General features: G+C 41.2%; 10 protein-coding genes, 1 long non-coding RNA gene, 1 other non-coding gene and 2 pseudogenes across 52 annotated transcripts in view; 8 read left to right on the top strand and 6 right to left on the bottom strand.

Annotated features, from left to right (window-relative positions):
* The window catches only part of CRB2 (crumbs cell polarity complex component 2), a 23020-nt gene extending 19920 nt beyond the window's left edge, over positions 1-3100 (bottom strand). For 2 of the 3 annotated variants that reach the window (XM_024252303.3, XM_054520571.2), the window contains exon 1: positions 2590-2779. In XM_024252303.3, the coding sequence (XP_024108071.3) occupies positions 2590-2689 (100 nt within the window). In that variant the 5' untranslated portion in view covers positions 2690-2779. Of the gene's footprint in view, positions 1-2589; positions 2780-2979 lie in introns of those variants that run through there. The other variant, XM_054520570.2, reaches the window with a different exon arrangement.
* An 89903-nt stretch (positions 3101-93003) lies between these two features.
* On the top strand, positions 93004-257039 carry STRBP (spermatid perinuclear RNA binding protein). Of its 14 annotated transcripts, XR_008509455.2 has the most exons (20): positions 93004-93160; positions 176839-177007; positions 181907-182127; positions 187262-187427; positions 191375-191519; positions 200342-200433; positions 200954-201049; positions 202238-202349; positions 203018-203115; positions 203324-203435; positions 213575-213667; positions 214409-214608; positions 221768-221926; positions 224923-225057; positions 225257-225397; positions 228399-228522; positions 233103-233147; positions 239037-239170; positions 245222-245391; positions 245503-257039. XR_008509455.2 is itself a non-coding variant. In XM_054519466.2 (19 exons), the coding sequence occupies exons 3-19, from the start codon at positions 177005-177007 to the stop codon at positions 235777-235779; spliced, it is 2019 nt and encodes a 672-aa protein (XP_054375441.1). In that variant the 5' UTR covers positions 93009-93160; positions 124524-124660; positions 176839-177004; the 3' UTR covers positions 235780-236146.
* Positions 256376-429326, bottom strand: RABGAP1 (RAB GTPase activating protein 1). 12 transcript variants are annotated; one of them, XM_054519400.2, is made up of 27 exons: positions 419845-419937; positions 415546-415642; positions 403740-403938; positions 375835-376069; positions 374164-374368; positions 371097-371271; positions 370288-370445; positions 364381-364491; positions 363927-363993; positions 363163-363265; positions 361769-361938; positions 349980-350154; positions 344839-344932; positions 340018-340168; positions 296693-296806; positions 291765-291839; positions 288494-288619; positions 287744-287887; positions 285886-285927; positions 285420-285548; positions 272417-272509; positions 271876-271986; positions 263400-263504; positions 262368-262451; positions 261612-261683; positions 259428-259625; positions 256376-258102 (listed from the first exon to the last, which is right to left on the bottom strand). In XM_054519400.2, the coding sequence occupies exons 3-27, from the start codon at positions 403887-403889 to the stop codon at positions 257980-257982; spliced, it is 3210 nt and encodes a 1069-aa protein (XP_054375375.1). In that variant the 5' UTR covers positions 403890-403938; positions 415546-415642; positions 419845-419937; the 3' UTR covers positions 256376-257979.
* On the bottom strand, positions 309195-326820 carry GPR21 (G protein-coupled receptor 21). Of its 2 annotated transcripts, none has more exons than XM_002820187.6 (2): positions 326732-326820; positions 309195-326303 (listed from the first exon to the last, which is right to left on the bottom strand). In XM_002820187.6, exon 2 carries the CDS (start codon positions 325905-325907, stop codon positions 324858-324860), a length of 1050 nt encoding a protein of 349 aa, XP_002820233.2. In that variant the 5' UTR covers positions 325908-326303; positions 326732-326820; the 3' UTR covers positions 309195-324857. The 2 variants fall into 2 exon arrangements, with proteins under 2 accessions (XP_002820233.2, XP_054377087.1); XM_054521112.2 differs by having other exon boundaries at positions 309195-326209.
* Positions 330710-331117, top strand: LOC129048090 (small ribosomal subunit protein eS25-like; annotated as a pseudogene).
* On the top strand, positions 419655-420361 carry LOC129048092 (uncharacterized). The gene is made up of 2 exons (XR_008510131.1): positions 419655-419799; positions 420002-420361. It is a non-coding gene; the product is annotated as an uncharacterized LOC129048092 (long non-coding RNA).
* A 29-nt stretch (positions 429327-429355) lies between the features above and the next one.
* On the top strand, positions 429356-445345 carry ZBTB26 (zinc finger and BTB domain containing 26). Of its 4 annotated transcripts, none has more exons than XM_002820184.6 (2): positions 429356-429458; positions 440956-445345. In XM_002820184.6, the coding sequence occupies exon 2, from the start codon at positions 440966-440968 to the stop codon at positions 442289-442291; it is 1326 nt and encodes a 441-aa protein (XP_002820230.1). In that variant the 5' UTR covers positions 429356-429458; positions 440956-440965; the 3' UTR covers positions 442292-445345. The 4 variants fall into 4 exon arrangements, with proteins under 4 accessions (XP_002820230.1, XP_009243122.1, XP_054377084.1 ...); XM_009244847.4 differs by having other exon boundaries at positions 429369-429454; XM_054521109.2 differs by lacking the exon at positions 429356-429458 and adding an exon at positions 429548-431565.
* Positions 445346-447463: 2118 nt separating this feature from the next.
* Positions 447464-452872, top strand: ZBTB6 (zinc finger and BTB domain containing 6). 2 transcript variants are annotated; one of them, XM_002820186.6, is made up of 2 exons: positions 447464-447671; positions 448851-452872. In XM_002820186.6, the coding sequence occupies exon 2, from the start codon at positions 448860-448862 to the stop codon at positions 450132-450134; it is 1275 nt and encodes a 424-aa protein (XP_002820232.1). In that variant the 5' UTR covers positions 447464-447671; positions 448851-448859; the 3' UTR covers positions 450135-452872. The 2 variants fall into 2 exon arrangements, with proteins under 2 accessions (XP_002820232.1, XP_054377086.1); XM_054521111.2 differs by having other exon boundaries at positions 447657-448071.
* Positions 452873-455515: 2643 nt separating this feature from the next.
* On the top strand, positions 455516-511785 carry RC3H2 (ring finger and CCCH-type domains 2). 9 transcript variants are annotated; one of them, XM_054521103.2, is made up of 21 exons: positions 455516-455786; positions 463279-463576; positions 467884-468001; positions 470372-470605; positions 477520-477695; positions 480119-480319; positions 480793-480925; positions 481045-481163; positions 483333-483445; positions 492827-493135; positions 498294-498508; positions 499314-499747; positions 500318-500488; positions 502530-502676; positions 503016-503229; positions 503800-503884; positions 504146-504227; positions 504327-504461; positions 505023-505130; positions 505228-505376; positions 506518-511785. In XM_054521103.2, exons 2-21 carry the CDS (start codon positions 463346-463348, stop codon positions 506711-506713), a joined length of 3570 nt encoding a protein of 1189 aa, XP_054377078.1. In that variant the 5' UTR covers positions 455516-455786; positions 463279-463345; the 3' UTR covers positions 506714-511785. The 9 variants fall into 9 exon arrangements, with proteins under 9 accessions (XP_054377078.1, XP_024108205.3, XP_024108203.1 ...); XM_024252437.3 differs by having other exon boundaries at positions 505017-505130; positions 505228-505357; XM_024252435.3 differs by having other exon boundaries at positions 505017-505130.
* LOC112135044 (small nucleolar RNA SNORD90) lies at positions 480595-480705 on the top strand. The gene has a single exon (XR_002916358.1). It is a non-coding gene; the product is annotated as a small nucleolar RNA SNORD90 (small nucleolar RNA).
* A 5719-nt stretch (positions 511786-517504) lies between the features above and the next one.
* Positions 517505-528265, bottom strand: LOC129047768 (keratin, type I cytoskeletal 18-like; annotated as a pseudogene).
* On the top strand, positions 527785-538026 carry PDCL (phosducin like). 2 transcript variants are annotated; one of them, NM_001132397.1, is given in 4 exon segments: positions 527785-527921; positions 529606-529782; positions 533185-533366; positions 535749-538017. In NM_001132397.1, coding segments are annotated over 3 exon segments (906 nt in total). In that variant the 5' UTR covers positions 527785-527921; positions 529606-529610; the 3' UTR covers positions 536301-538017.
* Positions 538027-555246: 17220 nt separating this feature from the next.
* LOC100443410 (olfactory receptor 1K1) lies at positions 555247-556197 on the bottom strand. The gene is given in 1 exon segment (XM_009244845.3): positions 555247-556197. A coding segment is annotated over 1 exon segment (951 nt).
* Positions 556198-566408: 10211 nt separating this feature from the next.
* LOC100446610 (olfactory receptor 5C1) lies at positions 566409-567368 on the bottom strand. The gene has a single exon (XM_009244844.4). The coding sequence runs from the start codon at positions 567366-567368 to the stop codon at positions 566409-566411; it is 960 nt and encodes a 319-aa protein (XP_009243119.4).
* Positions 567369-576716: the final 9348 nt, after the last annotated feature.

Here is a 576716-nt window from a genome sequence, read left to right as displayed (position 1 = left end):
TACTATTAACTATTCATGGGCTTCCATCTAAAATTTCCCTTGAAATTGGGGGTTCCATGCCAAAACCTGGGGTGGGGAACCGCTCACTGCATTCTCTTCGAACACTTGTACCAGCGCTCGGAGTGAGCCAGTCTGTCCTCGTTTTGTAGAGACAGAGAAGAGACATGACTTTGCCTAGGCTAGTAGCATAGTGTACTGTGAAATCCCAGCACTGGCTCTGGGGCTGCCTGGCTCTGGGACTGGCCGTCTCTGGGCCTATTTACCTCCTCTGTAAACTGGGGGTATCAGAGCCGACTTCATAGGCTGTTGGGAGAATTAAATTAGACCTTGTTAATAATAGCACAGTGCCTGCCATGGAGTGGCTGATGTTATTCATTAACAACTCTTTACTTGAGGCAGACACCCACTGTCCGAAGGATCCTGACATTGGTTTGAATGTGTGTGGCTTTCTGCTCCATCTCTGCTTCAGTCCCGCAGGCCCCCACCCCCTTCTGGCCGGAGGAGGGGCCGGACTTGGGGCCTGGACTCACTGCCCCTTTGTCTGCCCGGCTCCCTGGGTGTTCAGGGAAGGGAGGGTGGATATGAGAGCCCAACGTGCCCCATTGTACTCCAAGATGCTTGGTCCTCTCCATGGCAACCAGCCGGGCCTTTGTGGCAAATTGGGCCCAGGATGGAGGGGCCCAGCTCAGGGCCTGGCAGGGGTGGGGAGCAAAGCCAGGGGCCCATGGCCTCCAGAAGCCCCCATCCCCTCCAGGATGGAAATTGGTTTTCAAGTGACAAAATTCCCAGTCCCTCCCCTCCCGGCAGGCAGGCTAGGTTATCAGCGTGCAGAAATGGTCATGCCTGCAGTGTCCCCCACCAACTTTTAGGGATCCCCAAGGATGGGGCTCCCAGCACAGAAATGACAGAGGAAAGGCTGCCCCTGGGCACCCCAGCAGGCCTGATGGGGTGAGTGTACACACCAGTGTCCAGACCCCCCACAGCCTCCATTCACTCTGTGCCTCCAGGTCCCCTGAGTGCACACTGAGTGTGAATGCACACATGTCTACACATGCGTGTTGGGGTGTGCACATTGGTGTGCAGGCACATGCCATGTGTGTAGGTTCATGTGCTGGTAGATCCACATGTATCTGTGGCACCTGTCCCTGTGGCACTGTGTGCCCTTGGGCGTGCCACACAGGTGTGCGGAGTGTGGGTGTGTGAGCATCACAGGGCAGGGGACAGAGCCCCGATCCACAGACCGGGATCTCACGTGCTTTGTATGCAGAGAACAGAGAGGAGCAGCCACCCCGCCCCCCGCCACCATGCCCCGCCCCTCTACGGAGCCCAAGTCACCTGCCAGCAGAGCCCAGCTCATAAGTCCCCGTCCCTCTCTGAGCCTTGGTTTCTTTCACTGCAAAATGGGGTCCTCATCCTCCCTAGGGCCCCATAGACAGGATAGGAAATGAAAGCTTTGTGAGTGCGGGAAACATGAGGGTCCCCAGGTGGGACTGGGAGACGCTTGGCCCCCACACCCTGCAGCCTGTGGAGCTCTGGGGCAGGGAGGGCTCCCCCAGCCTCGGGAGAGCCCAGGCCCTCCTTGGCTCTCTCCCCAGCCTGTGGTGGAGGGGGCAGGGGACTTCCCAGGCCCGGCCCCTGTAACTATAGTGACTAACACCAAGCGTTCCCTTGGAACCCCCAGGAGGAATTCCAGGCTCCGAGAGCTTGGACAAAAGCAAAAAGGGCTTGGCGAACGGGGTCTGGCTTCAAGGAGCCCTTTCAGATTGGCCTTGGAATGCTGGGGAGGGAGCAGCAGGGGACACACACATGTTCCCAAATCCCCAGCCACCCCACAGGGACCCAGAGCATCCCCAGCAGCTCCCAGCACAGGCAGGGCTACCGCACAAATGGAGGGGTGCTGGCAGGCACCCAGCTCCCTGGGTCTCCCTCCCACTTCTCCACTCAGTCCCCTGAGTTGGGGTCTGCTGTGCACATCCCACACCCCTCATGTTGAGAGCAAAGACCCGGTTTAACCCTGGACAACCTACACCCCACAGCGTGTGCTGGGACACAGCTCACACACCCAAATCCTCAGACACAACTCACAGCTCACCCCAGACAGCTCATCCACCTCCCAACTCTAACACACCCACAACCTGTGCCCCACAACCCAGCATGCAACTCAGAACAGGCTCTGGGGTGAGGCTCATGCCACCTGCAACTCCCCAAACTCAGCCCCTAGAAACCCAGAAGTCCCCCAGCCCCAACCCCCAGCCCTTTACAGGATGCAACACAGCACCTCCCAAAACACGCACCCCATACGTCACCCGCATCAGCTCCCTCAAATCACGCCCAGCCCCTGATCCCCCAACCCTGAAACTTACAACCCCCCTCAACATGAAACAGCCCCCCAAGTCTCAGAACACACTCACCGTCGTGGAGCCCCACAGAGTCTGGGGGCCCACAGCCGCGCACTCCTGTGCACCCCACAGCTCAGGCCTGCACCCACGCGGACCAGCCCACTCGCCGCCCCAGCAGCCAAGGCTTGAGGTGTCTGCCTTGGAGGACAGACCCTCTCCCAGGCCCCCCCAGACATGGGCCCCAACTCACCAGCCAGGAGGGAAAGGGCAGGGGCCCAGAGCAGTGGCAGCAGCAGCAGGACAGAGGCCAGGGCCTGGGGGTCCGGGGTCCCAGGCCTGGCCCGCGCCATGGCAGCCCGCTCTGCTCGGCTGCTGTGGGAACGGGAGGGCGGCCTGGCTGGCTCCGCACCCCCCTCGTCCCTCCAACCAGCACTAATGCTGTGGACAGAGGCCCAGCCCCTCCCTCCCCTCCCCGCCGCCGCCGCAGCCTCCCCCGACCCAGGCCTCCTGGGCTGCTCCACCTCGTGGACGTCCCTAGACATCCGCCCCAAGTCTTCAAGCCCCCCAGCCTGTGGGGCCGACCTGGTCTTGGCACCCACCGGTTTCTCCCTCCTGACCCCCTGCCCCACTCTCCTCCCACCTCTCGGGTCAGCCTCCTTGGAGAAATTTCTGTTCTGAGGGGCTGTTCAGGACTCTCTTCTCACCAGGTGACACCAGCTACTCCCAAGTCCTTAGTTATCCCCTCTCCTGGATCCCCCCTCCCCACCTCTCCAGCCCGGGCCTCTCTCCCAAGCCCACGCCTTCACCAGTCCAGTCACCTCCCAGACCCTGTCTCTGCTGGGAAGCTGCAGCCCCTCCCATCCAGCTCGTCCCCCCACCTGCTGCTCCCCAGTGCTCTCACTGGAGCCGAGGCACCTCCCATCCTGCAGCCCAATGCCGCCTCCCCACTCCCCTCTCCGCACTCCCCCCTCCCTACTCCCCCCACTCCCCCCTCCCTACTCCCCCCTCCCCACTCCCCCCCACTCCCCCCTCCCTACTCCCCCCTCCCCACTCCCCCCCAATCCCCCCTCCCTACTCCCCCCTCCCCACTCCCCCCCAATCCCCCCTCCCTACTCCCCCCTCCCCACTCCCCCAATTCCTCACTCCCCACTCCCCCCATTCCCCCCTCCCCACTCCCCCCTCCCCCTCCCCACACTCAGTCAGCCTCCAGCTCCTGGCCATGCCACCTTCTCAGTGTCTCCTGCTGTCCCCACCCCATCCCACCCTGCCACACACAGCTCCTCCCACCATCGGCCTCAGGATCAGCTCCCTGCAGGGCACCTCAGCCCTGCACCACGGTGGCCCCTGCCTCCCTCCACCCTCTCCACCTTTCACCAGCCAAACTGAACCTTTCCCAGCTTTCTTCCACTTGACCTTGATCTCTGGCTCTGCTGTTTGCAACTCCAGCGACCTCACTGCAATCCAAAGCAGCCCATTCTACTGAACGGCAGCTCTAACCAAGCAAGCATTGCTCTCCCCTGCCAGGAAGTCCTTCTTGTTGTCTAACCTTATAGTCTCCTGCTGCACTCGATGTTTGCTTGCTCTCCAGCTGGCCTCTTGTTGGGGTGGACAGGAGGAGCTCTTCAGGGGGACCTGGTTCAGGAAGCCAGGTCATCTCAGAGACACTACAACGTAAAACAACATTCCTTTCTTCTACTGCCGTCAGTCCCAGTGGGGAGAGAATCCTCTTGCTGAAGGGACTTTCCTGAAATGAGCCACCGGCCCCTGCCAATACATGCCTGTTTGTCCCTATTCAGTAACCGTGGATACAGCCCACGCAGGCCCTGGGCTCTGGGATGTGTCCCTGACACGGGAGGACACAGCCTGGAAAGACAGCAGGAGCCATTGAGGGAGGTCCAGACGAGCTAGAGGGATGGGCAAGGGTCCCCCGCAGTGCAGGGGAGGGAGCAGTGGACACCACACAGGGCCTGGCCGACCCTCTAGCCCGGGGCAAGTGCCACAGGCCTGGGTCCCCAGGGACCAAAGGAGGGAACCCAAGAAGCCCTGGGTAGACCCCTTATCCACTGCCCCTGCCCCATCCCCGCCCTTGAGGCCTGTTGTCTCCAGGGCAGGGATTGCCCCTTGGTTTCTGGGACCCTAACCTCTCTCAGTCCATCTTTAATCCCCTGCCTCTCCAATACAACAGGATCCCCCTCCCCAGGTGGGAGAAGCCCCTCTCCATGCCACAGGAAAAGCAGAGGCCTCACAGCTCAAGAGATCTGGGTTCGAGCCCAGCTCAGCCACTGATTAGTCGGTGACCTCAGCACGTGACTTCCTTCTCTGGGCCTGTCTCCTCACCTGTAAAACGGCGAGGCATTAGTGAGCCGAGGCGACAGTGCCAGCTCCCTTTATCCAGCTTCTCAGTGATCCCCCAGAGACCCAGGCAATCCCAATGGCGGGCTGGGGGGAGCACGGCAAGTCAACCACAGCCCTCTGGTTCTCTGGATGCACAGACACAAACTCCCACACTTTCACAGAGTGGGGAGGTCACCGGCGCAAGTCCAGTCTCCTCTGCAGCCCGGCCCCCAGCACTGTCCTGTAGCCACCATGCTCCACCTTGTGGCCAGACCTGGAAGTGTCTTGCGAGGTCTGGAGGGTATGGACGGGGGCTCCCCCGACAGCACCGGGTACAGGAGTCCTACGTGACCGGGAGGAAGACAGGGAGTCGCTGGACAGCAGGCAGGATGGAGGTCAGACAAGGGCACACCATCTTGACCGCTCCCTGGTCCAGATCTGGAGAAGGCAGTAAGAGTGGGCCAGCTCCTCTGAGATGGTCCCCCCACTTCCCCTGTCCTCCCCACCTGGGAAGGGAATCAACATAACCTCAGTTTACCCGCCCCCAAGCAGCACTGCAAAGTCAGCATTGGCCCCATTCTATGGATGAGGAAACCGAGGCACGGAGAGGTGAACGGCCCAGCACCGGTGCCTGGCAGGATTCGAGTTGGGTCTGCCCGACTCCAGCCTTTCCACTGGTCCTCCGACTGCAGGTTACTAACTGCCCCTCCACTAGCCTGAGTATGACTTGCTGCCACCTCCCTGGCTGAGGGGACGCTGTCCTGGGCTGGGATCCCCACCAACTCTCAAGCTGATGGGCAGATGCAACAGCAAAGCTCAGTGGTTGGGAGTCCCAGCTTTGGCATCAGGCAGACCTGGGTTTGAATCCGGTTCCTGCTCTCTGTCCTTAGGTGAGCTTTTATTGGTCTGTTCCTTTTCTGCGTCTTAGTTCTCCCATCTGTAAATGGGATCATCACAGCATCTGCCTGAGAACATTGCAAGGACTGGGTGGCTGCTGCCAGAGCCTCGTCATGGGAGGACAGTGACCCTCCAGAAGGGACCCCTTCAGACCCTTCCAGGTGAGTCCTGCTCTGGATCATCCCCCAGGGTCCCACGTCTCCCTTCTTAGGGTCTCACTGGTTGTTCTGTTTGTCTCTACTCCCCACCCAGAGCTGCCCTTGCCCTGCTGGCACCTGTGGGCTGTGTCATGCTGGCTTCCTTCCATCTGCTTCCTGGAAAGATGGGCCAGTGGGAGGCACAGGCCAGAGATGCCAGGGAGAGAGGAGATGGAGGTTGGGGTGTTTCTTCCCCTCCTTCTCCCTGCATTGGGTATTGGGGTGAGAGTGACTGCAGCTCCAGCTGAGGCCCCTTCAGCTCTCACGGCCCAGGTCCCCCTGCTCCCTCTGTGGCTGAGTCTGGGGCCACCATCAGCCCTGACCTCACTGGGTCTAAGGCCTTCTCCATTGTCACCCATGCCCTCCTTCTTGGAACTCTGTCCCTGTGGCCTCCCCAAGCCCCGCTACCCTCGTCCGTCTACGTTGTTAACCGTTCCTCACTCCTCCTCCCAGAATGTTGGGACCCGTCTGGGTCTGTCCCCAGCCCCCTGCCCTCCTCACTCCACATTCCTCCCTGGGCAAGCGTGTCCATGCCCAGCTTCAGTGACGAGACCTCCACTCCCTCCTAGCCCAGCTCTCACGAGCTCTCCACCAGTGGCATTTAACCTTGTCTCAACATATGTATGCTTGTAACTTCCAAAAGAAAACCAACCCAATGCCCTAACTGAAACATCAGAGGCAGACACTATAGGTCAGTGGTGAGGTGCACAGATGCTGATTCAAATCCTGGCTTCTCCACTTCCCAGCAGCACTGCAAGGTCAGCATTGGCCCCATTCTATGGGTGAGGAAGCCGAGGCACAGAGAGGTGAGGCTGGCCCAGCACCAGTGCCTGGCAGGATGCGAGTTGGGTCTGTCCGACTCCAGCCTTGGGTAAGTCACCTCTCTGTGCCTCAGTTAGCTCCCTGGCAAAAAAGAGATAGCAACTGCACCTTACTGCATAGACTTGTCTTGAGGATTAAATAATTACTCATCAAGCATTTAGAAAAGTGTCTGGCAGTGTCAAGAGTTAAATGAGTGTTGGTTAAATTAATACATAAAGGGCCGGGTGCAGTGTCTCATGCCTGTAATCCCAGCAGTTTGGGAGCCGAATTGGGCAGATCACTGAGGTCAGGAGTTCGAGACCAGCCTGGCCAACATGGCAAAACCCCCTCTCTACTAAAAATACAAAAATTATCCAGGCATGGTGGTGGGCACCTATAATCCCAGCTCCTCAGGAGGCTGAAGCAGGAGAATGGCTTGAACCCGGGAGGCGGAAGTTGCAGTGAGCTGAGATCGCGCCACTGCACTCCAGCCTGGGAGACAGAGTGAGACTCTGTCTCAAAAAAAAAAATAAAGAAAACATAACGAAGGTAATTTAAGGTGATCCATTATTTCAAATTGTAAATACTCCTGTTGAGTACGCTATGCTAGCAGACACAATAAAGCAATGAGAAGTGTGCGCCTACACAGAACTCCACTGAAGGTGACAGCCACAGATGCAGACCAATGTGGGGAAGGTCCCATTGGCTGCTCAAATCCCATGAGAAGATCTGCCATGAAGTATGTAGCTTTTCAAAATGGTGGCAAATCTGGGTAAGGCTCCAAACAAGATAAGGCACAATCTTCCTACAATGTGCATGGAAGGTATAGTTCTGGCAAATCCAGTCTTTGCTAAAAACCACGCAAAGATGCTCTCCGTTTCTATGCAAGCCAGACACGTGCTCTAATCTTGGACAATTACAGACAGGTGTTTTCCCTCTGCACGCGTGCCTGGCGGGAAATGCAAAAGTCAAATGGCACGTGGGCCAACCCTTCATGATGTGGACTGTTCCCAACATCACAGGGTGTTTGGCATCCCAGGCCCCATCCACTAACTCATAGTAGTGCCCCCCAGTCATCGTGATAACTGAAAGCACCCCCAACAAATGCCCAAAACAATGCCCAGGAGGCCCCTGGGTTCTACACCAATTGCCAGAGGGATTTTTTTTCAAACCTCAAATGGTGTATCTTGCTTGGTGACCCCCAGTTGCACGAAGACCAAGTCTAAATTCCTGAGGCTCATGCCCAGAGCCCTTCATAACTCAGTCCCTGGCACAAACACAGATCAATATTCTCAGCCCCCAGCTCCTCTGCCCACATCTCTACCGTTCAGCGTCTGTCCCTCTGCCCCTACACTAAAATCTCTCTCTCTCTCTCTCTCTCACACACACACACACACACACACGCACACACACCCCCGGGCCAGTGGCCGGGTTTTGCCGACAAGTCTTTGATGCCAGGGTCTGCTCCCTGGAATGCCCGCCCCGCCCCCACCTGACTGAATGCCTCTTGACACCGCACTGATCCTTTAAGACTCCAGCTCTGGCATCATCTCCTCAGAGAAGACTTCTCTGCTCCTCACCCCACCCCCAGGCTTGGTCGGGGCCTCTTCTAGGCTCCCACAGACCCCTGGGCTTCCCTTAAGGCCCCCAGCACTGATCCTGCCCTGTTCTAGTCACCAGTGTAGACATCTGTACCCATCCTAAGGCAGGCATTTGGTAGGTGATGAATACACAGATGAGAATCACTCAGCCCTCACCACTGGGGAGCTCATGTCTAGAGGAACAGACTCAAGGACAAGGCAAAGAGGGGCTGGCTCAGAGCCCAGTGGGACGCCCAAGAGAAGGCCAGCTGCAAAAGGGCAATTCCCCAGGGGAGGTACCACCGTGGAATAAGAACAGGAGTTTCCAAGTGGAGAAGAGGCAGAAGGCATACCTGGCTGAAAACCAAGGACCGTCCAAGGTCAGGTGTGAGAGAGGGCATTGTACCTTCAGGAACTGCAGACAGGTCATTATTACCCGGGGTCAGGATGCAAAACGGCAATGATTAGAAGTGAGGCTGGTGGGTCGGCAGAGGACAGATGGCACAGTCTTTGTAAGGTGCTAAGGATTTGGATTGTGTCCTGAGGGCACTGGAGAACCATAGAAAAGGTGAAAGAAGGGGAATGACGTGGCCAGGTTTCCATGTGGCAGAGTTCCCTCTGGGAAGAGTGAAAGCTGCACTGAAGGAGTGCATGCGTTGAAATCCCCCAGGGAAAGGCCACGAAGCCTGAATCAGGACGGGATTGGGTGGAGTCACAGAGAGCAGGATCGGGCATTTGGGCATCAGGAACAATAGAATTTGGTGTCCGCTGGGGTTGAAACAAGGGAAATAGCCCTAGTGTTCCCCCAAGATCTCAGCTTGGTGAACCCCCAGGAGTGAGGGTAGAGACTGGGGGCTGGCAAGACGGCTTGGGGAGGGTGGCCAGGACAAACCCAGTCCTCCCCTGTTTGAAGGTTAGGCTGCAGGCCCCTTTTCAGACACTAGAGGGAGCTCCAGGATAGGCCCAGGCTCCCCTATCCGACCAGCTTAGCCTCCACCCGCTCTGGGACGGGGATAGAACCTAGCTCACCGTTCAGATGTAGGTCCTGGGGGTCCTATCGGAGCCTCGCCCAAGTCCAGTGACCTCACTGTCTCTGGGCCACCTCCTCCTCTGGCCACCGAGATGGCAGTGGAGAGGGGTCTTTTTTGAGGTGAGAGCAGGCGGGGGCAGACTTTAGGAACTGCAGACAAGAAGTACAGACAACCTGTGCCCTTCTAACCCTGTTCCTGCCCCCTGCCCCTACAGGAGAAGGGGAGTGACTCACCCAAGGTCGCATGGACACAGCACCCCAGGTGGGATGGAATGGACTCGAGCTGAAAGAGTACAAGCAGCCCTTCCAAACCCCTTCCTGAGTCTTCCTACAAAAACCGAGGTAAGGGGGGATTCCCGTGAGCCACCCCCCCCAGAATCCTGGGACACCTTTCCCCCGCAGGAATGTTCTGGGGTTGGGATTAACAGCAGCTTCGTGGGTGGGGCCCGAGCATGAATGGCTGCCACATTTTTTTAAATTTATTTTTCTTTTATTTAGAAACAGGGTCTCTGCTGCCACCCAAGCTGGAGTGCAGTGGCACGATCTTGGCTCACTGCAGGTTCAACCTCCCAGGCTCAAGGGATCCTCCTGCCTCAGCCTCCCAGGTAAGTGGGACTACAGGTGTGTGCCACCATGCCCAGCTAATTTTGTTATTTTTTTTGTAGAGATGGGGTCTTGCTATGTTGTCCAGGTCAGTCTCAAACCCCTGGATTCAAGTGATCTTCCTACCTTGGCCTCCCGAAGTGTTGGGATTAGAGGAACGAGCCACCACGCTCACAATGGCTGCCATATTTCAATGCTGTTCTGTACTTTCTGGAGATGCACCTATTTTGCTGTGAGGCTGAGGTCCAGGGGAATAGGACCTTCTGGGGTCACCCAGAGAATTGTGGCAGAGCTAAGACTCAAACTAAGACCTCTCACTCCCAGACCAGAACTCTCCCCAGCAAGGATTTCAAGGAAGGGGTTAAACTCAGTCTGTCTGGAGTCAAAGCTAAATGTCTCAGGTCAGGACTCAGTCTGGGGCTGAAGTCAGGGCTTAGTCTGAGTCCAGGATCAGGGCTCAGTCAGCCCAGGGTCAGGGCTCAGGACAGTTTGAAGCTGGAGGCAGTTGCTTCTGATGGAGATGCCATCTGAGTCCTCACCCTGGGTTCGGGTCTTCTGGCCACAGGAGCTAAAGCTAGACAGGACATCATCCATCCATCCATCCATCCATCCATCCATTCATTCATTCATTCGCTCACCAAGTGTTTATTAAATACCTCCTGTGTGCTGGGCAACATGGTAGGTGCTGAGATTACTAGGGAGAACCAGATTCCCCATCCTTGGGGAGCTCACCGTCAGACTTGATCCTCCTCAGAGCATCCAGAGGGGGAAGGATGGAGAGGAGTTAGCCAGAGGAAATGAGGGGAGAGATGGGAGTCGGGGGAGCAGCATTCCAGGACAAGGGAACATCCCTGAGCAGAGGCCTGGAGGCAGGGGAGGCTGGCAGGGACACGGATGGAAGGGGACAGAGGGCGGCGTGGCTGCGGTGCAGAGAGCAGGGAGGCAGCTGGAGAGGAGGGGGCCACTGGGAGTCCACGACCACCAGAGAGGAGGGGATCCTGAGAATCTCCACAGAGCGGTGTCATGGCAGCTTGGCATTTGGGAAGGATCACCCCAGCTGCAGAGCAGGGAGTGGCAGGATGACAATTTTAGGGAAAGTGACTGGCATCTCTACTTGTCCAAATGGCACAGTCTTTTAACATTTTACGAAAACAAGAAATGAATAACAAACGGAGACACCGAAACAGGAAACCCTTTTCCTATTAAATCTGATGGAAAGAGCAAGCCCAAGCCCAAAACCTGCCAAAAGGATTTTACAACCTGCAAGGAGACATGCCGTGACATGGCAGAGCTCCCTGGAAGCTGCCTTCTCCGTGCAGCTGAGCACCCCGAAATGCAGGCCCCCTTGAACAACATGGCTCTCGTTGCCCAGACAGGGAAACTGAGGCTTGACAGGGGCAGAGGCTGACCCACGTCACATGCCAAAGTTGGAACAAAGACTCCTGATCTTCATGGTTGACCTCTCTGTACGTCATGCCTGTCTACACCCCCACACATCACACACATACATCACAACGCGCACACACTACATGCATACAACCCCACACATCACACACCACACACACAACACAAACACACATACCTGCACATATCACACACACCCATGCACGCATCACACACCACATACCCACATACATCACAACACACACTACACATATACAACCTCAACACATCACACACCACAAACACACAACACACACACCTGCACATGTCACATACACCCACGCACACATCACACACCACACACCCGCATACATCACAACACACACTACACATATACAACCCCCACACATCACACACCAAACACACAACATGTATAACACACACCTGCACATATCACAACACACACCCACACACCACACACATGCAACCCCTGCACATCACATACACCACCACCCACATACATCACAACACACACACACAACACACATACAACCCCACACGTCACACACGCCACACACACAACACACATAACACACACCTGCACATATCACACCCACACATGCATCACACACCACACACCCACATACATCACAACACACACTACACATATACAAGCCCCACACTTCACACACCACACACACAACACACACCTGCACATATGACACCCACACATGCATCACACACCACACACCCACATACATAACACACACTACACATATACAAGCCCCACACATCACACACCACACACACATCACACCTGCACATATGACAACACACACCCACACATTACACACCCACATACATCACACCACACACATACAACCCCCACACATACAACCCCCACACATATACACACACCAACACATACAACATACACTACACACATACCCACACGACACACTACATACATACAAACTCCACACATCACACACCACACACACCACACACATAACACACACCTGCACATAACACACACATTTCACACCCACATACATCACAACACATACAACCCCCACACTTCACACACACCAACATACACGTAACACACAACACACACCTGCAGACATCACACACCATACACCTGTACACAACATGCACACACATCACACAACACACACATCATATACACATACCCACACACACCACACACTCATACACCAACACATACATAATATGCAACACACACTCCCACACATATCACACAACACATCATACACAACACACATTACATACATCACAACATACATAACATACACAACATACACAACATACAACCCACACACACCACACACAACACACACAACACACCCTCCACACACATCACACCACACACACAACATACACATAACATACTACACACATGCAACCCACACACATCACACACAATATACACCCGCACACATAACACACCCACACAGGCGTGTCATATACCACACACCTGCACACATCACAACACACATACCACACACCCTCATACACACACCAACACACACAACACACTACATACAACCCACACACATCACACCACACACACCATACACACACACCTAACACACAACATACACTACACACCTGCACACATCACAACCCCCACACATCACAGTGTACACATACATCACAACACATACATCACACACAATACCCACACATCACACACCACATATACACACCACACAACCCCCACACATCACACACCATACATATATCGCATAAGCACACACATCACACGCCACACACATCACAGCATGCACAAAAACACATATCATAACCTCTACACATCACACACCACATACATACCATACACACAGCACTCCACACCATACAAACCACACATATCACACATACACCCCCACAGACATCCTACATCACACACACATCACGTAGCGCATACACACACACACTCCCCACATGCCGGAAATGCTCTCCAAATTCAGATATGCAAATATCTGTATACATACAAGATTCTACAAACACACACAGACTGGCTCACACAGACATGCACTAGTCTGGATAGACGTGTGTGTACATCCACACAATGCCCCCCAGAGCACCCAAGTACACACAAACATATTCACATTCACACACACACACACACGCACACACCTATCCCAACACTCGAAATCGAAATACCCATATACAGAACCCTCACAGAACACACCCCCTACACAAATGCAAATATGTGCAGAGATACACAACACACCTGCAAGATTCAAAAATATCCTCAGTACACATCTACAAACACACCAGTCCCACATCCACAGACACACAGACCCCTATGCGATCATAAAAGCCCAAACACCTGCGTACCCAGCGCACCGCACAGCCCGGGAGGCCCACCAGCAGCCGGTGGACAGGGCAGAGCTGCCATGTCCCTATGCTCACATCCAGGGACAGGCCTGGAGACCCCACCACCCTCTGCAAGGGTCTGGCAAAGTGCCACCTCCTGTGGGAGGCCAAGGACACCTGGCCCCTCAGAAGCGCCTGGGTTGATTCACAGCCAAGTGCCAGGCAGCCTGGCTCAGGGGCCACACTGACCTCACCCTGGACAGGAGTGTGTGAGCATGTGTTCCAGTGTGTGTTTTACTGGGGGGGTGTGGGGAGCTATGGCAGGAGCAGCATAAAGATGGAAAGAGACAGTTTACCTGCTATATCAGCCTGCCTGCCTCCCTCCCTTGCTCCCTCCTTCCCTCCCTGCCTCTCTCCCTCTCTTCCTTCCTTCCTCTGCTATTTAATAAGGACCTTTAGTGAATCCAGCAAGACCAAGACACAGCCTCTGCCTTCCAGGAGTGCAGTCTTGGCGTGAGCAGACACGCCTGGGGCTGAGCTGTTATAAGACACATTGTGATCATTGCTAGGAGGCCTCAGGGAGGACTGGCTTTCATCTGGGGCTGTGGGACATTGAACGATTCACGTCCTTCTCTGAGCCTCAGCTTCCTCAGCTGAGAGAGACCACACGCTCCCTGACCACCTGTCGGGTTTGTTAATAGAATCAAATGTCATGATGAAAGTGGCAACGCTTTGCGGGGAAAGGGACATTTTTCTTAAAATAAGAGCCAGGTGTGTGTTAGGCTGTGCATCAGATCTGTGATGGGAATGTGGTTAACTGCATGGGCCCTGGAGTCAGGGAGTCTTGGCTGGGTTCAGATCCCTGCTTTGCCAGGACTAGCTGTCTGAGCTCCAGCTTGAGCTATTTTCTCATCTCTAATATAGATGCAATAATAACAATATCCAATTTACATGAGTGCTATGAGATAACGCATGTTAAGCTCTTAGAACAGGGCCTGCCGGCCAGGCGCCGTGGCTCACGCCTGTAATCCCAGCACTTTAGGAGCCCGAGGCTGGCGGATCACGAGGTCAGGAGATCGAGATCATCCTGGCTAACACGGTCTCTACTAAAAATACAAAAAATTAGCCAGGCGTGGTGGCGGGTGCCTGTAGTCCCAGCTACTCGGAAGGCTGAGGCAATAGCGTGAACTCTGGAGGCAGAGTTTGCAGTGAGCCGAGATTGCACCACTGCACTCCAGCCTTGGCATCAGAGCGAGACTCCGTCTCAAAAAAAAAAAAAGAACTGGGCCTGTCACAAAGTACATGCTCAGTTAAGCTCCTATTCTATATAAGCTCTCGTGTATTCATACAACAAACACTTACTGAGCACTTACTATGAACCAGGCATGATTCTAAGTGCTCTCCAAATTCTAACTCATTCAATCCTTTTAACAACTCTATTATTATCTCCTTTTTGCAACAAAGAAAACTGAGGCACAGAGAGGTCCAGTCACTTATTCAAGGTCACACAGCTGGTAGAAGGCAGAACTGGACAGAAACCCAGGTCTGTGGGACTCTCTGAATCTATCTACAAGGTATGCACTTCCCTTTTATAGTTCAAAATCCTCCTCCCCTCTCCCCAGCAGCAGCCCCTGTTAAATAAATCATCCAGTAACGGTTTCTAATTCCCAGACTTGGTTGCAAATGAATTATTCACATGGTAAGGCCTGCAAACCGCCGGCTGGGCCTCATTACCCAAGAAAGGCTGCCCACCCGCAAGATGCCGCTCCCTCCCCTGGGCATGGGTCCTGGCGGGCTGGCCAGAGGCAGCCAGAGTTGATGGGCCCCGCTCCAGGGCCCTGCTCCGGGAACTGGGAGGAGCGGCTCTCTTTCCTTTCCCCCGGCCCTTGCTTTCTAATAAGCTCACAGTCTGATGTTGCTGAGAGACCATAAGCTCTGGACTCAGCCAGTCCTGGGTTCCAATCCTGGCTCTGCCCTGAGCAGCTGTGTGACCTTAGGCAGGTGGCTAGCGCTCTCTGAACCTCTGGGGGAGGCTGAGCGGCTGGCCCACACAACGCGGCACAGGGCACCACTTCACACTTCCTCTTCTTCCTCCATTTGCAGGCTGAGGCTTGTGCTGCCCCTCCAGGCCCTGTGCTAGATGCTGGGAACAAAGATCCTGTCCTGTGGGGACATCCAGCATCTGACTGAAACACTGGTGTGAGTCTGAGCCTTGGGGTGGGTTGTAGGGACTACTCTGTGCTCCAGAGCCCTTCTTCAGGGCCAAGCTGCTGGGACCGCTGTTACCTCACTGGGTTATACCCCATGCCAGGGACAGCCCATGGCCAGTGCCTGACCCATGTGTGGCTGCAGAGGCACGGCTCCTTCTCAACTAGGAAACTCTAGGGGATCATCAGCTCCAGGGGTCCTCATAGGGACCTCAGTTGCAACCTCACGGATGGTCAGTCTCCTGCCCAGTCAGCCTTACTCCTTCCTTCCAGGTGGATCTCCCAAGGACATGCCCCAGGAAACACACGTGCAGTCCAGAATCTGTTTCCAGGAACCCAGGCTGAAATACTTGTCACAGGCAATCCTGGCATTGAATGAGACCCAACCCAGGTCATCCGCAGACTCGTCATTCCCAGGCAGGCTGAACCTCAATACTGCTTACAGACGGAGCCTAGTTTCCGCCCCAGTCTAAGGTCAGATCCTAGTCCCAGACTGAGCCCAGGCCTCCTGTGGAAAGCAGAGGGCCATTTGAGACAGAACGAAGAGAGGCTGCGTGGGAGGTAGAAGACTGGGGTGTGGCTCACACTGAGAACTGAGCCAGACTCACCCGGTCAGCCAGGAAGTCAGAGTCACGGAATCTCAATTCACAAAGAGGTATTTCTAGAAAACACCTAAATGAGTTCCTCTTTATGGAAGAACCAAAATCTACCATGACTGACCAGAAAAATCCTAATAGCTGTGGGCACCAAGCCACGGGATCTACTTCCAGGTCCCTCTGCTTCCTCGGGACAACCCCATAGAGTTCTATTATCACCCATTTCATTTTATTTCAGTGCTTTATTATTGTGTTGTGTTATATTGTATTTATTTTGAGACAGGGTCTTGCTCTGTCATCCAGGCTGGAGTGCAGTGGTGCAATCACAGCTCACTGCAACTTCTAACTCCCAGGCTCAAGCGACCCTCCCGCCTCAGCCTCCCAAGTATCTGGGACCACAGGCACGTGCCACCACACATCATCAGTTTTATTATTTTTTTGTCGAGACACAGTCTCCCTATGTGGCCCAGGCTGTTCTCAAACTCCTGGGCTCAAGCGATCCTCCTGCCTTGGCCTCCCAAAGTGCTAGGATTACAGGCATGAGCCACCACACTTATCCTATATTATCTCGCATCTTATAGACGAGGTGGCCAAGGCTCAGAGGCATGCATGACTTGGCCTCTGGCCCACACTGTATTTCTATAGGATCTAGGCTCAATCAGAGGCTCACCTCCCAAAGGGAGACCCATAAGGAGTATCCAGGCCCCTCTGTCACCTGAACTAGCTCGTCACCAAGTTCCTAAGTCTTGCCCAGGGCAGCAGGGGTGTCAGGGGGGTAGTGAGTAGCGCATGAATCTGTGCAACTGATCCAGGCCCAACCTCTGGCAGACCATCATTCCCTTCTGGGTGTCCCAGTTCCTACAGTTCCTATCATTGGATGCTCACAGTCATCTCCACAAGGTAGGCACTATTATGTAGAGATGCGCAGGTGAGGAAACTGAGCCCCCTAAAAGGGGATCCCACTTGTCTGGGCTCACAGAGCTGAAACTCACCTCTGGAATTTCTGATCCTTGGTCTTCCAGCCTCTGCCGTTCTATAAGGAAGAACAAAGGCCACTTCCCCATGTGCTCCACACCACGGATTCTTCATGCATCCGTCCATCCACCCACACAGCAGCTGTGTAGCAAGCATCTCCTATGCACCAGGTCTGGGCTGGGTGCTGGGGACTGAGTGGGGAACCAGAGGCAGAGCCTGACCTTGTGGAGTGTTCAGGCTGGCAAGGGAGCCACACAGTCAATAAACATGCTCACAAAAAATGAATGCATCTCCATGTGCTAAGCACTGGGGAGAAGCAGCCTGGGAGATCGTGAGTGGTGTGACAAGGACTGTCTCTCTTGGGAGTGTTCTCTGGGCTCCAGGGAACTCGTGGGCAGAAAATCTGCAGAGATGGACCATGTAGGCTTGGCCTCGGGGAACAGAGGCTACGAGAAAGGGTGAATTATGCCCCCAATGGAGTCAGCTCGCTTGCAGAGGCTGCAGCCACCCCACTTGGCTCCTCCAAGGAGATGGGGTCCTGGGGGCTTGGCTGCAGCGGGAGATAAGTGAGGAGTTTATTGAAAATCTACCCCAGATTCACTTTGTGAGACGTCCCAGCTGGGGCCTGAAGCCTCCAAGAACTATATTAGAGCTTTAGGAGAAATAACGAGAAAGATTATTTCAGGAAGAGGGAACGGCATGAGCATACGGCTGGAGGTGGAAAACAGTAGGCAGACCCAGGAAGGTGGAGCAAAGAGAGAAAAAGGAGGAGAAACTGGGTCCCAGCCCTCAGGGATTTCACGGCACCCCGGGGAGGCTCGGTTCCCACCGTGCACCAGTAACAATAATTGCTGTTGCAAGCTGACCCAGTGCCCAGAAAGGGTCACGCATGATCTCATTGCATCTTCTCTAGATCCAGGAAGATGTTTACTGCCAGGTCCCAGTTTGCAGACGGAAAACCAAGGTCAGAGGGGTTAAATCTGTCACCCAAGAGTGCAGCATTAGTAAGTAAAGGGTCAGTCTACAATTCCATGGTGCAGGGCTCCACAGCCCCTGCCCTTAACACTCCCCTATGTGCCCACAAAACAATCGGAGGAAATCTGGAGGTGATGGGCAAGGCCCATGCCAGCTCCACCTGTGGTCTTGTCTGTCTCTCCCACTAAGCTGAGAGCTCATTTACCTCCGTCACCACAGAGCCCCGCATGACACTAGGCACAGAACTGGTGCTTAGGAAGTATTGTGAATAACTCATCACCATAAGAACAAACATTTATAATGTGCTCACCATGGGCGGTGTAAACACAACCCTATGAAATCTATACAGTCATTATTCCCATTTCACAGATGGGGTAACAGAGTCGCAGCAGGTAGTGAAGCCGTGATTCACCAGACAGCAAGTAAATAAATTAACAAGCTAATTAACGAGTGAGTGTAATGATGAATTAATGAATGAGAGTAGAGGTGAGTAAATAAGTGAGGGGTTGAGGCCGGGCAAAGTGGCTCACGCCTGTAATCCCAGCACTTTGGGAGGCCAAGGCGGGTGGATCACCTGAGGTCAGGAGTTCAAGACCAGCCTGACCAACATGGTGAAACCCTGTCTCTACCACATACAAAAAAATTAGCCAGGCGTGGTGCCTGTAATCTCAGCTACTTGGGAGGCTGAGGCAGGAGAATTGCTTGAACCTAGGAGGCGGAGGTTGCAGTGAGCGGAGATTGCACCACTGCACTCCAGCCTGGGCAACAAGAATGAAACTCCATCTCAAAAAATAATAAGTGAGAGGTTGAAGTGGGGATGGAGAGGGTGAAGATGAGGTATAGGTCTTGGCAGCATGGAGAAGAGGTGGAGGCCCTTCTTCTTTCCATCCCCACCTTGTTCCCCTCCAGACCCCAAGGAAAGGCCCCTTTTCATTTCCTCTCAGGGCGCCTGATACCCTTTGCCAGACTGTTGCCTAGCAACAGTGCCCTCTACGGCCAGCTCCACCCACTTCAGACGCCAAGGCTAGGGGTACACAGCCAGCTCTGAGGGCCCGGCCCTTGGCAGGCAGGGAGTGGGGGGCCCTGGGCTCCCAAGTTGGGAGAAGGAGGTCAGAGAGGAGCCTGGGTGGGCTCTGAGACTGGAGGCAGTGACCCGCGAGGAAAGGGAGTGTGTCCTGGGCACCAAGCCATAGCATCTAGTTCAGGGCCCCTCTGCTTCCTCAGAACACCCCGTGGGGTTGCATGATCACCCACGTGACAGGTTCTGAAGGCAACTCTGCCTTGTGTAGGGGAGGGAGGCCATGTCAAGCTGCGCGTAGCAATAACCACGGGGCCTTGAGTCTGAAGTCTGAGTTTGAGTAGAGCTGGGATGAGTCACGTCCCTTCCCGAATCCACTTCCACACCTGTAGAATGGAGACATGGTACCCACTTCCCGGGGAACTGTGTGAGGATAGTGCAGAAACACGGCAAGGCTTGGTACTGGGAGGGTACGGATTATTTTTATAAGCAAGGAGTGTGAAATCTATTTTTAGAGGAGAAAGAATTTCGTTACAAAGAGCTCTTCTAGTCCCCTCCCAGAGTGGATGGGCTGAGGTGCGGGGGAGCAGTAGGCCTGGAGGACTCCCTGAAGAGGTGGCCTGGGGATTCCTGGCAGAGGGAACGGCCTGTGCAAAGGCCTGGAGACACGCGACTGAAGCGCGCCTAACAATAGCTACCATGGATTCACGGGCAGGCGCCTGTACACTGAATCCTCACAGCAGCTCCAGGACACTGGAGTTAGTGCTCCAGTCTCACAGGAAAGGAAACGTTGGCTCAGAAAGGTAAAGAAACTTGCTTGAGGTCACGCAGCTGGTGAGTAGCAGAGCTACGTCCAGTTCGCTTTCCCCTGGTTACGCACTCGGGGAAGAAAGTGGCGCAGATGCGGGGAGTGAAGAGAGCCAGTGGTGAGAAACGCAGCTATGGTGCGCAGTATCATTCCTACATGTAATCCTTCTCGGGAGGGCCTGGACCCATGGCGAAAGAGCCCGGGCTGTGGGCAGAGGGTAATAGGGAAACATTGATGGCTTCTGAGCTGAGACAGAAGTGACCTCTGTGCTGTCCTGGGCCATCTGGCTCCACCTCCTACACTCTCCACTCTCTGCATCCATCCACCCCACCCTCCACCCCCGCTGCTTCTCAACCACACTGAGAAACCATGTGTGACGGTGGAAAATGTAAAAATATATATGCAACCGAAAAACAACATCGGGCTGACAGCACACAGCTATAAATACTCTGACGGGTGCAGAAACGCTCCTCCGATCCTGCTTCCTGCCGCCTGAGGAGCGGGGGCATGGTGTTTGACAGGTGGGGTGGGGGGACTCAGGAAGGGAAAAGGAAAAGGGACAACTATTCGTGGACCTACTCTGTGCCAAGCACTTCGCAAGCGTTACGTCACCAAGTCTTCGCAGAACCCTCGAGTGAACCACCACCGTTATTCCTGTTTTACAGATAAGGAAACCGAAGCACAGAGAGGCAGGTCATCTGGCTGAGGTCACACAGCCACACGGCAAGAGAGCAGTGAAGCTGGAGTTCCAGCAAGCTCCACCTGGTGAGAATTCAAGCCCTGCCATGGGCCACCTCTCTGGAGGAAGAGAAAGCCAGCTTCAGACTCTGCCTCTCTCAATCCTTATACAAGGCCAGAGAGCGCTTGAGGCTTCCAGGCACTCTTATGCTTACACACTTTCCATGGCTCCCAGCTGCCCTCCAGATAAAGAACAAACTCCTCGGCGTGGCCCTTGAGGTCCTGTGATCTGGCCTCTGTCTACCACCAGGGACCCCCTCCTGCCAGATCTCTGAGCCTCGGCCACGCTGACCTGCTTCTCTTAGGGCCGATCTCCACCCCTGCTGTTCCCCTCTAGTTGCTTCTCCTTACCCTGGGGGCCTCCACTCAAATGCCACCTCCTCCACTGGCCAGATGCTGCCATTAACCTGCTCGAGTGCTCTCCCTGCAAAACTCAGCACAGGCCAGTCACAGTGGCTCATGCCTGTAATCCCAGTACTTTGGGAGGCCAAGGTAGGACGACTGTTCGAGCCCAGGAGTTCGAGACCAGCCTGGGCAACAAAGTGAGATCCTGTCTCTATTTTTTAAAAAATTAGCCGGGCATAGTGGAGCACATCTGTAGTCCCAGCTACTCAGGAGCTTAAGGCGAGGGGATAGCTTGAGTCCAGGAGTTAAAGGCTGCAGTGAGCTGTGATCATACCACCATACTCCCGCCTGGGTGACAGAGCAAGACCCTGTCTCAAAAAAAAGACCCATAGCACAATTGTAATCATGTGGGTCATTGTGGGGTGGTGGGTCACAGCTGGTGAGTGGCAGAATCAAGACCAGGTCCAGGTGGTGCAGCCACAGAGCTGATGCTCCCAAGTATTCGGCTGCTCACACGAGCCCCAAGAGGCCTCCTCACTGGCAAGAGGAAGAAGCCACCTCCTCTCGGAGGAATGAGCAGGGCTAGAGTACAGTGGCAATCACTGCTCACTGCAGTCTCAAAATCCCCAGCTCAAGCGATCCTCCCACCTCAGCCTCCTGAGTAGCTGGGACTACAGTCGTGTGCCACCACGCCTAGCTAATATTTTCTATTTCTTGTAGAGATGGAGTCTTCCTATATAGCTCAGGCTGGTCTCAAACTCCTGGACTCAAGCACTCCTCCTGCCTTAGCCTTCCAAAGTGCTGGGATTACAGACATGAACCACCGTCCCCTGTAACCACTGTTTAAGAAAGTAAAAAGATGCAGAGGAAGTTAATCTAATGTTTTGTTTAACCCAATATACTCCAAATATCATTTCTACATGTAATCAAGATAAAAAATTATTAATGGATGGGTACCATGGCTCATGCCTGTAATCCCAGCATTTTGAGAGGCCAAGGCAGGCAGATCACCAGCCTGACCAACATGGTGAAACCCTGTCTCTACTAAAAATACAAAAATTAGCCAGGCTTGGTGGCATGTGCCTGTAGTCCCAGCTACTCAGAAGGCTGAGACAGGGATCTGGGATTGCTTGATCTTGGGAGGCAGAGTCTGCAGTGAGCCAAGATTGCACTGCTGCACTCTAGCCTGGGCAACAGAGCAAGACTCTGTCTTAAAAAAAAAAAAAATTATCATTGAAATATCTTACTTTTTTCTTCCATACTAAGTCTTCAAAATCCACTGTGTATTTCACACTCGTAACACATCTCAGTTTGGAACAGCTGCATTTCAACTGCTCAACAGCCACATGTGGCCAGAGGCTACTGCATTGGGCAGCACAGTGCTAGACTATAAACTCCATGAGGGCAGGGACCAAGTCACACCCACAATTATTAGATCTAGCATCTGACACAGAGTGGACACTCAAGAAATGTTTGTTGATTGACTAGCTGAATGAAAGAATGAGTGAACAAATGAATGAAGGAATGAACAAATGATCTAAGGCCTTCTCAGATCTGAAGCCACACTCCCAGCACAGGCCATGGGAAGGGCATGGAGATGAATTCCGGCCCCACCTCTGCATCCACTTCTCTGAGTGACTGTGAGTACCTCCACTTTTGGGGCCTCAGTTTCTCCATCTGGTCAATGGCTGGGGGGCCGGATTCTTGTGATTTTTCTGGGCTCTCACTAGAGGACTTTACCCAGAAGATGGGAGTTGGGCCCTCGGTGAAGTTCCCTGCTCCATGCCACCCCATCACTCTACTCTCCCTCCAGCTGTGTGTAAGACAGGAGGTCTCAGGAAAGGCCTCCAGGTGGCCTTCTGTACAGAGTGGAGCCACACCCCAAAGGGGAAAGCCGAGGCAAGGCTTGGTACCTTGGCACAGGCAGCAAGGCCACGGTGGAGGTGCTGAGGCTTGGCCTCCTCCCGCCACCATCATCACCCCCACACCTCACGTTTGTTCAGAGTTGAGAAGAGAGCAGGGCAGGGCTTATCCTTTCAGTTCTGCATAGAAGGAAAGAAAGAGACCAAGAGACATGCCAAGACCAGTCTGAGGTCACACGGGGGCAGGACAGAGCTGGCTACTGCCCTAGGCCTCTGTTTTTCTCATCTGAAAAATGGATACAAAATGTGCTGTCATCCTATCAAACATCAATCCCTCAAATCCAAGCTGTACTACTCAACAGCCCTGTGATCTTGGGCAAGGTTTACCTGGCTGTGCCTCAACCTCCTTATTTGTAAATGGGTATCATAATAGTGGCAACCTTGCAGGGTTGTTGAACCATTAATGTGTGAACGTATGTAAAGCGCTCATATCTAGGACGCTGTGAGCGCCATATGAGTGATAGATATTATTATCAGCCTTTATCACAGAGCTGTACTGCAGTTCAAATAAAGGAAGAGGTGTGACCAGGGTTTGCAAACTCTGAAGTCCCCTCTGGAGAGGTAAGCACCTTTTGGCTGCAAAGAATGTTGCAAACTATAAAATGCCCTGTGACTTGCAAAGCACTTTGTAAATGTTGCCGCAGTGAGGAGGCTATTGTAGGTTAGCCTTTCATAATCCAAAAAGCACTTCAAAATCATAAATCACTTTGGGGACCGAAGAGCTCTTTGTAGGGGCTTTCTAGACTGTTGAGTGCTGTGCAAGTCAGAGACAAGTGGCCTTTCAAAGACATGAGCAAGAAGTCGGGTGGGAGTGGGGAGAGAAAGAAACCAGCCCCAGAGAATAAAAACAGCAGTCGTTTTCCTCTGCTCTCGTCACCTCCTGTGCCAGCCAATGCAGAGAAATTCCAGCAGATCTGCAGATTCCTGCGATTCTGTGCTGAGGCCGGGGAGGCCTCCCTGCATCGCTGACTCAGCCAAATGAGAGGGTGTGAGTTAAGCAGGAATCAGCTCCATCTTCCTTGCTTCTGTACCTCTTCTTTTTTATTTCCTTCTGCCACAAAGGCAATGAACCTGACACCATTAAAAGATTCCCTCTTTGGCCTCCCGATGGCCTTGCCCTGAGGCCGGGACTTGGGCCTGCTCTGGAGAGCCAGCCTGGGATGTCTGCCACCCCCATTATGGAAGGAGCAGTAGGGTTGTGAGGGCAGAGGGCAGGTGGGGCCAGGCAAAGACCCTGGGCTCCAATCCCAGTTCTGCTATTTCTCATCTATGACCTTGGGCAAGTTCATTTACTTCTCTGAGCCTGAGTCCCTCAGCCATAACGTGGGGTTGACAATGCTCATCTTGCATGTCATCGTTAGGTGGCCTGGTGTGCATGCAAGTTCTGTCCCTTCCTCTAACTGCAGGCAAGAGGGCCTTCTAATAAGGGAGAAACAGATACCAAGGCAGCTTCTACAGTGTAGGGGCTTTGAGCATGAGTTTTCAAATCATAAAAACTTGGGTTCAAATCCTGGCTCTGGCCAGGCATGTTGGTTCACGCCTGTAATCTCAGCATTTGGGGAGGTTGAGGTGGGCAGATCAGATCACTTAAGCCCAGGAGTTCCAGACTAGCCTGGACAACATGGCAAAACCCAGTCTCTATAAAAAATGTAAAAATTAGTTGGGCATGGTGGCACACTCCTATAGTCCCAGCTACTCTGGAGGTTAAGGATTAATGCCTACAATCCCAGAGTAGCAGGTAGGATCGCCTGAGCGCAGGAGATGAAGGTTGCCGTGAGCCAAGATCACACCACTGCACTCCAGCCTGAGTGACAGAGTGAGACTCTGTCTCAAAACAAAAAACAAAACAAACAAAACTTCTGGCTGTGCAACATACCAGCTGCGTGTCTTTAGGCAGGTCATATTACCCTCTGAGCCTCTATTTCCTCGACCCATAGGATGAGCATAATAGTCTCTATCTTGTAAAATGTTTACAAGGACTTGAGACATGATGCATATGGCATGTGTGGCACAAAACCTGGCACACAATCACAGCTCAGTGAATGGTCACGATGATTCCCCCCACCTCCCCAGGCTAGTTTGACAGTCTCATTGTATTCCATTACATCACACACATCCCCTTCGGGTGTTTACTCACACTTGCAAGTAATAGATTAAAAGCTTCTGGACCCAGCCAGAGCCTGCCACCCCTGCTATTTCTGCAAACCCCCCGAGACCCCTTTTCCACAGCCCCCTCTCCTCTACTCATATCTCTATCTGTAAGATGTCGATCTCAATGTGAAACTCAACTCCTTGAGCCTGTCACAAGCCAGGCATGAACAATACACCTTCTGCTATAGATTTCATTAATGGGGGAGGGTCTACACTGCAGCCTCTCTTCCCAGGAATTGTGGTGAACATAGTCATCTTCGTCCAGTTACAACCATGGGTCTGTATACCCCTTGAGGGACACGGCTATGTGCCTTGTTCACTGTTGCTTCCCCAACACCCAGTGCAATATCTGGCCCCCAAGAGGCAGATCTGAAACATGCGGTGAGTAAATTAATACATGACAGGGAAAGACGCTCTTGAGCTGGGGGAGAATCATGTGGTTGTTCAGTGCCCTCAGCTCTCGGGTCAGTTCTGTGGCAAGGGGACTGATTTGGTCCTCGCTGTAGTCAGGAAGAGGCTGATACTGATGTGTGTCCATTTCAGACCTCAGAAATAACCACCTGCCCAATACAGTCTTGGCCTTTTCAAGGGTCATGTGCCTATTAACACTTGGGGATCCTTCTTCACCCTCAGGTCTGATGCTTTCCCATCAGCAATTGTCACCAAGGGTGACTAAGACACAGGACAGTGGTTCCCCAAACGAGCTGCACATCAGAAGCCCCTGGGAAGCTTTGGAACACCAGAGCCACTTGGAGGTCAGGTTCCCCTGAGATCCTGATTCAAATGGTCTGGTGTGGGGCCTGATAATTGATTTGTTAAAAATCGTAGCTGATTCAAAGTTATATCACTGAGGGCCAGGTGTGGTGGCTCATGCCTATAATCCCAACACTTTGGGAGGCTGAGGCAGGCGGATCACCTGAGGTCAGGAGTTTGAGACCAGCCTGGCCAACATGGTGAAACCCTGTCTCTACTAAAAACACAAAAATTAGCTGGGAGTGGTGGCACGTACCTGTTATTATCCCAGCTACACAGGAGGCTGAGGCAGGAAAATTGCTTGAACCCAGGAGGCGGAGGTTGCAGTGAGCCAAGATTGTGCCATTGCACTCCAGCCTGGATGACAAAGCAAGATTCCATCTCAAAAAAAAAGAGAGAGAGAGAAAAAAAATCACTGAGGCAGAGAAAGGTACTATTTTTTTTGTTTTGTTTTGTTTTTTAACAAATGGGTCTATGAATGCCTGCGGGCTTTCCATCTGAAGCCCTCCATGAGTCAGGCAGTCTGTGGGCTGGATGAGGGCCTGGCTGAATGCTGGAGAGGAAAGCATGTGGGCTTTGGAGTGACTGTGGACGTGGGTTTGAATTTTACAACGTCCTAGCTCTGTGGCCTTGGGAAAGTCACTTCACCAATCTGAGCCTGGGCTTCCTCCTCCATCAATTAGCAATCAGAATTCCTGCCTCACAGGTCGGCTGGGAATAATCAATGAGAGAATGTCATATGTAATTATCTGGCACAGGGCCCAGCCTAGGGTTGGCACTTTGTAAAGTGAGGTTCTGTTGCCTTCCTGAGCAAGCTTGGCTACCCCACATTGGCCTGAGCCCTTGATGGGAAGAACACTGGACTGGGAGAAAGGAGGTGTGGCCCTGTCCTAGTTCTAGACCATCATGAGGTGTGACCTTGGCCAAGTCACTGCCATCTCTGAGCCTCAGCGACCCCATTTGACTCAACCCTAGGAGGTAGTTAAGAGGTGAGCTTTAGGGGCAGATCGACCTGGTTCAGCCAATTATCTGGGGCAAGGCACTCAACCTACCTCTTTGGACCTCAGTTTCCTCCTCTGTAAGACAGAGATCCATTGGAGCAGATTCTTCCCAATTCTGTGTTCAGTGATATCATATTGGTAGCTTGAAATCAACTATAGTGGGAGTATTTACACCAAGGAAATTGGCAAACATTACAAATCAGGAATCCCCCCTCACCTTCCCCCAGCAGTTTACCAGCACACCACTGGAACTCAGATAATGATACCTTCCGCCATGCATGTTGGGAGTTTCAGAAAGCTATTGCCTGTTTTTTTAAGCACTTAGCACAACACCTGGGACATAGTGGGCACTCACACATGCTAATTAAACACACTTAACATTTGTCAGCCATCACTTTGCTTAGGATAAAGTGTTCACACATCTGTCATCTTATATAACTTGATCAGCCCCAGGAAGTTTCCAGAGGAGGAAATCCAGGCTCAGACAGGCTTGCTGACTTCAAATGCAATTACATTTTGCAGGCCCACTCTATACTGAGTTATTCTTACATATCCATCCCATTTCAGCCTCACAACTCCCTTTCATTACAGATGAGGGATCAACGGCCCAGAAAAGGCAAGTGACCTGCCCAAGGTCACAACACACTGAGTCTGAGGCCTTGGTATCCATCTTGAACCTGCTTCTGCCAGTGCCCATCTCTGCCAGGCACCCTCCCCACCCCATCTAGCTGTCTCGTCTCCAGTGAGGGCAAGCTCTGCCGATATGATCTCTCTGGCCCTTTCCAGCTCTGACATCCTCGGTATTTAAATCAGCACATGAATATTTCACAAGCATCCCGGGCGAAAATAACCCCCTGCCTGGTTATGTCAGGCTGCGGCCCCAGTCGCTAGGCCACGGCTCTCCTGCTATTTGCGAGACATGCAATTCTGCGAGGCCTCCCAGCAGAAGCCCAAGGAATCGATAGTCTTTAAATAAGTAATTAGAGGAGCTGAAGACGTCGGCACAGCTAGAAGGGAGCAGGGGAATATAAACTCATAACTCTCCCAAGTTCACTGTTAAGAGCTTGGTTCTGTTTTTTGGTCAAGAAATGTGGGAGGGCCTGGGGCAGGGTGAGAGATGGGGACGGTCAGGGGAGAATCAGAGGAAAGCAGTCATTGTTGTTATTTATTGGGTGCTTCCTATGTATCAGACTTTGTCTCATGATTGCCTTACCCAATGTTCTCCTAAAGTCATTGAGGCTCAGAGAGGGGAAGTCAGTTGCCCAGGGTCACACAGCTGGAGAGTGGCAGAGGCTGCAGCCTGTCTGACCTCTGAGCAGGGTTTCTCAACCTTGGGTTATTGACATTTGGGGCTGGAGCATTCTTTGTGTTGGGGGCTGTTCTGTGCAGTGTAGGGTGTTGAGCAGCATCCCTGGCCTCTATGTGCCAGATGCCAGTAGCACCTCATCCCCACTTGTGACAACCAAACATGTGTCAAGATGTCGTCCAATGTCACCTGTGGGGCAGAATCACAGACCACAGTATACAGTCTGTGTTCACTTTGCTGCTCTCTTCCTCTGCTTTTAAGATATGGATTAAAACCCTTCTCTTAGGCCAGGCATGGTGGCTCACACCTATAATCCCAACACTTTGGGAGGCTGAGGTGGGCAGATCACCTGATGTCCGGAGTCTGCCCAACGTGGAGAAACCCCATCTCTACTAAAAATATTTTAAAAATTAGCTGGGCGTGGTGCCATGTGCCTGTAATCCTAGCTACTTAGGAGACGGAGACATGAGAATCACTTGAACCCAGGAGACAGAGGTTGCGTTCTCTGCAATAGAGATTGCACCACTGCACTCCAGCCTGGGTGACAGAGTGAGACTTCATCTCAAAAAAATAAAACAAAACAAAAAAAAACAACCCTTCTCTTAGCCTAGAGAGGCAGATCTGGAGACAAAGCTGGCTGCGTGAGAATACCAACTTGTCTACTCACTGGCTGTGTGACCTTGGCCAAGTTCTCAACCTCCCTATGCCTCAGTTTCCCTCTCTGTAAAATGAGGGCCTACACAAAGGTTATCATGAAGTTTAGACAAGTTAGTCAATATACCCATGTAACAAACCTGCACATGTACCTCCTGTATCTAAAAGCTGAAGTTTTTTTTTTTAACGTTAGTATTATATATCCAAAGCATTTAGAACAGTGCCTGGCACGTGTGTGTGAACCCCCGTCATGATCCCAGAGCCTACCTGACCAAGCCCCAGCCCATCTCTGCAGCAACCCTGGTACCTCTCTCCCCATGAGAATAAAAAGAGAAACTGTCCTAGAAGCCAGGGAAGAAGCATCTTTGACAACTTCTGCTGTTCCTACCTTCCCTGATGCACTCTGCTTCCCACCATTCCTAGAGGAGCTGGGAAAACAGCAACAAGGATGGCCTTTGGTCCCAAAGGTTCCCAAGGTAATAACAAAAGCTGCCACTTCCCGTCTCCTTGCAGAGCTCTCTGTGCATGAAGAGGAGGGTAGAGGTGCTGCACACTGATTTAACAAAAGCATCCGATTAGAACGCGGTTCCTTTTATTATCCGGAAAGCTATAAAAATACATAGAAACGAACATATTTTATCACTGGAGTTGGTCTTCACATTTTATGGGTCTGTAGCGGGTGTTTTTGTTTTACTGACATTTGTTAGAAACAAGGTTCCGGAATGTTGTCCTTGTTTGGGTGCTCGTGAGAAATTGTATCCAGAAAGGCATTTCAGGATCTGTCCCTATGGAAACAGCCCCACTGCAGGAGTGTGCGTGACAGTGCGAGTGTGTGTGTGTGTGTGTGTGTGTGTGTGTGTGTGTGTGTGTGTGTGTGTGTGTGTGTGTGTGTGTGTGTGTAGCTAAAGTCCTCCTCTTTCCCAGGAGCAAGGGTGCCTAGGGATTACCTGGTCCAGACTTCTCATATAGTTGAGGAAATTGAGGCCCGGACAGGGCAGTGCTTTATCCAGGATCACAGAACAACTCGGTTCGGCAACTATTTTCTGAGCGTATTAGTATCACCTTAGCTGCTCTGATAAACACCCCCACCCCAGTAACACAATAGACTTTTCTTGCTCACAGGACAGAGTCCCTGGTTGGTCAATGAGTCTTCCACTAGGTGATTCAGGGACCCAGCCTCCCTCCTTATTGTAGTGACACCTTTTCCTAGAACTCAGAATCATCTGCTTTCTTCTGGATGAGGGGAGACTTTGGAGGATTGCACATTGAAGGTTTTTGTGGGCCAGGCTAGAAGTGGCCCACGTCACTTCCATCCATGTCCCACTAGTCAAGCCTCAGTCACATGTCATGCCTAACCACAGGAAAGCTGGGAGGTGTCACCTGGCTCTGTGTGCAGGAGGAAGAGAAAGGCTGGTGAACAGCTGGCCAGGTCTTGGTGCCTGGGCTGGAAGATGCATGAGCAGAGATGAATGAGACAACAGACTGCCCTCCCAGAGCTCACAGTCCAGTGTTGTGAGATGGGGATGGGGGAGCAAAAGCAAACACAGGTCACTCATGTCCCCAGCTTGAGGTTCAGAATAAGGACCCTCTTTTTGCACCCTCATCCCATTGATCACCAGAAGTCCGTTTACTTCTCACAAGAGAGAACTCCCATGCCAGGGTAAGTTCAAGACTCCCAGTGTCCTTCCTAAGTCAGTCCAAAAGAAGTCAGCAGTCCTGTTTTTTTTTTTTTTTTTAATTTCAGACAGTCTTGCACTGTCACCCAGGCTAGAGTGCAGTGGCACAATCTCTGCTCACTGCAACCTCTGCCTCCTGGGTTCAAGCTATTCTCTTGCCTCGGCCCCCCGAGTAGCTGGGATTACAGTCTCCCGCCACCACGCCCAGCTAATTTTGTATTTTTAGTAGAGACAGGGTTTCACCATGTTGGCCAGGCTGGTCTTGAACTCCTGACCTCGTGATCTGTCCACCTCGGCCTCGCAAAGTGTTGGGATTACAGGCATGAGCCACCACGCCCAGCCAGCAGTCCTGGTTTCTAAAAGATTGCAGAGAAGAAGCTGGAAGGTCCGGTTTATTTCCTGAAAGGTCCTATTCATCCTATTCTCTGTCTCAAGCCCAGCAGTATTTCCTTTTTCAGGGGAAAGGTGGGAGCCTCTTTCCTGAGTTTCATGTCATTAGATAATGCCACAGGCCTGAGATCCCAACAAAACAGCACTTAAGAGAGGACATAGCTTAGTTCACATACACTTTTTTTTTTTTTTTTTTAAGACAGTCTCACTCTGTCCCCCAGGCTGGCTGGAGTGCAGTGGCACAATCTTGGCTCACTGCAACCTCCACCTCCCAGGTTCAAGCAATTCTCATGCCTCAGCCACCCAAGCAGCTGGGATTACAAGCATGTACCACCACACCTAATTTTTGTATTTTTAGTAGAAATGGGATTTTGCCATATTGCCCAGGCTGGTCTTGAACTCCTGGCTTGGATTATAGGCGTGAGCCATGACACCTGGCCCGATGTACACATACACACACATTCTCCGTGTATACATACACACACACCTCAGAACCAGCCATCAGATATTCAGCCCTTTGGTTGACCAGCATCTATTAGGAGAATCCCAAGATAGTGGAAGGACCCCCCCCACCTCTCCCCACAGAAGCTGCCTGGGACAGATCTTCTGTGCTTCCAGTGACTAGAATATGGACGTGCAGCCTAGAGTGTGGCCAGCTGGACATGCCCTCCCAGGACTCTGTAGAGTGACATTGAGGCACAGGGTCAGTCTGCCATTTAAAGGCTGCCGCCATAGAAGGACATCTCGTGCTGTATGGGCATCATCTCCATGGCTGGAGGTGTCAGATGGGGCCACAGTGACCAGCTGGCCGGCAGTCAGCTCCCAGGTGGCACCTTGGTGGATCTTAACTCTCTGGGTTCTCGTCAAGCCTGTTTCTCTAGTTTCTCTGTCAATTGCATGAGCTACCCGATACTTTTACAAACCACTCCTTCAGGTTAGCTGGAGTCCGTGCTTGCAACCAGCAGTCAAGCTCCCTGACTGGTGTCACCTTTCTCTTAGCAGTCAACCCACTTCCATTTCCCTTCACTACCACCTTCCCCAGGGCCACCCCAGACCCAGACGGGTCCACCAACTTCCACCCTCAAGGGAAAGGCCACGGCTCCCACCACCTTCCTCCAGGAGATGTCTGAGCAAATCTCTAATTAACCTGTCTTTTCACACTCCTTCAATACTCAGAGTCCTCAAGAGGGCTGTGGACAGAAACAACGTAATTGGTTTACTCTGTGATGCTAGATATTTTATTTGATGCATTTAAAAATATGATCTTGAGAGGCTTGGTGTGGTGGCTCATGCCTATAATCCCAGCACTTTGGGAGGCCAAGGCGGATGGATCACCTGAGGTCAGAACTCAAGACCAGCCTGGCCAACAAGGCGAAACCCAGTCCCTATTAAAAACACAAAAATTAGCCGGGTGTGGTGGTGCTTGCCTGTAATCCCAGCTACTCAGGAGGCTGAGGCAGGAGAATTGCTTGAATCTGGGAGACAGAGATTGCAGTGAGCCAAGATCGCGCTACTGCACTCCAGCCTGGGCAGCAAGAGCAAAACTCTGTCTCAAAAAAAAAAAAAAAAAAAATCTTGAGAAAGGGTCCACAGGCTTCACTCAATGCCAAAGGGGTCGAGGGCACCAAAAAGGTAAGGATCACTTGGGACTGCAGCCTCCCAAAGGCTCCACAACAAGTGCCCCGCTGGCCTTGTGAGACCCCTACCGGTTTGAGGGCCAACCCACCCTCCCCACACCATTCCTTCTCAAAAGCACTTCCTCCTTTTTGAGACCAGCTCCTCTCCCCCATGCTGTCTAGGCAGGTGGGCCCTGCGGTTGTCACATGACCTCATGTTGCCGTATGACCTCGTGTTACAGGAGCTGGCACATGACGTCACCCTCCAGCCATAGCTGCTGGCCCAAGCCAGGCCAACCAGGTCCTTTCCCGCAGTTGTTTTTGGTTTCGTTTTAAACTGGAACTTGGGGGGAAACAGTTATACTCTCTCTGGTGAGGCCTTTGGAGCTGAGAGCTCTCTTGTTTTCCACAAAGTAGGGGAAGCCAACTGAGTAGCAGAAGGACGCTGATGGGGAGAGGAGAGGTGGGGAGAAGAGAGGAGAGTGGGGAGGGGAGGGAGCTGGCTGCATTCATGGTCCGTCCATCCGTCCAGGGTCTGGCCGTGGCCCTGCCCTCCTGGCAGTATGGTTATTTATTGCCTCCTTAAGTTCCCCCCTTCTTGCCCCAGTTAGTTAGAGATGGAGTTTGCCACTGCCTGTCTTGTTCTGCTGAATCCCAGAGTCTGCACAGAGCCAGACACACAGTAGGTGTACAGCTAACATCTGTGAACAAGTGACTGTACAAACACAGGCATTGGAAAAAGTGTACAAGGTCCAGAGGAGAGAGGAATTAAGTCTCCATGGGGGGATGTCAGGAACTGCTGGGGTGGGAGGTAACATTCAAAGGTGGAGAGGTTTCTAGATGGCTACGGTGGGGGAAGATGGGGAGGGACGGTAGTTGAAGCTAAAGAAAACAGCTGGGACTAGATTGAAAAAAGGCTTAACTATCAGACTGGAAATGAGGACTTTACAACTTGTTGCTGAGCTAGGTCTAAAGCCCAGGTGTTCCTAAAAATGGCCAGAGCTCGGGTTGGGCATGGTGGCTCATGCCTGTAATCCCAGCACTTTGGGAGGCGGGCAGATCATCTGAGGTCAGGAGTTTGAGACCAGCCTGACCAACATGGTGAAACTCCGTCGCTACTTAAAAAAAAAAAAAAGCCAGGTGTGGTGGCAGGTGCCTGTAATCTGAGCTACTCGGGAGGCTGAGGTAGAATTGCTTGAACCTGGGAGGCGGACGTTGCAGTGAGCTGAGATCACGCCACTGCACTCCAGCCTGGGCAACAGAGTAAGACTCAGTTTCAAACAAAAAAACCCACAAAAAATGGCCAGAGCTCCATACAGAGTGTCATCTATGGAAGTGAAGACGTGGGTGCCTGTGTGCTTCCCGTGTCTCCTCACCCCTAGAAATCCTGCTATTGAGAAAACCCGGTTCTCCTCCCACAGTCCCAACAACTCTCCTGAAATTGCCCTCACAGAGTGCACTGCGAAGCCTCCCTGTGGCTGGGTCCAGCCAACCCTTTTCAGTCCTGATTCTTCCTTTCTGCTGCCTTCCACATTCTGACTTAACCCACACTGTTCCTTCCCAGTGGCTCCTCTGTCCCTCTGTGTGTCTCCCCTTCCTGGGGCCACAACCGTACCTTAGAAGTTGGTGGCCTCCCAGTGTCTGTGCTGGGTCCTCTCCTGGCTCTATGTCCACACTGTACAACTTCATCCATTCTTGTGGCTGCAGAGACCACTTAGAGATGGGACTTCTAACCTTCTGCTTCCCGCCAGCTCCAGGCCCAGTTATCCAGTGGCTGGACCTTCACCTCCAGGCTTCCCCATGTGCCCTTAGACTCAGACACATCCCAAACCAGATTTATCCTCTTCCCCTCATTACGATGCACACAGCTCTTTCCCATTCGGTCTCCCCGTGAGGACCGGATTCCTAGCCACATCCAAGACAGAAGGAGACAGGCTCGGAGAAGGGCAGCTCGGAGTCACACAGGTAAGTCCACCTAACTCCAACTCCACACCGTTTGATTAGGACTCAGGATGGTGCAATACTTTTCACCTCTGACCCCCAGGCCTCCCGGGGCCAGGGCAGTAAATGTTGACCAGATCGATTTCCGCCACGCCTGGAAGTCAGCGGTCAGCTGCTGACCACACTGTCAATTATTCAGGCTCCCTGGGATTTCACCAAGAGCCACGGTTTAACTAAAACGCAGCTCCATTGTCCTCACACCCCCAACTTGTCCTCAGAGGCCTGGGTGCGGGTGGACAGCCAGGGCACCTCCCCGGGTAGCCAAGCACACATCTGCCACAGCCCCTCACTCCCCTTCCCAGCTCACAGATTAGACTGGAGCTTCCTGGTCCTCAAATCCCTTGGAGGAGGTCCGGGGCTGAAAGGGCTGAAGCCCTGAGGGCAGAATTGGGACCAGCCACCAGAAATTACCTGAGGCAGGTTTCGGTTCCGTTCTGCTGCTCTGCAAGACCCAGACTTTTCTTTCCTTTTTTTTTTTTTTTTGCCCAGGCTGCGATGCAGTGTTACGACCTCCCAGGTTCAAGCGATTCTCCTGCGTTAGCCTCATGAGCAGTTGAGACCCAGACTTTTCTTATCACCAGACAAAAACAGACACTCTGGGAGGCAGGGAGCTAGTCATCCACACAGGTGTGTGACACTCCGGGTGGACTGTCATTAGGAAGACTATCCATGGGGAGAGTCAAGAGCTGTTGATGGTAACAACTAGATTTTTGAATGTGCTTTACAATTCACAGTGCTAGTGGGGCATTGTGGCTCACGCCTGTAATCCCAACAATTTGGGAGGCTGAGGTAGGTGGATGGCTTGAGCCCAAGAGTTCAAGACCAGCCTCGGCAACATAGCGGGACCCCATCTCTATAAAAATATTTTAAAACTAGCTGGATGTGGTGGCGCATGGCTGTGGTCCCGGCTACCTAGGAGGCTGAGGTGGGAGGATCACTTGAACCCAGGAGGTTGAGGCTGAAGTGAGATATGATCATGCCACTGTACTCCAGCCTGGGTGACAGAGCAAGACCCTGTCTAAAAAAAAAAAAAAAAAAAAATCACCATGCTCTCAATGACATATGTCATCTTGCAGCCTCAAGTCTTTTTTGGAACAAGGTGGTGCATAAATAAAGACACATTCATTCGACAGTCATTACTGAGCTTGCCAGTCACTTTGCTAGGTGCTGCAAAGTGAGGTAAGAATACAGATTTGACCCTGGCCTCGGGTGATAACAGTACTGAACGCCACTAGTAAAGGGGCCTGCCACGTGTCAGGGATGGCAGGTTCTAAATACCCCATGTGCTTCAACACACATTATCCTTACAACAACACTGACAAGCAGCTGCTGGCATTGTCTCCATTTTTTATTTTATTTTATTTTTTTTGAGACTAGGTCTCACTCTAATGCCTAGGCTAGAGTGCAGTGATGCAATCATGGCTTACTGCAGTGCCGACCTCCCAGGCTCAAGTGATCCTCCAGCCTCAGCCTCCTGAGTAGCTGGGACCACAGGTATGTGCCATCATGTCTGGCTAATTTTTGTATATTTAGTAGACATGGGGTTTCACCAGGTTTCCCAGGCTGGTCTTGAACTCCTGGGCTCAAGTGATCTGTCCACCTCGGCCTCCCAAAGTGCTGGGATTACAGGTGTGAGCCACCGTGCCCAGAGTGTTATCTCCATTTTAGACAAGGAAAGATTTTACAGATGAGGCACACAGAGGTACAAAGAGATGCCCAAGGTCACACAGCCTGTGTAAACGGAGCAGAATTTGAGCCCAGGCATCAGATTTCAAGCCCCTGCTCTCAGCCTCTGCTCAAAGTTGTGTGAAGGAGGTCGGTAGACGTTAGGTAGATGATCACGTAAGTAAGATCTAATGACAGAACCATGGAGGAAAGATCGCGGGGAGTATAACAGGGAGGACTGATCTACCCAGGATGTGGGTTGTGGGAGGGGGTGAGAGTCGGAGAATGATTAGAAGCGTCCTTAAAGCTGAAGTCTTCAGGAAGAGGAGTTTGCTGGGGGAAGGGCTCAGGAAAGGCGCATTCCAAGCAGTGAGAACTGCATATGTAGAGACCATGAGGCTTCAGCCCTGTCACCAGGACCCCCTCAGGGCCTGGCCACAGGGAGCCGGCAGCCAGTGGCACAGGGCTGCGCCTCGGCTGGGCCCACTTCCTCTCTGTCTGCCAGCTTTATTTTTAGATCTCTTACTTTCCGATGCCATGAGTGAGCCAGCAAGGTCTGGGCCTTCCTCATCAGATTGTTTATGTTCTACCCCATCGGTGTCTCTATCACGGCCCCTCCCCTCCCAGGCGTGATCTGCAGGCCTGATTGGAAGCCCTGGTTTCTTCTCTGATGTTGTTATTGACTGTTCCACTCCTCTGACTGGGGCCACTGGGTCTCCCCACCTCACCCTTCTGCCTGCTTTCTCTCCTTCTTCCCATCAGCTCAATTCCACTCCACTCCAACGATCCTATCTGTGCCAGACACTGGGCTGAGTGTTGACAAGACAGACCTAAATGACACAAGGGTCTTTGGCATCACATGTGCTAGAATCCAGGTAAGCATGGATGATTCATAGTGCAAACTGAGACAGGTGTGAAAGTGAAAGGGGTGCTATTAATAATGATTGGTTATTAATAATGCCAGCACCACAGTGCAAGCCCAGGCAGCTGAGAAACATGGTCACCCAAGTTCATTAGGACAGAAAAATGAGGAGAGATTTGTCAAATAGAGGACAAGTGGAAGGAGTCTTGGCAGGGGGGAACAGCATGTGTAAATATTTGGCAAGTTTCGGGGAGAATGGTGAGTATGTGATGGCAATAATCTGAGACATGGGCCTTCGTACCCCAATCCTGAGCCCTGGAGAAAGGAAGGAAGGAGAGTCCAGCTGGATTCCAGGTGGGAAAATGTGGACAGTTTAATATGACTAGCACAGGGTGGCAAAAAACCTTGCAGTTCTGCCACCCCTGCGTCCATGGCAGGCATCACTAATTGATCACTGCATTCTCCTTCCCACTGAACCCTGATTCAACCTCACAGCCCTCAACACAGTGCTCTGGGGCCAGTCATTACCAACTGTCACACTGTGTGTACCTAGCTGGAGATGAGGGTGGAGATCCCATCAAGAGAAGCCTAGCATTTGAGAGTAAGAGTTGAAACATGATTCTCTGGGTAGTAGGGAGCCATCAGATGTGAAAGGAAGTGATGAAACTAAGACTAAGGCTTAGGAAGGACACTGCCAGTGGAGGGGAGGAACTTGGGCAGGGAAACTAGTGAGACCCATGCCGACATCCAGGCCATGAACCTGAACCTGAACCAGGAGCAGAGAAGTAGGTCTGGTGACCGAGGAGATGTTGTGGGGCAGGAAAAAGGAGAGGGCAGTTAGGATGACTCCCTGACTTCCGGATGTCTAGCCCTGTGTCTGGGAAGATGCTGTGGGCAAGGCTGGTGTAAAGGCACCATGGGAGGTCCTGATAGGAATCTTCTGTTCCAGAGGTCACCAGTGAGAGCCACCCTGAGACTCTGTCCCCCGGGGAGAGAAAGGCCAAATTGGTCTGGTTGAGCTTTACCCTGAGAGATACCAGAATTTGCACACATACACCTTTTCAGACATAAAAATGTCTTCTCTACCCCTCAGAACTCTGCAGAGGAGGGGAGACTTGATCTGCTGATGAAGTCTGGAGGTGACTGTAAGAAGCGGGGGAACTCACATGTCATTCCCTGGCTGGACATCTGCTCAGCCCCAGGGCCATCAGATGGGGTTGTGGAGAGCAGTGCCAGGGAAAGGCCCCTGGGCTTCCAGTTCCTGGGAGACACGGGAGTCTGGGAGCAGAGGCTATGGAAGGTAAGATTTGGGAGCTGCAGATTCTTGAACCCATGCTTGGACCCTCTCAGCATGGGTCCAAGAATCTCAACATAAGGGAGGGGTGTGGCACAGGGGCTGGCCAAGGATTAATTGGAAGGTGTCACTTGTCTGGGGAGAAACCACCAGTGCCTGAGGAAGGCGCCTGGAATTGAGTCCCTGATCAGTGGGGCCTATAGGGGCCTTCATCTACAACCGCCAGGTGCCAGGCTTTGAGCTCACCCCACCACAGCTATGGCTCACAGAAGGGGAACCACACAATCTTCTAGCCAAGGGTCACTCCAGAGACAGCTGTGTCCTTCTTTCTTCTCCTCAAGCCCCAACCCTAGGGGTGAGCCCAGAGAAGGGGTGTGTGTGTGTGTGACCTCTGAACTCCCCAAAACACACACACACTCACACTTCAAGCCCTTAGAGCTCCCAGCCCAGCTTGCCTTGCAGAGGAAGAAGAAAATTTTGAGACAGATCTGAGCCTGAAGGTTTTTCGTTGTTGTTGTTTGTTTTGTTTCGTTTATTTGTTTTTGAGGCAGAGCTTCACTCTTGTTGCCCAGGCTGGAGTGCAATGGCGTGATCTTGGCTCACTGCAACCTCTGCCTCCTGGGTCTGCAATTTTCTCGCCTCAGCTATTTTCTCCCCTCAGCCTCCCGAGTAGCTGGGATTACAGGCGTCTGCCGCCACCACGCCCAGCTAATTTTTGTATTTTTAGTAGAGACAGGGTTTCGCCATGTTGACCAGGCTGGTCTTGAACTCCTGACCTCAGGTGATTTGCCCACTTCGGCCTCCGAAAGTGCTGAGATTGCAGGTGTGAGCCACCGTGCCCGGCCTGAGCCTGAAGTTTTAAAATTACCAGGTCTTAACTAGAATAAGACTGTTCCTATAGCCAAAACCATCTGAAAGAAATGGAACCTAGGTGTGGTCAAAGACACGTAACTCCCAGCCAGGCAGAGGGCTTCATGGAGTCCTGATGGTGGCAGTTACTAGAAAAATAAAATTGTGTCATAATTGGAAACCTAAGAGCTGAAGGTCCTCAGCTGTTTATAAAGTAAATACAAAAGCAAGAGTGGATTTGAAGGGGGAAAGATTGTTGGAGATAAGGGTGGAATGAGGTTTTATTGAGAGGTTTTAGACAGAGGGACCCAGGAAGGTCTGACACCGTCTTTCCCTTCACTCTTCTCTATGCAGTCCCCAAAGAGCCATCTCTGCAGGGAACAGAGTATTGAAGGAAACAGGTCCCTGTGCTGTCGGTTGGGTTTCTATCCTCAGCCCCATGCCCTCCCTAGGTTGACTTAAAGCTCAGGGTGGCCTCTCCCTCCAAGGCCAAACCAAATCTCAGGATCCCCTCACCTTGCGTTTTCCCGGGGAGTGGGGGCCATGGCTTCCACAGCATGGTGCGAAGGCAGCCGAGAGGGAGAGCCCAGATTGGATGGAAAGGAAGGAGAGCACCAGCATGAGGCAGGGAGGCGCGAGGCCAAGGGTGGGGTCGGATTCCTGGGAAGCTGGCTCAGGCAGGGGGCTTGAGGTCTGGCGCATAGCTCTCCCCTTTGCGGGTGGGGGTTGGGGGACGAAGAAAAGAGCACTTGGCACCTTTTGCTCCCTATCCCCAGGGAGGCAGAATAATTCAATTTGGGACCCCCTGAATTTGAGGGTCTATGGCACAGCACGAGGTGAAGGATGCCAGATCAGGGGCTCTCAGGAGAGAACTCAGGGAAGAAGCTGGAACTCTGGGAGTCGTCAGGATGCAGGTGACACTGCAAGCCTCGGAGGGAGAGCATAGAGGGAGAGAAGCGGCAGCAAGAAGAACAAACGGAGCCTGGGAGAAGCCGACACCGAGGGAAGGGAGGAAAGCTAGGAACTCACCTAAGAGCCCCGCAGCTGCCAGATCTGGCTCCTGGCTCTCTTCCTGGCCAGACCTCCCCTCTGGCAGCAGACAAGATGCATCTCTCACCAAGCCTGCTGCTCTGGGAAACCTAATGGCTTTTGAGTCTGCCCAGGTGGGCAGCGGGACAAGTTTACCTCCCTGCTTCCTGCCATCTCCCCTTGCCGGCTCTGGCTGCTGCTCCGGCCGCCTCTGAGGCAGCCCCTCCAGGCCCATGCTGTCCTCCCATTCCAGGCCCAGCGTTCCAGACTTTCTCCTCATCAGAGTTTACCAGCCTGGTCTCATTCCCTCCTCCCTGTCCCTTGCCAAGTTCTGCCTGGCTCCCTGCCCCTCTCTTCCCTTCTCCTTAGAACAGGAGCCAATTGAGGCCTGTCTTCAGAGTCAGCTCCACGCCAAGCCCTGGGACCCTTCCATTAATGGCAGTAAAGTCAGCAGTCAGCCCAGGATCTGGGAGCCAGCATCAAGGACCCTCCCCTTAGAAGTTCATTTGACTGTCCTTATGCCCCAGTACCGATAAGAAGGTTTTTGCCTCCAGAAACTGAGACCCAAGGACTCCAAGCCGCTCTCTGGCCTTTTCCTTGCATATATCATCAGCCCACCCCATGCCAAACATACCCTAGAGTCTTCATCCTCCAACTCCAGCGCAAGGGGAGGCATGGGGGCGTAGAGGTAGCTGATGTTCCCAGGGTTTGGGGCATCAGTTTACCATCTTTGTATAATCCATTTGTCAGCTGGGACCTCCCTTCCTCTTGACTATTTCAAAAATATCCGTTCAAATGCATATTTCACACCCTATGGAAGTGCAATGCTGTCCCCAATATTTCGGAGAGTTCTGGAATGACTTGCCTTTTCACACTCCCCTCTGCATCAGAGCTGCAGCTTCTGCTAAATTCGTTTAGTGTCTGGCTTGGGCCGCTGACCCAGGCCTGCTGTTTCATTTTGACACAGCTCTGACTGAGACATGGAACTCAGCCAGCACCTTCCACTATTTCACCAGGAACCCATCTCAGAAGGTATTTGTGTACAAAGCAGGCAGAGGGAGATTTAGGGAGGTCAGAAGGATGGTTTTAAGAAGTGCTGCAATTCATATACCTTCCAACGAACACTGGACAATCCTGTTCTTAAAAGTTCTTTTGTGGCCGGGCGTGGTGGCTCACGCCTGTAATCCCAACACTTTGGGAGGCCAAGGTGGGCAGATCACCTGAGGTCAGGAGTTCGAGACCACCCAGGCCAACATGGCGAAACCCCATCTCCACTAAAAATACAAAAATTAGCTGAGCGTGGTGTCAAGTGCCTGTAATCCCAGCTACTCAGGAGGTCGAGGCAGGAGAATCACTTAAACCCAGGAGGCAGAGGTTGCAGTGATCTGAGATCGCGCCACTGCACCCCAGCCTGGGCAACAGAGCGAGACTCCATCTCAAAAAAGTAAAAAATAAAAAATAAAAAATAAATAAAAGTTCTTTTGTTAACTCCCCCTTCAGGAAGTTTTCCCTGGCACCTTTACCTCCCATGGCACCGCAACTCCCAGCCTCCTCAGGCTTTTTCCTCCATCCTTTGTGCATCTCTCTCCCTTGAGAGGCAAGACAGTGCCGTGGTTAAATGCAAGCGTTCTGCTCCCACATGGCCTGACTGTGAACTGGCTCTGCTTTTTTTTTTCTTTTTTTTTTTTGAGACACAGTCTCACTGTCGCCCAGGCTGGAGTGCAGTGACGCAATCTCCACTCCCTGCAACCCCCCTCCTCCTAGTTTCAAGTGATTCTCCTGCCTCAGCCTCCTGAGTAGCTGGCATTACAGTCACCCGCCACCACGCCCGGCTAATTTTTTGTATTTTTAGTAGAGATGGGATTTCACTATGTTGGCCAGACTGGTCTTGAACTCCTGACCTCGTGATCCGCCCGTCTCAGCCTCCCAAAGTGTTGGGATTACAGGCGTGAGCCATCGCGCCCGGCCTGGCTCTGCATTTTATCAGTTGTGTGATCATAGGAAAGTTACCTAACCTCTCTGAACCTTAATTGCATCTGCAAGTGAGGATAATAAAAGTTGAAGATAGTAGGTTGGTGGTGAGGATTTCGTAAAACAGCTATGGGAAACACTTAGCAGAGCGCCAGCTCCATCATGTTAGCCGTTGCTGCTGCTGTTGTTGTTCACCCCTTCAAATTCTTCCCATACCCTTTCCCAAATCCTGCCCGTCTTTGCCTATTCGAACCCATGAAGGGGCATGGTGTGGTGGCTCACACTTGTAATCCCAGCACTTTGGGAGGCCAAGGCAAGAGGATCATTTAAGGCCAGAAGTTCAAGACCAGCCTAAGCAACATTGCGAGACCTGCCTCTCTCTCTCTCTCTCAAATTATATATGTAATATATAATTATTATAATATTTATATTATTATAATTATATATTTATATTATAATTATATTTTATATAATATTTATAATTTCTATAATATTTATATAATTATTTATAATACATAATATATATTATATATTAATATAATAAAATTATACTAAATATGTTATATATTATATATTATGTTATATTAAATATGTTATCTATATAAAACATATTTAATATAATTTTATAATATATAAATATCATTTTAAAATACAAGCCCATGAAGAGCTCAGAAACAGGAGGTTTCATTGCACAGGACTAGCCCTTCTTGTTGAGGTTGTAAATGGGCTCTGTCACTGTCACATGTAAATGGGCTTGACAGGGACTTCACATTGGTGGACACTAAAAACATGTCACGCCCTCCCTTCCTCTTTCTCTGTACCTTCCAACCCCCGTCCCCACAGCGTTGAAAGCAAACAGCCATGACCAATAGCAGGGGAGTCGGCCTGGACTTTGCCAAACTATTAGGAAAGAGGTGCTGTCTTTCAGGGGTTTTTATGTAAGCCTGGAGTTACTGGGGGCCATCTTTTCTACCTCATGGGAAAAACCTAACAAATAATGAAGCCAATACAAAGAAAAAAAGTGTCTTTTTTTTTTTTTTTGAGATGGGGTCTCATTCTGTCACTCACACTGGAGTGCAGTGGCAAGATCATAGCTCTTTGCAGCCTCAAACTCCTGGGCTCAAGTGACCCTCCTGCCTCAGCCTCCCAAGTACCTGGAACTACAGTCATGAGTCACCACCACATTCAGCTAAAAGACAATATCTTGGTGATATCATTTGAAGCCCTAGATCCAGCCATACCTGAATTCATACCTTGAGTTTTCCAATTATATGAACCAATACATTCCCATTTTCTTGTTTAAACTAATTTAATCTGAGTTCCAGTAGTGTAAAAATTGAATGAATCTTGACTAATAGAGAATTTCAACTAAAAATGGAGGTTATTATAAAGCAAAGGGGAAAGTCACATGGACTCCTACTATAGGAAGAATAACCAGAAGTCACAGGAATGAGAAGGTTGCTTCTGCCTCCATTTCTCTCTCTCTCTCTCTCTCGTTCTTCCTCCACACAATATCCCATTTCTGCTTTTCTCTGCATATCTGGTCCTTTTTCTTGCCTCTGCAGACCAGGGTTTCTGCTGACCCATTGGCTCATCTGGAAAAGGTCCCAAGGCTGACTGTCATTGGCCCAGACTGGGTCACATGACCTCCTTGACCTATTGCAATCCATGTACTTACCTCTGTATCTGAGGATTGGGGTCAGGCCCACCTAAGCCAAACAGACTAAGATAGGGTGAAGAATCCTTTAAAAAAAGAAATCACAGGGCCTGTTTTCAGAATGATGGGGAAAGAATCCAAATAGGCAAAAGCAACAGGTGATCACTCCCAGGAGTTCAGTGAATTTCTGTTTTATGACCAACCAAGCCCTGACTAAGCACAGGCCCAGCACCTGGAACCAGGGGAGTGGCTCCTGTGGCAACAGGTCCTGGGAGCTGGTTTTGCTTAGGCTTTCTTTAATATCATCTTCAATCGGCCGGGCGTGGTGGTTCACGCCTGTAATCCCAGCACTTTGGGAGGCCGAGGCAGGTGGATCACGAGGTCAACAGATCGAGACCAATATGGTGAAACCCCATCTCTACTAAAAATACAAAAAATAGCCAGGTGTGGTGGTGCACGCCTGTAGTCCCAGCTACTGGGGAGGCTGAGGCAGGAGAATCGCTTGAACCAGGAGGCGGAGGTTGCAGTGAGCCAAGATTGTGCCACTACACTCCAGGAGGTGGAGATTGCGGTGAGCCGAGATTGTGCCACTGCACTCCAGCCTGGCGACAGAGCGAGACTCTGTCTCAAAAAAATATAAATAAATAAAATAAAAATAAAAAATAATCTTCACCAATCACACCACATTGCCAGAGGGAAACCAGTTTTGACTTTGACCATAACATGCAACCCTTCTGTGGCATCATTTGAGTTGTAAATGCCACATTACATGAATTTTTTTGTGGGGAATTCCATTACACGGAGTATTGTCTCCTAGGTCCTGCTGTGAGCTGTGAGCTCCACAGTAGAGAAAACCCAAGGCGCTAGGAGAGATCTAGTGGCAGCATGTTACTGCGACAGGCTCCAAGCCCTCTGATGTACGCCAGCTTCCCTGGTGTAAAGGACCTCATCAGGGGTATCTGCTTGGCCTTGAACAACTCCCTCAACCATTGCCCACTCCCTGTCTCAGAGGTGGGCTCCTGGCAGCTATGTTTGTACAACATGGCCCTTGGTTGTAGCTGATTATCCAGTGTGGACCTCTGACTCAAGCTCAATCAGCCATTGTCACTTCTCTGGAATTTAAGACTTCGATAGAGGAAGAGTCCTTCTCTCCATGGGGCTGGAGTATGTGGACTAGGAGTTATGGGCAGCCATGACCCCCTTGCACATCCCCTGGGCAGGGCTGAGAAGAAGAGCAAGCTGGTCCCAGCCCTTTGGAAGGTTGTGGGTCCTTGGTGGAAGTAGCTCTGAAATGAAAGCACCTGGGAAACTTTGGGGCCTGAAGATCTGTGTACTTTGGTATGGGGGGAGCCCTGAGCCGCCAGAGGAGCAACAGTGAGACAGGGAGGCAGGTTGAGAGGATTCTAGATGAAGCAGCTTTAATGCAGGGTGGCAGAGGGAGGCTGGGTGTCCCAGCAACTTTCCTGGCGAGAGTTTGGGAATCAAAGACCATGGCCATTGGTAACCACTGCCCTTGGTCCACAAGTTCCAGGGAAGAAAAACTTTCATTAGTAGCCACAATAATGGCTACATTAATTATCAATAATTATCAACAATTAATATTATTTTATACCAATGCAGCCTGTTATACCTTCCAAAGCATATCCACCTCCACAATCTCATTTGCTCCTTTGACCTCTATATTGGGAAAAGATGTATTTTTTTTAATTTTTAAATTTTGTTTAGAGACAGAGTCTCTCTCTGTCACCCAGGCTGGAATGCAGTGGTGCGATCACAGCTCATTGCAGCCTCCACCTCTCAGGCTCAAGTGATCTTCCTGCCTATGCCTCCCAAGTAGCTGGGACCACAGACACACACCACCACACCTAGCTAATTTTGTATTTTCTGTGGAGATGGGGTCTCCCTATGTTGCCCAGTCTGGGCTCGAACTTCTGGGCTCAAGCTATCCTCCCACCTTGGCCTCCTGAAGTGCTGGGATTGCAGGCATGAGCCACAGCAGCTGGCTGTGAGAAAGATGTATTATGTTCTAAGAGTTGCCATGGGGGCCAGGTGCGGTGGCTCAGGTCTGTAATCCCAGCACTTTGGGAGGCTGAGGCGGGCGGATCACCTGAGGTCGGGAGTTCGAGACCAGCCTGATGAACATGGAGAAACCCTGTCTTTACTAAAAATACAAAATTAGCCAGGCGTGTTGGCGCATGCCTGTAATTCCAGCTACTCGGGAGGCTGAGGCAGGAGAATTGCTTGAACCTGGGAGGCAGAGGTTGCGGTGAGCCGAGATCACGCCATTGCACTCCAACCTGGGAAACAAGAACGGAACTCCATCTCAAAAAAAAAAAAAAAGGAATTGCCATGCCCACAGCCCCTTCTAGAAAAAAGCTACGCATGTACCCACCCCTTGCACACTGGATTAAGGTAGGGGCTTGTTGCAAAGGCAGCCACCCCGCGAACAGGGTAGTGACTTCTGAGGCAGCACTGCAGGTGTATGGGTGACCAGCTGAGCCCACACAGCCTCTGTGGCAGAGTTTGAGAGCGAGCCTCTGGAGAGAGGCAGGACTCTGGTTTCCCAAAGGCAGAAGCCAAATGACACATACAGAAGGTAGTAAGAGGAAGCTAAGAATAAATGAGAAGTAGAGGCAGAAGTCAGGAGGTGGGATGAAGGTAGGAGAGAGACATTAGTGGACAGGGGAAGGACCCATGGCCCCATCTGGGCCATGGAGGTGGAGGAGCTGATGGAGGGGCCCTAGAGCAGAGAATGCCTCTGGCAGGTGGCACCCCAAAGCCTGGAGGACACTAGAACAGCATGGCCCCTGAAGGATGTTCCTGGTCCTGAACACCACTCTGAGCTCCAGAGAGAGTAGCCAGGTGGCTTAGCTTCCTGTCCTCCGATGACCTTGGCCATCCTCAACAGCAGCCACCAGAGTGGTCTCTTTTCCTTAATGCAGCCACACATACCCCATACAATGTCTGACTCAGCAGAGCGAGGCCACTCCTGGCCAGTGTCAGCACAACTCAGCAAGGTCCTTCCTCTCGTCTGTCCCTGGACCCTGTCTTCCCCAGAGGGGGCACTGTCAGGGACTGACTGCAGGAAGGACCCTTCTGCAATGCAATGGCATCAGTCGAGACATCACCTGCCTTCAGCCTGTACAGTTCAGGGATATGTCCCAGGAGAGATGAGCAACACCTTGATTAGTAGCTGAGCAAATTAAAGCAAAGCATGGTGAAAAAATCCTCCCTCCCTCTCCCCTCCCTCCCTCCCTCCCTCACTTCCTCCCTCCCTTCCTTCTTTCCTTCCTTCCTTCCTTCTCACCCAAGGGAGTATGCTGAAATCAGGGGAGAGCAGCCCTGAGAGGTGAGAGCTCCTGGAAAAATGTCAAATGCCCTAAGCCAGAGATGGGGGTCAAAAAGTGTTTTCATCTGGAACCTCCTGATGTCAGGTAGCCAAGAATGGGGAGCCCAGGCCCCTTTCAGCATGCAACCTCTAGGTCCCACAGGCCAGGGGACACCCTGAAGACTTTTAGCAGGGAAATGACAAGCCTGGTTTCAGGAAAATGGATTGGAAAGAGGTCAAAGGAGCCAGGGAGGTGAATTAAGAAATTGGAACCAACATCTGGAAGTGAGATGAGTAAGAAGAAACAGGTTTCTGTCCTAGAACTTTTAGTTCCTGCCTGGGAGATAAACAATAAGCAAGTCAACAATACACTTATACGATGTGTCCAGGGAACAATAAGCCTGTATGAAATACTACTGTAAGAAAAAATAAAGCAGAGCTGGGGGCTAGAGAACAGTGGGGACAGAGTGACTGGTGCAGAGACTGTCAAAAATAAAGATATGTTCAACGAATGGCTGAGTCTCGCACTTTGATAAACACTGCTTTTCTCTTTACATCCTGAATTATGTTGTCTCAGTTTAGGTTTTAACTCTAGAGGCTTCTCTTGTTCCCTGCGACTAAGGTATTTTCTACTTTTTCCTTTTTTAAGAATCAGCAGCTTGAAAGATAGCATGTTTCCATATTCTTCAGGAATGTCACATTTGATATGGCCACTGGATGCTCTTGACTTCTTTATTTATGATTTCTGGCACCTTTCCTTTGAGGACGCTCAGAATAGCTTCTGATCCAGCTCACTCACAGAAACGGTGAAATTGAATCTTCCTGTACTAACCCTGAGAGTAAGCAACTTTCCTGATGTAAGCTGCCCCCGCTCTCCGTGAGTAAATAACTGGGTGGTCACAGCCTTCCATGAGCAGGGCCATGTCCTGATTTCCAGTGCGGCTCTCTCCACAGCAACATCTTTGACTTGCATACTATTTTTCTGGTAAAGTGCGTTCACTTCCAGAAATCTCATCGCAATCAATAGGAGTGGTGTGCATGCTCCTAAGGCCAAATTCGGGCCATTCGCTCTTCACTGACCTCTTTATAATCCGTTAAATGTTTCTGGTCTATCCCTTGGTAATATTCAAATCAGTGTTCTGACTTATTTATTCTTTGGAAGCCTCATTTATCTCTCTCAGCATCGTGCCACTTCTGTTTGCCTCTCTTGAACTTTTGCACTCTGGACAAAGCAAAGGGCTCAAAGGAGCATTTGTTGGCTGGTGCTGGCGTGTGTATGTGTGAATGAATTTACATGCATGTGAGTGCATGTGTGTGTGTGTGTGTGTGATATAGTTGAAAGAGCTCTGAGTTGGAAATCAAACACGTTTAGGTTAGAGGGACAGTTCGTTTGAGTTCTAGCTGGTAACTTTGAGTAAGTGACCTCTTGGGGCCTCAGTTTCCACACCCATAAAGCAAAAATATAGGTATATATCCAAGAGACATGTAAACAGATGTACATACAGCAAAAACTTGTACATGGGCCAAGTGCAGTGGCTCTCACCTATAATCCCAGCACTTCAGGGGACTGAGGCTGAGGCAGGGGGATCACTTGAGCGCAGGAGTTTGAGACCAGCCTGGGCAACATAGCAAGACCCTGTCTCTAATAATAATTTAATAACACTTGTACATGAATACTTGTGGCAGTTTTTTTTTTTTTTCAGGAGTGGGGTCTCTCTCTGTCACCCAGGCTGGAGTGCAGTGATGTAATAATAGCTCACTGCAGCCTTGAACTCCCGGGCTTAAGTGATCCTCCTGCCTCGGCCTCCCAAAGTGTTGGGATTACAGGCATGAGCCACCATGCGCAACCGGCTTTTAAAATTATAAACCAAAGCTGGAACCAATTAAATGTTCATTGACTGATGAATGGATAAATAAAAAGTGTTACATCCATACCATGGAATGTTATTAATTCATAAAAAGGGATGAAGTACTAATATAGGCTACAACATTATACTAAGTGGAAAAAAGCCTTGTAAACATTAGCTAGCTGGGCACGGTGCTCGCGCCTGTAATCCCAGTGCTTTGGGAGGCTGAGGTGGACGGATCACCTGAGGTCAGGAGTTCGAGACCAGCCTGGCCAACATGGCAAAACCCCATCTCTACTAAAAATACAAGGATTCGCCAGGCACGCTGGTGCACGCCTGTAGTCCCAGCTACTCAGGAGGCTGAGGCAGGAGAATCGCTTGAACCCAGGAGGTGGAGGTTGCAGTAAGCAGAGATCACGCCACTGCACTCCAGCCTGGGCCACGGAGCAAGACTCCATCTCAAAAAAAAAAAAAGAAAAAAAAAAGAAAAGTAAAGAAAAAAAAACCATTACGCTAAGTGAAAAAAGCCAGACACAAAAGACCATTATGTATTGGTTTCCCAGGGCTGCCATAACAAAGTAGCACAAACTGGCTGGCTTAAGCAACAGAAATTTATTGTCTCACAGTCCCGGAGGCTGGAAGTCTAAGATCAAGGTATCCAGAGTTGCTTCCCCCTGAGGCCTGTGAAGGAGACATGTTCTATGACTCATGCCTAGTTTCTGGTGTTTGCTGGCAATGTTTGGTGTTCCTTGGCGTAGAGAAGCATCACCTCAATCTCTGCTTTCATCTTCACGTGATGTTCTCCCTGTGTGTATCTTCATATGTAAATTTCCCCTTTTTATAAGGACACCAGACATACTGGATTAAGGCCCGTTCTAATGACCCTCTCTTAAACTAATTGCATCTGCAATGACCCTGTTTTCAAATAAGGCCACATTCCGAGATACTGGTGTTAAGACTTCAATTTATGAATTTGGTAGGGGTTGGGGAGACACGATTCAACCCATAATACCACATGTTATAAGATTCCATTTGTATAAAATGTCCAGAATAGGTAAATCCAGAGAGAAAGAAGATTAGTGCTTGCCAGTGGCTGGGAAAAAGAGGAAATTGGGAATGACTGCTAATGGATACAGAGTTTTTTAAAATGTTCTGAAATTAGAACAACTATGTGAATACAGTCTGGCAAGTAAACAATACACTCATAAAATATGTTCAGGGAGGCTGGGCGTGGGGCTCACATCTGTAATCTCAGCACTTTGGGAGGCTGAGGTGGGAGGATCACTTGAGCCCAGGAGTTTGAGACCAGCCTGGGCAACAAAGTGATACCCTGTCTCTATTTAAAACATTTAAATATTAGCCGAGTGTGGTGGTGCACACCTGTAGTCCTAGCTACTCAGGAGGCTGAGGTGGGAGGAACACTTGACCCTGGGAGGTTGACGCTGCAGTAAGTCGTGATTGCACCACTGCACTCCAGCCTGGGTGAAAGAGGGAGATCCTGTCTCAAAAAAAAACAACTCAGGGAGCAGTAAGAGTGCAAGAAATAAGAGTGTAAGCAAACACAAAACAGGGCAAGTGGCTTTATTTTCTGTGGTTTCAGTTATCCATAGTCTACTGTGTTCCAAAAATATTAAATAGAAAATTCCAGGTCAGGCATGGTGGCTCACACCTGTAATTCCAGCACTTTGGGAGACTGAGGCGGGCAGATCACCTGAGGTGAGGAGTTCAAGACCAGCCTGGCCAACATGGTGAAAGCCCATCTCTACTAATAATACAAAAATTAGCCAGGCATGGTGACGGGTGCTTGTAGTCCCAGCTATTCGGGAGACTGAGGCAGGAGAATCCCTTGAACCCAGGAGGTGGAGGTTGCAGTGAGCCGAGATCGTGCCACTGCACTCCAGCCTGGGTGACAGAGAGAGACTCCATCTGAAAAAAAAAAAAAAAATTCCAGAAAGAAACAATTCATAAGTTTTACATTGTATTCCATTCTGAGTGGCGTGATGAAATCCTGTGTCGTCTCAGCCCATCCCACTTGGCATGCAAATCATTCCTTTGTCCAGCATCTCCATGCTGTATGAACACCCACCTGTAAGTCACTTAATAGCCGCCTTGGTTATCAGTGCCAGTATTGATACTGCAGTGCTTGTGTTTAATAACCCCTTATTTTACTCAATAATGCCCGTAGAATGCAAGAGTAGTGATGCTGGCTTATTGTTAAAATTGTTCTATTTTATTATTAGTTACTGTCGTTAATCTCTTGCCCTCCCTAATTTATAAATTAAACTTTTTCTAGGTATGTACAAAGAGGAAAAAACAGAACAAGCAAGTCTAGTGGTATCTACAGTTTCAGTCATCCACTGAGGGTCTTGGAACATATTCTCTACAGATAAGGGGGACTACGATACTAAAATTCAATGAATTACACCCTGTTTTTGTTTTTGTTTTGAGATAGAGTCTTGCTCTGTTGCCCAAACTGGCGTGCAGTGGCCCAATCTCAACTCACTGCAATTTCCACCTCTTGGACTCAAGCCGTTCTCCTGTCTCAGCCTCCAGAGTAGCTGGGATTACAGGCACCCACCGCCACACCTGACTAATTTTTGTATTTTTAGTAGAGACAGGGTTTCACCATGTTGGCCAGGCTGGTCTCAAACTCCTAACCTCAAGAGATCCTCCTGCCTCAGCCTCCCAAAGTACTGGGATTACAGGTGTGAGCCACTGCACCCGGCAAATTACACACTTTAAATGATTGAACTGTATGGTCTGTGAATTACATCTCATTGAAGCTGCTTTTTTTTTTTTTTTTAAAGGGTGCAATGTTTACTATTCTTTTGCCATAATAAGGTCATGCAGATCACATGATATCAGGGAAATGAATGTGTTTGGAAAACTCTGCAAAGACAAAAACAATTGTAGCCTTTGGTTTTTAATTTTTAAATACTTTTGGTATTTCCTCTGTGCCTTCCACCCTAACTGCATGGAGGATTCTCTATTCATTCCAAATCTTCCTAATGTGATAAGGAAAATTCCACCTCTCCTTAAAAGCTAACTTCAACAGTCCCTGCAAGCTTAGTCTCATATTACTTACAAAAACATCTTTCCTAAACCTGCCCTGTGATTCCTGCAAAATTTTTATCCGTTCTGAACGGATGTCTCTTTTACCATTGAATTATCTCACTGCAATCTTCAGAAAGCACCTTCAAGCTTTTGCATTTTAAGAGACAAGTTTTTTTCCCCCCAGCATCTGTGCTTTTGCCCTTGTTGGATCACAGCTAGTTTTTCCCCAGAGGCCAAATCAAATTTCATAAAACAATCGGGATCTAGATAGAGGCTAACAAAATCCTTGCTCGCCCTCTGAGGCACCGCCGTGCACCTCTGTCCATCCCTGGGCCTCAGAGGAAGCAGACAGAGGCCCCGTATCTCCTGAGGTATAACCCTTAGTGACCACTGTGTTTGTGGCTAGTCTACTCAGTTGCCTGTGGCCACAGAAGCAATGGGTACCCGCCTCTTACTTGTGACCTTGGCTGGGTGTCTCATGCCTGCTCCTGGGTGAACTGTGAGTTGCGGGTCTCTCAGGGAGTCTGTCTCCTGTTCTGCAGGGTGAGGGATCTCTGGGTATAAACTCCATCAAGGTGAGAAGATTGTAGGTAAACTGTGCAGTTGCCAAATCCAGCTGGAAAAATCCTAATTTATGAATCCTTCCAATGCCCTCTTCTCCCATCTGCCTGTTAGACCCTATGCTCTGGGGCCTGTTCAAACTGGGTCCCCATCCTAGCCCTCTAATCGCCTGCTGTGTCTTTGGCTGAGTTGCTGAACCTCTCTGGGCCTCAGGTTCTCCAACTGTGAAAAGGAGATAATGATCCTTTTCTCATAAGGTGTGATAAGGATGGAATTAACTTTTTTTTTTTTGAGACAGAGTCTCACTCTGTTGCCCAGGCTGGAGTGCAGTGGCATCATCTTAGCTCACTGCAACCTCCACCTCCCAGGTTCAAGAGATTCTCCTGCCTCAGCCTCCCAAGTAGCTGGGATTGCAGGCGTGCACCACCATGCCCAGCTAGTTTTTGTATTTTTAGTAGAGACGGGGTTTCACTATTTTGGCCAGGTTGGTCTTCAACTCCTGGCCTCAAGTGATCCACCCACGTTGGCCTCCCAAAGTGCTGGGATTAGGCATGAGCCACCGCTCCTGGCGAGGATGGAATGAAATTTGCCTGGTATGCACTAATGTTGGCTCTCTCTCCCCATGATCCCAAATGTCCTTCCAGGAAAGCAAGATCTGACCCACAAGGTCCATCCTGGCTGGACTGAGAGCTACGAGGCAGTGGAAAGAATACTGCACTTGGGGTCAGACCAAGTGACCTAATTTGAAGTCCCAGCTCTGGCTCGTGATCTTGTGCAGACTCATCTAACCCACACCTTCCCATGCCACTGGGCTGGGGTGAAGTGAGGAGCAGATGGGATTATGGGTGAGAAACTGCTTAGAAATCTGGAAGGCAGCCAGGTGCAGTGGCTCACACCTGTAATCCCAGCACTTTGGGAGGCCGAGGTGGGTGGATCACCTGAGGTCAGGAGTTCGAGACCAGCCTGGCCAACATGGTGAAACCCTGTCTCTACTAAAAATACAAAAATTAGCCAGGCATGGTGGTGGGTGCCTGTAATCCCAGCTACTCAGGAGGCTGAGGCAGGAGCATCACTTGAACCTGGGAGGCAGAGTTTGTTACAACAACAGAGTGAGTGAGACTCTGCCTCAAAAAAAAAAAATTCATTCTATCCTTATCACACCTTATAAGAAAAGGATAATTATCTCCTTTTCTCGGTTGCAGTGAGCCAAGATCACGCCATTGCACTCCAGCCTGGGCGACAGAGTGGAACTCCATCTCAAAACACAAAGGAAAGGAAAGGAAAGGAAAGGAAGGGTAGGGGAAGGAGAAAGGGAAAGGAAAAGGAAGGAAAGGAAGAAAGAAATCTGGAAGGGGCTGTGTGGCTGGGAGTGTCTACTGTTACGCCTGCCCTCCCAGTGACCGTGTGGCCCAACAACCCTCATCCAGCACTTCACCCCCTGGCTGCTCCTACAGGACCCCCCACCCAGCTCCTCAAACTCACTGCTCACAGGTGGGCAGGCTCCAGGACCCTCCCTCTCTGCTGCCCCTTTTATCTTCCTTTCTCTACATCCTCCCAGCAGATTCAGCAGATCCTTTCCTAGCCCAAAGCAGCTTTGAAGAGCCATCGTGAGCCAATGGGCGGAGCTAATAGTCTCCTATCCTCAACTTGCAGGTGGTGAGTACAGTGCTCCCAAGGGACTCGGAGGGGCCTCTCCATCATTCCTCACTCAGCTGCTTGTTTTTTTGGCGTGGTAGGGGTCCTGGGGCAAGTTCCTTTTGCCTTCTGTGCTTCTGCCGCCTCATCTGTAAGTCAACAGTGACAGTAGCACCTAGCTTGTAAGTGTCTGGGTAGATTAAACAAGTGTCACGTGTAAGGAATTTAGCTCAGAGTCCAGCACATAGTTGGTTATTATTGTTGCTTATTCATTCAGCTGTTCTCATGCAGTCACTCACAGAACATCTTCTCTCTGCTGCTGCTAGGAGCACAATGAATCAGATGGAGACCTCACCCTTGCGGAGTTCGCAGTCCGGGAGGCAGGCAGACAAGACCACAGTTGCAAAGTGATAACAGCGGGTGGCTGTTGTGGGAGCCACTGCACAAAGTGATAAGAGAAGAAGGGTGAAGTGGGAGGATCGCTTGAGCCCAGGAAGTCAAGGCTGCAGTGAGCCAAGATCGTGCCCCTGCACTCCAGCCCGACAACAGAACGAGACCCTGTCTCAAAAATAATAATAATGATGATAAAATAAAATTTAAAAAGAGAGAGGAAGGGTGCTGATGGGAGTCCACAGGAGAGAGACGCTAACTCTTCTGGGGTGGTCAGGCGAAGCCTCCCAGAGGGAGAAAGTTTAGCTGGGCCCCGAAGGAGGTGTAGGAGCTCACTGCTAGTGGAGAAGAGACCTGGAAGAGGGCAGTTCGGGGATGGAATAGCACAGCAAAGGTACAGAGGCTGGGAGAGTGGGGGCCTGTCTGATCCCCTCCCACTCATCTGGAGCCTGCCTATGGGGTCCTGCTGCAAGCATCTGTGACTCTCACGCCATAGGTGTCCTTCAGCCTGAGCCAGGAGCAGGCCACAGGTGTAAACACCCCAGGAACTGTCCTGAGCCAGATGAGTGGAAGATGGGAGGTAAATACTTCAGCATCCTTTACTCTCCAGGTGGGACAACTAGAAGTTGTGCTTTTTCCCATTTCCCAGAGGACCCCAGCAGGTTGGAGCCCGAGGTGCTCAGAAAGGTGGCTACCCTCGAACGTACTCTGTGTTAGTGTCCACCTCCCAGATATGCTGTGTAGACCCCACCCTTTCCCCAGGGTCTGTTTCCTGGCAAACCTGTGAACCTGGCCTAACACATCAAGCTCTATAAGCATGGACTAGGCAGGTCAGTTGCCCAGGATCCTTCTGTGTTCCATCCTTCTGGCTACTGGATTCATTTTTCTGGTAGTTGCTGAGCACGCGTCCATGGCCAGCCCCAGATTAGACATTGAGGGAGATTCAAAGAAGTGGAGAAAATAGTCCCACAAGGGGCTATTGGAGGAGATGAGACATATCTGGGAAAAAGAGAAAATACGGAAAAAGCAGGAAAGGCGGAGTTCACCTGGGGAAGAATAAGAAGGTTGGTGCATGAGATCCTAGGGGATTGCCACAGAGAGACGTGGGGAAGAGAAGCTGAAAGGACAAAGGGAGGGTCTCGCTCTATCACCCCGGCTGGAGTGCAATGGCATGATCTCAGCCCACTGCAACCTCTGCCTCCGGGGTTCAAGTGATTCTCGTGCCTCAGCCTCCTGAGTAGCTGGGATTATAGGCGTGTGCCACCACACCAGGCTAATTTTTGTATTTTTAGTAGAGATGGGGTTTCACCATGTTGGCCAGGCTGGTCTCAAACTCCTGGACTCAAGTAATTCTCCTGCCTTGGCCTCCCAAAGTGCTGGGATTACAGGCATGAGCCACCGCGCCTGGCCCGCGACTTCATTTGGACTCTGAAGCCTGGAGTGCCTCGTCTGAATGCTTCTCAGTGGGGAGCCGTGGAAGGGTTTTGGGACAGGAACAATCTGTGTGTTGAAAGAACGCTTTGGGTTCAAATGGAGGATGACAGGGCAGGGCGAGGCCCAAGTCAGGGAGGCCCGGGAGCAGACTGTTGGAGGAGTCTCGGCCCGGCCAACTGTGACTCCAGCTCAGCCAGCCCAGGTTCCTCCAAGACCTCCCCCTCAGACTCTGGAGGGCCGTCTTCTCATAAGTGCTCGGGACGCTTCCTGCCTTCCCACCCTTCCTTTCAGACCTGCTTCCTGCTTGGCCTCCAAGCCTATTCTTCCTCTTACCTTCTCCCATTATCTCTGACTTCAGAATGTTTGCTTTGGCTCCCACTGTCTCCCCTCTGCTGTCTCCTGCGGTTAGTGTTGGATACTCAGCAAAATCTCTCCTTGCTACAAGCCAGCGCAGACCCATCGGGGCAGGGATTGTCTTCTTTCTACTTTAAGTAAACGGAATTGGAGCAACCTTGGCCTTGGAAGACAGATTTTGTCTTCTAACGACTTTCCTTCAAAACCACAAATGCATTTTGTCTCGATTTAAGGTGGTTCTTGCCTCTCATCTCAGCAACCTCAGGGTGAGTGTGAAGCAGCCTCTGGCAGCCTGAAGATTTCACAGCGGATGCTGTGCTTTTGTGAAAAGTCGATTTCTCTGCAAACCAGTCGAGAGGGCAAAGATAGCGCAGTGCTCCTTCCATTCAACAGACGTCTATGAGCCAGGCCTTGAGCTGTGTTGTGGGGAGTCACTGAATAAGGTGTCTGCTCTCCAGGCCCGCATGGGCTGACAGGGAAGATGAACAAGGAGACTGTCCACATGAAAAGCTTGTACAAAGTACCCTGTGGTCTCAGTGGAGGTGCAATGCCGTCCACACTGACCTTGCATTTGCATGTAGCACCAGAGCTGTGCCACCTTGGGGAAGCTATTGAACCTCCCCCTGCCTCAGTTTCCTCACCTATGAAATAAGCATAATGAGGGTTCTTCTCTTCTAGGCTTGATGCCGGGATTGCACAAGGCACATGGGAAGTGCTTAGCACGGAATCTGGAGAAGGAAATGCTCGCTATTCTGTCTCTTAAAAACATTTTCCCAGCACTTTGGAGGCCGAGGCGAGCAGATCGCTTGAGGTCAGGAGTTCAAGATCAGCCTGGCCAACATGGTGAAACCCTGTCTCTACTAAAATACAAAAATTAGCCGAGCGTGGTGGTGGGTGCCTGTAGTCCCAGCTACGCAGGCGACTAAGGCAGGAGAATCGCTTGAACCCGGGAGGCGGAAGTTGCAGTGAGCTGAGATCACGCCACTGCACGGCAGCCCGGGTGACAGAGCAAGACTTTGTCTCAAAAACAAAAACAAACCATTCTCCTATCATTTAAATTCTTCCTTAAAGTGTACTAAATTCTTCCTTAAAGTGTACAATTCAATGGTTTTTATTCTATTCGTAAGGTTGTGCACCCATCATCACTATTTCCAGAACATTTTCAATACCCCAAAAGAAACCTTGTACCCATTAGCTGTCCCTCCCCCCAAATTCCCCTGCTCCTACTTTCTGTCTCTATGGATTGGCCTATTCTGGACAGTTTATGAAAATGGAATCATACAGTATGTGACCTTTCGTGCCTAGCTTCTGTTTTCAAGATTCTTCCATGTCATAACACTCATCAGTACTTCATTCTTTTTTATGGCTGAATAATATTCTATTATATGGAAATACTGCATTTTGTGTATCCATTCATCAGTTGGTGGCTTTGGGTTATTTCCACTTTTTGACTACTGTGAATAACGCTGCTATGAACAGTTGTGTAAAAGTTTTTGTGTGAACATATGTTTTCATTTCTGTTGGGTGTATACCTAGGAGTGCAACCGCTGGGCCATACGGGGATGCTATGTTTAACTTTTAGATGAACTGCCAGACCGTTTTCCAAAGTCATACACCTGCTTTTTTTTTTTTTTTTTGACAGGGTCTCACTCTGTTACCCAGGCTGGAGTGTGCAGTGGCACAATCACAGCTCACTGCAGCCTCAACTTCTTGGGTTCAAGCAATCCTCCAGCCTCAGTCTCCAGAGTAGCTGGGACTATAGGCACACACCAACACGCCTGGCTAATTTTTGGTACTTTCTGTAGAGACAGGGTTTTGCCATGTTGTTCCAGCTGGTCTTGAATTTCTGGGTTCAAGAGATTCACCTGCCTTGGCCTCCCAAAGTGCTGGGATCGCAGCTACCGTAGCAGCTGACACCAGCTACTCTTGACTCTACTTCTCACAACACTTTCCCACACACTGCTGTTCCACAGCCCCAACAGGGGCTATTACAGTGCCAAGACAGAAAGTGATGTACCTGAAGTCTCAGGCAAGTCAGTGGTAGACCAGGACCTGAGCCGAGAACTTTGGGGCCCAGATTCACCTTGCTGCCTTAGGCACCTGGATCTTTTTATTACACTCCGGATAGAAGAGATGTGGTATGAGCCATTGCCCCTGAGCATAGCAGCCCAGTGTCCAGCAGGTGAACAGAGAACACCCTGGCCTATCTGAGCCTCCCAGACACCAGAGGCCCTGAGTACCCCTCCTCCACCTCTGTCCGCACACACAACCCCACATGGTCCCTGAGCCCCAGGACAAAGGACAATGGCAGATATGGTCGAGAAATGGCTATGCTGTCCCAGATAGGTGGGTAGTGTTTCCGGGGTGGAGGGGAGCCCTGGGAAGCTGCCTTCCCAGCCTGCACTTCTCCTGCCAGGATTAGAGCCCAGCCTTGGATCCCTGCCTCCCTGGTGGAAGACCTAGCCCCATTCCTCACCAACACCAGACTCTCACCTTCTGTGACCTTCCTATTCACCCAGTTCCTTACCCAGACCAGCATCTTCTCACTGCAAGCTCTCAGGCCCCTCTGACGCTGTGTTAAAATGACCCTGAACTGAGACTTAACCTTGCTGAAACCCAGTTTTCTCATCTTCCCTGCCTGTCCCACAGGGTGGTTATAAGAGCAGCACAGGGTAGGGATTAGGGGCATGAGGCTGGCAGTCAGACAAGGGTTGGTTTGAAACGAGGCACCGCCACTTCCTTACTAGCTCTGTAACCTTGGACAACTCACTTTACTCCTCTGAGCCTCTCTTTCATACTCTGGGAAATGCAGATGCCTATAAAGAGTACAGTAGCTGGCACAGAAAAAGGACTCAATGATAGCTACGGTTATTATTTTTACAGAGTAAAGGAGATAGGCATGTAAAGTGCCTAGCATATAGCAGGTGCTTAGCACACGACAACTGTGGTTTTTATCATCCCCTGTCTTTGTGTGGGTGAGTGGCGCAGGGCTTGAGGGCCTGGGGGAGATGGCTTTGATTATTATCTGGAGCATCAATGCAACCAGAAGGTGAACTCCAAAGCACATGTAGACCAGTGGTTGGGGCAAGGGGAGCTACAGGGTGTGGGAAGCATTGAGACAGAGCCAAGGCTTCTGTAAGCTGAGCATGAAGAACAGAGTGAAACCAGTTGAGTGGGAAAGTCTCCAGCGAATGCCAGAGGCAGGGTCTTCTGAAGGCCGCTGGGCTTTTAGGCACTCCAATACCTGCTTTGTAAGCAGCCAGATCTATTTAAAGAAACAGGGACTAAGCAGCCGCTTTGGGGATGCCTTAAGCTTCCTGGGCTGATAAGCCATATCCCAGCAGGCTTTGGCAGTAAGTGTCACACGACCATGCAAGCAGACAGAAAGCTGAATGTGAGCTAGGAAGCCCAGAAGCCAGCAGAGATCATGGCAGACTTTCTGGAGGAGCTGGCTTTATAGAATGCCTGGGTAGCTATGGACAGGTCGTTGATCTAGGAGGGAAGGAGGCACACAGGCAAGACAACAAAACTTGCTTCGGGGGAGGAATAAGAAGATGCATCTTCTTGAAAACAAATCGATACAATTTTTGTCTTATTCAAAGGGATGCATTTTCATTGTAAGAAATTTAGCTGGAGGGAGTTGTGAAAATACAGCTAAGAAAACGAGAAAATGAAAAAAAAATCTCCTATATTCTCAGTCGCTAGGGGTAATTAGTATGAACACTTTGGTGAGCTTTTCTTCTATTTTTTAAAAAAGCATATTACATATGTTTTTCTTTTTGTTTTTGAGACAGGATCTCTCTGTCACCCAGGCTAGAGTGCAGTGGTGCGATCTCGGCTCACTGCAACCCCTGCCTCCTGGGTTCAAGCGATTCTCCTGCCTCAGCCTCCCGAGTAGATGGGACTACAGGCATGTGTCACGACGCCTGGCTAATTTTTGTGTTTTTAGTAGAGACGGAGTTTCACCATGTTGGCCAGGCTGGTCTTGAACTCCCAACCTCAAGTGATGTGCCCACCTTGGCCTCCCAAAGTGCTGGGATTGCAGGCGTGAGCCACTGCACCCGGCCTAAATATGTTCAAAAACAAAAACAAAAACAAAAATGGACTCATGTAATATGGACTGTTTGTGACCTACTTTTTTTTTTTTTCCCAGAGACAGAGTTTTACTCTGTCACCCAGGCCAGAGTGCAGTGCCATAATAATAGCTCACTGCAGCCTCAAATGCCTGGGCTCAATTGATCCTCCTGCCTCGGCCTCCCAAAGTACTGGGATTATAGGCATGTGCCACTGCACCAGGACTGTTTGTGACCTACTTTTAAAAATGTATCATGAACTGTGTTCCCTGCCATTAAATATGCCTTTTCACTGCTGCTTAATGACTTTATAGTATTCTCTTGTATGAATGGAACATAATTTATGTAAGTAATTTTCTATTCTTGGATATTTAAGTGGTTTCCAATTTTTCAGTATCGTAAGCATCTTCTTAAATGAATATCCTTGTAGCTGAAACTCTGTGCACATCCTTAATTATGTCCTTGGGATAAATTTCTAGAAAAGGAATTGCTAGGATAAAGAATATGCAGATTTTAAAGAATGTTGGTATGTTATTGTCAAATTGCTCCCTAGAAGGCTTGTATGGATTTATTCTCTCACTAGCAGAATATAGGGTGCTATTTTCTTAGCATTTGTACTACCATTGGCTATGGTCTTTTTTCATTGTGGATTTGATGCGTTAAAGACCAGAATTCATGAATTCAAGTTTCGTGATGTGTAAAATGGAAATGATAATAATGATATGTACCATGGGTCTGTTGTGACAATCAAACCACATAATAGGATATGCTTGAAAAGAAAACACGATTCGGAAGCCATGTGAGTCAGTATTGAAAAGATAGTTGGGAACCAGCTTTATAAAGTGCTTTATTTTCTCTTTAACTTCAAAATTAATAAATGCTTGTAAAAATTGAAACGATACATATTTGTGAGAATAAACAATGAAAGTATTCCATTCGATTCTTCCATAATGTGCTCCCTAGAAGTTAGATGTGTATCCTACTAGATCTTTCTTTATAGCTTGGCAAACTCTGTGTGTACGTGTATGTGTGTGTGTGTGTTCATGTACAAAGTTTTGTTGTTGTTTTGCAAAATGGAATCCTGTATCGGCTGTCACTTTCATCTCAGAACATACGAATCTACCTTATTCTTTTTAACATTTCCGTGGATTCTGTAGTTGGAAAAGCTTAGATTGCTTATTCTTTTTTTCTTTTTCTTTTCTTTCTTTTTTTTTTTTTTTTTTTGAGACGGAGTCTCGCTCTGTTGCTCAGGCTGGAGTGCAGTGGCGTGATCTCGGCTCACTGCGAGCTCTGCCTCCCGGGTTCATGCCATTCTCCTGCCTCAGCCTCCCGAGTAGCTGGGACTACAGGCGCCCGCCACCACGCCCGGCTAAATTTTTTGTATTTTTAGTAGAGACGGGGTTTCACCATGTTAGCCAGGATGGTCTTGATCTCCTGACCTCGTGATCCACCCACCTCAGCCTCCCAAAGTGCTGGGATTACAGGCGTGAGCCACCGTGCCCAGCCTTAGATTGCTTATTCTTATCCCAAGCAATGAAATAACAACACATCATCATACCCATTTCCTTTCATATTTGAGCTGTTATTTCTGTAGCTTGGATTCCTAGCAGTAGAATGCTAGGTCAAAGTGGGTACACATTGTCATACTATCACATTGCTCTTCAAAGAGATTGCACTAATTTATTCTCCCAGCATCAGGGTAAGAGTGTGTGGCGGACTGGGAACTGCAGACTCAGGGGAATTAGGGCAACCCTTCAGTAGCTTGGCCTGGGTCAAAAACAGCTGCTCTCTCCCCTTTACTCTTCTATCCCTAAAATTTCTGAAAGAAACCTGAAGTGAAACCCAGACCTGTCTCCAGCATAAGCTTCTTGCTGTCCTCTGCCGTGAAGCAAACCACAAAGGAATCTTTTTCTTGTTAATTAACTGGGGTTTTATTAAACACCTTAGCAGCTAGCCAACTGCTCTGACCCAGCCATTCCTGGGAGACATTTTGATGAGGAATTTTGTGTTTTAATTTATATGTCTTCAATGACAGCTTTTGTGTCAGAGTGTGAGCTTTATAATCAAATATTAAATTATCTGAGAGACACAGTTCTCCAACAACAAACATTTCCAAGGCCCTTACTCTCTGCCAGGTGCTAGTCTATGCACCGGGGAGGTAAATGTGAGTGCTAAGTTCCTGCCCTTAAGGACTCAGTGTAGTGGAGGAGCTGGGAACACGCACAAATAATGACGAGATGTGAACATTGTGTTATGAGACACAGGGACAGGACCAAAGTGCTCTCTCTTCGGGGAAGCAGGAAAGCAGACATTGAGCTAAATCTCAAAGGCTCAGAAAGCCTTTGCCAGGTGAAAAAGAGAGAAGGTATTTCAGGCAAGGGGAACAGTGTGAACAAAGGCCTTACATCTGAAATAAAAACAGCAAGTAGGAGTAATGTGGTTAACACATTAGTCATGGCATCAGGAAGGGGAGGTCTGGTGCATCTATAGGAGATGAGGCTGGAAAGGAAGGTTGAGGTAAAACCGTGAAGGCCTCAAATGTCAGGACAAGGAGCTTGAACTCTATCCTGTAGGTAATAGTGAGCCACTGAAGGTTGTAGGCAGAGGGGGTGAAACAATCAGGGTCTGTGTTTTGGAAAGACCACTCTGATGATATGTGGAGAGTGACTTATAAGAGGATGAGGCTGAAGGCAGAAAAGAATGGTAGGTTTTTAGTGAAAGCTATTAACATTACTAAAACTATTTTAAAATTCTAATTAACTAACAAACATGGTTTGAAAACATTTTGCCCAACTCTGTAACAAGTGGTGGAGGAAAAAGCCAAGCATAGAAAACCCACTTTCTCCACTCCCCGCTGTGGCCCATTAGATTGGAAACAGAAGATGCGTGGTCAGTCTCATTGTAAGCAAAGAAACAAACATGAAAATAACAATGAGGTGCCAAATTTCACCTAACATTTTAATACCCAGCTTGGCAAGAGTGCCACAAAACAGATACTTTTCCACTCGGTGGTGACTGTGTAAGCTGGAATAGGGTTTGACGATATATGTCAAAAGCCTCAAAAAAAAAAAACTCTTCATGACTTTTTATATAGAAATGTTGCCTCCAGGAATTTATCCTGAGGATAATAGTAAAAGATGGAAAAACTTGAGGATAAAGATGTTTATTACTCTGTTATTTATGAAAGCAAAACTTGGAAGAAACCTACGTGTCCAAGTTAGGACGATTATCAAGTAAATTAAGATATAAATACATTTGTGCATATATTAAAATCATGTTTTAAAAACAATACCTAATAACATAGGAAAATAACTGTTCTATAATCTAAAAGCAGTCTATAAAGCTACAAAGTGCATAATATTACTTGGTATATGTGATAAGTATGTGATTTCTGTTTCTAAATCTCTCTAAAAAAATCTACAATATGGCCAAGTATCTGACTAAATTTTGTTTTATTTCTTATATTGTTATTTTCTAAATTTTCTGCAATGAACATGCAGTGCTTAAAAAGCTAAACAAAGCAATGAGATTATATTTTAAGTTTAAAAAAGCAAAGGAAATCCATGAATGTAGAAATGATACAAATGGGTATTAAACATAAAAAAGTACAACCTTGTTAATTATTACAATGTAAATTAAATCAAATTGTGATGATATGTTTTAGTCCGTGAACTTTAGAATAATAAAACCTGCTAGTACGCAATATGTACTAGCAAAAATATGGTAAGAGAAACAAACATTTGTATACTGCAAATGTGAGTACAATTCTGTTAAGACTTTCTGAAGAGCATTTTGGCGATATATATCAAAATGCTTTAAAATGTGTAATTTCTCAATGAAGTTTATTTTAAAGATATATAATTCTATTCTTCAGATATTTTAAGGAAAATACTAAAGAATTGTGTACAGGTATATGAGCAAGAAAGCCTATCATTGCATTTTCTTAACACACTGGAAAAAAGTTGTTTGATATTATGGAATTACATTTGTGGATGTATAAACATGTGTTTAATATATTACTAAATTTTAAAATATAGATAACAACTTGCATTTGGTAATCCCTTTAAAATTTATTCATTTTTTATATATACCAAATGCAGGTACATATATAAATATATGTGAATAGAGGCAGAGAGAGAGAGAATAATTAGCTATACAAAACAGATTTCCAAGATACATCTAAGTGCTAATATTGGTCATATCTGATTAGATGGGATTATTGCTATTTTAAAATACCTTCAAAATAATCATCTCAAAACCAATTTAAGGCCAGACAAGGTGATTCACACCTGTAATCTCAGCACTTTGGGAGGCTGAGGTGGGAAGATTGCTTGAGCCCAGGAGTTTGAGACCAGCCTGGGCAACACAGGGAGCCCCTATTGCTACAAAAAAATTTTAAAATTAGCCGGACGTAGTGGTACCCATCTGTGGTTCCAGCTACTCGGGAGGCTAAGGTGGGGAGGATCTCTTGAGCCCTGGAAGTTGAGGCTGCAGTGAGCTGTGATCATGCCACTGTACTTCAGCCTACATGACAGAGTGAGACCCTGTCTCAAAAAAAAAAAAAAAAAAAAAAAGGCAATAAAAAAATTTAAATAGAGGGGCTTTTTTTTTGTTTTTTTTTTTTGTTTTTTTTGAGGCAGAATCTCACTCTGTCACCCAGGCTGGAGTGCAGTGGAGCCATCTCGGCTCACTGCAGCCTCCGCCTCCTGGGTTCAAGCAATTCTCCTGCCTCAGCCTGCTGAGCAGCTGGGACTGCAGGCAGGCATGAAGAGGTTTCACCATGTTGACCAGGATGGTCTCCATCTCCTGACCTTATGATCTGCCCACCTTGGCCTCCCAAAGTGCTGGGATTACAGGCATGAGCCACCGTGCCCAGCCGAGATTTTTTTTAAAAAGCCACCCACCAGTTAACAGGCTGACTGAGTGCTCAGACCCAAGAGTGAGTGCTATTACAGGTTTTGCAGGATTGGCCTCCAGGAATGGGTTACAAGAGCTTCCCTAGATGACTGAGAGCCCTTCTCTCTTGGTCCATGGGAAAAACACTTCATTTGCCTGCATCCTGGGTACCAGCCCAACCAGACCAGCTGTTCTATAGCAGGAGGAGGAGGCTGGAAGAGGCCTAGACCACAAGGGCTGGCCTGAGGCTAGGGGCTGGGCCCAGTGCAGACTGCCATAAAAGGACCCCTTGAAATCACTCAGCCCCCTTCTCCCTCTCTCCACCCCTGCCCCAACACTGCATTCTAGAATTCAGAGCTTCTGTCAGTTTCTCAGTTGAAATTTGCATTTTCTTGCCCCAGAGCCTTAGCTAAAGGGTCCCTTCTCCTTAAAATATTCTTCCCTTTCTGCTCCCTCTTCACCTGCCCACTTCTGCTTCATGTTTCATCTTAAAGGTCACTTCCTACTTTTGGAGATGGTGGTTACACTTATTTACTTGATTGTGGTGATGGTTTTATGGGCGTATACATATGTCAAAATATATCACACTGTACACATTCAATAAATGTGCAGTTTATTGCATATTAATTTTACTTCAACGAAGCTGTAAAAAGAAATCACTTGCCCAGTGAGACAGGTCTTGAGCTCCCCTATCCCTGTTCCCAAACCCTCAAAACCTTGTTAGCTTTCTCTAATATAAACTATGAGAACGAGTAAATGATTGATCTCTGGCATGGTGATGAATGAATAAGTGAGGGCGGAGGATGTTCGGTCTATGGACAGCGAACAATGACCCCTGGTTACAGACCAAGTAAAGAGCCACAGAAACTCCAGGAGTGAGAAGGGGACCAGTCTGTAGGGAATCTGGAGATGGCATCTGAACAAGTTTAGGGAAGGAGTCAAAAGTTGGAACTCAAGCTTGAATCTGGGTGTCTCATCTTTTGGAGAGGCCAGGTACCCTGACTCAGTTTCCCCAGTCTAAAAATTGAAAGAAAAAAACTACCTTATTATTGTTGAGGATTAAATAAGTTAATACGTGTAAAGGGCTTCAAACAGTGCTTGACCTATCAGAGGTGCTACGTGTTCATAATTGAGCCCTATTTGGCTGTGACTAGTATGGTGATCAATTGGTTGGGGGCCTCTGGCATAAATCTTTGGTTAATTTGGATTCAGGTTGATAGTGAATGCCTTGGGTTATCCCCTCCCCCTAATAGACCCACCTTATCCTCTGTACCCTTTCATCCAGCTATTGCTATTGGACACCCTCCACCTCTTAACTTTTCCTGAAATGAATGGAATCCCTGTCAATTTCTCTACATTCTTTTGCAAAGCTATCTTTCTAAAACCTCCTCTCTCTCAATGACAGAGAGGCACAAATGTTGCACCTTATGCTTCTATTTAGAGTTGGGGATTTGAAAAGGGAGTGTGCACACATGTGGACAAGCATTTATGCATGCCTGTGTGGACTAGTGGTTGTGAACATGTGTGTTTGTATATGTGCTTGCATGAACACACAAGATTGTGCATTTACACATGTTCATGAGCACATGAGCTTCTGAACAACTGCCTGAACATGTAGATAAATTTGTGTTCAGAGTGCATACACACACTTGTGAGCATGCATATGTGTGTTTGTGTGTGTTGTGGTGGGGTTTATTTTCATGTGCATTTAGGTTCATGTGTATGTTTGTCCCTGTGTACTTTTGTGTATCTGTGTGCATATGATGTGAGCTTGTCTTTCCTCACACCCCAGGAGGCACCAAAGCAAGTGCAAACTACAAGGAATAAAGGAATAATCTGCATAATTTAGCCTTTGATCTCTGTCACCCCTGAATCCTCCCTTGCTCTCACTCCAGCTGCCAAACTGTTTCCTAGCCTGGTGGACTCCATCTTTGAGCTTTGTCTTCCAGAAGCCTCCACCTCTCCTTGCCACCCCGCAAGGGGAACAGGGCTATAAAAGGGTAATGAGCATTTATTGAGCACCCACATTGCATCAGGTACCTGAACCAGATACTTTCCATACACTCTCACATCTTCGCAGCAATCCTGCGAAGTATAACAATTGTCCTCAGTTGACATTTGAGGAAGCTCGTGATCAGGGGGATTAGCTATTTGCCTGAGTGATGGAGTCAGAATTTGAACTGAAAGTCTCTGCTCTCTCCATTCCACCAGTGTCTTCCTGGAGTATGGCCAGCTGCTAGGTACTGAAAGTTGAAGCTGCAGCCAGAGCTCCTGGGAGATGCAGGAGTTCTGTACTGGGAGATGCAGACAGTCTGATGTGGAGGGAAAGGGGATGTGAGCAGGGAATCAGTAGAGACCCCAGAGGATTGTACTCGCGCGATTTTCATAAGAGTAGGGTAGAGAAATCCCAGGTGTTTTGTGTTGTCCACAAATGGAATGGGCAGAACAAGGGATGAACCAGGAGCAGAAACAGCAGAGATGAAAAAGCATCATCATCGTCACCTCTGTCTTCAGGACCATGGACAGATCATATCAACCGCCAAGCCTCAGTTTTCTCATCTGTATAATGTGCAGGGAGGTAGTACTTTTTAAAAGCTTATTGTTAAAAGTAGTATTTGTGGATTTCTTATGGTGCTGACTCATGTAGCCTTATGATAACTCTATAAGATAGTTAATATTGTTGTCCCCACATGAGGACAGTGAGACTCAGAGAGGTTACATTCCTTGCCCAAGTGGCAGAGCAGGACATAAACCTGGAGGCTGTATAACTCCAAAGCCCCCCGAGCCTTCCCTGTTTTCAGGTTTAGAGTGTGTAAAATACTAGGCACATAGCAGACATCCAACAAATAATAGCTAATAATAATAAGGTAATAAAAATTAAAACGTTTTAATTTTAATTAAGTTGTTTTACTGAGGGTTATGGTAGCATTCATTTTTCAGGTGTCAAAATTGCTGGTAAATCCCACACTGTTAGTGACTGTTTTTAGAACAAGTGTTGCTTTCCTCAGGGAGGATGGTGTTGTCTGTTTTTGATCTCCTGAGACAGCCAACCAGACTCAAAGCCCAGCAACCACTTTTTTCTTCTTTCTTTTTTTTTTTTTGAGACGGATTCTCACTCTGTCACCCAGGCTGGAATGCAGTGGCGTGATCTCGGCTCACTGCAAGCTCCACCTCCCGGGTTCACGCCATTCTCCGGCCTCAGCCTCCCGAGTAGCTGGGACTACAGGTGCCCACCACCATGCCCAGCTAATTTTTTGTATTTTTAGTAGAGACGGGGTTTCACTGTGTTAGCCAGGATGGTCTTGATCTCCTGACCTCGTGATCCACCCGCCTTGGCCTCCCAAAGTGCTGGGATTACGGGCATGAGCCACTGCGCCCGGCCAGCAACCACTTTTTAGTTGTATGGCTCTGGGCAACCTAACTTCTCAGGGCCTCATTTCTTTATGTATAACATGAGGATAAAAATGGTTCTACCCAGTTCCTGAAAAGGTTAAACACGGAGTTACCACATGACCTGGCAATCCTACTTCTAGTTACAGTCTCAAGAAAATTGAAAACACAGGCCCCCACAAAAACTTCCCCTCAAATGCATCATTCATAATAGCAGCATCATTCATAACAGCCAAAAAGTGGGAACAGCCCAAATCTCTACCAACTGATGAATGAATAAGAAAATGTGGCATGTCCATACAATGATATATTATCCAGCCATTAAAAGGAATGAAGTCTGTCAAACCCACGATGAGATACCACCTTATACCTATTGATATGGCTATCACTTTTTTTTAAAAAATGGAAAAATAATGGTGAGCATGTAGAGAAATCAGAGCCCTCATGCGGGCTGGGTACATTGGCTCATACCTGAAATCCCAGCACTTTGGGAGTCTGAGGTGGGCAGATCGCTTGAGGTCAAGAGTTTGAGATCAGCCTGGCCAACATAGTAAAACCCCATCTCTACCAAAAAATACAAGAATTAGCCAGGAGTGGTGGTACATGTCTGTGGTCTCAGTTACTCAGAGGGCTGAGGCACAAGAATCGCTGGCTGGGGGCAGTGGCTCATGCCTGTAATCCTAGCTCTTTGGGAGGCTGAGGTAGGTGGGTCACCTGAGGTCAGGAGTTCGAGACCAGCCTGGCCATCATGGTGAAACCCTGTCTCTACTAAAAATACAAAAAATTAGCTGGGCGTGGTGGCGGGTACCTGTAATCCCAGCTACTCAGCAGGCTGAGGCAGGAGAATTGCTTGAACCCAGGAGGCGGAGGTTGAAGTGAGCCAAGATCGCACCACTGCACTCCAGCCTGGGTGACAGAGCGAGATTCAGTCTTGAAAAAACAAAACAGAACCTCCATGTGTTGCTAGTCGGAATGTAATCTGGTGCAGCCACTGTGGAAGACAGTGTGGCAGCTCCTCCAGAAGTTAAGGATAGAACTACCATATGACCCAGCAATTCCACTCCTAGATGTACATCCAGAAGAATTAAAATCAGGGACTTGAACAGGTAAGTGTCACCGATGTTCACAGCAGCATTACTCACAGGAGCCAAAATGTGGAAATGACCAAAGCATCCATCAGCAGGTGAGTGGATAAAACAAAATGACATTTTGACACTTGCTACAATGTGGATAGGCCTTGAAAACATTATATGAAGTGAAATAAACCAAACCCAAAGAACATACAAGTGTGGTATGATTTCACTTGTATGAAGTACTTAGAATAGGCAACTTCCGGCCAGGCACGGTGGCTCATGCCTGTAATCCCAGCACTTTGGGAGGCTGAGGCAGGTGGATCACCTGAGATCAAGAGTTTGAGACCAGCCTAACCAACATGGTGAAACCCTGTCTCTACTAAAAATACAAAATTAGCCGGGCATGGTGGTGCGTGCCTGTAATCCCAGCTACTTGGGAGGCTGAGGCAGGAGAATCATTTGAACCTGGGAGGTGGAGGTTACAGTGAGCCGAGATTGTGCCATTGCACTCCAGCCTGGGCAACAAGAGCAAAACTCCATCTGGGAAAAAAAAAAAAAAAAAAAAAAGAATAGGTAACTTCCTAGAGACAGAAAATAGTACAGATGTTACCAGGGGCAGTGGGGAGAGAGGGATGGGGAGTTATTTGTTTAATTGTTACCGAGTTTATGTTAGAGATTCTGAAAAAGTTTTGGGTATGAATAGTGGTGATGGTTACATAACATTGTAAATGTGTTTAATGCTGCTGAATTGTATATTTACAAATGATTACAATGATGAATACTTTGTATAATTTACCACAATTAAAAAAAAACGGACTGGGCGTGGTGGCTCACGCCTGTAATCACAACATTTTGGGAGGCCGAGGCGGGTGAGTTGCCTGAGGTCAGGAGTTCAAGACCAGTCTGGCCAACATGGTGAAACCCTGTCCCTACTAAAAATACAAAAAAAAATTAGCCAGGTGTGGTGGTGTGCACCTGTAATCCCAGCTACTCAGGAGGCTGAGTCAGGGGAATTGCTTGAACCAGGTAGGTGGAGGTTGCAGTAAGCCGAGATCATGCCACTGCACTCCAGCCTGGGCGACAGAGTGAGACTCCGTCTCCAAAAAAAAAAAACGACATATTACAACATGGATGAACCTTGAAAACATTATTCTGAGCGAAAAAAGGACAGTCATAAAAGACCACATATTTTATAATTCCATTTATATAAAATGTCTGGAATAGGCAAATCCATAGAAACAGAAAGTAGATTCATGGTTGCCAAGGGGTTGGGGGTAGGGTAGAATGGAGAATGAAGAGTAATTTTTTTTTTTTTTTTGAGATGGAGGAGTCTCGTTCTGTCGCCCAGCTGGAGTGCAGTGGCACAATATCGGCTCACTGCAAGCTCCACCTCCCGGGTTCACGCCATTCTCCTGCCTCAGCCTCCCGAGTAGCTGGGACTACAGGTGCCCGCCACCATGCCCAGCTAATTTTTTTATTTTTAAATTTTTTTTTTAGTAGAGACGGGCTTTCACCATGTTAGCCAGGATGGTCTCAATCTCCTGACCTCGTGATCCGCCCGCCTCGGCCTCCCAAAGTGCTGGGATTACAGGTGTGAGCCACCGTGCCCGGCTGATTGAAGGCTAATTAACGGGCACAGGATTTCCATATGGGGTGATGAAAATATTCTGGAATTAAATAGTGGTGATAGTTGCTCAATCCTGTGAATATTCTAAAATCCACTGAAGTGTACACTTTCACCGAGTGAATTTTGTGGTGAGTGAATTATATCTCAATTTAAAAAATTTTACCTTTTAGGGTTATTGGGAAGTTTAAGTGAGATAATTTGTGTAAATTCCCTAGCATAGAGCCTGCCTTGTAGTAAGTACTCATTAAATGCTAAGTAACTCAAATAAATGTTATCTGTTACTATCATTATTACCATTGCTATTATTATTATTACTATTAGTAGCTGGTGATTTTCATCTGTTCACCTCTCCAGAGCATCAGACCTCTTACCTGCAAGCAGGCATAACAAGACTTTTATTATTTAGGGTTTCATAGTCACCAGCAACAGAAACCTACTCAGCCTCATGAGTCAAAAGGGGGATTAATAGCAAGCCTGCGGTGTAGATGACTGAATTAAAGGGACAGACTAAGAACTAGACTCAGAAAGAAAAGGCCCAAGGGACAGAATCTACAGAAAAGACCAGCTGAGAAGCCATGGAGTGACTGCAGAAGCAAGAGGTTCTGCATCAGGCTGTCTTATGTTCAAATCTAGCTCTGCCCATAAACCTGCACGACCTTGTTTTGTTGCCTTGATTTGTCCATCTGTTAGATAGGGAAGACAGGGAGTATATCAGGGACTCCTTGAAAGAACTGTTTGCAGGATGAAATGAATTAATATATGTACAACTCTTATTGTGCTCACACTTGTAAATTCCCAATAAATACTATTATTACCATCAACAGGACTTTGTCCCTGGGATAATTCAACTCTACCCATTTTTTTTTTCTGATGATGTGTAGCTCTGTTCAAGGTTCAAATCCCTAAAGAGTGTGATGAACACCTCTTGCACAGAGAAGGGTGAGGCATCTTGATTGACAGCCCTGCCAAGACCGAAAATATGGGGGCCTGTAGGATGATACCCAGAAGAGAATCCAGAAGAAAGGGGAGGGGTGCCTAACAGCAAAACCGACCCAGGCCCCCTGCAAATCCCCTCACACAATGTTGTTAGGAGGATTAGAGATAATATGTGCAAAGTGCCTGGCATGCAGTTGCCCTTAATTACTGGAATCCTTATTCTCAGCTTTCTTTATTAGGGGCTTGTGGAATTTTTTTTTTTTTTTTTTTTTTTTGAGTTGGAATCTCACTCTGTCACCCAGGCTAGAGTTTAATGATGTGATCTCAGCTCACTGCAACCTCTGCCTCCCAGGTTCAAGTGATTCTCATGCCTCAGCCTCCCTAGTAGCTGGGACTACAGGCACGTGCCACCACGCCCAGCTAATTTTTTGTATTTTTAGTAGAGACAAGTTTCACCATGTTAACCAGGATGGTCTCAATCTCCTGACCTCGTGATCCAACTGCCTTGGCCTCTCAAAGTGCTGGGATTCAGGTGTGAGCCACCGTGCCCAGCTGGATTTTTTATTACCATTGCAATAAACATTTGGGAAGAATTGCAAAAGGCTTCAAATGCCATATTAAGACATCTGCACTTTATTCTGAGAAACAAGCAGAAGGACCATCTGCTGAAAACCCCATGGCATGCTCAGAGTCCCTGAGGACTATAGTATCCTTTCCTCATGGTCACACAGCCCTGTCCTCTCTCAGCTGTGTGATCATGACCCTAGGCAACTGACCTAACATCTCTGCCTCAGCTTCCCGGTGTATAAAATATGGTCACATTTCTGGTTGCTGTAGGGCTTAAATGAGATAGTATTTGCAAAGTACTTAGAACAGTGGTAAGTGCTCAATAAGTTGTAGCAGTTATGGCACATAAAATGAAGTTAAAAAGCTCCACCTCACCAGGTTGATGGAAAGATCAATTGGGATCAAAGAAGTTACAGCACTTTGCACATGGAGAAATGCCATGTCCCAGAAAGATGTTTCTTTGATTGTGATCACTGTTGGCAATAAGAAACACCTTTAGTGAAATTACTAGTTTTCCATAAAATAAAGAAGCATTAAAAGCATACATTCAATAATAAGGTGGAATTTGATCAGAAACATTAGACTATGAAAAGGGTGAGTCTAACACTGAGGAAATAAAATATTGATAAATTGATGTTTCAAATAATTAAAGAATGTTCTCATAGCATCTATTACCAATTTCCCAAAACTTAGAACACAATATCGCTTACTTAATGCTAAAAGGGCACACAGCATAATTTAGTCTTTCCTTGAAGCTTTTGAATTTCCTTGAAGGCAAGATCAGCAATTTTAAAATACACTTTTGGATCCTCTAGCTGAATGGTTCTCAACCCTGGCTATATATTAGCATCCACTGGGGAGCTTTTAAAAAATACTGTTGCCCGGGTCCCATTTCAGACTAATTAAATCTGAGTGTCTGGCGGTGGAGCCCGAGCACTGGAATTTTTCAAAGCTCCACAGGTAAACTGTTCCTCCTAGTAGTGGCCTAACTCATACCTCCTAGAGTGCCATGGTACTTGGAGATGAGACCGAAGAGGTCTGCAGAGGCTAGGCCGCAGAAGGCTCCATACACTACAATTCGGAGGCTCAGTGTTATCACATAAAAATGTGGAGCCACTTCCTGTAATCCCAGTGACTCAGGAGGCTGAGGTGGGAGAATCACTTGAGGGCCAAGAGTTCGAGATCAGCTTGGGCAACATAGTGAGACATCCATTTCAACAAAAAAGATTTCTTGAGTCCAGTTGATCCAGCCACTGCACTCTAGCCTGGGGGACAGAGTGAAACCCTGTCTCTAAACAAAAGGAAGAAAAAAGGAGAGCCACTGAAGACTTTTTTTTCTTTTCTTTTTTTTTTTTTTTGAGATGGAGTCTCGCTCTGTCACCCAGGCTGGAGTGCAGTGGCACGATCTCAGCTTACTGCAACCTCCCAGGTTCAAGCCTCCTGGGTTCAAGCGATTCTCCTGCCGCAGCCTCCCCCCAGTAGCTGGGATTACAGGCGTGAGCCACCATGCCCAGCTAATTTTTGTATTTTTAGTGGAGACAGGGTTTTACCATGTTGGCCAGGCTGGTCTCAAACTCCTGACCTCAAGTGATGCACCCGCCTTGGCCTCCCAAAGTGCTGGGATTACAGGCATGAGCCACCGTACCCGGCCTCTTACTTATTTTTGAGACAGGGTCTTGCTCTGTTGCCCAGGCTGGAGTGCAGTGGTGTGATCACGGCTCACTGCAGCCTTGAACTCCTGGGCTCAAGCGATCTCAAGTACCTGGGACCACAGATGCATGACGTGGCACCTGGCTAATTTTTAAATATTTTTTGTAGGGTTGAGGTCTCCCTATGTTGCCCATGCTGGTCTCAAACTCCTGCGTTCAAGCAATCCTTCCTCCTCGGACTCCCAAAGTACTGGGATTACAGGCGTGAGCCATTAGGCCTGGCCCAAGGATTCTTAAGGCTTTCCTTGTGAGTCATAGAATGACCACTTCTGCCTCATTCTATTGGCCAGAGCAGGTCACAAGATCAGCCCAGACCCAGTGGGTAGGGAAATAAGCTCTACTTCTTTTTTTTTTTTTTTTTTTTTTTTGAGATGGAGTCTTGCTCTGCAGCCCAGGCTGGAGTGCAGTGGCTCACTGCAACCTCTGCCTCCAGGGTTCAAGCAATTCTCCTGCCTCAGCCTCCTGTGTAGCTGGGATTACAGGCACGTGCCACCACGCCTGTCTAATTTTTGTATTTTTAAAATAGACACAGGGTTTCGCCATGTTGGCCAGGCTGGTGTCGGACTCCTGGCCTCAAGCGATCCACCTGCCTCGGCCTTCCAAAATACTGGGACTACAAGATAGGAGATAAGGCAACGTCACATTGCAGAGAGGTGTGCATTTGGTAGGAGAAATTTGTGGCCATCTTTTGAGATCTACTACACAGATGGAAGATGCTGAAGCCTGACTTAGGGCAGGGGCAGAAGAAAGACATGGACTCATACAGTCAGATACTCAGGTAGTCATTCATTCAATAAATATTTATTGACTCATATAATAGGCATTTTTCTAGGCATTGGGGAGAAAGCTATAAAGGACAATGCTCTTGTGGTGCTAACAATCTAGGAGGTGGATGAGACAGCCATTAAAAGCAAATCAAGGCCAGGTACTGTGGCTCATGCCTATAATCCCAGCACTTTGGGAGGCTGAGGCGGGCAGATCACCTAAGGCCAGGAGTTGGAGACCAGCCTGGTCAACACGGCAAAACCCCATCTCTACTAAAAAAAAAAATTAGCCGGGCATGGTAGCGCGTGCATGGCATCCCAGCTACTCAGGAGGCTGAGGCAGGAGAATCGCTTGAACCCGGGAGGCAGAGGTTGCAGTGAGCTGACATCGCGCCACTGCACTCTAGCCTGGGCAATAGAGCAAGACTCTGTCTCAAAAAATAAATAAAAAATAAAATAAAATAAAATAAAGCAAATTAATATACCATACAATGTGAAATTCATAAGTGCTTATGAAGAAACAGGAATCAGAGGCCGGGTTTGGTGGCTCATGCCTATAATCCCAGCACTTTGGGAGGCCGAGGTAGGCGAATCACCTGAGGTCGGGAGTTCGAGACCAACATGACCAACATGGAGAAACCCTGTCTCTACTAAAAATACAAAATTAGCCAGGCGTGGTGGCACATGCCATAGTCCCAGCTACTTGGGAGGCTGAGACAGGAGAATCGCTTGAACCCGGGAGGCGGAGGTTGTGGTGAGCCGAGATCGCGCCATTGCACTCCAGCCTGGGCAACAAGAGTGAAACTCTGTCTCAAAAAAAAAAAAGAGAGAAACATGAAGCAGGGTAAGGGATTAGAGAGTGCTATTTTAGATGGGGTGTTTCTACTGGAAGGCCCCTTTGAGGAAGTAGAATCTGAGCGGAAACCTGAATGAAGTGAAGGAGTGAAGACCTGAACATTCTTTCCTAACCTCCAAAGACCTGCATAGGAAAGAATGTCCAGGGCAAAGAGAACAGCAAGTGCAAAGGCCCTGAGGCAGGAGTATGCTACATTTGTTTGAGAAACAGCAAGGAGTCCATTGTGGTTGGGGCACACTCAGAAAGGGAGAAGTAAAAAATGATGAGGTGGGAGAGGCAGGAAACAGAGTATGGGATCTTGACCATGACAAGGATTTTGTACTTTATTTCATTTTAAAAGGAGAAGCCACTGGTGCATTGTTTGTGGGATTGCTCCTGATCCTTTCTTTCAAAAGGCTCATCTTAGTGACTGGGTTGAAAAAGATTGAAAGCAGGGAGACCAATTAAGTGGTTATTGTTTGAGGCTGAGTACAGTGGCTCACGCCTGTAATCCCAGCACTTCGGGAGGCTGAGGCGGGTGGATCATGTAGGTCAGGAGTTTGAGACCAGCCTAGGCAACATGGTAAAACCCTGTCTCTACAAAAAAATACAAAAATCAGCTGGGTGTGGTAAAATGTGCCTGTAGTCCTAGCTACTAAGGAGGCTGAGGTGGGGAGATTGCTTGAGCCCAGGAGGTCGAGACTGCTGTCAGCTGTGATCGTACTACTATACTCCAGCCTAAGCAACAACAGAGTGAGAGCCTGTCTAAAAGAAAATAAAATAAAAAAAGAAGAAAATGAAAAGAGGTTATTGTTTGACAACAGTTGTAGCAGGGGAATGTGGTGGATGAAGATTAGATTCTGGGTATATTTTGAAGGCAAAGCCAGTACAATTTCCTGAAATACTGAATGTAGAGTGTGGAGAAGAAAAGATTAAAGAGGCCAGGTGTGGTGGCTCATGCCTGTAATCCCAGCACTTTGGGAGGCCGAGGCGGGCGGATAGCTTGAGGTCAGGAGTTCGAGTCCAGCCTGGCCAACATAGTGAAACCCTGTCGCTACTAAAAGTATAAAAATTAGCCGGGTGTGATGGCGTACACCTGTAATTCCAGCTACCAGGGAGGCTGAGGCAGGAGAATAGCTTGAACCCAGGAGGCAGAGCTCTCAGTGAGCCGAGATCGCGCCACTGCACTCCAGCCTGGGCGATGGAGTGAGACTCTATTTCAAAAAAAAAAAAAAAAGATTAAAGAGAATTTCAAAGCTTTTGGCTTGAGCAACCGGGTGAACTGTGGTGCCCTTTATGGAGATATTGGGGACCCTCGTGAAGAAGTAGTGAATCACAAGTTTGGTTTTGAATATGTTAAGTTTGAGATGCCTTTTTGATCTCCAAGTCCAGATGCTGAGTAGGCACTTAGCCACTGAGCCTGGAGTTCAGAGTGGGGCAGCAGATAGAAATTTGAGTATTGTTGATGGTTATATCAAATCATGAGACTGGATGGATCACAGAGAGTTTGATAGTGGGGCTGTAGGGAGACTGAGCCTTGGGGTACTCCAACATTAGAGGTAGGGATGACAGGGAGGATCATCCAACTCCTTCACAGCCACAGAGACTGAGAAGCAGTGGCCGGTGAGGCGGAGAGATGAGAAGGGGCTGTAGAGTCCTGGTTACCCAGGAAGAAAGTGTTTCCAGCAAAGAGTGGGATTCATGGTGCTGAATGCTACTGAGTCAGGTAAGCTGAGGCCAAAACCGAATTGACCATTTTGATGTGGCAACATAGAAATTACTGGTGACCTTGACAAGATTAAATGAGTGGGCAGAGTAGAGTGGGTTGAGCAGAGAATAGAATAAATGCAGAGAAATGGGGCTGTGTGTGTGTATGCATGTGTGTGTGTTTGTCCTTAATTGGGAGAAGCACAGAGTATTTGTACATTGGTGGAAATAGAAAGGGTAAATTATCAATGACGCAGGAGAAAGGAGGATAATTGCAGTAATAAAGGGCATGGGATCTGGTGGACACAGGGAGCAGCTGGCCTTAGGTAGCGTGAGGACAGTTCTTCCATTGTAAAGGAGTGAAGGCAGAGCATATGAGTTCAGAGGCAGGTAGACTGAAAGATTTGGCAGTAGAAGGGTGTGGAGAGAGTCAGGAACCTTTTGCAAAGTAGAATGAGGGATGAAAGCAGTCATCTCAGGATTTAAGGCATCTCCCGCTGAGCCTGGAGACCATCTCTTATCAACAACCTTTGCCAACACTCTCCCTGTGCCAGGCCCAATGCCAGGCGGAGGGGTTCACAGATGACTCACCCAGTGTCCCTGCTGCTGAGAAGCTCACAGCCTAGGAAGAGAGACAGACCTGTAAACTGACAACTTCAATACGATGTGCTAATAATAAAGACATGTACAAAGTGTTTTGAGAACAAAGAGGGAGTGAGAAACTCTGCCTGGAGGGGTCAGAGAAGGCTCCACAGAGGTGACATTTAAATTAGGCTTCAAGAAAGGCAAGAACATTATCAAACTCGCTAGAGGAGGAAGGTCATTCAAGGTGGAAAGAATAGCGTGTGAAAGCCACAGAGATGAGAGAGAGCCTCCCTGCTTTCTCTCTGCTCCACCTGCCTCTTTTCTTCTTTCTGCTCCCCCACCTCCCATTTCCCAAGCTGTCATCTCTCAAGCTCCCATGGTTCAACAGAAGAATTTTCTTTTTGGGAAGTTTAATAAACTTCCGTTCAGCCTGTACTGAGTCATAACAAAGGTGTGTTTCACACTTAAACAAACATCTCAGATGTTATTTTTTGCACTTGAAGAACAAGCTATTTTTAAAGAAATTCAAACTCACTGGGACCTAGCAAGGACGATTTCTGTGACCTGGTTTTAAGAAGTGAGCTTTGCAAAGGAACATAGTGACCAGCGGCGGCAGAATCAGAGGACCTGGCAATTCTTTCCTTTCAATGTTCAGTGAGCCTGTGAGCAGTTTCACCTTACTAGGTTGCTTGTTTTATCTGGGCTATTTGGCCTTCTGGAAAACTCTCAGGGAGTTTGCAAAAATTAGCCAATAACAGAATGAGGGGATATGAGGACATCACTCTCCCAGAGTTGGACTAAGATAATGATGAGAGGGATGACGACAAGAGAATAGATTTGAGAGAGGTTTAAAAGGTGGAATGAACAAAGGGGGAAAAGCATCTCCCCATGCTTCAGAATTGTCACTGCATGTCTGTGGAGCTTGTCTCCTCTCTGGAAGGACCACTGATTCCTTCCTTTTCTGTACATGCATAGAACTCCCCCACTGAGTCTGTTTCTCTACCCCCTTGAATCTGGGCTGAGTCTGTGACTACTTTGACCAACTGAACTTAGGAAAAGTGACACTGCGCTAGTCCTAAGTATTAGTCTAAGCAGCTTGTCAGCTATTGCTCTAAGAAGCTCAAGACATATGAAGAAGCTGCATGTGGGTGGTCCAGTGGGGATGTTTTAACTATATTACCTTGAAATACAGTTTATGATGGAAGGCAGGATAAATCCTTAACTTTTTTTTCTTTTAGAAAACCCTCCAGGTTTTATTAAATTTCCAGGAGACAATTAAATGCCCTTTCCTAAGGTAATTCCTTGCTTCCTTTTTTTTTTTTTTTTTTTTTTTCTGACACAGAGTTTTGCTCTTTTTGCCCAGGCTGGAGTGCAATGGCCTGATCTCAGCTCACTGTCACCTCTGCCTCGCAGGTTCAAGTGATTCTTCTGCCTCAGCCTCCCAAGAAGCTGGGATTACAGGCATCCACCACCACACCTGGCTAGTTTTTTGAATTTTTAGTAGAGATGGAGTTTCGCCATGTTGGCCAGGCTGGTTCTCGAACTCCTAACCTCAGGTGATCCACCTGCCTCGGCCTCCCAAAGTGCTGGGATTACAGGCTTGAGCCATCACGCCTGGCCACTTCCCCATTTCTTTAGTGAACCTCAAAGTAGAAGCAGTTTCCTTGCTCTTGCTGGTCTGAAGAGGCTTCTGTATTTCTCAGAGATGCTGAGAACATCCAGATACAAGCTGTGGTGGACTTCAGTGAAAAAAGGTACAGGAAAACACTCTGTAAACTTCAGAGCACTGATTAAATGTCCACTATTAGTATTAGGATTCTTCTTCCTGATAAATGCTTAACTCTTTAATGACCAATTTTTAGATAACAAGTTGTTGCCTTAGAAACACCCAGTGGTGGCCAGGCACGGTGGCTCACGCCTGTAATCCCAGCACTTTGGGAGGCCGAGGTGGGTGGATCATGAGGTCAAGAGATTGAGACCATCCTGGCCAACATGGTGAAACCCCATCTCTACTAAAAATAAAAAAAATTAGCTGGGCGTGGTGGCGTGTGGCTGTAGTCCCAGCTACTCGGGAGGCTGAGGCAGGAGGATCACTTGAACCCAGGAGGCGGAGGTTGCAGTGAGCCGAGATCTCGCCACTGCACTCCAGCCTGGTGACAGAGTGAGACTCTGTCTCAAAAAACAACAACAACAGAAAAGAAACATCCCGTGGTAAATTATTTTGTTTCTTCTTGCCATTAAAAAAAATATGGAGAATCAGCATGACCTCATGGCTTTGTCTATATTCAAAGTCTTTTCATTGTTTTTTATAATTATTCCTCCTGAAGGCCTTGTTGTCCAATCTTTACTGGCTTAGGGCCCCCTTAAGCTGGCTCTGATAGCCTTTTGGTGTGACCTCCTTGGCCTTTGAGAACTTCCATGCTTTCTCACATGACAAGACGTCCCAGACTCATCTTATACATTTTCTGTATAAGAGAATGTGGAAAGCCCCGGCCCATTTTTGTGTGGAATGGCATTTAGAGATTTCACTCTGTGCCTGCTGCGGGTACATGTTGCTACTGGGTTGCTATTGCTTCCAGGCCTTTAAAGTATAAAGAGCTAGAGATATGTATTTTTTTAACTAAGGGGAAAATTACTAAGTGGTGCTGATATTTCCAACTCAAATTTAAGATGATACATTTTTTGCTTAACTGCTTTGATGTCACATTTGTATCTCTTTTGTCCTGACACTCTTGGATCCTAGCAACATTAATATAATTACTAATTTATTTTTTCCCACAATAGACATACCTCAGAATAGTAGTATCAATATTATTACTAGCTGTCTTAGTCCATTTTCTATTGCTATCACTGAATACCTGAGACTGAGTAACTTATAAAGAAAATAAATTTATTTCTTACAGTTCTGGAGGCTGGGAAGTCTGAGGTCAGAGAGCTGCATCTGGTGAAGTCCTTCTTGCTAGTGGGGACTCTGAAGATTCCCAAGGTGGTGAAGGGCATCACGTGGCCAGGGGACTCACGAGGGACAGCAAAACTGGCTTTTATAACAGAGCCACTTTTGTGATAATTAACTCACTTCGTCAATAAGATTCCTCAGCAAGAATCAATTTCTTGCTGACCCTTGAAAATTTGGCCTCCCATCTAAGATATTTGCATCTGTTAAACTCTGTCACTTTAGGCGATCACTTTGCACAAACATCATCACTAAATTTTGGGGTGCCAGGGATTGTTTACAAGATGGTTGTCTTAGTGATTCCTACTCATATTATTAATTCATTAATCTATGAATGGGTTAATCCATTTGTATTAGTCCCTTTTCATGCTGCTGATAAAGATATACCCAAGACTGGGTAATTAATACAGGAAAAAAGGGTTTAATGGACTTCAGTTCCGTGTAGCTGAGGAAGACTCACAATCATGGCGGAAAGCAAGGAGGAGCAAGTCTTGTCTTACATGGATGGCAGCAAGGAGAGAGAACTTGTGCAGAGAAACTCCCCCTTATAGAACCATCAGATCTTGTGAGATTTATTCACTCTCATCAGAACAGCACGGGAAAGACCTGCCCCCATGATTCAATTACCTCCCACCGGGTCCCTCCCACAACACATGGGAATTCAAGATGAGATTTAGGTGGGGACACAGCCAAACCATATCACCATTCACGAAGGCAGAGCCACCATGACCCAATCACCTCCCAAAGGTTCCACCACTCAACACTGTTGCATTGAGGACCAAGTTTCTAACACATGAACTTTTGGCGGGGCACATTTAAACCACAGCACTAGCAATAAGACTATTGAAAGTAGTTTAAGATTTCTTTGTTGTTTTTTTCCCTTTATCTTTAGAACATACCCCACTGAAGATCTATGACCCAAAATACTTTGTTTAAAAGTCACCTAAAGTAATTCGTTGTTTCTGTATGGTCATGTTATCAACCTGATATAAATATATGTCTGTGTTTTGGCTTGTTTTTCATTTTAGGGATTATTTAAAAATTTATATGACTTAATGATTTAAACATTTTCATGAATCATTTACACAATTTCAAAGTGAAAGCTATCTAACAAGGTTCATTCAGAGAAGCCTTATTTTCAGTCCTTTCCTCTGCACTCTGTTCTTTTTCTCCTCACAGACACGCTTTTAAAGTTTGGGTTTTTCAACTTCACCTACAGTGTCGACATTTCAGGCCGGATGATTCTTTGTTGTGGGGAGCTGTCCTGTGTATTGTAGGATGATTAGAAGCATCTCTGGCCCCTACCCCCAGCTGCCAGTTGTTACAACTAAAAATGTCTGGAGATTGCCAAATGTGCTGGGGAGAGGAGGTCAAAATCACACCTTGTGGAGAATCAGTGTTTTAAAGGAATCAACTTCTTGCTGACCCTTGAAAGTTTGGCCTCCAATCTAAGATATCTGCCTCTGTTAAACTCTGTGACTTTAGGCAATCACTTTGCACAAACATCATCACTAAATTTTGGGGTGCCAGGGATTGTTTACAAGATGGTTGTCTTAGTGATTCCTACTCATATTATTATTATTTGTAGATTATAATTGAAACCAAGACACCCATTTAGAAACTTATCTTAGCACTTGTGGACCCCTGAAAATATGTCCACCAAGAAATCCACAGACACCTCAGCACTTTGCCTGGTCTGTGAAATACTGGTGCTGGATGATTTCTTAGGGCTTTCCTGCTGCCTTAAGCCCGTCTTGTTCTAGAAGTCTAGGACCTTGCTGTTCAAACTGGAATGGGCAGCACAGTAATTGAGAACACTGAGCTGAATCCCACGTCTTCCACTTATTGGCTCAGTGATATAGTGCAAATTACTTACCTTCTTGGAGCCTTAGTCTCCTCATCTACAAATTAAGATAAAAATTGTGCCTACTTCATAGGACTGTTGCAAGGTTTAAAGACATAATGCATGTTAAGTGCTTAATATATTGCCTGGCACATAATAAGTGCTTAATAAATGTTGGCTGTTAGTCTAATTATCACCAGAGCTAGGTAGTGATATGCCAGGAATTACTCAGAGTCACAGCATGAACAAGAAATGTCTTCCTGGAGTGTGAATTTCTACTTGAAGAGTTGGGAAAACAGGCTTTGAATTTTTCTCCTAAAGGGTGGTAATTAAAAACATTATTTTAATGTTTAAACAAACATGGGAATAAAACATAAAATGTGCATGAATTTTAAAGATAAAATGTGCGACTTCAAAGAATTTTTTTTTTTTTTTTTTTTTTTGAGACAAAGACTCGCTCTGTCACCCAGGCTGGAATGCAGTGGCGCAAGCTTGGCTCACTGCAACCTCTGCCTCCTGGGTTCAAGCAATTCTCCCTGCTTCAGCCTCCCATGTAGCTGGGATTACAGGTGCCCGCCACCATGCCCAGCTAATTTTTGTATTTTTAGTAGAGACGGTGTTTCGCTATGTTGGCCAGGCTGGTCTTGAACTCCTGGACTCAAGTGATCTGCTTGCCTCAGCCTCCCAAAGTGCTGGGATTACAGGCATGAGCCACCCCGCCTGGCCAGACTTCAAAGAAATTTTATGCTTGAGGTTGGTGAATCTGGGCCTCTTTTCCAGACCTCCAGTGGGGCTGACTCAGTCTTCCCAGCCAGGCGCAAGTACTTTAGTGGGAAAGTTTAAGCAGTAGTTCTGGGCTTTTTTGCATCTTGGGCCAATAGAATTATCAAGGATATTAGAAGAGATTCTGTAGGAAGCAGGGGCTTCTGACCAAGAGTCTGTGCTCTCTTCTTGCAGATTTCTCTCCTTCCAAATTGTTTTGGGGTTTGTTACTCAAGGTAGGGGAATGGGAAATTTTGCTGGGTATTCATTCAACAAATATTTAATAGTTGACTACTATATGCCCAGCACTATTCTAAGGGATACAAAAAGAACAAATCAAAAAAAAATTCTACACACACAGATCCTATAATATCAGTAGCTATAATAGTCTCAATAAGGGAATTGAAAATGGAGAACAGTAGGAGAGATGGTTTTGGAGTTTAGGAGAAAGATTAGGTAATTATGGACAGTTGAGTAGCATGTGACATCCAAGCAGATCCTGAGTTGGCTGTTGAATGAGATTCTAGAGCCATGGTTTTCACTGGGAGCTTTTAGACATTTGTGGTGGAGTTGGGTAATCATAATGGTATTGATTGAGGGGGAGAAGCCTGAGATGCTAGATGTCATATAATGCATGGATAGCATTGCATGATATTTTTTTTGAGATGGAGTCTCACTCTGTCACCCAGGCTGGAGCGCAGTGGCGCGATCTCGGCTCACTGCAACCTCCGCCTACCGGGTTCAAGTGATTCTCCTGCCTCAGCCTCCCAAGTAGCCACACCTGGCTAACTTTTGTATTTTTGGTAGAGACAAGGTTTCATCATGTTGGCCAGGCTGGTCTCAAACTCCTGACCTCAAGTGATCCACCCGCCTTTGCCTCCCAAAGTACTGGGATTACAGGCGTGAGCCACCATGCCCAGCCTCATATCACATGACTTTTGAATGTCCCACTGGACACTTACATGGGTGAAAGTCCCATATATAATTATGTGAGCTTAACAACTAACTTCCATTTTTAATATAAACACAAAGTACATTATAGCATGATTTTAATACTCCAGGGAGGCAAATACTATGCAAAGTGAATGAAGATTATATCTTGTTTTGCTTAGACCCTACCAAGAGTTATTCACCATTTCAGAACATCATATCAGCAACAGCAATTCTGCTATGGCATTTGAGGCTCTGATTGGCATCTGTACCTGCTGAAATTGGGTCTGTGCTTCTCGAATGTTAAGGTGCAGGTGAATCACCTGGAGATCTTGTTTCTTTCTTTTTTCTTTTTAAACAATGGAAGAGACTGCTTGGATAATAATGGAAATAATCCAGTAGAGAGGGAGAGGCTGGCCATAGCAGAGAGGAACAAACTAGGAAGTGTAGTTCCTTAGAGGGCAGGAAAGGAGGGCGTCCAGGCACTGGGGAAGGGATCTGGCCTTTGTTGAGAGGAGCTGGTTTTGGTAAAAGGAGGGAAGGAGGACAGAATGACTGGAGATGAAAGTTGATTTAGAAATGATGGCAGGAAGTTGAGGAATGTCACATCCCCCATGACCTTACCCCTCACCCACAGCACAACCAGCCAGCATTTTGTCTTCAGCTTCTTTCTATAGAACTGGCATACAGTTGGGGGAGGTGTGGAAAATAAAGAGTAGAGGAGGCCAGACCAACTTCTCTACCTCCCAGGGCAGGTGCTTCGGAAAAAAATACACAGGGAAGATATTCTTCTTGTGACTGCTGCTATATAATTATTTTTCCTCTAGGTCAGTGCTGACCAATAGGCCTTCCTGCAATGATGAAAATGTTTTATATCAGTGCTCCAGTACAGTAGCCACTAGACACATGTGGCTATGGAGCACATAAAATGTGCCTTGCACAGCTGAATTTCAAATTTTATTGAAATTTTGACTCATTTAAATTTAAATAGCCACATTCGGTTAGTGTCTGTTGGGTGGATAGCACAGTTCTAGATGTTTATCGCTTCTGTTTCAGTGTGGTTTTTTGTGTTTTTTTTTTCTTTTTTCTTTTTTTTTTTTTTGAGATGGAGTTTCACTCTTGTTGCCCAGACTGGAGTGCAATGGCGCGATCTCGGCTCACGGCAACCTCCGCCTCCCGGGTTTAAGCGATTCTCCTGCCTCAGCCTCCCAAGCAGCTGGGATTATAGGCGCCTGCCACCACGCCTGGCTAATTTTTTGTATTTTTAATAGAGACGGGGTTTCACCATGTTGGCCAGGCTGGTCTCAAACTCCTGACCTCAGGTGATCCACCTGCCTCGGTCTCCCAAAGTGTGAGGATTACAGGCATGAGCCACCACGCCCGGCCTTCAGTGTGGTTCTTTAAAGGTGAGCACCTTCTTGGGGTATATACCCAGTAGTGGGAATATAAATCATGCTGCTATAAAGACACATGCACACATATGTTTATTGCGGCACTATTCACAATAGCAAAGACTTGGAACCAACCCAAATGTCCAACAATGATAGACTGGATTAAGAAAATGTGGCACATATACACCATGGAATACTATGCAGCCATAAAAAATGATGAGTTCATGTCCTTTGTAGGGACATGGATGAAGCTGGAAACCATCATTCTCAGCAAACTATGGCAAGGACAAAAAAACCAAACACCACGTGTTCTCACTCATAGGTGGGAATTGAACAATGAGAACACTTGGACACAGGAAGGGGAACATCACATACCGGGGCCTGTTGTGGGGTGGGGGGAGGGGGGAGGGATAGCATTAGGAAATATACCTAATGTAAATGATGAGTTAATGGGTGCAGCACACCAACATGGCACATGCATACATATGTAACAAACCTGCATGTTATGCACATGTATCCTAGAACTTAAAGTGTAATAATATATATATAAAAAATATATATATTATTATATATATTATATAATATAAAATATATAATATATAATATAATTATATATTATATATTATATATATTATTATATTATATTATAATTATATTAATATATATTATAATAATATATATATTTTATGTATATATATATTATATATATATAAAAGGTGAGCACCTTCTATAGATGGCAGTGTAGCTTGGGACCAACAGCCCAGGACTGGGAGTTAGACCAGAGCCCACCTTCAGCTGGGGCAGTGTAGCTGTTTGCTTGCTTTTGTATTCCTAGGAGCTAGCATGTAATAGGTTTTCAGTAAATATTTGAGCAACAAATGGATAAAACAGGGGGTGCTGGTACTTGAACTTAGGTGTGATTTCAAAGTGCACTGAGCTCAAGAGCTTTACAACATCTATTACCTTCCCCTATTTATAATAGTGAAAATACTGGAAAGCACCCAAATACCCAACATAGGTACTTGGTTTAATTAAATGTTTCTTAAAATATGACATTATGCAGAAGAATATTTAGTTACACAAAAGGAAGTGTATTCATTTTATATTAAGTGAAAACAATCAAAACAGAAGGCATACAATAATCTCACTTTGTAAAAGAGATATATTTATATGCATAAAAAAGGTTGGAACAATATATATACATAGGAAAAGGGGTTATTATTACTGGGTGAGATTAGGTGACACTTTTATTCTTTTTTTTCTTTTCTTTTTTTTTTTGAGACAGAGTTTTCTTCTTGTCACCCAGGCTGGAGTGCAATGGCGTGAACTTGGCTCACTGCAACCTCCGCCTCCTGGGTTCAAGCAATTCTCTTGCCTCAGCCTCCCGAGTATCTGGGATTACAGGTGCCTGCCAACACGCCTGGCTGATTTTTTGTATTTTTAGTAGAGACAGGGTTTCACCATGTTGGCCAGGCTGGTCTCGAACTCCTGACCTCAGGTGATCCACCCACCCCAGCCTCCCAAAGTGCTGGGGTTACAGGCATGAGCCACAGCACCTGGCCTTTATTCTTTTTTCCCAAAAGGTCTATTTGATTTTTGTTCTTTCTTTCTTTTTCTTTTTCTTTTTTTTTTTTTTTCCCAAGAGGTTCTGTCACCCAGGCTGGAGTACAGTGGTATGATCTTGGCTCCCTGCAAACTCTGTCTCCCAGGTTCAAGTGATTCTCCCACCTCAGCCTCCCAAGTAGTTGGAACTACAGGCATGTGCCACCACACGTGGCTAATTTGTCTGTTTTTTGGTAGAGACAAGGTTTCACTATGTTGGCCAGGCTGGTTTCAAATTTCTGGCCTCAAGAGATCCATCCGTCTCGGCATCCAAAAGTGCTGGGATTACAGGTGTGAGCCACTGTGCCAGGCCAAAAAGGTCTATTTTATTTATTTATTTATTTATTTATTTGTTTGTTTGTTTGAGACGGAGTCTTGCTGTGTCGCCCAGGCTGGAGTGCAGTGGCACCATCTCGGCTGACTGCAACCTCCGCCTCCTGGGTTCAAGTGATCCTCCTGCCTCAGCCTCCTGAGTAGCTGGGACTACAGGCACGTGCCACTGCACCCGGCTAATTTTTGTATTTTTAGTAGAGACGGGGTTTCACCATGTTAGCCAGACTGGTCCCTAACTCCTGACCTCAGGCGATCTGCTCACCTCGGCCTCCCAAAGTGCTGATATTACAGGCGTGAGCCCCCGGCGCCCGGCAAGTCTATTTGATTTTTTTACAAAAATGTACCAGGCCCTGTGCAGAGGCTCACACCTGTAGTTGCAGCACTTTGGGAGGCTGAGGAGAGAGTATCCCTTGAGCCCAGAGTTTGAGACCAGCCTGGGCAACATGATGAAACCCAGTCTCTACTAAAAAAAAATACAAAAAGTTAACCTGGCACAATGGCATGCCTGTAGTCCCAGCTGCTCAGGAGGCTGAGGTGGGAGGATCGCTTGAACCTGGGAGATGGAGGTTTCAGTGAGCTGAGATTGTGCTACTGCACTCCAGCCTGGGTGACAGAACAAAACTCTGTCTAAAAAAAAAGAAGTATCAAATATACCAGAAAAAGCAAAAAATAGAGACAGAAAGTAGACTGGTGTTTGCTTGTGGCTGGGTTTGGAAATGGGATTAACACTTAATGAGCATGAGAGTCTTACGGGGGATCCATAAGGTATGCTAAATGTTCTTTTTTTTTTTTTTTTTTTAGACAGAGTTTTCCTCTGTCACCAGGCTGGAGTGCAGTGGCATGATCTTGGCTCACTGTAACCTCTGCCTCCTGGGTTCAAGCCATTCTCCTGGCTCAGCCTCCCGAGTAGCTGGGATTACAGGCGCCCACCACCATGCCCAGCTAATTTTTGTATTTTTAGTAGAGACAGGGTTTCACCATGTTGGTCAGATGGTCTCGATCTCCTGACCTCGTGATCTGCCCACCTCGGCCTCCCAAAGTGCTGAGCCACCGTGCCCGGCAAGGTATGCTAAATGTTCTAAAACTGACTTATGTTAATGTTGCACCACTCAGTAAAGTTACTGAAAATCATTGGATTGTACGTTTTTGAAATGCATAATTTTATGGGTAAACTATACCTCAAGTAAATTGCTAAAAATCTATGTGTGATTACATGCCTGTAATCACAGCACTTTGGGAGGCCAAGGCGGGAGAATCACTTGAGACCAGGAGTTCAAGACCAGCCTGGCCTGTCTCTACTAAAAATACAAAAAAATTAGACGGGTGTGGAGGCACAAGCCTGTAATCCCAGCTACTTGGGAGGCTGAGGCAGGAGAATGGCTTGAACCCGGGAGACTGAGGTTGCAGTGAGGCAAGATTGTGCCACTGCACTCCAGACTGGGTGACAGAGTGAGACTCTGTCTCAAAACAAAACAAGCTGGGCACGGTGGCTCACGCCTGTAATCCCACCGCTTTGGGAGGCCGAGGCGGGCAGATCATTTGAAGTCAGGAGTTCAAGACTAGCCTGACCAACATGGTGAAACCTCGTCTCTACTAAAATACAAAAATTAGCCAGGCATGGTGGCAGTCTCCTGTAATCTCAGCTACTCAGGAAGCTGAGGCAAGAGAATCACTTGAACCCAGGAGGCGGAGTTTACAGTGAGCCAAGATTGCGCCACCGCACTACAGCCTGGGCGACAGAGTAAGACTCCCTCTCAAAAACAAAGCAAAACAAAAATCTGCATATGTATCCTTAAAAAATTAAAACAATGCAGAAATTTTTAAGTCCTCCATCCCCACACCCAGTTCTATCTTCCAGGCATAACCAATAGTGGTTGGTGTTTAATCCTTTCTGACGTTTTTCTCTGGAGAATCCAACATACACATTACAGATAAATAATTTTCTGCAACATTCTTTTTTCTTTGGACATGTAATGCGGGACATGAATAATTAACAGTAGCTACTCTGGAGTTGGGATTGGGGTAGTGGGAGTGGAGTCAAGGGCAGGAAGGGAGACAGACATTAACTTTTTTTTGAGACGGAGTTTCGCTCTTGTTGTCCAGGAGAGTGCAATAGCGAGATCTCGGCTCATTGCAACCTCCGCCCCCCGGGTTCAAGCGATTCTCCTGCCTCAGCCTCCTGAGTAGCTAGGATTACAGGCACACACCAACACGTCCGACTAATTTTCATATTTTTAGTAGAGATGGGGTTTTGCCCCATTGGCCAGGCTGGTCTTGAACTCCTGACCTCAGGTGATCCACATGCCTTGGCCTCCCAAAAGTGCTAGGATTACCAGCGTGAGCCACTACGTCTGGCCTAACTTTTTACTTTCTTTCCTTTTATATAATTTGCATGCTTTTGTCATCAGTGTTTGGAGTTACAAACCCAATAAAGATATTGAAACAAGAAATACTATTGAATCCTTAATGCCATGCTGTTCTTCTATTTAAAAAAAATTAAAAATTTAACCAAGTGCTGGATACCATGCTGAGTGCCTTAGATATACGGTTGCACTGAATCCTTCTAACAACCCTACAATACGCAATACTATTAGTCTCACTTGGCAGATGAGTAAACTTAGACCTAGAGAGATTGATTTTTCCAAGATCACACAGCTAGTGTGCAGTGAACCTGGATCTTTACAGTGTGGTGCCTCTTCTCCCTCTGATAGTTATGGGCATCCTACAAAACCCAGCTTTAATGATCTCATGTCATGTGCACGTGTAGTCTTCCCTAACACACTTAGGCAGGAAGATGACCCTGTCCTCAAGGGACTGAGAGACCAGGGAGGAGACAGACAGCTAAACAATTACAATCTAGTGCCATGAGAATACATATAGCTTAACAGGACTATGTTCAAGCCGAGGGAGCTTAGACCATGTGTCTGAGGCAGCCAAGGATCTCCAGAGAATATACTCTGAGCTGATTGATAAGGATACCCAGGATTTTTTCAGGAGGGTCAAAGAAGGTGTGAGTGGTCATAGGTGGGGAGAGGGTTTAGAAAGGGATTTGCGGCCTGGCATCTGTCTCAGGAGACTCAGGCTCCTACACACCTGGGCATACTCTGGAAACAACAGTACTGTAGTTCTGTGTGGCTGGAGGGTCAAATTGGCCTGAAGGAGGGGCAAAGGGAAGGGCGAGCACCTTGAAGCTTAAGACCAGATCACCAAGGCCTTTTCAGTTGAAATTGGGTTTTTACACTTTATTCTGTGAATGAAACAGAGCTGTTAAAATATTTGAGCCTGGTGTGTTAGAAAGACGAAAAGGGGCCCTAAGGGGGCTGTTGTGGGAGGTCCCTCCTCAACCCCTGGGCTGTTCAAGGCCCTCTGTCTTGGCACTGAGTGGTCAGGTCGTTTCTGCTCCAGGCTGGGAATTGTGTTAGGGCAAAGACATTGTCTCATTTGCCAGTGCATCCCTGCAGCCTGCAAACCCCCCGGTATACAGCAGGGACTGTACACTGGGGAGCAGAATGCTGGGCACCAAGAACTTGAGGCCAGGGACTGTAGAATAGAAAGCGAACCTTTATTTCTTCCCCAGCGCTGCCCCTGGCACAGAGCTGGTAGGTGTTCAGCCAAAGTCTGACCCAACCATAAGGAGGTCAGAGAGGTCCTGGGCCCAAACTCAATCCCAGGGAGGTTCATTATAGGCAGGTGAAGGAGAGGTGATTGTAGCAGCTTCTGTTCAGCGACTGCTGTGTGCCAGAATTCACACCTATTGTCTTACGCCATCTCCCCAACAGCTCCTAAATTGGAATTATTGTCCCAGTTTTCCTGATGCGGAAACTGAGGCTCAGAACGGTTCTGTAACTTGGCCAAGGTCACACAGCCAGCAAGTAGGTGGGCGAAGGCACAAGTCAAAGCCTACTGGCCTGCCCCTCCACCTCGGGAGGCAGTGCGACGCCTGCTCCATTTGTGTGGCTGCTGGGGTTGGGGGGCATCCCGCACTGGGGTGCGGGACCCGGGAAAGGCGGCTAGCCGCCGCGGGTTGGCGCAGCTCCCAGGTTCGGAAGTTACGAAGGTTCCGTGCATTTCGCTAGCCTCCCAGCGCAGCTCGTCTCCGCACCGCCGCAGTTACGCCGCTAGCGCAGCGGGGCTCAGGTGCTGCAGCGGGCGGGGGCCTGGGGCAGGGAGGAAGGCGGGGACGCAGTTTACGTAATCGTCCGCTCGCAGGTGCATGAGGCCGCCGGCCGCGAGTGCTCCCTGCGCGCTCCCAGGTGCGCACTTGGCGCAGGCGGCGGCGCAGCACGGCGGCGGCGGGCGCTGGCCGGCGCTCTCAGGTGCGGCAGAGCGCGCGTGGAGGGGGCGCGCGGCGAACGAGGGGGCGGGCTTTCCGTTCCCCAGCAGCCGCGGGGCCCGCCCCCTGGCCTGGCCAATGGGCGCGCTCGGCGGTGTCACGTGCTCGCCGCCGCCGCTGCCGCCGCCGAAGCGGAGACCGGAGCCGCGAGCGCCACCAGGGCAGCAGCCGCCGCAGCCGCCGCCGCTGGGCAGAGGAGCCGGAGACGCGAGCGGGCGAGGTGGCGGCGGCGGCGGAGCGGGAGCGGGTACCGGGCGCGGGCAGAGCGCGGCGGCGCGGGTAGGCTCCGGCGGCGGGGCGGGCGCCTGCGCGGCGGGCCGTCCCGGGCGGGCGGCGGTTAAGGCGGCGGTTGAGGCGGTTGGCGGAGCCGGCCCGGGCCCCGCATTGTTTGTTGTGCGTCCTTAGCAGCGGCGGCGGCGGTGGCGGCCGAGGCGGAGAGCAGGGAGCAATCCCGGCCCCGCGGCTCCGGCATTGTGGCCGCCGCCGCCGCCGCCGCCGCTGCGGTGCCCCGGCCGCTTCGGGCAAGGGCAGCGGGCAGCCTTCCTCACCTTCGCGGGGACGGGGTCCCGGCCGATCAGGGGAGGGCGTGGGCAGGGTGGGGGGACGCGGTGCCGGGAGGTCTTCCGGGACGGAGGGCTCGGGGCTTGGGGCAGGTGTTGGAGGACATTGGGGGCAGGAGCTGGGGAGAGGCTTCGGGGGGCAGGCGGAGGGTGTGGGCAGATTTGGGGGTAAATAGGGGTGCAGAGGGATCCGGCCCAATGGAGGAGGAGAGCCTTCAGGCAGGTTTGGGGGGCCCCCTGGGCCAGGCGAGTGCGAGATGGAGGACATTCCGGCCGGTGGGGAGGGCACTATATTCTGGGGTTTAAGGAGGAGTGAGGGGGCCTTTGGGGAGGGCAGGGACGAGTGGGGTGGGAATGGAGGGAGAAGACTGGAGACTCGAGCAGGACTGGAAGGAGCGCTGCGTGCCGGGGGCAGGGAGTGGGGCGGGTATTAGGAAGGCCACCGGGACGCCCGTGAAGGGGAACGATGGAGGAGGGGGTCGGGGCAGGGGGAAGTGAGGGCAGGCAGGGAGCGCCTGAAAGGGAGGGAGGGGAGCAGGGTGCCTAGGCGTCTGGGGCGATAGGGAAATGAAGGGTAGGCCCAGGGGCTCCAGGAGACCTGCGAGGGGTGTGAGGGAGTGTGTGGCCAGGTGTATAGGGGAGACTGCAGGGAGGCGGGAGGGGGTTGACATGTGAGGATAAAAAGGCAGGTATCTGGTGCTCAGGGAAGAGGAGTATGGGGTGGAAGGGGGAAGTTGATTGGGGCAGAGACTTAGTTTGAGGGCTTGCAGAGAGAGGTGGGGACAGTAGAAGGGTGATGGGGATGGAGAGCAGGAGGTGTGTGGGGCATTTAAAGGATAGCGGGAGAAGTGCGTGAAATGGAGGGTGTTTATGCAGGAAGTATGGAAGAAGGTGGGAGCAGTAAGAGAGGGAACTTTGAGGTAGGACGGAGGGTGAGGGGTTCTTGGCAAGTGTTGGAGGACGTTAGGGGCAGGAGCTGGGGGAGAGGGACAGGTGTGTGGGGTGGCATGGAGTATGTGAGGTGGAGGGCAGAAGGAGGTGGGGAAAGGGAAGTGTTCTTGGAGTGGCAGGTAAAGTGTGGGGACAAATGGAAGGAAAGATTTCTGAGGCAGGAAGTGTGGAGAGGTTGGGGAGGAGGGAGGTGGAGGGGAGGGTGAGAAGGAAATCAGTAGAGGGGGACAACGGGATAGACTGGAGGGGAAGGTGGACAGGTCTGGAGTACAGTAGGTGGAGGGAGGGAAGCACACGTTTGGGGCACTGAATTTTGTGCTGTAGGGAGAAGGGACGTAGGGAGAAAGAAGGAAGGTAGACAGGCTATTTTGGGGTAGAGGATGTAGAAGAATGCTTAATATCTATAGTGGAGTAAGAGAAGGGCAAGGCAGAGGTGTATGTGGACATGTCTGTAACTAGAAAGGCATAGGTGATGGATTGTGGTGGTGGTGGTGGTGGTGTTGGGGGAAATAGGATGCCCAGATTTAGGGCAGGAAATGACTGTTTAAGTTGGAGAGAGCTAGGAACACAGGTTGCTTAAGAGAGTACGGAAGATCCAAGGAGTGGAAGTATGGGGAGAGATTGGAACACTTTGAGTTTTGAGAGATGAAAGGGGCCAAGATTTTTAGGTCACTGAGAGTATAAGGAAGGTCAGGCAGAGTGCAGAAGTTGGAAAAATAACTAAATGGAGAGGATTAAATTCCATACTGAGAGAAACTGGAGATTGAGGGGTGGGGGGACCTGGACCTGGATCCTGGAATGATGTTAATGGAAAATGGAGGACATTAAACTCAGTGTCATATCTGAAAGTTCATACTCCTAGGGTCAGAGAGATCACTGAGCCTGCTTTTAATTCCAGAACCCAGTAAATGAGGAAGGGGTAAGGGGTAAGGGAGAGCTGAGTGCGCATCCCCAAATTTGGAAGAGGTGTGTAGTGGGTATCATCCTAGCATATTGGTTTGACGAGTGGACAGAAGGGCCACACAGGGTCATGAGGAGCTCACCAAGAGTGAATGGAAATGGGATTGCAGCAGGTGCAGGGCAGATGTCTTTGTGAAACTGCAAGAGACCAGGCCCAGTGGCCAGTAGCATTCAAGGGCTATGTATAAGAGGGGAAGAAAGGGATACCTTGGTGCAGTGTCTCAGATACCTGGTGCTTTCTGGGTAATGAGTCAGTATTCAGGCAGCATGGGGTGATGTAATATCTTGAGTCCCATGCTATAGGCAGACAGAAGTAATGTACACCTAGCTCCTAAAACTGGCGGAATTGGAGCTTTCTGACTCTTTACACTCTTTCAAGGCGTGAATAACTGATCTGGATTGTTGACTTTTGCTCCCAAATAGTTCAGGTAAAATTTAGTTGGAGGCTTTTGGATTCTCTGGTATTTTGATTTGAGTTGGGAAGTGTAATGTTAGCTTTATTGGGGTTGGGCGGACATATGGCCTTCAGCTTGCCAAACACATGGGAAGTAACCTTTAGGGGTTTGAACACAGACATTTATTTCAGTGCAAGTCTCATTCACTGTTCTGTGGCTTGTGTTAGATTCTTAGGGGTTTGAAAGGATTAAGCAAACTACTTTGAGACTGCTTCAGTAAGCAAGGTTTCCTAGAATCTTGGAAAACGATTTCCCTTTTGACAGTTGAAAATTAAGTCTTGTCAGATTTTGCTAAAAAATAAATTTCATCATGTTGCAGAAATAACTTCAATTATCACTCTGTGGGCTTCACGTAATGTGTAGTGTGGTACCTAGTATGATTTCAAATAAAAGGTTCGCTTTGGTAGCTTGGGAGCTTTCTGGGTTGATTAGTTTTCTTCTTTTGTCGATTTAGGAAGTATCTTAATGCAGCCATTGTATGTTTGAATAATAAGTTTGAGTGGAAGTGGGAATCTTGCCTAAACATAATGAGGGCGGAGCAGAACACCAAATTTTAAGTAATCGGAATCTGTTAATATAAATATTAAAAAAATAAACTGGAAGCGAATGATTTGTAAAATCCAAATTTGAAGTGTGTCATGGCAGCAAAAGAATGCTCTGAAGGCATTGCTGTAAGATTTTATTTTTGGAGGGAAAGATTTTCAGAGTATAATGTCCCTTCGATTGAAACTCTTGAGTATTTTGAGATTTGATATATGTATACAATATAATTATAGGGAGCATATCTGACCTCATTTGCTTTTTGGCAGAGAATTTGAGCAGTAGGATATAAGATGAATAGAGTGAGCTTTGAAAATTCCCTCCAACATAGCCATTGTTTTCTCTTTATATTTTTTAAGTCCATTGTGTTCATTTTATTGACTTGGGGTGCGCACTACTTTCTTGCTCAGAATACTCAATTCTGGTATAGTGTTCGGATTATATGTATTGTTCAGTGAAGTTCTATGAATTGGGGCAATTTGTAGGCACTTTAGATATCCTAAGTTTATGAACCAAGGAAAGCAGGTTATTTAGGCTTTGTAGGCTGAATAATTGGGTTCTGGTTTTATTTTCGCTGGTGACTTGCTGGACAAGATATTTAATCCCTTTGTGCTGGTTTCTTCTCTAGAAACCTGACTCTGTCCATCTCCCATGAGAATCAAGGTGGTTTATATAAAACAAGTTTAAGTCTTTTGGGAAGACTAGAACTATGTAAATACGGGGATAGATGTTATTTAGTTTCTTTTTTCTCCCCTGTGGTTTTTAGACTGGTCAAATATTAGTACTTCATAATTTGCCATTAGGTGGGTTAATTTGTTGTGTGAAAGTTGGATAGAGATGAAACTTATGTGAATATCAGAGGTGTCTGCAAATTGAAGTTTGTTCATTCTCTGCTGTCTGCTTACCTTTCCAATTTCTCAGCTAAGTGTTAGTGCTGGTTTGAGTTCTTCAGTCTGAGCAGAAGCTTGTGAGAGACATTGCGTTCTAGCTATAGCCCAAGATTGTTTCTAAGCAGGAATTTCCAGAGACAGAGTCCTTCTTTGGCTCAGTGAATTCAATTCTTTTTTTTTTTTGGAGGGGGCATGGAGTCTCTCTCTGTCGCCAGGCTGGAGTGCAGTGGCACAATCTCGGCTCACTGCAAGCTCCGCCTCACGGGTTCAAGTGATTCTCCTGCCCCAGCCTCCTGAGTAGCTGGGACTACAGGCGCCCGCCACCATGCCCGGCTAATTTTTTGTATTTTTAGTAGAGGCAGCATTTCACCATGTTGGCCAGGACAGTCTCGATCTCTTGACCTCGTGATCCACCCGCCTCAGCCTCCCAAAGTGCTGGGATTATAGGCATGAGCCATCACACCCGGCCAAATTCAATTCTTATATCAGAAATAATAAACATAATACATTTTCTTATGTATTTTGCAGAAAATTGATTACTGACTGAGTGACTGGAACAGAAAAATAGAGCTATCCCTTCTGCTAGTGACATCAAGCTTCCTTGTTCTGATTTACTGAATACTCCTTCCTTTTTCAAGTTTTAGTTATCAAATAATTACCCATCATTTGGTATTTCCATATGCATTGATAGGTTATGCTCTATTTGAGGGGGAATGATTTTTAAATGCTTTCTTAATGTTGTGTTTGGTTTACAAGTTGTAAAGAGCCTTCCAGGTGCTGGTCATGATTTTTTTTTTTTTTTTTTTTTTTTGGAGACAGGTTCTTGTTCTGTGGCCCAGGCTGGAGTGCGGTGGTGTGATCATAGCTCATTGTAACCTTGAACTCCAGAGCTCAGGTGATCCTCCCACCTTAGCATCTCAAGTAGCTGGGACTACAGGCATGTGCCACCACATCTGGCTATTTTTTTTACTTTTAGTAGAGACCAGGTCTCAAGGTCTTGCTGTGTTGCCCAGGCTGATCTTGGACTCCTGGGCTCAAGCGATCCTCCTGTCTCAGCATAGGTTGCTTTATTACACATTAATTTGCCTTGAGCTTGATAATACCCAGCTCCGATAGTGATCTTTCTTTGCTACGTGATCTACTCTAATAGTTTACTGTCTTAGGTAACATGTGTGGACACTGTTACCCATTTTACTGCTTTTCTGTTTTCATTTGTTTTGCATAGGTCCTTTTATTGGAAGATTGGTTGTTTTTCAAAATTCGTTTAGCTACAGAAACTGTTTCTGACTAGTAATTCTAAGAGGCTAGTGAATCGAGTCTAATTTTAGAAAACTTTATTGAGAGATGTAAGTTTAATGTATGTGTCAGTTAAAATAGAAATAAAGTAAATAAGGCCAGATTAATGGTGATACAGATAATTAGGTGATTTGAGCCTGAAAGTTGTGTTAATCTTTAATATAGCTTTTAGTTCTTGCATTGACTAGTGAGGTGACCAAATGACCTGATTTGTAACTTTCATGTCTAATTTGAATTATTTCTTGTCCTAAGGGTCCATTAAGTGCATCCTGTTTGAGAAGTATAGTGCCTTCCTCACAACAGACTCTCCACATGTGCGTGTGGCTGAATGAAGCAGTCCTAAATTTTATTTGGTATTCAGATTCTCTTAACTTCTGACATAACTAGCGCTGTGTAAAACATCTGCTTTCTTTAGTTAACTTTAGCATAACTTGAAAGGGTACAGTTGATTACATCAATAATAAAATCACAGCCTTGCATTGTGTGACTTCATGGTTCATTTCCACTTGAAAAGTGAGAATTCTGCAGCAGGTTGTGTAATAAATTCTGAGGCATTTCTGGGTCATGGATAAGATGTTTCTTACTGCACCTGCAGAATTTCCTGTTCTTTGCAGTTTTCCAGGTGCCAGGATTTTTGACAATATCCTATTGGGCAGATCAGCATTTTGTTTATGATTTTAATTTAACCAATGTAGTACTGTTGACATATAGTGACTAGTAATTGTCCTAAAGGGCTCTGTCTAGATTTTTTTCTTACCATGCTTGTTTTAGTATGCCATTATTAAGCCCGTTTTGCCAGTTAATTCAGCAAGCATAAATTGACATTTAGGCTCAAAAGTGTGTTTTGTACCAGACCTAAGATTTCTTAGTATGCTTCAATAATACTGGTTTGAGTAAAGAATAGATCCTTCTCTAGATATATTGGCTCTTAATATGAAAATGGAGTTTGTAACTGGTTACTTATGTTTAGTCAGCCTAAATGGAAATCAGTACAATTTAAGGCAGCTAGGTAGTGATCTAATAAATAAGCAGTTGGTTTGTAAAAGTTAAGATGGAGGCAGTTCATTTTTAAGATGTTTATAGTTCAAGTAAATCTGAAACTCATTAAACATTGCATCTAATCATAGGCTTCTGTACAGCTTAGGCAACCTAAATTTTAACCTAATGAAGTTTTGGGTACTGAGTAACTCTTGAGTTAAATAATTCTGAATAACTCACAAAGCTAGTGAACTAGAGGAGAAAAGTGTTGCAGTTTTGATGATTAAAAGCTGGAGAGAATAAAATCTCAAGACTTTGGTGTGAATATTTTCGGTTGTTTTTGAAGTAAGCTGTGAATGAGCTTATAATGCCAGGGTTAGCATAGAAGAACAGATATCAAACATCGTGATGAGGCTTTTAAAAATACGGTATCTTAAAAATAAGTACTAACTGTGATTTTTTTGTTCTGCCAGTTTTGTGGTAAATGTTTTAGAACTATACAAAATTGACTTTTGAAGTTGGTCAGTATTATCGTTCCTTTATTTCTAGAGCTCAGAGTTCATATACCTGAACTTTCGTCCCTGTGATGGCTGTATAGTGTAGGTGAACAATGGAATATTACATTTAGGGAAATGGAGGCACAAGGAGTTCACTTTAGAGCAGAGATTGGCAGACAGTCAAATCACTGAGAAGTTGTATATCAAATTCATGTTAGTTTCTGAATTTGGCAAGGAAGATTGATGGCTGAGCAAATTTGAAGTCTGCCTCTTTTAATCAAGCTGTTGAGTACAAGTCTTTTCATGGACTGAATGGGATAATGCTTAGTCCTCCCAGGAAGCTCAGAGTCCCAGGATTATGGGATAGTAATGAATCTGAGAAAAAGTACTGGCACTGGGTGGAGTATGGGTATGCACACAGTGCCTGGTGTGCAACCTTAATTGCTGTATTAGAAGAATGTTTTTGGTACTATGAGACTTAGCTATGAGATTTGATCCTATTTACTAGTTGTAGATCTCTCTCCTTAAGTCTGAAATAGGAATAATACTCCTAATTTACAGAGTTATATTGAAGATTAAAGAAAATAAGAAAATTGTTTGGAAGCTATAAAGCATATTTTTTTTTTTTTTTGAAAGTGTTGAGCAGAAATTAAGGGCAGGCTTTGAAGTGATGGACTCAAAAGGACCTGGATTTTTATTTTTCATTTTTCATCGTGGACTTTTCAGATGTATATGAGTGGAAACAGTACAGTAAATTTCCATATAGCCATCAATCAGCTTCACCAATTATCAGCATTTTGCTGCTCAGCCCTCACTCACAATTGCATTTTACTTGTTTTTTTTTGTAGGGAATTTACAGCCAATCTTAGACATCATATACTTTGATCCATAAATTCTTCAGTGTGTATTTCTGAGCGATAAGAACCAAAAAACCATGTAACCACAACATTATTTTAACCCCCTAAATTAACAATAATTCCTTATCTTCTGCACAGAAGGACGTGGATTTAAAACATACCTCTTAGAAACCACTTACCAGCTTTGTGAGTTAAGCATATTATTTACTCTCTCTGAGCTTCCGGTTCCTTATCTGTAACACAAAGATAATGCCTCATGAAGTTATTTTGTGCTTAAATGAAATAACATATAAAATGTCTAACACAAAGATTCTTGGCAAGTGGTCCAGCCTCTCTTCTGAGCCTCCTGTGACATGTGAATTAGACTTAGGAGCTGCTCTCCTCCCTTCTTTAGTATCACAAAGAGTAACAGTACTCTGGAATTATTGCCCACTAGCCTAGTGAAATTTCTCTTCATTGGGCTATTTGACTCTTCTCGTGAAATTCTACTAACAGCTGAAATGATGTCTCCCTGTCTCTCCTGCAACATCATTATTCCTGTCTACTGGCTCATTCCAGTTGGCACACACATACTATATTTCATCTATTTTTTTAAACAACCATTTCTTGACCACATTGCCTTTTTTAGCTGCTACCCAATTTCTCTGCTCCCCTTTACAGCAAAACTTCTTGAAAAAGTTGTTTCTTCTGTTCATCTTTGGTTCTCATGTTCTCTCCAGAAACCACTCTAGTGATATTTTTAACCCCACCACTCTACTATGAAGAGTGGTGTCAAGACTACGAAGTTTAAGTCTTATTTGACCTATTAGCTGTGTTTGGCACAAATAGGTGCTTCCCTTTGTGAAACACTTTCTGCTTCGGTTTCTAGGATACCAGACTGCTGGTTTTTCTACCTACTTGGCTTCTTAGTCTCTTTTTTGTTCTTCTTTATTACACCTACCTCTTAATATTGGACTGCCCCATGGGATCTCTGTTGTTGTTGTTTTTTTCTTTCTGAGACAGAGTTTCACCCTTGTTGCCCAGTCTGGAGTGCAATGGCGCGATCTCAGCTTACGGCAACCTCCGCTGCCCGGGTTCAAACAATTCTCCTGCCTCAGCCTCCTGAGTATCTGAGACTACAGGCATGCGCCACCACGCCCAGCTAATTTTTTGTATTTTTTTTAGTAGAGATGGGGTTTCTCCATGTTAGTCAGGCTGGTCTCGAACTCCGGACCTCAGGTGATCCACCCGCCTCGGCCTCCCAAAGTGCCGGGATTACAGGCATGAGCCATTGCGCCTGGCCAACTCTCAAATTTTTATCTTTATCCTGGAACTCCAGGCTTGTATATGCTGCTGCCTACCTGACATCTCCTCTTATATCTTTTATCCTTATTTCAAATTGAACTTACCCTGTCTCCTCTTCCCCGTGTCCCTTTTATAATCTTCCATATCTCAGTAAATAGCAGCTTCATCTTTCCATTTTCTCAGGTCAAAACCTGGAGACATTCTTGACTCTTCTCACAGATCACATCTGATCCCTTAGGAAATCTTAGCAGCTCTGTTCAAAATATATCCAGAATCTGACCACTTCTCATCACTTGCACTGGCATAAACCTACATTACCTTCTCCAAATTATTGCAGTAATCCCCCCCCCCTTTTTTTTTTGCTCTTTCCTCCTTATAGTCTGTTCTTCATACAGTAACAAGAATGATCCTTTAAAAAAGATAACTCAGATTTTGTCTTCTCTGGTCAAAACCCTCTAGTGATTGCCCATCTTGCTCAGAGTAAAACACAAAGTCCTATCAAGTCCTTCTGTGATCGAATGCCTTCTTTGCTGTCTGACCTCATCATCTCTTACTCTTCTTTTTGCTTACTCCATTCTGACCACAATGGTCTTCTTGTGGATTCTTTATTTTTTGAGACGGAGTCTCGCTCTGTCACCCAGGCTGGAGTGCAGTCGCCCGATCTCGGCTCACTGCAAGCTCTGCCTCCCGGGTTCACGCCATTCTCCTGCCTCAGCTTCCCGAGTAGCTGGGACTACAGGCACCCGCCACCAGGCCTGGCTAATTTTTTTGTATTTTTAGTAGAGACGGGGTTTCGCGGTGTTAGCCAGGATGGCCTCGATCTCCTGACCTCGTGATCCACCCGCCTTGGCCTCCCAAAGTGCTGGGATTACAGGTGTGAGCCACCGCGCCCAGCCTTCTTGCAGATTCTTTAACATACCAGGCATATTTCTCTCTCAGGTCCTTTGCACTTGTTGTTTACCCTGTCCAGAATGCAGTTTTTCAGACATTTGCTTGGCTCCATCTTGTCTCTCATTTTCAGTGAGGCCTCCTCTTACCACCCTGTTAAAATGGCAGCTCCTCCATTTCTGGTTCTCCCTACCCAACCTTTCCCATCCTCTTTTTCTCCATACCACTTTAAACCATTTCGCTTATGATATATTTTGCTTATATTGTTTATTGTCTTTTTTTCTCCACCTGACATAAGCTCCATGAAAGCAAGGATTTTAGTTGGTTTTGTTTTCTGTAGATTTCAAGCACCTAGTAGAACAGTGCCTGGCATTTAGTAGGAACCTGAGTATTTCAATGAATTATTTTATTAATTGTAGTCTATACTTGGAAAAGGTTTAATTTTTTAAAGTTTTAATTTCAGTTTTTCTTTGGAATATTATGCACCTTGAAGTCGTCTTTTTGCTGTATTTCTGTTTTTCTTCATGAGTATCCTTACTAATTTATTCATCTTGAGTCCCTATTGAGCACTGTGCTGGTTGCATGGGGATATACAAAGATATAGATATAATAATTCTATACAATTTTATAAATAAATATATACATAAAACTGCATAAATAAATATATATCTTTTATATAAATTATATATATAATTATTATTTTTTTTTGAGACAGGGTCTTGTTCTGTTGCCCAGGCTGGAGTGCAGTGGTGTGATCACGGCTCACTGCAGCCTCAACCTCCTAGGCTCAACCAATCCTCCCACCTCAGTCTGCTGAGTAGCTAGGACTACAGACATGTGCCACCATGCCTGGCTAATTAAAAAAAAATTATTCTGTAGAGACAAGTCTTGCTATGTTGCCCAGGTTGGTCTTGAACTGCTAGGCTCAAGCCATCCTCCTGCCTGGGTATCCCAAAGCCCTGGAATTACAGGCATGAGCCACTGTGCCCAGCCAGAGATAAAGTATTCGTAGATTGACTTTTATACTTTTATGAGCTTACAGTCTGTTAGGGGAGTTGATAGTGTGGGGGGTGTGTGTGTGTGTGTGTTTGTGTGTTTGTGTGTTTTAAAAAGGTAAGTACCTAAGAGAGAGTGATCCAGAATTCAGAAGAACAAGAAATTATTTCTAGTGGAGGGGAATAATAGAGCGATTTCAGCGAGGGTGTGTGTAGTGTGTAGTATGAACCATGGAAAACAAATAGAACTGGATTATGAGAAAAATGGAAAAGAGAATTCCATATGGAGGGAATAGCATTAGCAAAATAAGAATGCTCAAGATTTGTATGGAAAATAAGTGGTTCATTTTGTTGAAGATACGATATATGAAAGGAATTAGCAGAGAGTAAGTTTGGAGAGGAATGTTGGAGCTACTGATAGAAGGATTTGAATGCAGGAATAAGGAATCCAAGCCTTACTCTTGTTTGAAAGCCCCAGTGATAAAGGACATTATCAGGACTATCTTCATGAGTTTGACAGTGTTACGTAGAAAGACAGACTGAAATAAGTACCGCTGGTCCCCGAATAATGTTTCATTCAATGTTGTTTCATTATAATGTTGACAAAAAAAAAAAAAAAAGATTCCTGGCCGGAGCCACTGTCTACGTGGAGTTTTCACGTTCTCCCCATGTCTGTGTGGGTTTTCTCTGGGTGCTCTGGTTTCCTCCATATCTGAAGGATGTGCAGTTTAGGTTAATTGGTCTGTCTAAATGGTCCCAGGATGAGTGAGTGAGGGTGTGTGTGTGAGTGTGCACTGTGACGGAATGGTGTTCTGTCTAGGATTGGTGCCCACTTTGTGCCCTGAGCTGATGAGATAGGCTCTGGCCACCTGCATTCTTGAACTGGAATAATTAAGTGGTCATCTTGTTTTTTATTAACCTTTCTTACTTATATATATAGCTCACATTTATTTCAGTGTTTAATATTACAAGCGTTTTGGTTTTTATTTAGAAGTTTGGTGATGTTTTTGTGACAAGAAGAACTTAACTGTTGTATATATCAATTAGCCTATGATAAATTGGTTTTATTATATGTTATTTCCCATAACGTCGCAGTTTCCAAGAACCTATCAAGTACATTAAATGACAACTTACTGTACACTGATTAAAATGCTATTGTAATAATTTGGGGGGAAAAGCAATAAAGGTAGTGGAAATAGGTATAGGTAGTAGAAGTAGGTATATATATAATCTCAGCATTTTGGGACACCAAGGCAGGAGGATCAGTTGAGCTCAGGAGTTCGAGACCAACCTGGACAACATAATGAGACCATATCCTTATAGAAAAAAAGTAGCTGGGTGTGGTGGTGCTTGCCTGTAGTCTCAGTTACTTGGGAGCCTGAGGTTGGAGGACTGCTTGAACCCAAGAGGTTAAAGCCGTAGTGAGCTATGATCATGCCATTGCATTCCACTCTAGGCAACAGAGCAAGACTAGCAGAAAACAAAAGAAGAAAGAAAGAAAGGATGTCTTGGAACTGTTGCAACTTGGTAACTACTGGATGTGAGGGCTGAGCAACAAGCCTGACAACTACAGGGTTTCAAGCCTACTTGATTGGCAGCCTGGGGTTCCCTCAGTATAAGCAGGGAGCCCAAGAGAAGTGAGATCAGGAGGAAAATTTGTTTAGTTTTGGTATAATGTTTGCAGGTGTGGTGGTTATATACAGGTGATGATGATTCTGATAAAAAGAAAATTAGTATTCTCTTTAGAAAGGATGTGCATCTGTTGCTTTCGTGCCTTCATTTTGATATAGCTAACTCCTAGAAAGAGAAGTAAGACTCAGTTGCTGGATCTATTGCTGGCATCAGAATCTAGATAATTGATTTGGAAAACTTTGACACAGTACCTGAATTTTTCTTTTCGTCTGTAAGTAGCTCAGCCCTTTTCACTAAGTTTGTAAGTTGCTCTGGTTGTAAAAACACTATGTATTCTCAGTAGCTTGATACAACTTACAGGTTATCCTTTGAAATCTCCTTTACTGCTGCTTCATTGGCTGTGGATATCTAAGTAGTGCTTTTCTTACGTCTTTGAAGAAAACAGATGAGCAGATGAGTGTTCCCAACCTTGATCACCTTGAGATGAAGGCAGTGTTTATTTGAATTAAAAGGTTTGCATGATCTTGCCATACCATACTCCTGTTTTTCCCCTTAGGACATAGAGCCACATTGGAAGAGGACAAGCCTTTTAACCTAATTAATGGTAGTTAAGATGTTAGTTGCCAAAACATTTCTTTAACAGCCTACATTTAACAAAATACCGGAAGATATCAGAGGATGTAGCTTTCTATGCCAGGCAGATTCAAGAACAGTGTAAGGTTCTTTTAGATTTATAGCATTTTCAGAGCCTTGTAGCAGGAGGTGTTTTTAACCCAAAGATGATAGGCAAAAAAATTATTTGCAAAATGATATTGATAATTGTGTACACTTTTTATTTATAGGCTGATGTATGATGTTTATATTTTTATATTTAATGCATTTTTTAATAGTTGAAAAAAGACATGATGAGTTTGTTAAAAACTTGCAATTCACCAGCTACGTTTAGAAGGGTGACCTTGAGCTTACCACATTAGTCATCTCTTTATTAAGTCTTTTTTCTTTGCCCTTAGATAATATTGTCAGTGAACATTATTTTGGCACTGTCATTATAGAGCCTTTTGTTTTCCATTAAATAGGAGTCAGTAGGACCCAACTGTCATGAAATGAGAAAATTTTCCTATTTAGGATAATTTATATTTTTCACCTCACCAGAGGTGTGATGGCTTTTAGTTTTTCAGATTTGGAGTATATCGTAAATTTTTTTTAAATCTGGGCAATTTTATTTCACATGATTGGTTTGCTAAGAATATAAAGTATAAAGCTTTACCCTTGTGAGAAACCTGCGAGATCCTTTTAGTTCTGCTTTGTTCCAGAGAGGTTAAGGCACTAGTCGAAAATCACACACCCAACTAGTGGCAGAGTTGGGGCAAGAGGTAGATTTCTTTTTTTTTCTTTTTGAGACGGAGTCTCACTCTGTCACCCAGGCTGGAGTGCAGTGGCGCGATCTGGGTTCACTGCAAGCTCCGCCTCCCAGGTTCATGCCATTCTCCTGCCTCAGCCTCCTGAGTAGCTGTGACTACAGGCGTCCGCCACCACGCCTGGCTAAGTTTTTGTGTTTTAGTAGAGATGGGGTTTCACTGTGTTAGCCAGGATGGTCTCGATCTCCTGACTGGCAAGAGGTAGATTTCTTGACCTTCAGTCTTGGGCTCCTTTCACCATGTCAGGCTGCTGTTTAGAAATATGTACCAGGAAGTCTTAAATAAACGTAGCTGAGTTGGTCGCTAACCAGCTTAGTTGGTTGGTCATTATTGGGTGTTATTACTAACACCTAATAATGTTCAACTGGAATAATTAAGATTTTTTTTCCCCCACATTCCTTCTGAAAATGTTTTTTTAAAAGGCTGACCATTTTAAACTGAATGATGCAGTGGCATTTCATTCACGGTGTTGAGCAACCACCACTTTATGTAGTTCCAAAACATTTTCATCACTTCAAAATAAAACTCCTTACCCATTATGCAGTTTGAAAAGTTTTTAAGCAATTAGAATAAAAATCTTTGCTGTGACAAGTAAGGTCGACTAGGGCAAGTTTGTATTACAGGTCACTCCTAGTGCTTTGTTGCCTGCTTCTGATTTGCCAGTGAGAAACAGAGTATCCTTCTTATGCTATTTAATAATGATATATTACAAACAGCAGCAACATCAAAAAAGAATGTGTCAGGCACATAATGAATAATAATGCTGATAGCAGGCATGCGTTATGCATATTATTGTTAATCTTCACACTAGCCTTTCAAAGTGGTTACTGTATTTCTGATGAGAAAATGAAGGCTTGTTCAGTAACTCTAGAATCACTTAGCTGATAAGTGGTCAATCTGGGATTCAAATCCGTATCTATTTGGCTTGAAAAGTTGGGTGTTCTTGTCACTAAATTTGGGAATGAGCAGGCAAAAAGAAACACATGGAAGGAATCATCTCGTTTGAGGGATTCAGTACTCTCTTAGCAGTACAGTGTGTAAGGAAAGGGGATTTGAGTTTGTTAGTCCTGTTGGTGTTTGTTAGTTGCCACTTTATCCTGCCCCACTATGATTTGTATGCACAGGAGGAAAAACAAAATAGGAAATAATCTTTGGAACTCTCTATGGACATTATCATGAACAATTAGAAGAAATTGCAATGTAGCTTCTGACGTTTGTTCTTAGAAATTATCTATTTCTTTTTTTCTTCTCTTTTAATGAGTCTTTATATGATTTTAAATTCATAAATTGATTTGCTTGAGTAAAGGTTTAGTCTGAGCAGTATTGGAACTTGATTGATTTCTCATTTTAAGATCCTTTTAAAAAGTGGTGATTCAATTCCAGTGAAGCATAACTCAAATTGTGTGTATTGAAGACTTTTGTAATTACATTTTTGCCCCTATTAAAAAACTTTATTTTAGCTTTTTTAAAGTTTGAAAGAACTTTTGGTAGGCCAGTTGTCAGTCATTCCTTCGAAAGCGCCTAGTAAGTCACCTCATAAACCTTGTCACTTTTCTACTGTTTTGGCCCGAATCATGTTACTTCCCTTCAGTAATAGGCCCTGGGGTAATATGTTCAAATATGCTGGCTTTGGGTAAAAAGGATGGTATCATGTAAAATACAGCTCTCTGGCTACTTTGGACAAAGAGATTTTTTTAAGGTTATGTGAGCATAACAAGTATATAAGGTATAGCAATAGCAGCCATCTACAAATGTCTTGAGTGTGTGTATTGATAGTTATCCAAAGAAGTATAGATTTTTGACAGTGACCTTGTGACTTTTGCTAATATCTAAATACTAGGTACTTCCATAAATGGATTTTAAGCTTTTAAACACTTTTATTTAAAAGTTTTAAGATGCCCTTGTAACTTGGCTCAAATATTACACATTGCTTTTCTGTTTTGACCTAGTGGTGACATTTCATTCTCTCTGAAACCAGCAGAAATGTACTGTGAAGAGTACAGGCTCTGGAGTTGGTCAGATTTGTTTTCAAGTCTTTGTCACTTACTAACTGTAAGACCTTTCCTCTTTTAAAATGAATATCTTATGTCACAGCTCTGTAGAGTTAGAGGTGATGTCTCTAAAGGGCTCAGCACAGTATCTGGCACATAGTGAATTGTGTTCAAATGGTCGGTGTTATAGGAAGAAGTCTAAATTTGACAGCCTAGCCAACATCATGGTGCAAATACAGGAAAACCTCATCTGTATACTGTCCTGCAGTCAGCACATTTCTTCTTGGATTTGTGTTTTGTTTGTGTGTTGAAGTGCCGTGTGTCAGTTTTCACCACTTCCTGCAACTTTTCCTTTTTCTCAGAAATGCCTGGCAAATACCTTCACTGGGTATTGTATAATTGAGCTAAAAAAAAAAAAAAAAAAGATGGTGCTATGCAAGCTAATGATGAGGCATTTGCTCCCTTATAGCAATCCCTTTCAGTTAGGTATTCATGTGTAGCATGTTAACAGGTGCTTACCACCCTTAGAGATGTCAGCTGGCCAAATGCCCAAGCTTATGCCAAAGAAGAGAGATTTTGTTGTCTGGAATGAAAAGTCTACAATGCCTACTAAATGCTTATAGTGTATTTCATGATGATTGTTAATGTTAAAGCATGAAAAGCTATATCTTAGCCTAATGATTTTACTCATTACTTCCCCCATTATTTGCATTGTTTCTCTTATTCTGTTTAGAAAGACATACAAAGGCCTTTTACACTGTAACTGTAAGGTTGAGGTTGTGATGAATTGCAATCTAAGAATATTAGCTATGGAGGGGACTTTGGAGATCAGCTATACTAACCCTCTTATCTTGTACATGAAAAAGCTGGCTGAGAGAAGTTGTGACTCACTCAAGGACATAGAAAGTAAGTGACGGGTTTGATTTCCAATCCAGTGTTATGAAGGTTACCTGGTAAAGTGGAGAGAGCACTGGACTTTGGAGCCACACAGGCCTGATTTTGAGTCCTGATTCCACCATTTATTAACTGTATGACCTTTGGCAAGTAAATCTGAGTTAGTTTCCTGCTTTGTGTTACTTTGTGGGGTCTTGAGGATTATGGGATAATGTAAGTATAGCACAGAGCCTGACATTTGCGATGGGCTCAGTAAGTGCCGTCCGTTCTCTTGTACTATTTTTCTTCTCCTTCTCCTTCTTCTTTGAGAGAGGGAGAGAGGAAAAGAAAGAAAAGAAAAGAAGGAAAGAAAGAAAGAAAAAAGGAAAAAGAAAAGAAAGAAACAGAGACAGACAGAGAGGTTCTCTCTCTCCACTGCCCAGGCTGGAGTGCAGTGGTACGATCATGGCTTACTGCAGCCTCGAACTGCTAGAGTTCAAGTGGTCTGCCTGCCTCAGCCTCACAAGTAGTTAGGATTACAGGATTACCAGACCTGGCTAATTAAAATTTTTTTTTTTTTTTTTTTTGTAGAAATGGGGTCTCGTTTTGTCACCCTGGTCTTGAACTCCTGGCCACAAGCCATCCTCCTGCTTCAGCCTCCCTAAGTGTTGGGATTATAGGTGTGAGCCACTGTAGCCAGCCCTGCTTTCCTTTAAAACAGATCATATAGCTAAGTGATTAAGCGTTACGAAATGGGAATCAAAGAATGGTTGATGTTTTTGCCAAAGCCTTTCGCTGAAAATCTGTTGTTCATTGGAGGAGGATTGCTGACTGCAAAATGAGTGCAAAACATTTGTCAAGAGCTTAGTGACCACTGCTCCAAGTTGTACAGTGTTGACATGGTTCATTCCTGAGAAATGGCTGCAGTTACCTAGTGAAATGGATAGAAAACCTAGCATTGGGAACACCAAATCAACCTACGTATAGTTAGGCCAGCAGTTCTCAAAAAAACCTTTTTTTTTTAACTATAGACCCTTTTACAATCTTAAACATTATTGAGGACCTCAATGATCTCTTGTTTATGTGAATTGTGTGTTGATATTTATCAGAAATTATATCTGATAAAAATTTAAATATTTATTTAAAAATGCTAATAAACTATTATATGTTAACACAAGACAAAAGAAAATTAGTGAGAAGACTAGCATTGTTTTACATTTTTGTAATTCTCACTAATGCCTAGCTTACTAGAAGACAACTGGGTTCGGATAGCTGCTTCTGCATTGTCTGTTTTAATATTCTTGATGAAGTATATGAAGAAGAAAATCTGCCTTCACGCAGATATGTAGCTGGAAAAGGGGGAAATATTTTAATAGCTTTTTCAGATAATCTTGGATATTCTTCTTTGATACTACACCAAAACTTGACAAATGGTAGTATCTTGATAGAATCTGAAACCAGATCAGTGAACATTTTGTGTTCTGTTACATTAAAATCCATTGGTCTTTGCATTTTGATTGGATCTTTTATCTGCACATGGTTTAATAACATTATGCATTGGCCATTGGAAAATATTGATTCATTGAATTATCTTGATCTTCCAAATGTGACCTATTTCATGTTCCATCTTCAACGTTATGTAGCCTCTGGGAAACTCCATACTCTGGAAAGAATGAGAGTGGAAAAGAAACATAATGCCTTCATACTACTTGGAAAATAGTTTTGACATGCAGACCCCTGAAAAGGTCTTGAGGACCTCCAGGGGTTCCTAAACCACACTTGGAGAACTGCAAAGTTAGAAAAATTGGTAAACTAAAAGGAGTGACTTGGTTGCTTTATATTTTTTTAATTAAAAATAATTTTAAAACAGATTTAAAAAATAATTTTTATTTTGAGACAGGGTCTTACTGTGCCACCCAGGCTGAAGTGCAGTGGTGCAATGATACCTCACTATAGCCTTGAACTCCTGGGCTCAAGTGATCCTCCCATTCCAGCCTCCTTGGTGTCTGGGACTACAGGCATGCACCATCATGCCCAGCTAGTTTTTTAATTTTTTTGTACAGATGGAGTCTTGCTATGTTGCCCTGGCTGGTCTCAAGCTCCTGGCTTCAAGTGATCCTCTTGCCTCAGCCTTCCAAAGCGTATTTTTATTTTTTTGAGACAGGGTCTCACTCTGTTGCCCAGGCTGGAGTGTGGTGGCATGATCACAGCTCACTGCAGCCTTGACCTCCTGGGCTCAAGTGGTCCTCCCACCTCAGCCTCCCGAGTAGCTGGGACTGCAGATGCACACCACCATGCCTGGCTAATTAAAAAAATTCTTGTGTGTGTGGAGATGGGGTCTCACTGTGACTGCGGTTTCCAACTCCTGAGCTTAAGTGATCCTCCTGTCTCAGCCTCCCAAGGTGTTGGGATTACAGGTGAGAGCCATGTGGCTTCGCCTACAGCCTTAATAAGAGATCATCTGGAAATTACTATGAAATGGATTGCTACATAAGCCTTAGTCTTAAAAACCATCTTATTCCTTGAAGTAAAGAGCTGCCTAATTTTGAAATGCAGTGAATTGGTCATTAAATATTTGAGTGCTTTTTATAGACAGAGCAGTGTATTAGGTACTGCTAAAGATATGAATTATGAAAAAAGGTTCCTTCTCTTTAGTAGTTTATAGTCTAGCTGAAGGGGTAAGACATATAACCTTGTAAAAAGATGACTAATGCAAGTTCTCTATAACAAGGTGACATACAAGGAGAGAGGAATCCATTCTTTATTATGGGAAAGTACAGACAGTGCTCATTCAGGTAATCATTACATCAGGTTATACTGGAGAATTAATATCGAATAATTATGTTAGACTTACAAAATTATGTTGCAATTTATATTTTTATTCTCACATTGTTACCCTATTTTTATAGGTTTGTATAGTTTCCAGTATTTTTACAGGTTTTTATTTGCCTTAAAAAAATAATTTGGCTGGGCGCGGTGGCTCATGCCTGTAATCCCAGCACTTTGGGAGGCCGAGGCGGGTGGAACACGAGGTCAGGAGTTCGAGACCAGCCTGGCCAACATGGTAAAACACCGTCTCTACTAAAAATAATAATAAAAAAAATCTGGGCATGGTGGCGTGTGCCTGTAATCCCAGCTACTCAGGAGCCTGAGGCAGGAGAATTGTTTGAACCCGGGAGGCAGAAGTTGCAGTGAGCCGAGATCGCGCCATTGCACTCTAGCCTGGGCAACAGGGTGAGACTCCATCTCAAAAAAAAAAAAAAAACAACACGATAGGGGTGGCAGAAGTATGTTATTGCTATTTGATAGATGAGAAAAGACTAAGTTAAATATGCCAAGATCACATAGATTTGAGTATTATGTTATTTGCATTTATGTATCTTATTAGAATAGAACAGAAATACTCAGATACCTTGCTTTGGAGGAAAAATATATACATACACAGAGTAAAGATCTCCACTCAAGACTTCATAGAAATGTTTTAATGCTTCCTGAAGCACCTTGTGTATACCTTGTGCTTAGTTGTTCCTTTACTGAATTATTATAACGATTTAAAAAAAATTACAAAGTGCCTAGCAATAGAAGGCACTCATGGCAACTATTATTATTGTTGTTTTTTTCAACTTTTTCAACTCAGCTCTGATGTTACTTAAGACATCCAAATTCTCAATCCATGTATGTTAAGATATATTTTAGTTACATGCGACGTCTAAATTCTCCATCCGTGTGGAGGTTCTGATTTCTCCGTTTATTGAATGCAGTAATTCTGGCCTGTATTTATGGGGCGCTTATTACTTTGTTCAGTTACTGTGATATGCATTTTACACACATTGCATCTTTAGATCCTTACAGCAGTTTCACTATGAGGTGAGTGATGGTGTTTCCATTTTATAAATGAGAAAACTGAGGCCTGGACTAATCAGTTGCCTAGGGTGCTTACTAGTTAAAAGTACAGCTGGGAGGCTGGGCGCGGTGGCTCATGCCTGTAATCCCAGCACTTTGGGAGGCTGAGGTGGGTGGATCACCTGAGGTCTGGAGTTCGAGACCGGCCTGGCCAACATGATAAAACCTCATCTCTACTAAAAATGCAACAAATTAGCCAGATGTGGTGGCAGGAGCCTGTAATCCCAGCTACTCAGGAGGCTGAGGCAGGAGAATCTTTTGATCGCGGGAGGTGGAGGTTGCAGTCAGCCAAGATTGTGACACTGCATTCCAGCCTGGGTGACAAGAGCAAAACTCCGTCCCAAAAAAAAAAAAGTACAGCTGGGATTTGAATCCACCTCTCTCTCTTCTGTTACCTTTCCATTTGGGCAGTAAGTTGAAAAAAATATTTTTGGATTGTAGAGGAGTTTTTGCTGTTTTTCAAAGGATAGCTTTTTGAGGGGGGCGTTGGGTAGTGGCTATTCTCCCCTTTTATAATAAATTCATTGATTGGTAATTTTTCAATCTGGTTTTTTCAAAACTTTTTTTTAAAATTATTGTTGTTATTTAATTAATTGCCTGATGACATTTTGGTAAAATAGTAATGGATTAACATTTTCCAGATCTTGATTTCTAAGTTCAAGGTGATATTTTACTATATTGGTGAGAAATAGTTTGTTAGTAGGTTTTTACAGGTTGTTTTAGGCCAAGAATTGACTTACCTTTACTGTTTAATAACATTACTACTTGATTGAATAAGATGGTTATAGTCACTTTTGAAACAGTATTTTGGCTTACAAAGCTTTTTTGAGGGGAAAAAATTTATTTGTATTGGCAGTCAGCCAATATTTTATAAGCTACAATTTTCCTTTGAATAACTGGTGGTTTGTAGCTCCATAATTTGTGGTTCTTCTGAACTTGAAAAAAGATTACACATATTTAAAAATGGCCTTATCACTTTAATGTTTTAAGCAATACACAGCTGTCAAATTCTGTTATGTTATAGTATTGTTGTTTTACTTAATTTTCCTGGGCCGAGAATCTAACTTAATAATTTATGCAGTATAATTGGAATCTCATCCCCCTAAACCCCAATGAAACTCCAAACAAACCTAAAAACCAAAAACTACATTAGTAATGTAACAGACACTGTTAAAGGCAAAGGAAATGTGAGCGACTCTACATCGGTCTGCCAAAATCCTTGTAGTATTCATGCTAGTCCATTATTTAGCCATTGCTGCCTGGATGTGTTGAATTATGTGGTATGTGGGTTTGTTTGGGTGTATATGGTGTTCTTATATGACATTTAGTTTTAAATTAAGGTTTTTGTGATGCTGTCAATGTTGCCTTTTCACATGCAGTTGGAAAAGAATACTTCATTCGAAATGTTTCATGTCCTGTACCTTGTTCTCATGGTTTGTCTGTGGGTAGTTAAATTTGTGAAAGTCACGAGGTTATTTTAAATCTTTCCTTTTGATTTTAGGTTAAGTCTAAAATGGAATATGGTAACCTTTTTGCTTGAGAGATTTTGGAAAGCCAGATTAATATATCCATTTTTGTACTTACAGAAGTTTCACAGATAAAAGTGAACCTACCATTCAATTTCAGACTCAAACCCCATTGCCGAGTAGGAACATTATATAAAAATAAACCGTAATGAACTATTGTCTTTCTTGGGCTAAATCCTTTTGTTTCTGGAAGCCGAGTGAGGTTTGGGTTAAAGTTTCCATTTATCAGTGGGATAATTTTTGTGGCTAAGATTTTAGTGAATTGTTAACAGCCAGATCCTTAACAACTGTTAATAATCTTATTAACATGTTAGTAAAGGTTGCTTTTAAAAAGACTCTCTAGCTCTGGAGGATACTGATTCTCATTCTTGATTGAACATTAGAATTACCTGAGAGTTAAAAGAAATACAGATGCTTGAGGCTGGACGCGGTGGCTCACACCTGTAATCCCAGCACTTTGGGAGGCCGAGGAGGGCGGATCACGAGTTCAGGAGATCGAGACCATCCTGGCTATCACAGTGAATCCCCATCTCTACTAAAAATACAAAAAAATTAGCTGGGCATGATGGCAGCTCCCAGCTACTCAGGAGGCTGAGACAGGAGAATGGTGCGAACCGGGGAGGCGGAGCTTGCAGTGAGCTGAGATCGTGCCACTGCACTCCAACCTGGGCGACAGAGCGAGACAACGTCTCAAACAAACAAACAACAACAACAAAAAAAGAAATACAGATGCTTGGATTTCACCTTGAGGATTCTAATTTAATTGGTTTGAGATGCTACCTAAGCATCTGTATTTTTAGAGGTAATTCCAGTGTGCATATGAGGCTTAGAACTCCCGCTCTGGGAAATTTTTTAGCCCACTCAAGGGGAAAAATTTGGTTTTAGAGAATATATCTTTACCTTTGGAGTTTATAAAACTTTTTTTTTGAGGTAGTTGTGGATTCACATGCTGTTGTAGGAAATAATGTACTGAGTGATCCATCTCTGTAATTTTATCATTTCAAGAATTTTATGTAAATGAAATAATATAATATGTAAACTTTTCAGCTTGGCTTTTTCACTCAGGCTAATTGCTTTGAGATCCATCCAAGTTGTTGCATGTGTCAGTAGTTTGTTCCTTTTTATAGTTAAGTAGTGTTCCATGGTAGGTAGGGAAGTATCACAGTTTAGTCATTCACCTGTTGAAGGACATTTGGATTGTTTCCATATTGGCTATTAGTAATAAAGCTGCTGTGAACATTTGTGGATGGGCTTTTGAATGGTCATAATTTTCCATTTCTTTGGGATAAATGCCCAAGAGTACAGTTGCTGGGTTATGTGATAAATACGTTTTTAGTTTTCTCAGATAGTGCTGTACTTTTTCTGAGTGGCTGTATCATTTTACATTCCCACCAGCAGTGTATGTGTGATCCAGTTTCTCTACATCTTTGCCAGCGTTTGACATCAATACTATTTTTTGAGAAAGATTAGTAGACTTCATTGGAGCAGTTTTAGGTTTACAGAAAGTTGGGCAGATAATTCAGAGAGTTCCCATATACCTTCTTCCCTCATGACTTTCTCCTTTTATTGACATCTGTTACCATGGTAAATTTGTGAAAATTGTTGAACAATAATGCAGTATTAATGCATTATTATTAACTAGTCTATGGCTTATATTAGGACTCTGTGACCTGTACAGGTCTGTGGGTTTTGACAACAAATGTAAAATAACATGTGTCCACCGTTACAGTATCATACAGAATAGTTTTACTGCCCTAAAAATCTGTTCTCTACCTGTTCAGCCCTCCTGTACCCCTAGTTCATGGCAACCATTGGTCCTTTTACTGTTAACATAGTTTTGCCTTTTCCAGAATGTCATGTAGTTGAAAGCATATAGTATCTGACCTTTTCACACTGGCTTCTTTTGCTAGGCTATATGCATTTAAGGTTTCTCCATGTCTTTACATGGCTTGGTAACTCTTGCTCTCCCCCCATCTCTCTTTATTGCTGAATAATATCCTATAGTGGATGAACCACAGTATTCAACTGTGATTAAATCACAATTTGTTTATCTGTTCACCTATTGAAAAACATCTTGGTTGTTCCCAGTTTTTGGAAATTATGAACAGAACTGTTATAAACATTTGTATGTGGACTTTTGTGTGGATGTAAGTTTTCAGATCATTTAGATAAATATCTAGGAGCACAATTACTATTGTATTGTATTGTAAGACTACATTTAGCCTTGTAAGAAACTTCTAAACTTTTCCAAAGTACCATTTTACATTTCCCTCAGCAATGAATTATTTTTTATTTTAACCATTCCGATACATATGTAGTAATACTTCGTTATGATTGGATTTGCATGTCTCTGGATAATAATGATTTTGAATATGTTTTCATATGCTTATTTGCCATCTGTGCTTTTCAGTGAAATGTTTGTTCATGTTTTTTGCCCATTTTCTAATTGGATTCTTGTTTTTTAATTTTTATTTGTTTTAACTGTTGAGTTTTGAGGGTTCTTTATATATTCTAGTTAGAAGTCCTTTATCGGGTATGTGGTTTGCAATTATTTTCTCCTAGGCTGTAGCTTGTCTTTATATCCTCTTGTGTCTTTCATAGAACAAAAATTAATTTTGACCAAGTCTGGTTTATCAGGTTTTCCTTTTATGAATCTTGCTTTTGCAAGAACTCTTCAACTAGCCCTGTGCCCCAAAGATTTTTTCCTAAAAGTGTGTTTATTTCTGAAAGTTTTATAGTTTTAAGTCTGTGATTCATTTCAAATTAGGTTTTGTGTAAGGTGTGAAGTTTAGATGAAAGCTCTTTTTTTTTTTTTTTTTGTCTTATTGATGTCTAATTCCTCTAGCTGCATTTGTTGAAATGGCTATCCTTCTTCCATTTAATTGCTTAGCATTTTTCTAAGAAATTAGTTGGACATGTTTGTGTGGATCTATTTTTGGCTTCTCTATTATTCTACTCTATTGATCTCTGTGTCTGTCCGTCTACCAATACCACGCAATCTTGATTACTGTGGCTATATAATAAGTCTTTAAATTTGGTAGAATTTCTCCAATTTTATTCTTTTAAAAATTGTTTTAGCTATTCTTGGTCTTGTGTCTTTCCATATAAGTTTTAGAATAAGTTTGGTTATGTCTATAAAAAACCTTGGTAAAAATTTTATTACATCTATAGATAAATTTGGGAAGAATTGACATTTTCACGGTGGAGTGTCTCTACCATTGGATTTTAATAGATTGGAATGAGACCAGAAAGAAGTAGTTCTGTGGAGAAAATGCTCAAATTACTTAAATTGTATGGAGAGAATTCTTTGTAATTAGTAAAATGTTAAACTTTTTAGCCCTCCCTCCCTTTTTGGTGTTAAAAACTATAATTAGTAGAGCTGTGGAAGTGGAAGCAATTGTTGATCCATTTCATTTCATTTCAATTCTGTTTATTTATTTATTTGAGACAGGGTCTCACTCTGTCACCCAGGCGGGAGTGCAGTGGTGTGATCTCTACTTATGCAACCTTTTCCTCCCGGGTTCAAGCGATTCTCCTGCCTCAGCCTCCTGAGTAGCTGTGACTACAGGTACATGCCACCATGCCCAGCTAATTTTTTGTATTTTTAGTAGAGACGGGGTTTTGCCATGTTGACCAGGCTGGTCTCAAACTCCTGGCCTCAAGTGATCTGCCCACCTTGACCTCTCAAAGTGCTAGGGTTACAGGCATGAGCCACCGTGCCTGGCTATTCATTTATTCATAAAATTTTCACTCAACATCTTTATGACCTTCTGTTATGGGCCAGGCACTGTTTTAGGCACCAGAATACAGTGGTAAAGGTCCCTAATCATTGACCTTACATTCTAATGAAGAGATTAGAATGTATATTAGAGTATATGAGTAATAACGATATACCTCAATTAAGTGCTATGCAGATAATCGAAACAGGTTGACCTTGAAATAGTGGGGTGGCTGATTGATTAGATCAGGGAAGGCCTCTGAAGAAATCTCATTTGTTTGTGGTGGTGAGATCTGAATGTCAAGAAAGAGCCAGTCTTTTGAAGAAAAGGGAGAAGACTATTCCAGGCAGAGGAAACAGCTAGTGGAACAGCTAGGAACACAGTGGGTATGTGGAAGGAACTAAAAAGGAGGACAGGGTGTCTGGAGTGTAATGAACAAGAGGGAGAGTAGTACAAGTGAGGTTGGTGAGGTAGGCAGGGACCAGATCACCTGGGACTTTGTAAGCCAAGGTAAGGAGTATGATTTTTATTCTGAGGGTGATGAGAAGCTACTGGAATGTTTCGATTAAGGGAGTGAAAAGGTTGCTGTATGGAGAGAGACCAGAACAAAAGCAGGAGGATGAATTAGGGAGCTATTTCAGACCAGGTGAAAGGTGATTATTCTAGGAAGGGAATCAGGATATATTTTCAAGATAGAGTCAACAGGATGTGTTCTGTATTTCATGGCCACAGGAAAAGGGAATCAAAGATAATGCCTAGATTTTTTTTTTTTCTTTTAAAACTTGGTTGGATGATTATTGTTATCCAGTGAGATTGGTAAGACTTGGGAGGGGAACAAGGTATGTTTTGGAGGAAAAAAATTGATTTTTTTTCTTTTTTTTTGTGCGGGGTGACAAGGTCTTGCTCTGTTACCCAGGCTGGAGTGCAGTGGCACGATCACGGCTTTCTGCAGCCTTGAGCACCTGGGCTCAAGTGACCCTCCCACCTCAGCCTCTTGAGTAGCTGGGATCATAGGTGTGCGCACCACCACAACCAGCTGATTGAAAAAAATTCTTTTTTGTAGAGACAAATTCTCCATTTGTTGCCCAGGCTAGTCTTGAACTCCTAGACTCTAGGGATTCTCCTGCCTCATCCTCCCAAAGTGCTGAGATTATAGGTGTGCATCACTGTGCCCAGTTGATAGTCCTTTTTAAATCACTTTGTTTTGTTTTGTTTTTGAGATGGAGTTTTGCTCTTGTTGCCCAGGCTGGAGTGCAATGGCGTGATCGCTGCTCACCACAACCTCCGCCTCCTGGGTTCAAGTGATTCTCCTGCCTCAGCCTCCCGAGTAGCTGGGATTACAGGCATGTGCCACCATGCCCAGCTAATTTTGTATTTTTAGTAGAGATCGAGTTTCTCCATGTTGGTCAGGCTGGTCACGAACTCCCAACCTCAGATGATCCGCCCGCCTCACCTCCCAAAGTGCTGAGATTACAGGTGTGAGCCACCATGCCCGGCCAATCACTTTATGTTTTAACTGATGTCTGCCATCAATTGGATATACAAGTTTGGAGTCCAGGTGGAGGTCAGGATTGTTGATATAGTGTGGTGATTTGTATATAGACATTATACAGAGTTATAAAACTGGGAGAGGCCGCTTAGAAGACAATGTGATACCAGAGAAGGGGGCCTGGGACAGAGCCTTGGAGCACTGGCACATTATGAGGTCTGGAGGAGGGGAAGGCAGAGCCAACAAAGCCTAGGAAGGTTTAGCCATTGATGCTCTTATATGTTTGCGACTAAAGTTATAGAAAGATAAGGATATAGAAAAATGAATTCTATCAATGCCTTCTCTGAAACCTGAATTTTGTGATATCCATTGATTCTATCAATCCTGTTGAAAGATAAGAGGAGACAAATAATAGAAACTACTTTTTATGAGAAAATTAGCTGGTGATATTTGCTTTTAGTGAAATGCTAGTAAAATACGTCTCTGTTTCTCTCTTTTTGGCTTGCCTCCTTGAATTCAAAGACTTGATAACATTAAAGAAAATGTAGGATCTCTAGATTTCGGTGTGGTGGGCAGACAATAAAATTTTTATACATAATAATGTAATAATGGTTTCATGAAGAAAGCATCATATACAGTATATTAAGTGGTTGAGTAACTACTCTGGGTCTAGCATAATGCTAAATTGAAGGAGAAAAAAGGAATGTTAAATATAGACCTTGCTTTCATTGAATTTTGATGAAAAGAGACGTAAAAAAGAATAAGCTATGGTAGTTGAAAAGGATTTCTTGGAGGAGTTGGAACTTGAAGAATAAGTAGGACTTAGGTGGGTAGAGGAGAAGAGCAAATCCCATAATACAGTAAGATATGGTGGAAAGAAAATGGGCTTTTTTTTTGGTCAGAAGACCTGGTTTGAGTGAGGACTCACTTAATAGTTTGTGACATTGGATGAATCACTTGACTTCTCTGAGCCTGTATTCCCTTAGGGGCATACCTGTACTTGCCTCATAGGTCTGCTGTGAAGATAAGACTGTTTATAGCTTCAACAATAATAGTAATGTAGTAGTTCTCATGTCAGGTGGCTAGTTTGCAGATACTCATTTTAGGAACATTTCATAAATTCAGATGCTACACTGAATAATTTGTATTTATCAACTATTTTATAACTGTCCTTTAAAACTTAATGTGTATAGTTCCTAGCTCAGTGCCAGACATTTAGTAAATTGTAGGTGATATTGTTACTCTGCTCCTGTTATAAGAATAGCATAGGAAAAAGAGATGACTGTCCTTGTCCTTCAGGAGTTCTTGCTTTCAGTAATAAGTCATATTCATAAGAAGCTGGGGGAAAATGCAAGACATTCTGTGCCCTGGTCCTAAGTTTGTGATGTCAGGTACAAATGAGGTCAGAGTAGGCTTGTCATTGGGACAGGCCTTTGTTTTGGCAGTGAATCTAAATGTGGCCCAGGAAAAAAGGTATGATTTGGATAGACAAGAGGAAAGCCCGATAGGCATTCCATATTTTTTTTTGTTTGTTTGAGACAGAGTCTTGCTCTGTCACCCAGGCTGGAGTGCAATGGCGCAATCTCGGCTCACTGCAAGCTCCGCCTCCCTGTTTCACGCCATTCTCCCACCTCAGCCTCCCGAGTAGCTGGGACTACAGGCACCCGCCACCATGCTTGGCTGATGTTTTGTATTTTTAGTAGAGACGGGGTTTCACCATGTTAACCAGGATGGTCTCAATCTCCTGACCTCGTGAACCGCCCGCCTCGGCCTCCCAGAGTGCTGGGATTACAGGCGTGAGCCACTGCGCCCAGCCTAGGCATTCCATATTAAGAAGATGTTTATTTTATGTATTTTTATTTTTAGGGGCAGGAAAGCATAAATGTTACTGCCACCGCTAACGAAATCTTTAGTAATACTGAAAGATTCTCATTCTGAAACTTTTGTAATGTTATAATCAAATTTACCTTCCTGCCTCTACAATTCATTGAACTTTTGCCTGCTCCCAGATGGCATTCTAATGTAGAATTTATTGTGGGGAGTGTCTCTTTTTTAAAAATATGGAAATGTTTTTATTATATACTTAAGTGTAATTCTGTTATAGCTTTTCTCTTTCGTGTGTAAAAATAATAAAGCTCTGTTTCATGCTGTGAGATTTATTGTTAGAAAGACAGGGCAAATTTCTGAAATTTCCTTGGGTAGTCTCCCTTCTCATCTTTAGCTTATTTGAATCCTAACTATTTATCAATTCATTTGCGTATGTGGGATGTTAGGATGACTCTTTGTTTTGAAAAACAGTGCTATCAGAGTTCCTGTACAGTCCGTGCTGAAATTAGGGTGCCCTAGTACAATGTACTGTTCTCTCTTAGTCACTGTAATGGTTTTGTAAGTAGCTAAACACTAGGTTATGCTGCTTTTGTGCAGCTGTCTTCCTTGGTTACTGAAAGTTGGATGGCGCTTAGTTTGCCTTTAAGGGAATCTAGGTTTAATTGTATATCTCCTAGAACACTTTGCACCACCAAGTAGGTCGTAGAGAATCTTTGTTAGCATTCTGGTAGCCTTATTGATACGTGATCACCTCACTGGAATTGTGCAGTATCATGTATTCTTTTATTGTATTTTTTAGAAATGGGAGTCTTGCTATGTTGCCTAGGCTGGTCTTGAATTCCTGGCGTCAAGCGATCCTCCGGTCTTGGTCTCCCAAAGTGCTGGGATTACTGGCGTGAGCTACCTCATTTGGCCAGATTTTAAATAAGAAAAGCTAATGTTTACTGTTACTGCTGTGTGCTATGCACTTTGCTAAGCAGCTTTAAACTGGAGTTTTCTTTTCATTTAAACATCACAGCAATTAAGTGAGGTGAGTCCTGCTTTTATTCTCATTTTACAGAGACAGAAAGGTTAAGTTCCGATCCCAAGGTTACACAGGTAGCAAGTGGTGGAGAAGGGATTTGAACCCAGGCAATCTGACTTTAGGGCCTATTCTCTTATCTACTATGCTTTACACTCCCCTGAGGTAACACCTTTCTGGGAAACTGTCCTATTGAGAACTTTACTTTTTATGTGTTACCTTGTGTGAAGGCATTAAAAGCTTGTTCCTGTTTGGGATTTTATAGTTGCACCCTTCTCCCTCTGTAAGGGGTTTGCCATTGTATTAGTTAAGTAACCCAGTTGCTGAAATAGAGCCCTGAAATACAATGGCTGAAACCCCAGAATTCAGTGCACAATAGTTGAGGGCAGGTGTTCTACATCAGCATGTGGCTGTCCTTTATGCAGGCATTTGGGGACGTAGGTGAATGGGGACTGTGTCATCTCGAATGCACAGCTTGCAAGGTTGTTCTTGTTGGAAGCACAGGGTAAGAAATTTTGTCTTAAGCAAGTGAGGTGAAAGTTGTACAAATATAATGTCTCCTCCCATTGCTGAAGGCTTAGTCTCATTGCCTCATCTAGCTGCAGGGGATTGGGAATTGAGGTGTTCTTTCTCTTTGCTGACACTAAGAGGTAAGGTGTCATTCTGTACTATTTTGCGTATTTCATCAGTGTTGAAATGTTCTTGGGAGTGCATTTTCAGTTACAGAATGTAAAGGTGAGAGCCTTGTCCTAGCTGCAACTCCGTTATTTGGAAGAAACAGGGTGGATTTTGGTAGTTAGCAATTCTCTGCCACAGCTGTAATACTGTAGATTTCAGTAGGAATGTTAGAATAGGTCACTGCTGCAGTTTGCAAAGTATTATTACACACATTCAACTCTTGCCTTTTTTTGTTGTTGTTGTTGAGATGGAGTCTGGCTCTGTTGCCCAGGCTGGAGTGCAGAAGCTCAATCTCGGCTCCGTGCTACAACCTCTGCCTCCTGGGTTCAAGTGATTCTCCTGCCTCAGCCTCCCGAGTAGCTGGGATTACAGGTGTGCACCACCACGCCTAGCTAATTTTTGTATTTTTAGTAGAGACGGGGTTTTGCCATGTTGACCTGGCTAGTCTCGAACTCCTGAACTCAAGTGATCCGCCTGCCTCAGCCTCCCAAGGTGCTGGGATTACAGGCACGAGCCACTGTGCCTGGCCTCAACTGTTGCTTCTTATAAAGGTAAGTAGATAAAGTAAGTGATGGCATTCCCTTTGTAAAGGAGAAAATCGAGACATAGGTGGTTAAACATTGAATGAAACCAGCTAGAAAGTTGAAGAGCTGGGACTTAAATCCAGATATCATGGCTCCAGAGTCAGTGAAGTTTGTATGACACACTTTTTTTTTTTTTTTAATAGAAAATTCTATTCAACAAGTTTTATATTTACTGTGGTCACTACTCTTGTATCCTTTCTTAGGGTGTCTAATATCACCAATGTCCAATATCCTATGCTGGCAAATTACTATCATATGATGATAATTGTTGATAATTTGATCTCATTTTGAAGATTCAGAAAGTACATTAAGAACTTGTATTGCCTCACTGTCATCATAGTGTTCACAGATGACACCATGTTTTAGATATGTCAGTTTATATAATACCGGGTAGCAGAGATTTTACTCTCTTTAAAAATTATACTTTTATAGCCTTGCTTACAGTAAAGTGACATGTAAAATGAGCAAATGAAATAGAAATAAAATAGAAAATAAAAATAGAAATTAAATATTGGGGCACTTAATGTTTTTTTCTTAGTAAGTAGCATGTATTGTGAAATACAGTGTTCATATAATTTCACCAATAATTTTGCTGTACTATGTGAGAAAACCACTTTATACTATGTGCTACTCAAGAAATTGGGAACATTTTCTACTTTAGAGCAGCTGGAGGAGTCCTTTCTCCTTGCTGACACTAGAAGGTAAGGTACCATTCCTCAGTATTTTGAGTATTTTTGTATTCAAAGTGTGTTGAAATGTTCTTGCTAGTGCATGTTAAGTTGTAGAGTTTGTGGTAATCTGATTTAGAGATTGGAAGCTGTGGACTATGACACATATTAAGGATTTGTGCAGATGGATTATTAATCAGAAAGTAAGGTGGAGCCTTTTACACATTCCTATTTTAATATAACAGGTAGCAAACTCATTCTGGTATTCTTATTTTTGGTTATTTTTCTTGGAAGTTTATTTTGCTGAGCGCTCTATTCCTAAATCATTTCAGAAGTGACTTTAGTATAGCTGAGTTTTAATAGATAGAAATAACATGACTTCAATTTAATTTTCCATAGACTACCCTTTAGACATTCTTTACAGCTTCAGTTTTGCTATGAAAGGGAAGAGATCAGACAGAGAAGTGCTGTTCTTTTTGCATGTGGTTAATGACCAACCAATAGCTCTCTGGGATAACTTTTTTTTTTTTTTTTTTTGCTGAAGTTGTCTCTTCATCCAGATTCTACTTAGATTTTCAGTTGTCTTTGGGATAACTTTTTTTTTTTTTTTTTTGCTGAAGTTGGTCTTAGTTCATACAGATTTTAATTAGATTTTCAGTTGTCTGACAATCACAATAGAAATAAAAGTGGTTGTATCATAAATTCAGTGAAGTCTAATTGGGACTAGCATTCTTTCAGTGGTTTTGCAAGAATACAGTTATCTGTATCTCTGTAATCCATTATTTTAACATATACATATTGATTTATTTACAAAATGAAAAAAAAACCTGAATTAAAAAAGGCTTATCCTTCAACTTCTGTAGCTTTGTGTTACCTACTCTTTAGAAAAGTTACATGTAAAATTTTGACCTTCTACCACAGACAAGGAATGCTGGCAAGTGTGTTGTTAAAATTCTGTCACTGCCTCTTTGTTTGCCTAAATTGATGGAAAAACACTTTCAGGTCATTTTAGTGAAGTTCAGTTACAGTGAGTTATAAGGTATGTCATTTGAATACTGGTTGTAATGTGTTTCCGGTGTTCACTTGTATTTATAACCTGAATAACCAGTACCCCCCCCCCCCAAAAAAAGCCAGTTGAACAGATACAAAAAAAATTTTTTAAATTTTTATTTTTTGAGATGGAGTTTGTGTTGCCCAGGCTGGAGTGCAGTGGCACAATCTCAGCTGACTGCAACCTCTGCCTCCCAGGTTCAAGCGAGTCTCCTGCCTCGGCCTCCCAAGTAGCTGGGATAACAGGTGTGCGCCCCCATGCCTGGCTAATTTTTGTGTTTTTAGTACAGGTAGGGTTTCACCATCTTGGCCAGGCTGGTCTTGAACTCCTGACCTCAAGTGATCTGCTTCCCTCAACTTCCCAATGTGCTAGGGTTACAGGCATCAGCCACCTTGCCTGGCCTGAACAAATACAAAATGTTTATGCTGAGACTAGGCACTTTATATACTATTACTTTTGAAAACAAAACAAAACAAAACAGGATTTAAGACTACAAACTAGGTTGGGGAGAACACTAGATTTTTAGTGATAAGTCCAGGATGTGAGTCTGAGCCTTGCTACAAAGTTACTTGGTGATCTTGGGCAGGATATTTTACCTCTTTGGGTCTTAGTTTTCTTTTTGGGAAGTAAGGATCCTGTATAGTATTAGTCTTTTTGACCAGTTTTAACAGTCTGTGATTCTCAGTTTTTTCTGTCTTGTGAAGAGAAACTTAACAGTATTAAAGTTGCCAGCTCTTTTTTTTTTTTTTGTCTTATGAATAGTCTTGGTAACAGAAAACTGGTTTGAATTAGCCTATCTAATTTTAATGTTTTCCAAAACTAGTTTTAAAGGAGACATGAAATTAAAAGTATTTAATTTTACTTTTTTTTTTTTTGACACAGAGTCTCGCTCTGTCGCCCAGGCTGGAGTGCAGTGGTGTGATCTCTGCTCACTACAAGCTCCGCCTCCTGGGTTCACGCCATTCTCCTGCCTCAGCCTCCTGAGTAGCTGGGACTACAGGCGCCCGCCACCACGCCTGGCTAATTTTTTTTGTATTTTTAGTAGAGACGGGGTTTCACCGTATTAGCCAGGATGGTCTCAATCTCCTGACCTCGTGATGTGCCCGCCTTGGCCTCCCAAAGTGCTGGTATTACAGGCATGAGCCACCACGCCTGGCCTAGTTTTACATTTTAATTGTGCCTCACTGTTGTCACTTTAAAAGAAGCATGTGAACGGAAAAGACAAAACACTTTGAAAATGTACTTTGCAATGAAAGGAGAGTCACCTATTATTAAAGTTCTTTGAATTCCCATTTCATGGCAGAGGGCAGTGAAATGAGCTAACATAAGCATGTTTATTTATGTAGACTTGCCCATGTAAATCAATGCAGATGTATTGCTGTCACATTTTTCTTCAAACATTTTATTATGAAAAAGCTTAAACATGCAAAAAGTTGAAAGAATTGTGTAGTGAACCTCCATATATTCTGCAAGTAGTGCAGCCTATATTCTGCAATTAGCGCAGCCTATATTCTGCAATTAACATTATCTTTCATTAACTGTATCTTACATCTGTCCATCTATTCACTCCACTATTGAACCTTCATTACATCTTACTTTTTGCTTCATTTCAAAATAAGCTGCAGACATCCTTACAGTTTACCCCTAAACATTTTGACATGCATATAATTAGCTGGAGTTTAATACTTGTTAACGCTTCTTAAAGTTCAAATTTATATACATAAGCCTGGCATAGGGGCTCAGGCCTGTAACCCTAATGACTCTTGGGAAGCTGATGCGGGAGGATTGCTTGAGCCCAGGGGTTTGAGACTAGCCTGGGCAACATAGTGAGACCCCCCATCTCTAAAGAAATAAAGAAATTAGCCAGATGTGGTGGTATGCGCCTGTAGTCCAGCTACTTGGGAAGCTGATGTGAGAGGATCACTTGAGCCCAGGAGTACTAGGCTGCCGCGAGCTATGTTCACGCCACTGCACTCCCAGCATAGATGACAAAGCAAGACCCTGTCTTTAAAAAGGAGGAAGAAATTTACGTACATAAAAATGCATAACTGTTAGTGTGCCATGGATGACAGTCATTAATTGAGCGTCTGGCATTTTTCAGGGTCTTTGCTAGTCTTGCAGATAGAGAGATGAGTAAGACACAGTTTCTGCCTTCATGGTGCTAGTAGGATAAATAGAAGAGATGTCTAAAAAAGTAGTGTTTTATTTGGAGCGTTTAGTTGCAAATAAGAATCAGCTGTCTTCTACAGATAATCGGTCTTCCTTAGAGAACCTGAGGGCAGGAATTCAGTGGGGCCTTGGGAAGGGCTGGAACCAAGAACCAGAAGGCTCACAGGACTGTTTTTTCCTAACTCTGCCCATTTCATTCTTTTTCTTCGAAGATCTACTATTTTCTCTTTTTAGTACAAATGGTAGAACATGGCTGTCCCTAGAGCTTTTATTTTACATCTAACAATTCTCAGCCACACAGACATACCAGTTTTCTCTGTTAATTTCATTTCCAAATTCCTGGGAGGTAGAATCTGGCCCCACCCTGGTTCAGCTTGCCTGAGGGCTGAGCTGTTGGAAGCCCACTTTTGTGGATGGAATGAAGTAGGAGGGATGGAAGAGACAATTCCCAGAACAAGTATGGGGCTGTTGTAACCTGGGCTGACACTGAAAATGGTTTATAACTACAATGTGATAAATACTGGTACAGACAAGAGCAGGCTATAGAAATAGATGGAATAGGGGCAGGGTCAGCTTCCTGGAGAAATTGTCGGCTAAGGTTTTTTTGTTTCTTTTTTTTTTGAGATGGAGTCTTACTCTGTCACCCAGGCTGGAGCGCAGTGGTGTGATTTCGGCTCACTGCAACGTCCGCCTCCTGGTTCAAGCGATTCTCCTGCCTCAGTCTCCCAAGTAGCTGGAATTTCAAGCATGTACCACCAAGCCTGGCTAATTTTTGTATTTTTAGTAGAGCCGAGGTTTCACCGTGTTGGTCAGGCTGGTCTCGAATTCCCGACCTCAAGTGATCCACCTGCCTCAGCCTCCCAAAGTGCTGTGATTACAGGTGTGAGCCACTGCATCCAGCTGGCTAAGTTGAGTTTTGAAAGATGAATTCAAGTACAACAGTGGGAAGGAAGGATATTCCTTATAGAAGAACAGTAGGAGAAAGATAGGAAATGGCATAGTGTGTTTAGGTAACTGTAAGGAGACTGGTACATTCGCAGTATAAGTTTTGAAGTGGGGTAGGTTCATTAGAGACCAGAGAGAGGGAGATCCAGGCCAGTTTATGAAGAACCCTATCTTGTTAAGATATGGGGAGTCAGGGAAGGTGGGTGACAGATTTATTTCCTTAAGAGATCATTTCATGGAATGAACTGGAGGCAAGTGGGGCAGAGACAGAAAATCTTTTGAGAGCTTAGACTAAGAAAATGGCAGTAAAAAAGAGAAGGGGAGATAATTAGGTAGTAAAATCTTTAGTACTTGTGATTTATTTGATGTCAGGAGAAGGGGAGGAATCTTAAGATGATGTCCCTGCTCTCCTGACCTGAGTAACTGGATTAATTGGTATACTAGCCAAGATAAGAAATATGGGAGACTGTGGTGCTGGCAGTGTTATATTTCTTGATTTGGCTGGTAACTACAAGGGTACTGTTAAAAGGATTATTAACTTGTGCTTATATGTTTTATGCATTTTTCCATCTGTAAGTTATATTTCACAATCTAAAAGACCAGAAAGGAATAAGAGAAAATAAGTTTGGGAAAGAAGCTGCTGACTTTAGGATTGGACTTTTACATTTGGAGTCAGCCCTCCAGATGGAGATGTGTGGAAGGCAGTTGGAAGTGCAGTAGAGGAGTATAGGCTGCTGATACAGGTGAAAGGATTAGGTTAGGTCTGTAGTTCTCAAGCCTCGTTGTACATTAAAATCTCTGTAGAGTTAAAAAAAAAAAATACTGATAACCTGGATCCCACCCCAGATTAATTAAATTGACCTCTCGGGGTGTGAGGGTACCATGTCTAGCTTAAAAAGCTCCCTGTGCATTTTCTTCTAATACACAGAGTTGAAGAACCACTGGGTTACAGAAAGATCACTTACTCCCTACATTCTGTTACTGACAGAGTTCTGCAAAGAGGATTTTGTAATTGCTTTAGAACTCAATATAGGTTTAACCTTTTTGTTTTGGGTACAATTATTATACCCTGTGCTTCCCCCCTACTAATACCAGAAATTTAAAAAAGTATGTACGCTTTTCATTAAAATAATGATGCACATGTGTTCTTGAAAAAAGTATGTGGAAGACACAAGCTATTTAGTTAAAGCAATTTTAAAACAGAAACTTTCCTGTGATTAACTGAAATGGCCATGTCTTACCTAGTTGTAATTATTAATAGTGTATAGCTTTTGCAGCCAAACATAGATTGCCTCATCACCTACAGTGTCTTTGAAAAATAAATATGAAAGACAGTGATTGGTAAATGAATTGGGTGATGTAGTCTGGAAGGCAGATAGCTGTAAGTGGTGAGCAGCTGTCTGTGATGTATCTGATACGGAAAGGACAGTTGCTTACTTGTCTGTCCTCAGGGTCCTGTATCTGTATCCATCAATAAGTATTTATTAGCACTTACTGTCTTCCCAGAAGTGTATTAGGAAATGTATGTAAGTTACTAAATAAGTAACTAGATAAAATAGACAAAAATGCATGGGACTTGCACTAGGTTTGCCAGTGTTTGGGTTGGGGAAGGCTATGTAAATGACAATTCAATGTCAAGTTATGTGATAATTATAAGAATACAGTTGCTGTTCGGAGACTGGAATTATTTCTTGCACTTGAGCGTAAAGAGTGATTCTTGCAACACATTGACCTCCTATTTTCTTGAGCTCCATTCATCTAGTGATCTTACTTTCTGTGGACATCTGTCAGACCACGGACCCCAGATCCGTTGATCCTACTGCTTTTTCGTCGTCCTTTATATCCTTGATGTTCACATTCCCTTCCTCACTCAGCTTAAATTCCATAGTCATTATACTAACTCCTCTGTATAGTCTGTATAGTCCCACACTTTAATCATACTTACTTGGCAAAACTTACAACCCTGGTTAAATCTGACTCTCCTCCTAATCTGCACCTGTACCTGTGCATGTGAACATAGCTGGAAAACACATGCCTTCATACACCCTATGCTGAATGATCTTATTTATTTTTTTAAATTCATAACCTTGAACCTCAAATGGGTCCTTAATGCTCCTAGGCAATCATATGTACCTGGCCCATTCACTCTGTCACTCTGTTAGACAGTTGTTTGATTACTCCAACCCCTTCCTTTTAAAATCCATAATACCCTCTCTCCCATTCGACTGATGACCTTGCTTCTTACTTCACTAAGGAAATTGAAGCATGTACTTGTGCCTTCTGCCCTCATTCCTCTCACCATAGATAAACTACATGTGCTTCTATCAAAGACAAGCTCTTCACTCATGTATTAGATATTACCCTCTATCAACCACTCAAGGATATTGCCCTGAGAATCCCCCCCCAGATTTTCCTGCATCATCAATATTTTGTTTTCTGTTGGATCATTCATCAACATTTAAACATGTTATTTTTCCAGTGTTAAAAATACTTGATCCCACTTGGATTGCCAGCTACTGTCTCATTTCTTTGCCCTTCTTTGTAGTGAAACGTCTGGAAGTAGTGTCTATTCAACTGTTTTTAATTTCTTTCCTCATATGATCCCTCTTCTGTTTCTTTATTGAGATATAATTCACATGCCCTAAAATTCACTATTTTAAATGTACAATTCAGTGGTTTTTAGTATATTTACAGAGTCGTGCATCCATCACCACTGTCTAAATTCCAGAACATTTTCATCATTGAAAAATAAACTCTGTACCCCTTAGTGGCCACTCCCTGTTTCACCCTTCCTCCAGTTCCTGGCAGCTACTAATCTACTTTCTGTCTATGTGGATTTGCCTATTCTGGATGTTTCACGTAAGTGGAATCATACAATATGTGGTCTTTTGTGACTAGCTTCTTTCCCTTAGCATAATGTTTTCAAGGTTCATGCATATTATAACATGTATGAGTGTTTCATTCCTTTTTATGGCTAATATTCCATTTATGAATATGCCACATTTTGTTTGTGCATTCATCAGTCGATGGACATTTAGGTGGTTCCACATTTTGGCTGTTACCAAAAATGCCGCCGTGAACACTTGTGTTCAGATTTTTGTGTGGATGTATCTTTTCAATTATCTTGGGTACATACTTAGTAGGGTAGACTTTCTGGGTCATATTATAGCTCTGTGTTTAACATTTTGAGGAACTGCCAAATTGTTTTTCAAAAATGACTGTACCATTTTACATTTCCACCAGAGTTCGAGTTTCTTCATCTTGTTCTCTCTTAAGCCAACTTTAATCAGGTTTTTCCTCTATTTCCCAAACTTCTTAGCTGAACGTGCCCTTGACAAGGTCATTAGTAACATCAAAGTACCTAAATTCAACAGTCAGTTCACAGTCCTCATTTTGTTTGACCTATGCTGAGCATTTGACACAATTAATTATTCATTCCTCTGTAATACACTTTATTCACTTTTGGCTTCCAGGATACTGCATGTTGTGTGCAGCTCCCCCTGTCCCCCCACCCCACACACACATTTTATTGGTCAATCCTTGTCAGTTTCCTTTGTTATTTACTCCTTTCTCTCCTACCTTTAAAAATTGGAGTGTCCATTGGGGATCTTTATCTAGACTTACACATCTTTAAGTACTATCCTTGAACTGGCTCCCAGGTTGATATGTCTAACCTAGATCTCTTCTTTTTGTCCTTCCGAGCCATGTATCCAGCTGCCTGCCCACCAGGATGTTAGACATTTTAAATGGAACATGTCTAAAACCCAACTCCTTTTCTTTCTTTAAAAATATGTACCACTCGTAGGTCTCCCCATCTCTGATCAAGGCAATGCCATCCTCCAGTTGTTTAGGCCAAAACCGATGGAGTTAACCTACACTCCTTTTCTCACATCCCACATCCAATCTGCTAGGAAGTCTCGTTGACCTCACCTTAAAATATCTGTAGTGTCATAACACTTCTTACCATCTCTGCCTTGCCATTACCCTCGTCTGATTATCATGTCTCACCTGGATCATTGTGATGGATTCCTAATTAGATCCTCTGTTGTATCTTTACCTCCAACAGTCTAGCTCAACACGGTAGCCAGAATAATCCTTTAGAAATATGTCAGATCAGGCCGGGTACAGTGGCCTGTAATCCCAGCACTTTGGGAGGCTGAGGTGGGTGAATGACCTGAGGTTGGGAGTTTTAGACCAGCCTGGCCAACATGGTGAAACCCTGTCTCTACTAAAAATACAAAAATTAGCCAGGTGTGGGATGCATACCTGTAATCCCAGCTACTTGGGAGGCTGAGGCTCAAGAACAGCTTGAACCTGGGAGACGGAGGTTGCAGTGAGCCAAGATTGCGCCACTGCACTCCAGCCTGAGTGACAGAGCGAGACCCTGTCTCAAAAAAAAAAAAAGAAAAAAAGAAAGAGAAAAAAATAAATATGTCAGATCATAGGCATTTTCTGCTCAAAACCCTGCATTGCCTCCCTGTTTCACTCAGTAACAGCCAAACTAGGCCCTACTTCATCTGACCCTGTTACCTCTCTGACCACGTCTGTTGTTGTTATCCTTTGGCTTACTGCATTCACCTCCTTGCTGTTCTTCAAACAGGTGTGTGTTAGATTCAGGGCCTTTGCACTTGATGTTCTTTCTGTTGGAAATGTTCTTTACCATTTTCAGATCTCCTCAAAGCTCACCATATTCAGTAAGCTTACCCTAGTTACCTTTAATTATGTAACTTGCTCCTCCCACATTCTGGATTCCTCTTATTCTCCTCTTTTAAATTTTTGCATAACACTTAACATTGATAGAGTACATTATTGACTTATGTTTATGATTGCCGTGGTTTGAATGCGTCTCCCAAAAAGCATGTGTTGGAAACTTAATCCCCGCAGCAGCTTGGGGAGGTGAGACCTAGTAGGAGGTGTTTAGATCATGAGGAATTTACTCTCAGGAGTGGATTAATGCTGATTATAAAAGAACTTGAGGCTGTGAATTAGATCTCTTACTCTCTCTCGCCCATGTGATGCCTTCTGCCATGTTATGACGCAGCAAGAAAGCACTCACCAGATGTGGCCCCTTAGTCTTGGATTTCCAAGACTCTAGAACCATGAGCCAAATATATTTTTATTCATTATAAATTACCCAATCTGTGGTATTCTGTTATAATAGCATAAAACGGACTAAGACAGTGATACATTGCTCTTCCTCCCCACCCCGCCACCCCCTCACCCCCTCGCCCACTCACCCCCCAGCCCCACTAAGCTGAAGCTCCATGAGGGCAGGGATTTCTGTTTTGTTCACAGATGTAACCTAAAGTGTCACAGTGCATGGCACGTAGTAACCTTTCAAGATATATTTGTGGAATAAGTAAATGGATGGCTGTATGGCAGAGGTGGAGGTCTGAGGCAGGCCTTGAAAAATTTTGATTAGGTTTTGGGGAGAAAAGGACAACTTAGTTTCCCTTATCTTTCCCAATCTTCTCTTTTCTGTGCCTTTAGCAAGATCTCTTTAACCTTCAAGGCATGGCATCTGAATTAGAACCTGAGTTTGAATCTGCTTAGTATATATGTGACCTTGAGGAAGATTTCTGGCCATTCTTGAGTCCCTTTTAATAATAAAAAAGTCATTTTTATTGACATCTACTTTGAATATAGTAAAATACATTCTTTTTGAGTATACAGTTCTATGAATTTTGACAGACTTAGTCATGTAACCACCATCAAGATATATTTCCATTACTACAAAACGTTCCTTTCAGTGCCATGTAGTCAGTTCCCTCCCTTCACCCCCTGCTCCTGGAAACCATTGATCTGATTTCTTAAGTGTGACTCATTTTTAGTCAAACCTCTTTCATTTAGCCTCTGTGCTTTTGAGATGCATCTATGTAATTACATGTATCAGGAGTGCATTTCTTTTTATTGCCCAGAAGTATTCCAGTGTATGGATTTACCACGGTTTATTCATTTACCAGTTGATGGATTTTGGGGTTATTTCTAGTTTTTGGCCATTATGAGTAAATTTGCTATAAACATTTTCATTTCTCTTGGGCAAATACCTTGGGTGTGGGAATGCTGGATTGTATGATAAGTGAATTTAACTTTATAAAAAAACACCAAACTGTTTTTCAAAGTTACTAGTTTTTTTTTCACATTTATCAAATGGGGTAATAGTCAAGACTTTTAGTTGTGAGCAACAGAAATTGAGTCTGGGAAAGGAACTTATGAATAGGATGTTAGGTGGCTCACAGAATCTCTTGGAGGGCTGGAGAAATAGGCTGAGAAGTTAGCATCCGGGAACAAGATTCTAGGCACAGACGAGGTTGAATCGCCAATACCATCAGGGGGTGCTAGACACTGTAGGTAGAATTACTGTCTCTGGAAACTGGATGAAGCTGCTGTGCTTGCTGCTTTCACTTGCCAGAATAGATTTTCTGAGGACTGAGCTTCTTTGAGTCATTTGCTTTTGAATCACCATCTGGAGGTAGGCTCTGCCTCATGAGGTGGGGGATTCCCCAAACATAGGAAAGAGAATTCAGATGTGAGGCTGAAAAAGGAAATAACACGTGTTTACCACAACCTCCAGAGGTGGCTGTGATTAGATAGAATAATTTCCATGGTGTCTAGGAACTTAGTAGAATATAAATGCTAGTTTACTTTTCTGTTTTCCTTTTTCCCCATCTGTCTTTTGTAAGTAAAATTTTTGTTAAAGTGTAAAACAAACTACATAAATCATAAGTGTGTATAGCTTGATGAATTTTCATGAAGTGAATTCATCCTTATAACTGGTACCCAGAAGAAATAGAACATTGCCAGCACCCAGAAACTTCTCCCGTGTCCTCATCTTCATCACTGCACACTCCCCACTCCACCACTGAATCACTGGTTTTGACTAGTTTTGCCTGTTTTCAAACTTTATGTAATCAAAATTGTGTGTGTATGGTTTCTTTCTTCCAGCATTTCTTTCAATATTTGTGGACTTCATTTTTTGTTGATTTCATATTGTTTCATTGTGTGAGTATAACACTATCCATTGTACTGTTGATGGACACATAGGCTATTTCCAGTTTTTGACTAATACAAGTAAGTACTGCTATGAACATATTTGCACGTCCTCTGGTTTAAATATATATGTTTCTGTAAGTATGTAACATGGAGTGAAACTAATGAGTCATGGGTTCTGTGTATGTTCAGCTTTAGGAGAGACTGCTGAAAAGTTTTCTTAAGTATCTTTTTTTCACTTTCCACTACTACCAGCAGTACATGTAAGTTCCAATTGGTCACTTCTTTTTGACATCTTCCTCTGTTTTCAATAGGACTTTGTACCCCAGTATAGTACTTGTTTGAGTCTGCCTAATCAGTTACAAGTATCTCTTCCCTATAATGTTATTAACTCTTTGAGGTGGGATTTCTTGTTTTATCTTTCTCCTCTTAGTACTGAGTACAGAGCTAGAACACGTAGTAAATGCTCTGTGAAAGTTGCGTGAAAAGATGAATCAAGAGTATGTCTGTGGGTGGGAATTATCTTGGCATTTTTTAGAACAGAGAACTCACTGGTCTGACTGGAATTAGAAGTGATGGGAACAATGGGTGGTAAGGTTGAGTTAAGTCAGGTGGAATCTGATTCAGGAGGTAATAGGTAGCCCTGTTTAGTTCCTGAACTGCGAGAGAGTTAATGAAAGCTGTTTTGTTTTGTGAGTGAAGAATTGTGTTTTTGTTACAGGTGTGTCCAGCTGTTAGGAAATAGTTACAAAAAAGATTTGGGCTCATGATTGGAGACAAGATGAGACAAGGCATGAGTGGGTGTGAATTTGGTTAGCTTAATCTCTTAGCTTTTAGTTTCTTTATAAAATGGGGCTCCACCTTGTAAAGATTAGAACTAATATATAAATATGAGTAGATGTTTTCTTTTTTATTCACTGTGTATTTTGTTTTGTGGCATTTGAATTTTGTGGAACTTAGAATTTTGAAACATGTTGTGAAGTGTAATTCTGCCAGTGTAAATCCATGTGGAATTTTTCTAACTATAGCATCTCTGGAGCACCTTGCATACTCTTCTTTGCTTCTACTTTGTTGTTGTTCTACTCTAGCACCTTTGGTTCTGCTCTACTGTAGCACCTTTGGTTCTGCCTGTGTCAGAAGTAAAAAAGATACCATTAATAAAGTGGCTTCTTGCCTCTAAGAGCTTATCCCACAAAGAAATGTTGAACTGTTCCCTGTAATTTCTGTTAATTATAAAGCACATATATGAATATACATAAATACTAAGAATCAAGGTTTTTAGTGGAAGAGGAAAAAAATCCAAGAGGTTCATAAAAAAAAATTGTAATGTTGAATTGGAATTATCCATATGAACTCATGCTTTTGTGTTTCTTTTTTCCAATTTTGCTTCACATTTAATAATAATGTTTTGAGCTAATGTCTAGATATTACCTGATTGTTAACATTAGCATGAAGAGATCTCCCTGAAACAGTGGTACTATATTATTATTTTAAAAACTAATGTATTTCTTTAACTAGAGAGTTTTAGATTGACATAAAAATTGAGCATGTAATACAAAAAGTTTTCATATCCTTCTATCCCTTCACTCCCACCTCATAATTCCACCTATTATTAACATCTTACATTACTGTTGGCACATTTGCTAAAATTAGTGAGCAAATATTGATACGTTATTATTTAAAGTATAATTTGCATAATGTTCATTCTGTTATACAGTTATGTGAATTTTGAAATATTTATAATGTTATGGTTACCATTATGGTCTGATAAAGAATACTTTCATGCTCTAAAAATCCTGTTTCCACTTATTAACCTCTGTCCTCTTTCTCCAGAAATCTTGGCAACTATTGATATTTTTATTGTCTTTAGTTTTGCCCTTTCCGGAATGTCATATAGTTGATAGTTGGAATAATATATTACATAGCTTTTTTTAGATGAGCTTATTTCATCTATCTATCTATCTATCTATCTATCTATCTATCTATCTATTTAAGCTTCCTTCATGTCTTTTTTATGCTTTGATGGTGAACTCCATTAAATCACTGAATAATATTGCTATCATTTGCTTTTTTTTTTTTTTTTTGGTATTCACCTCGAAAGACATCTTTTTTGCTTCCAGTTCTGGTGATTATAAATAAAGCTGTCATAAATGTTCCTGTGCAGGTTTTGTGTGGACATAACTTTTTATCTCAACTGGGTAAATACTTAAGCACAATTTTTGGATCATATTGTAAAAGTAGGTTGTGATTCCTAAAATTTGGTAGATTTCATAAGAGAAACCATCTGGGTTTGGTGCCTTCTCTTTTTGGAATATTATTAATGTTAATTCAGCTTCTTTAAGAGGCATAGGCTTATTCCGATGATCTGTGTTTCTCCTGTGACCTTCGGAAGATTTTGCCTTTCCAAGGAATTGATACATTTTACTGAGGTTATCAAACAGTGGCCATAGAATTGTTCGTAGTACTCCTTGATTATCTTTTTAATTCCCAACAGTTTAGTATAGATGGCTCCTCTTTTATTTCTGATATTAGTAATTTGTTGAACTCATGGTTTTAAAAATATTTACTTGCTGTATTGACTGAAAGGGCCTAGAAGCAATGACAGCCAGCAGAGATGAGCATATCTAGTGCCCATATATTGTTTTTTTAATACCATTTGCCACTAAAAGGAACCTTGGAGAAGTGGCTAATTCCAGGTGTGGGACCAGAAGAGTGCTGTCTAAGTCTGGAACATCTTGTGTCAAAAAGCAAGGGAGCTGTGAAAGACTCGGGGCGCATGTCTAAAGAACACAGGAACTCACTTGTAAAGGCTACCACAGGCCGAATTTGAGACAACTTGAACATTACAAAATGGTAATAGACATTGAGTGGAAAAAAAAAAAAAAGAAAACACTGCCATGATTTCATAGTGAGAAAGAGAAGGAAAGAGGGAGGAGAGGGGTAGGAAGGGAGGTGAAGAGAAAGAGAGAAAAGCGAAATCTTCTTTGCAGAAGATTGCCAGGTGATAAATGTAAAAGGAATTATGTAATTAGAAAATCACCTTTTTGTATACCCCACATAATAATCTGGTTCAGGTAAGGACGATCACTGGATGCCATAACTATTAGGTGAAAGACTGTTGGGAGAAGAAAATATTTACACAGTCTCAAAGTATCACTTTACAGATAACTTTCTACTTAATAAAGGGAAAATAATTTTACAATATAGAGATCTGTCATTCACCACCTTAATGAAGTGACTAAAACTTAAGATCAAGGAGCTGGTATCAAGTACCCCCTGACTTGATGCAGTAAGAACTATACAACATCACCTTTGTTTAAATCATTGCCGGAAATGAAGAAACAATCAGAGAAATCAGAATGTGGAGCATTCTATAAAACCCTTGGCCTGGATTCTTAAAAAAGACACTGAAGTATTTATTTAGGGGTGAAGTCAAGATGTCTGCAACTTACTTTCAAATGGTTTCACAAAACGCAGAGATACAGCAAATGTAGCAAAACGTTAACTATTGATGAACCTAAATGAAGAGTACACAGGTGTTAATTGTAATAGTCTTTTAATTTTCCTATTTTCAAAGTGTAGATTTTTAAAAGTTAATTGATAATAAGATATGACTCTGAAGGGTCTTAAGAGATCTTCTAATCCAACCCCTCATTTTTACAAATGGGGAAAGTGCGACCCAGGGAGACTTGTCTGAGGACACATCAGCTGGTTACTGATAGAGCGTGAAGAGCATGCCTATTCTGTCTTTTGCCACCACCCGTGGAGGATGTGAGTGGCAGGATGTGGGAGGGATGGCAAAGGGACAGAGAGGGTCTTTGGGAGGAAGGGCTCTCCGGAGTCATGGTAGGAAAGGGGCACCCCTTAGTAGGAGCATGTTGTGGGTCACAGCCACAGCCAAGATGAAGGAGATTATGACCTGAAACACAGGCAGGCCCGAGAGACCCAACGCTTCACCCAGCTTAGCTCCTCCTTTTCTCTTTTTAAAAATTCTTTGTTGTTTTCTTTCTCTAATTATTCTTTCCACTGCCTTAAAAAAAAATCTCTATAAACAAAAAACAAACGTCTCTATTTTATTGTCAGTTGGTCATTTTGCTTTTTCCACCAAGAATTAACATGATGTCATGGAAATAATATAAATTTTGGAGCTAGACAGACCTGATTTCAAATTCCAATCCTGCGTACTAGCTCTACAACTTGGAAGTCACTTAACCCTGCTAAGTCTTGGTTTCTTCATTTTTGAAAAGTTATTTCTTCCTACTTTGAAAGGAAGTGGCATTGTACTGGGGTATTTTAAAAAATAAATCATGTTTTCTCCTCAGTTATTTGGAAGTTAGTTATACAGTCCTGTTAGTGGTTTTCTTAGAAAATACAATGATACATTGTTGACTTGTTGGAGTCTATTGTTAATTGGTAACTGGTAGTACTGACAATGTCTGCATCTTAGAATACTTTAACTTCCTTTACCCTTTTCTCCACCTACATGCCATTTTAGTTGTTTACATTATTGTATACATTTAAGCCCACAAGTTTAGTCATTCACTGCACAATGAAGTTTCAATGACAGACTGCTTGTACAATGTACAGTGGTCCCATGAGATTATAATATCATTTTTACTGTACTTTTTCTGTGTGTGGGTACATTTAGATTGTGTTACGGTTGCCTACAACCGTATTCGGTAGAATAACTTGCTGTACAGGTTTGTAGCCTAGAAGCAATAGGCTATAATAACCTAGGTGTATAGAAGGCTATAACATCTAGATTTGTGTAAGTACACTTTATGATGTCACACAATGATGAAATTGCCTCGTGACACATTTCTCAGGTTGTATCACTTTTGTTAAGAGATGCATCACTGTATTAAATAATATTTGTCATTTAAAAAATAATGTTATAACTGTTCATGTTCACTTAGATTTACCCATATGCTTACCACTTTATTTGCTCTTTTTCCATCTGAATCTCTAATTTTTTATCTGTAATAATTTTCTTTCTGCCTGAAGAATACCCTTTAGAATTTCTTTTAATACAGGTTTACCTGTGGCATACTCTGTTTTTGCTTATCAGAAAGTTCATTTGTTTGCATTCATTCCTGAAGGCTATGTATTTACTAGATATAGAATTGTGTATTGGCAGTTATTTTCTTTAAGCACAGGGAAGCTCCCATTCCTCTGTTTTCTGGATCCATTGTTAATATTGAGAGCTGGCAGTGTGTCCCTCCTTTGAAGGTAATTGTCTTTTTTCTCTCATTTAAATTTTGTAGCAACTCTGTGAAATACAGATTTTATTTTTGTTAGTACGGATGAGAATAAAAACTCTGGATAACTTGTCCCTTTCACACAGCTAGAAAATAGTGGATTTAAATCCAAGTCTGTGAGACATCAAAGCCTATACTTTCCCCACTTTGCCTTACTGCGTCTCACTAAATAAAAGTACACATTCATAAATTTAACAGTATTTATTGAGCTTCTCTTATATGTATAACTTTGCTATGAACTGAGGTGGATACTGGATTTTGGGACATAATTCTGGCCTTCAATTTATAGTTTGGAGAAAAGCATGTTGAAAACATTCAATTTGTAATATGAAGCAGTATGTGATTAATAGCTAAAATGGTGATAGCCTGTGGTAATTACTAAAAGAGTTTAATGCAAAGAGGATTTTACAATTGGCTGGTTATGTCAGAGAATATCCTGTGAAGGAGGTGGGACTTGGTCTGAACCCCAGGCAGAGTTTGTGGGGAGCTGAAATCGTAGAGACTCTTTGGGTCGGGGGAAGTTATGTGAATAAAGGCATGGGGACTGAATGATGGATTTGGGGAATGGCAGCAAGGTTGATTTGGTTCTAGCTGAAGTTTATAAATATAGTTGAAGATAAGGTTGTATGTGAGGTGGTGTGTCATTATGGAGATTGTAAACTCCTGTTCTCTGTCTTTTAGGGCATAGGGAGCCCTTGTAGAATGGTTTAGGGGCAGGGGTGATACAGTGATTATTTACAGGGCAAGAGCTTGGCTTGATTTTATTTTCCAACCTAAATCTCAATTATGACTTTGTCACTTCCTCATTTATATTGTGGGTTAGTTAAATTTTTCAGGCCTCTATTTCCTCATCCGTGAATTGGAAATAATAGTACTTATTTTATAGGGTTGTTGCAAGGATAAATGAAATGATATATGCAATGTACTTAGAACAGTAAGCACTATGTAAATGTGAGGCGTCATTTTATTATTATTGTTAGTGTTGTTAAATTAGATTATGTATATTAGTATTCACCCTAATGCCTGGCACATGGTTAATCATATAATTCCAGTCACTAATAGAATATATATGGGATAATTAACCAAATTATATTTTCCTACCCCTGCACCTTATATAGGAAATTTATGTCCTTTAAAAGTCATATTTAATGTATAAATAAACTGTATAATTCATTTAGGTTATTTCCTCATTGCATTGTTTTTGATTACATGTTACATGTCATTCCCAGTCCACTCCTCAGCTAACTTATTATAGTTATAAAAATAATGGTGAAGAACAGTGAAGAAAACATTCTATGCTAAGAATGTGTAGTAAGAAGGGAGAGAAGGAGGTAATACTAGTTAAATCTGTGATAAGACAGTATATCATAGACAGAAGCTGTGAAGATGCCATAGGAAAGATGTAGGAATTGTGCTGGGTGCTGAATTTAGAAACATTATCTATGGGCATTGTTTAATTTGATTTCTTTAGGAATTGTTTGTAGTGTGAGGATGCTAACTAAGCTTCCACCTAAGTATAAAGAATAAAAAACTGCCTTGTCTGTTAAAATTTTATTCGAAGAGAAATTGTATAAAGCCATTGAAGCATCTGGACTGACAAGCTAGAAATGGATTTAAGTGAAGGCTCATTAATCTTTAAGAAGTTGAAAAGCAAACGTATGTGGCAGAGAAGCCAGTGTGGATTTGCAATACTGAATGCCAGCATCTTCAAATATTGTCAGTAAAGGACAGTAGGAAATAAGAATGGACACCACTTATATGTTTAAGTTTAAAATAGTTCAGCATTATATCAAATGCCTTTATTGAAAATAACCTAACTAGTAGCTAATTATAGTTTTAAGGGAGGTTTAACTTTATCTGGTGACTGTTTGCATTGATTAGAATGATTTCACAAGAGAATATGCCTTTAAGTGGGCATGCTTTTAATTTCGGAGGAAGTAAACACATGGTGCTGTTCTTAGGTTGTATTTCAGATCTTCTGTGGTCTAATTGCCAATGATTTGTACCTTGTTTTAATTGACAACTTAGAAAAGACATTCTTTAAATACTGTCTCATTATTTTTCCCATTTCTTTTTCACATTCTTTGTGTTTCTTATAAATTGGCAAGGGAGTATCTTTGCATATGGTTTGTTATTCTTGGAATAAGATGCTTTTTTTTCTTTCTGGTCTTGTTTTCCTAACCTTTAACCACCCTGTTAACAGATGGTCAGATTATCCTTCTACTCTATCATTTTGAGTAACTTTGTTTTGAAAAAGCCCAACTTCTAACAGTGACTTAAATTTTTACAAGGTAGTATCAGTAACTCATTCATTATAGCGGCTTTGATTCTTGAGGTTCCTTTTATCTTTTGGGTTGAGTTTGTATTTATATGTAATACTAAATGGGAAGCCTGACTTTAAGTTATTGGGTGATTATTTCTTCCTGACACCGGAGCTCAATGTTTAGTTGATTCATAGCATCTTGAGAAGCAGATAAGGCAGGTATCTTTTACTTGAGGGCACTTAAAATTGTAAAGAACCATAGGTTTTGGCACCTAACAGACTTGGATTTAAATTGTAGATTTTCCCTTGTGTACCTTTGGACAAGTGACTTAACTGAGTTTCAGTTTGTAAACCTTAAAATGGAGACTGATCGTATCACATTTACCTTGTAGAGTTGATGTAAATATTAACTGAGGTAATTAATGTGAAGTGTCCTGTATACTCTATGGAACATGGGAGATAAAAAATGAAGGCTCACTTGCCAAGGTAATCAGTTTTACAAGATGGGACATGTAATTGTACATGATGTCATAGCAGTGTTTGCTATTTATATGGGTAGTTCCTTTATCTGAGAATAAACCATCTTTAGAATGAATCGTGGTCAGGACCTCAGTTCAGGTACACTCTGATAAGCTTGGATTTGCTCCTCAGTGACTAAAGGGTAGTAAGCACAGCAGCTGTGGTCACGACATATATTTGCATGGAGCATGATAGACGTCTCTATGGCAAGACTGTCTGTTGTAAATTATGAGCCTAGCTGTGCTCCAACTATAAAGAATGATGAGGAGTTGCACATATTCCCACCCTGAAGTACCAGGAATTATAATTGAGTCATCAATCGTTTATTCATTTGATTATTCTCTTGACAACTATTTGAGAGCTTACTATCTAGGCATTGTGATATATACTAGGAGTATACAGCCAAGAGCAAAACACAGTATCTGCCTTCTAGGAACATGTACAGAGCTGGTAAGTGGTAAAACGTAAGGCAAAACTAGTGCAGTGGGAGATATGGGAGGTCTTCTTAATTCAGTCCATGCCAGGCAAACGATTGGGAAGGGGGTAGCGGTACAGGTCAAGATGAGAGACGCTTCCTGTGGGAGAAGGCACTGTCTTAAGTTGAATGCAGGATAAGGGTGGAGGGTTTAAGATGTTAAGGATGGTATTTTGAAAAATTTCATTCCGAGAGTTAAGCATCTTATTTCTGTGAGTAGGTTACGGAGTAAGCATGGTTGAGTCTAATTTTCAGCAGAGGAGTGGGAAATGAGATGTCCGAAATCTTTCTTTCACTGTTATCAGACATTAGGAGTAGACCTAACTTTGTGCTTTGGAAATATAAGAATCCAGAATCGAACTTGGAAGCTGAGGGCCTTCTTGTCCATAGGATTTTAGAATGTTACCAACACTGTATTTATTGAATTTATTTATTTTATTTTTTTGAGATGGAGTTTCGCTCTTGTCTCCCAGGCTGGAGTGCAATGGCATGATCTCGGCTCACTGCAGCTCCGCCTCCTGGGGTTCAAATGATTCTCCTGCCTCCGCCTCCCCAGTATCTAGGATTATAGGCACGCATCACCACACCTGGCTAATTTTTATATTTTTAGTAAGAGACGGGGTTTCACCATGTTGGCCAGGCTGGTCTCGAACTCCTGACCTCAGGTAATTTGGCCTCCCAAATTGTTGGGATTACAGGCATGAGCCACCACGCCTGGCCTTACTGAATTTTTATAATTTGTATACAATAAATATTTGTTAACTGAATAGTAAATGAGATTGGCATGTTTCTGGTTCTTACCCTAACCCCAGCTTTAAGAATTAAGATCAGAGTGGCTGTAATGATTGGGTGAGCTATGTAAGTAATGGGCTTCAGGCTGGGCACAGTGGCTCATGCCTATAATCCCAGAGCTTTGGGAGGCTGAGGCTGGAGAATCGCTTGAGCCCAGGAGTTGGAAACCAGCCTGGGCAACATAGCAAGAACCTGTCTCTACAATAAAACAATTAGCCAGTCATGGTGGTGCATGCCTGTAGTCTTAGCTACTTGGGAGGCTGAGGTGGGAGGATCACTTGAGCCCAGGAGTTCGAGGTTGCAGTGAGCTGTAATTGTGCCACTGCACTCCAACCTGGGTGACAGAGTGAGAGCCCATCTCTTTAAGAAAAAAAAAAGAAAGAAAGAAATTGGGCTTTGGCATCAGGCAACTCCACTGACTTAGTTACATGCTTGCCTAAGACCACTAACCCAGGAACAGTGGAATCACTATCCATACCAAGTGATTATTAACAAGAGGAGCAAAAATGTGGACACCAGAAACTATAATGCGAAGCAATCTATATGCCCAGAGAATAAAGTAAAATTTTGTTTTAAAAAATCAGCCAGGATTTGGTACATATATATACACCCACACACATATAAACACATGTGCATAAATGTCAAGATTCATAATACTACTAAGATTTTCATATTTGTTCATTCATATCTGTATGAATATAGTATAGGTAGGTACAGTTGTCTGAGAGGAAATAAAACTTTTTTTGAGAACAAAGAGGAGGGAGAATTAATGTTACACTTGGGATGGGATGAGGGAAGGCTTTCTGGAGAGGTAGCATTTGACCTGACTCTTTCAAGAGAGGGGTGGTCTGTTTTGCAGAACCTTTATTAGCATAATGAGTCATGAAGAGTCCCAGCTCTGTAGCGAGGTGGTCTGATTCTTTCTTTTATTTTCTTAATTTTTAATAAAAAAAATTTTATTTCCGTAGGTTTTTGGGGAACAGGTGGTATTTGGATATATGAGTAAATTCTTTAGCTGTGATTTGTGAGATTTTGGTGCACCCATCACCCAAGCAGTGCCCACTGAACCTGATTTATAGTCTTTTATCCCTCACCACCCATCGTTCTTATGCCTTTGCATCCTCATAGCTTAGCTCTCACTTATTAGTGAGAACATGTGATGTTTGGTTTTCCATTCCTGAGTTACTTCACTTAGAATAATGGTCTCCAGTACCATCCAGGTTGTTGAGAATGTCATTCATTCCTTTTTGGGGCTGAGTAGTGTTCCATTTTGTGTGTGTGTGTGTGTGTGTGTGTGTGTTCATATATATATACTGCACTTTATCCATTCATTGATTGATGGGCATTTGGGCTGGTCCACATTTTTGCAATTTTGTGAATTGTGCTGCTATAAACATGCATGTGCAAGTATCTTTTTCATATAATGACTTATTTTCCTCTGGGTTGATACCCAGTAGTGCAATTGTTGGATCAAATGGTAGTTCTACTTTTAGTGATTCTTTTTTTTTTTTTGAGATGGAGTCTCGCTTTGTCACCCAGGCTGGAGTGCAGTGGCGCAATCTCGGCTCACTGCAATCTCCGCCTCCCACGTTCAAGCAATTCTCCTGCCTTGGCCTCCTGGGTAGCTGGGACTACAGGTGCCCGACACCACCACGCCTGGCTAATTTTTGTATTTTTAGTAGAGTCGGGGTTTCACCATGTTGGCCAGGCTGGTCTCGAACTCCCGACTTCAGGTGATCCACCCACCTTGGCTCCTAAAGTGCTGGGATTACAGGTATGAGCCACTGTGACTGGCCGCAGGTGGTCTGATTCTAGTCCTGGCTCTGTCGCAGACTAGCTGCTTGATCTCAGGTAAGTCTCTTCATTCCTCTAAACTATTGTTTCCTCTGTCCAATTGGTATAATCATATTCTCCACAGATGGTTTTTGAGGATTAAATGAAGTAATTCATGTAAAAGATGTAGCTGAGTATCTGGTCATTATTACTGTTAGGGTTTTGTGGGTAGGCCTTTTGAAGCTGAATTTAGTCGATTCTGTTCTCCTGCCTTAATAAAGTTATCAAGTTTCGAAAAACTAACCTGGTGGTTGTACTTTTCCATTTATCAGTTACACATTCTGAATAACTGAGATTTTGTCAGGATTCTTTTTGAATTGGAGAATTTGCTGCATACTGAGAAAACACCAGTCATAAGTTCATGGCGTTGTATTGCTGTCCCTTGAGTTTCAGTACACTGATTAGGTTGGAAGGGTAATCTTCCCTGCTTATATAAGACTGTACTTTTCAAACTACTTCCATGACTGTTAGTAAATGAACCTTCATTGCGGCCTTGGGAGCACATAGGTGGGCGATAATTATTTTTCAGGAAACAGAATTTACAGAGCCGGAGAAAAGCCTTTATGGCTGAGTGGCCATTTCAACACTAGCCCTGGTCTCCTGACATAGTTCTATTTTTTTCTTTAATTTTCTGTGAAGTCTAGTCATCAGACCTGAATTTGCACTTAATCTCTGCCATTTACTAGTTGCATGATCTTGTGAGAGTTTGAAAATTTATGAGTCTGGCCCTTTTATCTGTGAAATATTGAGATTTTGAACCACACAGGAATGTCTGTGATGCAGAATTTACTTTGCTTAATTTTTAATAAGAATTGCTTTGTGTAACGCTGTATGGGAATGTGTATTTGTGTATTTAAGACTCAAATTTATTCACTTATTGGTGTCTTGCCTGGTAGGAAATGTCTCTATTTCTAGATTGTCTTCAGTGTTCTTTTCCTGCTTATCTGTGGATAATATTCTTGATAGTGATGTGAAGGATCTATCTTGGGAAAGCCAAGGACATCTGGGAATGTTTGACAGGTGAATAACAACTAAATAACTGAATCCACTTCTCACATCATTGCTGGCGTTGCTTGTTCTTTCCCCCTTTTCTTTCTCTTTTTTGGCTTGGGAGGGGGGTTGGGGGTGTCAGTATTATCCAAATAGTTGGATAGTTTAAAACCTTGCAGCTAATAAATATACAAATTTTAGTAGTTTGAAGTTTGTTTTCCACTGGAAATTCAGGCAAGAGATCCATTTTACATATGAAAATCATTCGACAAATGCTTATCAATTATTGATATATGCTGTTTTCCTCATGAACCCCTGTCAGAGGTAGGTGAATATAAAGTTCTGTAAGTACCATATTGGAAATGACAAAATATGGTAATTGAAATTCACTAGAACAAATTCTTTTTATAGTCTTACCTTCCCCTGAAGTGTTAAATGTATACACATGCATTTATTTATTAAGTGGCTGAGTTGTTAGGAAAATCCTAATATTGAGTTTTCTAATAACTGAGAAAAATGTGTATTAAGGAAGAAGTTTTGCGTTTTACTTTTCTTGTTCAGAGCAAAAGATTGGGAAAAATACTAAGGTTGACTTGAAAGTGTCATTCAGGAGTAAGAAGGTTCTTTTTGAGTTAGTGTCTATATTTTAGGGGTTAGGTGAGAAGTCATCTTGTAAAAAGCAAGATTATTTTCTATAGATTATGGAAGTTTTTGTTCTCTTTCTAGTATGTAGCAAACTGAGTACTCAGTTGCAGTTTTATTAATACTGTTATATTGGATATACCATGAGTCAAATTATAGTCTGTGAATTATACTCAGATGTGATAAGTTAGGAGGATACTATATTAGCAATTCAATATTTTAAAGTTATCCATATTAGGAAAATAGTATAACAACTCTTTATAGTTGAACCGATTTGGCCTAAATTTAAAAAATTATACTTCAGTCAGGAAGACCAAAACTTAATTTAGTAAAAATTTAATATAGGCTGAGAAGCTTTTTAAAGAATTGGATATAATGTGCACAGAATTAGATAATGGATTAGTCATAATCCTTGTTTATGACATAGTTTCATTGGCCTGCAATAAGCACTTGTTTATCCACCATTGGGGGAAAAAAAGGTAGGTACTTATTATAATAACCTATATGTGACTTCCAGGTTTCCCCAACCATCCTGTCCCCATGCCTTCCTCGACAGAATTCAAACCTGAATTTTGTATTCATCCTCTTTCTGTTTTTATTTGTCTTTATCACATCTTTATGGATTCTTGGAATACTTTTTTATTTTGGTTTATTTTTTATAAAAAGGTTATTCTATGATGTAATCATTTGGGACTTACTGTTTTTACTTAATGTAAAGCTAAAATTTATTCATAATGTTTCATGTCATTGTAGTTCATTCACTTTGTCGAATAATCTATTATCTTAATGTACATAGTTTAATTCATTTACCTGTGAATGGACGTTTCGTATATTTTCCAGGTTTTTGCTATTGTGAACAGTTTTGCTATGAACGTTCTAATATGTGTCTCTTGTTTGTACATGTGTGAGTTTCTCTTGGTGTATACCTAGGAGTAAAATCCCTGCATAATAGGTTATGGGACTGTTCAATTTGTGGAAGTAAGACTGAACATTTTTTCCTACCATCAATACATAAAAAGCCGCTGTGGGTCCACATTTTTTCCAGTTCTTGGCATTTTTGGACTTCTAATGTTTTTGGAGCTTGAATAGATGTAAAATGGTATTTCATTTTTATTGCATTTGGTTGATCTTTTTTTTTTCGAAATGGATTCTTGCTCTGTCGCCCAGGCTAGAGTGCAGTGGCATGATCTCGGCTCATTGCAGCCTCCGCCTCCCAGGTTCAAGTGATTCTCATACCTCAGCCTCCTGAGTAGCTGGGATTACAGGCGACTGCCACCGCGCCCAGCTAATTTTTGTGTATTTTTAGTAGGGATGGGGTTTCACCATCTTGGCCAGGCTGGTCTCGAACTCCTGACCTCGTGATCCACCCACCTCAGCCTCCCAAAGTGCTGGGATCACAGGCGTGAGCAACTGTGCCCGGCCTGCTTGATCATTTTTTATAATAATGTTTCTTCTATTTTTATTGGTTTTGTGTTTTACCTTCTGTGAAATGCTTGTTCTTGCCTTTTTTTTCTGTTTTTTTTCTTACCCTACTCCTGGATTTTTTTTTTTTTTTTGCTTTTCTTTTGGAATATAAAAAGACTTCTTTTTATATTCTTGATGTTTATCTTTTGTTGGATGTATGTATTCCAAAAATCTTGTTTGTAACTTGTCTTTTCACCATCTTTAGGGTGTTTTTTGATGACCAAAAGTTCTTGATTTTAATACTCAGATTTATTTTATAGTTATACTTTTGTGTCTTTAAGAAATAATTGACTTTTGTTTTTCTCATTTTCTGTGCCCATATCTGTTAACTCTATAGTTGACACTTACTTAAAGGCTTGAGATTGCAGTGGTAGAATAGATGAAGAAGATAGTTTAAGGAAATGAAAGAACAGGAAGCATTTTCGAATATACCAATATGTATAACTACAAATTGCTCATTCCCAACCCCTGAATAGAAAATAAGCCTCTGTTAAAAGCTAGATTCACATTTGTTTTTTGAATACAAGTATCTGAATAAGGTTCACTGGTCTGCTACCATAACTTTTCCCTAAACTCTCAGCAGCCTATATGTTTCTTGAATGATTTACCCTTTCTCTGACCCTTGTTTTTATATATATATATATAAATAAATGTGTGTGTGTGTGTGTATGGCGACCATTGATAAGAAAATGAGTATGACCATTGTAATTTATCTAGACAAACTTATTATTTATTTTGAAAATTATTTTTATTGCTGAGCTTGAAAATATTTCATTCTGCTTATCAACATTGTATGGTAAATACCTGTATCTCCTGTCACTTCCATGTATGCACTCTGTTCTCTACCAGATTTGAAATCTGGAAACCTCCCTCACCAGCACACATGTTGCACACATGCATGCACACATACACCCCATACTCTTTTAGAGCCATCCTCTTTACATGTTGTTTCTGCTGTTGGGTAAGTGTACATGGTGAACTTCTTGTGGTTTACTAGTAAGAGTATGATTGTAGGAATCACAAAAATAACATATTGTGTAGTACTTTATCAAATGCTTTTACACGTTTTCATTTAATTCTTACCACAAATCTATGTGATTAGCTGGGCAGGTTATCATCCCACTTTAGGGTGTGTTGTTAATACTGAAGCTTGAAGACATAAAGTCAAGTGCTTTCCTGGTATTTGTAGATGCTTAGTAAGTATTTGTTGATTAGATGGATGAGTAAATGGCTAGTTATGCTCACCCTGATGGTTCTTTCGATTATACCATAGCATCATATTTAACTGTGCCCCAGCTGAGGTCTTGATATGTAGTAGAAACTAGAATGTTTATTGACTAAGACTTCAAAGTATTATGGGTAACTAGTTGTAGACTAGCCTTCTTGCCGTAAACAATTATGAAACTTAACAGAATACATGTGGGAACATTTTCAGGCTTTGGGCAACAGGCTGCACAGGATTGTAATCTTGACATTTATGATGAGAGCTCAGTGATTACTCCTGTTCTCTGCCTGAGGACAGTTTGCTGAGCTGGAGTGCAAGTAGAGCATGTCACCTAACCATGTCGAGGAGGCAGGGGTTGGAGTTTGGTACACTTGAGACAGCTAAAGTGTTTAGGGAAGGGAACCAGACAAGAAGAAGCTGTACAAGAGGGGTTCCCAAATGTTTGTGTGTGAGTCTCTTGTGAATTCTTGGCAGCGTGTTGGGCTGTCCATGATGGGGAAAGACTGGAGGGTTCATCAGGTGGCTGCCACAGGGTTGGCAGTGGAACAAATACTAGAAGTGTGTGGCTAGGGGATGTTAGAACTTTGTCCCAGCCACAATTGAGAGACCTCCCAGGCATCTGGATGAAATGCTAGAAAGACCATGTGGTAAAGCTGGGATAAGCAATATTGTTAAATCATAGCCATACTTATTCATGTATATATTGTTTATGGATGCTTTTATACTACAATGGCAAAGGTCAGTAGTTGCCACAGAGACTGTGTGGCCCACCAGTCTACAATATTTACTATTTTGCGCCTTAAGAAAAAGTTTGCTGACTCCTGCACTAGAGTAAGTCCTACTCTAGGACCCTCCTAACAACAAACTGTGCACTAGCTAAGGTCTGTAAGCAAATCCTGATGAAATCTGCGGGGATGGCAGAACTTGGAGGCTGAGTTCTGCCAGGTTACAGGACTTGGGAAATATCCTGGGCTTTGCATAGATCTGTCCTAACAAAAGTATTGCTGGAGTTAAAATTAGAATGTTTTGGGGCAGTATTACCTTCTTTGGTGCTTTTTGCAACCTTCATAATAGTGACAGTGACTTTAGCCAGCACCCTCTAATACTTTGAATGTCTTGTTTACTCCCCTAGATAATTCTGTGTTGGAATATGTCTCATTCCACTTAAAAAAAAAAATTTACAGTCTTCTTTGATGGAGAACTTTCTTATATCTTCTACTCAATATCAATATTTAGTTTACATTGAATACTTATTTTGCTAGTACTGGAAGGCTAAAACCAAAGCTAAAGTAGCTTCTTGCTAAAGAGGAGCAAAGTTCCTTTTGTTTCTACGTATCTTACATGTTCACATAATTTTAAAAATGTTTTGAAATTAGAAATTGTTTAAAGCTTATAGACAAAAATAGAATATGATAAACAACTGTGTGTTCACCACAAATATCTCTCTCATATTCTAATGTTTTACCAAACTTGTTTCAGATTTTTTCCCCTAAGAAATAGTAGCTCTGATATGTATTATGTGTATATCCCTCCCTGATGTGTTCTTTTTTTGAACTTTTTATTATACTTTAAGTTCTGGGATACATGTGCAGAACGTGCAGGTTTGTTAATAGGTATACACATGCCATGGTGGTTTGCTGCACCCATCAACCCATCGTGTACATTAGGTATTTCTCCTAATGCTATCCCTCCCCTAGCCCCCCACCCCCCTTTCCTGATGTGTTCTAATCCTTCTTTTCCCAAAGGTAACCACTCTCCTGAAATTTTGTCATTACTTTGAATGTTTTTTATGCTAAAAAAGTATGTCTGTATCTCTCTCCATAAATGATACGTAACATTATCTTATGTTTTTTCAAGCTTATATTCAGGGCATCACTTTGTTCATGCTATTCTGCAACTAGCTTTTTCCTCCAACAGTGTTTTTGACTTTAGACATGATGAAATGGATCACTGTCATTCATAAACTGTGCAGTGTATATCTTTATTCTCTTGTTTATGGACATTTAGATTGCCAGTATTTTGTGATTATGCACAAAATCAGTGCTACAGTAAATGTTGGTGTTGTCTGTCTTATTGGGTTTCTGTGTTGAAGTTACTCTAGGTGCTGTAAATAGAAGCGGTATCATTGCTTATAGGGTATCCACATCTTTGACGTTATCAGTTATTATTAAATTGCTCCTCAAGCTGTTTTTTTTTAATTCTTTTACAGTTTCACCTGCTTTGGTTTTATGCAATTAGACATAATGGACTTTACAAAGCAGAAAATATGACATGAAAATCTCATTTTACCACAGAAAAATGGAAAGTTGGTTGATTAGATCCTTGATAAAATTGTTCATATTTTTAAAATCTTCTTGGCTGGGCGCGGTGGCTCACGCCTGTAATTCCAGCACTTTGGGAGGCCGAGGCAGGCGGATCACCTGAGATCAGGAGTTCGAGACCAGCCTGACCAACATGGCGAAACCCTGTCTCTACTAAAAATACAGAATTAGCTGAGCGTGGTGGTGGGCGCCTGTAATTCCAGTTACTCAGGAGGCTGAGGCAGGAGAATTGGTTGGACCCGGGAGGCGGAGGTTGTGGTGAGCCAAGATTGCACTATTGCACTCCAACTTGGGCAACTGGAGTGAAACCCATGTCAAAAATAAAAAAATAATAAAAAAAGAAAACTCTTATTATGGAAATGTTCAGACATACATAAGTAGCAAGAACCCCAGTGAACCATAAAGAACCCCCTGTCATTCATTTTCAATACCTATCAACATATGGTCAATTGTATTTTACTTCCTTGCCCCTGCAACCGGATTATTTTTTTTAAAATCCCAGATTTCCACATTCATACGTTCATCTGTAAGTAGTTTGGTATATATCTCTAAAAGGTATGACTCCCCCATTCCAAAATGAAACTCACATAATGCCATTATCACACTCCAGAAGTAATCCCCAAATGTCAAATATTCAGTGTCCAAATTTCCCCAGTTGTCTGTTTTTTAGCTTTATCTACGGTATTTAAAATATGATTACATTGCAAAAACATATACTTTTAAGGAATAGTTTTAACTGATCTCATAGGAATGTACTTGCAGATTTCTCATGTATCATAGAATCATATTTAAGTAGACTTAAAAAAGTAAAAAATAATCTATAGTTCACCCCATTTCCTTATAAACGATGGAATTGAGGCTCAGAATTGAGGTTTGTTCACAATTGGCGAACATGTTAGGAGTGGAGCCGGAACTGTAATACAGATCTTTTGACCCCAATCTATTGCTTTTACACCAATTACATTGGATGGCCTATCTTAGATTCTTCTTTTGTCCGTTACATCCAAATTATTTTTTCCAGTGGCTTTTCATAAATATCAGTAGTACTAATCTTGTGATTTACATCAGGTTTTAAAAGGAGTTTGTGAAAGGGTTGAATTATAATATCAACACTTGAGCCAAAGATATTGAATTGTTCTGAAAAGCTACTTGTCTTTTCTGACCTAGATACACAGTTTCCAACTGTGGCAGAGGATGCCAGAAAGAGAAGAATGAATAGTAGCAAGAGCCTGGAAATTAAATTACTATATTACTGAAGGATCTAATGTACTTATTAATTTTTAGCACTTTTAAGTAGTATAAGAGAATTTTCCTGTATGGACACAATATTGGTGAATCTATGTAGTTTTTTTTTTGTAGGTTAAAACCTATTTATTTTGCCAAGCTGAATATTATTATTTTTGCTTGTTTCAAAATTGATAATTTGTTAACATTACTGCTTGCTTATAACTGGATTGCAGGTTCTAAGTTCGTTTTGCAAACTTCCCTCATTAAGAGAAATAATCGTGTCCATTCTGTCTCCAGATACGGGTTTTGTTTTGTTTCGTTTTGTTTTGCCATGCTCTGTGGTACAGAATGGCAACAGAAGGTCTTTTGAGAATCAAAGACACTGTTTTAAGTTTGTTTACCAAGGTATTGGTTTACCCTTCAGTGTTAAGTGTGCTTCAGCAGACAGAGGAGGACAGAGAATATTTGGATTGTTTTTGTTTTTGAGACAGAGTTTTGCTCTTGTCGCCCAGCTGGAGTGCAGTGGTGCAAACTCGGCTCACTGCAACCTCTGCCTCCCAGGTTCAAACAGTTCTGCCTCAGCCTCTCAAGTAGCTGGGATTACAGATGCCCGCCACCGCACCCGGCTGATTTTTGTATTTTTAGTAGAGACGGGGTTTCGCCATGTTGGCCAGGCTGGTCTTGAACTCCTGACCTCAGGTGATCCACCCACCTCGGCCTCCCAAAGTGCTGGGATTACAGGCGTGTGAGCTACCATGCCTGGCTGAATATTTGAAATCTTTTTTTTCTTTTTGGTTTTTTTTTTTTTGAGATGGAGTCTCGTTCTGTTGCCCAGGCTAGAGTGCAGTGGCGCAATCTCGGCTCACTGCAACCTCTGCCTTCTGGGTTCACGTTATTTTCCTGCCTCAGCCTCGCGAGTAGCTGGGACTACAGGCACCCGCCACCATGCCTGGCTAGCTAATTTTTTTTTTTGTATTTTTAGTAGAGACGGGGTTTTACCGTGTTAGCCAGGATGGTCTCAATCTCCTGACCTTGTGATCCACCCACTGTGGCCTCCCAAAGTGCTGGGATTACAGGTGTGAGTCACTGTGCCCAGCATATTTGAATTCTTAACTGTTTCTTGGCACATTACCCCTTTTTCCTTTTGGTCAGAATTGTCACAAAATCTGTAAATTCTAAAAATAGTCTGATGACCTCTATTACTCCCTTTTAGTTAGAAGAAAATAAATAGCTACGGAGTCATGTACTATTCTGGTGCTATTTCATGTTTGATCGTGGTTTAAAGGAATAGATGCCAACTTGAGCTTTTTAAAGATCACTGTGTGAAATCAAATATCTACCTGCTCTTTGATTTGTTTGTGGAGACAGTGATGTGAATTGGAAAAGATGTTGGGGACCCCAATTCTAGGGTTAGTTCTGCAAGTACTTCACTGTGTGATCATAGACAAATCATTTAACATCTTTGTATATTTGTGCTTTCACATTTTAAAAGATTATAAAAAAAAATGATCTGTTCCTTACTACTTTTCAGGATCATGTGAGCATTGAACGTGATCCTGTATGAGAAAATATTTTGAGAAATTCGTTTGTGTTTCTCTTTTGTGCTAGACGTTGTTTTAGGTGTGTAATGCAGAGTAAACAAAGATACCATCTGCCAATGGTAAATCCTATGCAGAAAAATAAAACAGATGTGCTTCGGGAGGGGCTGCTGTGAGAGAGGTTGCTTTTTTGTTTGTTTGTTTGTTTTTTTGTTTTTTTGAGACAGAGTCTTGCTCTGTTGCCCAGGCTAGAGTGCAGTGGCGCGATCTTGGCTCACTGCAACCTCTGCCTCCTGGGTTCAAGCAGTTCTCCTGCCTCAGACTCCCGAGTAGCTAGCACTACAAGCGCCTGCCACCATGCCCAGCTAATTTTTGTAATTTTAGTAGAGACGGGGTTTCACCATATTGGTCAGGCTGGTCATGAACTCCTGACATCAGATGATGCACCTGCCTCAGCCTCCCAAAGTGCTGGGATTACAGATGTTAGCCACCGTGCCTGGCCAAGGTCGCTATTTTACATAGGGTGGTCAGAGATAGGCTCATAAGATGACATTTGAGCAGACACCTAAGAAGTGAGAGAAGGGGTGATGTGGATATTGGGGGCAAACTAGCAAGTGGAAAGGCTCTGAGGTGGGAACGTCAGCAAGGATACTAGTGTGAATAGAGCACAGTGAGTGAGGAATAGTGATAGAGGTTGAGGCCAAGAAGTTAACGGGAATCAGATTATTTGGGCCTTATAGCCTTAATTATTGTGAAGTATTTACTCAGAGACAGGAAACTATTAGAAGGTTTTGAGCAGAGGAATGCCGTTACCTAATTTAGATTCTTTTTTTTTTTTCTTTTTTAGGGATGGGATCTTGCTGTGTTACCCAGGCTGGCATGCAATGGAGTGATCATAGCTCATGGTGGCCTCAAACTCCCGGGCTCAAGTGATCCTCCTGCCTCAGCCTCCCAAGTAGTTAGGACTAAAGGCACATGCCACCATGCCTGCCTAAATTTTTTGTAGAGAGAGGGTCTTGTTATATTGCCCATGCTGTGTTGAACTCCTGGCCTCAAGCAGTCCTCCCATCTTAGCCTCCCAAAGTATTAGGATTACAGGTGTGAGTCACCGTGCCTGGATGCTAATATAGATTAGCAGGAATACTCTGGATGCTGTTGCTGAGAATAAACTCTGGGGAAGGGTTTGTTTTCAGGTGGGGAAGTAAGATGACTAGTTGGAAGGCAATGTATAATCCAAGCGAGAGATGGTGGTTGCTCTGACCAGGTTGGTTATGGTGGATGTGGTTAAAAGTCGTCAGATTTTATTTTATTTTTATTTTTTAGATTTTTAAATTTAAATTTTCAGTTTTTTAAGGGTAGATAGTAGGCGTATATATTTATGGAGTAGATGTGATGTTCTGATAGGCATACAATGGATAATAATCACATTAGGGTAAATGGGGCATCTATCACTTTAAGCATTTTTCATTTCTTTGGGTAACAGACATTCCAATTATACTCTTTTATCTATTTTTAAATGTACAGTAAATTTTTGTTAACTGATGAAGGAAAGAATTCTAAAGCCAGTAAGACAAAAGCATCAGATAACCTACAAAGGAAAACCTATCAAAGTAACAGCAGACTTCTCAGCAGAAACCTTACAAGCCAAAAGAGATTAGGGTCCTGTCTTCAACCTCCTTAAACAGAACAACTGTGAGCCAAGAATTTTTTATCCCACAAAACTAAGTTTTGTAAATGAAGGAGAAATACAGTCATTTTAAACAAATGCCAGGGGAATTTGTCCCTACCAAATCAGTGCTACAAGAAATGCTAAAAGGGGTTCTAAACCTTGAAACAAAAGCCTGACATGCACCAAAGTAGAAAGCTTAAAACCCACAGGATGTGTAAAACAATTATACAATGAAACAAACAAACAAACAAACTAGGTAAAAACATGATGAAGAGAATGATACTTCACATCTCAATATTAGCATTGAATGTCAGTGACCTAAACTAGCTCCACCTAACAGATACAGAATGGCAGAATGGATACAGAATCCAAATATCTGCTGTCTTCAAGAAACTCACCTAACAGAGAAGGAGTCCTGTAAACTCAGAAAAGTGGAATAAGGTATTCCACATAAATGGAAACCAAAAGCAAACAGGAGTAGCTATTCTTAGACAAAACAAACTTCAAAGCAACAACAGTAAAGGCAAATATAGTCCTATATAATGATAAAACAATCAATTCAACAAGATATTACAATTCTAAAGTTATATGCACCTAACACTGGAGCTCCCAGATTTGTAAAACAATTACTACTAGACCTAAGAAATGAGATAGACAGCAAAACAATAGTAGTGGTAGATTTCAGTACACTGACAGCACTAGACAGATCTTTGAGACTAAAAGTCAACTGAGAAACAATGGACTTAAATGACATGCTAGAACAAATGGACTGATATTTAAATAACATTCTACCTAAGATCTGCAGAATATACATTTTTATCAGCACATGGACCATTGTCCAAGATAGATTATATGATAGGTCACAAAGCAAGTCTCAATAAATTTTAAAAAATCGAAATTATATCCAGTATCCCTGCAGACCACAGTGGCATAAAACTAGAAGTCAACTCTAGTGAGTACTAGTCAAAGAAGTACTGTTCTGGAAGTACTAATCAAAAAGGAACTCTCAAAACTTAAATTAAATATTCTGCTCCTGAATGATATCTGGGTTAACAATGAAACCGAGATGGAAATTTTAAAATTCTTTGAAATGAATGCTAATAATGAGACAGGTTATCAAAACCCTTGGGATACAGCAAAAGCAGTGCTGAGGGAAAGCTTATAGCACTAAATGCCTACATCAAAATTTCAGAGCACAAATTGACAACCTAATGTCACACCTCAAGGAACTGGAGAAACAAGAACAAAGTAAAAGCTAGAAGAAGAAGTAACAAAGATCAGAGCAGAACTAAATGAAATTCAAACACACACAAAAAAATACAAAAGATCAGTGAAATATGCTGTCGCTTTGAAAAAATAAACAAAATTGGTAGACCATGAGCTAGATTAATCAAGAAGAGAGAAGGCCCAAATAAGCTCAATTAGAAATGAAACTGGTGACATTGCACTTGACACCACAGAAATACAAAAGATCATTCCAGACTACTATTAACACCTTTATGTGCACAAACTAGAAAAGCCAGAGGAAATGGACAGATTCCTGGAAACATACAACCTTCCTAGATTAAATCAGGAAGAAATAAAACCTTGAACAGACCAATAACAAGCAGTGAGATTAAATCAGTAATTAAAAAATTGCCGGCTGGGCCCGGTGGCTCACGCCTGTAATCCCAGCACTTTGGGAGGCCGAGGCGGGCGGCTTATGAGGTCAGGAGATCGAGACCATCCTGGCTAACATGGTGAAACTTGGTCTCTACTAAAAATACAAAAAAAAAAAAAAAAAAAAAAAAAAAATTAGCGGAGTGTGTGGCAGGCGCCTGTAGTCCCAGCTACTCGGGAGGCTGAGACAGGAGAATAGCGTGAACTCAGGAGGCGGAGCTTGCAGTGAGCCGAGTTCGCGCCACTGCACTCTAGCCTGGGCGACAGAGTGAGACTCCGTCTCAAAAAAAAAAAAAAAGAAAAAAGAAAAAAAAATTGCCAACAGAAAAAGCCCAGGATCAGATGAATTCACAGCTGAATTCTACCAGACATTCAGAGACTTGGTACCAATCCTACTGAAACTATTCCAAAAGATTGAGAGAAGGAATCCTCCCTAGATCATTCTATGAAACCAGTATCACCCTAATTAGAAAACTAGGAAAGGAGACAACAAAAGAAGAAAACTGCAGAGCAATTTTTGTGATGAACATAGATGCAAAAATCCGCAACAAAATATTAGCTAACTGAATTCAGCAACACATCAAAAAGATAATTCATCATGATCAAGTGGGTTTCATGGCAGAATGGGTACAGAATCGAAATATCTGCTGTTTTCAAGAAACTTGTCTAGTAGGAGTAGTTTAAAATATGCAAGTCAGTAAATGTGGTACAGCACATACATGGAATTAAAAACAAAAGCCACATGATCATCTCAATAGATGCAGAAAAAGCATTTGACAAAATCCAGCACACTTTATGATAAAAACTGTCAACAAACTGTTGAGAGTAGGCATGGAAGGGACCTACCTTAAAATAATAAAAGCCATCTATGACAAATGCACAGCCAACACCATACGGAATGGGGAAAAGTTGAAAGCATTCCCCCGAGAGCACGAACAAGACAAGGATGCCCACTTTCACCACTCCTATTAAACATAGTTCTGGAAGTACTAGCCAGATCAATTAGGCAAGAGAAAGAAATAAAGGGTATCCAAATTGGAAAGGAGAGAGTCAAATTATTGCCATTTGCAGATGATACGATTGTGTGGCTAGAAAGTCGTAAAGACTCTTAGATTTGATAAACAAATTCAGTAAAGTCTCAGGTTGCAATATCAGTGTACACAAATCGATAGCACTGGTATACACCAACAATGATCAAGCTTAGAATCAAATCAAGAACTCAGTCCCTTTTATAACATCTGCAAATAAAATAAAATACCTAGGAATATACCTAACCAAGGAGGTGAAAGATCTCTACAAGGAGAACTACAAAGCACTGCCGAAAGAAACTGTAGATGATACAAACAAATGGAAACACATCCTGTGCCCATGGATTGGAAGAATCAATATTGTGAAAATGACTATACTGCCCAAAGCAATCTACAGATTCAATGCACTTCCCATCAAAATACCAACATCATTTTTCACAGAATTAGAAAAGACAATCCTAAAATTCGTATGGAACCGAAAAAGAGCCTGCGTAGTCAAAGCCATTCTACACAAAAATAACAAATCTGGAGGCATCACATTACCGGACTTCAAACTGTACTACAAGGATACAGTTACCAAAACAGTATACAGTGCTGGTATAAAAGTAGGCACATAGGCTGGGTGCGGTGGCTCATGCCTGTAATCCCAGCACTTTAGGGGGCGGAGGCGGGCAGATCACAGGTCAAAAGATTGAGACCATCCTGGCCAAAATGATGAAACCCCATCTCTACTAAAAATTAGCTGGATGTGGTGGCACGTGCCTGTAGTCCCAGCTACTCAGGAGGCTGAGGCAAGAGAATCACTTGAACCCAGGAGGGAGAAGTTGCAGTGAGCCCAGATCGTGCCACTGCACTCCAGCCTGGCGACAGAGCGAGACTCCGTCTCAAAAATAAAAGTAGGGACATAGACAAATGAAACAGAATAGAGAGCCCAGAAATAAGCCAAATATGTACAGCCAACTGATCTTTGATGAAGCATACATAAACATAAATTGGGGAATGGACACTATTTAATAAATGGTCCTGGGAAAATTGGCAAGCTACATGTAGTAGATGAATGAAACTGTCTATCTCTCACTATATACAAAAATCAAGATGGAACAAGGACTTAAATGTAAAACCTGAGACCATAAAAATTCTAGAAGATAATGTTGGAAAAATTCTTCTAGACGTTGGCCTAGGCAAAGAATTTATGGCTAAGACCCCAAAAGCACATGCAACAAAAACGAAAATAAATAAATGGGACCTAATTAAACTAAAAAGCTTCTGCAAAAGAAATAACAGAGTAAACAGACAACCCACACAATAGGAGAAAATATTTTCAAACTACGCATCCAACCAAGGACTAGTATCCAGGATCTATAAGGAACTCAAATCAAGAAAAATAAAATCCCATTAAAAAGCAGTCAAAAGGCCAGGTGCCGTGGCTCACACCTGTAATCCCAGAACTTTGGAAGGCTGAGGCGGGTGGATCACCTGATGTCAGGAGTTCAAGACCAGCCTGGCCAATATAGTGAAAATGTGTCTCTACAAAAATACAAAAAAAATTAGCCTGGCATGATGGCGGGTGCCAGTTAGCTACTCGGGAGGCTGAGGTGGGAGATTTGCTTGAACCCAGGAGGTGGAGATTGCAGTGAGCTGAGATCGTGCCATTGCACTTCAGCCTGGGTGATGGAGTGAGACTCTGTCTCAAAAAAATAAAAAATAAAAAGTAGGCAAAAGACATGAATAGACATTTCTGAAAAGAAAATATATGAATGGCCAGGACACATATGAAAAAAATGCTCAACATCACTAATCATCAGGGAAATGCAGATTAAAACCACAGTGAGATACCACCCTACTCCTGAAAGAATGGTCATTATTAAAAAGACAAAGAGCCAGGCTTGGTGGCTCACACCTGTAATCCCAGCACTCTGAGAGGTCTAGGCAAACAGATAACTTGAGGTCAGGAGTTTGAGACAAGCCACCCAACAGGGTGAAACCCTGTCTCTACTAAAAATACAAAAAATTAGCGGGATGTGGTGGCGGGTACCTGTAATCCCAGCTACTCGGGAAGCTGAGGCAGGAGAATCGCTTGAACCCGGAGGTGGAGGTTGCAGTGAGCTGAGATCGCGCCACTGCATACCAGCCAAGGTGACTGAGCGAGACTCCGTGTCAAAAAAAAAAAGAAATATGTTTCACAGTAACTTGTATGGAGCTAGAGGCCATTATTCTAAGTGAAGTATCACAGGAGTGGAAAACCAAGCTATGAGTAAGTGAAAGCTAAGTTATGAGTACCCAAAGGCATACGGAGTGATATAATGAATTTTAGAGACTCAGAAGAGGCACGGCGGGAGGGGAGCCTGGGATTTTAAAAGAACTACGCATTGGGTACAGTGTACACTACTTGGGTGATGAGTGCACTAAAATTTCAGAATTTACCATTTTATATTTCGCCCATGTAACAAAACCCACTTGTACCCCAAAAGGAATTGAAATAAAAAAAATTACTGACTGTAATCACCCTGTTGTGTTATCAAATACTAGATTGTTTTCATTCTATTTAACTATGTTTTTTGTACCCATTAACCATCTCCACTTCTTCCCCACCCTCTCGGCCTCTGATAACCATCATTCTGCTCTCTATTTCTTTGAGTTTAATTGTTTAATTTTTAGCTTCCACAGATGAGTAAGAACATTCGAAGTTTGTTTTTCTGTGTCTGGCTTACTTCATTTAACCTAATGACTTCCAGTTCCATCCATGTTGTTGCAAGTAACAAGATCTCATTCTTTTTTATGGCAGAATAGTACTCCATTATGTATACGTACCACATTTACTTTATTCATTCGTCTCTTCATGGACATTTAGGTTGCTTCCAAACCTTGGCTATTGTTAATAGTGCTGCAATAAGCATGGGAGTGCAGTTACCTTTTCGATATGCTGATTTCTTTTCTTTTGGGTGTATATACCTAGCCATGAGATTGCTGAATCATATAGTAGTTCCATGTTTAGTTTTTTGAGGAACCTTCAAACTGTTCTTCAAACCGGTTGAACTAATTTACATTCCTACCAACAGTATACAAGGGTTTCCTTTTCTATATATCCTTGCCAGCATTTGTTATTGCCTGCTTTTTGGATAAAAGCCATTTTAACTGGGATAAGATTATATCTCATTATAGTTTTGATTTGCGCTTCTCTGATGGTCAGTGATGTTGAGTACCATTTCATACACCTGTTTGCCATTAGTATGCCTTCTTTTGAGAAGTACCGATTCAAATTTTTTGTCCATTTTTTAATTGGGTTATTAGATTTTTTTTTCCTATTGAGTTGTTTGAGCTCCCTATATATTTTGGTTATTAATCTGTTGTGAGATGGATAGTTTGCATCTAATGGAACTATTTTCTTCTGTTCTTTGGGTTGTCTCTTTACTTTGTTGATTGTTTCCTTTGCTTTGCAGAAGCTTTTCAACTTGATGTGATCCCATTTGTCCATTTTTGCCTTGGTTGCCTTTGCTGTGGGGCATTACTCGATACAGCATTGCCCAGTCCAATGTCCTGGATAGTTTCTCCATGTTTTCTTTTAGTAGTTTCGTAGTCTCAGGCCTTAGATTAATTCTTTAATCCACTTTGATTTGATTTTTGTATATGATGAAAGATAGGGGTCTAATTTCATTCTTTTGCATATGGATATCCAGTTTTCCCAGCACCATTTATTGAAGACCCTGTCCTTTCCATAGTGTATGTTCTTTGGACCTTTGTCACAAATGAATACACTGGAGATGTATGGATTTACTTCTGGGTTCTCTATTATGTTCCATTGGTCTTTGTGTCTGTTTTTATACTGGCATGTGTCTATTTTTATGCCAGCACCACGCTGTTTTTGTTACAACAGCTCTGTCATATAATTTGAAGTCAGATGATGTGATTCCTCCAGTTTTGTTCTTTTTACTCACGATAGTTTTGGCTAGTCTGGGTCTTTGGTGGTACTGTGTAAATTTTAGGATTTTATTTTTTTCTATTTCTGTGAAGACTGTCATTAGTATTTTAACAGAGATTGCATTGAACCTGTAGATTGCTTTGGGTGGTATGGACATTTTAACAATATTGATGCTTCCAATCCATGAATATAGAATATCTTTTCAATTTTTTTGTGTCCTCTTCAATTTCTTCCATCAGCACTTTATAGTTTTCATTGTAGAGATCTTTCACTTCTTTGGCTAAGTTTAGTCCTAGGTATTTAGTTTTATTCAAAGCCATTATAGATGGGATTATTTTCTTGATTTCTTTCAGAGTGTTTGCTGTTGGCATATAGAAATGCTACTGATTTTTGTATGTTGATTTTGTATCCTGCAACTTTACTGAATTTATCAGTTCTAATAGTTTTTTTGGTGCAGTTTTCAGGTTTTTGCAAATATGAGATCATATTATCTGCAAATAAGGATAATTTGGCTTCTTCCTTTCCAATTTGAATGCTCCTTATTTCATTCTCTTGTCTGATTATTCTAGCTAGGACTTCCCAGTAGTCAGATTTTAGATAGTGTTGTAAGGTATAGGTAACACGATTTAATGATGGATCAGATGTGAGATGTGGGAGGAAGAAAGGAGTCAGGGATGACTTTCAAGTTTTTGGCATGAACAATTAAAGGGATGAAGTAGTTGCCTTCTCTTGAGGGAGGGAAGACCAGGAGGAGCAAAGTTGTGTGGTTTTTTGTTTTGTTTTGTTTTTGTTTTTGACACATTAGGTTTAAGATGCTTATTAAACATCCAAGTGGATGTGTTGATTATTTATTTGAATGTGAATTTGGAACTCAGGTCCATAAGAATTTGGGAGATCCTCAGTATATAGATGGTATTTAAAGTCTCAAACCTAGATAACATTGCCAAGGGAATGTTGAAGGTAAGATAGAGAAGAGATGAAGTCTGAGGGCTGAGTCTTGAGGCACTTCAGCATTTAGAGGTTGTGGAGATAAAGAAGAAAAGGATACAAGGGAGTAATTTATAAAGTAGGAGGAGAACTAAGAGAGTGGTGTCTTGGATGGAAGCCAAGGGAAGTCAAGTGTAGGGAACAGTCAACTGTGTCACCTGTTGCTGAGAAGTCAACTAAGAGGAGGACTGAGAATTGTTCACAGCATTAAATACCATGGAAATCCCAGGGGACCTTGACAAGAGCCGTTTTGGTGGAGCATTGGGATGAGAGGCTGATTGGGGTGGATTTAAGAGAGAATGGAAGGAGAAGAAATAAAAACCCAAAGTGTAAACTCAGTTATGCTCTAAAATGAGAGCAGAGAATTGGGCTAGTAGCTGTAGCAAAGCAAGAGGTCAAGGATGGTTTTTAATGTTTTTTCCCTTTTTATTTTTATTGATGGGTGCTATTACAACATGTGGGAATGCTGATAGAAATGATCCAGTAGAATGGGTAAAATTGATGACACAGGAGAGGAAAGAGAGAAGAGGGGATGATTACTGAGTGACATCCCAAGTAGGCAAAAGGAGGTGGGATCCAGTAGAGTTTGAGTTCAGGAATTTGCATTAGATAGGAATGGGGACAGTTCATTTATAATAACAGGAAGGAAGAATATATGGTTAATGATGCAGCAAGGATGGCAATTTGCATGAAGTAGGAAGCAGGGTGACCTGTTGAATGTGAGGAGGTAAGAGTATAGATGTTTGAAGAGACAAGAGAAGTGTGAGAAAATCATTAGGAGAGTGAGGAAGTGAATGAACATTTAACTTTTTCATTGAGGCTCCTACTTGCATTTTAGGTGGGACAGATCTTGGACATTGCAGGATATTTCGCATTCCAGGATCCCAAATGGCAGGATTACCTACCTAGTCATTCTTTACAACTAAGAAAACTTGACTTCACATTTTCAAATCCCTTTAGAACTATTGATTATTGGGCCTTTTGAGGCTAATGATCCTGAAAAAGACTAATTAACATGATTATGTGATACTTTTTTTTTCTTAGTTATACTTAATGGTATATGGTTAATGATGTGGTGTGGCCAAGAGGGTTGGATTTAACAGGGTTAGAGTTTTGCTAGGAGAAGAAAAGAGAAGCAATTGCTGGTGTGAATGATAAATGATGGATCACGTAATTTCGGTTGGATAAGGACAGAAGTGAGGGCATGAAAAGGATGAGGGACTGTGAAAGGTGGTAGCATTAGCAATTGTAGGTCCCAGTGGGGCGTGTTTGTCTAAAATAGGAAAGAAGATGAGAACATTGGAGAAAAGGAATACAAGGACTGGAGAAGCCTGAATTTTAGAAGGGTCATCTCTGCGGTTATTAAAATTCTAATATTTATGCCAGAAGTAAAGTTGAGTGTGTCACTGAGCTAAGCACAGTACTAAAGTCCTGAAGGAATGGGATAGGGTTTGGGAGATTAATCCAAGATGGATAAGTCAAATAAGTAATGGAATTTGTGCTTATGGAGGACGAGTCAGAAATTCCCTGTTAGTCACTGTGGTGATGACTGCCATGGAAATAATGGGAAGAGATGGTGACCTTTTGGATGGAAACTCCTTAGATTCTGTGGTTATGGCACTCTAAGGAAGGATAAATTTAGGGTTGAATTCAAATTCTATTGAGCCTCTGCTGAGTGCAGGGTGATGTACTAGGTGCTGTGGAGATAATAATAAATCATATCATTAAAACTGAGTAATAGAAATATAAAGGAAGCTGAAAAAGTGCTGGATGGCTCAAAGGAGGAAGAAATTATATAAACTGAAGTGTTAGGTAAGGCTTCATGGAGGGGTAGATTTGAGATGGGCATTTGATGAATAGAACAATGACAAATCATGATGGCGTCATGGCTGCAGTCCAGGTAAGGGAATCGTTTAACTTCAAGCTTAGCGGTAGCACATTGCAAGGTGTTCTGGCATAGAGTCATTCTTCCCGTGTTGGCTGGAGCTATGGTGGTGAGAAAAATGACAAGAATTACGATAGGACCTTGGATGCCACTGAATATTTGAGTTTAGTGCCAGTTGCTTAGGTAATTAGTGGTTATCGAAGGTTTTGAAGAGGAGTCTGATGTTCTCAAGGTAAAATTTTCCTCAATGATGGGCTGAAGTGGGAATAGTACAGGAGAGGATGAATCCCCGTAAATGGTAAAACATAGTAAAACAACTTTACACAGTAGTATACAAGACTTCCAAATATGTAAGTATCCTTGAATTATTAGATATCTGTAGTAGTAAAACAAGGATTAAAACAAGATTCCTGTTCCTATGCACTATCCCCCTTTCCCTTTTTAAAAATTAAGACAGGGGTCTCTGTATGTTGGCTAGGCTGGGCATGAACTTCTGAGCTCAAATGACCCTCCCCTGAGCTCAAATGATCCTCCCACCTCAGCCTCCCGAGGGACTATAGACCTGTGTCACTGCACCCAGCCCTTTGTGTTTAATTTAGACGTCTTGCCTCCTTTGTAATTTTTCTTTTGTTGACTTTCCAAATAGCACAGTCTCATTTCCTGCCATCTCTCAGGTTGCTCCTTCTCTGAGTATAGTTGTACTTCTCCTTTTGCTTTTTTTGTATTCATTGGTACACCCACTGCCTTGGCCATTTTGTGGCTTCACATACTAAACTACTGAAAACTCCCAAATTTATATCCTAATCCAGACCTCTCTGCTGAATGCTAGGTCCATATCCAGCTGCCTTCTTAGATGTCTTAGATGTCTTAGATATCCAGCTGCCTTCTTAGATGTTTAGAATATGATCACTAAACCTCCTTAAGTGGCCTCCTTCCTTCCACTCTTATACAGTGTTTTCAACATAGTAACCATAGTGATCTTTTAAAGATATGACTTAGATGTTGTCATTCTGTGCTGAAAACCCTCTAAGGGCTCCCCATCTCAGAGTAAAAGCTACAGTCTTCAAAGTGACCAGAAGGGCCCTAAATTAGGACTTGACAAACTGACCCATGACCAAATTTGGCCCATTGCCTGTTTTTGTATGACCAGTGAGCTAAGAATGGTTTTTATACTTTTAAGTGTTTAAAAAATACCAAAAATTGATATTTTTTTGATGTGAAAATTACATGTAATTCAAATTTCAGTGTCCGTAATTAAGTTTTGTTGGAACAGAGCCACACCCATTTGTTCGCATATTATGTGTGGCTACATTTGCACCACAAAGGCAGAGTTGAGTAGTAGAGACCTTATGGCATGAAAAGCCTGATGTATTTACTGTCTGGCACTTTAAAGAAAAAGTTTGCCAGCCTCTGCCATATATGGTCTGGTCCCCTCACCCCCCCACCTTTCTGTCTTCTCTGCCCTCCTCTTTCCCCCACCCCACTGCAGCCACTTTGGACTCATTATTATTCTTCCACTTAACGCAGGCACACCCTTCCTAAGGACCACTGCTTTAACTCCCCTGCCAGAAGTGCTCAATTCATAGACATCTGCATGGCTGTTCACCCCATCAAGTCTTTGCTTAGGTGCCACCTTTGCAGTGAACCCTTGACTATCTGTTAAAATGGCACTCCCTCTCCATGTGTTATCTGTGTGTGCTTACTCTGTTGCCTCCTCAACTTGCTTCCTCTCTTTTCCAAGCATTTCACACCTTCTAACGTACTGCTTAATTTTCTTATTTTTATATTTATTGTCTTTTGATTATTTCCCTCTTCTGGACTTAAACCACAAGGGCAAGGATTTTTGTCTGTTTTGTTCACTGTTGGTAGCCAAAGTGCCTAGGACAGTGCCTGGGATATTACAGGTGTTCAGTAAATACTTGTTGAAATGCATTGAATTTTTGGTTCTTTCACCAAGTGAGTCATCTGTCTGGCTGAATGTTGTTTTGTCACATAAGGCGCCAGTGATTGGGAAGGGCTAATAACTCTTTATTTTAGTGAAGGGATGTGTTTTTCTGTTATTCACTCTTTTGATTGGTTGTTCAATAAAAGCTTTTCCATTTTGCTCATTGACAGTAAATATTCAGGAATCTTATTCTGGTTCGACTTAGCTGGCTCATTCAGTATATTTTAGGTTCGGATTATAGCCATCGCATCTTCTTTGTACATACTGTTAGTTGAGAAAAGACCTTTTGGCCTCTGCCCATTATTGCAAGCCTTCAAGTGATATGGTAGAATAGAGCTTTTCCATCATTATAGGTGTTTTTGGGTAAGGAGGAATAGCCGGAATTTGGAACTAGGTGAGGATTTTATATTAGCTATTGACAAGTAATTGATAGGTTTAACCTTCTTGCATGTGCCTTTTTTTTTTTTTTTACATAAAAAGGAAGCTTCCAGAAGAAAATATTGAAATTCAGTGTTCTTTTCACATTACTATTGCATAGAAATAATGCCACCATGTAGAGAAAGTTGAATTTATTTGAAGGGATTTGGGGAGAGTATTGGACTTATATGTATTTGCTCTTACTTTCCTTAGTGTGTTCTTTTTTTTTTTTTCTTTCTGAGATGGAGTCTCACTCCGTTGCCCAGGGTGGAGTGCAGTGGCACGATCTTGGCTCACTGCAACTTCTGCCTCCTGGGTTCAAGTGATTCTCCTGCCTCAGTCTCCTGAGTGGCTGAGATTACAAGCATGTGCCACCACGTTTGGCTGATTTTTGTATTTTTAGTAGAGACAAGATTTCACTATGTTGGCCAGGCTGGCCTTGAACTCCTGACCTCAAGTGATCCACCCACCTCTGCCTCCCAAAGTGCTGGGATTACAGGTGTGAGCCACTGCACCTGGCCCCTTAGTGTGTTCTGAGTTGATTCATCTTTGTATTCTCCATACTACCAAGCATATACATACAAATTAATAGGCAATTAATAAATATATATTTACTTGTAAATCTCACATAATTTATCTTTTTTTCTTTTTTTTAATTTTTATTTATTTATTTTTATTATACTTTAAGTTCTAGGGTACATGTGCACAACGTGCAGGTTTGATATATAGGTATACATGTGTCATGTTGGTTTGCTGCACCCATCAACTCATCATTTACATTAGGTATTTCTCCTAATGCTATCCCTCCCCCAGCCCCCCACCCCACGACAGGCCCTGGGTGTGTGATGTTCCTTGCCCTGTGTCCAAGAGTTCTCATTGTTCAGTTCCCACCTATGAGTGAGAACATGCAGTGTTTGGTTTTGTGTCCTTGTGATAGTTTGCTGAGAATGATGGTTTCCAGCTTCATCCATGTTCCTACAAAGGACATGAACTCATCCTTTTTTATGACTGCATAGTATTCCATGGTGTATATGTGCCACATTTTCTTTTTTTTTTTTTAATCATTATTATACTTTAAGTTTTAGGGTACATGTGTACAACGTGCGGGTTAGTTACATATGTATACATGTGCCATGTTGGTGTGCTGCACCCATTAACTCGTCATTTAACATTAGGTATATCTCCTAATGCTATCCCTCCCCCCTCCCCTCACCCCACAACAGGCCCTGGTGTGTGATGTTCCCCTTCCTGTGTCCATGTGTTCTCATTGTTCAGTTCCCACCTATAAGTGAGAACATGCGGTGTTTGGTTTTTTGTCCTAGCGATAGTTTGCTGAGAATGGTGGTTTCCAGCTTCATCCATGTCCCTACAAAGGACATGAACTCATCATTTTTTATGGCTGCATAGTATACCATGGTGTATATGTGCCACATTTACTTAATCCAGTCTATCATTGTTGGACATTTGGGTTGGTTCCAAGTCTTTGCTATTGAATCTCACATAGTTTATCTTAAAGTGATCTTCTTGGAGAGACAGAGAGGTGTCTTTTTCTAATTTTTTCTTGCCCATATTTAATATTATAGTTGTGTGGTGGTTCTTTCATGATAAAATAAAGCCTGTTTATTTTTACATAGCTTGTTTTAGAGAGGTGGCTTATATTAGTATTAACAAAGTTGAAGGTTTCCTAGTCAGTTACTGTTTTGAGAGTAAATTTACTGGATTCCATAACAAACTGTTTGCAAAACATTACTTGGGATTTTTAAAGAAAGTATTTTTATATTCTCTCTATTGCATTTCAGGAAAAAAAATCCCTAAATATTTAAGTTTCATAGTTTGAATATAGATAGCATAGTTGTTTGTTAGTTTTGAGATTCTTATTTTTATTTTTGAGATGGAGTCTCACTCTGTCACCCAGGCTGGAGTGTAGTTGTGCGATCTCAGCTCACTGCAAGCTTTGCCTGCTGGGTTCAGGCCATTCTCCTGCCTCAGCCTCCCGAGTAGCTGAGACTACAGGCGCCCACCACCATGCCTGGCTAATTTTTTGTATTTTTTAGTGGAGACGAGGTTTCACCATGTTAGCCAGGATGGTCTCGATCTTCTGACCTTGTGATCCTCCCACCTCGGGCTCCCAGACTGCTGGGATTAACAGACGCGAGCCACCGCACCTGGCCTAGTTTTGAGATTCCCAAAAACTTTGAAAATAAGTTTTTGTGAATTTATTCATAATTGCCAAAATTTGGAATCAATCAAGATGTCCTTCAGTAGTTAAGTGGATAAACTGTGGTATATCCATACAACAGAATATTATTCAGCAATAAAAAGAAATGAGCTATCAATCCATGAAAAGATGGAGAAACCTTAAATGCATATTGCTAAGTGAAAGAAGCTAGTCTCAAAAGGCTACATATGATATATTATTCCAACTACATGACATTCTTGAAAAGGCAAAATTATAGACTGAAAAAAATTAGTGGTTACCAAGGGCTTGGGGGTGGGGAAGGTGGGAAGGTCAAATAGGTGGAGCATAGGGGATTTTCAGGGGTGTTAAATTAAAACTATTTTGTATGATATTGTAATGGTGAATGCATGTCATTTGTAAAAATCCATAGAATGTACAATGCAAAGAGTGAACCCTAATGTAAACTATGAACTTTAGTTAATAATAATGTATCAACATTGGTTTATCAGTGGTAACAAATGTACCACACTAAGGTAATATGTCAAGAATAGGAGAAACTATGTGTGGTGGGTGGTGGGTGGTGGGTGGTGGGTGGTGGGGAGGAGAGGTATATGGGAGTTCTTTCCACTTTCCAGTCAACTTTTCTATAAACCTAAAGCTGCTCTAGAAAATAATGTCCATTAATTGAAAAAAGTGCTCAATTAAAAAGTGACACACATTCCTTTATATATAATGCCACCTTCTGCATAAGCTGTTCTAAGGAGCGCATAGTTAATATTTTTCTAGGCTCAGTTTTTCAGAGAAATTTACATATATCTGATGTATAAACAAAATGTTTCTATTTGACATTAGGAAATTTGAGGTGTGTTTTTTTCCCTGAAACCATTTATTGAGTGTATACTATTTGTAAGATATTATTAGGTATTTTTACATAACCTGTCCATTTAGTTTGGAGTAGATACTAGTCAGCCCATTTCATGGGTGAGAAAACTCTGGCTCAGATAAGGGAAGTGACAAAGCTGATACTTGACTCCAAAGCCTGTGTGTTCTATGGTCACATAGACTTTTTTTTTTTTTTTTTTTAAATAGCTGAAGTTTGTCCTCTATAGGAAATGTAAGTCCTTTAGAGCCAAAACAATATTAAAGAGGATGGTCTAGATATGAATCTTGGCTCTACTGTTTACTTTATGGTCTTATTTAGGTTGTGTTATCTGTTTATGCTTTAGTTTCCTTATGTGTTAATTGGAGACAGTAATTGAGATTGTTGGGAGGCTTGAGTTAATATATGAAAAGTCTTAGAACAATGAGTACAAAGTCTTAGAACAGTGAGTACAAAGTCTGAGCTACATACATGTTATCTACTAATTAGTAGTGGAATTATTTCTCATTTTATTAAGAAAGGAAACAGAGACCCAAGGAAATTAAGTGACTCTTTGAGTCACATAACTTCTAAGGTCATATAGCTATTAACTAGCAAAGTTAGTTTTTAAAAAAATTTTAAGACCAGAATTTTATCCACTAAGTTGACTTTTTTTTTTTTTTTAAAAGAAAAACTCTTAAAAGCTATTGTAGTTTCTCCATTTCAGTTTAGAGTAAACCAGATATATTATAAATTTGCCTTTTTTCTCAATCAGATTGATAAATATTGGGGAAAAAGCATTGGTCTGTAATTTAGGTTTCAGACCATGTCTTGTACCTTGTTTGCTGATTCTGTTTCATTTTTAAAATGAGGGTAGAGTCGATCAGATGATTTTTAAGTTTGTTTTATAGCACCAATAGAACATACACTGAATATACAGTGAATAGAGATACAGTTTTTTTTTTCATGAGTTATTGCACTATGCTATCATACTCTGAAGTTCCCAGAGGTTCTTGATGGTAGGGTAGTTACCCTTCATGCTAAATGACTGTGGAGTGCTGTACTTTTCATATTGGTGACCCATGATTTTTCCACTACATCTGAAGCTGTTTCATAGCATTGTTCTTCCTTTTCTGCCTTCAATCTATTCAATTATTTTGAGACCAGGGTCTTGCTCTGTTGCTCAGGCTGGAGGGCAGTGGCGTGTTCATGGCTCACTGCAGCCTCACCCTACTGGGCTCAAGTGATCCTTCCACCTCAGCCTCCTGAGCAGCTGGGACTACAGGCATGTGCCACTATGCCCACCTAATTTGTTGTTAATTTTTTTGGTAGAGATGGGGTCTCACTGTGTTGCCCAGGCTGGTCTTGAATTCCTAGGCTCAAGTGATCCTCCTGGCCTCAGCCTCCCAAAGTGCTGGGATTACAGGCGTGAGCCACCACGCCTGGCTGGCTCCACATTTTTTTTTTTTTTTTTTTGAGACAGAGTCTTGCTTTTTCGCCCAGGCTGGAGTGTAGTGGTGTGATCTTGGCTGACTGCAAGCTCCGCCTCCAGGGTTCACGCCATTCTTCTGCCTCAGCCTCCTGAGTAGCTGGGACTACAGGCACCCGCCATCATGCCCGGCTAATTTTTTTGCATTTTTAGTTTTTGTATTGTTAATTTGTATTGTTAGTTTCACCATGTTAGCCAGGATGGTCTAGAACTGGCTTCACTAATATAAAGAAAGTTTGTGTACTTTGTTTCAGTTGTTGACTGAACACATAGCAATCCTTTTTGGCTGCTGGATTCACAGCTCAATATTGACTAGCTGAATCCCTTAGAATGGAGTAGGGTTGGGAATGGGAGATGCTGAAGACTTTAGTTACATAGTAAGGTCTTTATAGGAAAGGTATAATTTTAGTATTGTATTTAGTATTATGTTATTTAGATGGAGCATTTTTGAGATATCTCTTACTGTGGGACCATATTTTGATCCCTGTTTTTTGGTTGTCCAAAAGGATCCCATGAATTGCAGCACTTGTGCATTCCTTCCTTAATGTGATATGAGTAATAATAAAGTAAGTCCCATTTATTAGAATCTCTTCTGTTAAATAGTATCATTATTTTTTTTAAAGAGATAGGGTATCGCTTTGTTGCCCAGTCTGGTCTCAAACTTCTGGCTTCAAGCAATCCTCCCGTCTTGGCCTCCCAAAGCACTGGGATTACAGGCATGAGTCACCTCACTTGGCCTAACATAATATTAAGAAACTGTTACTGACAATAGGGTGTTTCCTTATTAAAGGAAATTTAATTTAAAGGAAAGATATTTAAATGAAGAGAAAGTTATTTTCTTTGTGAGTTTATATGATATATGGTATGTAAATTATGTCCTCTTATAGCCACATAGTTAAAGCATGTGCTGTGTTTTGTTCTGTTTTTCTTTTTTTTTTAATTTTTTTCTCCTTTTCTTGTAGCTAGGTTTATAATATAAGTATTTCATCAGTGCTCAGAAAAGTTTATGTTTACTCTGTCTGGAATAAAATCTCATAAAGGTGGAACAAAATAGGTAACAACGATTAGGCCTCTGGATAGAAATAATACTGTGGAAATCTGGTGAGGGACATCCAGGGGTAATGAAGTCAGGATCTAGTGAATATTCAGGAGTCTGGCATAGCAGTGCATACAGGCCCAGGGATAAATAGGGTCTTTTGGGAGTTAGGAAGTAGAGCCAAAAAAGCATTCTGAATTTTAGGCTGAAAAAAATTAAAGAACAAACATTGTGCCAACATGTACTCTTTAATGGCAGTATCCAATGTAAAAGCATCATGGAATAATCATTGGTATTGTTATATTTTCAGGTGTCTTTACTGAATTTTCAGATGGGTCTGAGTAATGCAAATTTCTAATTGAAAATCTGATAGTTAACTGCAACTTGTTCCCATCAGTGGTAGTATTACTCTTTCAGGTGGTGCTTCTTGACTGAATCTCTTTGCAAATGTATTTATCTCATTGAGTGCTAGTCAGCCAGCTGCCACATTGTAGCTACAGGAGGCTTACTTTTCTGGCCATATCACCTAGGCTCCTGGGCCCAGGCCTTCAAAAGATGTGTTAGCTTTTTGTTTGAACTGAGGGAATTTTCCTCTATTGAGTTTATTTCTTTTTAATCAGGAACATGTTTGTGGGCTGCACACTCAGATTGGAGGCTAATAGTAAATAAGCATTTTTGAAGTTGTTTTCCTCTTCTCTTGCAGGTGTGTTCCAGAGAACAAGCCTTCAGACATATTTGCTATATTGACGCTGAGCTGTCAGGGGACTCAGGCTTATGAGGAGATATTGTTACACAAAACAGTGTCTAGTGAAGACGACAAGAAAGAGGGGAAAGGATCGGAAAAAGAAGCTAAAATACTATAGAAAACCATGGTAGGTTATTGTGGATATTTTCATAATTTAGTTACAGAAGACTCCAGTAATTTAAAATTGGAAATGTTAACAGTGAGGGCGAATGAAAAACAATGGTGTTAATTTTTGGCTTTAGTGTATCATATAAAGATGGCACTCTACTATTCAAAGCGAATGAATTCAGATTTATTACAAGCCCTGTAAACCACAAGGTAGGGCCCCATGAGCCTGTAGGCCATGAATTATTAAAACAAAGGAGGAAATGCTCATAAATAATATTTTCTAATAAAACTGGCATTAGCAAACTGATACAAATAGCTAGGTTTTTAACTTTAAGTTCAGTTTTTTTCTTGTGGAAATTAAAAATTCTGAACCAGTCCTTTAATTAGTGATATGAATGATGTAGAAGTTTATAATATGTGTGAATGTTTAACTGAAAAAGCCACCTCTTTTTCATACTTTTAAAGTAATAGGGTCAAGTGCTGAGTATAGTAGGGGCACTGAATTGAGAATTAAAGAAACCTTGCTTTTTGGGAAGAGTTCAGACTTGAATTGAATTTGTGATGTTAGATGAGCTCATAGTCTGTGGTGCCTAGGCTTTTAATTGGTAAAATGTGCTGATTTTTTTTTCCCTTAGTATTATGAGTTCTGGAGGGTGTTATTTGAATTTTTTTTTTCCTAAGTATAAGCGAGAAAAGGTTTCTTTTTATTTGTTTATTTATTTTTTTAAAGACGGAGTCTCACCCTGTCGCCCGGGCTGGAATGCAATGGCGCAATCTCGGCTCACTGCAACCTCCGTCTCCCAGGTTCAAGCAATTCTCCCTGCCTTAGCCTCCCGAGTAGCTGGGATTATAGGTGCCCGCCACCATGCCCAGCTAATTTTTTGTATTTTTAGTAGAAACAGGGTTTCGCCATGTTGGCCAGGTTGGTCTCAAACTGACCTCAGGTGATCCACCCACCTCAGCCTCCCAAAGTGCTGGGATTACAAGCATCAGCCACCGTGCTTGGCCAAGATTTTAAAAACACATTACCAACGAGAGAAAAAGCAGAAAATATTAATCACCAGTATGATTATTTGGAATATGTTGTTTAGCCGGTCTGTTGGTGATGATTTTTTTGATTTTTTGTTTTGTTTTGTTTTGTTTTGTTTTGAGACAGGATCTTGCTCTGTCCTGCAGGCTGGAGTGCAGTGACATGATCATAGCTCACTGCAAACTCCAACTCCTTGGGCTCAAAGGATCTTCCTGCCTCAAGCCTCCCAAGTAGCTTGGCCTTACAGGTGCATGCCACCACATCTGGCAAATTTTTAAATTTTTTGTAGAGACAGGGTTTTCTTTGTTGCCCAGGCTGGTCTGGAACGCCTTGGCTCAAGGAACCCTGCTGCTGCCTTAGCCTTCCAAAGTGCTGGGATTATAGGCATGAGGCACTGTGCCCAGCCTGGTGGTGTTTCTTTAAATGTTACTTGCTTTTAAAAATCTTTGTGCCAAGGATTATAACTTAATCAGCTGACTCCTTAGAGAAGAAATTCTGATATTTTAGATCTAGATTGTGGGAACAAATGTTAATTTGGGATTTTCCCTGTCATTTTAGTTATGTGGTGAAATGTGAAAAAAACCACACTGATTCTTTTATATCTTACCATGTGAATTATTTACCTCTCATTCCGCTCATTTCTTATAGTCTTGATATTCTTACAACTAAAAGAAATGCTTTATTATTTGTCAGAGTGGATGAAGATGTCTTCCTTAGTTTATACTTTTTAAATTCAGCTTAGATTTTCTGGTGTATAAATTTTGTGTTTTTATATAATTTAATTGATGAATATTTTCTGGTATCTCTTATTACTTGCTTTTTAGATCTCAGATTACGATGAGAATTTTCTCTTTCTGCATGGTTCTTCTGATTTAATTTTTTGTCTTTTTTTTTTTTTTTTTTTAAAGAAATGGAGTCTCACTCTGTTGCCCAGGCTGGAGTGCAATGGCACGATCTCAGCTCACTGCAACCTCTGCCTCCCGGGTTCAAGTGATTCTCCTGCCTCAGCCTCCTGAGTAGCTGGGACTGCAGGGGTGTACCACCATACCTGGCTAATTTTTGTATTTTTAGTAGAGATAGGGTTTCACCATGTTGTCCCAGGCTGGTCTTGAACTCCTTGACCTCTGATGATCCACCCTCCTCGTGAACCAAGGTGTTGGGATTACAGGCGTGACCCACTGTGCCCAGTCTGATTTATTTTTTTAATACTTAAAATCTGTTTAGAGCTTATTTGAGTAAATAAGATTTCTCTGCATTTCTTCAATTTTTCCTGTTACTGTTTTGTTTTTTTTTTTTTTTTTTTTTTTGAGACGAAGTTTTGCTCTTGTTGCCCAGGCTGGAGTGCAATGGCGTGATCTCAGCTGACTGCAACCTCCGCCTCCTGGGTTCAAGCAATTCTCCTGCCTCAGCCTCCCAAGTAGCTGGGATTACAGGCATGCACCACCATGCCTGGCTAAATTTATATTTTTAGTAGAGACGAGGTTTCTTCATGTTGGTCAGACTGGTCTTGAACTCCCGACCTCAGGTGATCTGCCTGCCTTGGCCTCCCAAAGTGCTGGGATTACAGGCATGAGCCACTGTGCCTGGCCTGTCACTGTTGTTTCATAGTGCTTATCCTGTCACATCCAGTAGAATATTAGATGTAACATTTTTAGATTTAACATTGGCAGTCTGTATTATTTGTGTGATAAATGACAAATGTTTATGTAATGTAGCAATATGCAGTTTTGCTCAGGTGTGGCCGGTGTGCAGGACTAGGTAATTTAGCAAGTACATGAGCCTAGCTAACAGCCTAGCATTTCCAACTCTATGGCTCTTTTGTTCTCTAGTACTTACTTTGGGATAGATGAATATATCTCACTAAGTGTTTAAAAAATTTGTTTCTTTGTGGCAAACTGCACCAGTTGGAAAACTGGTTGTGGATGTTGAGCAAGAAAGACATCTAGAACAGATGATTTTTATTGAGAAAAAGAAAAGCTTTGTAATCTATTTTAGCTCTGTTTTCATATAATGATAGAGGTTTTCAAATGATTACCTTTTCAACCAAAGTTTTCTTTGCTTTATAGAGGACAGTGACACTATAGTGTTAATTTACTGTTATCCAAAAATAATGTGATTTTTAAACATAGATATTCAAACAAGAACAAAAGAGGCAAGACTGTTCATAAAAAATTGAGAATGTTTTAGTTTGCGATGGACTTCAAAATATTTACCATGTACTAACACATAAATTTCATGTAAGTAAAGACAGTATAACCAGCTTTTAAATGGAATATTTTAGGCTTTATGGAAAACTCAGTAAGTTATCCTTGTTCATTTGGCTGTGTATTGGTATAAGTGTCTTCGTGATATTTGTAAATTTGGAAAAATTTAAAGGTTTTGGATGTGTGACTCATGAGTGTATAGAATCTACTCTGTTAAATTTTTATGAAATTCATTCCTTTTCTGGGTTCTGGTCTGTTCCACTGATTTGATATTTGATTTTAGTTAATGGTACCTACCACCCATCGATCTTTGTAGAGTATTTCTTGATACTCTCATTTATGTTTTTCCCCAAATGAGCTTTAAAATGATTTTTGTTGAGATTTAAGTAAATCAATCCTGAGGAGATTTTGATTGAGAATATAATATATTTGTAAATTAGCTTGTCATTTTGCAGTATGTATTTTTCCCACTCTGCATTTGGAATGTCTCCCACTAGTATATTTAAAAAATTAAAGGCCTTGCACCAAAGGTTTGAATGTCAAATAGTGAACACTATTTTAATGTTTTTTTTAAATAGTTTTCTTACAGTGTTCACAGATAACTTTTTATTTTGTATTATTCTATATTATGAAATCCTAAATTCTAAAATTTAAATAGAGACCTGGGTCTTACTCTGTTGCCCAGGTTGGAGTGCAGTGACACAGTGGTAGCTCACTTAACCTCGAACTCCTGGGCTCTAAGGATCTTCCTGCCTCAGCCTCCTGAGTGGCTAGGACTATAGGTGCCCGCTACCATGTCCAGCTAATTTTTTAAATGTTTTGGAGAGATTGGATCTTGCTACATTACCCAGGCTGGTCTCCAACTTCTGGCCTTCAAGTGATCCTCCCACCTCAGCCTCCCAAAATGGTGGGATTATAGGCATGAGCCACCATGCCCAGCCCTGAAATCTCAATTTTCTAAGGTTATAAGTCTTTGGCAGTTTGGAAAGGTTAGAAGTCTTCGGCAGTTTATGAGTCACTCACCATCCTGCATTTCTGGGACTCTCTTGAAGCTAAGAAGTATCTAATTCTTGCAGATGATGTGTGATGTGGATGACATTTGTTGAAGTAGTATTCAGAATGTGTAGGTTCAGCTAAAAGATAACTTTATTCATTTATTTATTTATTTAGAGACAGAGTTCACTCTGTTGCCCAGGCTGGAATGCAGTGGTGTGATCTCGGCTCACTGCAACCTCTGCCTCCTCAGTAGCTGGGACTATAGGTGCATGCCATGACACCCGGCTAATTTTTTTATTTTTAGTAGAGACGGGGTTTTACCATGTCGGCCAGGCTGGCCTCAAACTCCTGACCTCAAGTGATCTGCCCACCTCGGTCTCCCAAAGTGCTGAGATTACAGGCATGTGCCCCTGTGCCTGGCCAAGATAACACTATTTATAAATAATGCCAAGAGTGACTGAAGTGAACCTTACCAAAACATGAGTGGAAGATCTCTTGTTTTCTGGTGAGGAGTTCAGTAGAATGGGATTTTACTTCCCACTCTTGAGCAGTTTTTTCTTTTTTCAGTATTAACTGTTTCACAGTAGACAGTCAGTGCTATGGGTTGGCTAAAGATATAGTTGTATATCATCTTTTTCAGGTGATGTTTCTTTTGTTGAAGTAATTGTTTTCATTCTCCTTCTAACAGAGATCTATTCGATCTTTTGCTAATGATGATCGCCATGTTATGGTGAAACATTCAACAATCTATCCATCTCCGGAGGAACTTGAAGCTGTTCAGAATATGGTATCTACTGTTGAATGTGCTCTTAAACATGTCTCAGATTGGTTGGATGAAACAAATAAAGGCACAAAAACAGAGGGTGAGACAGAAGTGAAGAAAGATGAGGCCGGAGAAAACTATTCCAAGTGAGTGTGGACTGACCTCTGGGACGCTGTGCTACAGTGCACAGCAAAGCTCTAAGCTCTGTTGGATTGAGTGTGTGTTACACTGTTTTTTGGATTTTGTCTTATGCATATATGAGACTATAACCAAGGAAGTAAATGTTACATGGAGATTTTTCTGAGTTAAATTTGAAAGGAAAGCAAGTAAAGAATAAAGATTAGAGCCAGAGAAAGAAAATGGACCTGTTTAGGATCCCTTTTGAGAGAACACCAAGTTCTTTAAAATCATTATGTTTGAAAGTTACGATGTTTTTCCTGTGTTGATTCAGCCTCCTAAATTTTGAAATAAATAGTAGTGTTTTTGATCTCTGGGGAGATCATAAAATATCATTTTTGTAAGGCATTTAAAAATCCTTGTGTAGAAGAAAGAGTGGAGGAAAATATATTTTAAAGGTATTTTTGACTGTATCTATTTCACTGATTCCCAGGAATTTAGCAGTGTCTTGCATATCATAACTGCTCTTTGTATATTTGTGGATTGGATAAAGATCTAATGGGACCCACACCCTTCAACAATTATAGTAGCATATTCTAAGTGTGACAATAATAGAGTAGTGAAACTGAAATGGTACCTGGAGTTAGATCATTAATCTTTTTATGCCAGGCTAAGCTTAAAGTTACTGTTTTGAGCAGTTGTCACTATGATTGGAATAAGTGTCTAACTTTGAAAGATGGAGCTCATTTGACTATACTGTATGAATAAAAACATTGCTTTGGCTATAATTTGTAAATGAAAGAGGTTACAGATTTTTTGCAGCTTTTAACTTTAAATCAATGTGATAAGTAAATAATAGTAGGAAAGTATTGATGGATTTTCTTCACTGAAAGATAGTATAACTTTTTTTATCTTCATATCGAAGATAATCAGTGTGTCAGTTTTATTGCTGAAGAGCATAATTTTTTTTAACTATTTACAGGCAGTTTATACATTGTGTCTGGTCATAGTCTTGTCAGTTTGAAGGTTCTTGGAAATGTAGTGTAATTTTTCTTGTATATGATGTCTGTACAAATGTTACTGTTAGATTTGGAGTTCATGTTCATTAGTAATGTTATCTAATTATTTAGTTCTACATGTATCTCAGCTCTTGTGCAAGTTAGTCATGTATTCCAGATTTAAATTGTACTTTGCTACGTGTTTATGTCATGTTAAAAACTTTTTTTATTGTGGTAAAATATATAACATAAGATTTGCTATTTTTACTAATTTTAAGTATACATTTCAGTGAAGTTTATGTCTTTTTAATACATTTTCTAATTTTGTTTCTTCTCAAGCCTGGCATATTTTGGAAAGCACTCCTATAGACTTGCTTAACTGGATGAGGTCTGTGATTTAAAGACTTGTACAGGATAATATACTCCACACTTTTATTTGAAGTTTTATTTTTATTTTTATTTTTTTAGAGAGAGGGTGCTCTGTTGCCTAGGCTGGAGTGTAGTGGTGTGATCATAGCTTATTGTAGCCTTGAACTCCTGGGCTCAAGTGATCCTCCTACATCAGCCTCTTGAATAGCTAGGACTATAAGTGTGTGCCATCATGCCTGGCTAATTTAAAAAAAAGAGTTTTGTTTGGAGAGACAGAGTCTTGCTGCATTGCCCAATCTGGTCTCGAATTCCTGACCTCAAGCTATCCTCCTGCCTTGGCCTCCCAAAGTGCTGAGGATTACAGACATAAGCCACCATGCCAGGCCTGGATTTTATACTTCTGTGTGTGGATGCTCTTGGTTGTCTATGTACAGTCCCTGGGTGAGCCCTTGCCTGTGATCCTTCCCCTGTGGTGGAACTCAAGGAGTGCAGAACGATTCTGTTCTTATATCAGAGGCTGGCATGTATTCCAACGACAGAGTTGTGTTCTGGTGATAAACATATATTGTGTGCCTGGTGAGTGTTAACCACTCTGAAGGACACAGAGATGGGTGGGGGGTAGCTTGTATTTATTAAGCAATTAAGCATTTTCCGTTGCCAGGCACGGTTAGGCAGCTTTTGCCTATGCTGTCTTAATTTAACTTAATGCTTTACCTTTTTAAAAACGGATTCAAAAGTCAAATAACTTATACAAGGTCCTACAATATGTATTATTAGGAATATTAGAATTCTGTTTTTAATTTTAACAAATTTACATATAGTAAATTCAAATACATTGGGTTACTTGCTTTACAATAACTGCTATGTTCCAATTTTTAAATTCAAATTCAGAACTGTTTGAATTAGGAATTGATTTTCTGCTCAAACATGCTGTCTTCTACCTGTGGGCTGATAAGACCAAGTATATCATAATTATGGTTTAGAATTTAATAACTGAGCTAATAATAGCTACTGTTTATTGAGTGCCAACTCTTGTACCACAGTACTTTTCCTCCTGTCTTGCAACAAATCTGCCAGTCTCTAATATTATTATCCTCCTTTCTCCACTCCTGTTTTACCTGTGAAATTTCCTATGCTCCAGGCTTGCTTATAAAAAAAAAGAGTGACTCAGAATCATTAACAAACTTTAACTTGCTTAAGGCTACTTAGTAAATATGTGTGGTTGAACCAGGACTCATATTCAAGTTTCTCTGACTGCAGATCCAGTTTTCTTAGCATCTATGCTTCAGTTTCCTGTGAATAACATGTGAAAGTACAGAGCAGGGAGAGACGATGATGTGCTGGTTCTGGAAATCTGCAAAAGCTCCATGAAGGAGGTAGCACTTGAAATAGGCTCAGAGGATGGATGGGGGTAGGGTTTTGGCAGGTGGTGAAAGTGAAAGAAAAAAATAAATCTCAGCACCGATCTAGGTATGAGAAAGTATAGAACTGTTTAAGGAATAATAACTGTTGTTTATTGAGCTGTTAATATCTGTTGGGCTCTGGCCAAAGTTTGTTACATATATTCTCACTACCATTCTGTGAGAAAGGTATTATTCCTGTTTTACAAATGAGGAAGCAGGCTCAAAAGAAGTCAAGTTATTTGAAATTTGTCCAGTGTCACACAGTAAGTAGCAGAGCCAGGATTTGAACCAGGAAGCGATGCCATTTTCTAAATTGCTTTCCAATATGGTAAGTGTCCAAGTGTTCAGTGGGACACCAGTAAATTAGTAGGTAGAGTATTATCCAATCAGTGCCTTTGGAAGATTATTCTGGTTGCTGTATACAGTACTTTGGAGATGACAGAGGTCAGAAAGACCAGTAAGGAGAAGATTATTGAGGTGGTCTACGTGAGAGGTAATAAAAGCCTGAAGAAACTGGTTTGCAAGTTTGATGATGATTATAGAGGGATAATTTATAAACCATCACAATATTAGACTTGGAAGAATGAGAGGACAAGGATACAGAGGAAGAAGAAATCAAAGATGACTGACTCTCTATTGTTAATATCAGACAATTGCCTATACTTGGTCACCTGCTTTAAAATGCTTTTTATTTCTATATTTATACCACCTTTATCGTTTTTCATTGATTTAATGTTTATTGAATCTCTATAAGTGTGCCAGGCACTGAACCCATGGCTGGATTATTTATAACTTCCTTTCTAGTTTCCACTGCCACAATTTGTTTCTCTCCCTTCTCCCTTTCCATTTTATTCTCAACTCTGCTGATTCTTGCCCAACTCTGCTGATTCTTTGCTTATAGCTAGAATGACTGTTTCCCATCTAGGTAGATCAAGATTCTGCTGAAGTCAGACTTTCAGTTTGCCTTGTTTGACATCTCTAATTTTGACCTCTCCCTTTTCTGAACTTGGGAAGCAATCATATAATGTAAGGGACCTGAATGTTGTGGTCAAAACAACTGAGGTTTGAATTTAGGCTTTGCCATTTTACTTTCTTGGTGAACTTGAACAATTAACTTTTCTGAGGCTCACATTTCTTGTCTTCCAAATGGAGGCTTGTGGTGAGATTTAAATGAGAATATGTGACACCTGTTTGTGCTCAGATGTTACTTTCTCTTCCCCTTTTAAATAGGGCACTTAAACTGTTACTGCTTTTGTTGCTTAACTACAGAGTAAGCCTCAGGAGCAGGAGAGACTGTAACTTCTGTAATATGTTTGCCATACTCAAACACTTGCTTATTTGTTGAAAGACGGTTAAGCTTAGTTAATATTTTCATTTGTGATTAAGGGAAATGAACCAATAAAATCAAGGATAGATGAGCACTTTTCTTATGCACCATTTATGACTTGATGTTCTTTGAGTGTTTGCTCTTTTAGCTGCTCCTGGATTTGGAATGCATATGCTGGCAGTTTATCTTTCCTTCCTTAGCTCTATACTTTTGTCACATTTTTCTGCTTTCTCCGTAAGCTGATATAGAAAGGGAGGCAGTTTAGAATGATATAGTTGGGAGGAACTTTTTAGCTCATCTAGCCAATAGTCATTTTACTGTTGTGGATACTGAGTCAGCAGGCACTATGAGTAGAATCCAGGTCTTTTAGATTTCTGTGCTGATGTTGTTTCTCAATATACAGTGGTATTCATGTTCCTCACAAATTGCCTAATTACTACTAAAACAGAAGGAAGTTTATTTTTATTTTTTGAGACAGGGTCTCATTCTGTCACCCACTCTGTAGTGCAGTGGTGCAAACATGGTTCAGTGCAGCCTCAACTCCTGGGCTCAAACAATCCTCTCTCTATTGCTTCTTGAATAGCTGGCACTACAGGTGCATGCCACTACACCTGGCTAATTGTTTTACATTTTTTGTGGCGACAGGGTGTTACTGTGTTGCCCAGGTTGGTCTTGAACTACTGGGCTCAAATGATCCTCCTGCCTTGACCTCCCAAAGTGTTGGGATTACAGGCATGAGCCACTGCACCTGGCCAGAAGGAAATGTAAAAAGAACAATTTGAAAAAATATTTAAGAGAATACAGTATTTTTGAGTTTTCTTAAGCAGTATAAATGTAGTAAAGAATTACAAGATCTATAGTATGAAATACGTTCCCCATTGACTCCTTGAGGGAAGATAGATACTTTAGAAGCCTCAAATCTGAGACTTAATTTTGTGGATACTTGGGTGTCTGGATTTACATACTCCCTTATCAGTTCATAAGGGTATTCAGGAAGCCAAGTGATGATTAAGTTATAGTTTGGGAAATAGGTTGTGAAAGTAATCATGCAGACTTTTATTTTTAGGGATCAAGGTGGTCGGACATTGTGTGGTGTAATGAGGATTGGCCTGGTTGCAAAAGGCTTGCTGATTAAAGATGATATGGACTTGGAGCTGGTTTTAATGTGCAAAGACAAACCCACAGAGACCCTGTTAAATACAGTCAAAGATAATCTTCCTATTCAGATTCAGGTGAGTACAGTTTAACTGCACCTCTAGGCAAACTTGTAAAAAGGTGAAATAGGTAGTGACTTTGAAAAAATTATTAACCAGAATTGCTAATAGCTAATAGGATAGACACAGACAAAATGAGTACTGCTACTCTGGGTCAATGACTAATTCATCACAGTTAAAGCAAACTTCTGGTGATTTGTACTCAGGATATATTTACCAAATTAAGATGGCCATTAAGGTACCATCTTAAACTTTTCCGTTGTATCTTGCTGAGAATCTTCATTTTTTCCAGACTAGGTCTCACCATTATAAAGTTCTTGGAAGGGTTGCTATAATGCAGAAAATAATTGGAAGATTGAAAACAGCCTAGACTAGATACTTTCTAGAGACTAAGAGACTTTCTTATCAATGAGAGACTTTCTCATAGATAGTAATTTTTAAAACTGAAGACTCAGTTAATTTGCCACCTCTTTGTTCTGTTAATGGGAAATCACTGTTCATTTCTTGTCTCCAAACCTTTTTTACACTGGGATGCATTTAGAAAAATATGATGTTGGCATGTTCCCTGGAGGATGCTGCTGAAGGCTGAAGGCTCCTCAGGGATGAAGGTAACCATTCTGGGGTTCTGGTCATTCTAGGACCTGCCCTGCCAGCCTACCCCAAGGACTCATTGCATCACTGATTGGGAGTTTGTGATCATCTTCAGTTTCAGATGCATATTGTCTGTGGTCCAATTAAATTACAGCTTTTGATAATTTTATATTAGTTTGTCTTCATATCAATGTCACAGAAATAGATGTTGGTCCATAGGTCCAAACTTGTGAATTGTTGAATGCTCCCCTCCGCCACTCACTTTTTAAAATTTAGTTTATTTTGTTAGTATATCTTTTAAAAGGGGTCTTTTTTTCAAGATGTATGAATTCTAAGTTTGTTTTTATTAGCTTTATTACTAGATCATTTTCTTTCATATTCACCAGCTGACCCTCAAAACCATCTCTGATTTTTTAGTACCATTCTTGACACTCAAATTTATTTTACTGATTGGCACATTATCCTGTATTAATTTTGGGGACACTATGTTATCATTTTGTCTTAATATATGGTTTTTAAAGTGACAAAACGTACTTGGCTTTTCCACTTTCAATTTTGATGGAGAAATGTTTTCTGGTCTTTCATAGGGTTGAATCTATTTACCTTTCCCTCCCTTTTAAAAAAATCCTTTTGTGATCATTTGGAGGAAGGAGAGTGGAACATACCTTTATGTATTAAACATGGAATAAAGCTTTACAAAGTGGAAAGCTCATTAATGGGCTTTCTGGCTAACTAGTAGTTTATTAGAATATTAATAAAGTTCCCATCTCAATTTTTTATGTTGTTTTAACATTTAATCTGTATTTCTGCTGTTAGTATAGTAAACATCGTTACTCTTACATCTAGAATTATCAGAATCAGACATACTAGTGGCTTTTTCACCCACCTCACCCCCTTTCTGTTCCTTTCATGAGTCTTGTTTCTTATGAGAATGATCATATTCCTCATCCTCAGATGTTGCAGCATTGAAAAGGGGTTGAGAACCAGTGCAATAGTAAACCGGAGTTTTTATTTAGAAAATCTATCACATCTCTCCTGTTTTGAAGATACGGAAGATTGGGCCAAGCTTTAGTTGGCATTGTTAGAGCTTTCTCTGTGCAGATCACAACTTTGTGAACTCCACATTGTTTCTCTCTTGAGTGAGGGTCTTTATTTATGAGCATCGCAGTTTAAAAATGTTCTTGTCTAGTTAGCAAATATTCAAGGGGGTTACCCTGGAGGGTGTACAGGGTATACAAACCATCTCAAATTTTAGGAGACTGAAGCTTTTTAGGCTAAAGAAACTAAAAAAGATATAAATACCTTTAGGTCTTCGAAATGCTATCTGGCAGAAGGTAAAAGAGGTGTGAACTCTTAAGACTAATGGTGGAAATTAGGAGAAGTATCTTTCAATTTAACATAGCCAATAGATTTCTCCAACAATAAATCTATGTTTGGGTAAAGATACATTTTCTTGTAAAATGGGGATGATGATTGTACACTAATCTCAGATTAAAATATATACATGTACACACATGCCCACATATATACACATATGTTCACGTGTATTGTTACTAATAATATTCATGAAATTATTTTAAGTGTGACTTTTACAATTAAACTTTTTTCCCCGAGCACCCTCTGCCTCTCCTGCCCTGCCCAGTTTTCATGGTGTTTGTGTGGAAAACCAGTCTCTGATACGATATTATTTCCTTATGGACCAAAAATCTTTTTCCCGAGCACTTAACATAGCAAAACTTTCAGTTATCTAAGTACGTTAGTTAGCTGAGGTTATACCTTACCTTTTCTCTTCATATTCTTTCCTAGGATGCTTTTAGAACTTCTTTGAGCAAAGGAGGAGGAGGATGACGAAAACCAGAAATCACTTAAAATTACTGTAGCACAAAATGCATATTATGTTTATTATTTTGGGTGTGTCTTATGGTGATCGACATGCATAATTGAAAAATGAAGTTCAATTTATTCTTTGATAGACATCTTTAATGCTCTTTTAGTGACAAAATGAATGTGAGCTGTTTTTTGCAGTTCCTTTATATTCTGGTTCTTTTATCTACATACGGCCTTTCCCTTCCTTGGCTTCCTCTATTCAAAAGTAGAATAATGAGTTTTCCCTTTCCTACTTTTTTGGGATCGTTTAATGGTAAAATGCTATTTTTACGTAAGTGACTTTGAATTCTTTTAATACACACTGATGAGCAGGGACTTGGTAGTGTCCCCATTCAGCCTGGCTACTGTATGTCAGGTAATAGACACTAAATTTCACCACTAAGAAAAAAAGCCCTGTGTAACTTATTAAATCATATATTTAATGTATAATAATATATTAAGCATAACTTAATATATAATTCTGATCAGGTGATTATTTTGTGGGAGGCCCCTACCTAAATTGTATGTTTGTTTATATTTGTGTGTTAAAAGAAGCAATGTAGGTTTTCTGTAGATGTCAGATGACTTGTCCCATAGTGGTAGGTCCCATTGGAAGATCTCTGAGACCTGTTGTCAGAGAAGGGAAGAAGTTACTTGTTTATACTCATTGTTTCCTCCTGGTCAGTGACTGTGCAGAGATACTTTTTCATTCATGCTTATTTGGTGCTCTTTAAAAAGCTCCATAATCTTATATTCATTAGTTTTTGCCAAGTAGGAGTTCCTGTTCAGGCCGCTCTACAAAAAGAGCTATTGTTTTGGAGAGCAGTCCCAGCTATTTCTTATTTTATAATAGTTCTCTGTAATAATTTTAAGAACAATAATTTACCATTTATCACATTCTGATGCTATTGGCATTTTACTTTCAAATATTAGAATGGTTTTAAATATTGTTTCATAATTGTATGGATGGTTGACATTGTGGTTGCTTTTTAAAGAATGGAGAAAGAGGGTTTTCTTGTAAGTTGGGAGGAGAGAAAAATGTTATCCCCAGTAAAGAACTAGTTACAGTCTCCTTCTACTTGCAGTACTTTAGAGCTAGCAACAGTGGGGAGCTGTTAGGGTTCCTAGGCTTGGGAGGAGCAACTGCAAAAAATAATGGCAACATATATGCAAACAGACATCAATAGTTAGGTCTGTGTTCTGAAACAGACTTCAAAAGTAATTTAACAGAGTCGTTCATGTGTCCTTCAGTCTAGACACTATTATTCACATCAGCTGTGCAGGACTGAACAAAGAGAGAAATCAGAACTTCTGGCAAAATAAAGGGATAACATGTCTCATTCAAAAAAAAAAAAAAAAAAGAACTAGTTACAGGCTTTCTTTGCCCTTTGAGCACAGTAATATTAATAGTCAGTAACATTTGAGAACTTAGTACAAGCATTCTTTGTTTTTCTTTTGAGGTTTCAGTCTAATTAACTGGGTGATTTTGAAATCTTGGTGACTTTCAGAAACTCACAGAAGAGAAATATCAAGTGGAACAATGTGTAAATGAGGCATCTATTATAATTCGGAATACGAAAGAGCCCACGCTAACTTTGAAGGTGATACTTACCTCACCTCTAATTAGGGACGAATTGGAGAAGAAGGATGGAGGTACACATGTATATATATATATATATATATGTATATATTTGTTGTTGTTGTTTGTTTTCTTCATATAAAAGCTATGTTAACAATGTTTTATGGATTTAGGAAATAACAGCCTTCATTTGTTTTATGCCACTCTATTTAATAGTATTTTAAATGGCTTTGTTTCTACATAATCAGTATATTTTGCAAAAATGTATGAATTCAAAATATAAAATGTTATTTCAAAAACCTGTGCTTGTCTTGTTGGTTTTAACTGTGCTTTAATTTTTATACCATTCACTGTTCTGTTTTACTTTGTCTAGTATTGCATTAAGTTATTGGTATCAGCCAACTTATTCTATGTATTTTGGCTTAATGGTCAGATTTCAGGATTAAATGTGGTCCAAAACAGAATTGTTTTCAAATTTACTCATTGTTCCAAAATTACTTGCATCCTGGTTGGGCATGATCGCTCATGCCTGTAATCCCGGCACTTTGGGAGGCCGAGGTGGGTGGATTGCTTGAGGCCAGGAGTTCGAGACCAACCTGGCCAACTTGGCAAAACCCTGTCTTTACTGAAAATACAAAAAAATTAGCCAGGCGTGGTGGTGGGCGCCTGTAATCCCAGCTACTCGGAAGGCTGAGACACGAGAATTGCTTGAACCCAGGAAGCGGAGGTTGCAGTGAGCTGAGATCACAACACTGCACTCCAGCCTGGGTGACAGAGCAAGACTCTGCCAAAAAAAAAAAAAAAATTACTTGCATCATATTGCTCTTGACTTCTAATAGCTATATAGTCTCATAAGATTTGTACATGTCTGTGTCTGGATTTGTTTTATAGTGTAAGGGATGTAAATTGGGGGATAGAATTTTTTTAATGGATAATGTTTAGTAAATTTTTTTTTTTTGGAGGTTTGTGACCCTGTTAACATTTTGAATATGAGTTATGTGAGAATCATGCTTTAAACTAACTTTCTGCTGAAGTTAAGAAGAATTGCTGTCTGGCAGTGTCATCCTCATAAAAGTAGAGAAATCTATTCAGTTATTGTTAGTTTTGAGAAGTTCATGATGGAATTGTGGTGGGCTTCTCTTTCTGATGTTTTTGTCCTGTCAAGTTAGCTTGTTTCTGCCTCTCATTCCCTAGAAACTTGCCAGGTGGTATTTCTCCTGTGTCAAACCTTTGACCAACTGGCTACTCTGTCATGACAATTTAGAGGCATTGCAGCCTATCTGGGCCAGTGGGGACTCCCTATTGCTATTTTTCATCACCAGACTTTCAACAAGTCCCATTGCTTACTCCCTTACCTGAAATACTGCCGCAATAAATATTGGTCAGTTTCTTAGTTTATTTCAACTTGGTGATGAGGGTAGAGAAAAAGGTACCAGTAAAGTTGGAATTTTAATTTTTGAGAGACATGACTCATAGAATCACTTAAAGTAAAAGTGATAGACTCTTTTTAAAAAAATGCTTTTTGGGATAACTAAAATCATCTATATCATAACTCAAGAGATATAAACCAGACACATTTATGAGTCATATTTTAAAATCAAAGGGCATCCAATCTATAATTGAGCTTATGCCTATGCATTAAAATTTTTTTGCTGTGTGTAGTATCTATAGCACCTCTGAAGAACCAATCTTAAATGGCTTAATTTTTTTAACAGCTTTACAGTTCACCATTAACTGTAGAACTATAAAATGATTTCTGAAGTGTCAAGATAAATGTTAATTCTGGTAAGATGTGTTCTACTTGACCCTCTAGTATAAAACCAACCATTTCTAAGTAGTGTTGTAATTATAGGTATTATTAAAAATTATTTGAGTATAGAGAGATGAGAAAAAGACTGAAGTTGCCAAAGGCTAGGTTAATTACATGTTTGCTTGTATCTGTCAGCATCCCTTTCATTTCTTTTTTGAAAGTATTAAGGGAACATCAGTCATCTTTATTCCTTGGTTTTGTGTACTTATATGAGATTTTGTCATAGCTTTCAGTGATACCTTTAAACTTAGTCTGTTGCCTTTATAACTTTAACTTCGTTTAGAGAAGCTGAAAACATTCTTAGTAGATTGTACTCTTGCTAGAAACTATTATAGAATAGATTTTGTAATAAAGTAAGAGAGTCATAGTCTCTGTTCAAGGTGTTTGAGTTACTGAAGGATCCAAAGACCTCTATGAGCTGAATCTTATCAGCTGTTATATGGGATCAGGTAAGGTGAAGGAATCAGCTTTGATCTAATGTTTTACACATCTTACTTCCTTTTTTTTTTTGAATGGCAGAAATATTTGCTTTGCTGTTGTCCTTAACATCCCAGCCCTGTTGACTCACTTGATATCTTTTATAATTTGCTCGTTTTTTCTAACCTGGGCTTTGTCAAAGACAATTTTTGATCTTTGCTGCTGGTTTGCATATTCCTGGGCAACTTGGAGGATCTGGTCTATAATTACGCACTTCAGACCTGGGCTATACCATTCTGTTTTCTCACACTAGACAGCTCCTCATCCCCTTGATGCAGTTCTTTTCAGCTGCATGGGATAAAAGCACAAGATTCATTCAGGTCCCAGGAATTTGTGGGGCTGAAAGTTATCCTTTTTTCTCCTAATTTATGCTTTTTTTTTTTCTCAAAGTTAAAAAAAAATCCATTGTAACTTTTTTCTTGGAGACATTTTCCTGTAGTATCTCAACTTTCCTTCACCTACCCCCAGCCAAACAAACTGTTCACAATATATACACACCTCACATCTTTCTTTTCTCTGTCTTAACTTGCCACGTATTTGGGTAAAATCTAAAAAAGAAAAAAAAAAAAAAAGAGTGGTTGAGAGCAGACAGAACCAGAGGACTGGGGTGTGAAACTTATTTCCTCAGGATTGTGCAATGGATCTAACTACCTACTCCTTTCAGATCACGATTTACATTTTAAATTGCCATAATACAGAGTGAATCTCTTTGGTATTGTTTACTGTTTCATAGGTAAGTTTCCTCCTATGTTGTCCGTCTTCTTTCTGTATTCTAACCCTTTACTTGAAGGCCCTGTAGAATAACCATATCCCCATTTCTACGTTTCCTGCTAATGAAGGCATAGAAGCACAGATCTTGGTGTGCAGCAGTCTTTCGTTTGGCTTGTTTTTTTGTTGTTGTTGTTGGAGACAGTCTTGCTTTGTTTCCCAGGCTGAGTGCAGTGGCATGATCTCAGCTCACTGCAACCTCTGCCTCCCGGGTTCAAGCAATTCTTGTGCCTCAGCCCGCTGAGTAGCTGGGACTATAGGTGCATGCCACCATGCCCGGCTGATTTTTTGTATTTTAGTAGAGGCGAGGTTTTGCCATGTTGCCCAGGCTGGCCTCGAACTCCTGAGCTCAGGCAATTTGACCGCCTCGGCCTCCCGAACTGCTAGGTGTGAGCCAGTGCCCCTGGCCTTATTTGACTCTTAACTCCATTAGTTGCTATTGCTGTGTGACCTTGGGTAGGTTTCCTCATTTTAAATTGTGGATTATAAATACCTTAGAAAGTTGTTTCAAGTGAGAGAATTTATGTAATGTGACTTGTACAATAACTGGCACAAAGTAGTTGCTCAGTAAATAGTAGTAGTCAACTTATTGAACGCACCTACTCAAACTGCCTTAACAGTGAAAATAATGTGCACATGGTAGGTCAAAAGAAGTCAACCCAAGCACATTTAAACTCTTAAACACCCAGTGATGTGTAGTATTAGAATCAGTATACTGATTTATGCAGTGCTAATAATAAAAACCTGGTATATTTTATAGCTTATAATTCAGGTGTCTTTTTGCCTGTCCTTTATCCTTAGCACCTGTAAGGGTACCTAATATATAGTAGATGATTTTTTAAAAAGCCCTATAAATCTGTTAAGTGAATTAACATAGCATATTGTCTGATTAAATAGGACTCTCCAGTGTGTAAGAAGTATTAATGGGCATCTCATAACTCAAGTAATATATATTGAAGATTAATCTCTGTTAAGATATTTTTATAACCTACCATGTGATAAGCACTTCCTCATATATGATTTATTTTAAAAGCCCTCACATGGCCCTATGGGGTAGCTAATTGCCATTTTATAAATGAGGAAAATCTCACATTTTACCCAGCTCTCCTGACTCTGCGTTTAGTATGCAGGCCACTTCCCATTATTGTCTAGGATTACTGCATGAGTGGTTAGGCTGATCTGGTCATTCTGAGCTTCACACAGAGTCTCAATTTCTTTTGGTGCTTGTGATTTTAAATTAGAAATATATTTGCTATTGAAGGGGGTGATAAATTATCTGCTTATTTATAATGCAGTTTGAAACTAGGTAGGTGGATAAGGAAACTACAGAGACACTTGTGGCTTAGACTAAGACACACCTCTCTCCTCAGTACTGGGGTGGATTTTCAGGGACTGTTAGAGAAGTTGCCTCAGAGTCCCTTCATATTGGTGCCAGTGTGAACTCGCCCTTCTTGGCAGAAATTCACTAGCATGTGTCTTGCTAGGGTCAAGGCAGTAGGTTTTACAGTACAGCCATCACAGCTGTGATAATGATGGGCTTTATTTTCCTGCCTTCCCTAGTTTCTGGATCTACGTTATCCAGGGCAAACATTTTTTTTTTTTTTTTTTTTTTTTGAGATGGAGTCTTGCTCTGTCTCCAGGCTGGAGTGCAGTGGTGCAATCTCGGCTGACTGCAATGTCCGCCTCCCGGGTTCAAGCGATTCTCCTGCCTCAGCCTCCTGAATAGCTGGGACTACAGGCACCGGCCACCACACCCAGCTAATTTTTATGTTTTCAGTAGAGACGGGGTTTCACCATGTTGGCCAGGATGATCTCGATCCCTTGACCTTGTGATCTGCCTGCCTCGGCCTCCCAAAGTGCTGGGACTACAGGTGTGAGCCACTGTGCCCGGTCAATCTAGGGCAAACTTTTAGGCACTGTCTTTCCAGTGGTAGACTGCCACTGAAGAAAAGTCATACCGAGTGACATTAGTCACATAAATTAGGAGAACAGTGCTTTCTCTGTTCTACCTTATTGCTACATTTACCTGTTTATATTATTATGTGCCTGTGTTTTGCATGGACAGTGGTTTGGGGCATGTCTTCTCTCCAGAAAGCTTCAAGGAATTGAGAGAGAAGGGGCTGCCAGGATATTCTTAGGCTAATTAGAAAATTCTGTCAGCATAGACTTAGTAGCTCAGTTTCATCCTGATTGTCAAGGAGCCCCTCATGATACTGAGCTCAATTATTTTAACTTTGAAGAGCCTAGGTTCCAGACATATAACTCCTGTTTAATGCAATCATGTTTTGTTCTTTTGCCGGCCCCATCTCCAGGCTAGTGTTTTGTTAACGGGGACAGATAGCTGGCTTGCATGTAAGGCATTGAGAGAAACTGACCAATATTTCCTGTAGTATGGTGTGATTCTGGTCGCTGATTTAACCTCTAACCAAATGAACATGGTTAGGCATAGTAGACTTTCTAGTGCTTCTGTTGCCAGAATGTTGTATGTACCTTCATGCCATGATGCTAGGTTACTGAGTAATAGATTTTCTTAAAAGCTGTATTTCTGGCCGGGTGCGGTGGCTCACACCTGTAATTGCAGCACTTTGGGAGGCTGAGGTGGGCAGATCACCTGAGGTCAGGAATTCGAGATCAGTCTGGCCAACATGGTGAAACCCCATCTCTACTAAAAATAACAAAAATTAGCAGGGCATGGTGGCATGCACCTGTAGTCCCAGCTATTCGGGAGGCCAAGACATGGGAATTGCTTGAGCCCGGGAGGCGGAGGTTGCAGTGGGCCGAGATCATGCCACTGCACTCCATCTGGGCGACAGAGTGAGATTCTGTCTCAAAACAACAACAACAACAACAAAAAAACCCCAAAAACAAACAAACAAAAAAACGCTATATTTCTTTGCTTTTGGCATTTTTGTCACTTTCCAACTTCTGCCTCCCATGCTGTTTCTTATCTGTTTCACTGGTCATTCTAGGAGATAGTGAAATGGCTCACAGTTCTATTGTTTCTAATTAAGAACTCCAAGATGTGTTATCAGGGAAGTTTTGATCCTCCTCAAAATTTAAACGCCTACATTAAAGTTCAGAAATATTAAACTTGAGATTCTGCTACCAGGGGTAGCAGTGTTTTCCCAGCAGCAGCTTTGTGATTGCCACATTAAATGAAGTTTTTTCAAAGGAATGAAAACATACATAAAACTGTATATTATTTATTATATAAAGGAAACAGGCAATCTATGCTTATAAATAGCACTGTACTACCATATGAATTTATATTGTTTTAATATTAAGAACTTTGAAAAAGATAAAATGAGATGAATTATTATATCTCCTCTACTGTTTTCTACCTCCTGAATATTGAAGCCATTTTGGATCTTTTGATTTTCTGACTATCAGAGCATGAAGAAACATGGTCATTCTAATGATGATGGAAAAGGGAACCTGGTGCAAGTCTTCTGTTCAGTGCCTGTCCCTTTCATCTCTTTTTCATAGAATCTGTTGTCTTCAAATGTTGACTGTCTGTAGCAAGCCAGTGTCTCAGTTTTCTAAAATAAGAGTTTGTGGTTACAGTCTGACTTTGGGATGAAATAATTTATCAAAATATTTTTGCCATTGTCTCCCATTAAAAATATCTGTGTTACAATCAGAGTAAGATGCTAATTACAAGCTCTGATCCCTGGATGAAAGTATTAGAAAGTACAAGAAGAATTTTGGCTTGTGTTGCCTTTTCCTATCCTCTGCCTTACTTCCTTCTTCCATTGTCTCCCTCTTCCTGACATTCCTACTTGGTAAGATGATGGAATAAAATTTAGCTTGTCATAGTATTCATTTAAAAATTGATGTCTTAAAAAATAAGTTCCATACTATTTATTGGGATTACATTACTTAGCAGTCAGTCAACCTTTGTTATGTCTAACTTTTAAGAGAATGTAAACATTCATTTACAGTAGTTTGTTTTATTTGATATGTGAGCTTTACACAGATGCTTGTATTGATCACAGTTAAGCATTCTGACATAGAGACATTAAAGTGAGCTACTTGTATATTTTGTATCACTATAAAGACAAAATTGAGCTATATCACCTATGAAATGAATAGCCATGGTACATTTGTTTATATTTATAAATCAGAGTAATAATCCTTTTTGAGGTTTCCCATTTTATGAGTAAAAGGGAGTAATGAAACATTGTATTCTGATTTTTTTAGCAGTGGTTAATGGGAAACAATGCAAATAACTGGTGTAGAGCTCACCTGGTCAGAAAATAAGTGTGTAGCACTTCAGCCTTTACAGTGTCACGGCCAGTAAAGAGAACCACAGTTCTTCCTTTAATAAATTTGTTTTCTATTGGCATTATGCCTTTTTTAATGACATTTCATCAGTTAGAATAAACATTGGCTGGGTGTGGTGGCTCACATCTGTAGTTGCAGCATTTTGGGAGGCCAAGGCAGGCACATTGCTTGAGTCCAGGAGTTCGAGACCAGCCTGGGTAACATAGTGAGATCCCATATCTACAAAAAAATTAGCTGGGCATGGTGGCACATGCCTGTAGTCACAGCTACTCAGGAGGGTGAGGTGGGAGGATCGCTTGAGCCTGGGAGGAGGAGGTTGCAGTGAGCTGAGATCGTGCCAGTGCACTCCAGCCTGGGTGACAGAGGATGAACTTGTCTCCAAAAAAAAAAGAAAAAAAACCACAGAATAAACATTGATTGTTGTAATAGGATCCTCTGATAACTGAAGAAATCAAAAAGTATCGTTGTTATTGTCTCCCATTTAGAAATATATATACATTGTATTAGTTGGCCCACACAAATGGACTACCTCTATCTGATCTGTTACTATCATGATAATGCTGGGAAGAAGTGTTAGTGGGCTATCTTATATTTAAGAGAATTCTTAAAGAGAATGGTAAATCTGACTTAATTGTATTAAACAAAGAATTATTACTCAAGAAGCATTTGCATATTGTGTGCATTTATGGAATGTACCAATCCCAAAAGTTTAAAAGCCCACTTTTCAGTAGCTTAGAGGAGATAAATTTGGCTGTCTAAACTTGACTTTAGTATCATGTGACATCTTCTCAAATATGGGTATTTGCTGCTTTGGGCCATTTAATCCAACTTTAAATTATTAAGGCAAGCTGAGTAGCCGTAATTAAATAGTGTTCTTTGTTGCTTTTTATTTTTGAAAGGTATATAAAACTTGAAATATAGTTCACTGTATTTTATATTTGTAATTTTAATAATTTTGGTTTAGAATAGGGAATTCCAAACTGATACTTGAGTTCTCAATCATGGGGTGAAGTTTCTGTTAATGGTTATCTTGTTGAATGAGTTTATCTAGTGTAAAAAACTGTCATCCTCAGTATATTCTCAGTATATTTCATTGATATGAGACATAATTGATTTCCAGTTTTCCTTAAAAATGGTTAGAGATCAAAATTTCTTCTGTTAAAAAAGTTGTTAATGCTATTGGTCCCAGATTTCCCTTCTTTGCATCCTGCCAAAGGAAAAAGTGCTCTGTACTTATGTTGTGCCCTGTGATGTTATACATGCTTAATAAGATCCCAGATTGTAAGTAGCAGCTGTCATTGATTTGTTTACTGAATGAATTTTTCATGCTTCATTGTATTTGTGCACAGAGCTACTCTGATGACTGTTAACTTAAATAATAATCATAGTGCACATAATTTTTTTAAAAAGCAACACAGCCAAATCAGGAAATTTTCTGGGAGTCTTATTAGTTCACTCAAATGCTGTTATTCTTTTTATTTTTTTATTGTTTGATAATTTGATAGGAATCCCTTGGTCAAATTGTATCTGTCTCTCTTTATCCCATTTTACCGTTAGAAAATGTTTCGATGAAAGATCCTCCGGACTTATTGGACAGGCAGAAATGCCTGAACGCCTTGGCGTCTCTTCGACATGCCAAATGGTTTCAGGTTGGCTTTTTGTTACTATCTTATTGTTATTAAAGTTTGTCCAAGTTTCATTTGGAACACCTGCCACTTAATTGGTTTCTGTGTACTCCGTAAAATGAGGGGTGCTTTCTAGCTCATAGTGTGGTTGTTGGAGTAATTGAGTTAATTTTGATATGAGCCTAGTATAGCTTCTGTAGTTCATGATGTTTTATTATCATATAATTCTTTTTGGCTTAGTATTCTGAATTTCAAATGGTTGCTTATAAAATCAAACATGAGTGAGAAAAGCTAAAGGTTAAATTAGGTAGTTGCCTGGAGTGGGGTTGCCATGAGACTACGAAATTAATTTTAATATTATGATCCTTTTATTTTAAAAATGTATCTTTTTAAACCTTAATTTTACTACTTTTGGTTAATTGATTTTTTTTGTTTGCCTGATAACTGGTGAATAATTTGCTACTTAGTATTCACTTGAAAGAACCTGCCCAAAATGAAGAATAGATCTCAACAGGGATATCTGGAATCATTTTGTTTGTTTTAGGCAAGGGCAAATGGATTAAAATCATGTGTAATTGTCCTCCGCATTCTGCGTGATTTGTGCAACAGAGTCCCCACATGGGCACCGTTGAAAGGATGGGTAAGTACTTAAATATGGCTAAAAGCAAATTTGGAAGCTGTAGCAGAGAAAATCCTATAGAAATGAGATAGGTTATCTCCTAAGTTAGCTAAGGCATGCATTATGTATGGTTATCTCCTAAGTTAGCTAAGGCATGCATTATGTATGTTTGCCATGAAAAAAAAATAAAGCATCTTTTTAAGTGAATCCTTCTTTTGTGCATATAACTTGCCTCTTCTACCTCATTGTATTCATGTTACAGAGCTTGAAATATTATTTTCTGACAAAAAGGTTTTATACCTTTTAGAAGTGAGTGTCTTCTTACACTTGACTTTGCACTGGTGGTTAATCACTTAGTGTTCACCTGCTGCCCACAAAAGTCTCCTTAGCTGACCCACTTCTCTTTTGGTGCCCCCTTGCATTACCATGAACATTACCCAATAGGCCGGTATAAGGATCCTATACCTCTGTAGCTTTCTCTTTGAGTGGAGACATTTACAAATAAGTTCATGTTAGTAATTAAAGTCAGGCAAACAGTACACTTAACCCCATATGGATATTATTTATATATATTGTAAAATTGACTTAACTTGGAAATTATGCCTGCTCCAATCAAGACAACTTAAGAACATTATAAAACAATTTAAATAAAGCCGTGAAAGATCATTTTATAAATAAATGTAGCAATGATTACTTTGACAAAATATCATGAGTTCTTAGTTTATTGAACATGGACATTTGGTCGTTTATTTATTCTAATTGTAATACTTGAGACAGGCTGTCTGAAACGAAGTCTTAGTATTATATTGAAATATTTGTGGTTTGTGTGCTTCCTAAGTGGGAGATTAAGTGGGCTGGGTTTTGTACACTGGCTAGTTATTAGCTATTACTAACTTATATGAGGGCTTGTTAAGTCTTTGTTAAATGAATTAGAGACCATAGTTTCTTTAGTGATCCTTTCTGGGTAAATAAATATAAAGTTTTTGTTACAAAAATGTCTTCTGAAGATACGATCTTAAAATTGCTTGATTTAAAAACTCTTCCCAGGGTAAAGGTTGATAATCATGGGGGAAGTGTTAAGTGGGTCCTAAATGTTAAATTGAATTTCACTCTTTGGCCTCCCTTGTAGATAGAAATGTTAGCTCACATTTAACTGGAATCCTTTTAACACTTGGTGCATGTACTAATTTGTAATTTAATATCTTCTAGCCACTAGAACTTATATGTGAAAAGTCTATAGGTACTTGTAATAGACCTTTGGGCGCTGGGGAGGCCTTGAGACGAGTAATGGAGTGTTTGGCATCTGGAATACTACTTCCTGGTAAGGGTTTCAAACTCTGGAAGCAGAACAATCAGCAAATCTCAGTTTAGTTTATTTTTCTAAATATATGCTAAGTTTGTTCTCTACACAGGAAAATGATGCATAGGAGTTCTTTTGCTTGGAATTTTGACAACTAGAATGCGTGTTGGAAAAGTGCTATAAAACTCTTTTTCAATAATTATAATTTGTGTTTTATATGTACTAACATAAAGGGTACTAATAATATATTGTGTCTGCTTTGAATTTGCTTTACCTCGAACTCTGAATTTGAAATTGCAGATGTTTAGTTAAAATGTATGAAGTTCATTCTGTTTGTAGTCTGGTTTTAAATTTGGAAAAATTAAATTCGGTCTTATTTTCCATATGTAATCCCTTTTAAGATTTGGGCTGATTCATTGTGCTGTTTCTAAATTCTCAGAGTAAGACTCAGTTTGGGCCTTAGATATACAAGTGACTTCCAGTATAAAATGAGGACATACAAGTGCTAACATGTTGAAAATGAGAGTGTGTCCTTTTTACTCCACTTAACTGAGCAGACTTTTAACTTAGTTCCTCAGTTTTTTTTTTTTCATTTTCTCTTCATTCTCCCCAACCATCTCTCTTTTGTTTTAGTTTACCGAATTCTAAACTCAGTTCTAAATGATACCTGTGTTTTTCCTTTGCCAAAGGGGGTCCTGGTCTTCATGATCCTTGTGAGCGAGACCCAACAGATGCTCTGAGCTATATGACCATTCAGCAAAAAGAAGATATTACCCACAGTGCACAGGTAGAAGATTGAGCATGCCACTCTCACTTATTAGCGAGATAACATAACTTGATTTTCTCAATTGTGTTCAAACACTTTTTTCTGGTGTGTTGTTAGGGACTTCTGCTGTTATAATGTCAGAATTTATGAGTGTCTTTTTAGCTAGATGTTCTAAGGGCTTTATGAATGGCTATTGAAATGTGATTAAATATAATGCTTTGTTCTTTAGCATGCACTCAGACTATCAGCCTTTGGCCAGATTTACAAAGTGCTGGAGATGGACCCCCTTCCATCTAGTAAGCCTTTTCAGAAGTATTCCTGGTCAGTTACTGATAAAGAAGGTGAGCGTGGAAGTTTTTTATTAGGGTTGGGGGTTGGCACTGGTAGAGATATGGGATTCATCTCTTGTTACAACTTAGGGAACTTAATAATTGTGCATCCAAATCATGTATAAAAAGCTTTCTTCCTGACTGATATGGGTTGGCTATGTCCTCATCCAAATCTCATGTTGAATTGTAGTTCCCGTAATCCCCAGGTGTTGTGGGACGGACCGGTGGAAGGTAATTGAATCATGGAGGCAGTTACCTCCATGCTGTTGTTGTGATAGTGAGTTCTCACAGGATCTGATGGTTTTATAAGAGGCTTTTCCCCAACTTCACTCTGCACGTCTGCCACCATGTGAAGAAGGATGTGTTTGCTTCCCCTTCTGCCATGATTGTAAGTTTCCTGAGGCCTCCCCAGTTATATGGAACTGTGAGTCCATTAAACCTCTTTCCTTTATAAATTACCCAGTCACTGGTATGTCTTTATTAGTAGCATGAGAATGAACTAATACAATAAATAGAACGGACCAATACACTGACTTTCTTCTCTTCTGTTCCCATCAGGTAACGTCAGCTGATGTAACATAATCATGTTTTCTTATTAGTGACTAACTCATTTGGCTATGTTGGCCAGATGCCATTACTGCATAGACTGTACTTTCAGAACCCCTGGTCTAAGGAGAAGAAATCAACGATAAGCTAGGAGGAGATGTTATCACTATCACTAATCAGTTTGATTATCTTTCTCATGCTTGGAAATGTTATCTAACCGAGAAAGAAAGAACAAAAATACAGAGAAGAAAAGCATATTGGAAAATTCAGGACCATCTTTCATTTGTATTAGTCTGTTGAATTCAGAGTTTCAGCAGAAAAAGTGTAGGTTTTGGGCTCAGTATGACCTGGGTTCCAATCATAGCTCCACCACTTCCTAGTTTTAGGCTTTGAGCAGTTAACTCATCTCTCTCACTAGGGATATTACCCTCTTTCTTAATTTTTTTGACTCTTGTCCGGTTAAAATGCCTGACTTGTTGCCTAGAATACAGCGGATACTCAAATGTGAATCCACTTACTGCCTTCCTTAGGCCTCAAAAAAAATTTTTTTTCCCTCCCTTTCTCTCCTTTTAAACTAGAAAGTGGAATATTTAATACTGGATATTCTTCACCTGGAATGCAGCCTACCTCTAACAATGGAAATTATTCTACTTTTAGATATCACAAAAATAGTGCAGTTGCCCAGTCTGTTTATTTAGATGACAGAATTCCAGTGGGTCTGAAGACTTTCAGAGAGTCTACAAGATCAAAGCTGTTTAATAGTAATTATATTAAGGGTTTTTTTTTTTTTGGCCTTTTTTTCTCTTTCTTTCCTAAGTGTATAGTTTTCCAGAGGCTACATGTGACATGCGATGAGATCGTTGCTCTGATGGCTAATGGAATGTTTTATTTTCTTTATCCTTGTGTTTAAAATTGTTTTGTTTTATTTTTAATATGCTCAGTATTGACAGATATTACCCACAAAGCATAGCACTTTGGGTGCTTAATAATTTTTTAAGAGTGTAAAGTACTCCTGAGCTAAAAAGTTTGAGAATCAGTGCCTCACACTGTAAACGCCTCAGGAGAAAGAATCCTCCAGATTCTACCCTATGATTATTATAAACCAATGCTCAATATAACTTGAGGAATGAAGGCCATTTTCTTCCTGCAGGTGCTTGCTTAGTGGTGAAGAAATTATTGAAAGGGATTTACATACCTATGTGACATCAAGCATTGTCTGTGAATTGAACGATTGAATAAAAATGTTATATATATATCTAGATTCTTATGATTAGTATCAGAAAATTTTATTTCAATCACCAAATTCACAACCACTCTTTCGGTTTTATATTTTCCCTTTCACTAGATAGTAAAAGTATGTTTACTATTATGTGACTTAGTTTTTTTTTTTAACTTTAAAGATCTTTCTCAAAAGTTTGGGAACTGCTGGTTTGTCAGTTGATAGCATAAAATAGAACCAGACTGCCAGTGTTCCTGTTCTAGTTCTGTCAAAGTTATATGGCCTGGGCAAGTCACTTTACCATTTTGTGCTTTGGCTATACAATGACCTCTCCAATACTTGCATGCTTTTAGCACCCAGCTTCCTGACACTCACGTTTAAACTGTATTCCTGTTATTCTCGGTGATTTCCGTATGCATCTCAGGTCATTTTTTTCAACACTAATGTCTCAGTTCTGTGACTTCTTCTCTCACAAATACTTTATCCTCTGCCTTTCCTTGGTTACTTATTCTATGGACATAGCCTAGTTCTTGTCTTCATCAATAACTGTACCTGTATTATTTCCATAATTGTGTTTTCAAGAATCCCACTTTCCAATCTCTTGTCATTACTGTGTCTCCTACCCTTATTTCAGTTCTTGAATCTTGTCACTTTTTCCAATACCTTTGCATAGTCCTTCATCCTCCTCGTGTTCTCCCTTCTGTCCTTACCGTTCTTGTACTACATGATCCTTGATTATCACTCTCTAGCACGTACCTTTACTTCCTTGATTCTCTGTTTCTGGCAAAATTCTAACTGGTTGAAATCCATCTCTCTACCTTCTCTGTGTCTGTACTGGGTTGCTCAACATGGTTGGAGAACAGCCGTCTTGACTGTTTTCCCTTTAAGTCGGTGACACTAATCTAATAGGGCTATTTGTGTTGCTGGGCAATCCTGTAAGTTTGAGACTTCTCCAGTTTCCTAGATAACTGTTTCACATTTTCTCACATTTCACACCTCCTTCTGTACCTCCTTATTCATCTGATGAGCTTATTTGCTTCCATTTTCTCAGATAAATATTAAGAGATAACTTGTATATGTCTCATCACTGTCTCCAAGCCCCACTGCATCAACTCGTATCTTTGCTTTTCCCTCCCTTGCCTCTGCAGAAAATGCCTCGCCTCTTAAGACTGACCTTTCTACTTACCCACTATATCACATCCCCTCTTGCCTACCAATGGACATTATTCCAGCAATTATCTGTTCTCTCACCAGCGTCAGTTCCTCCCTGTCTACTGAATGCTTCTCATCAGCGTAAAAACCTGCTGCAGTATCTCCCATCTGAAAGACAAAGCCAAAACAAACTCTCCCTTCATTCTGTAGGTCCTGCAACAGAGTTGCATTTCTCTCCTCTTTATAAGCAGCGCTTTGGGAAAGAACAGCCCTTTTCTCTTTTCTCCATTTCCTCACTTTGAATTCTTGTTGAACCTGTTCTAATCAGGTTTTCTTCCTCACCACTTGCCTGAGGTATCCCTTGCGACCTTCATGTTGCTACATTCACTGGTTAGTTTTCAGTCCTCATCTAAGCCATTTTCAGCAACATTTGATACAGAGGAACACTTTTCTCTCCCATATTTATTTTATAATGAGATATAGCACATATATAGAAAAGTACAAAAAATACAGTTTAAAAAATAATTATTTCTTTCAAACCCATAAAACCAGTGCCATGGGTAAGAAACAGAATTCTATCAGTGCCCCAGAAGCCATCCGTTTTATCCTCATTACCTTCCTCTACCAAGAAATACCATTTCTGACTTTCTGAAAATCATTTCCTAGATTTTCTTTACCACTTTCCCACTTGTGTATGCTTTCCTAAATAATTTGAGTTTGCCTGGAACTTTCCAGAAATGGGTCCTAAGTTTAATCTTTCGTGACTGGCTTCTTTCTGTTCAGCATTCTTTGGGATTGATTTATGTTGCTGCACATAGATATAGTTCATTTTAATAGGTATATAGTATCTACTATGAATATGCTACAGTTTACTCATTCTACTTTTGAAGGACATTTAGGTTCTTTAGTTTTGACAACCACTTACTGTGTTGCCATGAGCATTCTTCTGCATACCTCCTGAGGTACACACATAAACAACCTAGTAAATGGTTGCACATACCAATTTACACTCCCACCAGCAGTATATGAAAATTCCTGTTGCCCTGTATCCTCAAAAACATTTGGTATTGCCATGTTTTCTGAAATGAAATACCACTTTTCATTTGACTTCCAGGTCATCAGCTTCCTTTGTTCTTCTAGCTCTGTTGCCATCTCCTCAGCTGTCTTTGTTCTTTCTCGTCTTCCTGACTTCTGAATGTTAAAGTGTCCTAGAGTTCAGTCCTCAGACCATTTCTCTTTACAGTGATGCTTTAGGGGACCTCATTTAGTGTCTTGTCTTCAAATACCTTTTTATACTGAAGATTGTCCCAAATTAATACTTCCATCCCAGACTACCAGCTCTTGAACTCAGACCAAAATATCAAAATGCCTCCTCAATATTGCTACACGGATGTCCAGCAGACATCTCAAACTTAAGATGTCTAAGATCTAAGCTCCTGCCCTTGCTCTCCCTTTGCTCTTCTCTTTCTATAGTTATCCCTGTCCCAGTCATTGGAAACTCTCCATTTGCTCAGGCCAGGATTCTTTGAGTTGCCCTTGAATCCCCTCTTTCATTCACCCATATCCCAAACGTCAGCAAATCCTTTTTGCTTTTAAAGTGTGTCCAGGCCGGGTAGTAGCTCACATCTGTAATCCCAGCACTCTGGGAGGCTGAGGTGGGCAGATCACTTGAGACCAGGAGTTCAAGACCAGCCTGGCCAACATGGCGAAACCCCGTCTCTACTGAAAACATAAAAATTAGCTGGGCGTGGTGGCATGCTCCTGTAATCCCAGCTACTCGGGAGGCTGAGGCAAGAGAATCGCTTGGATCCGGGAGGCAGAGGTTGCAGTGAGCCCAGATCACGCCACTGCACTCCAGCCTTGGTGACAGAGCGAGACTCTGTCTCAGAAAAAAAAAAAATGAGTGCAGAATTTAGCTTCTTCACTGCTAACATCCTTATCTAAGCTGCCATCATCTCTCACCTGGATTGTTGCAGTCACCTCCTGGTTTGGTCTTTTTGCTTCTGTTCTTGCCCCTCTATCTGTTCTCCACAAAGAAGCAATTCTCTTTGTGGAGAACACCACCCCTCTTCAACTTTTTATCTTAAAATACTTGCAGATTCATAGTTGCAAAGATGATAAGGAGAGGTCCCATTTACCCTTCACCTAGTTTCTCTTGATGGCTACATCTATGTAAATTTATAGTACAATATCAAAACCAGGAAACTGACAGTGATACAATGCGTGTGTATAAGTTTTATGCCATTTTATTACGTGTGTAGATTTCTGTAGCCACCTCCACAATCAACATACAGAACTGTTCCCACACCATTAAGATCTCCTTCATGCTGCCCCTTTATAGTCATACCCGCCTCTCTCTGCTCAGCCATCCCTAATCCCTGGAAACCACTAAGATTTATCTATCTCCATAATTTTATAATTTCAATGATTTTATATAAATGGAATTCTACAATAAGTGACCTTTTGCGATTTTTTTTTTTTTAACACTCAGCATAATGCCCTTAGGGTCTATCCAAGTTGTTGTATGTGTCAATAGTTTGTACCTTCTTGTTCAGTAGTGTTCCATGGTATGAATGAGCTAGAGTTTATTTAACTATTTACCTATTGTAGGACATTTAGTTAGTTTCCAGTTTGGCCTTTTTACAGTTGAAGCTTTTATGAACAATCACATATATATATATACACATGTGTATATTTATATATAAAATTTAGGTTTTTGTGGGCAAGTCACAAAAACACAGGTATTTGTGTGTTAGATTTGTCACCAGTTCTCCTGTGTTTCGGCTTCAATGTTATGCTGGCTTCATAAAGTAAGTTAGGACCTATTCCTTCTTTTTCTATTGTTTGGAAAAGTTTGCATAAATTTGATGTTAGTTTTTCTTTAACTGTTGGAAGAATTAATCAATGAAGCCATTGGCGTTGTGTTTTCTTTGTGGAAATATTTTAAATTACGGATCTGATTCCCTTAATAAGCGTAGGACTTCCATCTTCTTACGACAGTTTTGGTAAGCTGTGTTTTTCTAAGAATTTATCCATTTCACCTAAATTTAAAAATATTTTGGAATAAAGTAATTTATAAGATCCTCATTTTATTGTCTGTAGTATTTGTAGTAATGTCTTCTTTTATACATTTTGTACCTTCTTTTATTTTGCTAATGACTCTCACCTAGGGGATTATTATTTTTATTAATCTTTATAGGAAAATTAACTTTTGGCTTTATTCATTGTCTTCTGTTGTATGTTTGTATTCTGTTTTATTGATTGCTGCTCTTTTCTGTAGTTTTCCTTCCTTATGACTTTCTTTGGGTTCAATTTGCTGCTCTTCTTTTTAAACTTTATGAGGTGGATGAATATATCATTGATGTTTCAGCCTCTTATTGTATATACTATTAAGATGGTAAATTTCCCTTTGAGCACAGATTTATGTACATCACAGTCTTTGGACATTTGTATGTTTATAATCATTTAGTTAAAGCAATTTTTTACTTTCTTTTCTTCCTAATTTTTTGACCCATGGGGTATTTAGATGTCATTGCTTAATTTGCAGACAAATGAAGATTTTGTAGTTAACTCTTTTGTTTTTGAGTTTTTACTTGTTCTGCTGTCATTGAAGAACATGTGTTGTATGATTTCTGTCCTTGATACTTCTTGAGACCTATTTTATGCCCCAGCACATGGTCCTTTTTTACTCTGAAAATGTATATTCTGCAGTTGAGGGTCATAATATTTTTTTCGTGTTAGGTCATGTCAGGTCACTTGTTCATTGTGCTTTTCAGATGTTGTTTGTTATTAATTGCTGAGAGCTCTGACAGTTCCCATCTATTGTGGATTTGTCATTTCCCCTTGCAGGCCTGCCAGATTTGAGTTTATATTTTTCATTTATAGATTTTTGGCTCTTTTATCGTTTCAGATTTTCTGCCTGAAATTATTTTTAAGAAAGTTTGTTTTTGAAAGGTCCGTCATCTGGGTCCATTTTGGGTCTGTTGCTAGTGTGTGTGATTTCTCTTGATTTTTGATCATTATATCTTATCTTGCCTGGTTATTATGAGTGCTGGATTTTTAAAATAAGAAATTGTAGATAATTTAAAGTGTAGAGTAATGATATCTTCCTCCAGGGAGGATTTATATTTGTTTCTGGGAGGTGGCTAATGGAATTGGCAGTCTTAGATCATTTCAGTGTAGTCAGGGATTAAGATAATTTGAAGCTGGGCTTTCATCCTTGAGAGAGCCACACTATTTCCCATTCATCTTACTTCTAGTGTATAACATTTCAGAGGCCCAACCCAGAGTGTGGGGGGTTCACCAGCCCTTCTCTGCTTGGACCTTGAACTTAGTTTTGGACTCCTTGAGACCTGGGAGCCTGTTGACATTACTCTCTTCAGTTCTTAGTGACCTCTTCTGGATTAGGAAGATGACCCTAGGGTTAATATAACCCCCAATGCAGAGAATTTCTTTCACCTCCCATATCTTTTTTTGTTTATTTTTATTTATTTATTTATTTATTTTTTAAAAACACGGCTTGGCTATGTTGCCCAGGCTGGAGTCCAGTGGCTATTTGCAGGTGCAGTCATAGCCCACTTTAACCTCAAACTCCTGGACTCAATGAATCCTCCTGCCTTAGCCTCCTGAGTAGCTGGGACTACAGGCGTGTGGCACCGTGCCAGGCTCACCTTCCAGATCTTGATTTTAAAATTCTTCATTGCCCAGGAACAGATACTTATTGTTTGTTGTGTCCAGTTTTTCTAATTGCTCTAGTCGGAAAACCTTTTTTGACTTATTTACTCTGTCATACTGGAAGTGGACCCTTGATATTTTGTCAATTAATGGCACCGGGGTTTGAGAACTACTGCCTGGCTCTTCTCACCTACTGCTAGCACCCTCTCCTTGTTTGTTTCACTCCAACCACTCAGGCCTTTGCATCATTTCTTAGCATGTTTCTGCCTTAAGACTTTTGTAATTGCTGTTTATTTTTCTCTGCCTGGGACTCTTTCTCCAAATGGCTGAATAGTTCACTCTTTTACTTTCTCAGGTCTTCATCAAAAGGTCTCCTCATTAGTGATACCTCTCTGACGAGCACGACATGTAAATTGTTCTTCATTACACTCACTACCATAGTATATGTTGTAATTAGTTTTAGCCAGTATATGTAAGCTCTTTGAGAAAAGGGAGATTATTTTGTTACTTGCTATGTGTCTAGCGCCTAAAATTGTCTTGAACATAGTAAATGTCAATTAATATTTATTGTTTATTGTTGAATGAATATGTGAATGGATTTATAATGGGGACAATAAAGGGAATGGCTTCATGAGGGTGCTCATGAGGATTAAATAAGTTAACACCTGTAAGATGTTAACAGTGTCAGGCATATGGTAAATACGAAAATATTATTTTTAAAAATTGTTGCCTCAGAAATGATCACTTCTCATCACTAGATATTGTGAAGGTTGAAAACCACCTGCTTTTTGTAAAGCAAGACCATTTTTCTCCTTAGGTTGCTATTATGATTAGCCCCGCATTTTACAGCCCCTTTCCAATGGCTGGAATGATAGAATGAAGCTTAATCCATAGAACTCTATGTAGCTGGAGGATTTAGAGAAGAGATCTCTGCATTTAAGCTAGCTTGTGATTTCCAGGCAATCAAGGAGCTGCTTTTAATGTAACTTAATGAGCAGAAGAGTGATTGAATAGACATAGTTCCTTTTTAACTTTTATCTCTTAAAGACTGCATTCTGGGAGACTGGCATACTCATAGTTTTATGTAATGCAAATGAAATGTAATACTCAGCCAACGTTGCGTTCTGTTGAAGAGAACATCAAGATTGATTGACCTGATTGGTAAATATTGACCCAAGCAAATGCTGAAGTCAGTGTTTACCTCAAGGGACAATAAATCTTGATCAGAAAATACATAGTTAATCTCATTATTATTATAGGCTTTCACCAGAAGAATCTGGAAATCTTGTGGCATGAGTATCTTGAGCATAATTTTCCTTAGGAAAAACAACTAACTTTTAAAGTGAAGACATAAAGAGATCTTTAAAGTACTTGAATAGGTTGATGAACTTTTCTCTAATAATTTTTAACTTGGACAGCAAAGCTCCTGCCTTTTGCTTGACAACATTATAAATTGGTGGCTTCTTTATCCAAGAAACTGATTATTAATCAGTTCGGTTAGTTTTTGCTCAGTGCCCATTATGTTGCTTCTAAGTCTTGTGTTAAGGTAGTTTGTAAGATACAAGACAAGGAAAAAATATCTTTGACCTTCAAAGAGCACTGAAGACACACAAGAATAAATGAAATAGGCAATGATATAAGACTTTACATTTCTGATATAAAAGCTCTGATATGAGAGAACATTTTTATAGAGGAGGTGAACTGTAAATAAAATTATGAATAGGATTTGAAGAGGCAGAAGAATATTTTATAGTTTGATAATCAGATTTCCAAAAGTATAAGATTTAACATGTGGACTTATAAAGTTTATACAAGTCATAAATGTTAAATTATAGAGTGTTTGAAATGATATTAAGTAAAAATAAATCCTACCAGAGGTAACTACTTTTTAACATTTTGATATGTAGCCTTCTAGACTTTTTCTCTTCATGCATATAACGTGAATATATGCTGTCTTGTGTGGCTGCTAAAACAAAATACCTTAGACTATACCTTAGACTATACCTTAGACTGGGTAACTTATAAGCAACAGAAATTTATTGCCCTCAGGGGCTTGAAAGTCCAAAATCAAGGCTTCAGCAGATTTGCTGTCTCGTGAGGGCTCATTCCTCATAGATGGTGCCTGCTATGTATCCCCACATGGCAGAAGGGACAGTCTCTCTCAGGCATCTTTTATAATTGATAAGGGCTCATAACCCTCATAACCTAATCACCTTCCAGGTTCCCCACCTCCTAATCCCACTGCACTGGGGATTAAGTTTCAACATACGAATTTTGGGGGGACACATTCAGACCATATCATAGACATAGATATTGGTGTGTATATATGAATAAATGGGAAAAAATAAATATAAAAAGTGATAATATTGTTTCAAGATTTGCTTTAAAAAATTTTGCTTTTCTAGATTATAAATAATGGTAATTTAACTGATCAGTGAAAAAGTTGTATGGTCCTTGGTGTGATTCCTAAGATTTTCCTACCTGAACATGTTAGATACATGCGGTACGGTAAGGGGATTGTTATCTTGACTGATAATGAATCCCTCATAATTTTTTTTAGGTGCTGGGTCTTCAGCTCTAAAGAGGCCATTTGAAGATGGATTAGGGGATGATAAAGACCCCAACAAGAAGATGAAACGAAACTTAAGGAAAAGTGTGTAAAACCTTTATTCTTATAGATGCAAACTAGAGAGGACTTGTAGCTTCAGATAGAAAAATTAAAAGTGAAGGTTTTTTTTTTTGTTTGTTTGTTTTGTTTTGTTTTGTTTTTTGAGATCGCTTCTCACTCTGTCACCGAAACTGGAGTGCAGTGGCGCGATCTCGGCTCACTGCAATCTCCACCTCCTGGGCTCAAGTGATCCTTCAACCTCAGCCTTCTCAAATAGCAGGGATCACAGGTTCGTGCCACCACACCCTGCTAAGTTTTTGTATTTTTGGTAGAGACAGGATTTCACCAAGTTGTCCAGGCTAGTCTTGAACTCCTGAGTTCAAGCAGTTCACCCGCCTTGGCCTCTCCAAGTGCTGGGATTACAGATATGAGCCACTGTGCCTGGCCAAAAAGTGAAGAATTTGATTGATTTGAATTAGAGTTTTGAAACTAGATCTTAACTGAGCAATTGATAATTGGATAACTTTTTTGTTTCCAAGCTTTTTTGCTTAGGATACATTAATATTGACAAGTGAAAATTAATGTGTAGTTAAATAATGCATACCATTTTTATAGTGATATTAGCATAATAATTTTAGAATTACTTATGAGGTTAATCTCTGTGTTTTGAAATCCTCACTTAAAAAAAATTTGGTGAATTTACAGTAGTTACTAGGAACCCCAAAAACACATAAAGCAAAATTACTTTCTAGTTAATTTCTGACCTCATTCCTCTTTCTTTAACAGTTCTGGATAGTAAAGCAATAGACCTTATGAATGCACTAATGAGGCTAAATCAGATCAGGCCTGGGCTTCAGTATAAGCTCTTATCTCAGTCTGGCCCCGTTCATGCCCCAGTCTTCACAATGTCTGTAGATGTGGATGGCACAACATATGAAGCCTCAGGACCATCCAAGAAAACAGCAAAACTTCACGTAGCGGTGAAGGTACAGTATTTGTTTTACTTTGCAATACTTTCTTATTTTATGTTCCAAATAATATGCTTATTTTCCTATAATAAATTATCATTTTTTAAAACATTTTAATAGCAATAATATTATATATAGACTTTTGTTACTTCTGGATAACAAAGTTGTTTTTGTTGTTGTAAAATAATATGTGGTAGTCATACAAAATTTGGAAAATACAGAAAGAAGTAAAGAAATTAAAATATGTCAATTGAATATTTTTGAAGCAAAGACCATTAGTATTTGTATCTAGTAAGTTGGTTTATTTCCCATCATTTTCTATTTTGCTGTTTATTTTTTAAGTGAGCTCACAGTATATATGTAATTTTATCTTCTGATGTTTTTTTCCTGTAATGTTTCACTAGTGTTTTTCCTGATTATGAAAATCTTCATAAATGATTTTTAATGGCTGTACGATTAACATGCTATGGGTAAACTATTTGTTTAAACATTCTCCTATCATTGGATATTTTGCTTATTCCAGATTGTTTCTATTATAAATTTGATCAGTATCTTTGTATATGGTGCTTTGTCTGTATTTTTAGAATATTTCCATTGGGAATAATGTCCAGGATTGGACCAATTATGCATGTAGGTTTGTAGAAAATTTCCAAGTAATGGAATCTCTGTATAAGTATATTTGACCTCTTGCAGACTAGTGCAAAAATGTTAAATATCATGTAGACTGAAGATCAGATTCACTTAAAAGTTCTTTCATATAACAGTATGGCATACGATATAATTGGTCTATTTTCATGGTCATTTCATTTTGTGTGTATTATTAATGTAGATACGAACACCATCCTAGATACTGGGGATATAGTAGTTAACGAAACAAAGTTCCTGCTCTCATGGAGCTTACATTCTAGTGTATATAGGATGGGAAGATAGACAACAAAGTGTGTAAACATCAGATAGTGATCAGAACAATGCATGCAGAAAAACAATAACTAAGCTGTAAAAATGTCAAACACTATATATTACTTATGCTCTGTCTTCATTGGAAAAGGGATATCTAAAGTATGATGAAAGAGTATGAATTTAAAATGAGGCAGAAAAAGAAAACCAACAATGAGGGGAAAAGTAAATCCAGGAATAAGACTAAACATATAGTTTAATAACAACATACACTGAGAATGTGTCACAAGTTTAGAGCTAAGTTCTGTAGCAGCTGACACAAAAAGCTTGTGAAATATACAATTCACTCTCTTTGTCTTAAGGACAGAGAGTTTGGTTATGAGAGTCACAGTTGTGGCATTTGACCGGGTGGGCATTTCTCCTGGGTAGATCTTCACAAACCAAGGATATCAGTGATCTCTTTTAAATCTATGACTCAGTGATAAATTTTGTGGGTTGTTTCGTACAGTAACCTTTAACATAAGCTAGTGTCCTCATAGCAAATTCCAATTCAGTAAAATTTGGGAGAGCTAGTAGAGTGGCACATTTTGCAATGTGACAAGATTTGGATGCTGTTTTCATTTGATGCAGTGATATATTTTTATGATATAATGGAACTTGGTTGGCCTGGATTTGCTTTTTTCTTCAATTCCCAATATTATGTTTTATTCACCTGAGCTTTTGGTAAACACGGAGGGGCTGTAAGCTTGGGATTAAGTTAAGCTCCCTGACAAATTTCGGAAATGTAGATATCAGTTACGATCTGAATGACACTGGATTTGAGGAAATTGTTAATGGTTTCTTGTGACTTGTGTGGCAGGTAGATGGCCTTCATAGTTTTATTTACCTTGAGTAGCATTTTGGGTAGAATGTGCAGTAACTAGTAAATTTGAAATTTGTGAAGAGTTAAGATTTGCCCTTTTTGAAAATGGGATAAACTAAACTTTGATCCATCCAGGTAGAATGAATTAAGAATCAGAGGTAAACTAGCTTTGAAGGTTTGAAAAACTCTGCTTACTTTATTTGGTTTATCAGCTATAGGATATGAAAACCTATTACTAGCTGTCAGTCTCAAGTGGCCTGCAGTCTTATCTAGGCCTCTGACATCTCAGGTTTATGACTCTATAGCTTTATTCCATAATTTGCTATTTTGAGGTAGATTGTTCTCCCTAAGGTCTTCATAGATTTTTTATGTTATGTCTTGTTTTCTAAAAGTTACTTTTGGCTTTTTAAATCTTATTATAAATGTATAATGTATGTTTGTTATAAATGGTTTAGAAAATGAGGGGAAAAAATTCTAATATGTAGAAATAATAACCATTAACATTTTGGTATTTTTTCTTCCAAGCCTTCTTATTTTAACTTGCAATTCTAACTTCAGAAAGCATTAAAAATGAAAAAAATTTCCCTAAGTTTGATGCAAATTCACTGGGTGGCAAAACATGACCTGAATTGATACGGGGCTATTTTTAGTCTTTAGTATTCTGTTTAGTGTGATTATTTTATATGTTCCTTTGCATAAACATGGGGCAGCAACCTGAGAATCCACCGGGGATTTGGAAAATATGTGGTATATGTATTGTATTAGATGTCAGAATTGAAAAATTATGAATTCTCAAAACAACCTGGCACCAAGCGTTTCAGATAAGGAATGGTGAACCTATATAATGTCTGTAAAAATATATTTTTTAAAAATAGGATTTCTTTCTTTCTTTTTTTTGAGACAGAGTCTTGATCTGTTGCCCAGGCTGGAGGGCAGTGGTGCAATCTCAGCTTACTGCAGCCTCTGCCTCCTGGGTTCCAGTGATTCTCCTGCCTCAGCCTCCTGGGTAGCTGGGATTACAGGCGCCTGCCACCACGCCCAGCTAATTTTTATATTTTTAGTAGAGACGGGGTTTCGCCATGTTGGCCAGGCTGGTCTTGAACTCCTGACCTCAGGTGATCCTGCTGCCTCGGCCCCTCAAAGTGCTGGGATTACAGGTGTGAGCCACTGCACCCAGCCGATACTCTCTTCATCTAAAAATATATTATGAATGTTTAAATAGCTAACTCAAAGATTGCTCTTATTGTTAGTGATGGTCTAACATTTCATTATTAGCAGATGGTCTGTTACATTATCATAATGTAACTAATCATTTTAGATTTAGATACTTCCATTTTATTACTTTACATCTTTCTGAACTTGTCTGATGATCCCTTAAGATATATTCTAGAGATAGAATTATTGGGTCAAAAGGTCAATACATTTTAGTGATTCATTAATTTGTTAAAAAAATGCATTGGAATTCTTATTCTATGCCAGGCATATATTGCCAAATTGTTATCCATAAAAGTTATATCACATGTTATGCATTGTTTATAATTGAGCGAGAAAGAATTTTGCATGTAACGTGCTTATGAAAGTAGGTCCAACTGAATAAAAATCCTTTTAGTTCTTACTCAATCGCTTGGTGAGGGTTTTGTACCTATTAAGACAAATCACATCAGAGAATCAAATCAAAAGAAAAGAAGAAATCAGTAGTTTCACATGAGTCTGGCCTGGCTGCAGAGCAGCAAGCACCCTATAGTGATGGAGAATTAGTGGCCAGGCTTCCCTTCACTCTTCCACTCCTCTATCCTGGCAGACTCCCACAAAGGACACCTTTAGGGTCATAATCATCCATATTACATGAAAAGAATCTTAGTCATTGTGAGGAAAAGATCAGCTAGAAGGGGATGAAGGTGAAGAGAAGGTTCTTTGGAGAGGCTCTTAGAGACATCAGATTTCCTGAGAATCTGATGAAATCAGATCTCTATTATACAGAAGCCATGGGTGTTACTTTCTTTTGAGTAGAGAGCCATGATGTAGACAGCCATGTTTTCTTTTCATTCTTGGCCCCTAGTATTCGAGGGTATCATCTTTCTCAGTCTCAGCCTTTCCTAACCTCAGCCCTCTTCCAGGAAGAAAGGGATTTGGTTACACACAGATGATTTCCCAGTCACCTTGTTTCCATGAGTGATCTTGTTTCCATGAGTGATCTTAAGCTCAATCGATGTATTAGGTTTGAATTTGTTTGCCAGATACTTGAAATTCACTTTTCTTTGGTATACTGGTTTTTTAGCATTAACATGGATTCCAAACAAACTTGGTTCTGCCAAAGAAAACCAGAGCTGGACAGTTGTTAAAACAGTAAAAAAAAAAAAAAAAAAAAAAAAGTGTGTTATCAGAAACTATTATTGCAATAGGGAAAAGAGACCTCAGTATAGAACTGGGCTGAATTCTGAGTTCAACATGGACAAGTGAGGATTTGTAGCCAAGGAACAGGGATGGATCAGTGGATGGAAAATTACTATGAGGAAACATCAGGATGAAGGGGGATTTCTGGCTAAACGGGACCTATTAGGATTCTTGCTCAGAGCAGGCCAGGGTGATCAGATACCACCTGGGCAGTGATGGACGTATTAGTCCATTCTTGCACTGCTATAAAGAAGTACCTGAGACTGGGTAATTTATAAAGGAAATAGGTTTAATTGGCTGATGATTCTGCAGGCTGTACAGAAAACATAGTGACTTCTAGGGAGGCCTCAGGAAACTTTTAATCATGGTGGAAGGGGAAGCAGGCACATCTTATGTGGTCCGAGCAGGAGGAAGAGAGAAGGGCAAGGAAGTGCCACATACTTTTAAACAACCAGATCTCTTGAGAACTCTGTCATGAGACAGCATTAAGGGGATGGTGCTAAACCATTAGAAACTGCCCCTATGATCCAATCACCTCCCACCAGGCCCCACCTCCAACATTGGGGATTTCAATTTCACATGAGATTTGGGTGGGGACACAAACCATATCAATGGGGGATGAGGAAATTTGATCAGATACCAAGGGTGATTGAGGGTGATTAAATATTGAGGGTGAGGGATTCTGGCTAAACCAATTTAGCAGGATTCTTGCTACAACATGGCTCTTAAGGACAAGGCCCAAGGATGGGGCCTTGATGAAAACATGGCTCAGAGGATCCTGTCTAGAGTTTGGTTAAGAAGAGAATCTTTATCAGTTGCAGAGGTCTGAGAACTCCCTGCTTTTTTGACTTCTTAGCATATGCTAGTAAATACTGTTAGAATAACTGTTCATAAAAAATGATTTGATTTGAATTTTTTGGTTATACTGTGTTGGACACTTCCCTGAGATATAATCCGCCAGTTATATAAAATATTTGTAAATGTACTGAAATATGTTTCTGTAATAATAATAAGTGAATCTGATATGTGAGAAAAGGGTGGAGAGAAGTATTAAATAATTTATATTAGCCTATTTTTATTGTCTATGTTGAGTCGAGAAAAGATGAATGTCCTTAGTTTTTACTGGAATAAACAAATCAAACTTATTTGTGATGTTTGGCTTTTGACTTGCAGCCTGTGTTGGCTAGTGTTAATTTGGAATGATAGCTATTCTCGGAGATGAGATTTCTCAGGGAGAGCATATTTACAGGACTCAGACAGTGGAGAAGGTGTTTTTAAAATAAAATATTAATAAGGATATAAACAAATGATGTTAATGTACTTAGTGTAAAGTATTACCTGAGCACTTTTAGAACTTAAGATGTTAAAAAAGGGTTCTTGGCTTTACTCCCAAGCAAATACAAGACATTTATTTATGATAAGAATGCCAAGTTCTCCATATGAATTGTGTGAATTAATTTCAAGTTCTCTTGGTACAGACTTCTGTGTAGGTCCATTTTTTGGTTTAGGGTAACACTGTTTATATTGGCAAAATCCTTTATACAAGATGCAATTGTTTATAAAGGCTGGCTTCTCATTTGTGTGGCCACCATAACCATTTTTTGGAACACCTATTATGTACAGTTGTTATTATAAAGAAATATGATGTTGCTTTTAAATCTCAGCAACTTAAAACAGTTAAAAATGGAAACGAATGCAAGGGTCTTTAGGAATCTGTCCCTGTATCCTCTGATGTAAACCTCTAATTAGTGACAAAGCTGTATCAACCTCCTTTGAAAGAGGCTTACAAAAAGTGAACATATTCTCTTGTAAACATCTAAAAAGCAGTATAATCAGGAAGGTATTAAAAGGCACTCACGTGTGTGGAGGTGTGTGAGCATGCCTGTGCACAATCATGCACACACATATACACATTGTTCTGAAAGCTTTATTTCAAAAAAGTAACACAAATCCTGGGGATCGAAGGAAAGTATAAGAAGTTTGAACACTGGAGGTAGCCATAATCAGCCCTTAAGAGAGAGGGATGGAAATACAAGACTAAAATTGTTCCTGGCTTACTTAGTATAGAGAATAAACCTAGAGACTGAATCTTGTTGTTGTTGATGTTGTTGTTTTCTGAGACAGAGTCTTGCTCTGTTGCCCAGGCTGGAGTGCAGTGGCGCAATCTCGGCTCACTGCAACCTCCGCCTCCCGGGTTCAAGCAATTCTCCTGCCTTAGCATCCCAAGTAGCTGGAATTACAGACGTGCACTGCCACACCCAGCTAATTGTTGTATCTTTAGTGGAGACTGGGTTTTACCATGTTGGCCAGGCTGGTCTCGAACTCCTGACCTCAAATGATCTACCCGCCTTGGCTTCCCAAAGTGCTGGGATCACAGGCGTGAGCCACCACGTCTGGCCGAGACTGAATCTTTTAAGTTTTGATTGTGGTTTATGTTGGAAGCAAAGTAGAAAGTTTTAGATGTTATTTTGTAATTGACAGGCAAGTTGGTTCAAAGATAAAAAATGTCTTGATTGCCTTTCTGGGCCAATTTCTCCTAATGGATTGAGTCATATAACTTAGAGGTCAACCAGTATAGACTTCCTGTTTTGTAGATTGGAAAATTAAGGGCCAGAGGAGAAATACAGGATTAGACTCTCAGATTTTTTCCTTTCTAGACCAGGGTACTTTTTATAGTATGCTACTTCTGTCCTTATCCTATTGGTTTGAACCTAGCTATCCTGTTTATTTTCTCTACCTCTCACCTCCAAATTAAATGAACTAGGAGTAGCGTCAGGTTTATATTTGTCATCCTGTATTTAAACTCAATTACCCTGAGGAGGTTTTCCCCATTTTTCTATGGTGCTACCCTGGTAGGTATACCTTACTTAACCAAGGACTTACAGATTTAGTACCATCTTGCTCTTCCTGCAAGGTGTTTTATGGTTCAAATGCTATGGATTTGAAACTTTTGTTCTCAATATTTTGTCTATTCTCTGTTTTCTCATGTCTGAATTAAACTGCATTTTAATGTAATTTGCACAGGTATTGCAGGCAATGGGATATCCAACGGGCTTTGATGCAGATATTGAATGTATGAGTTCCGATGAAAAATCAGATAATGAAAGTAAAAATGAAACAGTGTCTTCAAACTCAAGCAATAATACTGGAAATTCTACAACTGAAACCTCCAGTACCTTAGAGGTATACTTATTTTTTTCTCAGAAAAAAAGTAACATATATGTGCATTGTAGGAAATTTGAGAGATGTGGAAAAGTATAAATAAAATCAAAAGCATATGCAAACCTGTACATAAATTACAGACAGACATAATTATTATTTTGGTTTATTTCCATCCTGTTTTTTTCATGAATCTCTATGAAGGCAGTCATCTTTTCATGCAGTTTTACATCTTGATTTTTTTCACTTTAAAAATATCTGTAAACTGCTCAACACTTGAATATACCCTAATTTAACTAGTATTTCCTGATTACTGGCCATGGAAGCTGCTTCCAATGTTTCAGAATATACCAAGAGTATCAGCAATAACTGATGGGCAGAAAACTACAAGATGTAGTGGAGGAAATTGGGATTATTTGAAGTTTGTGCTAAGCTGTGGGGTGCATTGGGTCATCGTTTAGTTGGTCCAGCCCTGAAGGAAGGCATAGCCTGACACAGTATGTATCCCAGACCCTAATTAAGTCCTGACTGGGAACTTTTTGTCGCAGATAATAGAATGGGATGAAATCCAAGTACTGAGTATACACAGTACATTGGGGAGTTCATGGAACCCATGTTTACTGCATTCTATGTAAAGAACATTAGCTTTAAAGTAACAGCAAGAGCTTACATTAAAAAAAAAAAACACTTACTTTGTCATTTGTATGAATAAGTATTTATTAAGGACTTAATTAATAAACTAATTTTTTCAGTCCATAAATCCCTTTTAATACCTGCTTAGTGCCAGGTGTTTCAGAAATTGTGTGCAGAGCCTGGAGATGCTCCCAGGCTAAAAGTGCAAAAAGACATGTTTATAACAAATGGTAATATAATGCGATAAGCACTGTGATGGCAAAATGGACATAATAATGTCAAATCTTGAAGGAGGAAGGGGTTGTGAGACTCTTAGGCATACACTTACACAATCATGTAAAATCAAAGGGAGTCCACTGTGAGCAAGGCTTCAGATGATGAGCTTTGCCATGTGGGGAAGAGAAAGCATTCTGGACTGAAGGATGAGGAGGTGTTATGGCTTTGAGTTGTGAAAGTAAATGTTTAAGAAGTGCCAAGTGGGCCAGTGTGGACAGGATTGATGGGACTGAAGCCTGAGAAAGCCACACTTGGCACTTCGTGTGATGCTTTGGAGGACAGATGATGTCATGGCTAGCTGCTCAGAGGGACTGGACATTCAAAGGTGGCAGTCACAGGTCAAGATGTTGTTTTGCTGACAATGTTACATATACTAAAAGAAAAAAGGGCTCATTAATTATGAGGTCCAGACCATTAAGTATAAAGGTAATTAGAAAGGGAGAGAGCAGTGTGGGCTGCACTAGCAGCAGCTACACTGACATAAAAAGTTTTGGTAGTGACTACGTTTATACTTTGTGTCTGTATTATTGTAGTAATGGTGGGAAGCAAGGAGAAAAGAAAGCCCTTATTTATTTCTTCATTTAAAATAATAGTAATTTATTAAAATTCAGATATTTTTATGTCTCGACTCATTTTTGTAGACATGATTTCAGGTTTGGAAAGCATAGAGTGATTGCTATAGACCTAGTTTCAAAAATCACTCATTATCTTTTAAAGACAGTAACTAGAAATTTGCCTTGAAATTCAAAAAATGCAGATTATAAAAACTCATTAAGAAGAGATGTTTATTGATGTTACTGATGTTTTTAAACTTGTCCTTAAAAATTGTCCTTTGATGTTTCACATCTGAAGCATCAACCACTTATCCAGCCTGCACAGAATACTTTACTAAGAGAATCTTGATTTTCATTAGGTTTATATACATAGTACTTAATACTTTGGGCCAGGCGTGGTGGCACACACCTGTAATCCCAGCACTTTGGGAGGCTGAGGCAGGCGGATCACCTGAGGTCAGGAGTTTGAGTGCACCCTGGCCAATGTGGCGAAACCCTGTCTCTACTAAAAATACAAAAATTAGCCGGGTGTGGTGGCAGGTGCCTGCAATTCCAGCTACTGGGAGGCTGAGGCAGGAGAATTACCTGAACCCAGGAGGTGGAGGTTGCAGTGAGCCGAGATTGCACCACTGCACTCCAGGCTGGGCCACAGAGCGAGACTCCATCTCAAAACAAAAAAAAAAAAACAAAATTAACAGTTTTGGGCATTTATTTTGTGTGTTCAGCATTTCTTGTGTGGTGGAATTACAGTCACGATCTCTGACCTCAAAAAGTGCCCTATCTTTGGTTTCTCCTTTCTCAAAATTATAGTTGTATTTTGTGATTTGTTAGTTTGCTTTTGATGCTAGCCTCTGTTTTCATTTGCACCTTCATGTTCTTGCATGAATTATTTCACTACTTCTATTCTTATCCTTCCTCAAATCAGTTATTTCCATAGCATATATCTGCTCTGTAACATACGTTATTTTGCAGTGATGATATCTGTCCCTCCCACTACACTCTAGCTCCTTGAGGGCAGAGAGTGACTGCCTTTATTGTTATTTTAAAATTTCAGAATCCATAGTCTATAGCCGACTGTTTTTACCTTAGGTCCCCTTAAATCTGTTTAGAGTGACTGAGAGGTGTATAGGAACATTTACCCTCTAACATCCCCAATTGAGAGTTATTTCTTCCTAACACTAAAGAAGAAAAATGATGAACCCTCAGGCATCACGTGAATCCAAACTGTTCTATTCTCGTTGTTAGTAATTTAGAGTATTATTCTTAGATCATGAACACTACAGAGCAGAGCCTGGAGTGGCCCACAGTGGTGAGGTTGCATTGGTCTTGAATACTGCTTTGAAGGAAGGCTGGCCAGATGACTGCATTGTTTACTGCTTATAGAGTTTTTACAGCTTTAATGATATTTTGCCATTTGTGTACAGAGGTGACTCATTCTAGCCTGAGTGCTTTGAAGTAGAATTTTTGAGCCTCCTTCTTAGCAGGATTGTATTAATAAGAAATGTAATATTCTAAAACCTTACTTGATTGAACCTTCAGATTTCCTTTCTCTTATAGGTAAGAACTCAGGGCCCTATCCTCACAGCAAGTGGCAAAAACCCTGTAATGGAGCTCAATGAAAAAAGAAGAGGTCTCAAGTATGAACTCATCTCAGAGACTGGTGGAAGCCATGACAAGCGCTTTGTAATGGAGGTGTGTACCCAGACACAAGCCAGCCTTATCTTTCTTCTCAAAGACATAGGATATCCTGAGCTTAATGTAAAGTTTTAGACTGAGTCAGTTCTTGTGGCACTATTTGATTTTTGGTGTTTTCTGTGTCATAATCTATTTAAATTAAAAGGACATAGAGGAATTGCGTGAGATAATTGCAAGGTGTTATTCTTGATTGTAGGTAGAAGTAGATGGACAGAAATTCAGAGGCGCAGGTCCAAATAAGAAAGTGGCAAAGGCGAGTGCAGCTTTAGCTGCCTTGGAGAAACTGTTTTCTGGACCCAATGCGGCAAATAATAAGAAAAAGAAGATTATCCCTCAGGTATGAGTAAACATTAAACCTTTGCAGAACCTGTGAAAAATGTTACAGGAATTAAATTTTCCTTGCTGTCCATGTGCCACTTTAGCTTTTTCTTGGACTTGGCGACCTTTGCTTTGGGTTAGGTCATGAATAATATAAATCTGATTAGTGGTTTCATGTTCTATGGACTTTCTAAACAAAATATATATGTACATGTATATTTATATTTATATATCTGTATGAGGCTATTAGCATTATTTGGAGGGTTGAGGTCATTCTTGATGAAGTCAAGTTTTGAGGTGATTTGGACCTTAGTGAGGTCTAAGCAGTTTAGTTTGGGGAAGCTGCCAGGAGCACCTGGGGCTTTGCTTTCATCAGCCTGCAGGTGCTCTTCCAGTTCCTTTGCAGTTTCGTCCTTTTGCATTGTTTATTTTGGGTTTCCTTTGCAGACTGCATAAAATTTGGCGCTGTATTGCGTCTGTTCATTACTGACACTGGGAATGTCAGTGCTACTGAATGTCCAGGATCTTAGCAAGGTATTTAGAAAAGATGGCCCTCTAATTACATGCTTGTGGCTATGAGATTCTTCCATCCATTCATTTACGCTTTCAAAAAACATTTTCTAGTCATACACCATATGCCTGATAGTGAGGGAAAGAGTAAGTAAATGTAAGACACATTGTGCCTCATGGAGAGTACTGGTATAATAACATAACATCTGAATATATTATATGATAGAAATTAAAAATGCATAAAGTAATAAAAATAAGATTGTTTAATTCTACATTAAACATTATATTTAGATTCCATTATGTATGCTATGTCCATTGTAGGAGGGTGGAATTGATCTTATTTTACAGGTAAGGAAACAAGGCCCAAAGAAATGGAAATACTTGCCTGTGGTAACACAGCTAATTGATGGTAGGGGTTCCTTCTAGAACCAGGTAGTTCTTCCAACGGCCATGGACATTTTACGATTGCATATTGTATCCATCTCAAAATTTGTTTTGTATTCATTTAAATTTCTTGTATTTGCTATAATAAACACTGCTTAAATTCTAGGATCCAAAAGGTAGAGAAAACTTATTTTAATGAGATGAAAAAATTTTTAAAGCCTTTAAATTACACATGTTGAAAACAAGTAGATTTTATTTTCTAAAATCTTCTGGTAAACACAGAACAAAGTATGTTCTAAATTAGTTGAAAGATGATTCTTGTTTTATGAGCTTGTTTTATGGTGTTTTTTCCCATATTACATCTTATATTTGGTCAGTTAATTTTAGTTTAAAAAGCCCGTGTGCAAATATTTATTAGGTAGTTAAGTTTGTTTCTACTAGACATAAGCTAGATTTGTGTGGAATCATTCTGCTACTGCCAGATTGTTGCTTCCTGACTACTTTTGACTAAGTCATGTTAAAAAAAGAAAGATGTCTACATGAAGTTCACTCATTTTTAGAAATTTTCCATACTAGAAGCTATAAAACTCATGTGTTCAATGTGCTTGACGGCCAAGAAGCAATCTATTTTGGATATGTGGGTTGCTTTATTTCAGAGAAAAACAAAAACGGCAGTCCCTGTGCATGACACAGTTAACCTTGAAACTGTCTGCTGCCCATTCATACTAGAGGTAGAGGTTATCCTGGAAAGAATAAAGGATGGTGCATTTTCAAAGTGAGATAAACCAATGTGTATTCTGACTCTTTCAGCTTCTTAGACACTGTTGACTTCATCATAGAGTACGCTTTGAGGCTTTGCACCACTTTCTTGCACCTTGGTTATAGTGGGGAATCTTAATTGTTTCTAGCTTGAGTTTTTGTTGCATTTCTATAATATTCAATTTGAAACTAGACACCTTTTGATTTTCTTAAAATTTAGTTTGGAAAAGAGGTTTTTCAACAGTCCTGTTTACTGTTACTCCCGGTATTATCTGTTGTACTTTTAGAATGTTTTTATATCTGTTCTCTCGTTGTTCTTTCTACTCTAAGGAAAACAAAGTATCATTATTCTCATTTTATAATTCTCGGTTACTGTTTCTACTCTAAGGAAAACAAAGTGGGTATCATTATCCACATTTTTAATTAGTGCGGAGATTTCCATAGATAATGGCATTTTAGAGCAAGGAGGGGCTTTCAAAGTGGTATTTATTTATTTAATAATGGGGCCAGGCGCGGTGGCTCACACCTGTAATCCCAGCACTTTGAAAGGAAGCTGAGGGGGGCAGATCACTTGAGGTCAGGAGTTCAAGACCAGCCTGGTCAACACGGTAAAACCCTGTCTCTACTAAAAATACGAAAATTAGCCAGGCATGGTGGCGGGTGCCTGTAATTCCAGCTACTTGGGAGGCTGAGGCAGGAGAATCACTTGAACCTGGGAAGGTGGAGGTTGCAGTGAGTCGAGATCGCACCATTGCACTCCAGCCTGGGTGACAGAGCGAGACTCCGTCTCAAAAAAAAAGATAATTAGTAGTGGGTACATACATACACAAACAGCAGAGGAATCGGGCTCCAAGAAATCATATTACCTTCCTGAGGTCACAGTTACTTAGAGCAGGAACTGGCATCCTCATCTTTGGTCCTCCTGTCTTAGCCCTTTATATTTTTCCCCCACCAGCCCCACTCAGATTCTCAGTTAATTCTATGTAGTTAGTTGCTGAGATATTTTCTGCCTGTTGGCAGATAATTTACTGGATTTGGAACCTAGGTACCAAGTGTGTATGATTACTTTAGTAAGACCTAAAATGACTTTGGATATAAATTGATTACTGAAATTTGGTGTAGAAAATGAACCCTTTCTGGATAAACCGCAAGCGAAAAGAAGTTATTTGCATATTCTCTTAACATCTCTGTAAGTTAGGTATCATTTTTGTTTTTCAGATGATAAATTGAAGGTTCAAGATCACAGGCAGCTCATGGTCTCACCCACGTGCTCACAGTTTCTCATAGTTGTTGTGCATTGAAGAGATGATAGAAGAAATAAGATGGTTCTTATTTCTTTCAGTAATGAAAATGTGTTATTTTAACAGGCAAAGGGCGTTGTGAATACAGCTGTGTCTGCAGCAGTCCAAGCTGTTCGGGGCAGAGGAAGAGGAACTCTAACAAGGGGAGCTTTTGTTGGGGCGACAGCTGCTCCTGGCTACATAGCTCCAGGTATAGTACAAACTGCAAGAGATTGGCCCCCTTTACTGGGCCAAAATTCAAAGAATAGCATCTCCTCCATTTTCTAAGGTTGTACAGGGTTTGTGGAAATATAACACAGGCATGAATGTACACAGAAATTTAAAAGTAGAGAATTGGCAGAATGTCATAGGTGTTCTCCTGGAATCTGCTGAGTGAGGAGAGGCTACCTGGAGGGAGATGACAGATGAGCAATATTGCATTTGGTTGTGGGACTGTATTTTGACAAGGAATTAAAGGATGTTCCATAGATTGAGAAGGGTGAGCAGGGTGTTTTCATTGAGGACATAGATGACAGGTTGGGTATAACAGGAGAGAAAAACTGCTAAGAGGTTACTTAATTAGGGTGAAGCCTGGCATTATTAGTGTTTGTTAAACTTAATGTTTGGGAACCATCAAAGGCTAAAGAAATACACAAAGGAAAAAAAATTTATCCAGAGCTTACTGTATATACTAGATATTTTCATGTAAATAATTTTACTTATTAAATTGTTTTTTTTAATTAAATTAATTAAATTTAATTGTTTTTAATCTTCACAGTGTTTCATCAGGTAGAAATTATTTTCCAAGGAAGGAAACTGGGATTTAGGGAGATAAGGCAGCTAGCTCAGGGTGAAGCAACCACTAAACCACAGAGCAAGGATTTGAATGTAGGTGTTTGCATTTCCAAAGTTCATATTCTTTCCATTCCACCACATAGCTTAAAGAAGATTTGGGAGAATGCCCTCTCTCTGCCTTCCCTTCTAATTCTTATGTCATTTTAACAGTAGATTATCCAGCTATCTTGTTAAAATCAAGTTCTTCACAATATTGAAAGTATAGTACTTTTAACTGGACAAGTAAACCACTTGTGGATACTGATGAAGATAAAATTGTCATGAAGATTAGGTCTTATCCAGTCATTGTTTTTTAGGTAACATCCCTAAGGGTTCACTTTGTGCTTTCCTCTAAGAAAGATTAACACTAGGCCATTTGGGAAATTTTAGGATGTGGCTTTGGAATGATTCTTCTAGAAGCTAATCCTAGTAGGTAAATTGATCAAGGAGTGTGCCTGCTTTGGCACACAGCAGACATGGATTTTGTTCTCATGCAGCTTATAGCCTGAAGGGTGAGACGTAGATTAATCAAGTAATAACAAGAAACTGAGATGAGTACGATGAAAAAGAAGGACATGCTGCTGTGAGAGCATGTAACAGAGAAACCTGGTCTAGTTTAGTGGGTCCCTGGAGGCTTCCCAGAAGAAGGGACATTTGAATTGAGCTTTGAAGAATGAATAGGAGTTAACTCGAAGACTGGGATGGGAGAGTTGCACACAGAAGGAACAGCTCGTGCAGAGACCTTGTGTTGCTGTTGGGGAATTTGGCTCAATTGAAGAAGCAGAAGTCCAGAATGTGTGGAATGTGGTGAGCACTGAGTGGCAGAAGTGGAGAGACTGGGGAATGATGTGAACTAAAGCTGGACGACTCAGTCCCAGACCTGGAGGCCGTTGTTTGGATTTTGGTCTTAGAACCCTAAGCACAGTGTTAAGTCTTGATGGGTTCTAAGGAGAACAGTGACAAGATCAGACTTTATTTGTGAAGGTTAGTCTTCCTATAGTGTGAAGAACAGGAGGTAGGGATAGGTGGGAGCGTTGACAAGATCAGTTAGAAGGCATATAGTTTACAGTAATGTATTGTACATTTCAAACTGGCTAGAAGAGAAGAATTCAAATGGTTCTAGCATAAAGAAAGGACAGATATTTAAGATGATGGGTATCCTAAGTTCACTGATTTGATCTTTATAAATTACATGGGTATATTAAATTATCACACGAACCCCGGAACTATGTACATCTATTATGCCTCAGTTAAAAAAAGGCTACTGAAGACTACTAACCCAGGCAAGAGACATTGATAGTATTGCTACTGGAGGCAGGGAGGAAGATAGGGGGAGACAAGAAGAGAACAGATGGGAGGAATATAAAGGAAGCAAAATTGATGTATTGAATATATAGAAAGAAGAGTGATGTTTCAAGGATATCTCAGCTCCTAGGGTTTTTAGCTGGAGCATTGGGGGAAAAGGAAAATGTTATGAATTTCTTATGGTGTGATATAGTTTATGAGTCTAAAATTAAGACAGTCTTCTGTGTGTCTCACTATTTCTACTGATATTTAATAATTTTAGCCTTATTCAGTGTATTATTGAAAGGGCAAAGCTTTCATTCACAATAATAGGCAGGTTAAAGATGAACTATCTTTCTTGTCTTTGATGATGTGTTCTATTGGGGCTTAATCTGGTCACGTCTCTTGTTGCCACAGACCATTTACCACCTGCTAGAGTGGTAAATGGCTATGGTCCAGTGACAGTAATCATGAAAGGAACCGTTTATGGCCGCTCGTTGCCAGGCTTTACTCTATAGTGACTCCTCTCTTGTGTCATTGCATTGACCTCCCTGAAAGGCGTGTCTCCCGAAGCTTTTAAAAATGAAGTTATTTTATGGCCGAGAGAAGATTCAGATTAGGTCCCTTTAGATTATGAATAGGTTATATACCATTTGCAGAGTATATTCTGTGCAGCAGGGACTGTTGTCAGTATATTTACATGTATTATTTAATTAAATTCCCCTGGCAACTCAGTTACTGTACATAGAACACTGAAGCTCAGAGAGGTTAAATAACAGGTGCCATTCACAGATACCTTGCTAGGAAAAGGTGAAGTTAGAATCAGGACTCCAGTGTCCTGATGAATGACCTAGTTAGTACTTATGGTCTCATTTCTTCTTAAGGAGGTTTTGGTATAATCCTTAGAACTGCAGCCTTAGCCAAACAGCTTCTGTTTTCTGGAATAAATTTGATAGCTAACCTTTTTTAAGCATTAATTTCTTTTTTGGCCTCTGATCTGTCTCCTCTTCCTACTGCTTATTTCAGCTACATGTGTCCTCTTGAATATGATTTAGTGAGCACTCAGACTGAGTTATATGACTTAACTATAGACTAAAAAGTAAAAATTATTCATCCCTCAGAACTGTTTCAGTTGGTCCCTAAAAGCAGTTTACTTCTTCAGCATACATTTGAATGCATTGTCTCAAACAGGAGATTTAGAACTGGGCATTCAAAGAAGACCTAGCCTCTGCCCCAGTGACTGCCTGGGGTAGGACCACATAATTGAATAAACACAATGCAATATGATGCAAGTATAACATGGGTTGGGCAAAAGAGAGAACAGCAAGCCTGGGAGACTTTGTAGGGGAGGTGATAATTGGTCCTGGTCTCAAGGGTGAGTTGCAGTTGGTCATCCAGAGAAGGAGGGAATGAAATCATTCTGAATAGCAGAAATTGTTACAAAAAAAAGGAGTGGTAATGTGAAAAAGCTCCATTTGTTTTGGGTACTGTGTAAAAGTGCCATGGTGATTTTGTGCCCTTGTTCTACTTTAGAAATTTTTTTCATTTATAAATGAATAATAAGTTGTTGTTATTATTATTATTATTGAGACATGATCTCTCTCTGTTGCCCAGCCTGGAGTGCAGTGGTGTGATCATGGCTCACTGCAGCCTCGACCTCCTGGGCTCAAGTGACCCTCCCACCTCAGCCTCCTGAGGAGCTGGGACTACAGGCATGCACCACCATGCCCAGCTAATTTTTTGTTTTTCTGTAGAGATGGAGTCTCACTATATTGCCCAGGCTGGTCTCTAACTCCTGGGCTCAAGCAGTCCTCCTGCCAAAGCCTCCAAAATTGCTGGGATTACAGGCATGAGCCACCACACCTGGCTCCAAGTAATTTTTATTTACGTATTACCTATATCTAAGCTGTTTTACTAAAAGAGTAAAAAGATTGCAGCTTCTGTTAATATAGATAATATTTCTAATCCCTACTAATATGGTATAAAAACTTCTTTGTACTTGCTTTTACTCAATAATGTGAGCCTTTTTCATAGGTACCAGAGGCTGATGTCAAATTCACCAGCATTTACAGAGAGACCCTGTACTTGGGCCAGAAATTGAAGTATCAGCAAGTCATAGACCTTGCCCTTGGGCTCACAACCTGACTCATATGCCTGTTTTAATGGCCATTGAGACCTCAGCCTGCTCTCTCACTACTTTCTGAAGATACTTGGAAAGTTCTGTTTGCCAACTTTGAGAAATTGGTAGTTTGAGTGGTTTTAAGTATTCTTTTGTTCAACAAATTATATTTAGTGAGTGGCTACCATATATATCATACATTCTGCTAGGTTCAGATGATGCAACGACAGATAAGTTTGACCAGGTCTATGCTACTCTAGTGGGGAACCCAGACAAGGAACTGATAGTTAAAATAGAGTGTGGGGTCAGTGAGTGCAGTGAGAAAGAGATGTAGGATAGTCTGGCACATCTAGGAGAGCCTTGTAGGCCATGGTGAGGAGCTCCCACATCTTAAGCAGGCACACAGAGAATGGCTAGACTGGGACCATTCTGGCAGTGGTTCTCATTCATCCAACATCTGGAAGAAGTCCTCCGGGCCCAGGGTGCTTGTGAATTGGGCCAGTGATGATTGCCCTGGGTCTTGGACTGATCTGCCTTCTTCTTCTTTGCACTAGGCTATGGAACACCGTATGGTTACAGCACAGCTGCCCCTGCCTATGGTATGTACACCATCTTACTGATATCTCCTCTTAGCGACTGTCACAGCAATCCAAAGCACAGTTTCTGTCTAGGGTTTTTGTAAATTAATTGGAGGATCTCAGATTTATTCATTCTAGTGACCCAACTTAAATTCCCTTTGAAAATGCCACAACCTTGTGGTTCTTGGTTTGGTTGGAGTTGCTCTTCTCTCCGCTTTGCCTGATTGAAGGACTGCTTGTTCTAATTGCCTGTTTCTGACCATATTGAAATTAAATATTTTAAGTAGTTCTTCTTACAGCCAACTGATACTCCATTCAAAGGCTACTGAAGGGCCATACCCAGTTGCTAGCTTGGCTGCCTACCAGTTATAAAGCCACACTTAAGTTTCTGGTTTGGAACCGTGTGAGTTGTGGGTAACTTAAGTCAAGAATAGGAACTGCTCACTTCAAATTTGTAGTCTTCATTCTTTTCCATAACTTTGCTTTGGGGTTGAAGTAAATGGGTATCATTGGCCCTAGAGAGGAAATGATAGTGGGTTTCACCAACAGTCTTACTTAAGTGCTCACTGCAGGAAGTCTGTAGTACATGCTAGAATATCATAGGTGTTTCTCTTCTCCCCTCTAAAATAAAAAATAAAAGCAAATGCATAAATGAACCCCAGTGGCCCTTTGGATAACTTTTGAATGAGGTTTATGTGGCAATGGAGGCAATAGGTTTGGAGTCAGTGATATGCTCTTAGACATTTTTTTTCTACTCAGGTGCTACATGTTATAGAATCAGCCATCTGAAGGGTGTTGTCATTGAGAGAAGAGAGCATGAGAGAGTGTGTGTGCAAGAGTGTGTGTGTCAGCATGCCCCAGGCTGGGCGTGCATCCACACAGAAGGGAAAGGCCCTTCCTGTGTTGCCAGTTGGGGCATTAGTCCTCTACATGAGCCTCAGACCTTCGCATTGTGCTTTTTCTCTTCACGCATCTGCTTTGCCATTTTTGTTTGGATGAAAATTGTGTTCCTAAACCACTGCTAAACTGAACCTTCATCTGATTTCGTAACTGTGGACATAAGTAGAAAGTGAATAGTTTGACCACTTTGCACATTAAAATAGTTTATATCCTAGAAAGATGTGAAGTTACAAGGGTCAAACTTTCGGAACAAATTTTCTTTTAGGCAAAGTGCCTAAAGAAAAGAGCCTGGAGCTATATCCTTTATATCCTCTGGCACACTCAGGTGTGGTCAAGGCTTCCCCATATTTTGAACTGAGCCATATGGGTAACTAGGAATTGGAGACTAATGCAATAATAAGCTTACCCAGATTTCTTTCTAAATTCAAACTCTCTAGTTCCTTTGGGTTTGGGTTTGGCCATTTGCTTTTAACTATTCAGCTGGCTTCTGGGTCTCCTGACCGCCTCATCCTCTCTGTGACTTAGGTCTGGTCTGTTTATCCAAATACATTTTGGCTCACTAGACTCACTGTACTATGTCTTGTATAACTGCCAAAGCATCTGCCGCTTGGGGCAGATATTTAAATCTGTGTCTTTCTTTTAGACATACAGTAAGTTTCAGATTCTTCAGTAAAGGTTTGCTAGAGCTTGATTTTTCCTTTGAAAATACTTTAATATCTAGCTTCTAAGTTACATTCATGTTTTTCCTTGGTCTTTTTTTCTCTCTTGTTCCTCCCTTTCCTCCTTTAACATTATACTTTCACCTTGTGCCCTCTGAGCCCCCACATCAGAAAGCTCCTCTCTTCCATGTGCCATATAACTGACTTCCAAAGCTGGTGAAATTTGATGCCCCCATTTTTCACATAAAAGATTTGGTTTTTAAATGTTACTGTGATGCAAACCTACTAAAACGATGCTTTATTTTGGCTGTAAGGTAAATATGTCTTTTGGCCTTTGTAAAGCTGTTGCATGTGGGGTAATTTCCCTCTGATCATCTGGTGCTCTTGAATACCTGCTGTTGCTGCTTTGTGATTTCTCCATAGGTTAAATATTAGCATAGGAATAGGAGCAGATTTCAAATCATGCTTGAGTATGCAGAAGTTTGTGAGGCCACAAGAACGTATTAATTACAAATTCAGAAAGTAATTAATCTTTCCAGATTTGCCATGCCAATATTGGCCATAGCCATTAAGAAGTTAAGTAAACGCCTGGCCATGGCTCCAGCTGGAGCTGAGGTCTGCATGGAAAGCTATGCTTTGAACCTTGACAACCCGTTTCTCCTGGAATATGTGATATGCCACATTGAGAACCAATATGGATTTCTACAGTCAATTTAGAACATGATTCAATAGCATTGCTTTTGATTTTCAGAATTCATGGTAGCTCGCTCAATGAAATTGCTTCCTAGATGTAGCCATCCTGATTTTGAGAGTGGAAAATATTATTTATCAAAATATTAAGAGCAATTTCAAAATAGATCTGTGAGCGATTTATGGGCCTCTTGCAAAATGGTATACATGTTGACTGACTGATCTGGAAAAGGTTAATGATAATTACTGTCAGATATTTTTTTACCTGAAATTTTTATTGGAGTATTAAAACTTATTTGGAGTCCTCTCCGTTTCTTTTCTCTGTAGGTTTACCCAAGAGAATGGTTCTGTTACCCGTTATGAAATTTCCAACATATCCTGTTCCCCACTACTCATTCTTTTAGCAAATGACAGAAGCTAATTCTTATTGAACAATACAGAATGTTAGAGAAAAAGCCTTTTTATCCTGCTTTCTTTGAACACATACTTGATCAAAATTATTTGTAAAGAACATCTTTCCTACTTTTTGATTTTAACAAATGCAAATTTAGTTCTCTAAAACTTGAAAAAAAAAAAAAAAACAGTTCTGTGAAAACGGTACCTCATTTCTGGAAAATAACTTATACCAGCCCTTCTGTTCTAGGGAAATAAAAGTCTAGCAGTTCAAAGTTTAAGTTTTAAGAGACGTATCAAATTATGTAAAATTAAATTTGTGAAGGATGTATAGAGTCTCAAACACTGATCACAAATAAACTGCTTTGTTGTAACACAGAGTACTGCCTGGTTCCTGATGCAGTCACTGATTTTTAGTTGATTGATATGTATTTGCCCCAGGGCACTTTAATTTGGGCTGTAGTTATTTTTTTTAATACAATAGAGACTTTCATTTAACTTTAACTTTGTAAATACTGAAGTGTGTAATAAAGCCAATAAAATATGGGTTTGAATATTGTTTTAGCTTATTATTTTTGATATGTTTTGGTATCAAATTACAAGGAATTGAAAACTAATAACTTAGCCCTAGAAGCCCATTCACTTGTAAGCAAACTGCTAAAACAAAGCAAAGGTTATTGTTAGGTTGAGCCAGTCTACTCACTTTGTAAGCCCTTTGTACTCTTGTTGTACAAGGGTATCCCCATGATAAAGGTTCCATTCTGTTATTTGAGCATTGCTTATTAAAATGATGGCACTACCCAGAGATGGGGAAGGAGAATGTGATTATCCTAGTTTATGAATTTCCAAGTTTTTAAAAATAATAAATTAATCAATCAATCACCCTCTCTTGTTCTTGTGGCCTTCTTCACTCTGTAAGATATTGTGTTCACTCCCTGGCTTTTTTCATGCAGATAGAAGATTAGCAATTTTGCTGGGATTCATTGAAGGGTCTCCTTTCCTCTTCAATTACATCAGAATCTAAAGCAGCAACAGGGTCCCCATAAAAACTTGCTCTTCGATTGTCCCAGTTCTTGTTGAGTGCTGCTGTGAAAAGTGACAGGTTTCAGCCATGGGTCAGCATTTCTTTTTAAGACACCTGATGATGCTGGTGGAAATGGATCAGTGGGTAACATTGTGCTGTTCTGTAAAGGGTGCCGACCTAAGTCCTCCACTTGCATTCCTCACCTTGTTTGGAAAGCCAATGATGTTACTAGAAGGTCAATGGTTTCATTAAGGTACTCACCCCCATGAAGGAGCAGCAGTATGGTCCCCTGTCAATATTTATAAGGCACCATGTCTTAAAAATGTCTGTTTTTAGTATGAATTAGCTTTCATTTTCCCTATTCAATTCTGCTTTTGGGAACTTGACAGGGCCCATCCATGAGAATGGGCTTCACAAAATATGGCAAATTTATGTACCAAATTCCTTTGGGACCACTAAATAAAGGTGAAATGGGCAATGTACAACAAATGTTAGTGTCACTTCTCAGATATATATTACACAATGATTAGTTTGTTTCTTCTCCTTGGTCTTTTGTCTTTATTAGTGGTGGGTGATACTTTAATAAAACCTCATCACTTGCTGGAAATACCTGTAACTTACCATTCTCATCCTGGGCATTAGTGGGTAGACATAAACGAGAGGGCCCATTTCAGCTGGGAGTTTTCATGTTTCGTTGATGCGTTTTGCTGACCTATGGATGAAACAGAGCCATCACTGAGAAGAAAAAGCATGGCTGATCGCGTCCAGTCTTTATTAATTAAATCTTTACAGTGGTCCTCATTGTCTTTGGAATACTATTAATTGGCAGCTGCAGCTGTATTGTTATTTGAAATTGGTCATCAAATTTGGATTCCACGTTGGAATCTCTCTAGAGATTTCTCGTTAGAAAATTCTTTTGAAGTAGCTGACTCTGCTTCATAACTCACGCCCTCTGTAATGGTGAAAAGGGAGCTGTGCTGTTTTCCAACATGATGGCAGTCATTTCAAATGGTTTCTACCAAGTCTTTTTTTTTTTTTTTTAATTTTGTTGTTTGTTGGAAGTTACTAACCATGTTGTAAACCTGCCCAGTTGCTGCAAACTTTTACATTTCTCTGCTTTACTTAAAATAATCGAGCTGTCAGTCCTTTGTTAGAAGTGGTAACCATGCAAGTTCAACTGTTTAAATTCTGTAATGAATTAAGTGTCCCCCTACCTGTTGCCCTTCCCACCCTTCCATTTTGTAATGAAAATTCCACTTACAGCTGAAAGAGCAGAGAAATATAAATGAAGCTCTTGGCTTCACCAAATTGCCTGAAATTAACATAAAGTTTTGCTTCTCTGCTCTTTTCTCCACTGTAGGTGGTTTTTTCATTGACAGCCCCTATTGCCAGCCTCTGAGCGTCGCACCATTTATTATTCACTTGGGCCCTCAAGATTTCTTCTCTGACTTCTAGAACCATCAGGTTGTCTGGCTTGAAATGGCAATTTCTATGTCTTGGTCTTAAGAGCAATGTGACACCCTGAGGCTATCCAGCTTTCAGACACACCACTCTGACACCCTCTTTTTGAAAGCAATGACTGATCATTTTAAAGAAGAGCAATACTTTGTTCAAAGCCACGGTGTCTGTTTTAAAACTTTTCCTTTGGAAACCTAGCAATATCTGTACTTAATCCCTTTTTAGCATAGTTTCTTGTCAGGGAGTTTACAGATCAGTGTAGAGCTTAAAATTAGTGTGTGAGCTGTGCTATGTTCTGACAGTTTTTACACTTTTTAGCACATAAATAGTTACATTCCTGACTGCGTCAGTTAGCGTTACTATAATTTCTCAGAGATAGGGGTCCTCCTTGAAGCCATATCCTCTGCATGGGGACTGGCCCCTAGCCAGGGATGTGGCTTGCAGCTTGTGTTTCTTCAGGCTGCAGGAGTACCCCATCTCTTGTGCAAGGTAATTGGTCCAGTAGATTTCCAACATACCTCATGCTGACTAGATGAAGTGCATGGGTGGTGAAGTAAGGAGTTGAGTTTATATAGTTCTGAAGTCGTTTGTAGTCTCTCTCAAATTGTTAGCCAGGGGAACCAACCACTGAGAGATTTTGCTGGTATTGGCCTTTTCTTTTTTTTTTTTTTTAATTTTGGGTGAATGTTTGAAAATCATGAATCAGCCACCGTTATTAATTGAAGAGCTGGGAATACCTCGTTAATGTATTTTTAAAACTGGTGTTGGACCCTCTGTGTATTTCAGGTTAATACTTTTAAGCAGTTTTCAGCACGTTTATCTCACTTTATTCTCGTTCTCCTCGGACCTTCGTAGCCATATCACTTGTATAAAATAGGCTGAGATATAGTGACTGTAAGCTGTGATCTCAGTATACAAAGGTAAGCTCTTTTATTTTCTGATTAAAGAGAAAAATAATTAAGACAACATGCATATATGACAATCATATATGATGTATTTGATCTCTTAGGTCATATGTCATCGCATTACCTTTAAAAATTGTATGGTCTAAATGTAAAATAGTTATTTTTCAACATTTGTTTTAATACCCTTGTAACTGCTTTTTATTCAAGACAGACATTTCACTTACACTAAGTGTGTGTGTGTGTGTGTGTAGAAACTTAGGATATAACATGTATGTAAATTACACACACATACCTGTTTAAATGTAAGAATTCAGTGATAGGAACAGTTCATCTAAGAAGATTTTAATGACAGGGCTCTCTTTTGGCCAAAGCAGTGGAATTTCCTAAGCAGCAAGGTTGGTAACGGTGCTGGTAGGATCCGTATGTGTAAGCTGTTACACAAGCTGAGGATCAAAGTGCCAATTTCTCAAGGAGAGAAACTTCTCCGAGAAATGAAAGTCTCTGATCTGTGTTGTATGCCCTAATACAACAACAGCAAGAAGCCATAGAAAAAAGCAATAGAAAATGAAAAAAACAAAAAACAAAATATTATGGTAACTATGGAAAAGTATATAATTGACCGAGCTAAGTTAATTATTTGCAGAACCAACTTCAGCAAGACTCGGGGTGGTGAATATCGAGTCTGCGGAGACCAAATAGACTTAAAGCAATCCATCTGTCTTTTCCAGGTTAGGCAGCTAGATTATTTATTTCCTACCTTATTCAACTATCGTGGAGTTCATGTAAAGATTTGAGGGTTAGGCAGACATTTTAATAAAGATTTGCTTCATTTAGATGTGTCCCATAAATGCGTTTAATTGTGTTAGATGTTCTGTGCTAAGGCTGTATTTGATATATGTAGATTAAAATGAATTTCATGTTTCATATTTGTTTCTAAGTAGCAGTTTCTTTTGATTACTCACTTTAAAGTTGCTGGAACAACTCTTGTTTTTTCCCATGCAGAATCTGTATGTACATTTAATGTGGCTTTGGCATCTATAAAAGGTTGTACGAGGTATAGCTGACTAGTACTGAGTGCGATCCAGTCCTCCTGAAACAGCCCAGTGCCTATTAGGTGCCGGGTCCTTTTCTGGGTACAAGTGAACAGAGGCTGTGACCAGTGGAAGCATTTTAATTCTGTCAGTCTTCTTGTTAGAATTGGGCCTATTACAAATATCCTACTTTGGGAACAAGATACTTTGTTAACTGTGGCAAAAAGAATATTAGCTCCGTTATTAGTTTAATTATAAACTATTTAATAATGTAGGCCCTCTGACATCACCCAAATAGGCATCACTTGGAAATTCACTCATTTAAAATATTTCCCTGGCAGTTCTGAGAGCCTGAAACCTACTCTGGTTTATGTTCGTGGACCTCTGTCCAATAAGTGAACGTAATGAAATGAATTCATAACAAATACTCCGGTCCTTTCCAAGTAGTTTTTATAGTAGAACAAAGGACAAAGTGGTTAATTTAAACACTGAGCACATTTTTTTTAATGACAAATGAGAAAGTTTCACCCTTATAATCAATCATTCACCATAATTTCCCTGTTTCCTAGATTTCATTAATAACTGGAGGGAAATCTTCAGTAGTGAGTTAGAGGAAAGAACTAAGGAGATCCCCCCTGCCTTCCCCGCCCCCACCCCAGCAATTAGATTTCAAGCAATCCAGAGCCCGGTACACCAGGGTCATTAAGAGCAGTTAAAGCTGAAAACAACCTGCTCTGTGGATGGTCTTCCCCTAATTCTCATTCATCTTATGCCAGTGCCTCCTGAGAGAGGGTGAGGGCTATCTCTGAATCATCCAGAATGAGAAAGGTTCTGTGTATTCAAACTAATTCTCTATACGGTCTGACGCCATGCGGTGCAGTGACCACAGGTTCCTCAGTGTTATTAGGAGTCTTGGAAAGGAGACGGGTGGTAAATGGGTAACAACAGCAGAGCCAAGAAACTACTGCTGAGGTGGGTTTCAATATTGATGTGTTTCTCTCTAGCCCTTATTTACAGAGCACAGAGCTAGTACTTATATAAGAATGAGTCCCTTCCTTAATAGCCTCTTCCCGAAAGACTGTTTTAAGTCAAGAATTCCAGTTGAGTTGGTTGTAAGAATAGATATCCTTTCCCACATTATCATTTTAGGTAGGAACTAACAGATTCCATTGATGCTTTGAAGCAGCGATCTTTGGAGGTTTTTAAAAATAGTACCATAATGCAAATTAGGTTATGTAAGCTTTACAGCACAGCTAGAAATAGAGACTAGAAACCATGCGGGAATCTGGGCCAAAGAATTTCTCTCCTTCCAGCACATTCCCATGGGGCTCAGGAATTAGATGAGTTAATACACATAATATGTTTTGAACAGTACCTGGTGCAGAGTATGTACTCAGTGAATGTTGAGTGTTCTTAACCATGGTTGGCCGAGGTGAGGATGAACGTGAGGAGGGCAAGGCTCTGCCAACGGGTGTTGGAGAGGCAGGTGCATGGCCTGCTCAGGGTGGAGCTGTGTCGGTTCCTTGGTGCTGATAGGCTTCGGCTGCTGCCAGGCTTTGGGAGAGGACTCCTGGTATCTAGGGGTTAGACAAGAAACACACCCCAAAGACGTGGTGAGAGCTAGTGTGGTGGCATTGCTGCAGATCCAAGCTGAAGGAAGTTGCTCGTGTGTCTGTTACAGTAGTTAAATTACCAGCCAATCTGCCGCCAAGGGTTTGTAAATACTTGTTTTTTTGGGGGGGGCGGGGGTTGGGGGATTTAAGGGTGCTTAGAACTTCATAAGGGCTGATCTTAGAATATCTACCTGCTGAGTCCAAGTGTCCAACCAGTGCATTAATAATTTTTTGAAAAGGTGTTTGGTTACAACTGCCTCCGGAATCTAACCTTCAGGGCTTACCAGTGTTTAGTAGGTAGAAAGCAAGTTCCTTTAAAGCACAGAAAGGAAAGGAGGAAACTGATTGGTGTGCTTAAAAGGCTGTCAACTAGGATGCTTCTCTGAAAAGCAGTCCTATAGCTTGTCTCTTCTAGTTTGCTTTGATACTTTGGGGGGAAAAATCTGCACTCGTCACCATATGAGGCCTCCCTTCTGCCTATTAGTCTTAGAGAAAACATATCTGCCCATCTATTCATCTTTCTTTTTGTCTATCCATTTACTGTCTGGACACAGTTGGAAGTTGCTTTTTTTCGATAAGAGGAAAATGGGTACATGATGAAATTGATGTTTTTGGATTAAATAGAGGGTGCACGTCTTATCTTCCATTCCTTTGTGTGTCTACAAAGACTTCAGGAGCCTCTGCAGGAAGGTGGTCAGATGCATCCTTGGCTGTTGGTAAGAGGTGAGCTAAGTGGGGAACATAGATTGGAGCCCTCAGATGCTCCAAGTTTATAAAAACTGTGTGTAGACAAGGACTGAGTGTTATCTTTAAGGAGGCATATAAGATTTGCCTTGTAGTCAGGAGGTTTTTCTTAAATCTAAGAAATACTTGTTTAGCTAATGTCCTGGCAAAAGTTAGTACATTCCCCCCAGGGGAGGCTGTTTGGTGGAGTCTTTGCCTTGTTCAGCCAGCATTGAGCGAGGACTTCTTTTTTTGCCTTGACTGATCAGTTGTTAACATTCTAATGACTTGCTCCTTCTGAGGAGGGTCTTGGTCTCTCTTGGCAGAACTTTGCCATTTCTGCAAATGAACTGTGCCATCCTGCTGGGGGCAGGGTGAAGATAGCCACCGTTTGCCCAGGCACTTTCAGCACTGGACAGAAGGTCGCTGCATTCAGGTGTCTGCTAAATGCCCCAAGTAATGAGGTGAACAGCAGCCCTCAGTTTAGGTCATTTGGGGCAGCAGTGGATCGAAGGAGTAGGAAGGGAAGGGGAAGGAGACATGCCACCATTTGCATCTTGTGTGCCAAGCACTTGGACATTCTTCTGAATTCTCCAACTACCTTCCTGGAAGTAGTAGTATCCTTAGTTTACAAAAGAAACTGATGCTCCAAGTTAAGTGCTAGAACCATTAATGGAACCTAGCTCTGTTCTAAAGCCTCTTTGTATTCCATCCTGCTATGGATTAAAAGGCTGGGGCTGACAGGATGGGCTTTGCTGGTAGCTAGGCCCTCTGACTTGAGGTGACTCCAGATCAGATAACCTGGCCTAAAATAGGGCTCTTTTCATTTAAATTGGTTGTGAAGAACGATTTAACATACTGGAAGGACAGACTGAACGGCTGCATTGCATCTGTATCAACAGAGGAAGCATTTTTATCTAAAGCTTGTTTTTCTCTGAATTTCAGTGAAATCTGAGGTGTGCGTTTTCACTTAGCTTATATTTTCCGAGTGCATGTTCTCTGCCTGGCCTGAGATAGGTCATGAGGTTGTCTTCAACAATTTAAGCCAGACTCTGAAGGCAGGCTGGTAAGGCTTTGGCTCAGTGGGTACAAGGAAGAGGAGCACAGAGGGGCAGCAGCCCAGGTCTGAGGTGTAAGTGCAAGGGGGTGTCCCTGGACAGGTACTCAGTAGAGATGGGTGGTGGCAGACTGCAGAGGTCAGTGGTCATTGCCAGGAGTTTCCCTTGGAGTGGGCCTCAGGGCAGACTGCCAGCCTGGAGTTTGCTGTCTTCCCTCCAAGTTGGACCCGTGTATGGTAAGCCCTGCTTGGATGGCTTTGGGGTCTCTAAATTGCTGCCTGTGAACCACCCTGCTGAGCGTGTTGGATTCTTCTGCTGCTGTAACCACTTTACCAGCTCCTGGGCTAATGAATGACAGCTGGGTCTCTGCTCAGGCGTGGGTGGGTGCGGGGATGGCTGCGGGATCCTTTTCAGGACAAGGTATTCCTCATCCACCCCAAGACATCCTCTTTCTTGGCACTTGGCAATGTTTCTGCGCACCCTGCTGTAATCCTGGAGGGGGCAGGGAAAAGGAACCTTTGAATCCCAGGCTGTCATGTTCTAGAGCATGACTGTGTGCGGGAGAATGAGCGCCTGGCATTTGTAGAACACAGTCCTCTCTGAGGCCCTTTCCCGTTTGTCATTTCATGACTTGCTGTACTGGTGGCCCTTGGAGAAGCAGCAGTGCATAGATTGTTGTTCCCACCCTGCAGACAGGGAGAGTAGAGCCCAGAGATCTCTCCAAGCCACACTGCTTATTTGTGGCAAAGCATTGCGGCCCCTAACAAGTTTTTAACCACCGGAAGAAATAACATTTCTTAAGACTGTTTTTAGAGGTAACAGCAGGCCTTTCTGAGGAATTAGTTTTGAATTTCACCACAACTGGAATTAGAAATTTTCTCCTTTTACAGATGAGGAAATAGATGCTTAGATAAGGTGACTTGCCCCAAATTATAGTGCGGTGAGTGGTGGCGCTCACCCAGTCTGAGGCCATGCTGTGTGCAGGTGGTTTGCGTCGCTAGTGTGGACCAATGTCTGTTCTGTCTTCCAAGCCCACTTGGCAGCAGTGGCTTCTCTCTCTGTGATGTGTTCTGCTCACCTTTCCTCTAGGCTTCTGGGCTATCCCCTGTACGCCTTGAAACCAAGCAAAAACCAACCCACATCTCCCTGATCCTTCCTCAGCCTCCTAAAATCCAGACTTTCTGGGCTCGTTCTTTTTCTGGTTCCTTTGTTAGTGTGCTACTGGGCCAGGTGACCAACTGGTCAGCCCTGGGCCAGGCAGCCTGTTTTTTTGTTTTGTTTTGTTTTTGCCAGCTACACAGTTAGGGTTAATTTCTACAGATCATCATTTTATACTGTAACTGAACCCTATAATAAAGTGCAAATTCAGTAATTGCTACTTGGAGAGCTCCTCAGGGGTGGGAAGGAGGACAGGGGATGTGCTGTTGGAAGTATGTGTTTTATGTTCAGCCTCATCCACACTTTGGTTTTTGGCCACATCCTCCGTTCCTGGCTCGGCCTTCAAACATGTGCTCTAACCCATGGGATCACCGTCACAGTAACACATTTTCCAGAGCAATCAGGTGTTGGGATCCCCTTGGATTCTTCCATCATGAGACTTCTCGGAAGTCTCAGCTTTCTAAAAATCCCTCATTCCTGCAGAGGCTACGTTAAAGGAATATGGTAGCCATCATCTGGGAGGTAAAAAACCTGTGGAAATTGGCACCTGGGGAACTCAGGAAAGCTGAAAGCACCTTGAAATGAGATGGAAGGACCAGAAGGTTAAGGCTGGTGAAGAGGAGACCTGGAGAGAACGTGGGCACTCCTGCCAGGTATTTTTAAGGGATTATATTTATTTGTTGTATGTGGTTCCAAAGGGTAAAAGACAATTATGGGAAGCCAGTGGGGCAATTTGAGCTAAAATACACCTCCTGCGATGACAGACGCAGCCTTGAGAGAGCAGCTGAGGTGCGACATGAGCTCCCTGTAACCGGCATGTTCAAGCAAGAAGCCGGTTGTGTGGACGGCAAAGAGGAAATGCTGTGGAATGTCAGTTTGGACGAACTCTGATGTGACTGGTGATGCTGCCAAGACCATGTCTCCCTTCTTGGGCATGTAGATTTATTGAGAAAAAACATTCACTGTCACCTACCGCTTCTTACCAGGCTCTGTGTTGGGGGAGCAGTTGGAGAAAATGTCAGAATTTGCAGCTTAGACAACTGAGTAGAAGGTGAAATCATTGACCCAGATGGAGAGTACAGGGAGGGGAAGAAAGAGGCACAGAGGATTTGAACAGAATGAGAGTCCTCCTCTGTGCAGGGAGAAAGGCTTCAGTGGGTCTCCCCCTCCCTGCTAGGGATCCTCCTTGCCAGCCCTGGGCTGGGGGCTGGCAGGCCCATTCCCAGGTCTCTCGCCGAGGGCAGGAGAGGAGCCAGGCCTCAGGAGAGAAGTGCTTACTGAGTAATTTACCAAAAGCTATATAGGCTTCCCACTGAGCCAGATGGGATCCCCAGGAGGGGAGTCAGAGGCGGGCCTGGCATGCATGCACAGAGAGAGTGCACCCACTTGGGGAGCGTGAAGGGCCTTGCCATGGGACCTGAGATGATTAGCAGAGTCAAGTGGCAGGTGGGACACACAGTCTGCAGTCACTTCTTGAAAGGCCCTGGGTGGTGTGTCCTTCAGTGATGACCATTGTCCACGATAGTGAGTTCCAGAGGGTCGACTGGGACAGTTGGGTAGCCAAGGACCAGAGTCAGGAGGGAGAGCTGATGAGCAAGAGGCTGTTGCCATCGGCCAGGCAAGGCGTGAGGGAGGCCGATGGAGCGCAGCAGCAGAGGGATGGAGAGGCAGGAATGGCATCTCTTCACAGGCCAGGCTCCTCTGCCGGATTGGGTAGGGACGGGAAGATGATGGCCCCCAACCCTGGGCCAAGGAACAACAGCACCCATCCGGGGGCGGGAGACCTGCTGGAGTACTTCTCCTGGACCACGGCTCAGTGGGCAGTAGAGGGAACAATGGTGTTTCTGACCAGGATGGGGGAAGGCAGGGGAATGGAGGAAGATACTGGCAGGGTACAGAGCTGGTAGAATGGAGCGAGGGCCATCTCCACCGGGCTAGGAAATGGGGCTTTGGTGGGCCACACTCCATTGTGCTGGAGCACTCTGGCATCTCCATTGGCAGTGGGGAGGGGCTTGTGACCTATCAGCATCTTCACCCTTTCCGAGTTTCCGCCGGGCTGGGCTCTCCAGCCAGGAGTCACAGGTACCAGGTGGTTGTTCATGCTGAGGCCTTTTGCTTGGCAAAACATTAATCCATTTGTGTTCATTTTTAACCTAAGCAAGGGTTGGAACTTGTTGGATTCAGCATCTGTGGAACACAGTCTGTAGCCCATGGGAAGGCGTGGACATTCTTTCCCAAGTTCTTGAAGGACGGAAAGGACCATGAACTTGTGAGGTGACCGGAGGATTGGTTTTGGGTGTCAGTTTTGTGTCTGTCCCAGTGCTGCCACTTTTGCTTCGAAGTGGACAGGGAGAGCTGAAGGCCAGCATGGGTTTCTGCACCTGTTTCCTACAGCTCTGCTGGGGACTGTGGCTCAGGTGGCAGCTGTGGACACGGATCCAGTCAGCCTTTGGGTGGCCAGAGCTCCAGGGCCAGGTGTCTCTTAGCTGCAAGCAGCCTTCACTGTTAATCAACAGGCTACACAAATCTCACCTCTAAAGAGGTGAAATGTGAAAATATATGGGAAGCACCGCCTTAGCCCTGTGTCCACAGATCCTTTCTGTAAAGGGCCAGATAGCATTTCAGGCTTTATGGACCATGTGGTCTCTGCCACAACTGCTCAGCTCTGCCACTGTAGCACAAAAGCAGCTAGAGACTGCGTAAATAGACAGCATGGCTGTGTTCTGATAAAGCTTCACTTACAAATACACAGGGCTGTAGTTTGCCAACCCCTGCAAAGTAGGGAGTATTTTGCCAAAGTTGGCTGTATTTCACCAACCCCTTAGACTGTAGAGATGACTTACCCTTTGGCTTAATCATGACTGGAAACTTCCTTCCCCTCTGCTGCCTGGACCCATCGACCTCCCCACAAAGGCTTCCTGAGCATCTCCGCCGTGTGAGCACTGGCTCAACGCACAGGACGATGTCGTTCCTGCCCATATGGAACTTAGGTTTTGAGTGGCACATGGGACATTGAAAGAGGAGAGCAGGTGGCTAAAGAGCATCATACAGAAAGAACAGGGCTCAGGGAAGTCCCAGGTGGTAGAATCTCAAAGAGAAGGGCTGAGGGTGAATCAGGAAAGCCCTGAAGGCAGGCAGCTCTGGAGTCGGGTTTAGACAAGGAGGCTGCAGTTCTCCAAGGAAGGGAAACAGGACCAGATGATGGATGAGATTGTGTCGAACAGTGAGGAGGCCTGCATAGTCACACAGGCGCATGGGGTCTGCTCGTAAAGGACCAGGAGGGCCAGGCTCAGGATTGTGGACTGGATTCTCTGGGCAGTAGGGAGCCATTGGACAGTTGTGCTCAGGAGGGTAATGTGATCACAAATGCTTATTAGAAATGTCACTGGCTATGGAGGACCATGTCTGTGGTTATAAGTTACGCCTTTCAGTTTAGTCTGGATTTTTTGGTCAAGGTACTTTTGGTATTAGAGTGGGGAAGAGAGGCCCAGAGAGTTGGACAGGTTTTCTGACCACTGGCTTATAGTCAGTGAGCGCCCCACCTTTATTTTGACATGACAGAGCTTGACAGAATCTTCCTTCTTCAGGCTTTTTCTTTCCTGCTATCCTAAAGATTCACGTACAAGGGCAGGATAAATGAAACATTCTGTCTCCAGTCTAAGTTCAGCTTGGGGCCTCACAATATGAAGGTAAAGGGGCGGGGACGGACTGCCCCTTGCTTCAGAATCAAGTCACATGGCGGGAATGCTCTATGGAGCAGATTGCTTCCTTTGTACATGCCCTAGGCCCATGTTCAGCAGGCCTCAGAGAAGCAGAGATGCTGGCCTCTCATCTCCAGAGGTTGCCAGCTACTAAGGGAGGTGGAATCGACTACCCCTGGGGGTGGACTGCTCTGGGCCGGGCCTGACATCAGGCATAGGGGACTGAGGTGAATCAGACATGGTGGCTGCATTGAGGAATGCTCAGTGTCGTTGGGGTGATAAAAAAACCCACGGCTGTTTGTAGCGCTTTCTGCTGAGCATGGTCTTTCCTGTCAGAGGGGTTTCTAGGCACGCTGAAGGGAGCTGCTATTCAGAGCATCGGAGAGGTGCCAGGGACGTGAGCTGCTGCCAGTTTGACATGAACAGAAGCTGGGAGTAGCTACTGTTGCTGTGCGTTGATAGGAGCACAGTGTCCACTGTGAAGGGGCGGGTAGGGCTGGAGAAAGATAGCCTAATACAAGCGCCTCCACAGGTGCTGATTCAGTGAAGCCCCAACAGCCCCGCGGGGTAGGTGATGATCACATGCAGCTCGGAGAAGAGAAGGCACTTGCCCCTCTGCCTGAGCTGGGAGGTGGTGGCCAGCTCCACACAGGGCTGTCCCAGGATGCTGACGAGGTGGGACCAGCCACAGGCTGGCAGCGCTGCACCGTGACCCCCCTTTCACAGGGCCCAGCCTTGTTTCTGGCCTTCTGGGACTGAGTCAGGAGGTGAGGGCATGTTGCTGCCCCAGCACAGTCGGGCCAGGTGTGGAGAAAGGCAGGAGGGAGGTGTGCTGTGCTCTGAGCAGCCTGGCAGGCCCTGGAGAGGCAGGAAGCCACTGCAAACTTCGGAAACTGGGTGCTGCTTCCTCTCAGTGAAGTTGTGTTTTGCTAACCTCTGATAATCAGGTGAGGGATACAGAAGGAAGAGTTGCCCCTGGGTGGCTGCTGTCTTTAGACTTGTCGGGCTCCCTCTGGTACAGAAGTGCCTCTCGGATTTTGCTGCCTGGTCTTCTCTCTTATGGACATGGAGTGGCTCTCAGGCTCTTATGGTACAGCTCTAAGAAGGAACACTTGTTGCATTTTCTAGTGAAGTTTCTGGGTTTATGGAAGGGAAACTGACAAACTGGAGCCGGCACAGATGGACATTGGGTAAAGAGAATGCAGCCTGTCCCTGGCTGCAGTGCCAGGTGTGGCCTTTCACGTGGCAGCAAGTCACGTGCTGTGGCTCCAGCTTCATAGGAAGGCTCTTGTCTGTCAAGCAGTGGAGTTACAGACAAGAGCCTTGCTCAGGCCAGCCCTGCCCCTGCCTACAGGCACAGGTGCTTTGCCATCTGTCCCGTTTTCCTGCTTAGGGAACCAAAATGGTCAGAAAGTTTCTTGACTCTAACCTAAATATTTCTGCCGCTTTTGCGAGTCAGACTTTTTCTTTTCATTGTTCATGGAAATGGATCAAGAATAGGAGTAGGAGTTTTAGATAGCTAGGGAGGTGGTGAGAAGTTCCTTCTCCACCTATAATTTACAAGTCGTGTTTTAGGGTTCCAGCCTCTTTCCTCTGTTCTGGGTATCTCGTGCTCTCCACCCTTTAGGGATTTTGGTGTGGTGGGTCAGTGGCAAGACACTCGATCCAGGCAAGACACACGCATTTCCGAGGCACTTTCATGTCACTTACCAAGCCTCCTTGTGTGCAGGTATCACTTCACTGGCTCCCTCAGGCTGCAGCCCTGACCCCCAAGGTAGTGATGGCAGCTGGTGCATGAGGTATGATTTGGAAGTAGCCAGGCAAGCCCTGGTTGCAAAAAATACCTCTTCTATCCCGACAGCAGGCCAGAGGCGCTGCCATTAGACGCATCCCTCTACCTACCCCCGATCACTTTTCATGGTCAGGCCGGCCTTGCACAATCAGGTTCTGTTCACTCCGCACCCCCATTTCTTAGATGGGGTACTGAGCACTGCTTTTCCCTTAGCTTACTTCATGTGGCAGCTTCTCAGGGATGGGACCTACCATGGCTGTGGGAGATGCTTCGCTACTACTTACTACCTTTCCGAGGGAGGAGGGCTCATTTTTAGAAACGTTACTGGGGAGCCAAATTGTAGGCATCCGACCAGAGGGCCTCGCTCTCTTCATCTCCCAGGAATCAAGGGTAGCTCTGGCTCTCTGAGGAGCTGTCTCCAGCCTCCAGGTGGACGTCCTTTCCAGCATACCAGGGCTTATGGAGGCAAAATGAAAGCTGGTCCACGTGGGAACTCCCTGCTGTTGTCCTTTCCTTGGGCAGACACCATATACTTTTCAGCTCCTAGCAGTGTTTACCCTGTTTTCCCCAAAGCATCCTTGGACTCAGGCCTTTCATCCTGGACCCATCTGTCTGGCCTGTTGTGCTGAGCCTTTGGTCTAAGTGGTTGGTTGGTCCCAGCCACTTCTTCAAAAGGTTTCCTGAGGTAACCATAAATTAGGGCAATTGTACTTCCAGGAACAGTGAGGCTGATGGGCCTGTTCCCAAGGGTGCTTTGGCAGGGGGTGCTGGGGAAGGGGCTGGCCTAGGGCCAGGTTCATCATACCATTAGCCCTACAGCCCCATGCCTTTGTGTCCTGGTTTACCCGCTGTGTAGTGGTCCTGCAGGAGTGGAGCCTGTAGGACTTGCTTCTCACCGGCTCCAAGCAGAACTCTGGGAAGGTGGGAGGTGCAGCCAGTCTAGACCTGAAGCCCTCACACTAAGGACTAAGGTAGGCCTGCTCAGCCTTAGCCCTTCGTCAGCCCCAAGGGTGGGGGAGGCAGGAGGAGGCTGAGCGTAGTCATGGATGGAAACCTTTCCCTACTGCACGGTTACACACATGGCATTGGACTCCTGGCTGTAGCTCACTCGGGTCTACTGAAAACCAAGTTAGTTTTTAGAAATCTATTTAAAATATCTATCATGTATCTATTTACTGTGTTTTTCTGAATACGCAAGTGTAAATAGTATAATTTGCAGTGCAAAGTCCTTGGCAATAACTTTGTGTGTTATGTTTAAAAACACTGGAAACCGCGACCACCATGGACTGCCCTTCCCCTCTGAGGCAATTATTACATGTAGGACTCTGAACTTTAAACCTTCAGCGTGACTGAAGCAGCAGCCTGCACATGTGGATGGTCATCAGTGCCTCGCCCAGAGATGCCTGGCCTTCATCCAAAGGGACCCTGCTGTCACAAGTCCTCCAGGCAGCACCCGCACTGTGGCTCCTTCGCACTGAGTTTGTTGGACTCTGCCATAGACTGACCCTCTTGTCTGGCTGCTGCAGTTTGTCTGTAATGCCCTGACATGTTGCATTTTCCCCATTTGGATAAATAAAAACAAATGCTTCTGTCACACACAGTAATGGACTGTTCTGTGCAGGACCCACTGATAAAATGAAGGATACAGCTTTGGTGAAAGGTTCAAGTGCAGGCTCCCTTTTCCTGGCCCTTAAGGCTCTAATCTAGTTCAGTACATGTTACAGGTTCTTCCCTTCATGCAAAGGGATGGAGGGGCCGAGGACATTTGAAGGGGGGTGGATGGCTCCTGATAATGGACAGTGATTTGGGTGGGGCCAGGGCCTAATTCATGATCCCGTTATGGTCCTTAAAACCCTGCCTCTCTGTGGTGTGAAGTTTCCTCAACATGAAACATGAACCTGGCAGCCTGGCACAGTGAGTGGTAAGTGATGTCATGTTGAGTGAGTGCTGACCTCTTAATCGTCACACCTGTTCCCGGGGGCAGTAATACCCAGACGATACAGATTGGAAACCGAGGCTCAGGGTTAAAGGACCCTGCCCAATGGTGTCGACCTTCTAGAGGGCGGCAGCAATTGGAACCCAAAGCTGAGGCTCTTCTTCCTGCTGCCTGGTCCTCTGCAAGGCTTCTGCAGTTGAGCTGCCCTAGTAACTGAGAGCTCAAGACCACAATGTAGTCCCAGCCCACTTGGAGGGACGAGGATGAAAAAGGTCCGGCAGCCCAGGGAAGTGTCCTGGTGGGGAATCGGGCCAGGGGCTGCTGCTGCTGCCTCCAGGTAAGTGGAGAGTTGTGTGGGCAATGGCGCTGGGCTGTTTTTGCCTCACTTTATAACTCAGGGCCCCACCTTCTCCCTATACATCATCAGGCTGGATCTACAACGATGCAAGAATTGACTGAAAGAAGAGCCGGCTGGGCCAGCTCTCTGCTGTTCTCATCCTCATTCCCAGGTTGGCCTTTCTGAGATTGAGGGACAGCTAGGCTTTCTTGTTCACAATTGCCACAGGCCTCAGCTGCACAGGAGACAGGTTGCTGAGGTGGAACTGGGAGAGAGGAAGGGAGGGAGCATTGTCTTTCTTGCTCTTGGGCCCTGGAAGAGAAGGTGAAGGTGGTGGTATGTGGTAGGAAAACTAACTCCCCAATAAATAGTGTGGTCGCAGGCAGACTTTTCACCTTCACTTTCAAATTTGGGAATAACATCACTGAACTCAGAGGTGTTCTGATGACTGGAGGGAGAAGAATACAGGAAAAGAGCCAAGGGCGTCACAGGAGAACCCAGCAGCCCTGACGAGCCAGGCACCAGGCCCACTGCACAGATCAGAACTCAGGAAGGTTAAGTGAAATGTGTGTCCAAGGGTATGGCCTGGCCTTGAACCCTGAGTTTGTGTGTGTGTTGCTTGCAGTACAGTGCTGTGACGGTTTACACCTACCTGCTTCCACACGGTCATCTTTAAGCAGCCACCCTGCTGGTTACTGACAGAAGTACGAGTCAACATCCCAGCCGTGTCTCTGAGCCCATCTCTCTTCACCTATCAAATGGGGAGGGCAGAGAACTCAGCACTCAGGCCTGTTGTTGTTCTGGGAGTGCCTCAGTACCCGTTCTGGGCGGCTCCAGTCCTCATATCTGCCTGCTCCAGCATTCCTGTTCTTTCATCAACCCCCAAATGAATCTTAGAAGAGGATTGAAATGCCAGTGTCAGAATCAGGCACGTCTCTGAGCGGTGAAGTGACTCTCCAAGGCCACAAGGGGCCCATGTCACCTGTTGCGCTCCCCTGTGCACGGGCTCTGGTTTTCACAACTGATGGGTCAGCTCAGACATGGGAGTTGTGTTCTGGGCTTATTCGGGTAGCCGGTGGCTCTTTTCTTCACCCCCCTCACTACTCAGTCCCTGCCCCTGCCCCTAGGACTTGGAATTCAGAAGAGGTGCAGACACTCTGGGGCTGACAGCTCCTGCCATTCGGTCTGAGCCGCTGCCTCCCCACTGAGAATTATCAAGGCCCTGGAAATCAGCTTGGTTTGCAGCAGGGCCTGCCAAAGAAGGTCCGCTCAGCCTGCGCTGCATGCTTGCTGACCTCGTGAGCAGGAGACAACAGGTGCCCAAGGTTGGAACCACAGTCTGAGTGGCCCAGCACAACTGCTCTTCCTGCCACAGTCCCCTCTGACCACTGGCCTTGCTTGCCCACTTCCCTCACAGCCAGGCTTCTTAAAATCTATACTTGCTTGTCTCTGCCTCCTGCCCTCCCACCTCAACTGTAGTGGCCACTGCCCTAACAACCTTCCGGCTCCCAAATCCAATGACGCTTTTCCAGTCCTGCCCTCATCCCACCCCAAGGTAGCTCTTGCTCTTCTCTGGCCGTCCGTGCTCCATTCTCCATGTCTTCTCTCCTGGCTCCTTGAATGGCGGCTCCTAGCCCTTGTTTAAGCTGTACATTATCTAGGCAGTCTCTCCAGGTTCCTAGCTTCAGCTTGCTCGAGCAATGGTTCTCAATCAAGGGTGATTTGGCCCCCTCAGGGAATATTCGGCAATACCTGAAGACATTTTTGGTTGTGCCAGTTGGCGTGGGGTAATGCACTAGCATCCAGTGGATAGAGGCCAGGGATGCCGCTGGGATTACACAGGATAGACCCCCTACAGCACAAAAGTATCAATCAGCCAAATCATCAACAATGAGGTCCAGAAACCCTGCGCTAGAGATGCCAAACCAACAACTGAGCAGCTGTAGATTGCCAGCATCTCCAACCTGCAAGTCGCGGACTGACTATTATTTCAAATCTATACCCTGATAGCTAAATTTATCTTCCTGGTGTGTCGTCACTCTCACTAAATTTCACTGACTCCATTCTCCATTCCTTATTCTATCAATCGTCTGTCACCTCTGCTCACACCCTTAATTTCTTCTCCTCCCGATTTTTCTTCCTAAAGGATCAGCAGGGAACTGCTCAAAGTGCAAGTTAGCTTAACCCATTTATGCCTAGTGTTCCATTACTGGAACGCTAAGCTTGTGGGAGTTATTTATCTCCTACTGCTTAAGGTCATCGCCAAGGTCTGATTTTTCACACAAAAAAAATTTGTAACCTCTGGCATAAATGGGTTAAAACTCTCCAGTGACTCCTCATCAGCTCCAAACTCCCTGGCATGGCCGCAACCTGATTACCCAGTTTCATCTCTCATCACCCCACCTCAAGCCGACTTTACTACTGTTCTTCCCACCTAAATGCCGCTGTCCTCTTGCTGCTCCTCTGCCTAGCTAGCAAGTCCCTTAGTTGTCTGTCACAACTGTCACTACCACTTTGTCCCTCCTGCATTTATACATAACCTTCCCACAGGATCCCATGCACCTGTATATGACTTACCATACGGTGTCACTATTATTCTTCTCAATCTCAGCCTCAACATAACCAGGGGACCGCCCCAAAAGCAGGACCCTCATCTGAGTCGTTTGAGGCCTGTGTGCCAAGACTGAATAGTACATGGACTCCTTTTCTTGGGCCAGTAGGCAGCTGCAGGGATGAGGATTCTGCTGAGTCCCTGCACTACTGAACATAGAAGCCATGGGACAGGAAAAGCATGGAGCAGCATGGAGCTGATCCAGAATGTGGATCCCAGAAACATGTCCTTCAGCCTGCAGCCTATGAGCATCAAAGGGACCTAGCTGTGCTCTGGAGCCACAGTCCTGGCTTCTGCAAGAGTACCTGCCAGGGCCTGAGCCCTGTGCTAGGAACTTTCCTAGTTTTGTTGCAGTGGAGAAAGGGCAGGGGCCCAGCTGCTCTCTGTCTAATCTGTATCTCTATCCCTATCTATCTATGTCTGTCTGTCTGTCATCTATCCATCTTATCTATTTTATCTCTCTCATCTTATCTATCTAATCTACATTTATCTATCTGTCTGTCCACCCAGCTATCCTTCTTGCAGGCATGAAGCTATGGTCTGTTCAGCCTGCATCCGTTTAAAGGCTAGGCATAGGTGGGGTCCTAGAGGGTAGGTCAAGCGGGAAGGGGGAACTGTAAGATTAAGGAAGCATCATTCTTCCTGCTATGGAGAAGGGGGTTGAGGTGGTGAAGAGGGGCAGCAGAAGGCCTGGGAGCCTCATCTGTATGGTGCAGGGATGTGGAGGACAGGCAATAGGAAGAAAGAGGCTCTGAAAAGATGATAACTCCATGTCACTGCTTTTAAAGCTTTTAGCGGACCACAGCCGGCCCCCAGGTGCTCAGCCTGCCTTTCTACTCTTCAGCTGTTTCCCCTGCACATGCACATTTTGGCCCTGGAATTCTCTCTTCCATCTCTGCCTGGTGAGATGCTTCTGCCTTTGAAGGTCTAATTTGACCCTTACCTCCTGTAAGGCTTCCTTAAGCCTCAAAAACACCAAGTGTCCCTCATCCCTGCTACTACAGCACGTTATTTCGCAGAGGGGCAATGTTCATCATAAACACAGAGGCATCACAGTCATCTTCTTGCCCCATGTGGCCTGCCACACCCCACCACTCCATATGTCTCAACAGGTGGGTGAGGGGCTGCCTCGCGCTCACACAGGCCTCTCTTACGGCACACACAGTGGTCTTCTCTGACTCTGCTTCTGTGCACAGGGGATGAGAGAAGAAGGGGAGGCGACAGGAGTACATGATGACAAAACTGGTTTTTACAAAGCAATGCTGTTTGTACCAAAATATTTAATCAATATGCTGTTAAAATAAAACCAACAAAAGAAACAGTAATACAATTTTACTGGTTTATATTTCAATTCATAAAGTTGACACACTGAAACTACCTTAGCACAATGTCCACACACCTAGCATTAGATAGGCTTACAGCTAGTTTGGTAACTGAACAAGAAAGACACAGAAAGCAGCAAAGGGGATGGTTGGTGGGGAGGGGGTTGCCACTTGTTACCTCCCTTATTACAGATAACCTCAGCAAGCGTTAGTACAGCCAATAAGAAAAAGAGCTACAAAACAACCCGAGTGTCTTTATATACAAAACCAGTGCCTCTTGTAAGCAGCCACCTCAACACTGAACGCAGAAAAGAGGACAAAACCATCTGCGTGTTAGCCTGTCAGCATATCACTATATAAATTAAAAGTCAAAGTTTTTTTTTTTTTTTTTTAAAGGTGCTAAAATCTCCATTCCATAGCTTTGAAGTGAGAACTTAAACAGCCCATCTGAACAGTGAGGTTTGCACCCAGGCATACTCTGAGGAGGGCCCAAAGGCCCAGCCCATCTGGGAGGGACAGGCCTGGAGGATGGAGACCTCGCAGCATGTGCACCCTGTGCAGACATTTACAGACACGCAACTCAGTCTTTCTCACTTGGACAACCTGTTGTGCAAAAACACTAGGAATCTTGAAGTGAGAGAGCTCTGTCCACAGCTCCCGTAATGGCAGGGAGGAGAGCAGAGCCCAATGAACCTTGAGTGAAATTAAGTGCTCAAATAACCACATAATTAAATTGTGCAGATCAGCAGTCCTAGTCTGGTATTTAAACACTGTCAAGGGGGCATATTGGGAAAGATATTTATATATATACATACACACACACACACACACAACACATTAAGCAAAATAAGATTTGTCCATGTTATAATCCAGTCTCACAGTCAAGTCACCCACCCCAGCCTTTTGAAGTCATTTGGCAGCTAATGCTAAAAAGTAACAGGAACTATGAGAGTTGCATAGAATTGATCAGAAACATGAATAATGCCAAACCCAAAACCTGCACATGATACAGTTTAACAGAACCAGGTGGCTTCAGATGCAACTATGAAACCCTCCTATTTAAAACAAAGTGCTTCTCCATGTCTACCTGGGGGACCTTCTGCTGGCATTGAAGCAGAAAAGAATTATTTGAATTTCTGATCCCTTGCCCCACCCCCACAATATATATATATTAAAAAAAAAAAGGTTTAGAAAAAAAATCAACAGACTGAAGGATCCCCTAACTCTGATCATGTAAACTCAGCCTTTAGGCTGGGTGAGGTGTTGACGTACACGGGGAAGAGGCCTGGGAGGTCACACTGAGGAGTGATTTCTAGAGTGTCCAGAGCGTCGGCTGAGCTAGCAGGCCTATTAGTATCAGTAGTCTTACCCCAGAGGTTGCCTGCTTCACGAGCTCTGGTCCAGTGACCTACCAACATGCGACTATGGATCTGACTTAGGTACATTCTGGTCCTGGGACAAGTCACAGAATCACACATCTGGCCAAAGAAGGCAACAAAAGGTGTCGTATTTTCTGAAGGTGTCGGGAGGCGGCAGCTGCTCTCAGCAAGTCTCTTTCCCTTGAACCCCGGTTGCTGTCTTTATGGAGCTCAGTGTTCGGTTAAACCACGTCTTCTTGGCTGCCTGCACCTCATTGAGGGCAAGCCCTAAATGGTGCTCCAAGTCCTGCAAGAGGAACAGTGCGCATGAGGATGCTGGGCTCAGTGTCAATGACACTGGCTCCCCAGAGGAGAACCAAGACAAGAATGCAGTCTATTTACTCTGGAGAGGCCTCAGAAATTCCCCCAGTCTCAAACTGGCATAGAAATGCCTGGAATGCCTAAAGATTTGGGAGCTTTTAGTTAAGATCTAATTTCTTCCCTGGTCTATTTATTGAAACAATCTTCTACTTTCTATGTCTCCCTCTTCTGTCCACCTAATGCACACCAGGCAGAGAGCTAATGCTCTACTTCTGATGACATCATTTCATTTTGGCAAAAATCTTTAAACTCCCTAGCATGGCATTTGAAATGCTTCGCAATCTGGATCCACACACTCTCTTCCAGCCTTAGTGCAACCTCCATCCCCTACTGCAAGGAAAGAACTCCTGAGGCTCCTTCCTGGGCAGCCACTCTCCTCCTTGTGCTGCTGAACATGCCACTCCCTCTGCTTGGAATTGCCACTGTTCTCTCTCTCCTGTAGCTACAACCCCTGGGCATTCTTTGATCACAGCACAGCTACTGCTGCCTTGGTGATGCCTTTCCTGATTATTCCGGGTGGTCACACTACCAGGCCTTAGCTTTGCAGTCCCAGACCTGTAACAGGGCCTGCCAAAGAGCAGATGCCCAATGAATGTGTGCCATGACGGAGAATCAGCCCTAAAGCTTTTATCCTGAACTTGTTCCCACCATAAACAGTGCTTAGGGTTTAGCGGTGCTGGTGGACCTAGCAATGTGTATAAAGATGACCAAAACAAGCCCTAACTTCTTTATCAGGAAAGGAGGCTCAGACAGGTAGTATATTCACAGTCACAAAGCTAGTTAAGTGGTGGGAACTGGAAGAACAAAAGCTTGCATTTATAAAGCCCCCGACATTCTGCCAAGCCATTTGTGCACACTATCTTACTTAGTCCTCAAACCAACCTATCAGATAGGGACTCTCATCATTTCCATTTGTAGATAAGGAACCTGAGATGTAGGGAGGTTACTAACCCAAGGTCAAACAGTTCAGTGGTAGAGCTGTGTTTCTAAAGCACTGTCTTCTCATCCCATCAAAAGATTCCAAGCTTTGTGTATCATTCTCAATATGACAGTGGAAATCCTCAAGACAGGCCAAATACTGATGAGACATCCACTGGCCAATAACAAGTCCTGTATTTCTTCTCATGACAACTGTGACCAAAGTTTAAAAGGTGGGGAAAAAACCCAAACCATAAAGATAATTTCTGGGGTTTCTAGTGCACATCAGGAAACCCAGCCCGCAGGCACGTGTCTGAGCTCTGCTGCTGTTACCTGTATCTTACACTCGGCCTCCACCAGCTGGAGTTTGGTCTGTGCCAGTTCTAGCTCCATCTCTCTCAGCTGGTTCTTGAGCGTCTCTTTCTCTTCATCCGTGTCCTCATCTAAAACCTCCTTGGTTGAGCTTATGCCTTTTACACGCCCTTCTTTGTTGAAAAATTCCCGGCACCGCTCACAGTCATCCACTTTTTGCTGAAATTGAATGTTAGATGTAAAGAGGCAAAGAAGAGGAACTGGCCCTTTAGGATGGTGTGAGCATCTCCTTTGGGGGACACCAAGAGACGGCTTCTCTGTTGAGCACTAGAGTTTCTGAAAACCTGTGCTCTTTGTAAACTGGCAGATAACCTACTGGAAAAGCCACTTGGTATTATACACCAAAAATAATAAAATTATCATTGTCTTGATTCAGTAATCTCACTTCTAGGAACCCAGGCTGAAAAATGAAGCTGTAACTAGATAAAAATTTATGTACAAAAATTTTCACTGTAGAACTGGAGACAGGCAAAAAAGCGGAGGATAAACTATTCAAAAACAATTAAATATTAAATACACTGTGCTATATTTATACAAGGAAGTACACAGCCTCTAAAAGGTTTTTGAGGAACTTTTTATAACATTGGAAAATGGATGCATGCTGGTTGAAATAGAACACAAAAATGTACATAAACTGTGATTACAAATAAAATGTATTCCACATTTCATCAAAATAAGATGCCATTAACTGTAAGAAATGTCATTTATGTTTCTCTAAGAAAACATTCTGCCAATTAAACCACAAAAAGCCAATTATAAAACATCCCACTTTCAGAGATGTAAATGTGAAAAAAATGCTTATCTCAGAATGAATGAAATTTTAGATGTTAAACACTGAACAAAGACTGAAAGAATATACACCACCGTATTAATAAAGATGTTATATGTGGAAAATGGATCATAAGGGCTTTTTTTCCCTTATTTACTCTTCTTTTCCAAATTTTCTGCAAGAATATTAAAGTTTTAGAATCAGAAAATAAGTTCTGTTTAAAAACCAGATCTGGTTGGCCAGGCGCAGTGGCTCACAGCTGTAATCCCAGCACTTTGGGAGGCCAAGGCGGGTGGATCACGATGTCAGGAGTTCGAGACCAGCCTGGCCAAGATGGTGAAACCTTATCTCTACTAAAAATACAAAAATTAGCTGGTGTGGTGGCACAAGCCTGTAATCCCAGCTAGCTGGGAGGCGAGACAGGAGAATAGCTTGAACCTGGGAGGCGGAGGTTGCAGTGAGCTGAGATGGCGCCACTGCACTCTAGCCTGGATGACAAAGCACGACTCTTGTCTCAAAAACACACACACACACACACACACATCTGGTTAAACATTAATTATGATGAAGGCCAGTGTCATCCTGCTCTAGGTAATGTTGCTTTGCGCAAACATGGCCATGAGCACAGAACTTTCCCAAGTTCCTGTCCTCTGAGCTGTAAATATGTTAGTGAGGCACTTTTCAGTAAATTGCTTATCTTAGTAAAATCTGACAAGTACTGTAATACAGGTAGAGATTAAAGAAAGAAAGCACCATGTTATAAAAACTCCTAAGCTGCCAACAAAACATTAAACAATTAAAATTCTAAACTGGGCACAATGGTGCCCACCTGGAGTCCAGCAGCTCAGGCTGAGATAGGCATTTTGCTCGAGCCCAGGATTTCAAGGCCAGCCTGGGCAACATAGTGAGACCCTGTCTCTAAAAATAAAAAAAATAAAAATAAACTAAGGTCCTCATTGTACTTGGATGTGTTACAGCAGAAGGCATGAACTCAGAACAACACTGGAGAGTGACAAGCCACAGCACATGATTCTGACCTCTGCACTCCCACCACCTGAAGCAAGACTTATCACTTGCGTGACTCCTTCTCCTCAGCATCACACTGCTGACATCGACTGCCTTACAGACATTTGGAAATCGTGGGGCACTTGCACTTTGAGATCTAAAGCTAGAGCTTGTTTGATTTCATGTGTACACCCTTCCAGAGAAAACAGGCGTAGTGTTAGTTGTCAACTACTGAGCCAGGACCTGTGACAGGTGCCTTATTGCTTAGATTGTCTCACTTTTGAAATCAACTGCCTCCTCCCAAAACCTGTTTATACAGCCATAAAATGAAGTAGGTGGTATAAAATCTTTTAGGTAAAGAGAAGTCTTACCCGAATTTTCTCAATTTCCACCTTATTGGCTGTCTGCTGCTTCTCCAATCTTTCACTCAACTGAGAACAAATCTAAGGAAACAAATATAAAACAACAATCTCTTGAGCAATTGTAATCATCTGCATAAATTCTGTAGTGGAAGCTGGAATATGTAAATTGGATTAACATAGTAGCAAATAGGCTGCTACCGCTCAGGAGGGGATATGAAGTTGATGGATAAGCAGGGGTTCTTCTAGCTATGCTGCCTCTGCATTCACTGGCCTAGGACTTGCAGAAACCAAGCAGCACCACACTCAATGGCCAATGGTTTCTGAACACCTGCCAGACTCATGAGCCAGCAAGAGATCCTAGTGTAGGAGGGAACAAGACCATTCCGTTATGTTCTTAAAACTCAACCAGTCAGGGAAATAACCGGTTTAAAACTACACATAAACAAAAGTTCGTAATTCTGAATCTGAAATACATACCAAAACATACTGTGGTTTTAAGTACCTACTATGTGCTGGGCACTGCCAGGCACTCTACAAACATGGTCTTTTTAAATCCTCGTAACAACCTTCCCAGGCAGGGATGATTTTCCTTCTTTTACAACTGAGAATAAGTGAAGCCACTTGTCAGTACAGGGGCAGAGCCAGGATCTGAAACCAGAGTGCTTGCATTTGGATTTGGGGGGGGTGGGCGGGGGCGGGTATACATTTTATCCAGACTACGGGCTCCCAGATTACACAGCCCAATCCCAGGGTACTGGAACCTACCTGCTTATAGTCACCAATGATAGAACTGTTTTTTTTAATCTCAGATTCTGCCTTGTCGAGTTCCCGACGGCACATTTCTTTTAACTGCACACATAAAAAAGCAAAAGGGACTATGTTAACAGAAAAATAAAGGAAGTTCTGCCACCAACCGCTCAGTGCTAGGCTTCCCAAAAACTGCTGAACCAAACCCTGTAAGTCCTCTAATTCAGCTACTTTCTTCCTTCAATCTTGGCAGCACTAATCCCCTGTTCCTGATGCAGGAGAGGGAGAGAACAGTTAAAACTTCCAAGAACGTCAGACCCCATTTCAGACTGAGGCTTCTGCTGAAGGTCTTCCCTGCCAGTACAAGCCAACCTGTGGACCTTCACTGACAGACCAGACACAAACCAAAGAGCTCATAAGAGGACTGCGGGTTTTCAGCATCTCATGGTTTCTGTAGAAAGGGCTTTGCAGTCTCTCACCCCAGCCAGTCCTGCCTCCTGGAGGATGGATAAGCAAGGGTTCTTCTAGCTATGCCGCCTCTGCATTCACTGGCCTAGGATGCGATGGGGGAGGTGCGATGGGGGTGGTGCGATGGGGGAGGGGGCTGCTTCCAGGCGCACAGCACCCAGAGCTCTTCCCATGCCTGCAGGTCTGTGTCTCCAGTGACTATGGAGCACTGGCTCAGAACAAGACTTCCCAAGCTTGCTCTATGAGGGAGACAGCAGAGGACAAGTAGGGAAACAGCCAGGTATTATATGATGTGTGCTTTCCTTCTGCAGAAATTCTACCCCGTCTTCTTTGTTATGCTCAGATGCCGATACACAGAAATTCTCCTGCCCCAACAAAGGATGGGCTTCAACCCACTGTCTCCTCCTAGACTTTAATTAGGAACCATTGGACTTTACATAGTAGGGGGAAAAAAAAAAGGTCTTTAGAAAGAAACTGAAGCCAGATGTCTCTACGTTTTCTAGTGCCAACAGGAAGCCACCAGCTGAACTCAACAGTTCTCAAGCATTTGCAAGACAGAGGAATGTGGGAGAGTTCCCTTACCTGAGCAGACTCTTCTTCCAGCCGTCTTTTCTCTTCTTCTGCATCAATCAACTTCTGTTTGGTCATCAGCAGCTCCTTATTCAGAGCATCTGCCTTTTCCTCAGCCTGGAACATTTAAGATATGCTGTCACAAAACAAGAATTGGGAACTGCAAAGGGTTTCCATTACTTAGCATGACCCCATTTTAAGATGATGGCGAAACTCTGATTCAGAGAGAGGGGAATTATACCCCCAGGGTCACAATGAGAACACACTCATGCATAAGTGCCTGTCCCAGTCTCTTGTTCAGAGGTGGTGCAGGGCAGTAGTTAGGGGCTTAGCCTTTGGCATCAGACAGCCTGGACTCATCGCCCATTGTTCACTGACCATGTGCCACTTGGACAAGTCATTGAGAACCTCTCTAAGCTTCCGGCTCTTCATCTGAGGGATAAGGCAAGAAAAGCATTCAGCACAGTGCCTGGAATACAGTAAACACCAATAAAAGGTAGCCATCATTATTATTATTAATAAACTGGTTTTCTTCCTCCAAACTGTGTTTCCTCTGCTTCATCCAACCCCGTCTGGCATTTTTCTCTTGTTATTACCTGATAAAGGAGGCTTCCCCTTTCCTGGCACTTTTTCTTATCTTTAATGGCCACTCTCCACCCCAGTCTTTTTCTAAAGCATGCAAAAGGTCTAGTGGGTGTATCTGTGAGTCCTAGTGAAAATGGTATACTTTTGCCTGACATACGAGTTCCTGGTGCTGGTCACTCCAAGGATAACTGAAGAAGGACTGACTATACAATATTGGAGAAGACTCAAGGACTAAATACAGAGGGTCTCTGCTGGGCTCCTGATATGGATAAGATTTCCCTGAAATTCTGACATCACCTAAACTGGGCCACTGAGTTTTCCACTATACTCTACTTCCTTTCCTGTATCTTCTTTGGAAGAAACAGGTTCCAGAGAGCTGGGTCCTTAAATGGGGAACTGGGTCAGGTGCGGTGGCTGACGCCTGTAATCCCAGCACTTTGGGAGGCCGAGGTGGGCAGATCACAAGGTCAGGAATTTGAGAACAGCCTGGCCAACATAATGAAACCCTGTCTCTACTAAAGATATACAAAAAATTAGCCAGGCGTGGTGGCAGGCGCCTGTAATCCCAGCTACTTGGGAGGCTAGGGCAGCAAAATCACTTGAACCCAGGAGGCTGAGGTTGCAGTGAGCCGAGATCGCACCATTGCACTCCAGCCTGGGCAACAGTGCGAGACTCAGTCTCAAAAGAGAGAGAAAAAAAAAGGGGGGAACTGAGAATGGCATGATACGCAGATTCAAAAGGCCATTAATTACTGGCAAACTGCAAATGCACGCAATTAAATGTGGCCCTGCAGTTATGTCCTTCATGGGGAGTAGCTTATCATCTCCTCTAGCTCAAACCCAAGAAGCAATCAAAAAAGGAAATGAAGAGAGTCAAACAACAGGGAAAATAGTAAGAAGAATGAAGTCCTGTTAAAGATTCTATTTTACTTTAACCAACAGAACAACCTATCCTCTCTCCCTTGGACTCGGTTAACATCTTTTGAGCATTACATTGGAGCATGTGCTACACACTTATGTTCTGTCCTTTTCTCATCATCACTACCTTGGTAGATGATGATTAATACTAAGACTGATTCTGAGGAGTATGGAGGAGCCTGCTGATGAACTGGGTCTTCTAACTCAACAATCTTCTCTGCCCACTCCAGCTCCCCAGTTTATAAAGCAGTTAGGTGGGGAAGTGATTTCCCCAAGCTGTCACTAGCATGTGGCATAGCTGGAATCTGAAACCAAGTCTTCTGACATTGAGTCCGGCATTTGTGCCACCACTCCTAGAGCTGATTCTCAAAGTCATGCCAATGGGAAGGTGCACAGAGGGTACTGGCCTGACCCAACCAGGGTCCTCTAATGGCACCACACCCACTGCACATTCTATTTACATCAGCATATGAGGAGAGGGCATCTGGTGTTAATAAATACATCCAGACTTCTAGTCACGAAGGATTAACAGGGACCAAGTTTATCCTCCTACTATAAACAGAAAACTGGATAGAATATATGAAACAGCTATTTTCAGACACTGAGAACAATAAATGCAGAACTGAGGTTTCTGGAAGGAAGACAACAAACAAGGTCCTACTTTCACCCTGACTTTCTGCTTAGATTCCAAGCAGAGCATGAAAGCCTCAAAGGGTTAAGGAGACAGGAAGTCAGGGTGGCTGGAAGGCATGGGACAGGGCTCTGTAGAAGAGGGAGCTCTAGAATAGCTTATCAGGCAACACAGGAGATAAAATGAAATCTTGAAAATACCCAATTAAGCCAAAGAATACAGAAAGAGAAAAAAAATGCAGAGGACAAATAGAAAACAAATTTATCATTTGGACAAAACAAAAACCCATTTTAAATATAAAGAGACATGTTAAAAGTAAACAGATGGAAAAAGATGTACATACCACACAATACCATGAAAACTGGACTGGCTATAGAAATGTCAGATAAAGTAGATTTCAGGACAAAGGGTATTACCAAGGACAAAGAGGGACATTTCATAATGATAAAAGAGTGACTCTTTTATCATTATGAAATGTCCCTCTTTGTCCTTGGTAATACCCTTTGAAGGTGTAACAATCCAAAATGTATGCAGAAATTCAAATTACATGAAACAAATCCCTACATAACTAAAAGGAGAAAAAGAAAAATGCACAATTAGAGTCATAGAAACTTCTACTGTGCTCTCTCAGGAAGCGACAGAACAAGCAGAGAAAATCAAGTTGACTACTATCAACCAATTTGGCCTAATTGACACAGTACACTCCACTCACAACAGAACATGCATACTTTCCAAATGTATGTGGTACATTCACCCAAACATATTATATGATAAGCCATAAAATAAGTAATGGTATATTTTAAAAGGATTAAAATCAGGCAGGATATAATCTCTAATCACAACATATTTAAATGAAAAATAACAGAAAAGTTTCTGGGAAAAACAATAGTTGGAAATTAAATTACATACTACTAATAAACTTGTACAAGTGAAAGAATAAATCACAAGAACTGAATGAAAATAAAAGCACAACACATCAGAGTATGTGGAATGCAGCTGAAAATAGTGCTTACATGGAGATTTCTGATTTTTTTTTTTCCTTCAAAGACACAGGGTCACATTCTATTGCCCAGGCTAAAATGCAGTAGTACGATCATAGCTCACCGTAACCTTGAACTCCTGGGCTCAAACAATACTCCCATCTCAGCCTCCCAAGCAGCTGGGACTACAGGCATGTGTCACTATGCTCAGCTATTTTTCAAAAATTTTTTGTAGAGACAAATTCTTGCTATATTGCCCAGGCTGGTTTTGAACTCTTGGGCTCAAGCAATCTTCCTGCTTTGGCCTCCAAAGTGCTGGGATTACAGGCATAAGCCATTGTGCCTGGCTGAGATTAATAACTTTAAATGCTTATTTTAGAAAAGAAGAAAGGTCCAGAGTTATTCAAACTTCCTCTTTAAGAAGCCAGAAAAACAGCAAATGAAACCCAAAGAAAGTAAAAGCAGAAATCAATGAAACAAGACAACAGAGAAAACTCAATAAAACCAAAAGCTGGCTTTTTTTTTTTTTTTTTTTTTGAGACAAGGTTTCACTCTGTCACCCAGGCTGGAGTACAGTGGTGTGATCTCGGTTCACTGCAGCCCCTGCCTCCCGGGTTCAAGTGATCCTCTCACCTAAGCCTCCTATGTAGCTGGGAATATAGGCATGTGACACCACAGCCAGCTAATTTTTGCCATGTTGCCCAGGCTAAAGCTGGCTTTTGAAAAGATCAACACAATTGATAAACTTCTAGCTAGGTTGGTTATGGAAAAGTGGGAAAAAGACGTACATCGGGAATGAAAATGAAACATCTCTACATATCTTATAAATATTAAAAGAATACAAACAACCTTATATCAACATATTAAGATGAAATGGATAAATTACTTGAAAGACACAAATTATAAAAACAGACACACAAAAAATTAGAAAATTTGCATAGCTCCATATCTAGAAAAGAAAAAGAATTCACAATTAATTTCCTGCAAAGAAAATTTCAGGTCTGCATGACTTCACTAGGGAACTAAAGATTTAATCAAAGAACAATCATATACAAAGTCCTCAAGAAAACAAGAGGAAACACTTCTCACTTCATTTTATGAGGCCAGCATTCCCTAATGACAAAACCAGACAAAAACATTAAATAAAACTCCAGACAAATATTCCTTATAAACATATAAATATTTAATAAGAATTAAAATCTTTAATAAAAAATAGAAACCCCAACTGGAGTTTATCTTGGAATGCAAGATTGGTTTACATTGAAAAGTGAATTTATTTCACTATATTAACAGAATTAAGGAGAAGTACCAAATGATTATCTCAACAGACACAGGAAAAGCATTTGACAAAATTCAACACCCATTCATGACAAAAACTCTCAGCAAACAGGAACAGAGGAGAATTTATTTCCTCAACCTACTCTACGAAAAACCTACAGCTGATGTCCAGAACCAGGCAATGATGTCCACTGTCACCATTCAGCATCGTTCTGAAGATGCTAGTCAGTGCAGTGAGACAAGAAAAAGAGAGGCGGATAAATATGAAAGGAAGAAAAACTGTATTCAGAGATGATATGATTGTATATGTGGAAAATCCCACAAAATATATTTAAAAAGCTGCCAGACTAACAAATGAGTTTTTACAAGGTCACAGGATACAAGGTCACAACACAAAAACCAACTGCATCTCTAGAGACTAGCAATACACAACTGGAAAATGAAATTTAAAAAACAATAACATTTTACAATAGATTAAAACATGCACGTCTTGTAAATTGAACACTAAAAAACACTGCTGCTGAGAGAAACTGAAAAAGATCTTAACAAGGGAAAATTTTAACATGTTCTGGATTGAATGCTTCAACTGTTGTTCAGATGTCAATTCTCCCCAAATTGATTTACAGATTCCATGAGCCTCACTCAAAAGCCAGAGGCTTTTATTTCTAGATATTCACAAGCTGATTCTAACACTGATACAGAAATGCAAAGAACAACAAAGTCAGAGAACTCACATGAACTGATTTTAAGATTTATTATAAAGCTACAGTAAGCAAGACAGTGTGGTATTGGCTTAAGGATAGACACAGAAATAGATGGAGCAGACAGAATCAAGAAGTGAACCTGCAAATTTAGGGTCAATTGATTTTTAATAAAGGGGCCAAGCTAACTCAATGGGGCAAGTTCAGCAATCTGCAAAATGTCACAGAACTAATAAGGGGCCGAGGCAGAGTTCACATCCTGCTGGACAGCAGGTGAGCTCACCAGCAAGTTTCCTTCACTCTCACGTCTGTCTCAACACAGAGGAATGACCCTGCTAGAGCGGACTCGGACATGGTCCTATCAGCTCTGCAGGGACCTTCCATAGCTTCCCCTCATCCTTTCAGCACCAGTGTCAGGTCTAGTCATTACTCCCATTTCATATAGAAAGCTTGATTGGGGTCACGTAGGAATTAAGTGGCTGACATGGAATTTCTCCACAGCTACTGTGTGAAGAACAGCAAAAGTGACAGGTGACGAATAACAAAAGTGATGTATAATCAACCGAAAATACAAGAGGGCTCTGGAAATTTTAAAGCCTCACACCAGAGCTTTTCTCTGAGATGCAGGAAGGAAAGAGCTCAAAGGAATGACGTTCTTTCAAAAACCTAAGTCCCTAAAGTAAAAAAATTAATGAAAGGGCCCCACGCTCCTCCCTTCAGTGAGGAAGAATCTAGCTGATTTTCAGTGACGATTCAGAAGAAACTATAGAGAGAAGTCCAACTTGGGAAGGGAAAGTGAGTGTGGGAAAGGTGTGTCTGCAGCATTTTAGATGACTGCAGGATGGGCCCTGGTGTGACGCTCCCGAGCCCTGCCGCCTGCTTAGGAGGGTGAGCTCTGGTGTCAGGCCTTCAATTTGAGGGCTTGGCCACTAGCTGGGTGATCTGTGTGGGATATTTAACCTCTTTTTGCTTCAGTTTCCTCATCAGGAAAATGGGGATCATAATTATATCCCTTCTACAACACCGGCTACTCTGAGGATTTGATAATATATAGAAAGCACTTAGAACAGTGCCTAGCACTTGGTAAGTGCTCAAGAAATGTTAGCTCTTATGTCACAATCCCTGGTCCTCATGTTTTTGATATGGTTATGACATCGATTCATAGCTCCTTGTCCCATATTTACTGTGGAAACAGGCTGGCACTGTAAAAAAAAAAAAAAAAAAAGCCTGGGCATTCCAGTTCCATGGGCCTGGCTCTGCTTCTTCCTGGGTACCTTCAACTGAATCTCAAGTTTTATAGCTGTTAAAAAAAAAATCCTCATCCATAATGGAACTTACATTACTGTTCTCTCAAGGCTGAGGTAAGGGTAAGAGAGATCAAAGTTTAGTAAAATGCTTATCATAGTGCCTAGCACCACAAATCATCAGTAAATGGGAGCTCATATTATAATTCTTATTATTTTGCACTCCTAATATCAGGAATGAAACCTAGTTCTCTCACTACTGTGTCAGGATAAGATGACTTGAAAAAGGGTTTATACTGTTTAGGGGCAGGTTTTAAGAACATAAATAGTCTACGACTCACTAGTGGGTGTCACTGTTAATACTGGGCCTGTTAGACTGGAAAATGCAACAGCTCAAACTAAAAATCCACTTGGAATTTTAGCCTAAGCTGCCTCTTAATTTCATTGTAGGACACAAAAGCTCCTGTTCAAGACCCATATTTTTTTTCTTTTCCTTTTTTTCCTCCTTTCTGCATGACCCATGGCTGCTATGAGGGCTGTGTTAGGCGCACACCTCTGGCCCTGCTTCAGTAGTCCCTGCTCCATGTACACCTGCCTCCCTCCACTCACTAGGCAGAAATACCTGAACAGGGAGAGAATGACCCATATAGTGTTTCTACAAAGAGGAACAGAGGATATGCTGGGAATCTGCACCATAAGGAAGAAACTCAATCCTGATGAGCAGACTGTGGTAAGCCAAAAAGCCGTCAAAGAGCTCAGGTTCTGGTCATTGAGGGCTAATGACCTTGAAACATTCTCCCTGCAAAAACTGCAAAGAGAAGCCTTCCCTGTTAAATTCAGTTATTTGTAGATGACAAGCAGACAAGCAGAGGGAGCTAACATTGCCTGTGCCTGATTTTTTTTAATGATGCTTTCATATACATCTAATTATGTAATTCTCTCTATACCCTGTGACATAGCTATTATTCTACCACCCCTCATTTTACAAGGTGTCCAAGGTGAGCTGAAAGTAGAGTAGCTGGCATTAGAATCCAGGTCTATCCTACATTTTCTGAACGGATAGATACTGTGGTCTCTGTCTCACCTGTTAACCACTTTGAGAATCTGATGAAACCATAGTCTTTCTACCTAGGAGAACTAAACGAAAGCATAGCCTTTCAAGGAAATGCATGAGTACACAAAATTTTTGTAAGCTTCTGGTGGATGTCAAGGACATCCAGAAATTCATGGACCCTATTTCAGTGCATATAATGTAAGACCCCCGTAAAAATCCTCAACAGCCTGAGCCCATCCCTGGAACTTTAGGAAACCAATGAGCAGAAAGGTAATCCTAGGAGCCTGGCAGGGAAACCTAAAGGGTTGGCAAACTACAGTCCCAGGGCCAAATCCAACCTGTCACCTGTTTTTGTAAATAAAGCTTTTAATTGGAACACAGCCATGCTCATTCATTTGCATATCATCTATGTCTGCTTTTGCTAAGTAGTAGCAATGGAGGCTGTAGGGCCACAAGCCTCAAACACTTATTATCCATCCCTTTACAGAAAATGTTTGCCAACTTCTGACCTAAACCATCATCGAGAGATTATACCATTTCTTCTAAGGTTAGTTTGTAGTACAGAAAATAGAAAAGGGTTTCTGCCAGGAAAGACATCATTCCAAAATTGTTAAGATTAGGAGAAGCAAAGAAAAATGAAACATCTGTCAACAGAAACTCCTGATGAAACTGCAAGTTGCTGAGGTACTGAGCTGCATTCCAACTGGCAATGCTTTTTCAACAGGCACCAAATATGTAGGATAACAAAATCTCTTCTTGTCTGAGGGGGGAGGTTAAGGTAATTATAATGATTAAATGCTCCTGCCAATTATAGTAATGTAAGAATTAACCACAAGGTCTCTTAATCAAATGATGTTTGGGAAAGAAGCTCAAGGATTATGTGCACAATGAGAAAAGAATGTGGTAAGGAGGGCTTTGTGAGACAACAGATAATTCCTGAAGGAAAGGAGGGAAGTGACACTGACAAGCAAGTTGTATCACAAGACGGAAACTTTACAGGTGGCTAGACTAACAATCACTAAAATTCCAGGATTTCTCTTAAGGGGAAAAGTCAAGTGTCTCAGTGTGATCTTTCCCTTCAGACCTGTTGGACTTACGTTATCCAGGTCCTTCCGCAGTGCAATCTTGCTGGTCACCAGCTCATGGGCTAAGTCATCATTTTCCTGTTCCAACCTCATGTTAGCTTCTTGTAGACGCCTATTCTCCCGCTGAAGGGTAGAAAGAAACCAGTTACAGACACATAAAAATCAGATGGAAATGAAAATTTCTCAGGGCCAAACCTCGAAATAAATTTCTACGTCCTATGGAAACAATAAGAGAAATGGCTGGACCTGATGTGTTTCCAAATCAACAATTTCTTATTTTCTAGCTCCATAAAGAAATACTTAACTGATTCAAGTGACTTTGTCAAGCAGCTACTATTTGTTAACTGTGACGAAAAGCCACTGAACTGTAACAAACCAGGCAGCTGGTTTGAAGCAAAAACAGATCTTGCTTGCTAATTTGCAAACTCAAACTAAAACCTGAACCTACAGAGGAACTGAATTTTAAAAAGGACTCAATAAAGCCAGTTACAGGAGCAATCATATGAAATGAAAGCCTGGGAGCTCCTCACACGTAGGCCATAAGCAAACAAACCTCAAATCGCTCGATGGGATCTTCTTGCTGGGCCTGTTGTTCTCTCATGGTGTGATATTCTTTCTCGTATTTTTTCAACTTCTTCTGACTAATCTGTAGGATAAATCATACGGTAAATTAAGAAGTATTAGAAAGTAGTGGGTGCTTCAGTGCCTGCACTGAAGACCAAGACTTCTGGTGGCCTGGGCAATCTCAGTCATTATGGACGTGGTATTTCCTATTTTTTTGGAGGGAAATCATCAGAGTAGGGTATAAGCCCAGGACCCCAAATTCTCAATGCGTTTAGAGTTCTGTTGGAGATGTTTGGTTCCTAAGGCTTTAACTGACAGTATTAGAATAAACACCCTACAGATGGCTCCTCCTACAAGTTCTGGGTCCTATTTGTCCCTAATAATAATAATGCCACCATTTTATTTAGCATATACCAGTGCTGCTGCTAAATCCTTTAAATCTGTGACCTCACAGCACCTCTACGAGGTGTGCTATTCTCAACCTCATCTTATAGGCAAGTTAACTGAGGTATAAGGAGGTTGGTTATGTAACTTGACCAAAGTCACACAATAAGGGACTGGAAGATCTGGGATTTGAGCCCTGGCAGTTGGACTCCATCCAAAGTCCTCACTATCCTAGCACCTCTCTATCCCCTCCCTTTCCTCTGTCCTACCTCCTTCTGTGCTGCTTTCAAATAGACAGTTATCTCTACCCTTAAAAACATAGCTCTGCTGACTACTCTGCTTAGATGCCCTCTACCCCATCGGATTATTGTTCTTTCTCTCAAGCCTCTTCTTACCCACCATTGCAAACCACAGGCCTATATCTTCACCTCCGTGGCTTCAAGACCTGCCCCTCCTTAATGTAAGTCAGGCCTTTGCTCTGACTACTCTGTGAAAGAACCCTCTTGAAGGTCACCAGTGGTGTCTTTTTCCTCTGTCCAGTGGTCTTACATCTCCCCAACTGAACTTCAAAACTCCCTGACTTTCGTGCTTTAACATGACCAATCTTCTCTGCTTTCTTCTAGAAAATCTTTTCTCCCTTTATTCTCTTTGCTTTCCTTCTAGGTAACAGGCTTTCCCCCTCTTTACTGGTTGGCTCTGTCTCCTTCTTCAAGCTAAACTATAACCAAGGGCAACATACCTTCAAGATGCAACTGCCTTTTTTTTTCCTCTTTGAGACAGGGTCTCTATCACCCAAGCTGGAGTGCAGTAGTGTGATCTCAGCTCACTGCAGCCTTGACATCCTGTGGCAAGTTGATCCTCCTGCCCCAGCCTCCCAAGGAGCTGGGACTACAGGCACATGACACCACACCTGGCTGATTTTTATTTTTTGTAGGGATGGAGTTTCGCTATGTTGCCCAGGCTGGGTGACTATCTTTCCTTCCTCTGAACAGCTAGCCATTCCCTATGGCATTTTTTTAAATTACATGTTCAAAAATTATGAGATATAATAGAAAAGTGATAAAAAACAGATGTGTGCAATTTAAAGACTGATTATGGCTGGGTGCAGTGGCTCACACCTGTAATCTCAGCACTTTGGGAGGCCAAGGCAGAAGGATCACTTGAGGCCAGGAGTTTGAAACCAGCCTGGGCAACACAGCAAGACTGTCTCTACAAAAAAATATAAAAATTGGCCAGGTATGGTGGCATGTGCCTGTAGTCCCAGCTACTCTGGAGGCTGAGGTGGGAGGATCCCTTGAGCCCAGGAGGTTGAGAATGTAGTGAGCCAAGCCAATACTGCACCACTGTGTCCCAATCTGGGTGACAAGAGAGAGACTCCATCTAAATAATTAAAAAAAAAAGAATATAAAGCTAATGGTAATCCCTTCCTGAAACTTCAGTAATCAGCACTAAAGTGCTGACATGGAAATCTGCCTGTTAGTCCCCAGGTCCAGGTAACTAGGATTCTCAGCTCTACTCCACTGTAACTTTCTTATTTTACAGATGAAGAAGTAAGACCTAGAAAGGGAACAAGATAGGCCCACATTTGCTGCGTGTTGGTGTCAGTGTCTCCAGATGCTCTCAGTAGGAGAGTGTGTTCCTCTCCCATTGACTGTGGACACCTCCCCTAGTCAGGCTGTTTGCAGGTCTGCCTCAATCAGAGCTCTATTCCTGGAGTCTGGCTGCTGCCCAGGAAGACAGCATTCTGCTCCAGCTGACCTCTACAGAAAAATGCTCACTCAACACCTGGGGTGAGGCCACAAACTGGAGCAGGACATCTTTAAGCTGAGATCTTCTGCAGTTTAGGGGCAATGCTAGGGTAAACTTTTATTGTGTACCTAAGTGACTCACAAAAAAAGCACCTAAGTAAAATGTCTATGCAATCAGTAAGTGTATAGACAATCCTAACAGATCAATAGTAGTGGAACAGAAAATAAATGCAGCTGCGAACAGCAAACACTTCATCCCAGTGCTTTTGCATTCTGAATAAATGAGAGGAAGGGCAGTGGTTATGAGGCTCCCATGGCACTTTATTAAAAAAAAAAACGAACTGACACCAAATCCTGTAAAACATTTTCACAAATCTTCAAGTTTCTTCAACTGTTCATTCTTTTGCTAGGGTAAGGAAGAATTAACATTTTTCCCCATAGATATATGTTTTAATAGGCTAATTACAAAACAATGTCTTCTATATTTCATTAACCCTTATTATAGCTGCCTCACCCTCATAGTAATAGGGTTGATTCTCCCTCAGTATCATATATAACAAGAGTTGGTGTGTGGTAAGTACCTGGTAAATAATAGAACCTTTACACGGACCAACATCTCATTTGCTTCTTACATTCTCATGATAGGATATGGGTGTTTCTTTTCATTTTTCCCATGTCTTCCAAGTATTCTGCATTGAGTATGAATTATTTTTATAATTAGGAAAACCAGAATGCTGTTTAAGTATCATTTTCAAAATTATACAGGGTTTCTCTAAGAGCTCTGCTTGTTTCTCTACCTGATGGTCTTCATTTACTTCCGAATCAGTCCTCAGGGGTCACCTCTCAGGAATGGGTGTACACAAAGCTCTGCTGTCTTCACAGACTTTGGTGGTCCAGAGTCCTGACTTCTTCACCAGCTCAGTCTTTTCCCAGTCTTCACCCTCACCTCTTCTCAGTCTCTCTCTTTCTCCCTCCCACCCTCCCTCTCTCCCTTAAACACTCACCACAAACACAAAATCAATAAAAACACCATAGCTTCTCATGGGTTCATGGCTGATGCTGACTTTTGCAGCATGGGTGGCTGCATACCAAACCCAACTAGTTTAGGCTGCCTCTGAGGCACCAATTCCAAGATAAAGACTGATGCCTGAAACCCGAATGGGGAACCAGAAGGTGCCAGCAGCAGCAGGGGCATTTTAAGCCTCCTTTTAAGGCCATATCTGGGAGAGGCCAGCACCTCCCAGCCTGCCTAGGACATTATGAATGTCTTCTCCAGGCCAGAACTGTCTCTCACTCATTGTTGTCCCCTGTTCATGCATAGCGAGTACCCAGAAATGCTTGCTGAATTACTGAGAAAGGACTCTCTTTTCCTTGCATTGACTTTTCTTCTGAATGGAAATGGCAACCAAAGTGGACATGCAATGCAAGCACGTTCCTTCTGCCTGGACAACCTCATACCTGGCTCACTCCTATTCACCTTTGGGATTACAGTTCCAACACTCCTTTTTAGCAAACCCTTCCCTCATACTCTCATCCTGTCAGGCCAGTTCTTTCAGTTATATAACTATTCTCATAGCATCAAGTCAATTCATCCATGGCACCAATCCAAGCTCACGATTACTTAGGTTTCTACTTAATTGTCTGTCTTCCCACCAGGAGACAGGCCATATCTGTTATGCTTACTATTGTATCTCCAGTGCTCAATGCTTGGAAAGTAATTGGGACTCATAAAAATAGGATGTTAAACAAATTAAAGCCAAAGGCTTCCTTTTTACCTTAATAAAGATGCAATAGGGACATTTATTTAACCAATAGTTAAGCACTACTATGTGCAGTGGCATTAGCAATACAAAGATACGTATAGGTGCCAACGTACAAACTCCATGAGGGCAGGAAGTCCTATTCATTGTGAAATTCCTAATGCGTTTCACACGGTAAGCATGAAAACACTTAATGAACAGAGACTTAGAAGTCCAAGACTCATTTTTTCTCTCTCTTACTTTTAACTTTTAATTGAATTCAGGAAGCAAGGGAAGCTATGGATTTAGACTCAGAGCTCTGAATCATACCCGCTGTTCACTAATTCCTATCAGAAGGCTTTGGAAATCACAGCTTCACACAGAGGTATTTTTGCCCTCAAAGAAAATTAAATTTGAAATTCAATCCTTGTTCTGTTTAAATATACTTTGTGGGGGGAAAAGAAGCCTAACAAATACTTAGGATAAGATTGGGTTTGTTGGTAAAACCAACCTTATACCCCACTGTATTAGCACAGGGGTTCTTAACACCGTTAGAAATAGCACTACTTTGAAAGTCTCCTGAGAGCCATGGTTCCTCTCCAATAAAGAATGCACAGAAGCCAACTTCCCCTCTCCCTTCACAATCAAAACATTCTACATACCATTTCGGAGGGCTCATGGGCCCCCTGAGGCCTGTCCATTGTCCCAGGTTAAGAAACCTTAAATTAGAAGGAACAGACTTGCTACATGCCAGTTTGTTATTTTGATAGAAGCACAAATTCAGTCCAAAACATCTCTCCTTTGGTCACTCATCGTTAATCTGTCACAGGAACTGGATAATGTGCTTTCTTAAAATCTATGCCACTTGCCCTGGGGAAGCCAGTCTCTGATCAGCCCCTGGAACAGACAGTGACGGCAAGGGCAACACACATGGAGAAAGAGTGAGAGTGGCTGCTCACCTGGGCAGGCATGACGTGGTACAACCTGCCCACTAAGAGCTCGGGCTGTGCAGGTGGAACGGACCAAGGCTGGAGTCCTGGCTCTGCCAATGACTTACTATGTGACCAAGGACAAGCTGCCTAATTTTAAGCCTCTATTTCCTCATCTGTAAAAATCATAACAGTCCTTATGAAGACTACTGTTATGAAGATCAAAAAACATAAAATATATATAAAGTCCTCAGAAAAGTTCCTAGCACACAGTGAAGTATTTTCAATAAATTTTAGCTACTATTTGTCGTTATTACCTGGCCTCCCGTCCTGAATCAAGAGACACAGCTACAACTCTGAACATGTGCTGCAAACAAACAGCCATTTTAAACAAAGTCAATTTAACACAGAAAAGCATGAAACAGGCTACCATTGGAAGTGGAGCTGCTTTCAAAGTTTGGCTTAAAAAAATGTTGCAAAAATGAGAATCTCTGCTGAGCTGGAGTCATAGGGAGTCCAGTAAGGTGGGAGGTTGAACATTAGTAGCTCTGCATGGCGAGAGAGAAGCATGTTGTTGGGTGAGTGGGTAGACGGTGGGGGGTAAGAAAGAGTCTGGTACATTAAGGAGATCCTGACTCCAAAGTCTTCATTGCTTCACATGGTAGGACTATCAGAAAGGTAAATAAAGAAATCTGACACAAGTCTATCTTCCTGTTTAATGCTCGAGACAGGGACTGATTTTCAGTTACTGATAAAACGAACCTGAGATTGACTCAGAACTTTCAAGATAACAAGATGCCTACATATCTACTATTTTATTTACTTCTCAAAACAACTTATTGAGATGGGTAGAGCAGAGATTATCTCCCTCATTTTACTGATGAGGAAGTAAGACCTAGACCTATCTATCTAGGTCTTACTTCCTCGTCATAGATCATATCACAGGTGATACTTATCATATCACAGATGGCTCACATCATACCATATCATAGATAGGTGACTTGTCCAAAGTTAAGGACCCAGTGTTGAGTGGCAATGCAAGCATAAGAATGCAAGTTTGGGGTGATTCCTGTTTCTTATTTATCTCTGTGGCCTGCTGAGTGCTGAACACATAAGAAAATCTATAAGCGTTTGTTGACTTGAACTGACTTAAGGAAAGTACTCTGGGTGCCTGGGCAAAGGTCAAAACAGGGCAGGCCAGAAGAACCCTCGTATCTGAAGGATGCAAACAGCAGCCACTTTAAAGGCATCATCTTATTCTGTCACAACCCTGCGATGTTAACCTACCCTGGGGTCACACAGCACAGGGGGAGCCAGGATAAAAGCCAAGGTCTGTGGGTCTCGAAGGTCTGCATTCTTCTCCAATGGAAATAAACATTCTATTTAATTTCTGGGCCTTTTTATTTAATTTGTTCAAACAGTTAATACTCAAACTCCTTCAAAGATCACTAAGTACAATTAGGTATTCTGGTTCTACCACCAGAGTGTTTTTCTAAAATGGAAGAAGCAAATTAGTAGCAGAGAACCCAAACAGATAAGGACTAAGGGAGACCAGCTTATTAAAAGAAGGCAGTGCCCACTGCTACCCTTGCAACAACTGGCAAAATTTAGGGTTCATTACAGAGAGAGCACCCATTCAGAAGTTTCCTCATAAAATCTGATTCTAAAAGGTAGGAACAAGTAAAGAAATAAAACTACAGTCTGGTCTAGTTATAAGGAAAGCTGAACTTTGTGTAGTGTATAGAGAATAAGTTTCAACTCTGACACAGAGATTGAGATTACATTACTAACATCACTAAAAAGGGATAACACACAAATGACTCCTGTCCCATTCATTCAATCCATCATTTACAGTAAAGCAGAATGCCCATAAGAATTGACTTCAGAGTCTGAAACTCTTGGGATCTAATCCCAACTCCATTAGTTACTAACTTTATATCCTTTGGGAGTTTACATCAATTCTCTATGTCTCAGTATGCACATCCGTAAAAGGCCCTCATATGGTCACTGTGAGGATTATTTCACTATATGAGAGCACTGTGTATGATTCTGCGAATCCATCAACAAACAAGACTGATGAAGTCACTGCCCTCAGAGAGCTTAAATCTAATACATACTAACTACACAAACAATTTGAACAGAGAATGAAGTTCAAACTAGTGTTGTTTTTAAGCTCTGGAATAAAAATATTCCCCAAGGGCAAATGCTGAAGAGTTTTCTGTTTCTCCAAATAGCAAATGGTTAAGAATTATATTAATTTGGAGACACTGCTATTTGGTTTTTGTACTAGTATCTTTTCTTACAAGTAGTTTGAAGTCTGGCACATTCACGTTGTGTTTAAAATGACACGTTCAAATGAAGCAATGGTTCAGCAATTCCATTTCACCTTAGGCAGGATTCTATGGCAAAATGGCCAAGTCTTCAGGTCTGATCTAGGAAACTCACTGGGCCATCTCTTAGAGCATGATTCTTGGGTCTTCTAAACTAGCCTCATATGTCTCACTTGTTCTCAAAAATGCCTATACAGACATGAAGAAAGAGCTTCCCTCGCATATTTCTTGAATCAAAAATTTAAAAGACCTTTCAATATTCCCCGCTAAAGACTATGCAAGGCGCAGTTGTATGAAAGGGCTGTGGGGCTCCCAGGTCCATAAATGATCTTCTAGAGTAATCTATTTAGAATGGAATTCCTTTTAGATCCTCTATCAGAAGTGGAACAATTTTTCTATCTCAGGTCACTGACCCATAAAGGGGGAGAAGTTCAATGGATAGCTAAATGAGTTTTGAGGTACACTGTTAAATTTTAGATTAGGAGCAAGGGATCTAAACTCCTCAAGAAATAAGTAAAACATTTCAGTTCCATAATAAGTTCACTTTAAGGAGAAAGAGGGAGAATAGGAGAAGTAAAAGGCCTGAAAAAGACAAAAGTAGAGAGAGGCAAGTAAGGACAGAGACAGAAAAAGATTTATAAAGAAAAAAAAAAAAATCCCAAGGGCACCGAGAAGAATATAGACATTTTTGAGCAACACACCCATCTTGTGGCCATTTCAGATACTGCCACACCAAATTTAATTCTTGAACCTTTGCAATGGTAACAGACAGTGGAATGGGTTGGAAAGCATTGGGAACATAGAGTCAGAGGCCTGAGTTCTACTAGGGTGCTCTGTCACTATACAGCTGGTACGACTTGGGTAAGTCACTTGATGTGCCCTATTGTATCTCAGAGGGTATTGTGAGGAAGAAATAAGATGCTTTTAAGAACTATATCAATACTACAAATTACAACAATATCATAATATTAAAACACAACAATGGTCAGCGCAGTGACGCACACCTGTAATCCCAGCACTTTGGGAGGGAGAGGTGGGTTGATCACTTGAGTCCAGGAGTTCGAGACCAGCCTGGGCAACACAAAGAGACCTTGTCTCTACACAAAATAAAAAAATAATTAGCTGGGAAATGGTGGCACATGCCTGTACTCGCAGCTACTTGGGAGGCTGACATGGGAGGATCGTTTGAGTCTGGGAGGTTGAGGCTGCAGTGAACCATGATTGTGCCGCTACATTCCAGCCAGGGTGACAGAGCAAGACCCTTCTCAAAAGACCAAATATCACAACAATGACAACAAAAGTAGCTATCTGTTTCCTAGACTGGCATGTGAGGCAAAGTATTTCCAATTCTCACCTTGATTATCAGGAAGTACAGTTAACCTTTGAACAACACGAGTTAGGGGCATTGACGCCCTGTGCACCTGAAAATCCACGTGTAACTTCTGACTCCCCCAAACTTTACTTACTAATGGCTTACTATTGACCAGAAGCCATACTGAAAACATAACGTCAATTAATATATATTTTGTACGTTATAGGTATTATATACTGAATTCCTACAATATAACGAGCTAGAGAAAATATTAAGAAAATCGTAAGGAAGAGAAAATATATTTACTATTCACTAAGTGGAAGTGGATCATCATAAAGGTCTTCATCCTGGTTGTCATCATGATGCGTAGGCTGAGGAGGAAGAGGAAGAGGGGTTGGTCTTTCTGTCTCAAAGGTAGCAGAGGCAGAAGTGGAGGAGGCAGAGGTAGAAGGGGAGACAGGAGGCATAGTTGGTGTAACTTTTATTGAAAAAAATCCACGTACAAGTGGACCCATGCAGTTCATACCATGTTATTCAAAGGTCAACTGTACAACTGAGTAAACCAAGCCACAATTTACAAACATTTAAAAAATAATGGAAAGGGGTTTCAGTGAGTTGCAGAGCAAAAGTTACCTTTGTAAATTCCACACGAAAAAGTTCAAAAGCTTGTTTCCAAACAAGCTTTTGGAACCACATATCATGACCCACCCTTTCGAGGTCTAATGGGCTTGAACCACAGATCATCATGTGCACTCACACCTCACACAAGCCACAGAATGCAGGGCTCAGGATGCACTTGCCAATGACTTTTCCTGATTTCGAACTGGCAAGTTACCACTGAATTACCACTTTGCCAATAACAGGTTCAACTATTGTGTGTATCTCTCTTAAAATTTTTTGGTATTAAGTATAGCTGCCAGAAGACAACCAATCATCACTAACTAAACTGTATATACCATATCTCACCTTCTGGCAGAAAAATCCCATTCTCTTATGTTCTGGTGAATCTGTACTCTTTTCAGGCTATGAGCCAATTTCAAGAAAAACTACTATCTCACCTGAAATCATGTGCAAATAGGGGGAAACATCCAAAGTGTACCCCAAACATGCAAAGTTCTCCAGGGCTAGAAGGAATGATATATCTAAGCATAAAATATATGTGCTGTGCAGACACACTGAAGGCAGCCTTGTCAGACTTAACTCATTGAAGGCATAGGCAAGAAAAAAAAGACAGTAGATACCTCCTATCTGGACTTTCCCCACCTTTCCATACATGGAAATAAAGGATCCATATATTATTAAAGTGTTTCAAGCTAATGGAAATCCAAAAGGTAAAACTTCTGGCTGGAAACTATTAAGCTTTGCCCAAATCCATGTTAACTCTTCTTTGTAAAACACATGGTAGACACTCAACAGTGTAATTATTCATTCACTTATTCAATCAATATTTATAAGCGAGATCCTGTTCCTGGTACTGCGGATTCAGCAGTAAACCAAAGAGATTGTCTCTTCTGCTGCACAGCCTCCATTCCAGTAGGGAAAAATAAGATAGGGTAAGGAGGTAACGGCATAAAGGTTGGGGGAGCTGCTACTTTAGATACTGCAATTTGAGAAGCTGTGGCTATATGAGCCAAAGACTGGATGAGGGGACAGTGAAGCCATGCAGACATTCAGGAGAACATTACAAGCAGAGAGACCGACCAGTGCAAAGGTCTGAGAACAGCAAGGAGGCCAGCGTGTCTGAACTGGAAGAGGAAGGGGGAAATGTAGTAGGAGAAAGAATCAGAGTTTAAGGAAAAACTCTAAAATCCAATGAATCTTTATGTATAAAACCGTTCACATCACAACAACAAAAATTTAAACAAGAGTGGCGGGCCGGGTGTGGTGGCTCACACCTGTAATCCCCGCACTCTGGGAGGCTGAGGCGGGTGGACCACTTGAGGTCAGGAATTTGAGACCAGCCTGGTCAACATGGCGAAACACTGTCTCTACTAAAAATACAAAAAAGTAGCTGGGCATGGTGGCGCACCTGTAATCTCAGTTACTTGGGCGGCTGAAACAGGAGAATTACTTGAACCCGGGAGGCGGAGGTTGCAGTGAGCTGAGATTGCACCACTGCACTCCAGCCTGGGTGACAGAGTGAGACCCTGTCTCAAAAAAAAAAAAAACAAACAGCAGCAAAAGCAAACAAATTAAAAAAACAAACAAACAGAGGGGCACAGTTAAATAAACTGTAGCACAGTGAGGCAAATTCAAGCAGAGGAATTATATAACCATTTACAACTGATTATTTACACACAATATCTCAGTGAGGAAAATCCGTGTAACTGCATGAAACAGGAAGAAAAATGATACTGACTGTATGAACTCAATTATTTAAGAACGCATAAAAAACATTTGGAAAGAAAAGGAGCAAAATTGAATGCAGGATGCCTCTGGATTGTGGAAATGTGAGTTTTCAGCAAAGGAGACATGTGATAGAGAAGAGCCAGGGAGGGAGCCACTGTGGAACCAGGAAAGGATGATGACGGTTAGATTAGGATGTTCATAATGAAGGTGGTGATGATCAGAGTCAGGATATATTCTGACGACAGGCATAGACGTGGAGTGTGAGAAAGAGAGGAGTCAAGAGGACAGCAAGGTTTTTGGCCTGAGCAACCAGGTACCCCTAATTGAGATGGGGACACTGAGAAAGGGGATTTTGGAGGCAAAGAAATCATGAATGAAAAAGAGGCAGCATCCTCTTGTGTGCTGAACCAGGCTGAGGTGGGAAGTGTGACTCAAAGAATCTCAGAACTCACTTGGCCTATCTATGCTTTGTGCAAACCTATTCTCTTTGAAAATATTACTGTAAAATGTTTGTTATCTACTTAACGATCAGGGAGGAAATAATTATAGTTGTAGCCATCATTTCTTGAACCCTTACTAACTACCAGGCACTATGTTAAACACTGTACATACGATATCGTAGCTAATCCCCACATAGAAAAGCACTTAACCATAGTACCAAGCACATGGTAAACTATCATTAACTGTTAGCCGTAATGCCTATGAAGTATGTAACATTTTAAATGGAATGTAAACTCTGATGATTATTTTAGTTACCAGAAGTTCTATTTCCTTTTTTTTTTCTAATCCACTATTCATTTTATATTATGATTTCTACTGTTTCTCAGGCTAATAGGTAGTTTTTGTATTCCTCCTTTAACAGATAGGGGAGCCATTCAGAGGTCCTAACTTTATGCAAAGGCCTCACTTTTCAGCTGCCTCCTAAAGGCCCAAAATCATATCCACTATGTCTGTGTGAGCATTAAACCCCTAATAGCTACACAGTTCCATACTCCCCTGAGATGTGTTATATGAGTTTACACACACTAGTTGAGCCACTTTGTTTTAAATACCTGTGCATTTCTATTTCAAGTTCTTCCAGGCATTTAAACATTTCTTGGTGTATATTTTATTTAGCCTCTCTATATGTTAAAAGAAGGGTAATCTGAGTTAGCTCAGTCTGACATATAACCAGAATGAGAAGTAAAATATTATTTTACAGAAGCAGAAACTGAGCCCTAAATAAGTGAGCCCAGGGAGGTTGAGGCTACAGTGAGCTGTGACTGCACCACTGCACTCCAGCCTGGGTAACAAGAGTGAGACCCTGTCTCAAAAAAAGCCCCACAGAAAATAAATACAATACAATATAATACAATACAATGTTATGATAACATAAACACAAGAAGATCCTATATCTTTTTACTTTAAAAAAATTGTGCAAATCACAAATGCCATTTGAAGTGATCAAACTGAGTTTTCTTCATGTATTATTAGCTTCGTTTTAGGGAATTTTTGACCAGAACAAATGTTGAAAGTTAAGGCCAGGCATGGTGGCTCACTCCTGTAATTCCAGCACTTTAGGAGGCCAATGTGGGAGGATCACTTGAGCCTAGGAGTTTGAGACTAGCCTGCGCAACATAGTGAGAACCCATATCTACAAAAAAAAGTTAAAAATTAGCTGGGTGTAGTGGCACATACCTGTAGTCCCAGCTACTCAGGAGGCTGAGGTGAGAGGACCACTTGAGCCTGGGAGGTCAAGGCTGCAATGAGCTATAATTGCACCACTGCACTCTAGCCTTGCCTCAAAAAAAAAAAAAAAAAAAAAAAAAAAAACCAGCACAGTAGAAGAAATCATGAAACCTGAATTCTGCCACTAACTAGGTGTATGACTAGGGAACTACAACCTCTTTTTGTTTTGATTTGTCTTCAAAACAGGGATATTAATACTCTTCCTACAGTTTGGGGGTTGGGGGGGGACAATGAGATTTCATTCATAGGATAATAATATATAGGAAAGTATTTTGGGGAAAAAAAGGTTAAGAGTTATATAATACAGAAGAAAACATCATTAATATTATTTATATATTATAAATGTTAACATTAATATTATGTATTATAAATGTTATAAATATAATACATAAATAATTATGTATTATAAATGATCAGGAATAGTGAGACACTAAGTGAAAAACAGAATGTTAACTAATGCAAAATTATTTTACCTTCATGTTGCAGGCTAATTCCATTAGTTTTTTTGCATTTTCTTCTGAGCGGTATCTCTTAGGAAGCTGAACCCTAAAGAATTTCAAGGCACCTTCAAAGTCTGTCAACAGCAGGTCATCTTTCGAAGTCTTGAAGAAAATATAAACACATGTAGAAAAAATGTGTTGCTATAAGGATGCACAAGAAGTTTTTTATATTCTCAGCACTTTTCCAATCCCCAGAAGATACTTCTTAGCTTTTGTCAGAGCCACCTGCATACATCCACTGTTAGGGGTAATGCTAGATTTCCAGCACTTTTATAATCCCCAGAAGATATTTCTTAGCTTTTGTCAGAGCCACCTGCATACATCCACTGTCATGGGTAATGCTAGTGCACAGTGACTGCTCAGAATGAGACTACAACCAATGTATTGCAAGTGCAGAGCAGGGAATGACAGATAACTCGGCTAATAAATAAATGAGTACCTTTAATAATCCAAGGGCGACATTAAAAATAACACTTATTCCCTGAAAGAGAACAGACAAAAAGAACACTGTCAGTTTTTATATCTCGACTATTATGCTATTTGTCCTCAGAATACCCCACATTTTTAAAGAAATTGTGAAAACTTTAGGAAGGAAATGAATTATCTCAGAACTACCTTGAAAAATAAAAACTAAAGGGCCATTGAAAAGCTGCTTAAAGACCTAGTTTCCCATTTTTCTGAGAGAAGAGCTTTTCTTGCCCTATTCTCATATTCAATAATAAGAAATGCTTTTCCAAAGTATTCCAAGCTTCCAAACCAAAAGATCAGTCATAAAGTTGTGATCTCTCAGGAAATAACTACTGGGGAACTTTTCCTTTATCTTGTGCTGTCCCAGTCCATGCACAGCAACCACTCTGTCAATAAGCCCTATATTCCAGAACTGAATCTGCTCATGGCTCCCTCCATTCTGCAAATCCTGGGGCTAAGAACAAAGGAGAGAAAGCACTAACATCTGTTGATCAAGTTAAACTGCTTAAGCTGCTGGGCCTCAGTTTCCATAACTAATACTCTCCTATGGGTTTTCTGAGATAATTAGCTGAAAAGTTTATGTAAATTACTTAGCATGCCACCTGGCCCTTAGTAGCTACTTAACAGATGGTTGTTTATACTAGTAAAAAGCTAGAAACAATGTAAAAGTTTGTGATTAGAAATTGGTTACATAAAGTACAGCACGTCCAAATAATGGGATACTTGGCAGCAACTAAGAAAAATGGCATATTTGGTAATATTTATTTCTTCTGTTTCTTAGAATATTTCAAGCTGAGTGGTAGATACAAATTATGAATTTTTGTATGTTTTGAATATAGCATAATTAAAAAGGATAGTACAGGTGTGTATGTTCAAGTATATGAAATTTAAAAAGAGGATACCAAAGAGTATAAATAACAATCATATTTTTAAATATACACATAGAGAACCATAATATATATAATGTTCCATCCATATGGAAAACCATACTATTCCGTATAGTAATTATATATACACATATATGAACACACAAAAAAGGCTGAAAGGATACTACTTTTAAGGAGGTAACCTACAGACAGTGGGATCTTGAGTATTTTAAATTATTTTTACTTATATTTTCTATAAACATATATTATTTTTATAAGTATGTTTTTCTTAAACAAATAAACACACCACACAAAATCCAAAATTACGTCATGGCAAAGACTGTAATTTACTCTAATATCTATTTTCTCTTTAGTAATAAATCTCTAATTTTTAGCAAATTCCTGCTCAGCTTATTTTTTAAAAAGTCTCCCTTGCAGCTAGGTGTGGTCATGTAACTAAGTTCTGACCATAAAGTGGAAATACTGGATGGAACTTCCAGGAAGTCTCTTTTGAAAATAGAGGAGGCACCCTCTCCCATCCTCTAATCCTCCTGGCTTGAATATGATATAATGGCTGGTGTGCTACTCCTCCATACGGCTAACAGCCAGAGTGAAGGGAAGGCACGCTACTGCCAACATTCTGACTTTTTTTCACAAGAGAGAAAAAAGCTATTTTTTAAAATCACTGTTACTTTGGGTTTCTTCATTCAATACAGCCAAACCTAATATGAACTAATACAAATGTCTAATTCAGTATGTCTTTTCATATCAGAGTACACCTTTAACAAATATGATCATTAGCTTTAGTCCAAGGAAGTCACTTAAACCTAGATTTCCTAGCAATAAAATAAAATAACTAAAGAGACCAATTCTGTTTTGACAGAGCTGACATTCAAAACAGAATTTGTTCTCCTCACGTACACTGCAAACAAAAGCCAAAGTGCTGTGGCCTCTGATACATACCTCACATAAAAGCAGGTCGATGATATGGAAGACCATGTAGAGAGGGAATTTTGCAGTGAAAAGAGTAAGAAACCACTGGGAGGCATACATGTGCGCTTCAAGGCTTATATCCAGGAAGTGGTTGTACAGGTCAGGAATGTATTCCTGAAATAGCAAACCAATTAGTTCTGGGCACATATGCATCTGTCCAATTCCCACTAAGGAGGCTCATAAATCTACCAGGAATAGGCCAAAAAAGTAAAATACTTGTGTTTTTCTAAAAATCTCCAAAGTGCTTAGAACACTTATCATCTGGTATTAAGCTGGCACTCAACTCTTTTTTCCAGACCACAAACTAGTTCTAAAGAAAGAGGAATCCCCAAAATGGTGACAAGTATTTGGAAAGCCTGTTTTTCTGTCCAAATTATAAAACATTTGGGAAAGTTTGTTTCACTTTTGTTATGAGTTTCCTAACCAGTCAGCTTCAGAGCCTTGGGGAGTACTTCTTGACTGAGTTAGCTGTGGAAAAGACCCATACAAAGTCATCTGATCTTTTGGGAGTTTATCAGCTCACATCTATGACGTGTGAAAGTTTAATACTTTGTTAATCTTTGCATCATAATCACATAGTGATAAAGGATAAAAATGAAACCCATCCTTAGCCACGGATCGCTAAGGCAATTACCACTGCTCCCTGGCACCATTTCCTCAATTTGGTGTTCCTTAGTCCTGTACTCTTTTTGTCAAACACAAGCTGGTTTCTCTTTTTACCTGCATGAGGCGCTCCAACTGGTAAAATTTGCAATGCAAATCTTCAAAGTTTTGCTTGAAAAGTTCCCTGAGCCCATAGTCAAACATGATCTTGACCAGAACACTGAATGCCTGTTCTTCAGGCATCTGTAACAGATAGGCAAGTTGTTGGGTAGGGAGGATGGCGGTGGGGAATCACAAAACATACAGAAGTTTTCTCAGGATATTAAATCCAGCTTTATATTATTGCCTTACCAGAAAATTTAGTGCTATGCAGAAACTCAGGCCTAAGGTTGTGTTTAAAACATTTATTCATTCAGACAAGGAATAGTTAACGATGACTACTCTTTGTCAGCATGGTTCCTGTCCTCAAGGAGTCTCTCACACAGCCAGTATTAAAATAACTGTAATAGGAATTAGACATCAGTGATAATACAAGAACAGGAAGGCCTGTATCTGCCTAAGGCAGTCAGAAACAGACTTTGTAGGAAGGACAGAATTTGAGCTGAGCAGAAATAGGCTGATATACAGTGTAGGTGTCATCTTTCCCAAATCCTGGGACCTCTGTTTAACCATTTTTCCTCCCTTAGCTGCTATTTCATTCTAGCAAAATTGTTTTTCTTCCTCGTTGTTAAAAATATAGCTTGTTTTAGAAGAACCTTACATATTCTAAGGCTTGCAGTAATGCTTAAAGTACTACAAAAGCCTCCTTCACTTCTATTTACATTTATAATAATACCTACATTTTCCATAGTTTTATGGATAATTATTTCCCTGAGAACTTGGCAAGATATTTTCAAAAGAGAAAAAAGAAGCACTGGAAATGTTATTTAAGGATTGGTATGAATATAGCAAGCCTTCAAAAAAGTCAAGAAGGTGGGCAGGCTTCTGTGGAACAAGATGATGGAGGCGGGCTGAGCACAGAAATCACTGAGAAGAAAGCAGAACTAAAGAGCAAATCAGATTAAGTAATAAGTGAGAAAAGCATAGCAGATCACTACTGGAAAGTTAAGAGTATCTGGGGCAAAAGCCCAGATCTTTGAAGTCTTTGTCATGGAAGGCAACTTCACTTTGCCACATGCAAGGAGATGTGGCCTAACCCACAGTGGTGATTCTGATGCTAAGTAGCCCATCTCCCCTCACTCTAAACAAGCACTTATAACACTCCGGCAAGCAGCAAGAGTTCAAAACAAGACATACAGGGTCTGACTGGAAAACCCATTTTCAAGGGGATAAATGTCCTTGAACTGAAGGTGAGAACGAAGATAAATCACCCAGGCTTGTGGGACTTTGAGATATAAAGTCTCATTAAAACAACAAAACAAAACAAAAACTCAACCTCTTTATTCATGTCATAGCTTTATCATATTTTTACATGACTACCAATAGCAACAAGCTGGGTTCAGTTAAGAAAAACCAAAGTGGTTTTTGTTTTACTTGTACAGGTTGGGCAACCCATATCTGAAAATACAAAATGCTCCAAAATCTGAAACTTTTTAAACACTGACATGATTGCTAAAAGGAAATGCTCACTGGAACACTTTGGATTTTTGGATTTGGGATGCTCAACCGGTATAATGCAAATATTCCAAAATCCAAAATCCACAATACTTCCGGTCCCAAGCATTTCAGATAAGGGATACTCAAACTTGTATTGCAATCTTCACAAAATGGCTTAATACCCTTGAAGAGCTTCCTGTTGCTTAGAAAAGCAACATTCAGACTCCTTACCTGGGCTCCAAAGCTCTCCCTAGCTCTCTCCTCAACTCCCAATCACTCAGGATACTCCAGTCACACTGTCCTCCTTTCAGTTCCTCCCATACATCAAGTGTTTCCCCAATTTAGGACTTCTATATACTGTACCATTCACTTGCCCATTAACACTCTATTCTCTACTTCCTTTTCAAATAGATCTATTATTTTCTTAACAACATTTTGAAAAGTTAACACAGAAAAGTACAAAAGAAAATGATATCCCTTATCATTTTCCAGGCTGCTCCTTAAAGGTCACGTCCCCTGAGAATCTTTTAATCTAAGTAAGACTCTCTTGTTACAATCTTACACCAAACTTTTTATTATACCTTAATAGCACCACTGAAAGTAATAAATGATATACTTGTGTGATTATTTGCTTAAAGCTAGTTGGATTCACAAGCTCTGTATCCATGAGGATTGAGACCATGTCTCTTATTTACCTCTGATCTTCAGCACAGTACAGATCATAACAGGTACTCAAAACTCTTTGCTGACATCACCTGTGTGGTATTCTTGCCAAGCATTTTAAACTGAATCATGAGAAAATGAGACAAATCAAGAATGTGGGACATTTTATATGACAATTTGTCTGAATTTTTCAAAACTATCAATGGCATGAAACACAAAAAAAGTCAAAGGAGTAATTTAGATTAAAAGAATAAAGAGAAATGACAATTCAATATTTGAATCTTCATTAGATCTTGATTAGAAAAAAAGCTAGACTCTATGGAGTAGACAATTGGGAGAAAATTGAATGTGTATTGTGTATCAGACATTACTGAATCAATGTGGAATTTATTGGATGTGATCATGGTATTACGTTATGATACAGAATTCTGTTGCTCCCAGAAGGCATATATATGATCAAGTATTTAGGAGTCTTGATGTTTGTTATTTACTTTCAAGAATAATTTCAAAAAAAAATTTAAGTAAAAAAGAAAATGTGTGTTTATGCAGAAAAGAGAAAAAGAGAGATGCAGAGGGAGACAAACAGAAAAAGCAGTGTGGAAAATATTAATTGGTAAACTAGATAAAGACTGTTCACCTTAACACTGTTTAGAGTTTTCTGTGGATTTGAAAGAAAATAAAAAAGGTGGAGGGCAAAGGTGTTTGCTAAGCCAATGAATGAATAAAATGGTACTAAAAGAAAACCAACTTTTCTGCCTTCCTCCTACCCCAGTACATAAATCTCAAAACAAGTATTAATGACAGTGGCTACTTTAGAGAAGATGAAACGTCCCCAAGGGTTCAACCAACATTAAAGTCTCTCCAATCATCCTATTAATAAAAAGGAAGTCTACCCCTGTACTAGTTTTCAACATTGCCGTTTATTCTCATCATATATCTCCTCCACAATGACATTAAGTTAATTTAAGGAAAAATTAACTTAATTAAGGAAAAAGTTTCCAGCTATAGGGGTTAAAATTCATGCCTTAAGAGTCTGTCCAAACCCAATATAAAACCATGCTCAAGCCTAAGGTTAGTATAAGCTGAGGCAGGCCATGTGTTAAGTCATAACAGAGACCTAATTACTCACATGGAGAAGGAGCACAGCAGCAAGAAATGACTGGCCCTGGCAATAACCAATCTCTTCATCATACACAGAATAAGCCTGGAAAATAAAACACACAGAGGAAATGTAAATGAATGTAGCCACTTGTGGGCCATGGTGGCATTATAGGACCTTGAATACAGAACCCTGGAAGATGCTACCCACACTGGGACAGCATTTTGACAGACAATAAGTGGTGTCAATACTTCTCTCCAATCTTAACTTTTTCTTTACAATGAATACAGCAATCACCACTCCATTTCCTGTGGCGAAGGAGTAGGGAAGATTAAGCAAAAACCACTTCTGCATGATGTTCTCTCTTCTTGGGATGTCCTTTCCCTTTCTGCCTGAAACATGCACTCTTCCTTCAGGCACCAAACTTATTTCAATTCCCCCAGAATGAATTCCTCTCTTCTCTGCCTCTATGGCACCTGCTATACGTGCATGGTTGTTATTATATTATTACCACACTGCATTTCATTTTATTTTTAGAGACAGGGTCTTGCTCTGTTGCTCAGGCTGGAGTGCAGTGGTACAATCATGGCTCACTGCAGCCTCAACCTCCTGGGCTCAAGGGATCCTGCCCCATCAGCCTCCTGAGTAGCTTGGACCACAGGCTTGCACCCACATGCCTGGCTAATTTTTAAAAATTTTTTATAGAGATGGGATCTCAACTATGTTGCCCAGGCTGGTCTCTAACCCCTAGGCTCAGACTATCCTCCTGCCTTGGCCTCCCAAAGTACTGGGATTACAGGTGTGAGCCAATGCGCCTGGCCCACACTGCATTTTTTTTTTTTAAATAGAGACAGGGTCTCACTATGTTGCCCAGGCTGGTCTCAAACTCCTGAGCTCAAGTGATCCTTCTGCCTCAGCCTCTCAAAGTGCCAGGATTACAGGCGTGAGCCACCAAGGCCAGCCCCACACTGCATTTTACATGTCCATCTTCTTGCCAGATGGTAGGCTTTGTGAGGGACAGGGTGATGTTCTATTCAACCTAGTCAGCACCTCATATACAGCATGCAGTCACTAAACACTGTTAATGTTATTCATTTTTCTTTCTGAGAAAAGCTCTTTTGGCAAAGACACCAAAATATAATTCTTTCCACAATACCAGTAATAACTTTTCTGATAAGCAAGATTACTCTGAAACCATTTGTGGGTTCCTCTGGAATTCTTATTTTTATTTTTCTTGGCAGCAAATGATTACTACCCTCTCCTCTGAACATTATTTTGAATAGAATATTGACATCTAACCTTCTTCATGGTTTACTCTTTGGTTTTTTAGTTCTTTTTCAGAGTTCTGTTTTTATGACTGGTATTTGCAGTTCTCACGTAAATGTGGTAGAAAGGGAAATTCCTATAGCTTCAAGATGCTATTCCTTGTTTGACAGATTTATTTCTTGTGAAACTCCCTTTGTTTTCCACTTATTTTTTTGTGCCAAGGTTCCTCTGTGTCCCAAGAAAGCAACTTAGAATTGGGTATGTTTAGAATATATAACTCTTAGCAAAATATGGTGCCAATACTTATTAGATGCTAGTCAAGTTAATATGCAACCAAGTTTTATCACTAGCTTTGGTGAAAACTATAGCTTTTAAAAATACATATATTATGATCATGCATTCATAAATTTTCATAGAATTCAATGTAATCTTATTATACCACACCCATTTCATCACAGTTTATCTGACAAGAAGGCTACAGGATGAGAAACATACATACTTTTCCAGAGATAAGACATGCAAAGAGGGCTTTAGAAATGATCAGTTTATAATACAATGAGGCACCACTTTCCTATCAAATTAATAACAATTAACAAATGTTATTACCAGTATTAATACTGTGTTAAAAATGAGTAGTAATATATGCTAACACAGCTCTCTGGAAAACAGGCAATGTCTTTGAAGATATCCATTAACAGTTTTATCAGTTACAAAAGAACAGAGGCTTTAGAGTTAGTCAGAGTTGGGCTAAAATCCCACAACTCCCAATGTCTAGATATGGATCTTTTCTTTTTTTTTTGAGATGGAGTCTCGCTCTGTCACCCGAGGTGGAATGCAGTGGCGCGATCTCAGCTCACTGCAATCTCCGCCTCTCGGGTTCAAGCAATTCTCCTGCCTCAGCCTCCCAGGTAGCTCGGATTACATATGCCCACCACCACGCCCAGCTAATTTTTGTATTTTTAGTAGAGATGGGGTTTCATCATGTTGGCCAGGCTGGTCTCAAACTCCTGACCTCAGGTGATCCACCCACCCTGGCTTCCCAAAGTCCTGGGATTGCAGGCGTAAGCCACCGTGCCCAGCCTAGATATGAATCTTGAGCATGTAACTTACTTTATTTGTAATATGAGAATAAGCCTAGTATTAATAACACAGAGTTGATGTATTCTTCTCATTTAGTCCTCTCATTTAACATGCTCAGCACAGAGCTTCACCAATTATGTATTAATAATAGGATGAAACTGTACTGAATTTCTATAGGTAGAAAATGGAGGGGAGCATATTTTTCAGGCTGATGGAAGATAAAGGAATCATATACATGTGAAATTATATGATACATTTGGAAAATGTTTGGAGTATAAGTTTCATGTTGGCTGTAATGAAATCTGGGGGAAGAAAAGACATTTCACTAATTCATCAACATTTAATGAACACCTACTATAGACCAAGCACTGTGCCAAGTGCTACAGATGCTACCATAACTAAGAAATGATCCCTGCCCTTGAAGACATCGCAGTTCAGTGGGGAAGTTAGACAAGTGAATCAACCAGAGCACAGTGAGAAGTTCAATGTAGTTAATGCATCCAATAATTGGAGAAGCAGCAATAAGGGCTAAGTCAGGATATAATACAAAGTATCTTCAACACTAAGCTAAGGAATCCAGGGAAATGAACTAGGACTTTTCATTTAATTCCATGGGTTATAAAGTAGCAGTTATAAAGGTTTCTGTGGAGGCCACTGAAATGATCTAATTCTGCGTTAGGCAAGGAACAAAGAATAAACAGGCTAGAACCCAAAGGCAGAGCAGCTTTTGTAAAACTTCCAGCAACGTAAGATACTGGCCTGTACCAGGGCAGTGAGAAGACAGCATGAAGCTAAGAAAGACATCAGTCATATCTAACTCAACCTAGACAAAGACAGGACTGAAAACCAACAGAAATTGTCTGCAGCAGGACAATGGTATGGGAGAAAAGGAGGACTATGTTTAATTTAAAAAGATACAACAACTTAATGTAATGTGGGTCTTGTTGGCTCTTGATTCTAACTAGCCGTATTAAGGATATTTGAATATGGAGACTAATTAATTGGTAAAGATGGATAAACTTAATTTTTAGAGATGTAGTATTAAAAAATTAGGATCATGATGTCTAAGATTTGTTTTAAAGTACTTCAGGAAAAAGGAAAAAAAAGATGAAGCAACTGTGCCAATACATTGATAAATAATCAATTAGTGTGGGGGATATTAACTATACTTACCAGTTAGACTAATCATTATACTAATTAATGTTTATGTTTGAAATTTTTCATAATAAACCATGTTTTAAAATGAACTGTATTTTTAAACCCATTCTGTTTGATATAATTGACAGACTTTTACATGGAGACTAATTGTCTGCTGGAAATTTAGACCTTGAGTTAATGTAGATTTGTGAACATCTGTACAGTGATGATAGCTGAAGCTTTGGGGGTGGAAGGGATCACCCAGGGAGATGGTGTAGAGCTAGCGAAACTACCCAACTGAGCATGCAGAGGAAGGCCTCTGGTTTAGGGGCAGGTAGTGTGAGATAAAATGATGAAGTCAGTGAAGGCATGAGAGTGAGCCCACACCCAAGAGAGTGACATGTCTTATGCTCAAGAGCAGAAAGCTCTGCAAGGAAGAGCACCACGAAATAGGAACTATAATATAGTGGAGTCAAAAGTATGTGATGAGGGACCAGAGGCAGTGGACACAGCGTTTCTTTCTAGGAAATTCTGTAGTAAAGTGAGAGATGGCAGGGATCACTGCTTAAGCAGGAAATAAAACTGAGAAGGGGCTAAAAAAGGATGATCAGAGAGGAAGATTACCACAGAAATCGTAGCTTTATGTATGCTATGTAAAAGTTAAATCTAAAAAATATTTCTCTAAACTCAACTGTCCTTGTAGTTTAAATCATTGAATTTTTCATTGGTGAACGTATCCTTTACTGCTAATCTGTCCTAAAACCAGTTGTCATATAGCATTAGGGACATGTCTCATGCCTTACCTGTACTTACTACAAAGGAGATGCTAAATAAGTACTTGATTACTTTTGGGAGGAAAAGACTAAAGACTAATTCTGAGGACAGATGAAGACTGAAAAACTCCGGTCACACCTCCTCCTTTTATAACCCAATAGCTCTAATGTGCCAAATCTGTTTGAAAATGGAATACGGAAATTGAACAGGCTATCACTTCCTTTAGTGTTTGGGTACAGACCTTTTGAGAGAAATCAGAATCTCCAATCATTTACTATGCTATAAGTACACCTGGATGGGCAATGACACTTCCCACTGTGAGACGGTACCGTAGGTGCCAAGTTCATCACTTATAAAGTGAATACTGAAAAGGAGTCTGCAATGTCACAGGGCTCAGAGGTTTTTAACATAAAAACAAATTTTGAAAGTCTAAATGTGGAGCCAGGGAACTGTCATCTAAAAATACTGATGAGAAGGCGAAAGGAAACCCTACCATTTTATTTCTTATTATTTTCTACTCTTTAATGAGTCTAAAATTGTGTTCTCACCTTTGACTTTGCAATGTCTTTTCTCTTTTTTGAATTCTTGAACATCAAATACAAATTACACTTTGTAGTTTTTTCTTATGTAATTTTTCTTATGTAGTGGTGGCAGAACCACCACTCAGAATCGAGTCTTTTTTTTTTTTGGACATGAAATACCTTGCATATTTTATATAAGGAATCTTGTCCATCTCCTCCTGTGTCCTTAAAGTAGTCATGGGCTGGGAATGTTCGGTTAATATCCCGGGTGATAGCACTGTCCTGGGGAGACTCCTACGGAAACATAAGGAAAGAGAGGGTTTAGTTAGGTTAATCATGTAAACTCTTATTCAGGTTTAGGCAAGGTCTTCTCATTTACACACTTTAAATGTTGCAGGGACATACATACACATATGCATGCCCATAGTTACTGCCTCTTCAGGGACCAACCACTCAAGCAAAAGCAAATGTAACGGGGGAAAAAAGATTGAAGAAAAGCAACCCATTTCACTCTATACACTTCCATATTATACTCCATCCTTACTGCAAAGAACTGCAGCTGGTGACCCTTCTATTGTAAGATGGAAAATGTGCTATTAAGAATGGATTTCCCATAGGAAAATACTCAAACTAATCGCAAGAGGAGGCAAAGTGCTCCCAGTAGAAAAACTGCTGCTTTAATTGATGCTTTGGAATGAAGCCCATATACCAGTTTTCAAATGGAAAAGAGTAGTTACTTAATTGGGGTTTGTCCTAGAGGCAAATGGCATAAGAATGCACAAAGCAATCTACTCAGTATGAACAAGACCACCAAATGCCAAGGGATTCAAACAGGCTATGGGAAAATATCCTTTGCTTTTTCCAATGGATAAAAACTGTTTCTTCTTCTATAATGAGTTAACTAAAACGGAACAAATGTCAATAATGTCAACAAACCTTTGTAAAATACACCAAGCACCCAGCTATTTCTAATATTCTCCCCTTGTTAAATTTCATTTTGCTGACACAGTGAAGAACTGGAACACAGAAACATGACCTTCTACTTTAACAATGCAGTGTCTTCATAGCTAAGACAATAGAGTTGATTCCCCTTGGTAAGAATACATTATAATCAGCATACTACCAAAGAACATGATACCTCTGTTTTAAGATGAAAAATGCAAGTGATGTTCTTCTCTTGTCCAATAATTTCTCTAGCCTTTTGGGTAATCATGTTCCGAAGGCCATGAATATTTTATAGTTGTGGGATCTGAACTAATTTTAAAGCCTATGCTCTTTCTTAAACAGTAAACTATTTATACCTTCAAGGATGTCGCCAAATTGCTTTTCAAAGAGCTTTAGTGGCATGTTACTTCTAGTTATTAACATAGTCTTAACAGTTAATGGCAGCTCAGGACTGTGGTGCTCTTCAACAAAAGGAAAAAATCCAAGGGAGATCTATGACTACAGCAGCTAATTACATGGTGGCAGCTTCCAGACTGAATTAGAGCTCTGCGTTGAAGGTATCTCCAAAAGTTGAGAAAGTGGGAGAGAGAGGGAGAGCAAGCGAGAGCGAGAGTGAGAAAGTGAGAGAGCGAAGAGTGAGCGAGACAGAGAGAGTGAGAGCAAGTGAGAGAGCACGCACACAGATTTTGGGGCGGGCAAGGTAGCTAGAATTGTAGGGTAGAGTGCTAGTGAGGAATATGCTGAACAGAGAGCTGAAGAGTTAGAAGAGGGGTCCCTATGAGACATGAATCATAAATAAATGACAAGCTGGACACTTCATCAAAATTTAAAAATCTTACTATTCAAAAAACTGTTTAAAATATGAAAAGGTAAGTCATAGGCCAGGACACAATACCTAAAAAACATATCTGATAATAAAGTTGGAGTTGTATCCAGAATATATAACTCTCTAAATTAATGAGAAAGACAATTAATTTTTTAAAAAGTGGGAGTGTGTAAATGATTGAGGTGTTTCATTAAGGAAGATATAACATATGGCAAATAAGCACTTGAAAAGATGTCAACATTACTAGTCCTCAGGGCAGTGCAAATTAAAACCACAATGAGATTCCACTACATATCTACAAAATGCTAAAATTAAGAAGTGTTGGCAAAGGATAAGAAACAACTGGAACTCCTATACAATGCAAAATCATACGAACACTTTGGAAACAGTTTGGCGGTTTCTTACGATAGTAAACACATAATTACCATACAACGCAGTGATTCCATTCCTAGGTATTTACCAAAGAGAACTGAAAATATAAATGCATGAAAAGACTTAAACTCAAATGTTTACAGCAGCTTTATTCCTAACAGCCAAAACTGGAAACAATCCAGAGAGAATCAGATGAATTTAGGAATTCTATAAAACAACAACAGAAGCTCTAAAAAATGCTAAGAACGATACACTGTGGTTTAAGACAACTATGAAGGTTAGGAAATTAAATTGAGAATGGAGAGGAATATGGAAACCTTCAAAATATTTTACATCAGTTACATCAATCATATCACACTGATGACAGAGATGACAACCTGAAAAAGGATACAGTTATTAGAGATATGAGATTTGGGCTGGGCATGGTGGCTCACGCCTGCAATCCCAGCACTTTCAGAGGCTAAGACAGGTGGATCACTTCAGGCCAGGAGTTTGAGACCAGCCTGGCAACATGGTGAAATCCTGTCTCTGACTACAAATACAAAAACTAGCCAGGCCTGGTGGCAGGTGCCTGTAATCCCAGCTACTTGGAAGGCTGAGGCGTGAGAATCACTTGAGCCCGTGAGGCAGAGGCTGTAGTGAGCCAACATCGTGGCACTGCACTCCAGCCTGGGCGACACAGCGAGACCTGTCTCAATTAAAAAAAAGAGAGAGAGAGAGGAGACGAGATTTAGAAATGCAACTGTACACAGGACGTAAAAAATAACAAAAAACTGAAAATACTCTCTATAACTGGGACAGTCCTTGTCAATTTGCCATCCCATATCCATTAATCATGGAATTATCAGAGAATGAAGGGACAAAATGCCCTTAAGAGAAAGGCAATTTGAAAATTCACACTCAATTTTTGATGCCTTCAAGAATGATAATAAATTGAGGAGTTCCATGTGAATCATTTGCTTAAAATATTTGGCCTTAGGAAATATGCTGAAGAACTTGGAATAAATTCATTTGACTTGCTGGAGGCCACATCATGCAAAAGTGATGCAGAAATTCTAATGATGAGTTTAGTAAGTTCCTATCAGAATGACATTAAATTTGAAAAGGTTCTGAAATACAACACAGCAACATTATGGATGATCCCCTAAGAGAAAAAAAGCAAAGAGCTTTTCAAAATAGTCAAAGCAAGTGCTTATAAAATTAAGCTTTATACAACAATATATATTCCTTTTCTTTCTTGTTTCGCTCTTGTTGCCCAGGCTGGAGTGCAATGGAGCAATCTTGGTTCACCACAACCTCCGTCTCCCCGATTCAAGCAATTCTCCTGCCTCAGCCTCCTGAGTAGCTGGGGTTATAGGCATGCGCCACCATGCCCGGCTAATTTTTGTATTTTTAGTAAAGATGGGTTTTCTCCACGTTGGTCAGGCTGGTTTTGAACTCCTGACCTCAGGTGATGCGCCTGCCTTGGCCTCCCAAAGTGTTGGGATTACAGGTGTGAGCCACCACACCTGGCTGCATTCCTTTTATTTCTAAGGAGTTAAACATAAATGTAACTGATGTAGAGAGCCTGCCAATGCAACACATATAACACTATTCATGGCCAAACTGATCAAGTGAACCAAATACATCCTCTCAAGGAGGCTGTAGTTAGTAAAATGGCTTAACAGACAAGTTTTTATAAATGTACTTATGGCAACAGTGCACAGATGGTGACTTTAAAAGAACACGGAATGAATGGCACAAGTATTGTCAGTAGTTACGTTCTGAAAATTACTGCTGTTATAAGAGAGGTGGGTTTTTTTTTTTTTTTTTTATTAACTGGTTTTGTGTTTTGGCTAATTCATTTATCCCAAGAAAAACACCTTTAATCTCCAGAAGAAAACAAAAATGCAATAGGATTATGCACTATTGCCATCTTGCAAACTTTTTCTATAAAGGGTCAGGTAAAAACTTTTGGCTTTGCAAGCCATTCAGTGCTGCAGTTATTCAACTCTTCCCTTGTAGAGCAGCCATAGACAATATGTGAATAAACAAGCACTGCTGTGTCCTAACAAAACTTTATTTATAAAAGCAAGAGCACGCCAGGCGCAATAGCTCATGCCTGTAATCCTAGCACTTTGGGAGGCCGAGGCGAGTAAACCACTTGAGCCCAGGAAATTGAGACCAGCCTGGGCAACATGGCAAAATCTCATCTCTACAAAAATACAAACATTAGCCAGGCGTGCTGGCATACACCTGTCTTAGCTATTCGGGAGGCTGAAGCAGGAGGATCCCTTGAGCCCAGGAGGTAGAGGTTGCAGTGAGCTGAGACTGTGCCACTGTGCTCCAGCCTGGGCAGTAAGAGAGAGAGCCTGTCTTATACAACAATAACAACAACAACAACAACAAAAATGAATAAACAAAAGTGAGAGGCAAACTGAACCTGGCCCTGAGGTGGTAATCTGTTAACCCTTGTTATAAGTATACTACAACGCAGTAATTTGTTACGGTCAGCATGACCAGAGAGAAGATTTTTGTTATGATTTTAAATATACTAACATGTTATTAATTTTATACATGCTTTGCCCTCAGAAACTCTGTCACAACCTGCTACAACTTGAAATGTGTATCTCTTTGAACACTTTTGTACTTTTTTCACATAATAACAAATGTTAAAAATGTTTGCTGCATTTTGCAAAAGTCTGTATATTCCTGTATATGCAGTGTAGTAAACGTTTAAATAAAACCCTGTAATTGTAGTGGTATACGGTCCTTGACATTTCAAGCAGCAAAATAAACAGTATATACAGCTCACAAATTATAAACACACGAGACTGGCTAAAATAAAAATACCAAATGTTGGTGAGAATATGAAATTACTGGAACTCTCAATGGTTGCTAATGGGTGTGTAAATGATATAACCACTTTGGTAAAGAACATGGCAGTTTCCCATAAAGTTAAATATATATCTAACTACCATGACCCAGCAATTCCATTCCTAATAGCCTCATGTGTAATAGCCCAACTAGAAACCTCAAATGTCCATCTACAGAAAAAGTGATACATTATGGTATGTCCATCTAATGGAATACTACCCAGCAATACAAATGAACCTCTAATACATGAAACAACACAAATAAATCTCAAAAACATTATGTTGAGCAAAAGCCCATGGTGACAGAAACCGAAATGGTTACCTGAGGGTGGGAGGGAAATCAACTGAAAAGGGGCATAAGGGAACTTTCTGAGATGATAGAAATGTTTACATTTTCTTTGATTGTTTACACAAATATAAGAAATTGTCAAAACTCATCAAAATGAACACATAAGGTGTATGTTTATTGTATGTAAATTATACTACACTCAAAAACTGTAATCTCACATTCCCCACCTCCCTCCACCAACGTTTCTCAACACTTCTCTATTCTTGTGAATGGCAGCAGGTTTTACCACCTTGTTTCTGATTCTAGCTACCATGAATGATCACTGATCTGGAGATCTCTCTGCAGAGTCTGGATTCTGTCTCTTCCTTTCCACTTCTATTGCATCACCCAAAGGCAGACCCACGCTTCATCTTACCAAAACTAATATAACAGCCTAAATGGTTGTCTTAGTCGCTTCGGGCTACTCTAACAAAATACTACAAACTGGGTGGCTTATAAACAACAGGAATTGTTTTTACAGTTCGGGAGGCAGGAAATTCCAAGATCAAGAGGCTGGAAAATTCACTGTTTGGTGAAGGCTCGCTTTGCAGCTCACAGGTGGCATGTGCTCGCTGTGTTCTCATATGGGGCAGGGCAGCTCTCTAGGTCTCTTCTTTACAAGAGCACAAATCCCATGCATAAGGACTTTGCCCTCATGACCTAATCACCTCCCAAAGGCCCCATCTCCTAACAGCAGCACATTACTGATTAGGTTTTGTTTTTGTTTTTTAATTTTTATTTATTTATTTATTTTGAGATGGAGTATCGCTCTGTCACCCAGGCTGGAGTGCAGTGGTGCAATCTTGCCTCACTGCAACCTCCGCCTCCTGGGTTCACGCCATTCTCCTGCCTCAGCCTCCCGAGTAGCTAGAACTACAGGTGCCTGCCACCACGCCTGGCTTATTTTTTAAATTATTTAGTAGAGACGGGGTTTCACTGTGTTAGCCAGGATGGTCTCGATCTCCTGACCTCGTGATCCACCTGCCTCGGCCTCCCAAAGTGCTGGGATTACAGGCGTGAGCCACCTTGCCTAGCCCTGGTTAGGTTTTAACATATGAATTTTGGGAGGACGTAAACATTCAGACCATAACACTGATCTTCCTTTATCTCTTCTACCGGCACAACCGTGTCTGATTTCTGAAATGCATGGACCAATCAGATCATTTTGCTGGTCATAAACTTTTATGAGTCATTATCACTATGTATACAGGAGGAGGTCCATGCCTCCTCCTTCATACTAACCACTTCACAAGTAGAGTGAACACTAATCTGATTTCAGAATACCACTTGAACCATGTAGTAAGTAGGGTCACTGCTGAAGAAGGCACCGAGGACATTTTGTTCTCTCTCAAATGCATGCTGCAATATCCTGAGTATCTGGGGCACGCTGGGGGAAGACTGGAGCATTAGGAAGAGAAAGGCCTTTAAACCCAGACATATATTCAAGTCCAATGTGCTGCTGGTGGCTCCCAGTTAACAAATTAAACCTTGTTTTCCACTTGTCACTCTTCCTTGTGTTTATATTTCTTTGAAAACTTCAAGAGAAAAAGAGGTGACTGGCATGGCAGAATTTGGGCATTGTTGGAAGTAATTCTATTTAAAACTATACTGTAAAATATCAGCACTTCTTAAATTTATTCACTAAACAAATACTGAGAATTAACGCCTCATGCTAAAATCCAAATCTCTTTCCCAAACATAACCTAAAATTAATGATATACCTTACTGCATTTTAAAAGGAAAAAAAAAATCTAACTTTTGGCTTTCTTAGTATAATAAAACCTTTTTGTTTTCTAATTTTAATAAAATTGTTTTGCTTTTTTGTAACAATACTGGAAGGAAAAAGAAGAATTTTACCATTCAGATATAACTATGGCTAATATTTGGTTGGCATATGCCAAACTTTTTAGGTTATAACCATTTATTTTTATAAAATGAGTTTAGATTTTAGAAAATTTGTTTTTGCTAACTACAAAATATTGTATCTTTTCATATTATTTGGCCATTATCCTACCTTAGTATTTTTAATGCACAGTAACCTGTCATATGGTTATACCATAATTTACTCTGCCCAAATCTCCAGCTTTGGGATGTGCAGCTATTCTACCCCCTTTGCTATAAACAAGGCTGTAAAGTAGAGCAGTGATTCTTAAGGGAGAAAAGACAGCTTCCACAATCACTCAATTTCCCTAAAGAAACAGCATAATCCTTGTTTTTGGATTTTGAGTGGCCTTGCCAATTTGTCCTCCAGAAAAGTTGTACCAACTTACAAACCACATTGATACCACTCTTACAGCAATTACTGTTTTTGAATAGTCATTTGTATACTTGTCCTATGCTCCTTCTAGTCTATAAGAATTGAATCTAAAGTTGCAAAAAATTGCACACAAAGTTTATTGACTCGATCGTATTCTAACTGCAATACATGATTTGCTGTCAACATTTGAAAAGGTATTACCATACATACATTTGCTTGCTCTATCAGTTGAGAGGGCCTAGAAGCAATAACATCCAGTAGCAAGGAGCACACCTAGCATCTATATTTTGGTATCTAATACCATTTACTAACAAAAGGAACCAACCCTCCTTGGAGAAATGGCTGATTCTAGGACCAGGGCAGATAGCCTGGAACATCTTGTATTGGCCAAAAATAGGAAATTGTCTCCCTTCACCCCCACCACAAAGAAAACAAACCTACATTGATAGGGGTATGCCAAAGGGACACGGGAGCCAAGTGAAAGAGTTCCCGATGGTCAAAGCTGGAGCAATTTGAGCAACAAAATAAACTGGGTTATATAAGTATAAAATAAATGGCCAGGCACGGTGGCTCACGCCTGTAATCCCAGCACTCTGGGAGGCCAAGGTGGTCGGATCACCTGAGGTCAGGAGTTCGAGACCAGCCTGGCCAACATGGCGAAACCCTGTCTCTACTAAAAATACAAAAATTAGCTAGGCGTGATGGCGGAAGCCTGTAATCCCAGCTACTCAGGAAGCTGAGGCAGGAGAATCACTTGAACCTAGGAGGCACAAGTTGCAGTGAGCCAAGATCGTACCACTGCACTCCAGCCTGGGCAACAAGAGCAAAACTCCATCTCAAAAAAAAAAAAAAAAGAAGAAGAAAAAATATCTGGCTAGGCATGATGGCTCACACCTGTAATCCCAGCACTTTAGGAGGCCAAGGCAGGAGGACTGCGTGAACCAAGGAGTTCAAGACCAGCCTGGGCAACACGGTGACATGCCGTCTCTATAAAAATAAATAAATAAATAAAACCTCAACAAAACAAGCAAACAAAAAACACAAAAAAATTAACCAGGCATGGCAGCACTTGTAGTCCCAGCTACTCAGGAGGCTGAGGTGGGAGGATTGCTTGAGCCTGGGGGGTCAAAGCTGCAGTGAGCTGTGATCGTGCCATTGCATTCCAGCCTCTGTGACAGAACAAGACCCTATTTCCAGTCAATCAATCAATAAAAGAAATATCCAGGAGTCCATACTTACATAAATAAATGATTGAATAAATAAATGGAGGAGAAGAGACAAATCCTCCATGCAAAAGAATCCCAAATAATTTATGTAGATACCTCACCTTCAAGGAAGGGGAGCAAAACTCCCCACTCCTTAAGTATGGGCTGTGCACAGTGACTTCCTTCAGAAGAGTACAGTACAGTATGACACGGTGGAGAAAAGAAAATTTATGGTGGAGAAAACTGACAAAGATCACCTTGGCCAGATGACTGAGGTCAACAGTGATGTCATGCTGACAGCATGTACCCTTAATGTCATAAAAATGGCACTTTACCTCTGTATTCTTCCTCCTCAAAATTCATGACTTCATGAAAAAAAAAATCAGACAAATTTCACTTGAGGGATATTCTACAAAATATCTGAGCAGTATTCCTTAAAACGGTCAGTCATCAAAAACAATGCAAGCCTAAGAAACTGTTACAGTCAACAGGAACCTAAGGAAACAGGAGGACTAAATGTAGTGTACTCTCCTGGAGGGAATCCTGGAGCAGAAAAAGGATATTAGATAAAAACTAAAGAAATGTAAATAAAGTTTGGGATTTAGTTAACATCTCAATACTGAGTTATTAATTATAATAAATGTACCATAATAATACAAGATAATAATAATAGAGTTAATAACAGAGTATATAGGAATTCTTTGTACTATTTTTACAGTATTTCTGTAAATCTAAAACTGTTCTTAAAAATAAGGTTTATTAAAATAAAAAAGGTTAATTACCTCCTTATTCTATAATATGGAAATTCAGACTTAGAGAAGTTAAGCCACCCAACTTCACACACCAGAACTTATTAAAGCACTCAATAAAATGCTGGACTAAATTTGTGGAATAAAATTGGTTAAATGAACATTGTGGATATATGCTCAATAGTAATCACAGGTAGGCTCTGTTCTTGTGATTTATTTGCAGGTGATTTCTTTCTTGTCCCCAATTATGATGATCTTTGAGTGTATCCAATAAAGCAGTGGTGAAGCTCTATTACTTTCTTAAATTTGAAGGCTCTCCTAAAATAGATTGTGCAGATAAAAATCTAAGGAAATAGTAACATTTGTGCTGTTTTCTTCTCCCTGTCTTGGTTTTAAAAGTCTTCCATTAGTTGAAACCACAGTGGTACCACATTCTGTAATCTTTCTGGATGACTATTTTTATACCTTACTGTGAGAACTGGCTCACTGGGTAATTTCTCAGGATTAACAAGGTACTGGGAACTGCAGGAAACCCTTTGAATACACACCCTTTTGTAAACACAAGTTGAAAAATAGAAAGCTAAGAATGGCAGGAAGAAAAGAAAGTACCCAAACAAAGAAAATGCAGTGGAAGGCTGCCATGAGAAATAACCAGCATAGGGAAATTTATTATTTCCAAAGTAGCTTGTTGCCCAAAGAAAAAGTTAGTTCTTCTTAAGATTAATCCAGAATGTTACAGATGCTTTATTAAATGCCATCATGTAATATTTAAGAAAACAGAATAAAACAAAAACACCACCAAAACCCACTCCAATACATTATACCATGTCCTATCTTTACAATATACTTCACAGGAATAAAGTAACAATTTTTGGTTACATTTTCTTTAAAAAAGTCAGCTATTGCTTATCAGAAGTCATTTTAAAGACTAAGTTTTTAAAATCCCCTAAACAGATGGGATAAAAATTCAAAAGAAGGAAAATGAAATTGAAAGTGTGCTATGCTTAATATAAAATAAATGAGGATGAAAAATCTCTCTGAGGTAAAATAAAATAATTCTCTCCTAATTACACAGCACTCATGTCATTTGTCATTTCATTTCATATGTTTGGAAGTAGAACTGAGCAAAATAAAGAATGAGAATAAGACTGTTACGCCTATGAAAACAGATGTCTTATGTTTGGGTAAAACCAAGATGGTCCTACAAAAGTCTGCAAAATCTGGAAATGTTATTTCAATTGGTCATGTCACATCTCAAGCACTTCTAATTTGATAGAGCCAAGAAAAGTGACCAAAAAAACCCAGTAACATTATGTTGTCTCTTAATAGCTTTGTCTTTTAAAATTAAATGCTGAACCCATCTAAGGAATGCCTCACAAGAATTATGACAAAATAAAAAGAAGGTGTGTATAGTATTCTTAGCCTGAGATTTAACAAACAGACTTATGGGTTTCCATAAATTCTCTGACTCTGTATGCAAAGTTTTTTGTTTCATTTTGTTTTGTTTTTGAGACACAGTCACACTCTGTTGCCCAGGCTGGAGTGCAGTGGCATGATCTTGGCTCACTGCAACCTCCACCTCCCAGGTTCAAGAGATTTTCCTGCCTCAGCCTCCCAAGTAGCTGGGATTACAGGCGCGCACCATCATGCCCAGCTAATATTTTTTTTTTTTTGGTAGAGATGGGGTTTCGTCATGTTGGCCAGGCTGGTCTTGAACTCCTAGCCTCAAGTGATCTTCTCACCTCATCCTCTCAAAGCGCTGGGATTACAGGCATGGGCCACCGCACCCAGCCTGTATGCAAAGTTTTGTGTGCATTTTTCTCAGAAGAGTGCTCAGGGTTTTAAACATATTCACTAGAATGTTAAGCTTCAGGAAGACAGAGATTTCTGTTTTGTTCACGTATATCTCTAAGCCCAGAGAAGAGTGTCTGACACAAAGTAGGCTCCCGATAAAAATTTATTGAATAAATTAATTCTCAAAAGGATGTATGACACATAATAAGGTTCAGAGCCACTTATCTAAAAGATCTAAAAGAAATTTTCTATTGCCAGCTGTACTTTCACAGACCTAAAAATAATTATTTAAGTAACAACATGTAGGTCTATCTTAATAACCTTTTGAGGTGGGTTCCATTATCTCCCCCACTTGACAAATGAGGAAAAAAGTTAAATCAGTTGGCTAGAAAGTGGGAAGCTAGGTCTGGAACCCAACTGGTCAGGCTTCCTACCTCACCTTCTTAATCCAAATGAACATATTGTAAAAGTGAAAATATTCTCTTATCAGTATTGAGCTGGAGTTATAATTTCTAATATATTTTTAAAAATGCTTTTCTTGTGGCTGGGCGTGGTGGCTCATGCCTGTAATCCCAGCACTTTGGGAAGTCGATACAGGCAGATCACAAGGTCAGGAGATCGAGACCATTCTGGCTAATACGGTGAAACTCCGTCCCTACTAATAATACAAAAAAAAAAAAATTAGCCGGGAGTGGTGGCAGGTGCCTGTAGTCCCAGCTACTCGGGAGGCTGAGGCAGGAGAATGGCATGAACCCGGGAGGCGGAGCTTGCAGTGAGCCAAGATTGCGTCACTCCACTCCATCCTGGGCAACAGCGTGAGGCTCCATCTCATAAAAAGATAATAATAAAATAAAATAAAATAAAATGCTTTCTCTTCTAGACTCTTATAACTAAAATTGGTATGACACAGACTTTGAAAATAAGCTTTTCTTTTTACTCATTTGAACACGCTTCCTTGTATGAAGGCTGCTCAGTGTTTATGAAAAACAGAAATAACTAAAGGCCCTAGTAACACGTAGACAGAGAAATATATGACACTCTTAAACACAAAACCAGGGTGAGGCCAGGCGTGGTGGCTCATGCCTGTAATCCCAGCACTTTGGGAGGCCGAGGCGGGCAGATCACCTGAGGTCAGAAGTTCGAGACCAGTCTGATCAACATGGAGAAACCCCATCTCTACTAAAAATACAAAATTAGCCAGGCGTGGTGGCATGGTGCATGCCCGTAATCCCAGCAACTCAGGAGGCTGAGGCAGGAGAAGCACTTAAACCTGGGAGGTGGAGGCTGCAGTGGGCCAAGATTGTGCCATTGCACTCCAGCCTGGGCAGTAGGAGTGAAACTCGGTCTCAAAAAAGAAAAAAAAAAAAAAACAAAAACAAGGTGAATAAAATCGCAACATGTGGCTCCTCTGTAAGTTATTCAAAGAAAAGGAACAGTCGCTGAATGCTAGAGGCATGTATCTTAACCATTTCAAATCCTAAAAAAAAAAAAAAAAAAACAGGTATTCTTTTAAATGTTCTGAGTTTTTTTCTTTAAGGCTGACCACCAGATAGACATATTTTTAGATCACAATATCTTGGCCTTTCACAGAACTGCCTTCACTAAGTTGTGGTATTAGCATGTTCTAAGACCCTGTCAAAAAAAAGAAAACAAACAAAAAAAAACCCTGCTATTGAAACGTTGTATTTCATGGTGGTGAGGACATCTCCTACCACTTTACTCAGTGTCCCCATCAAAAAACAGTTTCTCCTAAAAAGTTATGCATCTTTTTCCCCATGGAAATGATCCAATGTTCATTTTTGCTTCAGCCTTCAGGAAGCTCAGAATCAAATCTGCAGCTCAATCTTACATAATACAGGACCTCATAGCCTGTATATCAGTAATAGGAATTATACTATATTTGTAGCAAACAAATTAAAGCCTCTCAAAGTCAATTACATAGTCAAATCAGTAAGAATTATAGAAATAGGTATCAACTGGTGGGCTCACTTAACACTGACAATACAAAAACATCTTCATCTTAATTTAGCTCTGAAGAACGTAATTATACAAAACAAACACATTTTTACTTGTCCCTACACGACTAGCAACACTGCCCTTTAAGTCAGTATTTTCAACTAGGAACCATGGGACCTCTCTGTCCTGTGGTGCTGTTCTTCCACACCAATGCAACAGCAGGGATTTTAGTGGAAGTTGGATTTGTGTGTAGATACTGCTTTGTGTATTTACCCTGGTGATTTGCTTTTTAAGGCAAAAACCATACTTGCAGTAAAACTGCCACTGATAAACAATTAATAACAATTCAAAACCTGGACCAAAAGGAAATAGTAAACTGATCTCTATACATTTAAATACATGACATATTGTTTAGGTATTCAGTAATTAATGCTTGAAAATTTCTACTCCAAAGCTCCAACACATCACACAGAGCAGACTGGAATTAGATACCCATGAACATGGAGGTAACTAAAGGCATTTCAGAATCTGGTCACAATTGCGTGGAGACTGGAGTTGGACTTTTGACAAAGAATGCAGACGGTGGACTTTAGGTGCTCTACTTAGATCACAATGCAACCAACAGAACACAAAGTCTAGGGCCAGGCTGTTCTGTCTCTGGGTACTGCCTCTCCCACTTACTAATTTGTGTGACCTTGGGCAAGTCATTTAACTAATCTGAACCTTAACATACCTATCTATAGAATCTATGCAATGGTCCCTGCCTCACAGTTTATGAGAAGCAAATGAAATACTGCATGGAAAGCTGATGGCTTAAGGCCTGGTGTATCAGTGGTAGCTCTTTCTCACCAGACTTGAGATTTATGATGTTGGCGTATTTCCAAACTTGGGAGAGAAGCCAAGGGACAAAATCTGTATTTGGCAAGTTTTCCTGTTTGGGACTTAGTGCCCTGTAGGGGATCTGCAATTAGACAGTATACAATTCAGAAATCTCCTGAATGTTATGAACATCACATTTTAACCAAATGAAATTATAAAGAAATCAGGAGGCAGAAAAACTGATACTTGAAACATAAGTGATACAATAAGAGTATTTTGTTTTTTACCCTATGATCCATACTAACGAAAACACTGTAGAGCTCAATATTAAATACCTTTGCTGATTATCTTTTTTCTTCCAAAATCATTTCTCAGAAGCAAAAATCCATCTAGGTTTCTCTATTATCATTGTCTAATTTAGTAAGGAGTTCATCCATTTCAAGAAAAATAATATAAATATTCCAAATGACTCTACTCCCTTTACTCTCTTTTCCCCTCCAAACAACTTACTCCAAACATACAAAACAACAACAACAACAAAAAACACCATATGCTGTAATCATTGAACTGTCACAGAACCTTTACTACACCAGACTCAATAAGCTGGCTCTAGAAATGTTTGCCAAATAAGCTCCTCTAACTTTAACATATACTTTAGAATTATATTAGCTGAATGATTATATAAGTATTATGTTCAATCTATACCATACCATGTAATAGAAAAGCAGATGACTTCCTCAGAAAAGATGGCTCTTTATTTAATGAAATATTGTACTGCTATCACATTGTTTCAATCCAAATATGGCATTATAGTGCCATTCTAAAAATAAATCTAAGTCCCATGTGATATGCAGCCTTTTAGCTATGTTCATCTCCTTTTAGGGCTCAAGTTTCCCACAGGAAAATTATTCAATGTTTCGCAAAACGGTCCCAAATCAGGTATAGATAACACATAAATGCTAACTGCACTGTCAACCTTTTCCTGGTTTGCTATTGTTGATTCTCCTTCACAGCAATCCATCATGGAGAGGCCCAAGAAGCAGGAAATACTCAAGTACTGTTACCTGACAAAAGTGAACACACAAAATATCATTTTGATTAAAGAGGTGGTGATGGTCAAAGGAGAAAGGTAATTTATGGGTGAACTAAGACATAAAATTATTATATGTAAAGTCATATTCCAAACAAATGTTTCTGATAACTGTGATGAACTTCCACATACTTATTTCATTGTATTATTACCAAGTAAACTGCATATCAAATGCTCTCTTAGTGCAGCTTAATACATATTGTATTGTTTGACTTGTACTATTTGTTTAAAGATTTTGTAAAGCGTTGTATGTTATGGATAAAATCTTCTCAAAATCACCTACTAATAACATACAACACACAGACACACACAGAGGACCAAGTCTCATATGGCTCAAGTTATATTTTTACATAATCGAATCAATGGTTTAAATTATTTCCAAGAAAATGCTTATAAATGCTTCAAAATGCTTAACAAATACTCAGTTTTACTTTACAAAGTTAGCTTCTTCTGAAATAAGTCTCAAATCAGAGATTTAAATGTGCCTACTGAGTAGCAAAAATATACAGCAGCTGACCGGGCATGATGGCTTATGCCTGTAATCCTAGCACTTTGGGAGGCCAAGGTGGACGGATCACCTGAGGTCAGGAGTTCGAGACCAGCCTGGCCAACATGGTTAAACCCCATCTCTACTAAAAATACAAAATTAGCTGGGCATGGTGATGCACACCTGTAATCCCGGCTTCTCAGGAGGCTAAGGCAGGAGAATCGCTTGAACCTGGGAGGCGGAGGTTTGCAGTGAGCCGAGATCGCGCCATTGCACTCCAGCCTGGGCAGCAAGAGCAAGACTCCATCTCAAAAAAAAAAAAAAAAAAACCACAAAAAACCAGCAGCTGTAAAATGGCTAGATATATTTAGTTCTATGGAAGTTTCTTGCTCTTATAACAATTAACAAATATTAAATGAAAATCTGTGTTTGAATGACACCAGTCATGCAACAGCTCCATCAGTGAACTGCTGCACTGCATTAAGAATTCCGTAACAGGTCTGCATTCACACACATATTCAAAGGCTATATAGGTATATATTCTGAGTTTCAACCTTTATTTTAATTTTGAATTTTTATATAGCTTTTAGGCAAAAATATTTTCTTGAGCTCAACATATAAGAAAAATCGTATTGAAGATTTTAATTTTTCTATGGAAGAATCTTAATAAGTATCAAAAAACAATACTTAAAAGCGATCTTATTTTAGAAGTACAAAGCTCTAAGTAAACCAGATCTTTTTCTATTAACTAAAAAACTTAAAACTTATCAGCACATAGGAAATAATCCCAAGCAAAGTATATTAGTATCTATGTAGTAATACCTTAAAGGACTCTCCTAGAATTAAACTTTTTATATTTTCCTATTTAAAATTCTTAGGAAACAGCTACTTTAAAAGTTACTAGACAACCTATGATCTTCCATTTTATTTAAGCAAAAACTTTACCCTTCAAACTCACTAGCAGCACAATTATAAATACCAATGAAGGAATTCTAGAAATACCCATTTATTTTTTACCTCCTCAAACAAACATTTCTGAGGTTGTTACTAGTGATCAAGAGAACATTTTGATTAGTATTGAAAGAAAATCTTAACTCGTTTGGCTGAAAGTACCAATGGAAAGACAATTCTGTGATTTTTACTTAACACAAACCAAAATCTGAACAGTTGTTTCCTTTTTTTCCAAACCTGCTGGAAACTCCTATTTTCTAAGCACTTGACAAATGTTGAATAACCCCTTGGACTTATTCTAGTGGAATAACTGAGTCTAAAGGAGGTTTAATACCTGGATTCTAGTCCTAGTTCTGCAAATAATTAACTCTGTCACTATTCTGGGTCTCTCTTTCCCTGTCTGTGAAAGCAGGAGTCCAGATTATGACTGCTAAGGGATCTTCTAAGCTCTGTCACTTGAGGATTCTATATTTACGTCATTCATTTTCTCAGAAGTCTTAAGTCTACCTCCAATTCCTAAATAGAATTAAATCCGTTAGCCATGTATTCCAGACCAGCTATCACCAGTTTATCTTTCTGAATTTATTCTCCATTATATCTCAACTTAAAACTTCTGCTTCGTCCATACTACCCTATTCACAAGACAGCTGCACCAGCTAACATGTATTGAGTGCTTACTGCATGCCAAGCACTATGCTAAGAGCTTCACATGCATTAGCTCATTTAATCTTTACAATACTTACATGAGACAGTGTCATTAGTTAAGACAACTGAGACTAGGAATGATTATGTACTTTGCCCCAGGTCTCACAGCTAGTAAATGGCAGGGCTAGGATTCAAACCCAGGTCTGTCTGCCTCTCAAGCACATACTTTTGGCCACTACACATTACACAGTCTCCTTATTCCTTAAGTATATAAACGGCCCCCTTCATCAGGCCTTTTAAGTTTAAAATAGGAGCTGCCAAAATTGTATTTTCTGCATAAGACCAACTCATTTTTAAAGTTTGGTTAAAGTGACCCCTCTTTACCGCTTCAGCCTCAAATTTCCTGTCCACCTCCTAAAGTATTTAAAGTTCTTACCGTAAACCCCAATGACTTATTATTCCGTTGATGAAGTACATCCAAGTATTGTATGTGTATCTTAATGTCCGAGATTTGTATAGGACTAACCCTACTGCAAAACGTATTATAAAAGCAGGACAAAATACATAAAACATCAGTTGAAGAACTGGAGCTAACTATCAAGGTAGTACTTAAGGGATTTACCATCCCTGAGAGAAGGAAGCACACCAGGCCACTCCACATTCACCCAAGGCCTTTCCTCTGATGGTATGTGCCAATTTGCAGGACCTGGAAGTCACTGGGAGATTCTGACCTCTGTGTGGCAAAGAAATAATAGCTGAAATCTTTTACTGAGTTTCTACATTGCCCCCAAGTACAATTTTACATACTTTAGATGTGATAGTACCTAATTTTCACAGTAATTCTAATAAGGTAGTATTATCCCATTTTGCAGAGTAGAAAACCAAGCGCCAAACATTCCAAAAATCCATGCTCTTTTCACTACCTTCCTCTTTATCTCGGAGGGAAAAAATGATCCAAGAGTACGAAGTAATCACAGTGACAACTTTAAAAGCCTTACTATTAACATAACATGCAACTGATCTTAAACCAACTGCTATAATACTGCTGTCATCTTCATTCAAAGATGAAGATCCTTCTAACATTCAGACAGATTAAGATTACCTAATTAACTGCCAGAACTAGGATCTACATTTTGTTTTAACTTTATTTCCAGTGTTCTATAGGCTACAATACACATCCTCAGTATTATAAAATGATGTTAATGATATATAATGTTAACAAAACTTAAGTAGGAATGATTTAGATTCCTACGAATACATACCACGAAGAAGGGGAACTTTTATAAATGAAAAAAGGCTTTAGTCTGATTCAGTTCCCCAGAGGCAATAAAGACAGAGACCCACAAATGGCCTTCTTAAACTTTACATTTTGGTCTAGCTAAAAATAAATGGCTTTGGCAGTGGAGGTTTCCTCCGTTTTTCTGGAAGAAATTTCCAAAATAAATAATGCTATTTAAATGCTATAACTTTTGTCTTTCTCCCTAAAATATTGCCTTAATAATTCAACTCAGTAAGTATTTACTGAAAGCTGATAGACACAAAATGTACAACTTTACTTTGAAAATATGATTACTTTTATATTTTGCTCAAAGCCAATTCAGTCGTTTTGTAACAAGCCAACAAATCTTTCATTAAGTGACTACAATCATAATAATTTCTTGTAAAGATAGGCTTCTTAATTTGCAAAGGGCTTTCTCATGTCATATATTGTTTGTTAAATTGTAGATCACTTCATTACAGTCTTTAGTCTATTGATCCTTTGGGTCCCTTTAATTCTGTCCAGCTGGATACTTTATGAAATCTCATTCAAGGAGGGGGTCTGGGGTGAGGAGAGGAATCAGACTATAGGAATTCTACTCTACCCTGAGCCTAGCCCATCTCTCATACTGCCTTCTAAGGAAATCTATTTAACATGCACCTTCTTGCCTTTGAACACTACATGGCATTTTGCATTCCTCTCATCATTTCATAATACAATGTCTTGTATTATACTCATGTACCAGCACACATACTCATATACACACACACACACACACACACACACGTGTGTTTTCCTATATTCCTTCCCACGATGTCAAAGAAGGATGCATTCCAGCACCTTCTGTCTTCTCTTGGTAAAAAACAAAATTACAAAATCTGAAAAGCTCCAAACAGACACCTATGGAGGCGTAGTGATACAGCAGACTGGAAACCAAAAAGGTCTTACAGCCCCAAAACTCCATTCCCATAATTGGAAAAGAGGGACAATATTAACTTTGCCTATACTTCTAGGGGGATTAAATAAGACAATTAATAGGAAATGGCTTTGTAAAGAGCCATAGGTAAAATAGTGCTATTTTGCCCCCATTTACTATTTCAGTAATGTTCTAAACCTGGGCCTCCTTCCCGATTTCCCTTTACTTCTGTTAAAATACATCTCTTTTCCTAAATGTGGTCTATGCTTTTCATAGAAAATAATACACCTGGCCAGGCGTGGTGGCTCACGCCTGTAATCCTAGCACTTTGGGAGGCCGAGATGGGCAGATCACGAGGTCAGAAGATCGAGACCATCCTGGATAACACGGTGAAACCCCATCTCTACTAAAAATACAAAAAAAAAATTAGCCACACGTGGTGGCGGGCGCCTGTAGTCCCAGCTACTTGGGAGGCTGAGGCAGGAGAATGGCCTGAACCCGGGAGGCGGAGCTTACAGTGAGCCGAGATCGCGCCATTGCACTCCAGCCTGGGTGACTGAGTGAGACTCCATCTCAAAAAAAAAAAAAAAGAAAATAATACACCTACATAAGTGAAAAGGTCAAACAGTACAAAGCTTACAATGAAATTCCCTTCACTCCTCATACCCTATTCCTTAGAGGCAACCATTTTCACCTCTCCTTTTTTTAAAGCTGTTTGTTTTTAATTCGTATTTCTGAATAAAATGCTTAAGTTGCTATTTCCTGGGTTTTTCCACTTTAGACACCAGTTTCAGAGTTTACACTATGGAAGACGCTACTGTAGCTCTGTTACACCCACCCTCCTTCCCCTCACCCCCCAAACACTTCCCTTCCCCTCACCCTGTCAATACAGTGTTGCTTTCATTTTTGGCTAAACACCAAACTATACACAGCAACACATAACTGAATCAGAGTATGTCATGATCTTATTTCCTTTCTTCAATTTTCTATTTTTTTCTGAAGTTATTAATTGCCTATCTTTTTCTTTTCCTTGGTTTTCTATGTATCTATCACCAGTTCTTCCCCTAAAAATCTCACAAAACTAAATTCTTCTCACCATGGTGAAAATCCCAACTATATTTTCCTAGAGACATACCTCCTAGTGCCTTCTTTCTTCCTGCTCCTATTTAGACTGACGGCTCTCTAGGTCTCCTGCATAGTTGCTTTCATAGAGCTTTCCTTCCCGTGGGAATTCTTTTCACCATCCTCCTGTGTCAGAGACCCTGTTTCCTGGATTCTGTATCTCTTTCTTGATTTCCTCCCTCATTCTGGAGAAGCATATCCTTCAGTAACTTTCCGAGAAAGTACGTAAGGCAGGTGAATATTTTGTGATTTTGCAGATCTCAAAATGAGTTTAGTTTATCCTCACACTTGAATGACAGTTTGGGCATAAAATTGTGGGTTGGAAATCACTTCTCCTCAAAATTTTGAAGCTATTATTGAACCCGTTATCTTCTAGCTTTATTGTAGCAAAAAGTCTTCTGCTACTCAAATCCCTATACTTTATATGTTTAGACTCCACCATCCATGCCCAACCCTATTCAAGAAGCTTTTAGGAATTTTTATCCCCATTGTTCTGAAATTTTATAACAATTTGCCATCATGTGAATCTTTTTATTACACTGAAATGGGCCTTTTCATTATGAAAACACGTATCTTTCAGCACTGGAAAATTTTCTTGTGATATTTAATAATTTCTTCCTTTCTTTTCCTCTATTCTGTTTCTGAAGAGCCTGTTAGTCAGCTATTGGGTTCCCCGATTAAACCTCCGATTGTTTTGCTTTTTCATCTACTTTCTGTCTCTCTGCCTTTTTGTTTCATTATCTGGCCTACTTCATTTTCTAGCCTGCTTACTAAAAAAAAAAAAAAAAAAAAAAAAAAATCTTATTGTACTTTAAATTCCAAGAGTTATTTCTTGTTCTCTTCCTATTCATTTTTACTGCACTCTCCTCTCCCCTGCTTTAATGGATACAAAATCTTCTCCGAGAATGTTAGTTACAGTTGGGTTTTTTGGTTGTTTTCTTCAGCAACCTACATTCTTTCTGTTTCTTCTGATTTCTGTCATTTGCTTGTTTTGGGCTCTGTACTTTATGTGAGAACTTTTTCTCAAAAGTGCGATTATCTCTGGCTGTCTGTTAATATTAAAAGTGAAGCAATAAAAAACTGTGAGCTCTGTGTGCATGGGTTGGATGTGTTGATTGATGGGCATCACCTTAAAGTGACTAGGCAGGGAATGTGGCTATTTTGTTTCTGAGCCCTCAAATGTCAGTCCCCAGAATACACTCCTCTCATATCCTGCTTAGAACATTCTGAAAGTGTAGTGTGGTAAGAGGGCTGATTATTTAACATACAGACTTTCTTATAGCAGTCATGTTTGTAACAAAGCACACCTTTAGTCCCATTCTCAGCTATGCCTGGCATCTAGAGTGGTTCAGCTTTTCCAAAGAGTAAATCTCCCACCTTCTGCTGCAATGGTGAAAACCAGTTGCCTGCTTGGGATGGGGATTCAGGTGGGATGGGGAAGAGGAGTAAGGGGTGATAATGTCTAAACATTCCTTATATAAACTTTCTATCAATTACTTTGTTTTTCAGCTTCTATCAATTCTTGTTTTTCAGTCTCTATCAATTCTTGTTTTTCAGTCTCTATGCTTATAGGGACATCTTAGGAATCCAATTCTCAAGTAGTTACTGTGGTCAATAGACAAATCAGCCTGTTTCTTTTTGCTCCTCTTCCTCATTTGACTTTAGAAAGCAGCTCTGTTGATTCCGCTGAGTCAGTTACTACTCGTCCACTGAATTTCTATATTCCAAAATTCTGCTGGCATCACTGTCTGTCATTATCTCTGTTCTCCTTCTTTTTATCCATATTATACTTTTGCTATTCTTTATAGTGGAGTTAACAGAAATATGCATAGTCAATCTGCTATATTTAGCAGGAGGTCTGTCATATGTTTCTAAAGCCTAGGCTTACATAATGGTACAGAACACAAGCTTTAGAGTCAAAGAATTGGATTTGAATCATAACACTTACTATATATGTAACCTTAGAAGCTTCTTAACCTCTCTAAGCCTATGTTTCCTCACCTATAAAATAGGAAAATTCAAAATAACTACCTGATAGGTTGCTGTGAAAATTAAATGTAGAATGTAAGAAAAAATTAAGGTAAGAATATAGGCTTTGGAGTCAGCAAGTCCTAGGTTTGAATCCCAGATCTTCTACTTACAAGCTGTCTGACTCTGGCACCTCAAAATCTGTTTCTTCTGTATAATGGGGTTAATAATAGTCACTAGCTCTTACAGTGTTGGAAGTATTAACATAAAGTTTATAAAATTCTCCTGAAACATAACGAGTCTCAATTAACATTTATATTATTGCTCATACTTCTTACCCTTAGAATTACACACATACACATGTGCCCACCCCATGGCATGGCTGAGTCAAGTCAAATTCCAACTCCTCTGCAAAAGCAATGTGATATACTAGAAAAGGGCAACAGATTAGGAAGCATGAAGTCTGGGTATTACCATAAATAGATAACCCAGTGGCCACTGGGCTGGTTTCTCGTCTGCAAAATAACAGAATCAGACCAAATGATTTCTAAGGTCCTTTCCAACTCATCTGCCTCTCCCTGCCTCCTTTGCTAGACATGATCTGACATGAATATCACATCCCTAATTATCTGATACTATTAATTTTTATAGGTAGTTTCATGTATTTTGCTTTTCTAACTAGGAACTACATGAAAACTAAGATGAGCGGCTCCCTCAAACTAATGTAAAAAATAAAGATGTGTTTTGAATAATAATAAATCATAAAACTAGTATGTTTTATGATAAAAGATAAGTCTGGGGATATAAAAACCACCTTAAAGAGAAAGAATAAGTTGCAGGCTTGCAGACTACTAAGACTTGCAAGGAATCTGACTAAAAGACAAGTAACAGAAGAAGTTAATTGAACTAAGGAAATACCGTAATATGTCAATGAGAAGGGAGGTTAGTCAATAATGGAAGCAGGGATGATTTCATCTTTTACTATGATCCCAATAATGTTCACATTACAGAACCATGTTCTGAGATTCCATTCCCACCAAGCAAGCTTCTGAATACAGTTTGGCTTCCCATAAATATCTACTAATAGAGAAGACTGCTCTCAATTACCAGCATCTACTTCTTAAACTAATAAAGTGACATGATTTTATACACCAGCATCATCTGATTGTACCGCACAAAAAACAGTGCTGTGGGGGTGGCCCACCAGGAAGCCTTGGTACATTCTTCCAGATAAAGTAGAGAACAGTGAGGCTTCCTGGAAGACAGATAATCACAGAATTTTTCCACAAGAAACACCTAAAGACTACATAGTTCTACAAGAAAGGAATGATCCTTCTTTGATCCCTCTCTGAGGCTAGTTATACTACCTGGCACACAGCAGAACTTGCTAGATAAGTGCTTCTTGATTGCTTAAACTTTCCCTAAAAGCCACTGCTCTTACATAATACAATTTTCCATACCCTATGGCAGTATCAAGGAGATACTTCTTTCTGGATACATGACCAATAGTGTGGTAAGAAAAAGAAGGAAGAAGGAAAGACAGAGCTAGAAAACTGGGAAAGGCTGAAAGGGAGACAAAGCAAAACCACACAGAAAGTTTCTTTCATCAAGGCTTTCTATAGTTCCTTTGGCCTTGTGACCAGTTTTAGAGAGCTTTATCTGGATCCAGAGCCAAGAAGGTGTGATCCAACTACATATTTCCTAATCCATTCTGTGAAAAACTGGCAATTTGAAAGCACTGCCTGAAGTTCTCTGGGCCAAAGCTACAGAGTTTCCAGAAGTAAAGTTATCTAAGTATATAGAGGACTCACATTACCAAATTAATCTCTTGATACCAAAAAGAGATATTATTCATTATTTAAAATCTAGAATAACCTAGACCAAATGGAAGGTTGCTTATGAGGCTCTGGACTACCTTTCAAACATCACTGCCCTATAATCCCTCACAGAAGGGAGAAGGCTGGTGTGACTACATGCAATAATTACAGAGTCATTTATTCATTCTATAAAACTTCTGCTCTGAGCCAGGTCCTATGTCAGATTGTGGGGATAAAGATATTAACCAGACAGATAAGAGACACTGTCCCTTGCCTTCAGAGAGTTTGATGACAAGTAAAGGAAGTAAATCAAAACAATTTTATGTTGAATTTAAGGCTACTGTCATTTTAGGAGGATGAGCATTTATTTTGCTTCTCTTCTCAAGTCTGGGATTGCTAAGTAGCACAGAGTAGTGGCGTGGCATTGAGCTTCAAAGATCAAAGTGTGGGGGAACACATCATGATGTATGGCTTCCTTACATGTAGAAGAATGGCAGATACAAATAACAGTAATCATTTTTATTTGCAAAGCACTTTACAATTTACAAAGTACTTTCACATCTATTATCTAATGCAAGCCTCAACCCTATGAGGTATGAAGGGATCAATATTTCCTTTTAGGAGAAATTAAGCATTTAGAGAAGTGACTTACCCTCATTTACAAAACTACTTAATTAGAAACAGAAGCCTACTTTTTTTATTCTCAGTTCCAACTTCATTTTTACTATATGATGCCCTTCTGTCACGCAAATTTTGAAGAAAGGCCAAATGACTCATTTACAGCCATTAAGAAATGTCTACAATATTTCCAAGGTCTGCAACATAATATTAATAATATATAAATTTAATATAAATACTTAATATTTAGTTTTTCTTCAACCTGAAATGAAAAAAATTACACAAAAATCAACACACAAAATGATTTATGAGGACTTCAAAAAATCTCAATGCCACAGTTTTCCCATTCTTAAATTTCCCAAATTTCCTCATATAACAATAAATCTTGGCTTGCTGATCATTTCACCAACCACTATGAAACAAAAACATAGTCAGTGAAATTAAGACAATTCCTATACCAAGTCAACGTGCAGATTTTTCAAACAAACCTGAAAAGCTGAGGAAACCCTCCTAGAAACCACTCCACCATCTGGGCCATTTGGGAGTCTAACCCTGTTGCTTCATTTTCAAGTTCAAGGAGGTGGGCAATGCATTTATGGTAAAAAAAATTCAAGTTTTCCCAATCCTTAAAATACTGAGACCATTATTCAAGTAAAAAGTAAAAGCCATTATAAAAGGCTTGAAAAGAATTTATCCAGCAATAAAGCTTAAAGAAAACCTTTTCCAAAATGGAATTTTGAGTAAGAGTCAGTAGGCCCATGAAAAAACGCAAACATCCAATCTAGTGTCAGGATAATGCTCTCACTAAAGTTGGGCACACTAGTCCATTTGTAATTGCTTTTCTACTCTAAGAAGGGGGAAAAACCACTTTCACTGAAATCACTGCATTAAAAAATACAACTAGTTTACAAATATAACATTAGTATAATCCTACTTTAAAATTTACTATGAAATAATTTCAACATAATCACCAAAAGTATATGTTTCCTCTGATACCAGTCACATGCCATATAAAGTTAAATGAGCTATCCTGCCAACGCCATGGTAACTGAATCTAAAAATACACTTTTTTTTGAAGTCAGACTGGTATTTAAACTAAATGTCATCAAATGTTGCATTAAATATGCCAGGATGAAAAGTTCAGTTAAACATGAACTTTCCAAACATATCACATAGAAAACACCCCCAGCCACTAAAGAGGATGACACTACTGAGTCCAGGAGCATCTCCTCTCTCCCAACACATATACACACAACAAAATAAGATCAAACCTACTGATTTAATATCAAATTTTCAACAAAAATTAAGTGTTTAAATGCCATATTTTCTAAACTAAGAATTCATAAGCAAACTGCAAATGTGAACACGTTACATTCTCTAACATATATGAAAAAAGGTAAATTTTGGTTTTTTAGATCTGTACCACTTAAAGGGGAAATGTATACAATACAACCATTTTTCAGAATCTAACAGAAAAGGTTTCTCATTTGAAATGGCAATTTAACTAAGCCATTTCTAACATAACTTAAAATTTCAGTATGAGTTCTAAATTTTGAAGCAGCTTAGAATAAAATTTGCTAACACCAAACATAAAGAGCAAGCAAGGCTTTGGGAAAAACCCAGAATCTGAAGTTTGAATGTTTATATAATGCTTAGTCACTTAAAATAAAAAAGTTTAAATAGAACACAACTGAGGTTAAAATCAAGTTGATGTCTAAAGCCTAAAATCATAAGAACACTGGCATCATGATGGAAAACCAAAGCTTATCTGCCTGCTTTATAAATATCCATGTCCTTTCTTGCATTCAGAAATCCACTTTAACCCATGTCCCCTGGGTTTCTTCCATCTTCTATCTCACTGAACACCACTGTCGCATTCAGATTACAACCTCTAGCCAAAGGCAGAGATCAAATAAGCCCCTTGAAGATTTCCAGAACATTTCTAGAACAGCAGAAAAGTAGAGGAAATACTCTCGTGCCTGGAGCTGCTGGAATACCTTCTCTTCTTTTAGAAAAATAAACCTCTTGCTCTAAAGATAATCACTTTTAAGAACAAACATCACTACAACTCTCAATACAAACACACATAACTCTCAATAATAATTCTATAGAAGAATTATAAAATCCTATCGGTTTTGCTAGTACTTTGGCAGGAAAAAAAAAAAAAAAAAAAAAAAGACCATTAAGAACTGTATGCCAAAGGATTTTTTTCCAGAAAGAAAATAGCAATAAGAGACTTAGTGTTTCCCCTTCTCCTCTTCAAATGTGGATTCCTTAGCACTAACTGAAAGAATACTTTTCAAAAATAACTAGTTGATTCCATTTAACCACAAAGAAAATGTCTCAACTCCCTTGTATTTTAAAAAAACAATCTGTATACTACGGTATACTTTCTGGCTCAGTTGCTTATGACCGACACCCTTCTCCCTGATGTTCTAATATTTTGGAAGTCTTTGAATAGAAAGAACAGACAATATTAAAGACACATTTTTGTATATAGTCACCATTATAAAATGGACAGCCAACAGCCTATCACTGAATTACTTTTTAGCTTAAGCACATTTTGCTGTAAAAGAGAAATCTAACAATTCAGATATTCTAAATATAGACATAACACAAAGGCATGGGCAAAAATACTACACGATCACTTCTATGCACACATATCTTTAGATCTCTGTGAAGCATGGCACAAAAAGTAGCTCAGTTTTTCATAAATTGTATAATTTGATTGCACTTTTGCTTCATGGTTCACTGTAAAATTCTAAAATTAATGTTTATGTGTTCACATTATTCACCCTACTGAGAATTCTCTCAAGAGAATAAAACAGAGAACATTTGGCTTTCTAAATGACAGTGTTGAAACTTGCAGTGTAGTTATATTTGGCATACATAAAAAGTAATTTCTAAAACCTTATTTATATTTTACTATTCCCTGTTAGAAGAAATCAATTGCACATGAAGCCCAAATAGCTGGAAAGAACCCAGAAAGTGACAAGAAAATGATGACTTTTTAAAATGCTGACGCTTTTCACACTCAGGTTCAGTCATGCCAGCTGGAAAGAGGTGTTAGATATGGCTTTATTCATTTTAAATCTGAGAACTGTAGTCATTTCCAAGACATTTCAAAAATTGAGAGCAAGAGCAGTTTGTCTTCATGGTCTTGAATCTTCTAATTCACAAGCACTTTTGAAAACCATTTCTACAAACTTAGAAGGTATCTGTACAAATAATTTGTATGCTATTGCTTAGAGTCAAAGTATTCTGTCCCAGATCTCCTAGTGAATTACGAATACTTAGAGATAAAACACACACACACACACACACACACACACACACACACACAGGGGAACCCCGTAACTGAGCCACTTCAGATATGACATCCATTAAGAGGGCCTTTGCTTCTAACTGTGTAAGGGTCGTTGGCTGTAGTCTGACTTGCACAAGAAGTACACATAGCCCCCGAGAGGCGCTTTAGTCCTCTTTGGAATACACTGTTGGAGAGACTATAAATGACACAGTTGCAGAAACTGTTACTAATAGCAAGCCAGGTGGTCAAGAAGGATGCGAAGCGGTTGCTGTGGCCAGTGGAGCTTTCCAACAAGAAGTAGATGATATATGGCAACCAGAGGATGTAAAATACACTAGTGATTCGAAACAGGACCATGGCATAGCGCTTATCAGGACAGGCCTGCACTTCCCCAGTCTCCCCACTCTGGCTGCTGAAGCGGGCTTGCCTTTCGCTGATTTCCTTTGTGTGCTGTTGGCAGATGCGGAAGATGTTGAAATAGGTGAAGCAGACAATAAGGGCTGCTGGGGCATATAACATCATCACGATGAACAGGGTGAAGTAGGAGTCGGTGTGCCAGGACTCCGCACACCACTGAAACACATCTCCATGATATCCAGGTTTGCCCCAGTGGAAAAAGGAAGGCAGGAAGACCAGGGTCGAGTATAGCCAAATCAGGAAAATACACAGGCGTAGTCTCCAGGGTGTAACCAGAGTATTATAGGTTAAAGGTTTAGTAATGGCAATGTATCTATCAATGCTGATACAAGCCAGAGAAGCCATGGAGACACTCTTCAGAACTGATACTACAAAACCAAATATCTGGCAGGTCAAGGACTCCTCTACTGGAAGGGGGTGATGGAGGAGTGATAAAGAAGGGACCACGCAGCTCACCCCAACAAAAAGGTCAGCATATGCCATAGTCTGGATAAAATAACTTGTAGTATGATGGTTCAACAAAGGTGCACAGTGAAATACAAAAATCACAATGATGTTGCCAGAAATAATCAATACAGTTAGAAAGACAATAATCAACACTTCCAAAAGGCAAAAATTGACAGTTTCCAAATAGCCAAATGCCAAGAGGCAAAAAGGGTGGCTGCTCTGATTACCATCCAAGGTGGAGTTCATCTTGAGCTCAGGAGTGATCTGTCACTTCATGCTGCCGCTTGGCTGCTGCCAACAGTTCAAAGAAGCAGCTGCTGTCATTGCGGTCAGCTTTGCATGTGTGTAATAATGCCAGAGGAGCCTTACTCCCCAAGCTCCTGATGCTGCTGCTCTGGTGCATTGCCTGCAGTGCAATTCCCCTTTAAATCCTTCCTGGAATAAGAAGAGCCAGCAGCAGTTGTCTGGCCAGTCCCAGACGCGGCCATAGTGCCAGGTTCACCATACACATAGCACCAGGGGAGCAAGGTAAACTCTGGGGAGAACGTCTTCAGGCCAAGTGAGGGTAGGGGGAAAGGGTAGAAGAGAAGGGAAGAAGATTAGGAGCTTCAGCAGGAGTTGTAATGAGTCTCCTCTGAACAGCTGATAGAAGAAAAGGAGAGAGCATTTTACATTTCACATCCAATGCCCTAATCAAAGAACCTGGCTAGCTCAGGCTGGCATCATCCCTCCCACTCCACCCCTACTGGCACCACTATTCACGGCTACCCTCAGTAGCACCCCACATAACTGATCTGTACTGTATAGAGGAGCAGCAGCAACATCAAGCTTTCAAGATCAGCATAAAACAAAACCAATCACAGTCAGATTAATTTACCCCCATTTCCTTTCATTTGAGACGGGGGAGAAAAGGAATTTGCTTTTAATATTTAGGAAAACCTTTCACTACAATTACCACTAATAAAATTAACCAACATAATTTACTTTCTTCATTGATTCCAATATAATATTTTGCCTCTTTGAAAACATTTCAACAGAATTTACTGTTTAGTTCAATTTCAGAATGTTACCTGTAATTCTGCATGCTGCAATCCAAACAAAAGCCACAATACATCCTTAGCAGAAAGCCTTGCAAAGCAGGAATGTGCTTCAACCCGCGTACTGCAGAACTGAGACACGGAGGGAGGGGATAAAGGAGTAGGAGGGGAAACAGGGAGAAGAGGGGGCTTGGGAAAAGGAAGAAAGGGGGAGGGGAAAGAAAACGCCTGTACGTGCACACACTCTGGCATCTTTAGCCACTAATTGGAATTCATCGTCAGAGAGGTGCCCCCTGATTTCCAGACTGCACAGTGTGGGAATGGCTTGCTATGCCTGCAGTGCATCATTTGAAGGCTGTTTCCTCGTCTGTCTGGAATCCCCCTTTTAGTAGATAAGCAGAATTCAGGCTGCTAGCAAGGAGAAGGGGTAGTAACAGAACAGGGTGTCAGGAATTAGACTGAAACACACTGCCAGAGGGGTAATTTCTATTTTCTCACGGCATTTTCCCAAAGAACAAAGAGCAATATTAAAGAAAGGAAGTATGTTAACTTCCTTTAAGTGTACGGCATATTGCAACTGAGAATCATAATTCAGCTGCACAAGAAGTTCTAGCTAGAAGGCTATTCACCATTAATTTTCTCTCTCATGATTCACTGAATATTGGCCAAGAAACTTTAAGATCACTTTTTCAAGAGAAAAATAAAGTATCTCCCATTCTGAATACTACACAAATAGCACAGATAAATTACATTGTTCCCATATTTGACACTACCCTATAGTTTTGAGATACATTTCTTGCTTCTAATTTGCTGAGCAGTATACAAGAATACAAACAAAAAATAGAAAAGTAAATGTACCTTCTTCTACTCAGGCATGGATATTACAGGAAGTTTCATGGTACAAATAAGCCTTTGTATCTTAGAATATACAATCTTGCTTCTGCCTATTTAAAACAATGCAAACTGTATTATATTATATTGTGGTTTTCCTGGTAATGTCATAAATGATGACAATTTTCAGCTAACAGAGTTGGGTGCCATAAAAATGTGTAATTTTAGTATCTTTATTTAGAAGGATTAATTGAAAGTATCCAGCAGAGTAAAAGACAATAAACAAATGCCGGCATTTGAAAGCATTCCAAGAGGTAGGCAACTGAGTAAAAACATGTGATCCAACTTTCATTTTTATTCATTTTATACACATGCTTTCTTATTACAGACAAATGGCCACCCATAATCAGAATGCAATGAATTACATTTTAAATCTAAAGCAGCAGCAGTTGTCTGGCCAGTCCCAGACGCGGCCATAGCCCCAAAATAAAAAACCTATTTAACCATAATCCTGATAGTAATATTTGACAGGTCTTATTGGGAAACAGAGTGAAGTGTGTGGCACAGTAAAAAGACCAATAGCATCAAAGGAACAATAATCAGGTTCAAATTCTTGCTCTAATATTACTTATCCTCTCTTAAGCCTCTGTTTCATCATCTGTAAAATGAGAACAACACTCCTTACTTCACAGGGTTGTTGAGAAATAAAGTATATAAAAAAGGCTTACCAACACCTAGCACAGAGGGGGTATATAACTTTACTCACTTTCTGCTCCTACAACTAAAATAGCCTTCCTAAAGAGCCAGTGTTTTCCTGCCCATCATGTTGAAATGCTTAAGGCTGGGCTCCTCTGAATCCTGAAGGGCCTGCTCTTACTGAGGCTATACAGTTCTAGGTCATACAACAGCTATCTGAATACAGTGCTGTCACACATTACTCAAATACATTGAGGCTATGCATATGCAAAGCACTGAAGGTAGCTGAAAAGAAGGAATGATGACACGGCGTCAATTATTCCCTCAACATAAATAATTTCTCTGCCTAGGTCTCCAGCCCTGATTTCACTCCTAAGCTCCCTTTTCCATCTACAATTTGTCTGCTAGTCACACATTTTCCACCTGTAGATGGAAGATGTACTGTAGAGATTTCAACCACAGCATGTCTAAAATCAAAAACCTTTTTCCTACCAAATAAGCCTCTGTATTTTTCCAACATTTTCCTAGGCACTCCGGTATGAAACTTAGGACTCAATCATCTTGACCACTCTCTCCCTCAAAGCACTTAGTTCTTAGTCACCAAGTCCTGAAAATGTATTCCCACAATAGTTCTCAAATGCATTTCCTCCTTTCAATTTTTAATACACTTACCATAGAAGATGATTATCACCTAAACTTAGAGTTTTGTTCATTTTTCTAATTTTTTCTTTTCTGCCTGGTTAAATATCCAAAATGTATATTTTTTTATTGTACCCCATTGTTCAAGAAGAGTCAATGGCTCCCTTATTGCCTTTCTAGTCTGTTCTCAATTGTTTTACTTCCCCCAAATAACATGCCCTCCAGCCAAATCAGATTACTTCTTATTCTATACACTTGCCATAGACTTTATTTTTAAACCATATTTACTGAGCACCTTAATAAATACAGAATAAAGGAGTGATTTTTGAGAGTTACTGCTGTATTTCAATAAACAGAAAAAGTGTTCACCAAAGTCAAAAGTCTAGGCTTTTCTACTACTACTTGTGAATTTGGGCATGTAACTTATTCTCTCTGTGGTTTCCCATGTATAAAACAAGACAGTTACGCTGATAAAAACAGACAATACAATGGCTGAAAATTTGAAAGAATTAAAAATTTATAAAATTGCAATAAAACTACACGCTGTTACATTACTGCCATTAGTACAGTAACAGTTCTTTCAACTTTGTTTCTATTTTAGTGAAACCACTCTAGGAGCTAAAATCAAAACATTCATTTAAGAAACTTAAAAAAAAAAAGCCTAATAGCCACATTTAACTGAATCAATCAGGAATTAAATGTTTTGCTTTGGATTAAAGAAAAACATTTTCTTCAAAAGAGACAATTTATTAACAACTTAGGGAGGCTCTATAAATTTGTATCCTTACAAAAATCCATATGTACATTTGGTCTTTAACCATAACATAGACTCATTCTAGTGTTCCATACCACTCTAGAAAGACTACAGTTAATATTATGTAGTTTCAAATAGCTAGAAGGTTATTGAATGTTCCCAACACAGAGAAATGATAAATGTTAGAGATGATGGGCATGTGCGCAATTACCAAGATCTGATCAGTATATACTATATGTATCAAAATATCATTATATACCTCATAAGTATGTATGTTATATGCTGATTAAAAAATACAATAAAAAATAAAATAATGCAGTCTCATGATATATTCACTCTATATTTACTTTGAAGGCTGAGTAACTTTCTATATATATATATGACTAAAAGGAAATACATTAAAAATCAACACTATTATTGGATGGTGGGATAACAGTCATTAAAAAATCTTTCTTCTTTATAGCTTTCTATATTTTCTGAATTTTCCAATTTCTATATACTCTCAGAACCATATTGATTTAGCAAGATAGAATGACGCTGGGTTGAAGTTGTCTACTTCATGGGGCTCTGTTCCACTTGTTCCTATGCCATCAGAGCAACATTCCTTCAGACAGTCTTTGGTACTCAATCTAACTCAAAATGGACTCCCAAAACGTCAGTTAAAACCTCTTACAGAACAAGAATATAATTACGAACTTACCGATACTTAACCATTGCATTGCTAGCTAAATACTTTCTGACCTGCAAACACGCCAGCTTCTATATGGTTCAACCTAATGAAATTAAAACAACTTTAAAAGCCAAAATAATTAAAATAACAAAATGGCAGGCTTAAAAAGAAAAGCAGAACGAAAAATGAAATGTAACAAAAAAAGGAAAAGTCCTGTTCAAATTATATTTCTTTTTCTCCCAACCTATTCAGAGACTTAACTACTTGTAGATGAGAAATTATCTCAGTTCTTTAAATTCCTAAGTTTCACCTCTGGGCATTAGTGTCAACTACCACTTATTATTTGGTAAAAATGAGCTTCACTTTTTGTCTGACATCTTAACAAGGCTGCAGTGTTCGCCACTGCTCTCCAAGCTTCACGATGCCACCCAAGGACTACAAGAAGAAGAAAGACACTGGAAAGTCAGCCAAGAAAGACAAAGACTCACTGAACAAACCCGGGGGCAAGGCCAAAAAGAAGAAATGGTCCAAAGGCAAAGTTAGGGACAAGCTCAATACCTTGTCTTGTTTGACGAAGCTACCTATGACAAACTCTGTAAATAAGTTCCCAACTATAAACTTACAACTCCAGCTGTGGTCTCTAAGAGACTGAAGATTTGAGGTTCCCTGGCCAGGGCAGCCCTTCTGGAGCTCCTTAGTAAAGGACTTATCAAACTGGTTTCAAAGCACAGAGCTCAAGTAATTTACACCAGAAATACCAAGGGCAGAGATGCTCCAGCTGCTGGTGAAGATGCATGAACAGGTCCAAGCAACTCTACATTTGGAAAAATAAAACTTTATTAAGTAAAAAAAAATAAGCTTTAAACATTGATTAATTAACATATTATTTTAGTGCAGCTGATGTGAGTTTATTAATGTAACTGTCATTCCAAAAATGATTTGAGATACTTTGACTCATCTTTTATTCCTCCCTCGCCCTCATCTCCCACATTCATTCAGTCATCAAGTGAGTGCCAAGGATTCTACCTCTGAAATCCTCTTAAATAGCATCTTTTTCCCCATCCCTTTGCCACTACACCCCAATCCAAGTTGAAATTATCTCTTGCCTGAATTATTAATAGGTCTCGCTGCAATTATTCTTACTCCACGCTTGCCCAAGTAACAGAGTGATCTTTCTAAGCCTGATAATACAGACAATAAGCAAAAAAATATATATAATATTAAGTTATTTACACTTAGTATGGACTATGGATTATACTAAGAATTTTCACACATTATCTAAGTTAATTCTAACAACTCTACAACTATTATTATTCCATTTTACAGATAAGGAAACCAAAGCCTATGAATGTTAAATTGCCCAATTTCAATGGCTAGAATACAGCAGAACTAGGATCTGAATTAAGACAATTTGCCTTTATATGGAAACCACTTTGCATACTGCCTTATAAACCGGAATATATAACCTGCCTGCTTAAAATGCTTCATTCGCTTCTATTGCCCAAAACCTTAAATATGCCTTCTGAAGCTTTCAAAGATCTGTTCCCTATCTACCACCTCTCTGGTCTTATCTCCATTCAACTCTATGGAACTGCCAAGCTTTTTCTCACCCTTGAGTACACACTGTTCCCTCTGACTTTTAAGACCACATCTGCTATGCAGCACCCTATCCCACCCCAACTATCCAACTCCTGGCTAATTTCTGAGCAAGAGACCTTTTAGAACACTTAGGTGAGAAATCCTTCATGTCATATGCAGTACAGCTGTATGTATTTTTTCTTCTACAACTCCCATGCAACTTTATGATTGTTTATAGTTAACTGTCTATTTCCTCCATTAGATTGCAGACTTCCTGAAACCAGTGAACAAGTTTATTTATGGGCATATCCATGAGGCCTACCACAGGGTTGGCACAGGGTAGGCATTCAAAAGGTATTTTTTATTGAATAAACAATGAATGCCCAATGAAACAAAAGGCAATTCTGCTTTTAGGTTGAAAGATCTTTCAAGTAAAACCCCAGTATGGTAACTATTTAACTCACCTATAATTATTAGGTCGAGGCATATGAAATTGCCTATTTGTGGGTCAAAAACTGTCAAATAGCAATTTTAACATGGACAAACCAAATATGTTTCCAGTCTTATAATTCAAGAAACCTTTAGAACTCCCAGCAAGTATGACTTACATAAACTCACACGAAGGAAAATAACTTCACAGGGATAAGATATAGGGCTTAAAATTATGTTCACAAGTAATAATTTAGAGGGACCTACTGCAGCAATTGCTGTATGACAGCAGACAATACAGTTCTAACATCCACCAGCCACTATTTTCATGTAGAACAAGACAGCAAGAGTGCTCAGTTGTGAAAAAATGGAATTACGGCCTATTTTGGAGGGCAGCACTCAAACACACTGTCTGATTTTCCAGAATGTCAAAGCTTAAGGAAAAATCAACAGACTACCTCAGCTATCTCAGTTCAAAGAAGAGGAAATGAAGTGGCAGAACTGAAACTAGTACCCAGGCTTCCTCCTCCATGGCCAACATTCTTTTTTGCTAAATCGATCTCCTTTTATTGTTGGGTATCCACAGGCATATTCTTATGATTAAATATTATTCAGTTCTTACCTATTACAAACCTACCAGACAGAAATTGTTAATTAAAAAGCAAAACAATCTGCTTAGTAATAACATAATAATTGAACATATTATTTTTTCCAGACTAGCAAAATGTGGCTGGGCCTCCAGGGATTCCTTTCAACAATTAGAAATGTAAATATTGGTTGGCAGGGCACAGTGGCTCACGTCTGTAATCCCAGCACTTTGGAAGGCCAAGCCGGGCGTATCACAAGGTCAAGAGATCGAGACCATCCTGGCCAACATGGTGAAACCCCGTCTCTACTAAAAATACAAAAATTAGCTGGGCATGGTGGCACACGCCTGTAGTCCCAGCTACTCGGGAGGCTGTGACCGGAGAATCACTGAATCTGGGAGGCGGAAGTTCCAGTGAGCCAAGATCGTGCCACTGCACTCCAGCCTGGCAACAGAGCGAGACTCCGTCTCAAAAAAAAAAAAAAAAAAATTAAGAAAAAAAGAAATGTAAATATTGGTTATATGAGCTTGCTATTAGTTTGCTTCTGGATAAAAGCTTGCTGTTCGTGGCAAAAGATTCTTATCACTGAAGTTGACACTAGAGAAAATGATGCAAATAAGTTTAAGAAAAGATAAGCAAGGCCAAGTGGATGGAAGGAAAGAAAAACATCAGAATAGGTTGCTATTTCATTATTCTCTCATTATTAAAATGATCTACTGAAGAAGCAGTTTGCTGTAAATTTTTGCTACTAAGCACTGAATTATAAGAAGCTAAGCCACCAACACAAAAGTAAAAAATAACCATCAGAAAGAAGGGACACAAGAGGATTCTGGAAGCTGGAAACAAGAAAATGCCTTTGTTTCCCCTTCATTTTCAACTCCAACTTATTTGATTCACAAGATCCTGAAACAGCTGTAAGAATTACAGGCAACTGGAGGTAAGAGAAGCCATGAGAGTCTCTGTGGATTACTTATTAAGCTTTCTTCCCTCTGAGCCTGACAAGTTCCACCTAGAGGCCAGGGTTGAGGAGCTCTTAATCAAACACCAGAAGACAAAGACTACCAGGGGTGCTTGGTCTATAAAAATTTATTCCATGAAGCCAAGGGTAGTAGTTCAATATAAGAAGTCTATTACATGTTGATAGATTATGTAACTTACTCCAATAACAAATTAAACAAAATCAGTCCTGAAAAAGCTGATAAAATTCAGTAACATTCCTAATAAAAAATCCAAAGCAGGGATAGAAGGAAACCACTTAAATGAAACACAATTTATTATTAAGTCTCACTCTGTCATCTAGGCTGAAGTGCAGTGGCATTATTTTGGCTCACTACAACCTCTGCCTCCTGGGTTCAAGTGATTCTCCTGCCTCAGGCTCCCGAGTAGCTGTGATTATAGGTGCCCACCACCATGGCCGGCTAATTCTTGTATTTTTAGTAGAGACGGGGTTTCACCATGTTGCCCAAGCTGGTCTCAAACTCCTGACCTCAGGCGATCCACCGGCCTCGGTCTTCGAAAGTGTTGAGATTACAGGCATTAGCCACTGAGCCCGGCCAAAAACAAATTGTTTACCAAAAAAAAAAAAGAATATGTTTTCCAAAAGATTGAAAAACTAAAACCATTTTAATTAAATTCAGGAATTAGATGGGGGTGCTAGTTATCACCATCATCATTTAACACTGTCTTAATGCTTCTATAAAATATAAAGACAAAACCAAGAAAATGTAGTAGGCTGCATAAACATTGTAAAAGCGGTAAAACCGTTTTTACTGCTGATATTATTACACACCTGAAAATCTCAAAAGATGACAATATAAAGTTAGGACAATTAATCAAAATATTAAGAGGCAAATAGAAAAAACGTAAAAATCACTGTCTTTTTCCCTATTGTAGCAGTTAGCACCTACAAACGGAAACTGACAAAATTATTCCATTTGCTGTAGTGTGAACATGCTAAGTTAATTCTTAGGAACCAATTTAACAATAAAGCTACAAGATCCCTATGAAGGCAATTCAGAATTCTTGAAGGCAAAAAAAAAAAAAAAAAAAAGAAAGATCTGAACAAATAAAAAGACATACTGTATTCTCATGTGTTAAACTTATACCCTCAACTGGTATGTAAATTAAATGCAATTCAAATAATCTCCACATAACCTTATAGGGTGGTGGTGGTAGTGAGATTGGATAAAAGATTTTAAGGTTTTTATGGCAGATTAAATTTGCAGAATAGTCAAGTAAGGTATGAGACAGAAAACAAAAAGATTTGCTTTCACAGCTATCAGAAATAATACAAAGCCTTTTTAATCAAAACAGTGTGGGGACAGGAATATGCAAACAAATAATACAGAGAACAATCTAGAAATCAATCCCAGCATATATAAGAATTTAAAATATGACAAAGGTGGTAGTTCTACTGAGTAGGAAAATAGGAGTAGCACAACTGGTTATCCATCTGGAAGAAAGTAAAATTGAACTGCTTTCTCATGCCACATACAAAAATAAATTCCAGATGGATTAAAGACATAAAAATTAACACATACAATAAAAATCTTGCAAGAAAATGTTGGAAATCACATTTACAAAATATAGAGACAGAAGAGGACTTAACCAAGACACAATTTTCTACATAAAAATGGAAAATGTCTTGTATGGCATAAAACCATAAATAAAATCATTAAAAAATATATTTATAATGCATATGAAAAGGATTAGTAAACATAATACATGGAGAGTGTTTAGAAACTGTTATCTTAAAAAGACTTCATAGATAAATGTACAAAGAACATAAATAGAAGAGCAAATCATTCAAATTTACTGGTAGCCAGAGAATTGCAAACTAAAGATATGCTAGGCTACATGCAGTGGCTCGTGGCTCATGCCTGTAATCCCAGAACTTTGGGAGGCCGAGGTGGGAGGATCATGAGGTCGGGAGTTCAAGACCAGCCTAACCAACATGGTGAAACTCAGTCTCTACTAAAAATACAAAAATTAGCTGGGCATGGTGGCGTGTGCCTGTAATCCCAGCTACTCAGGAGGCTAAGGCAGGAGAATCGTTTGAACCCGGGAGGCAGAGGTTGCAGTGAGCCGAGATTGCGCCACTGCACTCCAGCCTGGGCGACAGACAGAGCAAGACTCTGTCTCAAAAAAAAAAAAAAAAAAAAAAGATATGCTGGTATCACTTACATCCACTGATAGTAAAAATTAAATATAATAACTAATACTGGCTGGGATATGGGGCAGCAGGTACTTTGCTGGTACAACTATATGCAACTACATTGCTGGTGGAACTGTGAATTGTCACACCCAAGTGCGCTGCACAGTATCTGACACATACTTAGTGCTCAAAAAGGTAGCTATTACTATTGTTCTATCATTTCCCTTCTGGATCCCTACTGAAATTAAAAAACCTAAAAAATTTTCACTTTAAAAAGCAAAACAGGAAGAAGAAACTAACTCCATTGCTTATTGAAATAAGAAACACCTTTAAAAGCATACTACGTATTTTATGTTACTGAAAGGTCATTTGTCCTTGGGTTAAAAAGGTATATTGAAAAATTCCCACATGTACCCCATACAAGATAGGCTTGACAACTAATGCAAGATGATGACAAAGACATTAATCAGTTTTGTTTGCCAGGTTAATTTTTTTGATCTTCACTCTATAAATCAAGTCACTCTTTCCTGCTCTAGCCTTTGAAGAAGCTAAGCAAAAAAAAAAAATCTCAAAGTAATATTATATGTAAAATTTCAGAACACAATGCATATATCTGGCAAAGAAGCCATGTTCAGAATAAATACTTTCTAGAAATTAGTAGTGTGTATATGTATACACAAATATTGTCTAAATAAGTATAATATGTACAAATCCTGCTGTGTGCAAGAATGTTTACAGCAGTTTTATTCATAATAGCTAAAACTGGAAAAAACCAAACATTTATAATAGCCGAATATATTTTTAAAGTGTAATTTATTCATATAATGGAATACTCTAAACAATTTTTTACAAAGACAACAAAAAACAAGCTACTGATACACTCTCAAAATAGATGAGCGAAAGAAGTGAGATACAAATGAGCACATGCTGTGTGACTGTATAACCGCATTTAAATTAAATTCAAGGATGGGTGTGGTGGCTCACGTCTGTAATCCCAGCACTTTGGGAGGCCAGGGAGGGTGGGATCACCTGAGGTCAGGAGTTTGAGACCAGCCTAGCCAACATGGGGATACCCTGTCTCTACTAAAAATACAAAAATTAGGCAGGCTTGGTGGCGTGTGCCTGTAATCCCAGCTACTTGGGAGGCTGATGCAGGAGAATCGCTTTAATCCAGGAGGCGGAGGTTGCAGTGAGCTGAGATCATGCCACTGCACTCCAGCCTGGGTGACAGAGCAAGACTCCATCTCTAAAACAGAAAAAATTCAAGAACAATCAAAACTAACCTAAGGAGAGAAGAGCCAGAATAATGATTACTCAGGGGTGTAGTAAGGGTATTTACGACTAGAAAGGTACATGAATAACTTTTGCGGGTTATGGATATGTTCTTGCTCTTGATAGTGGTCACCACAGTGTATTCATATGTAAAATGTCATGGAGCTATACACTTTTAAAAAAGTAGCTTATATGCAAACTTTGACAGCTCAGCTGGTAGACTGTAAAAAGTACCTTATTCCCCCCAAAAACATTTCAGAGTAAGTTAAAAAATGTCAATTACCATTCCCATACAATGATAACTCTTAATTCCAGGAAGACAGAAAAGAAAAGCAATACCAACTTATGTTAGCTATCACTGTCATTTTTTTAAATTCACAAATATTATGGTGGTTAAATAATTTCTATTTTCTGATCATCTACTAGCAATTTAAATTAATATATATTCATTAAAAAATTTGGGGGGCCGGGCGTGGTGGCTCACACTTGTAATCCCAGCACTTTGGGAGGTCGAGGCGGGCGGATCATGAGGTCAGGAGTTCGAGACCAGCCTGCCCAATATGGTGAAACCCCATCTCTACTAAAAATTAAAAAAATAGCTGGGAGTGGTGGCGGGTGCCTGTAATCCCACCTACTCAGGAGGCTGAGGCAGGAGAATCGCTTAAACCCAGGAGGCAGAGGTTGCAGTGAGCTGAGATCGTACCACTGCACTGCACTCTAGACGGGGTGACAAAGCTAGACTCCATCTCAAAAAGAAAAAAAAAAATTGTAAGTTTAATGTGAAATATAAAGTACACATCACCAGTATATACAAATCAATCAAATGTTTCACATTTTGTTAATAGTCTTTCTTTTACATATCATATAACTACCAGGTTCCTTTTCTATCAACAGACGTCACCACTTTCAAGGAACCAGAAAAACAGAATCCATTCAGTTACAGACACTTCATGTCTTACGAATAGTCTTACCAAAATATTTAGTTTAAAGCAATAAGCTCTTAAGAATCATTTTTGACCAAACATTTCAAAGGACTTTAAAAAAACTAAGTAGTGTTACAAATCCAAAATATGATTTGCCAACAAAAGAAAATAAAAACTAGGTGTATCTGTGCTAGATACACACGTTATATAACCTTATTCTTCAGTGGCTCTGTTCATACTATGAGTACTATGCTGTACCCATCTTTGTAAACCTGGAATTCATCTCAAATGTTATATTCCTGATAAAGACTCCTCTGTTCTCCCAGATAGAATTGATAACTTCTTTTGATGGCTCCCACTGTGCTTCTTCAGACACATTCCATCATAAGACAGCTACTCGCTTTTGTGCTTTTGTGTTTAACCTCCCAGCTCCAACACTGTGGTTGTAATAGTTACTCAACAATAAATACTGGTTAAACAATTATATCAACTTAATGGAAGGAATCAGAATACTTATTGAAACAAAAAAAAATCTGTCTGGAAATAAGATGATGAGAAAGAACATTAATATTCTGAAGACATAAAAGTCATTTTCTGGTGAAGGTCCTATCTCATGTTTGAATGCTGTTTTTCCAGGCCAGGTGAGGCGGCTCACACCTGTAATTCCAGCACTTTGGGAGGCCAAGGCAGTTGGATTGCTTGAGGCCAGGAATTCAAGACCAGTCTGGCCAAAATGGAGAAACCCTACTCTCTACTAAAAATACAAAAATTAGTCAGGCGTGGTGGTGTGCACCTGTAATCCCAGCTTCTTGGGAGACGGAGGCACAACAATTGCTTAAAGCCAGGAGGCAGAGGTTGCAGTGAGCCTAGATCATGCCACTGCACTCCAGCCTGGGCAAGACTCTGTCTCAAAAAAAAAAAAAAAAGCCTGCTCTTCCCTTATAAGGTTTTTTTTTTTTTAAATAACAGCTTTATAGAGAGATATCATTCATAATTTATAAGGTTTTAACTTCTTTAAGACAAGGTTTTACCTTCTGTCACATTGAAAAATCTCCTATATTCTTGAAGATTCTGAGCAATCCATTCACAACCCAGGTTTGGGATTTGCATACTATTGGAGAAACTGCTTCCTGAAGATAAACACTTCAAGAATTTGAGAAAATTAAAACTAAAACCAAAAACATGAACACAAAGGCACAAAACATTGCCTAACCTTGCAGAAAATTACTTTAAATCCTGACATGCTTGTAGAAGAAATAGTTTTTCTTGTTTTGCTTGCAAAACTTTGAGGAATGCATGAACTTCAGAAGGGGAACACCATAGAAATGAGATTTTTTTCACTTTAGAGGAATGAGCTAAAAGAGAATACGGTTTAAGATTAAAGAATTATTTTCTTACAGTTGCAGAAGAACTAAGAAGAACTAAGCCTTCCTTACCAAGAGCACATTTCTGTAAAATGTGAAAAGTATTAAAATAATCAAAAGAAAATTTTTACACATTGCATAGCACAAGTGGTTTGACTAAAAATGTTATTTACAGTCAAAAAAGAATCTGGATATACAATGGGCTAGAAGACATCTTTGGTCTCTGAGGTGATATGAATCAAGGAGAAAAAACTATGACTTCTCCTTTGTGCAACAGAAAAAACATGTTAGAGCTAGAAGTATTAACAGTTCTATTCTTAAAGAAATAATAAAAACTTCTTCTAAGTCAAATAACTACAATGATCTTTTCATCACAAATCTCTAAAAGGATTAATGCTGAAGCTGAATTATCACCCCCTTACCTTTGTGATAAGAATGCGGTATTTCTCTACCAGGTGGTCATTGTTATGACAGCCTGCTAGCAGCTGCCAGACTTCTCCTCGAAGAGCTTCAGGGACACCGTTTCTTACTAAGGATGACAACTGCTTCGGTCTCACATTCAAGTTGAGATGCCTAAAAATAAAGCCATAAACCATAAATCATAAAAGGAAGATTCTCTAAAGAATGTTACTTTTATCAAAGGCAATCTAAATGGCTTACAAATACGTGACAAGGTAACACAGTAATAAAGGGAAAAAAAAGTGCTTCTGAATTAGATGAGGCCAAGATAACTGAGAGATTGGGTGGAAGAAAATAAAAATCCACACAGATTCTGCAAACGGCTTCTTAAGTATCTTTAAATTATTTCTCTACTTAAAAAAAAAAAAAAAAAAGCAAAACTGGAAATCACAGATGATGCTCTATGGCTATGGTTTATGTAAAAAGATGGCCGGGCGCGGTGGCTCACGCCTGTAATCCCAGCACTTTGGGAGGCCAAGGTGGGTATATCACCTGAGGTCAGGAGTTCAAGAGCAGCCTGGGCAACATGGTGAAACCCCGTCTAAATACAAAAAATTAGCCCATCATGGTGGCACATGCCTGTAATTCCAGCTATTCAAGAGACTGAGGCAGAAGAACTGCTTGAACCGGAAGGCGGAGGTTGCAGTAAGCCAAGATTGCACCACCGCACTCCAGCCTGGGTGACAGAGCGAGACTCTGTCTCAGAAAAACAAAACAAAACAAAAAAAAAGAGCAAAATTCCAATCAGTGGACATATAATAAATGACAAGAACCTAGCTCTACATCAAAATTGACAAGTGGTCAGCAGGGTGTGGTGACTCATGTAGTTCCACTGCTTTGAGAGGCCAAGGTGGGAAGATTTCTTGAACCCAGGAGTTCCGGACCAGCCTAGGTAATACAGCAAGAACCCCGTGTCTACAAAAAAATAAAAATAAGCTGGCATGATGGTTATATTCCTAGCTACTCGGGAGGCTGAGGCAAGAAGATTGCTTGAGCCTAGGAGTTCAAGGCTGCAGTGAGAGATTGCACCACTGCACTCCAGCCTGGGTGACAGAGACAGACTTTGTCTAGAAAAAAAAATTGACAAGAATATTGTATATTTATATGTTCTAAGTTAAAATAAAATATCTCAAGTATGTTTCCAACAGTTTTTATGATGCCTTCCTTCAAATAACTTTTCTGAATGTTTATGGTGGCTAATAACATTTCCACTGAACTACTATATCACTACAAGTTACCAAAATCTTTGGACTTCATTTATGTCACCTATAAAATGGGGAAAATCAAACTAGCCTTGAAATGTTGGTATAAATGTACAATGTGCTTCTGCATACAGTATCTTATTTGATCTTCAGAACAACCATCTGAGGTAGATGGTAGTATCTCTCGTTTTACAGATGCAGAAAAAATTTCAGGGAAGTCAATTAAACGACTGAGGTAGTCCTCAAATTCTTAAGACTAATGAATGCTCTGTTATAGAGCAGCTGGTTTGTGACCTGAGAGTCACCATTACTGAGTCAATAAAACAGGATCCTGACATTAAGAAGATGCTGTGGCTATCAGACGTAAGCAGAAGTTACTGATACAAAATAACCACTATCAAATTATAAAAAGGCCTGTGATTTTTCTCAAAATGTTCACAGAATCCTATGAGAATTCTGCACAACACATTTAAAAGTGATTTATTCTGTGATGTTGGTACCCTAATGCAAGTGCTATAGACAGTTCAATAGTTTTGTCCTTGTTTAGACAAAAACATTATATAAAAGTTGAAGAGTTATGAGCAGAGAGAACAGACATAGTTCTTTGCTAACTCAATCCCTGGTATGCTATGGCCTGTGGGCCAAAATGGGCCTATCTATCACCTGTTCTCGTAAATAAACTTTTACTGAAACACAGCCATGCTTATTTGTCTAAGTATTGTGTATGATAGCTTCTGCACTACAATAGTAGGACTGAGTAGCTGTGACACACTATTAGCCTGCAAAATCTAAAATATTTATTATTTGGCTCTTTACAGACAAAGCCTGCTAACCTTACTAGCTTAATTTACATTCATAAAATTACTTTCAGAATAATTTCATCTCAATGATAATATTAACTTTATCCAACTTAGCAACCTATTTTATACTGACATTAGTTCTTTTATCCATTAAGAGTCATATTAAAATGAACTTGTCACGAGGTCAGGAGATCGAGACCATCCTGGCTAACACGGTGAAACCTTGTCTCTACTAAAAATACAAAAAATTAGCCGGACGAGGTGGCGGGCACCTGTAGTCCCAGCTACTCGGGAGGCTGAGGCAGGAGAATGGCGTGAACCCCGGGGGGCAGAGTCTGCAGTGAGCCAAGATCGGGCCACTGCACTCCAGCCTGGGCATCAGTGAGACTCCGTCTCAAAAAAATAAACAAAAAAAATGAACTTGGAGAATTAGAGCTCAAAGATACTATTAATACTACCACTAAAATCTAATGTAGAGTTAAATAAACCAGCCTTGGGATCAGACTTGACTGTGTTAAAAATTCTGGCTGTGATATTTACTAACTAGAATGCCTTAACCTATGAACCAGTCTCATCTGTAAAAAACAAATACTTTATAAGGCTGTTAGAGTTGACATAGAGCACATAACAGCACAGTGCCTAAAACATGGTAAATTCATTAGTTCTATGTTACTATAACTACAACCATGGCATCCATTATTTTTAATCTATAATAATTACAAATGGTAATTTTATAGACTTCTATTTTCTAAATGAAGAAACAGACTCAAAAGAGTTAAATGACTTGTCTAAGACCACACAGCTTAAAAGTAGGAGAGGTAGAATTTGAAACCAGGTCTACCAGGCTTTAAAATTCCATTATTACAATGCTTCTTATCCATAGAACACATATCCATATAACACAAATAATAATGAGAAAAAATAATGATGTAATGAACTAAAGAAGAGACGCTATTATATTATATCTGAAGACATGACTAAAGCAAGCAAAAATAGTTTAAATATCCTGAAAGATGGCAGACACAGATGGAAACTCAACAAATACATTTGAGGGAATAGGAAGACATGTTAATTAAATGAATAACAAAGCTTGATAACAAAACGAATTCCAAGTTGTTGTATAAGATGCTGATGGGTTCGTGTAACAAAATCTAACTAGAGTCTTAATGCTATATCTACATGATTTTAAATATATTATTATGTAACTATGTCAAAACTCAATTACATTTCTGTTTTAGAGCAGAAACCTTTTTATACAGATAAAATTCCTGCCAGCAGCATCCCAAACACTCCAAACTCAGTGAACTGAAAATATAATTGTGACAAGAGCACCAGAAGTTTTGTCTCCTGATGTAAAGAAATACCAAAACCATAAGAAAACTATTACTCTGGTTTTTTTGCAGAGTTCATTTATTAAAACAACTTGTGTAAAGAGAAATCGTGCTTTGGTTTGCTTTTTTCTCCTGTACACATTTGACATTTTCCAGTGTGGAGAGTGTTTTGTCAAAAGTGTAAAGCATTGTGAGAGTAATATAAAAGCAGATAATGCCCATTTGTAGTCCTATCCCTTAAGGGCATGACATAATGCTTTAAAATTCTGAGACACAGCTTTATTCTAACAAAGCAGTGAAATACTTCAACAGTTAAAATGTCTGAGAAAAACCAACCCCAAAGTAACAGGCCAATAGGGAGTTTATATGACAACCCTAGTATCCAGAATGTCAGAAACAGAGAAGTGTTCAGATCACTTCCAAGCTCAGCTTTTTTCAGCATATACTGGCATCCTACTCAAGGAGAAAAGGAAACTGCATAGATGTCTCACCAACCTGACTTACCAGAATATCTGTGGTCATGTTAATAAATACCTAAAGGCAATGTATTCTTTTTTTTGGTGTTTTTTCTTTTTTGTTTTTTGGAGAAAGGGTCTCAACTCTGTCACCCAGGCTGGAGTGCAGTGGTGCAATCAAGGCTCACTGCAGCCTCGAACTCCTATGCTCAAGCGATCCTTCTGCCTCAGCCTCCAGAGTAGCTGGAACCACAGGTGCGCATCACCACGCCCAGTTAACTTTTTCATTTTTTGTAGAGATGGGGTTTCACCAAGTTGCCCAGGCTGGTCTTGAATTCCTGGGCTCAAGCAATCCTCCCGCCTTGACCTCCCAAAAGGCTGAGATTACAGGCATGAACCACTACACCCATCCTGAAGGCAATGTATTCTTTTTAGATAGCCTATAGGATAGTGCTTCTTAACACTGCTGTCAAACCATCTCTTGAGCTGATGAGAAATTCCTAAAATTTGTGAGTGTTAGTAGGAATTTTATAAGAGATAGTAATCGATAGAGCAGGTAATATATACCATGCTTATGACACTTTGCTCTGTCATTCTAGATACTTATCACAGATAAGGGAAAAATCCTACCTGGGGTCTCTACCATGGCTCTATGCATTGTGTGAACATCCTCTAAACTGACTGTTGTGTATCATCTGAACCACTCAGTGGTTCCTAACCTCTTCAATATAAAAGATACTTTTCTTATTTATTCTGTACATGAATTCCATGTTTGGATAAATATTTTCTCCAGCAATGAACTTATTAGGTTCCTGATATTCTGAAAATTGATTTCAATTCTCTACTACTACTCATATAAATCCCTAAAATAGATCACAGAATGCAAACCTTGCGCTTAGGTTTCTACTACTGGTTCCAAAATTGATTAGTTAGGTAAGATTCTCTACCCATAAAATGAGAATTGCAGATAAAAAGAACTATTGTATCATAACTTACCATTTTGACAACAGTTCTCCCCATGTTTCAAGAATTTTTTCTGCACATTCTTTGGATACATCACCAGATCCACTCAGGAGAGGTTCATCATTATCTATAATAAACAAAACACACAAAAACGGTAACAGAGGTGGCTATGCTAGCAAGAAGAACACTGGAATGTTAAGAGTCAAATTTGAAAGACCTTACTGGGAGCATAAAGTCATAATTTCTCTCTTTTAGTATTTATGGATAAGTACAAAGAAAATAAAAATGGTTCTAGGTAAAATGCTGTAACCTCTTTAATTCTCTTTTGTTTTCCACATAGGTCCATATTATGTCAATTGCAAGAAAAAAAAAGGAGCTATTTAATTATAAAACTATGGGATTCAAAATATGGTATTTTCTCTCATTTTCCAAAGCAAACAGCTTTATGCATGAAAATATGTAAGTCTTATTTAAAACACTTAAAAAATTTCAAACTACCTAAGTGTCCAACAACAGGAGTAGAGAATGGTTGAAGAAATTATAACATATGTATATAATGCAATTGCATGTTGACATTTATGTTTATATAACAATGATATGGTTTGGCTCTGTGTCCCCACCCAAATCTCATCTTGAATTGTAGTTCCCATAATCCCACGTGTCATGGGAAGGACCCGAAGGGAGGTAACTGAATCATGGGGGCGGTTTCCCCCATGCTGTTCTCATGACAGTGAGTTCTCATGAGATTTGATGGTTTTATAAGCATCTGGCATTTCCCCTGTTGGCACTCATTCTTCTCTTTCCTGCTGCCGTGTGAAGGAGGACATGTTTGCTTCCCCTTCTGCCATGATTCTAAGTTTCCTGAGGCCTCCCCAGCCCTGCAGAGCTGTGGATCAATTAAGCCTCTTTTCTTTATAAATTTTGCAGTGAGCCGAGATCGCACCACAGAACTCCAGCATGGGCAATAGAGCAAGACTCCGTCTCAAAAAAAAAAAAATTAAACCTCTTTTCTTTATAAATTACTCAGTCTCGGTCGGGTATGTCTTTATTAGCAGTATGAGAACGGACTAATACAAATGATACGGCAAAATACGGTATAAAATGAAAATACAAAGAGCTTAATATTCATTATGATCTAATCTATGTTATAAAATAGAAAACAGATAGGTATAAACTATACCAAACACTAACAATTGCTCCCTCTGAGTGATGAAGTTATGATTGGTATTTTTGCCTGCTCTTTTATGTTTTTATGACTTTCTAAATTTTCTAAAATGGGAAATATTAATTTATAAAAGAAAACACAAACATACTTTAAAAGGCCAAATTAAATCGTTTCTAATTTAATTCAATTAAGGAAAGTAAATTCAAGTCAGAAGTTAGAGATTATAAGATATGAAGACAGTGAAAAAAGTGGCACTGATCAAGGCATGAGAGGAACTAAAAAGCATAATAAAAGCAGAGAATAAACATGGACTAAGATATCTACTTAATCCTCCTGCTTGACACTCGGGGAGTTTTTAACTTTTTGCTACAAACGGAATCAGGATGAATATATCTCATTGCTATCATCGGGTTTATGCCCAGAAACTGACTTTCTCAGTTTTAAAAAGAATGCATATTTTTAAGAATACTGAAAATTTCTGACAAACTGACTTCCAAAATGTTCTACCAATTTACAGTTCCACTAACTGGGTTACAACAGTACTTGTTTCCATGGATCTTTACCAATGCTCTTTCTAGATTTTGTTTGTTTTTATTTTTTAGCTTAACTTGCCTAAACAAAGTTTGGATCTTTACGCCTCTAATGACTACATGTTGAATCTGCATCTCCAACAGAGACAGCAATTATCTGAAAGCGCTAATTTTAAAGACTCAGAAATCTGTGATACTTCTTATTGAACTTCTTTATATTATAATGCTTTGGACATTATCATCAGTTTTGCTGGTGAGACACAGAAGATGATAGACAGAATGTGAGAGATCTTCTGTATATGGATGAATAAGGTAAAGAAGAGAAAAGGCTAGGCCCGGCACGGTGGCTCACGCCTGTAATCCCAGCACTTTGGGAGGCCAAAGTGGGTGGATCATCTGAGGTCAGGAGTTCGAGACAAGCCTGGCCAACCTGGTGAAACCCCATCTCTACTATAACATACAAAAATTAGCTAGGCGTAGTGTGAGCACCTGTAATCCCAGCTACTCAGGAGGCTGAGGCAGGAGAATCACTTGAACCCACGAGGCGGAGGTTGCAGTGAGCCGAGATTGCGCCATTGTACTCCAGTCTGGGCGACACAGTGAGACTCCGTCTCAAAAAAAAAAAAAAAAAGAAAGGCTCAAGGGCACTAAGGTAAATGTCCCCAACTTCACTATCTTGCAAGACTGGCCCTACTTTCTAATCTCTCAAGTAATTTTCTACTTATTAAAACACCAATAGACTAAATACAACTCTTTGGGGAAAGGTGGCTATGAAAAATGTACTAAAATTTAGAAGGGATGATAATTTCTTCAAAAATATTAGAAAAACTTTTTCTTATAAAATTCTCTTTCACATTTTGGATACTTTCAATAAATCTGGGTAGTGGTAGTTTAAAATCTGTGTTAAGAACCCATTTGCCTAAGGTAGGGGTAGGACAGGCATCTCAGTTTCAGAATGATGCTTCTAAACATGTCCCCTTTATAATTGCTGGGTTTCTTCCAAATGTCTTATGGATAAGAAGCCTCTCGAGAGAAATGTAATCATTTCTTCCCTGGAAGCAAACAATCACAGCAGGAATGGTTTCTCTGGTTTGTACATTGGGTTAGGGAGAATTAAAAAGATAGCATGGCTACACAGTTTTCTTTAGTCCCAGTTCTCCTGTTATTAACTCTTCACTATAAAAATGAATCCTAGGGGGTTACTCATACTGCCAATATTTACTGAGCACCAACTACATATCAGATGTTGTGGTATACACTAGGGAACAACATGAGGTAAAAACAGACACACTCTTTTCCTTCACAGAGCTTATGTTCTAGTGTTCCATGATTTCCCCTAAGGGGTACACACTGCCATTAGTGCTTATCTCTCTCTAGTTAAGAACTATCAGTAGAGGCCTTCTGAACCCCCTAAAATTTTATTTTAAAAAAAGGTATGTCTGCTATAAATTAAAACTTGATGTCAGTCCTGAGAAACCTTTAGTCGGGCCCAGATTTCTTTGTAACCAGCAGATATTCCTCAAAATCTATGGTATGAAGATTTGAGCATTCTCTGGTTTCATAATAGTGTCTTTCTCAATTTTTGTGTTTGTTTTGTTTTGTTTTTATCGCTGAGTGTTAAGAGAGGAAAGTTATGTAAACTTTTACCCACTCTGTCATCTTAACCAGTGTTGACCTAGAAGAGAAACTGCAAACCTCAAGACTGTTACACAACAGACAATTTCAAACAGTGGGAACAATCCACCTTTCCCAGATATAACATATGACTTAAATTGGCTCTCCAGGGGGACTCTGAATTGCATCTCTGACATCAAAAACAATACATGTGCTTTTTCCATACTTCAAAATGCTTTATGTGAACTAAATGCAAGAGATGATGATAGACTACAGCTATGACTGTGGACTCACAGACCTAGATCCAAATCCTGACTCTGCCAATTTCTACCTGTGTAACCTTGGGCAAATTCACTTTTCTGAGATTCCATTTCTTTTTTTTGTTGTTGTTGAGACAGAGTTTTGCTCCTGTTGCCCAGGCTGGAGTGCAATGGCGCAACCTTGGCTCACTGCAACCTTCACCTCCTGGTTACAATCAACTCTCCTGCCTCAGCCTCCCAAGTAGCTAGGATTACAGGCATGCGCCATCACGCCCAGCTAATTTTTTGTATTTAGTAGAGACAGGGTTTCACCATGTTGGCCAGACTGGTCTCGAACTCCTGACATCAAGTGATCCTCCCACCTCAGCCTCCCATGCTGGGATTACAGCCATGAGCCACCACGCCTGGCCAGATTCCATTTCTTTATGTGCAAAGTTAGGTTAACAATAAATCCTATTTTTCAGGATTATTATCAGGATTATATAAATAAAGCATCTGCTTACTATATATTAAGCACAGTAATTGGTGGCCATTAGTATTACTAATAAATGATGCTAAATTGATTAATCATAAGGGCAATGGGAGTTATGGCAAACAGTAGGTATTGGAAACTCAGTGCTCACTCTAAACATGAAGAAAGTCAGTGCTCACTCTAAACTTGAAGTACATAGATACATGTTTTATGGATACATACTTCATTTAACCAAATCAATCATTCTTGCCATTCCCATGCTTTTGTTTATGCAACTTCTTAACTAGAAATTCCAAGGAACTCCACTGATGACTACTAGATTCTCCTTGCACTTAAAAGTCCCAACTGAAAAACTACTCTTTATGATGCCCCACAACATTCCCCACAATGAAAACCGAATTCTCCTCTATGAATTTCCAGAACATTTCCTGTGAGCTTCACATATACAGATACATGGCTCACATGATCTTATATTGTAATCAGGTTTTCTTCCATTAAATTCAAAGCCGTGGTACTAAGTTAGAAATTAGAAAACGACTCTCATTCATGTTTCCTGTGGCCCCTTCCTTCATGCCTCATTAAAAGGTAATTATATCTTTTAATAGAGAATGACAGATTAATTCAATAGATTTAGCCAGAAAAAAAAAAAAAAGAAACAAAGAACCAGTGGATTCTTAATGTTTATCAGTGTAAAACACAGTAATATATAAACATATACATTTATAAATATATTTGGTAAAAAGCGTCATGTGTGCAAGCCACATTTTGGCACAGTGAATTTGTTCCTGCAAAATGAATGTGTTGAGATAGGCACATTTCTTCAGATGTAAGCTGTCTCAAACTTGTTCTAAAAAAAAAAATGTACTAATATACCAAGCTAGCACTACACTGATTGTTTAAAAGGAGCTAATTATAAATCTCATTTTTCCAACTGGGTTACAACTATCTTAAAGAAAACTCAATGTTAATCATTTTTAAATCTCCCACAGCTACTTACATATAGTAAACTCTCATAAGGAATTCACTAAATGAATTATAAATGCCATATCACATTATCAATCCCCTGATACGATTTTAATAGTTTGCACGGTCCTCCACCCCCAAAAATAAATTAAGCTATCCCTACAGTTTACCTTCCTCTTCATCATCTTCTGGAGGAGAAGGTATCACTGAACTCTGCGATCCAGACTGTGGCAGGCGAACTGAAGGACTGGCTGTAGTTTTCCTCCTCTCTCTTTCTGATTCACTTTCCAAGCATACAACTTCATATAAAGTGTCAGTATTATTCTTTCTCTCCTTTTGCTTTATCTTGAAGATGAAAAAATATTATTTATTAAGTAGTAAAATTCTTTGTTTTTAATTAATTGCAGTATTTTTAATGTTTTTAATTGCAGTGATCTCAGCTCACTGCAATCACTTCTGATTTCATACAGGATGTGAAAATAAATGATTTTTTTTAGTATCTACATTAGAAGTAACTTTTTAAAACAGAAAAGCATATATTTAGATCTTAAAATTCTTAGGAAAATTGGGCATTTACTGAGCAGTACTCTAGTTCTGCTTCAAACCATATTGGTTTGTCTTCAAACCATATTGGTTTGTCTTCAAACCATATTGGTTTGTCTTCAAACCATATTGTCAAGTATCCAACTACCAATGTTTAGCCAGTGTCAACTAAAGAGCTAACAGTTCTGAATCTCCCAAATTAGTTAAGGCATCCTTCAAGGTTTCCTATATAAAAACTACACAGAAAAAGTGTTTTAAATTACTCTAAAACATAAACTTTAAGACTAAGAAAATTATCTTACTTCTAATGTTCCAGTGTTTTATCCCCACTCCTTTTGCTTAAAACAGTGTAGAGAACTTTTTCTTCAACTGAAAGCTACAACTTGGAGTTGGGGTGGGGTCAGGGGGAGGTGAATGGCAGAGAACACACCAACAGTAACCACAAAAATGTTGATTACTCCAATTGATTGTATTTTGGTTTGATTTTGAGGCAAACATATAATTTAAACTGACCTAAATTAAAAATTTAAACCAGGAATATAAAACTTTACACTACAATACATTTTTTAAGTACATTAACATTCCATATTACATGTAAGTCAGTATACTAACATTCTTCCTCCCATATAAGGAAGGTAGCATGAAATATAAGGAAGAATAAAAAGAGAGAGCTATAGGAAAAGGTACAGAGAAAACTAGAAAGGTGGCTATACAAAAATATATATATACACACATACCAAAGTAAAAACACAGAAAGGGAGATGGGGGAATAAGATGTTCATGAGCTATAGAAATATCAGCCAGAGCAGATTTTTATCACTGCAATGTTCATTTGGGTTCTTAAAAAAAATTAACCCTATCATGGAAGTAAGGCCAAGATAGTGGCAACATGCTCTTTCAATATCATCTTGAAGCACTGTTTAATACAGAAGTCAGTAAACTTTTCTGTAAAGGGCCAAATAGTAAACATTTTAGGCTATATGGGCCAGTTGTCTCTATTGCAACTACACAACTCTGCTGTTATAGTGCAAAAGCAGCCACACAATAAATGAGTGAGTCTGGCTGTGTTCCAATAGAACTTTATTTACAAAAACAAGTGACAGGCCAGGTTTGACCTACAGGCTGTAGTCTGTCAACTTGGTTTAACATGTCCACCCAAGGATTACTTAATTTTCTAGATGAATATGCCATTTTGACTTAGCTACTTACTATTAATTAAGGACTCAGACTCTGAAGTTACATGTTAACCTATAGATTTGTGTCCGGGAGATATGCAAATGATTTCTGTCCAAGAGAAAATATAACCCAAAAGTTACCTATAGGATATTAACCAGTTTTATTTCTGACCTAGTAATCTTATTGTAACATTCTTTTTTTTTGAAAGGAAGGACCATGTAAATCCAAGTTCCTCAAGTACTCAGAATTTTGCTACCTTTCTGGTTCTCTCATTAATTAATACACTGAATTAGAATATTTGATACATGTTCATTCTAAATTGATAATTATGATTTTTAACTCTTGAAAATTATACTTTAATAAGAAAGAGAATTTAAAATTTTTGTTTTGTTATAAATTGCTCTTTGAAACATCAGACAATTGGTATCCTAAACAGTTCAAAGATCAGCAATAGCTCTTTTTTTTTTTGCAATGGAGTCTCCCTCTGTCGCCAGGGCTGGAGTGCAGCGGCGTGATCTCGGCTCACTGCAACCTCCGCTTCCTGGGTTCAAGTGATTCTCCTGTCTCAGCCTCCCGAATAGCTGGGATTACAGGAGCCTGCCACTATGCCCAGCTAATTTTTTGCATTTTTAGTAGAGACAGGGTTTCACCATATTGGCCAGGCTGGTCTCACGATTTACCCGCCTCGGCCTCCCAAAGTGTTGGGATTACAGACATGAGCCACCGTGCCTGGCCAGCAACAGCTCTTTATCTTAAAAATAAACAAACCAACGTGGTCCACTTAGAAACTCTTCTGTATGTCATAATGACCAAAGGACATGCTGCCTTTTGAAGTCAGATAAATACAGTCAATTACCGGACCAAACTTGTAAGTCAAGGACTCTAACTATGAAAAATGTTAATTGTTGAAGCTGGATAACAGTACATGGGGATTCATTATATTATTTTACAATTTCTGCATATGTTTGAATTTTCTATAGTAAAAAGCTTTTTGAATTATATATGTTAAATACAAAACTTTTATATATTAAATTATACATATAATTTAAATGTAAATTTTAAATTATATATAAAATTTAAACATAGGTTTTAAATTATATATAAAATTTAAACAGGTTTTTAAATTAGATATCTTATATTTATGAAATATATATGTTATAAACATATAAAATAATTAAAAGCACTCAGATGAGACAAAAGAGGGTAGACTTGAATAAATGGAAAGACATCCCATGTTCCTGGATAAGATGACTCAACATCATAAAGATGTCAATTTTCCCCAATAAAAACATCAGCAGTGGCCAGGCGTGATGGCTCATGCCTGTAATCCCAATACTTTGGGAGGTTGTGCATTTTGGGAGACCGAGGTGGGCAGATCACCTGGGCCCAGGTGTTTAAGATCAGCCTGGGCAACAAAGGCAAAAGCTCATCTCTTTCTTAAAAAAAAAAAAAAAAAAAAAAAAAAAAAACTTAGCCAGGTGTGGTGGTGCGCACCTGTGGTCCCAGATACTCAGGAGGCTGAGACAGGAGGATCACTGGGCCTGGGAGGCAGAGGCTGCAGTGAGCTGAGATCGTTCCAGTGTACTCCAGCCTATGTAATAGAGCAAGACTCTGTCTTAGGGAAAAAAAAAAAAAAGCCAGGCTCAGTAGCTCACGCCTATAATCCCAGCACTTTGGGAGGCCTAGGCAAGTGGATTACTTGAGGCCAGGAGTTCAAGACTAGCCTGGCCAACATGGTGAAAGCCCATCCGTACTAAAAATACAAAAAATGAGCTGGGCCTGGCAGCACATGCCTGTAATCCCAGCTACTCTGGAGGCTGAGGCAGGAGAATCGCTTGAACCTGGGAGGCGGAGGTTGCAGTGAGCCAGGATCGTGCCACTGCATTCCATAGCGAGACTCTGTCTAAAAAAAATAAAAATAAAAAACCCAAAAACAAATGAAAAACACCAGTCTTTTTTTTTTTCCAGAGCTACACAAGTTGAACATAAAGTTTATATGAAAAATAAACAAGTAAGAAAATCCAGGAAAACCCACAAAAAAGAGTATTTGAGGAGGGAAGGTAGACCTACCAGATATAAAAACATATTATAAAGTCTACACATTGTCAGGTGCAGTGGCTCAGGCCTGTAATCCCAGTACTTTAGGAGGCTGAGGCGGGTGGATCACCTGAGGTCAGGAGTTTGAGATTACCCTAACCAACAGGGTAAAACCTCGTCTCTATTAAAAATGCAAAAAATTAGCTAGGCGTGGTGGTGCGCCCCTGTAATCCCAGCTACTCGGGAGGCTGAGGTGGGAGAATTGCTTGAACCAGGGAGGTGGAGGGTGCAGTGAGCCGAGATCACACCATTGCACTCCAGCCTGGGTTGACAGAGTGAGACCCCATCTCAAAATAAGTAAATAAATAAATAAAAATAAAGTCTACATAATTACAACCATGTGATTCTAATGCAAGACCAGTGGAACAGAATATAAATACCAGAAAGAGGTTCAAACACACATGGAAATTTCATATATGATAAGTATAGCATTTCAAATCACTGGGTAGAAAAGTTAATAGTTTTTAATGAATGGTGTTGGGAAAAGAGAATAGCCATTTGGAAAAAGATTAAATCAAATCCACACTTTATGCTATATACCAGAGTACATCGGAATAAAATACTAATGAATCAGAAATCTAAAAGAGTAAAATGAAACCATGTAAGTAACAGGAGAGTAACAGAAGAGTGTATTCTTTTTGTAACTTGGGAGTTAGGAAAGCCTTTCTAACTATGATCCCAAATCCAGAAAGGTTTAAAAGAAAATACTGATATATTCAAGTACATAAGAAGAAACTGCATGACAAACCCAAAAAGAATCACCATGATGTAAGCTAAAAGATAAGTGACAAACTGGGAGGACTATCATATCTCAAAGGGTTAATCTCTTGAATATACAAAGAGGTTCTGAAAATAAAGACGAAAAAGATCAAAGTCAAAGAGAAAAATGAGCAAAAGATATGAATAGAAAATTCACAGAAAAGTCACCCTTATACATTAAAAAGGCAGAGGATAAACTAAAACTACTCTTAGACACCACTGCCTCACAGATCCTTAAGTCTGACAACACACTCGACAACCCTGCAGAGAAACAGGTATTCTCATACCCTGTCCATGGTTACACCTTCTACAGAAGGGAATTTGGCAAATATAACAATAGCATATATACATTCACCTTATGTGTCAGTGATTATACTAATAGGAGTGTATTCTAAGATGCACTTTCATAAAATCAAATAACACATACATAAGATTCCACATTGCAACATTATTTGGAACAGCAAATGACTGGAAACCAGTCCAAGTGTCCATCAATAGCGGACTGGTTGAAAAACCCATAGTTCATCCAAATAGGAGAGTACTAAATAGCCATTAAAACGGAAATGAGGAAATCTCTATGTACTGATGTGGAATGATCCCCAGGATATATTAAGTTTAAAAAGCAATGTAAAGGATAAGACATATGGAGTATGCTAATTTTTATTTCAGAAGGAAGTTAAAAATATATAGAATTTTATCTTCACAAAAATGAAATCGGGATAATAAACCATAAACCAATAATAATTGTTATCTATGGGTATGGAGGTAAGGAGATACAAATGGAAGCAGACTTCTGAGTATACATTTCTACATAATTATGACATTTATAAGTATTTTATATATTCAAAAAAATAAAAAGGAAAAAAAAAATCCCAAGTCCCTAAGCTAAAATAAATGGAAACAAATGAACCTAATTATATGTCCAATGGTAACAGAACCACAATAAAAAATTATTCCCAGTGATTTTTAAACAGCAACCATTTTATAATCTTACTGAAACATATTCAAAGGACAAAAAGAAGTTCCATAGAATCTTAAATTTCACTCAATAATTCTATTATTAACTGCAAGACTTTTTTAGTTTGTTTTTTTTTTTTTTTGAGATGGAGTTTCACTCTTGTTGCCCAGGCTGGAGTGCCATGGTGCAATCTCGGCTCACTGCAACTTCTACCTCCCAGGTTCAAGTGATTCTCCTGCCTCAGCCTCCCGAGTAGCTGGGATTACAGATGTGCACCACCACACCCAGCTAATTTTGTATTTTTAATAGAGACGGGGTTTCGCCATGTTGGTCAGGCTGGTCTTGAACTCCTGACCTCAGGTGATCCATCTGCCTCGGCCTCCCAAAGTGCTGGGATTACAAGCATGAGCCACCGTGCCTGGCTGACTTTTTTAGATTTTGATGAAGATAAGGCAAATAAATTATTTACTGTTACTGTAAATAAAATATATGCATATAAATATTTTTAAAAGAAAATACTGTAATGTCAAATTATTAATGAAAATATGTGAATGAACTCAACTGAATCAGGTAAGTATCACCAACAGATACTAAAAATATTAGTTAATTAGTTATTGGCTGGGCATAGTGGCTCATGCCTATAATCTCAGCACTTTGGGAGGCTGAGGTGGGAGTATCATTTGAACTCCAGTTTGAGACCAGCTTGGGCAACATGGTGAAACTCCGTCTCTCCAAAAAATTAAAAAATTAGCCAGCCATAGTAGTGCACCTTGATCCCAGCTACTTGGGAGGCTGATGCAGGAGGATCACTTGAGCCCAGGAGGTCAAGGCTACAGCGAGCCGTGCTTTTAATACTGCACTCCAGGCTGGGCGACAGAGTGAAGGAAAAAAAAAACAAAAAATACGTTGTTGAGAGACAGGATATTTGGAAGTTGCCAAAGTGTCACCCCCAAAGATTACTTGCTAAGTGTCAAGAAAAACCCTATTTTACAAAGGAGAGATCCAGTGGTCACCACCTTAATTAAGTGATCATACTTCCCATCAGAAATACTGGAACAACCTAATATCACACACCTCTCAATTCAGCAGTGGAGTGGAAAGCATTTGGATATTTTTATCTTGAGAGGAATGTGTATGCCACACACATACACTCTCAGCAAATTAAAATAAGAGGCCCGCGTATCCAGTTATAGTTATACTAATTATCTGTACAACCTTGGCCATACCACTTAGTCTTTCAGATATCAGCTTCTTCATTTATAAAACGGTAATTTTATGAAAGATTTTAAGACCCCTATAGTTTAATTGGCAATAAAAATTACATTATTCTATAGTTATAAGAATGTTTAATTGGTCTTTTGTTCGCCTTATGTCACTATTGGAAAATCTATTCGTTAGATCATTTTCTTGCTCTTTCAGTAAGTAGCATAAGAAAATTTAAGTCCAAGAAAGCAATCCTCCTGTCCCTACTAATTTTTAGTTTCTTCTCTACTATGATGCTATCTTAATATAACAGTCTCACAGATGGGAAGGCTTCCAGGATAAAAGGAATTGCTGAGTCACCAGATAATTTTAGTGAAAGGAAAAAGAATCAATTTTTAAACACATCTTAAAAAGCATTTACATATTATTTTCCTATACTGGCAGCAAAAAACAGAAATGCAGTATGTTGTATATTCTTAAATTTGCTTTGTAGCATTGTTTCCTTTGCAGTCTAAGGAGAACTGAAAATGGTTAAAATTTTAAATTATGCTTAATTTCAGTAAATCCTAAAAATACTCTTATAGATGAAAAGACAAAAGTAGCATGTTTCTCTGGAGAGTGTCCTGGCTGAGACTTTTAAAAGGCTTAGCTATATGTTTTGTTCATATAACATCCCATAAAATCTACTGCTAAATATCTTTGGATCTCAGTTTCCTCATCTATAAAGTGAAAATACTATTTATCCTCATTGAATCACTGTGAAAACTACATAAGATTTTAAAAAGTGAAGTAGCCAAGACAATGATGGTCACAGTTGAACCTCAATTACTTTTTAATGCCATGAATGTAAAAGAGGGAATAAATTTAGTTTATTAAGTTACAAGGGGTGAGATTAACAGTGTTCTAAATGCTTTAAGACAGCGAAAAGTTGTTCAAATTCTTCCCATTCTACCTCTCCTTTCCCACTCCCTAGCACTCCCCCTAAATCCCCACACAAACACAAAGACTTATCCAAATAAGGAGAAAAATAAGATTATCATCAGGAATTTCCTGCTGTCCCCCGAGCTTCCACATACACACTTCTGCTTTTTGCAAAGAAAATAGTGAAAACTCGGCTTAAGTTTAGTTTGTAGCCTTAACAAAGAGTCCACAGCAGTCTCTTAGGCTGCATCTCAGGTATGTTTTTGGCTAGTTTACCCTGTCAAGTCATTTTTTAGCCTAACTAAAAAAAAATTAAGTTATTAATAGAAGTTATGTTATTATTTGAATAACATACTGTATGAGAATATTTTAAAAGTTTTACATTGAATTAACATGCAGCTCTGATTATGGTTGCTAAAAATAAAAAATAAATTTTTAAAAATAAAATTAAATAAATTTGTTTCCATAGAAAGATATATTCTTCTATACTCAACCACAAAACCTTGTAAACCCATGCAATCTTTGAATCCAAGGTTGTATAACATTAGATGTCAAAAGGAAATGCAAGATCAGGGGAATCTTATTTATGTTCACTAAAATGAGATTAAAGGGTTATTAGAACGCTAATTAAACAGAAATATTTTTACATACAACTTTTACTAAAAATTATTATACAACTATTCTCAGGCCAGTAAGTAAATATATATATATATAAAATAAAAATATATATACAACTAATTTCTATTTACCATCTAGAAACTTTTTTTTTTTTTTTGACAGAGTTTTGCTCTTGTTGCCTAGGCTGGAGTGCGATGGCGTGATCTTAGCTCAATGCAACCTCCACCTCCTGGGTTCAAGCAATTCTCCTGTCTCAGCCTCCCAAGTAGCTGGGATTACAGGCGTGCGCCACCACTCCTGGCTAATTTTGTATTTTTAGTAAAGACGGGGTTTCTCCATGTTGGTCAGGCTGGTCTCAAACTCCCAACCTCAGGTGATCCGCCCGCCTCGGCCTCCCAAAGGCTGGGATTACAGACCATCTAGAAACATTTAAAGATCATTCTCTCTTAATCTCTAAACTTTCAAAGTGATGTTTGTAAACTGGTTTAATTTCTGATGCATTCTTCTCCCGGGGCTCACCCTCCATCTAAATAATCAATGCTGTTCTGATTTCATGACTTAGTGCTTTTTTATTAATTTGGTGTCCCACAGAGGTTGTATAATCCTTCTCAATAATAACAGCAAATATGTAGGGAGAACTTACTATGTACTGGGAACTATTCTAAGCATGTTGTATAGTTTTTAATTTAATGCCACAATAGCACTATAAGGAAGATTCTATTATGCTGCCAATTTACAATTTAGTAAACTGAGACTCAGAGAGTTGGGGGAACTTGCTCAAAGTTAACAAGCTAGCGGTAAAATCCATGTGCTCTGACTCCAAATTCAAGTTCTAGATGATGACCCCGTGCTAATCCTCTGCTCCTGCTACAGTGAAGAGCTGGGAGAATAGTGCTGGGACTCAGGTTTACTTTCTGTCTCTTAGGACAACACTGAAAAGAAGTGTCCATGCCTGCTCTGCTTATTTCCTTTTTCTAAATATACCCAATAGGGCTAACTTGGGTACACTAGAATCAAAATTCTTGCTATCGAAATAAAAAAATGTAATATAGAAAAGTATATTCAAGTAAGCCCCACATACAACACTTTCATTTTATATAATAGAAAACAGAAGTTGCATGTAAATAAAATCAATTCAACATATATTTATTGAGAACTACTACGTTCCAGGTACTTGGGATAAGTCAGCGAATAAGACAGATTAAGAATCTCTCCTTAGTAGAGGACTCTAATATACAAAATAGATAATAAACAATATAAAAGTATGTTACATGGCATTATCAGTATGTAAAAGTCTGGTTAAAAAAATAAAAAATAGGGCCAGACGTGGTGGCTCCCACCTGTAATCCCAGCACTTTGGGAAGCCGAGGCAGGTGGATCACGAGGTCAGGAGTTCGAGACCAGCCTGGCCAACATAGTGAAACCCCGTCTCTACTAAATAAAAAATAAGGTCAGGCACGGTGGCTCAAGCCCGTAATCCCAGAACTTTGGCTTTTACTGAGTAAAACTTTGGCTTTTATTGAGTAAAACAAGGCTGGAGGGTTTTACGCAGAAAAGTGATAAGATCTGACCTTAGGCTACTATTATGATGAAAAGAAATCAAGAGGGGACAAAGACAGAAACAGTATGATGGGTAAAGAGGCTACTGCTAGGCCAGGTGTGGTGGCTCATGCCTTATAATCCCAGCACTTTGGGAGGCTGAGGTAGACAGACTTCTTGAGCCCAGGAGGTCAAGACCAGCCTGGGCAACATGGCAAATCCCCCATCTATATTTTAAAAAAGAAAAAAAAAAGGCTATTGCTATAAATGATGACTCAGATGAGGATTACTGTACTCTAGCTGGTGAGAAGTGATTAGATGGAGATGAGATAATAAACCTTTTTGGACATGCTAAGTTTGAGATGTGCTGAGAACTAAGAGAAAGAGGAGCTTTAAGGAAAAGAAAGTAATCATCTATAGCAAATGCTACAGACAGGTCAAGATGAGGACTCAGATTAGCAATTTATATCAGTGGTGACCTTGATATCTTCCAAGGAGTTTTGCTACAAAGGAAAGTAAAAATGGAAGCAGTAGGTGGTAGAACAACTGGGGGCCAAAAAAGAGTAAAAGATTGGAACAGAGATTTTAGCTGCTACCCACCCACAGAAAAGACAGAGTATGAAGTTTAACTTTGATCAAGTTAACTGCCTGATTTAAGAAAAAAAAAAAGACTCTTCAGAAGAAAGTAACAGAATACAGTCTCTACAATGTATCACTTAAGATGTTTAACTTGTAATCCAAAATTACAAAGAAACAAAAATGTGCATCATTATACATGAAAATTAGCAGGCAAAATTCTAAAGTGGCTGTACTGTAATTATGCTTAAGGATTTAAAAGAAAACCCGCTCAATGTAAAAGAACAAATAGGAAATCAAGAGAAAACAGAGATTAAAAAAACCCACAAAGACATTTTAAAAACAAAAAATACAGAAAATGTTTTTAAAATTCATTGAATGACTCTAACAGATTAGAAGTTGATAAAAATCAGTGAACTTAAAGACATATTAATGGAAAGTATCCCATCTGAAGAAAATAGTAAAAAGACTGGGAAAAAATAGAGCCTCACAGGTATCAAAAGCTCTAAAATACACATAATTACAATCCCAGAATCAAAGAGAAGAGAGATGGGGAGGAAAAAAAAGTTTAAGAAATAATGGGCCAGATTCTCCCCAAATCTGGTTTAAAAAAAAAAAATTTTTTTAATTAAAAATAAAAGCATAAATGTAAAAATGCAAGAACCCCAACAAATCCCAAGCAGGATAAACCGAAAGAAAACCGTACCTAATCATGTCACAGTTAAACATCTGAAAACCAAAGATAAATAATCTTAAAAGCAGCAAGAAGAAAATGACACATTATACCTAGAGGAACAATAACATAAATGAATGCTGACTTCTCATCAAAAACAATGGAAGGGCTGACTGGGCAAGGTGGCTCATGTCTGTAATCCCAGGACTTTGGAAGGCTGAGGCGGGCGGATCACCTGAGGTGAGGAGTTCAAGACCAGCCTGGCCAACATGGTGAAACCCTGTCTCTACTAAAAATACAAAAAAAAAAATTAGCCGGGCACGCTGGCACACACCTGTAGTCCCAGCTATTCGGGAGGCTGAGGCAGGAAAATCACTTGAACCCGGGAGGCGGAGGTTGCAGTGAGCCAAGATTGCGCCACTGGACTCCAGCCTGGGTGGTGACAGAGCGAGACTTCGTCTCAAAAACAAACAAACAAACAAACAACAACAACAATAAAAATGAAAGCCAGAAGAACAGGAATGACATCTTTAAAGAAAAAAAAAAGTCAACCAGAATCCTATCCAGTGAAAATATCCTACTGGGATGAAAGCCAAAAACAGACATTTTCATCTAGAGAAGTTTAAGAGAATACACCTTTAACAGATCTACACTAAAAGAAATGCTGTTCTTCGGGTTGAAAGTAAATGAGACCAAATGGAAATGTGGATCTTTCGGAAGAAACGAAGAGCAGTGAAAATGATAAGCAGGTGGGTAAATATGAAAAATATAATTTTTCCTCTTAATATATTTAAAATACACATGACTGTTTAAAGATCTGAGGGCTTAGAAATCAGCCTCACACGTGATTTCGCCTTTCTTATTCCCCCTTCTATATTAATAGAAAAATACAGTACCTGTTTTAGTTTCAAAAAGAAATTTTCAGTAGTACTACGTTTGCTGAAGGGCCAGAATAATCTTTCATTAGGTGAGCAAACGCGGACTTTTGTCTCCAGGAGAAATCGAACAGGCTCCTGTACTTCTGTTATTACCAAATCTACAGCTGTGGTCATAAACAGGACTTTATCTAAACAGAGAAAGAGAGACGCTGAAGAGGTAAATCAGAAACACAAATATATTTGCTCATAAGATTCCATAGAAACTATTACTTTTATTATAAACTTTCAAAATACCTTAACTGAACCATCAATTAAACACGTAAAATAATTAGACAACTGGTTTCAAAAACAAATTCCATATTGAGAATTAATTTAAAGTAACTGACAGTAGTATATACTGTAAAGCTTTTAAAACTGTACTGTCATCGGGAGACCAAGGCAGGCAGATAACTTGAGCCCATGAGACCAGCCTGGCCAACATGGTGAAACCTTGTCTCTACTAAAAATACAAAAATTAGCCAGGTATGTTGGCGCATGCCTGTAGTCCCAGATACTTGGGAGGCTGAGGTAGGAGAATCACTTAAACCCGGGAGGTGGAGGCTGCAGTGAGCCAAGATTGCGCCACTGTATTCCAGCCTGGGTGACAGAGTGAGACTCTGTCTCAAAAATAAATAAATAAAAAATAAAAAATAAAAACAAAAAACACCACTGTACAGTCAGATTGTTCTGCACAAGTGGCATATGACTTCTTTATGTCACCCTCATCAACACTGAAACTTCTCAATTTTTAAATTTGGTTAACAATGGTATTTGAATGGTCTGTTTATATCCTTTAACTATTTATCTATAGTGCTATTAATAACAAAAAACTGAAGGGGGGAAAATGCTCAATAAGAAGCATTTATTAAGCAAATTATATTTTCAGAATGGGATAATACGCAGCTATTAAACGCCATTCAAAAAGCGTATGAAATATCTTCCAGATACTTTATGCATAGAGTATTTGAAGAGCTACACAAGAAACTGCTAACAGTGATTCCTTTGGGACGGAGCTCTGGGGACTGTGGTAGACTCACTTTTGCCTATAAATCCTTTGAAATTTTTAACCATTTATGTGCATGGATTACCTCTGTACAAAAATAAAACTTATAAGTCTGTAAGTAAATAAGCATATAAATAGAAAGAAAGAAAAGAAAGAGGGGAAGGAAAAAATGAAAAAAAGGATGGAAAAGTGGGAAAAAGTGATCCTTTGCTTGTAGGTCAAATTTAATAATAAACTGAAGAACTATTCAAATTCTTTGGTTTCATCAGAATTAGGTAAACACTAGATATTGGTCAAAGAAGGGGTCCTTAGTTTTGCGTCTCTTCTTGAGACTAAAATTTCTGTTCATGATGTCAACAATCTGTATCACCTTTAGGAGTTTCTTCATTTACAACTTGAAAATGTGGGGATTTTGGATTCCAGCTCCCTGTAATAACATACGACTTTCCATCTGAACTTTTGCCCATAGATTCCTAGAAAAAAAGAGTAAAAATAAACCCGAATGCCACAGTGAGTGAACAACAGTTAATCCCCATCTTGCTGCCTTTAAAAACCAGAAGCTGCAAAAATATAAGAATATGGAAGAGGATAAGTATATGTGAATGATTACATTTATGGTAAAAAATGTGCCAATTATTTATGCAACTGTCCTGAAGTTATATGTAAATGCTTATGAATATCAAATTGTATACACATTAAGAAAATCCACAACCTAAATCCAATGTTGAATTCTTCTTTCACGTGAATTATCATCATATAATTTTTAGTTTTGAAAATAAAGATTTTCAGATAATGGGAATAATACTAATAACTCCTACTATTGGTAAGATACATGACAGTCTATAAATAATTCTTTAATAAATTTTCTCTTTTGATTATCACATCAACTGTACTCAAATACTTAAACAAGAATTTTATCACCACCACACAGTTAACAGACCAAGGCTCATCCAAAGTCAGACTTGTAAATAGCTAGTCAGGAAAAAGGAAATTATCTTATCTTTGCATATTGTTTTTATAGCTTACAAGATCACCTTCTTAAACTTGTTTTAACACTAGATTCAGATGAGAAAAAGTGAAACAACCTTTACTGAGGAAATAGTATGTAACTTTCTAATAAAAATAAATTCTTACCAAATCTAATAAGTGCATGTCACTATTTCGTACATCTTTTCCTGGACTAAGGAGAAGACCAAAACACCTACAAAAAAAGAACTGACATAAATTTAAGAAAAGAGATAACACAAAAGAACATTTAAATTAGGCCACTTTAAAAACAAATTCTTGCTGATAGAAAAGAGAACACATTAGAATTATCAATAAATTTGTGTTGCTAAAATAATAATCCTTGCTTCAAGATCAGCTAATTCTGTTTGCCTTTTATTACCACATAGTTGAAGAGAGCATATTAGCTGATTATTTATAGTAGCTATTTCAAAGTAATGAAGCACTGACTTCAGTAAACAAAATAATTTCCTAGGGAACAAAATACTTTGGAAATACATTTTTTAATACAGTGTAAAACTATGCCATTAGATTGATAAAAGCCAAAATTTATATTTAAGCTAAACTTACTAAAAACTCTTACCTTTCAATGGCAAGTTCTTTATTAGTTGTTTGCTGCACATAGATGACAATCTTCTTATCAATTCCTTGGCGTAGTTTAAAGCATTGTCTGTCCTTATCTTTGGGAACTGCACTGTAGACCAACATGTTTCATTAATTTTGCAAAGCATTTTCTTGTCATATACTAGAACCATTTTTTTAAACAAAGACCTCAAATCTCTGATTCTTTTCTGTGCCTGGTTTGCAAATAATAACAAAAAAGAAAAAAATCATTGTATGCCTCTTGATGTGAAAACATCATTTGAGTCTAGGTACTATGGCTTACATCTGTAATCCCAGAACTTTGGGAGACTGAGGTGAGTGGATCACTTGAGGTCAGGAGTTCGAGACCAGCCTGAGCAACATGGTGAAACCCCATCTCTATTAAAAATACAAAAATTAGCTGGGTGTGATGGCACATGCCTACAGTCCCAGCTATTTGGGCGGCTGAGGCAGGAGAATCGCTTGAACCAGGGAGGCAGAGGTTGCACTGAGCCAAGATTGCGCCACTACACTTCAGCATGGGTGACACAGTGAGACTATACCTCAAAAAAAAAAAAAAAAAAAAAAAAAAATTGATATTTGCAGGTAAACCATTAAAGCATTTATAAAGCTAGAAAAATCACTCCTATGCCCCCCAAAACATAACCTTAATTTTCTCTTTTGTTGCTGTAAAGCATGTTTCATGGCATCTGACATACAGAACTCAAAAAAGTAAGTATTCTTTCCTTTATATTTATCACTGGGATTTACAGATAGATTATTATCACCTTCTTTGCTTAAATATATAATGAAGAAAAAGATACTTAATCATAGATCTTTTGAGTTTCAAAGCAAGGTATCTTTAAAAAGTAACAGAAATGAGGAAGATATGGCCAATAAGGTGTTGCCCAACACTTCCCTTAAGCACTGTTAACTTTATTATAAACCAATGTAATAATTATAAAATACTAACTCGTGATAAGGTTAATAAACATCAGCTTAATTAAAAAGGTAAAAATATTATTTTTCTTTTTTTGAGACAGGATCTTGATCTGTCGCCCAGGCTGCAGTACAGTGGCACAATCTCATAGTTCACTACAGCCTCAAACTCCTGGGCTCAAGCTATCTTCCTGCCTCAACCTCCAGGATACCTAGGATTACAGGTACATGCCACCATGCCTGGCTAATTTTTTAAATTTTTTGTAGAGACGGATCTTGCTATGTTGCCCAGGCTGGTCTCGAACTCATGGGCTCAGCCTCCCCAAGTGCTGGGATTACAGATGTGAGCCACAGCAAAGTTCTTAAAATGACAGTTTAACAAAATAATCCCCTATTCTCCCACACACCACTTTCTCCAGCTCATTGTTCTCAAAGGTAAACATCAGTCTGTGGCCATCAGCCAATATGCAAAAAATCTAAATTGTATCTTATTTCTGTACAACTTTAAGATAATAGCAATAGAACCATTAGTAGCTACTGTAAATGGCTAGATGAAAGCTCTGAACACCTACTCAAACTTAAAGGTAGCCCTAAAGAAATACTAATTTGAAGCCCTTCTGCACTTTGTTACTATTTATACTAATTCAAGAACATTTTTTAATACTTCCATTAGAAAATCAAAGAATCTTAGCAAAGAACTCTAAAAATGTCAAAAATGTTCAAAGAAAATTTTTGCATACCAAACTGTTAAATATTTGTGACAGAGTTTTCACCTATAAGGAAATGGAAGGGTCTCAATTTTCAACTTGTAATAGATACACTGGTCTCTATGTTCTTTGGATGCTCAAGTAAATATAATCCCATTGTTCAGCAGTTTAAAACAACAACAACAGAAAGTTGTCTCTGGTGTTCTGAATCTACAGGGCTGCAGTAACAGGAAGCAGAATGGAGAGTGTAATCAGTGGGTGTTCACCTCACTGAATGTCAGGGTCCTAGATTATATTTCTGGTCTAATAACTACCTCATGTGAATGTATCCAAGTAGGGAATTTAGTATTTAATTTATATTGTATAAAATAAGAAACTGAAGTACAGGCTTAATTTCCCTGGCTTTACCTATAAATAAGCACAATATAAACTACCCAGTTTATCTCATGAGGACAGTTAGTGGATTAAGTAAAACAAAAAAGAAGTGTTTTGAATGGTACTTTGAATGAAAATGCTCAATTTAGGTCAGGCATGGAGGCTCATGCTTGGAATCCCAGCAATTTGGGAGGCCGAGGCAGGTGGATCATTTGAGGTCAGGAGTTTGAGATCAGCCTGGCCAACATGGTAAAACGCTGTCTCTATTGAAAACACAAAAATTAGCCAGGCGTGGCAGCACATGTCTGTAATCCCAGCTACTTAGGAGGCTGAGGCAGGAGAATCACTTGAACCTGGGAAGCAGAGGTTGCAGTGAGCCGAGATTGCGCCACTGTACTCCAGCGTGGGTGACAGAGCGAGACTCCGTCTCAAAAAGAAAAAAAAGTGTGAGACCCTGTCTCAACAACAAACAAACAAATGCTCAGTTTTCCCATGGGCAAAATGGAGAAGCAGGTTTCTAATTATAATAATTTAAAAATTGGCCAGGCAGGGTGGCTCACGCCTGTAATCCCAGCAATTTGGGAGGCTGAGGCGGGTGGACCACCGGAGGTCAGGAGTTCGAGACCAGCCTGGCCAACATGGTGAAACCCCGTCTCTACTAAAAGTACAAAAAGTAGCCAGGTGTGGCGGCGGGCACCTATAATCCCAGCTACTCGGGAGGTTGAAGCAGGAGAATCACTTGAACCCGGGAGAAGGAGGTTGTAATGAGCCAAGATCGCGCCATTGCACTCCAGCCTGAGTGACAAGAGCAAAACTCCGTCTCAAAATAATAATAATAATAATAATTTAAAAATTATACTTTTTCAGAAATGAGAAGAGCATTAATTATTCTCATCATACTTTGTCTATATTTATGTTAAAGTAAAACCATAGTAAATCTTGTGTTGTGTTATACACAAATATGAGTTGGACAGGGGATAAATAATATCCATAAACCAACATGTTTTAGTACTCTATTCAACATTTAATTTCTACTTTTAAAATTTGCTATTAATACTATACACAGTATGTTGGAGAACATTCATGTTAATAATTCTTTGAAAACCTCAATGATTATTTCTGCAGATAAATTTCCATACATATTACAGAATTACTGGGTAAGAGGAACTGCATTTGACAAGTTTAAATCTGACAAACCAAGGTATATTTTGCTAGGATTTCACACATCTAAAGTACTGTTGTCTTAACCTAATATATTTAGGTATAATAATTATTTCGGTATAATAATTATTTAGGTATAATATTTAGATAAAATAAATATTTCGGTATAATAGTAAGTATAAAATTAATAGGTTTTACATAATAATAGGTATAATTATAGAACTATTACATAAATAATTTATAGGTATAATATATAATTATTATTATACCTAAATAATATATATTAACCTAATATATTTAGGTATATTGATCATTATACTTAAATAATATATTTAAGTTAACACAACAGTATTTATTATAAACCATAAATTCAGTAAAGCCATGTAGCAAAAGGAAAACAAAGTCCTAACTAACGTGAAAAGCAAATCTGACCATCCAGGGATTTTCTGTAGTAGCACTTTGTCAGTATGAACAAATAGAACAGAGATGTTTATGATCATTCTACCTTGAATATGCCTGATTTCAGAAGGAAGGGAATTTATACTGATACTTCTGAGGGATCTTAATCTTTCCTATTTAATAATTAGAATTAACAGACCAAAGCTACATAAATATTTTCAATAAAGAAAAAAAGGCCAGGCACGGTGAATCATGCCTATAATCCCAGCACTCTGGGAGACCAAGGTAAATGGATCACTTGAGGCCGGGAGTTTGAGACCAGCCTGGCCAACACGGTGAAACCCTGTCTCTACTAAAAAACAGAAAAAATTAGCCGGGTGTGGTGGCAGGTGCCTGTAATCCCAGCTACTCAGGAGGCTGAGGCATGAGAATTGCTTGAACCTGGGAGACAGAGGTTGCAGTGAACCGTGATCGTGCCACTGCATTCCAGACTTGGTGACAGAGCAACGCTCTGTCTCAAAAAATAAGAAAGAAAATATATTTAGTTTAAAGGCTGCTTAACAAGGTAAAAAACTACTTAAAATTATACAGATTATAATTTTCACTTTGCAGGGCAGGAAGGTACACTGCAGGAAGGACTACCTCACAGCATTGCTTTGAGAATAGAAATAGCCAGGAATGGGTGGCTCATGCCTGTAATCCCAACACTTTGACAAGCCGAGACTATCACTTGAGACCACGAGTTCAAGACCAACCTGGGCAATGTGGCAAGACCCCATCTCTAGAAAAACCTAAAAAAAAATTAGCCAGACATAGTGGCATGCATCCGTGGTCCCAGCTACTCAGGAGGGTGAGGTGGGAGGACTGCTTGAGACCAGAAGGTTGAGGCTGCAGTGAGTCATGTTTGTACCATTGATTCAAGCCTGAGCAACAGCGTGAGGCGTATCTCAAAAAAAAAAAAAGAGAGAGAGAGAGAATAGAAATGTATCTAATTAGAAAGCACAGAGCACAATGAGTCATACTTTACTCCTCAATGTTTAAGTTGCACTGTACACTAAATTGGCCACCAGATGGCATGACAATTCCAAAGTCTGAAGAAAGACTAAGAATTATCAGTTTTTCTAATAAATAATCTAATAAACCAATCACCGTGCTTAATTTAAAAGCAAAATATTAGAAATATTCATATTTTTATATAACTTCATTTTACCAATTTAATGAGGTAGTCATGGAGGAAACAGACTTCTACATGCAATTACTGATTATAATACAATGATTTTGTGACATGGGCTATAATTTAAAAAAATCAAGTCATCTTGCAACCATAACATTTTAAAGTGAGAAAGGGTTTTAGAGTCTAGCCACCTCATTTAATACATGAGGAAACTACTGACAGATGTAAAGAAACTTGGAAACGGGGACATTGTTAATAGTAACAATAATTAAACTAAAGCTAAGTTTTGACTTCTATTCCATGGTTCTTTCCACCACTCAAAGGATTATCATTATATTTAAAAATTAAAATCAGTCACTTCTTACCCTACAGAAGATTAGACTTCAGACACAGACTTTATTTCTCCCCTTCCAATGTATGCAGATAACTTTACTGGGAAAACTTGACTTGAAAAGGCTTAAGATTTTTAGATTATTAATACAAGTAAATCAACCAACTAAAACAAGCAAATACAATCAGCAAAACAAATATAGCTACAAATCCAGCTGACTAAGCTTTGGCCATATATATATATATATTTTTTTTTTTTTTTTTTTTGAGACAGAGTTCCATTCTTGTTGCCCAGGCTGGAGTGTAGTGGCAGGATCTCGGCTCACTGCAACCTCTGCCTCCCGGGTTCAAGCAATTCTCCTGCCTCAGCCTCCCGAGTAGCTGAGATTACAGGCACCCGCCACCACACCTGGCTAATTTTGTATTTTTAGTAGAGACAAGGTTTCTCCATGTTGGTCAGGCTGGTCTCGAACTCCCGACCTCAGGTGATCCGCCCGCCTCAGCCACCCAAAGAGCTGGGATTACAGGTGTGAGCCACAGCGCCCGGCGCTTTGGCCATATTTTTATGAGCAGTTAGCCACTTGGTATCTGACTAAAATAAGGTAGCAACATGTTCCCAATATGACAATTTTTTTTAATTGCTTTAAAATTCTTCAAACTTTGCCTCTGTTAAATTTATGTATTTATTTTCCTTTATCACCCACATTTTTTTAAAAGCCCTCCCTTTAAAAGCAATCATTTTATGGTATGAAAGTTATAATCTGACCTAGAATTTCCCCTGAACCACAGCATGTTAATACATGAATAAAATAAGATTCCCTACCTAAAATAACCTTTACCATCATCTTCTTTTATTTCTAAAGACACAGAGAAGGTAAAGATGTCACTGTCAGGAGTCTGGGGTGCAGCAGTGGCTGAAAGTGGGGTCTGCTTGGCAGAACGGCGGAAGGCAGTGGCAAAACTGTAAAGTATCCGGCTTACCTACAACCAGACATGTTAGGAAATGGGCTGTTATCAAAAGATATAAAATACCTTTATTAAGGCTGGAAGGTTACCTACTTTGGTGGGCAATAATTATCTTTATCCCACTTATTTCTTTTGGTAAATTACCTAATTTGTTAGGCCTAATGGGCAACACTAAAAATGACCAGACAAGGGGTTTTAAAAAATAAATGGTTGTAAGCACTATAAATCCAATTAAAAAATCATTTCCTAAATTGTTAGAAACTATCTGAAGATATTACAATGAAAACAGTCCTAACAAGTTTTGATTTAAAAGAACGGTTTGCAAATCTGTCAATGTTAGAACCAGAATGCCTACTTAACCCAATCAAAAGTAGCCAACAGGTCTCCTCTGACATTCTTAGTAGTAGTAACAAAGTTCTAGTTAATCAAATTTTTAGTTAATTTATACTTTGGCCCATGAGGCTAGAATCACTAAAACACTAGCAGAGAATTTCATCTGGCTTATGAGTGATCATAATAAATACCATTATTTATTTATTTATTTATATATAATGGTATAAATAAATAAATACCATTATTTATTTATTTAGCTTGAAATAATCATTTCAAGCTAGTGAGGACACTGGTGAAGTTTCATTTGCAGAGAGTTTTCTCTTGAGGACTTACAGCTTCTTGTATTTCACACCGGAAGACGTGTATTCTGAAGAGCTCTGCATTGTAATGACTTTCAGTGAAAGCAAAACAGTCACTCTCAGGAGTTCCATCATGCCCTCTGACACAGAAGAGGATTTTGTAGATAGGGTAGTTTGCTATTTCAGTGTTTGTCTGAGGATCTAAGAGTCTGTTCAGAGAAAAAGATACAGAGAGATAAGAGGAATTATGAACAATCTGCACTACGTTTATATTAAGATGTGAGACTCATTCTTTCTAGTAAGAAGATCACATATTTGGTATGCTGATATTAGCCTTAAATTTTAATAAGTAAGTCATATGTGAATTCCAGAAGCTACTGATTACATAATTCCATAGCACTAAAAACCATATGGTATCATGTTTTAGAGAGGCAAACAGAAAGGTATAAATAATATCAATAAGCACATTTCTTATATAGTCTGCAACAAAATAAAGACAAGATTAATACGTAAATTAGACTACCAAAATACATCACTGAAGCTGTGCTTTTTTTTTTTTTTTTTTTTTTGAGACAAGTTTCGCTCTCGTTGCCCAGGCTGGAGTGCAATGGCGCGATCTCAGCTCACCGCAACCTCCGCCTCCTGGGTTCAAGTGATTCTCCTGCCTGAGCCTCCCAAGTAGCTGGGATTACAGGGATGTGCCACCACGCCCGGCTAATTTTTTGTATTTTTAGTAGAGGCAGGGCAGGTTAGCCAGCATGGTCTCAATCTTCCGACCTCAGGTGATCCGCCCGCCTAGGCCTCCCAAAGTGCTGGGATTACAGGCGTGAGCCACCGCACCTGGGCAAAGCTGTGCTTCTAATTATCTCCTTTAAAAACGACCTAATCTGTTATGAAAAAATAAAAAACAAAAAACTGATGCTTTTTCCCAGACTGAAACAAGTTTTTTTTTTTTCGATTCATGGAAAATAAGGACAGAGATTATACAAAATGTTAACTCCTCAAAAAAAAAAAAAAAAAAAAAAATGAATAAAAGCAAAAGGATGCCATTCAGTAAAAAATCAAAGGGATAGCATTCATTCAAAAATCTACTTATTCAAAAAATATTTATGTGATACCTACAACATTCCAGACTCCGATCAGGGCACTAAGGCACAACTATGAAAGGTCTAAAAAGAAACTATGCAATTTCAACACTACGTGGGTAGAGCCATTAATGGGAAAGCCTAGAAGGGCTTGCTCATCACGGAAATACCTAGGAAGAGGATCTAACACAGGTTTGAAAGCACTTTTATGAAAACTCTAAAAATGTGGGGTAAGACCGACTAGCTTTCTAACTTCTTTTATAGAATTAAAAATATATTAAAGTATAACTTCAGTTAGAGGAATGAGCATTGACTAAGAAACATATAGAAATGAGTGCTAAACACATTTTATTAATAGTTTATCATTAATAAATAGAATTTGTAAGTCTTTGCAAAATAGTTATTTAAATACTTAAGGGGAAAAATTACATATACAGATTATTTTACTACAATCAACACACAGCTATTACTCTGTAACCATGAACGTCCAAAATACTTCTGAGGATACTGAGAAATGGATACTCTATATACTGCTGATAAAAGTATAAACTAGATCAATATTTCTAGATGGCTAGTTGGCAATGTTATTAGAAGCAATAAAAACAGACAAACTCAATAAGTTTACTTCTAGGAATTTATCCTACGGAAATCAACAGAAGTCTAAAAAGATTGAGCTCAAAGATACCTATTTATAAAACACTGATATTCCCATATAATTAAAATTAGCTATCATTATTCATGCTTTTTTCTCTGAAAGATAAAAACCTTAAAATGTCTAATATAAGAGATGGGTTATTTATTTATAACCCATTCATATGCCATCATAAATTAAAAATTTTAATAATATTTACTTGGATGAAAAGAGGTTTATGATATAAAACTAAGTACAAGATGGTATGTACAGGTCCATTGCTGTTAAAAAAAAAGTTGATTCTAATAGTTGTATAATTATGTATGCATATATATGCAGGTATATTCACACATACATAGACATATACACATACCAATATGCAAAGAAGATCTTAATAAGCCAAGATGTTAACTGTATTTATTAGTGGTAGAGTAGAATTAAGGCTATTTTTATGTGGTAATTTTTTTAAATAAGCATACATCTTTGGTAATAGGGAAAAAAAATTTATTTTACCTGCACTCATCTGACTTATTGAGCAACAGTATATTTAGCTGGTTGATACAGACATCTGATTAACTATCTGCAATTGTAATTTGTTCTATGAGTATAAACAGCTAGAGGCTTCTCTGTGCCTCAGTTTTCTCATCTTTTTTTTCATTTTGTTTTGTTGAGACAGGGTCTCACTTTGTCAGTCAGTCTGGAGTGAAGTGGTATGATCACAGCTTACTGCAGCCTTGAACTCCCAGGCTCAGGTGATCCTTCCATTTCAGCCTCCTGAGTAGCTGGACTACAGGTGCGTGCAACCATGCCTGGATAATTTTTGTATGTTTTGTAGAGTCAGGGTTTCACCACGTTGCCCAGGCTGCCCAGGCTGGTCTCGAACCCCTGAACTTAAGTGATCAACCTGTCTCAGCCTCCCAAAATGCTGGGATTACAGGCATGAACCACTGCACCTAGCCAGTTTTCTCATCATAAAAATTAAGGGGTGTACTGGTATAGTTAATATTTAATAATAAATTTTTGTAACTTTCAAACTCAGCGTGAAACTCCATTTTGAAATAATGTGTCAAGCTTGTATTTTCATCAAAGGAACATGGAAAATATAATCTTTTAGGCTGACTCATGTCAATATGTTTCATTTATCCCCAAAACATTAAATGCCTAATGTACTACACATGATTGGGAAGAGTATGAAAAACTATTACAAATAAGTGACCATTTTTCACAAAGGTCACAGTCCTTGGAAGACATGAGTGCCAGGTAAATGAAACATTACACAAGTAAAATAACTATTAATATGTATTTTATTCACTATTGCTTCTTTCTAAAGCAACAGGTCAGAGATCTGATGTAAATATCAAAAGATTTCAATAAACCAGTCTCACCTCACAATTCCTTCAGACACGTTTGGCACTGAAAGGGTAACATCTAGTGAAATCTGACACTGGCTTCTTAAAATGGACATCATCCTCAAGGCTTCCACTTCACTCCTGGGAGCATTTACCGAGGCACAGCCTAAGTAAGTCAGTTTACTGAAAACTACGCTGTCCTCATCGGCCACTGGTGTGAAAGGACTTGAAGCTTCAGAATCTGAAAGAAACAACAAATAAGGAAGTGATTACTTTCACTTTGATATTTTGTTGATATGATTAGCAAGTAAAAATCTGCAAGTAACATTTAGGGTCTAAAATTAAGTATTAATGAGATAATATGCCATACCCTAAAAGAAATGCCCATGAAAACCAGAAATCTCACACTAGAACTCTGTCAGAAACACCAAGATTTTTAGGTACAGGTTGAGTATCCTAAATTCAAAAATCTGAAATATGAAATGCTTCAAATTTCAAAACCTTTTGAGCACCTACATGACACTTAAAAGAAGTACTATTTGGGGCATTTGAGATTTCGAATTATTGGATTTGGGGTGCTCAGCAGGTAATTATATGCATATTCCAAAATCCAAAAACATCTGAAATCTGAAACACTTCTGGTACCAAGCATTTCAGACAAAGGATACTCAAAATATAGTGCTATTAGAGTCAGTCTCAGTCAGACTCAGATTTGATTCACTTTCTGCCTCTTCTAATTTGTTTTGACTTTGTAATTTACATTTAGGTCAAATATACATTTAGCATTTCTTCACTGTGAAACTCCTATCTCTGATTGTCAACTTTTTTTTTTTTTTTTTTTTTTTGAGATGGAGTCTCGCTTTGTCGCCAGGCTGAAGTGCAGTGGAACAATCTCGGCTCACTGCAACCTCCACCTCCTGGTTTCAAGCAATTCCCCCTGCCTCAGCCTCCCAAGTAGCTGTGACTACAGGTGTGTGCCACCATGCCTGGCTAATTTTTTGTATTTTAATAGAGACAGGTGGTCTCGATCTCCTGACCTTGTGATCCACCTGCCTCGGCCTCCCAACGTGCTGGGATTACAGGCGTGAGCCACTGCACCTGGCCTGTCATCTTTCTGACCTGCACTGTTAAAATTATTTCTCTAATTCATCATCTTAGCCAATTCATTATGTTCTCTTAATCCCTTTGGCTTTCCTTTCCCAATAACATCTACAGTTTTAGCACCTGCTTTTCCAAATGAGTCTTTTAAGTTGTCCTTCTCCCATGCTATGTCTTTCTGTCCCATGTTCTAGTCTTCCTTTTTCAACTTGGCAACTGCTCCCATAGAGCTATATAGGTCTGGAGCAAACATCTGTTCACCCAGAATTATCCCTCCATTTCTCTAATATTGTACTCATATTCCTTCTTTCTTTGAAAAATCTTTAAGCATTCTGGGGGAAAAAAAAAAGACTCCCTCTGTGTCCTTTAGCCATGTTTTCTCTTTCCTTGGTACAACTGAAATACATTTAAAAGGAAATCAGAATGGTACATATATTTTTACTCCTCTCACATCCCCTTAGATTTAGAATGTAGAGATTCTAGAGAATGTTTTTGCCTGTTTTTGTAGACAATGGTTTTGCCTGTTCTAAATAAAACCTAGTACAGGGTGGACACTCACATACTAAAAACAATAACCTTCAGTTACGCAAGCAATGCAGCAATCCTAACCTCCTTGTCCAGGTTTCACTGGTAGGCTCATCTCTGGTTTTTGGAGCCCTACTAATGGCACAGGGTTAATGGTGGATGAAGCGGAGAGCTGATTAGAAAGAGGCCCATCTCCTTCACCATCCAGTTGTGACCTTTTCACAAGCTCCTTTTCCCCTGGCTGGTCGTCCATTGGAGGATCCATCAGTACATCTGCTAGCTCTTTTTGCAGCTGCTGTTCACTCCCATTCCCTACAATCTAAGGGTCACAAATACATGCAATCAGCAAAGTGAGAAAGACTGACCAGTATTGATTAAAATGGGTCCACATTCTAAAGAAAATCATTAGCATTTCTTTTGATACAAAGATATCTTCTGAATGTTTTTTTAAAAATAGAATAAATCAAGATCTGCAACAAATAAGGGCACAGCTGCTCTCTCAATTTATATAGTTTTTCATGAAAAAGTACATAGTGAACTTCAGACTAATACCCAGAAATATATGCGATAGCCTGCCAATGTTATTAAAGTCTTTTACTGTGTCCTAAACTAACAATAATTAAAGGATTTATCATTTTGTCTGATAAGAAATAACGCTTTTAAGAAGAACATCTTAGTGTCTCCTCTAGCCCTTAAGAAAAAAGGAAAAATGTGCTTGCTTCCAAAAGATATCAACAGAAACATACATATTAGGCAATACATTTCGACAGGTATTTTACCACTCCAGTCATATGCAAGTCTCTTGTATTTCTGAGGAAGACTTATATGATATGAACAGGTTCTGAAAGTTCTGAAACACTTGAGTAAAGCTGACACGAATGTACAAAATAGTCCTGAGAAATAAAAGCACTCTATTTCAGTAATATCAAGTAATTTTATGGAGTCATGATGGGTTATTACCAGTTCCTCAACAAGGAAGCAAGTGCAAAATCCAGTGGAGACTGCCCAATGCCAAGGAAAACCACAAGTGACATAATGCAGTATTGTCACTAAACGCTTAAGAAATACTAAAAAAATTAACAAAAGAATTGAGTTAGAAAAACGAAGCCATGGGAAAAAAGAGGGAGCCCTGATTTAGGAGGCTTTCTGAAGACTAAAACCTAACAAAAAGTTAAATTGGGCAGGGCTAAGAGAATGAGACCTACCCTAGCAAAATTAACACAAAGGCTAGGAAGCAAAATTCCAATAACAGAGGTAGGTACCTCTGGGCTACCAAGAAATCCAATTCAAGTATTTTTATTGATTCAGGCTTTTATAATTCTATAAACTTCAAGTCTCTTGTGCTGCAAATTATAATTGAGAAAAAGACAAGTCTTTTTTGCGGACATTTTCCCAAGGAAATTCCAACACTTCAACTACTTTTGCCTTAGAAATAAAGACCTCTTTCTTGGCTTCAATGACAATTTCTGTTTCTGTGAATTTCATTTTATGTTTGGAGTTATTGCTAATGGAATTACAAGTGGGCCGAGTAATTTTAACCCTTTGTTAAATCAGATTCTACACAGACACAAGTGCAACTGAATTTCTTTTTTCAGAAGTTCTGCTTTAAAAAGTTTTTTTTTTTTTTTTTTTTGCTGGGCACAGTGGCTCATGCCTATAATCCCAGCACTTTGGGAGGCTGAGGTGGACAGACTGCTTGACCTCAGGAGTTCAAGACCAGCCTGGGCAACACAGTGAAACCCCATCTCTACCAAAAATACAAAAATTAGCCGTGCGTGGTAGCATTTGCCTGTGGCCCCAGCTACTGGGAGGCTGAGGTGGGAGGATCGCTGGAGCCCAGGAAGCTGAGGCTGCAGTGACCTGAGATCACGCCACTGCACACCAGCCTGGGTGACAGAGCAAAACCCTGTCTCAAAAACTTTTTTTTAAAAGAGACATCATATCACTATGTTGCCCAGCGTGGACTTGAACTCCTGGGCTCAAGTGATCCTCCCTCATCAGCCTCCCGAGTAACTGTGACTATAGGCAGTGCCACCACGCCCAGCTTAAAAAAATTTTAAAGCACCTAAAAATCCAACTAAAGCTTAGATCCAATTAGCCTCTTATCTTTTCAAAACTGGAGAAGAAATACTGTATCACCTGCAGTAAGCAAAAGACAGCCCAAGTGAACCTAAACTAATTTTTCCAAGGGTAGGGAGAAATAACATATAGGAGTAGAGTTATATAGCTTCCCAAAAACAGATGAGAGAAGATATTAGATTCCCTGTTGAAGCAATTAGTAATTACAACTGGGAATGCAACTGGAACTGAAGAAAGACATATTACTTGCTATGAAGTAATATGCCAAAGATCTTTTGATCTTTGGCACATAAGTAAACCTAAGTTTTCTGTTGGGATAGGCTACCTACGTTGTAATATACTTACCAATCACAGAAATGTAGCTAACCCTAAAAGAAAACATGTTTATACATTTGCCTTGTGTTTATACATGTTTATCTTGCATTCTTCCCTACTTTATAAATTTTATAAACATAAGAACTGTCTTCAATGTCCTTAACTCTTCCTTAAAAACTAGGAAAAAGTAATGTACACACACAAAACAGTTGTAAGAGTGGCTTAAAAATAGTAACCTAACAAATGCCTTGAATAATCCTATCAAATGCAATACTCAACAATTATCATGTTAGATCATTTGTGAACCTTCAATCCAATTCCAAATTACTACCCGTGACAGTATAGTACACATACTTCTTTTTTTTTGAGACAGAGTCTCGCTCTGTTGCCCAGGCTGGAGTGCAGCGACACAATCTCGGCTTACTGCAACCTCTGCCTCCCAGGTTCAGGCAATTCTTCTGCCTCAACCTCCCAAGTAGCTGGGACTACAGGCGCGTGCCAACACGCCCAGCTAGTTTTTGTATTTTTAGTAGAGACGGCATTTTGCCATGTTGGCCAGGCTGGTCTTGAACTCCTGACCTCTAGCGATCCACCCACCTTGGCCTCCCAAAGTGCTAGGATTACAGTCATGAGCCACTACACCCGGCCTGCATACTTTAATCAATTAAGTTCTTTTTTATTTTTAAGACAGTCAACTGATTTTGTCTAAACCAAGCTGGGAAACATTCAGCAGTGCCTTTCAAGGTTCTGAAACTTTGACATGCATCAGAATCACCAGGAGAGCTTGCTGAGACAGACTGTTGGGCCCTACCTGAGTTTCCAATTAAGTCTGGGGTGGTACTCAATAATTTGAATTTCTAAAAAATTCCCAGATCATAGTGATGCTGCTAGTCTGGGAACTGCACTCTGAGAAACAATCTTAGATTAATGATTTTTGACCATGACTATCCAAAAAAATTATCAGTATTACTAGGGAGTATGAAATGAACAAAAGCAAGTAATACATAGCATGGCATCTGTAGTCAACATTAATACATATTTATCTTTTTTCAGAAGTTCTGCTTTAAAAAGTTGGTTTTTTGCTGGGTGCAGTGGCTCAAACCTATAATCCCAGCACTTGGAGAGGCCGAGGCAGACAGAGTACTTGAAGCCAGGAGTTCGAGACCAGCCTGGCCAACATGGTGCAACCCTAGTAAATACAAAAATCAACCAAGGCATTGTGGCATGCACCTGTAGTCCCAACTACGCAGGAGGCTTAAACAGAAGAATCGCTTGAACCCGGGGGGCAGAGGTTGCAGTGAGCCAAGATCGTGCCACTGCACTCCAGCCTGGGTGACAGAATGAGACTCTAGCAAACAACAACAACAACAACAACAAAAAACCTCCACAGATGATTCTGATATACAACCAGGATTGAGAAACACTGCCTCAAATCTAAATCCCAAACTACGATGCCAAAATAGTATTTACCAGAGGGTCCACATAGGCATCAAAATGGTCTCTGGTACTTTCTGAAAATGCAAATCCCTTGACTCCACCCAAGAAAAACCTCTGCACATGGGCCCCAAGAATCTATATTTTGCACCCCATCAGATGTTCACATGTAACAAAGTTTGAAAATCACTGGGCTAGAAACTTATACAGTTTATTTATTTTCTAATATGAATGGTTCATCATGATAAAAGGACTAACTGCGAATGATTTTTACTTTTGGCACATGCCTATCTCCACTAGAGAGGCTAGGAAAGTTGACTGCTTAGTTTCCAGCCTCCCTTACGGCTATGGTTTACCATATAACATAATTTTAGCCTTTCAGATGTAAAGAAATTGGCTGGGAAGCTTCTGGAAGACTGTTGATTTTCCCAATAAAAGAAACAAACGTGACTGGTATCACCCCCTTTCTCTCTTCTTCTTGACTTGGAACATGAATATAGAACCGTGGTGGATGTACTATTACAATGAAGTGACACAGAACAAAATGTCAGTAAGCCAAGCCAAGCACAGTGGCCTGTGCCTGCAGTCCCAGCTACTCAGGAGGCTGTGGGGAAGGATCACTTGAGGCCAGCCTGGGCAACATAAGGAGACCCCTTGTCTTAAAAAAGAGTCAGTGAGCCAAAAAAGAATGAGTGGATAAAAGAAATTGGGTCCTTAATGGTATAGATCAGAAGTTAAGAAACACTTTCTGTAAAGGGCCAGATAATAAATATTTTAGGCTTTGCAGGCCTTATATGTAGTCTCTCTTGCAGCTACTCAACTCTGACTTTGTAGCATGAAAGCAGCCATAAACAATGTGTAAACAAACTAATGTGGCTATGTTCCAATTACACTTTATTTACAAAAACAGGTGGCAGACCAGATTAGGCCAGCAGACTATAGTCTGTTGAACCCTGGTATGGATGAACAAGTTAAACCAACTGGCAACTGCTTATCTCCAGACTTCTCATAGCAGAAAAATAAACCCTCTCTTAGTAGGGCTCTCTTCCTTGCTGCCAATAGCATTCCTAACAGATACCACAATTATCTCTAAAATAAATGTAGTTTCAGGTAAAGTAATGAAGACATTGTGGTATTGGTGAAGAGGCAAATATAAAGATCAATGGCACAGAACAGAGTCCAGAAATAGATGCACACATATATGGCCAACTGATTTTCTTTTTTTTTTATTATTATTATTATTATTATTATATTATTATTATTATTATTATACTTTAGGCTCTATGGTACATGTGCACAACGTGCAGGTAAGTTACATATGTATACATGTGCCATGCTGGTGCGCTGCACCCACCAACTCGTCATCTAGCATTAGGTATATCTCCCAATGCTATCCCTCCCCCCTCCCCCCACCCCACAACAGTCCCCGAAGTGTGATGTTCCCCTTCCTGTGTCCATGTGTTCTCATTGTTCAATTCCCACCTATGAGTGAGAATATGCGGTGTTTGGTTTTTTGTTCTTGCGATAGTTTACTGAGAATGATGATTTCCAATTTCATCCATGTCCCTACAAAGGACGTGAACTCATCATTTTTTATGGCTGCATAGTATTCCATGGTGTATATGTGCCACATTTTCTTAATCCAGTCTATCATTGTTGGACATTTGGGTTGCTTCCAAGTCTTTGCTATTGTGAATAATGCCGCAATAAACATACGTGTGCATGTGTCTTTATAGCAGCATGATTTATAGTCCTTTGGGTATATACCCAGTAATGGGATGGCTGGGTCGAATGGAATTTCTAGTTCTAGATCCCTGAGGAATCGCCACACTGACTTCCACAAGGGTTGAACTAGTTTACAGTCCCACCAACAGTGTAAAAGTGTTCCTATTTCTCCACATCCTCTCCAGCACCTGTTGTTTCCTGACTTTTTAATGATTGCCATTCTAACTGGTGTGAGATGGTATCTCATTGTGGTTTTGATTTGCATTTCTCTGATGGCCAGTGATGGTGAGCATTTTTTCATGTGTTTTTTGGCTGCATAAATGTCTTCTTTTGAGAAGTGTCTGTTCATGTCCTTTGCCCACTTTTTGATGGGGTTGTTTGTTTTTTTCTTGTAAATTTGGGCCAACTGATTTTCAACAAAACTGTCAAGGTTATTAAATGGAGAAAGTGACAAATAAAACAAATGAAGCTGGAACAATTAATCTGACAACTATATGCAAGTACATGAACCTTAATAGTTCACATCATATACAAAAAATTAACTCAAAAAGGATTACAAACCTAAGTGTGCTCTAAAATTATAAAACATACAGAATAAAACACAGGAGAAATCTTTTTGATCTTGTGACATAGAGATTTCTTAGGACACAAAAAGTATGAATCATAAAAGAAAAACTTGAGAACTTTAACAAAATTAAAAAGTTCTGTTCAGAAGAAACTCTTAAGAGAATGAAAAGATAAGCCAGACCTGGAGAAAATATTTGCAAGTCATATATCTGATGAAGGACTTATATCCAGAATATACAGAGAACTCTTAAGAAGAAAACAAACTACCCAACTAAAAAGGGCATTTCACCAAAGATACACAGATAGCAAATAAGCACATAAAAAGAAACTCAACATTACTAGCCATCAGGGAAATAGAAATTATAATAGGATGCCTCTATACTCTTATAAGAATGACTATAGTCTGGGTGTGGTGGTTCATGCCTGTAATCACAGCAATTTAGGAGGCTGAGGCAGGTGGACTGTCTGTCTCTAGGAGTTTGAAACTAGCCTGGGCAACATGGTGAGACCCCGACTCTACAAAAATTTTAAAAATTAGCCAGAAGTACTGGCACACACCTTGGTCTCAGCTACTCAAGAGGCTGAGGTGGGAGGATCACTTGAACCCAGGAGGTTGAGGCTGCAGTGAGACTATGCCACTGAACTCTAGCCTGGGCAACAGAGTGAGATCCTGTTTAAAATAAAATAAAATAAAGTAAAATAAAATAAAATAAAATGAATGACTAAAATTCAAAACAACTCTGACAATAGGAAAGGCTGGCAAGAATGAGGAGCAACTAGAAAACTCTCGTACATTGCTGGTAGGAATGCAAAATGGTCTAGTCATATTATCCATTTTTTATAAAGTTTTATAAGGTTAAACATTACACTTACCATATGACTCACTCTTAGGTATTAGTTACCCAAGAAAAATAAAAACATATGTCTGCACAAAAATCTGTTTACAAATTATTTTTTGAGAGACAGGGTTTTTCTCTGCTGACCAAGCTGCAGGAGAGTGGCACGATCATAGCTCACTGCAGCCTCAAACTTCTGGGCTCAAGCGATCTTCCCATCTCAGCCTCCCAAGTTGCTGAGATTACAGGAATGAGCCACCAATGCCCGGCTGCAAATGTTAATGAATTATTCATAATAGCCAAAAACTGAATACAACCCAAATGTTTATTCACTGGTGAGTGGATTAATAATAAGATTCTTACAGATCTATAAAATGGAATACTACTAAGCAATAAAAAGGAATAAACTACTAATACACACAATAACATGGACAAATCTCAAAAGCGTTATTCTGTGTAAAAGAAGCCATACACAAAAGACTACATACTGTATGACTCCATTTACCTGGCATTCTGGAAAAGGCAAAACTATAGGGACAGAAATCAGATCACTGGTTATCAGGGAAGGGGAATAAAGGTATGACTAAATAGATGTGCAAGGGGACTTTTGGGAGTAATAAAAGTATTCTCCATCTTGACTGTGCTGGTCGTTACACGAGACTTTACATTTGCCAGAACTCAGGACTGTACAACTAAGAGGGCTGCATTTTATTGGTGTAAATTTTACCTCAAAAAATCTGACCTAAAATAAAACAGAAAAAGTATGATTTCCACAAAAGATGCAATTTGAGAACACAACTGTTCCCTTTTTTCTATGTACCCTACTAAAGGTGCTCACCCAGGATTCTGTCTTTAGCATTAACTTCACGTTATTAGACTCTCCTGTGCCACTGTATGGTATCTACTCCTAACAACAAACAATCCCAAATCTGTATCTACAATCCCTTCCTCAACTGTCTACTCAACTAAGAGACCTTCAGTTGGATACATCAAACTTACTCTGTCCAAAACTTAAGCCACTGATCCTCTTCCTGCTTTTCTTTTTTTTTTTTTTGAGACAGAGTCTCGTTCTGCCGCCTAGGTTGGAGTGCAGTGATGCAATCTCTGCTCACTGCAACCTCTGCCTCCTGGGTTCAAGCGATTCTCATGTCTCAGCCTACCGAGTAGCTGAGATTACAGGCATGCGCCATCGCGCCCAGGTGATTTTTGTATTTTTGGTAGAGATGGGGTTTCATCATGTTGGCCAGGCTGGTCTCAAACTCCTGGCCTCAAGTATCTGCCCGCCTTGGCCTCCCTGTTGGGATTACAGGCATGAGCCACCGCACCCAGCCCTCCTGCATCCTTTTTTAATCAATGAGTTGCACTACCATTCACTCCATAGCCAAATTAAGAATTACAATCATCCTTGATTTCTCTCATTCTCATATAACTCACAAATCCTATTGACCCTTGTCTGTCCATTTTTCCCTTCTATCTTCTCTGCATAGCTAATACCTTAGTACAACCTCTTTCATTTTACGTAGGCCTACTGCAGTTAGTACTTTGCCTGCCTTCTTTCTCTCTCTCCTCTTTCACATATGGCCACCATTCAACTTCTAATTGCCAATCTTAGTTGTGATCAAGCACTGCCTTGTTTTTAAATCCTTCATTGGTTCCTCAATGCCCACAAGATAAAGCCCAAATTCCTAAGTATATCCTATGAGTCTTTTCAGAACTCTGCTCAATCTGCCTTTTCAGTCACTTAGTCACAGCAAACTACTCAACTTTCCCAGGACACACCATAAACTTTCAAGCACCTATACTTTGTACAGACTGTTTCCTTTCCTGGAAAGTCATCCTCTTTAAGACCAACCTTAAATTCTGTTACCTCCTCTGGGAGATCTTAACCCTTCTAGATAGGATTTAATCACTCCCTCCTCAGGGCTACCATAATATTAGCATATATGTTTATTCTAGCATTGCTACTTGTTTTAGAAAATATTTGTTTAGAGAGTCCCTTGAACCAGACTGGGCAGAGACTGTTTGTTAAATTATCTTTATATCCCCAAAGCTTCAGATAGTGACTGGGACAGAATACACCTGAAATACATATTTACTGAACTGAATGTTACAAATGCAAAGAATGGAAGCCAAAGCAGTATGATTTTATCCTACTTGGATACTGAATATTCCACAAATTTTGGTTTAATTATAGAAAGGAAATCTGAATGACTTCAGCTTTATCTACTAAAATACAAAAACAAAAACAAATACCATCTTTTTTCATTATTCTGAGCAAGTGTCATTAAGGTCTAACATTTACAATAAGAATACTGCAAAGAGCCCAGTGCAAAACACAAACAATGTATTTTGAAGTCCAATAAAGACTTCTAATGTAATTTAGCACAAATATGAAGACGAAAAAAGCAAAACAAATATTTATGAATAGAAAAACTAAGAATTACATTTAGATTTGTGTTTATTTCCATGTACTCTACATTAAAAGGAACAGTTCTTTAGGAAAGTCCTGAATTGTGAAGGAAAACAATAAACATAAAAAGGCCAATTTAGCATTTAGCAGCTACTATAAACATATGACATAAACGTTTGCAGGGATGGAGACTGCATGATGAATTGTTTATTCATAATTCTGCTTACATAGCAGGGTGGTACTAAAAAAAACTGGGCTCAGAGTTGTTTTGTGGCACAACTCCAAGAGGCACCCCATTCACAGCATAGATTATCTGAATGGCTCTCACTAGAACCATAGTGTTCAAACCCTATGCAACTGAACTTAGTGGCCATACTTGGGCTCCCAAGTAAGACATATCTGGCTTTGGGACATTGCTCTGACATTAATTCTGTAACTGAGGGCAAATTAATGTCTGGGAGCCCCAGCAGTCTCATCTCTAAAATGAGGATGTTAATATCTATCTCACAGGATTGTTATTAGGGTTTGATAACATTATTGGGCACTTACGTATATTTCAGGCACTGTATCATGTGGTTTTTACAGAACTATCTCATTTAACCCTCACACCACAGTACCCGCCAAATAGTTAGCATCCAATGAGTGTTGGTATTCCTCCACCCCACTCTCAGCTCTTTCTAAAGAAACTCTGATCCACCTATTAGAGTTGAGGTTTGAAAACAAACAATAAACTTAGAAAGCAAGTAGTTCTACTTTTCATGGCCCAAAGAAACTCTAAGAACACACATACTATTCATGTACAAAAGCAGCATACTGGAATAACATTTGTCCTTTCTAAATATATCAAATAAGGGCAATATCTTATATGGTAGAACTGGCTACAAGTCTGTTTCCTTGAGAGCAAAATTGCATTTATGGAACTAAAGGACAAAATGTTCCAAAGGCAAAATCCAGAGTCATTTCCTGGTCTCAATTTTCTACTTCTAATTTTATAGTCCTTGTTTCCTTTCACTGCAACAATACCAACTTGGCCCCACTTGATTTGCCAGTTATACAAAGCTACTTCAGGCAGTTTGGGATCCTTTTCTGAAGGATATTTAGGCCATCAAGAAAACATGCTTAGGAAGGGACAGTTTGTGCTTGAGAAGTCCCTAGATGATCAGAAAATTAAAGACGAATTCCTGATGATCTACAGTTTCCACTATTTTAATCCTATTGCAGTAAAAACACAAATAAAAATGGTTCAAATTGAGTAATATTGATGAGCTTCAGCGTAAAAGCTGAGCAATTAAGAAGTATGTATGTTACTTATACATACTAAATAACCCTAGCTGTGTCAGAATACATGACACAAAATAACCAAAAGTCCAATTTGGATATTTGAAGATTTAGTTACTAATCTCAAACCTGCTTACACACTCATTCTGTGATCTTTGTTAAATCAGTAAATTTCTTTATGATTTACTTTATAAACCATGGCTGTTCTGATTATCAGTCTCTTTATCTTACTCTACGAAGGAAGAACCAACATAAAGTTACCATTAGAATTTCTAGTATTACTTTAAAATAAAAAGAGGGGAAAGAACAGCAGCTTGTGAATTTATCCTGAAAAGTCAACTGAAGACAGGCCCAAAACATTTACAACTGTTTCACTAAGTAATGGGATTATGGATGGGTTTTATTTTAATTTTTTTATTTTAAAAATAGAGACAGGGTCCCATCATGTTACCTAGGCTGGTCCAGAACTCCTGGGCTCAGGCAATCCTCCTGCCTCCACCTCCCAAAGTGTGTTGGGATTACAGGCATGAGCCACTGCATATGGCCATGGCTGGGTTTTAGTTACGTCTCTTACTGCCTGGTTTTCTATAACAAGCAGACATTATTATAACTAAAAAAAAAAAAAAATGACAAAGCCATTTCCATCTTGGGAGGAAAAGAAAAGCAAATACAATCAATTCTTCTACATACAGTAGTCCTGACTCCATATTCTTTCAAGCTTCTGGATCTTACCACGTTACAGACTCACTTGTTTGTACAGGGCACTCTTAATATTTTCTCAACTATCACCTACTACACATAACCTTTCTTTTCTTCTTTAGGCAACAATTACATTCTCACACAGTTCGCTCATACCTAGATTCTAGTACATGATGAATTGTATCATGATGACATATTTACTGATGTGTCTCCACCACCACCACCACCACTCTAACCCTCTTAATTAAACTGAGCTCATGTTCAGTAACTTTGCTGAATAAAAGCTCTGCATTACAAAGGACAAGATTACCAGGTTCTTTTTTTCTTTTTTTTTTTTGTTTGAGACGAAGTTTCGCTCTTGTCGCCCAGGCTGGAGTGCAGTGGCGTGATGTCAGCTCACCGCAACCTCCGTCTCCCGGGTTCAAGCAATTCTCCTGCCTCAGCCTCTGGAGTAGCTGGGATTACAGGTGCGTGCCACCACGCCCGGCTAATTTTTGTATTTTTAGTAGAGATGGGGTTTTGCCATGTTGGCCGGGCTTGTCTCAAACTCCTGTCCTCAGGTGATCCGCCCGCCTCGGCCTCCCAAAGTGCTGGGATTACAGGCGTGAGCCACCACGTAAAGCAGATTATCAGGTTCTAAAAAAGCAGTATCAGAAACCAAATCAGATTAGTTTCGGCATTACTGAGATAGACTGACTTTTGTTATCTGCTATTTTTATAAAGTTTGGCAATTTTCTTTCATCTAAATAATGTCAATTAGATTTTTCAAGAAGAAAACTCTATGAGGATTAGTTTAAAAAATTAACTGATCTGGCCAGGCTCAGTGGCTCATGCCTGTAATCCCAGCACCTTGGGAGGCCGAGGCGGGTGGATCACGAGGTCAGGAGATCGAGACCATCCTGGCTAACATGGTGAAACCCCGTCTCTACTAAAAATACAAAAAATTAGCCAGGCATGGTGGTGGGCGCCTGTAGTCCCAGCTACTGGGAGGCTGAGGCAGGGGAATGGTGTGAACCTGAGAGGTGGAGCTTGCAGTGAGCAGGGATCATGCCACTGCACTCAAGCCCGGGCAGCAGAGCGAGACTCCGTCTCAAAAAAAAAAAAAAGTAACTCATCTTTCTGCATAAGAAACCCTAGTTCATCAGTGCATCCCCAACCAGTATTTACAGAGTATCTTTGGGTAAGAGCTAAGATTCCCAACTGAGAGGAACATATAGTCCTAGTCAGATGGAGAAAATACATGTTCTGCTTTTATGGAAAGTTCTCACATTTTGATATGAGTTGTCAAAACATTTTATTACGAAAAATACCTGCTTATGGATGACTAGGTTAAAAAAAAAGAAATATACCTCTATGTATTTTGGGGTTTTTTTTTAATATATATAAAGAGATGGGCTCTCAGTATATTGCCTAGGCTGGTCTCCAACTCCTGAGCTCAAGCAATCCTCCCACTTTGGCCTCCCAAAGTGCTGGGATTACAGGTGTGAGCCATCACGCCCGGCCATACCTCTATGTTTTCTATAACTACACCATCACATAACACTTTTATTTAAAGGGCTTACGTAAAGCATTACCAACTCCAAGAAGCCTTCTTTGACCCTTCCCTCAAGCTGAGTTAGGTTTCCATCCTCTGTTCTATAGCACCCTTTGCTCATCTATACCACAGAATTCATCTAACTATACTGATGTTGAAAATTAAATATGGCCAGAGAATCTCTACAGCACCTCCAATCAAGAGATATAGCCTATTTACCCAAAACCTTGAATAAGAACTGGACTTGTGACTTGCTTTGAACAAGAGAATCCACGTGGTATAATTTCTAAGCCTCAGCCCTAAGGGCCTTACAGCTGCTACTCCTGTCCTAAGACTACCATGCTGTGAAGAAGCCTAAGATGAGCGACTACATGGAAGGAGACCCAGCCATACTACTCAAGCCCAGTCCCCACCCGACCCACCAGATGAAGTTGTATGAGCGCAAGATTGGCAAAAATCAACCAGTCAATCCACAAAATCAAGAGTAAACGTTTTAATCCACTGAGTATCGAGGTAATTTGGAGTTTTTTTCTTACAATTTTTATTTTTTTTTAAAAAGAGACAGGGTTGCACTGTTGTTGCCCAGGGTGGTCTTGAACTCCTGGGCTCCAGTGATCCTCCTGCCTCAGCCTCCCAAAGTGCTGGGATTACAGACATGTGCCACTACAATGGGGAGAGGTAATTTGTTACAAAGGAAAGAGTAATAGAAAAAAATGTAACAAGATTTTTAATTGTCATCTACCCTAAGCTATAAGCATCTTAAATACAGGCACCAAGTCCAGTTCATCTCTATTCTCATTCAGCCTTGTATTATTTTCTCTCTGGCTATGATGTTCTCCAGTTCTACTATCATTCCACTTGGGACTTACTGTGTTCTTTGAAGCCAGTGATTTATATCGTTTATCACTTCTGCAAAATATTCAACTATTATCTCTTCAAGTATTTTCTTCCATCTTCACCATTCTCTTATTATAGAACACTTAAGATGGTTGGTCCTTCTCATCTTAATTTTCATGTCTCTTAAATGGTCTTTCATATCTTATCTTTCAATGCTATCTTCTGGATAATTTCTTCAGATCCATTTTCCAGGTATTTGATTCTCTCTTCAGCCATGTGTAATTTGCTGTTTAACATATCTGCTGCACTTTTAATTTCACTGGCTCTAAATTTAATTGCAGAATTCCAGTTTTAGTTGGCTTAATTTTCACATTTTTTGATATTTTGTTCTTTTTAAATGTTTTCTAATTTTGCTTTAAGTCTTTAATGATTTTAATCATATTTCCCTTAAGGTTATACCTAATAATTCTAATGCCCAAGTTCTAGTGGGATTCAGTTCTGCTGGGGTTTGCTAACTTGCTCATAATAAGTAATTCTTTGTATATATTTGTAAATTTTGGATTGTGTGCTCTGTTTTAAGAGGGTTATCTGGGGAAATACCATGTAGCCTGAGTGGCAAGTATGTTCTTCCAGAGCAGTTCTGCAATTGCTTCTGTAAGGTGCCTGGAGTATTACCAATCAAGGAACATACAAGTAGTGTAAATTCAAACTCTAAACATACATGAAGGCAAGCCTGTGGGAACAAATTCCCAGCAAGACCCTCCTCCAAATTAGTGTCCAAGCTAAGAAATGTAAGTTTCCTTATGTTCTTTCTGTGACTACAGGTAGGATTTTTACCCTATCAAGTTAGGACGTAGCCCCTGAGTACACTTTCTGAGGAGATCTCAGCTCCAACACCTCTCTCTCTAAACCCAAGGCCTTACCTCTTGCCCAACGTAGTTATCAAAATCCAAGCACTTTGGTTATAAAGAAAATTCCTCAGTGCAGACCAAATGTCAGCCCGTATGTATAGTTCCAGCTTTCAGTACCCTCTTTGTTTTTGTTCCTTGAAGACTGTCATTACTTTCTTGTAAATACAGCTAGGCAATTAAAAGGGTGTTTGTTACATTTCAGCCAGCTTTCCTAATTATTTTATAATGGAAACTTCTTAGGCTGTGTCGGTTATCATATTTTCAAAAATGGGAATCCCTATCCTGTGATAGCTACTAGCTGTCAAATGACCTTTCAACAAGACACTCATCTGGGACTTTTGGAGTTTTGGCGTGGAATAGTGACAGACTTTTAAAACACGTTTTCCATCGGGTACACGTGGACATAAAGATAGGAGCAATGGACACTGAGGACTGCAACAGAGGGTAGGAAGGGAAGGAGACAGAGGGATAAGGGTTGAAAAAACTATCTATTGGGTACTGTGCTTACTACCTGGGTGTAATTGTACCCTAAACCTCAGATTCACGTAATGTACATTTGTAACAAACCTGTACATGTACCCCCTGAATCTAAAATAAAAGTTTAAAAAAACATTTCTTTTTTGAGACAGGGTATCACTATGTTGCCCAGGCTGAACCGCAGTGGCTATTCACAGGCATGCTTATAGAGCACTGCAGCCTTGAAGTCCTGGCTTTGAGCAATCCTCCTGCATCAGCCTCCTAAGTCGCTGGGACTATAGGTACACACTATGACACCCAACTCATGGTTCCACTTTTATGTTTATGTCCCAAGCATAAATGTTAGCACTAAAACAGAAACAAAGAAAAATTCCAGGGCCTGGCGTAGTGGCTCACACCTGTAATCCTAGCACAATGGGAGGCTGAGGCAGGTGGACCACTTGAGGCCAAGATGGCAAAACCCCATCTCTACTAAAAAAAAAAAATTAGCCCGGCATGGTGGCACACTGTCACATGACTGTAATCTCAGCTATTCAGGAGACTAAGGCACAAGTCATCTGAACCCAGGAGGCGGAGGTTGTAATGAACTGAGATTGTGCCGTGCCACTCCACTCCAGCCTGGGCAACAGAGCAAAACTCTGTCTCAACAAACAAACAAAACTTGAGAGCCTTGGAATTTATTAAATGTCATGTTGGCCAGGTGTGGTGGCTCATGACTGTAATCCCAACACTTTAGGAGGCCAATGTGGGAGGATCATTTGAGGCCAGGAGTTTGAGACTAATCTGGGCAACATATGAAGACCTTGCCTCTACAAAATAAAATAAAATAAAATGTTTTAAATTCCAGATTATACCACATTGAAATGGCAAAAAAAAAAAAAAATTGTTAGGAAGATAGACAAGATGCTCTATAAATCTTTTTTTTTTTTTTAAGTCATTCTGTTAGTCATTCTACTAAGGGCTGAGAAACGATACAAGGTTTCAAAAAGGAGAGTACCACTGTGCAAGATATCTCCAATAATACTATTATACCTTCCTCTGATGACAGACCTTAAAGATTTAACAATTTTAATAATTCCTCAATTCCAGTTCTATACATAATAACCTTAGATAATATACAAATGTACTGAAATTAAACACACAGAGGAAATATTTTAAATTTGGAGAACATGTTCCTCAATTTCCTTGTCTACAAAACACAACCATGGATCACTTAACAACAGGGATACATTCTGAGAAATGCACTGTTGGGCAGTTCTGTTGTATAAACATCATAGAGTGTACTTACATAAACCTAGGAAGCATAGCCCACTATACACCTAGGCTGTATGGTATAGCCTGTTACTCCTAGGCTACAAACCTGTATAGCATGTTACTACACTGAATACTGTAGGCAATTCTAACACAATGGTAAGTATGCGTGTATTAAACATATCTAAACACAGAAAAGGTACAATAAAAATATGGTATTATAATCTTTTGGGACCACCTTCATACATGCAGTTGGTTGTGGACTGAAATGTTGTCATGCAGGGCATGACTATACAGGTATTTCTTTCTGGTAAACAAGACAAATCATAGTTAGAAAGAATAAGACCTAGTATTTGCTAGCACAATACGGTGACTACAGTAAAAATGGTTTAATTGTACATTTAAAAATAACTAGCTGGGGGCAGTGGCTCACACCTGTAATCCTAGCACTTTGGGAGGCCAAGGCAGGCGGATCATCTGAGGTCAGGAGTTCAAGACCAGCCTGGCCAACATGGCAAAACCCCGTCTCTACTAAGAATACAAAAATTAGCCAGGTTTGGTGGTGCACACCTGTAATCCCAGCTACTCAGTAGGCTGAGGCAGGAGAATCACTTGAACCTGGGAGGCAGAGGTTGCGGTAAGCCCAGATCCTGCCACTTTACTCCAACCTGGGTGACAGAGCAAGACTCTGTCTCAAAAATAATAATAATTTAAAAAAAAATAAAAAATAAAAGTAAAAGAGTATAACTATGGTGGTAAAAAATGATTTAACTGAACATTTAAAAATAACTAAAAGAGTATAACTGCGCCGCACACAGTTTCTCATGCCTGTAATCCGAGCACTTTGAGAGTCCAAGGCAGGCAGATTACTTGAGGCCAGGAATTCAATACCAGCCTGACCAACCTGGTAAAACACCATCTCTACTAAATATACAAAAATTAGCCGGGCATAGTGGTGCATGCCTACTGTCCCAACTACTCAGAAGGCTGAGGTATGAGAATCATTTGAAATCAGTAAGTGGAGGTTGCAGTGAGCTGAGATTGCACCACTGCACTGCAGCCTGGGCAACAGGGCCAGACTCCACCTCAAAAAAAAAAAAAGGGGGTAGAATTGAATTGTTTGTAACACAAAGAATAAATGCTTAAGGTAATGGATACCCTATTTACCCTGGTGTAATTATTACTCGTTGCACACCTGTATGAAAATGTCTCATGTCTCATGTAATGCATATATACACATTAACGCATAAATATATACACCTACTATGTACCCACAAAAGTTAAAAATTAAGAAAAAAGGCAGGGCATGGTGGCTGACACCTGTAATGCCAGCACTTTGGGAAGCCGAGGCAGGTAGATCACCCGAGGTCAGGAGTTCAAGATCAGCCTAGCCAACATGGTAAAACCCCATCTCTACTAAAAATACAAAACATTAGCCAAGTGTAGTGGCATGTGCTTGTGATCCCAGCTACTCAGGAGGCTGAGGCAGGAGAATCACTTGAACCCGGGAGGTGGAGATCATGCCACTGCACTCCAGCCTGGGCAACAAGAGTTAAACTGTCTAAAAAAAAAAAAAATTTTTCAGGAAAAAAAAGACACATGAGACAGCAAAAAAAGTTGCTCTTCGTAAGATACCTGAGGGTTCCCCCCATGTACTATAAATGACTATCAAAGTAGAAACAGGAAGAGTAAGTCAAACTACTTTGAAAGTTTACAAGAAAATTTTCAAATGGAGGAAATCCAAAAGGAGACAAGATGGATTTACTTGCATATTTACTGCTGTCTTAATTTCTAGAAACTGTTCCTAGGCTAACTATTCTACTTACGCACAGGAAACTCTTCTCCCTAATCAAAGATTCTGCTCTCTTTTCATACTAGTAACATACCCTTTTTACTAAATAATTCCTGCCAATATGTAAATATCCTACAATCATTCAATAAAATCCATAACCCCTGCAGCTATCACTCAATTTTTCTGCCCTCATTTTATAGCAAAAGTCCTTGAAAAAGTTGTCTATATTTATTTCCACTTCTTTATCATCTCCTATTTACTAATGAACCCACACTAACCTTACTACAGTCCAATCTCTCCAAAAAAACCCATTATTCTTGAGGATCCCCAAGGCCTGCATCTTGTTACTTTTCACTTATTATCTAAATCAATCTATTAGCCAAATCAGACATACCTGATCACTACTGCTTTCCTGAAACACCTTCCTCACTTGTCTTCCAAGGAATTCTGCTCTCCTAGTGATACGGTTTGGCTGTGTCCCCACCCAAATCTCATTTTGAATTGTAACTCCCCCAATTCCCATGTGTTGTGGGAGGAACCTGGAGGGAGGTAATTAAATCATGGAGGCAGGTCTTTCCCGTGCTGTTCTCGTGATAGTGAGTCTCACGAGATCTGATGGTTTTTAAAACGGGAGTTTTCCTGCACAATCTCTCTCTTCTCTTGCCTGCTTCCATCCATGTAAGACATGACTTCCTTCTCTTTGCCTTCTGCCGTAATTGTGAGGCCTCCCCAGATGTGTGGAACTGTAGGTCCATTAAACCTCTTTTTCTTCCCAGTCTCAGGTATGTCTTTATCAGCAGTGTGAATACGAAGTAATACACCTGGGTTTTCTTATATCTCAGGAGTTATTTCTTCTCAGTTTTTTCTGCTGATTTCTCTTCATCTCAATCTTTGAATATTGAAGTACCCTAAGAACCAACTGTTATCACTTGTCTCTTCAATATCTACACTCACATTGTGAGTGGTCTCATCTAATTCTATAGCTTTATTTATTTTTTTATTTTTTTGAGACGGAGCTTCACTCTTGTCGCCCAGGCTGGAGGGCAATGGCACAATGTAGGCTCACTGCAACCTCCGCCTCCGGTGTTCAAGCAATTCTCCTGCTTCAGCCTCCCAAGTATCCAGGATTACAGGCTGTACCACCATGACCGGCTAATTTTGTATTTTTAGTAGAAATAGGGTTTCACCATGTTGGCCAGGCTGGTCTCAAACTCCTGACCTGAAGTGATCTGCCTGCCTCAGTCTCCTATAGTGCTGGGATTACAGGCCTGAGCCACTGCACCCAGCCATAATTTCATAGCTTTAAATAGCATGTAAATACTATTGATGGCAGCTACAACCAACCTCTCCTTAGTATTAGTCTCATACATCCAACTATCAAACTACCCACCTGACATCTCCAAAGAGACAGCTAACAGTCAACTCAAATGTAATATGTTCTCCTGACCCAATTCTGGACTTACCTTTCTCTTTCCCATCTCAGTAAATGGCATTACTGAGGTAACGCCATTACTTTTTAGTTCAGGATTAGACTAAACAGCCCAGGCCAAAATCTAGGAATCATCTACTTCTCTTTACCTCATACCCTGTATCTAATTTACCCACATTAATACCAAAACATATTCTGAATCAGAGCACATTTACCCCTGCTCTCCTTGCTACCATTCTTGCCCCTTTCCTGCTAATTGTCCAGGGAGCTTTTTAGAAAAGACTTATTGAGATATAATTCATAAACCATACAATTCATTCATTTAAAATGTATGTTCAATGGTTTAAGTATATTCACAGATATATGCAACTACCAAAGAAATTTTAAAACAAATTCATTACCTCAAAAAGTGGCACAGGCAGGGCACGGTGGCTCTCGCCTGTAATCCTAGCACTTTGGGAGGCCAAGGCAGGGGGATCACCTGAGGTCAGGAGTTCGAGACCAGCATGGTCAACATGGTGAAACCCCAACTTTACTAAAAATACAAAAAGTAGCCAAGCATGGTGGTGCATGCCTGTAATCCCAGCTACTCAGGAGGCTGAGGCAGGAGAATCTCTTGAACCCAGGAGGTGGAGGTTGAAGTGGGTTGAGATCACGCCACTGCACTCCAGCCTGGGTGACAGAGATTCCGTCTCAAAAAAAATTTTTTTTAGTACAAACATTGTTAAAAAGTAGCACAATATACCCTTAAGTTATCACCTTTCTATTCCCACTAGACTCCTCCAACCAGCCCTAGGCAACCACTCATTTTCTGTCTCTAAAGATTTGCCTATTCTGAATATTTCATATTCATGAAATTATGTAATTTGTAGTCTTTTGTGACGGACATGTCATTCAGCATAATGTTCTTAAGGTTCATCTATGTAGCAGCATGTATCAGTATTTTATGGCTTAATAATATTCCATTGTATACCACATTTTGTTTACCCATTCAGCAGTTGATGGTTTAGTTCTTTATACTTCCTAGAACTATTATCATTTACAAATTCTTTCATTGCATTTTTGTTGTTGTTGTTTTCACTTTTCTTGATATCTTTTTTTCTAAGTAGAGACAGGGTCTCCCTCTGTTGCCCAGGTAGGAATACAGTGGTTATGATCACAACGCACTGCAGCCTTGACCTCTCCAGCTCAAGAGATCCTCCCACCTCAGCCTCCAAATAACTGGGACTACAAGAGCATGCCACCACATTCAGCTAATTAAAAAAATTTTTTTTTCTTGTAGAGATGGAGTCTCTATATGTTGCCCAGGCTGTTCTCAAACTCATGGGCTCAAGTGATCCTCCCATCTCAGCCTCTCAAAGTGCTGGGATTACAGGCATGAACCACTGCACCTGGCCCTAGCACAATGTTGAAGATTGGTGGTGAGTGTAGACCTCCTTGTCTTATTCTTAAACTTAGGGGGGGAAGAATCACTCACCATCAAGTATGATTTTACCTGTGAGCTTTCTGTAAATGTCCTTTATCAGGTTGAAATGTTCCATTGTATTTCTAGTTTCAGTTTTCTCATTTCTTTTTTCATGAAAAGGTGTTAGATTTTCGTCAAATGCTTTTTCTGCATCTACTGAGATGATCATGTGGGTTTTGCTTTTTATTCTATAGATATGGTGTATTACATTAATAATTTTCAGATGTTAAAATAACCTTACATTCCTGGAATAACTCCCACTTGATCATGGTATGTAATCCTTTTTATATTTATATACCAGCTGAATTCACTTTGCTAGTATTTCAAGGATTTTTGTGTCCATATGCATTAAAGACATTGGTGTGCAGTTTCCCTTTGATGTCTTTGTCTGATTTTGGTATCAGGGTAATGGTGTTCTCACGGAGTAAGTTGGGAAGTATTCCCTACTTTTCTATTCCAGAGAAGAGTTTGTGCAGAATAGATATTAATTCTTATTTAAGTATCTGGTAGAATTCAACAGTATAGCCACCTGAGTCCAGGGTTTTCTTTGGGGTACTTTTTTGATTACCAATTCAATCTCTTTGTTATAGATCTGTTCAGACTATTTTATCAGTTTCATTAGTGTCGCTCTAGAAATTTGTCCATTTCATCTAAATTACCTATTTATGGGCACACAACTCTAGTATTCCTTCATAATTCTACATATTATCAGCAGTATTATCCCCTTTCATTTATGATTCCAGTAAATTGTCTTCTTTTTTTGTGGTTAATCTAATTAAAGCTTTGTCAATTTTGTTGGTATTTTCAAAGAATCAATTTTTGGTTCCACTGATTTTTCTCTACTGCTTTTCTATTCTGTTTCATTAATTTCTGTTCTTTTATTTTCCTTCCTCCTGACTGTTGTAGGTTTAGTGTACCTTTCTACCAGGGTCTTAAGGTGGAAGGTTAGGATATTAAGTTTAGGTCTTTCTTCTTTCTTAATGTAGGCACTTAACAGCTATAAATCTCCCTAAGAACTGTTTAAGCTGTATCCCATAAGTCTTAGTATATTGTATCTGCATTTTCATTCATTTCAAGTATTTTCTAACTTCTTTTTTGATTTTTTTCTTCAACTTTTTATTTAGGAGTATATGTTGTTTAATTTCCCTGTAGTAGTGAATTTTCAGTTTTACTTCTGTTATTGATTTCTAGTTTCCTGCCCTTATGGTTGGAATAATATACTTTGGGTGCACTTGAAAAGAATGAATACTCTGCTATTGTTGGGGTGAGTGTTCTACAGAGATCTGTTAGCTCTAGTTGGTCAACAGTGTCATTTAAGGCTTCTATCTCCTTATTGATTGGCCTAGTTGTCCCCTTCATTATTGAAAGCAGTGTATTATAATCTTCAATAATTTTTTTTTTTTTAATGAGACGGGGACTTGCTATGTTGCCCAGGCTGGTCTCGAACTCCTGAGCTCAAGCAATCCACCCGCCTCAGCCTCCTGAATTGCTGGGATTACAGGCGTAAGCCACCACACCCAGCTAACAATTATTCTTGAATTGCCCATTTTCTCTTCATTTCTGTCAGTTTTTGCTTTATGCATTTTGGTGCTTGGTTATTAGGTATGTAATTGTTAGATGTTTGTGATGGACTGATCCTTCTCATTACAAAATGTCATTATTCATATATCACCTCTAGTAAAGTTTTTTGTTTTAAAGTCTATTTTGTCTAAAATCAGAATAGCCAATCCAGCTTTCTTATAATTGCTGTTTGCATTATATTTTTCCATCCTTTTATTTTAAATCTATTTGTATCTCCAAACCTAAAGTATATCTTGTAGATACCATACAGCTGGATCATATATTTTTATCCAATCTAACAGTATCTCCCCTTTTGATTACACTGCTTAATCTATTTACATTTAGTATTATTATTGATATAGCTGGATTCAGGAGTGCCAACTTTATCATTTTTAGTGTGTCTCTTATCTTTTTTGTGCCTCTATTATTGCTTTCTCTTGGACTTAGTAAATATTTTCTAATATAGCATTTACATTTCTTTAATGATTTTTTTCCACATATATTTTTACTTGTATCCTTGGTAGTTCCTCTGGGAACTTACAATGTACTATTTTTATTATTATTTTTTTTTAGAGAGGGTCTCACTCTGTCACTTGGGCTAGAATGCAGTGGTGTGACCATGGCTCACCAGAGCATCAACCTCCTGGGCTCAAGTAATTCTCCCACCTCAGCCTCCCAAATTGCCTTCTGACTACAGACACACACCACAATGCCTGGCTGATTTGTGCGGGTTTTTTTGTTTGTTTGTTTTTGTAGAGACGGGGTTTCACCATGTGGCCCAAGCTGGTCTTAAACTCCTGGCCTCAAGCAAACCACCCACCTCACTCTCCCAAAGTGCTGGGATTACCCTTTTTATTTTTTTTAATCTTTAAGCTCTGTTGGACTTGAAACAATGTACATCTTATCAGAATGAGCATCTGATTTATACTCACTCAATTCCACTGAGAAATAGAAACATTATTCACACATAGCTCTATTCCCTTCCCCCTGCCTTTTGTGGTATTGCTACACACATTATATCTATAAATGTTAGAAGTCCAACAATACACTGTCACAATTATTACTTTATATAATTTTACATATACCTTTAAAGAAGTTGAGAGAGGAATCAATGTACATTTACAGCTTTTCTTATATTAACCTTCTTATTTATCGTTTCTGGTTTTCTTCATTTATTCTTATGAATTTGAGTTACTATATGGAGTTATTTCCTAGCCCAAACACAGATCTGTCCCTATCTTATCTCCTTTTTCCTATTATTGGCAAATATATTACATTTCCGCATCTCATAGGCCCAACAATATACTATATACGTAGTATATAGTACTGCAGTAAAATGCAGTAAATATACTAAGATTTATGGGATACAGCTTAAACAGTTCTTAGGGAACTTTACAGCTATTAAGTGCCTATATAGATACACATGATATATACACAACACAAAAGAGAAAAGGAGAAAATATGCATTTATAGTGTTATTACTACATAATTATTTTTACTGGTGCTGATTTTTCATGTGGATTAAAATCATCATTTGGAGTAACTTGCTTTCAGCCTGAAGAACTTCCTTTAGTGTTTCTTGTAAAGTGGGCCTGCCAACAGCAAATTCTCTGAGTTTTTACCTCAGAATGCCTTTACTTCAAGGAACCTTCAGTTTTGAATAACAGCTTTGCTGGACATAGAACTGTTGGTTAACAGTTTTTTTGGTTTAAGTGCTTTGAATATGTTGTCCCACTGGCTTCTTGCCTCCATTTTTTTGCTGAGAAGTTAGCTATAAATCTTATGGGCAGGTTCCCTTGTAAGTTGATGAGTCAGTTATCTCTTGCTACTCTCTCAAGATTTTTTCTTTGTCTTTGGCTTTTAGCATTTTTACCAAGATATTCCTCTTTGTGAATCTCTTTGCATCTATCCTACATGGAGTTCATTCAACTTCCTGGATATATAAATTATTGTTTTTAAATAAATTTGGGATGTTTTTGGACATTATTACTTAAAATTTTTTCCTAGTCATTTCTCTTTCTCCTCTCCTTTTGATACTCCTATTACAAGCATGTTGGTACACTTAATAGTTTCCCATATTTTTCTGAGCCTGTTTTTTTCTACATTGTTTTTCTTCATGTTCTTTGAGTAACTTCTACTGATCTATCATCAAGTTCATTAACTCTTTCTTTTGCCAGTTGAGATGTACTGTTGTGCCCTCAAGTGAGTTTTTCATTTCAGTTACTGTGATGTTCCATTCCAGAATTTCCATTTGCTTCTTTTTAAAATGATTTCTATCTCATTATTAATATTCTCTATTTCATGTGAAACTATCATCATGCCTTCATTTCTTTAAACATGATTTCCTTTAATTTGCTGAATATATTAATAATAGCTACCTTGAAAGCTCTGTGTTAAACCCAACCAGTCACTCTCACAGACAGTATCTGTTGCTTGCTTTTTTAACGGGATATCTGGGTCATATTTTCTTGTTTCTCTGAATGTCTTATAATTTTTGGTTAGAAACTAGATACTTGAGATAATATACAGTACCAACGCTGAGTACTGGTCTCCCCACTGCAAGATTTGTTATTGTTGATGCTTGTTTACTGGATGACTGGCTAGTTGATTTTTGTAGATTCCATTGTCCAGTGTTAAGCCTCTGGAATTGCTCCTCAGGGAGCTCAGACTTGAGATTGCTCACTGTCACCTTGGGATGAGAGTGGTTTGGGCAGGGCTCTCGCTGACTCTTGGTTTCTCGGACCACATCTAGCTTGTTAAATTACACTAATTGCTGTCTGATTGCTGTAATGATTTCAACAATGCACTACAGTATAAACTGCTCCATAGTCTAAGTCAATCAAACTTGGGTATCTTTGAAGTGAAAGTTCCAGAGGTCAAGGGTTGAGATTTGTTTGACCCTTGGTGATCTCCTCCCAGTTGTGTCTTTCCCTAGTTTCCTCAGGCAAATGAGCACGTCTATAGTCAAGTCTAAATGTCCCATTAATCTACCAATCTTCCCCAATTACCTTTCACCACAGCCTCCACTATTTTTTAGAGTAACCTTAGGCTTAAACTTTTCTATACTCTGTCGTGAATGAAGCCCATTCCTTTAAGAAGGCTGTTTTAAGGCCAACTTTTCCCTGAAGGTAAAATCTCTGAGACATGGCTTTGGAGCTGGAAGTAGAGACAATGACACACTGTGTGTCACTGAGTGACACCCCAGGGTTAGGTGCTCTGCCCAAAGTAAAGCCTCTGTCCCAGGAGCAGGGGCTGGGAAGAAAAACAAGGCCCCCAACTCTTAGTCACACTTGGCCACAAACAGGCATGGGGAAGCAGGATGAGAAATACTGATATCTTGCTCCTGCTTTGGAAGATAGCCCAGAATGGGAGCTGGTGGGGGACAAGGATTCTTGTCTTCTTCACTGCATCAATATGGAGAGGAGTTACCATCTCTCTCAGCTGGGATAGGGTAAGGAAAGGGCAGGTCTTGTTACCAATAACAGGTTCTTGCCCCTCTGACCAAATTTTAGTAAATTTTCTTGAATAAATGTTTTTTCATTTGCTGTATTTCCTTTAAAACACTTTCAGAGACCTTAAATGTTTTATTTTCGTAATTGTCACCAGTTCTGCTGAGGAGTAGAACATGCTGTCATCCTACAAGTCCCTCTTAACCAGTGAGCTTTTAAAAATATAAATTAGATCATGATCCCATTCAAAACTCTCCAAAATTTCTACTCACTTTTTTTTTTTAACAAAGCCCCACACTTCCTACTAAGCTCCACAGGGTTCTACACAATCCAGCCCATGCCCACTATTGGATCTCACCCTTTACTGCTTTTTACTTTGTTCATTCTGCTCTAACCCCTGTCCTAACAAGGGTGGTTCTCCTCATGGTCTTTCTATTTGCTGCTCTAACTGGAAAGCTCTTTTCCCAGATTTTTCCATGGCCTTCTCCCTCACTTCATTTGGGCCTCACCTCAAATGTCATCTCAAGACCTTCTCTAAAAAAGCACCTGTCATTCACTCTTATTATTTTTTTTAAGTTTTACTGTTTTTTATTTATTCCTCTATATATTTATGAGTAAGAGTAAGGGTTTTTTCTTTTTTGAGACAGGATCTCACTCTGTCACCCGGGCTGAAGTGCAGTGGTGTGATCATGCTTCACTGCAGCCTCCACCTCCTGGCCTCAAGCGATCCTCCCATGTAAGCCTCCCAAGTAGTGGGGACTAAAGGTGTGTGCCACCACACCTGGCTAATTTTTTAAACTTTTGTAGAAATGGGGTTTTGCCATGTTCCCCAGGCTGGTCTCCAACTCCTAGGCTCAAGTGATTCATTTGCCAAGGCCTCCCAAAGTGTTGGGATTATAGGTGTGAGCCACAACACCTGGCAACTTTTCAAAATTTTGACAAAAAAAATTTTTTTTAAATTATACTTTAGGTTCTAGGGTACATGTTCACAATGTGCAGGTTTGTTACATATGTATACATGTGCCACGCTGGTATGCTGCACCCATTAACTTGTCATTTACATTAGGTATTTCTCCTAATGCTATCCCTCCCCGCTACCCCCCATCCTGTGTCCAAGTATTCTCATTTTAACAAAAATTTTTAAAAGTCAAGGAACAATCATAATGTTGTTCACTGTTTATCCACATATCCTGTTTTGTTATTCTTCACAGCACCTAAATTTACTTGATATATTTATTTTCTTATTTGCTTACAGTCTATTTCCCCCATTAGAATTAAAGCTCTAGAAGGGCAGGGAGTTTTGCCTGTGTTGTTCACCACTATATCCCCAGTACTTAGAACAATAATTGGCATATAGTCATTACTTAGTAAACATTTGTTGCATGAAAAGATGTTAACAGGAATTAAAACATTTTTAAAGCTACTTATATTTTAAATGACAACTTTAACAGATAATCTGTTTTTATGTCAATAAAGAGTAGAACAATAATAGGGCATTGGAAAATAAGTAATAGTGGCTGAGAAATTATAAAAAAAAAATGGCCAGGTATTTAAAGTTGTTTCAACAATCCTAAAACACATTTTCGTAAATAGCATCCTTGACCTGCCAGGGCCCTTACAATATGTAAACCAGGACCAAACAAAACAAGTACTTGTAATTCAATGGAAAAGTGAAAACAATACTAAAATGACAAATGTTTATACTATAACCACTAGTTTTGACACTTAGGGGTACTGAAAAATTTAGGAAAAGCTAATCAGAGTGAAAATCTTTAATCAAATACAAACTTCTCACTAAGTGAAAATAAAATTCTTTAAAGAAAAAGAAGTATATTACTTCCATGTTCTCACTTTCCTCCCATATCTGTTTTCTGTTAAGGCCAAGTTTTGCAATGGGCTTAGAAAAGCTAAGCAAAACAATCTTAGGTTACGGAGTTTTACCTTGAGTCCTGTTTTCTCATCATCACTTCCATTATTTGTAGACGGTGTCTCATCTCCTTGCCTGGAAACCAAGACAAAATCTTCACTATTAAGAGTAGACACTGAGTCTGAAGAGACACTGATTTTTCCAACAGAAGCCTTGTCATCCATAACTCAAGAATGAGTCTCAACACATGAATGATTAAATATTTTTTAATGCCTGAAAAACAAAAACCATAAAGATACTCATATAGAATGTCTGCCAGATATTCAATTACACTCTACTTCTTACACAACATATATGGAATTTTTTTTTAAATACTTCAAAAATATTTTCCTAAGACTTTCACTACTTATAGCTTAGGGTTTTTTTTAATTCCAGATAATAAGGGAATTTCATGCTATTCAAGGCCAAGATATTTCAGACTTCAAAAAAATAAATAAAACATATTCCCTTCAGGATAACCCTAACTACTTACAGTGATTTCTTTGGGCTAAGTTGCAATTCAAGTCTTAGCCTCCAAAAATATATAAGTACTAGCCTTCTGTTTTCTACCCTCTAATTTTTTTTTTTTTATTTTTTGAGACGGAGTCTCACTCTGTCGCCCAGGCTGGAGTGCAGTGGCGGGATCTCGGCTCACTGCAAGCCCCGCCTCCTGGGATCACGCCATTCTCCTGCCTTAGCCTCCTGAGTAGCTGGGACTACAGGCGCCCGCCACCACGCCCGGCTAATTTTTTGTATTTTTCGTAGAGACGGGGTTTCACTGTGTTAACCAGGATGGTCTCGATCTCCTGACCTCGTGATCCGCCCGCCTCGGCCTACCCTCTAATTTTTAAAGTTGTACATGTAAATGAAATGGAAAGCACTTAGTTATTGTGAGGGCACAATAAGGTTTTCCTAGCATTATTGATACTTAAATTTAAAATATTAACATGATTTTAACAGGCCAAATTTCACATTAACACCCAACAGGAAAAATTCAGGGCAGTTAAACTTTAGCATAAATTCTAGAGCTGGGAAATACCTTACAAAGCAAGAAATGAGAAGTTCATTAAAAACTGCATCTTCCCACACCACAGTTTCTTAGAACTCAGCTCAATATGAACATTACCCAAATAAGGGTTTCATACCAAAAATTCCCAGCAAAAAGTATAAATATGTGTCACTTATGAAAATTCATTCAATTATTGAGTCTTGGAATGAAACTTAAACTCACCATCATTTTAAAACCTAGTTCTGCAAACTTTGTGGCAATGTTTCATTTGGTTGTCAAAACATCAACAAAACGATATAACGTTATACTCATTAACTAACAAAAGTAGCTATGGCTCCATGTTCATCTAGTACCTCAAAGATGTAAGGTTCTAAAAATCTGTTTAATTTCTCTGACTGAGAAGTCCTGATTTATGCTTTGGATTTTTAATCATTGACTATATATTTATGGAGCATACACCATGTGTCAAACACAATTTTCCCCTAAAAGGCCCACATATAAACATCTGGCAGGAGAAACTACACAATCCCTGAGTATTATAGTTGGAAGAAAACTTAGAAATCTAAAATCAAGTTGATGGCAGAGTAAAAAGTAGGAAAAAAAAACTTATAAATCAATACTGTTAGATAAAGAAATGGTAACCCCGAGAGAAGTAAGGTCATTTAACCAGTTAGTGGTACAGCTAAGGCTAGAACCCTGGACTCTCTGCTGCCTTTTATTTAAACTAATTCCCCTGCTTAACAGCTATTACACATCTGGATTTCGTAAGACCAAATCTAAATACATAGTATGGCATTCAAAAACATTTCAAATTGTACTTTTGAAAAATTCAAAGAAAAATGTTTCACTTAATCCATTCAATGAATACTTATTGAGTGGTTAATGTATAAAGAGTAAGCTATGATAAACAAAGGAAAATAGAACCTTGCCCCAAAGTTTATAGTTTAGTAGAGAACAGAAGCAAATCGTACCTAATAAGTACTGATTTAGGGTAAAGAAAATTATGGGAACATGTTGGGAGGAGGACTAATTTAGACCTTTGCTAAGGAAATATACTTTATTCCTTTAGATACTTGCCCTCACAGGATTCTCTTCCTGAAGTGGTTTCCTCACTTTTGTACTTGATCAACTCCAATTCATCATTCATGATGTAAAAATCTCCCTCTCTTAGTAGTCTTCTCAGTCCACTTGCCCATTCTCACCCCAGAATCCAAAGAACTGTTTCCCTTATATCTGTTCCTACAGCATTTTACATTTGATTTTTCTACAGTATCTATTATGTTGTTTTATAATTTAATGGTGAGTGCCTTTTAATTTAATTGTCATATCTCTATTTCACAAATGAGGAAATTAAGTCTTAGAGAGATGGTGTAACTTGTTCAATGTAATGTGGTTAGAGTTAAAGTCAAAAATTAAACCCAGTTATCTGACTCCAAAGGCTACACTCTTTCCACTCAATTATGAAGCCTTTCTAATGCCACAAATTTGGGCCTTGTCCCAAAACACTCAGTATTGGGTAAAGGAGTCTTTAACTTTTTTTTAGAATGTGTACTTCAAGAGAAGTTTTCATGCTCAATCAATTAAGTCTTTTATCCATCTTTTATAATGTGATTAACAGTTGGATGGCAGAAGGCCCGGGAAAGTGGTCTAAAGCTCTGGTCTCAGACACTAACAACTTTGTATACTACTACTCTGGACTCAAAAACAATGTACTTTGGTAATTACACTAAGGAACTGAGAAGATTTGGCAAGCTCAAAGTTCCACCTACTTTCTTTGAGAAGGTGATAGGAAAATACACTTTATAAAATACTTTATTATTTGTTTTGGCAACTGAAAGTAACTGAATCACTCAGCAAGAATGAGGTTTATCAAAACACTAAGTAGTAAAGGAAAAATTATACAATAAGATTCCTTTTCTCTGGCCTCCATGGACAGAAGTGAAAAGGGAGTAGTCCATCAGCTCCACAAACATAGATAAAACCACCCATTCCCTGGCCTCCACAATGAAGAGGTACCCCAGAACTTGCTGCACTTCTGGCAAATTCTAGAGATTCACAACCTCTGTCTCAAGACCATAAGGGATTTCTTTTTAATCCCTACTTACATCAGTTACCATAATAAGTCCCTTACTCTAATTCTTCATCCTTCAGACTTTAATTCTAATTCCCATTGACAATAAAGTACCAAAATTCCTCCCTCCAACACCCTGCACTGCCACCCCACTTCTCCATAGCACCTATAACCGCTTGACATATATTTTGGTAATTTAAGTATAATGTAAACTAGAACCTAAGGTTCAGGAGGGCAGGCATTTTTATGTCTGATTAAGTGTTGGACCCCTAGCACCTGTAATAATGCCTGGCACATAGCAGGTTCTCAACTATTTGTTAAAGAAGTAGGATAAATAGCAAATAAAGATGGAAAAGAGCAAGAGCCACCCAAGGAAAAAGTAAGACTACCTTTTATAAATTGACAAAAAGAACAGAGGTCATATTTGTGATGCTGAAGCACACAATCAGGAGTTAAGAAAAACCTAAGTTAAAATACTGGTTCCGGGCAGGCGCAGTGGCTCACGCCTACAATCCCAGCACTTTGGGAGGTCGAGGCAGGTGGATCATGAGGTCAAGAGATCGAGACCATCCTGGCCAACATAGTGAAACCTCGTCTCTACTAAAAATATAAAAATTAGCTGGGCATGGTGGCGCATGCCTGTAGTCCCAGCTACTCGGGAGGCTGAGGCAAGAGAATTGCTTGAACCCGGGAGGCAGATTGCAGTGAGCCGAGATTGTGCCATTGCACTCCAGCCTGGCAACAGAGCAAGACTCTGTCTCAAAAAAAAAAAAAAAAAAAAAAAAGACACTGGTTCCACTACTAATAGTATGAGCTTGTCACACTGAGCCTCAGTTTCCATAGAGGTAATGTTATACTATCGATCTCACAGAGCTACTGTATAAATTACTAAGGACTATACATAAAACATTTAACAATACACAAAGAACATTATAAGCACCCAAGTTATAGCTTTTCAAAAACTAACTTCAAATTCAAAAAAATTTAACAGTTATTAACTGATTTAAGTAATCCAAATTAAAATACTTATACTATCTCTACTTCTTGGCTTATGTCTACAGTGCCTGTATGAGTTAATTTGGTTGTTAGTCGGGAAACACATTACTAAGGAAAAAATAAATTAATTAATTTCCTAATTTCACATTCTAAGTTGTTAATATCTAAATAAAAGCAAAATAGTACTTTGAATAAAAATCCTTTATGTATCACAGAAAGGAATAAGATGTACACATTTTTATCTCATTTTATCATCCTAACAATTCTGTAAAGTAGATAGAAAACAGATTATTATCCCATTTGAAAAAAGATACATATGAATAGCCTGGCATTTGGTAGGTAAGCACTCACAGTTTGTCTCCTCCTTTTATAGAAGTGGTGAGCCTAGATCCTTGTAACAAGTCCAATTACCAACAGGGCAGGTTGGTGGATGCAAGTTCAAGGATGCTTTTACTTTTGAGACAGGGTCTTGCTCTGTCGCCCAGGCTGGAATGTGGTAATGTGATCCTAGCTCACTGCAGCCTCAAATTCTCGGGCTCAGGTGATCCTCCTACCTCCACCTCCTGAGTAGCTAGGACCACAGGTGTGTGCCACCATGCCCAGGTAATTTTTTAAAAAAATTTCTCAGCCAGGCACAGTGACTCACATCTGTAATCCCAGCACTTTGGGAGGCTGAGGCAGGCGGATCACGAGATCAGGAGATCAAGACCATCCTGGCTAAGACAGTGAAACCCCGTCTCTACTCAAAATACAAAAAAAAAAAAAAAATTAGCCAGGCGTGGGGGCCGGCGCCTGTAGTCCCAGCTACTCGGGAGGCTGAGGCAGAAGAATGGCGTGAACCCGGGAGGCGGAGCTTGCAGTGAGCCAAGATCACGCCACTGCACTCCAGCCTGGGCGACAGAGCGAGACTGTCTCAAAAAATAAAAATTTAAAAATTAAAAAAAAAAATTCTCAGCCACCCAAAGTGCTGGGATTACAGGCATAAACTGCTGTACCCAGCCTTACCTCTCTTTTAAAAAAGTCAAGTCACTTGAGGTGACAGACAATTATGTTCACTTATACAGCCTCTTCCATCACACCTAAAAGTTCAATTATGCTTTATTTTCATTATATCTACTCTTTCACTACTTTTATTCTTACAGAGACATTAAAGATCACTACAGATTTTTATTGCAAATTAGTCCCGTATACCAAAACTCTACGAACTTTTTGCCTACAGTCACTGCTCTGTGCCGTAAGTGCCAATTTTATGCTCAATTATGTACCCCAGCATAAAATGCATCTCCATATTGCTAAATAAAGATTCACATTTAGCCAGGAGCAGTGGCTCATGCCTGTTATCCCAAAAACTTGGGAGGCTGAGGTGGGAGGGTCGCTTGAGGCCAAGATTTCAAGACCAGCCTGGGCAATATAGTTAGATCCCATCTCTAAAATAAGATATTTAAAAATTAGTCAAGTGTGGTGGTGTGTGCCTGTAGTGCCAGCTACTTGGGAGGCTGAGCCAGAGGACTGCTTCAGTCCAGGAGTTCCAGGCTGCAGTGAACTATGACGGAGTCACTGCGCTCCAGTCTAAGTGACAGAGTGAGACCCCGTCTCAAAAAAAAAAACAAAAAAAACACATTCATTCTCAATCTCCTCTTAAGTACTGTAGTTAACAGACTGAAATGGAAAGAACTGGCCATGATAAAACCTCTTTTAAGAGTCCTTCAAAGGCTGTCAGTTCTTGAACAATCAGTGTTTACTTTTTTAAAAACTTCAACTTTTTTTTTTTGGACCGAGTACTATCAGATATTTGTACTGTTTCTAGTTAACTAACATCTGAGAAGTAACCAACAGTGACATGCAGTGGCATGGATTTGCTAATGTGCAATTAGCAGAGGCAAAACCACCTCCCAGTAAGTGACCTACCTAGCTTAGTAAGAGGTGTGGGTGATACTAATAATTGAACCTGACATGCTTGAGACAAAATGTGCTAGTGCCTCGTCCAAAGCTTGGTTAACCTTTATTTCTTTGGTTTTCTTGAGATTTTCTTCTTGAAAGAGTAGTATTAATGCCTCCACCTCTACCACTTCAATGGAACTCCCCACTGTTCTAAACAGTCCCTCTCAAAAATACCACCCCGTTACTTCTCACTTTCACTGAACCCCTTAAAAACCATCAATACTACAAAATTTCACAACCCAAAGAATTATTTCTTACTTCCACCTGCTGAAGTAAATGAAAATGCTGGCCATTTTCTTATTCTGAAACTTATCCTTTTGTATCCATTTCCTACCTCTATCTTTCCTTAGTTCTCATTTAGGTTCCTTTTTTTCTATTTTTAAAATCACATCATCGTCCTTCTTCTCACTGGCTATCTCATTAGCTAACATGGTTACAGCTTTCTATTGTATGCTGATAACACTCTAGCACTATCTTTTCTCTTGAATTCCACATGGGTATTTGTGTTATATTTTCTTTTTCTTCTATTTGGCATCAAAGAGTCTGATATGTGCCAGACACCAGGTACAGAGTTATGGTGAGGAATAAAAGATACTCCCTACCTTTGACAGGCTTACAGTGGTAGAAAAAACAGACTAGTAAACAAGTAATTATAATATAGTGCTTGTTATAACAGAGGTGTGTAAAGGGTGTTATGAGAATACACAGCAGGGCTCTACTATATGTGTCCTATGGTCATCTCAAAACCAATTCCTTGCAAAACCAAACCATTTAATCCCCACACGTCAGCAGATTCTTCTTCCTAGATTCTCTATCCTGGTTAACAGCCACAGATTCAAAACAACATCAAAAAAAAAAAAAAAAAAGAAAAAGAAAAAAAACACAAGAAACCAAACCAAAACAAATCTTGACTCCTCCTTTTCTTACCCTCCCTTGGAATAATGGATTTTAGTTCTAAAACATACCCCAAATCTATTCCTTCTTCACTATCCCTCATGTCATTGACTTGTATTTTATTCTCTCTCAACCTGGCTATAACAAGTCTTTCATTCTAGACTCTTCCTAGTCATTGATTATTTAGCCCCCAAAGTTAATTTCTAAAACTTAGGTCTGATCATATATCCCATCCCTCCCCTTTCCTCAAAACTATTTATTGCTCCTGACTGAAAATACAATTAAATCCAAAATCCTTATATTATTTAGTTCTTCAAAATCTGAAGCCAATTTCCATTCTAGTCTTATCTTCTGTCACACCATACTATATACACAAATATGTCATGCATTTTAATGCTTTCAAGCCTTTTCATTTGCTGCTTGCTCAGCTGGGAATGTGTTTTTGTTTCCCCAATCAGCCTTTCTCCACCAACAGCAACCTAGTGATACAATCAAGTATTCAACCTCCCCCTTTCCCTTCTGCAGTGTTATTGTCTTCTAGGGCTCCTCAGGCTTTTTGTTTTTTAGTTCTATCACAGAATTATAGCATTTACCACACAGTAAAATAATATCAACACTTTTTTCTTTTTCCTTTTTTTTTTTTTTTTTTGAGACAGAGTCTTGCCTTGTCACCCAGGCTGGATGCAGTGGTATGATCTTGGCTCACTGCAACCTCTGCCTCCAGAGTTCAAGCGATTCTCCCGCCTCAGCCTCCTGAATAGCTGGGATTACAGGCATGCACCACTACGCCCAGCTAATTTTTGTTTTTGTTTTGTTATTGTTGTTGTTTTTGAGATGGAGTTTCGCTCTTGTTGCCCAGGTTGGAGTGCAATGTCGTGATCTCAGCTCACTGTAACCTCGGCCTCCCGGGTTCAAGCGATTTTCCTGCCTCAGGCTCCCAAGTAGCCGGGATTACAGGTGCCCACCACCACGCCCGGCTAATTTTTATATTTTTAGCACAGACGGGGTTTCGCCATGTTGGCCAGGCTGGTCTCAAACTCCTGACCTCAGGTAATCCACCCACCTAGGCCTCCCAAAGTGCTGGGATTACAGGTGTGAGCCACCGCAGCCAGCCGTAATTTTTGTATTTTTAGTAGAGACGAGGTTTCACCATGTTGACCAAGCTGGTCTCAAACTCCTGACCTCAAATGATCCACCTGCCTCAGCCTCCCCAAGTGCTGGGATTACAGGCATGAGCCACTGCACCTAGCCCAACGCTTCTTTTCTACTCCACTATATTGATCAATCCATTCATTCCAGAAGCAATTACTGAGTATAAACCACCATGTCAAATCCTGGGAGTATAATGGGCACAAAGAGTCCCCTGAACTACTTGTGGACAGGGGTCTTATGTTTTCCTCATATTAATTTCATATCCTTACTTACGGGCAGCGTTCAATAAATTTGGTTGGTTGAATATACTTCATGGCTGTTTAACTGGTAGGGTCTAAGTAATATGAGGAAAACAAACGACAAATATGCTACTCTACAAGCGTGTATTGGGGATGTGGACATGGATGAAGACTAAAATGAACAGACCTAAAAAAAAAAAAAACTAACCTTGAGTGTACCTGACTGACTCTTCATCAAATCCCCAACTGTCATGACCAAAAAACAGTTAACACGGTCACAAAAAATATACCTTGGGTTCCCTTTGAACCAAACACTAACCACTTCCCTCCCAATCCCCATCATTTTTGTTGCTCAACCAGTGAAAAAATGGGTACAGCTTTAGGGAATCTTAAGCAAGATGACTAAATCATCTGCTAAATCAAAAGAGAAAACAATACTTACTACTTCTTGAGTGTCAATTATATGCCCAACATGGTACGAACAAGTTTTACATGCATTATTACTAATCTTCACACCTTGCCAGATGGGTATTAACTTCATATGACAGACAAACTAAGGCTTGGGCAGACTGAGTAACTCGCTTAAGTTCACAGAGAAAATTGTGGAACTTGATCCAAACCCAAGTATCTAGGTGTCTCTGTCCTTTTCTGGATTGCATCTCTCTCCCTCTTGATGTCCCTATCTACATCCTCTCCCCATTCCAATCCATCCTCTATGCTGCTCCCAGTTGTACCCTTCTAAAACACAAGTCTGTTGAGTTTACTCTCTGTTTAGAAAAAGAACAAGGCAGGATACAGCAAAAGAATCAAGTCTGAAAGATGCTGTAGCAGGATAATTCCTGTGGGTTTGTAGCTCTTTAAAATTAAACAAGCAGTGTACAAAGAAGCTATAAAAAATCACATTGCATTAGTCTCAGTTTGTGTGTGTGTGTGTGTTTTCCTGGCTCTGAACTTTGTTTCGCTGCACTGGTTTTCACATGAATTTCACACAGCCTATCCCTGGAAAGGGTGGGACAAATCAAACAAAACTCAATGGAACACCATCCCTTCTTTATAAAAATAAATTCCTTTCCACCACTACTAACCGCTAAACAATAGATGTCTTTGTTTTCATTCTGACTCTGAATTTTGAGGCTATTTCTTTGAATTATTTTAGTGAGCTAAGAGAATCGTAATAATTTAAGCTTTCTGATTAATTTCAGCTTAGGTTAAAAAACCAAAACCAAAACCAGAAGAAACAAAGCAATCATCTTGGGCCTACTTGCACTTAAAGGCAAGAAAAACTAGCTTATCTAAAACTCACGCTTAGGCAAATTTGAGCCCACCATAACTGTGACAATTTACTTCTTTAAACTATTAAATCACTTTTAGTTCAATTCTACATTAACTAAAAAAGATATCGGAATTAAACAAATACAAGAAATTGTAAAACAAAATAAAACTTTAAAAAATCTTTTTTATAAGTTGTAATCTTTTTGCATTGTGGTTAAGTAATAACACAAACATTATCATCTTAGCTACGGAAGTGTACAATTCTGTGTCATTAAACACATTTACATTGTCACGCAACCATCACCATCATCTGTCCTTGGAACATTTCCTTAACTCTGTGCCCATTAACACTAACTCCCTATTCTCTTCCTCCTCCAAAAACCACTATTCCACTTTCCATCTCTGAGAAATTGACTACTCTAGGTGTATCATATAAGCAGTGGAATTACATAATATTTATCATTTTATAACTGGTTTATTTCATTTAGTATAATGTCTTCAAGGTTTATTCATATTGTAGCATGTGTCAGAATTTCCCTGAGGCTGAATAATATTTCAATGTATGTATACCACATTTATCCTTCAATAAAAGTAAGTTTCAAAATAATTATAACTTTATAGGATCTTTAGAGGGGGGAATAACAGGTGTTTTCCATTACAGTTCCATGAGGTAGACATAAGTAGCTCCATATTTAAAAATGGAGTTTCTGAGGATAAGCTACTTAATCACTCTTTCTCAGAGACTTGGGATATCCATGTCTTTCTCACCCCAAAGTTCATACTCTCCCCACTATATCTTGATACTTCATACTTCTAATGAAAGGTACAAGAGGTAACAAGTAGGGATGAAATGTGCATAAAACAATTCATTTAACTGTTAATTATGAGTGTGATAATGCTGACACCTGAAAAAAATCTTGCCAATGGTTTTCTCATGTTCCCGTGGATATTTCAGGAAACACACTTTAATTTTTTCCAGAACTCTACATATGCTGGCTTAATGCCATTTCAACACAATATCTGTGAAACTAAATATTTAAATTGTTATTTGGATTCCATGGCCACAATAGAAGCTATCCCTGGGAACACAGGGAAAGTTAGCTTAATGTTAATGTACTACTCATTCACAAGGTCAGATTATATTCCTGACCTTGCTAGTACAGATTTTAAAAACTGTTCAGATTTCTACAGTATAATTTACATTAGCATTTAATAAATGTAAAAATATGAGTATTTTTAAGCAATGCAGGGTTAGCCAAAGACTTTTCCTCTTTTTAGGAAATTAGTCAACATAGTTCTTTCTCATCTACAATAAAGAAAATGAATCTATTCCACTTAGAATATGCATCTGTTTACATTCAGATCTAAAATGTATTATTCACTTCTCTTTAATCTACATGAATTTAAAACTAAGCAGGTAAATCATCCAACAGATGATCAAAGTCTAAGATAAATGCAGTAATATAATTTGTCTTTTCTATGACCTGTTTGATTTTCAGGGGAATGCATGTAGGCAAACCATGAATGTTTGGCAGAAGATACGTGTTTTCTGTGCCTTCCAGTATGCTGTCTCGTATTATCCTTCATGATAGTTAAAATATATTCCCAAAGCTGGTCCAAAGACAGTGAGTTATCTCGATTGTTCAGTCAGTTACAGAACAAACTCCTTGTTCTACTCTTTTCCCCGTTCTCACTACTGCATTTTACTAGTCTTAAAAAATAAAACATATTCCCAAAGGATTCTGCATATCATTTCCTTAATTGATAAAAGATCATCCTCAGAAAACGGAAAACAAAATTATAAACCATAGGTTGTTGGTTAGTTACCAAAATGTATAAATAAGGGAAAAAGGGAGAAAGTTTTAAAACAGTCAAACTGCTGTTAAAGTTTGACTTAGTAACATTATGTTAAAGTTACCACAGAAACTCATTTGCTAATGTACCTTCAGAAATGCCAGATTTAGGTACAGAGAAAAATTTATTTCCACAAAGACTTACAGAACCCAAGGAGTAGTAGTTTATAACACAAATGCTGATGCAACCTTAACAGGAAATACATAACAACTATGCACTAATTCTTGGAGAGGTACACAATTAAGAAGATATATTTCTCATACTTTACAACCAAGATAATACATACTACTTAATGTCGGGCAGGAGCTTAAAAGTAGGTTTAGGGCTTTATTTCATTGTATAGTGATCAGAAAAAGGGATTTAGGGGGGAAAGTCTGATAGAAAACAATCTTCAAAAAATTCTCACTGAATACCTCAGAATATTATGGTTGATTTGGAAAGAGGAGGGAAACTTCAGGCCACATTCTATAAACTGTGTTCAAGACTTGCACACTTCCATATTTGGTCAGTCTTTGCACATGAAGAGAAACAAGGCTGTTAGGGTCAACGTGAATGGTTACAATGTAAGCTTAAACGTCTATCCAATATTGTTACAACGTTTCTAAAGAATAATGATCTCAGGATCAACACAAAACTGAGAGGGGTGAGGGTGGTAGGGATGACTAGGTAACCGGTTTATGCTTAAAAAAAAAAAAAAAAAAAAAAAAGCAACAGCTATGATGTATACATGGTGTTTTTCCAGGCATACCCAGGGCATTAAGTCCCGAGCCTTGAATTTTTTTTCACTGGGATCTAACTATGTAAACTCACTAAAACAAGGCAACTACATACAAAGCACCAAAATGTCATGCCAAATTCTGCTTTACGTACCTTAAATTAGCACTTCTTAAATATTTGAGTTCTATCTCCAAGAAAGATTATTTAACAAACTATAGGAATGATCCCTGAAGTATAGTCTTGCTAAGAAAGATTATTTAGGCCGGGCACGGTGGCTCTCTCCTATAATCGTAGCATTTTGGGAGGCCGAGGCAGGTGGATTACTTGAGGTCAGGAGTTCGAGACCAGCCTGGCCAACATAGTGAAAACCCATCTCTACTAAAAATAAAAATAAAAAATTATCTGGGTGTGGTGGCACGCGCCTGTAGTCCCAGCTACTCGGTAAGCTGAGGCAGGAGAATCTCTTAAACCCGGAAGGCGGAGGTTGCAGTGAGCCGAGATCGTGCCACTGCACTCCAGCCTGGGAGGATACAGTGAGCTGAGATCGCACCACCACACTCCAGCCTGGGCGACAGAGTGAGACTCCCTTTCAAAAAAAGAAAAAAAAAAAAAGAAACAAAGATGATTTAAGAGTGTTGTCACGTTGGGAGGCCAGAGTGGGAGGACTGCTTGAGGCCAGGTGTTTGATAACAGCCTAGGCCACATAGTGAAACCCAGTCTCTACAAACAATAGCAAAATTCACTGGGTGTGGTCGCATGTGCCTGCAGTCCTAGCTACTTGGGAGGTGGAAGCAGGAGGATCACTGGGGCCCAGAAGTTCAAGGTTGAGGTGAGCTACCACAGCACTACTGCACTCCAGCCTGGGAAGGAGAACAAGACCTTATCTCTTTAAAAAAAAAAAAAAAAAAAAGTGTGTTGTATTCATTTATTCCACATGCTTGAGAAGTCTAATGATATCCGATTATATTGAAATTACAAAGATAACATTATGGGCAGCCTATGTCAGAACCTTAGCAAACCAGTGTTTTAACAAAGATACTCACCTGTAGCACCAATTTAAACTATTTTCTGAAACCTGTATTCAAAGATTCCTTGTTAAAACTACTGGGAAATAATGAGGCCTCCAAAGGAGGCTTTCCTTTAGCTGGAAATATACTGAATAAAAAACAAAAACTTCTTTTTTTTTTTGAGACGGAATCTCACTCTGTCGCCCAGACTGGAGTGCAGTGGCGCGATCTTGGCTCACTGCAAGCTCCTCCTCCCGGGTTCACGCCATTCTCCTGCCTCAGCCTCCCGAGTAGCTGGAACTACAGGCACCTGCCACCACGCCCGGCTAATTTTTTGTATTTTTAGTAGAGATGGGGTTTCACCGTGTTAGCCAGGACGGTCTCGATCTCCTGACCTTGTGATCCGCCTGCCTCAGCCTCCCAAAGTGCTGGGATTACAAGCGTGAGCCACCACGCCCGGCCAACAAAGACTTCTTTAAAAGAAGCTGGGCTACAAAGTCCAGTTAATAAATTGTGTGGAAAACCATGCCCCTCATGTAGATAAAGCGCATAATACAGTTCTCTCAATATGCAGCAGAAAAGGTAGGAAACAGGTGTCTCTGTTCCCACTACATTACAACACTTATAAACTGCGAACAAAATACTATGCCAAAAATGCCAAAATGCACATAGCTGATAGGTTAACTTTCCAAACAAATATATACCTATTAATGTCAATGCGTTAACTGTAAACTGAATCGTAACATTCAAACAATTAAAAGAAAGTGTGGCCGGGCGCGGTGGCTCACGCCTGTAATCCCTGCACTTTGGGAGGCTGAGGCAGGTGGATCACTTGAGGTCAGGAGTTCAAGACCAGCCTGGCCAACATGATGAAACCCCGTCTCTACTAAATATACAAAAAATTAGCTGGGCGTGGTGGCACACGCCTGTAATCCCAGGCTGAGTCAGGAGAATCGGTTCCTTGAACCCAGGAGGCGGAGGCTGCAGTGAGCCAAGACCACTCCAGCCTTGGCAACAAGAGCAAAACTCAGTCTCAAAAAAAAAATAAAGTGCACCACAACATGACTATATCTCAGATTTTTTATTGTTTTCTTATTTTTTATTTTTTGATGGGAACTGGCTGTGTCACCCAGGCTGGAGTGCAGTGGCACCCATCATAGCTTACTGCAGTCTTGAACTTCTCAACTCAAGTAGTCCTCCCACCTCAGACTCCCAAAGTGTTGGGATTACAAGCATGAATCACCTCACGCCACTAATATTTCAACTTTAATTATGAATCTGAGTTAATATCCTGAATTAAAGTTACATGTGAATTTTAAATGTTACCAATACATACAAATCAATCATGGATTGAAATTTTATTAATACAAAGTGAACTCTACACAGGAAGATCTGTAAAGACTTCTCTTCCCTATTTTGTTTTTTTTTTTTTGAGACGGAGTCTCGCTCTGTTGCTCAGGCTGGAGTGCAATGGCACAATATCGGCCCACTGCAACCTCTGCCTCCCAGGTTCAAGCGATTCTCCTGCCTCAGCCTCCCGATTAGCTGGGACTACAGGCGCCTGCCACCACGCCTGTCTAATTTTTGTACTACTAGTAGAGACGTGGTTTCACCATATTGGACAGGCTGGTCTCGAACTCCCGACCTTGTGATCCGCCCGCCTCAAACTCCTAAAATGCTGGATCACAGGCGTGAGCCACCGCACCCGGCCCCTATTTTCAGTTTTTATAAGTAAGCTCTAGTTAAGTCTTCAATACATATTAAATAGCACCTTATACAAACTTGAACTAAGGCAACAGGTCCTTCGCTTAAAAAAAAGTTGGATGAGACCTCCTTGGTACTTAAGCTTTTTTTCTCAACTACTTTTCAAACATCAGTTTAATGTTACAAACACAATTCCATTTACCTTCCATTTTTTTTTTCTTCCGAAACAAAAACAGTTGGAAACTCACTTACTGTGTACTTACTACTCCAGGCACACGTTTGTAAATACATGTGAATGGAAATAGAAAAGGAATTGTGAAACCCTGTCCCTAACAGGTTTTTTTCCCCTGATAAAAAGCCAACGAAAGTCAAAAGACCTCAAATTCAAGTTGGAACATGATTTAAAACTAACGGAGCACTAGTAGCGGGAACACTAGTAGCATGATCACTTAACACGGTCTCCTAGGACATTTGTTTCCAAAAAAGAATTCTCGAGTAACCAAAGGTATGCAGATGCGTGAAACGCAGGAGCAGACGATAAACAGTCTGGATGCAGAAGAGTAGAGACCAAAGTACTACCAGGCAATGGACAGCGAACTCCTGGAAGTCTTGAGGTTATCCTTTGGCTCAATACGTAAAACCCTAAGGGTGCCGATAATCAAGATACAGCGATGAGGTACTGGGGTAGCTGCTTCAAGGAGATGAGTAGACTGGGATGCCAAGGACGCTTTAATTGCAGACGGGGAAATGAGACTGAAAGACCAACCTGAGATGGCAAAGCGACAGTGAAAACTAGCAAATCTTTGAAATTTACGCGCAGCCCAGGACAGCCTGAGGCCCAAGCTAGCTTAAGTCACAGATACAGGCCTAGTGGGCAATGGGGAGAAACTGAGGCGGGGGGAAGCGGCTGGATTCCCAAATAGGACGAAGCCTAAAACATTAAAGTCAAGACACAAACCGGCTTTGCTGGGGGACCAGAGGGAGGGCCAAATACGCAAGACTCAGAAGACCGGCACCCACCCAGACAGGGGGAACCGGTTTGGGCAGGGGCTCCCAGAGCGGCCCAGCTTGCGCATGCGCCCTCTCCCCTCCGTCGCAGCTCCCCCTCCCCCCAATCACGGCTCCCCTCAGAAATCGGCCCGTCGAGGGAGCTGAGAGCAGCTCCACTGGCCCGACCCCGCGGGATGAGAAGACAGCTTGGCTCCCCGCAGGGGCCGTCGGAAAATACCCCTGGGGTTGGTAGGTAGGAGGGTGGGAGGAGGAGGAGGGGAAACGCGGCCCTACCCGACCCGCCGTCTCCTCCTCCGCCGCCCGCCGCTCGCCGTCCCGGAGGCTCCGCCGCCTGGGCCTCCCAAACCGCCCTGTCCCCGCCCCCCACCCCCTTACTCACGTGAGCGCGACTTCTTCCGCCCTCCGCCCCGCCCCCTGCCCCGTCTCATAGGTCTGCGACCATGACGAGCGACCCTATTGGCCCAATGCCGGGAAGCGAGGCGGAGCTTCCTCTTCGCCGAGCCCCACCTGGGCTTTCATCCCGCCTCAGGACGGTGCGCCTGCGCGAAGTGCACTGGCTGCGAGCTGGACGTGGGCTGTCTTGTGTATCTGGAGTTGGACAGGCAACTACGTGACTGCAGCCGGGACTGGAGACAATGGAAGCGGACTGGGTAGCACCTGTTGAGCCTAACAAAGGGTACAACCCCAGAATACTGGTGCTTGAGCAAGGAATCCCCCTGCTCATCTTTCATGTGCAAGTCCTGTTTGAAAATCAGTACTTCACAGTGTAATAAAATTCACTTGGCATTTACTGAGGGCGCACGGCGTGTCAGGGATTGTGATGGTTCTTTATGTGGCTGTCTCATTTCAGCTTCACCACAAACCCGTCAGAATGGTACGATTTTTCTCCTTTTATAAAGTAACTTAGCTTTAGTTACAGAATCCAGTCTAGAAGTCAAAACTTCCGACTGCCAAGTCCTAAAACCACTGGTACAACACAGCTGCCTAAAGGCATTTAAGGCACACAAGAGGACAGAAATGGACAAGGTTATATCAGATTGTAACTCAAAGATGAGATTTTTATTTAAAAATCATTCAAAGGTGAAAAACAGCAACAGCAATATAATGAAGTTTAAAGTCCCTGTCCTCAATGAATGTACAATGCAGTTGGGAACAAAAACAATGATTATTAAAGTGCTAGTTAAGTCTTATTTTTAAAGAGACCCTATCTTGTCCAGGCTGCAGTGCAGTGGTTATTCACAGACGATCATATCACACTCCACCCTCCAACTCCTGGGCTCAAGCTATTCTACCACGTCAGCCTCCTGAGTATCTGGGACTGTATGTAGGCATGCACCACTGCACCTGGCTCATAAGACTTGATAATTTATAAAATAATTCTACAGCCTCTTCCTTACTCTTCCCCTTTCTTTATTCCAACTGGCATATGCTCTTTTCCTGGTGAATGAGTCATCTACAGTGTTCTCTGGTGGATAATGCATCCCGATCAACCAGAGAAAAAACAGTGAGAAAAAGCTGTGTTCTGTTGCAATCCCTCTGTGATTTGTCTAATACAATAGATGTGGCTGTACCCCTGCAGAAAAATAGTTTCGCTTCCTTTCTCCTTATACAGTTACAAAATATCCATTTCAAGATATTCAAAGAATAAAGTATTAGGGAGAAAGTAAAATCCCCTGAACTCCCAACAAAACCACTTTTAACGTTTTGGTGCCCATACTTTCTCATGTATTTCTTGGTTCATATATACCCCAAATATTTATGTAAATCTTAACATACATTTTTAAATAAAATTGTACTACACAATCAGTACAACATGCTTTGGAGAATAGAGACAAGCTAAAACAACAACAAAAGAAGAAAACGTTGCATTTAAAAAATTTTTTTAATTAAAAAGGCCAGGTGTGGTGGCTCTTGCCTGTAATTTTAACACTTTGGGAGGCTGAGGTGGGAGGATGGCTTGAGCCTAGGAGTTCGAGACCAGCCTGGGCAACATAGTGAGACCCTGTCTCTATGTTTTAATGAAAAACAAACAAACAAAAAAAAAAAATGGCATTCCCAGGGCCAATGTTAATACTTCAGAGTATATCCTTCTGTGTGTGTGTATTTGTTTTTTCAAAATGAGATCACTTTAGTCATCTCCTTTTTCAATTAAAAATATCTACCTTATTTCAGTACATTTTCTTCTCACCCAATTCCTAGATCACATTCACATTTTCTGTCAACCTAAAGTTATTTTTACAGTTGGCTTTCTTAACTCAGTAATGTTACAGGAAAATTTCCTCTCACATAATACCTAACTACAATCAAATATTCTGTTGACCAAATTATATTTTTCTACAACCAGTATTCCCAAATTATCCAATTCAGGACCATACATTCCATCTGGTTACATCTCTTGACTTTTTAATTATGGCACTTAAAAAAAAATTAAAAGATTCTTGTTCACTGTAGAAATCAGGCCACTTGAAGTGCAAAATGTTTTTATCTGAGTGGTTGCTTCCTCATGAAGTCATTGAGCTTGTTCCTGCAAGCCTTGTATTTCTTGAACAAGAAAGTTATATTTGAAGACTCAGTGGATTCAAGTCAAACATATCAGACTAGTACACCTCACAAGTGACAGGTTATACTTCATGTTTCATTATATTACATACAACGTTATGAATCTAACATATGTTAGATGTTATGTTAAATACATAACATTGTATCTACAATAGATACAACATTTATTGTATCTTAGAGTTATGCTAATATTGACCACTGGATTAGTGATGACATACATGTTGTTTTTATCATCTAATCCATTTTAAAAATAGACTATAGTCTGTTTCAATGCCTACCAATGCTATATATTGATATCCCATTCACAGAAAATGAATTTTGGCTTCCAAATATGCTCAACTTTTTTTCAGTAAGTGACTTTGTACCCAAGAAAATGTGGTTACAGTATATGAATGGAATGTGGGGCTGGTGTGAAATAAAGCAATGTAGTAGGCTGGAGCCAAAATAGGAAGGTCCTTGAATGCTAAAATAAGGAAACTGAAGTTCACTCTATAGACACATGGGTGCCCTTGGATATTTTAAAGGACAGTGACAATATTAGATTTGGGGTTTTTTTTAAAGATCACTCTAGTAAAACTAGAGCAGGGAAAAGAGGAGGTTGATAGAATAGTTTGGAGACTGCCTAAGATGAGGAAGGCTTGAGCTAAGGAAGCAGGAGGAAAAAAGAAGGAACAGGGTTCCGTGGGTATTTTACAAAGAAATATATTCAAATTTGCTGGTTCTTTCTTCTGCTCATTCAAATCTGTTTTTGAACCCCTCTATGTAAATTTTTCATTTCAGTTACTGTATCTTTCAGGTCTAGAATTTCATTTCAGCTCCTTTTTTTTCTTAAAGTCTCGCTCTGTCACCCAGGCTGGAGTGCAGTCGTGCAATCTGGGTGCACTGCAACCTCCACCTCCTGGGTTCAAGTGATTCTCCTGCCTTACCCTCCCGAGTAGCTGGGAACACAGGCATGCCACCACGCCCAGCTAGTTCTTGTATTTTTAGTAGAGATGGGGTTTCACCATGTTGGCCAGGCTGGTCTCAAACTCCTGACCTCATGATCCACCAGCCTTGGCCTCCCAAAGTGCTAGGATTACCAGCATGAGCCATCACACCTGGCCTCAGCTCCTTTTTATAATTTCTCTTTAATGATAGTCTAATTTTATTCATACATTGTTTTCCTGACTTTGTTCATGTCTTCCTTTAGTCCTTTTTCTGTTTTTTTTTTTTTTTTTTTTGAGATAAGAGTCTCACTCTGTCACCCAGGCTGGAGAACAGTGGCAGGAACTCGGCTCACTGCAATCTCCGCCTCCCAGGTTCAAGCAATTCTCCTGCCTCAGCCTCCCAAAAAGCTGAGATTACAGGCGTACGCCACCATGCCCAGCTAATTTTTGTATTTAGTAGAGACAGGGTTTCACCATGTTGGCCAGGCTGGTCTCGAACTCCTGACCTCAGGTGATCTGCCCACCTTGGCCTCCCAAAGTGCTGGGATTACAGGCATGAGCCACCCTGTTAGTTCTTCGAACAACTTCAAAATAGTTGTTTTAAAGCCTTTGTCTATTAAGTCAGACATCTATCTTGGCTTCTGTGGGAATAGTTTGAGTTGATTTATTTTGTTCTTCTGACTAGACCATACTTTCCTGTTTATTTGTATGTCTTGTGATTTTTTTAAAAATTTTATTTTTCAACTAGAGATGGGGTCTCACTATGTTGCCCAGTAACAACCAATTAAGTGGGACTATGACCACATGCCACCACATTTGGCTTCACTTTAAATCCTTATGATTTGTTGTTGTTGAAAATTGAACATTTGAATCTCATAATGTGGTGAATCTGAAAATAAGATTCTCCTTCTGCCCCCATGTTTGCTGGGCTTTTGTAATTGTCTTTGTGCTGGGGATCAGGATCAGCCTCGGGTGAAAGCTTAAGGTTTTCTCAGGTCTTTTCTTAGCCTGTGTCTTTCCCTGGTTATATGCAGTAGCTTTCTACTTTCCCCTGCCTAAGTGATTGCTTTTGAATATCCTATCCTTCAATATCTGACTCATAAATGGGGTAAAAGGGAAGCAAACAAACAAAACAGGTGCTATTCTTTTAAAACCCTTGGAAATAGGTTCAGCTGGTGGGGGGTCAAAACAGTGGCAACCTGCCTCTGCACCTGCACTTCAGTCATCAGCAACCAGAGTGTCGACAGCCAGTATTTGGAGGACAAAGTTCGTATTGCCCACCCAGCCTCCAGCAAGCCGCACCAGGAATGTGGATACAGCTGTGTGCTACAGGGTTAAGTAACACTGCATGAGTAGCTGCTATCACACTAAAGCTGACAGAGACTGAAATTAACCTCTATTTACCAGCCCAGCTTTCCCTTGGAAGATGTAAGCATTTGAATAGACTCCAGAGTTCCAACATAGTTACTTCAGAGAGCTGCTGCTGGTAGAACTGTTGTCTAGGTGGAGAGGTGGATTCCTTCTGACTCCTACTCCATCTGAAGAATAGGAAGAAAAAAGAATGAAGAAAAGTGAACAGTAAATAAAGCCTAAGGGACCCTGTGGGATACCATCAGTAGGACAAACATAATGAATTGTGGGAGTTCCAAAGGAGAAGGGTAGAAATAATATTGCAAGAAATCATGGTCAAAACTCTCCAAACTTTATGAACAACATCATGTACAAATCCAAGAAGCTTATCAGACTCCTGATAGGAAATACCAAGAAACCACCAAATATATTATAATTAAGCTGTGAGAAGCCAAAAAAAAAAGAGAATCTTGAAAGCAGCCAGAGATGAGCAACTTGTCCCATACAAAGGATTGCAATAAGATTATCCGCCAATAAAGAATCCTCAGAGGCTCGAAAGAAAGAAAAAAAAACTGTCATGGAAAAATCTGTATCTGGCAAAATTGTTATTCAAAAATGAGGGTGAAGTTAAGACGTTCCCTGATAAAGACAAGCCAAGGGAGTTTGTTACCACCAGAATTCCTGCCCTTCAAGAAATGCTAAAGAGAAACCGACATTTTGAAGTGCAAGTACACTCAATAGTAACTCAAAGCCATACAGAGAAACAAAGATCTCTAGTAAGTCAAATACACTGGCAACTATAAAAGCAAGTATTGTAATTATGATTTGTAACTCCACTTTTTATTTTCTCTGATTTAAAAGTGAAATGCATAAAAAATATTTATGTTGGCTGGGCGTGGTGGCTCATGTCTGTAATCCCAACACTTTGGGAGGCCGAGGTGGGTGGATCACCTGAGGTCAGGAGTTTGAGACCAGCCTGACCAATATTGGTGAAACTCCATCTCTACTAAGAATACAAACAAATTAGCTGGGCGTGGTGGTGGGTGCCTGTAATCCCAGCTACTCGGAAGGCTGAGGCAGGAGAATCGATTGAACCTGGGTGGCAGAGGTTGCAGTGAGCTGAGATTGCGCCATTGCACTCCAGCCTGAGTGACAGAGCAAGACTGTCTCAAAAAAAAAAAAATTATGTTATTGGATATACAATGTATAAAATGTTATCTGTGACATCAGTAACAGAAAGGAAAGGGCAGAGCTTTACATGAGCAGAGTTTTTGTATGCTATTGAAGTTAATTGGTATCAATTCAAATTAGATTGTTATAACTTTTGGATGTTGAGTGTAATACCTATGGTAACCACCAATAAAATATCTATAGAATACACACAAAAGGAAATGAGAGGGGATTCAAACGTTTCATGATAAAAAAAAAATCAACTAACACTAACACAAAAAAAGCAGTAATGGCGGAAATGAAGATTTAAAAAGCATATAAAACACAAATAGAGAAGTGACAGATATAAATCCCACCTTATCAATAATTACTTTAAATCTAAATGGTTTAAACTCTCCAATCTAAAGACAGAAAGGAGTCAAGGCCGGGCACAGTGGCTTATGCCTATAATCCCAGCACTTTGGAAGGTCAACGCAGGCGGATTGCTTGATGGGACCGCATGCCTGTGGTCCCAGCTACTCTGGAGGCTGAGACAAGAGAATCGCTTCAACCCATGAGACAGAGACTGCAGTGAGCCAAGACTGCGCCACTGCACTCCAGCCTGGGCAACAGAGAGAGAGACTCTGTCTCAAAAAAAGAAAAAGAAAAGAAAGGTGTCAAGTGTGGTGTTGCACACCTGTAGTCCCAGCTACTTTGAGAGGCTGAGGTGAGAAGACCACTTGAGCTCAGGAGTCCCAGGCTTCAGTGAGCTATGATCATGCCACTACAATCCAGCCTGGGCAACAGAGTGAGACCCTGTCTCTAAAAATATATTTAATTTTTAAAAAGAAAGGGCAAATTAATTTTAAACACACACACACAATCCACATGATCCAACTAAATGCTGTCTACAAGAGAATCACTTGACATCCAAAGACACAAATAGCTTGAAAATAAAGGGTTAGAGTCCGGGCGTGGTGGCTCATGCCTGTAATCCCAGCACTTTGGGAGGCCGAGACGGGCGGATCATGAGGTCAGGAGATCGAGACCATCCTAGCTAACATGGTGAAACCCTGTCTCTACTAAAAATACAAAAAAATTAGCCGGGTGTGGTGGCGGGCACCTGTAGTCCCAGCTACTCAGGAGGCTGAGGCAGGAGAATGGCGTGAACCCGGGAGGCAGAGCTTGCAATGAGCCGAGATCACGCCACTGCACTCCAGCCTGGGTGACAGAGCGACACTCTGTCTCAAAAAAAAAAAAAAAAGAAAAGAAAAGGTTAGAAAAAGGGCCAGGTACAGTGGCTCACAACTGCAGTACTTTGGGAGACCAAAGATAGCTTGAGGCCAGGAGTTCAAGAGCAGCCTGAGGAACATAGCAAGGCCTGGTCTCTACAAAAAAAATTTTTTTCAATAATTCAAGGAAAAAGGGCTGGACACAGTGGCTCACGCCTGTAGTCCCAGCACTTTGGGAGGCCGAGGTGGGAGGTCAGGATTTTGAGACCAGCCTGGTCAACATGGTGAAACCCCATCTCTACTAAAAATACAAAAATTAACTGGGCATGGTGGCGTGTACCTGTATTTCCAGCTACTCGGGAGGCTGAGGCAGGAGAATGGCTTGAACCCAGGAGGTGGAGGTTGCAGTGAGCCGAGATTGCACCACTGCACTTCAGCCTGGGCGACAGAGAAAGACTCTGTCACAGAAAATAATAATAATTTACAAAAAAGTAGCTGGGCATGGTAATCCCCAGTACTGGCCCGTAATCCCAGCTACTCCAGAGCTGAGGCAGAAGAATCACTTGAACCCGGGAGGCGAAGGTGGCAGTGAGCTGGGATGGCACCACTGCACTCCAGCCTGGGTGACACAGTGAGACTCCCTCTCAAATAATAATAATAATAATAATTTAATGAAAAAAAGATATAACATGCAAATAGTTACTGAAAAAGAGCTGATGTACTTATACTACCATTAGACAAAATAGATTTTAAAATTTGAAAAGGTTATAAGAGACAAAGACATTATATATTAATGAAAGGCTCATTACAACAAGATTATATAAAAATTATAGGCATTTACCTCGCTAGGAACAGACTCTCAAAATACATGAAGCAAAAATGGACAGAATTAAAAGGAGAAATAAACAGTTCTACAATAATAGTGGGAGACTACAATACCCCATTTTCAATAACGGGGAGAAGAATCAGATAGAAGATAAGTGAGGAAATAGAGGAACTAAACATCATAATAAACCAGCTATACTTAAAAGACATATACAGAACATTCCACCCAGCAAGAGCAGAATACACATTCTTCTCTAAAGCGAATGAGGTATTCACCAGACTGTATGCCACAATTCAAGTTTCATAATATTTTACAAGATAGATATCATACAAAGTATCTTCTCGGACCACACAGATGAAGTTATAAATTAATAACAGAAGGAAAACTGGAAAAGTCACAAATATCTGAAAGTTAAACAACACTCTTAACCACTGGGTCAAAGAAGAAATCAAGGTCGGGCACAGTGGCTCACACCTGTAATCCCAGCACTTTGGGAGGCCAAGGCGGGTGGATCACCTGAGGTCGGGAGTTCGAGACCAGCCTGACCAACACGGAGAAACCACGTCTCCATGTCTCTAAATATCAAATTAGCCCGGCGTGGTGGCGCAAGCCTGTAATCCCAGCTACTTTAGAGACGGAGGCAGGAGAATCGCTTGAACCCAGGAGGTGGAGGTTGTGGTGAGCCGAGATCACACCACTGCACTCCAGCCTGGGCAACAAGGGTGAAACTCCATCTCAAAAAAAAAAAAAAAAAAAAAGAAATCAAAAGGGAAATTAGAAAATACTTAGAAATGAATGAAAATAACACAACATACAAAAACTTATGAGCTGTAGTGAAAACAGTGATCAAAGGGAAATTTATAGTTGTAAATAACTACATTAAAAAGAGGGAAAGGCTGGGAGCAGTGGCTCACACATGTAATCCCAGCACTTTGGGAGGCTGAGGGCGGATCACTTGAACTCCAGAGTTCAAGACCATGAAGTTTTACACTTATAAATGATTAAAGTAATAAACATTACGCATGTTTTACCACAATAAAAAGCCCCTCACCACCACCAAAAACGAAAAGAAAGGGCAAAAACCAGTAAACTAGACTGGCAAGGAAAAGAACTCTAGAAGGATCCTCAAGTTTTCCGGTCTGGATAGGAGACGAGATGAACTTTAGATAATTAAAAGGTACTTTCACATCAGGACAATCAATTGGAGATCTCGTCCATGTAGCTGCCTGGGTTGTGAATGGTCAGCATGAAGTAGGTAACGGAAGCCATGGGAGTGCAAGAGTTTGCCCTAGGGAGAATCCCAAGGCAGGAATCCTGAAAAACACATCCAAAAGTGAGGGGAGAGCTTTCTGCTCTTCGGGCTCCCGCGCGACGAGTCTACACCCATAGGCTAGAAGGACTTACCAAAGTTTAAGTGCAGAGGAGCCCTTCAGGCCCAAGGAGGCAGCGCACCGTCTAGGCCCAGCTACAGAAGAGCCGCTGAGACGGGGGTCCCGAGCAGCGGGTCCCTGCGAGGCGCACAGGGCCTGAGCCGCAGACGCTTACAAGCTGAGGCACCTCGGGGTAGTAGGCAGTGAAGCTAGTGCCGAGAGTACAGTGCCCTCCGTCTGCGCCCCGCCCACAACGCAGAAATTCCCTCTCGGGGCCCCTGTTGTCCTCCGAGCCTTCCGATTGGCGGAGAGGACCATGGGACCTGGAAGTTGTCTTTGTCCGGCCAGGGCTGCCCTTCCGGTTCCGTTGGGTCCCCCTTTGGCTCGGGTTCCCTGCCCCTCCCCCTTCCCGGAGCCCCGAGGGGCCGGAGCTCCTGGCGGTGCCGGATCCTGACGGCGGCCTTCCCCCGGGTCTGTAAGTGCGGAGACGGCCGGAGCGCCGGGCTGGGGTGCGGGGTCTCTCAAAATGGAACCCCCCTGGGGCCCTGGATCAGCCGGGACCTGCACTGGGATGGGAGCCGAGAGGCTGGCCTAGGCCCCTGGGGACTTGAGGAGCCCTTGGCCCGGCCCACGCTGCGCCCCGCCCCTTTCCCTTCCCTGTGACTGGAGTGGGGAGCCTGAGGATGCCCTTGGGACCGCCTCATAGGACCCCACCTGAGGGCCCAGCAGTTGGCTTGGGGGCCTGACTCTGGCATCTTATAAGAAGTGCCAGAGGTGAGGCCCTAAGAAAACGAGCTTCGGGAGCCAGCCCAAGACCAGGCATTCAGTGCCAGTCTTTGAGAACCACTATGAGTGCTAGGTTACCCTTTTGCTGGGGTTTTCTCCTATTTGGCCACTGGTCGCAGCACCTTTTATATTACTGGCGCTATACCAGACACTGGAGATTCGCAAGATATTGTTCCAGTTTTCAGGATTAAGTTTGGGAGCCAGATCTGAACAAATAAGTACTCCTATGTGCATATATATATATATGTATGTATCAGTCACATATGTGTTAATTGCTCAAGGGGCCGTTGCTGAGAAGGCTTTAGAAAGAAAGTGATGTCTGAATGGTACTTGGAGAGAGTAAAGTGTTGAAGAGTTTTTCAGGGAAGACAGTTGCAATACTGTGGAGAAATGACTGAGCATAACTTGTGTGGGAAGAGGAGGAAATGGGGGGACTCCTATGCACAGAATGGATATGAGACTGGGAAAGTCGACTGAGGTCCAGATGGTGAATGGTGTAATCCTAAAGGAGATGGGTAGTTTTTTGAAGAGTGCTGAACAGAAGATTGATATGGTCAGATTTGCACTGCAGGAAATCATTTTGTTCTGTAGAAAGCCCATAGAGAAGAGACTTTCTATTAACTGCATTTAGACTTTTTAGCTAAAAGTTAGGAACTCTTATCGCAGATTCTTTTGAAGGGGTAATGGGATCAGCCTAGTGAGAGGCAAAGAATTCCTGAAATACAGTTATAATGGTGTCATTGGTAAGGAGACAAGTATACTGGAGATGATTATGTCAAGACTCCATAGTTAACTGAATGCTGAAGAAGTGAGAGGAACCAAATCTTATTCTTAGGTTTTAGACCTCTGAGCTGAAGGATGGTAATGCCATTATCAGAAATAAAGCCATAAGCTTAGTGTAGGTTATGAATTCATTTTTTGGACATGTTGAATTAAAAGTCTAATGAGATAGACACATAGAGCTGTCCAGCATAGAGTTGGAAATGCAAATCTTTAGCTCAGCATAAACATTGTAGCTAGAGGTAAAAGTTTGAGTTATCAGCATAGAAGTGGAAACCATGGGAATAGCTGGCATCAGGAAGAGAATTTTGAAAAATAAGGAAAGTTGGGGGGTAATGCTTGCATTTATGAAGCAGAAAGAGGAATTGGAGCTAGTAGTAGTCAGCGGTAGGCAATAAAGTGTAGGAGTGCAGGGTTACAGCAAGCAAGAAGACCCAGAAATCAAGAGAAGGGAATTTCTAGGAGAGACCACTGGATCAATTCATGCAGAGCATCTGGAGACTTGGGGGAGGGGAGAGTATTGCATTTCTTTATGAAGAGGTCATTAGTGACCTTTTAAAAAGCAATTTAGTACAGTGATGAGGTGATACTCTATGAAATATTAGATACCTCAGCTGGTTTGGTATTAAATGGGAGTAAGGATAGGACACATATAAAGCATTTCACAAAGAAAATTGACAGGCTTTATTTGTATACCTAACACATGCTTATACGGTACATACCAGACACTGTTCTAAGCTCTTTAAAAAATTAAATCATTTATTTTCCATAACAACCCTATGAAATAAATTACTATTGATAGATGGGAACATTGAAGCAGAGTGGTTCGAGTTTACACAGAAAGTAGTTGAGCAGGGTTTTGATCCCAGGAAATATGGCTCCAGAGTCCATGGTTTTACCCACTGCTCTATGCAGTGAATGAATATAGGAGCCAAAGGAATGGGAAACATTTAAGCAAAGAGAGGCTCATTGATAAGAATGGAGAGGCTTGGAAAGAGACCCAGGTTGAGAAGAAGGTAAGTAAAGGATTTATGTTTGATATGTTTTTTATTTCTTTCTTCCTAAGTCCGTTTCCACTATCTGCCAATTTAGGTTAATTTCTTCCACTCTCATGCTTTCATTTCTCACTTACCATCTGTAATCAAATCTTTTCTTCATATCCATCCAGCTCATGGATCCTCACCTTGATGTCATGCAGGCTCCTCTGGCTCAAGACCAGACTCATGATCATGCCCTCCAATATTCCCTGCTTTACTGAATGAAACTCAGTCAAAGATATCCAGTTACACAAACCAAATATCTTGGAGTCATCTTGACCCTTTCCCCACATTGGTCACCAAGCACATCAATTCTTTGCTTGAAATGTCTCTCAAATCTGTTTCCCCTCTCCATCCATATTATTGTTGTCTCTCTTCAGGCCCATGCCATTCTGTCTTGATCTGTTTAGAGTAATCACATACTAAAATGCTTCCTTGTCTCTATATTTACTGTTCTCCAAGCCATTCTCCATAAGAAATTTTTTTGGCTTATTGAAGTTTAGACAGCGCAAGAGTGCAGGCATCATGCATTTCAAGTGATAGGGAAGTAGCCTAGAACAGGTATTTTTGAGTACCTTGAATTGAGATTTAGTTTGGTTAAGTTTGGCCATGGGGATTGGGATTTAGGGATTGTTAACATAGGGAGGTAATAAAACATTGAGACAGAAGACAGGCTTTTTGAAAAAAAAATAGCAAGAAATTGGAGACTTAGCTTTGAAAGAGATACTTACCCTTATACAATTTAGTGAAGCCTCAAAGAACAGACCAGCAAAACAATGGTGGAAAACAGATCAATAGTTAAGTAATGTGCCCACTTCTACATAACAGTTTAAAAAAAGAACTAGGCCGGGCGTGGTATCTCACACCTGTAATCCCAGCACTTTGGGAGGTGGGAGGCTGAGGCATGAGAATCTCTTGAACCTGGGAGGCCAAGGTTGCAGTGAGCCGAGATCGCACCACTGCACTCCAGTCTGGGCAACAGAGCAAGACTTGGTCTCAAAAAATGAAAAAAAAAATCAAAAGAAGAATTAAATCTATATTCGTCAACATAAATTGCTCTCAAAAACAATGAGTGAAAAAAAGTTGCAAAACAATATGTATAGTTTATGTATAAGAAACTTAATTACGTTATACTTTCTGTGGCTAGACATATAGAAGTATTGTTTTTAAAATGCCAGGAGGGGCCGGGCACAGTGGTTCATGCCTATAATCCCAGCACATTGGGAGGCCGAGGCGGGTGGATCACTTGAGGTCAGGAGTTCAAGACCAGCCTGGCCAACATGGTGAAACCCCGTCTCTACTAAAATTGCAAAAATTATCCAGGCTTGGTGGTTCATGCCTGTAATCCCAGCTACTCAGGAGGCTGAGGCAGGAGAATTGCTTGAACTCGGAGGTGGAGGTTGCAGTGAGCAAAGATTGCACCACTGCACTCGAGCGTGGGCAACAGAGCAAGACTCCATTTCAAAAAATAATAAATAAATACATAAATAAATAAACAAAATGCAGGGAGGGAGAGTCAGGAAGGATCAAACTTAAACTGAATACTGAGTGGTAGGCAGTTGAGAAGGGGAATTATATCTAAAATCTTCAAAAATTTTTCAAGAAGAATACATTCTGTATATATTACTTAAAAGTTGAAACAAAAGCTTGAGAACTTGGAGAGTATCGTGTCATGAAAGTTACCTAAAAGAAGAACAAGATTAAGGTTTATAGAGAGAAAGGCTGTAGTATAATAAAGCCTCTTTAGAAAAAGAACATATCATGTCAATGAGGGACAAAGATTTCCAAGTAGTTTTGAGTGGTCAGTTGAAAGATAAGGGCACTTTTATGAGACAGGTGAGGAAGCAAACTGATACATAGCTTAGGAATTTATTATACAGATAGAAAAATTTTACTTGCCAGTAGTTATTAGAAGCATTTGAGAAAAGAAACTATTTTCTCAGTGCCTGTAGTATAGCAATGAACATTGTCCCACCTGGAATATTCAGTAATTAGTCATTTTTTACTATCCCCATTTGAACAAAGGGAAAATTTCAAATTAGTTATAATTGTGGAAGGATTGTATAAATATAAATGAAGAGGAAGTGAGAATATTCCCATTACATTGATGTTTGAGAAATATCATTCAAAACTTGCTAATAGAAACTCAACAGTATTCAGATTTAATCTCAGTAACTGAGGCAATAGATAATAAAGACCTGAACTATGGCAATGATGTAAGAATGGAGGAGTGAGGAGTTGGTGATCAATCTGAGGAAAGAATCAACAAAATATGATGACTGTGTCTCTGATCTACGTGATCAGTTCTTCACTTTCCTTCAGTTACAAGAAGCTTGACTATAATCTAGAATTATGTAAGTGATTTTTATGACTATTTTGAGTAATTACTGCTATACTTAGAAGTCACCTACAGTTGGGGATTGTGAAATCAAATATATTCATAATTTTTATTTTCTGCTTTATTTGCAAATGGCATTAAGTTTCAGTCCACAAAGATAAATACCCAAAAGATGGAAAATAATATAAAGTAAAATAGATGAGAAAGGTGTAATAAGGATAAAGGCATAATATGCAATCAGGAATATGACTAATACATATATGCTTGCCATTTAAGTCTTCTAATTTCATGCAAGTTTGGCTTGAAGTTATAACTTGTTTTTAAACATGAACCTTTTTTTGAAGCATAACAAAAACAAAAATATACAAGTCATAAGTGTGCAGCTCAATGAATTTTCTTGGCCTGTGTTTGTGATACTGAATGTAAGGAAGGAAATCTGAAGAGTTAGACAATTTTTTTTTTTTTTTTGAGACGGAGTCTCGCTGTGTCCCCCAGGCTGGAGTGCAGTGGCGCGATCTCAGCTCACTGCAAGCTCCGCCTCCCGGGTTCACGCCATTCTCCTGCCTCAGCCTCCCGAGTAGTTAGGACTACAGGTGCCCACCACCACACCTGGCTAATTTTTTTTTTGTATTTTTAGTAGAGACGGGGTTTCACCATGGTCTCGATCTCCTGACCTCATGATCTGCCCACCTCGGCCTCCCAAAGTGCTGAGATTACAGGTGTGAGCCACCGCGCCTAGCCGAGTTACACAATTATTATCCTTGAGATAAAACTGTACCAGGCAGGTGAAGTGGCTAACACCTGTAATCCCAGCACTTTGGGAGGCCGAGGCAGACAGATTACCTGAGGTCAGGAGTTCAAGACCAGCCTGGCCAACATGGTGAAACTCCATCTCTACTAAAAATAGAAAAATTAGGCCTGGCGCAGTGGCTCATGCCTGTAATCCCACCACTTTGGGAGGCCGAAGCAGGTGGATCACCCGGGCCAGTAGTTCGAGACCAGCCTGACCAACATGAAGAAACCCCGTCTCTACTAAAAATACAAAATTAGCCAGGCTTGGTGGCGCCTGCCTGTAATCCCAGCTACTGGGGAGGCTGAGGCAGGAGAATCGCTTGAATCCGGGAGGCGGAGGTTGTGGCAAGCCCATTGCACTTCAGCCTGGGTGACAACAGCGAAACTCTGTCTCCAAAAAAAAAAAAAAAAAAATACAAAAATTAGCTGGGCATGGTGGCAGGCACCTGTAATCCCAGCTACTCAGGAGGCTGAGGCAGGAGAATCGCTTGAACCCAGGAGGCAGAGGTTGCAGCAAGCTGAGATCACGCCATTGCACTCCAGCCTGGGCAACAAGAGTGAAACTCCATCTCAAAAAAAGAAAAAAAACTGTACCTAGGTTAGTTGTTTCATACCTGGATTTTGGCATCATGCAGTGTAAACACCAGTTCCAGATCTAACACTTAACACTTTCAACCTCTGTTGGAGTTTACAAGTTATCTATGTTTTCTAAGCTTAGTTTCCTCATATACAAAATGTGGGATAATGGTAATACTTACCTGTAGAAATTTTCACGATTAAATGGGTCAATTTATTTATTTATTTATTTATTTATTTATTGTGATAGAATCTGGCTCTGTCACCCACACTGGAGTGCAGTGGCATAATCATGGCTCACTGCAACCTCTGCCTCGTGGGCTCAAGCCATTCTCCCATTCAGCCTCCCAAGAAGCTGGGACTACAGGCACACGACACCACGCCCAGCTAATTTTTGTATTTTTTGTAGAGACAGGGTTTCACTGTGTTGGCCAGGCTGGTCTCAAAATCCTGAGCTCAAGCAGTGTGCCCATTTCAGCCTGCCAAAGTGCTGGAATACAGGCATGAGCCACTGTGCTCGGCCTAAATGGGTCAATTTAGGTATAACATCTATATCTGAAATGTAGCAAGGAAGATTAGGTATCATTTCTCTTGTTTTTAAATAAAATTAAGACGGTTCATAAGAAACTTTTTTTAACTATTAAAAAAAATTTTTTTTAAGTGTTTAAAACAGGCTTATGCCTGTAATCCTAGCACTTTGGGAGGCCTTGTGGGAACACTGCTTGAACCCAGGAGTTTTAGGTTACAGTGAGATTTGATTGCACCACTACACTCCAGCCTAGGCAACACAGCAAGACCCTGTCTCTACAAAAAATAAAAACATTAGCCAGGTGTGGTGGTGTGCACCTGTAGTCCTGGCTACTCAGGAGGCTGAGGCAGGACGATTGTTTGAGCCTTGGTGCCAAGGCAGCAGTGAGCTATGATTACGCCACTGCATTCTATCCTGGGAGACAGATGACAGAGTGAGACCTTGTCTCAAAAAAAAAAAAAAAAGATGAAATTTGGTTTTATATTGCCAAAATTATTTTGGAAACAAACCCTAGAAACAAAGCTTTCCCTAGGCACTCAAAAGAAGATATCATAATGAAGAGCATCTGTACCATAGCCTAGTAATAATTTCATGGGAGAACATTAAGAACTCATTATTCTTCTGTTTTTTGTCAAATGAGCTGTATAAAGTATAACAAACCATTGGTCGTTGCCCTCAAATAACTAACAGTCTATTGGAAAGAGAAACTAGTGAAAGGAATCAATTAAGGGATAAGATGTGTGGCCTGGAAATAAGAATTTATCAAAGAGAGACAATAGAGTGGGCTGACACATCCTAGGGAAAACATCCTTTAAAAAACTAATAAATTTTGCTCACATTCTTAGACTACAGCAGACAGATCAAAGCAAACACTTCCCTGAACTATCTGGTTGGCTGTTCTTGTTGATAATTTTCTTGAGAACTGATGGATAGGAAGCACAGTCATGCATCACTTAACAACTGCGATGTGTTTTGAGAAATGCGTCGTTAGGTGATTTCATCATTTTGTGAACATCATGGAGTATACTTAATGCAAACCTAGATGGTATAGCCTACTACACACCTAGGTTGTATGATATAGCCTGTTGCTCCTCAGTTATAAACCCGTACCACATGTTACTATACTGAATACTGTAGGCACTTGTAACACAGTGGTGTTTGTGTATCTAAATATAGAAAAGGTACAGTAAAAATATGGTATTATATTCTATGGGACCATCATTGTATATGCAGTTCATTGTTGAACAAAACACTGTCATATGACACATGACTAAATGAAACTACCCTCCAGCTCTTCATCTTTAGAGCAAGGAACAATTGTCTCTAAGGATAGTTGTCTAAAGCATTGTGAGTACTGTCATAATATAGATAGAACCAATGAATGCTTATTTTGGGGTGTGAGGAGGAAAATACTGATCTAACGGTTTCATAGGCACCTTCAAAACCAGCTAAATGCTAAAAAAGAATGCCACTTTTGTTTGGCCACTTGAAACAGTCACTTTTACAACTCTGGTTACAAATTGGAACATTCATCACTCCAAATCCAAAATGAGTATTTTAAGCTACTGCAGTTGCTAAAAGTGACCAATGATAATAGTTTTGCTGCTTTAAATTACTGACATTTTCCCTGTATATCTTCTACATTTTCCATTCATGTTTGATACTCACTGTCTTTTCTCTGATGTTTCATTTGCTTGTCTACATCGCTCCTCTCTCAATGCAGTTTTTGTATTTATTGTGATTATCGGTACATTCAAAATGTCATACAAGGGGAAAGCTTATGCTTTGTTTATGTTTTTATTAATATACTTATTACTTCTTCTTATACTGGTGCCTTACCAGTTCCCCCTCCTAAATTTCACCTCTCTTTCTTTTTTTTCTTTTTTCTTTTTTTTTGAGACGGAGTCTTGCTCTGTTGCCTAGGCTGGAGTGCAGAGGCGCAATCTCGGCTCACTGCAACCTCCACCTCCCGGGTTCAAACAATTATCCTGCCTCAGCCTCCCGAGTAGCTGAAATTACAGGCGCCCGCCACCATGCCGGGTAATTTTTTGTATTTTTAGTAGAGATGGGGTTTCACCGTGTTAGCCAGGATGGTCTCGATCTCTTGACCTCGTGATCCACCCGCCTTGGCCTCCCAAAGTGCTGGGATTACAGGTGTGAGCCACTGTGCCTGGCCGGTCACCTTTCTTTCAATGCCATTCTCATTCAAATGAACTCCTAAATTTAGAATCTTTACACATTCCTTTTATTCATTCTCTATATCTAGTCAGTTACCAAGTTCTTTGAAATATCTTTTGTTATTTTTCCTTTCTTCTTCTTCCCATTTTTTATTTCTTTCTAGGCCATCATGGCCTCAGACCTGTAATGCTTCTGCAGACACTAAGCTGGTCTTCCTAACAACAGTTCTTCCTTACCACTGTCAAACTAATCTGATAGGTTCAGTTAATGCAAACTGAGCACTTGCTGTGTATTTAGTGCAGTATTAGGCGATGGGAATACACACTGATTTGAACAGAAGAGGGTTTGGCCAGTAATGGGACAAGCAATGTAGCTGCAATAAGTATAATATAATTCAAAGCAAAAGGAAGGAATATTTTGTCTTAGAAGATGCAAGTTCCCAGCATTAGATGGAGATGCTTTCCCCTAATACCATGAAACTTGGAGTTTGGATGGGAAGGAATAAGTATTTAATAAAGTGTGTTGAGTGTTACAATAGAAGTATGCAATAGGCCCAGAAGAGACAATTCTACTCTATTAAGCGGTCAGGGAAGGGCCTCTCAGAGAAAATAAAGGAGTCACAATTGTTTAGAAAGTGGTGTTTTTGTTTGTTTTGTTTTATTTTGTTTTTTTAGACAAAGCCTCATTCTGCCACCCAGGCTGGAGTGCAATGGTGCAATCTTGGCTCGCTGCAACCTCCGCCTCCCGGGTTCAAGTGATTCTCCAGCCTTAGCCTCCTGAGTAGCTGGGACTACAGGCACGTGCCACCACACCTGGCTAATTTTTGTATTTTTCGTAGGGACAGGGTTTCACTATGTTGGCCAGGCTAGTCTCGAACTCCTGACCTCGTGATCCACCCACCTCAGCCTCCCAAAGTGCTGGGATAACAGGCATGAGCCACCACGCCCAGCTTGTTTTTTGTTTTTGTGATGGAGTTTTGCTCTTGTTGCCCAGGCTGGAGTGCGGTGGTGCAATCTTGGCTCACCACAACCTCTGCCTCCCGGGTTCAAGTGATTCTCCAGCCTTAGCCTCCTGAGTAGCTGGGACTACAGGCATGTGCCACTACGCCCAGCTAATTTTGTATTTTTAGTAGAGACGGGGTTTCTCCAAGTTGGTCAGGCTGGTCTCGAACTCCCGACCTCAGGTGATCCGCCTGCCTTGGCCTCTAGAAGTGCTGGGATTACAGGCATGAGCCACCATGCCCAGCCTAGAAAGTAGTGTTTTAAACTAAGGAAACAAGTATCATTAGGTCTGGAGCCAAGAGAGAGCTGTTATGTATCAGGCACTAAGGAATAAGAATAAAACCTGGACTCTGCCATCAGGAGCTGATAGTCATTGTTACAGAAGTTAAGATGATAAAGATTGGACTTTGGGGTCCAGATGTGGCCAGGAGAAGCTGGTTGTCTCATCTGACTCTGAACTAAGGGGTTGATTAATACATAAAATTCAGTGAATTTCTTGATGCACTGAGATTATAGAGCTATATCTCAAAGACAGACCTAACGTACCTACCAATCTCATAGAAGACTGGTATATAAAGAGAATGTCAGTTCATTATGTCATTAGTTTACAGTGACTAGTGGACTGGAATTATCGTGTTGGCCTGGTAAATTTATCTTTTCCCTTGAGAGAGACAAATGGGAAGCCAGGTTATGAGAAAATCATTTATGACAGTATGGAATCAGAACATGGAGACTTTCACCAAAGGAATTGCTATATAAAGGAATCAGTATGCAGACAGTTTGGGGAAAGATACCTTCTCCATTGTTGAATGAGTTTTTCCAGTGTTTACCTTAATTATGATTGGGTTTCATTAATCAGTTTATATTCAAGAGGTTAGTCTTCATCCAGGAGACAATGGGAAGTCACTGAAGGAGTTTAGGCAGGAGTGGGGTATAATCAGATCTCTGTTTTTGAAAGATGTGGTGGTATGAAAACTGTATTAGAGGGAACATAAGCAGGAAGCCAAGGCAACATTTATGAATCAGTTCTAGTAGTCCACATAATGACTAATGATTGATAAATAGGGATAAAGTTTAAAGAACAGAATCTAGTAGGGATTGATTTGATCTATGTTACTGCTACTCAGATTCCCACCATATTAGCTCATGTCGTTTTTCTACATCAAGTATTTTATTTTCTATATAAAGAAATGTTCCTTAAAATGGAGTTTAGATTTTTCCAGAATGGACAGGACAAAGAACTTTGTCTTTGCCTAAAAACATTGTCCCGTTAGGTCTGTGACTTTCATTTTATTGCAGAAATACTTGTATGAATAAGTTCATATCAATTTAAACAGAAAAGGGTTTGGCCAGGAATTGGACAAGCATTGTCAGTGCAGTTGTTTAAAATATAGAACAAAGAAAAAACGCAAAGAAACCCATGTTTGCTGTAGGTTCCCTCTTCTTCAGAGACCAGTTTTTACTGAATGATTCCAGAGAGGTGAAAATCTCCATATTAGGGTTCTGAAGTGGGGAGACAATTGCTCTTGCCTTAGAAGAAGCAGGTTCACAGTTTTATACAAAATAAGATAACTATTTCATCTTTACTTGTGTGGGTTATGTTTTAGTTTGCTTTAGAAACCTGATAGAATTCTCATTTGAGAAGTTAAAAGATACTCTTGGACTATCCCAAGCACTATTCTTGTATTAAGTATCTTTAAAAGTTGAACGAATGCCAAGCTATTTACACAAATACAAGTCCACTCTTTAGGTGCAATTGGCACTTGATGTTGGTAAGAAGTAATTTTTAACAGCCTTTGAAACCTGTTATAGTGGCTTCCTCTTTCAAGGAAGATTTCATTTGGATACATACAAAACAGATATGACAACACAGATTTGTTTTTGGAAGGTAGATCCAGCTTTCTTAATTGTTTGAGTTTCCTTAAATTCAACCTTTTTACATTTCTGTTCTTTAGGTCTGCCAAAATGTCTGAAAGATCAGATCTCCTTCACTTCAAGTTTGAAAATTATGGAGATTCAATGTTACAAAAAATGAACAAATTAAGAGAAGAGAATAAATTTTGTGATGTTACAGTTCTCATAGATGATATTGAGGTACAGGGACATAAAATTGTGTTTGCTGCAGGTTCCCCCTTCTTAAGAGACCAATTTTTACTGAATGATTCCAGAGAGGTGAAAATCTCCATATTACAGAGTTCCGAAGTGGGGAGACAATTGCTTTTATCCTGTTATAGTGGTGTGCTGGAATTCCCTGAGATGGAACTGGTAAATTACTTGACTGCTGCAAGTTTTCTTCAAATGAGCCACATTGTAGAACGGTGCACACAGGCCCTGTGGAAGTTTATAAAGCCAAAACAACCAATGGATAGTAAAGAGGGATGTGAACCACAGAGTGCTTCTCCCCAGTCAAAAGAACAGCAGGGAGATGCCAGAGGCTCCCCAAAGCAGGACTCACCTTGTATTCATCCATCTGAAGACAGTATGGATATGGAGGACAGTGATATTCAGATTGTTAAGGTAGAATCTATTGGGGATGTATCAGAGGTTAGAAGTAAAAAAGATCAGAACCAGTTTATTTCTTCTGAACCCACTGCTTTACATTCATCAGAGCCCCAGCACTCCCTGATAAATTCAACTGTGGAAAACAGAGTAAGTGAAATAGAACAAAACCATCTCCACAATTATGCCCTTTCTTATACAGGCAGTGATAACATCATCATGGCCTCAAAAGATGTCTTTGGCCCTAATATTCGAGGTGTAGACAAAGGCCTACAGTGGCATCACCAATGCCCAAAGTGTACCAGGGTGTTTCGTCACCTGGAGAACTACGCCAACCATTTAAAAATGCACAAACTCTTTATGTGTCTACTCTGCGGCAAGACTTTCACTCAGAAAGGCAACCTTCATCGACACATGCGTGTGCATGCCGGAATTAAACCTTTCCAGTGTAAAATCTGTGGGAAAACCTTTTCTCAGAAGTGTTCCTTACAGGATCATCTTAACCTTCACAGTGGAGATAAGCCCCATAAATGTAACTATTGTGATATGGTTTTTGCACATAAACCAGTTTTGAGGAAACACCTTAAACAGCTGCATGGCAAAAACAGCTTTGATAATGCCAATGAGAGAAATGTACAAGACCTTACAGTGGATTTTGATTCTTTTGCATGTACAACAGTCACAGACTCTAAAGGGTGTCAGCCACAACCCGATGCAACACAGGTCCTGGATGCAGGTAAACTGGCCCAAGCTGTCCTGAACTTAAGAAATGATAGTACTTGTGTGAATTGAGTAGGGGCTTCATGCTCACAACTCGAACTGACTGAGAATGTGGCAATAGTCTCAGTCTTTTTAGGAGTGATTTTGCTAGTTTGACTTCTCCAAAGCCTCTGTGTAGGTGGTAGGGAGTGAGTCAAAGCACTAATGGACCAGGCAACTTACCACTTGGAGTGGATTTGCCTTACTTTTGCCCTCTCCCATTTTCTGTTTTGAATTATTTATCTTGTAAAGTCTGTTTTCCTTTCCCAAGGAATAATTCCTTTTGTCTACCTAACATTGACTTATGTCTTTGACTGACACTGTTTTAGGCTTTTCACTAGGCATATTCTGAAGGTACCAACAAGTTAATAACATCACCTACTCTCCACTAATAGATGCTATGCTAAGAGAAGTGAATAATCTTTCTTTGGTAGAAAATAGGCTGAGATATAAGGTGATATTGCTATTGACCTGAAAATGTGATAGAACTTCTGGTTGCCTATTGATTATTCCTCCATGTCTGATAAATGAATCTGCTTCCTACCATTTGTACTTGTCTTGGAGCTGGCTATAAAGAAGTATGCTGGTTTGTTATGTACTCTTTTCAACAGTATCATAGCCCAACTTCATCTCATTGAATTGTTCACATACACCAGAGTACCCTCTCTTGAGGAACACCTGCAGGCAGATAGTTAGGGATGACCATGAGGAGCATAATCAACAGGGATAGAAGTACACTTATACAACAGCACTTACATGGGAGGTTTCTCTGGTAGCATGTCCCATAAGAGGCCATATGCTTATAATTAATGTGTAACTTGTTGATGCTTTTGAGATCAGGACTGCTCCAGGCACGCTAAAAATGTGCTAAAGTATAATGGGCTCTCTAAAAAGAGGCTATTTGGGAGTCTCTGAATTTTGTTTCAGAGTTTAGCCATCAGAAAGGTGAGTTTGGCCATCAGAGTTTTGTCCTGTGCACCATAAAATTCTCTGAATTTTCATTTCCTCATGTACCTTAATTTCTAAAATGGATGATAAAAGTTAGGTTGGACACAGAAGGGGCAATCAAATTTCTGTATTCAGATACCTCTTAAAGGTACACTGTCCCACCTTGCTGCCTTTGATTGCGAATACAAATTTAATTTTCAAAAAGGAAAAACAAAACAGCTCTTTTTCCTAAAACACATGTTGTACTTCAGACCTAAAATTCTAAGTCTTATTTGTTTCTCACCCATGAGTTAGATTTAGGTAATAGTATTAGTAGAGTCCTTAGAGAATCTTAAGAGGTCATTTACTCCACCTCTTTCATTTTAAATTGGGGTATCCAAAGCCTGAAGAGGTGGCCTGGCCAATATTGGCCAAGGTATAACTAAATATGAGCTAGCATCTTCTTCCTTCTTCTCGCTATGCCTTGGCTTTAAAAGATTTAGTACATGAAGAATAATGCATTAGCAAAAAGCTCCTAGTTTGTGTTTCCCCTTTGTGTCTCCCTGTTGGCTTTCTGAGACAACCTGAATTTTGCCAACAAAATATCGCAGAGGGATTTATATTAATTATTTTTTAGTTAGATGAATATCATATTCTTCCCATCCAAATGAGTGATTTGCTAGGTTTGTTTAGGGAGGGAAAAAGCAAGAATAATGTGAGAAGAATCTAAATGCGAAGTTGATTTTGTGTGGAAAACTGTTTATTAGTTTCCATCAGGATTTTCTGTTTTTATTTTTGAGCTATGAGAGTGCATGCAGATTTGAAAAATTAGGCTTGCATAGTCAGAGGGGATCTTCAATTGTTATATTTGATACGTTTACATGTATCAGTGTTATCATATGTAAATTATCATCATGTGAGTCAGATGTGAAGTATGATTTTTGTCTTTTGTTCAAATATTTAAAATGATAATACAGTTGAGTGATAAGACTAATAGGTACCTTATGCCTAACATCACTCATTATATGGTCTAATGATGCTTCCTAGCATTGTGATTTTTACATGATCCAGCCAAAGAGTACCAATTCTATGCAATAGTGAGACTCTACCCTGTCAACCAAACAGCATTTTTTGGTATTTTCTGTCAACATCGTTTCTTCACAGGGAAATTTCAAGTTGGAGTGCTTCCTTTGCTCACATTCATGTCCTGTTTTAGTTACTGGTTTGATGACTAAAAGGCACGGGTTCAAATAAGATTGGTCTCTTTGGTTGGAGACTATTTCTGGGTTCATTCAGTTGTTCAAGAAACATTAGTTAAGCACCTACTGTTGCTAGACACTATGCTAGATACTGAGGATAATGAAGGTAAGATTGATATAGTCCCTGCCCTCATGGAGCTTATAGTCTCATGTGGTCTTAGTGAAACAAAGTCTCAATTTGCTTTTATACTAGAAATAATAAAGAAAGCTGCCTTGCTGTATTCGATCAGTTAAAATCAGCAACTTCGTGCTTTTGTATCAGTAAAACATTTAGTTCTCACCTTTTGAAAATGCAAACCACTGAAGTGATTTACAGTCTCCTCCATTTTTGGCTGGAGAGGTGTTCTGTTTCTGTGAGACATTTTTCTAATTTTTGTGGAACTTGACTTTCCTCCTTCTTTGCTTATATGTGTTTGTTAGATTATATTGCAAAGAAGTCAAGTTACTGATATCCAGTACATTTTATAGAGGAAGATGACTTTCAAAACTGTCATATTTCTGTAGAGGAGGAAGATTTTTAAAACCTTTATCATTCAGCATTTGTATTTTATGGATCCCCAGGAGAACTAAAGAGGAGATGACTCTCTACCATAGTTTGGTTTAAAAAAAAATTACTCTGTCAGTTATTTATTTATTATTTAATACTAAAGATAAACTCCAAACTGAAGTGGCTCTGAGGTAAATCAGATATGATTTTAATTTGTTTAAGTTTCTTTATTAGCAGATCTATAAATGGAAGGTGACCAATGTCACTGCTTCTAAAATACTGTCCTAAACAACCCAGAAGATTTTATTTCAGCTCATGAATAGCTGCTCTAAATCTGTTGTATGTTAGACATACTATGAACTACCTCTTCACTTATTATGGGGAAGTTTCCTTAATAAAAGTGTGACGATTAAAGCTCTGGTGTCATTGGTTTGTTTTCTCACTCTCCCTTCCTTCTATTCTTTTTTAATTGCTTTGAATACAGTAAGGTCTTCTTTATGTATAGTCTTAAAAATACATATTAAGCATGCTGAGCTTGCCTTCAGAAGAAAATATGAACTAATCAGAAAGTTGTTACTAGATTCAGTTACTTCCACGAGAACCTTTTGCCGGAGGAGCAGAGCAACTGCCTTTAAGAATTGGTTCAGAGGCGGCCGGGCGCGGTGGCTCACGCCTGTAATCCCAGCACTTTGGGAGGCCGAGGCGGGCGGATCACGAGGTCAGGAAATCGAGACCATCCTGGCTAACACGGTGAAACCCAGTCTCTACTAAAAATACAAAAAATTAGCCGGGCCTGGTGGCAGGCGCGTGTAGTCCCAGCTACTCGGGAGGCTGAGGCAGGAGAATGGCGTGAACCCGGGAGGCGGATCTTGCGCTGAGCCGAGATGGCGCCACTGCACTCCAGTCTGGGCGACAGAGCGAGACTCTGTCTCAAAAAAAAAAAAAAAAAAAAAGAAAAGAAAGAATAGAATTGGTGCAGATGCCAGGCACGGTGGCTCATGCCTGTAATCCCAGCACTTTGGGAGGCCAGGGCGGGTGGATCACCTGAGGTCAGGAGTTCGAGACCAGCCTGGCCAACATGGTGAAACCCCGTCTCTACTAAAAATACAAAAAGCAGCTGGGTGTGGTGGCAGGCACCTGTAATCCCAGCTACTCAGGAGGCTGAGGCAGGAGAATTGCTTGAACCTGCTAGGCGGAGGTTGTGGTAGGCCGAGGTTGTGCCACTGCACTCCAGCCTGGATGACAGAGTGAGACTCCGTCCCCCCCCGCCCAAAAAAAAAAGAATTTGTTCAGACATATCTTCATTCAGCACAAATACTTGATGCCTACCAAGTGCTAGACTTCAAGAATACAAAGATCAGTAAGCTACTGTCCTAAATACCTCTGCCTAGATGAGGCACAAATTAATACAGGCGTGTTAAGTGCAATAATGAAGGCAGGCAAAGGGATTACAGGTTTCCAACTGGGAACCAATTATCTTAGGGCAGTTCAGGATGGCTTCAAGGATGATGAGATTTATAAATGGGTTCTTTAAAGATACGTTGGGGAAGGCCGGGCTCGGTGGCTCACGCCTGTAATCCCAGCACTTTGGGAGGCCAAGGCAGGCGGATCACGAGGTCAGGAGATCGAGACCATCCTGGCTAACACGGTGAAACCCCGTCTCTACTCAAAATACAAAAAAAAAAATTAGCCAGGCGTGGTGGTGGGCACATGAAGTCCCAGCTACTCGGGAGGCTGAGGCAGGAGAATGGCGTGAATCCAGGAGGCAGAGCTTGCAGTGAGCCGAGATCCAGCCACGGCACTATAGCCTGGGCGACAGAGAGAGACTCCGTCTCAAAAAAAAAAAAAAAAAAAAAGTGGGGAAAAGGCTAGGGCACGTCAGAGGAAACAGCTGGGCCAAAAGTTTTGGGAGGGAGGAACGGATTTAAGTGTGAAGCTAGATCCAGAGGTTGGGGCCAGCTCCTGATGGGGCATTACCTAGGCAATCTTGAATACGGATCTTTATGATAGTTTCTGCTCTGCCACCTTTCATAGTTGTAGGTGGCCCCAATAAGGAGAGGAATCGTCCCAGAATAATCCATAAAAGGTCTGGTTACTCTGACAGACGTGCCGTAACCGAACCTCAAACCCCGTCTCCAATTCGGATGTTCAGGAGGACTCACAAAAGGAAATGGCTCGGGCTGGGCTTGGTGGCTCAAGCCGGTAATCCCAGCATTTAGGGAGGCCGAGGTGGGCGGATCACCTGAGGTCAGGAGTTCGAGACCAGCCTGGCCAACATGGTGAAACCCCGTCTCTACTAAAAATACAAAAATGAGCCGGGCGTGGTGGCGGGCGCCTGTAATCTCAGCTACTTGACTACAAGGCTGCGGCGCGAGAGTCGCTTGAACCCGGGAGGCGAAGGTTGCATTGAGCCGAAATCGCGCCATTGCACTCCAGCCTGGGCAACAAGAGCGAAACTCCGTCTTAAAAAAAAGGGGATGGGGTGGGCAGGGCAACGGCTCGAGTGCCGAAACTGGGACAAGAGAGATGGGGCTTGCCGGCATTCAGGAGCCTTTCTGTCATTCCAAGAGCGGGGAAGTGAGGAAGGGAGACCGTCTCAGAATGTCCTTCCGGGGCGCCTAGAGGGCCCCAGCAAAGAATAAAGCTGGTTGGCACCGGATGTGTTTTCTTCCAGGCTAAGTCCATCTTCCGGCCTGGGCAGACGCTGCCGCGAAATCCTTAACTCTAGTTTTCTGAGTCGGTGAGTGAGTGCAAAGGAGAGTCCTCAGGTGGGGGGTGCCTGAGGAAGAGGAGGAGGAGGAGGAGGAGGACAGCTGGGCTCGGCCCCGGAGTGGCTAATCTGGTGCTGCAACCACTTGGCCGATCGGGCCTTGGCCCTTCGCAGGGTTGCCTCCAGAATACCTGTGTGCTGAACCTGGGATCCGGTTTCAGTTCAGCAGATGTTCCCTGAGCTCCTCCTGCTCTGTGTGGGCCCCTGTGCTCGGTGCAGGAACACAGATGAATCAGGCACCATCTCGCGGTGCTCAGAGAGCAGCTGACTCTCTCTGGTTGAAACGGGAGGTGGAGTCCTATTAGTTTTACTTGATTTGGGCTTAAAGGAGCCTAATCACTAGCTGAAAAAGGGAAGTGGAAACGCGAATGTAAGAAATGTGTATTCGTGTCTTTTTGTCTGGGTAATGATGGAAAAATTTAGTATTGAACGAGGTTCGAGTATGAAAAAGAGAATAGACGGTGATAAAGCCATAAAGATGGGTTAGAGCCAAATCGTGATGGGTCTCCTATTCTTTCCTAAGAAATCTGGACTGTCCAGGAGGTAGAGGAGAACGATAGAAGATTTAAAGCAGAAAAGGGAAATTTAAAATAAAATAAAATAAGATAAGGGTTGTTAATCCTGGTGGCACTCAGGAGGGTAATCTGGCATGTAGAAGAGTGTGGTACAAAGAAGACCTGTTGGAAGACATTGCAGTTGTCCAGGTGAACCGGAAGGAGGACCTGTTGTAGTGGTGGGGAGTAGGAAGTTTGGAGATTACGTTAAAGTTGCTAATTGGGGATATTATGTTAAATCAACTTTGTGGTGGTCACAGTGCTTATTACTGGATATTCAAAATTGACAGATTGTTCTTGACCACAAGGCACACAACATTTAGCAAAAGAAACAAGCTAGAAACTGTTCACTACAATTCACTGTAATGAATGTTGTAACAAAGTTATGAAAAATGTGCTATGAGATCATAGAGAAGTGCATTATAAAGTTCTCGGTTTTGAGATGGTGGCATAAGGGTTCCTAACACCTAGATTAGACTTTGAGTCTTCTTTTTCCTAATTCAGGTTTGGGGTTTTTCGTTTGTTTTCACTATTACAGCATGGGAAAGCATTCCCTAGCCTTATTACATCAATGTTTGTGTTTTATTTTGCTTAGATTGTGATCATGGCTGCTGAGTCTGATGTTCTGCATTTCCAGTTTGAACAGCAAGGAGATGTGGTCTTGCAGAAAATGAATCTTTTGAGACAGCAGAATTTATTTTGTGATGTATCAATTTACATTAATGACACTGAGTTCCAGGGGCACAAGGTGATTTTGGCTGCTTGCTCCACTTTTATGAGAGATCAGTTTTTACTCACACAGTCAAAACATGTCAGAATCACCATCTTACAGAGTGCAGAAGTTGGCAGAAAATTGTTACTGTCTTGCTATACTGGAGCACTTGAAGTTAAAAGGAAAGAGCTTTTGAAATACTTGACTGCTGCCAGTTACCTTCAGATGGTTCACATTGTGGAAAAGTGCACAGAAGCTTTGTCAAAGTATCTGGAAATTGATCTTTCTATGAAAAACAACAACCAACACACTGACCTGTGTCAGTCTTCTGATCCTGATGTTAAGAATGAAGATGAAAATTCTGATAAAGACTGTGAGATAATTGAAATTTCAGAAGATAGTCCTGTAAACATAGATTTCCATGTTAAAGAAGAGGAAAGCAATGCTTTGCAGTCTACAGTAGAGAGTCTGACATCAGAGAGAAAGGAAATGAAGTCACCAGAGCTGTCTACGGTAGACATAGGTTTTAAAGACAATGAAATTTGTATCCTTCACGTAGAATCCATCAGTACAGCTGGTGTCGAAAATGGGCAGTTTTCACAGCCTTGTACCTCTTCAAAAGCAAGCATGTATTTCTCTGAAACACAGCATTCATTGATCAATTCTACAGTTGAGAGCAGAGTGGCTGAAGTTCCTGGGAATCAAGATCAGGGCTTATTTTGTGAGAATACTGAAGGAAGTTATAGTACAGTGAGTGAGATTCAGAATCTGGAGGAAGGTTATTCACTGAGGCACCAGTGCCCCAGGTGTCCTCGAGGCTTTCTTCACGTTGAAAACTATCTGCGCCACCTTAAAATGCATAAACTATTCTTATGCTTACAGTGCGGGAAAACATTTACACAGAAGAAAAATCTCAACCGACACATTCGAGGACACATGGGCATACGGCCCTTTCAGTGTACTGTGTGCTTGAAGACATTTACTGCCAAAAGCACACTTCAGGACCACTTGAACATACACAGTGGGGATCGGCCATACAAATGCCACTGTTGTGATATGGATTTCAAGCACAAGTCTGCTCTCAAAAAGCACTTAACCTCTGTCCATGGCAGAAGCAGTGGTGAAAAACTATCTAGGCCTGATCTCAAAAGGCAAAGTCTACTATAATTATAATCACAGACTTGTTATAAAAAGTTTGTATTATTCTATTAGGCAAGTCTTTCTGTAGAGATGCAGCATTTGTAATATTTCATCCCCCCAATCTTTGTTTCTTATATTTTGTCAGCTTACACATAATCATTCTGTCTGAACTTCTAACAGTTCCAAAGTTATGGGAGGCACAGTAAAGCTGAGGGGATTCTGTCTCATCTCATACCTTACATATAAGTCTCAGTAGTAGCCCTAGAGAAATAGTGTTCCTCTCTTATATATTCTTGATTCTACTGACAAAGGATCCAGCAGTATTTGCAGATTCTGATTTGGAGTCTCTAGATAATTGATTTAAGTATAAAATCCAATCATATAAAAACTTTAATGAATTAGGATAACAAGAGAAAATAAAGGTAAAAACACTATTATCTGTTTCTAGTCACTTTAGAACAGATGGCACTAAAAAATTTTTTTTTAACTTTTTGCCAGCTGTTCTTGGATTCCAAACTAAACACCAAGATACTTTTCATTTTAAAATGTATAAAGTAACAATTCAGATTCACTTGGGAATAGCAGAATTTTTTTATAAAGGGTTAATAATCCTTAAAATACTTTTATTTCCATGCCTTATTAGTATACATACTTAAGAAATGGTTAATTGGGCCCAAGTTTCTTGATTTTATTTAATACAATTGGATTTAATAATTTTGTGGCCAGTAAAATTATACCATTGGCATGAAGCTGTGAAAAATGAGAAATTCTGCCTTTACCTGAGATATCTGTTCTACTGTTTTAAAAGTTCCTCTCTATTTTATTTTTTATTTAACATGAAGTAAAATTGAAATTTCTTCTTGGTGTATAGTTCTGTGAATTTTAACACAAAGATTTGTGCACCACTACTGCAGTCGGTACAGAACAGTTCCTTCACTCCCAACAGCTCTCTCATGCCGTCCGTTTGTAGTCAGTTCCTTCTAGCTCTAATCCTGGCTACAGTTCTCCGTCACTATTATTTTGCCTTTTCTGGACTGTCACATAAACAGAATCTTATAGTACGTTCCCTCTTGAAATGCTTTTCCACCCAGCATAATGACTTTGAGGTTCATCCATGTCATTTTAAATTTTGAATTGGCAATATATATTCTAGCTGTTACTAGATGAGCAATTTAAAAAGGGGTAGCTATTAGTGTTGTATTTTTTCATTTACATTAATGTAATTTCCATTCACTATGTGTTGATAAAAATCTTAACCATCCCTAGGGTTTTATATTTCCAAAAATATGCCAAAAGGAAAACCATGACTGTATGATTATTTTAGTGAGAGTCATATTTGAGATGGTGTTCCGAGCCATAGTTCTCTAATATCCCCGTCTACATATAACACAAAACTTTTAAAAATTATTTTAACAAAGATTAAAATATACTGCAGGGCAAATAATATTCTCTAAAACACAGGAACTGCTTTTGGTAAAGAAGACTGACTAGATGCATCTTTCTTTCAAGCTGTTCTAGTCCTCCTCTAGCTAACTTAGCTTTATGTAGAATTTCTACTGTATTTAATTTCTATTGAAGCCCTTCTATATTTTAAAATGTAATATACTTTGTACCATTTATAAAAATTGTGTGATGAATCACATGTTCATTGTTATAAGTGTTAACCTTTTTTTGATACTTTTGTGGGAAAGACATTCTCCACTGAATTTTAACTTTCCTAGAGACTTTCAAGAATGCGGGTCTCGTTTGATGAAAAAACCGACTTCATAACCCAATGTTACTAGTTAGTGACATTGTGCTGAACTTCACCTTGAACTTTTTAACTTTATATGTAAAATAACTTTGATCTTGGTCATTTGAAAGATCATTTCCAGGTCTAAAATTCCATGATTTTATATTTAATTCTTCCTGAGAACAGAAGAGGGGAATCCAAGAGAGGACGGTTTTGTGTCTTTATGAACTTTGTTACTTAAGTACTCCATTGGAGACATAATTTTTCTAATTAGTGGATCTTTTTCCACTGGAAAGTATGATAGCTCATTGCTAACTTTTCATTCATAGCTCATTGCTTCCATTTGACCTAAGATTGGCAGTTTGTTGGTGTGAAAATATTTTCTTTTCAGAAATAGTTTACTAGTGATTGAAGTACTTTTGTTATTTTTGCTTCCTATTATAAAATGGCGTGGGGGGAAGGGGGAAGGATGGAGATGGGAGGAGAGGGTAAAAGAATAGTAATCTGATTTTTTAGGAATTAGTATCTACTATCTTGGATATTTGAAAAAAAAAAATTGGTTGAAACTATGTTTAAGTTTTATGTGTGCCTTGTAAGATTGTTGTAAAATTTTTTGTGAGCACTTTGAGATTTTTGCTGGGGGAGGGGTGTTTTGTGAAAGTGATGGTTATTATTTATATTATTTATTCCTGTTCAGTAGCACAGAATGATCTCCAAACATTCCTAGGAAGAGTGTCTGTTTGCATGATATGTCTAAAAATTTTCAGGAAAATGGAATCTTTTTTTAAAGTGCAGGTATGTCAAAGTATAGAATTTATTCATTTAACATATTCACATTTAGTTTGTGTTTCTGATATGACAGAAAAATGCAAAGTGTTTGAGTTCAGCCTCTTCATTTACTCCATTTACGTATAAAAGATCTTGAAAAGGTAGTCGTTACTTTGTTGTAAGAGAAAAACATTTGCCCTTTTTCCTGGGATGTAACTATCTTACATGTTTACGTAAGAAATAATAAACTGGAGGTGGGAATGGAGAACAATGTGTTTTGTCTTCATCTTTGAATTTTGAAGGATACAATTTCTCCTGACTATACATTAATCATTCATCTAGCAAATACTTCCTGAGTCCTTATAATGAAGTATAAGTTAGGTATACAGACAAAAATTCCTGCTCTTGTGAAACACTGTAGTGAAGGGAGACAAACAGTAAACAAGTAAGTAAAATCCATGTATGTCAAATTTTGAGAAGGAATTTGGAGAAAAATCAGGAATAGGGAGTACCAGAGAAGGGGGATGGAATTATAATTTTAAATATGGTGGTCAGCGCCGGGCGCTGAGGCTCAGGCCTGTAATCCTAACACTTTGGGAGGCTGAGGCTGGCAGATCACTTGAGGTCAGGAGTTCGAGACAAGCCTGGCCAACCTGATGAAAATCCTTCACTAAAAATACAAAAATTAGCCGGGCATGGTGGCGCTCGCCTGTAATCCCAGCTACTCAGGAGTCTGAGGCAGGAGAATCCCTTGAACCTGGGAGGCGGAGGTTGCAGTAAGCCGAGATCGCACCACTGCAGTCAGCCTGAGTGAGGGAGCGAGACCCCGTCTCAAAAATAAATATGGTGACCAGGACACCTTTGAAAAATCTCAGATTATCAGAAATATATATTCTCCCATCTAGTGAAATGTGAATATATCCAGTAGAATGGAAAAATTTGGCCTGGCATGGTGGCTCACGCCTGCAATCCCAGCACTTTTGGAGGCCGAGGCAGGCGGGTCTTCTGAGGTCAAGACCAGCCTGGCCAACATGGTGAAAACCCATCTCTACAAAAATACAAAAAAGAAATTTAGCCAGGCATGATGACAGCCGCCTGTAATTCCAGCTACTGGGGAGGCTAAGGCAGGAGAATTCTTTGAACCCGGGAGGTGGAGGTTGCAGTGAGCCGAGATCGCGCCATTGCACTCCAGCCTGTGCGACAGAGTGAGACTCCGTCTCAAAAAAAAATATATGTACATATATGTGTATATAATATGTATGTATATATGTGTATATATACTTATATGTATGTATATATGTATATATATTTATATGTATGTATATATGTGCATATATGTATATATGTGTGTATATATATACACACAGTAGGGTGGAAAACAAATATGTACATGTAAAATTACCTATCACTGTCCAGTTGAAATTACTGAAACAATTATTGGTTGTTAACAGTTTTCTAGGCTTGGCATATGTTTCATAAAGAGAAGAGAACGAAAAAGATAATGTGTGGAAGAAACGTCTTTGATGTGGCCAATGAATCTTTTTTCAAAAACACTGATTTTTGCCTGTCATTCAGACAAATATAATAGGTAATAACCATATATTTTGTTAAAACTGTAGAAGCAACCTTTCCATATTCTAATTTATCGTAGGTTTACTTCCATATTTTTGTTGTTGGACATCTGATTTCACATTGGAAAGTGGCTTGAGTTTAATTACAAGTCATAGTCATTTTTTTTCTTTTTTTTTTTTGTTGAGATGGAGTCTGGCACTGCCCCACGCCTGGCTGTAGTGCAATGGCGCGGTCTTGGCTCACTGCAACCTCCGTCTCCCGGGTTCACGCGATTCTCCTGCCTCAGCCCCCCGAGTAGCTGAGATTACAGGTGCCCGCCACCACACCCGGCTAATTTTTGTATTTTTAGTAGAGACAGGGTTTCACTATGTTGGCCAGACTGGTCTCTAACTTCTGACCTGGTGGTCCACCTGCCTTGGCTTCCCAAAGTGCTAGTATTACAGGCATGAGCCACCGCGCCCGGCATCATGGTCATTTTCTAGCCTACATTCTTTAGTTTCTCATCAGTAACAAGGGGTACATTGTATCTGCCTTCTAGGATCACTTTGCTAATTAAATGAAATGTAAATAAAACTAAAATATTTAAAATTAAATATCACCTAACACAGGACCTGACACATACTAAGTAGTTTATAAATGTTAATTCTCTTATCCCTATTCCAAGTCTGTTTCATCTATACATTATAAACTGTAAGAATAATTCTTACCTTAGTTCGCTGTGGAAAAAGCTTCAACAAATATTTGAGATATGATGCCAGAATTTGTGCTTAAATTTTTTATCTTTGCCAGCTTTTGAGGAGCTCAGAGCTTTCTTCCCCCCCACCCCGACTTTGGACTCTTTGTCTAGAAACAGAGTTTTCTCTTTAATAAAGAAGTGAGATGTGGAAGTGCCTGCCAAATACATGTTTTCTTTTTGTTTTTGTAATGGGGAGATTACTTGACATCTTTGTAAAGGGATTGAGGGATCCTGTCAGCATGTCATTACAGGAGCGTGAAGAAGAATGTGACACAGATGTATCAGATTCTGCTCAATGGATTCCACGCTTTTCACGAACGGAGTTAAGACACTGGCTCAAACCAGCGTCCAGGAAGCCGGCTCAAGGCGCAGATAAATGTGCAGGGAATTTCCCATCAATCCCTTCGGCTTGCCTAGTCCTTCTCACAGTACCTCCCACAGTGCTCCGGGGCTCCCTTGTCACGTGATAGGGGTGGATCCGCTGAGGCAGAGGGAAGTTGATGCGCAGTTTGGGTGGCTGGGGCTACTACGCTTTCCTTCCAACTCCCGACTCCCGGGCTTGCGTAATCTCGCGTTAAGTGGGGAGTAACTTCTCGCGAGAGCTAGGTCGGGATCCCTCCAGGTCCGCCTCCGTGGTGAGGAGGAGGAGGAGGAGGAGGAGGCGGAGGTGGAGGGAGAGGGAGGAGGAGGAGGCCCCGTCGCGGCCTTTGCCGCCGCCAACGGGGCTGTCCCTGTAGCTCCCGATGGAGTTTGAGGTCGTGAAACCTCCGCCGAGCTCTGCCCCGGCGAGACGAGGCGCCTCCGTCGCCAAGCCGCGCCGTCGCGGGGCTCCCGGGAGCGGCCCTTAGCGACCCCGCCCGGGCCCCCTCAGGTAGGGCGGGGGCGGGCACGATGCGGCTCGGGCCCCAGCCCGGGTGCCTGGTCCCCGGCGGTCGGGCGGGAGACCAGTCTCAGCCCTGGGGCCTGTGCGCTGTCGCCCCTGGTGCCTCGAGGGTTGGGAACTGAGGGCCGCACCTGACACTCGGACGGAACCCGGGCCCTGCGGAGGCCCCTCTCTCTGGTAGGGCTTTTTCGATGCGGAGCGACCGGCTCAAATGGCCACCTTCCTTCGACACTGGCCGAGCGGACGCCTCTGACCCCTAAGGAACCCACCCAAGCAAAGGCCCGCCTTCACTCTCCCTTTCCTACACCAATTAGTAAGGGGTCCTCGAAACCAAGTCTTCTCCTAGCTTTTCAGCTTCTGCCCTGGGGCTTCCCGAGACCCTCGCGTAGGGGGTGGTGGAGGCGATCTGAGTGGTAAATAGGAACCCCGGCCAAACAATGCCCTGGGAGGGCTTAACCTCCCAGGATGGGGATGGCCGGACCTGAGTGGTTGCACAGGGGTTGTGGCTAGGAGCAATGGCATGAAACACAGCCAGGAAATTCTGCTATGGCTTTCTTCTTTCCCTCTCTCATTTTTCCTTCTTGGTGTAGCCTCTTGAGGAGACTCTTCCACCATCTTAGAAGAATGGTAGAAAGCATCTTTGTTTCCCAGAGAAGCAGCTGTACTTTTTCCTATCCTTAGCTTTCAGGATGGGAGAAGATGAGGGTAGCTGTCATTTCCATCCTTCAAATCCCAAGGCAACCGTTTAAGATACCGGCAGATACATCCTTCACACCAAAATTGACTCAAGTAATCCCTGGCATAAAGTAAATCTAATCCAGTGATTTATTTATATTTTCATAACCCTTGGGTTCCCTCTTTAATTCCTCCTCTCCCCTTACCCAGGGCCTTTCTTTTTTTTTCATTTCTACTCTCCCCCTACCCATTGTGGGTGGGTGACTTTGTATCCCAAATAAAGTGCTTTAAGTAATCTTTTTTCCAATTTTGTATTGGCCAAACTTTTAAGTTCCAGTAGGAACTTTTGGTTAACCTGAGAAAGCTAACATTACTATACCACAGTGTTAAAATGTCACTCAAAAGCAAAGAAACAAATGTTAGCCAGTGCAGCCTTTTAATGGTTAAACATACAAACTTAGTTAAAAGCTTTTTACAATATTAAGAATATTAATAGATTCTTCTTTTTAAAAAACCTTTTAGCTGTCTAAAAAGCTGTACCACTGTTCTAACTTCACATGCCTTTCTTACGTTGTTTACTTCCACGTTCAATTTTTGAAGAAATAGAGGTCTTTACATCCTGTTAAAGACTGCTTTTCAATATTGGCATTTTCGTTGGAGATTAATGTTTTCAAAATTTTAGAGTTTGGAAAATTGCTAGGAGGACAGAATGTGAAACATATATTCTAGTTACGTTTAGAAAAAGCAAATGTTATAATTCAAACAGGCACTTGTTCTATGAGGATTTAATTACACTTGTGTTCATTAGTGGATCATTTGAGTTACCCCGATCTGTTATTTCTGTTGTGGTAACCTGACATGTAAGAAGACTTATGTCCTTTGTTCATATAGTTTTGTTAAATCATACTCTGCTTTTGTAATTTGCTGTCTTCCACTTTGAAAAAACCAAAAATTTGCATTTTGGCAAAGCATTCTTCTTTACACTCAGGATTTTATATTCAAAAATTGAACTTCTACATTGTTTGCAATAGCTAAGAACGCTAAAAAAAAAAAAAAAAAAACTTTATAACAAGGTTTTAGTAAGTACTTACTGTTTAGTTTGGACTGTGTTGAAGTTTCACTTTTTAGTGATGGAAAAAAGGAAGCATGGGTAAAATAAAGCTAGCTGAAAATTAAAAATAAGTTCATGTTTTGCATCCAGTCTCATGAATGTTATGATCAGCATTCTCTAATTTTACCAAAACTTTAAGTGTGAATTTTACCTCAAGTTGTTGATAAAAGTTTTGAGTATTACTTTATAATCTTAAATATTCTAGAGTTGCACTGTCTAGTACTAGCCAGTGGCCACATGTGACAGTTGAAGATTTGAAATGTGGCTAGTGTGAATTGAGATGTGCTGTAGGTGTAAAATACCAGATTTCAAAGACTTAGTACCAAGATTTTTTTAATACCTCAATAATTTTAATATTGACAACATGTTGAAATGATATTTTGTATAAACTGGGATAAATAAAATATATTACTAAAAATAATTTTACCTATTTTCTTTTAACTTTTTTTTTTTTTTGAGACAATTTCTGTCACCCATGCTGGAGTGCAGTGGCACCATCTGGGTTCACTGCAACCTCTGCTTCCAGGTTCAAGCAATTCTCGTGCCTCAGCCTCCTGAGTAGTTGAGATTACAGGAAGGCACACTACACCAGGCTAATTTTTGTATTTTTAGTAGAGATGGGGTTTTGCCATGTTGGCCAGGCTGGTCTGGAACTTGTGACTTCAAGTGATCCACCCACCTCCCGCCTCGGCCTCCCAAAGTGCTGGGATTACAGGCATGAGCCACCGCACCCAGCCTCTTTTAACCTTTTTTAATGTGACTACCAGAAAATTAAAAATTACTCGGATTATAATGGCTCACATATTTCTATCGGATATTACTGTTGTAGATCAGCATTACTCTTCCAAGAAATATGTTAGTGGAATAAAAGTAGATGTATAAAAATCCAAAACTTCAGATAGATTATCCTGTTACAATCAGAATAATTAAAGAGCTAAGGACTTTGGTAATATGAAGGATGAACTTATCCATTGGCTATTATTTGATAGGCAGAAGTAAGTTCTATCTCAAAGAAAGTATTTTTCTCGTCACCACTAATGTTAGTTATATTTGTTAAAATAGAAAGTTGGCTGGGTGCGGTGGCTCACGCCTGTAATCCCAACACTTTGGAAGGCCGAGGCGGGTGGATCACCTGAGGTCAGGAGTTCGAGACCAGCCTGACCAACATGGATAAACACCGTCTCTACTAAAATTACAAAAAATTATCCGGGCTTGGTGGCACATGCCTGTAATCCCAGCTACTCCAGAGGCTGAGGCAGGAGAATCGCTTGAACCCGGGAGGTGGAGGTTGCAGTGAGCCGAGATCCCGTCATTGCACTCCAGCCTGGGCAACAAGAGCAAAACTTCATCTCAAAAAAAAAAAAGTAGTAGTAGTTATCTCATTATTGCCCTATTAGAATGCATTGAGGCCGGGCGCGGTGGCTCATGCCTGTAATCCCAGGACTTTGGGAGGCCAAGGTGGGCAGATCACGAGGTCAGGAGTTTGAGATCAGCCTGACCAACAGGTGGAACCCTGTCTCTACTAAAAATACAAAAATTAACCGGGCATGGTGGTGTGCACCTGTAATCCCAGCTACTCAGGAGGCTGAGGCGGGAGAATCGTATGAAACCGGGAGGCGGAGGTTGCAGTGAGCCGCAATTGCACCATTGCACTCCAGCCTGGGCAACAGAGTGAGACTCCGCCATCTCAAAAGAAAAAAAAAAAAAAAAAAGAATGCATTGGAAGTTATATCTAATACTTATTTTAAAACAGTTCAACCACATAGTGTATTTAAGAAGTAAAATTTGAGTCATATATACTTCACACGTTAACAGCAAAATCACATATTATAGTAGTCTTTTAAATTGCAATTCAGTTCCTTTTTCTCCAGTGCTGCGTTTCTAGCTTACAAGTTGTTTCCATTGGTGTTTTTACTTGTCTTTTAGCTAGAGATCCAAATTGTGCTTATGCTTTAAATATCATTTTTTAAGAACAAAACTAATTATTTTTAAGTTTTCTAAACTGGGAAGTACTGACAGTCCATTTCAGTAGCTTATATTCCTCACATAGGTTAACTAGAATGAAAACAATGGTTGTTTAATTAGAAGAACTAAGCCCTAAGGTTTACATTTTTATTAAGAGAATTGTAAAATGCTGTATACATATATGACAGTTAAAGAAGCATAAACTTTATTCTGGCATTTTAAAATCAGATGCCGTAGACCTGAACTGGCTGCATAATATGGTGGACTAATAAGAGAAAATGAAAGTATTTAGCTGGCTCTTAATAAAGCTGTTTGTAATTTGAATCATATAAGAGATGCCTATTATGCTTCCTGTTTTATGTGTCAGCGCTCATAGCAAGGAACTTACAGTCTGGAAAATTATTTGAGCGAAAAATTGTTATGGTCCCACCTTTAATTTAGCATTTCTCACTCCTATGCTTTATCTTATTATCCTTCTTCAATTTTTGTAACTGGTAACTAAAATTAGTTAATACAAATAATTAGAATGTTTTCCTTAAGGAATCACTTTAGGTATCTTGAGTTGTAGGCCTTTTAATCCATTTTATCTCAGTTTGAAATGTTTTGATTATTTGGGAAGAATACTTCAGTAGTAACTATAAATATAGCAGTTTAGACTTACATAGACTCAAATAAGTTGCATAAAATGTATTAGTATAGGTCTAGAAGTTTTGCAAATTAATGTATAGTCTTAGTGTTCCATGGTTCATTTATATGCTTTTTAAATTATAAAGACTATAGGATATTTACCATTTTTGGTAGTTACAAAAATATTTTCTAGGTAAACGTTTACAAAGTGCCTGTTTTGAAGGAATGAAGTTTCTTCTATGTTTTAGATAAAATTTTATATTGTATTTATCTTAATTAAGCAATCTAGGATTTACTGATAATATTACTGAAGAAAAACATTTTTAGAAAATGAAAGCATTTCTTACATCTGATCGTATAAGGGAAGTTTAGTTCATAATTTACTGTCAGAAAGTTAGATTCTGACACAGAGAAGAAAATTTGTTAGAGTTATTGCCAAAATTTTGACAGTGTTTTTTCTTTATATCTTAAAGGTATTAATTCAATTTGTGGTAGAAATTAAACTTCTCAGCATTAATTATGTTAAAACCTCTGATGTTTCTATGCCAAAACACACTAAGGACTATTGTAACATAAAACTATACTAAGGACTATTGTAACATGAAACCATTAAGTGTGCTCTGGTATAGTTTGAAACAGTTTAAAACTATGTAGTAGGTGGCAATATGAAAGATAGCATTTTTCTGTATAGTTGAAACTCCCCCACCCCAAGCCCCACACTTATGTGCTTTAATATAAAGCATTTCAGAAAGGCCTTGGAAAACTAAGGAAAAGGTATTTGCTCTTATTTTTTACTACCAGGTGGCCTGTGATACCCTAAACCACAGAATTAACATTTCCAAACAGGTGGCCATTATGAAAAACTACATGCAGTGTCCTGTTTTCATAAATATTTAATCAGTTCAAGTTATTAACTAAATTAGGGCTTTCAGTAGATTTAAGATGAAATTCATTCTTCCTCAAAGGCTTTTCTTGTATAACTCTGCAAACCAGAAAACTGGATGTTAAAAATGTTCAGTAGTTTTAGGGAGTGATATATTCATCTGCTCAGTGCTCATCTTTAAAGTTGGAAGGAAACTAATTGGTTTTTAGATTGATGGCATTAATAGATGTGGTAATTTGAGGATGAAAGTTGTAAAATTATAACTTGGAAGATTTGGTTACTTTAAAGATAAAGTTATTAGATAATTTGCATTAGAGCTGTTTGAGAAAGTTTGTATGGGGTGCTTTTACGTAGCAAGCCCTGTAATTCATTTTTACCAAGATTTTTTTTTAATCTTTGTGAATATAAAAGCTCAGGGCTGGGCACGGTGGCTCACGCCTGCAATCCCAGCACTTAAGGAGGCTGAGGTGGGCAGATCACCTGAGGTCAGGAGTTCAAGACCAGCCTAGCCAACATGGTGAAACCCCGTCTCTATAAAAATTAGCCAGGCATGATGGCGGGTGCCATCCCAGCTACTTGGGAGGCCAAGGCAGGAGAATCACTTGAACCCGGGAGGCAGAGGTTGCAGTGAGCCAAGATCATGCCATTGCACTCCAGTCTGGGCGACAGAGCGAGACTCTGTCTCTGAAAAAAAAAAAAAGAAAGCACAATAAAGGCTAATAGAATTTTTTTGTACATTGGCATAATGGAGAATAGTTTCTGTTATATATTTTTTCTATCCTGAATGTGACTACATTTTTAAACATCTAATTTCTGTGGAACTAATATATTTGGGTTGGTAAACATTCCTGTGAAATAAAGTATTGGTTGTTTAATTGCCCTAAATACCTAGATTTCTTGTTCACCAGAGAGCTTTTGTCAGACTTATATAAGTCTTGAATTGGAAGATAAAGAAGATCTGGGAAGTTTAGTGTGTTCAAATTAGTATTGTTTTGCTACTAAATCTTTTACTTTACTAAAATTATAGAACTTTTTTTTTTTTTTTTTTTGAGATGAAGTTTCGCTCTTTTTGTCCAGGCTGGAGTGCAATGGCGTGATCTCGGCTCACTGCAACCTCCGCCTTCCAGATTCAAGTGATTCTCCTGCCTCAGCCTCCCTAGTAGCTGGAATTACAGGCATGTGCCGCCATGTCTGGCTAATTTTGTATTTTTAGTAGAGACGGGGTTTATCCATGTTGGTCAGGCTGGTCTCAAGCTCCCGACCTCAGGTGATCCTCCCGCCTCAGCCTCTCAAAGTGCTGGGATTATAGGTGTGAGCCACCATGCCCGGTGGGAACATTTTGATCTTAGAAATAAGAAAAAATCTCTCACTGTTTTTTCCTGTGTGCCTTTTGAGTTTTTAATTATGCATATATAACTTTTTAGAATAATGTTTTATTATTCTATGTCTTCCTCATTGGACTTTACAGTTTTTGGTTATATATATCAATCGCTAAATAATGTAGTTTTATCAGAAGTATTGTAATGAACAATACAAGATTTTTAAAACAATTTTTTTGTTTTACTTTGGCACTGTATGTTGTGGTCAGCATTACTCTTTCATTTATGAACAAACAGCTCTCTTAATCATCTCTCAGTCATCACAGTCTTGTCTTATATGTTGATTTTCAGTACCTCATTTTGCTTCCTAGCCAAGTCTTGTCAGAGATTTCCTCTTTCAGGTGGCAAGGCTGTTTTCTTCACACTTGAGTCTCTACAATATTGTTTGGATCAGTAGTTTCCAAAGTTCATTAACTCCTGGCCATACCTTATTATGTTTTGGGGTACTGGTTATCCAAGGGAAACACTTTTTTAAAAAACAAAAAAAAACTGCCCAGCAGTCCAAAGTAATTTGTGTTCCTAAAAATGGAATATGGAAAGTTAATTTGCTTGTTTGATGTGGTCATTGAGAAAAATACATAAAAGCTTTGACGTTTATTATGTGAGCAACCAATATAAATACAGTTTAGTTGAAAGGAACACTATTAAGGTATTGTTTCCAGGCAGAATTTCAGAAATTTAATTAATTCAGCAAATAGGTTTTTTAAAAAAGACATCCAAAGGTTATAAAATTATTCAGAAGTATTTTAGGTCTGAAGCTGTAATAGTTGACTTAAGCAATTAACTCTTCAAAGGTGAATGATGAATATGTGGTTAATTCATACTTTTGTCCATTTCTAGCTTACAAAACACTACACAGCAAAATAATGATCTGCTAGACTGCTAACCCGAGCATCCAGCTTCCACAATGCCTGTGCAGGCAGCTCAATGGACAGAATTTCTGTCCTGTCCAATCTGCTATAATGAATTTGATGAGAATGTGCACAAACCCATCAGTTTAGGTTGTTCACACACTGTTTGCAAGACCTGCTTGAATAAACTTCATCGAAAAGCTTGTCCTTTTGACCAGACTGCCATCAACACAGATATTGATGTACTTCCTGTCAACTTCGCACTTCTCCAGTTAGTTGGAGCCCAGGTGAGCATTCAGGATTTTACTATAGGTTGGTGCAAAAGTAATCGCTGTTTTTGCCATTATTTTAATGGCTTGTCCAGCCTGCAGGCCACATGTGGCCCAGGACATCTTTGAATGCAGCCCAACACATCTTTGAATGCAGCCCAACACAAATTCGTAAACTTTCTTAAAACATTGTGAGATTTTTTTTGTGATTTATTTTTATGTTTTTAGCTCATCAGCTATCCTTAGTGTTAGTGTATCTTATGTGGCCTTTTTTTTTTTTTTTTTTTTTTGAGACAGAGTCTCATTCTGTCACCCAGGCTGGAGTGCAGTGGCGTGATCTGGGCTCACTGCAACCTCCACCTCCCGGGTTCAAGCGATTCTCCTGCTTCAGCCTCCCAAGTAGCTGGGACTACAGGCCCATACCACCATACCCAGCTAATTTTTGTATTTTTAGTAGAGACGGGGTTTCACTATGTTGGCCAGGCTGGTCTGGAACTCCTGACGTCAGGTGATCCGCCCACCTCGGCCTCCCAGGGTGCTAGGTTTACAGGTGTGAGCCACCGCACCCAGCCATCTTATGTGGCTTTAATGGCAAAAACTGCAATTACTTTTGCAGCAACCTAATAATTTGTTACATGAAATAGTTATTGAACTTTGTTCAGTAATAGGTATAAAGTATGTTTAGTGATCATTAAGTTGTAAAAAATAAATTTCAATGTACCTGATTTTCATGATTGTATTCTGCGAAAGATTTTCTTTAGATAATGTCATATCCTTATACAAAACCATAGATTACATTATAGTTACATATTTCTTCAATTCTGTGGCTAAAATTTATGTATATAAGTGATTTTGGTGGATAAGAAACATTTTTATATAAGCATACATATTTATTCACTAGGTGATATGAAAAGAAATGTAATCAAAGCTTTGACCAGAAACAGGTTTTTTTGTTGTTGTTGTTACTCTTTTTTACTTCACTTGACTTTTTATATAATGGTGTAAACGAAACAATAAGGTCTGTGTAGGGATGTATATATGGAAAACCAAAAACCAATGTGTCAGTAATAAATTCTGCATGATTTTTTCTGGACATGTGTTGTATCAAGCTTGTCTGGCTTTCAGGCCACATGCAGCAGCTCAGGACAGCTTTGAATGCGGCCCAACACAAATTAGTGAAGTTTTTTTTTTTTTTTTTTTTTTTTTTTAGCTCATCGGCTATTGTTAGTGTTAGTGTATCTTATGTGTGGCCCAAGACAGTTCTTCCAGTGTGGCCCATGGAAGCCAAGAGACACCTCTGAGCTATGTGATGCTTTAGTTGAACATTAGGGAAAAAAAAAAAAAAGAATATGTGCTATAGAATTCATGTTTGTAATTATTTTATTGAATCAAAGCAAGACTCTAGATTTGAAATAACATATTTAATGAGGGTCTACTTTGTATTAGGTTTGACAGTAAGTATTCAGCATTTATTATTACTAATTCTTACCATAGCTTTTCAGATACTTATTATCCCCATTTTACAAATTAGGAAGAAGATGAAATTCTATACATCATGTACTACATATTAAAGCCAGAAAGGAATTATTTTTCTGATTTAATAGAAAATCCAATAAACCAAAATACTTCATTCATTCCTTTAGTATCTTGATATTTGAAGTCCTCCTTGTAAAGCACAAAATCTCTTTTCAGTGTTTATAATCAAGTTACACACTATGAAATCAAGGTGCATCTACAATCGATAGTGTATCTTAATTTAATTGGCAGTATATTTTTGTTAATGGAGTATAAAATGTTGCCTCTTGCAAACAATAACATTTTAGATTTGATAAAATATCATAGACTTTTTGTAAGAATACTAGCTACCACCAGACACAGTGGCTTACGCCTGTAATCTCAGCACTTTGGGAGGCTGAAGTGGGCAGGCTGCTTGAGGCCAGGAGTTCGAGACTAGCCTGGACAACATGGCGAAACCCCATCTCTACAAAAAATACAAAAATTAGTCAGGCATGGTGGTGTGTGACTGTAGTCCCACCTACTTGGGAGGCTGAGATGGTGAGATGGGAGGTTCACTTGAGCCCAGGAGGTCAAGGCTGCAGAGAGCCATGATCGTGCCACTGCACTCCAGCCTGGGTGATGGAAGTGAGACCCTGTCTCAAAAAAAAAAAAAAAAAAAAAAAAAACCTAGCTACGATTTATTTAGCATCTGCTGTAGCTCAACAGGTATTGTGTAAATATCATTTGTAAATGTTATCTCAGTTGGTTCTTAAATTGCCTACGGGTCTTTACAGTGTGAATTCTGTTACCTCTTCTACTACTGTTCTTATTCTGCTTAGGCTACACTGGCTTCTTAGCCAGTTCTCAGATATACCAAGTATATTGCCAACTGATGGCTTTTGTAGTTACTGTTACCTTTGCCTAGAACGTTCAGTCTCTCTCCATTTTCTTTGTTGTTGTTGTTGTTGAGATGAAATCTCTCACTGTCACCCAGACTGTAGTACAGTGGCGCAATCTCGGCTCACTGCAACCTCCACCTCCCAGGTTCAAGTGATTCTCCTGCCTCAGCCTCTCGAGTAGCTGGGATTACAGGTGCGCGCCACCATGCCCGGATAATTTTTGTATTTTTAGTAGAGATGGGGTCTCACCATATTGGCCAGGCTGGTCTCGAACTCCTGACCTCAAGTGATCTGCCCACCTTGGCCTCCCAAAGTGCTGGGATTATAGGCGTGAGCAACCGTGCCCAGCCTCTCTCTTCATGTTCTTTATTCATATCTCACAGTTCTCAAGGGAGCCAATCCTGACCACCCTAATTAAAATTGTAACCCCTCGCTAGTATTTCCAGTCTCCCTTATCTTTGCTCTATAATTTCACCTCTTGGAACACTACATATTTATTATGTTTTTAATTTATTGATTGGCTACCTCTTCTCCTCTCCATTAGAATGTGAGCTCCACAAAGGCAAAACATTTTGTCTGTTTTGCTTATTGATATATCCCTGGTACCTATAACTGTGCCCAGTGCATGGTAAGCTCTCCATAAATATAATTCTTTGTTGAATTACATTTAACTTTTTCTTTTTTTTTTGAGACGGAGCCTTGCTCTGTCGCCCCAGCCTGGAGTGCAGTGGCGCGATCTCGGCTCACTGCAAGCTCCGCCTCCCAGGTTCACGCCATTCTCCTGCCTCAGCCTCCGGAGTAGCTGGGACTACAGGCGCCCGCCACCACGCCCGGCTAATTTTTTGTATTTTTAGTAGAGACGGGGTTTCACTGTGTTAGCCAGGATGGTCTTGATCTCCTGACCTCATGATCCGCCCGCCTCGGCCTCTCAAAGTGCTGGGATTCCAGGCGTGAGCCACCGCACCTGGCCTATATTGAACTTTTATAGCAGCACTACAAAATACAGATTTTCATCTTCATTTTGCAGATACGGAAATTATGACTTGGAGCAGTTAAGTAATTTACTCAAGGTCATTCATAGAAGTAGCAGAGCTGCAATTTTAACCCAAGTTTTGACCTTTGAATGAGAACACTCTGTCTTATAATGCTTATCTTAAGTAAATAATATAGTAAAAAGGTGATAAGTGCTATGGGGAAAAAAAAAAAAAAAAAACTGTGTCTTTTTTTCTCCACTCTTTAATTTTGAAATTCTTTCAGACTTACAAAAAAGTTGCAAAAAATACTATTCAGAGAACTTGTATAACTTTCCACAGCTTAACCTAATGTTAACATCCAACACCAAGAAATTAGCATCGATACAATACTGTTAACTTTCTGCTTCTTTTCTTCCTTCATTAATCCACACAGCTCCTGCTGTTAAGTATGTTATTTTTTATTGTTGCTGTTATTGTTGTTATTTTGAGATGGAGTCTCACTCTGTCACCCAGACTGGAGTGTACTGGTGGGGTCTCAGCTCACTGCAACCTCAGCCTCCCGGGTTCAAGAGATTCTCCTGCCTCAGCCTCCTGAGTAGCTAGGATCACAGGCATCCACCACCACACCTGGCTAATTTTTGTAGTTTTTAGTAGAGATGGGGTTTCACCATGTTGGCCAGGCTGGTCTCAAACTCCTAACTTCAGTTAATCTGCCGCCTCGGCCTCCCGAAGTGCTGGGATTATGGGCATGAGCCACCATGCCCAGCCTTATTTTTGGTTTGTGGAAAGCAGTTTGGCTAGGTGTTTGACTTTAATTTTACTTAAATGGCTTTCATGTATTATCTGTGCATTATAATTTTATACTCACCAAGATTATTATCAAGTACATAAATAATAGTTGCATGAGCTGAATGAATGTATTTCTGCAATATTCCTTTTTTTTTTTTTTTTTAAGGTACCAGATCATCAATCAATTAAGTTAAGTAATCTAGGTGAGAATAAACACTATGAGGTTGCAAAGAAATGCGTTGAGGATTTGGCACTCTACTTAAAACCACTAAGTGGAGGTAAAGGTAAGTTCATAAAATGCATTTTTACTGATAAGTAGGACTTGGTAGTACATTTACTTTGAATGACTTGATGTGGATGCACTATTAAGTTATGGAAAAGGAGTTTGTTTGAGAAATGCCTTGAAAAATGTATAGATTGAGAAAATTATGTTGTCCTATTTTCTGAAACCAATATTGTTATTAAGAATTCAAGCTGGAGCCAGGCGCGGTGGCTCACGCCTGTAATCCCAGCACTTCGGGAGGCCATCGCGGGCGGATCACAAGGTCAGAAGATCGAGACCATCCTGGCTAACACGGTGAAACCCTGTCTCTACTAAAAATACAAAAAATCAGCCGGGCGTCTTGGCAGACGCCTGTAGTCGCAGCTACTCCGGAGGCTGAGGCAGGAGAATGGCGTGAACCCGGGAGGCAGAGCTTGCAGTGAGCCGAGATGGTGCCACTGCACTCCAGCCTGGGGCGACAGAGCAAGTCTCTGTCTCACAAAAAAAAAAAAAAAAAAAGAATTCAAGCTGGGCGTGGTGGCTTCATGCCTGTAATCTGAGCACTTTATGAGGCTAAGGTGGGTGGATTTCTTGAGCCCAGGAGTTTGAGACCAGCCTGGGCAACAAGGCGAAAGCCCATCTCTACTAAAAATACAAAAAATTAGCTGGGCATGGTGACACACGCCTGTAGTCCCAGCTACTGAGGAGACCGGTGTAGGAGAATCACATGAGCCCAGGAAGTTGAGGCTGCAGTGAGCTGTGATCATGCCACTGCACTCAACCTGGGCAATGGGAGTGAGACCTTGTCTCAAAAAAAAAAAAAAATTTACCAGAGTCACTGCATCTTGAAATTTGTACATTATTTGAATTCATTGTGTAATAGTGCTGTAACAGAATATTAGTTTTGATAAGTTCTATTAAGACAGCTTTATGTATGCATGTATTCATTCAGTCATTCATTAAATTTTATTGAGCACTTAACAGTGATTAAGGTCACTTCCATCATGGAGCCCACAGTTTACTGGAGGAGATAGACGTAGAAGTGTAATAAATTATTTTAAGTCTATGACAAAACTGAAATTTTATCACTGCATACTTAGCACATCATAGGTGTAATAAACAATTGTTGAATAAATGAATATATTGAGTATTTTGTACCTACTGAATGCTTTGCACTGTTGTGTATGTGGCCATAGTGATTTTACTGAGAAACTTATCTCCTGTATTCATTCATTCATTTATTGAACAGCTATCTAAAGAGCATGGACTGAGAGTGTCAGGCGTTCTTCTAGTGTTGGGATACATTAGTAAGCCAAATAATGTGTTTTAAAGGAGTAATGAGTAATCATGTGTGCTGAATGCTGTTGGAAGGTCAGTTAAAATAAGGAACTAAGAATTAACTAATTTAACCAATTTAGCAAGTTTGGTCAAGTGATAGTGGGAAAAATTTGATTGGGGTAGGTTTCAGAGATTGTAAAACAAGGAATTGGAAGTAGTGAACAGATCAATTGTAGTGATCTACAATTGGCCAAGTAGTTAAGGCAATAGACTAGGAAATAGCGAGTATAGATAACTCTAGAAAATTTGCTGTAAAAGAGAAGAAAGAAATGGAACAGAGGCTGGGCGCAGTGGCTCATGCCTATAATTCCAGCACTTTGAAAGGCCGAGGCGGGCAGATCACTTGGGGTCAGGAGTTTGAGACCACCCTGGCCAACATGGTAAAACCCCATCTCTACTAAAAATACAAAAAAAATAAGCCGGGTTTGGTGACACTCGCCTGTAATCCTAGCTACTTGGGAGGCTGAGGCAGGAGAATTGCTTGAACCCGGGAGGCAGAGGTTTCAGTGAGCTGAGATTGTGCCACTGCACTCCAGCCTGGGCAACAGAGTGAGACTCTGTCTCCGAAAAAAAAAAAAAAAAAGAAATGGGGCAGATTTGGTAGGGGAAGCAGGATCAATGAAAATATTTGTATTTTAGATGGATGAAATAACAGCATACTTGTTCTTATTCTGTGATGATGGAAATGTTCAAGTAAAGAGGGAAAATTTGATAATGTGGGAGAGGGGAGAATTGCTGGAGCAATATTCTTACATAGGTACATAGGAGTAGAATCTAAGAGCTTACCATTAAGCAGTATTCTAAATGTCTTATATACAATTAAAAAATAGAGTCATTTTTACTTTTAGGTTAAACTGCTAAAGTAACTAAAAATTAGGCTTCTTATTACTATAGAATAATAACAAACAGAGACAGAATACTGTTAGAAAAATGAAAGCACATTACAAGGGACTCATTAGGAATTGTGGCTTAATCATTAAATACAGATAATGAAAATTGACCTTTATTTTTTATTGAAAAAACTTTAGCTCCCTTTGTTTTCGTTTTCCTAAAGGTGTAGCTAGCTTGAACCAGAGTGCACTGAGCCGTCCAATGCAAAGGAAACTGGTGACACTTGTAAACTGTCAACTGGTGGAGGAAGAAGGTCGTGTAAGAGCCATGCGAGCAGCTCGTTCCCTTGGAGAAAGAACTGTAACAGAACTGATATTACAGCACCAGAACCCTCAGCAGTTGTCTGCCAATCTATGGGCCGCTGTCAGGGCTCGAGGATGCCAGTTTTTAGGGCCAGGTAAGATAGGTTACTATCTTACCTTTTTTATTAGCTATTGGGGCTTGAGGATGCCAATTTCTGGAGCTCGGTGAATCCTGAGACTCAACCCATCTTTATATGTACAAATCTTGATATAATTAAGTATAAATTTGTTTTTGTTGTTGTTGTTATTGCTGTTTTGTTTTGTTGGAGACAGAGTCTCGCTCTGTCACCCAGGCTGGAGTGCAGTGGTGCAGTCTTGGCTCACTGCAGCCTCGACATCGATGCTCAAGCAATTCTCCTGACTCAGCCCACTAAGTAGCTGGGACTACAGGCATATGCCATCACACCCGGCTAATTTTTCTATTTTTTTTACAGACAGGGTTTCACCATGTTGGCCAGGCTGGTCTGGAACTCCTGACCTCAGGTGAACTGCCTGCCCCAGCCTTCCAAAGTTCTAGGATTACAGGCGTGAGCCACGGCACCCAGCCAATATAAATCCGTTTTTATTAATCTTAATTTATATGATAGACAGTGCTTTTGTGTTTTAAAACAAAATTTCTCAAGTTAGGCAATATAGCCGTCAAGTTAGGCAATATAGCTACAGTTTTACAAATTAGAAAACCAAGTTAGAGGCCTAAGATTGAACACGTAATAAGCCAAAGAAAGGTAAGCTTTTTTTTTGGTCTGAAAAAAAATGTTTAAACTCTTGATCGTTTTTAGGGGATAATTATTTATGATTAGTGTTATCTATGTTCTGTCTTAAAAAATCTTCACCTATACCAAGGTTATGAAGTTCCCTCTTGTGTTTTCTTCCTGAAGGTTTATTATTTGAACTTTGTGATTTACAATTACAGTTCAGGTAGAATTTATTTTTGGAAAGGAAACTTTTAATAAGTGATGTTGGGACAACTAGATCAAAATGTGGAAAAAACAAAATTAGATGCATTTCTTATTATAAACTATATAAATTACAAACATGTCAGAAATCCTTATTAAAAATAAAAATAAATTAGGTAATAAAAACCAATAAAAGAATATATTTCTGTATAACCTGTGAGTAGGGAACATTTTTCTAATTTTAACTCAAAATCTAGAAACAATAAGGGAAGAAATTGATATTTGACTGTATAATTTTGTGTTTAATTTACATCACAAAAAATTATATGCAAAGGAAAAAGAAGACCAACTGGGGAAAATATTTATAAATTACATAACAAACATACACAGAGGACTAATATAACTAATATATAAGGTATATCTAAAAATTCAGAAGAAAAAGACCAACAACCAATTGAAAAATTGACAAAAGATGCAAGAAATACCATTTCTCACCTATCAGATTGGCAGAATCTTAAAGTCTGAAAATATATTCTGTTGGCAAGGGTGTGAGGTACTTTCATCCAGTAGTCATGGGCATGCAAAGTGGTACAGACTTTTAAAGAAAGGAATTTGGCAACATCTGAAAATATTACCTCTGTGTTTACCCTTTGGTCTAGCAATCCCACTTCTAGGAATCTATCCCAAAGAGACAACAGAAGGTACAGAATGCATACAGTTATAAAAGCACTATTTGTAATAGCAAACATCTGGAAACAACCTGAATGCCTATGCGTAATAAGGTACTAGTATAATAAACTGTGGTATATCCTTCCAGTGTAGTACTATGCAGCTGTCGAAAGAAATGAGGAAGAAGTATATATTCTGCTAGGGTGTGACCTCCAGATACGTTGGTAAGTTAAAAAATAAAAGCAAGGTCCAGAATAATGTGCTCAGTATAGTACTTTCTAAGTAAGAGAAGGAGGGAGAAAATCCACATATTCATTTAAATTTTCCAAAAGAAACAATGGCAAAAAAATAGAAGACTAATACCAGTATGTAGAAGAATGAGGAATCAAGGGAAAGCAGACAGGGACAGAAGCTAGACTTTGCCAACTCTCTCGTTTTGTACTTTGGAACCACATAAATGTTTTATGTAATTATAAAACAACTTTAAATATTTTTTAAATTTAATTAAAAATGATCAAAATAATACCTAAAAATAAAGCGAAAACAAGTTGGTGGCATATCCATTTGAGAATGAATTATTTCAGGTTACTTTAGAACACAGTGTTTTGACTTTTATATCCCTAGTGGAATATATAATAAATCCTAAATTATATTCGTTTGTCATATTGTTCATAATTCTGGTACTGTTATTTAGAAACTTAAACAAACACACAGTTGGATAAAAGAAGCAAGCAAATAATTATGTTAATGCCACCAGAAGCAAGACTTTCAGCATTTAAAAAAAAGATACAAGGCCGGGCGCGGTGGCTCATGCCTGTAATCCCAGCACTTTGGGAGGCTGAGGTGGGTGGATCACCTGAGGTCAGGAGTTCAAGACTAGCCTGGCCAACATGGTGAAACCCCGTCTCTACTAAAAATACAAAAATTAGCCAGGTGTGGTGGCAGGCGCCTATAATCTCAGCTACTCGGGAGGCTGAGGCACGAGAATTGCTCTAACCTGGGGGCAGAGGTTGCAGTGAGCTGAGATCATGCCACTTCACTTTAGCCTGGGCGAAAGAGCAAAACTCCGTCTCAAAAAAAAAAAAAAAAGATACAAGTATAAAATCAAAGATTTAAGTAAAACTCCTGCAGCCTTAAATTTGAATTGGCAATGTTAGTACACACCCAATTGTTTTTCTATTTCTAAAAAATGCCAATGTCCAAGGTCTGTCCACTGAAAATGCTTAGAAGTGATGAATAACCATAACACCCAGATTGTGGGCTTTCATATATACCATTTCCCACTAAAAGGAGGCAGGGCTCTTTGGGTAAATGCCTTATTCCAGTCCTAGGGTAGGAAGTCTTGTGCTGGGTGGGGAGGGGGGAAGCAAAAAAGCTTATAATCCCAGTACTTTGGGAGGCAGAGGTGGTAGGATCAGTTGACCCCCAGAGAAAGAGAGGAGGGAGAGACAATTTTGTTGAAAGGACAAAGAATTGAACATGAAGGAGCTCCTACTAGATGTAAGTGGGGCAATTTAAACATCATAATGAATGATTCCAAAGGATTGAAACACAATATGTACAAACAATTTCAGGGACAGTTCTTATATATTGAGGAAAGTTTCCTCTTTTAGCTGAATTCAAACTAATAATACATTTAGAAAATGATACAATTAGAATAATCACAATTTTGCATCCCCAAATGTATTAATGGGCTTCAGCAAGAATTATTTGTGGCTGTTAAACCCATTAGATGAGAGGTTACTGGGGAAATTTATAGTAGATGGATAAAGTCTGAACCCACTGATAAATCTTAGCATTACTAAAAGTGAGGCAAATTTTCCATGATACAAAGTTTTAAAATATTTCAAAAATCTACTTTTATACAGAAGTTAAGAATGTTACCTTTAGATATTTCCTGATGTTTACTTTAAGAAGCACTAGACTAGGTGTCAAATCTCTTTTGTTCTACAGCTCAGAAACAAAAAGACAACCTAACTTAAAAGTGGGTAAATAACTTGAATAGACATTTCTCCGAAGAAGAGACACGATGACTAACAAACACATGAAAAAATCCTGAGTGTATTTAGTTATTAGGGAGATGCAAATCAAAATCACAGTGACTTGCTTGTTTATACCCACTTGGCCATTATTTTATTTCATTTTTTTAGAGACAGGGTCTTGCTCCATTGCTCAGGCTGGAGTGCAGTGGCACGATTATAGCCCACTGTAACTTCGGAACTTCTGGCTTCAAGTGATCCTCCCATCTCAGCCTCTCAAAATGCTGAAGTGGCCCTAATTTTTAAAATGGAACATAACAAATGTTGATGAGAACGTGGAGAATGTGGACATGTAAAATGGTGTGCTGCTTTGGAAAACAATTTGTCAGTTCCTTAAAAAGTGAAACAGAATTACCATATGACCCAGCAGTTTTATTCCTAGGTATATACCCAAAAGAATAGAAAACAGGTATTCAAACTAATACTTGTATACAAATGTTTATTTGCAGCATTATTCACAATAGTCAAAAGGTGGAAACAATCCGAATGTCCATCAAGTGATAAATGGATAAACAAAATGTAGTGTATCCATAAATAGGCTATTCCTCAGCCATAAAAGGAATAAATACTGATACATGCTGCATGTGGATGAGCTTCAAAAAAAACTACATTAGGTCGGGCACTGTGGCTCACACCTGTAATCCCAGCACTTTGGGAGGCCGAGGCTTGACTTGAGGTCAGGAGTTTGAGACCAGCCTGACCAACATGGCAAAACTCTGTCTCTACTGAAAATAGAAAAAAATTAGCTGGGCATGGTGGTGCACACCTGTAATCCCAGCTATTCGGGAGGCTGAGGCACAAGAATCGTTTGAACCCAGGAGGCGGAGGTTGCAGTGAGCCAAGATCGTGCCACTGCACTCTAGCCTGGGTGACAGAGCAAGACTTTGTCTCAAAAAAAAAAAACCACGTTAAATGAAAGAAACCAGACAGCCAACTAGTGGTTGCCAGGGGCTGTGTATAGAGTATATGAACAGTGACTGCTTAATGGCGATGAGTTTCCTTTGGGGTGATGAACATGTCTTAAATTAGACAAAGTTGATGGTTGTACAACATTGTGAATATAGTACATACCACTGAATTGTGCGGTTAAAATGGTTAATTTTATCTCAATGTTTAAATAAGTCCTTGCTAGCAGAGAAACCCTGGGAGGCAAAAAAAAGAAAAAAGAAGAAAAAATTAAAAGAATTTTAAAAGTCCTTGGTTCTATTAGATTGGTGCAGAAGTAATTGTGGTTTTTGCCATTATAGTTCCAATTTTGCTGGTAACTAGATATGTTATCTTAGTTTAGTCACTTAACTTCTCTGGACCTCAGTAGCCTCACTTAGAAAAAGGGTTTGTATTTTGAATCTAGATAATCTTTCAGCTCTTAAGCTCTATTGTTTTGATTGATAACCATGTATTTGTAATTTGTAATTCTGAAATAATTTCGTATTTACTGAAAAGTTGTAAGAATAATGCAGAAAATTTTTTGTATATTCTTTACTGATATTCAGCAGTTTCTAATATTTTGCCATATTTGTTATTCTTTCCCTCTCTTCTGAACCATTTGAGAGTAGGTTGCTTGTTTTATGCTCCTTTCCTTTTAATACTTTAAAACTAAAGTATTTAGTTTTCCTAAAAACAAGGATACTGTCTTATGTAACAATATTACATTCATTAAATTTTTAAAAATTAATGATACAATACAGTACTATATACAATTTGTAGTTCATATTCCACTTTTGTCAACTATTCCAAAAATATCTTTTATAGTATTTATTTTCTTCAAGTGTAAGATCCAGTTCAAGATCACTTTCTACACGTTTTAGTCATGTCTCTTTTTAGTCGTCTTTATTCTGGAACTGTTCCTCAGCTTTTCTTTGCCTTTCATGACACTGATATTCCTGAAGAATACAGACCATTTGTTTTACAGAATATTTCTTTTTTTTTTTTTTGGAGACGGACTCTCGCTATGTCGCCAGGCTGGAGTGCAGTGGCGTAATCTCGGCTCACTGCAACCTCCGCCTCCCGGGTTCAAGGGATTCTCCTGCCTCAGCCTCCTGAGTAGCTGGGACTACAGATGCACGCCACCATGCCCAGCTAATTTTTATATTTTTAGTAGAGAAGGGGTTTCACCATGTTGGCCAGGATGGTCTCGAACTCCTGACCTCAGGTGATCTGCACACCTTGGCCTCCCAAAGTGCTGGGATTACAAGCATGAGCCAGCATGCCCAGTCTCGGAATATTTCTTAATTTAGGTTTGTCTGATGTTCTCTAATGATTAACTTCAGATTATACCATATATTCCTGGCTGTGAAGCGACATGAATGAAATTAATACCTTCTTTGGGTTTTGCATTCAGAGGCTAATATCATTTTTTAAATTATATACAAAATAGTTCTGACAGGCAAAGTGGCAGTCTCATGCATGAAAACAATACCATTTATTATAAGCCGACTTTGGGTCCTTTGCATATCATTGTCAGAGTAGTTCGGTGCGTTTAATTTTTTTTTTTTAGAGATGGAGTCTCACATTGTTGCTCAGGCTGGAGTGTGGTGGCACGATCTCGGCCCACTGCAAGCTCCACCCCCCGGGTTCACGCCATTCTCCTGCCTCAGCCTCCCAAGTAGCTGGGACTACAGGTGCCTGCCACCACATCCGGCTAATTTTTGTATTTTTAGTAGAGACGGGGTTTCACCGTGTTAGCCAGGATGGTATCGATCTCCTGACCTCATGATCTGCCCGCTTTGGCCTCCCAAAGTGCTGGAATTATAGGCGTGAGCCACCACGCCTGGCCTAATTTTTATATATTTATTTGAGATGGGGTCGGTCTCTGTTACCCAGGCTGGAGTGCAGTGACGTGATCACAGCTCACTACAGTTTCAACCTCCTGGGCTCAAGTGATCCTCCACTTCCGCCTCCCAAGTAGCTGGAACCACAGGCACATGCCACCATGCCTGGCTAATTTTTTTAATATTTAACATTTTTTTGTAGAGACAGGGTCTCTCTATATTACCCAAACTGGTCTCAAACTCCTGGGCTCAAACAGTCCTGCCTCGGCCTCTCAAAGTGCTGGGATTTACAGGCGTGAACCACCACACCCAGCTATGTGTTTTATAAATGACTTTTTTTACCTTAACATTATCATCATCTAATTGACTGTTAAATACAGAATATATTTTAAGTTCTGTTAACTTGTGTTCTGATTGGTATTTAGTGGAAAATATGTTTTATTTATGGAAAGTATGTTTTATTTTGCTTGATTACCTTTTAAATTATGTATGTGTGATGTCCTCTTTGTGCTAATTAAATATAAATTATGGGTAATGGGCCACTATAAACTCTAATACCCAAAGATGCCTATGACACACATGATCTGATGGGTTCCTCATTTGTCATGAACTCATGTTCCTTTAATATTTTTAGCTATGCAAGAAGAGGCCTTGAAGCTGGTGTTACTGGCATTAGAAGATGGTTCTGCCCTCTCAAGGAAAGTTCTGGTACTTTTTGTTGTGCAGAGACTAGAACCAAGATTTCCTCAGGCATCAAAAACAAGTATTGGTCATGTGGTGCAACTACTGTATCGAGCTTCTTGTTTTAAGGTAAGCAATAAGTATCTATGTAAAGACATGCCTGTTTGTGAGACAGAGACTACCTGAAATTCGTGTTACCCAGTCTAGAGGCCCTAGCAATGCAGAATGCTTCCAAGAGTTGAGAGGAAACTTTCCTTCTGCATTGATTGCATCTGTGATACCACCTTTTGGTAGTACCCTTTACTATCTTGGCAAAATAAGAGCATATATATGAAGATGTCAGTAACAGAAAGAACATAAGGAAATCATTTGGTAAACTTGACTCTTATCAAGTAAAAGTGGACTGCAGAAGCCTCATTTCTTTACATTTAGTGTCTTGAAATCAGAAACTTTATTGGAAACTTCATAAGGAGTATGTAAACTTTCTAACCCATTATTATTTTTGTTATCTCATTCTCTGTAGTGATTAGATTAACACCTTTAATCTGAAAATGGCCTACATGTTATCTCAGATATAACCAGGAAATGGAAAGTTGAGGAGATTGGCCCACTCTGCTTTTAGATGTTGTTTTTTGTTTAGTGGAAAGGGTAGGGAGGACCCCCAAGATATTTTAAAATGTAGTTTCATTGTCTAATAGTCTAGTGGGTAGTGACAGATACTGAAAGCAAGCTGAATCCTTAAAGTATTTATGATCCAAGAGTGTAGGTTGCTGGCTGGGTCTTGAGAAAGGCTCATGTACTTGGAAATAGAAAGGCCTTGGCTTCTATGAAAGTAAAACATTTAAATTTGAAATCAAAGCTTATTTAGGTTATTTTGTTGGTTTTATAGTCCCCAAGAGTGAAAATAGTACAGACAGAAAAATGTTTCTTTGGCAGACCACTTAGTTTGAGATAACAGGTTGATAATAGAAATTTGTTGAAGTGAATTCATTTAACTCCACTAATGAGGCTTGGACACTATCTGCCTCATAGTTACAGTGTTTAGTTTCATGCTCTTAGAGCAACAATTGAAATTAATCTCTGGTTCCACACACAACCTCACTAGGCCCTGTAAAACTCTGTACCTTTTGAATGTATAGTGTTTTACTACTTAAGTAGAAATTAAAGCTATATAAATACCCTGATGATAATTTCTCTGGTAGCAGAAAATTTCTTCTTTTCTTTTTTTTTTTTTTCAAAGCAACAGACTTTTGCTCTGTTGCTTAGGCTGGAGTGCAGTGGTGCCATCATAGTTCACTGCAGCCTTGAACTCCTCCTGGGCCTAGGCCATCCTCCTGCCTCAGCCTCCCTAGAAAATTTCTTAATTATCATGTGGTAGTGGTAATATATGCCTGCCTATTAGCTGGATTCCTTGCTTGTCTATCTTCATCCTCTACTGTTACTAAAGTGATGTTTTTTAAAACATAAATCTGATCATGTCACTTATCTGCTTAAAAATCCTCAATCTGCTCTGTGCAGTGGTTTATACCTGTAATCCCAGCACTTTGGGAGGCCAAAGCGAGAGGATTACTTGAGCCCAGAAAGTCAAGGCTGCAGTAAGCCTAGATCGTGCCACTGCACTCCAGCCTGGGTGACAAAGACCCTGTCCTCCCCGTCCCCACCCTTGCAAAAAAAATCAGTGGTTTCACATTCCCTTCATAATAATATCCAAATTTCCTGCCGTAGTATATAATGCCCTCTATTCTTCTCTAGCCTGTATCATACCTTAACCCTATGTGTTCTGCTTTTTCATGTTTCTGTTTCACCACTTGCTTCTCTTTTAAAAATTCTATTTCTCCCCCTTCTCTTTTTTTTTTTTTTTTTTTTTTTTTTTTTTTTTTTGAGACCGAGTCTCACTCTGTCCCTCAGGCTGGAGTGCTGTGGTGCTATCTCAGCTCACTGCAACCTCTGCCTCCCGAGTAGGTGGGAGTACAGGCGCCTGCCACCACCATGCCTGACTAGTCTTTGTATTTTTATTTGAGATGGGGTTTCGCCATGTTGGCCAGGCTGGTCTCAAACTCCTGACTTCAAGTGATCTGCCCACCTCGGCCTCTCAAAGTGCTGGGATTACAGGCATGAGCCACCATCCCTGGCCTCCTCACCTTTCTTTGCTCAGAAAACTCCTGTTTATTGTGCACAAATCAATTCATGTAGCTTTCAGCTGGGAGAAGCCTTTTCTGAAATCCCTTTTTTCTCCCTAATTTAATTCCCTTTCCTCTTTGTTGCCATCAAGCCTTATAACTTTTACTATAATTTTCTACTTACAAGTTTCTCTTTCTTACTAGTGGCTGAAATCATTGAAGGCAAGGATTATGTATTTAGTTATGTAAGTTCTGTTTTGTTCCAGAAAGAACTTGTGGTCAGGACATTATCTTATCTTTGTACCTTATTTGTGTGGTGTCTGATATGTAAGTATCCCCCACCCTCCCTGAAAAAGGAATAAACGAATCAGTTGAAGGGAGAAAGCACAGACCAATTCTGATGAGTTTCTTTTTCTCTTTTCTATTTTTTAGGTTACCAAAAGAGATGAAGACTCTTCCCTAATGCAGCTGAAGGAAGAATTTCGGAGTTATGAAGCATTACGCAGAGAACATGATGCCCAAATTGTTCATATTGCTATGGAAGCAGGACTCCGTATTTCACCTGAACAGTGGTCCTCTCTTTTGTATGGTGATTTGGCTCATAAATCACACATGCAGTCTATCATTGATAAGGTTTGTGAAATTAGAGATGCTGATGTTCTATCATTGCTGTTATATTGAAGAGTATTAGAATATTCTAAAGAGTCTATACACAAACAGTTGGAGATTCCTATGTTTTTAAATGTCTTATAAATGTCTTATAAATTGTCCTTATTTTCTTTTTATTTTTCTACTTGCAAAATAAAGGGATGCAACAGGGAAGCAAATACATGATACTAGCATAAAAGCAGTGAGGCTTACAAGGTTTCAAGCTTATCTATATTCTGACCTCAGAGAGTTAATACAGCTTATAAGTTTTCTAAGTGTCTAATGATGAATTTCATAGGGCAGATTCTGAGGTGAAAATTTAATTCATCACTGATACTCCTACTATGGAATCTGAAGACACTTGAAAACCTATTAAATATGTTGATAAATTGAAAGTATTTGAGTATAAATGTGTCATAAGAACCAAAGTAAAAAGCATTCTCATTTCTGTTTGTTAGCTACAGTCTCCAGAGTCATTTGCAAAGAGTGTCCAGGAATTGACAATTGTTTTGCAACGAACAGGTGACCCAGCTAACTTAAATAGACTGAGGCCTCATTTAGAGCTTCTTGCAAACATAGACCCTAATCCAGGTATGTGGGAATATGCTCAGTTGCTTATATTTTTTTCTACTTTTGAGGTGAATAACACAGGAGAATTACTGCTAACATTCTTCCCCCCCAACCCCCATGCCCTTGGTGGCTTATTTTAGATGCTGTTTCACCAACTTGGGAGCAGCTAGAAAATGCAATGGTAGCTGTTAAAACAGTAGTTCATGGCCTTGTGGACTTCATACAGAATTACAGTAGAAAAGGCCATGAGACCCCTCAGGTAAGTACATTTATTACATTTCTGACTGCTATTGTCTCTAACTCAGTTTCATCCTGAACATCTTAACAAGCCGTTTTGTTAATTGGACTCTATATGTGACTCATAAGTTTTTATCATCTCTGTTCTTTTGGGAGGAACCCAGTTTTTAGTGTACTTGGTAAACATTTCATAGCACACCAAGAGTTTAGAGGGTATCTTGGGTGTGAGTATACTTCATTACAGAATATTTTTGACCAAATGTAGATAATTGATTCCAAACATTTTGTCTAATTCTTTCCTACCGTGGGAAATTGTCATTTTTTTCTGTATTGAATTTCTATATGTAAATTTATGGAATTTGAATTTTCTTTCTTTTTTTTTTTTTTTTTAAGACAAAGTCTCACTTTGTCGCCCAGGCTGGAGTGCAGTGACGCTATCTCAGCTCACTGCAACCTCTGCCTCCTGAGTTCAAGTGATTCTCCTGCCTCAGCCTCCCAAGTAACTGGAATTACAGGCCAGCGCCACCACGCCCTGCTGATTTTTGTATTTTTTGTAGAGAGAGGGTTTTACTATGTTGGCCAGGCTGGTCTCAGACTCCTGACCTCAGGTGATCTGCCCACCTCGGCCTCCCAAAGTGCTGGGATTACAGGCGTGAGCCACCGTGCCCGGCCAAAATTTGAATTTTCAAGAGAATTTTCAATGTACTTTAGAAGTTAAGATATAATCCTGGCCAGGCACGGTGGCTCACGCCTGTAATCCCAGCACTTTGGGAGGTTGAGGTGAGTGGATCACTTGAGGCCAGAAGTTCGAGACCAGCCTGGCCAACATGGTGAAACCCCATCTCTACTAAAAAAAAAATACAAAAATTAGCCAGGCATTGTAGTGGATGCCTGTAATCCCAGCTACTGAGAAGACTGAGTCAGGAGAATCGCTTGAACCCGGGAGATGGAGGCTACAGTGAGTCGAGATCGCGCCACTGCACTCCAGCCTGGGCGACAGTGACTCTTGTCTCCAAAAATATAAAATAAAAAGAAGTTAAGATATAATCCTTTATACTAATAACTTCTATTTAATAAGTTATTATGAGCCATTCACTACATTCGATGTTTTACATGTATTATTTCTTATCCTCACAGCCACCTGCAATGTAGTTGCTATTTCCAAGCTGAAATTCAAAGAGGTTAAATAACATAAGATTGTGCTGTCAGGGGGCTGGGCACAGTGGCTCATGCCTATGCCAGCACTTTGGGAGGCTGAGGCAGGCGGATCACGAGGTCAGGAGATCCAGACCATCCTGGCTAACATGGTGAAACCCCATCTTTACTAAAAATACAAAAAAATTAGCCGGGCGTGGTGGCAGGCGCCTGTAGTCCCAGCTACCTGGGAGCTCCCTGAGGCAGGGAGAATGGCCTGAACCTGGGAAGTGGAGCTTGCAGTGAGTCGAGATGGCGCCACTGCACTCCAGCCTGGGCAACAGAGCAAGACTCTGTCTCAAAAATAAAAATAAAAAATAAAAAAGATTGTGCTGTCAGTAAGAGCTGGGATCAAACCTACACTTTGTACGCTTCTCTCCTTATTCTGAGAAGGTATTATAACTTAAAATATTAAAAACAAATGTTTTCATCTTAGGCTCATAAGAATAAGAATGTCTTAGATTTTGATGCAAATTGTAGAAGTAATAGTGAAATTTTAATATTCTGCCTCATTGTGTGAACTCAAATAGTTTAAGCCTGAGAGTTGTACCCTCAAGCTGACAAGTGAATTGGTAATTTTTCACTTCTAGGAGGAATTGTATTCTACCTTTTCTGAGAAAGTTTAAGTAGACAAAGCTTTTGGTTTTTTTTAATGCTTTTTAAAATTGTTTTATTTTTGGTAGAATTTTAAGACAGCAATAAATTTATGAAAAAATATTTTCTTTTTCTGGGCATTCTGTTAACTAATGGATAAATGGACACAACATTTGAACCAGTTTCGAATAATCTTCAGAAGGAATATCTAAAGTGCCAACTCAGGGTTATGTCTCATAACTCACAACAGGAAACAATGGAATATTAGTTGTTTCAGCACAAGAATTAGTTGTCTAATGTGAAAAAGAATTAAATGTGTAATTATGAAGTTCTGAACTTCCTAGAGTGAATAACAAATGGAATCTTCACTTTGCCACTCATTGAATGTGTTCCATTTTTGTAGCCTCAGCCAAACAGCAAATACAAGACTAGCATGTGCCGAGATTTGCGACAGCAAGGGGGTTGTCCACGAGGAACAAATTGTACATTTGCCCATTCTCAGGAAGAGCTTGAAAAGTAAGTATTGAGAATTCTGTTTCATATGGGTTTAATTTTTGATTTTTATGGGAGTGTTATATACTGTCCTGAAGTTTGTGATGACTTTCAAAAATGCAAGTTAAGGGCTGGGCACCGTAGCTCATGCCTGTAGTCCTAGCACTTTGCGGGGCTGAGGCAGGAGGATTGCTTGTGCTCAGGAGTTTGAGACCAGCCTGGGCAAGATAAGGAGACCCCCGTCTCTACAAAAAATTTAAAAATTAGCTGTGTGGCCCACAATTGTGGTCCCAGCTGCTCAAAAGGCTGAAGTGGAAGGATTGCTTGAACCCCAGAGGTCAAGGCTGCAGTGAGTGTGTTCATGCCACTGCACTCCAGCCTGAGGGACACAGCAAGACTCTGCCTTGAAACAAAACATATAAGATCTGGGTACAACATTAACATAAGTGATTTAGAACTTTACTCAATGGTCATATTTTGAGACCATTTTATAGCTGGAATCCATATTTATACTGAGCACCTGTGTGGAATGAAAATACTTGCAGTCTTATTTGCTCAGATTCAGTTAAACCTAGCAGCAAAGTCTCAGGCAAAATGGTAAAGCAGATATATATGCTTTTTATGGCTTTTGGTCTTTTTAACATTCTTTTTCCCTGTGTATTCTTTCTCTTCTCCTATGGTTAATCCCTTTTTCTATGTCCCTTTACCCGAGACATAAAAGTTAATGTATATAAGGTTTTTTGCTATTATCCAATTTTTGTTGTTTTGTTTTTTAACTAAGACTTTCATTATTGAGACCTTACCAAAAAATTGATCCCAGCCTTTCTACTTTCTGCTGGCCAGTGTATCAACTTTTTTTTTTTTTTTTTTTGAGATGGAGTCTTGCTCTGTCACCCAGGGTGGAGTGCAGTGGCATGATCTTGGCTTACTGCAACCTCTGCCTCCCCTGTTCAAACGATACTCCTGCCTCAGCCTCCCGAGTAGCTGGAACCACAGGCGCCCACCACCACGCCTGGCCAATTTTTGTATTTTTAGTAGAGACGGGGTTTCACCATGTTGGCCAGGCGGGTCTCAAACTCCTGACCTCAAGCGATCTGCCTGCCTTGGCCTCCCAAAGTACTGGGATTACAGGTATGAGCCACCATGCCCGCCCTGTCCGTCAACTCTTTGTGGGCATATTCATTTTGTTTTTAGATACTTTAAACAAACTGAGCTAATTTTCTCCCATACCTCCTCCTCCTGCCTTCCATTGTACTCACCTCGTGTACCCTGTTTAGCCATCCAGCCTGTTATATGTGCTATGTTATAATAATCATCTTTGTCAGCTGTCCTTCCTTCAGCTTTTTCTGCTTAATCAGTCAAAAAGTTCTGCCAATTCATCTTCCTATATATTTCTCAATTCTTTCTTCTTCTTTCCATCCTTGTGATTCAAGCTGTCATCTCCTTTTCTCGATCCCTTGTTGCCTTCTAACTAGTCTTAAATCTCTCGTTGTCCACCCCTTCTCCCATTATTTCCCTTAAAACAGAAATATTTTAAAAGCACAGATTTACTCATACCACCCTTCTTCACCTAAGCCTTTGATAGCCTCTCATTGTCCTGTAGATTAAGATATAAAATCTGTGTTGTGGCCTCTAAGACCGTGCATCATCTAATGTGTGTCTGTCTTTCTGATCTCATTACACAACACTAATTGTACTCAAGTCACACTGACCTTCTCTCAGTTTGTGGCATGCACTGTGCTCTTTCCCACCTCAGGTCTTTTACATAATGCTGTTACTCCTAGCCTTGCCTTTGAGACCTTTCCTTTGTCTAGCTCATCCTTCACTTTTTCAGGGTAATTCCCCTGACACTTCATACTAACCAGCTTCCTCTTTCAAACACTTATCACATAAAATTAATTGGTGTCCTGTTTTAGAGCTTGACAAACTTCTTTATGAAGTCCAGATAGCAAACATTTTTGGCTTTGTGGGCCACAGAATCTGTTACAACCACTCAGCAGTGCCATTGTAGCAAAAAAACAGCCGCAGACAATGCATAAATTGGGCATGGCTGTAAACTTTATTTATAAAAACACTTTACAGAAACTATGGCCCATGATCTGTTTATTAAATGTTTGTCTACCTTACATAGGTGTAACCCCCATGGACTATATCTTCATTGTTGTCTCCTTTCCTCAGTGGCTAGCCTGGGCACTGTACATAATGAGCTCTACAAGCAGCAGCAGTGTGATAGAAGATAAGTGTGTGTGCAGTGAAAAGAGCAGAAACATGCTTCTCTTCTCAGTTTTTTTCCCCACTTGAAGAGCCTAGAGAAGAGGATACAGGAGTCCTAAGGAAAAAAGATGCTGTTTGCACCCAGTCGAACTAGTTCTATATACAGAATTTCACGTCAAGATAATTTGGGAGACTCCAGGAAATACATTCAGCTTGTCCGTACCTGAAATAGAGCTTTTTAGCTAAAAGGGGAGCTTTTGAGAAAGTTAGACTAAAAAAGTCAGAGAAGAAACTGTGGTTTCATTGCCATGCACCCTCAATTAGTGCCCAGGCTGAAAATCCATTTTCTTCTCTCTCATACCTTCAAACAGACTTCACATTCTTCATCTGCAGTACCTAGTTCAGAACTTTATTATCTTTTGCCAGACTTGTAATAGTAGCAGTAAAAATAACAATAGCCAAACTAGGTGTGGTGGCTCATGCCTGTATTCCCAGCAGTTTGGGAGGCAAAGGCAGGAGGATACCTTGAGTCCAGGAGTTTGAGACCAGCCTGGGCAACATAGTGAGACCTCACCTCTACAAAAAAATAAACAAAATTGGCTGAGCATAGTGGCATACTCCTGTCATCTTAGCTACTCAGGAGGCTGAGGTAGGAGGATCGCTTGAACTCGGGAGGTCAAGTCTGCCGTGAACTGAGATTATACCACTGTATTCCAACCTGGGCAACAGAGCAAGACTCTGTCTCAAAAATATAAATAAATAAAAATAATAAATAATAAATATATAAAATATCACTCATTCAAAAATAATAATAATGGCAAAATTATTGGTCACATTTTTAGTGTTTCACATGGTAATCCAGTGGGTTTTACTGCTTCAGTGGCTTTTTATCCAGTATCTTCCTATATCTCAACCTGTCTTTTCCATTTGTACTATTTTCTTCTTAAAATATGTGTGTCTCCTTTAAATTCTTAATTAGTTCCTCAGTACATCACAGAATCTCATCCTGATTTTTTCCTCTAGCTCTACTCTGCCATTTGTATACTTTGTTTTTAAGGTATATTCAATTAATCACTGTTGATTACTATATAAATTTCTTTTACTCTTCTTTTCACTTGTCTATATTGTTTATTCCATATTGTATTATTTTCTCCCTCTTCTTTATCTGGAGAGCTATTACTAATCATACTCAGATATTACCTTCCCTCTGCAGACTTCCCTAGGCAGTGTTAATTGCATCCTTCACCGTGCTGCCATAGCACTCCATACACAGTAGTTTAAAAATTGTGGTATAGTTAGCTGGGTGTGGTGGCAAGTACCTGTAATCCCAGCTGTTCGGGAGGCTGAGGCAGGAGAATGGCTTGAACTTGGGAGGCAGAGGTTGCAGTGAGCCGAGATCGCGCCACTGTACTCCTGTGTGGACGACAGAGCAAGATTCCATCTTAAAAAAATAAACAAAAATAAATAAATAAAAATTATGTTATAGTTCTAAAACTACAGTATTATAATTGTTTATTTACGTGTGTGTTTTCACTGGACTTCATTTATCTCACGGGTTATTCATCTTTTTTTTTTTTTTTTTTTTGAGACAGGGCCTGACTCTGTAGTGCAGTGGTATGATCTTGGCTCACTGCAACTTCTGCCTTCCGGGCTCAGGCGATTCTCCCACCTCAGCCTCTCGAGTAGCTGGGACCACAGACACACGCCACCATGCCTGGCTAAATTTTTTTTGTAATTTTTGTGGAGATGGGGATTCACCATGTTGCCCAGGCTGGTCTCGAACTCCTGAGCTCTAACAATCTGCCCACCTCAGCCTCCCAAAGTGCTAGGATTACAGGCGTGAGCCATGGCACCTGGCAAGGGTTATTCATCTTTATATTTCCTGCATCTAGAAAATACATGGTACATAAACTCAGTATATTTATGTGGAGGAGCAAATAATATACAGTTCTTACTTCGTATTTCCAACCAGCTTCACACTCTATTGCTGTTTAAACAAACAGGGATAATGCAAAGGATTAGAAAAGTAGGTGATGTGACTGTCTGTCCTTTCAGTTTAAAAAATACATATTGCTACCTCACTCTGAGCTTTTCGAGGATAGGCTGTTTGTCTTAGTTCACATAACACCAGAAATTCAGCAAATGTTTGTTCAACTTAAATAAATTAATTTTACCTATATTTTCTTTCTCTATTATACACCCCTCTAACCAAACAAAATGTGGATGCCCAATAATCCCTTCTTAGAATACATATTTATTATATGTAAACATGAAATAAATATGTAGAATAAATATTATGTGAATATGTGGATATGTTTTAGAACTAGGATGTTTGGGTTATGTTCCTAAGAATTGCTACATTCTGGGGAGTGTCAAAAGCGAGAGATCAACCAGCTCAACAAATAGTGGCCAGGAGCAGTGGCTCATGCCTGTAATCCCAGCACTTCGGGAGGCCAAGGCTGGTGGATCACTTGAGGTCAGGAGTTTGAGACCAGCCTGGCCAGCATGGGGGAAACCCTTTCTCTACTAACAATACAAAAATTAGTCAGGCATGGTGGTGCACGCCTGTAATCCCAGCTACTGGGGAGGTTGAGGCACGAGAATCGCGTGAACCTGGGAGGTGGAGGTTGCCATGAGCACCACTGCACTCCAACCTGGGTGACAGAGTGAGACTTTGTCTCAAAAAAAAAAAAAAGTTATAAAAGATTATTATATACTGGTTACTATTCAAAATGTTTCTAATGGAAAAAGAGGAACAGTAAACATGTAAATAAGCAATTTTGGCCATAGCAAAGAATTTGGATTTTATTCTGGTTGCAATAAGAAGTCATTTTAGAGTTGTATTTAAATGGAATGATGAGATTTTCATTTTGTCTTAGACATATCACTCTGGTGTCTGCATGGATAGAGACAAGTTAAACTTCTATAGTGGTCCCCAGGTGGGAGTTTGGTAGCTTGGGTAGGACTATAGCAATGGAAATGATGAAAAGTAGTCATACTTAGGATATATTTTGGAAGTAGAGCTGACAACATGGACCAATTGAATGTGGGCTATAAAGAAAAGAGAGGAATCAAGGATGACTCCAAGGTATGGAGCCTGCATAACTTAGTGGTCTCTTGCTGAAATGGGAAATACATCAGGGCAGAAAATCAGTGGTTCTCTTGGCCATATGAAGTTGGAAGCTTATTCTATATTCATGTAACAAATAATAATTGGGGGCCGGGTGAGGTGGCTCACGCCTGTAATTCCAATACTTTGAAAGGCTGAGGCAAGAAGATCACTTGAGCTCAGGAGTTTGCAACCAGCCTGGGAAACATAGCAAGACCTTGTCTCTACTACAAAAAAAAAAAAAAAAAAAAATTGGCTGGGTATGGTGACTTACTCCTGCCTGGGTGATGGAGACTCTGCCTTTAAGATAATAATAATAATTGGGCACTTAGGATGTTATGAGGCAGTGTATTATGTGCTAAAGATAGAGAGATGCAAGAAAGGCAAAAAGTCTTGTCCTCCGGGAGCTTACGTTGTAGTAAGAAGACAGACATGAAATAAATAAATATAGCGTAATGTCTTGTAATGACAGGAAGTATGAAAAAAATACACAAAGAAGAAAAAGAATGATTAAGAAAGGAGAGATCTCTTAGAATAGTGTAGGAAAGACTCTTATAAGATATTTGGCCAGGTGCAGTGGCTCACGCCTGTAATCCCAGCACTTTGGGAGGCCAAGGCAGGTGGATCACGAGGTCAGGAGATCGGGACTATCCTGGCTAACATGGTGAAACTACCCCGCTAACACGGTGAAACCCCGTCTCTACTAAAAATAGAAGAAATTAGCCAGGCATGGTGGTGGGCACCTGTAGTCCCAGCTACTCAGGAGGCTGAGGCTGGAGAATGGCGTGAACCTGGGAGGCGGAGCTTGCAGTGAGCTCAGATTGCGCCACTGCACTCCAGCCTGGGCGACAGAGCGAGACTCCATCTCAAAAAAAAAAAAAAAAAAGATACAACATTTGAGCAAATAGTCGAAGAAGGTGCCCAAGAGAAAAAAAGATAATTACCTAAGTGAAGTCTTAGAGGAAGGCAAATGGGCTTGAGACCTAGGCCACAGGTGGTGAGACTGGCTTTAGTCAGGAACAGGAACTCATTGTCCCTTATCTTTAAGAGGAATGTGGCTACAGGTGCAGGAAGGTTACTGGAATTGGTAGCGGAAAGATAAATTATTCTCCTCTCCTTTCATCTATTTTCATGGTTAAGTGGGAGACAATATCATCTAGCTGTAGGAGGGGTGGTTAGAAGTGGAGGGGAAAAGGCTATTGGAGATGGGAAAATGAACTTAGTAAAGAAGCGTATTAATGAATTACTAATTTATAATTTTGAAGGGATTATAGACAGCATGATTGCACAATTTTTCTCCAACATTTAGCTGCTTGGGAGCAGGTACAAAATAAGTAAACAATTGGATTGAGCTTTTACCAAATGAGTTATACAGAGGGAGTGGATCAAGGGAGTTAAAAATTATTTACAAGGGAGGGATTAATGGTAGATAGTGGATTCTAAGATGAGTAAGAAGGGATTTAAAAATAATAGGGAGAGTTAGGCATGGTGGTGCACACCTGTAGTCCCAGCTACTCTGGAGGCAGAGCTGGGAGGATCACTTGCATTTAGGATTTAAGGCAGTCTAGGCAACATAGTGAGATCCTGTCTCTGAAAAGGCAGCCTTTAGCTGCCCCAATACTAAGAATCCAGTGTATATCCCTACTTGTCACTTGCTTTACCTCACTTGGTTAAGATTTTATTTCTCCTGACTCTTTTGAGAGGTTCATAGTCAAAACTTTATTTTTTGCTTTCTAGAGCAACCTTGTGGATTATCTCAGTTTTTTGTTTTTTTTTTTTTTGGAGACAGAGTCTTGCTCTGTCAGCCAGGCTGGAGTACAGTCGCACAATCTCTCGGCTCACTGCAACCTCCGTCTCCCAGGCTCAAGCAATTCTCTTGCTTCAGCCTCCCGAGTAGCTGGGATTACAGGCGTGTGCCACCACTTCCGGCTAATTTTTGTGTTTTTAGTAGAGACGGGGTTTCACCATGTTGGCCAGGCTGGTCTTGAACTCCTGACCTCAGGTAATCCACTGGCCTCAGCCTCCCAAGGTGCTGGGATTACAGGTGTGAGCCACCATGCCCGGCCAAGTTTTGTTTTTTGAGGATGGAAAGCAAGGAGACACGATATTTTGTATAGGAACTCTGAGGAAAAGAATGAGAGTAGGTTTCAGAGAGCATGTGGAGGAAGGCATAGGGATCTTTGGGCCCCTCCAGACAACCAGATTGCCTTCCTAAAATATAAGTCTACTCATGCCCTTCCTTCTTGAAAGAAGTAATTATTGGTTTTCCTCTTATCTGTAAGATGATGTTGGCCAGGCACAGTGGCTCATGACTGTAATCCCAGCACTTTCGGAGGCCAAGGCAGGCGGATCACTTGAGGTCAGGAGTTCGAGAACAGCTTGGCCACCATGATGAAACCCCATCTCTACTAAAAATACAAAAATTAGCCAGGTGTGGTGGCAGGCACACACCTATAATGGGCACCTATACTCCAGAGGCTGAGGCAGGAGAATTGCTTGAACCCGGGAAGCAGAGGTTGCAGTGAGCTGAGATCACACTATTGCACTCCAGCCTGGGTGACAAGAGCGAAACTCCGCCTCAAAAAAAAAAAAAAAAGTTGTGTAAACTGGCCATCACCTGTTTTTTTTATATTTTGTTACTTCACTTTTAGCCAGTCTAATGTGGGAGCACTTGTCTTTTATTGAGCATCACCTTCCTCTGCCAGTGTGTACATGTTAAACATGTTAAAGAGAAGGAGAAGAGAAGGACTGAATAATGAAGCTGTTTATAGATACCAGAGGACTAAAAGAGAAACTATTGTGAAGGCATTGCTTATTACTAACACTTTATATTTAATTACCATATGTTTATATATAATATTAATAACAGATTACTTTAGTCATATATAATTATGACCCCAAATATGTATAGTCTTCTTTTTGTTCATGAACTTAATTTTTCACCACTTTAAAAATATTGTAGGGGCCGGGTGTGGTGGCTGACACCTGTAATCCCAGCACTTTGGGAGGCCGAAGTGGGCAGATCACCTGAGGTCAGGATTTTGAGACCAGCCTGGCCAACATGGCAAAACCCTATCTCTACTAAAAATACAAAAGTTAACCAGGCGTGGTGGTGGGTGCCTGTAATCCCAGCTACTTGGGAGGCTGAGGCAGGAGAACCACTTGCACCCGGGAGGCGGAGGTTGCAGTGAACCGAGATCGCGCCATTGCACTCTAACCTGGGTGACAAGAGTGGAACTTAACTCCGCCCCCCCAAAAAAAAAATATATATATATCTATTTATACACACACACACACACACACACACACACACACACACACACACACAGGAGGGAATATTGTTAAGGATTACATTATAATGAAATTTTGGTATATAAGTGGAAACACATTTTCTTAAATGGAATCCAAAATCAAATTGCCAGTCCTTTTGTGTATTAGAGTATTATATCCAATGATCACCATAAATAAAACTCAAAACTTAGTATCAGAAAAATCTTTCATACAAATGTTTTTAACTTTAGGTATAAACTGTTCTGAAAACTATAATACAGAATTTCTATTTTTGTATAATGTTTAAGAATGAGTTTTTTAAATTTTTTTTTTAATTATGTAATCCTTTTACAGTTTGGTAACAACAGAATGGCTTCAGCTCTTGCATACCTTTTCTCTTTACTCTGTGTTCTCAACCAAATTTGTGGCCAGTTCCTGTCATTTTTACATAACATACCTTATATTCTAGTTATACAAAATTTTCAAATGATCTCTTTCCACTCCCTCAAAAGGTTTTTTTGAATACATTCTTGGACAAAGTGGCATGAGGGGGAAAAAAAAATACATGTATACTCGGCTTGCTATATTAATTACATGTATATTATATACATATGTGAATGGCATATATATTTTCATGCGGCATCTGTTGCAGTAGAATTTGATATAGACTGTATTTGATTATTTAGCTGAAGAAACTTTTTGTCAAAACTGGTTCCTCCTTTTTCAATCTATTCCCATTGCCCATTGCCATTTTTTGTCTTGAGTAAGATTTAGTGAAATATTCACCAATCTGTTGATTGTTTTTGAAACAGGTATCGATTAAGGAACAAAAAGATCAATGCCACTGTAAGAACGTTTCCTCTTCTAAATAAAGTTGGTGTAAACAACACTGTCACAACCACAGCCGGAAATGTCATTTCTGTCATAGGAAGTACTGAAACAACAGGGAAAATTGTTCCAAGTACAAACGGAATTTCAAATGCAGAAAACAGTGTTTCCCAGCTAATCTCACGTAGTACTGACAGTACCTTAAGAGCTCTGGAGACCGTGAAGAAAGTGGGAAAGGTTGGCACTAATGGTCAGAATGCTGCTGGGCCCTCTGCAGATTCTGTAACTGAAAAGTAGGTATTAGGTAAAAACGATTACTGGAAATTCTTTTTCCTTTTTAGAAATGCCTGAGTGTTTTTATTTCTCCTGATGAATACTGGTTAATCAGAATTTTTATGCAGAATATTTTGTGATGTATAAGAAACACTAAATGCTAAAAAATTTGAGTTCTAGTTTGGTTCTGCAACTGAATAGCCCTGTGGACTTGGAAAGTGGGAAAGTGACTTTAACTCTGAGTTTTGTTTTCCTCAACTCTCCCAAAGAGACTGGACCAGAATTGTTTTTTTTTCACACCTTATTTTCTTGAACTATAGTGTTGATTCCATCAAGGTGCTAGAAAAGAACTAAATAGAAACCTAAGCAGGTAAAATGCTGAGCCTCTAGCTCTGTTTCAGTCAGAGCGCTTTCACTTTATACTCTGTAATGAGGTGTAGCACTTAAGAGGGGAGTCTTGGCCGGGCGCAGTGGTTCACGCCTGTAATCCCAGCACTTTGGGAGGCTGAGGCGTGTGGATCATGAGGTATGGAGATCGAGACCATCCTGGCTAACATGGTGAAACCCCATCTCTACTAAAAATACAAAAAAAAAATTAGCTGGGCATGATGGCAGGCGTATGTACTCCCAGCTACTCAGGAGGCTGAGGTAGGAGAATGGCATGAACCCGGGAGGCGGAGCTTGCAGTGAACCCAGATCATACTACTGCAGTCCAGCCTGGGCGACAGAGTGAGACTCCGTCTCAAAAAAAAAAAAAAAAAAGGAGGGGACTCTTTGGAGGGCTTTCAAGTTCTGGCTCATGGTTTTCCAGCTGTTTGATCTTAGGCCAGTTACTTAATCTGTCTACCTTAGTTTACTCATCCATAAAACTAGAATTATAATGGTGTCAACTTCATATGTTGGTTGCGAGGATTAAGTGAATTAATACTCCAGTATGCCTTGAACAATGCCTGCCAGATAGTAAGCACTCAGTGAATATTTGCTTTATTATTATTATCACTGTTAATTGTTATTGAGTGTCAGCATAAGATTTCATTTGTCAGAGGGTTTTGGTGCCTTTAGAAAAAGGTTTTTAAATTTTCAGATTATCTGAAAAGTTATTTCCAACTCTGAAATCTTGAGTAAGATTTAGTAAAATATTCATCAATATGTTGATGTTCAGATTTTGTTGCCTATAAATAGTCTATCAGTATCTGTTATATGCCTGCTAGGAAAAAAGCATTGTGCTAGGCACATAGCAGTCAATGATGGATAGATAAGCAGTGACATTTGCTACTTCTGCAGTCAGCACATGATGGGGGAAATTGTTTATTAAAGGACTTTTACAGGCTGGGCACGGTGGCTCAGGCCTGTAATCCCAACACTTAGGGAGGCCGAGGTGGGCGGATCACCTGAGGTTTGGCGTTCAAGACCAGCCTGACCAACATGGAGAAACCCTGTCTCTACCAAAAATACAAAATTAGCCGGGCATGGTGGCGCATGCCTGTAATCCCAGCTACCTGGGAAGGCTGAGGCAGGAGAATCACTTGAACCCGGGAGGCGGAGGTTGCAGTGAACTGAGATTGCACGATTGTACGCCAGCCTGGGCAACATGAGTGAAACTCCATCTCAAAAAAAAAAAAGGACTTTTACAGTCTTCCCTGGGCAAGATTTTAGAAAAGATATATTCGAGAACATTGTCTAGTTAACAAATGTTATTTATGCACTCAATCTTGTAGCTCTGTTTTTGGCACATGAAATATACAACATACTTTGCTTTTAAGGGATTTATGATATAGTTGTGGAGACAGCATTTACACATATGAAACAGTACTGAAGTTGGATTAAAGGACAGGAAAATTTTATATTGCTGGGAAAAATATGGGAAATTACAGAAAAAAGAACAACATCACATGGATTAAATCTGTCTGTAATTATATGGAACATTGAGGAGACCAGTCTTTTAGATCCGAAGGCTTATATTAGGGACTGGTATAAAATAAGGTTAGATAGGTTGGTGCCACATTATGGAGACCTTATGTATACATGTTTAGGAAATAAGCTTTTGAAGAGTTTTGGCAAAATAATGTTGTAAAACTGTTTTATATCCATACAATGGAAAATTCAGCCATAAAAAGGAAATGAAGTACTATTATGTGCTACAATATGGATGAACCTTTAAACATTGTGCTAAATGAAAGAAGCCAGATACAAAAGGTCACATATTTATATGGCTCCATTTATGTTAAGTGTCCAGAATAGGCAAATTCATAGAGACAGGAAGTAGATTAATGGTTTCTAGGGGGTTAGGGCTGGGACAGGAATGGGGAATGAATGCTAGTGGGTACAGGTTTCTCTTGGGGATGATGAAAATGTTTCAGAATTAGATAGTGGTGATAATTGGACAATCTTGTGAATATACTAAAAATTACTGAATTGTACATCCTAAAATAATGAACTATATCTCCATTTTTAACAAAATAGACTAGGGTAAAAACTTTTTTTTTTTTTTTTTTTTTTTGAGATGGAGTCTCTCTGTCTCCACTCACTGTCACCCAGGTGGAGTGCAGTGGCGCGATCTCGGCTCACTGCAACCTCCACCTGCTGGGTTCAAGTGATTCTCCTGCCTCAGCCTCCTAAGTAGCTGGGATTACAGGTGCCCGCCACCGTGCCCGGCTAATTTTTGTATTTTTAGTAGAGACGGGGTTTCGCCATGTTGGCCAGACTGGCTAGAACTCCTGACCGCAAGTGATCCGCCCGCCTTGGCCTCCCAAAAGGCTGGGATTACAGGTGTGAGCCACTGCGCCCAGCTGGTAAAGACTTTTAAAAAATAAATCTAAATTTTTATTGGAACACAGTTGTCCAGTTGTTATTGGAACACAGGAAAAAGAATAATTCTATGAGAGGTATTGTGGATGGCTTCTTGGAGGTGAAGTGATGATACCTGAGCTATTTCCAAAAGTATGGATAGCAAGGAAGGAAGGGCCTTGTGGATGGAGAAGGCAGCACAGGCAAAATGAATAAGGTGTGAGCGAAGCTGCCATGGAGGAGAGCCTAGAATCCTGAAAGTCATCTAGGATAGTGATGATCTCATTCTCACTAGGATGTGACTGAAGGATTAGCTTTTTCTATAAGTTCCAGTTTTTGAGATAGCTTGCATGATTTCATGAGGCAATAAATGTTGACCTTATCATGGATCTTGTTGCCTTTTTGTTGATAAGTCTATGAGTTTACCATTTCAAAAGTACTAATCCAAATTTTAGGTATGTGACATTTTGACATGGAGGGATCAGATAATTCATATAAAGCAGTGCCTGGAATAGGCTCAAATAACCACTTGATAAATATTAGTTATTGTTTTAAGGAAATCCTAATCATTTTCCTTGTTGTCTCTATTTTACTTTATGTAAAGAATAAGCACAGTCCTAAAATATCTTTATACTCTAAACCCTTGCATTTGTACCTACTATTATTACCCACAGTTCCTTAGTTATTTTTTACATTTTAATATACAGTTACACATAGAAGTAAACATCTGCTAGACTAATCTGTGATAAGCTTAAAGGCAGCCCATATACCTTTTTCTTTATACCCTACCTTTAAAATGATTGTTCTAATTTGAGAAAAAAACCCTCTAATCTGGTTGAGATGCAATGTATTGAGTTCCTGCATAATTAACAAGATCATTTTCTTCAGTCATCACATATCTAAAGCTCTGTCAAAATTTGGCTAAAACAAGCAAATACAATCCGCAAAATAAATATAGCTACAAGTCCAGCTGACTAAGCTTTGGCCATATATATATATATATTTTTTTTCTTTTTGTTTTTTTTGAGACGGAGTTTCGCTCTTGTTGCCCAGGCTGGAGTGCAATGGCGCGTTCTCGGCTCACCACAACCTCTGCCTCCTGGGTTCAAGCAATTCTCCTGCCTCAGCCTCCCACGTAGCTGGGATTACGGGCGTGCACCACCACACCCGGCTAATTTTGTATTTTTAGTAGAGACGGGGTATCTCCATGTTGGTCAGGCTGGTCGCGAACTCCCAACCTCAGTTGATCCACCCGCCTCGGCCTCCCAAAGTGCTGGGATTACAGGTGTGAGCCACCGTTCCTGGCCAAAATTTGACTTCTTAAAAGGAGTTAAGAAAGCCATAAGATCCTTTCGAGCTGATTACTTAGTGATTCAACCAAGAAAATTCTTTTGTGTTAAAAATAATAATAGTAAAAGATTGGTGTGTTTTGCCTCAATTTAGTCAGTTACCATTTCATTCACCCAGCAGGTATTTACTGAGTACCTACTGCATGCCAGGAACTGTTTTATTTGTCTGACAAATATTTACCAAGTGCCTACTCTGTTCCAGGAGCTGTTTTAGGTGCTGGGGATATAAGAGTTATCAAAATAAACAAAAGTGGCCTTTCCTCAAGGAGTTAATATTTCAGCTGATCTAACTCCTCATAGAAAACAACTCTTTCTTACCATGTCTGTTTTCTTTGTCCCAAATAGTTCTACTAATGGACTATATTTTTTCGGTTGAGAACTTGTTGAACAGAATTTTCTTTTTTTTTTTTTAACCTTCAGTAGTGAAAAATGTTTGTTTAAAGAATGAGTAATGGCCGGGCACGGTGGCTGATTCCTGTAATGCCAGCACTTTGTGAGGCCAAGGTGGGAGAATTGCCTGAGCCTAGGAATTTGAGACCCTCCTGAGCAACAAATCTAGACCCCGTCTCTACAAAAAAATTAAAAATTAGCCGAGTGTGGTGGCATGCACTTGTAGTCCCATCTGCTTGGGAGGCTGAGGTGGGAGGATTGCTTAAGCCCAGGAGGTCAAGGCTGCGGTGAGCTGTTATTGTGATTGTGTCAGTGCACTCCAGCCTGGGTGACAGAGTGACACCCTGTCTCAAAAACAAAAAACAAAACAAAAAAAAAAAATGGGTAAGTGGTGACTAATGAGTCGCGTTAATATCTGGGAATAGTTTTTATTCCCTGTAGCCCACACAGGAATATGACATCTGTTACGATGATCATGTAAATTAGCTGTGTAAGGTGGCCGTGAAATTCATTGCCTTATCTGTCAATGTGGCAATATCTGAAGTGTTTTCTATTAGTGTTTTCAGAATATAATTTTATTAAAAATTTCTACTAAGAAGGACAGTCATAGACAGTGATTTATCCTTTGCCCTTTGTTAAATTTTCTCTCCAGTAAAATTGGTTCTCCACCCAAGACTCCTGTAAGTAATGTAGCAGCTACCTCAGCTGGGCCCTCTAATGTTGGAACAGAGCTGAATTCTGTGCCTCAAAAATCCAGCCCATTTCTAACTAGAGTACCAGTATATCCTCCACATTCTGAAAACATTCAGTATTTTCAAGATCCAAGGACTCAGATACCCTTTGAAGTCCCACAGTACCCACAGACAGGTGAGTAATTTTAGACAATTCTAAGAAAAAAAAGAAACATTGTTTCCCTTAGATAAATGAATAGTTCTAGAATGTCTACATTTAAAAAATTAATCCTTTTGACTATGTGACTCATAAGTTTTTTTCCTTCCCCAAGGATCTGTGCTTCTAAATACAGCTTTAAGGTTGTCATTCCTACAAATCAGATATAATAGGGTCAGGAATGAACTTTAGGGGTTTTCTGTAAGTCCCCTGAAATGATGTAAAAAAGTGTTTTATTTATGTATGCTTATGTACAATTTTGGAAAGAGAGTGAACAACTTACATAGATTTTGAAAGAGGTCTTTAACGTCTGCTCCCAAAAAAGTTAATAAAAATCAATGATGTAACTGACTAATCCAAAACCAGTGGCAATAGATGCCCTAGAAGGATATTTACCAGCCGTATGTTAATAGCTCTGTTGTGTGTTTTAAGGAACACTTTAGCAAAGTATTGAATGTTAATGATTTTCATATAGTGGTATCTTGAAAATATGTAGCTTGTGGTCAGGTGTGGTAGCTCACACCTGTAATCCCAGCACTTTGGGAGGCCCAGGAGAATCACTTGAGCCCAGGAGTTTGAGACCAGCCTGGGCATCATTGCAAGACCCTGTCTCTACCAAAAAAAAAAAAAAAAAGCCAGGGTATAAAGCTTTATAAAGCAGGGTAAGGTAAGGTTCAAAGCTTATTATATTTTCCTACATTAAGGGCTGCCTTAGATTTAAGCCATTATAAAATGTTGGATTGTACTAAGATTACATTAAATATTCCTCTTTCCAATTTTCAAGGATACTATCCACCACCTCCAACGGTACCAGCTGGTGTGGCTCCCTGTGTTCCTCGCTTTGTGAGGTCCAATAATGTTCCAGAGTCCTCCCTCCCACCTGCTTCCATGCCATATGCCGATCATTACAGTACATTTTCCCCTCGAGATCGAATGAATTCTTCTCCTTACCAGCCTCCTCCTCCGCAGCCGTATGGACCAGTTCCTCCAGTACCTTCTGGAATGTATGCTCCTGTGTACGACAGCAGGCGCATCTGGCGCCCACCTATGTACCAACGAGATGACATTATTAGAAGCAATTCTTTACCTCCAATGGATGTGATGCATTCATCTGTCTATCAGACATCTTTGCGGGAAAGATATAACTCATTAGATGGATATTATTCGGTGGCTTGTCAGCCACCAAGTGAGCCAAGGACAACTGTGCCTTTACCAAGGGTAAGTGAAGATGCTACTATAATGTACTCATTAACTGCCCAATGTCTGGAGTCAAACCACCCAGGTATATATCCTCCACTTACTAATTGTGTGACTTAAGGAAGTTACTTGACCTCCCTATGCCTCAGTTCTTTCATTCATTTGATGGAAATAATAGTAGTACCTACCTCATAAGGCTGTTGTGAGAATTAAATCAGAAAATCAAACCTCTTAGAACTGGGCCTCATACATGTTAATGCTCAATAAATGTTATATTTGGATAGGAAATTGTTGGGAAAGTAGAAAGAAATCTTAAAAATACAAGGTTAGGACCTTTTTTCAGTATCACCACATACATACAAATGACTTTCCTAAACAAGAAAAGTGAGTGCTCAGATTCTGCTTTTAACATCAGTTGAATAAATATTAACCTTTTTATTTTAAGTGTATGGAGAATAGACTAGGGTGACTTTCCCTGCTGTATTTTTTTTTATCCCAACAATATCATAAACTGTTTACATCATTTTCACACAGTTAAATTTATTCACCACTCCCTAGATGATTAAGATTGTTTCTTTTATCCCCCATTAGGAACCTTGTGGTCATTTGAAGACCAGTTGCGAGGAGCAGATAAGAAGAAAGCCAGATCAGTGGGCACAGTACCACACTCAGAAAGCACCTCTTGTCTCTTCAACTCTTCCTGTGGCAACACAGTCACCAACACCACCTTCTCCTCTGTTCAGTGTAGACTTTCGTGCGGATGTAAGAAAGGTTTTAATTACTTAATGTTGCAGGGATAGGTCAAACAGCTGACTTCAAATTGCTGATTCAAACCAGGAATAGCTATGTTGGATATTTTGCAGTGGTTTGGTGTGCAATTAAGTTTAGTTCAATAAACACTGAATATATATGTACTACGGCTAGGTGTTATGAAACTCTGAAGACCGTTAAGGCATAGTCCTTTACCAAGAATTCAAAATCTTTCCTGTAGTATAATTATTTTATGGTTTTTTATTAATAGTGTGATTTATATCTATCATTTATTGAGCACCTACTCATGCCAGCGCTGTACTAAATAAGCATTTGCATAAAGCTATTTTATTTAATTCTCACAAAAACCTTAGGGGGCAGGTATTTTCCATATTTTACAGGGTAGGAATCTTACAGAAGTTAGGTAATTTGCCCAAGATCTTTCAGCTGTAAATAGCTGGGATATGAATCCTGGGCTGTCTGAGGTATTTCTTCCCTACTTAACAAGAAATGCAGAAATACCTACAGTATTATTTATGCTCTTTACATCACTGCTAATATTTGTTCTTGGCATTACAAAACAAGTTTGTGTACCAGGATGATTTTAATTTAATCTGGTGTTTTCAGTACTGTTATATTTAGAGAAAACCATTAATTTCTTTTTTAAGTTTCTTCTGGTTTATTCCCCATCCCCAGAAGTTTTGATATTAAAAATTTTTAAATCTTTTCATTATAAAAAATTTCAAACATATACAAGTATAGAGAGAATAATATGATAAACTCCATGTACCCAACACCCAGGTTCCACAGTTATCAGCTCAGTCAGTACTGTCTTATTTGTATCCCCTCTTCCCCCTGGATTGTTTTGAAGTAATCCGAGGCATTATATTTTTTAACCCATAAATATTTCAATAAAGCATTGAATTTTTAAACTAGATCCAACTTGGTCTTGTCAAACTTAGACTTCTTCAAAGCAGGGAAATACTTTGACAACAGAGTGACAGAGCTGCCACTTGCTTGCTAGATGCCACTTGCATTTTCTTTTTTGATATACAATTATACTTCAGGAAATGAGTATTTCCCTGAGACTCAGATCTGCTGAGTTCGACTTGAGAAAAGTTTTTTAACTTTTTTGCTGTTGAGTTTTTTTATCTGAATAATTAGTAAACTAGATTTAATGATTCTTATAACTTCAGTATTCTGGTCCTATAAGTATTCCTTATTCACAGTCCCTTTAAAATTTATTCATTTCCCCTTTGTCTCCAGAGCCTTCTTTGAATTCCTTTTGTTCTTTATTTGATACTGCATAATTTATCAGTTATATTCCCTTATTTGCACATGTTGTTCTTTTTCTCAAGAAAATTATAAACTCAGCTTGGTGTAGTGGCTCATGCCTATAATCCAAGCACTTTGGAAGATCAAAGTGGGTGGATTGCTTGAGCCCAGGAGTTTGATACCAGCCTAGGCAATATGGCAAAACTTCATCTCTACTAAAAATACAAAAAATTGTCTGGGCATAGTGGCGTGTGCCTATAGTCCCAGCTACTTGGGAAGCTGAGCTGGGAAAATCACCTGAGCCTGGGAAGTCGAGGCTGCAGTGAGCTGTGATCACCCCACTGCATGTTAGCCTGGGCGGTGGGAGTGAGACCCTGTCTCAAAAGAAAAAAGAAAATTATAAACTCCCTTAGGATATGGACTGTGATCTCTGTGTGTATCTATGTATTTGTTTTCTCTTACTTTTTTTTTTTTCTTGGAGTACCCCATACCATGTTAGTAGCATACTATAAATATTTGTTAATTGGTTTTGATAGTATTAGTCAAATGTTCCATATGAGCACTTAAAGGACAAAGTGAAAAGGGAAAGCATGCCATTTTCTATTGTAAAAATACCATTCGTTGCTTATTACAGTTTTTTATATTAGTTATTGAAAAAGTATAATTGTTTGCTATGAAGTCCTCTGAATTCTATAATAGTTACTTTATATTAGTTACAAGCTTGTAAATTTAAGCTTCTTACTAATTGGCTTTATTTATTTATTTTTTTTTTAACCAGTTCTCAGAGAGTGTGAGTGGTACAAAATTTGAAGAAGATCATCTTTCCCATTATTCTCCCTGGTCTTGTGGCACCATAGGCTCCTGTATAAATGCCATTGATTCAGAGCCCAAAGATGTAATTGCTAATTCAAATGCTGTGTTAATGGTATGATTTTGCTGGGGTTGCAGGGGTTGGAGGTGAGAGATGATGCATGTTCACTCATGTTATAGAATGAATGTTTTCTATTCATTCGTTCATATTGTTGCCTTATAACTCATTGGTAGCAGCAGGGTTATATTTAGGTAAGTCAAATAAATTATATTTAATATTTAAATTATTTGAACATTGTTTGGTGGTTTAATGGTAGTTTGTTGGATTATCATTGAGTCTAGAGCTAGTTTTAAATTAACCAAAAAATCTAATTACATGTCTTTTGATAGCATATATTTACTAGCTGAAGTAATTGCCAGCAGTCCTTTTATTGATTTTCTTTGGTTTACATAGGACCTGGATAGTGGTGATGTTAAGAGAAGAGTACATTTATTTGAAACCCAGAGAAGGACAAAAGAAGAAGATCCAATAATTCCCTTTAGTGATGGACCCATCATCTCAAAATGGGGTGCGATTTCCAGATCTTCCCGTACAGGTTACCATACCACAGATCCTGTCCAGGCCACTGCTTCCCAAGGAAGTGCGACTAAGCCCATCAGTGTATCAGGTAATCCACTTAGATAATACCTAGCCTGATATGTTCTAAGCACTATGCGTTTTTTTTTTATTTTTTTAAATTGAGACAGAGTCTCACTCTGTTGCCCAGACTGGAGTGCAGTGGTGTGATCTCGGCTCACTGCAACCTCTGTCCGGGGTTCAAGCGATTCTTCTGCCTCAGCCTCCCAGGTAGCTGGGATTACAGACATGCACCACCATGCCTGGCTAATTTTTGTATTTTTAGTAGAGAGTATTTTATATTTTAGTTTTGCCCTGTTGGCCAAGCTGGTCTGGAACTCCTGGCCTCATGTGATCCACCTGCCTCAGCCTCCCAAAGTGCTGGGATTACATGTGTGAGCCACTGTGCCCGTCCTAAGCACTATGCTTTTTAATCCCCAACTTGTGAGATGGAAAACATTTCCCTCCATTTAACAACCATGGGAAACTCAGAATTAGGTGGTTTAACCAGCATCATATGGCTAGTGGGATAAAATACAGATCTATTTTGAGAAGTATACATTCACCTCAGTACACTGATTTTTCACTTTTTTGACCATTGTTTCATTCTACATGTCTGTAGATTATGTCCCTTATGTCAATGCTGTTGATTCAAGGTGGAGTTCATATGGCAACGAGGCCACATCATCAGCACACTATATTGAAAGGTAACGTTTTTCTTAATTCTATATGATTCTCCATTCTCAGACTTGTATGTATCTTAAGAGTACACATCCTACCCCCGGTTCATGAAATGTGCTTTGCTTGTCTGAGCTATGTAACAAATTTCTGAAAAATATTTGCATTTAAATTTGGAATGATGACTGAAGTTTTCAGGGTTGATCTGTCACATAAAACATATGGTTATTACTGCTTTTGTTGCTTCATTCACTTCACTTTTATTACAGTAAACATATTTCTCTTTAAAGGGACAGATTCATTGTTACTGATTTATCTGGTCATAGAAAGCATTCCAGTACTGGGGACCTTTTGAGCCTTGAACTTCAGCAGGTAGGCTCTGTAACTCAGCTATGAATTTTTGAAAAATAGAATGACAGTTGAAAGCTATAGTTGGAAGCTAACTTTTCTTTTTTTCCCCTCCTCGTATAGGCCAAGAGCAACTCATTACTTCTTCAGAGAGAGGCCAATGCTTTGGCCATGCAACAGAAGTGGAATTCCCTGGATGAAGGCCGTCACCTTACCTTAAACCTTTTAAGCAAGGAAATTGAACTAAGAAATGGAGAGGTAAAGAAACTGAACCTTTTGGCTTCATGCTTAATGTATTTGTTTTCTGCTGCTGCATCTTGGTTATACCATTACTGAGTGCATTTTGGTGTGCCTATCTGTGATGGATGATCGATTGCTTTTAAAACTTATAACAGAAATAAAATTGTATTCCCAGATTTCTTAAATAATTCTTTAACTAGATCATCGGGATTTTTTTTTTTGAAACAGAATCTTGCTCTATCGCCTGGAGTGCAATGGCACGATCTTGGCTCACTGCAGCCTCTGGCTCTCAGGTTCAAGCGATTCTCTTGCCTCAGCCTCCCGAGTAGCTGGGATTACAGGCACCTACCACCATGCCCAGCTAATTTTTGTATTTTTAGTAGAGACAGGGTTTCACCATGTTGGCTAAGCTGGTCTTGAACTCCTGAACTCAAGTGATCTGCTCGCCTCACCTTCCCAAAGTGCTAGGATTACAGATGTGAGCCCCGTGCCTGGCTGATCATTGGGATTTTTTATTTTGATTTAAAAGGGAAGCCCCAGGTTCCACAGGTATAAAATCAGTATTTTTCTTAGTTACAGAGTGATTATACAGAAGATGCAACAGATACTAAACCTGATAGGGACATCGAGTTAGAGCTTTCAGCACTTGATACTGATGAACCTGATGGACAAAGTGAACCAATTGAAGTAAGTGCCACAATTAGAATTGAGAGGCTTTGTTTGATTGAAAATTTAAAAGTATAAAATACTTTCATACTGAAGGATTAACATTTTATTTTCTTAGGAGATCCTGGACATACAGCTTGGTATCAGTTCTCAAAATGATCAGTTGCTAAATGGAACGGCAGTGGAAAATGGGCATCCAGTACAGCAGCACCAAAAGGAGCCACCAAAGCAGAAGAAACAGAGTTTAGGTGAAGACCATGTGATTCTGTGAGTGTTAGACAGAAAATTCATAAACAGTGGGCATAGGATATAATAAAGAGAAAAAAATGTGAAATTCATTTTTGGCTTTATGCTGTGAGGGGAAGACCTTATATGGGCAATGATTTGGTCAGTCTGGATTTTTAGGGAAGAAAAAGTAAAATTGAACTAACAAAGCAATCCATTTTGGTAGCCTGAAACTTGCTTTTTGTTGAGATAAAGTTAAATCTTTGTTCCAGTATCAGGTTATGCTTCTTTAATCTGGTTGCCAAATTTCTAGACTACAAAATGGAGAATGAAAACCTAGATTAATGGCTTCTTTTTTTGAAAATCATGTTAAGATTTTCTTGCTAGGCTGGGCGCAGTGGCTCATGGCTGTAATCCCAGCACTTTGGAAGGCTGAGGTGGGTGGATCACAAGGTCAGGAGTTCAAGAGCAGCCTGGCCAACATAGTGAAACCCTGTCTCTACAAAAATACAAAAAAATTAGCTGGGCATAGTGGCGGGCACCTGTAGTCTCAGCTGCTTGGGAGGCTGAGGCAGGAGAATTGCTTGAACCTGGGAGGCGGAGACAGTGAGCCAAGATCGTGACACTGCACTCCAGCCTGGGCGACAGACTGAGACTTCATCTCAAAATATCTATCTATCTATCTATCTATCTATCTGTCTATAGATAGATAGATAGATGTATATTTTCTTGGCTATAATACTGCCATTTTGAATAATTACTGCCAAAAATATGAGCTTAATCTTCAACGTGGTAGTTTGTATGGCCTTAAACTAACTAGTATTTTAATTTTTAGCATAACTTTTGGAAAATAGGACTTTTCAAGCCAGGAGTGGTGGCTCACGCCTGTAATCCCAGCTACTTGGGAGGCTGAGGCAAGAGAATTGCTTGAATACAGGAGGCGGAGGTTGCATTGAGCCGAGATCATGCCACTGCACTCCCACCTGGGTGATGGAGGGAGACTCTGTCTCAAAAAAAAGGAAAATAGGACTTTTCTAGTTACTTCTGATACTTCTAGTGATAAAGACATATCTTTGCTAGAGACTCCTAAAGTTTGTTGTAGCTTTCATTAAATATGTATAGTTACCCTTAACAGTTTTCACTTAAAGCTAATTTGTTTTTAATGTCATTTCTTTTTTCTCAGGGAGGAGCAAAAAACAATTCTGCCGGTAACTTCTTGCTTTAGCCAGCCACTCCCAGTGTCTATTAGCAATGCAAGTTGCCTCCCCATCACCACATCTGTCAGTGTTGGCAACCTCATTCTGAAAACTCATGTTATGTCTGAAGATAAAAACGACTTTTTAAAACCTGTTGCAAATGGGAAGATGGTTAACAGCTGAAAGGAGGTTCATCTTTCAAATTTGTGACCACACCATGGAAGCATTTACACTAGCTTTTTATATATATAATATATATTATATAATGTATATTTTTTTAAAAAAAAGATATTACTGGGGGCATCCATTTCCTGTGGACTCTTTGATACTTCAAGCCCTCTTGCATTAGCATTATGAAAAAAAAAAAAAAGAAAATTTACTTTACTAGGGTAACATGTTCACTTTCCAGAAATGATTGGAATTTGGACAACATTTAACTTAAGCTTCAAGCAGCTTTTTATGAGTTTGTAGCAATCCGGTGCAGTAACTGAGCCATTTCCTATTTTAAATGGCTTCTATAGAAAATTAACAACTCAGTTATTAAACTAGCAGGATCCTACAATGATACATCTAGTGAAAGTAGACTTAGTTAACTTATTTATTTCTATTTTATGTTTCACTGAGAGAAGTTTCCATCTCATTCCAGCTGCTTTATTTATCTTTTTCATGGAACTTTGCATGGATTTCTTTTTCTTTTTTTAATTTTGAAGAGTGGAGTTAGATGTTCTTACCATAGAATTTTACAGGGTTATATACTAGCTTTCTTTACTGCATTATATGTAGGAGTGTGGTGCAGTGCTTTTATCTGTAGCATATAATTTTTTTTTAATTTTCCATTTTTCAAGAGTAGTTTCTGCTCTGTTAATATTTATACACAGGCTACTTGTTGAAGTAATTAATTAAAAATATAACCAAGTGCCTAAGTCTTTCAGCTGATGTACTAGATATTAAATTCTCCTAAGTTATGCAGAATCGTTTTTACAATTTTGATAAATTATGCACTAATGTAATGGCAGTTTTTTAAAATGCAGATTTAAGCCTGTACATTATTGAATCTGATGACTTGGCAAAAGAATCAGGTGCTTTCAGCTTTCTTGAGAAAACCCTGTATGTAGCGTTTGCACTGACTAACAAGATGGTATTGCTGGGTTTTTAATTTAAACTAATTAATTTGGATGTTCATTGCATTATCTTGGTTAAATATTGTTTATTGTTACTTCATGTTGGGGTTTAGTTTTTCTTGTTTTTTGACTGTTAGGTTGATAAGACTATGAACCATGTAATAGTAGAACAGTGGCTAACATTTATTCATACTTAAGAACATGAATAATTTCTGCCTTGCTAAAATGTGACTGAAATGGTTTTGACTTGGCATCTGAAAATGTGTTCAACAAGTCATGCCTCAGATTTGTGGGAGGTATTGTATTGAAACCTAAATTTCAGTCAACATTTGAAAAGAAAAGCTGGGCATTCCTTCCTGGTGATCTTTACCTATAGTTTATCTATCTGTTTTTCTTTTGTTTCTTTAAGATTAGTTTGACGTTTATTATTATTTTTTTAATTAACTTCTGTGAAGTTGTTTACTCTGAAAATTGTACTGGAATATTTTAAGCCAAGCTGATCTTTCACCAGGTGTACTGTATGTAAGGGCTTTTCCTGCTAGCAAGATGCTTAAACAGGATCATGTTATTGGTCGTCTGAGCTATTTAGTTGTTTTACAAAACCACAGCATTGTATCAGATAAGATTTTGATAAAAAGTTTTGTGCACATTTCCAGGGGCGGGAGGGTCGACATTTCCCTGAAATTTCTTGATTAGAATGAGTAAATACTGGTGTTTGATACCTGTCTTAATGAACATGCTCATAAGGTGACTGATAAGTTGTAAATATACCTGAGAAACAAAGGGGTAGTTTTGATATTCTGGTGTCAGTATGGAAGATCTTACACATTTATTTAATACTCAGATGTATGAAGATGTTTGTTTGTAGCATAACAACAGCACAGTAGCCTTGACTTAGTTTCCTTTGGTTAGTACTGTACCTTTTTTGCCATGGCCAGTGCTCCCCATTCCTATGAAGACATTTTATTTATTTCACTCTGTAACCTGAAATGAATAGGAACAAGGGTTTTAAACCATGTTACATTAACTTATTTCTGACATTATAAATTAGCCTAGAATATTACAGGAACATGATTGTTATATAATTTATATCAGAACCTTTCTATAAATATGTGCTTATTACATTTGAAATGCTTCCAATGTACTTTATTTGCTGTTTGTAATTCCAAAAAGGATATGCAAACCAGTCTGTCTATTTCATGGATATTTAATAGTGAGATCTTCCATGTTGAAGGTAATGTATTTTTTTTTAAGATTTTAAAATTGCTATTTTGTTACAAAATAGAGACCTATTAACAGTTTGAGAGCTCCTTATGTGCCCTCAGGGAAAGAACCCTCTGTGCAACAGAACTACACAAAACATCTTCAGCACGTTCTGAGGGTGAATATATACTACATAAATTGATCTTGTGTATTTAACCTTATCTTTTTAATTTTAAAATTGAAATTTTGAAACTTGGTTGTGCTCTGCTGGAGGGGGTTGGGATAAACTGCTTAGATGTTTGCCTACTTGTCCAGTGAAATTACATTTGCATCAGTATATGTATATACCTGCCAACCTTATTGGTATGTCTCAGAACATTTATATTAAAATAATGCTTGTCTTGCAGCAGGTGATCCCATAAAACAATAACTCCCTGTTCTTAAAAACTTACTCTCTTTTTCACTAACAACATAGGAATTGTTTCTGTGTTGAGATTATTCTGTGTTGCATCCATTCTCTATGTAGTGGTCACCTTCTGTCTGTCATGGTGGGCTTAATGTGAAGTAAAGCCATTGGTTCTCTGCCGCTTTCGAAGAAAGGGCAGTTCATCTGATCCTTCTTCAGAATGGTACCTACTGATATCATCGAGGAAAATGTTACAAATCAGACCTAGGATATGACTTTTTAAAATTGAGACATTTCCTGTCATTTGGCCTTTTTACCAACAAGATGTGATGTACAAATTTAGAATCAAAGGATACAAAGCAACAAGAGAGGAAACGTGTAATGTGGGTAACCAAACTGCATATGTTACCTATTGTCTAATCAGAAAAAATAGTCTGAGGTCTGGAAAGCAGGAAAGTGGTGGTTATTTTCTTTCATTTTTTGTGTTTTTGTTTTTTGATTTCTAAGTTCCATTCTGAAGTCCACGTGCCGCATTCAGTTACTGTGGTTGTAGCATCAGTTTTTTTGTGGTTTCATTTCATTTTATGAATTCAGAGGAAGTTACATATATATTTTTTCTAGTTGGTACCTGAACAAAGCAGATTCCCTTGCCTTTGCTGCCATGTCTTATTTTCAATGCCATGTGATAAACCAGTGTCATACATGAAAGTTGTGCATTGTAATTTTCAAAAAAAGAGAGTTCATTAGGCCAGTGGCACTGATTTTTCTTTCCCATCTTAGCTATTTATTCTAGTAAGAGGATAATAAAAGAAATTTCCTATACAAGAACTGAAATTTTCCATTTGTATGGATCTAGTCACTTTCTTTCAGATTTCAAGTTGAGGTTAAGTATATAAAGCACATCCCAATTTTATATGCTGCCTTGAGAAAATTACAGGATGCACAGCAATTTGTGGGAATTTCAAATGGGATCATTTAAACATTTGAAAAATTATTTTAAAAACCATCTAGTTTGCTTTTGGATTTTAGACATTAAAGCCTATGTTGTCTTGTTAACAGGGGTGGAATTTATAACAATCAGATTCAGCATGTGATTTCACCTTTGAATCTGAGTATTTCTTCCCTATCTTCTTTGAGTCATTTTCGGAGCAGACTGTCACCAGTATTGATAACTAAGCATTAAAGGGAAAAGTTGCATTGCAACTATGCATTGGTTTCCTGGAAGAACTTAACTTTTGTTTTAGTGAATGAAGAGGCTTGATGGGATCACTTACTGTAACTCCTTCTACATAAGGACCCCTTCTGCAAGCAGAACACAAAAGAACATGCTCAAGGAGTATCCCATTTCCTGGATAAATTGGATAAGTTTGCTAGTAATGTCTTTATACTAGCGTCTTCCTTGTATCCCTTTGCTGGCAAGGGAATACAAGGCGTCAAGGCCACAGATCAAAACACCCCACATTTGAGTGGAGTCTTATTTTTACTCCAAGAGCAGTTATTCTCTTCTAGTCTAAAATTGGCAGTTTTTTCTTTTTTTTAATAAAATTTTTAAAATATTCCCAAACCAGTGGAACACAGACACTGGCTGCACTTAGTACTGCCAAAAGCCAAGGTCATTTGCACATATTCCATCAACCTGTCAAGAATTAGGCCTCACTTTATAACCCAAGGCATGGAAGTGCATGCATTCTCTTAGCTGGGCAAACAATTATACTGTAGTTGTGATACAACACATGTGGCTTTTATTTGTACTGCACATATCCACTGTACAGCCACTTGGGAGTATCGTGGTTAGCTTGCAGCAACTGCTGTCTGCATTTATACTGTTTATTGCATATTCTTTTCCCTGGAAGTGAAAGAGAAATGTTTTTCTTGTTGCATTGATTACATTTTATAAATTTGCTTAGCTGGAAAGTTTGGGAAAAGAGGCCTGTTTGTCAATTGTACAACCGATTGTGAAGCTCTAGTGTGAATATTTTTACGTCTGTATTAGACATTTTCTTTGCAAATCTATTGTTCGATTGAAATGTAAATGAAATTAAAGATGGTGTACACCCATCATGTAAAAAAGCAGGCACCATCTCTAAGATGGATTTAATGCTCATTTTTAAGGCATATACTCAGCTTCTATTTAAAACTATAATTTAAAATAATTCTGTACAATGAAATGGGGAATATATATGGGAATAAATTCTATTCCATTTATTTCAATTTGAATTTCCAAATTGTAATGTTTCCCTTTGTGCTATAGGAATAGGATTAAATGGGGGAAGACTAGGATTTATAAGGCCTGTATATGGGGGGAGGGCAGAGATGGAACAATGAGGGTTGTGATGATAGTGAATAGCAAAGAGTGAATTCTGTGTGTTTTTGCTGTAGCACTGAAGTGAAGAGATATTAGCTTTGGCTGTTCACAAAATAGAGCATCATGATTTTCAGTGTTTGAGAGAAAATTGATGGAAAAAGTTTGCAGTACTTGACATGTATTTGCATGCACAAAATAAAATTATTTGTCCACCTTAAAAGTTGTTTGTTTAATGTCAATATTAAGTTTATGGTATATTTTAGTTACCTAGATTTTCTCGGCGTAGTTTTTGGCTTAACAGAGCTACCAGGCCACTCCTTGAGATTTAAATGATTATGTGCTTCATCTATATATCATAAGAAAGGATTTGAAAGAAATGAATAGACCCAAGGAGGTTGAGATATACCTTAATTCTGTCAAGTCACTTCCTTTATTCAACACATAGCACTTTCTGTGTGGGAGATGAGGATGTAGATAGTACTGAGTTTACCATCTAGTGGAGAAAGTAGGACAGATGCATAACTAATACAAAGCAATGTATCATAGAAGTTTGAAGACAATTCTGTGGACCTCAGGAGAATGGCTTGGGTGGATCTAGACACCGTTTTCATTGGGCCTCAAGTGGTTTTATTCATTCATTCAGCTGATATATTTTAAGCCCGTGTCTGTGCTGTTCAGTAAGGTTAAAGGTCCATGAAACATGAGTTTCTTCTCTAGAGAATCACAGTATGGAAAATCAGAAGACAAATTAGAATAATTCAGTGAGCTATTGTTCTAATGTAGGGTGTAGGGAAACTCCAAAAGGAAATTATGGGGTTAGTGGTAGTGGTGAGCAAAAGGAAGTACTTCTCTGTAAAATGACCTCCGGCTAGACTTTTAGCTACATAACATCGCACCAAGCAGAGATAAGTAGAGGAAGCACCCTGAGTTCCAACTCTACCGTCACAACAACACACTCAATCTTGAACTATCATTCCTTGAAGTACTATCTTGGATAGAAAAGAGGAAAAAACAGGCCAGGCGCAGTGGTTCACGTTTGTAATCCCAGCACTTTGGGAGGCCAAGGTGGCCGGATCATGAGGTCAGGAGATTGAGACCATCGTGGCTAACACGATGAAACCCCGTCTCTACTAAAAATACAAAAAATTAGCCGGGCATGGTGGCGGATGCCTGTAGTCCCAGCTACTCGGGAGAGTGGGGCAGGAGAATGGCGTGAAGCCGGGAGGCAGAGCTTGCAGTGAGCCGAGATAGCGCCGCTGCAATCCAGCCTGGGTGACAGTGAGACTCCGTCTCAAAAAAAAACGAACTACTGTCCTTTACTTTAGATGTTATAACCCATATCTTATGTTTGAGATGTTACATATCTTGCCCAGATGTTGTAACTACAAAGTAGTAGAATCAGAATTCTGATTTGTCTGCCTCTTTTCTACCTCTCAAGGAGGTGGTTGGTGGTGGTGATGGTGATTGGAACTTACATTGACCGTAAGTGTTACAATGGAAGAGGTGTTTAAGGAATGGTGCTTCAGTGACTAATATAAATAGCCAACTCTTAGAGCACTTAATATTTTCTAGAAACAGTTGTAAGTACAATAATATATCAAGACTTAGGACCATAAAACTGAGGCAGAGATCTTAGAGATTTTGCCCAAGGTCACAGAGGAGGTAGGTAGGGACTTCCAAGAAGGACAGCAAATACCATTCTAAAGAGACAAGTTGTATAATCTAAACAACTTGGGATTTTAGAAAGATCCCTTTAGCCATGGGGTGAAAGGTAAAGCTGGAGATAGACCAGCAGGGAGGCCAGGTCAGCAATCTAGGTAAGAAGTATTGAGAGCATGGCCAAGCTGGGATGGAGGAAAAAAAGATGGATTTAAAAAGTAGGAGACAGCAATTGACAGGATTTGTAGTGTAGGAAGTCTGTTGGACATCTACCCAATCAATATAGGGGATTAAATTTGGCTTAAAATCCCAGACCCCTTTGCTGAGAACAGTCCAATATTTGTAAAACATGTTATATACATCCTGAAGTATGTGACAACAGGGATCAGGAAGGAGGAAGAGGGTGAAAAACCATGATGGGTGATCCAGGTAAGGGAGAGGAAACTTAAGGAAATGAAATTCCAGGGAGATTTTATTTCCTTTATAATATCTCTTGAAATAATTATCATGCACATTAACAAGGTATCCCAGATACCCATGGAATATCTTCATGATTAGATCTTTCACTTCAGGTCTTTATTCAAAAGGCAGATCCGGTGAGAATCAGATGGAGGGTGCCATTTAAAATAGGTATTTAGGGCCGGGCATGGTGGCCCATGCCTGTAATCCCAGCACTTTGGGAGGCCAAGGAGGGCAGATTACTTAAGGTCAGGAGTTCGAGACCAGCCTGGCCAACATGGTGAAACCCGCCTCTACTAAAAATACAAAAAATTAGCCAAGCATGGTGGCATGCACCTGTAGTTTCAGGAACTCGGAGGGTAAGGCAAGAGAATCACTCGAACCTGGAATTTGGAGGTTGCAGTGAGCCAAGATTTTGCCACTGCACTCCAGCCTGAGTGACAGAGTAAGAGTCCATCTCAAATTAATTAATTAAAGATATTTAAACCCAAGATTTTAGATAAGATCAACTGAAGTTTTTAAAAAAGTTTTATATTTTGAAATAACTAGATTCACAAGAAGTGCAAAAATTGTACGGAGGACCATAAAGCTTCACGCACTTTCTCCAATGGTAACATGTTATATAACTATAGCTTTTTTTTTTTTTTTTTTGAGACAGGGTCTCACTGTCGCTCAGGCTGGAGTGCAGCAGTGGCATGATCTGCAACTTCTACCTTCTGGGCTTAGGGGATCCTCCCACCTCAGCCTCCTAAGTAGCTGGGACTACAGGTGCACACGACCACGCCTGGTTAGTTTTTGTATGTTTTGTAGAGATGGGGTTTTGCCATGTTGCCCAGGCTGGTCCCAAACTCCTCAACCCAAGGGTTCCACCCGCCTCAGCCTCCCAAAGTGCTAGGATTTCAGCCTTGAGCCACCCAAGCCCAGCCCCTAATTATAATATTAAAACCAGGAACTTGACATTCCTACAATCCAGAGTTATTCAGATTTCACCAGTTTCCCATGCACTCATTTGCATGCATGTGCATGTTCGTGTGTGTGTAAGTTCTATGTAGTTTTCACGTGTAGGTTTGTGGAACCACCACTACTATCAAGAGCTGTTCCATCTCCTCAGTGATCCCTCATGCTACCCCTTTATATCACATCCATTTTCCTTGCTTATCCCCGTTCTCCCATCCCTAAACTCTGGCAACCACTAATCTGTTCTCCATCTTTGTAATTTTGTCATTTCGGGAATGTTATATTACTGGAATTATACCATATGTAACCTCGAGATTGGCTTTTCTTTTCACTCAGCATAATTCCCTTGAAATTCATCCAAATGGTTGCATGTATTAATAGTTTCTTTATGTTGCTGGGTAATATGCCATGGTACATCTGTGGTATCATGGTATACTACATGGTATACTACACACCATGGTAATGGTGTCTTTAGCCATTAACTCACTGAAGGGCATTTAGAATGTTTCAAATTTTTGGCTATTACAAATAAAGCTGCTATGAACATTTGTATGCACGTTTCTGTGTGGACATAAGTTTTTATTTCTGAAGTTTTTTTTTTTCAGTGAATGAATTGGTATACTTTGTCTACCTCTGAAGGAAATTAATAAATTAGACTATTAGGTCTTAACTTGGAAATGGACAAATTCCTTAAAAATACAGTTTACCAAACTGGATACAAAATGAAAATAAAAATTGGAATAACTCTTGTATTAATTATCTGTTGGTATAACAAATTACCCAAAAACTTAGGGGCTTACCACAAAATTTATCACCTCAGTTTCCGTAGGTCAGAAATCTGGATATGACTTAAATAGGTCCTCTGCTTCAGGGTCTCTCACAGGCTGTAATCTAGGTGTTGGCTGGCAATGCAGTCATCTCACAGCCCAACTGGGGAAGGATCCGCTTCCAAGCTCACTCATGATTATTGGCAGAATTCATTCAGTTCTTTATGCCCTTTGGAATGAGGGCATCAGGTTTTTTGCTGGCTGGAGGTTAGAGGCTACTGATAATGGCTTGGATGTTTGTCCCCTCCAAATCTCATGTTGTAATGTGACCTCGTGTTGGAGGGGGGCCCTGGTGGAATGTATTGGATCATGGGGGCAGATCCCTCAAGAATGGCTTAGCACCGTCCCTTGTTGATGAGTGAGTTCTCACTCAGTTCATGCTAGATCTGATTGTTTAAAAGAGTGTGGTACTTCTGCACCCCACACACACCTTGGTCCTGCTCTTGCCATGTGATACACTGGCTCCCCTTCGCTTTCCACCATGATTGTAAGTCTCCTGAGGCCCTCAACAGAAACTAAGCAGATGTTCGTGCCATGCCTGTACAGCCTGCAGAACTGTGAACCAAATTAAACCTCTGTTCTTTATAAAGTACCCAGACTCAGTTATTTCTTTGTAGAACAACACAAGAACAGACTAATACAGAACATTGGTACTGAGGAGTGTGGCATTGTTATAAAGATACCTGAAAATGTGAAAGTGGCTTTGGAACTGGGTAACAGGCTGAGGTTAGAAGAGTTTGGAGAGCTCAGAAGAAGACAGGAAGACAAGGGAAATTTTGGAACTTCTTAGAGACTTGTTAAGTGATTGTGACCAAATTGCTGATAGAAATGTGGATAGTGAAGGCCAGACTGATGAGGTCTCAGATGGAAATAAGGAAGTTATTGAAAGCTGGAGTAAAGGTCACCCCTGTTATGCCCTAGAAAAGACTTGGCTGCATGGTGTTCATATCCTAGGGATCTGTAGAAGTTTGAACTTAAGAATGATGACTTAGGGTATCTGGTGGAAGAAATTTCTAAGCAGCAAAGCATTCAAGATGTAGCATGGTTGCTTCTAACAGCCTATGATGAGATGCGGGAGCAAAGGAATGACTTAAAGTTGGAAGTTATATTTAAAAGGGAAGCAGAGTAGAAAAGTTTGGAAAATTTGCAGACTGTTCCCTGTGGAAGAAAAAGAATCCAAGCAGGCTGCAGAACTACCACTTGCTAGAGAAATGAGCATGATTAAAAGGGAGCCAAGTGCTACTATCCAAGAAAATGGGAGAAAGACCTGTATTGCATTTCAAAGATGTTTGAGGCGTCCCCTCCAGTCACAGCCCAGAGGCCAAGGAGGAATGAATGGTTTCCGTGGCGAGGCCAGGGTGCTGCTGCGCTGCACACTACTGCCCTGCACCACCTCGGTGGGCTGCTCCAGCTCCAGTCTTGGCTCAAAGGGCCCCAGCTATGGTTCCATCTGCCACTTTGGAGAGTGCAAGTTGCCCTAAGCCTTGGTAGCTTCCAAGTGTTGTTAAGTCTGCAGGCACACGGAATGCAAGAGTGAACAAAGCTTGGCAGCTTCCCCCTAGATTTCAGAGGATTTATGGAAAAGCCTAGGTGCCCAGACAGAAACCATCTGCAGGGCAGAGTCCCCAAAGAGTTACTCACTAGGTCAATGCCAAGGGGAAATGTGAGGTTGGAGGCCCCACACAGAGTACCCACTGGGTCACTGTCTTGTGGAGCCATGGGAAGTGACTGCCGTTCTCTAGACCTGAGAATGGTAGAGCTACCTGCAACTTGCATCCTGAGCCTGGAAAAGTCACAGGTGCCCATCTCCAGCTGGTAGGGGAGTAGCCACAGGGACTGCGCCCTGCAAAGCCACAGGGGTGAAGCTAGTCAAGGCCTTGGGAGCCCACATCTTGCACCAGTGTGTCCAGGATGCAAGACATGGAGTCAAGGATTTGTGTGTGTGTGTGTGTGTGTGTGTGTGTGTGTGTGTATTTTTTGACCTCTGAACTTTTTATTGCCCTCCTGCTCCCCAAAGAGTACCCTGCTTCTGCTGGCTTAATGTCTCAGAATTTTGGTGTCGTTGGTCTCAGACACCACTTTGCCATCCACAATCTGGGGGGTGGTAGTCTTTTGGATGTTTTGCATGGAATTCCTGCTGTCCAAGGCGTCACCAAGATTGAAGTCCTTGCCATCTTCCAGCAGGCGGCAGTAGGTGGCAATCTCAGCCTCCAGCTTGACCTTGATGTTCAGCAGGGCTTCGTACTCCTGGGCCTGGCACTGCGCCTATACCCTGTGCCAGCTCTGACTCCAGGTGCAGCAGGATCCCGTTGAGCTGCTCCATCTGCAGGGCATAGTGGGCCTCCACCTCCCTCAGGCTGGTCTCCCACGTGGCCTTCAGATTTCTTATTGAGTCCAGGTTGATCTCCAAGGACTGGACTGTACATCTTAGCTCCATGAGCGTCATCTCAACAGCTCCGACCTCGGTGGATGGCATCATGACCACTGTGGTGCTCTCCTCAATCTGCTGGGACCACTACTTGTCTAGCTCCTTTTGGTTCTTCTGAGGCAGTTCACTGTATTGGGCCCAGATGTCTGCCATGATCTTGGTGAGGTCCAGAGATTTGGGGGCATCTACCTCCATAGTCAACCCAGAGCTGCAACCTGGGCTTGTAGGCCTTTTACTTTCTCTTTGTGGTTCTTCATGAAGAGCAGCTCCTCCTTGAGAGCCTCGATCTCTGTCTCCAGCTGCAGCTGAGTGACACTGGTGTCATCAGTGACCTTGTGGAGCCCATGGATGTAACTCTTCACAGACTGGTGCATGGCCAGCTCTGTCTCATACTTGACTCTAAAGTAACCAGCAGCAAGACGGGCATTGTCGATCTGCAGAATGATGCTGGCATTGTCCACAGTATTTGTGAAGATCTGAGCCCTCAGGCCCCCGATGATCTTGAAGTAATGGCCCCAGTCTCTGGCCTGAGGTCCCTTCTTCTCCAGATGCTCTCAGATTTTGCTCTCCAGCCTCTGGTTCTCAGTCTCCAGGCTCCTCACTCTGTCCAGGTAGGGGGCCAGGTGGCCGTTCAGCTTTGCATGGGCTCCTTCTCGTTCTGGATGCTTCCCATTCCTGCCAGACCCCTGGCCATCGCTGTGGCCAGAACCCGGACCCCAAGCCACCCCAGAAGCTGGTGAAGCAGGACACGGAGATCCAGAAACCAGAGCTCCCGCTGCCAGCTGGCCTTTCTGCTGACTGGCCAGGCACCGTAGCTGGGCGGTTGGAAGCCCAGGGACTGGTAGTTGGTGGAGAAGGTGGAGCGAGTGGTGAAGCTTATGCTGTCTGGGGAGGAGAGAGAGAGGACAGGAGTCAGGCTTTGCTGACCATATGTGTGTTTTAGACAGGGTCTCACTCTGTTGCCTAGGGCAGTGGTGCAATCATGGCTCACTGCAGCCTTGACCTCTTGGGCTAAAGTGATCCTCCCACCTCAGCCTCCTGAGTAGCTGGGACTACAGGTGCATACCACCATGCCTGGCTAATTTTGTTTTTTTAATTTTCTGTAGAGACAGGTTTCACGATGTTGCCCAGGCTCAAGGATTATTTTGGAATTGTAAGATTTAATATTTGCCCTGCTGAGTTTCAGACTTGCATAGGGCCTGTAGCCCCTTTATTTTGGTCAGTTTCTCCCTTTTGGAATGGGAATGTTTACCCGATGCCTGTACCACCATTGTTTATTGGAAGTAAATAACTGGTTTTGATTTTACAGGTTCATAGGTGAAAGAAGGTGAGTCTCAGAGAAGACTTAGGACTTTTGATTTGATGTTGGAATGAGTTAAGACTTTGGGGGATTAATGAGAAGGGATTATTGTATTTTGCAATGTGAGGAGGACATGAGATGTGGGGGATGGGTGCCAAGGGAGGAATGATATGATTTGGATATTTGTCCCCTCCAAATCTCATGTTGAAATGTGAACTTGTGTTGGAGGTGGGGCCTGGTGGGATGTATTGGATCATGGGGATGGATCCCTCATAAATGGCTTAGTGCCATCCCCTTGGTGATGAGTTCTTGCTCAGTTCATGCTAGATCTGGTTGTTTAAAAGAGGGTGACACCTCCCCTACCCCTACCTTGCTTCTGCTCTCACCACGTGATATGCTGGCTCCTCTTTGCTTTCTGTCATGATTGTAAGCTTCCTCAGGCCCTCACCAGGAGCTAAGCAGATTATTGGTGCCATGCCTGTACAACCTGCGGAACTGTGAGCCAAATTAAACCTCTTTTCTTTATCAGTATCGGTATTTCTTTACGCAGAAATACCAGTCTCAGGTTTTGTTTTTTTTTTCTTCTTTTTTTTGAGACAGTCTTGCTCTGTTGCCAGGCTGGAGTACAGTGGCATTATCTTGGCTCACTGCAACCTCCGCCTCCCGGGTTCAAGTGATTCTTACGCGTTAGCCTCCTGAGTAGCTGGGACTATAGGCGCCCACCACCATGCCCAGCTAATTTTTGTATTTTTAGTAGAGACGGGGTTTCACCATGTTGGCCAGGATGGCCTCGATCTCCTGACCTCGTGATCCACCCGCCTCGGCCTCCCAAAGTGCTGGGATTACAGCCATGAGCCACCGTGCCCGGCCATCTCAGTTATTTCTTTATAGCATCACAAGAAAGGACTAATACATCTACTGTTAGTTTCTGGCCACATGAGCCTCTCTGTAGTGCAGCTCACAATATGGTAGAGTGGCTCATCCAAGCAGCAAGCAAGATAGGCAACGGAGAGAGAGAGAGAGAGAGAGTGTGCTAAAAAGACGTCACAATCGTTTATAACCAAATTTTTGAAGCAACATCCCATTACTTTTGTGGTATTCTAACCCTTAGAAGCAAAGGAAAGGGATTACACGGGGCATGAATACCAGGAGGCGGGGAACTTTGGGAGTAGTATCAGTCTGTGTCCAATCAGGAGGTAGAAACTACACAGTACGTTATATGGGGTAAAGCTTAATATAAAGAATCATTAAATGCTAATAAATGACTACCAGCTAAAAGTAAATTCCATATAGTATTCTATAGGTTAGGGAGAGTACCTAAGGAAACACACACTTGGAAAGGGGTCCTTTTCTCAAGGCTGAGGGTCACACCTCGGAGAAGGTATAGTTCAGCCCAGAGGTCCGCTAGTTGGCCCAGGCTGGAACTAGTTACTGGCAGACAGAAAGCTACTCTCCAGGCAGCAGGAGAGGTACACAGGAGCCTGCAGAGAGAGTTGGCTGGTGGGGGACAGGAAACTGGTAGGGGACAGGAAAGCCTTCAGAAAGCTAATTTTCACATTGTGAGGGCCACAGGAAAATTGTTGCTGGTCTAGACTGAGGTTGCAATGTCACCAAGGGACCATATGTGCTGGACACATGGCTGGGAAAGAGCTCCCCTGGATGTCGTTACATCCACATCACTGACCTACCACGAAACTGTGGGAAACAGTAGGAGAGCCCCTCCTCCTGCAATGCCCCTCCAGTGCCCTCTACTGAGAAGGCTCATCACTGTGCTCACTGCAAAGGAGAAATGCTTCACTGAATTCTATCCATTATTGAAGAGCATATATTCAAGGGCGAATTGGGAGCAGAGGGGCAATAAATTGATCATTAGCATAGGAGCGATTTTAGAAGCTGCCTGTCATAGCCCTATAACTACCAAAGAAATTGAATTAATTATGAAAAACCTTCCCACAAAGAAAACTCCAGGCCCAGATGGCTTCACAGGTTTATTCTATTATTAATAAATATTTAAGGAGAAATAATGCCAATTTTACAGAAGCTACTTCAGAAAGTGGAAGAGGGAACTTACAACTAATTTTATTAGATAAACATAACCACACAGTGACATTACAAAAAAAGAAAATCATAGGTTAATATCTCTCATGAACATAGATACAAAAATCCTTAAAATGTTAGTAAATCTAGCTACGTATACCAGGTATAATACATCAAGTCCAAATAGTGTTTATTTCAGGAATGCAAGGTTGCTTTAGCATTTGAAAATCAATCTATGTACTTGACCATATTAACAAAGTAAAGGTTATATTCTATTATTATAAGGTCTCTTAAAATTTAATGGTATTCTGGGCCAGGCGCGGTGGCTCACGCCTGTAATTCCAGCACTTTGGGAGGCCGAGGTGGGTGGATCACGAGGTCAGGAGATCGAGACCATTCTGGCTAAAATGGTGAAACCCCGTCTCTACTAAAAATATAAAAAATTAGCCGGGCGTGGTGGCGGGCACCTGTAGTCTCAGCTATTTGGGAGGCTGAGGCAGGAGAATGGCATGAACCTAGGAGGCAGAGCTTGCAGTGAGCCGAGATCACGCCACTGCACTCCAGCCTGGGCGACAGACCGAGACTCCGTCTCAAAAAAAAAAAAAAAAAAAAAAATTAATGGTATTCCATTCTGATTGGCTTGTAGAAATTAAAATATATATGTACATAAATAAGAAAAACTCTTTTTTTTTTGAGATGGAGTTTCACTCTTTTCACCTACGCTTAGAGTGCAGTGGCATGATCTCGGCTCACTGCAACCTCTAACATCCACCTCCTGGGTTCAAGCCATTCTCCTGCCTCAGCCTTCTGAGTAGCTGGGATTACAGGTGTGTGCCACCACACCTGGCTAATTTTCTTTTGTATTTTTAGTAGAAATGGGGTTTTGCCAAGTTGTCCAGGCTGGTCTCGAACTCCTGAGCTCAGGTAATCGCCAGCCTCAGCCTCCCAAAGTGCTCGGATTACAGGCATGAGCCACCGCTCCTAGCCTCAAACATTTCTTAAAAAGAGATTTTACTCCTTATATTTTAAAGGTGTGGGCTATTTAAAGAAAAAGGTAGTTGCTAAAAGTATTGTTACTAAAACTATGAAAGCAGAGGTTTTTCTGATTTTCTTTGATTTCTTAATCAAAACTTTTTTAAAAAGAAATTTAAGGCTAGGTGCAGTGGCTCACACTTATAATCCCAGCACTTTGGGAGACTGAGGTGGGAGGATCATTTGAGGCCAGGAATTTGAGACTAACCTGGACAACATAGCAAGACCCCATCTCTACTTTAAAAAAAAAAAAAGGGCTGGTGCGGTTACTCATGCCTGTAATCCCAGCACTTTGGGAGGCCAAGATGCCAAGATGGGTGAATCACCTGAGGTCAGGAGTTCAGGACCAGCCTGGCCAACTTGGTGAAACCCTGCCCCTACTAAAAATACAAAAATTAGCCAGGCATGGTGATGGGTGCCTGAAGTCCCAGCTACTCAGGAGGCTGAGGCAGGAGAATCGCTTGAACCCAGGAGGTGGAGGTTGCAGTGGGCTGAGATCGTGCCATTGCACTCCAGCCTGGACGACAGAGCAAGACTCTGTCTCAAAAAAAAAAAAAAAAAAAAAGGCCAGGCATGGTGGCTCACGCTTATAGTCCTAGCTACTTGAAGGCTGAGTGGAATGATGGCTTGAGCCCCAGAGGTTAGGCCACAGTGAGCTATGGTCATCCCACTGTACTCCTCCCTGGGTGACAGAGTGGGACTCTGTCTCTAAAAAGAAAAAAAGGGGAAGATAGTAATTTAATTGTTGCTTATAGACAATCCGACATCTAAAAAAAATTCACTTAAAAAATTAAAATTAAAGGCCATATCAAAGATACCACTTTTTTTTTTTTTTTTTTTCTTTAAGAGGGAATCTCGCTCTATTACCCAGGCTGGAGTGGTGCAATCTCAGCTCACTGCAACCTCCACCTCCTGGCTTCAAGCAATTTTCTTTCCTCAGCCTTCCGAGTAGCTGGGATTACAGGTGCATGCCACCATGCCCGGCTAATTTTTATATTTTTAGTAGAGACAGGGTTTCACCGGCCAGGCTGATCTCAAACTCCTGACCTCAGGTGATCTGCCTGCTTCAGCCTCCCAAAGTGCTGGGTTTATAGGTGAGCCACTGCACCGGCCAAGATACCACTTGTTTAAAATTTGAAAACAAATGAGAGAGACAGAGAGTATCTGACTATTATATAAGGAAGTGGTTCTTATCTTTACTGGTTTTCTCTTCATTAATACAAAAAAACGTTGTTTAGGCTGGGTGCAGTGTGGCTCACACCTGTAATCCCAGCACTTTGGGAGGCCAAGGTGGGCGGATCATGTGGTCAGGGGTTCGACACCAGCCCGACCAACATGGTGAAACCCCGTCTCTACTGAAAATACAAAAATTAGCCGGGTGTGGTGGCACGTGCCTGTAATCAGGAGCGCGTGCTACTCAGGAGGCTGAGGCAGGAGAATCGTTTGAAACTGTGAGGCGGAGGTTGCAGTGAGCCGAGATCGCACCATTACACTCCAGCCTGGGTGACAGAGCGAGACTCCGTCTCAAAAAAGAAAGAAAAAAAAAAAGGTTGTTTAATCTGATTTTTAAACAAGAAAGACATTCTGTTGCAACAAATGGAACACCCCACCATACACACACCACCACCACCACCAGAGAAGGTAAGTTAGGGTGAGAGAGAAAGAAAGAGAAACAAGTGAGGGGAAAGGACAAGAGGAGAGGGGGCAGAAAAGGCACAATGGAAGAGAAAGGAAGGGAGAAGGAAGGGAAGGAAAAGAAAAATAAAAGAATTAAGGAAATGAAGAAAAAGAAAGAAAAGACAAGACAGATGGACAAGCTGTTTATCTCAAACAGTCCTCATACGGTTTGGTGTCATTCAAAATCATCTCTGGACCTTTAATTCTTATATAAAAAATAAAGTAACAAGGACAAATTTGTTCTAAATTTACAAAAATATTGGTAGAAAAAATTTAACATGAGAAACTCAATGTAAGACCAAATCTTCTTTTACCTCTGTTATGATTTGGAAAAACTGTAAGAGTAGATCAAGCCTTGGAACTCATGCTTCAAGGAATTTAATCATTTATTTAATTTATTTATTTATTTATTTATTTATTTATTTATTTATTTATTTATTATTTTTGTGTGTGTGTGGAGATGGAGTCTCACTCTGTCTCCCAGGCTGGAGTGCAGTGGCACAATCTCAGCTCACTGCAACCTCCTTCTACCGGGTTCAGGTGATTCTCCTGCCTCAGCCTCCCAAGTAGCTGGGATTACAGGCATGCTCCACTCAGCCCGGCTAATTTTTGTATCTTTAGTAGAGATGGGGTTTCACCATGTCGGCCAGGCTGGTCTTGAACTCCTGGCCTAAAATGATCTGCCCGCCTCAGCCTCCCAAAATGGTGGGATTACAGGCATAAGCCATCATGCCCGGCCTATTTAATCATTTATATATGAATTTCATTGAGTTACTTCAAAATTTTAAATATGTTTAAAAATAGCCTATAAATCTGGTTGGATTAAGGTTTCCCTTGCTTAAAGATAAATGCTTTAGCTGTCACAAAACAGCTCATGGGTTGTTTTCCCTACTAGGAAATACCTTTAATATACTCTACTGATAAACAGCCCAACAAAAACCTTACAGTAGCGGTAAAATACCTTTAAAACTATAAATTACATACGGTATGCTCATTAAACAGAAACTTCATTATCCACATCATTCCACATTTCTTCTTCTTTTCTTTTCTTTTTTTTTTTTTTGAGACGGAGTCTTACTCTGTTGTCAGGCTGGAGTACAGTGGCACAATCTCAGCTCACTGCAATCTCCGCCTCCTGGGTTCAAGCGATTCTCCTGCCTTAGCCTCCCGAGTAGCTGAGACTACAGGCGTGTGCCACCATGCCCAGCTAATTTTTGTATTTTTAGTAGAGACGGGGTTTCACCATATTGGCCAGGATGGTCCCGATCTCTTGACCTCATCTGCCCACCTCGGCCTCCCAAAGTCCTGGGATTACAGGTGTGAGCCACCATGCGCGGCCCATTCCACATTTCTAACAGGAAAAATGAGTGGTTCTGCTGGATATTATTAGATAGTTAACTCATTTACACATATTCCTGACAGATGCAAGCTACATTCCCAACAAAGACATCACCATATCTATACAACCAGGAGCCTGAATATATTAAAAGGTCTGAATTTGAGACCAACGTGGGCAACATAGCAAGACCCCATCTCTACTTTTTTAAAAAAAGGTTGAATATGGCCAGGTGCGGTGGCTCATGCCTGTAATCCCAGCGCTTTGGGAGGCTGAGGTGGGTGGATCACGAGGTCAGGAGATCAAGACCATCCTGGCTAACACGGTGAAACCCCGTCTCTACTGAAAAATACAAAAATTAGCCGGGCGTGGTGGCCGGCGCCTGTGACCTGGGAGGTGGAGGTTGCAGTGAGCCGAGAATTGCGCCACTGCACTCCAGCCTTGGCAACAGAGCAAGACTCCGTCTTAAATAAATAAATAACCCAGTGTCGGGCAGTTCTTTATAGCAGTATGAAGAATTGCCTGACACTGGGTTATTTATTTATAGCAGTATGAAAACGGACTTACTAATACAATGTTCTTGAATGGGTGTGTGTTTGTGTGTGGTATTTTTTGACTCCTCTGAGGGCCTCAGCAAACAGCCTCTCTGAAAAACAGGCAGGTACGGAAATTTGTAGACAATTTCAGGTGGTCCTAGAACCACAAATTAAGATCCCCTACCCCAAATTAAGAGCCCTATTTTAAACAGTGTATCTTTCTAGAATATTTTCTATGATTCAATTTACCCAAAGCTTTCTGTGAGCAACTTCACGGTTGTGTATTGGATACTTCAACAAGGGCTCAGAATTTGAAATCTTTTTAGGTTTTAAAAAAGTTGCAAAAACAGACGACAAAGTATGCCTGAGGAAAAAGAAAAAAAAAGTTGCAAAATATCATAGTATGGCTTTACCCTGGAAGAAGAAAACAAAGTTGCGAAAATAGGATAGTGTTTCCCTAGATTCTTCATCTAATAGAATCTCCAAAAGTTAACATCTTACATAGTATAATTATTAAAACTATTGATACAATACTACTAATATGAATAAATAGGCCTTATTCAAATTTCGTCAGTTGTCCCATTCATGTCCTTTTTATTTTTCTTTTTTGTGACGGAGTCTCACTCTTGACCCCCAGGCTGGAGTGCACTGGTGTGATCTCAGCTCTCTGCAACCTCCGCCTCCCGGGTTCAAGCGATTCTCCTGCCTCAGCCTCCGAGTAGCTGGGATTACAAGCGTGCACCACCACGCCCTGCTAATTTTTGTATTTTTAGTAAAGACGGGGTTTTGCCATATTGGCTAGGCTGGTCTCGAACTCCTGACCTCAGGTGACCCACCTGCCTCGGCCTCCCAAAGTGCTGGGATTACAGGAGTGAACCACTGCACCTGGAGCCATGTCCTTTTTCTATACCAGGAGCCAATTCCGGATTTCACATTACGTTCCTGCTGTGTCACCCAGGCTGGCCTCCAAGTCCTGGGCTGAGCGATCCTCCCGCCTCAGCCTCCTGCGTAGCTGGGACTACAGGCGCGCACCACCACTCCTGGCTGCCGCTGCTTTAAAATGGTGAAACCCCGTCTCTACTAAAAATAGAAAAAATTAGCCGGGTCTGCTGGCGGGCGCCTGTAATCCCAGCTACTCTGGAGGCTGAGGCAGGAGAATCCCTTGAACCCGGGAGGAGGAGGTTGCAGTGAGCCGAGATCGCGCCACTGCACTCCAGCCTGGGCAACAAGAGCGAAACTCCGTAAAAAAAAAAAAATTATTTTAATCTACGCCCTGTACTTGAGGGGTTTGTGTTCTCGTGCAAATTACCGAACGTCTCTGAGTCACTTTTCCGCCTAATAGACGTGATGCGATGAAGAACCAATGAAAAACACATTTGGAATGGCTTCGGAAACTTCGAAGGGAAGTGAATACATTTTTCTTTTCTTTCTTTCTTTCTTTTTTTTTTTTTTTCGAGACAGTCTCACTCTGTCGCCCAGGCTGGAGTGCAGTGGCACGATCTCGGCCCACTTCAACTTCTGCCTCCTGGGTTTAAGCGATTCTTCTGCCTCAGCCTCCCGAGTAGCTTGTATTACAGGCGTCGGCCACCACGCCCGGCTAATTTTTTTATTTTTAGTAGAGACGGGGTTTCAAGGTGTTGGCCAGGCTGGTCTTGAACTCCTGACCTTAAGTGATCTGCCCGCCTCGGCCTCCTAAAGTGCTGGCATTACAGGCGTGAGCCACCGCGCCCGGCCTGTGAATACATTTTTCTTATTGCTTGACGCTGGGTCATACAATTCACTTTTTCGTTGTCCAGATTAAAACCAAAACAAAGTAATTAGGAGTGCGTTGTTGTAGAGGTGTTTTGTTCCAAGGTAGGACCCGTAGCTTCTCCCCCGTCCCTAAGCTGCGAGTAGCGGCTTCTGATTGGACAATGCGCGTCCGCCACGACGCAGGAAGGCCGCCTCATTGGTCCGCGCTGTCGGGCTTCGGGGGCTTTTCTCTTTAGCGCTCAGGGCGCTGACCCACTGCTCTTTCTCTTAAGTGAGTGCTCCGTTCTTTCCGGTGCCCCATTCCTTCCGGCGCCCGGAGCTGCTGGCCCAAAGGGATCCGGAGCGAGCTAGGCCAGGTAACTGCATTGGGGTCCACCGGGAAGCGGCAGCGGCCGCGGACTACGGGAGGGAGTGGGGTTGGTGAGCTTGGGTAAAACTGCTCCTTTTTCGCTCTGTCTCGACCCCCAAGTCCTCCGCGTCTTCCTTGTCCCCTTTCCTCCTCTGGCCCCACCTCCCCCGGGCCCTTCCAGGCTTCCCCCAAAAACTCCACACACCCCTCTGCTTCCCTTCCGGGGGCCCCGCCTCCTCTGCTAGCGTCTCCACGGGCCCCGCCCTCGTCTCCTCCCCGCAGCGGTCCCTCCTTCTGGAGCGCAACTCCTTCCCTCCTCTCCGCCGCCGCTGTGCCCCCCGCTTGGCCCATTCCTGGTACCTCCTAGTCCCTTAAGTTTGGTTTTGTTCCTTCCTGTCACCTCCACCTGTCTCCCCATGATCCCTGTCTCCTTTGCATCTGACTGCTGGAGTCCTCCGATTCTCCCGTTGACCCAGGCTGTGGGTTTAGCAAATTGTGCAGCGGCATTGTGCTGGGCGTTGGGGATGGAGGTAGTGACTAGAGGTCCCTACTTTCAAGAACTCCTTGCCCCGTGGGAGAGAGTCACTTTGTAAATGGAGTATGATAGGCCCGGTGATAAGTCTTTAAGGCAGCCGCATTCCTGCTGAATTCTCAAGCAGGCCTCTGGGGGCTAAGCTGCATCTTTTCATCAGAATGCCCTTGGCTGCTTCTGATGCAGAAGCCTGGTCCTTTATTTTTTTAGTTTTTATTATTATTATTTTTTTTGAGACAGAGTCTCCCTCTGTCTCCCAGGCTGGAGTGCAGTGGCGTGATCTCGGCTCACTGCAAACTCCGCCTCCTGGGTTCAAGAGATTCTCGTGCCTCAGCCTCCTGAGTAGCTGGGAAAACAGACGCCCGCCACCACACCTGGCTTTTTTTTTTTTTTTTTTACTAGTAGAGACAGAGTTTTACCATGTTAGCCAGGCTGGTCTCGAATTCCTGGTCTCAAGTGATCCTCCCACCTCGGCCTCCCTAAGTGCTGGGATTACCGGCGCGAGCCCGGCCATCACAGTCCTTTAAACCCTTGGGAGTTATTAAAATCTTTCTGTGGGCCCTTCTTTTAACCTGTCAGAATAGGTAAGGTTTCAGAGACCATCCGTCCAAGCCCTCAGGGTGTTGTCTGGGAGGTTGAAGGCTGGTGACGGAGAGTGATTGCCTAGACAAATAGTGACTCAGCATTGTACTCTTGATACCTCTTTTTGGAGTTTTTCCTGAGGATACTTACCCAATTTTTCAATTAGGCAGCAGTCTTAGCTGGTGGGAAAACTAAAAGCACAGATAAAACCACTAGTCAGTAGATTCCTCCAAGCCAGTGCAGGTGGCTTGTACACTTAACTCAGACTAGAGTAATTTATACTTCAGGCTCTTGGAGTCAGGAATCCCTGGGGTCTGGTCCCAGCTCCACCATTCACTGTTAAGCTTGGTGAAGACTCTTCCTTTATCTGAGCTTCAGTTTTACCTTCTGTTAAAGAGTGTGATAAGCCCTAACACACAGGGTAACGGTAGGGATTTGTTAAGATTCTGGTTATGAAAATAATCACTTTAGTGTCCTGGAAATTGTAGGATCTCAGCACAGGCGAGCCCCCTATGCTTCAGATTCATGTCTGTCTGGCTCAAATCAGCAAAGAACCTGATATGCTTTCTTTTTCCAGGCACCATGACCACCCTTGATGATAAGTTGCTGGGGGAGAAACTGCAGTACTACTACAGCAGCAGTGAGGATGAGGACAGTGACCACGAGGACAAGGACCGAGGCAGAGGTGCCCCAGCCAGCAGTTCTGTGCCTGCAGAGGCTGAGCTGGCAGGCGAAGGCATCTCAGTTAACACAGGTGCTGAGAAACCCTGGGCTCTGGGAACAGGCTTAAAAAATTTACATTAAATACATAGTAATTAGAAGTCTCCTGATCACTTTTAACTCTGGTCCCCACTTTCAGAGATAACCTAGTCTTTTCATTATGTGTGCTTCTAGCCTTTTAGTGCACAATACAAATGTATCTGCATAGCAGCATGGTAATGAACACAGACTGGCCTGGATTTGAATCCTGCATCTTGTATTAACAGTTTGATATCCCATAAATCACAAGTATGAGTATATGGGTAGTGCAAATTCCTAAAAATGGCATATTTACACTTGTACATTTTAATATTGTCAAATTGCTATCAGTTGAGTTGAGGTGGCAGTAATTTATAGTTTAATCAGCAATCTGTGTTTCTCTGTACACTTGTCCTCCTACTGTGTTATGAAACTCCTTGATCTTTGCTATTGTAGTAATTCATTGTAGGTTTATTTCCGCCCCCACCGCCTTTTTTTTGTTTTGTTTTTTTGTTTTGCTTTGTTTTTTAAGACAAGTTCTCACCTTGTTGCTCAGGCTGGAGTGCCTTGGTGCCATAATGGCTCACTGCAGCCTCAACTTCCTGAGCTCAAATGATCCTTCTGCCTCAGCTTCATGAGGTTCCTCTCTTAAAAAGCTGGGACCACATGTAGCTGGGACCACAGGTGCTTGCCACTGTGCCCAGCTAATTTATTTTTTTATTTTTTGTAGAGATGGGGTCTCACTTTGTTGCCCAGGCTGGCCTCACACTGCTGGCCTCAAGCGATCATCTGCCTCAGCCTCCCATGGGCATGAACAAATGCACTGGGCCCATATTTATCTTTAAGAGGGAACCTAAACTTCTTTTCATAATTTTAAGAGAGATTTTTATATCCTTTGCTCATTTAAAAAATTAGGTGGTTTTTTTCTTCTTGGGGAGCTATAAAGGAAATTAATCTGTGATGTGAGTTGTAAATACTTCTTTCAGTTTGTTGTTGTCTTTTGACTTTATGTTCTTTTCCTAGATGAAAAATTTTATTTTTATTTACTTAAAAGTATGTTATAGTTTCTTAATTTTGCTCTTTACTTAAAAGGCGTTTCTTCACCCTACTTTATAAAGGGCCTCACTTTGCTGTATAAAAAGGTTCTCCTGGTTGGGCACAGTGGCTCACACCTGTAATCCTAGCACTTTGGGAGGTCGAGGCAGGTGGACTGCCTGAGCTCAGGAGTTCGAGACCAGCCTGGGCAACACAGTGAAATCCCATCTCTACTAAAATACAAAAAGTTAGCCAGGTGTGGGGGCACACGCCTGTAGGCCCAGCTACTCAGGAGGCTGAGGAAGGAGAATTGCTTGAACCCCGGAGGCAGAGGTTGCAGTAAGCCAAGATCATGTCACTGCACTCCAGCCTGGGCAACAGAGTGAGACTCTGTCTCCAAAAAAAAAAAAAGGTTCTCCTATACTTTTCATTAGTATTTTTGTGATTTCATTTTTTACACTTAAATATTGATTCATGTGGAATTCATTTTGATGCAGGGTGCAGTAGGGCTCCAGTTTAATTTTTTTTAGATTGCTACTCAGTTGTTTCAGTACCGCTTAGTGAATAAGCCATCTTTATTATCTTGAGATGTCACTTTTATTATGTACTGAATTTCTCTGTTTATGTTGGGTCTTTAGCTGTACTATGTAGTCTCTTCCATTGATTTGTCTTTTACTGGGCTGTGTCATACTGTTTTTAATTATTGTAGTGTTATATTTTAGTATTTGGTAAGGCTAGACCCTCTTCAATTAACTTTTGCTTTATTTTTTCCAAAGGAAATTTAGGAGCCGGACACATATGTGTGTTCATGTATTTTCATTGGGAATGCATTAAATATATAGATTAATTTAGGGATCATTGGCACTTTTGTGATGTTGAGTATGTCTGTTCAGGAACATGGTATTGCTTTTCCATTTATTCAAGTCTTTCAAGTATTTTTTGGGAGCATTTTAAAGTTGTCTTCATATAGATTTGTATACTTTTTTTCTGTGATACCAAAAGACTCCAAAGCTTTAGTGGCTTATGACAACAAAGGTTTATTTCTCATTCACGTTACATGCAGCCTGTAGGTCAATGGCAGCCCTGCTTACGTTTCTTTCATCTAGGAGCTAGGCTGAAGGAGTAACAGCCTCAGTTTGGCTGTGTCCCTCTATTTAGGACACACCGTTTTCATGGCAAAGCATAGAGAGCAAGAGAGGAGCTGTTGGAAACATGGAATGGCTCATACATGGCATACTTTTTGTTTTGCTCAGACATGGCATACTTCATATTTGCTCACAATCCCATTGGCCAGCAAGTCACATAGTCAAGCCCAGCCTCAATGGGCTGGGGATATATGTACTAATCCCACAGGAGGTACCACAGTCACATAGCAAGGGGCAAGGACATAAAAGTCCTTCGGCAGCACAGGGCTTGACGGGTTAAGGGTAGCTTGAATAACAGAACAGGTTGTATTACAATCTTGTTATAAAAAAATTGTTATAAAAAATTCAGAGGCCAGGCGCGGTGGCTCATGCCCATCATCCCAGCACTTTGGGAGGCCAAGGCAGGCGGATCACCTGAGGTCAGGAGTTGGAGACCATCCTGGCCAACATGGTGAAACCCCGTGTCTACTAAAAATGCAAATATTAGCTGGGCATGGTGGTGCATGCCTGTAGTCCCAGCTGCTCGGGAAGCTGAGGCGGGGGATTGCTTGAACCTGGGAGGTGGAGGTTGCAGTGAGCCGAGATTGCGCCATTGCACCCCAGCCTGGGCCACAGAGCAAGACTCAATATCAAAAAAAAAAAAAAAAAAAAAAAATTCAGATAATATAGAAGTACAGAAAGAAAAAAGTAAAAGATCTCTCTCACCAGCCCCTTAGATCCTACTACCTGGAGACAACCACTGTTAACAGTTTACATATCCTGCAAGCTCTTTTTCTATGAACACACAAGTGTATACACAAACATGTATGCATATCTATGTACATAAATTATATATATACATACAGGTCTTTTTTTATAGAAACTAGAGGATTATACCATGATATTCTACATTTTGCTTTTGTAATAACCTAATATATTTGGAATATCTTTAATGGCAGGAAACACAGAGCTGCTTTACTCTTAGAGTTGCTTTATTTTCCTTTGAGTAGGTAGATCATAATTTTTTAAACTCATCTCCTAATGTTGGGCATTAGCTTGGCCCTTGTTGCAGACTGTTGCAGGGCACATCATTGTGTATAGGCCACTTTGCCCTGTGGCAGAGTGCACAGAGTCCCTATGATAATTGTGCAGTAGATGGAGCAAGCTTCAGGCAGATGTGAACTCCTACCTACAGATGTGAGCTGGTCAATAACTGCCTGCCTATTCTCCTTGGTCACATCCGTGTTCACCCTACTCAGGCCCAAAAGGTGTGATCAATGACTGGCGTCGCTTCAAGCAGTTGGAGACAGAGCAGAGGGAGGAGCAGTGCCGGGAGATGGAAAGGCTGATCAAGAAGCTGTCAATGACTTGCAGGTCGCATCTGGATGAAGAGGAGGAGCAACAGAAACAGAAAGACATCCAGGAGAAGATCAGTGGGAAGGTAATTAGCAGTACCCAGGCTTTTCTTAGAGTCTGCTGTGGCTGCTAGAGCTGGGTGAGTGATTCAAGAGGTGGAGGATGCTTGATTTGACCTCCAAGAAGTTGTGTAGTGCAGGAGAAATCATAGAGCCCTGTCAAAACTCAAACCCACCCAGCTTTCAATCTCAGTTCTGCTACTAGTGACTGTGGGAAAGTCTCTTCCCTTCTGAACCTGGTGTTTCAATGGTTAAATGATGTATCCTCCCCGTACAGGGCTGTGTGGTTAATATGCCCATCACAGTGTCTGGCCCATTGAAAGTGCTCAGTAAATTTTGGTTTCCCTTCTTTTATTGAGGTTTTATCTTGGGCCAGAAATAACCCTCTTAGGGTGGTGGTATTATCCCCTTCTTACAGATAATGGAAGCATTGCTTAGAGGGCATTAGAGGCTTGTTCAGGGCAATGCAACTGGTAAATTGTAGTAGGTACTAGGGTTCTAACCCAAATACTCCTGTTTCTTCCATGATGTTGCTGTCTCATCTGAAGCCTATTCATGAGAATTTATTCTAAGGAGGCATTATAATAAGCAAACAGATACTCTGGAAGATATTTGGAAGTAGGTCCCTGATGGCCTTTTTTTTTTTTTTAAATAGAGACAGGGTCTATGTTGCCCAGGCTGGTCTCGGAACTCCTGAGCTCAAGTGACCCTCCCACCGTAGCCTCCCAAAGTGCTAGGATTACAGGCATGAGCCGTAGTGCCTGGCCCCTGATGGCCTCTTATCCTATCAGTATTAAAAGGGATTCACTATTTCCCTAGATGCCCTCTGACTGTGGACGAATGTCTGTGAGTGCCTGAGATCATTTAGTTATGGCCCAAAGCTAAAATACCACACAGGATCAGGGAGCAGAAAAGAGGATTAAGCTGGGAATCATTCACCTTGACCAGGAGGCTGATTTTAGGACATTACACTTAGCTAAAGACTTCAATGGGTCAGAAGAAGCCACTCTGGTAGACTGAGTTGTAGTGGAGGGCTGCGAGATGGGAGGAAAATTGGCAATAAGTAAAATGGTGAACTCAGAATGTTGCTGGTTATGATACAGTAACAACGTGTTCTGATCTAGTGTGATCTCCCACTCCCTGTTCCCTAATCTATGCAACATTAGGCAGAGTTAGGTTTTATGAGAGGAGCGGGGATGTCTTGCTGCACCGGGGCAGGGGGAAGATGCTTTTGTAGCTTAAGCTGTCTCTTGGGCATTGTGCCTGCTGCTCACAGCTGCTTCCTGATACTGAGGTGAGAGGCCAGAATGAGGCAACATCGTATCATCACATGGATCAGTCTTGAGAGAGGCTGTTCCTGTCCTGCTGATTTATCTGCAATAGAATAGAACTGGAAACTGTCTGGCAGAATTAGGGAAGTGGTTAAGCAAAGTGACACATTATATATAATTTCATAAAAATATTTGGAAATATGAGGAAATACTTATAATCGTGCTAAGTCTCAAAAGCAGGTTATAGCTTAATTGGTACACCCACAGCTGCTGCTATATAAGCAAAACTATTTTAGTATGACTGGTAATAAAAATAATTTTTAGAGTCCATATGACTGTGTGTGTGTGTGTGTGTGTGTTTGGGGATGGTGTGGGGCAGGGGTTATGAGAGTTTTTTCTAAAATTCTATAATGTCTTGTTATCTTTCCAAAAAAAAAAAAACCAGATAAAATATTGTCAAGACTGACAAAAAGAAACAAGCTCGTAAGTGAGATTATATGATGCTGCCTATTTGGATTGAGAGGAAATGTGATATTGTAGTTAAAAACATGGGTTTTTAAAATCTAGTTTGAGTCCTAGTCTTATGCTTACTGGGTGAACTTGTTCAAATAATGTCAAGTTTTGGAACCTCATTTATAAAGTGGGGCTATTAAAAGTCCCTTCCCGATGGAGTTATGGAATTCAGTGAGATATAATGCATGTAAAGTACTTAGCATGGTGCCTTATATATTATCAGCATGTAGTACATGTTAACTGTTTTATTGTTTTTTATTTTTTTGGAGACAGGGTATCGCCCTGTGGCCCAGGCTGGAGTGCAGTGGTGTGATCTTGGCTCACTGCAACCTCCGCCTCCCGGGTTCAAGTGATTCTTGTTGTGCCTCAGCCTCCCGAGTAGCTGGGACCACAGGTGCACACCACCATGCCCTCCTAACTTTTTGTATTTTTTTTTTTAAGGAGAGATGGGGTTTTGCCATGTTGGCCAGGCTGGTCTTGAACTCCTGACCTCAAGTGATCCGCTCGTCTCAGCCTCCCAAAGTGCTAGGATTACAGGCGTGAGCCACTGCGCCCAGCCCATATTAACTGTTATCACGAGTGTTCAGTTTTCATATTTATGCTCACTTGCTGGTCCGCCTGCAGATGACTCTGAAGGAGTTTGCCATGATGAATGAGGACCAAGATGATGAAGAGTTTCTGCAGCAGTACCGGAAGCAGCGAATGGAAGAGATGCGGCAGCAGCTTCACAAGGGGCCCCAATTCAAGCAGGTTTTTGAGATCTCCAGTGGAGAAGGGTTTTTAGACATGATTGATAAAGAACAGAAAAGCATTGTCATCATGGTTCATATTTATGAGGATGGCATTCCAGGGACCGAAGCCATGAATGGTTGCATGGTCTGCCTTGCCGCAGAGTACCCAGCTGTCAAGTTCTGCAGGGTGAAGAGCTCAGTTATTGGCGCCAGCAGTCGGTTCACCAGGAATGCCCTTCCTGCCCTGCTGATCTATAAGGGGGGTGAATTGATAGGCAATTTTGTTCGTGTTACTGACCAGCTGGGGGATGATTTCTTTGCTGTGGACCTTGAAGCTTTTCTCCAGGAATTTGGATTACTCCCAGAAAAGGAAGTCTTGGTGCTGACATCTGTGCGTAACTCTGCCACCTGTCACAGTGAGGATAGCGACCTGGAAATAGATTGAACTGATAGTCTAGTTGCATAGATTTCTCATTGTTTGGGTTGGAATACACGTCATTGTTTATTTTTGTTCCTTCTTTGTCTTCTGGCTTTTCAGCTGTTCTTTGTAGTCCCTTTTATTATGCATAAAATCAAGAAATTCTTAGATTAAATCAGAATGCTGAATAACCTTGTAGCTAGCAATAAGGTGACTTACAATTGTATAAACAGGAAGCCAGGCTTTTGAACTGTTTACTTAAGATTCTCTGGCGTGACATTTCTGTTACTGTTTCCAGTCAATATTTACAAAGCATCCTAAAGATGGTGTCTTGGAAATTGTCTTCAGATGATCTCAGAGGTCTCTGCCAAGTCTGAGAGTATAATTCTGTAGGTAGTGTGTTATTTGCAAAGTAAATAGTGCATTTTCTAAATCAAATGATTGTAAATTATATTTACTTGTAATCAGTTCCATAGCTTTAGACGGTGGTTAGATTTTTTTTTCCCCACCAGGGTCTTGTTTAAAGGGGTGAGCCACCGCACCCGGTCCTGAGGGGTGGCCTCTGCTGCTGGATTTCATGTCTTCCTCCAGCATGGCTAAGTCTGGAACAGCAGGAAGCGTCGATGCTTACTGACCTGGTGATGTTGGAAGACAAGTAGTTTATGGATTTAAACATTAGAGCTGGAGTGGAGCTGGAAATCTTTGTAAAGGAAGTTCTTTCAGTAAGATGCCCCTGCTTCTCTTTGTCTCTTTTTTGTTTAACAAGGTAACTTTTTGTTTAACCTAGATTTTTTTTAAAACTTTTTTTTTTTTTTTTTGCATATTGGAAAAGTAATTCATATTCGGTAGAGAAAAATTGACCAAAACAGAAGCAAAAATAAGAAAATTAAAATAATCTCTAATCCTACTACCTAGAATAAAACACCATTAATATTTTGGTCTGTTTCCTGCCAAGGTGTTTTCTGTGTATACATGGGTATTTTGTTTATTTTTAAACAAAATGATGTGATCATTCTGAACATACTGTTTTATAGTATGGTCAGCTAATAATATATCAGACCTTTTTTCATATTAAATATTCTACAACTTTTAAAAAATGTCTATTAATATTCCATCGTATAGATGTGATATAATTTGCTTGATGGTTGTCTCTTAAAAAGAAAGGTAGCAAATACTTTTTTTAAATTACAAAAGTGATAGATGTTCATTGTAGAAAATGTAATAAACACTGTTAAGACTTAAAAGCCATATAATTCCACCAACCAAAATTAATCCCTGTTGTCATATTTCTAGTCATTTTTATAGCCTTTTTTTCTATGTATTTATAATAATTATCATTTGAGTTTTTTTCCTTTTTTTTAACTTTAAAAATGTATATTCTAGGGTCAGGGGAAATGTAATCTGGAATTAAATATTAGCCTTAAAATTCACAGTTTTGATTTTCCTGGCTTTTCAGGAATTGACTAACTGTAAAAGAGTCTTGAAAGTATTTAGTCAACAAACAGTGCATTTTTTTTTTTTTTTGGACTAAGAAAGCTCATTGTAGTAGAAAGGGTGGAATGTATTGAAAATTATTAGAAGCAGGGAACTATTGTTAGTCTAGCTTATTTCCTTTCAGTCTTTTTTCAATATTTTTATAAACATTGAGTACTTACTGAATTTAGTTCTGTGCTCTTCCTTATTTAGTATTGTATCATAAATACTTTGATGTTTCAAACATTCTAAATAAATAATTTTCAGTGGCTTCATAATATTTCATCATTTGGATATACAATAATTTATTTAACCAGTCTCTTTATTTTTATTTATTTATTTTGTTTGTTTTCTTTGAGATGGAGTCTCGCTCTGTCACCCAGGCTGGAGTACAATAGCGTGATCTCGGCTCACTGCAACCTCCACCTCCTGGGTTCAAGCAGTTCTCCTGCTTCAGCCCCCTGAGTAGCTGGGACTACAGGCACATGCCATCATGCCTGGCTAATTTTTGTATTTTTACTAGAGACGGGGTTTCACCATGTTGGCCAGGCTGGTCTCGAGCTCCTGACCTCAGGTAATCTGCCCGCCTCGGCCTCCTAAAGTGCCGGGATTACAGGCATGAGCACGCTGCACGGCCTAACCAATCTCTTTATATTGATATGGTTATTTAGATTCTCAGTGTTCTGCTGAACACTTAATGCCTTTGTGTTTTGGGCTATATTTTGAATTATTCTCATAGATTTCTAGAAGAATTACTGGACAAATAGGGACACTTAAAAATAGCTTTTAAAAACCATCTTCTGTTCTCATTGAAAATAAGAATATATTATGCACTTACAGGGAACTTGACTTTGCTTTTCAAGAACAGAAGTTCTAAAATACAGTAGGGCTGGGTGTGGTGGTTCATGCCTGTAATCCCAGCACTTTGGGAGGCCGAGGCAGACATAGCGAGACCTCATCTGTACAAAAAATAGAAAAAATTAGCTGGGCACAGTGCTGTACCTCTAGTCCCAGCTACTTGGGAGGCTGAGTCAGGAGGATCTCTTGAGCCTGGGAGGTCAAGGCTGCAGTGAACCATGATTGCACTCCAACCTGGGCAACAGAGACCCTGTCTCAAAAAAAAAAAAAAAAAAAAGTAAAAAAAAAGTAAACAGACATGTAATGGTAATGGAGAAATCCTAGACTTTTTTTTTTTTTGGAGATGGTGTCTCACTCTGTTGCCCAGGCTGGAGTACAGTGGCACGATCTCAGCTTACTGCAACCTCCGCCTCCTGGATTCAAGCGATTCTCCTGCCTCAGCCTCCTGAGTAGCTCGGATTACAGGTGCCTGCCACCATGCCTGGCTAATTTTTGTAGCCAGGTGGGGTTTCACCATGTTAGCCACGCTGGTCTCGAACTCCTGACCTCAGGTGATCACCTGCCTCGGCCTCCCAAAGTGCTGGGATTACAGGCATGACCCACCGCGCTGGGCCTAGAATGTTAGGTCTCTTAACTTCAGTGTTGTGGAAGCAGCATGGGCTTTAGAGTCAGGCAGATCTGGGTTCAAATCCTGCCTGGCAGTCTAGTGGTGTAGCTTCTTTCTGGTAAGAAACCTACCCTTCCTGATGCTCAGTTTCCTTATCTGTAAAATGGGAACAAAAATAACCTGTTTTGTGGAGTTGTTCTGCGACAGTGGTTCTCATGTGTGGTACCTGGGGCAGCACCAGCAGCAGTGGCGGCCTCAGCATCACCTGGGAACTTGTCAGAAATGCAAATTCTCGGGCTTCACCCTAGACCTCCTGAATCAGGAATTCTGGGAATGACTAGGCAAACTATTTTCAGGAGCCCTGTAGGTGATTCTGAAGCTTGTTCAAGTTTGAGAATCACTGACCTATGGATTAAGGTGAGTGAGTGCACCTGTGACAGAACAAGTGCTCACTGCTCTTGGTTTCCTTATTAAGAGTAAAAGAGGGAAGGAGTTGAAATGGGGTAGCTCTCAGATCACCTCTCTCCTGTTTTATTTTGTGATTCTCCCTTTTAGCCGTGGAATTGGGGGAAGGGAAGAGGAATCATTTATCTATCACAAACTGTCCCAGAGTCTTCCAGATTTCACGTTTGGAAGGAAAGTCTCAGGAAGGCGTGGACTTTATTTTCTTCCTCATGTATGGCATAGAGCAGGGGTCCCCAAGCCCTGGGCCACAGATCAGTGTCGGTCTGTGGCCTGTTAGGAACCAGGCTGCACAGCAGGAAGTGAGCAGCGGGCCAGCAAGCTAAGCTTCATCTGTTTTTACAGCCGCTTCCCATTGCTTCCGGTACTGCCTGAGCTCCACCACCTGTTAGATCAGCGGTGGCATTAGATTCTCATAGGAGTGCGAACCCTATTGTGAACTGCCCACGCGAGGGATGTAGGTTGCTGCTTATGAGAATCCGGCGCCTGCTGATCTGTCACTGTTCCCCGTCACCCTCAGATGGGACCGTCTAGTTGCAGGAAAACAAGCTCAGGGCTCCCACTGATTCTACATTATGGTGAGTTGTATACTTGTTATGTATTGCAATGTAATAATAATAGAAATAAAGTGTACGATAAATGCAATGCGCTTGAATCATCCTGAAACTCCCCCCACCCAACCCCAGTCTGTGGAAAAATTGTCTTCCAGGAAACCGTTCCCTGGTGCCAAAAAGGTTGCAGACCACTGGCATAGAGTAAGGGCTTGGTCTCCAGGCACAGGCTGCTACTTACTACCTTTGGAAGCAAGATGCTGAATCCCTCCATGCCTCAGTTTCCCCATCTGTGAAATGCTGATAGTAACATGAGTCAACTAATGTAAAGCACCTGGAACACACATAAGTGTTTTTATTGGTCTGGTGCCCACACTGTGCTTGGCACTTGGCAAAAGATGAATAAACATTTAAGAATGAACACATTGACTCAGTGAATGACACATCTTTTCAAAGTAGGAAGTAGTAACTTTTCAAAGGTGTAGAAACCAAGACTTAGCAGGGTTAAGTGACATTTCAACTTATACAGCTAGTGGGCAGGGCAGGGTTGAAATCAGGTTTGTGAAGTTCCAACATTTGTATTATTTTCCTGATGTCATGTTCTTGATGGAGAAAGCAAACTGATCAAGTGACAATAAAATAGAAACATTGAAAGACAGTGGAGAGAATAGAGGAAGAAAATAAAGAAGACAATTTGTTTTTACTCATTTATTTTTATTTATTTTTTTTGAGTCAGAGCCTCGCTCTGCTGCCCAGGCAGGAGTGCAGTGGCATGATCTCAGCTCACTGCAACCTCTGCCTCCCGGGTTCAAGCGATTCTCCTGCCTCAGCCTCCCGAGTAGCTGGGACTACAGGCACGTGCCACCATACCAGGCTAATTTTTTTATTTTTAGTAGAGACAGGGTTTTACCATGTTGGCCAGGATGGTCTCAAACTCCCGACCTCAGGTGATCTGGCTGCCTCGGCCTCCCAAAGTGTTGGGATTACAGGTGTGAGCCACCGCGACCGGCCAAGAAGAGAATTTAAAGAGCAAAAAGTTGTTGAGCTGATGGAGCCTTGGGTCTCTCAGTTCTGCCAGTGTTTCAGGCCAGAATCTCCTCCCGTCTCAGCTGTGGCAGTGACCCACAATGTGCCCCTGTTGAGGGGCATCTCCTTCCTACCATGAGTCCAGAGAGTCCTCCCTCCCAAAATCCATCTCTTAGGCTCCTTCCTCCACACACTGCCACCCGCGTCCCACTACAAGTGACAGCAGTAGGGAGAATAGTTAATAGTTAATGTCACTACAAGTGACAGCAATAAGGAGAATAGTTAATAGTTAACTATGGCTCCTTCAGTAACTAAGTGCCCTCAGATACATCTCTTCCTCTCCTGGGCCTCATTTCCCCATTTGTAAAGTGAGGAGTTGAACTAGATGATTTTTTTTTTTTCCTCCCCCTCGAGACAGGGTCTTGCTCTGTAACCCAGGCTGGAGTGCAGTGGCACAATCACAGCTCATTGTAATCTTGAACTGTTGGGCTCAAGGGATCCTCCTGCCTCCGTCTGCTGAGTAGCTGGGACTACAGGTGCATGCCACTGTGCCTGGCTAATTTTTTATTTTTTGTAGAGTGGAGTGTCTCACTTTGTTGCCCAAGCTGGTCTCAAACTCCTGGGCTCAAGCGATCCTCCTGCCTCAACCTCCCAAAGTTCTGAGATTACAGGTGTGAGCCACGAACCTGGCTAGATGATTTCGTCAGATGCTTCAGACTCTCACATTGTATTAGTTAATTATTAATCTTTTATTTGGAAAATGTTGAAACCTATAGGAAAATGAAAAGAATATTACCATTAACATCTGTGTATCTTTCATGTGGCTTCACCGAAAGTTGATATTTTGCTGCATTTGTTTATCTCTGTTTTCTGTGGAACTTTTTTTTTTTTTTTGAGACGGAGTCTCACTCTGTCACCCAGGCTGGAGTGCAGTGGCGTGATCTCGGCTCACTGCAAGCTCCACCTTCCGGGTTCACGCCATTCTCCTGCCTCAGCCTCCCAAGTAGCTGGGATTACAGGCACCCACCACCACACCCGGCTAATTTTTTGTATTTTTAGTACAGACAGGGTATCACCATGTTAGCCAGGATGGTCTTGATCTCCTGCCCTCGTGATCCACCCGCCTCGGCCTCCCAGAGTGCTGGGATTACAGGCATTAGCCACCGCGGCTGGCGGAACTATTGAGATGTAAGTTTGCAGACATCTTGACTTTGCCCCTAAATACTTCGCTGACTCTCCTAAGAAAAGGGTCATGATCTTGTATAACCAAAATACCATTGTTACACTCAAGAGAATAAACAGTAATTCAACAATATCTAAAACATAGTTCATATAAATTTTCTCTATTTGTTCCCAAAATTTCTTTAATATTCTTTGAAAAAAATTCAGGATGCAATCAAGTTCACACATTTCATTTTTGTGACTTTAGTCTCTTAAGCTAGTACAGTCCCCTTGCCTTTGTTCTTGTTTCTCATATCAGTGATTTGTTTTTGAGGCAGGGTCTGGCTCTGTTGCCCAGGCTGAAGTGCAGTGGCGTGAGCTTGGCTCACTGTAATTTCCACCTCCTCGGCTCAAGCCATCCTCCCACCTCAGTCAGCTGAGTAGCTGGGACAACAGGTGTGCAACACTGTGCCCAGCTACTTTTTGTATTTTTTGTAGAGATGGGGTTTCACTATGTTGCCCAGGCTGGTCTCGAACTCCTGAGCTCAAGCCATCCGCCTGCCTCAGCCTCCTAAAGTACAGGGATTACAGGCTTGAGCCACCATGACTGGCTCATATCAGTCATTTTTTTTTTTTTGGAGTTGGAGTCTTGCTCTGTTGCCCAGGCTGGGAGTGCAGTGGCATGATCTTGGCTCATTGTAACCTCTGCCTCCCAGGTTCAAGTGATTCCCCTGCCTCAGCCTTCTGAGTAGCTGGGATTACAGGTGTGCACCACCACATGTGGCTAATTTTTGTATATATATATTTTTTTTTTAGTAGAGATGGGGTTTCATTATGTTGGCCAGGCTGGCTTCAAACTCCTGACCTCAAGTGATCTGCCGGCCTAGGCTTCCCACAGTGCTGGGATTACAGGCGTGAGCCACCGCACCCAGCCTTATCAGTGACTTTTAATCATTTATTCATTTAGGTGACTGGGGATGGGTCTAAGCCTGGGCGTAAGGAAGGGCTAGACCAGCAGCTGGGTCCATCGTGCCCAGCCGCCTGGCAGCCTGGCCACCCTTCTGCTGAGGCTTTTTAAAGAATCCAGGCCAACTGTCATAAAAAATGCTCCAATTTCTGGCTTCTCAGATTGTTTCCTTATTTTTGGCAGTAATACAACCAGAGGTGATGTTGCGTAGTTCTTACTGCATAAGTCAGGGAGTATCTGATTTCAGCTTGGTGATGCTAAGTTTAATCACTTGGTTAAGGTGGTGAATGACAAATCTTCATATTGTAAAATTATTTCCCCTTTGTTAGCAGAAAGAAATCTGTGTTGTTATACTTTGAGACTGTGTGAATATCCTCTTCTTGCAATAATGTTTCACCTAATAGTTTTGGCATCCTTGCCTGAACCAAATTATTACATTGGGGGTATGCATAAAGGTGATTTTCTTTATTTTAATTTCATTTCATTTTTAAGAGACAGCGTTTCACTTTGTTGCCCAGGCTGGAGTGCAGTGGCGCAATCACAGCTCACTGCAACCTCAAGCTCCTGGGCTCAAGCGATCCTCCCGCCTCAGCCTCCCAAAGTGCTGGGATTACAGGCGTGAGCCACTGTGTTTGACCTAGCATTTGCTTTTTTTTTTTTTTAATACATCCTTTTTGATTCCACCTTTTTGAGCATATAAAACATTTACCTGGTTTAAAAGCCAACAGAATATGAAGTTGTGTTCTCAGAGAAGCCTCACTCCCACTGATTCCCTCCACCCCAAGAATTTATTTTGGATTGTGAATGCTTGTGGTTAAATTTCTTGGTGTCTCTGAGCTGTGATCTCCCAAGTGAGGATAATCATAGCAACTATCTCACAGGGTGGCTGAAAGTGTTCAATGAGCTAAAGTTCTTAGCATGGTGAGGCACCTAGCAAACATTCCTTAGCTCCATAGAGGTCATCAGTTTTTTTTTTTTTAAACTATCCATCCTCTACAAAACCCTGATCCCACTTATTTAAAAAGGGCTTTAAGATCCCAATTCCGGCGGGGCGCGGTGGCTCATGCCTGTAATCTCAGCACTTTGGGAGGCCAAGGCGGGTGGATCACGAGGTCAGGAGATCGAGACCATCCTGGCTAACACGGTGAAACTCCGTCTCTACGAAAAATACGAAAACAAAAAATTAGCCGGGCGTAGTGGCGGGCGCCTGTAGTCTCAGCTACTCAGAAGGCTGAGGCAGGAGAATGGCGTGAACCCAGGAGGCGAAGCTTGCAGTGAGCTGAGATCGCGCCACTGCACTCCAGCCTGGGCAACAGAGCGAGACTCCGTCTCAAAAAACAAACAGAAAACCCAAAAAAAACCAATTTCCCCTTGTCAACTCAAATAAATCCTATTTATCCTTGAAAACTCATCTCAAACCTCACATCCTCTCTGGATCCTTAGTAAGTCTTTGCTGTCTCTTCAGAGAGAGGCAGTCATACTGTGACATGTCTTCCTACAGGTGATGGCAACACTGGTTAAGAAAATGGGGGCTCAAAATCTGGGTCCATCCAACACTAGCCATGCCTCCATTTTCCCACCTGTACAAGGGGGATAACAGTAGTTGGGATAAGAGGTCAATGGGGCCAGGCACGGTGGCTCACGTCTGTAATCCCAGCACTTTGGGAGGCTGAGGCGGGCGGATCACCTGAGGTCAGGAGTTCCAGATCAGCCTGACCAAAATGGTGAAACCCCCTCTTTACTGAATACAAAAAATTAGCTGATCATGGTGGTGCACGCCTGTAATCCCAGCTACTTGGGGGGCTGAGGCAAGAGAATCGCTTGAACCTGGGAGGCAGAGGTTGCAGTGAGCTGAGATTGCACCACTGCACTCCAGCCTGGGCAACAGAGTGAGATTCCATTTCAGAAAAAAGGAGGTCAATGGGTTAATACTCGGAACACACTTTGCACCTTGCTTAACACATAGAAATGTCTCTAAATTATCTATTGTTGTCATCATGCTATTATTTTAATTCAACTTAAAGAAATATTTAAAGTTTTCCCGAAGTGTGAGATGGGAAATCCTGGTGACTTGAATAGCTCTGTCTCTCTTTTCTGTAGGGTAACTCTGTCTTCAGCGTGTGTGGTAGCCAAAGTTGTACTGGATTTGTTTACAGACCAGACTAGTATTTCCTTGGGAACAGGGACTGTGTCCTGTCATCTCTGATCTCTGATCTGAGCTGGCATCAGTTAGTATATGCTCCTTCAGTGGGGAAAATCCCCAAGGCAACATGAGTAGCCTGGAATTCACCACAATAGGGCAGAAGATCCACCTCTTATATCATGTTTCCATAAATGTTACATATTTTTAATTAGACGTCTACTACCTATGCTCACTGAGAACCACGTAACAAACAAGATCACGTTAAATCCTTAGCCTTGCCAAAGAGGTTGTTACTTCCTGGTTACTTTGCAGAAATGCGGGTTATAACGCAAAATGGCCACGCGGTGGCAGCAGAGGAGAAGGAATGAATTGTTTCGTTCCCATTACGGACGCGGTGCTACAGACTGCAGAGTAGGGGCCTGAGGGAGATACGTAGCACCATATAAGAATAATGTTAGAGAATTTGTTTTTAGGAATGAGAACGGGAAAATGTTAAATACACACACTTTAAATAATGAGTAACAAATCAAACAAAATGGTATTAGATGAAGACAACATATATACACTTGACTTTGAGATCATGGTCAACTAAGGGGGAGAAAAAAACAGACAGAAGAGAACAGGAAGGCAGGCAGCACCCACCAGCCCCAACATGCTGCAAGGTGGGTGACTCGAGGTGACATAGCTTCTTAGTTAAGAGTACAATCTTTGTTTCAAATCCCAATCCCACCATTTGTCTCCAGTGACTTACTACCTCTGTCCCCTAGACCTGTCATAGTGAGAGTAAGCAAGCACTTTGTTTTTCGGTCTTTGTTTTGTTTTTTGAAACAGGGTCTTGCTCTGTTGCCAAGACTGGAATGCAGTGGTGCAGCCATAGATCACTGCAGCCTCAAATTCCTGCTATTGCAGGATCTGGCCAGCAGCCCGCAATGCAACGGGGCTCTCTCTTTGTTCCCAGGCAGATCGGCAGGTTGAGAAATAATAGACACACACAAGATAGTGAAAGCTGGGTCCAGGGGTGGTCACCGCCTTCTGGTCCCATGGTGCCAACAATGCGCTGGATATACCAGCATTTATTATTAAGTTTAGTGAGGGTGAGGGTAGTTTAGTGAGGGATTTAGGGTCATTTGATTATTGAGGTGAGATGGTCACATGGGGATGAAGTAATAACATTTGTATGTAGAAGTACAGTACATTTGTATGTAGAAGTATGGTATACAAAGATAAGAATTTACAATATAGTGCATGCGTCAGTAATTTCTAACAGAGTCTTAAAACAGAAACACAATCTTTCCATAACCTATGATTAGCAAGATATTAATCAGCAGTAACAGTTGCAGCAAAAGCTGGTTACAAACAATCCATAGAAACAGGACGTGAAGCTAGAGAACCGGTTAGACCAGAAATTCTCAGAAGGGTGTGTGCCCTAACCCTAAAGAGGCCTAGAAGAGCCGTGGCAAGATGAGGGCGTTTATAGCCCTATCTTATCCATATGGACAGGCGCCCCGCCATGTGTCCGTTTATAGGCTTTCCACAAGGGTCCCATTCCATTCCCAGAGCTATGAACATCTACTTTTCTGGGATAGGAATCTTGGTGATGTGAAACCTCCCTAACTGCACATGCATTCATAGGCTCTCTGCAGGGGGAAGCACATCACGCACTGTTGGCTCGTTCTGGCAGTCCAACCTGGCATTGTCTTTACACAATCCAGCATGCAATTTTGTATTTCCAATAATCAGGAGTATTTCATCTTTTATTCTGTAGCAATAGTTTCAGGGGGTCTCCCTACATCCTGGGCTAAAGCAATCCTCCCGCCTTGGCCTCCCGAAGCACTGGGATTACAGGTGACAGCCACCATGCCCGGCTTCTAAGCAGTTTATATTTATTTCTTAGATAATTCTCACCACTCCAGAGCTATATTATTGTCCTCATTTTTTAGTTAAATGATTTGCCCAAGGTCAACTGGTTAGTACATAGTAAAGTCAGAACTTAAACCTAGGAACTCAGAGCTCAGAACTCAGAATTTTACCACTGTCTGGGCAGCCTTACCCATGAACATGTTTATCCAAAGAGGCTCTTGGAAAGAGATGAAGGGTGCCTGCCCCATAGTTGGTGTTATGGACTGAACTGTCCCCAACCTAGCCCAAATTCCCAAACCCCCAAAGTGACTGTATTTGGAGATACGGCCACTGAAGGAGGTAACTAAGGTTAAATGAGTCATAAGGGTGGGGACCAAATCCAATAAGACCACTGTCTTTAAAAGAAGAGACACCAGAGCTCCCTTGCTCTATGCATGTGCACAGAGCAGATACGTGCTAGGATGCAGCTAGAAGGCAGTTGTCTACAAGCTAGGAAGAGATCCCTCACCAGAAACCAACCCTTATGGCACCATGCTGTTGGTGGACCTCCAGCCTCAAGAACTGGGACAAGATATATTTCTATCATTACTCAGTTTGTGGCATTTTTTTAGGGCAGCTGAGCAGACTACTACAGTTGGTGGTCAGGAAATGCAGCTCTTACAGTCTGTGGCTTTGTCTTTGATGTAGCTCTCCCTCTACTCCTAAGGCCTCAGTTCCTTGTTATCACCTTGGTATATGCCAAAGATTCTCTACCTGCCTGGAAGTACCTCCAGCCCGTCCAGCCTTTCCTTATCCCATTTCCTTTTTAAAAAACAATTTTGGCTGGGTGCGGCGGCTCATGCCTGTAATCCCAGCATTTTGGGAGGCCAAGGCCGGTGGATCACCTGAGGTCAGGAGTTTGAGATCAGCCTGACCAACATGGTGAAACTCTGTCTCTACTAAAAATACAAAAAATTTAGCTGGGCATGGTGGCGGGCACCTGTAATCCCAGCTACTTGGGAGGCTGAGGCAGGAGAATCACTTGAACCCGGGAGGCAGAGGTTGCAGTGAGCCGAGATTGCGCCATTGCACTCCAGCCTGGGCAACAAGAGTGAAACTCCATCTCAAAAAAAAAAAAAATGCATTTCCCATGAGCATGTCACATGATTCTCATGCATGATGAGTGGGTCTGGAATCAGAATGGGTGAGGGAAGGGCTTTTGCTGTCTCTCATTTCTGCCCAGAGCCAGATCTGTGCTCAAACATTAGTTCCACTGCTTTTTAGCTTGGAGCCTTGGGCAAGTTACCTCATTGAGTCACAATTTTCTCATCTGTAAAATGGAGACAATAATGTATGCCACAATGGATTGTTATGAGTACAAGGAATGTAAAGCCACTGGCACCACATCTGGCCTGTGCTGAGTTAACTTCATACCATGTCATTGTGGTTTCCAAGGTCTGTGGTGACGTCATTTTGTGATGTGTGTGGGATGGTCTCGCTCATGGTTTCTCCACAACCTGCCAGTTGTTCTGTGGTCCTTGGAGAGAAAATGAAGTAGGTGGTGGTGTCTGTGTGGGTGAAGTTGAGCTCTTTGCCAAACAAATGGTGATTTGATTTGTTTTACTCATGTCATCCTTCCAGTAACCAATGCCTTTCCAGTTTCATTTTTCCTTCTCACCAGAGACGAGCTGAAAATGTTCCAGTGTAGATTGAATCTGTGTGCGGGTTCAATAACAGCCTCCAAAGAAGGCAACCAGGAGAGGAAACAGTGTCTATAGTGAGGACATGGATGTGATCATGAGATTGAAAAGGGGGAGCTGGGACTCTTATTCCAGGAGTTCCTAGGCCAGTGGAAAAACCTGACTTTTACCCTCAAAGAATCCTTGGTAAATTGGTCTAGTCTTGCAGGCAGAGACATACTCACATATAAATCCCCAAAAGCAAACAGAGAAAGCAAGTATATGTTGATGGATCAATCAGCCTTCAGGACATTGAAGGGGCTAGCCAGACTGCATTGGTGAAAAAGGCAAATATCAGAAATAGTTATGGGAGCTGCATCAGTTTGCTATGACTGTGTAACAAACCATCTCAATACTCAGTGGTTTAAAACATGAGTCATTCATTATCACTCATGTGTCAGTGGGACAGCCGGGGCTTGGTTGATCTTGGCTGGGCTTTGCTCGTACATCTGCAGGTCAGCTGAGGGTTCTGCTTAGATCACATTGGCTAAGCAGCCCTGCCCCGGGTGTCTCTCTTCCCTGTCTTGGGACCGGGGGACTAGGTGGACATGTCCTTCTCATGGTAATGAGAGAAACACAAGCGAACAAGCCCAATATCACAGATACTTTTTTTTTTTTTGAGTCGGAGTCTCACTCTGTTGCCCAGGCTGGAGTGCAATGGTGCAATCTCAGCTCACTGCAGCCTCCGACTCCTGGGCTCAAGTGATTCTCCTGCCTCAGCCTCCCAAGTAGCTGGGGTTACAGGTGCCTGCCACCATGCCTGGCTAATTTTTGTATTTTTAGTAAAGACACGGTTTCACCATGTTGGCCAGGCTGGTCTCAAACTCCTGACCTCAGGTCATCTGCCTGCCTTGGCATCCTAAAGTGCTGGGATTACAGGCATGAGCCACCTCTCCCAGCCAGTATCACAGATGCTTTTCAAGTTTTACTGAAGTCATGCTTCCTAACATCTTACTGGCCAAAGCAAGTTGCATGGCTGAGCCCCCAGTCATGGTTGGAGGGCAAAGTTACATGGCTCAAAGGTATGGCATCAGGGATGGCTGAGGAACCAGGGCAATTGACGTAACCTACCACACTCTGTGAGTTTTCCTTAACCCTCCTCTCCCTTCCAACCCAAGTCATTGCTTCCTCTATAGCAGTGGTCCCTAACCTTTTTGGCACTAGGGAAGACAATTTTTCCACAGACAGAGGTGGGGGATGGTTTGGGATGAAACTGTTCCACCTCAGATCGTCAGGCATTAGATTCTCGTAAGGAGCAGGCAAGCTAGATCCTTGCATGTGCAGTTCTCAATAGGGTTTGCACTCCTGGGAGAATCTAATGCTGCCGCTGAGCTGACAGGAGCTCAGGTGGTAGTGCTCACTTGCCTGCCGCTTACCTCCTGCTGTGTGGTCTGGCTACTAACGGGCCATGGAGGGTACCTGTCTGTGGCCTGTGGCTTGGAGACCCCTGCTCCACAGCATGTTGTATCTCTCTTCTGGCTCTGGTCGTGAACTGTGTTCATGTATTGCATGTGAGGACAAGGACTTTATTTATAGTCTTAGTGCCTAGTATGGGGGCTGGCACCAGTAAATAATAGTAGATGAGCGAGAGAGCAGAGGACAAAAAGGGAAGGAGGTAGGAACATATGTGACAAAAAAAAGGAGAAAGCAGTACAGGCATGTAAAGGTAAAGGATGTGGAGGAAGCGGGACAGAAGAGCTGTGGATAGAGTGAGTTAGAGGAAGCATCAATGATTCAGAGTGAGCTGAACTGCTTGCTGTATCAGCTTCTTGGACTATCAATGCTTTTCTAGGATTTTATTTTATTTTGTTATTTTATTTTATTATTTGAGATGGAGTTTCACTCTTGTCACCCAGGCTGGAGTGCAATGGCGCCATCTCGGCTCACTGCAACCTCTGCTTCCTGGGTTCAAACGATTCTCCTGCCTCAGCATCCCGAGTGAGTAGCTGGGATTACAGGCGCATGCCACCACGCCCAGCTAATTTTTGTATTTTTAGTAGAGATGGGGTTTTGCCCTGTTGGCCAGGCTGGTCTCGAATTCCTGACCTCAGGTGATCCACCGGCCTTGGCCTCCCAAAGTGCTGGGATTACAGCATGAGCCACTGCGCCCGGCCCATTGCTAGTATTTTAAAGCAGTCATTTCTGCATTAAGAAAAAGTCTTTATGTTTTTATTTTGCATCCCTAATGGCTGCATTTTCCCTGTGGAAGCCCTTGCATGAAAGAAGACTTAGGTTCTAGAAATTTTCTTTGTACCCTTAGAAGGAGTAATCAATTTACCATTTGTGATGTGAGCTTTTTTTACTACTAAAATCTTCCCAATTGCTATACCTTTGAAATGAAGGCTGCCTTACTTTACAATGCACAAAGATTACATGACAAATGAGGCTGTAGAGGCAGACTCTGAAATTCTTTTCTTGCAGTGCAATTATTTATTTTTTCTGGAGGAGGTGGTTCACTACACATTATTTTGAATAAACTGAAGGGTTGAAAATATCGGTGCTGGGAGGGTGAGATGAATTGATTCTGAAATGGCCAGAAGTCACTTGAGGACAAACTCAGGGAATGTGGCGGGTGAGAAGAGGTAGATTTCCTCGTGTGGCTCAAAGGCCTTGCAAAGAGGGGCTGCAAAAATCCCTGGAGCTGAAGCAGCCTCATTGGAATAAGCCTAAGCTCTTCCAAGGGGACTGCCGGGAAGGGAGTCGGTCATGTGGACATACTTGTTTTATTTAAGGTGTTAAAAATCGGTCTCTTTATATTTCATGTGAAAAAGATCCAGGGAAAACGACTTCAGTGGATTTATGAAGTCTTTTTTTGTTTTGTTTTTGTTTTGAGACGGAGTCTCTCTCTGTCGCCCAGGCTGGAGTCCAGTGGCACAATCTCGACTCACCGCAACCTCTGCCTCCTGGGTTCAAGCGATTCTTCTGCCTCAGCCTCCCGAGTAGCTGGGATTACAGGCAGGCACCACCACGCCCGGCTAATTGTTGTATTTTTAGTAGACATGGGCTGTCACCATGTTGGCCAAGCTGGTCTCGAACTCCTGACCTCGTGATCCGCCCACCTCGGCCTCCCAAAGTGCTGGGATTACAGGCGTGAGCCACTGTGCCCAGCCTTATGAAGTCTTTAGTGGTCTCTCTGGGGACAGGGAAAGGATGGATGCCTCATCTTGTCTCCAGATCACTTCATCTTCTAGGGCTAGCCAAAGTGAAACAAGAGGTCAGGTCTAGTTGGGGTGGGGTGGGGTGGGACGGTGGTCCAGGGGCCACATGCCTGGAGACTGGGCTATTGACGCTTCCACCATTCCCTTCTCCTTATTGTCCCCAGGTTGTCTGGAGGTAGATTAAGTATCTAACCCAGTGCCTCGCACAGAGCAAGTGATCAATACATATTAATTAACTTGACTGGAGTGATGATTTATGGTGTGGTGAAAAGAGAATGATACCGAAGACAAGAGAACTACAACTTAAATTGGCTGGCGGAAGGAACAAGGACAGGTCTCCTCACTTCTTTGAGAATCAGTTTCCTGATATCCAAAATGGGGCTTTGGCACTGGGCTATTGTGAGACCTGGAAGAGCTTGTGGTTCTGGTCGTGGTGATTCTGTAGAAGGCACTGACCATGCTGAGGTAGAGGTAGCTTGCTGGTGGTCAGAGTCCAGGGACAGAAGCTTCCCTGTCGGCAGTGGGGACCAGTGAGAGTTAGCTGCCCCTTCAGTGATGCGGCCTGTTCTTGGGCTGAAATCTGAGCAGGATGGCTGGGGCAGGGCTGGTGGCCCGGAAGACAGGAGCACTAACAACCCCCTGACTCTGCCGTGCCCCTTTCCCCTTCGTGATGCGGATGACTCACCTGGAAGATCATGAGACACACAAAGCCACAGCATGTCACAGGCATGTTCTCTGTGCAGGTTCAAGGGAGCCAGAGATGCCTCACGCAAGGTCCCTGATAGTCAGCAGCTGACTCCAAGCCATAGGGCAGGGCTGGTGGTGCAGGTGTTTCCAGGCACAAGTGAATGTGCATCATGGCCGGTATGTTTTTGAAGCTTTAGAGAAGGCAGAGCGGAGGAAGTCGATCATGGGGGCAGGGGACCAGTTATTGACAGAGTAGCAAGGATCAGGCATCACAGCACAAAAGGGAGGCCAGGAAAGGACGGTCTCCATGTCATGGCAGGGCCAGGGTTTGGGGCACTGGCAGGTTGAACAAGGGAGCCTGAAGGTTGCCACTGACTCTGTGTGATCTTGAGCAGGTCCCTTAACCACTCTGGGCCTCAGTTTCCCCATTTATCAAGTGAAGGTGTTGGGTTTGATCAGAGACCTTTCAAAGTGGGGGTGAGGAGAAGCATTGAAGGTGGATTCTGGGCCTCCTTTCACCCTCCCTCATCTACACTGCACGACTTCTCCCCCACCCTGTTTTATAGATTGTGTTTCTATGTAAATAATGTTTTTGTTGTTGTTTTCTGTTTGTTTTGGTTTTTTTTGTTTTGTTTTGTTTTTTTTGATTAAAGCTACCAGCCTAAAGACCTTTAAGGTCCCTTTTGATCTAAACAGCGCAGTGCAGCAGCTCTGGGACTGGGCAGTGGCGGCTCACCTGTGTGATCTGGAAGGGGCTGCTGCTAACCTGGCTCTAGGACCACTGTAGCTCTCCTTCTCTCTACAGCAGGGGAATGGGGGTAGGAGTGGAGTTGGGACTAGGGGATGGGGAAGTGGGTGCAGATTTCTTAGAGAAACAGAGACCTAAAAGCTCCTGCCTCACAAACCTGTTTGGTAAAATCTCGGGCACCATGAGGCCCTTTCAGACCCCAGAATGTGTCCTTACTTGAGGCAGTGAACCTGCCCTGGTCTGAGACTTCTTCCTGCAAGTGCTTCCACTGAGGCACCAAAACTTGGTGCGTGGATTCTATGGGGCCCAGTAAAACACACCTGCATGACCCATGTGGCATAAGGGCTTGTTCTGGCTCCGACACTGACTAGGTTACCAGCTTTGAGCCTCAGTTTCCTCATTCATAAAGTGGCAATAAGAGTACCCATACTTTTTGTGGGTAAAAATAAGTGAAGTGCTGGCATATAATAAAGACTTATCCAATGCCTGCTCCATCTGCCCCTAACACCTATGCCTCCTCCTTCTCAGCTTTGCTTTGTTTATTCATGACCGTGCGTGTCCACAACGTGCTCCTTCTACAGAATGCCAGGTGTGGCAGAACAGGTGCCATGATAGCAAACAAGGGAAAGAACAAAGAATAAGAAGAAGGGACTTCTTCTAAATGCATGTTAGTGTGAACACAGAGTCATTTATTCATCTTAGATGTGCAGAGGGCCTCCTGTGTGCCACACTGAGCTCATTAGGAGGGGCCAGCCCTTCACATGTGAGTGTGTGAATTTCTCTATTCCAGTCCCAGTTGAGAAGTCAATTTATTTGAGAACACATGGCCATATGACTGAAGAGAAAGTGCTCATCCACACCAGGCACGTTCCGTGGTTGTCACACCCTCCTGGATTGCCCTCGATCTGTAGGAAATGGTGGAATACATTCTAAATGCCTAAGAGTGATCATTAGAAGAGCATGATGTGGCAGAAGGGGTGCAGGTTTTGCTTGCTAAGAATTGTGTGAATTTGAGAAAGTCACTTCTTTTTTTTTGAGATGGAGTCTTGCTCTGTCGCCCAGGCTGGAGCTCAGTGGCACGATCTTTGCTCACTTCAACCTTGTCTTTTGGGTTCAAGTGATTCTCTTGCCTCAGTCTCCCGAGTAGATGGGATTACAGTTGTGCGCCACCACGCTTGGCTAATTTTGGTATTTTTAGTAGAGACAGGGTTTCGCCATGTTGGCCAGGCTGATCTTGAACTCCCGACCTCAGGTGATCCACCACCTCGGCTTCTCAAAGTGCTGGGATTGCAGGCGTGAGCCGCTGCGCCTGGCTGGAAAGTCACTTCTTATCTTTGAGCTCAAAGACAAATTTTCTTGTGTGTAAAACCGGATCATAATACCTGCATCCTGGGTGGCTGTGGGAATAAAATGAGATCAGGCAAGGATCTGCTTCTGGGCAGGTTCTCAGAAAATGACAGCTGTTATGACTTTTGAGCATAGCAGAGGACAGAGGGTCACGTTCAAGAGTCGCCAGTGTGGGTGATGCAGTCCGTCCTCAGTGGGGTCCTGCCCTTAGGAGTCACTAGCTGAGCTCCTTCGCCCAATGAGAAGGGCTCAGAGTGCCCCCTGTACATCGCGATTCCGGAGGCTGTAGATGACGGGGTTCAGCATGGGGGTGACTACAGTGTACATGACAGTGGCCACACGGCCCCGCTCTGCCTCGTATCAGGATGTGGGCTGGAAGTAGACTGCAATGATTGTCCCATGGAAGATGCTCACCACAGCCAGGTGGGAGCCAAAGGTGGACACAGCCTGGAGCCTCCCAGAGGCCGAGGGCAGCTGGAGCACGGCAGCTGCGATGGCCCCACAGGAGGCGAGGATGAGCAGGAAGGGAGTGACCACCACTGCGGCGCCCTCGGTGAAGATGAGCAGCTGGATGTGGTGGGTGTCAGAGCACGAGAGCCTTAAGAGAGGCTGGTGGTCACAGAAGAAGTGGGGCACTTGGTGGGAAGCACAGAAAGACAAGCGAGCCATGAGCAGGATATGCAGAAGGGAGTGGACGTGGGACACCAGCCATGCCATCCCCACCAGGGCTGTGCACACGGCCCGGGACATCCTTGTGGCATAGTAGAGGGGGTGCCGGATGGCCACGTAGCGGTCATAGGCCATGGCTGCCAGGAGACAGCTGTCAGTTACTCCCAGGGCAAAGAAGAAGTACATTTGGGTCAGGCAGCCAGCCAGCGAGATGGAGCGGTCATGGGTCAACAAGTTGGCCAACATCTTGGGCACAGTGACGGAGGTGAAGCAGAGGTCAGCAAAGGACAGGCAGGCCAGCAGGAAGTACATGGGTGCATGAAGGGCTGGACTGGCCTGGATGACAGCCACAATGAGTCCATTACCCAGGAGGCCGGCCACATACAAGAGCAAGAACAGCACAAAGAGAGGCCGCTGCTGTCCAGGACTTGTTGTCAGTCCCAATAAAATGAATGAAATTCCCTCTGAAGACTCATTGGCAGCCTCCATGGCAGGCTGGTTATTCGCCTGGAACCTCAAGGGCTCCTTTCTATTGATGGGTCACCTCCCCAATGTCTAATGGAAAAGGTGAGGGGATAAATTGTTCAAGGCTTCCTGGCCGTGGGAAAAAATCAAGAGTTTAGAGTCAGGTAGCCCTGGCCCTACGCACAGGCGTGACTATGGGCAAGTCATTTCACCTCCCTGAACCTTCTTCCTTTCTGGGCCTTAGATTTTCTTTTTTCTTTCTTTTTTTTTTTTTTTGAGATGGAGTCTCGCTCTGTCGCCCAGGCTAGAGTGCAGTGGCGCGATCTTGGCTCACTGCAAGCTCCACCTCCTGGGTTCACACCATTCTCTTGCCTCAGCCTCCCGAGTAGCTGGGACTACAGGCGCCTGCCACCACGCCGGGCTAATTTTTTGTATTTTTTAGTAGAGACGGGGTTTCACCATGTTAGCCAGGATGGTCTCGATCTCCTGACCTTGTGGGGCCTTAGACTTTCAACCTGTGAAATAAGAGAATTGAAGTAACTCATCTTCAAGGTCACGTCCAACTTTGATAGTTTGTGATTTAAGCAAAAATAGAACAAAAGATATTGCACAAGATGTACATCAGGGAAGGAGGAAAATATGAAAGGAAAGATGAAACAAAGAGGTTTGACAGAGAAAGATCTGACCAATGGACATTTATTTTGGAAAAGAAAGAATGAAACCAAACCAAGATGGAGGAGAGAAACATAAGAAAGAAACTCTAGAAAAAAAATCTGAAGAGCACATATGTTTACATTGAAATGAATATGAACCCACAACACCTAGACACAAATAGTGGAATTTTAGAACACTGGAAATGAAGAGGAGAATCCAGTACTTCCTAAGGGCATGGGGTGCAATGAACTGATGATATCCATATAATTAGATTGCCATCAAATGTTTCAATTCAACAGTAGATTATAGAACAATTTAACCATATTCAAATTCTGAAAAAAAATTTCGAACCTGGAATTCTCCACTCAGCAAAAATACTACTCAAGTGTGAGTAAAGAATACAGATATTTTCAGACTTAAAACACCAAACAAGGCCAGGTGCGGTGGCTCATGCCTGTAATCCCAGCACTTTGGGAGGCCAAGGTAGGAGGATCACCTGAGGTCAGGAGTTCGAGACCAGCCTGGCCAACGTGGTGAAACCCCATCTCTACTAAAAAAAAAAATACAAAAATTAGCTGGGCGTGGTGTCACGTGCCTGTAATCCCAGCTACTTAGGAGGCTGGGGCAGGAGAATATCTTGAGCCCGGGAGGCAGAGATTGCAGTGAGCCGAGATTGTGCCACTGCACTCCAGCCTGGGTGGCAAAGTGAGACTCCATCTCACAAAAAAAAAAAAAAAAAAAAAAGAACAAGAGAATTTGAATGAGTCCTCATATCCCTGAAAACTTTCCCCATGAAATCACACACTCACTGAGCACCAAGCAGAAGCACATCACAGTGTGAGAAACTCGTGTGGACAGATGGACACATCTGCCCAGGCATAGTGACTTGACTCTTAAGGACAGAGGCAACTTGTTTTCAGTGTCTCAGTTTTTTTCCTGTCTGAATTTCATTGCAGAAATCTTGGGCAATTCTGTAAGAAGAGAATTGAAGTAACTGAGAGGAATTTTGGGGCACAGGTTTGCTGAAGACTGTGCTGAAACCACCTTTACAGGGAAATGATCTTTTAATTTATTTCCACATCTTTCTGTATTAAAAAAAAGCAAATGAAGGACCTCCCTACCCTATTGTATTCCTTTTTTCCTCCATTGGTTAAGAAGAATCTCTGGCATTAGCTTCCTCTAAAGCATCTTTTCTTAAGCCCCTAATTATTTCTCACTTTCCTAGAGGGGAAGAGGATCTGGATGATTGGGTAATATGGAAGGGGAAGCCTGTTTATAGAATTGCTTTTGGAAAATGGACCTGCTCTGACCTGTGTCTAAATTGGTCCCAAGAAGCATTCAAATATACAAAGATGTTTGTAGAAACATTCAAATGTAGTTGCAAACGCACATGCAGGCACGCAGACATGTGCATCCTCAAGCTGGTCTCTGCAAATACATAGGCACAATCAGTCACATACAGAAATGTGGAGCCAGCACATGCATTCACAGCAAAGTAGGCAGACAATCATTACCTCAGGATTCGGAAGCCAAGATGATCATACACGTGCACACATGGCCAAATGCAATCACAAAATGGCACTAAGGCCAGAGGGTGACAATCATTCACATACTCCTGTTGATGGAGACATAGCGCCATGCACAGCTGCTGTGACCCATCGTGCATATTCATGTTCTCATTGACTGCTTACTGTGTGTGAGCACTCTACCCAGTGCCCATCCATGCATGCCAAGCCACCCCCAATCACCTCACTGATCATACAATCACATCTTTGCACACAGCCTCACACCTTCACATAGACGGCTGCACTCACGTAGGTTCATGGTGGATCACGGCAGAGATGTGCCACGCTAGAGGGGCATATGCACATACACATTGCCTCCTACCCCCTACAATGAAACCATTGTGCAGTGATGGTAATAAACAATCACAGCCTCGCAAACAGCACATACTCTCAAACTCACACATATGACTCAGGCACACAGTCACACACAGGAAGACAGATCTGCACAGTCTGCAGCCTGGTCCCTTGTCCCCAAGTGTACCCTCTGGGTTCTGCACATCATAGGAAGGAACAGCAGCAGGGCCCAGGAGTGGCTTGACACTGGAGGGTCTGAGGAAAGAATGATTGGCCATGCTTATGGGGTTTAGAGCCCTAGGAGCACCTTAGCTTTTCCCCAGAGGCAACAACCTCTTCTCGTGGCCTTCATCCCTGGGGCACAGGGCAGCCTGGCTATGGGGCTTGTTATCCTTCCTCTCTAGGGACCAGTTTGTTGGAGGAGGAGGTGATTGGTGCCACCTCCAACTCAGGGGAATTCAGGAGCCCTGTGTACTGCAAAGCTGCTGCTCCTCAGCCCCTGCCTTGTGAAGATGGGAGAGAAGGGTCAGGCTGACCTCTGAGCCCCAGGTAGAGTGACCTGGGGATCCCAGGGTTTACAGCTGTAGCTTCTGGAGCCAACCCTCCTCTCACCTTACCTGTCACCATCACCTCATGGTGGCTTCTTGTAGGATGTGTGGAATGTGGGAGGAATTGTGCCCCTGGTGATTGTGGCAATCACAACTATTATCAACAATCTCAATTTGTAGAGCTGTGTTTGTGGGAGCGATTGTGTCTCTGTGCAACTCCATTTGTCCATGAGCTTGGATGTGTGTCTCAGCGTGCAGCTGCATCTGTGTCTGTGTGGGTGGCTGGACCTATGAGAGTGTTTTTTTTAACAAAGAATATTTCTTTTTTTAAAAAATTTTACTTTAAGTTCTGGGATACATGTGCAGAATGTGCAGGTTTGTTACGCAGGTATACATGTGCCACGGTGGTTTGCTGCACCTATCGACCTGTCATCTACATTAGGTATTTCTCCTAATGCTATCCCTCTCCTACCCCCCAACCCCTGACAGGCCCTGGTGTGTGATGTTCCCCTCCCTGTGTCCTTGTGTTCTCATTGTTCAACTCCCACTTATGAGTGAGAACATGCGGTGTTCAGTTTTCTTTTCCTATGTTAGTTTGCTGAGAATGATGGCTTCCAACTTCATCCGTGTCCCTGCACAGGACATGAACTCATCATTTTTCATGGCTGCATAGTATTCCATGGTATATATGTGCCACATTTTCTTTATCCAGTCTATCATTGATGGGCATTTGGATTGGTTCCAAGTCTTTGCTATTGTAAATAGTGCTGCAATAAACATATTTGTGCATGTGTCTTTATAGTAGAATGATTTATAATCCTTTGGGTATATACCCAGTAATGGAATGGCTGGATCAAATGGTATTTCTGGTTCTAGATCCTTGAGGAATCACCACACTGATTTCCACAATGGTTGAACTTATTTACATTCCCTCCAACAGTGTAAAAGTGTTCCTTTTTCTCCACAGCCTCGCCAGCACCTGTCGTTTCCTGACTTTTTTTTTTTTTGAGATGGAGTCTCACTCTGTCACCCAGGCTGGAGTGCAGTGGCACGATCTTGGCTCACTGCAACCTCCACCTCCTGGGTTCAAGCAATTCTCTGCTTCAGCCTCCTGAGTAGCTGGGATTACAGGCCCCCACCACCAGCCTGGCTAATTTTTGTATTTTTAGTAGAAATGGGGTTTCACCATCTTGGCCAGGCTGATCTTGAACTCCTGACCTCATGATCCACCCACCTCAGCCTCCCAAAGTCAGGGATTACAGGCATGAGCCACCACGCCTGGCTGTTTCCTGACTTTTTAATGATCGCCATTCTAACTGGTGTGAGATGGTATCTCACTGTGGTTTTGATTTGCATTTCTGTAATGACCAGTGAAAATGAGCATTTTTTCATGTTTGTTGGCTGCATAAATTTCTTCTTTTGAGAAGTGTCTGTTCATATCCTTTGCCCACTTTTTGATGGGGTTTTTTTTTTTTTTCTTGTAAATTTGTTTAATTTCCTTGTAGATTCTGGATATTAGCCCTTTGTCAGATGGGTAGATTGCAAAAATTTTCTCCCATTCTGTAGGCTACCTGTTCACTCTGATGATAGTTTCTTTTACTGTGCAGAAGCTCTTTAGTTTGATTAGATCCCATTTCTCAATTTTGACTTTTGTTGCAATTGCTTTTGGTGTTTTAGACATGAAGTCTTTGCCCATGCCTATGTCCTGAATGGTATTGCCTAGGTTTTCTTCCAGGGTTTTTATGGTTTTGGGTTTTACATTTAAGTCTTTAATCCATCTTCAGTTAATTTTTGTATAAGATGTAAAGAAGGGGTCCAGTTTCAATTTTCTGCATATGGCTAACCAGTTCTCCCAGCACCATTTATTAAATAGGGAATCCTTTCCCCATTGCTTGTTTTTGTCAGATTTGTTGAAGATCAGATGGTTGTAGATGTGTGGTGTTATTTCTGAGGTCTCTGTTCTGTTCCATTGGTCTGTATCCTGTTTTGGTACCAGTACCATGCTGTTTTGGTTACTGTAGCCTTGTAGCATAGCTTGAAGTCAAATAGTGTGATGCCTCCAGCTTTGTTCTTTTTGCTTAGAATTGTCTTGGCTATATGGGCTCTTTTTTGGTTCCATATAAAATTTATAGTAATTTTTTCCAATTCTGTGGAGAAAGTCAGTGGTAGCTTGATGGGAATAGCATTGAATCTATAAATTACTTTGGGCAGTATGGCCATTTTCACAATATTGATTCTTTCTGTCCATGAGCATGGAATGTTTTTCCATTTGTTTATGTTCTCTCTTATTTCCAGCAAGGAATATTTCTAATAGGAGATTAGGCCTTTATTGAAGGGGTATGTGTTTCTGTGTGTGTACTGCAGTATGAGGGAACTGAACCTGTATGTACCATTCCAGGTGGGAATAGCTTTACATAACACTGTTGGAATAACCAGAAAGAATGATTCTGAATATATAAACTTCCAATGATTTACTATTGCGTCTTGAATAAAGTCTAAATTTCCTACTTAATATTGAGGCCATGGAGTGTTCTTCTCATTCCCTAATTTTCAATCTTTAAACTTCCCTCTGCTTTCCCATCACACCCCCTCAAGCCAATTAAATTGGTCTCCTTAGAGTCTTCTGCTCATGCTGAACTTATTTTACTTCCATGCCTTTCTATATACTTACCCCTCATCCCCCTGGTACAATTGCCTCTTCCCCTCAATTTCCACCCATGTTGCAGGGCCCAACTTATTTTGTGCAATGAGTGCCCCAGTCTTCCCCAGCTTCCTGTCCTCACTGCCTGCTTTAGGAAGCGGTGTTGAAGGGAAATACTTTATCAGAATTGGGCACATTCTTCTGGGCATCTCACTTTAGGAGGGATGATTTATCTCTCTTTCTTCATTCTCCAGGTTGGGCTCTGTTACTGTTTCCCAAATCTTTCCCCTTCCCTCTTGTTTGTTTTCCTATCTATCAAGTAGGCCCAGTATAATAGCTTGAAACTTGGTATTTCCTCCAGCTGATTTCTAGGATTTATGTAATCTTTGTATCTGGCTGCTCCATGGATACTAAATATGTGGAAGGAGCCATGGCCATCCTGTAGGGCCCAGGTGATGGAAGGGGCCTTATACCTCTGGAAACTTTTCCACTGATTATGGCAGCTGCTGTATGTCATGAGAGCCTAAGAACCCACAAAAAAGAGAAAGGACCATAGAGATCTTTGAGTCTAAATGTTGAATTTGGGGCAAGCCTTACATTTGCAGTCCTCAGGTTGCCAACTCCTTTGACAATGACTCCGATTTTTGTTGTGGCACCTGAGTTGCTGTGGTGATAGGAGGCAAGAGGAGTTGGGGAACTGGGAGAGGATGGTTGAGCCTTGTGATGAGAGGAGGGGTTTTATTTTATCTAAGTCTTTTCAAAATGTGCTGAATTTGGGACATTGTACCTTTTCTCTCAAGAGCTGCTTCAACAGGAAATGGGGTGACCAACTATCTCGATTTGCCCAGGACTGAGGGTGTCTTGGGACAGGGACTTGGAGTTTTTTGTTTTTTGTTTTTTTTTTTTTTTGAGACGGAGTCTCGCTCTGTTGCCCAGGCTGGAGTGCAGTGGCGTGATCTCGGCTCACTGCCAGCTCCGCCTCCTGGGTTCAAGCCATTCTCCTGCTTTAGCTTCCCGAGTAGCTGAGACTACAGGCGCCCACCACCACGCCCGGCTAATTTTTTTTGTATTTTTAGTAGAGGTGGGGTTTCACCATGATAGCCAGGCTGGTCTCAATCTCCTGACCTTGTGATCCACCCGCCTTGGCCTCCCAAAGTGCTGGGATTACAGGCGTGAGCCACCGCGCCCGGCTGGAACTTGGAGTTTTAAAACTGGACTGTTCTGGGAAAACTGGAGTGAGTCAGGAAACCTGTAAAGTTCTCTAAGATTTGAGGAGATGGTCTTGTCCACATTCTTCTCTTTATTAGCCTGGGAACTCCAAGAATGCCATAGTTACCGAGAGGGAGGGTCTTGGTCCTGGCAACAAGTGGCATCTTCTTCCCAGGGAGCCAGGTCGAAGCCTTCAGTTTTCCTGCAGTCTAAGTGGCGCCAGGTGGTTGATTTCTCCTTGAAGGGAGAGTGTAGAGGGGCAAGGCCAGCCCCTGGCTAGGGCCCAAGGAAGAGACTCCATGGGCAGCCTATTGGGTGAAGCATTGTTTGAGTCCCATACCTTTCCCACCCCTGGCCTCGCCTCAGCCATAATCAGGGGAACTGGAGGGAGGGTCCGGTAGAAGCTGACGCTTAAATCTGGCCATGCTCCACCTCTTCTTGGAGGCTCTTGCCTGTAACTCCCAGGGTCTACTCCTGTCTGCTCCTGTAGAGAGAGGCTTCCCAGGCAGAATGCAGTGCCTTGGGACTTGCCTATGTGTAAAAGAGTCGTGGAGACAAAAGAAATCTGTCAAAATTGTGAACTCTGGGTGAATAAAACTCCCAAGGGCACTGGGTCTCAGAGGTCCTCCATGACTCAAGGCTTGGGGCAGTGTAGTTACTGTTGCCCAAGAGGTCAGGGTTATGGCATTTCCTCTCCAACTCCAACCCTACCTCAATGCTGGAATCTTAACACCAGTCATGATATTAATCCTACCCAACCACATGCAAATCCAGGCATGCTCATCACTCTGAATGAAACTGAAATTCACCAACAACAAGCCCCTACCCTTAGGCTTTAAGTAACATTATTTATAACCCCAACTAAATCTTAAAGTGACCACAAGCATGCCAATTTGATACCTAAAATATTGTCATGCCTAAATTTCATCTGGTTTTGATCCCAGCTTACCTGTAGTAATAACCAGACTGTGACTTAAACTTAGCACAAACATTACCCATACACCAACTTAAGTCTAATATGAACTAAACTCTAACTCCAATTTAATTGAGCAATACAAATGAAATCTGAACTCCAATCTTATTTAGTCTCCCATTCTAACACTAACCCTAAAATAATTCTAATATTTCTAACAAGATTTATCCAAACTCTTATTTATTTATTTATTATTATTATTTTTTTACTTGGAGTCTCGGTCTGTCACTCTGGCTGGAGTGCAGTGGCATGATCTTGGCTCACTGCAGCCTCTGCCTCCTGGGTTCAAGTGATTCTCCTGCCTCAGCCTCCCGAGTGGCTGGGATTACAGGCATGCACCACCATGCCTGGCTAATTTTTTTTTGTATTTTTAGTAGAGACAGGGTTTCACCATGTTGCTCAGTCTGGTCTTGAACTCCTGACCTCAAATGATCTGCCTGCCTCGGCCTCCCAAAGTGTTGGGATTACAGGCATGAGCCACCGCACCTGGCCCAAACCCTTAAATTTGTCCCAAATATACTACTAATAACAACCAGCCCAAATTATAAAATTTACATAATTGTAATTCAATCATAAATTTGCCTGATCATTTCTTAATTCTCCCTAACCCTAATCCTAACCTGCCGTAACTGAACCCCATCCTTAGCCATAGCCTGAGACCTAATCTTAACCCGATTCTAACCATTCAATCCTAATCCTTTCCTAACTTCTATCATAAGCCTGAACTAGTCTAACCTTGGCCAAATTCAAATCCAGCTGTTGGGAGTTTAAAAGTGACTTGTGCATGTTCTGGCTCTTAAGCCATTTTCCTGAGATGTGGAATACATGGGCCATAGGGGATTGATGTTTCCCTCTTCAGATTCCGTCCCATTCTTTGGTCTAAGTGGATCCTGAAGATGTTCTCCTGGGGCTGAGGAGGGCAGGCTCAGACACACTGGCCATGAAGAAGCTTAAAAGGTCAAGAATCTAGGAACACTTGGAACTAACATGGCTCTCACTTGGTGCTTCTGGGGATTAGCCTCTTATAAGTACAGGTGGCAAATAAGCCTGTATTCCTTTACCTGGTAACATCTAGGAACTTTTATATTACTACTATTTTGAGATAGGGTCTTGCTCTGTTACCCAGGCTGGAGTGCAGTGGCACAATTGCAGCTCAATGTCAGCCTCGACCTCCTGGGCTCAAGTGATTCTCCTGCTGCAGCCTTGCAAGTAGCTGGGACTGCAGGCGTGAACCACCACGCCTGGCTAATTTATTATTATTATTATTATTATTATTATTTTGAGATGGAGTCTTGCTCTGTAGCCCAGGCTGGAGTGCAGTGGTGCGATCTCGGCTCACTGCAAGCTCTGCCTCCCGGGTTCACACCATTCTCCTGCCTCAGCCTCCCGAGTAGCTGGAACTACAGGTGCCCGCCACTGCGCCCAGCTAATTCTTTTTTTTTATTTTTTATTTTTAGTAGAGACGGGGTTTCACCTTGTTGGCCAGGATGGTCTCGATCTCCTGACCTCGTGATCCACCCACCTTGGCCTCCCAAAGTGCTGAGATTACAGGTATTATTATTATTTTTAACTTTTAAGTTCAGGGGTAGTACATGTGCCCAATGTGCAGGTTTGTTACACAGGTAAATGTGTGTCATGGGGGTTGGTTGCACAGATTATTTTATTACCCAGATATTAAACCTAGTATCCATTAGTTTTTTTTTTTTTGCTTCTCTCTCTCCTCCTACCCTCCACCCTCCGATAAGCCCCAGTGTGTGTTGTTCCCCTCTATATGTCTGCTTGTTCTCATTGTTTAGCTCCCACTTATAAGTGAGAACATGTGGTGTTTGGTTTTCTGATCCTGTGTTAGTTTGCTGAGGAAAATGGTCTCCAGATCCATCCATGTCCCTGCAAAGGATATCATTTCTTTCTTTTTTATGACTGCATAGTATGCCATCATGCCCAGCTTATTTTTAACAATTTTTTTTTTTGTAGAGACAGTGGGGGGTCTCCCTGTGTTGCCCAGGCTGGTCTTGAACTCCTGCCTTGGCCTCTCAAAGTGCTGAGGTTACAGGCATGAGCCACTGCACCCAGCTGAACGTTTATGTTTTGAATGTTGAAGAACCTGAGGCAGTGCAACAGAAACATTAGCCTGGTCTAGGGTCTGGCTCTAGGTCTAGCCCTAGATGAACCCCAAATTTTTTCTGCCTGCTATAAGCTTTCATTTCCCTCTTTACTGTCCCTTAAACAATGACATGAGACATCCAAGCCAGAGGAACATCCCATCTTTACCGACAGTGACAGAGGCCAGAAAGAGGCCCCAACCTTCCTCATCCCCTCATAGTCAGACCTACCCAGCCTCCCTGGACCAATCACTGGGGCCCCTGCCCTGGACAGTGGAATCGGCTCGAGGTCCGCCTGAGGGCCTCCTTGACCTCCTTATTGCGGAGGCTGTAGATGAGTGGGTTGAGAGCCGGGATGGCCAGGGTATAGAACACAGAGGCCGTCTTGTCAGTGTCCAGGGCATAGCTGGAGCTGGGACGCAGGTACGTGACAATGAGTGTCCCGTACATCATGGCCACGGCTGTGAGGTGGGAACAGGTGGAGGCTGCTCGCCGACTGCCCTCGACCGAGCGCATGCGGATCACAGCCCCAGCAATGAAGCCATAAGACACCGTGATAGCTAACACCATGGCTGTCTGGATGAAGCCGCAGATGGCAAAGAGAAGCAGTTCATTGAGACTGGTGTCACTGCATGAGATGGCCAGCAGTGGAGGGATATCGCAGAAGAAGCTATTGATCTCCCGGGAGCGGCAGAAGCTCAGGCGGAAGGTGAGGGTTGTGTGAACAAAGGCGCTCACTGCCCCACCCAGGCCTAATGCCCCCAGCAAGGCCAGGCATAGACGCTGTGACATAGCTGTTGTATAGAGAAGTGGGTTTCTGATGGCCACGTAGCGGTCATAGGCCATGGCTGCCAGCGAGCAACACTCAGTGTCAGCCAGACCTGCAAAGACAAACATCTGGGGGGCACAGGCTGTGTAAGGGATGGTGGCTCGGGGCAGCAGCAGGTCCACTAGCATCTTGGGGCCGATGGTGGAGGAATAGCAGGCATCCAGCAGGGAGAGGTTGGCCAGGAAGAAGTACATAGGTGTGTGGAGCCGGGCATCCATGCGGATCAGCAGCGCCATGCCCATGTTTCCCAGCAGGCTCACCAGGTAGACAGGCAGGCAGGTCAGGAAGAGGGCCACACGCAGTTCCCAGCGATTTGTGATGCCCAGGAGGATGAATTCAGCAGGGGCAACCGCGGCCCAGGTGAGGTTCTCTGAGTTCATCCTACCGGACAGAGACTGAGAAGAGGCAAAGCAGGAGGGAGATAAGTGAAAGGGCAAGGCCATGGCCAGGGAGAAGAAAGCATCCTGTACTGGGAGTTAGGTAGGCGTGGGTTTCAGCCCACCTGTGCAACAAAATTGCTATGTGACCTTGGGCAAGCCATGTAACCTCTCAAAACCTGTTTCTAACTCTTAGAAGTCATTGTAGAAGTCTGTTTTTGTTTTCGAGACGGAGTTTCGCTGTTGTTACCCAGGCTGGAGTGCAAAGGTGCGATCTCAGCTCACCACAACTTCTGCCTTCTGGGTTCAAGCGATTCTCCTGCCTCAGCCTCCTGAGTAGCTGGGATTACAGGCATGTGCCACCGCGCCCGGCTAATTTTATATTTTTAGTAGAGATGGAGTTTCTCCATGTTGGTCAGGCTGGTCTTGAACTCCCAACTTCAGGTGATCCGCCCACCTTGGCCTCCCAAAGTGCTGGGATTACAGGCGTGAGCCACTGTGCCCGCCCCATCTTTTTTTTTTTTTTTTTTTTTTTTTTTGAGATGGAATCTTGTTTTCTCACCCAGGCCAGAGTGCAGTGGCGCAATCTTGGCTCACTGCAACCTCTGCCTCCTGGGTTCAAGTGATTTTCCTACCTCAGCCTCCCGAGTAGCTGGGACTACAGGTGCCCACCACCATGCCCAGCTAATTTTTGTATTTTTTTTTTTAAGTAATGAAGTCTTTTTTTTTTTTAATTTTATTATTATTATACTTTAAGTTTTAGGGTACATGTGCACAACGTGCAGGTTTGTTACATATGTATACACGTGCCATGTTGGTGTGCTGCACCCATTAACTCGTCATTTAGCATTAGTATTTTTTAAGTAGAGACAGGGTTTCACCATGTTGGTGGCCAGACTGGTCTTCAACTCCTGATCTCAAGTGATCTGCCCGCCCCAGCTTCCCAAAGCGTTGGGATTACAGGTGTGAGCCACCACTCCCAGCCTTTTTTTTTTTTTTTTTAAAGAGACACAAGGTCTTACTATGTTGCCCAGGCTGAACTAAAATTCCTGGGCTTAAGTGATCCTCCTCCCACCTCAGCCTCCTAAGCAGCTGGGTTTATAGGCATGCTCCACCACACCCACAGGGGTCTTGTCCCTCTTACTCACTTTTGTGTCTACAGCACTGAGAGCATTGCCTAGCACATAGCTGGTGCTCAAAAGAGATTTGTTAAATGAATGAATGGGATGATATTTAGTGTCCAGCCAAAGATTGAAAACTTTGTGACTCTATATGCATTCTCCTCTCCAGTTTTCCAGGTAAGAAAAGAGACAGTGGAATGAGCAGAAATAATCTTCAGATCCAAGGGGCACCTGGCCATGGGTTTTGAGGTTTGCCAGGAGGGACATCTTTCCTTTGGAGTAAGATCGGAGAAAGGAGCAGCCTGGTATCTTGGGAAAACAGTGGGGGGTAGAAAGAACAGAGAATGTGAATATATTCCTGAGCTGAATTCTTGGCCTCTCTGAGCCTCAATGTTCTCATCTGGATAATGGGGGAAAGCTGCAAGGATTCGATGAGATAATGCATGTAAAGCTTCTCACACAGGGCCTAGCACACGCAGGCATTTAACAAAGGCCCTGTGAATGGAAATGAATTGAGCTGGATGCTTTGGCTCCAAACTGGAAGGAAGCAACTTTATGGCAATCAAAAGTAGTATAATTCCCAGAAAATGCAATGTTGCTTCACACTCCAGTGCCTTGCATTTGTCCTCTTTGCCTGGAACCCATTTCCTCCTTTTGTGTTTGGTAAAAAGTATCTCCAATGTGAAGCCTTCCCCGATCTATCCCTTAAAACTAAATATTTTTCTTGTCTGTGGCCTGCTGCACTGGAGCATACAGTAGTTCCCACTTATCTATGGGGAATACATTCCAAGACCCCCTGTGGATGTGCGAAATCACAGATCGTACTGAACCCTATATATGTGATTTTTTTCCCTATACATTCATATCCATGATAAAGTTTAATTTATAAATTAGGCATAGTAAGGGATAACAACAACAATAATAAAATAGAACAATTATAACAATGTACTATAATACAAGTTATGTGAATGTGGTCTCTCTTTCTCTCTGTTCCTCATTTTTTTTTGAGATGGAGTCTCACTCTGTCACCCAGGCTAGAGTGCAGTGGTGTGATCTCAGCTCACTGCAACCTCCACCTCCCAGGTCCAAGTGATTCTCCTGCCTCAGCCTCCTGAGTGGCTGGGACTACAGGTGTGTGCTACCATGCCCAGCTAATTTTTTTGTATTTTTAGTAGAGATGGGGTTTCACCACGTTGGCCAGGTTGGTCTCGAACTCCTGACCTCAGGTGATTCATCCATCTCGGCCTCCCAAAGTGCTGGGATTACAGGCCTGAGCCACTGCACCCAGCCTGTTTTTAATATTTTCGGGTCACAGTTGACCACAGGTAACTGAAACTGCAGAAAGCAAAACTGTGGGTAAAGGGGAACAACTGCTGTACCTCTCTCATGCTGCTTCACCATTCTATTGCAAATATCTTTTACATGTGTGTCTCCTGTGAACTTTGAGCTCCTTGATTCAATATTCATTCAACAAAGTTTTATTGAGTATTACTATGTGCTAAGAATGCCCCATAATTCATTTTTGTATCTCCAGGGTGAGGTATATAATCAGAGCTAAAAAAATGTTAGTTGAGTCCATAACACAGTGAACAAGAGTATAGACATTAGCAGCATGAACACTTGCTTTTGAGTCCTAGTTCCACAACTTTCTGGTGTGTAACTTCAGGCAAGTCACTTCACGTCCCTTAACTTTGGTTTTCTCCTTGCAAAGTAGGAATTATAATATCTCTGTTGGAGGGTTCTAAGAGGCAATAGGTGTGCAGGAAGGGGCCCGGAGCTGAAAAAATTCTTCTTCCCCTCCTTTTAAGAGAAGTTTAGATGTTTGGGACTTACCCAAACATCTGCCCAGTGAGGATGGTGAAAATCTCCTACAAACAACAAATTGGATGAAAAATTTTGACAATATCACGTTGGTGAGGTTGTGCTTGTGGAAATGTAAATTGGGACATTTCTGACCACTGTGCACGCCCCAGTGTCTTAAGCTACTCTGTTTGCTATAACAAAATGCCAATAGACTGGGTGGCTTAAACAACAGACATTTATTTATCATGGTCCTGGAAACTGGAAAGTCTGTGGTTAGCATGTCAGCATGGTTGGGTTCTAGTGAGAGCCCTCCTTCTGGCTTGTAGATGGCCACTTTCCTACTGTATTGTCACAGGGTGGGGACAGAGAGACAGAAAGCTCTCTGGTTTCTTATAAGGGTACTAATCCCATTATCATAGATGCCACCATAATGACCTAATTAGGTTTAGACCTAATTACCTCCCAAAGGCTCCTTCTGCAAATACCATCATATTGGGGGTTAGAATTTCAACATGAATTTTTTGGGGATGTAAACATTCAGTCCATAGCACCTGGTAATTCCACTACTTGGTGTTTACTTTTGAAAACCCTCTCATGTATACAGAAGGAGACAAGGGAGCATGCATTCCTGGACTATTTGTAATGGCTAAATAAATGTTAGTCAAACCTAAATGTTTATCAATAGGCTTATGGGAGTTAAACAGGAATGGAGTCAACCTCTATATAACAATATAGAGAAATCTCAAGAGCATATTGAGATCAAAACATAATTTTCAGAAAAAATATACAGATTGATGAAAAAACTCATAACATATGTCTTTTTAATGTATGTGTATATAAGACATACTGCTGGCTGCTCCAAACAGAGATGGGGCTCCAACTAAAAGACCCGAGGGCATTTCAGAGGATTCCATGGCCTTTGCCCCCTGCTATATCAGAGCTGATCCTTCTTATCTTTTAAGATTCAGCTTAGGGGTCATCTTTAAGCACCCAACTGCCCAACCTCTCATGCTGGAACTCCACTCACCAGTCTCTCTGCATCATATCATTATTCCATTGTTGTATAATTACCTACATGTTTGTCTCCTCTCACCTGATCAAGAATCTTAAGATCTGGGACTGTGCTTAATTCACCCCTCAGTCCATAGGTATACAGGATTTTAGGTATCTTCCCCCTTCTCCTTGGTGTGTCACTGGTGGAGGTCAGACAGCCTCCAGGGGTACAGAAACAGGGAGTTCCAGCTCTACTCAACTACCTGTTCTCCAAGAATGAAGTCTGCTACCTGGCTGAAGTTCTGCACACAGAACCCAGTTGGTGGCCAACCCCTTTGTATTTCAGTCTGTCCACATGGAAAGCAAACACAGCTCACCTTTACCAAGTGAGGAGCAGAGGTGCTTTGAGTGCCTCTCGATTTCTCCATCTGTAAAATAGGGACAATGAGACTTCAGGACTTTCAAGGTGCTTTGAACGTTTTGGGTACAAGTACCCACAAACTTCAGTTAAGTAGGTATTGTGGAGTGTGTGTGTTTGCGCACACAAAACATAGAATTATTTCTCCATTAACGTCTCTCTCTGTCTCGCCTTACTACCCAGAAGGAGCAATATTGACGTTCTAGGGTTGTGTATGTCAGTGTGGGACTTGCTAATAAAAGAGGAGGACTCAGGTTTTCATAAGGAGCAACTTCTGCATTTGCTCTTAGGTGCTAATCAATGCTAGAAAGGAACTGGAAAACTTCGGGTTCCTGCACTTTTAGGTTCCTGGTTGCCTCTAGTTGACTCTCTTGTCTTTTCAAATCCTTCCAACATTCCTACTTCTGTCTGACTCCATATTTATCTTTCAGTCCCTGGGATTAAAGCTTATGAAGTCTGTCTATGTATCTATTTATGTATGCATGTATGTATGTATGTATTTATCAATCTATCAATCACTTAAATATCAATCCATTTTTAATTATATACTCAACAAGCATTTTTTAACTACCTATTATGGGACAGGCACTCTGTGAGCACAAGGGATACAGATGTCACTATAACACATCTGTCACTGCTCTCACGGAACTTTCAGGCTGGTGTGAAGAAAGAGCTCTCAATCAAATAACCATGCACATACAATTACAAACTAACATATATATGATCTGAAGGAGAGGAACACATTTCTCTCTTTCTCCTCAGCTTACTGAATGGCATATGATGCCAATCAATGGAGTGATTGGTAGGTCATTGATTGATTGATGATTGCATGAACAATCTCATTTGATACCTATCACATCCTTATGAAGCAGATACTTTTATATCTAATCATAGATGGAGAAATCCAAGCCCAGAGAAGCACCTTTACTTTTGAGGGTGACTCTGTTCCCACCCTCTCCTTTTGTAGCCGGTAGGCCACCCACCTGTTGTGCCTCTGCAGTACCCTTGTGCTGGTCCACTTCACTCCAAGGACTGCCATGTCCCTGGTCCAAGCCCCACTCATGTGATCATGTGTGAGCTTCCCAGCTGGTCTCCATGCTGACCACATCTTCCCCTCTCCACTCTGCTTCTCAAGCCTTATCTAAGCATTTTACTCTGACTGTGCATTAGATAACTCTGAACACTTTGCCAAGGGTCTCCACAAAAACACTTTTCTAATATTGTTTCTTCTGTGCAAGGCTTTGCCCTAGTCCTGTCTCCTTATTATTCACTTTTCTCCCCTGTCTTTGATGCTAGGCCTACTTATTACTATCTTTTGAAACTCTTTTGAAATTATTGCCCCTGTCTAGAATCCCTTTTTTTCCTCTTCTTCCCTGTATTAGTTTGTTCTCATGCTGCTATAAAGAACTGGCCAAGACTAAGTAATTTATAAAGGAGAGAGGTTTAATTGACTTACAGTTCCACATGGCTGGGGAGGCTTCAGGAAACTTACAGTGATGGCAGAAGGGGAAGCAAACATGTCTTTCTTCACATGATTGCAGGAAGGAGAAGTGCCAAGCAAAAGAGGGAAAAGCCCCTTATAAAACAATCAGATCTCGGCCGGGCGCCATGGCTCACGCCTGTAATCCCAGCACTTTGGGAGGCCGAGGCAGGCGGATCATGAGGTCAGGAGATTGAGACCATCCTGGCTAACACGGTGAAACCCCGTCTCTACTAAAAATACAAAAAAAAAAAAAAAAAAAAAATTAGCCAGGCGTGGTGGCAGGTACCTGTAGTTCCAGCTACTTGGGAGGCTGAGGCAGGAGAATGGTGTGAACCCGGGAGGCAGAGCTTGCAGTGAGCCGAGATTGCGCCACTGCACTCCAGCCTGGGCAACAGAGTGGATCAGATCTCATGAAAACTCACTATCACGAGAACAGTAGTGTGAGAGTAACCCCCCCACAACATGATTGCATTACCTCCCACCAGGTCCCTCCTATGACACGTGGGGATTATGGGAACTATGATTCAAGATGAGATTTGGGTGGGGACACAGCCAAACCATATTGTTCCCCTATTCAAGTTCCTAGCTAACACTTTTTTTTTTTTTTTTTTTTTGAGATGGAGTCTCGCTCTGTCACCTAGGCTGGAGTACAATGGCATGAACTCTGCTCACTGCAACCTCTGCCTGCCAGGTTCAAGTGGTTCTCCTGCCTCAGCCTCCTGAGTTACTGAGATTACAGTCACGAACCACCAGACCCAGCTAATTTTTGTATTTTTCGTAGAAACGGGATTTCACCATGTTGGCCAGGCTGGTCTTGAACTCCTGACCTCAGGTGATTCACATGCCTCAGCCTCCCAAAGTGCTGGGATTACAGGCATGAGCCACCACACCCAGCCCCTAGCTAACATTTAAGCCTGATTTAATTTGTGTCTTCTCTGTGAATCTATACCCAGCCATTGCAATCTACTTCGGCTTAATATTAAGGGACTTGTGATGTTTTCTGCCACAGTATCACTTTAGTTTCATGCATTCACCACCCCAAGAGGTATTTACTCTTAAAATAAGTTGGATTCTGCAATCGAACATAGGCTGCCATCAAATGGAGTGGTTATAACACAGTCTCATTGGTTGGAGCCATTAGGCGAGAGATGGAGTTTGTATTAAAGATGATGCTATGACCCCATCCTGTGAGCAAGGCAGACATGGCTAGTCAGTCATGCTACTCATTCTCACTGAACTCGGACTAGCCTTAGAATCCTTCTTATCTCAATGCTTGTGGAAGTCACTGCCTGAGGGTTGGGGTTTGTAGGAGAGGTGCATCATCTTCGTTATCCTTTGGTTAGGTGCGTGCCTTCTCTGCAATTCAACCTCCCCTTTTTCAATCCTGAGTTTTTCATAACATTTCCCAATGAAAAAAATCTTTAAAAATTAAATTTAATATTAATAATAAATATGAGTACATCGTTAGAAGTTAGTGTTTTCTACTTTGCTCTCTTTTTGTTATTTATTTTTAGGAGCAATATAATGCACTGTAAAAAATTCAAGAGGTACCAAAGGGTATTTAATAAAAAACAACTCTTCCTCCCACCTTGCTTCTGAGTCCTCTATTCCTGCTCTCTAGAGGGGACAGCTGCTAGCAGTTTCTTGTGTATCCTTCCAGAATTATTTTATAAATGCACAGACATATATGTATATATTTATTTTAAAACTTGTATGTTAGCATATAAATGGAAATGCTAAGCCAAAGAGTATATGTACTTTATTTTATAGATATTATCAAATTGCTCTTAAACAATGATGTACTAATTTATATTTCCACTAGCAATACATAAGAGTACATGCTTTCCAACATTCTCCATAATACTGTTTTCAGACTTTTTGATCTTTGCTAATGATATATAAAACTACCTCATTTTAGCCTTAATTTACATTTATCTTATTATGAATGAGAATGAACATTATTTCATAAACTTAAGAATCACTTGTATTTCTTCTTTTGTGAATTCTCTGTTCACATTCTTTGCCAATTATCTGTTGAATTTTTGGTCTTTGTTGCTATTAATTAATTGTTATTATTATTTTTGAGATGGAGTCTTGCTCTGTTGCCCAGGCTGGAGTGCAGTGGTGTGATCTTGGCTCACTGCAACCTCCACTTCCCGGGTTCAAGCAAATTTCAACCTCCTGAGTAGCTGGGACTACAGACACATCCCACCACGCACAGCTAACTTCTATATTTTTCGTAGAGATAGGGTTTTGCCATTTTGGCCAGGCTAGTCTCAAACTCCTGACCTCAGGTAATCTACCTGCCTTGGCCTCCCAAAGTGCTGGGATTATAGGTGTGAGCTACCATGCCCAGCCTGTTGCTATTAATTTAGAGTAACTCTTTACATTTTGTGGACATTCGCTCTTTGTGATATAAATTATATAATTATCTATATATTTCTATTTTGTCATGAGTCTTCTGACTCTATGGTTCTTTTTCTTCATGAAAAGTACATTTTAATTTATTTAATTGAATTTGTAAATTCTTATTTTATTGGTTTTATGTTTTATGTTATACATAGAAGCCCTCTTTCCATTCTAAGATTATAAAAATATCATCCCATGCTTTTCTTCCAGTACTTTCATAGTTTCACTTTTTTAGATGGTTAAATATTTAGTCTACCTGGAATTTATTTTGTGCAAGTTGTAAAGTGAGGATCCAACTTAATTTTTTTTCCACCAAAAAATTCAGCAGAAAGAATAGGCAAAAGGTTACTCAGAGTTCGACATCATGGTAAAATTGTGAGGCATATCCTCCTCTCAGCTGTAAGCTCTGTGAAGGTGGAGGCGGTATCTCTTTTACTATTATTGCCAAGCACCTGGCACATCATAGGTGCTCAGTGAATTCTTGTGTAATCATGAAGGTAGTTCTCTTATGTACTCACTAGAACTGGCTGAAGTGCATTCCATTCTGCAACAGAGAGACTTCAGCCCGCCCACCCTCACCTCTAGGATCAGAGTGACCAACAGTCGAAGGGAAGGGAAGGGAGAAGGAAGGAAGGAAGGAAATAAGGAAGGAAGGAAGGAAGGCAGGCAGGAAGGAAGGAAATCAGGCACATAAAGGCAAAACCTTTTTTTAGCTACAGAAGCAGTCTCAACACAGGCTTCCACTGAGCATGCTCTTCACATTCCTGGGGAGGGAAGAATTATCCTAACCTATGGTGACCGACAGTCCCAGTTTGCCTGGAACTGAGGAGTTTCCTGGGACACAGGGCTTTCAGGGCTAAAGCTGGAACAGTCCCAAGCAAACCAGGACTCCCCTCCCCTCCCCTCCCCTCCCCTCCTTCCTTTCTTTTCAGATGGAGACTTGCTCTTGCCACCTAGGCTGGAGTGCAGTGGCACGATTTTGGCTCACTCTAACCTCCACCTCCTGGGTTCAAGCGATTCTCCTGCCTCAGCCTCCTGAGTAGCTGGGATTACAGGTGCCTGAGACCACACCCAGCTAATTTTTTGTATTTTTGTAGAGATGGGGTTTCACCATATTGGCCAGG

This window comes from Pongo abelii, chromosome 13, assembly GCF_028885655.2.
Source record: "Pongo abelii isolate AG06213 chromosome 13, NHGRI_mPonAbe1-v2.0_pri, whole genome shotgun sequence".
Lineage (NCBI taxonomy): Eukaryota > Metazoa > Chordata > Mammalia > Primates > Hominidae > Pongo > Pongo abelii.
This window is presented reverse-complemented; position numbering and strand designations above follow the sequence as displayed.

Bases quoted from the DNA above. Each gene is read 5' to 3' on its own strand.
- STRBP (XM_054519462.2), top strand. The intron at 201,050-202,237 runs GTAAGTACTTAA...AATATCTTCTAG, and splicing joins GGGCACCGTTGAAAGGATGG to CCACTAGAACTTATATGTGA. The intron at 225,398-228,398 runs GTATGAGTAAAC...TTATTTTAACAG, and splicing joins AAAAGAAGATTATCCCTCAG to GCAAAGGGCGTTGTGAATAC.
- GPR21 (XM_002820187.6), bottom strand. From the start codon at position 325,907: ATGAACTCCACCTTGGATGGTAATCAGAGCAGCCACCCTTTTTGCCTC.
- RABGAP1 (XM_054519399.2), bottom strand. From the start codon at position 403,889: ATGGATGACAAGGCTTCTGTTGGAAAAATCAGTGTCTCTTCAGACTCA. The intron at 340,169-344,838 runs GTAAGTTATGAT...CTTTATTTTTAG, and splicing joins GGAGAACTGTTGTCAAAATG to GCATCTCAACTTGAATGTGA. The intron at 263,505-271,875 runs GTAAGTCCAACA...TAAATGTTCCAG, and splicing joins TGCGGAAGGACCTGGATAAC to GCTGAGGAAAAGGCAGATGC.
- ZBTB26 (XM_054521109.2), top strand. From the start codon at position 431,528: ATGGAGAGGCTTGGAAAGAGACCCAGGTTGAGAAGAAG. The intron at 431,566-440,955 runs GTAAGTAAAGGA...TCTGTTCTTTAG, and splicing joins AGACCCAGGTTGAGAAGAAG to GTCTGCCAAAATGTCTGAAA.
- ZBTB6 (XM_002820186.6), top strand. From the start codon at position 448,860: ATGGCTGCTGAGTCTGATGTTCTGCATTTCCAGTTTGAACAGCAAGGA.
- RC3H2 (XM_024252435.3), top strand. From the start codon at position 463,346: ATGCCTGTGCAGGCAGCTCAATGGACAGAATTTCTGTCCTGTCCAATC. The intron at 499,748-500,317 runs GTAAGTGAAGAT...ATCCCCCATTAG, and splicing joins CAACTGTGCCTTTACCAAGG to GAACCTTGTGGTCATTTGAA. The intron at 504,462-505,016 runs GTAAAGAAACTG...TATTTTTCTTAG, and splicing joins TTGAACTAAGAAATGGAGAG to TTACAGAGTGATTATACAGA.
- PDCL (XM_063713871.1), top strand. From the start codon at position 529,611: ATGACCACCCTTGATGATAAGTTGCTGGGGGAGAAACTGCAGTACTAC. The intron at 529,783-533,184 runs GTGCTGAGAAAC...CACCCTACTCAG, and splicing joins AGGCATCTCAGTTAACACAG to GCCCAAAAGGTGTGATCAAT. The intron at 533,367-535,748 runs GTAATTAGCAGT...GTCCGCCTGCAG, and splicing joins AGGAGAAGATCAGTGGGAAG to ATGACTCTGAAGGAGTTTGC.
- LOC100446610 (XM_009244844.4), bottom strand. From the start codon at position 567,368: ATGAACTCAGAGAACCTCACCTGGGCCGCGGTTGCCCCTGCTGAATTC.